This window comes from Sarcophilus harrisii, chromosome 5 (assembly GCF_902635505.1).
Source record: "Sarcophilus harrisii chromosome 5, mSarHar1.11, whole genome shotgun sequence".
Taxonomy (NCBI): Eukaryota; Metazoa; Chordata; class Mammalia; order Dasyuromorphia; family Dasyuridae; genus Sarcophilus; species Sarcophilus harrisii.
Genome location: NC_045430.1, coordinates 263,439,164 through 264,015,879, shown reverse-complemented (window position 1 = coordinate 264,015,879; position 576,716 = coordinate 263,439,164). Strand labels below are relative to the sequence as shown.

Here is a 576,716-nt window from a genome sequence, read left to right as displayed (position 1 = left end):
AGGAGTAGGAATAGGAGTAGAAGATTCTGTGCTTCTGGCCTGGGACTACAAGCTTTCCCAATGGATCTTTCAAATGTTTCATCCATGAGGCCATCAAAACCGATAGGAGGCTACAGTATCAGGTCAATGGCTACTCGAGTTGATCTCCTCTTCTCCTAGTATACATGGTGATCAGATACTGACTAAGGACCTTCCTGTCCTCTTGCCTCTGCTCACCCTTCTGGTCCCACACCATGACGGTCCCTGAACGGCCCAACTCTATCTCTGAGAATCATAAAATTCAGATCTGCAAAGCATCCAGGGTCAACCTTGTCCAAACCTTTCCTATTTCAGAGAAGTAAGGTGACTTACCTATGGTCACGTGACTGGAAACTGACCCTTTCCAATAACTGGACTCCTACCTTCTGATTTCAAATTCAGTGTCCTTTCTATTATTTCAGTTACTGTAAGTACCCAGCTTTGGCGAGGAAAGCGGTGGAAAGGAGTAAGTGGACCGAGATATCTGGTGTTTCCTTTTTGGTTGCTTAGGCATATTCTCTCACTGCTTACAGATGGAAAAGTAGAGAGAGTGAGTAATTTTTCCAGCCCATATCAGATCTGGGGATAAGAGTCCATCTGACTGAGCTCTAATGGGTACAGGATGAATTATAGTTCTTAAGTCCAACTCTTGAATCGATGTCCGCCTCCACAGCTAATATTTTTGGTGATAAGTGCTTAATGAGGCTCTCAGAGTCAGGCAGGACTCACCTTCCCCCGCTGAGTTTGCAAGGCCTGGGCCTTGCAGGGACTGAAAGCAACCCTCCCACCCCCACTTTCTTTCTTTTCTTTCCAGCAGGAGAACGGAGTAGCCTCTTCTGGTAAAGCCTCTTTGTGTCAGAGGAACATAAATGAGGCCATGATGTACAGGGACAGAATAACCATTCGGGACTCGGAAAGTTTTGTGACAATTACTAGCCAAGGGACCCCAAGCAGCTCCTCAGTTTTCTCATCCATAAAAATGAGGGTCTTGGACTGAATTGGCTCTGAGATCGCCTCTGTCTGAACCTAGAACCCCATGTCAGGTCTTGGGGTAAATGAAAGCACAGCCTCCCTTATTCCTGGGGTGAAAGAGAATGTGAGCATGGGATCCTAGAAGGGATCTTGATGATATCTAGTCCAACCCACTCATTTGACATGTAAGGAAACTGAGGCTGAGGAAGTAAAAATGTTTTATTTGAAGTTCTACAGTTAGTATTCTTCTCTTACCCCACTTTCCCTACCTCTCCCTACCTCTTGCCATCTTCTGCCAATAATCATCCCATTTACTTGGTCCTATACATGGTTGCTCTCTACTTTGGGTTCCTACCATAGTATCACCTTCTAACTGGCACCATATGCTTGGGACCATCATCATCATCACCATCAGGGACCTATAAATGTATCACTTCGAAGTTTACCAGGTGATTCATTTGTGTTTTTTTCATGTAATCCTCAACAATCCCATGAAGTACATGTTATTAATATGCACATTTTACATCCAACGTTCATGACCCAACACCTCAAACTGAACTCGTTATCTTTCCCCCTAAATTTGAACTTCCCTGTTATTGTCAAGGGTACCCCCAACCTTCCGGTCCCCTAGGCTTCCCATCTCAGTGTCATCTCAGAGCTCTCACTTTCTCTCATCCTCCACATACTGTTGATTTTAATTTCATATTTCTCACTTATGTCTCCATCAGAAATCACCATGATTTGGGCTCAAGTTTGCAGTGATACAGAGCGGGTAGGACACATGGGCCATACTAGTAAAAACTCATAATCTCCCACTTTTATTTAAAATCAAAATCTTGTGACAATTAAGAAGAGCAGGAAATTGTAGAAGGAAGGGAGATTTGGTGCTTTTTTTCCTTTAGAAACTTCTTAGCTTTCTAGTACCATCTTAAGAGGGTGAGTGAACATTTTCTACCTCTTCCCCACTGATTTCTGTTATTTGTTCCAATGAGGAGGGGGGTAAAAGGTCTTTCACTTTTTCCAGGCAATGGAAGCTATTGGCAGCCTTCCAGATCAGGGCCAATGAAAAAGTAAACTCGTTTCCCAGTGACTTATGTGACACAAGATCTTGCAAGTCCACTTTTGCTAGGAGCCAATTACTATTAGGTAAAAGCTTAAGGAAGTTGCTGAGGTTCCAAAAAAGACAAAGATTACTCTTCCCTTAGGGGATTTATTTTTCCTCCTCACAGAGAACAGGTACATACTGTATCAGTATAGGTTGGGAGAGGAATAGAAGCTCAGCATCTGGCAGCTTTCTATTTTAACCAGTCTTCTGGCTATTAAATAGTGAGTACCTAAAGAGCACAATTATGCCTTCTAATCTCAACTTTCCCCAATGTGGTTTCAACACATTAAGGGTTAGCTTAAGAAACTAAATGAGAATTTCTTGGGAGCTTAGTGGAAGTTGCAAATGACACAGGAAAATTTTGGGAACTCAGAAATCCATAAGATATATTTATAGTATTGTTTAACATCAACATTTTTTTAAAATCTTTGAATACCATAAATAAACCCAGTTTTTAAAAAGGTTCTGTAAACATCCCCTTAAAAGAAAAAAAAATTCAGACTTCTTCTCTGACACAAAGAGAAGGCCAAAAATTTTTACACACATTTTCCAGATTGCAGGGAACACTGTACTCACTGTACTTCTAACCCCCATGGTGTGAAAGGGATAACTGTATAAATGCTATATGCACCCTCAATGTTTGAGCACCACAGGCAAAGCTTTATATTAGTTCCAGCTCTCTTAAGACTAAGTAACTCATCCAAAGTCACATTAGACCAGGGTTAGAAGAAGCCAGTTCTCCAGATATCTAAGCCAATATTCTTTTCTCCACATAACATAGAGGGGAAAGGGAAGGGGGGAGAAGATACGTGGTACATTTGTCATCTCATTTAAAAGTTCTCTAAGATCGGTATGAAGGAACACTTCTGAGCTCAGAACAGCTCTGAGCCTTGTGAGGCTGTGGACTTCCCTTCACTTTTATTGAGTAAAGTGTGAATAATCACTGAGCTGGGAAGTTTAAGGAGGATTCTTGTTCTGGTTTGGATTCAGCTCTATGGTCTCTTGGGGTCTCTGTGATTTTTTTCCAGTGGAACTTTTTCTCATTCCCAAGTATGTCTCAAGGGGAGCAAAGTAAGTCTTAATGGAGCAGGAAGAATCATAACCTTGGAGGCAGGAAGGAACTGAGGTCTGATAAGTCTTCAGTCTAGAATTAAAGTAAATACAGAACCTAACCTAGGTTGGGGCCTTATACAGCTTAACAGCTATATATTGGATTGGATGAGTATAAATGTAGACTAAAGGTTGGAAAGAGAACAAAGGACTTCCTTTTGGCAGGGAGAGACAGAGGCAGAGAGAAACAGAGATAGGGAGAAAGACAGAAGCAGAAAAAGACAGAGGCAGAGACAGACAGACAGGGGGGAGAGGGAGAGAGGGAGAGAGGGGGGAAAGAGGAAGAAAGAGAGGGAGAGAGGGACAGGGAGAGAGGGAGAGAGGGATAGGGACAGAGGGAGAGAGGGAGAGAGATCAGAATTAGAAGGCAAGTTAAGGAGGTACATACTTAGGATTTCATGGAGAAAACTGGGGATTTCCTGTGTTCATTTAGGCCCAGGTATTCAATCACTCCCTGGGACGACAAATCCAGGCAAGGAACGCCATTGAAATAGTAAAACATTTAACTGGGACAGAAACAAAGAGCAAGTAAAATGAAGGCAACCATAGCACATGTTCCCAATGGAGCAGTTTCCTTTCCTTTCCTACAAAAGTCGTTTGCTTCCTCCAAACTCAAGGACCGGGTAGGAGAACACCAACAAGAGCCTTCTGCAGCCAGTTTGAGGCAAGAGAACTTCACATGTGTAGATTTGGTGCTTGCTGGTCTCTTGCCGAAACTAGAATAAGGGGGTTGAAACATGGTTAAAAGACGACATCTTCCTTTTCTGTTCATATCACTGAGGGAAGAATCAAAGTAAAACCTTATAAGCCCTGACAAGAAAGCCTCTTCAAGATTATTTGATGATTCCCATCTTCCCCATCCTTTGCATACAAAATCAGGTGTGCTCTTTCCCTCCCTCCCTCTCTCCTTCTCTTCATCTCTATCCATCTCTCCCTCTCTCTGTCTCTTTCCTACTCCTTTCTTCTCTTCTCTCTTTTTCTCTTCCGCTCTCTCTCTCAACCTTCCTCCCTCCCTTCCTCCTCGTCCTCGTCCTCGTCCTCCTCCTCCTCCTCCTCCTCTTTTTTCTCTTCCTCTTCTCTCTCTGTGTCTGTCTCTCTCTCCCCCATCTCTCCCTAATGCATCTAGGGTACAAAATGAGACATACCTTTATTGCATAGAGCCAGTGTGGGAATTTGAATTTGTTTTCCTGGACTCCACATGTTTGTAACAGTCTTTGGTTTTCTTCCCCTCTTCCCCCCCAAGGTCGGGGCAAGTGGGAGAGAGAAAATATATTTTTGTTAACTGAAAAAATTTCATTTAATTTTTTAAAAAGTTGTTGGTGGAGTTGTGAACGAATCCAACCATTTTGGAGAGTAGTTTGGAACTATGCTCAAAAAGTTATCAAACTGTGCATACCCTTTGATCCAGCAGTGTTACTACTGGGATTATATCCCAAAGAGATTATAAAGAAGGGAAAGGGACCTGTATGTGCACGAATGTTTGTGGCAGCCCTTTTTGTAGTGGCTAAAAACTGGAAACTGAATGGATGTCCATCAGTTGGAGAATGGCTGAATAAATTGTGGTATATGAATATTATGGAATATTACTGTTCTGTAAGAAATGACCAACAGGATGGATTTCAGAAAGGCCTGGAGAGACTTACACGAACTGATGCTGAGTGAAATGAGCAGGACCAGGAGATCATTATATACTTCAACAACAATACTAGATGATGACCAGTTCTGATGGATCAGGCCATCCTCAGCAACGAGATCAACCAAATCATTTCTAATGGAGCAGTAATGAACTGAACTAGCTATACCCAGAAAAAGAACTCTGGGAGATGACTAAAAACCATTACATTGAATTCCCTCCCTATATTTATGCACACCTGCATTTTTGATTTCCTTCACAAGCTAATTGTACAATATTTCAGAGTCTGATTCTTTTTGTACAGCAAAATAACGTTTCGGTCATGTATACTTATTGTGTATCTAATTTAGATTTTAATATATTTAATATCTACTGATCATCCTGCCATCTAGGGGAGGGGGTGGGGGGGTAAGAGGTAAAAAATTGGAACAAGAGGTTTGGCAATTGTTAATCCTGTAAAGTTACCCATGCATATATCCTGTAAATAAAAGGCTATTAAATTTAAAAAAATAATTTTTAAAAAAGAAGTAAGCTGTCATTAAGCCTCAGTTTTTCTAATGCTTCTTCTCAAGTTTCCTGCATCTTCATTCATTTCAACTAACCTAGAGTTTAGCTCTCTTCTTTGTGGATAGCCTGAGAAAAATCAGTTGTTTAGAGAAAAGAACTTTCTCTTTTTTTTAAAGTACAGCATATCTGAGGAGAAAGGAAGACAAAAGAGCACTCAGTAAATCCACAAAAAAAAATAAACAGGAATTTGTTGGTGGAAAGGTGAATACATGACATATTACTGGACTTCTCTATGCAATCATACATGATATATATCTACTTCCTTGACTTTCCTTATAATTGTGACCACTCTTTCTAGCCCGAGTGAAGGAATTGTAAAAAGATTCAGTGTTCTCTCTCTACCCTTTAGCATTTATTTGTAAACACCCAATTTGATTCATTAAGATATATATTCATGTTGAGGCTCTATTTATTTACCTTAGATCCCGACCAAAGCCCATCAGATGAGTTCTACCTTTGTCCCTTCTGCTGGCCTAAGCAAGAATCACTTGGGACTAATGACAGGTTGGAGGGTGGGGGAAGAATGTATGAAATGAGGTCAAGTCGGGCCATATCTAATGGGTGCAGTTACTGGCTAAGGTGCCACAACTGTTTGGGATAAAACAAACACCTTTCCTTCCTTATGCTCTGCAAACTACCTTTTCCAAAATCAATAAAAGGGCCTTGCTTGAGAATGAAGTGACCTGAATGTCTTAAAATCCATAAATTCTAGAGCTCCAGATTACATGGGGTCCCAGATGTTTGGGTGATGTCATGTATCATGATGGGTTAATTGACATGTTCATTTATCGTTTTGTTCTCTGGAGTTTAGGACACGTTTGCTTATAGAAACACAAATAGAAAAGGTGTTTGTTTCCAAAACAATCTCCCTAAGGTCTCTGTGACCCATAGCATAACCAGTCTTTTTACTATTCTTGTCATGAAAAAATAAATTCATGAGAACTTCTCTGCTTTCCCTCTTAGCCATAACACTCTGACCCATTGTAGGGGCATTTCTCTTGCCCAACACTGACCCTCCAAATCTTTTTTGGTTCAAGGGTATTCAGGTTCAAGGGTGAAGAAAAGAAAAGAGAGTCCTAGGGAAATGAGAAGATGAGAGAAACATATTTAGAGGCCTAAACCTTGAGCTAAAAAAAAGGGACATTAGAAGCCATCTGGTCCAACCTTCTCATTCCTTTTTTAACTTTATAGTATTTTCCCCCAATGACATGTCAAGACAATTTTAGCATTTATTTTTACAAGATTTTGAGTTCCAAATTTTTTCCCTTCCTTCCTTACCTCCCCTCTTCAGAAAATGATAGGCAATTTGATATAGGTTGTACATGTGTTATCATGTAAAACATATTTATATATTAGTCACAGTTGTGAAAGAAAAGGCAGATCAAAAGGAAAAAAATTAAAAATAAACTAAAAAATATGTTTCAATCTGTTTTCAAAGTCCATCAGTTCTTTATCTGAATGTGAGTAGCATTTTCTTTCATGAATCCTTTGTACTTGTTTCAGATCACTGCGTTGCTGAAAAGAGCTGAATCATTCATAACTGATCATCACACAGTGTTGCTGTTACCATGTTCAATGTTTCCTGGTTCTATGCATCTCACTTTGCATGAATTTGTACAAATCTTTCTGTTTTTCTAAAATCTGCCTGTTCGTTTTTTCTTAATGCACATAGTATTCCATTACTTTACCACAGTTTGTTCAGCTTTTCTCCAATTGTTGGACATCCCCTCAATTTCCAACGTTTTGCCACCACAAAAAGCAGCTGCTATAAATATTTTTGCACACATTGGCCCTTTTGCCTTTGTTATGATCTCTCTGGGATATAGACCTAGTAGTGCTATTGTTGGATCAAAAGGTACATACAGTTTAGTTGCCTTTGGGCATAGTTTCAAATTGTTCTCCAAAATGGTTGGATCACCCACACTCTCTTCAATATTTATCATTTTCCTTTTTTAAAAATCATATTAACCAATCTCATAGGTGTGAGGTGATACCTCAGAGTTGTTTTAATTTTCATTTCTCTAATCAAAGGTGATTCAGAACACTTTACATGCCTATAGATAGCTTTGGTTTCTTCAACTACCTATTCTTATCCTTTGACCATTTATCATTTGGGCTTGTATTCTTATAATTTGATTCAGTTCTCTATATATTTGAGAAATTAGGCTTTTACTTCCTGTATGTTTCCTATAAAGATTGTTTCCCAGCTTTCTGCTTTCCTTCTTACCTTGGTTAGCTATACTAGTTTTATTTGTATAAAAACTTATTTTAATATAATCAGAATTATCTATTTTACATTTTTAATACTCTATCTCATTTGATCATGAATTATTCTGTTTCCCATAGATCTGACAGGTAGACTATTTCTTTACTATGTACTAAAAATAAATATAAATATAAAAATATGTATACTAAAATATACATTGTAGTGTAACCTTTTATTGTCTAAACCATGTACCCATTTGGACCTCATCTTGATATACAGTATGAGATGATGGTCTATCTTAGTTTATGTCCTATTGTTTTTCAGTTTTCTCAGCAGTTTTTGTCAAATAGCGAGTTCTTATCCCAAGGGCTGGAGTCTTTGGATTTATCAAACACTAGATACTACAGTAATTACTGTACCTAATTTGATGATTACTACTTTATAATATAGTTTGATATTTGTTATTGGTAGGCCACATTCCTTTGTATTTTTTAAATTAATTCCCTTGATATTCTTAACCTTTTGTTCCCCCAGGTGAATTATGTTGTATTTTCTAGTTCTAAGTAGTTTGATTGATATGGCACTGAATGAGTAAATTATTTCAGATAAAATTGTCATTTTTGTAATATCGGCTCAATCTACCATAAGCAATTGCTTAGATCTAACTTTGTATGAAAAAGTATTTATTATTGTGCTCATTTAGTCCCTGCTTTGGTCTTGTCGGGCAGATTCCTAAGTATTTTATATTGTGGAATTTTTATTTCTATCTCTTGCTGCTGGGCTTTGTTGGTCATATAAAGAAACACTGATGATTTAATGTGGATTTATCTTATAATTTGCAACTTTGCTACAGTTATTTCAAGTGGTTTTTGGTTAATTATCTAGGGTTCTCTAAGTATGCCATTATATCATCTGCAAAGAGTTATAATTTTGTTTCTTCATTGCCTACTCTAATTCCATTGATTTCTTTTTCTTCTCATTGCTATAGTTAACATTTCTAGTACTATATCAAATAATTGTGGTATCCTTGCTCCATCCTTGACCTTATTGGGAAGGCTTTTTGCTTATTCCCATTACAGATAATGCTTGTGTATGGTTTTTAAATAAATACTGCTTATCGTTTTAAGTAATACTCCCATTATTCTTATGCTCTCTACCAGGAATGACTGCTGTATTTTGTTAAAAGCTTTCCCAGCATGTACTGTGATAATCATATAATTTCTGTTAGTTTTGTTATTGATATTGTCAATTGTGTCAATATTTGTCCTCATATTGAACCAATCTGGCATTCCTGTTATAAATTTCACCTGGTCACAGTTGTAATCCTTGTGATATATTGCTGTTATTGTCTTGCGAATATTTTGTTCAAAATTTTCTCATTGTAATCCGTAGGGAAATTGCTCTATAATTTTCTTTCTCTGTTTTAGCTCTTCCTGGTTTAAGTGTAGCACCATATTTGTGTTATAAAAGTAATTCAGTAGGCCTCTTTGTCTATTTTTACAAACAATTTATATAGTATGTGAACTAATTTATCTTTAAATGGTAGAATTCACTTGTGAACCCCTATGATCCTAGGGATTTTTTCTTAGGGAATTCAACATTTTTTCCTGACATAGAATTATTTAGGAATTCTATTAATCTGTTAATCTGGGAAATCTATATTTTTATAAGGATTCTCTGATTTTACTCAGATTGTCATATTTACTGGCATATAAGAAGGCAAAATATTTCTTAATGATTGTTTTAATTTCATCTTCATTGGTAGTGCTTTCCCCCTTTGTGTTTTTGATACTGGATATTTGGTTTTCTTCTTTTTTAAAATAAAATTAACTAATGGCTTTATCTGTCTTAATGTTTTTTCCCTTCATGAAACCAGCTCCTAGATTTATTAGCTCAATATTTTTCTTTAATTTTTAATCTTATTAATGTCACTTTTGATTTTTAAGATTTTTAATTTGGAGCTAAAGTGGGTTTTTTAAATTTTATTCTCTTTTTAGGTTTTTTTAGTTGCATGCCCAATTTACTGATCTATTCTTTTTTCTATTTTGTAGATGTAAAATATATAGAAAAATAAAATTTCCCTCTGTACTCTTTGGCTGCATTCCATAATTTTAGTATGCTGTTTCTGTCATTTTTCTGTTTCTGTTATCATTCTCTTTAATGAAATTATTGATTGCTTCTATGATTTTGTTCTTTGACCCACTTATTCTTTAGAATTAGATTAGTTTCCAGTTAATATTTAATTAATCTTTTGGTTGCCCTTTGTTGAATGTAATTTTTATTGCATTATCATCTGAAAAGAATACATTTAATATTTCTTTCTACTTTGATTTTGAAGTTTTTACGCTCTAATACATAGTCAGTTTTGGTGTAGGTACTATGTGCTGCTGAGAAAATGGTATATTACTTTCTGTTCCATTCAGTTTTCTACATAGCTCTGCTGTGTCTAACTTTTCTAATATTCTATTTAACTTGTTAGTTTCTTTCTTGTTTATTTTTTGGTTGGATTTATCAACTTCTGAGAGGGGGCAGTTGAGCTCCCCTGCTAATATTGTTTTGCTGACTACTTCTTTCTATAACTCACTTAACCTCTCCTTTAAGAATTTGGATATGGGCATCTAGATGGCACAGTGAGTTGATATCTAGCCCTGGAGTCAGGAGTTCAAATCCGACCTCAGATACTTAACACTTTCTAGCTGTGTGACTCTGGGCAAGTCACTTGACCCCAATTGCCTCAGCCAAAATAAAAATAAAAAAAGAATTTGGATGCTATACCAGTTGGTGCACATATGTTTAATGTTGATATTGCTTCATTGTCCATGGTTTCTTTTAAAAGTTTGGGGGAACTACTGCAGCAACCATTGCCACTTAGTGTTCCCTATTCCTCATTCTGAAATTATTTTGTATTTACTTTTTATATATTTGTATTTATTTTTCTGCCTTCATGTTCTTCTTGCCCTTTTTCCCTCCTTTATCCTGCCCCCCACATTAAAATGTAAGGTCTTTGAGATCAAGGACTTCTTCATTCTAATCTTTGTAAACCAATATCTTTGCATAGTGTCTGGCACATAGCAGATGTTTAATTGTTAAATAAATGTCTGAAAAATGAATGGTTGAAAGAGTGATTGAATAAATGAATGAACATCTGATGGCAGCTATAAAGTTCTTGAGAACTCAGGCAAGAGAAAACAACTGGAAATAATGTGTTGAGGTAAGATCAGAAGATGCAGGTTCCAATATCATCTTTACCATTTGTCACCTGGATAACACTGGACAAATCTCTTTCCCTCTTTGGGTCTCCGTTTACTCCCATGTAAAATGAAAGCCTTGGACTTGGTGACATCTAAGAATCTCTCCAGCTTTAAATCCTGTGACTTTTTAAAACTCAGGTCAAAGGGGATCTCAGGTAGCTGTGGCTGACCAGGCTGTAGGGACCCAGTGAGGAGTGGGGCGTGGGCTTCCAGGACATTGGCTCTCTGGATCCAACTACTGAAATAACAATGGTCAGGTCTCCATCCAAAAGGGCACCGGAGGGAGAGGAAAGAGCAGCATTCTTACAAGCTGAGAGGCCCTAGAACAAGAGCCTGCCTGTATAAGTGAAATCTGCTTCAAGTAGAATCCCTAAGAAGCAAGCTTGTTTTTTTTTCCTCCAAAATGACCTTCAAACCATCTGTCACAGCCATATGACATGCAAGAGCATAGCCTAATAACAATCTGAAAAGTCCTCTGGTCCAATCCTCCACTTTAACACGTCTACACCATCTAAACGAGGTACCATCGTGTAATCCAAACCTAATAAGGGAGAAACAAGCTCAGATCAATATTGGGCACAGATAATACAATCTTATACCAGAAAGTCCTTCTGATCATGAAATCACAAAAGAAAACAAAAACAAGAGAAAAGTAGAGAAAAAACAAAGAGAGACATTGAGGGATGAAAAGGTGGAAAAATCATGACTTTTAATTCTTATTAATTCTTATATTTGGAATTAGAAGAGCCCAGATAGTCCCACATGCTTGCTCTATACATGCAGAACCTGAGGCTAGGAGGGAGAGGGCAAAGAAGCCCAAGTCCAAGCAGAAAAACTCGGATTAAAACCCAGGTCCAAAACTATTCCTCTTCCCATGACACACAGCCACTCCCTAAGAATCAGCAGTAGTCTGGGATGATATTTCATAATGGTTTGTTCTTGTTTTTTTTTTTTTTTTAATAAAATATAGCACTGGATAAGTGCCCAACTGTCCTCAATAGTAAGTTAACCTGAGTAACCACCTTTTCTATAGGAAACATACATTTGTTACTTTTTGCCTTTTCACAGGTTGGATGGGTCAGCGATTTCTCCTCATGGTCACAGTGACATCAGCTTGTGTCAATCTCCTATTCTCTCTCCTGCCAAGAATGGTTCTGGGTGAGTGAGATGACTAGAGGGGTCACTCTCAAAAAAAGCATGAAGGTGGGGCAGCTTGTTGGTGCAGTGGATCGAGCACCAGCCCTGAGGTCAGGAGGACCGGAGTTCAAATATGACCTCAGATACTTACCCCTTCCTAGTTGTGCGACTCTGGGCAAGTCACTTAACCCCAATTGCCTCAGCAAAAAAAAAAATATGAAGGAGATGAAAATCTCAGCTTCCTGATTCCCTCAGAGTCCTCTTATATTCTTCTTTCATCTTCTGGAAAGTCCCATCCAAACCTGCTCTCAGATCATAGTATCAGAGAATTCTCTATTCACAAAAAGTAAGAGTGGTTGGTAAACCTTCCCAGGATAATTTGCAGTTTTTACAAGTATTAGAACCTAAAGTATTAAATCTTTTTTACTCAAGAGATGACTAATCATCGTCATTATTATAGCAATTACTTTGTAACTGACAGGGTAAGGGATATGGACTCCCTTCTTCTTCATTTTATGCTCAAACACTATGTCAAGCTGCTTCTCCTGATAATTATACAGTGCTTTAGAGTTGGTAAAATACTGGACATCAATGATTTCATTTGGGCCTCACTACAGCTCTATAGGTCTAGGTATTATTATATCCATTTTGCAAATGAGGAAATTGAAGCTCATAGAGATCACTTTAAGTGACTTGCCCATGGTCATAGTTAATGAGAAATGTCAAAGGTAGGATCTGATACCGGGTCTACTTGACTCCAACTCAATGACACTCAAGCGGTAGAATTCTAAAAATTAAACAATTGAGGGAAAAAACTATTTTGAGGCATGGAGTCCTTGCTGATGCCCTGTCTCCACACCAGTGGGTTGTTGTATACTCAGTGAATAGATATGGCCTTCTCTGGAAGTCATGGCTTCATCTGAAAATCATGAACAAGACTGATTGATAAAAAGAGTTGAGGAGGGCAAAAGCTTCCAAGTATATTTTATAAAGCACCTGGTACCTGTGATTCATCCAGCTACAATTGTGTTTCCTGATTCAGCTTTATTTGGCTCATCTTTTCTCACTAATGTTGGTAATGTCTCCATTACTACTATACAACAGAAAGACTCCATGACTTCCTCTGGAGCTCTTGCTCCTATGGGGCAAACTAGGCTTGGATCTAAGCTCCCAAAAACGAGGGAGACCCTTCTCTTGGAAGAAGGAAAAGACGTACTTCCTGTCTGGAAATGCCATTTCAAGGCTCCTCATCAGGCTGATGCTATTACTGCCCAACCCAGTTACTCCTTTCTTACATTTACTTTTCCTCTTAAGTCTCAGTGGAATGAGTCCTATTTCCATCTTTGTCCTGGTCTGATTATAGTCGTCATCCAACCAGTGGAGGCTCTCCTCTTTCTCGGTCTCATGTTAAAAAACAGTAGTTCTCATTATATCTCTATTCCACTCCAGCTTAGGAGCAGATTCTGCAGCTTTTTCCAAGCTTGAGAAGAGGCTCTGGATTGACTCATAGGATGTTTTCTTCTTCCATAGCTGTGACATTCTCCTGTAATATGCAGACAGTCAAAATTCTGGCATTGGGAAGAAGTGGGAGCTCAAACTTGGGAAACGTGCTGATTCAAACCTGTGCTCTTTCTCTAAGAGGCTAGAAGCCACAGACAAAAATGTTTAATTTTCTTTTTATGGCTTATAAGCAATTTTTTTTTCTTCTGGAGCTAATTAAAAACCTTGCTAATTAATCTCTGAGAAGATAAAACACAAGTTGAAATTTCCCATGCATGTCTAATCTTGATGAACTGCTACTGGGCCCACAGATGCCGGGGTACGGTACCCATTCCATATTTTGTACCCAGGTATGAATCTTGGGGAGCCTAGCCTCTGATGAAAGAGGAGCTGGGGTACTTATTTTCACAATCCTTGGTAAGTTAAACCCTAACTCCAACACTTTGTAGACAATTTAACTTACAGCTTCAGTTACAGCTTATGTCTAGGGGCTTTCTCAAAAAGATGAGTAAATAGGTATTCAATCTAGAATATGAATTGAGTGTGGGATGTGTAATTCATTCCTGAACACAAAAGAAATGCTAAACATAAATTACTCATAACATGCATTAGCAGAATGATTTAAATCGGATTCAATAATTGAATTTATAGCTAGTTATAACCTAGAAACTTTTAAATCTCATCAGATCATCAAGGAGTTTGCAGGATTACTACATATGCACTTTACATTTCTCTTCACTGTCCAAACAATTCCCAGTACAGGTATGTGGGTAAAATGGCCAGACTTGGGCCAACTCTCTCCTCAGTAGTGAAACTCTCCAAGCATTCTATGGTCAGAGGCTCCTTCTTTGCTGTCTTTCAGCTATAATCAAGTGGGACCTTCAAACATCTTGACGGTTACTTTCATGTCCACTTGGGATGGGTTCTCCCTTACCTGAGGGCAGAAAAGAACAAACACAAGAGAAGTAGCCCTAACCCAGACCTGGGTTTGCCTGGGCAGCAATGTTCTATAAATGCCATTTGCTCGTGTTACATGAAGGTCAGGAGTAGGGTAGGAGAGGGGAAAACCAACTCTTTTTCCCCCATTCCCTTCTCACAAGGCAACTGAAATAATCCTCCTATGCTTTGTAGTCTGAAAGAAAAAGATGAAGGGAGTGGTTAATCCTGTTAATACATGGCCTGAGTTATTGGCTCTTCCAGCTCCACAGCCAATAAGGAGCCTCTTTTTCATGTCATGTCATCACATCGCATCCTAAAGTTCCCACATGGTTACCTGGAGCCAGGAAGGGCAGCTGGGCCTGGATAGAAACCGAGTATGTGCCACGAGATGGCCACTAGCAGCCACTTCAACCTCCCCACACACAGATAAATCTCCCATAATCCTGGAGGATTTCCTACCACGCTCATGGATCCCACACAAAAGGTAGCTCTTGATGTGGGATCAATGAGCTAGATTCCCCCCCCCCTTCTGTTGTTGTTTTGTTTTGGTTCAGATCTATTATTTCATTGGTACAGAGAGATTGTGGTGGAGAAAACTCCTTCTTCCAAGACAGATTGACAGCTTGACTACAAAATTGTAGTCTTGGGAAGTTGTCTAGGAAACTGGGAAATCAAAGAACAAACAGTCAGACACACATATCAAAAGTAAAACTTGAACCTGGGACAGCTATCCAGTCATGTTGTGTCTCCCTCATTTTACAAGTGGAAAACATGAGGTAAACAGACAGACTCAAAGAGTAGGGACTTTTCTCGTCTTTATATTTGTCCAGTCCTACCACTGCTTGTCATACTGTAGGTGCTTAATAAATGCTTGTTTGAATAAATGATGGTAGCAGAGCCAGGATCCAGACTTCAGGTCTTCAATACTAAATCCTAGACTCTTCTCTACCTCATCATATGGCCCCTAAAAGTTATAGAACAGAATGATTTTATTTTGTTTTTTCTAAGCTTTGTCACAAGTTCTGTCTTGGTCTGTGAGTTCTTGCAGTCAGTCGCCAAACAGATGTAATATTTTATTCAAGGAACAGTAATAAATTCAATGTCCCTAGAATAAAGCTGTCTTGGAAGGGAAGGGGATAGAAAGTGTAAAACGTCTGAAAAGATGGGGCAGCTAGATGGCATAGTGGATAGACCACCAACCCTAGAGCCAAGAGAACCTGGGTTCAAATCTTAAGACTTACTAGCTGTATGATTTTGGTCTAATCACTTAATCCTGATGGAGAGAGAAAGAGAGAGAGAGAGAGAGAGAGAGAGAGAGAGAGAGAGAGAGAGAGAGAGAGAGAGAGAGAGAATGAGAATGAATGGGAGAGACAGAGAGAGACAGAAAGTGTGTGTGTGTTGTGTGTGTGTGTGTGTGTGTGTGTGTGTGTGTGTGTGTGTGTGTGTAAAAAAGACCGAAAAAGGCAGGCAGGCAGGCAATTCAGAAGGTTTTAAAAGGCCATGCTGCTGAGAAAGTATTTGTGCCAGCTGCACAGGGCATGAGCCCCCAGTGTTTCACTTGCTGGGAGAAAACATTGCAGTAAAACTCCGACGCATTCAAGATGAGATGATGCATCTATGCACCATTTTACCTCCAATTTTATTAATAGATTATTTTTACAGATAAATGCAATTACAAATTAGTTACCCAACACCACAACACACTTAATGAAATTCGTGAAGGAAGCTACTAAGCCACCTCCAGTGATTACATTGTGCACTGCGTCCTTGAAAGAGATTCAATTTCTAATTCACACCCTTGAATAATGTTCACAAATATTCTACATATTTCCTCAACCAGGAAAAACGAATTCTTCCCTTGTTTACCATAGTTGTGCATCAGCCTCAAGCCAATCGGTCTGCTCTTATTACCAATCAGAAGCTCCTTTGGGAAATGGTTGGGAAGAAACCTCTTACTTTTCTTGTTTACTCTATGTAAAAATGTTATACTAATTTTTTTAGCAACCAAGAATTGAGATTCTGTCATTTCCAGCAATGGCCCGTCAATGACAGCTCCTTTTGTACTTGACATCTTATTGGAGGTGTCCGTGTTAGCAAGGCTTTCATCAAAAACAAAAAAAGAATTCCATCCACGGAGTCAGAAAATAGCTGATGGTTACTGTCCTTAAAAGCCGAGAAAATGATGGAGAAGGAAGACGAGAGAAAATGAGATCGTTTCTTCCTCAACAGAAAGAAGAACTGAGGAAGAAGGAAAGATAGTGAATTCTGTTTCAAACATGTTGAGTTTGCAATATCCGTTGGCCATCTAGACAGAAATCTCTTTAGGCCGTTGATGATGTGAGACTGGGATTGTAGAGAGGAGGGGTTGCCTGTAGATGTGGGAGTCAACTGGAGAGAGATAAAGAATCCTTAGGAAGGGTGAGGGAGCAGAGCTAAAAGAGAAGAGAGGGGATGAGAGAGTCTCGGGATACGCTCACACAGAGCAGGTCGCAATGTAGGGGTCATGTACCAAGGCTGGGGAGATTGAGTAAAGAGATGGTTAGAAAGAGAAACAGGAGAGAGCAGGGTCATCAGCACCGGGTACAGGGAGGGAATGATCAGCAATGTCACGGGCTTCTGAAAGGCCAAAAGGCCTGGGACCAAGAACAGGCCTTTGTCCCGCCCAACAGACCACAGCATTTCAAGTCACTCTGACCAGCACTGACCGCTGTTTTCAAGATACAGAATAAAGTGTTAAAGAATCAAAGATAAAAATGAAACAGGAAAACCAGAACAAATTCTACTCTTTTACTTCCATTTTCTCTTTTGAAGAGAATGGCCTCCAAGCTAGGGGAGGGGAGGAAATATGACAAACAAGATTAAAAAGAATTCAGTGTGGAAACAGAAAGAGAGCATCTAGAGAGGGGGCGACTGCTCTGTCTTGAGCAATAAATAAATATAGATACAGATATAGATAGGGACAACATAGATATGTGTGTATACACACACACACACACACACACACACACACAATACAGTTGTTTTTCAATTATTTTGCAATTGAATCAGACCCTTTTGGGGTTTTTTGTTAAGACACTCCGGTGGTTTTGCCATTTCCTTTTCCAGCTCATTTAACAGATGAGGAAACTGAGATAAACAGGGTTAAGTGACTTGCCCAGAGACAGCAAGTAAGTGCCTGAGATTTGAACTCATGTGTTCCTGACACTCTATCCATTGTCAGTGATATGCCTTGATTGACTAGATATTCAACTAATTACAAAAAGACTTTTTTTTCCTAATTAACACTCCAAAAGACCAGGAGTTTTTGTTCTGGGTAAATGGAGAGAACAGGAACTTGGAGTCTGGAAGCCCTAAATTAAAATCCTGTGAGCAAGTCATTTAGCTTCTGTCTGCCTCAATTTCCTCAGCTGTAAAAGAGGGAAGAATTCAGTGTGGAAACAGAAAGAGAGCATCTAGAGAGGGGGTGACCGCTCTGTGTCTTGAGCAATAAATAAATATAGATACAGATATAGATAAGTAAGATATAGATATGTGTATACACACACACATACACACACACACACACACACACACACACACACACACACACACACTGTTGTTTTTCAGTTATTTTGCAGTTGATTCAGATCCTTTTGGGGTTTTTTGTTAAGACACTCCGGTGGTTTTGCCATTTCCTTCTCCAGCTCCTTTTATAGATGAGGAAACTGAGGTAAACAGGGTAAAGTGACTTGCCCAGAGTCACACAGCTAGTAAGTGCCTGAGATTTGAACTCATGTGTTTCCAACACTAGGTTCAGCACTCTATTCTTTGGCAGATTGACTAGATGCTCAACTTATTAGAAAAAGACCTTTTGGGGCAGCTAGATGGTTAGAGTACCAGCCCTGGTTTCAGGAGGACCCGGGGTTCAAATCCTACCTCTGACATTTAACACTTACTAGCTCTGTGATCCTGGACAAATTACTTAACCCCAATTGCCTTGCAAAAAAAATCAATTAAGAAAAATAAAATAATTTCTAAAAAGATCTTTTTCTCTAATTAACACTGCAAAAGACCAGGGGTTTTTGTTCTTAGTACAGTGGAGAGAACAGAAATTTAGAGTTTGGAAGTCCATAATTAAAATCCTGTGGGCAAGTCATTTAGCTTCTGTCTGCTTCAGTTAAAAGAGGGATAATAATAGTATCTTGGTCTCAGGATACTATTTCCTTGTTGTAAGGATCAAATAAAGTAAATATTTTACAAGTGTTTGTGAAGCACTTTATAAATCTTCAAGCTCTCTATAAATTTCAAGAAATAATAAAGTGAAAGCACAGATGGAGAACTGGCCCTCTAGCTCACATAATCTGGGTTCGAGTCACACCAGTGATACATCCTGAGCAAATCACTGCACCCCTTACTGCTCAAGGCCAGAGATGTCAAAGAAGCAGCCAGCCATCTCCACAGCACTCTCTAGTGCAGTCTACACAATATTCTCTAATCTAGCCAAAACCAAATATAAACTTAATTGGGAAATATTGAGCAAAATAAAGAAAAATATAATAAAACATAAATAGAAAAGACATAAAATAAATCTGGATTATTAATTAATATACTATTATTAAAGTATATTAATAATACAATCAATATGTAAAGACATATATTAAAACAAAATTAATATATAGCCTCCTGGGGGGAGAGGGAGCTATATCTTGACATGTGGAATAACAGTCCTGATTTCAATTCAAGGTTGACACCGCTGTTTTCTAAGCAACCAATCTCAAAATACAAGTTACAGAGAAAGTGCCCATCTGTGTCAGTGAAGGGAATTTTTCTCACCTGGAAGTTCTCCATGCCAGTAAAATCCCAGCTCAGTGACACAATTTTGATTGTGTCCCCATCTTAATTTCTTTTTATTTTCTTTTGTAAATTTAAAAAATGTATTATTTGTTCTTTTCCCATCATAACTTGTGGTGTTCAATTCTTTTTTATAATATAATGGTTCTCTCTGGGAGCAGGTTTATTGGGGAGGTTTTCTGGAGGCAGCCTTAGTTTCAGTTCAGAGTAATAATCACCTCAAATACAGCTGATAAAATCCAAACGTTTATTTCTTATCTCTTTCCTTGGGCCCAGTTAGCTTTCTTAAGGCCTATCTCTCTGTTTGGTTCCAAGAGCACTTGCCGCTAATTTTTTGCCTCTGCAAGCTTCAGCTTCTCTTCTTCCAAATATCTCCAGCCAGCACCAAGGTGAAAGTTGAAATGAATATGTCTTGCCCCCGAGAGAGGGCTTCTGGCTCTCCCAGAGTGCTCTTTGGCTCTGGGAGCTTCTTGCTTATATGAGCTCTCTAAAGGTGTGAACACAAGCACTATTTCTCTCAGTTCCCCTTAGAACCTTGTTTCAAGTTCTGGCCCATAACATCTCCTTGTAAGATCAGATCAATCATACTGAACCAGGCTAAATTAGATAATTATTGTCTCTATCAACTCTAATGAGTTAACACTTTGTAAGGATTCTAACAATAACTCACCCAGTTTCTCTCAAGTCTTCCCTTGTAATAACTAAGGATAGACCAGGAAAACAAACCCACACCTTGGCCACGACTGAAAATATATGCCGCCCTCGTCCCTCCCTTCTTTGCCAAGGATTGTAGCCACTTTAAACATCCTCAGGTCCCCAGGTTCAGATGACCTGAGAGAGGTGAAAGGACATGGGCAGCCCTGCAAATGCCAGTCACTGAGAGAGTCACCTAGTGTTGAGGACTTGTGGGGGGGGGAGGAAAAGGGTCCTACAAGATATAAAATCATTCCTAATTTTTAAAAGGGCAAAACAGGAAATCCCCAGCAAAAATCTAAGGTGTGTGGGTAAAGAGATGGCTTGAGACTCATTTTTCAAACACAGTGTAAGAAATCGGGGTTCTTTTAAACCAAAGCTGAATGATTGCTGTTGGGGTCCCATTGAGGGGATTCCTACAAGGAGGGGGAATTGGACAGAAATTCTTTATTTTCTCTTCAAGCTACATTTTCTCTTACTGGTCAGACAGAAAAGTTGGATCCCCTTTCCTCTCAGGCCTTACCCTCTTTGCCTTCCCCTTCGCAGCTCCCTGTGCTTCTGGATTCTGGTTGGGTGAGAAGGTCCCAAATGCCACAGGGAAGGCCAGCTGTGAGATGCTTCGCCTGAATAAATGCAGGATTGAACCTAAAAAATCCCTAATTGGGATTGCACAAGCTCAGGAGTGTTTATGCTGGGTAGGCCAATTACAAAGCCCTAGCTGCTTTCCCTTGGAGTCTCCCTAATCAGAATCATTACTGACTAAAGATCAGGTTTCTTTATGTTCATGTTTGTACTGGTCTATGATCTCAAAAATGCTTCCTGGAAAAATCCAGGCCTTTAGAACTTAACGGGCAGGTAGTTCATACGGCCAAGAAGACTTTTACCAGTAACTCCACCCAGTGAATTCTGGGACTTGTTTTTGTGGGAGAAAACTCTAGCCTGGGCTAAAATGCCTGCTCTGATTTGGGGGTGTTTTTTGTTTCTGGGGAGCCCCTGTGGGACCATCTGCCTTGCCTTTGCCCTGACCAAAAGCTAATCTTCTAATTTAATTTGAATTGTGTGAATTGCAGGGTTTGTGGCCTTAACACTGAGAATGAAGGTTTTCTTCCTATTGATGAAGCAGGTGTCACATTTTCAGTAATGCAGCCCTCCTCAGTGGGCTCAGCCAGTGGGCTTTCTCCCTCATCTGAAGTTGGCTGAACCTCAGGGTCTTCTGTGCTAGACCCATACCTCGCTCTGGAAACAGAGTCATTTTAATTCTCAGACCCTCAGCTAACTCCTCTGTAAAGTGAGCGCTTTGGTCTAGCTCTCTGTCCTCAAGGGTCCTTTCAAGTTCTAAATGAATAATCTACAGCAATTAACATTTCTGGGCCTCAGTTTCTATAAAATGAGAGATTTGGGCAAGATGACTTCTGAATACTCTTCCAACTCTAAATCTATGATTCTGGTAATTGGCTTGAATCTTATTTATTTTTCCATACACTGGGAGATTATGTCCTTCTCCTCATTTCTTTTCTCAACTCAACATTTTGTTTGTTCATATTAAGTATTTCATAGAATCATAGGATTTAGACAAAGAAAAGACCCCGGAACCCTTTTACCACCAGTTCATCTTGTTTATTTTACAGATGGGGAAACGGAGTCACAAAACTTTTAATGCAATAAAGGTCCTGAAGTACATCAAAATGGATAAGACCCTCCCCACTTTTGGTCCCCCAGCCTTTTCCATAATTAACTTAATAGGCATTGACAACTTCCATGCTACATGCCAGACGGTGAGAATACAAAGGCTAAAACATTAGCTCTTGCCTTTAAGAAGCTTACATTTTATAGGTGAGAGGAGGCAAAACCAGGCCACCATTTCCATGATCTACCATGGCCAGCTCCACCCACTAACCGCCAGTTGCTTTATCCTTCAGTCACTTGTGTAACCAAAGCTGTGTTAGGGTTTCTTGTCTTGATCCAAAGGTGAACAAGGAAAAGGAAAGAAGAGCTGTGTTATCCAGTTTCTTTAGGGCCACTTGAAAAATCTGTTTCCAGTTCCCATGAATGAAATGAAACAGAACTCAGACCTCAAACAATGAACAAATGGCAAAGGCTCAGGGATAGCGTAGGTCCACAGGGCCCCAAGCATAGGACATTGTGACGGATAGGAACTGTTACATAAATAGAACCATAGTACTTTATAGTCAAAAGAGACCCCAAAGAGCAAGGAGAGCAGCCTCATCAATGGAAAGGAGGAACTTAAAGCCTGGAGATTGAAGCTCAATCGTTCAAAATCACAAAGTCTTGAGATGGAAAATGCCATTCGCATCCAGAGAGAGAACGATGGAAATTGAATATGGATCAAAGCATAGTATTCTCACTTTTTTCCCTTTCTCGTGGTTTTTTCCATTTTGATCTGATTTTTTTTTACACAACATGAAAATATGGAAATACTTTTAAAAGAATTGCACATATTTTACCTCTATCAGATTACTTGTGGTCTTGGGGAAGTAAGGGAGGGAGGGAGAAAAATTTGGAACATAATGTCTTACAAAAACAAATGTTGGAAACTATCTTTAGATGTATTTGGAAAATAAAATTCTATTGAAAATTTTAAATAAAAGATAAAAAAAAAGAAAAGAAAAGTATTTCCAATTCTTATTATTGAAAAAGAAAACAATACCAAAATCACAAAGTCATCTGGTAGAATAAGTGATGTGTTGAATTTATTCAGAAAGATCTTAACTATGTGACCCCCGAGTAAGTCTACCATTTTGAGATTCTGTTTCCAACTCTGTAAAGTGGGAATCATAATTTTAGAAGTGGAAGAGACTTTAGAGATCACATAATCTCTCATTTTAGGGGAAGAAAGAAAAGTGATGTGATTCACCGAAGGTCATGGTCTGTACTAAAAGGAGTATTTTGCCCTAGGTTCTCTGATTGCACCTTTAGGACCCACCTCACAGAGATATTATGCTGCTCAAAAATGAGATAATGTGCATATACCCAAATGCCGGTTATAATTATCCTTGCTATTAATCAGCATGGTAGATAGAGGGCCAGCTTTGGAGTCTGGAAGTCCAGTTTCTGACATGTGTTAGTTGTATAAATCTGGGGAAATTATATAACTTCTCAGTGTCCCAAACAACTCTCTTGTAGCATAAGCTGCAGAAGAATTGTGCATATGAATCAATGGAGGGAATTTATGCACTGAGTTTCCTTCTTGGAAAAAAAATCAAAGATCCAGACCACATTTGTGTGGTTTATTGATTGCCCATATGTTTAAACATATATACACACACACATACATACATACATACATACATACAAATGTCCCACACTAAAGCAGAATGGGCTACCTCATGAGAGAATGGTTCCCCATCTTCATATGTCTTCAAGCAAAAGCTGGATGACCTCATGGGAAGTTTATTATTGTGGGAACTAGAATTTGTCTATGATGCTACACAATTCCTAGAATCACAGAATGAGAACTGAAAGGGACCACTGAGGCCAGAATATTTATGAGTCATCCACTCTTTCACTGGAGACTTCCAAGCAGGAGGAACTCATGACCCATCATCTCTCAAGGGAGCCGATTCTCCTCTTGGACATCTCTGATTATTATTTTTTTATTAATTATTAAGTTTTCCTGATAGCAAACCTAAATTTCCTCTTTGCATTTTCCATCCATTGCCCCCGATTCAATCCTCTAGGGCCAAATACAACAAACCTAATCCCTCTTCCATGTGTAAGCTTTCTAAATATTTGAGGATGGCTTTCATGATCTTCTTCTCAGGCTAAATATCCCCAGTTCCTTCAACTGATCTGTAAATCAAGACACGAACTCCAGAGCCTCACTATCCTGTTATGTTTCTGTGAATACTCTCTAGCTTGTCAAGGTTCTTCGTAAACTATCGTGCCCACAAGTGAACACAGGGATCCTGATAAGATCTAATAAGGACAGAGAATAGTGCGACTTTCTGAATACCTGCCATCTAATTTAATTCCCCTTTTCTTATATGAGACAATAAAGGCACAGGAGAGAGGAAGAATTGTGGGAGAGGGAGAGTTCTTTGATAAGGCTTCTAAGACCAAGAGTCCTTGGTCTACTTCATCACTTTGCATATACCCTGTGGTTTTTTTATGTGCTTAATGCAAAGCATTTAAAATTTATCGTAACTCATCTCAACAGTCTTCTGTAAAGGAAATACTGAAACCACCTTTCAGGGAAGTAGTTTGGTAAAACAGTCAAAAGGAAAGTAAACCAGCCATTGGGGCACCCAGAGCCAGTTGGCCCCCGGGGGCACTGACACAGGGTGGCCATCCTCCAGCTCTCTCAGAAGGAGGCCCCAGTTCCCCAACTTATCACAGCCTTTCCTATCTGCTTACTCAAACACCCCCCAACCCCTACGGCGCAAGGGCAATATGTGCTCCTGTAGCCTTGTGCCCCAAATTACTGTGTACATTGTCATTAATTTTTATCAGCAGATATGGTCGTGAACACTAGATAAAACGTCGCTCTCTTTTTGGCCCACCATAAAGAAATGCTGTTTGAAGCACAGTATCGGAGCAATTACCCCAAGCCAAACGGGAAATGACGGCAGATTAGTGGGACCCTGATCCCATTAGGGCTACTGCCGGGTTTACTGAAGAAAGCCAGGGGAGGTTAATGTCTAACTGAGTCCTGATTCATTATCTGGGCACCCGAACCTTTTCCAAGCCTTGGAGGCTGACTAATGAATTTATTAGGGAAATTAATGGTTATTATCTGCTACTCCAAGCTGTTTAGAGTGTGTTTACCTGGTTTTTATGCTCTGGGACAGCCTGAAATCTCCCTGGGTTTCCTAAGCAGGGAGTGGGGCTGGCAGGCTGGGGCCTTCTCCCAGACGGGCCTGGGTGGCTCTCGGCGCCGGCCATCTCCTTTCAGCCCCCGTGGCTTCTGCGCAGGAAATGGGCTCCAGCCCGCTCCCTCTCTGCATAATAAGATCACACACAGTCTCTGCTTCCTCTTAATAAGTTCACAGTCAAACGTTGGCTACTAGGATTTAAGTCAACTCTGTAAACACTTATTAAACACCTACACTGGGGAAGCGACTCAGAACCAAGCCTGAAGGGCTCGGAGCACTTCTGGGTCATTTAAGAAGACGTTGTGCCAGGCTGGGGACAGACAAGAACTAGACTTGGCTCCTGCCCTCAGGAAGCTTACCTTCTGCCAGAGCTAGAAGTACCTACAACATATGGGGGACTTAACATGTACTTAACGTATTTAACATGTATTGGTCTACTTGCCATCTAGGGGAGGGGGGAAGGAGGGGAAAAGTTGGAACAGAAGGCTTTGCAAGGGTCAGTGCTGAAAAATTACCCATGCACATGTTTTGCAAATAAAAAGCTATTAAAAAAAGAAGTACATACAAAATAGTCTTCAGAGGAGGGACCATTCACAGCTCACGGGTTCCAGTCCTGGGGTCACGGATGTTGAACTTGGACCTTGCACTTAAAGGTCATCTCATTTCCAACATAACTAACCTGGGACCCCGACTTCATGGCCTTGGCTGGGGTCACACAAATATTACCAAGGAGAGCAGGATCCTGGGACTTCAGACGGAGTGTTGTTCCTTCCGTTATACCACGCTGCCTCTCAGGAAGGAGGCATCTGAGCTGTACTAGGAGGGAAGTTAGGGATGCTGCTAATCAGGGGAAGAAAGGTTATCCCAGGAATGGGTGAAAGCAGGGAGGCAGGAGATGGAGTGTTCTGTAAGGGGAACGGTGGAACAAGGAATGAGGAAAGCCCATTAAGAATAGCAGTGAGGATGCTCTCAGGAATCTCAGAGACAGGGTCGCTAGTGGGGTCAGAGCATCACTAAATGGGGCAGAGCCTGACATTCTGAAGGAACTTTTTTTTGCTTCCCAACAAAACCTGTTAATATGGAACCCAAATCATGTTAACAAAGTATGGCCTGGGAGAGGACCCATAGAAAAAAGGCAGCGAGAGTGTGCAGTGGACAGAGTCCTGGACCTGGAAGGCCAGGAAGACCAGAATTCAAGCCTAGCTTCAGACACTTAGCAGTTGTGTCTGCCTCAGTTTACTCAGCAGTAAAATTATAATAAATATTAATAATGAAGTTTATTAATATTGCAATGATAAATTACAATAGTTAATAAAATTATAAAAAGTACCCACCTCCCAAGGTTTTGTGAAGATCAAATGAGATAATAATTGCATTTAGCACAGAGCCTAGCCCAAAGTAGCTGCAACAATAAATGCTTGTTTTCTCACCCATCTCCAGTCTTGTCTAGTTCTCTCCTTAGATGACTTAATACAGTGAATCTTTTTTGTTCTTTTTTATGATTTCGTAATTAGGGCATCTCTTTTTTGTAGGTAAATAGACTGGTGCTACCAAAATACTTGAATGTTTTCTCCCTTAAATCACTCAGGCTCAAAAACTTAGAATTATCTTGGACTCATCCCAATTCCTTATCTCTTCTTTTGGATCAATTACCAAGAGTTCCTTTTAAGAGTCTATTCAATCTCTCTCTCCCTCTCTTCCCACCATGAGGGTAGGAGGTAACTAGATTCATTTCATACAGGCTACATTCTTTTCTCTGGGTTTATGGGATCATTATTTAATGATGATTATCCGTACCAATAATAAGAGAATCATTGTGGAAGTTGGGTCATTTTTACTGCTAAGTGATAACAGAGATGAATTTGCCTTTTGATTACCAGAGTCTTATTTTTTACAATCTGTTCAACCGAGTCTCATTTCACTGACTGCAATATTGAGGCTTTTAAAAATGGAGTTTAGCAATTTGCCCCTTGGTCTCTGGCATGAACCTGGAGCACGGCCAAGAGCAGAACTCTCTACCTTGATTGCAGGTCTGATTTCACTCAAGTAGCCAATAATTTCTCTGGGAGAACAGTATGACTAGGGAGGACTAATCTTAGCACTGAGATATTAATTAGCCCCAGGAGAAGGGCTACGAGGGAATGGGATACTCACTCATGCAGTAGCCGGTACTCATCTCCTCCCTTTGATACAAACCATATTTTATTATCCTTTCAGAAAAATAGAATAGTATTTTTAATACCAAAGGAAAAAAGGAAACAATTAGTCCAATCCATCCACACATTGAAAAGATCTGTGTGACTCCAATGGACCTCCCACTTCAGACAAGTTGAGAAATACACTCTTGACAGATTGGAAAATTTTAGGACTCCCTGGAAATAAGAAGTAGCCTTGGATTGTTGTATATCATAGCCTCTGAGTCTATTTCACATGAAAAAAAAATGAGAAATTGCTTATTTAGGACACAGGGATTGAGAGGTTGGTTATTTCAAGGCCTTTTTTATACCCAGAAGTAATTCTGGAATTCATCTGATTTGAATGGAAGTCAGAGAAAGCACAGGGCCGTCCAGATGGGTTTAACATCCTCAGGCTCCATTTTTCTGCTGTTTCTCCCAGATGCTAACATACCTTGGCCATTCAGGCCTGACAAACGCAATCTGGGGGCTGAGATTGGGCAACGCACCTAGACGGTGCCAAGATAAACGGAAATGGATAAATTGGTCCAACCGGTTATATGGCATCATCTTAAACAAAACACCTCATTAATTGATATTTTTTCAATCTTCATCCAGTTGTGGCTCCGTGTGATCACAAACCATGTGTTGATCACACTCAATAATAAGATGTGACTTTTATAGACAGAATCGGCTAGTAATTGACTTCAAGGAGCCACAATTAAATCATATATTTAGGAAATATCTCCTCTTAGATAGGATAGATAGGATTAATGTGTTATTGATGTGTCTAGGTGAATTACTGTGCTGAAGATAAATAACATGGAGACCCTTCAGTAGGATCCAAACTCCCAGCTATGTATGTGATTTTGTTGGGAGTAAATACAAGCTGGAAGCATGACCTCTGAACTTGGCAGGTTCTAGCACCTGTGGATACAAGGGCACTCTAACCTGAAGAGTCATCTGTTTCAAAACAAGTCTTTCCAATCATTCATACCTGGAGGTGTTCATTTTAATATGTCTAGACATCTTAACAATGTTTGGGAATTTGAATTCCTTCTTGGTGATTATCCTGAGATAGGTCATGATGGCAGCCGGGAATTTTCCAATGGCCCATTCTCTCATGCATTGAGTTGAATCATAGTCATAGAATTTTAAGAATTAGAAGTGACCTATCCATGATCTGGGACCAGTCAGTCATGTTACAGATGAAGGGGTAACAAGTAAATATCAGAACTGGGACTTATCTTATCCACAAGCTGTCTCCACTACACCCACATCTGTGCTTGGATTTTCCCAAACTGATCTTGCTTCCTATATTCCAATGTAGGGATATTGATTTTGTTATTTCAGTCATGTGAGGGAGATGAAAGCTCTTAATTCCCCCCTTTAAACTAACTCCTATCAAGCATATAAAAGTTATTGGGAGACAGATGTAAAATGGTCTAATTGAAAAAATATTAGACTTGTAGTCAAAAAGATTTGGATTCGGATTCCTAGTTCCATAGTCTTGAAGGAGAATCACTTAACTTTTCTAGATCTCAGCTTCCTCCTCTGTGAAATAAAGGATGACCTCCAAACTCCCTTCTACAGCTATGATTCTGAGCAATGTGAAGACTCCATGTTGTGTGTGTGTGTTTTTAAAAAATAATTATGGGTATCCAAGTTTGGCCAATCAAATGGATTGTTTTACTACTTAATTAATATGAGAACAGCGTCTATAATACATGGATTGACAAATGTTTGGTGAATGGAGAAGCACTCTATCCAAAAATGACTCTGATGTAAAATTCTAGGGAAGCAATTAAACTTACTTTTTAATCCATTCGAGGAAAGAAAACAAGTACACATGAAAAGATAATTAACAGCAAGCAGGGAATAGCAGGTGAGAGCAGAATGCTACGTGATAAATGCATTGTCAGGAAGAAATCATTTTCAGAGAGACATTCAGCAAATCCCAAGTTGAGATGGGACTTGGGGATGGATCCTGAAGAACGAATAGGATTTCAGTGTGCGGAGATTGGCAAGGAGAGCATTTCAGACAGGGACAAAAACATGTCTCCACACTCGAAGGGAAAAAAAGTTTAGGGTTTTGTTCAGGGAACCAATTTGGCTAGAGTTGGGGAGAAGTACTACGGCATAAGACCTTTCAAGGCAGCTACAAGTCAAAAAGATCTGAATTCAAATCTTGCCTCAAATACTATGTGACCCTGGGCATTTAAGTGTGTGATACTTAAGCTCTGTCTGCCTCAGTTTCTTCAACTGCAAAATGGAAATAATGATTGTACCCAGCTCAGAGGGTTGATCAATTGAGATATTTGTAAAATACTTGGTATTGTGTCTGATACATCATAGGTAAGTAATAAGGTCTTGTTCTTTTTTCCTCTCCCTCCCTGCCTCCCTTCTCATCCCCACCAAAAGGCAAATTGAGTCTGCATTTTGGACAGCTTTTTATAACAAGCTAGAGTTTATAGTGTTGACACCGGGTCCCAATGAAAGTTAAAGAAGAGTTTATACTAAAACAAGGTTTGTTTTGGAAAAATATGGGAGCATGGTTACAGTAATGTTATGTTTAGCTTCACTTTTATAGAAGTGTAACAAAGTAAATCGCAAAATAGAGAAGGTCTCCAAAACTCTCCTTTTATAGAGGAGGAAACCAAGGTCCATTATATTAAGTTCATGCAGAGAGGAAGCAGCAAATCTGGGTTTTGAACCCAGGGTCCCCTAACTCAAGCCTGGCACTTTTTATACTGACTCGTAGCATTGAACTGCTCACATGGTAACAGGACAAGGCATCCCACAAACATTAAGGGATTGTTCAGGACACATTCTAGAGTGTGAAAACTTGAAAACATCAAGAGTATGGCTTACCCAGGGTCACGCTCGGAGTGAGATTTGAACTCAGATCTTCTTGACTTAATGTTTTTCATGAAATGACAAGAAGCCATGGCAAATTTCAATGAGGGAGAACAGTTATTTTTTAATCTCTTAGAATGTATTCTGTTTGTGCTCTTTGACCTCAAATATATTTATAAAGAGGCAGCTAAGTGGCACATGGAATAGTGCATCAGGCTTGAAATCAGGACAATCCATTTTCGTGAGTTCAAATCCAACTTGAGATACTATTACCTCTGTCATTTTGGTCAAGTCACTTAACCCTGTTTGCCTCAGTTCCCCATCTGTAAAATGGGAATAATGAAAGCACCTATCTCTCACTATTATTGTAGGGATAAAATGAGATAATCTTTATTAAGTGCTTTGCAAATCTTAAAATGCTATATAAATGCTAGCTAGTAGTATTTTTAATGTATTATTTATTTAAAACATTTTTTTCAATTTTGGGTTCCAAAGTCTCTCCCTCCTTCCAGCCCTTCCTTCGCCTACTAAAAAGATAAGCAATATCTCAATTAAACATATGAAATAATGTAAAACTTATTTCCATATTAGCCATGTTAGAAAAAAATCAAGAAAAATAAGGAACGTGACCAGATTATACTTCCATCTTCATTTAGAGTTCATCAGTTTACTCTCTGGAGGTGGAGAGCATTTTTCATCATTGAGCCTTCAGAATTGTCTGGGATCATTGTCTTCTTTGGAGTCGCCCGTTATTATTTTTATATTTGGATTCTCTGAATCATGTGTCCTTTTCATATCTGGTACTTCTCAGTAGGAAGCCAGGCTTAGTCAAGCTCCTTCCCACATTGTTGCTTCTTGTCGAAGTTAACAAAATATTATTCTCCCCAACAGAAGTGTGTCAGCTGGAGAATCATCACTCAAGTGCCAATCATCCCTTTTCCTGTGAGCCTCTCCAGCTGTAGCAGACTCACTGCTAGCTAAGAATGGAGGGCCTTTAAATAATCCCACATATGTATTCTAATATGTTAAATAGCTCTTTTCTAAAAGGACGCCGGATGAGGAGACACGGCTGAGTCACGAGATTAGACAGTACAAGCAGCGCCCACACAGATGACATTATGAATCCATCCAAATATCAGGCTGTCTTTGTTCCCTTCCTGGGCTTCACGGGCCCAGGGCTCTGTGGAGAGGAAGCTCAGGTTTTTTCATTTTTCCCCTCCCTTGCTGGGTAAGACTTCCATGCAGAACCGGTCTTTGAGAATCGGAAGGGTCTAGGGACACACACACAGAGTCACAAATTAAGAATAATGGGAAAACTAACAGTCATGAGGCTGGGAAGTCTTTAAAATTCAGAATGGCCCATCCTCAATGTGCAGGGATTCATCCTGTGGTTTCTTAGTTCTTCTAGTCAGATTCTTGCTGAGACTGGAGATCCTTTAATCCAGTGGTCCTCAAACTTTTGTTCTCAATCTCTTTATCCTATTAAAAATGATTGCGGATCTGTCCAAAGAGTTTTTGTTTATGTGGTGTATAGTTAGAGATCTTGATCATATTAAAAAGAAAAACTAATTATGAATTTGTAGACTCTCTGAAAGCATTTCAGAGATTCCCAGGATGCTCTGGACCAGACTTTGAGAACCAGTTTAATCCATGAGAGATTCAGGCGATGGCCACTACTGAGATCCCCTGTCTCTTTTAGAATCTGCTTCCTGTTCTGGATACCCAGAAACAAATATTATTGGGGGGTGGAGGAGGTATAGGTGGGAGAATCTATGTAATATCCCATATCCCTTCAGTGTTTGAGGTTGAAAGTGAGAGTACTTCTGGGAAATGGAGTACAATGGGAATTTCTTCCAACGATCATGGGAGAAGGTACAGATGTCCCCATTCCTATCCCTCAACAACTACATATAGCTGGGTCCCTCCCTGGGCTTCAGACCATACTACTCTAAAGCCCCTTGCTGTCTTCTGGGTTCATTTGAAGTCCCTTCTTTTCCTGGGGTCCCTACAGGTGAAAGTCCTTCTTTGTGTGTCCTGCAAAGATGCTCTCTGGATGTTTCAGCCTGTCTCTGACTGGGCGATCCCTGGCTCTCCACTCCTGGACATCTTTATGTCTCCAACCTAAAACCCCTTCTCCTCTGCCCACATCTGTGATTCTGAAGTAACTTCCCTATCCCCCAGGAAGGCCCCTTTGTCCCTCAGATGGTGTGCCCATTGTTCTATGGAGTGGGAAAGAAAGAACACCTACTGACCCCAAACTGAGACTCTGAATCCTGATTCTAACTCATCCCCAGTGTGATCATGGGCAGAGGTCTCTGTTTTCTCATCCACAAAATGGGAATAATACTGCTTGTACCGCTTACCTCCCACAATGCAACAGTACTGGCCAACATTAAAGCATTATTCATATTTAAATTCTAGTATACTAAGGTTTGGGTCCTAAAAAGTAGCCTGGATCCATAGGACTAAAGTCCTCCTTTGGGAATCTACTTCCCTAGGATATTTTCAAAGAGGGTTCTTGGCTCCCTGTTCAGAACCTCCACCATCTTTTGGACTTCCCACAAATTCCTCTTTCCAGACATAGGTATCTATGGCTCTGAATGCATTGGAAGAACCAAGAAAATAGGAGGTTCATAGGCCAGACTGCTATATTAGGAGTCAAAAGATCTGAGTTGAAATCCTGTTTCAATCACTTATTGATTGTGTGCCTCAGGCTCAGTTTACTCATCTGTAAAATAAAGTCATTCAAGTACTTATCTGATAGACTGTTGGAGCATCAAATGATATAATGCAGGCAAAATTATTTGGAAACTTTAAAGTGCTATTTAACTTCTAGTTGTTGTTGGCTCTTGCAGTAAATGAAAGAGGGACAAATGAGTAACTTATACCATTCATTTACCTAGGCTTTCATGCCTAGGGGTCCTCACGCCAAGGACTGAGTTTTTTGAAGCCTCATTCTATAATTAATCACAAACAATTCAACTTAACACTCCACCACCTTTCCAATCTTCTTCCCCCATTAAATGGGGTCCTCGAGGATAGAGACTAACTTCCTTCACCATTTACCTATTGTTCACCACCATCCCCCATTTGGGATTTTTTCCCAACAAAGATCCTAGCATGGTTTTTCCATCTCCTTCCAATTTTACAGATAAGGAAAATGAGGCAAACAGTATCACCCATTGGAAGCTGGATTTGAACTCGGGTCCTCTTGACTCCCAGCCCATCACTCTATCCACTGCATCACCTAACCACTCTTTGTTACCCTGCCATCTCTGCCAAAAGGCACAAGGCGCTGACCTCTCAGAAGCCACAATCAGTCACTACATTGATTAGAGTTCTTATGTCCTTCAGTGCTATTTCTCCCTATATTTTCACTGTGTAGATTATCCTCCTGGTTCTGCTCACTTTGATTTGCATCCACTCATACAAATCTTCCGATGTTTCTCTCAATTCTTCATAGACATCATTTCTTATTGCACAGTAATTTTCCATTTCATTCCCATTCCTCAGTCTTTTGAGCCATTGATAAGCATCCCCTTTGCTTCCAGTTCTTTGGGGACCTCTGTTTTTCATATATTTTCCATCTGGGTCCACTTGCCTATTTCTAGTTTTGTTTCTCTTTTGCTCAGAAATTCCTTGGCTGTCTCTAAGCATCCATTTTATTTTGGGCTTCCAACCATTTTTAGCACTCACATTTTAACATGTGGTCCAACAACAGAGTTTGGTTTAGTCTCCCTCCCTAGACCCTTTTCATTACTTTCAAAATTGATTTTCTTCTTTGGTGTATGTTAGGTATTGGATTCATGCACTAAAATCAACCTGTCCTTGTTTTACATCATTTTTACAAGGTGTCGCGCATTGGGGAAACTGAGGCAACGGAATGTCAGTGGGAGTTGCTTTGATTATTTCAGAGAGATGACAAAATTAGAATCCAGGATTCATTGGACCTAATGACTAAAAAACATGATCTTTAAATAAATTAAAAAAACCATGATCTTTCTGGTCTAGGCTATTTTTAAAAAGGTCTGATCAAAATATTTAGATCTGTGGTTACACAAGGCTGCTGTTGGTAGGTTATTGCTGCTTTTTTTAAGTTCAGGCCAAGTATAACAGGAAGAATTATGAGCCAACCATAACAACTGGGATGTATATTAGAGCTGACTCTACTTCTAGGGCAAAGAAGTGCAGTGGAAGGAATGGGGGACTTGGAATCAGGAGAAACTCAGATTTCAATCCCCTATATGACACTTCCTAGCTATGTGACTGCTGGCAAGCCTCTTGTGCTCTCTGAGACACAATCTCCTCATTTGTCTAAGGGATGCCATTGGGAGGATCAAGAGAGAGTGGGAACCTTGGAGGTATTCTAGTCCACTCCTCCTCTTTTTACAGAGAAGGGAACTGAGCCCCAGGAAAGGAAGCATCGAGGCTAGGATTTGTCATTAGGTCTTCTGAGTCCAAATTTCTCATTCCTCCCCCAACACTGCGCTACTGCAATAATGTATATAAATGATTGCTTTGAAATGAGATAAAATTACTCTTTAATATCGGCCATTCACCACAGTATATGGCAGAAGAAGGCGCCCATAACTAGTGCCATGTTTATCCTATTCTGGGCTTTTCCTCTGTATCAATGCAACTGTTTTCCCTAGGAGCCATTTGATATTAGCCTAATGGTGTGGAAGAAATTTTCAAACTGAGTTTTCTCTACTGGGATGAAATCAAAGATCCAATAAATAAATAAATGTGTGTGTGTGTGTGTATAAATATACACACATATATATTTATATGTGATATTGATGAATTATATATATATGTGTATATTTTCTGTATAACATACAAGACATATGATAGATATAGATTATCCAATATATGTAATATTCATAATATATATTTGTACACACACGAATTTATTATGTGATCATGAAACTAACTTCTGACTCCTGACCCCATTACTCTATAGTACAACCTTACTTCCTGACCTCTGCTCTTGGGGACTTATAATCAAATCAGAATATAGGAAGAAAGAAATAAGCAAGGTTGAGAGGACACTTGTCCATGTAGATCTAGTGAGCCCATTTACTCAGGGTTGAGAGATGGGAGCCGGTTAAGCTGTGCACTGAATCAGAGACATCTTGAACAGAAGGAGCTGAATAATTGGGGAAGGAGAAGGGCAAGAGGGAAGAAACCAAGTAAAGTCAATTTAGAAAAGTTTTAGGGAGAAAGAGACAGCAAGAAGAATTTTGAAGAAAGTCACAGAACAAGATTTGGCCAAGAAAGTGAAGACATGTCATGGAGGGAGAAATCCCCAATGTAAGGGGATTAATGTAAGAGCAGAATATCTATGGTGCATAGATATAGATAGAGATACACACATACACATATATATCCATATATCTATATCTATATCTATATCTATCTATCTATCTATATATATATATATATACACATGTACACATATACATGTGGATGTATACAGGTATATAGCTATGTATGTATACCTACAGATGTAAAAGAATACTACCTCACACCAGGCTCTGAAGGTGGACTCCACCAAAAATACTGCAAACTTCCATGTTTATAAAACTCTCGGGTGGTTTCTGACTGTGCTGATCCATCCCACTCACTTTAAAAAAAACCCAAACTTTTATTGAAGACTTAGCTGTTTATACCACAATCATTTCCTGGTAAATATTTCTTCCTCCCCTGTCAGTCATTCACCCAGTTGAGCCGTATACTGTAATGAAGAAAAATAATTAAGCCTAAGTGGCTGACAAAATGACCCCAAAAGATCCCAAGTTGAAAGGGACCCCAAAGGCCCATCGTTATTCTGAGGTTTCTGTTTTACAGATGAGGAAACTGAGACCCAGAGGGAGTCAATCAGTCAGGAAACATTTATCAAGGGCCTACTGTGCCCTGGGTATTGGGGATTCGTCAAAAACAACAGACCCTGCTTTTCCACAACTCCCAGTCTAATGAAGGAGTCAATCTATGAATCCCTCTGTACAAAATGGATAAAATGTAAATAATCAACAAAGGGAGGGAAGGCACTAATATTAAGGGGGGCTCGGAAAGACTTCCTGTGGAAGGTGGGAGTTTAGCAGGAAGGTGAAGGAAGCCAGAGGTGAAGATGGGGAGGGAGATTGTCCTCAGTATGGGGACAGCCAATGAGAATGCCTGGAGATGAGAGATGGGGAGCCTTGTGCCAGCTGTAACCAGGAGGCCGTTGTCACCGTATCACCCAGAGTACCTAGGGAGGATATAATGTGGAAGTGAAGAAGCCTGGAAAGGTGGGAGGAGACCGAGTTCTGAAGGACTTTGAACACCACACAGAGGGTTTTATATTTGACCCTGGAGAGAGAACCGCTGAGGTTTATTGGGTAGAGGTTGACATGGTCAGACGTGCACTTTTGTGACAGCTGAGGGGAGGATGGTATGGGGGAGGACTTGAGGCAGGGAGACCCCCCCCCACACTCCCATCCTGCAGCTATTGTAATAGTCCAGGCCCGCACTGGAAGGTGGGCAATGTTGGAGGAGAAAAGAAGATAGGAGAGATGTTACAAAGGTAAAATCAACCATAGATTGGATTGTGAAGGCAGAGCCAAAATGGCAGAGGAAAGGCAGGAACAACAGACTGGATTCGGGGCTGGGGGAGAAGGGGAGGAAGAGTCACACAGGTGTAAGGATCAGATGTAGGATGTGAATTCATCCCAGAGTCTGACATTTTCCACCGTGCTAGTTTCCATTCCATTCTGTTCCTGTGATCCTGTGAAATGGGCATTTCATCCTAGATCCATGGTTGGGATTGTAGTCAGCCTTTGCTTGTCTGGCCTTTTGTGCTATTTGCATTAACATCCCTGTGGTCGCTCTTTTATTCACCCAGCATTTCTTCCCCACCCTCCACCTGACGGTCACTGGGCCAGACATCTATAGGACAGCTCCTGCTTTCAAAGACCTGCCATTTCTGGGGTACATAATAACCTCCCGGTACTGCTTACTTCACTCTGACTTAGTTCTATCTCCCCCCTTAAGAACCCAGACTTCTTCATGAGACACAAGGAAAACCCCACATTGCCTCAATCAATAAACTTAAACCCTAAAAGCCAGACCCTGGCAACTTCCTCATGAGGAAACTACATTGGAAACTCATTGAGTGGGTGAGGAGGTATTAAGGAATTGAGCAAATATCAGAGCATCTGCAGATGGGGGAGCAGGGAATCCAACCTGCCCATTTTATAGATGAGGGATGGAGAGGAAAAGTGGTTATCGAAGGTCGTTAGAGATGTGAACCCAGGTCCTCAGTTCAGTCGGAATCCAGGACGCTTTGGACCACAGTGTGCTACCTTGGAAGGCAAAACATTTCAGAAGCTTCTTTGGACTTGTGTCATGGTTGGGGAAGGCAGCAAATATGAAAAGCAGGAGAGGAAGGATGGCCTCTAGTTGTCCCTTCTGCATGCCCTCACTTCTTCTTCCCAACCAGAAAGAAGGTGTGAACAATATTCTCACAGACCGCTCCCTGTTCGTTCTGCCCATGGGCCAGAGGAGGCCGGCCTTTCTCCTCCAATTTCTCCTCCTTTTCCCTTCTCTTCTTCTTTACCCTTGCCCAGGGCAGGATGGAGGAAGCGTTGCTATACCGGCTCTCCAGGTGAGTCACACCTGTGATGAACACCAGCTCTCCTTCTAAGAGAAACCCTCAGTTCATATTTGAAGGTTCTATTTATGGAGAGAAATAGAGAATCATTCATGACACTAAACTGGAGCTCACTCCCTCTCTCTCCCCCACCAGAAGTGGAGGGTTCTAACTCAGACTCTTTGTGAAATGGAAGAATCCCTCAGGACTGGCCCCTTTGCACCCTCAGCTCATGGTAAAGACATGGCCACGGCCAATGGGAACCAAACTCGTTTATAAAAAGAGAATCAGCCTTACAGACACCCCAGGCCATGGGGGATTAGGAAAACAAGAAAGATTCATTTTTATTTTCTCAGCTCTGTCTGAATGGACAGAAGAGGAGGAACGAGTGAGACTGATGGAGAACACCACCCACGCTGGGATTCTCCATCCAGGGAGCATTCACCAAGTCTGGGACTCATCTTCCACGCGGTCTCTGCTTCTAAAGCTTCTGGCCAAGCTGAGGATCTGACACCACGGAGCTATCCCCCTCTGCTGCCATCCTCACTGCCCCATTTAGCAACCATCTCCCTCTTCTTCCATCCTGCTGCAACCGTACCTGAGACAGGGAGTGAGGGCACAAGACTTCCCTACAGGGAATATGACCTTCATAGCTCTTTCCCAAGGGCAGAGGAGCCATCCAATCTCCAATCCCCCGTATCTTTTCCTCTACCTGGTCTTTGGCTAAGACAACAAGAAAACTACATCTCCCAAAGTACCCAGCTCTCCTTCAGAGAGTTTTCCATGTCAGGTCTTAAGCCCTGAGTCCATTTAAGGAGGGCAGGAAGTGGGAGGAGGCCACAGTTTGAGCCAGAACGTTTTCTGAAGCATCAGGGGTGCTCCTGGAACCCCAGGGACATTACGGTTGTCGCTGGGTTCCAGTTTTTCTCATCTAATCTCCGAGATCCTTGTTAATGGAATCCAGACAGGAACCGCCACCACCCCCAACATGGAAATGTCATTCAATTGTGAAATTGGCCAAGAAGGGAAGATTATTGGTCCTTGAGGTAAAAATAAAACTGGTTTCCTTCTGCTTAACACGCATTTCCTTACTGTGCAGAACTGAATTTTGCCTGGTGTTTCGAGGAGCCCTGAATGTTTCTTTGTATTGCTGCCGCTGTCCAGGCTGGGAAAAGATGAAAGGCAAAATTGAGCCTGTTTTATAGATTTGGACTCGGGCGCTTCTTTCGCGGCAGAGCGAACATCTGGACGTCCTCTTGAGAGCAGGAACCCTACTCTGGCTATGTCATTTCCTCCAAACGCTCCCTCCATCTGCCCTGCGTGGTTTTTCCATTACAAAGCCGGATTCAAGGTATCCTGCAGCTGCCGCTCCTGCTCTTGCTATCCCACGTGAGGAGGAAAATTGGAGAATCATGGAGAAGAGAAAGGGAAAATTCCTCTGGAATTCAAGTTTTGGGATCAGTTGAGCTTTGGGTTTGGCAAAAAAGGTGAAAAGGGGCTTCTTGCCATGAACCAAAATGGAGGACGATTACAAACTAGAGAAATCAGGAGCCCAGATTTAAAGATGGCCAGGGCTTTGGACACTGTCTAATCCAATCCTCTTGTTTTATAGAAGAAGAAAACGAGATTCTGATTAAGGAGTGAGGAGGCAACTTTTCCGGAATCACACAAGTAGTCATGGAGCTGAGACTCAAACCCAGGCCCTCGGCCTCAAATCCAGGGCTCTCTGACCACCCTTGAGGTTGGCTTCCATGGCAATGAAAGCAACTGCCACAATCACGTATATTGAAATTCCCTCTTTATTTTTCTGTTCTCCAATGAATGATTGACTTTTTTATTAAAGCTTTTTATTTTCCAAAAAAAGAAAAAAAAATCATCTGCCTATCTCCTAATGTCCCAGTGATGCTCTAATGAAATAATGCCCACAACAGTTGCCAAGAGGCAGATTTCAGCTTGACATCAGGAGGAACTTCCGGATCATTGGAGTGCTCCCAAAGTGGAATGGGCAGCCTTGAAAGGGCTAGCATCTTCCACCCTGGAAGTCTTCAAATAAAAACGGGAGGACTCCATCAGGCAGGTGATAATGTGAATTCTATTGGAGAGACTAAAGGGCCTCTGAGGTCCTTTCCATCTCTAATATTTTGTGAGAATGCTGGAAAAATTAGTGTTATACATATACTTTAACATATTTAACATATATGGGACTACCTGGGAGAGGGAGTGGAGGGAAGGAGGAGAAAGTTGGAAGAGAAGGTTTTGCAAAGATCAGTGTTGAAAAATTATCCATGCATGTGTTTTGTCAATAAAAAGCTATAATAAAAAATGAAAGAAAATTAGTGTTTTATATATATGGTGAAGCCCTGGAGTCAGGAAGACCTGAGTTCAAATCTGGCCTCAGACACTTAACACTTCCTGGCTGTGCAACCCTGGGCAAGTCACTTAACCCCAATTGCCTCCGCAATAAATAAATAAATAAATGTAAGGTGATTTTTGTTATTATTATTAATTGTTGGATTATGAAAAGAAGACATGAAATCTCTCTTCCTCAGAAGAGTTCAGTCAATTCAATTCAACCAATAAAATACTGAGTAAATCCACATCACCTCCCAGGCACTGTGCTAGACCTTGCTGATATAAAGACAAAAATAAAATGGATCCTTCCCTCCAGGAGTTTACATCCTATACTATGAATTCAGATTAAGCAAATGTAAACAAAAGATTACGAATTAGAACTAATAGAATATTAGCAACTGGAGATGAAGGGGGAGGGGTGTGAAGGAAAAGGTTTCCCATGGAAAGTGAGGCCTTTATCATGCTTTCCAAACGGCCAAGGGTGGGTAGGAGTGTTTTCCAGACGCAGGACAAGCAGGAGATGGAGGGACATGCAGAGAGTGGCCTGTGGGCTGGTTTGATGGGAATGAAGAGCGCAGGAAGGGGAGAAATGTGACCAGCATGTCCCTGTTCAGCTTGGCAGATTCCTGTGCGAGGCCTGCCTGAGGGCAGAGACTGGCCGGGAGGGGATCTCCTGGGCCCCAGTCCCTGGCCACTTGTGTTCTTCAGCCACGTGAACAGGAAACTTCCCCGACTGCACCAGCCCCACCCCAAGCCCTCCGGGTTCCCCCTGGTACAAGGGCCAAACAGCCATCAGTCAGATGACGGGGAGCAGGTACCCCCAGCAGGACATGGGGCCACGTGCCACCTCCTGCAAGCACCGCATGGCTGTGATTTGGGAAAGGAAAGTGGAACAGAGCTGGAGTCCCAGCCTCCAAAAGCCAAGTGGCTCCAGAGCAGAGGGGAGATCAGAGCTGCCTCTGGCCCTAGAAAGAGAAGATACAAAAAGGAACCACTTTGCTGCTACTTTGTTGTTCATGCGTGTCTGATTCTAACTGGCCCCAATGGGGTTCTTGACAAAGACACGGGAATGGTCAGCCCTTTCTTCCTCTGGATCATGTTACAGATGAGGAAACTGAGGCAAACAGAGTTAAATGACTTGTCCAAGATCACACAGCTAATATGCGTCTGAGGATCTGAACTGAAGTCTTACTGAGTCACTCTACCCACTGTGGCCCTGAGCCAAAGACCCTGCCTTCAGGAAGCTTACATTCTGCTGAGACGGGTCTCGTGCCTAAATTTAGTGTGCACAAAATAGGTGCAAAGCCTAAGTTTTAAGGAAACTTTAGAAGTTAAATAATACAATATATAATTAAATAAAGATAGAAGGGAGAAAAAGAAATGAGCTAGGAGGAAGACATGCAGAAAGTAGAAGGGAGTCATTTGACTCTTGAAAGAAACCAGGCAGTTGAAGAAGAAATATATTCCAGGCCTGGAGAAGCTCACCAGGGAAAGACCCATGAAACTTCTACTTTGAACAAATTTTAAATGTGAACAAGGACTGTTCCAAAGCCTGAGAAAGCAAAAGGCATGAATTAGAGCCGGTCCCTGGCCTCATGGAGCTCACACACTGGTACGGAGGCCAAAATCACACGTGGCTCTTTAGACATCCTGTCTCCCTTTGGTCCCACTTAAAACCCCATCTATGGGAAGCTTTTCCTGACCATGTTAGGGCTGCTCCTGAGATTTTGTCCAGCTCATCCCGCCTATGTCTCAGATGTGTCTCCCCTTGAGAATAGACACCATCGGCCTTTCTTCCTATCCCTCCGGCCCAGCACAGTGCCCAGCACCTGGCTGGCCCTCCATGGATGCCCGCTGCCCGATTAATCAATGCCCAGAAGAGGCACAAAGTGTTTGGAGAGTTCTGAAGAGGAAAGAGTCTGCCAGCGCCAGAGGATGTGGCCCCCTCGGAAGGGCAGTGCCAGACCAGCCAGCCTAGGAGCGGCAGGCACAAAATGGCCTAGGTGTCTGGCCCTTATCTCGGGCCCCTTCACTGGGGGCTGTGAAGGGCAGAGACTGCGTCAGCCACCACCATGGGAAGCCCTCCGCCCCCACTCTGGCCCCCGGCCTCTCATCCAGGGAATCCTTTAGGTCTCTCATATCTGCTGGTATTTATAGCTCTTCTAATCTCACCGAGAGCTCTCTGGCAGGGCTTCAGACGCTGCAGCTGATAGCATCCAAAACAAAGGGCAGGGGAGACTTTGCAGCGGGGCCTCTGTCTGGGGAGCAGGGGGGGAGGTGCCCCCCCAGAAGAGGAACTCACTGGGCTGCCTTTGACACTTAACACCTGAGCCAGTCCGCCCCCTGGCCTTGCTTCCTCCACTGGAAAATGAGAGGGTCAGAACAGACGGCTTGGCCGCCCCTCCTGGCTCCCAATCAGTGATTCCCATGTAGTCCCCATCCCTCATACCTCTTCAGCTGCGATGCTAAGAACCTCCTCCCCACAGAGATAGAGTAAAAGGCCGCCTTCCCAAGTGGATCTACATCCTGGGAGAGACCGGCACCTCCGGCTCTCCTGCCGGCTCTATAAATGATGCCCAAAATCTTATACCTCCTCTCCTCCAGCCTTAATTTATTCCTGGGGTGAAAAGCATTTCTTCTAAGATAGTTCAAGCCAATTTAATAACCGTTATTAAGTCCTAACCCTATATGCTTAATAAATACTTGAGCTAGTGTAGTAGTAGTAGTAGTAGTAGTAGTAGTAGTAGTAGTAGTAGTAGTAGTGGTAGTGATAGTGGTAGTGGTGGTAATAGTAATAGTAATAATGGTAGTAGTGGTGGTAGTAGTAGTGGTGGTGGTGGTAGTAGTGGTAGTAGTAGTAGTAATATTAGTAGTGGTAGTAGTAGTAATAATGTTAGTGGTAGTAGTAGTGGTAGTGATAGTAGTAGTGGTAGTGGTAGTAGTAGTAGCAATGTTAGCAGCAGTAGTAGTAGTAGTATTTGAAGGGTTTTTATTTGGAATTTGTTCTGCTTGACCTCAGAAGACAGAGCAGAAGCAATGGATGAAAAAGTACAGAGGGACAGGTTTAGTTCAAGAAAGGGGAGAAAAATCTTTCTAACACCTAGGGCTGTGCAGCCCAGGCAGAGGCTGACTCTGGAAACAGTGAGTGTCCTCTCACTAAAGGCCCGAGGCACAGGCTGGCAGGGATGTGGTTGAGGGGTTTCCTGTTTATATTTGAGTCAGCCTAAATGGCTTCTGAGGTCTCTTCAAACTCCGAATGAGATTCTGGGACTCCCTTAAGAAATTCTTGCTATTTTGAGTGACAGAGCTAACTTGGAAATTTGGAGTCAATAAAATGTCCTACAGCTTGGCTAATGGAGGAGGAAAGGAGACTTGGATTATAGAAAAAAAAAAAAAATGATCTCATGAAAAAGCCATGTATTTATATTACTGATCTGGCAGGGGGTGGTGACAAACCAAATTACCCAGAATTATTTAAGAGTTCACTCACTCAGTTTTTTTTTTTCTCCAATTTTACAACTTATAAAGTACCTAAGATAAGGGTCCAGGGTAGGCATTTAATGAAGATTTGTGGGAATGAATTAAGTTGGTTCCAACAACTAGTGCAAGGCAAATGAAGAAAATAATCTGCTGAGTAACTAAATCAATAATTTGAGATTTATTATTCAAAACAACTGTAATAGCTATAAACAGGGCAACTTTTGAACTACTTCTATTTGCCCTTATCTTACTAATGCCCTTCTGTAAAATGGATTTATCTTACTTATCACAGAAGGGTCACCATATTGCATTAAAGTCCATCTGGTAAATATTTCAGGTCCACAGTCCAGATATTTATCTGGCTGTTGCTTCATACTTTTTTACTCATATGGCTGCAGTCCATTTTGTGCCCATTTCCAGGACACAAGCAGCTCTGAGTTCTAAGGCTACCTGCCTATGGAAGAAAGGAATAATGGGAGCTCCTCAAGTTGGCCACATTTGCTTGGAGGATAAACAACTTCCCTTTTCTTTCCTTAAGGGATGTGCACCATTTCCCTTCTAGGTTAATGAGTGAAGGAGGAATCTGATACTCAGCACATCTACATTCACTTCCCAAAGAGACTGGAGCTTTGTGCACCATCCGGTGCTGTGGAAGCGGCCTCATTACGGCTGACCTGACATTTTCATCCAGAGATGATGAGCCGCCCTCCTAGTTGGTCATTAGAATGCATGAATCGCCAGATTGTCTGTGTCATGGTCTAGTTATTTTGGCTGGAGGGGTAGATCCTGAATCTACTGGAGATCTTATCTCCTAGATAAGAAGTTTCCAAAATCCAACCTTGCCAATAACTGTTCTCCTGGGGCAAGGAAGAACTGATGATGGACAATGGGAAAAGACAGGGGCTTTCATTCATTTCTTACTCACATCCTCCAGGGAGGAGGGTGCAGTGACAAGACAGCCCCCATCTTTCACCAATTATACCAGTATTAGTTACTTGACACCTTGCTAAAATGCAGGAGAGGTAGGGTTCCAATGATGTCACATTTGGCAGGAAGCATTTAATTTTGTGCATTTATTCTTTTGTGTTGCCCTGGGAGCCAGAGAACCAACAACTTCGAGGCAGGCCGGCTTAAGAAATCCTAGTGGTTTTTGTTAGAATCTCTTTCAATTCACTGATGACTCACCATTACTCGATTCTTTTACCTTCATTGTAGTTTGGTGATCCTGGCCTTCCCACAAAACAAATGAGAAGGCCTTCCAGTACAGATTTCTCTATTCCAACCCTGATGGTGTGCCACCTTAGGATGCCAACTTCCCTCCCTCTTTCTCTGTTCTGTTCGACTACACCAGCTTTGCAAACAATCAGCTACCTTGGCTGAGCATCAGTTTATCCAGATCCAAAAGGAGGGTGGGGAAACTGGGCCTCACTCCCAGGTCACTGAATTTAAAAACCATAAAAGTTTCAAAGCGATTTCTAAAAGTTTGAGCTGTCAAAAAATAGTGACATTAAACTTTAATAATACATTTAGTGTTCCACTGTAGAAATGAGTTAGAAAAAATAATTAGTTATACTTAAAAACCATATTCCATATTTTCCTCATCATTTTCAACTCAATGGCTAGACAATCAATAAGGGGGAGGGAACATTTTTTCAGCCAACAGTCATTTGGATATTTATAACATCATTTGCAGGCCATTCAACATTATCAACTTAGAGAACTCAGCAGTGGGAGGCTGTTGTACCTAGCTTTCAGCATGTCATTGTCACCTGAGGTTGCTTTAGCAAATGATTTTTCCAGCCAGATAGTTACCAGCCCAACAATAGAGGAACTTTTTCAACAGTGACCTCAGAGTGCTCCAGAAGCTCTCTCATTGGGCTGTGCCCATGGGTTTCTCACCCACAGTGGATTTGAAGATATATTTGGTGCTGTTCATCCCAAGCCCCTAAAACGCTAGTTACATCTCTAACTAGCAACAAGAGGCTAAAAAGTTTGTGGTTAGTCATCCATCTTTTCCCTCCTAGAGAAAAATGGAGCATACAACAGGTCTGTCAATTTATAAGTACAGTGATCAGATTTTAAAACTTAGAGATCACTTTATTTGTAAATTATAATTTTATTTTTCAACCAGCTGCCACTCACAAGGCAGAGACAAGCCAGCCTAGCTGAAACAGAAAAGCATCCTAAGGGAGAGAAAGGAAGTGGTGTTTCAGGCACTCCCCCTTTGACCGCCATCTTCCCTCAGATTCTGATGGAGGTAGCCCAGGACCCTGAGGTCAAGAGGGTTTCAAATGGTAATGTTTTCAGTCCAGTATCAAATGGTTCAGTTTCAGAAATGGAAATGACATTGAAAAGAATCCTGAGGGGCAGCTAGGTGGCACACTGGATAGAGCACCAGCCCTGAAATCAGGAGGACCTGAGTTCAAATGTTATATCAGACACTTAACACTTCCTAGCTGTGTGACCCTGGGGAGGGAAGGAAGGAAGGAAGGAAAGAAGGCAGGAAGGAAGGAAGGAAGGAGGGAAGGGAGGGAGGAAGAGAGGGAGGAAGGAAGGAGGGAAGGAAAGAAGGAAGGAAAGAAAGAAAGAAAGAAGGAAGGAGGGAAGGAGAGAAGGAAGGAAAGAAAGAAAGAAGGAAGGAGGGAAGGAGAGAAGGAAGGGAGGGAGAAGGAAGGAGGGAAGGAAGGAAGGAAAGAAGGCTGACTAGTTGCTTTGTTGGTTCCCTTAAGGATTGTGGGACCTTTCCATCTAACTTACCACTGAACCCTCCCATAAGTGCTATTTTCACATTGGAAAGTGAGCTCCCTGAGAGTCAGGACTTTCTGACTTTTCTATCTGTATCCCCAGTACTTAGCACAATGCTTTATTCATAGTAAGAATTTAATAAATGCTTTATTTATTATAATGTTTTAGAGCCCTTGTTAAGATTTTTTTCAATGTTCAATCAAATCCAAATCTCTGGTATTTAAACCATGACTGGAACAGCATCTGTTTTCTGGTTCCATTTGAATATTTAAGTCATGTGAATAAACTGGTGTCTGAGGCAGAAACCTCCAAAACAGGTCTGCACCCAGGGAAAAGGAGTATCAGTTGGAGGTTTCAGCTCCCCTTATTCCTTTCTTCATGGTGATTTGCCTCCACCCTGGCTTTCCTTCTAATCCCTAAATTTTTTGTCTCTGCAGTCCCAGACAGACACAACAACTTACTCCATCCTAAGGAATACCACACACACAGTCTCACATTCAACCCCTTCATGTGCCCGTGTCTCAACAAGACGGAGAATTTACACAGAAGCAAAGGAACCTGGGGCCTCATTGGCTAGATTCCTTGAGAGATCCTTCCGGTTATCTCTTTATAATCCCTGTGCATGGCCCCTTACTGTTCCAATAATAAAGCAAATGACTGATTACCCAGAAAGCCTGCCAGTTCATGTCCTGAGGTTGATTACACCCTCACAATATGGCTACTCTTTCTTCAGCCCAGGAACCCAATTATTCACATGCTAAAATAAACACTTCAGAATAAAAAGTCACAAGATCTTAGCATTTAAAGCTAGAAGGAAACTTAAAATCCTCTACTGCAACCCATTCATTTTATATAAAGAAGAGAAAAATGAGGAATTGGGTTCCAATGTTGCCTTTTACTTAGTTCCTTGTAACCTTGGATAACATTTTACTTCTTTAGAATCACTTCTTTCATCCATAAAATGAAGTCAAACTAGAATAATGATAGCTAGCATTTACTATTTTTCTGTCTACCTACCTCTCTATATGATGAAGTAGGTTATTAGATAGGAAGGAAGGAAGGAAAGAAGGAAGGAAGAAGGAAGGGAGGAAGAAAGGAAGGAAGGAAGGAAGAAAAGAAAGAAAGAAAGAAAGAAAGGAGGGAGAGAAAGAAAGGAGGGAGGGAAAGAAAGGAGGGAGGGAAAGAAAGAGGGAGGGAGAGAGATTGGTGATGGGGATGGATAATGGATATTTAGATGGATGGATGGATGATGGATAGATACATAGGTGAATAGTAGCCTATTTCTGAGGCCAACTAATCAAATTCATTCATTTAAGGAACTGAGGGGACATAGTGGATACAAGTTAGATTTGGACTCAGGAAGACCTGGGTTCAAATTCTACCTCTGACAATTACTAGCTGTGTGACTAAGGCAAATCACTTAATCTCTCTCAGCTTCAGTTTCCCCATCTGTAAAACGAGGATAGTAATAAAAGCACCCACCTCCTAGGGTTATTGAAAGGATTGAGTGGGAGGGTGATGATTGTCCTTGGGGTACCATTCTCCTGGTATTGAGAACCCAACTAAGCATATCCCACCCAAAGACAAAATGTCACAGAAAATGTTTGGTTTCAGTTGAATGCAAGATCCTTTAGAGCAGAGATGATTCCCCCCTTTCTATTCCCAGAGCCTAACCCATTGCCAGCACATATTAGATGCTTAATAAATGCTTGTTGACTTGAATTGAATCACCAGTTAGTGGTTTTAGAAGACAGGGCAGATGTGTTAGCATTTGGTGAACTAGCCCTTCTGTGGGACAGCTCCCTCTCTTTAATGATGCTACAAATAAATTGCATTTAATTACATTAATTCACATAATGAGTAACACTGAACTATTCTGAGTTTTGCAATTGTTATTTTAAATCCTCACTCTTCTTTTCTCCAGCCTCAGGACTGGTTTTTCTCTCTACTTCCTAAAGCAAAATAATGTCGGAAGGGCCCTAAGAACTTAATCTCTTAAATGATATAAAGGTAAATATCTTCAAAAAGGCAAGTTTGTAGAGAACTACTTAAATAGAGCTTCCTTGGTAGACTCTCCAGCATAAGGTAGCCCTCAAAGGCAAGAACTTACAAATATCTCATTATCTGTCCTAGGGAAAGACAAATTCATCTGAGTGTCACATTTTAGGAAAGACATTGAATACCTGGAGAGTGTCCAGAGAAGTACCTGGAGATCCTACCAGATGAGGATCAGATGAAGGAACTGAAGAACTTGGAAGTTGTCCAACTCCTCAGAGTTGTCAGTATTCCTCTTTTCCCCTAAATTAGTCTTTATTTCCTTTGGGCACCTTTTATATTTACTTATTTGTGATCATGTTGTACCCCTCTAATAGAGAGGTTCATAATCTAGACCTCATGGAGGATCCATTGATAAGATTTTTAGATACTCCATGAATTTGGATGGGAAAAAATTACATCTTTATTTTCATTAACTTCTAATTAAAAATGACCATTTCCTTTCATTATGAATTAAAAAACAAACAAAACAAAATATGATTCTTGATCAGACGGCCCAACAGGTTTTTGATATTTAAAAAATTATCAGCCCCTATAAAATGTCACCTTTTTGAAGTCAGGGACTATTTTCAACTTTAGTGCCCAAAGAAATACTTGGAATCTAGTAGACACTTAATACATGCTAATTGAATTGGGGATATGACACAGATTTGAAACTGCCAAGTTTTTCTGACTCAAGCTATCCATTGCCCCATGCAAGTTTTCCCATGAGTAAAGTTAAGGCTTATTGGAGCACTGGTACCCAGCACTTCCTTAGGGGATTTATTTGCTTGAGAAGGAAAAGGGAGGAGAAGAGAGTAGAGAGAACTCTTTTAGAACATTGAAAAAAGGGCCTCAACATTCAATGCTTGCTCTGCTTTTGCAGAGCTCATTTGGAAAAGCTAGTTTTAAAAATAGACTCCATATTCGCTGTGGAGAATAGGGTCTATTGTGTGAACGGACCTCTCTCAAAGTGTGCAAGTACCCAGAAGCTTACTCTTTGGGGTTGAATTTCTTCTAGTATTATAGCAGAAACAGGCTGGACTGCACACGCTTCTTTGGAACTGTTTATTAAACTAAGCTTTAAGGGAAATGAAACCAAAGATTCTTCCCAGCCTTGCAGAAACCCTTTTTTCCCCTTGTGCTATTTACAAACTTAATATCTCTCTGTTGACAACTAAGAAGAGAGATTAAACTCAAGGAAGATTCCGACTACAGTTTAAGGTTATATTGGGGGCTTTCATTTAGTGAGTTTTTTCAGAGCCGGAAATCACTAGAATAATCCTTCATCGGGATTTATAACCACATTTCCTCCAAAGACAGTATCGGAAAGCTACAGGGGAAGGCCTGTTCTCACCCACACTGGTTTATAGCCCAGCTACAAAGTGGAAGTTAAAACTTCCCGTTTTGTTTTGTTTTGTCTTGTTTTGTTTTTTTCTTGAAGAAACAATGGTTTTACGTTCCCCTAAGGATATCATGACCTCATGCAGCAGAGCAGAGACCATCGGCCATCCAAGAGAGCGTGGTTTTCTTCTCCCATAGAAAGTCACCTCCCTCTAAGCTCCCTTCGAAGTGCTGGGGTCCAAAGGACTTGTAGGAAGGAAGGATTATTCACTGAGTTTAGACTCCCAGACATGAAGCACCCGCGTCAGGACTGGTTTTAATTTTTCTTTAATGAGAGCTTATTTCTTCCTTTTCAACTCTGGGTGTGTCGATGCTCGTTCAAAACCAAACATTCAAAATTTCCCCTTTGAACAAGTCTTGTGGTTTTCATACAGCCCTTTCTGGTAAGCTTTGGGCCACTTTCTTTTCGATTTTTCAGTTTTGATAGAATCATAGATTTAGAGAAGAAAGAGGTCTTAGAAGGCATTGAATCCAATCCTTCATTTCAGCAAAGCAAAGAAAAAAAGAATGTTAAGGAAGTTATAGATGGATTAAGTGACCTATCCAAAGTCACTCAGGTGACAAATGACACCAGGAAGATTTGAATCCTTGTCCTCTAGGTCTAGATTTAATGCTGTTAGCAAGACTTTTATGCAGACCTGATCGAATGAAGTGAGCAGAGCAGGGAGAGTAATTTAGGCAATAACTAGCACTTTTAAAGACTTTGAGAACTCTAATCAAGGCAATGACTAAATCTGATTCCTGACGACCAGTGATAAAATGTACTCTACTGACAGAACGGAAAGATTCAGGGTACAGATCAAGACATATGGACAGAAAAGGATTTTTTTTGGTTTGGCTATACATATTTTTTTTCCCCCAGTGGAGAAGGGAGGAAACAGATTTTTGTTAAGTAAAAAATAAAAATTAAAACAGCGTTCTTCCCATACACCAAAGAGAAACAAAGGTGGAAAATTAGCAAAAGTTTTACTTTGTGAGTATCGTGAACTTCTTGAGTTTTATGACATAGCCAAGGGACTGTGATGTCATCAGGATAGAAAACTACCAGTGTTGAAATTCCCTTCATCACTGCAGGTGGCAATCCATTTATGATCATAGGATTCTAGCTATGATCCTTCAAGGCCCTCTGGTCAATCCCTTCATTTTACAGTTGAGGAAACTCAGCCCCAGAGAGATCAAGTACAAAGTAAAGCAAATGGCTCCCAAGATCCCTTCTTACTTTAAAATTCTAACTCACCTAAACTCACAAAGCTAGTAATGGTTGGACCTAGAACTTAACTCAGGTCCCCTGATCCTTGGTCAATGCTCTTTTGTTGTTTGTTGTTGAGATAAGGAGTTAAATCTCAGTTATATACAACTACTTAGGATCAGAATGGATTCAAATCCGGGTATTTCTAACTGTATCCTCTTTGTCACATTGTCTCTGTGAATGATGCCCCAAAACAAAATTTATCAATTAAGAATCCTATAAACTAACAGAACTGGTTTTCTTTCTTTCTTCTTTTTATTTTGTTTCCTTACTCTCATTTTCTCTCTTCTCATAGCATCAGAATTTAGAACTGGAAGGGACTTTTGAGGACATCTCTTCTTTTATATACATATACATACATATATATAAAATCTTTTTTTTTATTTAGAAGTTAGAAGTTATATGCATGGGTAATTTTTATAGCATTGACAGTTGTCAAACCTTTTGTTCCAATTTTTCCCCTCCTTCCCCCCCACTCCCTCCCCCAGATGGCAGGTTGACCAATACATGTTAAATATATTAAAGTATAAATTAAATACAAAATAAGTATACAGAGGAAAAGCAAAGTAAATGGCTCACACTCTTCCAGGAAATTTTTTCTTCTTTTTGTGTAGTCCTGACCTCTAGCTATTCGTTCAATTCTCCTTCTCTCTCTTTTCAAGGAGAAGCAGAAGAATTAGTATTACGTCAAGGCAATAGATAGGATTTCATCGGACACCAAAATAAAAGTTGTGTGATGGTCCCAGCCCTCCCTTTGGCAGAGATTTCTGGAGGATATGGATTTCAGCTGAGAATTTGACGGCATCTCTCATGCTGTCCTTGTGGATGGGAGAGAGAGAAGAGATCAAAGCACCGATTGTGGAAATAGTTGTATGAAAAAGCCAAAGAACAATCATAAACTAGTCAGTATCAGCTTTGAGGGAGGTACCTAATAGAGTTTCCCTCGGATCTAACTCCAATTCTGTACTGTTCAATATTTTTTCTTATTGATGTTGTTCAGTAGTGTACGATTCTCTGTGACCCCATTTAGGGTTTTCTTGACAAAGATACTGGAGAGTCATTTCCTTCTCCAGTTCATTTTACAGATGAAGAAACTGAGGTAAACAGGGTTAAGTGACTTGCCCAAGATCCCACAGCTAATAAATATCTGAAGTCAGATTTTAACTCAGGAAGATGAGTCTAACTCAGGCCCAGTGTCCTATCCACTGTGACATCCTATCAGCCTTCAACATGTATATCAGCGACTTAAGTGATCAAGATTAGAGATGCTCAACAATGACAGTCACCATCTGAAAACTTCTCCAAACTGAGAAGTTTTAAGTTTTATTATGAAACTAAATATGAAAACAAGCAGGTAGATATTGATTGGAGCTACTGAGAACAACACTTAGAAGAAAAGAAAGATAAAGCTTTGTACTCCTCAAGCTGGAGAAAACATGGCTGGGTGAAAGCTTGCATGATGAAAAATATTTAAGGGCTTTAGAGGACTGAAACAATGACTCAACAGTATGACGCGATAACCAAATGTCTATGAGCTGGTACCCTCTGGCTCCCTTCTCAGAACCAGGATGCTACATCTGTCCCCTTATGGGTCAAGGCTACTCTGATGACCTTGAAGGCTCTGTTTAGTGCTGTTCAGCTTCACCTCCCCCTCACAGGAGCCACATGACTCTAGCCACTGAATATAAATTATCCTTTACAATTTACTTCACATATATAAGAAGAGAGAACAAACCTCCCTCCAATGCCTTTGTTTCATACTTTCCCCTACAATAACTCCTTCTCTGGAAGAGTGGATTCACTTTTAGCATTGTTCCGATATAACATTGGTTCCACCAAGTTTATGTCCTAATGAACTTTAATTAGTGGGTGAGTCTTTCTCTCAGCTGCTCTGGACTGGGGTCCTAAAGATCATTCCCAGAGCTCCCTGGTGCACTGATGTTGTGCTAGCTGCCGATCTGGACTCTGGAAAATCATGTTGTCAAGGAATCTGCTCAACCTTTTGAAACGTACAAGATTGAAGGTTCTACTTCCTTTACCTAGAACAGAAAATAATATGCAAAGAACAAAGAAGAAGGCACTTTCAAATGGCTTCAAAGGGGAGATGGCACCTTTTACATCATCATTCAACCCCAGACTCTGTGAGCCATTGAACCAAAAGGGTCCTCTGCCCCATCTAGAAAGGCCTAAATGAGACGGCTGAAACTCATGGCCTTTTGGGAAATCTTCATTTCTAAAACACGGCTCCTCCTAATCACACAATTAGTAACCAGAATCAGGCATGGAATATTAATGTATGTCCCATAGATTCTCTAGAATGCTTCCTCCCACGCTGGCTCCTCAGCTTCCAGACGTGGGAAAGTGTCATTCCCAGAGTTTTGCCCATGTGCCGGTCCACTATTACATGTAGCATGTTGTATTAAAGCAGTATAGAAATGTGAGCTCAGAGGGGGCGAGGTGATATGAGAGAAGGGGAAAAGGAAGAAGGGGGGAGGAGGAAGGAATGGCCTGCTGTAGATTTGACTTTCCGTGTCTGAGATTCTGGGATTCCGCCTCTTCATTTGGAGACAAAAAAAAAAACAGACTTCAGCCATTTCAGCTACATAATACTGATAAGCTATCCTCTCTTTGCTTCGAGCCACTTACTGATGCAGAACACAGTTTCTCTGTGACTTACCGTAAGAACTGCTAGAGCTACCGTGACCAAAAACATCACTCTGCAGCCAATCTGGAGACGAGCCTCTCCACACTCACCTAGGCTTTCCGCCGACATCAGGTATATGTCCACAAGCCCATAAGCTTTTCCAGCTTCATAGGACCAGCTTGGGTTCCACTGGCATCCCCTTTCAAGAATCTCCCTCCACCTAACTCCGTGGTCGGCACCATGATGAGACCAAATGAGGGTAATTGGAAAGAATAATGGCTTTGGAGTCAAGCGGTTTTGTTGTTCAGTCATTTTGCAGCTATGTCCAACTGTTTGTGACCCCTTTGGGGAGTTTCTTGACAAAAATACTGGAGTAGTTTGCCCTTTCCTTCTCTAGTTCATTTTACAGATGAGGAAACTGAAGCAAATAGAGTTAAGTGTCCAAGGTCCAAGGAACTCACTTCCTGACAACAGTCCCAATGTTCTATCTACCACACCATCTAGCTGTTCAAGTCACAGGACATGAATGCAAATTCTACTTCTGCCATTCACTTCTTGTAGAAGTTAGCCCTTCTTTGACCTCAGTAAAATGAGATTTCTAAGGTTCATGGTAGCTTTGACTGATTTTTAATGGAGGTAACATTAGATGCTAGAGCTCAGGACTGGGTCTGACTTGGAGCATCCATCAATGTCACTTTTCTCCCACTCAGACTATCCCTGAGGCTACAATTGACTTTTGTTTTGTCATCTCCACCTTTTTCTTTCTATAACCAAGCTGCCCTTGATGGGAAATTAGCCTCATTTCACCTAAATAAAAACATTCAGATGTTGCCCTGGTAGACATTGGACCCCTTCTATCTGCACCCTGCTGCCTCTCGGCAGAAAACTTCCTTCCTCTGGGCCCCTTCTCATATTTCCCATTTGTCAACCTATTTTTTTCAACCTGCTTTAGAAGTGATGTAACTCAACAGCCTCCAAGGAATGTAGTTTTAGGAGCTCTTCCGTGGTCCCAAGGACAGCACAGCCTTTGTGCTAGAGACATATTTGATGTGAAGGCCTAAGATTAATTATAAAGGGCGTAGAACCTCATTTTTGTCAACCCATCCAGAAACCCATTAACTGAACAGCCCATTCCTTGTAACTACATCAAGGGAAGTGACATTCATGGCGGGAGGGGGAGAACCCAAGAATAGTATGGTTTGGTGGAAATATTTTAGGATTTAGCATGCAAGGACCTGGAATCAAATTTCGGGTCTGCTCCTTAACTATTTACTAACTCCGTGATCCTGGATGAGTCACTTTCCCTCTCCGAATCCTGGTTTCCTCATCTGTAAAATAAGAATGCTACCTTAGGTGATGCCCGAGGTTCCTTCTAGTCTAAGGAACCACAATCAGTGACTGCTGCAGTTAATGATGGTACACTAGCTTCATTTTTACAGTAATGTCCTCATCTGATAGTCCTGGTATTAAGGTTCCTTTCACACCGGGATTTCTACAGTGACCAGTCATTCCCCCCATTTCCCCAGTGGCCCGCTTTCAGCTGCAGGTCTCTGTTGTCTCAGCTATGCTTCTTCACAGCATCCTCTTTTGGCCTCAACTCACAGTCTATTCCTCATAGACATTGCCATTGGGAGGCCCCCAACTCAGATTGCGCCGCGGGACTCATCAAAGGTGATGACTCAAATAGCAGAATGAATATAGGAGATTTCCCTTATTGGGTCTTAAGCAGAAGGAAGGTCTTCGAAGAGTGGCTCAACCTCCAATTTTCAGAGAATCACAATATCTAGGAGTTTGGATGACCTTCTAGTACAACTCATTGGGGGATGAGGTCAAGCAAGAAGGCCGTGATATCCAGATATATGGTTTCAATAGTGTAACTACCTCCTGGATGGAAACTCCCTTCATCAGTGCAGTTCAACATAGTTGTTGTGAGAGGTGCTTGGGGGCACTTACAGATTAAGTGACTTGCCTCTAACTGCTCAGCTCATAAACTTTAGGGATAAGACCAGAATTCAGAGCTAGCTAACTCCATGGTCAGCAATCTGTTCACTAAACCATTCTGCTTCTCTTGTTGCTGCGTATGGAAGACAAGCATGGTCCCTTTTTTTCTGGAGTAGTCCTTTCTTGAAAATCAGAACAATTACTCTTCTCCAGTCATAGGATCAAGGGTCTTTGAAGACTATTTAATCCAGTTCTCTCATTGTACAAATGACATAACTCAGTCCCTGAGAGTTAAATCAAGTTGCCCAAACCCATATCAGTAGCAAGTAATATAGATGGGATTTGAACTCTTGTCCTAGGACTCCAGAATCAATAAACTTTTCTCTGTACCACAAATGCCTCTCAACTTTCCCTGTTCTTTTGGTGTCGGAGTCCCCACATCTGCCAGTTCTTTCTGCTTCCCGGGATGGAGTTCAACTGGGCCAAAAGTTCTTTCACTATCTACATTCTCATCTCGGGCACCAACTCCCATTAGTCATTTTTTGCTCTGTCCCTTTCCAATCTAAACATCATTCTTCTGGGCAAAGAAAACAGAAGGAAAACAACAGTTGACTTATTCCATCATCACGAGTTATAGGATTTCATCCATCCCCAAAAGCAGTCCTCTCTCTTCTGGGAGCCTCCTCTTTTTCCCAAAGAAGATTAAAGAAAAAAATTTCAAGTCTTGTCATTACCAGCAAGAAAGTCACACACTTGACAGCTACCTCTCACAACACCTGATAAGGAAAGCAAAGGAAACCTAAGGCAGGTAAGGTCTTGAGTCCTATTGCCTCCTTTCAATCAATCAACCAATTACTTACCAAGCACTGACTGTATTCCAGACCTTGAACTGAGTGATGAAGATACAAAAACATGCTCTATTTTCTTCTTCCTAAGTAATACAGGGCTCCACACAACCACTGGCTCTCCTACCACAATCTAACACTTTCCACAGCTAGTCTAGCACATCTCACCTTTATAATGCACCAGCCTCTGAGGGTTGTAGTGATTAGATGCTGGACAAAGAGGAAGAGCTGGTTCACATCCTGCCTCAGACACTTCCTACTGTACGTGATCCCAGGCAAGTCATTGAACCTCTCCCAGCCTCAGTTTCTTCATCTGTAAATTGACCACAATCATTTCATATTTCACAAAATGGCTATGAAAGCTGATTGAGCTAATCTATATAGAAGACTGAATAAATTTACTTAAATGTCATCTGCTACCATTAGCAGTAGTTTCTAGGAATACTAATTGTAATGCTTTCTAGATTTTCTGAAGGTATGAGTATTGTCAAGGAAACTCATCACTGATAGCATGTGAGCTCCTCCTTTGTGTGAGTCATTGGCTCAAGGACACCTTGTTTGATTAGAGATTCAAGTTCTAATTGAGTTGTGTTAACATAATCCTATCCCATAGCCCAAAGAATCATTGATTAAAATCTAAATAGTCCTTTGAAGTCATTAATCCCATTATTTTTTTTTATAGATGAGAAAACTGAGGCCCAGAAAAGGCAAGGATCTCACCTGTGATCATGCAGTTAAGTGTCAAAGTTGGGGTCCTAGCTCCTCTACTCTATCTCCTGTACTGTGTGCCCCATCCCTTGTTTTCTTATCCCCAGAATGGGAACAACAATGCTCTGCATCCCAGGTTTGCTCAGGGGAAAGTTTATCTCCCTCATCCCTCTTCCATGTCTCCTTCTGAAAATTGTAATTAAATCCCAACTGGCCACACGCTAATGAATGTCCCATTGTTCTATTCACCTTCTATGTGATACCTCAGCCCCTGTTAAATTGTAAACTCATTGAGGATGGAAAATGACTTGATATTATATTTGTATCCTCTACACTTAGTACAATATTTGATACATAGTAATCATTTAATAACCATTTTGTTGCTCATTATTCATCGCTGTATAAATGTACTTTGAAAAAACAAAGTACTGCAAAATACTTAATTATTATTATAGCCAATAGTATATATTATATTAATATTACATTATAATTATATAATACAAAGGTGTGAATTATAATTTATAGTATTATATTTATACCATATCATTAATAGGGTGAAAAATATTCATATGATATAATTTTATTATTGTCACTATTATTTTTATTTTTATTATTAAATCTTACACTGCAGTATAAACGTGAACTACTAGTTCACTTAGTCAGGATTTGACTCAGATTCAGACACTGCTACCAAGGTATCATTTCTAGGGTATAAGAAATCAGCGTGATGATCAATGTGATGATCTCTGTATACAATAACATCAATACCCTCTCAAAAAGCTACATTTGGGCTTTTACATTTTTAAACTGTTCATTAAAAATTTGGTTGTTAAGAGAGGGTGGGATGTCTTTGCCGAACTTGACCTCATTGAAGCTAAATGACAGGTGGGGAATCTGTTGACAGCTTGATTTTCCACCCGTCACAATGCTTCGGACACTGACTCCTTGTTCCTTCCAAAAGAGTCTTGTGCCCTAGGCCTTTGTGATGACAAGTAGAAGACTGTTTGTCATATTCATAATGAGCTCCTAGCAATTTGGAGCCCTCAGAATGCATGGGGACCTCAATGGCTTCAACAACCAAGAAGCCCAAGCAAGAAGACAGGGTAGAGGTACAGCATCTTCTGGATGTAACCAGTACCAGTGTCCATCCAGGACTCATAACCGCCTAGAATTAAATTTAAAGTAGATTTAATATTTTGGTATTATAATTCCCCGTCCTCCTTCCATTGATCCCCAGAATATATGATCCCAGTTTTTCCTCTGCTGATTCACCCTGTGAGCAATTAGGATGATCTGAGACTGGGTGATGGCAATGGCTGACACAGCTCTTAATCTTCCTTAGGTAATTCAAGGATAGAAAGGCCCATTTCTCAGGGAGATTCTGGATACCACTGTTTACCAGAAAGAATCGAGAGTGAAAAGTGTACTACCTGGTACCTTCTAGTCTGGGTGGGATCCTCTTCTCTTGGCCAGAAATGGTGCTTGTAAATTTTTGATAAATAAATTTTTGATAACCAGCAAAGAATGAAGTGGATTTCACCATGATTGAACTTTATTACAGCAAAAGTTAAACTAGAAATCTGTAACTATAGCATAAATCTAGGGGGAAACCACTCAGGGATCCAGTGAATAAAATCACTGTGTATACACTAAGGCTTGCCCCTCTCTGCCCTATACATAGAAATAGAATCCAAAAGAATCGAACATTGAACATTTATTTTTTCCCTAGAGAATATGATTTTTTTTGACAATTTTATTTTATTTTTAATTTTTTAAATTATAGTTTTAAAAAAATTTCAAAACATATGCACAGACAATTTTCAACATTTATCTTTGCAAAACCTTGTGTTCCAAATTTTTTTCTTCCTTTCCCCCAAACCCTCCCCTACATGGCAAGTAATCCAATATGTTAAATATATTTCCACAATTATTATGGTGCACAAGAAAAATCAGGTCAAAAAGGAAAAAATGAGAAAGAAAATAAAATGCAGACAACTACAAAAGAGTGAAAATCCTATGTGGTGATCCACACTCAATCCCCACAATCCTCTCTCTCTAGGTGCGGATGGTTCTCTTCATCACAAGACCATTGGAACTGACCTGAAGTGCCTTGCTCTTGAAAAGAACCGCATCTGTCAGATTTGATCATGTTGTTGCCGTGCATAATGTCCTTCTGGTTCTACTCATTTCCCTCAGCATCATTTCCTGTAGGTCTCTCCAAGCCTCTCTGAAGTCATCCTGCTGATCGTTTCTTACAGAACAATAATATTCCATAACATTCACATACCACAATTTATTCAGCCATTCTCTAACTGATGAACATCCACTCAGTTTCCAGTTTCTTGCCACTACAAAGAGGGCTGCCACAAACATTCGTGCACATACAGGTCCCTTTCCCTTCTTTATGATTTCTTAGGGATATAAGCCCATTAGAAACACTGTTGAGTCAAAGGGTGTGCACAGTTTGATATCCTTGGGAGAGTTCCAAATTGCTCTCCGAAAGGTTAGATCAGTTCACAACTCCACCAACAGAACACTGAACATTTATTAAGCACCTACTACATATTGGCACTGTGCCAAGGTGGGGAAGGGAGAGAAATTTCCCTCCAGTCCATGTGGTGAATCATAGTATCCCCTATATAATATGGTCATGGGATTCTTAGAGAAGTGTTATTGCTTTCCCTCAAAATTCTAGAACTACTCAAGGGATGGGGTGTCTTTCTAATGAGATTGGCTCAAGACTCCGTCCTCCTGTTCCCCCCATCCCCAATATTAATTGTCTGTTATTTATGACCCAATGACTAGTGCTCCAACCCCAGGAAGCCAGGTGCTACAGGAGCTAAGTGTCACAGTGAAGAGAGTGCCAAACCTGGAGTCAGGAAGACTCATCTTCCTGAGTTCAAATTCAGACACTTACTAGCTGTGTGACCCTGGGCAAGAGACTTAATCCTGTTTGTCTCTGTTTCCCCATCTGTAAAATGAGCCAGAAAGGGAAAAAGCAAAGCACTCTTGTATATCTTTGTCAAGAAAGTCCAAATGGAGTCACAAAGAGTCAGACTGAGTGACCAGCAACAACAACAATATGTGTATATGAAACAAAACAAAACAAAACAAAACAGTGGGAGCATGGACTTCTGAGGAAGAAAGCATCATAAGCCAACAAAGCTTCCGGGTTATGGTGGTGAGATAACACAAGGAGAGACTTCAAAACGGGTTGATTTCTAGATTCAAATAGCAGTTGTTAATGGTTCAACGTCCATACAACAGGAGGTTGTCAGTGGATTGCTCTAGGGATCTGAACTCAATTTTCTGCTGTGTGATATTTTCATTAGTGTCTTGTTTGAAGGCGTAGAAGATGCATTTATCCCCCAGCTCTCCCAGTGTGGGACTGATAGGCAATATACTGGATGAGAATCAGAATCCCAAAAGATCTTGACGGGTTAGAGTATTGGAACAAATCTAATAAAATGAAAGTCAGGAAGGATAAATGTAACATAGTATACTTGAGGATGACAAATCAAAAAGAGAAGAGAGGGATTCCTAAATAGATAGCAACTAGTTTGAACATTTTGGGGGGTTTTTGTCGACTGCCAACACAATGGGAACCAGCGGCACAATGGGACAGCCAGAGACTGGATTAAGAAAGACAGTTTTCCGGAATGAGGTAGATTGATGGCCTTTCTATGCTCGGCCTTTGTCAAATTATATTCCTCCTTTCATTCATCACATTTCATTCATCATTTCATTCCTTATCCTATATTAAATAAAGAGGTATTCTTGATTGTTCCATGGGTTTCGGTGCTTTCTGAATTTCCCCTTTCTTCCTTGGTCTTCCCATAGCCTCCTCCCTCAGCAAATAGCTTGAAGTCTTGGTCTCTGAAACAGCTTCTGTATTCAAAAATAGCATCTAGGATACAAATGAGTTCTCATATGACAGTGTGGTATTAACTTTCCAAAGAACAAGCAGGGCAACAGGACATGTACCTACCTGCAAGGACAAGATATTTGTCTTTACAAGTAAACTGGTCAACCACATTGATTTAGAGGGACCGAATCTGGACAGAGCCAGCCCCCGTGCCCAGGAAGGCTCTTGATGATTGTTTCCTGTTGGTAACAAAGTCATGGACCTGTCTCTTCTGTGTAGAACATCACAGACACTCGGGTAGGGACTGAGAAAATGACCAATTGCTGCATAGCCGCAATTCTCTTATTCCCCTTTGAAGTTCCTTTTAAAGTAGAGAAAAAGCATCGGTCATGTTCAATAGTCTCCAAAAATAACTGAAGGGAATGACACATTTGCAAAAGGCCTTTCTGGATCCAATCTTAAATTTCCCAATGAGGTCTCTGGTCGTGAAGCCAAATCCACTCTCCTTTGGGTCAAATGAATCAAACAGCCAGGGAAAAGAAAGGCAGAAATCTTGGGCCCCAAATCCAAGGTCAGAGTGACCCTGAGGGCCACTTATATAAATCTTACTGGCCATTAAAGTTAATCCCACTTGGTTATTATGTGCACAACTTGGAAGAAAGAATTAATTTTCCCTCTCAAATACACCAGGCATATTTGCTCATACTATTGTAAATTTAAAGCTAGTTTACTCCACCCTCACCACTTACTTTTACAAATGTGTAAATGAGGCATTTAAGTGATTTGTCCTGAGTCACACAGCTAGTGTCTGAGATGGGGTTTTACCTCAGGTCTTCCTGATTTCTATACTCTAGTAAGCAGTTCTGCCTAGTCAATTCAAGCTGGGCTTAAGGCAGAGCTAAAGAGATAGAAAGCTCATATTTTCTTTGTTCTTTTCTTTTTAGCTTTAATTTTTAAAAATAAATTAATAAGCATTTATTTTCTCTCTGGCCCACTTTCCTCTGTTGAACAACAAAAAATCCAAAAACCCTTAATAAATATGCATACTTAACAAAACAAATCCCCATATTTACCAGGTTCAAAAATATATGTTTCATTCTTCCTCTGGAGTCCCTCACCTCTCTGTCAGTGTGCTTCATCAAAAAAAAAAAAAAAAATCTAAAATCAGGAGTAATCATCGAGTTGAATAAAGTTCTAGACTTTCCATGTTATCTGTTTTGGCATTATTGTGTTATAAATTGTTCTGGTTGTATTCACTTCACCTCTGAAATTATCCCTTTCTAATTTCTTATAACTCAATAGTATTTTATGACATTCATATACCACAGTCTGCTCAATCCTTCTCCATTGATGGGCAATCCCCCTCCCTCCCCTCTTTGTTTCTAGATTTTTGCCAATACAAAAAGGGCTGCTAGGAAAAGATAATGATAAATGTTGGAGGGCTTGTAGGAAAAGTGGGATACTAATACATTGTCAGTGGAGTTGTAAACTGATCCAACCATTCTGGAGAGCAATATGGAACTATGTCCTAAGGGCTTTCAAACTGTGCATACCCACTTTGACCCAGCAGCATCTCTACTGGATCTGTATCCCAAAGAGATCATTAAAAGGGCCTCTGTGTACAAAAATGTTTGTGGCAGCCCTTTTTGTAGTGGCAAAGAACTGGGAACTAAGTCAATGCCCATCAGTTGAGAAATGGCTGAATGTAAGTTATGGTATATAAATGTGATGGAATATTGTTGTTCTATAAGAAATGATCAGCAGGATGATTTCAGAGAGGCCTGGAGAGACTTGATACTAAGCAAACAGAGGAGAGCCAAGAGAACATTGTACACAGCAACAAGATTATGATCAACTGTGATGGACCTGGCTCTTTTCAACTATGAGGTGATTCAGGCCAGTTCCAATAGACTTGTGATGGAGAGAACCATCTACACCCAAAGAGAGGACTGTGGGGACCCAATATAGTATTTTTACCTTTTTTATTGTTGTTTGCTTGCTGGTGTTTTTCTTTCTCTTTTTTTTTCCTTTTTGATCTGATTTTTCTTGTACAGCATGATCTTTGTGGAAATGTGTATGGAAGAAGTGCACATGTTTAACCTATAGTGGATTGTTTGCTGTCTAGGGAAGGGAGAGAGAAAAATTTGGAACACAAGGTTTTGCTAAAGTAAATGTTGAAAACTATCTTTGCATGTATTTGGAAAAATAAAAGGCTATTATTTTTAGAAAGAGCTGCTAGAAATAGTTTAGTACATATGGGTCCTTTTTTTTTTTCTTTGACTGAATCATAGACCTAGTAGTGGTTTAGTTGCGTCAAAAGGGATGTACAGTTTAGTAACTTTACCATAAGCCTTACAGAGTACACAAGAAGCCCAAATTAAAATATCCCTGGACTGTGAGGCTGGACAACCACATATATGAGCAGAGCAGAAAATAGCACTTTAATCTGAGAGACTATGGGGAGCAGATTCCTACCCCAGAAGGGAAAGCCTCTAGCATGTGCCATTAGTCAGAAGTGGAGGGCTCCAACTGTACAAATGGCATTTTAAGAAGGTTATGATTGTCAAGCTGTCAGCACTAGGAGCTGGAGGGTATTCTTCCTGGTAGTTAGATACAGATGAAGAAATGGAGGCCTAGAGTAGAGAAATGACTTATTAATTAGTGGCAGAGCTGAGATTCAAGCCTGACTACCCAGATGTCTAGATCAGTACTCATGGCATTACCCCTTTATTATTTTGAAACTTTTTATCTATATCTCTTCGGTGCTGTCCGTGATGGGTGTGTGGTCAGGGAATCATAAAATTCTAGATTTGGAAGGAACCTTAGCCTTGATTTAGTTCCAAACTTCTGTTGGATGGAGAAATCTCTTCAACATCCCCAAATGGAGCCCCAGCCTGCAATTAAACGAGTATTTATTAAGCACATCCCATGTTGCAGGCTCAGTACTAAGCACAAGGGATGAAAATTGGCCCCTGCTTTCAAGGGGCATATCTTCTACTTGGGGATCCAGCCTCTAGTGAAAGAGAAATCACTATTTCATGAAGTTTCCTATGCCCTCTTCAGAATCCACCTACCGCCAACTTTGACCCACCGGTCACAAGAATAGCCCAGACTTAGGCATCTTCAGTATCCACATTCCTTTAGGCTTAGCCTAAATATCTTTAGTCTCAGGGTCTAAGAACTCCATTTTATCAGCAAATTGGCCTAAGAAACATTCGACATTTTGAAGTAATCAAGTTTATCTTTGTCTGCTCCCATCACCCCTTTTTTCTCAAAATTTACATCTGCTTTTGTCATCTTCCCCATGACAACCACTTCCTTCATGCTGTGGAAGTACTGCCGAGGGCCGGCCCCACAGTGTTTTACACTGCTTTATTTCATGTTCTCAAGGAATGCTGTTTTACCAAAATATTACTCCCCTCCTCCCAATCACCACTCTTTGTGTTTCTCCTCCCATCAAAGTTCGCCCATCCCATGTCCCCTTCCCTTAAGTCCCTGACATAGGTACAAATAGCTTATTAAACTGAATACAAGTCCCACTTTCCTTCCATTATGGATTAATGATCTCAGAAACGTAAGGAAATCCATAGTCATCTAATTCTATTTATATATGGCTAAGAACCCTATTGTGGGACAGGGGAGGTAAGTACTTTCCCCCCATGTTCTACAACCCCAGAAGAGAATGTTGCAAGCGAGGGAATTGTGAGGCAGACCCAAGCCAGTTGAGGTTAATTTTGGCCCCAGCTGGATTGATCCAGGCCCAGCTGTGGGTCCTTTGGTTTTAGGACTCTGATAAAAAGTACCAGAAATGCTGTGGAACCTCCTCTAAGTCACTTTAGAGTCTTGGTGGTCATGTGATCCTAGACAAGACGCATAACTTATGTCTGCCTCAGTTTCTTCATCTTGCCGACTTCCTTCTGTGCCTACAGCTTTTTATTTAATCTTCTTTCTGGCGGTTTTTATCTGCTTTCATCCTCTGAATTGCCTTAAAAGCTTCTTGAGGGATATGTCTTCTACCTGAGGGTACTGGGACTATAATTCTAGTAAAAGACAGCTCTGAGTGGCTATTTGCATCAGAAGAGGAATAATAACCTGGATAAAATTCCATTAAATCATACCTAACAAGTGGGCATTTATCCTCTACTTAAAAAAGACAGTATGAAGTAGATAGATGATAGACTGTAGGGCCTCGGAGGCAGGAAGTTCCTGGTTAAGGGCAATCTTCAGGAAACTCCTACCTGTGTCACTTTGGGCACTTCACCAAACCTCTGAACTTGGCATCCTAAAGGGCAACTAAAGAAAATCCACTTAATCCATTTAAAAACAGACAAACAAAGACAACCCTCTCTTAGGCTGTCGTTTCAGGTCAAGTCAAAACTTTGGTTTCCTCTGGGTCTCACCAACAGGCCGAGGGGGAAAGCAGCAGACAGCTTACATCCTCTCCACCCCCACCATCTTCTTTCCTTTGGCAGCATCAGTGGTTTCTTCTCACTTTCATTGTGAAGAGAGCTCTTTCTTCACTGGAAAAAAATGTGAGTATATGTTGCAGTGAAATTTTTTTTTTAATGACTGCAGATGAAACAGTTCTTCCAATTTCTAGTTCTTAAAAATACATAATTCTTGAAGAATATTTTGTTCTTAGGTTCTTCTTAAATGCTCTCTTCAAATTGCTTAGAGAAAAAAGTACACATCCTTCCCAAACAAGATCATTCTCCCTCCCAGGTGCCATAAAAAGTGGCCCACACCAGACAGGGAGTTGCTTCCAAACACCTACTCCGTCAACCTGCTGCAGCCTAATATTCCAAAGAGTAGGTCTGCGGGCTATGAAAGGCACCATTTAAAAAGGCAGGAGCTTTTCCTGAGAATTAGCCTTTTAGTCTTTCCCATTAGCAGACATGTTTTTCTATTATCCATGAGTTCTTATGGGGATGAATTAAAGCAAAGTTTCTTAAGCCATAGGTTGCAACGCTAAATGAGATCACATAATTGAATGTAAGGGTCATGAAATTATGATTTATTATCAGTAAATTTTTGATATGTATCCCTGTTTTATAGGTACCAGGATCCCCATAAAAATTTCTTAGGTGAAAAGAGGTCATGAATGGAAAAAATTTAAAAGGCTCCGAGTTAAAGAATAAGGCAATGGATGAAAAACATTGATTAAACATTTATAGGTGCCAGGTGCTATGGTAAGCGTAAGGGATACAAATATAAAAGTGACACAGTCCCTGCCCTCAAGAAGCTTACATTCTAATTTGTGGAGAGAACAAATATATGGGAGTCAAGACCCAAAAAAGGGGAAGTTTGTCCTGGATGCCAAAAAATGGTGAGTGATGTGCCCTCAGTATGGATGTCAGCCTTTGATTCAGGCTGGCAGTAACTGGAAGCCCTGGGTTAGAGATAGAAGGCATAAAGGGAAAAAATATTAAGGTCTGTATCTTCTGAAGAGCCAAGAAGCAGAGAATTATTACTGAGACCCCGAGGGGGGTCTCATTGTAGCTCCAATCAGATCAAGAGAATTCGGAAAGAATCCTGGGTTTTAAAATCTTGATCCATTCAGAGGAACGATCTGGAACTGTCAAATGAACCCTGGATCGGCGTTATAAAGATAGACAACATTGAAAGGCCTAAGAACTTTATTCAAATCAATGATCAATCCCGATTTCAGAGTCTGAGTTTGGTTTTTGTTTTGTTTTGTTTTGTTTTTTGATGAAGCAGGCTGACTCTATGACTGGAAGAAGTCCCGACATCTCTGAGCCTCAGTTTCCTCATCTGTTAAATGAGGGAGCTCATCTATATTATCCAGACCATTTTCAGCTCAATTCCTATGTATTTGTCTAAACAGAAAGACAAAGAGCAGGAAGAAATTTCCTCTGAGATGCTTTCAGGAGTTTGTGGGAAAGATGGAAAATGCAGAGCCTAAGTGATGAAATATCCCTTTTCTCCAGAGCCATTTTGCACTGCTTGAGATTTCCTTCTTAATGGCCTACCATTGATTTTGTGAGTTCAGAGGTGACTAATGCAGCCCTGGAGAAGCAATTACCTGGTCCACTTCGGGGGCCCACATCTGATGTTCTCAAATTATCTTCTCCTTTCTATAAAAGGTTGGAATTGTCAAAAGCTGCCACAAAGAGAATGGACCTCATCATGCTGGGAGTGAACATGGGGGTCCAGCATCCCATCTTTAACATGCTCTTTGCCCTTTGGGCTACTCTAGGAGCCGCACACACAAAGGAGGCACTAAATGTGTAAGGAATTGACCTTGAGTAAGGGCACAAGCTGGCGACCTGCTCATAATTGGACACGATATTCCAGGTATTGTCTGATCTCAGAAGGGGATGGTATAATCACCTGCTCTTTACTTACCAAGAGTCTACCCATATGTAAATATGCTTACTCATAACCATGGACCACCTAGGAATAACGGTCCTAATTCCCAAGGTCTATTGCCCCACTTGAGAGTTTTATAAATGTAGCAACATTCTGGATTCACTATTACAGAGATAGTTCATCTATTTTGCCCTTCCAGGGTTCTAGGAGGACCCCCAAGGAGGTTCTTGGATAGTGCTATTGACCTGAACCCCCATTCCAGCATGTAATCCTTCACTGTTATCTGCCATTAATTAGCATGCCCAGTTACTCTTAACTAATCAACATAAATCAGCTTTTAGGAAGAGATATTTACTTCAAAGATATAGAAGAATAGAAGGTACTATTGTACCCCTGTTTCCCCAATACCTGCAGACTCACTCTATCCTATACATCTCAATCCCCAGAGAGAATGATCTCAAATTCAAAGTTTCTATGTAGGATTTGCTTCTCCTGGTCTCATTTCCAAAGGTGACATGGCCAATACAGGGATACTTCCATTTTTGCAACTGGGGAACTGGATCTTAGAGGTCCTTTGGGACTTCCATCCTCATTATCTGGCTTCCAGTATTGACTGTAGCTCCCATAATTCTGGTGTCTCATTTAGGGAATGGGTCTCATTTGGATCAAACCCCCAGCCGGGGAAAAAAAATCTGTCATGCATCCAAACCTGTGTCTTGTTTTATGTCTACATAGTAAGTCATTTGCTGATCCTTTCTTTTGCAGTTCCTTCCTCATTAGCATGTTCAAAACAGTTATAGTCAATTAGATTTTATCTTGCCAGAAAATTCAAAGTACTTTGGCAAATTATAGAAGTGACTCAAGGAAATAAAGGGAAGATTTGGAATCAGCTTCTGTCCACTCAGACAGAGCTGGAGTAATGGGGAAGAGAGATTCATTTTATATCTGATACTTATTCTCCTGAGTGGAAACCAAGTGATCACAGTAGCTCAGACATGTAGATTCCCTCAACTCTCTCATTCTGACCCCTGAAAACAAAGGCAGCTGCAGCCCCTGAAGTTCAGACAGTAGACTCCTGGGTGGGAACGCCAACACAGCCCACAAGTGGCCCAGTTTCTAGACTTACATCCGAGCTTGCCTGCTGTGGCTCCTCTCTCTTTCTCGAGCTGCATTTGAAATGAGTGTGATCAAAAATCTCCTTTTCTGAAACTGAAAGCAACAAGTCTGAACTCCTTCAGTGATACTCCATGTACACCTCATGTTCTTTTCAGCCTTTCCCGGGGCTGTCCTTCTGAATTATGTTTCTCAGAAGCCCACACAGCTGCTCTCCAAGGACTTCTCTCTGTCTGCAGAGATCCGTGTCCAAAGTCTGCTTTACGATTATCAAAAAGTGTACGGATTTGTGAATTTATCCATTCAGAAATAAGCTCCAAGCCCCCATCAAATGACAAGCCCTGACTCTTCTTTGAATTGGATATAGAGCATTCACTCTAACATAATGAAGTTGCCCCCTCCCCATTGAACAAAGAATAAATAAAGAATACACAAGAAGAAAACAATGAATAACAGGACTTGAGTTGTGCTGTTTACCCTCTCCCAGACCTCTGGCAGGACCCAAATCATCTGCATAGGATTGTTCTGAATCTAGCAGGCCTTAGAAATCTGCATTTTGAATTTGTGTTCTTTTCCCTTCCAGGGACAAAGAAGCTTCCACTAAATGTTCTGTTCAAGCTTCAGATAGGCTCAGTCTTTAGATTGAAACATAATGGATCTAGGATCATGGCTCTGTCCGGGGCAATGGTACTAGGGAGCCAATAAAAATGGGAACTATAGTTTTTCCCAGGGGACCTCTGACTCATTCTGTTAGCTCATTGTAGAGACAAGTTGTTGAACTCAGTAGCTAACCCTCACAAGGAGTAGCACTACCTAATTCCTCTCTGTCTGACCTTGAACGTGGCATTTCCCTGTAACATCTCCTGCTATTTCCTGAAGCATCTTATTCTCTTGATTCCTCCACCAAGCCATAGATAGTCCTGCTTTGCCATACATTAAGCAGGGGAAGAAGGCATAAAATAATCATATTAGTTGTTTGGGCTGCCATTTTGTGTGATTGACTCCTATTGATCGTAGCATCCATTAAAGCTATGCAATTTCTTTTCCAATAGCTACAGACTAGCCATGTACTTGTGCTATGGACTCCTTGAAACCAGGGAAACTTACATTAATCTCTATTAAAATTCTTCTCACGAGTTTGGGTTCATCCTTTTATGGCAGATAGAGTTTATGGAATTCTGACTCTGTCATCCAAATTAGTAGATATCCAAAGGGCAGGTGTGAACATGAGGGAGGACACAAGCTTTTACCAATGGGGAAACACCATCCAAATTCCTTTTTCCACCACTTCATCTAGAGGCCAATTTCTAATTCCTCTTTCCAGGTTGACAACCAACCACAACCAGGTCTGTGATCCCCTATTGCCAATGTTAGTTGATTGGGAAGCATTGGTGGCAGATTATAATTCGCTTAAGAACCCCTAATGTTCCTTGTTTATCAGTCTATCTACAAAACAAACCATGCATGAGCTGTTCATTATCACTTATAACATCAATAGCAAGCAGTGTTGAAATAATCTAGTTTTTCCCCCTATTGGGGAAGGGAGTGGCAGGAAAGAGAAAAAGGAAGACAGAATTAATTTTACACCAGTGAAAGTCAGCAGCTGTCCAAGAATTAGTCGTTCAAGAGGAAATTCACAAACCCAGATCCATCCTCATATTCCCCACCCCAAAACTAGTAATCTTTAGCAGTGGGATTTTGGAATAAAGATGCTAATGATTCATTTGCCGTGACAGTGTGTGGACCAACACAAGTCAGTAAAACTAATCAGGCATTAGTCATATCTGAAAGTAAATGATTCACAGGCCCATAAAGAGACTCCAAGGATCCAAAAGTGATTATTGACTAGCCAAGCTTGGGCAATCTTCACTTTCTCTTGAGGCTTACATTTCAGGCTGTTAATAAAAGCTAGCCCAAGGGTGTGTAAGGGAAGGAGTGAGTAGCCCATCTCCTTGAGTGATTTTGGTGGGATGTAAGAGTTTGGGGGAAAGAGATGAGACATGAAAATGTTTTGAGAAAAGGAGTGGAATTTACCCATTAAATTCATCCAGAGGTCTTAGATTTAGGGTGAAAAGGCATCTTGGGGGCATCTAGTCTAGCTTTCTCATTTTAGGATTGAAGGAGGTATTTTTAAGCACCAGACACTGTGCTTTACAAATATCATCGATAAGTGTGTATTGTCATCCCTGTTTTGCAGCTGAGATAACTGATATAAATAGATATGACTTGCCCAGACCCACAAAGCTAGTCAGCATCTGAAGCTAGATTTAAACTCGATGCCAAGACCAGTGCTCTATCCACTAGGCTACCTGGCTTCCTTGGTCAGAGACATGAAAGTCACCCAGCTGGGAAGCAGCGAACTCAGCTTCAGTCTCTCCAGATAAAGCACCTGCCCTGGATCACCCTGCTTTGGACCACTTCCACACCAGCACCGAGCCACACCTCTCCATCCGGACCACAGCATCATCCTTATCACCACATGTGGAGAACATTTCCTTGTCCTCAAAGTCCACTCACGCCTGGTCGGTTTCTTTTGTCTTTTATCCACTTCGGTCAGTAGCGTGTTCTGGTTCGGTTCTGGTCTGGTTCTGCCCGGTTCCCTAAGCTGTGCAGAATGGGTTGGGATGGCTCACCCTGACTTGGATAGGGAGCTTTCCTACAAGAGGGTGTGACCGAGCTGCATTTCACCACCACTTCACCACCCACCCCCTTCCAGGCCTATGAAACATCACTAAATCAGCATGACTTGACTGGGCCACCACCCTCTCTCTTGTCCCAACTTTTCACTCTCTCCTCAAGCTCACAGGAACTTGTCTTCCTGGGACATCCCAGCTAAAGCCTCCCACCCATGATTAACCTGTTTACTTTCCCTTCTTTTCCCACCCATGTCTCTTGACTTAACATAACTTACTTATCATGTGCTCCATTCCCCAGAACCTTATTCCAGCTTTCAATGACTACTAGAGGGTCTACAACTTTCTCCTTGCTGCCATGTGAATTTATGGAGAGGAATGAGGTAATGTATTTCTCCTAACCACAAGACCATAGTAAGTCTTTTAATTGCTTTGAGCCTCAGCTTTCTCATCTATAAAATAGGAATACTAACATTCGTACTACCCAGCTTACAGGGCTGTAGTAAGGAGAGAGCCTGTCGTGGTAGAAAGCCCACTGGCTCTGGGATCACTAAACCTGTATTCAAATCCTGCCTCTGATACTTGGTGCCTATGTGTCCTTGGGACTCGATTTTCTCATTTGTAAAACGAGAACATCGGATCAGATGGCTTCAAAGGTCCCTCAGCACAAGATTTATTCTCCCAAGTTTAAATCTCAATGACTTATGAAACATAAATCAATATAATCACAAATAGAGAAATATTTTATTAGTACCAAATAATGGTAAAAATCCAAGAAATAGTATCTGGACTGATCTTAGCAGCAGCACAGGCTAATTAAACAATAATTTTGAGAGGAAAGGGAGATATAGCAACTCATTAAGTTATATGCTAAGGCATTTGGGGAGGAAGGGCAGAGGGTTGCAATTTGTGTCAATGGAAGGACTGCTCAGAGGGATGAAATCAGGGATGCATGACATATTGAACTATTATTTCCAGGTGGCATCTTTATATTTGAGACCTTCTCTAGACATAATGCCTTAACCTAAATGAACGATTCTGAGAGTGGGAATTTCAGGGAGGTCTCTTGGGGCTACTAGAAGCAAATTACATCTGATCAGCTCCAGGGACCAACCTTACATCTAAGACTTAAGGCCTAGGAAAGGGCAGCCAGAGAATAGAGATGTGGGGTCCCAGGAAGACAGAATCAGGAGCTCCTAGACAGAGATACCATTTCCTTGAGCTTGTGCAGAAAAGGAAAGGCATCTCTCCATTGTGAGATTGGTCTTCCATATATTGGTGTCTTCCCAATTTGATTATTTCCGATGTAAGTGTCTTGTTTGAATATGGTTGTTTACATGTCATCTCTGCCATTAGCTTATAAATTAATTGACAGTGGCTGTTTTTGCCTTTTATTGTATTCCCCAACTTTTTCCATAGGGTCTGGCACATAGTAGGCATTTAATAAATAATAATAAATACATAAAAATAAATATCATAAATTTTAAAATAATAAAAATAAAAATAAATAATAAATAAATGGATGCTGACTTGTTGACTTGAGAGGGTTGCTCAGCATAAGCCCTTGGCCCCTGTTAATGCCAGGATATCCAGGTCCACTCTGTGTCATACATGTAAAGACAACATGAGAACCATTTAATATGAAATTGAAGAAAGACCTAGTCAGTTCCCTAAGTGCTGTCTACCTCAATTTCCTCATCTGCAAAATGAGATTTGGTTTGGTGGTCTCTACTATTCTGATCAATATTCCTATGATCATAAAACCTCAGTTGCTACTCATCAAGAAGAAATCAGAAAGCCATCATTTCCTTCAACCTGTGGATGTAATAATAAGCCTACTGGTTTCAGTCATGTCTAGTTTGTGTTATATAGGGAATATGGTTTTTTGCTTTAACACTTTCTTATAGTGAAAGAATAAAAGATCCTTGAGATGGTGACAGAATAAATGGTTTTTTGTTCTTTAGGGCAAAAGATATTATTATTCTATAACCTTCTGCATTGGACGTTGGTTTTCCTTGTATGGTCAATGCTACGACAAATTTCTATTCACCTAATGTGAGTTTCCTTCACATACTGTATTGTGATGAACACTAAGAGGGATTGAATTTTTAGGGACAGTCAGGAAACAAGTCAAATATCTACTTTCTGTTTCTGGTCTTCATCTTATTCAGTCTAATTTGTTAAGTGCTTTTGGAAGCTCATATATCTTTAAAAATTCATTTGTCTTATTACACAATTAGCTAGTGACTGATGTTGAGTAACTAATGAGTAATCTAGTTTCCTTTCCTAGCCCTTTCAATTACAACGGAATCTTTCAAATTCAGTTTCATTAATCTCACATCATCTGTTGTTTTCTTCAGAGAGAGAGACAGAGAGAGAGAAGCAGGAAGAGAAAAAAAGGAAGGAAGGAAGAAAGAAGGAAGGGAGGGAGGGAGGGAGGAAGGAAGGAAGAGAGGAAGGAAGGAAAGAAGGGAGAGAGGAAGGAAGGAAAGAAGGAAGGGAGAGAAGAAGGAAGGAAGGAAGGGAGAGAGGAAGGAAGGAAGGAAAGAAGGAAGGATCAGAAAGTTTAAATTCAATAGAACATTAGGTAGGTATTCAGAACTATAGATTTAGAGCTGGAATAATATGAGTGGCCATCAGATCTGGGCCTTTCATTTTTTAAATGAAGAAACTGAGCTCCACAGACATAAATTTTCCCACTGAATGACAGGCTAGGATTCTTCTGACTCCAGCTAATTGGCAAAAGCTCAAATGTAGCTTTGCCATCTGTGATTCCATTCTAGGCTACATCTCCACAGTACTTCCTTTTTATCCCCCTCTACTCCATACACACATTTCCCATTTTTACACCTGGATAAACTGAAGCCCAACTGGGGGCCACAGCGGATCTTCAGAGGACCCAAGTTCAAATCTAACCTTAGACACTTCCTTGCTGAATGACCTTGGGCAAACCATTTAACCCTGTTGTTCACTGTGTGCTAAACGCTTTACAAATATTATCTCCCCACAGCCTAGGTACTATCATTAACTGCTAGGAAGAAAGTTATTATGAATATTCTCAATGTGCAGTTGAAGAAACTGAGGCAGACATTAAGTGTCTTGCCCAAGTTAGCGTTTGAGAATAAAAATAATCAAACTTTTACATACTAACTTTTTGGGGGTCATGGTTCCTTATCCTAAGCATATACAAACCACTTTGTAATCCTAGATGGTTGTTACCATCATTATTATTATTGCTGCCAGGAGCTCAAATAAATACACATCCTTCCACTACTTTCCACAAGAAGCCAGACTTATGAGTGTCAGGGAACATCTGAGAAAATGGTCTAATATTTCAGAAAAGATTTCCAAGGTTTCTTTGGTGAGTAGTGCTTAGGAAGCACAGGCCAAGGCCCCTTTGCTCCTTGTGTGAATGTGAGAAAGACCAGAACTACACTCAGAACCATGAGCTCTGACTCATGTAGAGTAGTTTCAGGGGAATCATGATATAATGTCTTTGACTTGTGCCTCCACCCAGGGTTTTTCCCTGGAAACCTCAGAATTTCCCTCAATGTGGCTTCCACGTGGGACTCCAACCTGGGATCATCTAAATTTGGTTTATATCTAGGAAAAACCCTCGGGGTCTTTGGTTTCCTTATAAACAACAAGGCATTTCATGAAAGAAAGAATAAATGACCAGTATTGAAGAACAGTGAAAGTGCTCCTGTTCCAGCCCTCTTTGTTCTGGTGGGTACCTCCTCCTCCCCCTGCCAGCGATGGGGCAGTTCAACTGCTAGTTGCATCTTCCTGGGGTTATCTCCCTCTCCCACAGTCTGGGAGAATTTGAGTGAAGCCATATCCCTTCTCTCTTTCTCTCTGCACAGGCAACACAACTCCCACTACGGTCTGAAGAACAAAGTTTGGGTTTGCCTTCCACATCAGTGCTGAACCCCACTGCCTCTTCCAGGATTCTCAGGGCCGTTTATTTTTCTTTCCATCTATGGTGTTCTGCCATTCAGTCACTGCTACCTCTGCTTCTTCAGGGCTTCTCTCTCTGGCCTATAAGCAACTTGGTGTTGCTCTGGTCTCTCAAGAGACCACTGAAACTTGAAGACTTTGCCCTACTGTCTACTTTGCACCCCCTGCCTCTTCCACCTCTGTCCTGCTAACACTTTTCAATCCATCAATAAGCACTTATTAAGTATCTCCTGGGTTCTGGAGACACAAAGATAAGAAGTGAAATAATCCCCATCCCAAAGGAGCTTCCGTTCTATAGGAAAAACAAAAGGTATATCCATATTTATGTCCGGGTCTATATGTGCACATGTATATGGGTCTCTATATGGGCACACATATGGACATATGGATGCAATGTAATTGTATATGCAATGTGCATATGGATGTACTTATGTGTATAGATATAGAATATTATGCACATGCATCTGTATACTATGTGTGCACATGGGAGCATATATAATGTATATGAGCTATATGTAAGTATATATGTATATTTATGTTTCTGTACATTTGTATATTTAACCCACAAGTATGTATATGAATATCCTATAGATATACTATATGTGCACATATGTCTATAGGTATATATGTTGTGTGTAAGTGCATAGTATATATGTAAGTACATGTGTGTACTTGTGTGTGTGTGTAAGTACATGTGTGTATAAGGCGGGGATTCTTTACCCATTTCAATTATTCAATCACTTAATCAACAGACATGATTTTGCTTTAAACATGCAAAAAAGATGGTTTAAATCCTCTGATTTCTATCAGAGGCTTGAATCTCTGACTGAATTAAGAAAAAATCACGCACGATTATTGGTTAAAATGATTAACCTATTTATAAAATTGCCTGGTAAGCTCTAAGCCAATCAAAGATTTGAGTTCGGACTTAGCTCTTGAAAGGGAACTGCTGGAAAGTAGAGAGTGGGGGGGCTGGAAAGAGGAGAGAATTTCTCCTTTTTTTCTATTTTCAATGAATGATGTCAGCAGAGAGACTAGCCAACTTTGGTGACTTCTTTTTAGCTTCTAGGATCAAACATAACGTCCTGTTCAGTTTTCATGGCCTTCTGTAGTCTAGCCTCTTCTAGTCTTCCCACAAATACCCTTCCACCCAGGGACGTGCCCTCCTGGTCTTCACACTAAACACACTGTCCGTGCTGAGGAGCTCTCCATCCTCACCTCTGCCTCTTGGTTGGTCTCAGCCACACTCCCAATTTCCCAGTGTCCCTTGCCTGTGAGATTCTGTCCAATTTACCCTGTGATTTGTGGAGTTGTTTTCATGTTGTGAGCACCTTAAGAACAGAACTACTGGGGAAGGGGGGATCTCTGTGTCCCAGAACATAGCATAATAGCCAGCACAGAGTCGGCACTTAATGCATACTTGTTGATTGACTGACTAGGCGAGAGTGCCTACAACCAGGGCTCTAAGAGATACACTGAGAGCAGATCAAACCCACCAGGGACAAGGAGGCTTGGGATCGTGTAAGGGCTCACCCCCAGAGTCCAACAGAGATACTACGCCTAAGAGAACTTCAGGAAGAGTACACAAGGGTCAGGGGAAAGATTTCAAGTAGAGGAGTTAGGAGTTTTCCCTTCAGCCACACGGGCTCTAAATGTGAACCTACTCTCACTAGGAACCTAATATGGGCGAGAGGAGAGTGTACCCTTGCTTTAGGGAAGCGCTTGTTGTTGTTGTTGCCATTGCTTCATCAACTGTTCTTGATATATTACTTTAGTGAATACCCTTTTCTAAAAGTAAATCACCTGGCCTTTGGCCAATAGGGAGTGTGCTGGATGGAGACACAGGAGCAACAACAATAGGACCTCAGAGGCCCTCGATATCACCCCTAGAAACTTGAGTGAGAGTCACCAGTACTGAGAGTCCTATCAGATGAGTCGTGGCTGGTTTAGCTCTTTTGCTGATGTGCTCAATGAGAGACAATACTAGAGGGAATAGGGAGCCATCGAGGCTTACATGTGCCCTCGTGTGATGGGCCTTATAGGAACATGGCTTGCTTCTCTTTTGCTTCTGAATTGAGTTTTTTCCAAGGTTGTGATGTTGAAAAGTCCTGAGGGGTATCCTGGTAGGTATCACAAGTTGTTTTTCCTTTGTTCTTGAAGAGGACCCCATGTGGCATCAGGAAAATAAAGCCTGAATTGCAAAGGGGTTGGATTTATGTGAGGGAGGACCTTGCAAAGTCACCAATCTCACTTTCTCCTCCAAAGCCCCTTGGGTACAGTGGAGCAGGATGATCGAAGATGATCGTGGATGTAGGAGGAGACCATGGCCTTTTTAGGGCCTTTCCCTAAAGGCCCTAAAGTCTTTCCCAGGTCTCAGTTCGACTGAGACAAAGCCCAATCAGTGATTAAGGCTAGGTAAGAGATGAGGCAAAGAATGGTCTCTTCTATCTAATCAAAAAAAAAAACAATCTGGGAGGGGAAGCCCCTCACCCTGAGCCATGGGGCCAAACAATGAATAAGTGAGACTTACACTGGAGCCTATTGTTGGCCAATCAATCGAGCCAGAGTGATTTGGTTTTAAGACATGCTCCTAATCCATAAACCCCAAGTATTTGCATGTAGAGTGGAAGGGAGAGGACGGAGGTAAAGGAAGGAAAGGAGAAGAGAGAAGAGATGAGAGGAAGAAGGGAAAAGGAAAAGAAAAAAAGGAGCTTTGTTGCCCAACTGGAGTGGCCAGTTGCGTCCCCAGTGGGGCAGCTTGTCCTACTCACAGGTTATTGTTTGTCCTGGCAGGGTTTGCAACTAGTCGGGCAATGATGTCCCAAATATCCAGGAATGATCTGTAAGAGCGACCTTGGGAGCTCAGCCCAGTAGAAGCTGACCCGAGAACTAATCTGGCAGTGATGTCACGTTTGTACCTAAGCTTGGTCACAAGGATGCAGTGTGTGAACTGAACTATGTTTGAGCCCCCTCTCCAGAGGGTGAGTAGTGAGAGAGAACGCATCCACAAGGTGTTGGAGGGAAAAGGCTTTTACTGTTGCTCTTGTTACTTCTTCAAAGTAAACACTGCAGTGTAAAAGCTAATTGGTGTTCATTGGTTGAATGAAACTGAGGGTAGGCACTGAATTTAACAGTGGGGGGAACACACCTGCGAGGGTTCAAATCCTGTGATATTAGAGAAGAGAAAGCCCCGGACTCCTCAGAGTATCCCTTGAACTCTGAGGGGAAGGTATAAACAAAGTGGATAATGGTTCAGGACATACTCACTTCCCTCCTTCCTTCCCCTCCTTCCTTCCTTCATTCCTTTGTTCCTTCCTTCCTTCCTTCCTTCCTTCCTTCCTTCCTTCCTTTCCTCTTTTTTTCTTTGTTGTTTTCTTTATTTTTCTTCTCTTTCTTTCTCTTTCCTTCTTTCTTCTTTCATTGCTTCCTTTCCTCCTTCCTTCCTTTCCTCCTTCCTTTCCTCCTTTCTTCCTTCCTTTCTTCCTTTCCTCTTTTCTTTCTTTGTTGTTTTCTTTATTTTTCTTCTCTTTTTCTTTCCTTCTTTCTTCTTTCATTCCTTCCTTCCTTTCCTCCTTCCTTCCTATCCTCCTTCCTTCCTTCCTTTCCTTTTTTCTTTCTTGGTTGTTTTCTTTATTTTTCTTCTCTTTCTTTCTCTTTCCTTCTTTCTTCTTTCATTCCTTCCTTTCCTCCTTCCTTCCTCCCTTTTTCCTTCTTTTCCTTCCTTCATTCATACTTTTTTCCTTTCTTCCTTCCTCCCTTCTTCCTCCCTCCCTCCTTCTTCCCTCTTCCCTCTCTCATTTCCTCTCTCTCTTTCTCCCTCCCTCCTCTTTTTCTTTCTTTCTTTCTTTCTTTCTTTCTTTCTTTCTTTCTTTCTTTCTTTCTTTCTTTCTTTCTTTCTTTCTTTCATGATAACTCCCCTCTGTCTCCCAAATCAAGAAGAAAAAGAACTCATGCCTTTGTAAGTCAAAGTATAGTCAAATAAGATAAACCCACACATTAACCATGTTTCCTTCCACATCTTGAGGCCATCACCTCTTATTGAAAGTTGGGTGGCCTGCTATATCATCGCACTTTGAAACTGATGTTAGTCACTGAATTGAATAGAGTTCTCCAATCTTTCAAAGTTGTTTATTTTTCAATATGGTTATTGTACAAATTATTCCCTTGGTTCTGCTCACTTCACCTTTCTTTCCAGGTTTCAGAGAAACTGTTCCTTTTTCACTGAATTCCATTTTATTCAAAGTCCGTCATTTTTCAACCATTCCCAATTGATGGGCATAATTTTAGTTTCCAATTCTTTACTCAGACAAAAAGAGCTACTATAAATATTTTTGTCCATATAAATCTTTTCCTTTTTTCCTTAATCTTTTCAAACTATAGGGCTATAGTATATCACTGGGATAAAGGTTATGAGTTATTTTTGGAGTATGTTTCCAAACTTCTCGTTCAAGAGGCACTTTTTCATAAATCTCCACCCCTTTAAAATGTAATTTAATATTGTCTTAGATCAGTTCTAGAAATGTGACTTTAAGATTATTAGTTATTTATGGACAGATCTTTTCCATTACTTTAAAAAGGTCTGTGCCTTCATCAAGATAGGTAGTGCCCTGACCTAAGTCAGCCCAAATTTCTCCTCATGGAATAGTGGATTGCGATCCACAAAAGAATGGGTCTCCTGCTAGCCAACTTCTGCTGATTAATTAGCTTTTCTGAACCAAGGTAGACTGATCCTCTCACAATAGACAGAGTCCATTATCAGTATGCAAAGCCCTTCCAAAATGGCAGGATTTGGAGCTCTTGCAGATGGCTGGCACAAGCCAGGCTCATTTTCATGACATGATCACACACTGGAGAAGGCCTTGAACAGGAGAATCTGACATCATTGGCATGTCAAAAATTGTGTCAAAAATTGTGCCATTTTTTCCTATTCATTTTGATGAAAAAGGCTTTGCATGGAGGAAGGGAGGGAGTTGAGTGGGACCAGATTATTTGTGTATTTTCATCCGTTCTATCCTTTCATCTCTCTCACCATGGGGTATGCTCCCCGGACAAGTTTGAGAATCAAGGTCCCAGGGCAGACTCCAGGGGAGTGGTGACATACAGAGCTGCAGGATATAGCCCGTTAGCCAGGCTAGAAACATTATCTGTGTTGCCCTAATCTCTTCCGGGCTACAAGCTCCTGGTTCCCTTCTATCATTTTCTTCCTTGTCTTTTTCCTTTTTAGTTGTTACAGTTTATTGTCTCCACTGAGATAAATCATAGTTTAAGTAAGAACCATTATTTCCAAAAATGGGACAGTCAGATGAGCTGATTCTTACTTTCTCAAGGCCAGGGAAACACATGCATCTATATAAGTATCCACCTCTGTGCATACAAATGACACCAGATGCATACACATGGGATGAAAAAGTTTGAGACTCTATCAACAAATATATATATTTGTGGTTCTGCACACCGACCCAGAGAAAACTGCAGAAGCAGGATGCCTGCCCTCAGGACGTTTGCAATCTGATCACCTGGGCTAGAATCTTTATTAAGATTACAAATTTGGCACTGGAAGGGAGCTTTGTAGCCATCTAATCCATTCCCTTCATTTTATACTTGAGGAATCTGAGCCCACGATTTGCCCAAAGTTACAGAGATAGTGAGTGAATAATAAAGTCAGAAGTGGAAAAGATTTGGGAAAGAGATAATCAGCTCCATTCTGAACATGTTGAGTTTGAGATGTCAGTGGGATTTTCAGATGGAGATGTTCTATAGGTTGTAAGAGAGATGGGAAGGGGGAGAAAGAAGAGGAGGAGGAGGAAGAGAAGAAGGGGGAAGAGGAGAAGGAGAAGAATAAGAAGAGGAGCAGAAGTAACAGGAAGAAGAGAAGGAGGAATAGAGGAGGAAGAGGAGAAGGAGGAGGAGGATGAGGGGAGGAGAAAAAGGAGATGATGATGCTGGTGGAAGAGGAGGAGGAGGAGATGGAAGAGGAAAGGGAGAAAGGGAGGAGAAGGAGGAAGAAAAAGAGGAGGAAAGAGAAGAAAAGGAAGAAGAGTAGAATGGAAAGAAAGGAAGAGAAAGGAGAGGAGAAAAAAGGAGAAGAGAGAAAGGAGAGGAAAGAAAAGGAGAGGAAGACAAAGATGCAAAAATTTACCTGAGTTGATTACTACTGAGTAAGTGAAAAAGCTGCTAACATACTTTAAAAGCAATATAAAGAAATTTGGTAAGGCAAGGATGTGATGTTTTGGGGGCCCAAGTCATAGAGAATCCTTTGCTGATTTGATATAAAAATCACTTTTTCTTCAAAGCCAGATTATTCAGGGCAGATAATTGTATTGGATTCCTCACGGTACACTCCCCTTTCCACTGAGTTCCAGAAATCATTGACACATAACTTTCCATTGGCATGACAGTCTTATTGGATAATAATTACCTTAGCTCTGGTTGCCACCTTATTCAAATATTATATTGACTGTGCTCCATTTTCACTTATCAAGGAAAAATTATTATCCAGTGGGTCAAACTTCCAAAGGCCCAGTTAGATCTGTGGCTCCCAAATCCATTTCCATAGGATTGATTAGATGCGGTTGTGCTGGCCATCTGATTTTATGGCATGGTAACCGGGGCATCAGTCAGACCCATTTTCTCAATGTGAAATGTCCAGGGACAAGAAGGGCACCCATGAGGCGCTGTAAAATGAGACTGGCCCTTGTCTGAGAAAATCCAGTCCTTATTTGCTCTCTTTCCTTTGGGATTGTATATCTGTATTGTGAATAGCAGGGTAACTAAGCAGAAAGCCACAGCAGGGTGTGGGACTTAATTGTTTATTGGTACACCCTCCCTGGCACCAAGAATGTGCCACCAACAAGCAAACAGGTGTTTCAGTAGTTTTCTCTGAAATGAACATGGGTGACCTTGAGTCTCATGGGGCCTCGATTTCCTTGTCTTTTTTTCTAAAAAGATCCAGGTTGGATCAGAGGACTTTGATGTTCCCTCCTAACTCCAGCCTGATCTCTAAGATCCATCACCATTTTTTCAAACAAAGTGACCGGCTAATAAGACTTATACTAGCAACAATGTCATCTTTTATTTCAAAAGAATATGGTCCAAGTAATAATAATAACAGCTGATTTAAAATCTTTGTTTTTTTATTGCTCAGGGCATGTGTTTTATAATACATATATATGTATGTATATGTAGACATATTTGGTTATAGAGAAATACATCTTTTTCCTTCTCTCTTTCTCTCTCTCTTTTTTCTGCTCCTCTCTCTGTCTCAATCTCTGTCTGTCTGTCTATGTCTATCTCCCTTCCTCCTTCCCCTCCTCTCTCTCCCTTTTTCTCTCTCTGCCTCCTTCCCTCCCTCTCTTTCTCTCTCTCTTTTCCTTCTTTCTTCTTTTTCTCTCTCTACCTCTCTGCCTGCCTCTGTTTCTCTCTCTCTCTCTCTCTCTCTCTCTCTCTCTCTCTCTCTCTCTCTCTCTCTCTCTCTCTCTCTTTCTTTCTCTCTCTCTCTGTCTCTCTGTTTCTGTTTTCTATATCTGTCTCCCCATACACACCCTTTCTCTCTCCCCAATCCTTCCTGTTTCCCACATCTGGATTCTTTTTTTTAAACTTCCATATGAGAAATTTGATAGATAGAAAAGAGCAAATGAATTTAACAATTCTGCTTTCTATGACCAACCCTAGGATGATGGTGGAGATAATCAAGGTTTATTTTTGAGGTAACCAGTTTGTGATGTTTAAACATCATCAACAACTTGGGCTGTTTGAAAGACTAATGAATGAAAGGCTAAAAATGGTACTAACGCAATGGAACTGTATTTCCTCTATTTTATAAAGGAATCAGCACATATGGGTTCACAGATTACCTTTGATTACATGTAACTAAGAGGCAGCGCCATATCGTAGAAGTGCTGTTGTAGAATCAGGAGGGACATGACTCAAATTCCACCTGTATCCCTCCCTAGGTGTGTCACTGTAGATTATTTAATCTCTCTGAGACTTTACTTCCTGATCTGTAAAATAACTAGGAAGTCTACCTCACAGATTATTGGGGAAATCAAATGAGGTAGCATGTAAAGGGCTTTGTACACCTTAAAATACTAGTTGGTACAGGGAAGAGAATGCTAGGCCTTGAGTCAGAAAAAATCCAAGCCCAAATACTTCTGATCTATGACCCTGGACCTATCCTAACCTCTGTCTGCTTCAGTTTTCTCAACCATAAAATAGGGATTATAATAACAGCACTTACCTCCCCATGTCATTGTGAGGATCAAATGAGAAAATATTTGTAAAGGGCTTAACACAATACCTGGTTCACAGTAAGTGCTATATAAATGCTTATTCCCTTCATTACATGTTAGCTATCATGAAAATGGAATGAACTCATGAAAATGAGTTCCCATTATAGGTACATATAGAAAATGCACAGTAATTCTAAACTCTGTGCATCCAATTAAGTTTTAGACTATATATAAATGGAAAATAGGATTCAAGATTTAGATCTGGGAGGAATCTTTGAAGCCATCTGGTTCAATCCCTTTCATTTTAAATTTGAATAAACTGAGGTGTAGAAAAGCTAAGTTACCTAAGCAGTAACAGAACCAAGTAGTATCCAGAACCTGGGTTCTCTGCCTCTGAATCTGGTCTTCTTTCCATTTTCCACTCTTTTCCCCCACTGCCATGATGTTCTAGCTTCCATTCAAACCATCTAACAAGCTGGGGCTGTTTTTGCTTGTTTTATTTGTAATTTTTAAAGGACATGTGGTCTTATGTCTTTTCTCTGTCCAATGTGGGGTGTGGATTCCTCTTCCCTCACCCCAATCCTCCTGCTAACTGAATCATCCTTTGGAAATTGATCCAGTTCTAACCATCTTGAATCACACAATCAATCAGTCAACTTTATTGGAATCCAAGGCTCTGTCACCTACGTTAGCTCAACTGTTGTTCAGTCTGGTGTTTTTAATCATATAGACTCAGCTTCCAAGACTGGTAACAGAGCCATATGTTCTGAACTTCATGATCATGATCCATTTAAATATCAATGAGATTAGATAAGGAACACAGTTGGCCAACTTGTCCATTCTTCTGGCAGCTTAGCTTTAAGAAGGTAGTCCAGGAATAATAGGGAGGACTATAAGACAAGTAAGAAATGTTTGTTTATAGATTAATTCAAACAAAGTTTGAATGTGGTAGAGGAGATTCCTGATCTGGTGCCAGTGGACCACGTGGTCTCTGAGCTACCCTCCAACTACCGAGATTCTATGGTTTAGAGATGTATGGGATTTAAAGATTTTTTTAAGCCCAATTCCTTCAGTATTGTTTCTGATATTACCAGAATCCTTTTGTGGTGAAGGTCTTAATATGAAATCTTCAAACTTGATATTATTAAAATATATTTTGTAAATAAAATGTATGATTCATACATATTGAGAAGGGGTCAACTTAATCACAGACAAATAATACTGAGACCAAGATAGACTAAAAGATAGTCTAAAGATAGACTAAAAATACCAAACAGATGATAGAAATAGGACATTTAGTCAATGTAGTGACAAATTCAAAAAAAATATTTTATTTGAATGGCTGGTTAAATCTATTGGAATGCATTCTATGCCATCTCCTCATTGATCCAATGATTCCCTAAAGGATTTTTCTCTTCTCACTTACTACCTCATCCTATCATAACTATCACCTTCTTCTTTATTTTTTTTCTTTAGTTTATATTTTATTTTTTCCAAATACATGCAAATATAGTTTTTGGCATTCACCTTGGCTTTGAGTTCCAGGTTTTTTCACTCTCTCTTTCTCCTCCCTCCTTCCCCCTCCCCAGGACAGCAAATGATCTAATATAGGTTAAACATGACTTCTGAATGATGCAATAATACCTCTTTTATTGAGCGTCAATATTATGGGTTCAAATTCTGCCTCAGACATTTATAGTTGTGTGACCATTTGATAGAAAGTAAAGTCTTGGGAAATAGGAAAAAATATTTTGAAAATTATATTTTAATATGATTGGTTTTCTTTGTAACATACAATGAAAAGAGCCCTGGCTCTAGAATTTGAAGACCTTGATTCAAATTCTACCCCTGATGTTTTCTTAAAAATGAGGATTTTTAATTAGATGGTCTTGGAGCCATCTTGATCTATGATTCTTGGCTTCCTTTGTCCTCTTTCTTTCTCAGTTATTATCAATAATAATCATAATAATAGCTAGCTTTAAATCTTTGTTTTCTTACTGCTGAGATCAGGAAGGGAGGAAATTATATTCAGTGCAAGAATGATAGCCTAGAAAAGAACTGAAGGATGGTAAGTAGCGGAGGTCATGGTGAAGGTGAAGGTTGGGGTCATAGGGTAGAGCAGAAAATGGGATAATGGTTATGATGAAGATGTGAAGGGGGAGAGAAGGAGGGAAGGAGGAAGGGAGGAAGGGAAGAAGGAAGAAAGAAGGAAGGAAAGAGGGAAGAAAAGGGAGGGAAAGAGGAAGAGAGGAAAAGAGGAAAAAAGAAAGAGAGAAAGAAAGAAAAAAGAAAGAAGGAAAGGAAAGGAAGTGAGGGAAGGAAGAAGTATAGGGAAGAAAGAAAGAAGAAAAAAAGAAAGTGGGTCAGTAAAGAATCTCTTATTTTTTTTTTTTTTTCAAAAACTATACAGAAAGTAACATAGGAAAACCCCCAAAGACAAATAGAACAGCTTTGATGACCTATGTTAGCTCAACTCCACATCAAAAGTTGAAAGAAAAGTCAGCCTTTTGTAACAGTCACTTTCATGTACTGTCCTCTTCTTTTGTCCTGCTATGTATATGGAAATGTTTATTTTATTTGGTGCTTGTTAAATTCAGAATAAAAGCAATACCAATTTTGAAGTTCCTTGTTCTCAAAGCAGTGGCTGGGGAGGAGAGAAATGCTATTCAGACACGGAACTCCAAGGAGAAGTTTTCAAAAAGGGAACAAAACATCCCAGGAGTTGATGGATGATGTCTACAAGTACTACAGGCTCACAAGTATTGATGTGAAATTAAATAAAAAGCTCTATTTAGCTTCCTTATTGGGTGTGAACTAAATGTTTTCTAGACCCAGGATAACTTCAAATGTTGGTAATGAGAGTGAGGAATAGAGAGAAAGGGTAATTAATGAACAAGCAATTATTAAGTACTTTGTCTATACCAGGAGTAGAGGGAAGGAAGGAAGGAAGGAAAGAAGGAAGGAAGGAAGGTGGAGAGTGGGAAAGGATGGAGGGAAGAAGGAAGGGAGGGAAAGAGGAAGGATGGGAAGGGGAAGAAGGAAAGAAGGAAGGGAGGGAAGGAGGAAACAAGTTTTTATTAAGGACCTACTGTGTGCCAAAAGGAATTCTTAGAATTGGAGATATTTAGAACAGCAATATTTTCCTTTCTCTCAAGAAACTCATACTCTAATTGAGATGATGTTTCATAAAGATTCAGAAATGAGTTGGACAGAATCCAGTGTTTGGGCACCATGACAAAAGGTCTTAGGATCATGCTATATTTGAGAAGGAAACGAGAAGGAAAACAAGAGGTAATTTTTGAGGAAATAAATCCCGGTTTTAAAGGCAGTAAAAAAGAACAGTAAGGCACTTTTGGCTGTGTATTTCCTTATAGGGAAATTTAGAAGGAGAAAAATAGGACAACAAACCAAACATCTCTGATTTAGTTTCTCAGACAGTCATTAAATAGTCCTGAATTTCTGGAGAAGTCTTTTCGAAAACTCCTGTCAACATTTCCTCAAAGAAACTCTTCTGAATTCTTATTTTCCTTCACCTACTTTTTGGTTGTAGTAAGTAAAACACAATACACTGTGCTCCTCCTTGCATTTATTGAAGATATTTAACAAATATATATTCATCAACTAATTCAAGCAAAATCTGGATGGGGGAGAGGAGATCCCACACCTTTGCCCATTGGACCAGATAGTCTCTGCGGTATCTTCCAACTTGAGTTTCTATGATTCTGAGATGGACAGGAATTTAAGAGATTATTCAATCTGATCCCTTCATGGAACTTGGCCCAATATTGGCTCTGACATCACCAGGATTTCTTTGGAGCCCAGTTTCTTAAAATGAGTTTTTTTTATGTTTCTTTAAAATTTTTTTTAAATATTTAAATATATTTAAAATATTTTTATAATTTAATTTTAATATAATGGGTTTTTTTTTTGTAATCAATTTTTTTTTGTTTTTTCTAGGGGTCTTTTTTTCGCCTAAAAATAAAAAATTGTCCGGCTTTTAATTTGTTTCTCGGTGGTCCTTTCCTTTTTCCTATTTCCTCCTCCTCTTTCTCCCCTTTTCTTTTTTCTTTTTTTTCCTCCCCTCTTCCTCTCTTTTCCTCCTCCCTCTTCTCTTCCTCTCTCTCTCTCTCTCCCTTCCCCTCCTTCCTTCTCTTCCTTTTTTCTCTCTCCTTTCCCCTGTCCTTCCCTGCCTGTTCTGTCTCCTGCTCTGTTTGTTGTCTCCATTTCCCTTTTTTCCTTTGTCCTGTGTCTGTCCTATTTCTGCCTTCTCTTGCTGTCTCCTTTCTTTGTCTCTTCTTCCTCCCTCCCTCCTCCTCCTCCCTTCTTTTTCCTGTTTCTCTCTTCCTCTCTCTCTTCTCTCCTCCTCTTCTCTCCCCCTTTCCCTTCCTCCTGTCTCTTCTCCTCTCCTTTCTTTTTCCTCTCCTTTCCTTCTCTTTTTCCTTCTCTTCCTTTCCCCTCTTTTCTGTCCTTCTCTTTTTCCTTCTCTCCTTTCCTTTTCTCCTTCCTCCTCCCTCCTCCCCTCCTCCCTTCCTTTTCTTTTCTCTCTTCCTCTCTTCTCTCTTTCCCCCTCTCTCTCTCTCTTCCTCTCTCTTCTCTCTTCTCTCTCTCTCTCTCTCTCTCTCTCTCTCTCTCTCTCTCTCTCTCTCTCTCCCTTCTCTTTCCTCTCTCTCTCTCTCTCTCTCTTCTTTCTTTCCTCTCTCTCTCTCTCTCTCTCTTCTCTCTTCTCTCTTTCCTCTCTCTCTCTCTCTCTCTTTCTCTCTCTCTCTCTGTCTGCCTGTCACTTTCCCTGCCTGTCTCTGTCTCTCATGCACTTTCTGTTTGTCTCTGTCTCCATTTCTGTCTTTTTCTCTCTTTCTCTGTCTGTCTATCATTTTCTGTCTCTGTCTCTGTATGTCTCTCAGTTTCTCTCTTTTCTCTGTATGTCTCTAGCTGTCTCTGCCTCGCTATCTCTGCCTCTCTCGTTCTGTCTCTGTTTCTTTATCTCTCTGCTATTCTCTCTCTCTCTCTCTCTCTCTCTCTCTCTCAATCCATCTCTTCCCCAGGGGTTTTTTTTTTTTTTTACCCAAGCTATCCTCTCGTCTACACCGACGATCAGTGGGAACTTTTCAATGACGACCAGTTACAATGTTTCCCGGGGAGCGTCCTTTTCGGCATCACTGCCATTCCGAAGCAGCATCCTTCATCAAAGGATGTGTTGCTCCAGCATTTCAGGCCGGCCAACAAGCAGCAGGAAGGGCGGTGACTCAAACCCAGAACCCGGAAACACAAACACCCACGAGTGACTCAGAGCCAGCTCACTCAGGGATGCAGAGCCTTTCCTTTTCTCCCAAGCCTGGGCCAGCACCGCCCCTACCAACCCCCAGGCTCAGCCTTCCTGCTCCGTGGCACTGCACACCAGGCTGGAACTCCCTGTGGACTCAGGGATGTGTCAGTGACCCAAAGAAAGGGTTCACTGGGTCAGAGGATTAAAGTGATAAATGGCTCATTTCTTTCTTTCTTTCTTTTTTAACTCTTTTAGATGAATATTTAAAAATCTCTGACTTGTTGAGTATGAGTCAATCTGATTGAGGTTTGAGATTTTGTCTCATCTCTCTCAGTGCTTTAATTGAAATGTTAATGATCCAGCCAGCTTGCCCAGAGGAGATGTGCTCTGGAAGTGGTGAAAGGAACTCGAGTTTGGGGTTCTCTCCTCTGCTCCCCTTAGCTGTGGGTCCCGGATTAGGGACTTGACCACTTTTCTCTTCTGATATTAAAAGTGCTATTTAAAATCAAGCTCAAAGGGCTTTATAAAACCCCAGTCCTTAGGTGCCCCCATTTATATTTATGTAAAACCTGGGTGGGGAATCCTTTGTGGGAAAGCCCTTTGAAACCCTGACATTAAAGACCACATGTAAAGAGGAATTATCCTCATTTATTTTTAAATGACATTACTGCATGTGTAGACAAATGCAATTGGAAGCTGCTTGAATTTTTTGCCATCCTGTTTTACCCCTTGACCATGTTTGCCTTGGGCTAAGATCTGAGGATCTCTTTTCACTTTTGTTTCTCACACAGCTAGATTCCTGCAAGAGGCAAAGTGGGCAGGTGGGGGGGTCATGGCTGGCCAAGCCTGTGGACTACTAGGGCTCTGGAAAATCAAGGAGGCCTCTGGGTATCTTTATGGGAGACATCCAGCCTTCTCTTCTGGAGAAAGCTCCAGCCAGCAGGAGGAAAAGGGCCACCCACAGTCATGCTTTTATCAGACATTTACACACATGATATTTGGAACCTGAAGACCCGGATTCAGATCCCAACTCTGCCATTTAGTACCTGTGTGACTAGTCACTTCAGCTCTCTCACTTTGCTCATTTATAAAAATGATAGAGTTGGACTAGGTGGCCTCTGAGGTCTCTCCCAGCTCTTAATCTAGGAACCTGTGTTCTGGATAATGTGTGAAGTATATAGAGACAAAAGACAAACATTTCGGCCATCAAAGAGTTTACATTTTTCACTGATGGACCCATAAAGTTTCATAAACTCTTAATCTTCATCTGACTCAGATTGTTGTTAGAGAAAGCTGGCTCCTTCCTCTTTTTCAGAGAATACCTTTGGAAGCCAGAGCCCATACTGTGTTTGGCTTTCCACTGTGCCTAGTAAAGTGCCGAGTACCAAGGAGTTACTCAGTGTTCCCATTGGTTGATGACTGAAGGGAGTAGAAGGAAAAAAGACTGATAAACTATAGGCTTCCTCCTGGTTTTGATAATAGGTATATATGGGGAAGAAGTGAGTTCTCTTAAAAGTATTTTCCCAAGCCAAAAGAGAGCCTCAATTGTGTGTGTAGGGGAGTGATTTAGGAATGCAATATAGTATGACCCAAGGGCAGCTAGGTGATGTCACAGTGTCAGAGAACACCAGGTCTGCAATCAAAAAGGCTTCTCTTCCTGAGTTTAAATCAAGCCTCAGTCACTTACCAGCTATGGTTTAACTCTGTTTGCCTCAGTTTCCTCATCAGTAAAATGAGATAGAGAAGGAAAGGCAAACCACTGTAGTATCTCTGCCAAGAAAACCCCAAATGGGGACAGGAAGAGTCAGACTCAACTGAAAACTGCCAGCACTGAATAGTCATTGGCTCTGACACAACTCTGACACAGTTTTTGTGACCCTGGGACTTTCTTTTCTCATCTGTAAAAGTGAGATTAATGTTAGCCCCACCTCCGGTACTTATTAACACACTACTTGTGTTCATGGACATGTTACTCAAAGATTCTCTAGGTGTCAGGTTGTTTATCTGAAATAATATCATGTACACCCTCCATCACTGGATTATTGTGAGGTTCAATTTTCTCTTCTGCATGTAAAGCATTTAATAAACTTTAAAGTGCTTCATAAAGACCAATTGTGGTTTTTATTATTATTATCTCATGGGGGGAAGGTTCTCTAAGTGATGGCTTGGAGTCAAAGGTGCTTATTTCAAAGCCCTTTTCAGTTATTAACTACTTGTATGGTCTTGAAACTTCTTTTTAAAATAAATTACATTTATTTTATATTATTTATTTATTAAAAATTTTTAAATTAGCTAAATTTAAATTTATTTAATATTTATAACTTTAGAGTTAGAAGGGATGTTAAAAAGCATCTATTCACAACTCTTCCTGAAAAAAAGGATAACTTCCTAACAAAAAGATCACCAGGCTTTTGCCTAAAGATCTCAAGTGAGAAGAATTGGACATAACCTCCCACAGGCAGCCCATTCCATTATTTGGCATAATGTGCCTTGCTTTTAGGGAAGGTTATCTCAGGCTCTGGATCCATGATACCTTTGATTTTGCATTTCTAGTCTTCAATTTTCTCATCTGCAAAATGGGAATGTGGAGTTCCTAAAAGTTCTTCTTATGCTTAAATTCTACCAGCTTTGTTTTGTTCCTGCTGGGTTAAAATTTACCCAAAGAGGGTCAGGAAGATTGATAGGTGCTTCCTTGATGCTTTGGAGTCAGGACTGATGGATGGGGCCAATGGCATCCTCTTTTTGTTCATTAATTTTGGTTTTGATTTTCCTAGCTAGTGAAAGGTAAAAGGGCTTCCCTGAGGCTTATGGGAAATTTCATTGCAGCTATGGGATTGTTTTCAGTATAGTCTGACACTTTGTGACTCTTTCTTGGGTTTGCTTGCTTTTGTGTTTTATGTTTTTGTTTATTTGTTTTTTGGCAAAGATACTGCAGGGCTTTGACATTTCCTTCTTCAGCTCATTTTACAGAAGAGAAAACTGAGGCAAACAGGATTAAGTGACTTGCCCAGGATCCCACAGCTAGTGATTGAGATCAGATTTAAACTCCTAAAGATATGTCTTCCTGACTCCAGGCTGGAGATCTATGCACTATGGCACCACTTAGCAGCCCCACGCTGATTATAGCTCTCCCTCAAAACCTTCTATCTTCCTGGCTCCTCTGTTTCAGTGGAAGGAATCCATACCCCATTTTCTCAAACAGCCAAGCCCATTGAGGAGAGAGAGATCTTCAGTGACCAAAGGCAACAGAGAGAGAGAGAGAGAGAGAGAGAGAGAGAGAGAGAGAGAGAGAGAGTGACTGATCCATCAGCTGTGTCACATTCAGAAGGGAACCTGATGGGGACAAATGTCATCTAGGAACCGTTTTAAATTTGACCCCATTTCCCCAGGGATTGAGGTGGTGTAGGAGGAAGTATCCCCTAAGTATTGGGAGAAAATGTCTGTGCTTCGGTTCTTGATCTATCTTTTAAAAAGTAGCCCTTTGTAAAAACTCATTGATGTTAACTGATTAAATGGTACTCAGTGCTAATCACTGGTGACTAATAAGGGGAAAATCAGAAGGGAAGACTCCATCTAATAGTATCAGAGAAGACATCCCTCTTACTCTGCAGGGATACTCTGAGGATCCTGGGAGGGAAAGGTAGACTTGTTCTCCAGCCCTGATTCATCAAGATAAGGTATATTGAGATGTGGGAGCCCAGAGTTTAGGAGAAATACTTGGAGGTCCCAGATTTACTTGTCTGTGTTCCCTGCCCCCACCAGGGAGGGCTGTGTATGTAACAGGCTATCAGTGCTTGGTGGATTGAACTGAGGTTGCAAAGAAGTTCCTGCCAGGAAGCATATTTTTCCAAATGTGTCCCTACTGTTTATATATGAAGTTCTACACAGAAGGTAAAGATTTTTCTGTGTGCAGAATTTAGCCCTGTGGGCAAACTAAAATCACTTAGACCTGAGAATCTGCCCACCCTCACTGCCTGTCTATCTCTTTGAGTCTCCGTCACTCTCTCTCTGTTATTCTCTCAATTTCTCTGTATATGTGTATGTGTGTGAGTATGTATCTCTCCATCTCTCTGTGTATCTCTCTCTGTCTCTTCCTCTCATTCTGTTTCTGCCTCTGTTTCTTGTAATCCCTCTGTCTTTGTCTCTCCCTCCCTTCATCCTTCCCCCGCCTCTGTCTCTTTCTCCATCTGTCTCTGTCTCTGTTTTTCACCCTCTCGCTCTCTCTTCTCTTTCCCTCCCTCTTCTCTTTTCCTCCCTCCTTCCCTGTCTCTCTCTCCATCTGTCTGTTTCTGCCTCTGCCTCTCTTCTCTTTCCCTCTTTCTCCCTCCTTCTTTCCCTTCTCTGTCCCTCTGTCTCTCTCTCCATCTGTTTCTATCTCTCTCTCTTCTCTTTCCCTCTTTCTCCCTCCCTCTTTCCCTTCTCTGTCCCTCTGTCTCTCTCTCTCCATCTGTCTCTGTCTCTCTCTCTTCTCTTTCCCCGTCGCTCCCTCCCATCTCTCTCTTTCCTTCCCTCCATCCCCCTGTCTCTCTCTCCATCTCTCTGTGTCTGCATCAATGCATCTATGTCTCTCTTCCTCACTCTGTCTCTATCTCTTACCCTCCCCTCCTCCATAAACCATGAGTCCGCCTGATTTCTCTACAACTGTGTTCTTTCCTCTTCATTTCTTTGGGCTGACACATCCCTTTTCTAATCTCAAAACAAGAATCCTCTTCCCTTCGAGCACTGCTCTTTATGGTCCTGTTTATGTGGCCCTGTTTATTCTCTTGGCAGGCTCCAGAGCTCAGCCAGCTCCTTAACTCGATGGGACTAGGTAAGCAAATTAACTAACTGTGTTCTAAGTAGAGCAGTGGCTTCTCCTGCTTATTGCTTTTCCACACCAGAACAGGTCACTGGTGTTTATGAGGTGCCATAGGTCATACATTATCTTCTGGATATCAACCTTTCAATCGTATCTCAGCTGCATGGGTGCAGGTATGTCAATCAATTTCTAACTGATATTTCAGAGTAGAGATGAAGGGCCCTTCTGAGTAGGAGGCCAACATCTCCACTTTCTTTTCTAGCTGATGATTCTCTCTCAGCTGTTTGCAAGCTTTCTTCTGGCCCCAGAAGGCATGTTTGAATTTGTTTCCAGTCAGTGGAACTGCAGTGTCCAAAGCAAGAAGAAGCACAGGAGACTCCCTTCATCTCCACAGAAGGAAATAACCTCATGTCTCGGACCCTGCTGGTTTCCAAGAGAATGTGTTACAAAGCACACACGTCTATGTTTCTCTGCAGGGCGTTGACTTGGGGGAAATTTTCTGTCAGAATGAAGATGAATGTGGTCAGGTTAGGGCCTTGTAGACATCTTCCAGAGGGATGGTAAACCCTTCCAAAGAGGCTTCTCTGTCGGGTCTCTTGGCTCACCTGTCACGTGTGTGTGTGTGTGTGTGTGTGTGTGTGTGTGTGTTGGAAAACTATAAATTAATGCCTCCATCATTAGTTCCAACATTCACTGAAAGTTTCTCCCTTTGGTCACAAAATAGAACAGTGGCTATGGCCAGGCCCGAGATAGTTAAAGCTTGTAAACAATTCACAAAGCCTTTGATCTGAAACTTTTTTTATGAGTAGGCACAGGGCTCTCCAGCTCTTGCATGCATCATGTAATTGGATTCTATCCTGGAAAGTCACCGTGATGTGTTTGAACAAACTGTAGCCTATCCATTTATTTTTATATATTTGAACATTTTTTTCCCTTTAAGAAACAAAAAGGAAGCCAGAGACTTATCACTTCCTCATAGTCTTACGTATCAGAAAGATGAATCAAAATGTTTTTGAGAACTTTACGATATTTTTATGATGTTGGAAAAATCATTTTTAAAAGGAAGCAAGTTTAATTATGTGACCCTGGATGGATAAGTCAGTTTCTTTGGGTGTCAGTTTCCTAAATTTGTAGGAAGAATTAATTGACTTGATCAGGTTCCTTTAGCTTTTTGTATCCCAGACCCTTTGGCAATCTGGCGAAACCCATTGACCCCTTCTCAGATTATAGGCTGTTGCCTATACATTCACAAGCAAAGGAAATGCTAAATTGCAGTTTAAGGTCAGTGAATAGGAAGATATAATTTTTTCCCCCATCCAAGTTCATGGCCCCTCTCTACCACCATAATCTATCCGTGGATCCCTTGGATGTCCATGATTCCCAGATTAAGAACCTCTAGACTAAATGATTTCTACCTTTTCTTCCAGGTCAAAAATTATAATTTTATGACAAAGAATTCAAGCTAAAGGCTCTATCTTGGGCATCCCAAAAGTCTTAGTGCAATTTTAAGCTTTAATAGTTTAAATTATTAAAGTAATAATAGCTTGTGCTATTAAAGCTTAAAACTATACTGATACTTTTGGAACGACCTGTATTTGAATGATTTTATTGCATTAGTAGTGTCAAATACAGCCATTATTATCTCTTCAGATCATATGTTATTTGCTCATCTTTCCTGTTTAAACTGATCTTTTAAAAAATAATAGTTTTTTTTATTTTCAAAATATATGCAAAGAGAGTTTTCAACATTCACCATTGCAAATCCCTGTATTCCAAGTTTTTCTTCCCTTTCCCCAAGCCCCTCCCCTAGACAGTAGGCAATCCAATACATGTTAAACCTGTGATTCTTCTATACACATTTCCACGTTTATCATGCTGCACAAGAAAAATCAGATCAAAATGGAAAAAAAATGAGAAAGAAAAAAACAAGCAATAATCTTATCTTCTTACAGTGAAATTGATCAACCACCAAGCATTTATTAAGCACCTACTATGTGCCAGGCACTATTATAGATTATGGATACAAAAAAATAAATGAAGCTTACATTTCAATGAATCAGGCCATCACAAGGTAAATCACAATGGGTACTGGTTCATCAGTACTTTCTGTAATCTTCCCAAATGATTACTACTAATAAATAAGTTTGACCAAACAGTAATTCAACTTGACTTCCATTCTGGATGATATAAATTCAATCAATCATGTTGGAGATTTGGTATTTTGGTTAAAGTACAACCACAAAATTTCAGCATAGTTGGTCTTTTTTTTTTATTGAGGCAATTGGGGTTAAGTGACTCACCTAAGGTCTCACAGCCAGGAAGTGTTAAGTGTCTGAGACCAGGTTTGAACTCAGGTCCCCCTGACTTCAGGGCTGATGCTCTATCCACTGCTCCACCTACCTGCCCCTAGCCTAATACGTTTTCAGGGTCTAATGTACAATTTAAGAGGAGTAGCCCACAGTTCTTATTTGTTGGATCCTTGCCTCTTTGGAGAGGTACTTTTCAAGTTCTCCTTGTGTATGATTTTGTTCCAAGAGCCTTGTACAGTGTGAAGCCTGCCATTCCTCACTGTTTTTGGTTTGTCTTTGGCTCCAGTGTAGACATTGCTACTAATCAGTGCCTTTTAAGGAATATTTCTAAGATGTTGATCAAACAATGCAAATTCTCTGGGCTTTGCAAAGTTCACAAAGTCTTTTTGTGGGATGGAGGAGACTAAACATGCTGAGAAGATAATCATGGTGAAACCCTGATGGAGGTTCATGGGCAATATTTTATTTTATTTTTGACTACCTAAAAGATGATTTTGAAAAGAATTGTGCTAGAAGGTTCTAATAACTAGAGTAAGCTTTAGCCCAAGGGAAAGATCATGCCTTATACTTGATCTTACCTGACTTTAAGATGATATTGTTCTGGTAAAAGTTGTTTGACCTGGTACATTGATGCAGACCTGGGACAGCTAGTTGGTGCAGTGGATGGAGCATCAGCCCTAAAATCAGGAGGACCTGAGTTCAAATCTGACCTCCTAGCTGTGTGACCCTGGGCAAGACACTTAACCCCAATTGACTCAGAAAAATCAATCAATCAATATTACCAGCATGTGTGGCTATCGTGTGCTCAGTAGAATCCCCAAAGAATTAAGTATTAGAACATGTAAAGAGTTGAAAAAAAAACAGTCAGTAGGATACAAAATACTCACACAATACCTTACTCTTTCCTTCCTTATTTCTATTTTAGCCTCTTTACAACCCTCCCCATCTAGCATTCCTCCTTTCTCTTATTCTTTTTCCCAGTTCCTTTATTCCTTTTCCCCATTCTTCTTCCCTTTGTCCCTCTCTCCTTCCATCCTCACCTTGTCTTTTTAAAATCATTCTCTTTATCTTCCTTCTCCCTCTTAAATAACCACAGTTTTGAAGTGAATCAAATTTTAAAGTATTTGTTATATTTTTAAAAATCAAATGCTAATTCTTTTTGTGCTATTGGACCTACTCTTTCTCATAATCTCTACCATCCCTTCCATCCTTACCCCGCACTGCCACCCTAGGCTCAAAGGAATGCTCCCCCCACCACTGTCTCCATCCCTAACTGGATTTGCCCCAGTTATAGCTTTGACTAGTTAAGGCACCGATGACCAAAGGCATGTATTCTGAGGTAGGCCTGAGCCAGGCCTGGTGATTCAGGTTCAGAATTGGAACAAAATGAGACTCTCTTAGACCATTTAACATTTACCAAAAGAAACACACATAACAATAGCATTAAAAAATATTCAGCAAGGAAAGAGACCTGGTTCTCTCGAGTCCAACTGAAACCTGAGAAGTCCTACCTTCAATCAACAAAAAATATGTATCAGAGTTTTATATCTAGCTCCAATTCAGATAATATATAAGGAAATGATTGAATAATTTTATTCAATTTTTATAAAATTTAGGGAACCAGGAAGCCACATCAATGGCTCAAGCCTGGGTCACCTGGATCAATTAAGCATTAAGGACAATCTTGTTGTCTTTTTAGGGAAAAGCTTCCTTAGTCTATGTGATAGGTGGTGTTCCTATCACCGTCTGGCTATTTGGAGAAGATTGTGTAAGGTACTTTGGAGTTCTTAACAGTTAGAAATAATTCGTGATCATACCCAGTAGGGTGATATTCACCATGACTGGACCAAAAGTTACTTTCAGAGTGATTCTTGTGACCAGTCTTTAGTCAGTTTATAGATTAATTTGGAAGACTCATTTTGATTATTGAGTGAAAGCTTTCCATATTTCTCATATTCATGACCAACTAAAGTGATCAATTCAATGGTTCCTTAGCAATCTTAATGAAATATCCCATTGAAATGAAATAATAAAATATTCTTCTCTTTTATGGAAAGACAATCCCTGAGGGGTTTGTTAATACAAATTGTTTTTTTCATTTTTCATTCATTTTTATTTTTTTCATTTATTCTCTACATTGAATTGATAAGTTGTCCTATTATGCAGATAAATCCCGTACCCCAACTATGGACAGGTTAGAATAAGATGGAAGTTTCAATAGAACTTACTGGTGGTCTGTGGTCATCTTTGATTTGACTAGTCAATCATTTATTAAGAAATGGTTCTGTTTAGCTTGCTAACAAAATGGTGAAAAGAAACTTTTTTAAGTTTCCACTGTTATTTGTCTTAGAGTTCAAATACACAGGGGTGGCAGTGTCTCTCTCCCATACTTGGATACAATCTCAGGAGCTTTCTCAAACAATGTAGTTCTTTAATCAGAAACTACACACATACAGACAGAGACAGAAACAGACCGACAGAAACAGAAACAGGGTCAGAGAGAGAAACAAAGGCAGAGAAAAATCAAACAAATCCCTTAATTATTCAATCATTTCCTTACATATTATTTGAATTGGAGCTAAATATAAAACTTTGATACATATTTTTTATTGATTGAACAACCACTATTGAAAGCCTATAATTTCTCAGTGTGGGAAGGATGGAGAGTGAGAAAGAATTTGGAACTGAAAATAAAAATTTAAAAATTGAAGGAAAAAACCCATTATTATTTCTAGGTAATATAATTTATATGTATTAAAGGCAAAGCGGAAGGAGGAAACAAAAGTTTCTTTGCCATGGATTGGGCTATTTTATATCAGTAGATAGCAAGCTGAGACTTTTAAATTGGACAAGGAAAAGTTTGGCACATAAAAGATACCCAGTGTTTTCCTTTCTGCTCTTATTCTGCCCATAATGTTGGTTTGCAAAAGCTACCCTCGCTGCAAAAGCAGACAGATGTGTTCTGAAGAAGAGAAAGTAGTAAGATTCCCCTCAGAGAGCTAGGTTCAGTCAAGGTTTTTTTAATTTAATTTTTATTTTTTTGTTCATTTTAATTTATTCTCTGCATCATTTAAAAAAACTTTTATTTTTTCATTTATTCAGATAATTTTTAAAATGGACTTATTGTTTCTTTAAAAATGAGTTCTCTTTTTGTTTAGCTGAGCTTGGAAGAAATTACCAAAAAAAAAATAGGTTTTAATAAGATTCCCTGGATTTTAAAAAAGAAAAGCCATTGAAAAGCAGTTTAGGAGAGGGTGGTAGTGAGTAATGGAAGACATCAGAGGGAAGTCCTAAGTATTTAAAATTTTTCCATATCTCTGGTGTTAAGAAAGAAACAGCTGTTCACAGAGGAAAATAATGGACTACTTTCCTCCAAGCTTTCAGAGAGTGTCTTATCTTCTTATGTCTGATGCCAGATTTTGACACTGCTCTTTGCTGCCAAAAAATTAACATTTTCCTATACTCACTGAACAGCTGCCAGAAAAGTAAGTAGAGACACAGGAATGAGTAAGGCAATGTGTGGAAGTTATACTTCTTATTTAGAATGTATTTTTTTCTTGATTGATTTTAGGTTATTTTTAATAACACAGAATTTAATGATTAATGTGAGGAATAAATAGAATTGGGGAAATTGTTCAGTGAATGCCTCTGTGGGGAAATTGAATGGACCAACTGTACTCGGTCATGCAGTAGATAGAGTGCTGGAGAATAGTTTCACTTAAGTGAGAGAGAGTAGAAGAAAAGGTCAGTATTGCTTTTTCTAAAAGTTTGACCATGAAATTTGGAGGCAAAATATCAGAGAATGGCAGGATTTAATGAATTTTTTTCAGGTTTAAAGGAGACTTGAGTGTGTTTGTGGCTTATTTGCTTAGCTCCTCAAACTGTGGGTTGTGACCCCAGATGGGGGTCTCATAACTGAATGTGGGGATTGTGAAATTATGATTTATTATCAATAAATGTTTGATTGCATGCTTATTTTATAGATTTACATACCCAGGACCATGTAAAAATTTCTTAGGCAAAAAGGGGTTGCAAATAGAAAGTTTAAGAAGTTGTTACCCAGAGCAGGGAAGGAATTAGTTGATGGAAATAGATTAGAGAGGAGAGGTGGTTGTGAGGAATAATATGATGGAGAAGATGGGAAGGAAGTCAGTACTAGTAATATCTTAGAGCTAACATCCTCCATGTTTCTTTTCACTTACTTTTGGGCACCAACAACTTTGACTTCTCAGAGATTTTTGTGTTCCATAGATTTGAAGATATATAGAATAGGGTTGAATAGATGAGTTTGGGTGTCAGAGAGCAGCTTGGGATTCTTGCAAACTTTGCCCAGGTTTTCAAATGCCATTCAGGTTTCTCCCTTCTTCCTAGACAATTCTGAATCAAGATCATTGTCCATCAGTGGTACCTGCTCTAGCCATAAATTCTGATTGATTACCTTAGTATGTTGTGTCTATTCAACTTCATTTCATAATCTACACAGAAAAGTCTTCACGCATTTGATTTTCCCCATATGTATTGTTATATTTATTCTATTCAATTCATTGAATTGAATAAATACATCAATAAACATGTATAAAGTGCATATTACCTGCCAGGTACTGTGCTAAGCACTAGATATTAAAAAAGGCAAAAAAGTGTTTGTTTCTGGGCTTATTGAATGTGCTGGGGCTTGATGCAAGGTCACCTGAAAAAGGAGCATCTGAAGGATCTTGCCCTAAACCATTTGAACTTTGTACTAACTGATGATTGTAGAATTCTTTCTTTTATACCTCACTTTGACCTGAAGGGATCATCGAGCAATGTTATGACCTTTCAAAAAATATTAGCATCTGCAAAGGAAACTTGTATGATCTTAACAAATTCATAGAATAAGATCTAGTTCAGTTAGAGATAGTGAAGTAATTGGATTTCCTCTCAATCACTCATCAATAAAAGTAGCCAAGCCTTAAATTGAGAGTTCCAGAGCTGAATGGATTAACTTCCCTTTGGGCCAGAAGAGGGGAAGAATGTGATTTATTTTTTTCCTCTTGATACCTGATCTGGAGATAGTGTTTCAGGTGGTGAGAAATATAGTTGATGGTGAGATAATCATGAAGTGGGAGAACTGTGATTGATCGGTACCTTGAAAGTCAAGGGAAGGGAATATCCAGGACAATGGTTGAAGTGTTAAAAGAGTGCAAAGAGGTGCAGGAAGATGTACACTGAGCTGAAGCTATGAGATTCAGTAGTCATGGTCACTGGAAAGCTTTGAGAAGGCAGTTTTAGTAGAGTCATGGAAGCTACTCTTATAGAAACAAGTAGGTGGTGAGAAAATGAAGATATTGGCCAGCAGGGGCTCATTCTAGGAGTTTGGCAGTGAAAAGGAAGGGAGAATATAACTGTGAAGGATCAACTAATGACTTTTAAGGATGAGAAAGATTTACTTCTAAGAGTAACGATGTATGCTGATCATGGGATCTAAGCAAGTTGATGACTTGGGATGTTCAAGTGAACATCAACATTCTACTGCTAAGCTAATGACCTATATGACCATGGGCATATCATTGATACACTCTCAATCTCAATATCTATATTTATATATTATCTATAAAATATGAAGTTTGAATTACAAGAGCCCTTCTGGCTCTTGATCTCAAGTATGAAGGCAGGAATTGGAGTGAAGAAGATTCTGATACAGGCACTGATTAAATATTATTTGTAGATGATCTAAAACTATGATTTTTAGCATCATTAGTTTTCTTTTCCATTATTCTGCAGAAATACATTCAAAAGTACAAGGGGTCTACCCAGAAATGAGAATAATTTTGCTTCAAATTTGATAAAGACTCTTTTTTCAGGAATATTATGAAAAAACTTTCAGCAAAAAAATGATGGCCTGTAGATGTGGAATGAGACATACATTTTCAAGCACAGGTACTATGTAGATTTGTTCTTTTTGATTTGACTTGCTTTGATAATATATTTGATACAAGACTTAGCAAGAGGCTGTGTGGGTAGGGGTCTTTGGAAAGTGACATTAATATTTTTAAAAATCATTTTAAGAGAGCTTCTTAATTGCAGTTCAGGAAATCTGAATATACATCCCAGCTCTAACTGTGGGATCATGGACAAGTCATCTATTCTTTTTTGGCTGCAGTTTCTTCATAAGAAAATAGAAGAGACAGCAAGAGTCATGTCCCAATAGAAAAGTGGTCAAAGGATATGAACAAAGAGTTCTCAAATGAAGAATCAAAAACAATAACAACACTAAAATTATTCCAAATCATGAATTAGAGAAACCAAAATCAAAACAGCAGAATTTTTACCTCAGATCCAATCAGTTAAAAATGAAAACAAAAATAGAAAGCTGTCAGTGCTTAAGAAACTTTTCAGAAGTAAGCATACTAACACACTGTTAGTTAAGCTGTGAAAATTAGTCCAACTAGCCTAGGAAAAATGTGGGATTATGATTTTTTTTTTAATGACTGAAATGTCTATGCCCTTTGAGAGAATCTACTTCCAGGCACATACCCACAAGGAGGTCAAAAATAGAAAGAAAATTCCCATGTAAGTCAATATTTTCATTACAACATCCTTTGCTGTAGCAAAACATAGCTATGGAGTAGAAAGGTGGCAAAATGAATGGAACATTGGGCTTGGAATCAGGAAGACCTGAACTCAAATCTAGTCTCAGTAATTGTGTGCTCCTGAACCAGTCTCTTAAGTTCTATCTGCCTCAATTTCCTCAGTGTAAAATGGAATAATAGCACCTATCTCTTAGAGTTGATATAAGGATCAAAAATGATAATGTTCATAAAATTAGAATAGTCACTGGTAAGTAGTTGTTACTTAATAATGCTTATTTCTTTCTTTCCCAAAACAAACAAACAGAAACAAAGTAGGTACCCACTCACTAGAAGATGGCTAAAGAAATTGTGGTTCACTAACATAATGAAATATTACTGAATTGTGAGAAACAATATGAAGAATTCAAGGAAATTTGTCAAAAATTATATGAATTGATACAGAATGAAAAAAAGCAGAACCAGGAAAATAGAATACACAATGAATACAACTATTTGAATGGAAAGAATAGAAATCTGAAACCTAATACTGTGTAATTATAATGATTAAGCTTGGCCCAGAAAATAGATGAAAAAATATATTTTCCTTCCTTTATTATAGATGCAGGGAACTATGGATGTAGAATATATGCTTTGTCAGTTTTTCTAAGCTACTTTTTCCTTCTCTTTCTTATTTAATTTTTCTTACAAGGCATAGTTTTCTGAGTAGGATAGGGAAAAGAGTTTTTTTTTTTTTAAAGAATGTGACGTAAAAACAAAAGACATCTGTAAAAATAATTTTTAAGATAAGGAGATTAGATTTTAACATCCTTTTCTGTTCTAAAACCCTATGAGAAAATTCCAAGAAAATTAGACTGAAACAGGACACTTTGTCTGAATCTTTCCTTAGATCTCTTCATACCATATATTGTATTATATTTACTCATTTGCATTTCATGCTCCTTTTTCCTAAGATGTAAGTTTCTTGAGGATAGGAATTAAGCTATTTTGTATCCCCAATGTGTATTACAGTATCTCTCAGACAGCCTTTAATGGTTGGAAAAGCATTGGATTTGGAGTGTGGGGACCTGGTTTTGAATCTTGATTTCACTAATAATTTTGAATATAACAATGAACAAATCATCTCCCAGGGTCTCCATTTCCTCCCCTGTAAATTTAAGGTATTAAACTAGATGATCTCTAAGGAACAGTCCAGTTGTAAATGTTATTATCCCATGGTGAGAATTTTTAAAAAATGTTTATTGAAGTTTAAATGAATAATTTAAAAGAAACCAGAATAAAAATAAACGAAAAGGAAGAACGTGATTAAAAAAAAAGGTAAAAGACATTGAAAATGAGAAAAGGAAAGGACTTGGTGGAAAGAAATAAGGAAAGGAAAAAAATAGAGAAGACTGGAAAGGATGGTAAACATGGAAAAGAACAGAAAGAAGAGGTAATGGAGAAAAAGAGTAAGAAATGAGAGAATATGAAATAAATGTTATGCACTCGTCTGGGTCTATTAGGTATTGAGATGGTTTCAAAACAGTCACAGAAACTTCTAGTTGGGAGGAAACTCAAAAACCATCTTGACAAGCCCATATCTGAATAAGAACCCCCCCATCCAGCCTTTGTTTAAAGAATTCCCATAAACCTTCCCAAGTCTGTTAGATAGGATGGCTTTTGGGAAAGTTCCTATTGTTAGCAGTCATATTCATTTTAATATGACATAATAGAATGAAAACAATACATACTTTGAAAAGACCCTTTAGTGATTCATCATACAAGAAAACTTCCTTGAGAATATTATTATAAGCATTTTACAGATGAGGAGACTAAGCAACAGCCAAATTGACTTGGCCAAGGTCACAGACATATCAGTGTTCGAGTTGGTAACCCCCCCCCCCCAAACACACACACACAAATCATGACTCAGAGTCTCATGTCGTAACCATCTGACCACATTCATTCAATAATTGGAAATTCATTCTATGAAGAAAATTGTTTGGTGACAGAACCTTTCAACCAGAGGAGTATTTTGTTTGGAAGCATCAAGAGCAGAATTTGGAGAAATTTGCATCTATAATTAAAGCATTTAAATGTAGCAAACTTGTTCTCAAGTTACTCAAATGGAACTACTTTTTAAATATCTAATAGAAAAGAGCTATGATGTAAATAATTCCAAATAAATGCTGAATATTTTCCAGTCTTTTATATTTACCCTGTAGCCAATACCCTATTTGGGTTGGCATATTTACTTTGTATTGTGTTTTATGTAAGTTGATATTAAAATTAGTTTTCATTCTTAAGGCAAATACACCACAAACAGAAAAACAGGTGAGTATTAGATGGCAAAACAATCCCTTATGGAATTAAAAATATTGTCGTGGATAAATCAGACTTGGAAAATGGGGCCTTGGTTCCCAAGCATTTAACTATAGCAAGGAGAGAAATCTTTTAAATAACATCAGAATAAAAAGAAACACTCGTTTCTTCAGGCTCCTTGTTTATTCTTTTTTACTGTAAGGCAATTTAAGAGGTGGACAATAGTAGAGTGGAAAGTTTTTCTGGTGGCAGTTATTGGCCATAAGCCAGACTTATTACTCACTGTTCACAAAACCCCAGCTGGTATTTATTGCACAGCAAAAGGGGAAGAGACAAAAAAAGCTCTTCTTTTTCTTACAGTTTTCATTTCACTTTGTACTCAAAGAGCAGCAGACAAAACAATGTCATTTGGACAATTTAAAAAATCTTCTCATGGTTTCTTTCTTTTTGTCATTGCTCTAGATCCCCTAGACACACCTAATACATAGACTACTTTGTCCAAATTTACTGTAATTCTGTACTTTATACTTCTGTTTGTCACCCTTTTTATCTGAGGAAATAACATTGAACTTCTCTTCCTTTGTTTCATATCCTTGCATGACTCTTTCATGATTTTGATCCAGGGGCATTTCTTTCTCTCTACCTAAAAGCTGACCTAAGTGTCTGCCTCCCATTACTTTCAATATAGGAAAGAGAAGTCATTCTCTTAGTCACCTGGGGAGACAATGCGGTACGCTGGAAAGAGCACTCAATTTAAAGCAAAGTGTTTTCAGTTTGAAAACCATGTCTGTCACTTCCAAGCCATATGGCTTATATCAGCTCATGTAATCTCTCTAGGTCTCAATTTACCCATCTGTAAAGTCAGAGGGATGGACGAGATAACCTCTGAGGCAAGAGCTCTTGACCTGGTGTCTGTAAACTGTTTTTTTTTCATAATTGATCATTATATTTCAATATATTTGGTTTCCTTTTGTAATCATATACATTCATTATTCTAAGAAGAGGTCCATAGCTTGTTTTTTTTTTTTTTAATATCCCTAATGTCAGCACAGTACCTCACCTATTATTGTTATTAAACTGTTTTCAGTCATGAAAACTCTGACTCTCCACCATGACCTCTTTTAGGGTTTTCTCAGCCAAGATACTGGAGGGGTCGGCCATTTCCTTCTCCAGCTCATTTATAGATGAGGAAACTGAGGTAAATAGAGTTATAAGACTTGACCATAACCATATAGCTAGTATCTGAGGATGGATTTGAACTCAGGAAGATGAGTCTTCCTGATTTCTAGCCCAGAACCCTATCTTCTGGGCCACCTAGCTGTCTCACTTTGCCTATAGTAGATGTTTAATAAATATCTGTTGAAAGAGATCTCAAAAAGGAGAAAAGGATTCCATGTACAAAAACATAGCATCTCTTTCAGTGGTGGCAAAGAATCAGAAATTGATGGAATGTCCATCATTTGGGAAATGCTGAACAAGTTGTGGTATGTGAATGCAGGCAGATTTCAGAAAAACCTGGAAAGGCTTACATGAACTGATGCAAAGTGAAGTGAGCAGAACCACAAGAACACTGTACATAGAACAGCAGCATTTTGCGATGATCAGCTATGAATGACTTAGTTCTTTTCAGCAATACAGTGATCCAAGACAATTCCAAATTGATAATAATGGAAAATGCTATCCACATCCAGATAAAGATCCCGATGAAGTCTGAATGCAGATTAAAGCATATTATTTTTACTTTATTTATTTATTTTACAATTCTTTTCTTTTGGTCTGTTTCTTCTTTTACAACTTATCTAATAATGGAAATAAGTTTTACATGATTACATATGAAATTGCTTATTATCTTGGGGAGGTGGTAATGAAAGAGATGTAATTAGAAAAAATAAAACAGTATTTAAAAATAAATGTTTGTTGGATTAGATTGTAATACATTCAACAAAGGGTAAAATTTCTGAATGCATAAGTTGACCTTCTTCTGAACTCCCATACCACTTAATTTTTATATATTGGGGATCTGAAGCATTCACAGACGTTCCGGTTGGCTAACCATATAAGAGGGGCCTTTCTTTGATTGGTCAGAACAGTTAGGGTATTCAGAAAGGTCAACTTCTGGTTTTTCTTTGTTTCATTTCTATCTGAGGGAGCTTAATGACTGTCTCACTATGTCTGGTGAGAGACCGTATGTTAAGAGGAAGAGCTATGGGGTCTTCTTTTCCTCTGAGAAAGAACCCCTTTCTCAGGGGTCATATGGCCTTCTTGGTGCTTAGTCTTTTCATTCATTCTTTTCTGTTCTTGTAGCATCCGTATTATGAAGGAACTGAGCTAAATTTCAAACTTGCTCCTCTAGAAACCAACGTGATACAGAGGGGAGTGTTCCTTAGAGGTATTAGGGAAAATTACTGTTCATTTTGCTGTATCTTTGAAGTAAATACCCCTTTGTAAAAACCAGTTGATGTTAAGTGGTTAAATGGAAAGGGCTAACAAATGGAAAAACAGACACTTGGGGACTGGGCCAATGGTTGTAGAGAAAAGATACTCACAAGTCCCTCAAGACGCTCAGAAACCCCCTGAGGAGATGTAGCAGGCCTTGCCCTGAGAGAGTAGAATGGAGAATACATGTTACTCATACCTCATAATTTACATCTATTTATGTTGTATCATATTATTTCCTGATCTTTTAGTAATATTATTGAGCGGTAACAGTCATTAAGATGAATTGATTCGGGAGAAAAGAGAGTCCTTTGAATAATAATTATATTGTATACTTTTTTAAAGGCAGAGATCCATCTTTTACTTTTCTTTACTACGCCTTTACATATAAGCATGATTATATGATTCTCTCCCACAAAAAACTTCAGTGACTCCCCATTTCCAATCAAAGAAAACACATTTCTTAAGTGGTCATTCAAGGTCTTTAACAATTTGATTTCAACTGATCTTTCCAGCCTTATTTCATGTTACCTCCATATAATTTACTAGAATTTGAAACCAAAGTAACCTGCCAGAGGTTCTAGAATCTTGTCTTTCTTTTCAGTTTTCGGGCATTTATCCATCCCACCCCAAATACCTTAAATGAATGGTTTCTGCTCTCCTATCCCTTGTAGAAATCTTTCCCCTGTCTTCAAGTGCTTTCTCATAAAGCTTTTCCAGGTTTCAAATCCAGATTAAATGTAATCTCTCCCTTTCCATTAACATTTTTCATATTTTGACTTAAATTTCACTTATTTGTGTGCTTATTATCCCTAATTTTTTAATTTACAAAACTGTGCCTTTTTTGAGGACACTGTTCTCATTTTGGAATTCCCACTAACTTTAACATAGTAGATGCTAAATATCTGTTGGGTTGCAGTAATGCACATTTCACAGAAATGCAAAAACTCTTTTGATGGTTAAATCAAAGAAACCAAGTCCATAGCCATCTTCTCCTTTGTAGAATATCTGGAAGTCAAGTCAACAAGCATCCATTACGCACCTATTATGTGACAAACAGGTATTCAGTTCCTGCCAAATTATACATGCTTGAGTGATGTCTTTCCAGACTTTATCGGATGACTAATGCTTTTCCATATACATGAGCCTGAAAATTAACCTGTGACAAACATTCCAGGCATACAAGGTGGCCTGAGGTTTTCCATTGTGGTCTTTAATCCTGCGCCTTTCTCTTTGGTCCGAGGTCTAATACAATTGTCTCTGGATTTATTTTCCTCCATAAACATTTATGTTTTTATATTACAAGTTCTAGGTAAAAAAGGAAGAGATGGAGAGATAACAGACAAACATCGTAACAGAGATGGAGTTTCCTCAATAAAATCAGCTGGAGATGTAAATGGCAAACTACTCCAGTATCTTTGCCAAGAAAACCCCAAAATGAGGTAAGGAAAAGTCATATAGACATGACTGACCACTACCAATACTACCACCTGTGTTCCAAGCTTGGGGACTATAATAACAAAAAGGAGACAGTCCCTGCCTTTAAGGAGCTTGTATTCTAATGAGAAAGATTGTGCCTATTGGGAAGTGATGGTAGGGAGATAATTTTTTTTGTCTAGAAATTTAATGGGATTGTGACAGGGGCTTTAGAGGAGTAGAGTGACACTTCCATCCAGAAACAATGGCAGAGCTGATTTGGTTACACATGGTAGGCAAGTTTGAGGAGACCCTGAATAGGAATGTGGAAAGATTTGCCTGAAGGTTGAGGTGGGGAGGGTCAGTCACCAGTCAGGACAGTTGGATCCCAGATCAAAGGTTATCACTGGGAAGAAGACCCAAACACCCAAACACCCAAGGCTTTAGAATTCCAATTGGTAGGCCATGATTTGGCTGTTTTTCCAGGGGAGCATTCTTTTCAATTTATGACATTGACTGTTATTGTTAAAACATTTTGAGACAACTTGGGTAACTGTACATCTGATTTCCCATCATTCACTTCTCTGATTTAACTGGATCCTTTTTGAACCAAGGCTGACATCTGAAATTGAAATTTATTTTCTCAGAGACACCAATATTTTTATGCCTAGACCAATAGGGAGAAGGAAGAAGCATTTATTAAGCTCTTACTACATCCAGATACCGTACAAAGTACTTTATAAATATCATCTATTTTTCCTCTATAAATATAGGGATCAAACAGATAGTTGTTATTCATAATTGGAGGATTTGTGAGTAAAGGGATAGATAAAAAGAAAAATAGAAATGGAGTTGATACATCAATCAGACAGTAAAGCTGGGTTGGCAGGAGTGAGAAAGTAGTCAGGAAAGTACCTGGAGGCTAACCATATTTGGATACAGATTTCTTTGGTCTTAAGCAACCAATTGAACAGATATTTATAGAGCCCTGGTTTCTCAGCATATGAAAGGATTGGACATTAATTAACTACCAACATACATCTAAACCACGTTCTATCAACTGTTATCCAATAGCTAGTCCATTATAGACAAAGACTTTATAGTTCTTGCTGAATCCAGAAAAGTGGGCCATCAGAAAAAGAGAATTTATCTCAAACCCAGATGCCTGACATCCCAGGGCACTATCAGAACTGACAGATATGACTGATAAGCCACTTGTGGTAAGCTCTGTGAGATCTTGGAGTGTCAGAGAGGCACGTACTAGACAAGGACAAATGTCTGAATTTTTAAGATGGGGAAAGAATGGAGATCACAAATGATAGGCCAAGAATTATGATTTCTAATCTTAGCAAAACTAAAACAAATTATTTAAGAGATGCTTAGTGAAAATTGGGGAAAGAAAGTCTTGACTACAAAGAGTCCATGTAGCTTTCCTTCTTTAAGAATAGATCAAACTAGAATCATCTTGTTTTTCTTTCTGACAGAGTTACTAAACTGGTATATTTCCCAGATTTGGGCAAAATATTTGATAAAATCTCAAATGAGATAATGTATACAAAGTGCTTTTTAAGCCTTAAAGTTCTATGTCAAACTATATATCATATACTAGGATGATGACGGTGATGATATCTCTTGTGGCAAAATGCAAGCAACATTGGAATGGAACTGGTTGAATGGCTGGCTCCAGAGGAGTCATTAATGGTTCCATGTCAACTGGGAAGGAAGCCTCCAGTGAATTGACCTCAGGGATCTGTAATTTGCCCTGTGCTGTTTAATGTTTTAATCAATGGTTTGGATAAAACGATACTTATCAGATTTATAGAAGACACAGATTGGGGGAAGGGGAAAATAACACACCAAGGGATAGAGTCAGAATTTTTTTAAGGTCTTGGCAATTTTTGATATTGGGTCAAATAAAAAAGAAAGAAAGAAAGGCTCCTTTAGGCATAGCTATACAGTCTTATATTTGTGTTGAAAAAGCCAGCTTACAAAGATAAGATGGAGGAGCTTGTTAGGCATTTTATCTGAAAAATATGTTGAGGTTTAGTGGATGGCAAACTCATCGAAGTCATTGGCAAGCTAGCACAGTCCAGAAAGCTAAGGGATCTTGGGCCACATTAAGAGAAGCAGAGCTTCTGGCAATAAGAAAGTGGTAGTAGATTTGTTCTTTAACCTGATCAGAACAAATATGCAATATTGTGCTAAGCAGTCAGCGTTACATTTTAAGAAAGTTCTTGACAAATTGAAGAGTATTGATAGGAGGGCAGTAAGGATGGTGACGGGCCTGGTGCTGAAGTCATAGGAGGAGGTCAGTTGAAGAAACTCTGGATATTTAGTCAGTGAGTCAGTTAACAAGCATTTATTAAGGGATTACTTTGTGCTAGGCAAAGTGCTAAGTACTGGAACTACGAATACAAGCAATGAGAAAGGGAGTCCCTCTCCTCAAGGAGCTTACATTATAATGAGGAAGATAATAGGGAAAAGGAAGTTTAAAAAGGGAAGCAGGAGTCTAGAGGAGGGCAGACTGATGGGAAATAAATGTTTACCATAAAAGGAGGTAGAGATGGGCGAGAAAAGCTAGATGTGTTCAATATTGTGGAAAATGGCACTAGAGTGTTCCTTTTTGTTCCTAAGGGGTAAGAGGCAGAGGCTGCAAAAAGGACAATGTAGCCTTGATTTAAGGAACAACTTCCTCACAAGCATTTCTTGGGAAAGGTGAAGAGATAGACCCCCTATTCCTGGAGGTCTTTAAGCACAAGCTGGATGATTCCTTGTCTGGTGATGCACTGGGATGTCTTTTCCAATTTGGAGTTAACTAGATGATGGCCTCTGGTGAGGCTCTTAAGATAGGTGAACCTCTCTAAGAGATGCTTAGTGAAAATTGGGAAAAGAAAGTCTTGATTACAAAGAGTCCATATGGCTTTCCTTCTTTAAGAATAGATCAAACTATAATCATCTTATTTTTCTTTCTGACAGAGTCTTAAAAAAGTGAACCTGAAATCCCACTTCATTCATTATGTGGCATCCTGCCAAAATGACAAACGTCATAGCTTCATTTGCTTTCAGCCTCAAAGGAGTCAGGAAATTAAGTTATTAATCCTTTCCAATTCAGAACAGGGTGAGTATCTCAGCATGAGAGTTCTTATGTAATTGTGTAAATAGACACTTTCACTATGCTAGACTGAAAGATCTGGGTTCAAATACAGCCTTGATATTAAAGTCTATATGTCCTTAGACAAGTCATTTTAATTGTCAAGGCCTTGGTTTGCTCAACTGTAAGTGAAGATATTGGACTAGCTAGTTTTCCTTCTAGTCCTAAATCTCTGATTCTATTCTGTAATCTAAAGACATAGCTTGTGACCCCTCTATAGCCTGTCCAGTTATCTGTTTGCCCCAAAACACTCCATAGGTGAACTTGGATTGGAGAAGAAAATGTATCCTAATTATTAGTAAATTAATTAAAATTAATTATTGATTAATTTTTATTCTCATCAAATTATCTTTCTTTTCATCAACTTCACCATTTTCTTCAATTATTTTAAAATATTCTTTTAGGAAGAAATTCGTAGGTTCCACCAACTATTGCAATAGAGAATCTATCAAATGCTCATTCTTCTAGAGCTTTTCGAGGGTCATTAGTCTGCTTTTGTCTTTCTTGGTACAGTGCCTAACACACAATAGGTCCTTAATCAATGCTTGTTGACTGACTAACTGCTCTTCCACTCATTCTTTTAACACCTCAGAGTTCCCTCTTGGACTCCCATAGCCAATCCACTTCATTTTCTGGTCCAACGTATACTTGCTAACATCTTTTACGCTTCTTACACACAAGATGTGGGCCAACAGGATATTTGTTGTTTTTTCCTCAGTAGGTAGTTGAATTACCCCACGTTTAGTTTTACTTGCTCTCCTCTGCCTTACTCATTCAGTTTCCCAGGGGGGTTGTTGTAAGGAGGAAGAAGAGGAAATTCCCTGCTTGAAAACAATGGATCCTACAATTATATTGTGTTTTCCGGTGGAGGGTCTTTTCTTACACTCCTGGGGCTGATCCAGGCTGAGATTGGACTTTTATTAACTACCATGGAACAGATTTTGGGACGTTGCCCTGATAGGATCAGAGGCAACTTTCAACCAGGCAGCTTTCCTGGAAAGCTTCATCCTCAAGAATAATTAGCTCAAGTTTTAAATGACATTCATTATGATCTAATGCCATTGACTGTCTACTGTTAATGTAGATGTCATCCGACTGTTTTTATTTGCTGAACTGGTGCCCGATGGGCTTCTCTGCATCCCTGGGCTATTGCACTAGAGATGTTGCTAAGAGATGGTCTGCTGAACAGGCTGACGGGCATTTGTTTGCTGGCAAGAAGACTTCCTGAACTTCTGTTGTTTTCCTTCTCTCTTGTTTTTTACACTTCACAGTGAATGGCAAGGATGTTTTCAGTCTTCCACTGAAAATAAAAGATGGTGTCTAGAATTTCTTTATCCCCTCTCCAGACTCTCAAGTTCTACGCTTGGACCATTGGATTACACAGCATGGCCTCCGACTAGAATGTGGATTCTGGCCTTTCTACACAATTACATCGCTTATTTTTCTTTCAGGATGAACCAGTGATTCATTGCTATAAGTAACTTCCAGTGTGGAAACTCCCTCCGCTGGTATAAATGGGCAACTTCTCAGTAACTGAAAATCTCAGATGCTTGCCTAGTACACTGGGAAATTAGTAATCTTCTCATGGCCACACTCAGAGGCAGGATTTATATGTCAGTTTCCTAGACACTATGACTAGTTCTTTATCATAATTCTGTTTTTTGTTTTTTTTCCTACTAGACTGGTGATATCATGGATTTAGGGAATTCCTAAGGAGGAAATTCCCTCTGTCCATCCCTCTGTAATATATTATTTGAAAGTTGCCCCGGGGAAGGGGAAAAAAGAGAATAAACATTTATATTGTACAAAGTAGGGGCCAGGCCACTTACAAATATTATTCCATTTGATCTTGAAGCAGGCCTGTGTGTTAGGTGATATTATAACCCTCATATTACAGTCGAAGAAACTAAGGGTGATTTTTGTTTGTTTTGTTTTTTAAGTGACTTGCCTGTGCTGACACAAGTAAATTTTCATGGCTGGGTTTGAATTCAGGTTTTCCTGCCTCCAACAACAAGCTGCCTCAAGCATTTCTTAAACTTCTGTTAGATGGGAGATCCTGTAGTAGGTCCTGAAGATATAATAACAAGAGACAGAAATTGGAAAGAACTCTGCTCTTAAAAAGCTAGAACCTGATTTTTTTGTGGGGAAATATCATGTATATATATATAGGGAAATATACATGAAGCAAATACAAATTAATTTGAAGGCAGAGTAGGAGAAGATGCACCAGAAGGGTCAGACAAGGCCTCCTGAAGGATGTGGTCTTTGACCTTTTGAGCGAAGCTGGAGGTCTCTCAGGGCATGAAGCTAGGATATGGAATGTTGATTTGGGGGAATAGCAAGTAGAGCAATTTGGCTGAAAATGAAATGTGTGAAAGGAAGTAATGTAAATGAATCTGGAAAGGAAAGTAGGAGCACTAGGAAGGGCTTCAAACATCAAGTTAGAGAATTTGTATTTTTTCCCAGATGTAACAGTTTTTTCCTTGGGGGAGCTGTGTGGAGATGGGAATCAGAATGGAAGGGTTTTGTATGTAGAGAGAAAGAAACAGATAGGGGGGATGTTATGAAGGCAGAATCTAGAGGATCTGAAAATTGATTGGATGCAGGAGGTAAGGAAGACAGGATTGATTGTGAGGGTGTACACCTGAGGATGGTCCCTTAAGATAAAAAGGGAAGTTTAGAGGCTGAGCAGGTCTATCAGGTATGATTCAAAAAGCTAAAAGGGAAGGTGTCTCGAAAAGGATGGGAGGCTTTCCAAAATGAAAATCTGATGATGTAATCACAAAATAGGCCAGGGTGGGGGAAAGCAAAGGAAGATGCATGTAGAGAATTGAACATGGCTAAAATGGGTGCTAAAAGAGGAGTGGAGATCTTTAAGAATATATAAAAATATACCAAAAGGAACATAAAACCCAGGCGTCAGAAAAAAAGAAAGACAATGAATCAGAAAAATGAAAGGCTCAGAAGGAGTCCAGGTTTTCAAAAAAGTGCTAAGGAAAACAGAGAGGGATTTTTTTCCACTCCCATCTCAACCTGGGGCAAGAAGAACAAGGAAGTGATGAGCCAGGGCTTCCACAGCTGCTGTGTAAACAGATGACAGAGGAAAGCAGAACTAACTACCCAATTTCTATTTTGCTTCTGTCTTCTCTATCAGGGAGAATGTTCTGCCGGTGAGACATGGGAAAGCAAACATGCTTCTAAGGAAATGATGCACATGATGAGGGAGGAAGATGATAAAGGAGTACTTCCCTCATAGTTAGAACTTTAGAGCTGTAACGAATCTTAGAGGTTATTATCAAGGTCAACCCCCTTATTTTACAGATCAGGAACCTGAGTCTCATGGAGGGAAGAGATTTGCCTAAAATAGAAAAAAAATAATTAGTGGTAAAACTATATATTTGTTCTATTATGAGGACCAAATTAAGTATATTCCAAGAGGCCCATTGTTGGGTTGACCACTGGGTGATTAACTTTTTGGCCAAAGAAAATCTTGAAGATCATTTACTAAATTATGGAGGGATGTGATATCTGGTGGTAGCCATGACAATTCAGGTCCCTAAAGTATTGAAATATGATCTATTGCCATGACTACTATACTGTCCCCTCCAGCAGGGATGATGAGGACCATGACTAAAGCCCAGGAAATTCTGAAGGCTCCTAGGAATCTTAGAAAGATATTGAAGTCTCCAATGTATAGCTTCTCAAACTGTTTGTTCCTCTATCCCTGGTGCTCCTCTTGTATCCTCTTCTGTAGGGTTCCTGTGTGTGTAAGTGGGGGGAGAAGAGGGGAAGTCTTAGGCAGCCCCACGTGATTCTCTGAGCTGCTGCTAGGTTGAGGCAGGGGAAGGAGCTCCCACTGTATAGAGCTCTGTTTCCCAAAGAAACTTTCTGGGACGAGAGTTATGGGTCACTCACATACGTGCGTGTGTGCATGTATGTGTGTGTTGTGGGAGAGAGCCTGAGCTCTCCTGAGGTTTATAGAAACAACTGAGCAAGCAGAAACTGAGATTTATGAAGTTTTCTCACACCTTACAGTTGGATAGCTTGGGGTTCTTTATGAAATAGACCTTAGTTTTCTTATTTGTACTTCCTACTAATTCTGCAGGGTAACTAGAGAAGCTATTATTACCCCATTTTAGAAATAAGGAAACTGAGGAAATTATACTGTTTTCTCAAACTCAAATAATGAGTTAATGGCTGAGGTAGACCTAGAACTCAGGCCTCCTTGTTCTTAATCCAGGGTGTTTTCCACATGTAAGAGTTTAATAGATATATTTTCTATTTCATTGATGTAGGTACGTCTTCTAAAGATGCAGATTGCAATCTGACCAAGCTTGTCCATCTCCTATGACTTTTGTCCATACCCATAGGGGTCCACCCAAAGAGTCTGAGGTCTTCCCTGGCCCTGAATACCAAGGAAGCACATGGGCTGTCTCCCTCTTACCCTTTGATTGTTCATCATTGAATGATGCCTTTTTATTCCTGCCAAGGTGGCAGTATTGATAGATTTCTTTTGGTATGGCACTAGAACATGTTTCAATACTTTTATAACAAGAGAAAACTGACTTCATTTATGGCCACATGTTTCCTGCCATCCTTTATTTTTCCATCACCTTTTTTTTTTAATTAAAGCTTTTTGTTTTCAAAATATATACATGGATAATTTTTGACATTCGCTGCTACAAAACCCTGTGTTCTAATTGTTCCCCTCCCTTCTCCCCCCCCTTCCCCCAGTCAGCAAGTGTTTCAATATATGTTAAACATGTGCAATTCCTCTATACATTTTTCCACAAATATGCTGCAGAAGAAAAATCAGGTCAAAAGGAAAAAAAAATCAGAAAAAAAAAAAACAAAATGCAAGCAAACCACAAAAAGAGTGAGAATGCTCTGTTGTGATCCACACTCAGTTCCCACAGTCCTCTCTCTGGGTGTAGATGGCTCTCTTCATCACAAGACCATTGGAACTAGGCTAAATCACCTCCTTGTTGCTGAGAGCCATGTCCATCAGAATTGATCATCCTAAAATCTTGCTGTTGCCAATCACTTTCTTTTTTTTTAAATGATATATTGTAGTTTATGAGATCACTATGTCATTCTCCATTGCCCTCAGGGATGGGGTGGGGATGTCCAGAATTCTGTGGTATTAGGTATCTCACAGATATAAGTTCCAGGAGATTATTGCTTTAAAAAAGCTGGCTCGTTTGATTCAGGGGAGCTTGGAACTATTAAAACCACTGGATAATCCCAGCCTGGTCTTTTCCTCATGTGCAATTATTGTCCTGGTTCATTGTTCATACATGTTGCCTGTCTCATGTTCTGAAGGGCCAGCATCCAATTGACTATCCCAGTCTAGCCAATAGATATTATTTATCCACGTGTGTATGTGTGTGTGTGTGTGTGTGTGGGGTTAGGTTAAATTCTTCTGAAGTATTATAGATATCATTTAGGAGTCTTTGCAGGAATTAGTGCAATCATTGCAATTAAATCCAAAGAATAATAGCTGTAAGGCCTTGCCACCTACTGTTCTAAAGGGAAGCCCTCTGAAATTGGGAATCTTGATTGGACCCCTCCACAATGTCGAGTCAGTCAACAATAAACATTTATTACATGTTTATTGGGACTTAAAAGAAAGATAAATTAGTCTCTCCCACAAGGCACATATTTTCTAATGGTGGAGACAACATGGAAACACTTAGGTATATACAAATTTTAGTTAAAGGAGAAGGAAAAAATCTGGAAGCAGAGGCGTTAGCAACTGGGAGATTCAGAGACAGGGAAAAGGGGCCCCTCCAACGTGGGCTTTTTATTTTTTGAAGGAAATGAGGGAAAGCTGAAGATGAAAATCCCAAGTGTGAGAACAGCTAATGCAAAATAATGCAGGAAGGAAATGGTCATGTTCAAGGAACTGGGGAGTTGGATGCTATAGCATGTGGAGAGTGGGGGCGGAAGTGTAAGAAGATTTGGAGAGTGGGAAGAGAATAGGAAAAACTGTTTTTGAGGACCATGATTCCCTGTTTTATTTACTGCTTGATTATAGCAATGAGCAAAGTTCTTTTTGTTATACTTTATTAAATCATTCAGCTTTGACATACATAGGAATCAGATATCTCCCATGGAGAAGGGCCTTCCAGAAAGTTTACTCAATCAAGTGCTTGATTTCAATAGTCAATGAGCAACAAGACAATGGGGTCTTATATTCTTAAAACGTTTTAATCATTATGTGACTAAACTGCAGCAGTGGAATAATATTTGCAAAAGTCTTTTTGTTCCTTTCTCACAACTTTCATAAAGAGTGTCCTTCATGATTCTCATTACTTTTATAGTTTTTTTTTTTTTTTATGGAGAGTGGAAAGTAGGTTTGGATCTGCAGTCCTGATGTTTCCTGGGTCCATTGCAACAAACTGACAACATATAGGGCCTTTAGCAAAACATTTAAACTCGATTTGTTTTCCTAAAATAGGGGAAAACAGCATCTCATTTGAGAACATTGGTGGTTTTCCCAAGATTCCTGGCACCTATATGCTATGTCAGTACGGTGTTATTTTGATAGAAGGCAGTAAAAATAATTCGGTTGGGCATCAGGTTTCAGTAGTTAGAAATATTTTCTTCACTATTTAGCTACCCAAAACATCTACACTAGCATTTTCCTAAATGGACCCTTGGGATTTTTAACATTTCTGTAGATGGCAGACAGAAGGAACAGGCCCCAGAGCCAGAAATATCGGGCTTTTGCTGTGACTTATATTGGCTGTAGGGCCACTAGGTAAGTCACCAAACCTCTCAGAGCTCAAGGTTCCCCCTCAGGACTCCAAGATGAAGAGAAGGTACCACTTTGCATTGGCAGGAGGTGTTTTTCTCAGCCAGGAGTTTCTCATGCCAATGAAATCACAAGTTCAGTCCCCATCCTGTCCTTATGTGTTGACCCTCTCCATCTCCTCCCAAATTGATCTTGGTGTTTAGTTTAGGGATTCTCAAACACATTAGAGATCCCTTTGGCAGTCCGGTGAAGCTTTTGGATATTTTTTGTCATTACATTTTTAAATAGTTGATTGCAGTTAGAGGCTAGCGAAAATAACAATAAGATTTTGTTTTCCCCATCCAAGTTCACAGACCTCCTGAAATCTTTCCTTAGATCCCCTGAGGATCTCAGATGAACAACTCCTGACTTAGTTTTAGGATCCAGCCTTTGTGTCAGCCAGTGGTTGAGATGCCTAATGGGAAGAGAAATTTCTAGCCAAACTAAAAAGGCAACGAAATGAAGGTATCTAAGGACATTCGTTCTTGAAAACAACATAGGAATCGGCAAAGTGTCCAAAAACCGAGGAGGAGTCTGAAACAGGAACCCTACCCAGAAGTACTTAGGTGTGACTGGATTGGACTCTGACTTTTGGTGAGCACTGCCAAAAGCAAGACACACAATCACTTTTGAAGTAAGCTTGTTGGCTCTCTACAGAATGCCAAGGTACACACTTCTGCCCTCACTTGCCACCTGTTACTCAACAAAACCTTGCACTCTGGTTGATACCTACACTAAATTATTGAGGATTATGGTTTAATTGTGCTGAGGAAAGACTGGAAAGAAAGCAAGGGGAAAATCCATTGAACTAGGACATCTGTTCACTTGGGGTCTGGCTTTACTTGCTAACTGCCATGGCCAGGGAATATCACCCTCCACCATCCTTAAGGACATTCTCTATTTGCCTGAGAAGGTTAAATGGCTCTCTATGTGTGTGTGTGTTCATGCAAACATTTCCTCATCAATGTTGGGATAGTCTCTTCTAAAACATATTCCCCAAAATATGTGCAATCCTTGAAAATATATGAAACTCAGGCAGTAGGAAAAACCAAATGAGAATTATAAGTACCTTTCTCTCTCTCTCCAGTCTAAATATTCCTTGGGTGACTAAGTGATGCTGTAGATGGAGTACTGGGCTTGGAGGTAAGACTCATCTTTCTGTGTTCAAATCCTCCCTCAGACACTTACACTTACTAGCTGTGTGATTCTGGCCAAGTCATTTCATTCTTTTGGCCTCAGTTTCTTCATTTGTAAAATGAACTGGAAAAGGAAATGGCAACCACTTCAGTACTTTTGCCAAGAAACCTCAGATACACCTGAAATGATTGAACAACAACAGCAGTAACAAAACAAATTGCTTCACCACATTTCTGCAAGTAGTATCTTTATTTTTTTCTCTCATTTTTAAAAATCAAAACTTTTTATTTACAAAATATATGCCTGGGTAATTTTTCAACATTAAACCTTGCAAAATCTTCTGTTCCAACTTTTCCCCTCCTTCCCTCCACCCCCTCCCCTAGATGGCAGGTAATCCAATACGTGTTAAATATGTTAAAGTATATGTTAATCCAATATATGTATACATATTTATACAGTTAAATTACTGCACAGGAAAAATCAGATCAAGAAGAAAAAAAAAAACTGAGAAAGAAAACAAAATGCAAGCAAACAGAGAGAGTGAAAATGTTATTTTGTGGTCCAGACTCAGCTCCCACCATCCTCTCTTTGGGAGTAGATATCTGGCTCTCTTCATCACAAGATTATTGAAACTGATCTGAATCATCTCATCGTTGGAGTCATGTTCATCAGAATTGATCATTGCTGTTGCGGTGTGCAATGATCTCCTGGTCCTGCTCATTTCACTCAGCATCAGTTCCTGTAAGTCTCTCCAGGCCTCTCTGAAATCATCCTGCTGGTCACTTCATACAGAACAATAATTTTCCATTATATTCATATACCATAACTTATTCAGCCATTCCCAGCTGATGGGCAGCCACTCAGTTTCCAGTTTCCTGCAAATAATATCTATGCCATTAAGTAAAATGGAATTTAAGTAATCATCTAGTGTAGATAACTTGCACTAAAACCGCCCCCTTTCTCCAATCATCTGGGCAAAGTACTAATAATAATATGGAATTGCTATATCACTTAAACTGTATGGTTGTTTGCATACATTATTATTATTTTTTTTGAGATACAATAGCTTTGTCTATAGTTAATAGCAGTATTTTCACATTTTACAAATAAGGCAAACTGAGGTGCTGAGAGAGTTAATGACCTAGAGGCAATATTTAAACCCAGGTCCTAGGCTCCTGGATTCCCTTTACACTGCCTCTGGTAGAGAGAAAACCTCTTTTTGACCTCAAAGGTCTGGGCCATTTCCTTTATGCTTCACTTTCAATGTTTAAATACAGCTTAAGAGGTGACCTCTTCTGTCAGATAGGGTTCTGATTTATAGTATTACCTCACTCTTTCCTTCCTTTCTTAGTCTCTTCCCCCCCTCCCTTCTCCTTTCCCCTCTCTTCTTTTCTCCCTCCCCCCACTTCAATGGGAAAATACTGTGATTCAATGACAAAACCCACTAGCCTGGAGTGTGAAGGTCACCAGGTTTGAAATTTAGTCTAAACCCTACTACTCATTAATGTTATGACCTTGAAGTTTTTTTTTTTTTTTCCACTTTTTTTTTTTGGTGAGGGGAGAGGTCTTAGTTTCCTTCTCCGGAAAATGGCTTTAATGAGCCACCCAATATTCATTATATATATATATTTTCTGGTTTTGCTTTGTTTTTATCATCAATGCATTTAGATTCGCCCAACAACTGCTACCAATTAATTGGGCCCTGAGGATATAAAGACAAAAAACCCAAACCAAATCTTGATTTTGCCCTTAGGAGGTTTTTTGGGTTGTTTGTTTTTTGCTGGGAAGTGAAGAAGGGAAACTGCCTTTATTAAATAAATAAGTGTCTGATTATTGTTGTTTGTCCTTCATTTTTGTAGAAGACCATGACATCAGGAAGGAGATGCCATGAAATGCTAGTGAATTGGATTTAAATGAGGGAGGGCAGGTCACCTGCCTCACTTTCCCCTCCAGAGCTATCTGGGTCCAGTGGCAAGAAGTAGATCAGGAAGACTGGAGATGGCTCTGGTTGTAGTGGAAGACTTTGACCTTTTAAAGCTAAAATCTTTTACAGTCTCAGTTTGACCAAGACAACATCCAGTCAGAGATTAAGGCTAGGTAAGAAATGAAGCAGAGAATTACCTCTTTTATCTGGCCCAAAATAAATAAATAAATAGATAGATGAATAAATTAATACATCTTTGTCTGGAGGGGAAGATCCTGAGGGGTTTTGGCCAAAATAAAAACAGACACTGAATCAAGCAGGGCCCAAACAGTGAGAAAGGGGAGCTTGGCCTGGAACCTGTAGCTGGTCAATCAGTGAGAGGCAGTGCCAGGTAGCACTAGCTCTACTGTCATGTGGGAAAGGCAGCCAGTCCCAGTGCCAGCAGAGCCAGGACTTTAAGGAAACTAGAGATTGGGAGAGGTGGAGGCCAGGAGGAAATGTCTGCCAGGGATTTGGGATTGCCTGTGCAAAGCCAGAAAGGCCATCTAGGGAACATCGAAGCTTAGGTGATTGTGGGAATTCATCCCCTTGGCAGCTGTTTCCATCGAAGGAGGTAAGGAAGACACCGTGCCATCACTTTTTTCTCTGCCCAGTCTCTCTGATAGTTTCAGGATATTAAAAATGACAAAGAATCTGCTGTCTTGTCTGTCTGCAAAATATTCTCTGGCTCAGGAAGCGCTCTCCCCACAAAGAAGAATGTTTTTCCTCAGGGACTTAGGCCTTGCCAAGGTTTTCTAGTCATTCCTCATAGATTAGCTAGGACGACCAGCCAGGCCAGGTATGTAAGGAGTAGCCCACAATTTGGGATTCTGAAAAATCGACATCTATTTTTTTAATTTAAAAAAATTATTTATTTTTATACACACTGCTTTATGAATCATGTTAGAAGTGAAAATCAAAGCAAAAGGAAAAACCATGGGAAAGAGAGAAACAAAAACAGAAAAAGAAGCGAACATAGCATGTGTTGATTTATATTCAGTTTCCTTAGTTCTTTTTCTGGATGCAGATGGCATTTTCTGTCCAAAATCTTTTGGGATTGCTTTGGATCACTGATGCACTGAGAAGGACCGAGCCTTTCATAGTTGCTCATCACACATTCTTGCTGTTAGTGTGTACAATGTATTCCCGGTTCTGCTTGGTTCTCTCAGCATCAGTTTGCGCAAATTTTTCCAGGCTTTTCTAAAATCAGCTTGTTCATCATTTTTGTGAAACAATAATATGCTATTATCTTCATATAGCACAACTTGTTCAGCCATTCCCTAATTGATGAGCATCCACAAAATCTAAATAATGTTTAACTTTCTTAAGCAAATCTCCTCCCCAGTTCCCCAGAGGTGATGCAAAGTAATAACAAAAGCCAGATCTTTGGAAAAGGCTTAAAATATTGAGAACAAATCACTTTCAGGAACCTTCAAGCACTTGAGAAGACAAAAGCTAGCTTTTACTGGGAGAGCCTAAAGGTTTTCTGAGCACTTGACAATTATTATCTCATTTGTTGCTTAACTTGGCTGTGGGAGGTAGGTGCTATTATCTCCATTTTGCACATGAAGAAACTAAGGCAGACTGAGGTTAAGGATTGTTAACCCTCTCCCCACAGTTTGGAGCAATTACTGTTTGAGGCAGGACTCAGTTCAGGTTTTGCAAATATACTCTTTGTATTTTTGCAATACATTTTGCAATACTATTTGCAAATAAACTCTTATGTGACAATTATTAATTCTCAGTTTACTGGAGTTTACCCTCTGGCAAGTTCAATAAGTCTGGATTGGTCTAGTTTAAAATTAGGATTTTTAATTTAAGAAGGAAGGAACCCCAGAGGTCATCTGTTAGTCCAACCCCCTCCTGAAGATGTGGAGACTGAGGCCCAATGCCTCACAGGAAGTGAGTTGTCTAAGGTCATTATTTTGGTTATTTACAATAAAATCCCCTTTCTCACAAATAACAATTAGCAGACCCTGAATACGAACCCTCTAACTCAAAATTCAGTGTTTTTTACTACTCAACCATGGTGAAGTCACAAATATTTGTGTGTGTGTGTGTATACACATATATGTATATGTAGATATAGATATATAAATTTGCATGGAAGTAAGATAAATAAACGTATATATTTATATATGTTATATGTGATATATGTAGATGTAGATACAGATATATAAATTTACATATAAATCAATAAAAATACATAAAAATAAAAGTAAATGCAATTTACATATTCATATATAAAGTATATATAATATATAGATGTAGATATAGATATATCAATTTATAAGTAAATATAAGTAAATAAAAGTAAAATTTATATATAAGGTCTCATTGATATATAGATATAAATACAGATATAGATAGATATATAAATTTATATGTAAATGAAAAGAAGTAAAATTTACATATAAGTTACATATGTCACACATATATAGATATATGAGATAACTATCCATCTATACATATATATTCATTAATTGCCCTTCACATTTACCAGAATTGTCACTGATTTTTTTCCACCCTACTTTGGATTTGTTTTTTCTTTTTTTTGCAAGACAATTGGAGTTAAGTGACTTGCCCAGGATCACACAGCTAGTGTTAAGAGTCTGAGACCAAATTCTGACTCAGAGCCTCCTGACTCCAGGGCTAAAGTTCTATCCACTGAACTATCTAGTTGCCCTTCCACCCTATTTTTGAAACAGGATCTCAGGGGAGGATGGGACAAAGCACACTAAAGAGATTTTTGTGATTTAAGACAGTCAGGATCTACTTTCTTTACAGAACGACATTAATAAATCACAAACGATTCCTTAACTCTTGGCTTTAAACTAGAGCACTCACTCGCTATTTCTGTGGGGTAGCCCACTGGTGTTAAACTTAAATAGGAGTGTGGTGATGGTGGTGCGTGAAACTATACATGAGGATCCATAGGGCCACAAACTGACCTAGAAAACAGCACATTAAAATGATCTATAGTGTCTTGTCTTTTTATTTAATTTACTAAATATTTCCCAATTACATTTTAATTTGATTTTGGCCATACAGAAGATGGTGAAATCTCAGGAGTTGATGGCTAAAGAAAGGGAAAGTTAGGCTATCAGAAACAGCCACTCTTTCTTTTAGTAGCTTTAGTAGAAAGACACAAAGGAAAATTTCTTCACTTTAAAGAAGCATTTCCATATCAATTCCATATTCCAGTTTAGGGAGAACATAAATGCTTATTGACTGATTAACAAGCTGGCTAGTTGATTATAGTTTTTCTGTTGTTGGGATATTGAGGTTGGGAGATCATTATATGTAATAATAGATTACTTTTCTATAGCCTTTACCCATGTGCTTTCTTCACCAAGGTAATGAGCAAGGAATATTTGTCCATTGTCCAGATAAAGAAATGGAGCCTCTTTGAAGTTAATTGAAATGCAGAAGAGTCATATAAGCAGTACCTAGGACAGTGTCAAAACTGAGACTTGGGGACTCAAATCTAGGCCTTTTCCTTTTGTACACAATACAAATATGGCATATAATTTCTTATGTTCCATTGTGGCTTAACTTCTTTGAAATGATGCTTGTGAGGATGGCCCATAAACACTAATTATCATTATAAATTTTCAATTGTAGCTTAGGCCAGTGCTAGGCCAACCTCCAAAGAAGATGAAGTTGGATGGTGCCCTTCTGGTTCCTTTTACCGGGTCCCCTGCTCTTTTGAACTCTATTGTCCTAAGAAGACAATGAAATTTCCCCGCAAACTTGCTTGGAGGAAAAGACAGTTACTTAGATGTTAATATGCATTTGTCTACGATTTCCATTTAAATCTTATTTGTAATTTTTGTGTGTGATTTTATTGGGTATAGAATAATAATAACAACAGCTAGCATTTTTAAAACACATTAAGGTTTGCAAAGCACTGTACAAAGCTTATAGAGCAGAGGTATCAAACCCATGTTGCTGCCCAAACCATATTAAAAGGTAATTGGGAAATATTTAACAAAATAAATAGAAATGCAGTGAAATACAAACCATATTAACATGTAGTTTTCTAAGTCAATATACCCTTCTGTGTCTGCTCAAATGAGTTTTGACTCTGATGTCACAGAGAAAACCTACTGACTCCTTTTCCACGAAGACAAAAACAAATATCTTTACTATCTGTTTATCAGAATTAGCTATTCTAGAAGGCATTTAGACTTTTTCTTGTTCCTCAGAATTAAAAGCCTGTAGGGTGTTATGGCCTGGTAGTAACTTCTACAAGAGTCTTGTAGAACAATGAGGAAACAGTTTGGAGTCAGAAGGCCTGGATTCCAATTCTGTTTCTATCAGTTACTAAGTGACCATAGTCAAATCATTTCACCCCTTCAATTCAATAAACATTTATTAAGCCCCTACTATATGCCTAGAAGGACCAGTGGAAAGAGTGCTGGGAGTTCAAATACAGGCTCAAACATCAGCCGTGTGATCCCAGACAAGTCACTAAACTCTACCTCAGTTTCCTCATCTGTAAAATGAGTTGGAGAAGGAAATGGCCATCCACTTTAGTATCTTTGCCAAGACAACTCCAAATGGAGGTCACCAAGAGTCAGACATGATTGAACGGGAGCAGTACGTGCCTTTCTGGACCTGCCTCAAGTTATCTTCTCTGTAAAATGAAGGTATTGGACTAGGCCTCTAAGGTCCTCTCCAGCTCTCAATCTATGATCCCTTGAGCATGTGGCCAGATGCTGGAGACCAGGAGTAGTGGCCATCTCCTGGAAAATCTCTTCCTCTTCCCCCTCTCATTAATGGGCTAAGGTCTCCTGAGCCCAGGAGAGAACCGCTAGACTCTGGTCTCTGGAATCCAGCTCTGTATAGGGGATTGCACTGTTTCTGTTATGTTAATATTTTCCAAAGGTTGGCTAAGTTAGGTTTGTTGTATACTGCTTACATGAAACAAGAATGCAACAATTCTGGAATTCGGTTCTTACAGGGCATCCTATAAGCTCCTTCTAGGTGGTGATGTACTGTCTATTTCTATCCCCAAAAGTACAGCCATTAACTGAATAATGAAGATGATCATTATTCTTGCAGGGTGGGTGGGTCGGGTGGAAGAAGGATTTAGCAAAACAACAAGAATTCTGCACTGAGAATACCCTCAGGTAAAGGATCCATGAAGGAAGGGTTAACTCGTGCTTCTCTGAATAAAATACAAGTCATTATATCATCATAATGCACAAAATTGCACTTCAATAAGCCTGGATGGGTCTAGTTTAAAATTAGGATTCTTAGTTTAAAAAGGAAGGAACCCCAGGTCCCCCAAAATTAAAAAAGAATCAAATTTGACTTTAAATGGTAGAAGAAATATAAGCAAAGGATAGAAATAACATCAGATACTTGGACAGAAATAACATCTGCTACTTGGATTGCTTGTTAGGAATATTTTCCCCAAATTTGTATCTGGTTTCCCACACCTACATAATAAAAGTACTTTATGTATGTTATCTCTTCTGATACTCTCCACAGCTCCAGGGAGGGAGGCGCCATCTCCATTTTTCAAATAAGGAAATTAAAGGTTCCTGAGGTTAATCAACCTTCCTAGGGTAAAACGTGTAGATCAAGGCTTCTTAAAACTTCCACTATGGACCCCTTTTTGCCTGAGAAATTTTTATGTGACCCCAGGGTATATAAATATATAAAATAGGTATACAAACCAAATATTTACTGATAAAGGATCATAAATTTCTTTTAAAACAAGTCTTTGGTATGCATTTCATTTTGCCGCTCATTAAAGAGGAAAAGAAAATTTGCATACTAATGAGACGGATGCACTTGTTTATTTTTCCGGGAACAATTAAATCTTGGTGAAATACCTGCCACTTTTTACTGTTGCCAACGCAATACTTGATACTTTTTATTGTTGCCAAGTTGTTCACGACTTCCATATTCAGTGACTCCGCCCACAATTTAAGAAACTTGATCTAAAGGACCATTAGAAGTTAGATGCTAATAGAAGACTCAGTTTCTCCGTCCATCCTAACTCTTATCTTGCTTGTCAGCTCTTTGGAAATAATATTACCCAGTGTAGATAAGTCTTTTTTTTTTAATTGCAAAGAAGGGAAAACATTCACTTTACATCAGACAGTGGCTAAATCTTTCCCCAGCCGCAGGCCCCGGCCGTGGATTTATATTCTCCTAGCATTTACTGCAAGTTGATCGCAGGCTCAGGGGCAGTTCTGCTTTTCCTCTCACGACAAGTTTGCACTCAGTAAATCTTGGGGCTTCAGTCTTATTCTTCATCAATAGCCCTGCTCTAGCAAGGGGAGCGGATGTTAGGCAATCGGAGCTGCCCCAAGATGTTTTATTTCCAGAAAATGTGTGATCCTTCTGGCAATGGAAAGAGAACGTTGTGAAAACCCTGTGACCTCATCCTTACTGACTTTCCCACTGAAGCCTCGTTCCCTTCTCTCTTTCTTTCACGGGAGCCCTCCTCGGGCGGCGAGGGGAGTGGGGCTATTTAAGCTCTTGGGTGTAGAACGGGACTCGGCGGCCCGACGGAGAGGCAATCAATTGCCTTTTTCCCTTTCTCTGGTGAAGATGCAACCACCGCTTCCTCCTTCCCGGCTCAGGACCCGCGCCAATAGAAAGAGCGCTCCGTGTTAGCGTCCCGGGCCCTGGATTCAGATCCCACTATTGTGATCTCAGTTACGCCCCCTTTTCTGCATAAAAGTGACGGCGTCGCCTCCGGCTCTGAATCTAAGCTCCCCGGGGCAGGGGGGGGCGGGCTCAGGACGGTTCCGGCCGCCCCCGGGGGACGGTGCGGGCCGCCAGGGATCCAGAGTGGGCACCCTGCCGCCGGCGCATGCCCCGGAGGCTCCCTTCCCGGGAAAGGATCCGGCTCGGGAGCCCCGCGCGCGCAGCCCCCAGCTCTCCCCTCCGGGGCCCGCTTCTCACGGTGGGTAAGGGGGGGCAGAACGAGGAAGGGGGCGTGTACGCGTGCGGGCACGTGCCAACCCCAACCCACCCGCCTACTAGACTAGGAATCGGACGCCCAGTCTCCGAGTCAATTGCAAACTCCGGGGGGCGGGGCCGAAGGGGGCGGGGCCGGAGGCGGGGCGGCCTCGTCCTCGCCGGCCGCTGCCATTGGCTGGCCCGCGCGTCCGTCCCGCTCCTCGACGCGGTGCTCGGGGGGCCGCGGGGTCGTTCTTGGGCTCTCCAGCCCGGAGCCCCAACGGGCCGGAGGCGCGGCGGGGGCGGGGAGGGAGGTCGCGTCATCCCCGGCAGGCCCCGCCCCGGCCCCGCCTCCGGAGGCGGCCCCAGTCTTCATCCCTCGAGCTCCGCACACGTTAGCCCCAGTCCGTGGCCTCCCTCCTCCCCCTCTCAGGGCCATCCTCGAGACCGCCGCAGCAGCTGCCCCCGCGGGGAGCCCGCCGCCCGCCGCCGCCGCCCTCGCGCGCGCCCCCGCCCCCCGCGCCCCCGCGCCCCCGCGCCCGCGCTCGGACGAACGTTCGTCCGCGTCCCCCGCGGTCTCGTCAGCGGCAGCGGCGGCGGCGAGAGCGAGGCCAGGGGAGGCGGCGCGCGGGCCGGCGGGCCGGCCATGGAGGCGGACGGGGCCGGGGAGCAGATGCGGCCGCTGCTGACCCGGGTAACGACCCCCCGCCCCGACAGCTCCCTTCCCTCTCCCCGCCCCGGCCCGGGGCCGCCCGCTGCCCGCCACACAAAGGCTCCGCCGCCGCCGCCCGCCCCGGCCCCTTTGTGTGGGGCGGCCGGGCCGGCCGGCGCGGCGTGGCGGGGCGGGGCGGGCCCGCATCCCCATCCCGGCCCCTCTCTCCCTGGCCCCGGGCTCCGGCGGGGCAGGTGGCCCCGCGCCCCGGGGGGCGGCCGTGTGCCCGGTGCATGGGGGCAGCGGCGGCAGCGCCCGCACGTGCCCCTGCTCCGGGGGGTCCGGGCCTTTGTGGGCCGGACACGTGGGCGTGAGCTGGGGGAGCGCGTGTGCTCCGGGGTCTCCGCCCCAGCCCCCTCCTCCTCGGGCCCCGCCTCCAGGTGGGCTCCGGGCGGCCCCCAGACCGGGCGGGGGAAGGGGTCTTCCTGAGCTGGGATGTTCCGCAGACCGGGGCCCCCCCCCACTTTCCCGTCCCCCCCCCCCAAATCGTGACTCGGTAGTGCGCGTGTCGTGGGCACCTTCCCCGCGCATCCGCCCGGTCGGGAGCAGAGGGGGGTCCAGACCCTCCTCTTCCTGCACTCGCCTCCGCGGGGCATCTGCCCCTCTCTTTTCCTCAGCTGTCACCCACCCCCCGTGGAACTGGCATCTGAAAACCCCCAGGGGAAATCGAGGCAGGGGCAGAGAAACCCCCGATAGAGTCTGGACGTTGGGGTGCCTGGGAGGAGACCAGGAAATGGGCTCGCCTTTAGGTCTCCGATTCAAACTCTGTGGTTTGGAGCGCCCCGGACTTTGTCTGGCGTGTGCATTGGCCCCTAGAAGGAAAGCCGGGGCACTGGTCACCTGGGTCCGGCCTCCGAGAATCCGTCCGGGCTTGCGACCCAGTGGGAACCTCGGGGGTTCGCCTGCTTCGGAGGAGACTCTGGGGAGGGCGATCCCTGGGCTCAGTGCCCTCCTGAGGAAGAGAATCGGCCGAAGCTCGCCAGTAGCAATGATCCAAGCCGAAACGGCTCTGGGAGGTCGGGGAGAAGGAAAGAGGGGGGTGTGTGCGCCCAACAGGACTCCCGGGCTCCCGGGAAATCAGCCTTTACCAGAGCTCTCGTCCCTGGAAGCGATTCTGATTTGTGTGAAGTCATCCATCAGCCCTCGCTGGGGTGTCTGTGTGACTTAGAAGGCGAGGCTCCTAAGACCCAGAGAAGTGGTATAAAAATAGGAGGGCGCTTCGGGGTTCTCTGGGGTCAGTTGTCACAGCTAATATGGGAAAAAATCAGACTGTGTCCAATACTGATCAGGAATCCGAGCTCTTCCAAAAGGCTGTGATTCTGGCCGATCATTGGATTGGCACGTAGGAGGCATTTCTCTTACAAATGTAACTAGTTTTACTTAGGTACCAAAAGGAATCATTGTAGTCAGATAAATTCTCAATCTTCTCTGGTATTGGCTGAATTCTGTATCAAAGAAACTCTGTAGAACTCAGAAAAAAGGGAGTCTGAAACTGAATACTGTGATTGATTTATGTCAGGTAAATGTTTCCTGCAAAAATAATCTGAGGATTACAACAACAAAATTTGAAGTTTGTTTTAGTTAGATTTTTCTGATGGTTGGAAATAGGTGCTGCTATTATTTATATTTTCAGAAATGGTAGTAAGAGAAAATGAAGAATTCTTTTTATTTTTATGCATTGTTCAAATCTATTCCTTTATTTTCTTTTCACTGACCAAATCAAACCGAACACTTTTGGAACACCTGCTATTTCCATAGGGGGAAGTACAAAAGAAATAAGACACTTCCTGTCCCAGGAATTAATAATCTTCTCATGAAGACAAAGCATACATATGTGCAGAATTAAATAGCTAAACACAACTGTGGAAGATGTGTCCAAGCAGCATATGATTAATTGCTAGATTAATTATGCAGAAAATAATTGCCGTAGGAATTCAGAGTAGAGAGAGATCATTTTATATCAAGAATTTTTTTTTCTTTGTATTGGATAGTACATTGCCAAAAATGAATTGGCTTCCTGGTCTTTAAAAAAAGAGCTTGCTGTTGGTTATTTTACAAATGATTATATAGGTAGTGTGGCAAGATAAATATAGCAGGATTGTAGTTCGCTCTCTAATTATGCTTATCCTTGCTTGACTTAATAGCCTAATACAATAAAGACAGAGAAAGACAGTCTGTCCAGCTGGAGGGTGGAAGAAGATTGATTTGGATTGAAGAACTGATTGGTGTGGTACAAATGTTGATAGGATATAGGGATCTTGTTTGAGAAAAAGTAGGTTATGAAAGTGCAGGTATCTTGTGTCTTATCCTTATAGTTTGTTAAATTTTGTGGCTTTGGACAATTCTATTGCAAGATGGAAAGATGACTGCTCCCGGCCTCCAACTTTACTAGTCGATAACCTTAAAAGAATGCTATTCAACCCCTCTTATTTAACATTACTGTTCTCATTTGTAAAAGGGAAATAAGTTTAGAGTGTTGCAAATAGCTTGGGGTTGTTAGGAGGAAAGTATTCTAGTACTGGTCAGGATGAGGTATTGGAATTATGATAATGCTTAGCTACATTTTCTGAAACTTGGGTAGTTGTATTTGTCAACATCCTGTAATGAGATGGTGTGCTTCCTCTTCCCTGCCCCCTGTCTTGTTAGGTTTGACCACAAATGTGATATTGAAATTAAATAGGTTACACAACTGGCAAAATTAAAAAAAAAAAAAAAAAAAAAAAACCAGGTGTTTCAGACTTAGTGTTGTTTCCTTTAACAGACAGTGACTTCTGATTTAATGTCTTTTATTTATTTAACTGCATCTTTTGTAGTTGCTTATGTTCTTTTCAGTACTTCAGATTTTATAAGGATTAAAGATAGAGCTTTATAGGTCTGTATAAAAACAGTTCACTTTTTGAATGAAATTTTTAAAATCTTAGTATTTTGCTACTTAAAGGAAGGTAACAATGAAATTTTCAACTCTTTTTGTGCAGTCAGTGATTTTATTTCATTGAAAGATTACTTGAGGGTTCCAGTTTGGGGAGATGTTTCAGGAATATATAGACAATATCAACCCCCTAAAAAAAAAAAAAAGGACTTGTGTGGGACTTAGTATGAGTCTGTATTTGGACTGCTACTTAACTGTTAATAAGCTTTCATTCTTAATAGCAGATGTTCATGCTAACCAGTAAAGAAAAAGGGAATGTGAATTTAAAGGAAGAGCAGAGATTAGACCAGGCCAGAACCATCATTTTGACCAATCACATTTCATTTTCCAGAAAGTTGCCATTTTTGGTACTTGTATTATTAAATTCTAACTAAGGTTACTTTTGACTTTACATTTATTCTAGAATTAGTGTGCTGGTATAGATAAGTCCTAGTTTGGATGTTTTATGTAAACAGAATCACATTTCCTCCAGCAAAGATAACTGTGCTTTCTGTTCTTTAGGTTAGAGTTTGGGTTTTAGTAGGTTGACTATAATTACCCTGTGTTCTAGATTGAAGATGTTAATCCATTTTCTTGAGGATGATGTTCAAATCACCTAATCTAAATCACAAATCTAAATACACAAATAACTTGATGTTCTTGATGTGCTCTTCTTTTAGAAATCTTTTTTTTTTTTTTCAGAAGTACCAAAGAGAAATGTGAAACCCAAATCTGAAAAATGACAGTGAATATCACTGGAAAATTAATGTACCAAATCTTTTCTAACAAAATAAACTATTTTCTTTAATTTTAAAAGAATTATTGGGCTTTCTTATGGATTTTATGGGTTAGTTTATTCCTGATTTTCTTTAGGTTTCAGGTTCAGGGTTGTAATTTGCTTCTCTCTCTCTCTCTCTCTCTCTTTCTCTCTCTCTCTCTCTCTCTCTCTCTCTCTCTCTCTCTCTCTCTCTCTCTCTCTCTCTCTCTCTCTCTCTCTTTCTCTTTCTCTCTCTCACTTTAACTGCCTCACTATTTCTCTCTGGACATGTTATTCATTAATTCTCCTGTCATATTTAAATTCAACAGACATTTATTCAGTGCCTACCATATATAAGGAATTGGAATACAAAGTTAAGAAAAAGAGCACTGTTACACTTCTAAGAATTTATGGTCTAGTAAGGCCTATGATCTCTTCTAGATCAGGTGGTTTAGAGTTTTAGATTGGTTGAAACTACATTGGATATAATCGCTATAAAAAATGAAAATATTTTTGAAAATTCATATTTGTGAGATGCTGACCCCTTTAGCTTTACAATTATGTGATATGATACCTTCTTTAAGAATTTAAAGAAAAGAAAAATTAATAATGTATTTTCCCTGGTTTTGTTTTGAATTAATCATCTTTATGCTTTATGCCATTGGGCCTAACAAGAAAGATATAATATGGCATACTTTTTTATTAGATCATGATTTGTTCTTAAAAATTTTCAATTAAGGAAAAATGATTAGATATCTAAGAATTTTTACTTTGGGCATAATTCCTCCAAAAAGTGAGTAGCAAAGGATATTTATATGTAAAGAAAATTGTTTTTCATGCTATTGGTAGAAAATCCAACCTCCTCTCTTTTTTGTCTTTGTGTCTCCATTGCCTCCTTCTTAGGAGTCACTTAAATGCCTGTCGATTTGGTTTTTAGTTGAAAAATTTTGGTGAAGAGTTTTAAGATTTCTTCATTCATTAGTTTGGAGTATAGCTTACACTCTTTTCCTAGCCTGACATCCTATATAGTTGATATGGATGATCATTGGTATTATATTTTAGATCCATGGTCTATGTGGTATATTATAGAAGTAATTTGTTGATAGTGGGAGTTGTCAGTTGTTTGGATCCTGATATTTATTCACTTAACATTTACTTAAGTGTTTATTTTTTTTAAAAGCACTTTGTGGTACTTTCTTGGTTTTGAGTTCTTCTCTCCTTCTAATGCAGCCCTTTTCAACTTCAGACCATAAGAATTTCTCCCATGTTTGATGGTCTCCTGATCTACACTTACAGCTCCAAGAACCTTGCTCTTCTCTTCTTTTGTTCGCATAGAGGTATGCTGAAAATAACTGCTCCCTAGTTGACTTTATCTGAGGTGGGTTGGTTCTATTTTGAAAATTCTTTGAATTGATTGTTTCTTGTCTTATATATTAATGCTCTATCATTCATTCTATAAATTAGACATATTTAACAATTAGTTTAATTTTAGTAAGTTCCTTGAAGGAAGGGTCTTCTGGGTGTGGGAGATCCATTGTTAAGCCTTGCACATAGTAGGTATTATATAAGAGTTTGTTGAATTTAATGAATCCTTATCTCTTGGTTTGGGGACTTTTTTTTGTATCCTACTTAACTTCGGAGTTAACCCTTTATGCCTTTTCATCCCATGTGATTCTTGATTGTCTTTCTGTAAATCTCTCCTATAAGAGCTATCCAGTATATGGGAATCTTTCTTCTCTTTTCTTAAAAAAATAACTTGTGGGTACCAGCATAGCACTAAGGCCTTCTGTCTATCCCTTTTACACTACTTGTCGGATTGACTTGTTTTTGTTTATATATTTGATGCCTTTTAAGTCAATTCTCATAATGTGTGTAAAAATTAGTACAGTCCCAATCATTACATTTCCACTGTTTTGCTTGGAGTCATTCCATTATTTATTGAATTTTGTTCTACTTGATAACAGTTTTTATTTCTTATCAGCTCTGTATTGATGCTTTGGAACTGTTTTCCTGATCCCATCTTAACATTTGAAATGATGGTGCTTTTTATTTATTTATTTATTTTTTGAGAATGCCACTGTATAATTTGAAGTTTTTTTTGTTAAAAAGTGGTTACTTTTCAGTTTGCTTGAAGGGCCAGTCATGATTACTCTTTGCTTAGGTTATAGTGGTTTTTCTTTTTCTTCCTTCAAACTTGGACATATAGAAAACAATAGAGTAAAAGGGTTAACTTAATGAAACTGGGTTAATAAATGATGCATGTTCTTTGATGTTAAAAACCCTGGAAGAATGATTTATTGATCTGGCACGTGGGCTCTTAACTGTGTACAAATCTTTCCTTTTTTGTATAATGCTCAAATTCATGGCTGGGATTTGCTTAATTTTAATAATTAAAAGATATTTAGAAAACTTAGTAAGAAAATACTTCATCTTCTATTCAGTGACAGGCAGACTCTATTACTATTTGGATGATGTTTCCAGGGTGATCAGCACAAAAAGCTATTGAAAGATATTCTGATACGTGTGAATCTCTTACTAATCTGTTATGTCATAAAGGCACCACATCAAGGCAAAAGTTGCTGATACACGTGCATCAGTAGAGTGAACATCTGAATCACATAATGTGCTTAACTTGGAGCTTTGAGTGCACTCGACCTTTGGAAATTATGAGTTTGCAGATTACTAAAGTGCTGACCTGCCTCTTGTTTCGAGTCTTTCTATCCAGGGGTTTAGACTGGTGGGATATAGAGTAGGTAGTTTAGGGGGTGATTGAGGATGGTCTTTGTAAATGAGTATTTAAAGTATTTGAAAACAGGTCTTTATTTTTATTGATTTTTTTAACATCTCAACTCTCAAATTTGTCTTTAAAGTAGTTTATCAAAGATTCTGAATATTAAATATGTGAAATATTTTTTGCCTAGATTAAGAAATATTTGTGTAAAAGTGAATCAGATTTAATTAGGGAAGTAAACATTTTAAACATTATTGTTCTTTTGCTGCTGTAATCTGTTTTTGTTGTCCTTTTATGTTTATTTAGCCTTTGCTTTCTTTTAAAAAATTTGCAGTAAAAATAGGATTAGATATTAGAATAATTAATGCTAGTGGTTTCATGTGTATATTTCTTCATTTGACTTGATCCTTACCTTTGGTAGTTGGTTACAATAGACTGGGGCATGACCATGTGCATTCCTTAATGCTGACCATTCTTTAGAAGTGTTTAAATACATCACTGTGGTCTCTAATGACTAAAACCTTGTTTTGGAGTGGGAGTTTTTATCCAAGATTCTTAGATGCAGGCTGCCCGGCTGGGTTGGGGAGTAAAGGCCCAGTAAAACCCAATCAGAAGCTGATGGCCAACAGTCTTGGAATTGCAAGAACCAAAAAGTGAGGGTGCCTGAAGTAGAAAGCGGATCCCCTATGGTGCTGATTGTGCACCCAGTGCACAGTGCAGAGTGATGGTGCCCAGAGGAAGCTAAATGAAACCTAGGAGCCCAGTCAAACTTAGGAGAGGTTCTAGGATCTAAAAAACAGGCAAGAAAGAAAGGTTTCAGTAGAAAATGAGGGGAAAAGGCTATTTAGCTGAAAACAAAATTCCAGGTTGTGATTTTTTTGGTGCATAGATGTTCATCTATAAAAGCCAAAATGTTTGTATTGGTCTACCTGCCCTCTGGGGGAGGGGGTGGGAGGAAGGAAGGGGAAAATTGGAACAAAAGGTTTGACAATTGTCAATGCTGAAAAATTACCCATGCATATATCTTGGAAACAAAAAGCTATAATAAAAAAGAAACAACAATAAAAAAAACCCACAAAATGTTTTTGGACCCTCTGCTTCAGCTTTCTTTAAACAGAAGAGTTCTTGCAGGCTCATTATTGACCCCAGCAGTGATGCTGTGGCCAACTCAATGGGCAGGACTTTTTTTTTCCCTTTTCGTACATTTGATGTATATGAGCTTAATAGTATACATGTGGAATTGTCCAATAGATGGTGCTATTTCCCTTTTTAAAAAAAAAATTCTTAGGTATTAGATTTTTGGTATGGATTCCTGCTCATATACATTTTTGTTTTTGTTGTTTTAATATTTGTATCTCCATTACCTCAAGAAACATAAAGATTGATTGAAGAGAACAGGGTATGTTTATCTTGAAGAAAAAAAGATTGGGGGGAGGGGAGCACATGATAGTTGTGTTTCAAATACTGTAGTGTTGTAGAGGGATGACTTACCTGGGACAGGGGCAGTAAATGAAACATTCAGGTTTGTTCTCAGGAAAAAACTAACCAGTTTAGCTTCCCAGGAGCAGCAGAGACTTCCTTCAGAAATAGAGGATTTGTCCTCCATTGAAGGCTGACCACTTGTTGATAGGATTTGGTATTGAATGAGGTATGAAATGGTTTTCAGATTTCTGATTCAGAAGTATAGGGCCTTGTATATTTCCTTGCCTCCTCTTCTCTCTCCATGAGAAAGTGAGTATTAAAGTCGGTGGTATTATCAGCCAATGCAACAATGCACATCTGTTTGTTTACCTGTTTTTTTGGAGGGGGGCTTTTGCCTATAATTATATGACTACCAAGAACACTTTTCTTCCCTCTCCCTCATGGTGCTCTTGGTTAAGTGATAATTATCCTGATAAGATTCAGTTATGATTTCTGAGTCTCTGGACTAATTGATCTATCCTTTGTCAGGAATAAGAAATTGGCTCAGGAATCAAGTTTAACCCTTATGTTTTATTGGTAGACTGGTTTTGTGATCACCTGCAATATGTGAAGGGGTCTCTTGTGAAATGAATCTAGGAAGGTAGCTGGAACTATACCATTTTGATGCTGGGCAGAGGAATTTGTATTTTGTCACATAAATAGGGAAATGTTGAAATTTCTGAAGCAGATTGAGTACATGGTTAGAATTGACCCTTTTGAGGATCAATTGGTTTTGAGGTATTGAATAAGAAAGAAGAGGGAATTTGGAAAATGACTTCTATTTTTCCTCTCAAGAAATGACATTTTTTTTTTTTTTTTTTTTGATAGGGAGAGAGTGCTAAGGTGGCCTGAGGCAAAGAGGTTTGGAACAATGATTGTAGGTTGTACAACGAAGTCAAATAAGAAGTAGTCAGGATGGCTTTTGAAGGGTGAAAGCCCATTGAGATTAGATTAACATTGATTTACATTGGGCTCAGCTGGCACTATTGTGTGATTTTTATGGTTCACCTATAGCAGCATTTATATGTAGGAACTGAGGATAACTAAAGTTTAAGATCTGGTAAGGCATGAGCAGAGTTGGGGCAAAGGGGAAAAAGATTTAAGAATAGGTAAAAATATATTATTGAACTATATTTATTGTCAGTATAAGATTGCAAAAACTATATGTAAACAGAAGATAGTCTTGTTGTAAAAGAGAAAGCAAAACAAAAGAGAAAAACCACAAAAAAAAGAAAGAAAAGATGCTTCCATAGTTCTCTCTATGAATGTGGATGGCATTTCCATTCTATTGGAACTGTCTTGGAAAAGCTGAGAAAAGCTAATGTCTGTCATAGTTGATCATCACACAGTATTGCTTTTATTATTATTATTGCTATTATTTAAGACTTTTGAAATTAGCTTGCACATATCATTAGAAATGAGATTGTTATAAAGAAAGTTGCTGCAAAGATTTTTTTCCCTAATGTGCTGCTTCAGTTTTAATTTTGTTTGACTTTTGAAAAAGTCTTTCAAATTTATTTCCTGGACTCATTGATGTTTTTTATTTGATCTATTAGAATTTTCAAGGTGACTGTTACTTGGGAAAGTTTTGCCAATTGTTTGCCATTTTCTGTGTTAAGCTAATAAATTTCCATTTCTTTTGTTCAGAACTTTTTTTAAATAACCTTATTATTTTTCAAAATAAATGCAAAGATATAGTTTTCAACATTTGCCTTTGAAAAACCTTGTGTTCCAATTTTTTTCCCCTTCCTCTAGACAGCAAGTAATACCATGTAGCTTAAACATGGGTACTTTTTCTAAACATTTCCATATTTATCATGCTGTGCAAGAAAAATTAGATCAAAAGGGGAAAATGACAAAGAAAAAAACAACAACAATAAAAAAGGTGAAAATTCTATGTTGTGATCCAAATTTGTTCTCCATTGTCCTCTCTCTGGATGCAGATGGCTCTCTCCATCATAAATGTGTTGGAATTGGCCTGAATCATGAAATTGTGGAAGGGAGCCACATTCGTCAGAGTTGATCATCACATAATCTTGTTATTGCTATGTTCAAGGTTCCCTTCATTCCATTCACCTCACTTAGCCTTAGTTCATGTAAGTCTCTCCAGGCCTTTCTGAAATCAACTTGTCAGCATTTCAAAAAGAACAATTATATTCCATAACATTCATGTACTATAACTTATTCAGCCATTCCCCAACTGATGGCATCTACTCAGTTTCCTCTGGCTACCACAAAAAGGGCTGCCACAAACATTTTTGCACATGTGGGTCCCTTTCCCTCCTTTAAGACCAATTTGGGATACAAGTCCAGTAGAAACACTGCTGGGTCAAAGGGTATGCACTGTTTCATATCTCTTTGGGCATAGTTTTATATTGTTCTCCAGAATGGTTGGTTCAAGAACTTTATTTTATTGTTAAAATTTCTTTTAATTCATTCATTTAAATTGAATGGAGAAAAATTCATTTTCCTTTGACGCCATATTTGTATAGTCAGTTTCTTTTTCCAGTTTGGATTTCTGGTATCTCTATATCTGTAGTAATTTTTAATCTTGGTTGTTTTATTATATTTAATGCTAACTTCAGCCTTAGTTTCTGTACTGGGGCTTTGTGCCAGGGTTCAAGTTTAGCCCCCCTGCTCTGTTGAAGGTGGACTCTTTGACCCAACTTCTTCTCTGTCTTTGACTCACCTGGCTTCTCTGTCTTTACATTTACCTTCCAGATTTGGATTTGTGCCCATGGGGTCTTTGAGGTTCAATGCACTAGATCTTTGGGCCTACACTGGTATCTCAGGACAAGGGAAATGGGCTGAAGTTTTCTATTCTAAACCCTGATAAGACCAGTGATTTCTGAGGTCTATTATCTTGGTTTCCCACCATCCTGGGGCTTTCTTGAGAGAGCACTCTGGGCTTCCTGCCTGTAGAAATAGGGCCTTGCAAGTTATTGGTATCTCATTTGGCACACTGGGAAACTTCTGTCTTGTTTGCTTGTATTGGGTTTTTAAGTAGGTTCCTTTCTCCATTGCCTAGAAGCAATAAGGTCTGTTTTGTTGTATGTTTCTGGGGTGGATGAAGTAACTTAATTGTAGTTAGTCATTGGATAGTTTGGTGCTATTTTTAGGATTTTGCTTGAATAGATGTGTGGGAGCTGTGCTGCCTGTATGTTCCAGCAGCTATCTTGGCTAGAAGTCTTCCCCACCTCTTCATGTTGCACCTTCTCTCAGGATATAGGACTCTACTCTGGGAATCTGTAATGATTTGTTTTGTTGGAATTATCTTAGTTATGTGAGACTTTGTCGGTTTTCTGGATTAATTGATAAGGGATACCCTTCATACTACATTGGTTGCATAACTTTGCTATTATGTATTTATAGGAGACTTAATGATATCTCTTGACTAAATTTGTAATTTTAACCCTGCATTAGTTTCGTTGTTAATACACATGTCCATAAAACCAAAGACTCAATTTCAGTTCTGAATCAATTATTATATTAAGTAACTGTATTGTGCAGAGGCAGCATTTTGTAGCAAACTGGCCACAGAGTTAAAGACTGAGTTCAGGCCTCACCCTTGACAAATGCTGGCTCTGTGACCATTGTAGGTAAGTCATTTAACCTCTTCAGTGTACCAGGCACTAGTCTCAGAGACTATGTATTGCAGAAAAAATATTCAGCTGAGTTTGGTAGAAAGGGTTTTCTTGACTGAGGGTTCTAGTCTCAATCCCAGTGTTCAAAATGTTAGGTGCTGGAGATATAAATGTGACTCAAGTAAAGGCTTCCAGAGGCAGGTAGGATGTCTGCTTATTAACTCTGCATGATGTTTTGAGTCCTATTGATAAAAATGCAAAAAATGAGACTGCCCTGGGATGAGACATTCCCCTGGAGGTATATAGCAGATTTAAAATTAAGAAAATAGGGGATGTTTGAAAAACAGTAGAAATGACTTACTAAAAATAGGCAGAGGGATGGGCAAGGTAAGATATGGAATATGTCCGCCAGGTGGTGCTCTGCTCAAGCCACCAGCAGAGTGGTTTTATCAGCTGCCTCTAGTGCTTGCTCAAGAAAGAACAGACTTTAGAGTTGCAGTGAACTTTAGCTGTCATTTATTCCAATTCATACCTGAAAAGGAATCTTTATGATATCAGATGTAACAAATAGTTATCCCAGCCTCTGCTTGAAAACCTCCAGTGAGGGGGAACCCACCACTTCCTAGGCCATCCATACCACTGGTTATTAGGAAATTTTAATTGACTTTAAGCCTTGGTTTCCCCTCATAGTAACTTTTGCCTATTAATTCTGGTTCTGCTCTTTAGCCAACCAGAACCTATTTAGTTCCTCATCCGGGAAGACAGCCCTTCACATTCTTGAAGATGGCTCTTACGTCTCCTGTTAATTTTCTTCAGGTTAGGAACATCTCCAGTTTCTTCAGCTGATGCTCTTATAATATAGATTTCGTGTCTTCTCTGAACAATCTCCAGTTTATTAATGACCTGAAATTGAGGAGCCCAGAATTGGACACAGTACTCCATTTGAGGTCTAGTGATAACTAGGGTCTAGAGGAAGGGATTATTGCTTCCTTATTCCTATAAGTTTGATTAATTCAGCCCAAGACTGCTTTATTTATTTATTTTTTGGCTCTTTATATACATCACATTGCTGAGTCAAGAGTTCTCTCTGAATCTTTGGTTCTGTAGGTAAAATATTATTTGGTTTATAACAATTCATAATTCCTTTGGTGTTAATGGACTATGATATTGACTCAAAGACCTTTGTTATCTAAGGTATCCTTCACTTACAACTTATCAATGTCCTTTTTGAGCTGTTGTATCCAAAACTGAACACAATTGTCCAGGTATAGTATGACCAAGGCACAGAGGAATATCACCTTGGGTTTTTCAAGGAGTTGTTTTCTTTATCCATTTAATCAGATCTATTTTATAAGGAGTTATATGCTTTTTCCATTTTGCTAAATCTGTTTTGTAAGTTTTCTTCAGATAATTTCTGTTTTCTTTTCTAAACTCTCCTGCAATGTTATTTCCTTTTCCTATTTTTTCTTCTAACTCTTTTTAAAGATCCTTTTTGAATTCTTCCTAGAGAGCCTTATGATATGGGAACCAACTCTCCTCACACTTTGGGGCTTCATCTGGAGGTGATTTGCCTTTAGTGTCCTCAGAGTGTGAGATCTGTTCTCTTTCTCCATAAAAGCTACCTATGATCTGTAATGGGCTGAAGCTCGAGTTGATGCACTGAGGTCCCAAGCACATGAGGCTAAATAGTAATTGGACCATACTCTATTAATATATATGCTTGGAGAAAGAATGGCCCCTGCCCACTCTTTGTGCAAGTCTTGATGTGTTGTATAGGAAATGACGATTTTGGTGGGTGGAGGCAGAGGGGCAGGAAGAGAGGCGGGGAGAGACTGCTGGCTGGCTTCCTGTTGCAGCTGTAGACATTGCGATCATGATCCCCCCTTCACCTCTGATCCCCCTTCACCTCCAATCCCCTTTCACCTCCGATCCTTCTTCACCTCTACTGAGAATAAAGATTGAAGATTTTCCCTTAAACTGAATTCCTGACTCCGGCTGATTTTAAAATATGCGGTCATCACAATGATCAGTGTTCTTTTTGCATTTTTGTTCATGTTTAAAGGTTGATGTCTGCTCTTAGGGCAAAGGAGAGATTGTCCCATGCTTCCTACAGGCTATAGTAGTTTTTTGCTGCCCTGGGCTGGTGTTGCTGACTTCCTTCCTGTGCTGGGTGGGCATGGTCAAGTCCCATATTATTCTTGGTTTCAGAGGCTCCTTAATTGCCTTTTGTATTTGTGTTGGATATCTCACAGCTAATCTGCTGATCTACTGGCTTCCAAACCAGAAGAGTAGCCAACACTGCTGTATTTTGGCTAAGAGCCTCTTGAGTCCCCGGCCTTGGGTCCCTGTGCTGCACCTTTGCTTGGCTATCTACCTTCCCCTCTGCCCCACCCCAGACTAATTGAAACAGACTTTTTCTGAAGTTCTTCCAAAATATCTTTTGCAGGAAATTTGTCAAACTCCAAATTCTTCAACATTAGCCCTTGAAAAACCCTGTGTTCCAATTCCCCCCTTCCCCCAGACCCCCCCAGAATGGCAAGTTGTCTAATATATGTTAAACATGGTAGAATATATGTTAAATCCAATATATGTATTCATATTTATACAATTATCATGCTACATGAGAAAAAAAAGAAGCACAATAAAATGCAAGCAAATAACCACAAAAAGAGTGAAAATGCAATGTTGTGAATTACACTCAGTTCCCACAGCTCTCTCTCTGGGTGCAGATGGCTCTCTTCATCACTGAACAATTGGAACTGATTTGAATTATCTCATTGTTGAAGAGAGCCACGTTCATCAGAATTGATCATCGTATGTTGTTGTCATGTATGATGATCTCCTGGTTCTGATCATTTCACTTATCATCAATTCATGTAAGTCTCTCCAGGTCCCTCTAAATTCATTCTGCTAGTCATTCAATAATGTTCCATAATGTTCATATACCATAATTTATTCAGTCATTGTGCAACTGATGGACATCCATTCAGTTTCGAGTTCTCGCCACTATTAAAAAGGGCTGCCACAAACATTTTCCAGTAGAAACACTGCTGGATCAAAGGATATGCACAGAGTTTCATAGCCCTTTGGGCATAGTTTGAAACTGCTTTCCAGAATGTTTGGATCTGTTCACAGTTCGACCAACAATGTATTAGTCAAAATCCAAATATTTGTGGATTCTGTCACTCCAAAACCATTTCACAGGTTTGATCTGATGTTAATCTGAGGGATGCCAGGAAGAGCTCAGATAAAGACCTGTCTATTCTCTGCAATCTTAGTTCTGCCTTTACCTTGTATTTTTCAAGGACCTAACTTTTAAGAAAAATTCAGTTTTACTTTATTTTCACTGCCAAATTCTCTCCCTCCCTTCACTTCTTCCCCTAACTGTGGAGAAGGCAAGGCCTACAATATCCATTATACATATGAAGTCATGTAAAACATTTCTTAATTAGTCAAGTCCTGCTTCTGAAAACTACTGATTCATATCCTTTGATCATTAATCATTTGGAGAATGACTCAAATAGCAGTCTTGTTTTGGGGGGAAAAGATGGTCCAATTTGTCCTCAGAGTACATCAGTTCTCTGATCTGAGCTCTATCTGGAGGGAATAACATTTTCTTCATTTGGAATTGTGGTGGATCATTGATGAGAATTACAAAGTTTTTCACAGTTGATTATCTTTACAATATGTTGTTATTCGGTAAATTGTTTTTCTGGTTTTGCTCACCTGACTTTGTATTAGTTCATGTATATCCTTCTAGTTTTCCTAACTTCCCTTAATCATTTCTTAAAGTACAGTACTGTTTCATCACATTCACATAACTATGATTGTTCAGCCATTCCTCAGTTGATGAGTATTGCCTCATTTTCTAAATCTTTGTCACCTTAAAAAAGATTTGCTATAACAATTTTTGCATGTATGGGCCTTTTTCCCTTTTCTTTTATATCTTTGGTATATACACTTAGTATTTGTTGGGTCAAGGATATGCATGGTATTTATGCCTTTTGGCATATAGTTTCAAATTACTTTCCAGAATTGTTGGACTAATAATATTAATTCATAGCTACTGCACATACCCTCCTGCATTTGTCATTTTCCTTTTTTGTCATTTTAACCAGTCTTATTGATATGAGGTCATACCTCATTTGGATTTTTCTATTAATGATTTAGAGCATTTTTTCATTGATCCCTTGATTTTCTCCTCTGAAATACTGCCTCTTGATATCCTTTGATCACGTATAAATTGGGGAATGGCTTTTATTTTTATAAGTTAGCATGATTCTATATATATTTAAGAAGTGAGACCTTTATTGGAGAAATTGGCTGCAGATTCCCTTTTTATCCCCATTTTCCCCTAAACTTCTAATTTTAGTTGAATTGGTTTCATCTGAAAAAAAATAATTTTATGTAATCAAAATCATCCATTTTGCTTCTTGTAAGCCTTTCTCTCTCGTTTGATCATGAATTCTTCCCTGCCTATAGATCTGACAAGTAATTTCTTCCATGTTTCTCAGATTTGTTGAGAATCTGTCTACATCATTTGTCTACATCACGTACCCATTTTGAGCATTTCTTGTTATGAGGTAGAAGATATTGGCTTACTCCTAATTTTTTGCCAGATTGTTTTCCAGTTTTTCCAGCAATTTTTGTAGGTGTGTTCTTGCTTCAATAACTGGTTTATTAAATTCTAGCTTGTGTGTTTTTTTGCATCTGATGCGTTTTTTTTTTAAATACGTTCCATTGAGCAACCATTGTTGTTGGTTTTTTAATCTAACACAAGATTGCTTTGATGATTACTGCTTTGGAGTATAGTCGGAGATCTAGTATTGTCAGATTCCTTTCCTTTACAAATTTTTCCACTATATTTCCTTGATGTTCTTGATCTCTTATTCCTTCAGATGAATTTTGTTAATATGTTGTTTCTGACTCTATAAAGTATTTGGTAATTTGGTGTAAGTCATTGAGTAAGTAAAGCTGCCCAGTGGACTCTAGGGCAAACTATATCATCATATTATCTGCAAAGAGTGATCGTTTTTTCCCTCAGAAACAATCTTTATTCTTATAGTTTCTTTTTCTTGTGTTATTGTTATATCTAGCATTTTTAGTACAATTTTGAATAGTAATAGTGCACATGTTTGTGGGCCTCTGATGTTATTGGAAAAGCTTCCAATCAATATTGACTTGGCCTATGAGGAGCAAGTAATATTTCTGTAATTATTAAGCTCTCTTTTTGAATGAAGAGTATTTTGTAACATGTGTGTCTATTTTGGCAATTGGTTACCAAGTCGTTATATTGTCTGAAGTTATTTTAAATGGGATTTCTCTGATAACATATCGATATACACGTGAATTCTGTGGGTTTATTTTATATCTGCAGCTTTGCTGAAGTTATTACTTCAAGTAGAATTTTAAATGATTCTTTTGTTCACTTGTTTCAGTCACTTCTGACATTGCTGATCCCTTAGGGGTTTTCTTGGCAAAGATACTGTAATGTTTTGCTATTTCCTTCTCCATCTTATTTTTACAAATGAGGAAACAGAGGCAACTAAGGGTAAGTGATTTGCTCAGGGTCTCACAGCTAGTATCTGAAGCTGGAGTGAGCTCAGAACTTCTTGATTCCGGAATCAGCAGTCTATCTACTACAGTGCCATCTTAGCTGCTCAGTGGATGGACTTTTAGGGTTCTCAAAACATATCATCATATTATCTGCAAAGACTGATCATTTTTTCCCCTCAGAAACAATGTTTATTCCTATAGCTTCTTTTTCTTGTGTTATTGTTATACCTAGCTTTTTTAGTACAATTTTGGAGGGTATTTATTGGAAAAGCTTCTAATTTTTTCCCATTACAGTTAATGCTTGCTACTGATAATTTTAAGGAAAATTTTATTGTCCTATGATTTCTAGTGATTTTAATAAGAAGGGGTGTAGTATTTTTTCATAAAGCTTTTTCTGCATCTATTTGAAATAATAATTTTTCTTATTTTATAATCAGTTTTGTTTAGAGTTTTCTCAATGTAGAATCAGCTTGGTTATAGCATATTATCTTTGTTATATTGATATGTTCTCCTTTCTAATATTTTATGGAAAATTTTTGCATCAGTATTAATTTAGTGAATTTGGTCTGTAGTTTTCCTTCTCTATTTTTGTTCTTCCTTGCTTAAATATCAAAACTATATTTGTGTGATTAAAAAAAGCATCTGGTAGGACTCCTTCCTTACCTAATTTTTTTCCTTACATCATTTCTATAGTATTAGGATTAGTTCTTTAAATGTTTGGTAGAATTTACTTACAAATCCATCTGGTCCTGGGGATTTTTTCCTTAGTTGAACTTATTTATAATTTAATTTTTTTCCCCTAAGAATAAGCATTTTGTTTCCTCTTCTGTTAAATTGGACAGTTACTATTTTTTGTAAGTCAACCTTTTCATTTATATTGTCAATTTTATTGTCATCTAGTGGAATTGACTACTTCTAATAATTGCTTTAATTTTATCTTCATCCTTCATCATTTTATATTTGACCTTTTCATTTAAAAAAATTAATCAATACTTTCTGTTTTAATTTTTTTAATAAGACTAGCTCTAGTTTTATTATTTAATTTAAAAAAACTTTGTTTTATTAAGCTTTCTTTTGATTTTTGGAATTTCTATTTTGTGCTCAACAGGAGATTATTAATTTTTTTTTTCAATTTTTTTTGAAGTTATAAGTCTTAATTGTCAATTTGTTCCTTCTTTTGTTCACATAGGCAGTTTCCTCCTAAGTGCTTAGTTTGCATCCTACAAGTTTTTAGTATGTTTTTTCATTTTTGTAATTACCTTTATGAGATAATTGGTTGTTTCTATGATTATTCTTTAACTTGTTTCTCCTTTAGAATTAAATTACTATCCAGTTAATTTTTAACATGTTTCCAATGCCCTTTATGGATTGTAATTTTTATTGTGTCATAACACAATCAGAGAAAGATGTATTTAATAATTCTGTTTTTCTGCAGAAATATTTTATGATTTGTAAAGTTTTTATACCTTAATATATGGTCACTTTTGGTGAAGATACCATGCTTAGTTGAGATTAGACATGCTTTCTTATTTATTCCCTTCAATATTTTCTTGGGGTCCATCATATGTAACTTTTCTAAAATTTTATTTAGTTTTTTAATGTTTTGCATATTTATTTTATGGTTCACTTTATCTGTCTGTTTCTTCCTGTAACTCATTTAACTTTTTCATCAAGAATTTGGAGTTATGCCATTTGGTGTACATATGTCCAATATTGAAATTAATTCATCATCTAGGTTACCTTTTAAATAGCAAATGTAGTTTTTCCTGATTTTTCTTTTAATTAGGTCTGGTTTTGCTTTTGATTTTTTTTTTTGAGATAATTGTCTTTCCTGCCTTTTACTTTAAACTTGGGCTCCATCTCCTCTTTTTACCTCCTTTGTAAAAAGAAACATAGTATGAATTTTTGTTTTTCATGTGTGTTCCATATAAAGAATATATTGTTGGATTTTGGTTTATAATATATTCTGCTGTCCTTTTCCATTGTATGGATAAGTTTATTCCATTTCCAGCAGTATATTTTCCTCTATTCTGTTGTATTCTGCTTATTCTTTTTTTATTTTTTATTTTTTGTTTTTTATCCAGTACCCTTCTCCTGTTTTGCTGTTGATTATCTACCTTTCCCTTTTTCCTCCCTCCCCACCTTTTTTTCACAACCCTTTGCTCTCCTACTTTCATGCTGGTAAGATGAATTACTGTACCCAGTTATGTGTTTTATGTATTCTTTTTTCTTAAATTAATTCAGATGAGAGTGAGGTTTAAGCATTTTCTGATCTTTCCCTCTCTCATTTCCTCCTCCATTGTTTAAACTCTACCTTGTGTGTTATGTGCCTGTCAGTGCATCCTTCTTTCTCACTTTTCTGTTCTTCTAAGAACATCCCAATATATTAGATTCATACACTTGTCCTCCGTTTTAAGTAGGCACCTTCAGACAGCTTTAATTATGATAGTTATGAGAATTTTATATGTATCAGCTTTCCGTAGAAGGATGTATAAACCTTCAAAGTCAAACCTTTTAAAGTCCATTATGATTTCTCACTCATGTTCTTTTGTTTATGCTTCTCTCAAGTCTTGTGTTTGAATGTCAGATCTTCACATTAAATGTTCAATTTAAAAAAATTTGTAGAATGATACTCAGTATTCTTGGTAGGTAATTCTAGCTCCTTTGCCTTTTGGAATATTATATACTAAACTCTCTGCTTCTCTCTAGCTTCTAAAACTTGTGGGTTTCTGACTGGCTTCCTAATATTTGAATTGTTTCTTTATGATTGCTTGTAATTTTTTCTCCTTGATCTGGGAATTCTGAAATTTGAATATGTTCTGGGAGTTTTCATTTTGGGATTTCTTTCTGGAAGTGACTGGTGGTTTTTCTTTTGCGTTTTCAATTTTACCTTCTGGTTCTAAGATATTAGGGTAATTTTCCTTTATAATTTTTTGAAATATGCTGTTTAGCATTCTTTTTATAAATCATGGCTTTCAAGTAGTCCACTTATTCTTTCCTCATTCTATTTTCCAGATCAGCTGTTTCTTTATTTTGCTGAGGCAGTTGGGGTTAAGTGATTGTCCAGGGTCCACACAGCTAGGAAGTCTTTAAGTGTCTGAGGACATATTTGAACTCAGGTCCTCCTGACTTCAGGGCTGGTGCTCTATCCACTGTAATAATTAGCTGCCCTTGAATCCATTATTTTTCTATATGAGTTTTCTTTTAATTTTTCAGCCTTTTGACTATTTGTTATTGTTTCTTGATATCATTGAATCTTTAGTTTTCACTTGCTTATCTAATTTTTAAGCATAATGCTGATTTCAGAAAGGTCTGGAGAGACTTACATGAACTAATGCTATGTGAGGTGACTAGAATGAAGTTTATTTTCCTGGTTCTGCTCACTTAACTGTTTCACTTCATACAATTCTTACCAGATTTCTATGAAAGTGTGTTTCATCATTTCTTATGGTACAATACGATTCCATTATATTCACAAATCATAATTTATTTAGTGATTGCCCACTTGATTGGTGTACCTTTAGTTTATGGTTCTTTGCCAATATAAAAAGAACTGCTATAAATAGTTGTGTACATATGGATCCTTTCTCCTCTTTCTTTGATCTCTTTAGGGAAAAGACCTATGTTAGTAGTGTGTTTTTGGGAAAAAGAAACTGAATTTGTAGGTAGATATGTTTTAAGATTTTCTGTTTTCTTTCTCTGGTAATTAAATTTTAGATGAAAAATAGCTTGTTTTATTGTAATGGGTATGTGAATGCATAATCAAATCAGATTTGTGTGGAAGAGGATTTTCAAAAAAAATGTAGCAAACAATAAATTTTACCAAAAAGGAAAATAAAAAGAGCATTTCTCAGTTCAGCATAGTGATTTTTCTTAAGCCCCAAAATGAAAAGTTAAAATTCGTGTAGTTAAAATGTAAAGTTCTAAATGAGATGTTCATAGGAAGTGATAGCTCAGGAATGACTTTGAGAGTACTTAACTCCCTTAAATTATTAGTCAAAAGTCCTCTAGGATTAAATGAAATACTTTATAGAATATTCAGTGAACTTAGAAATGTAAGATAGTTTATAGAAGCACTGTTGTAATCTTTGATAAATCTTGGTAAAAAACAGAAGCTCCAGAAGTGGGAAATGGTCAGTAATTTGATTTTAAATAAGAGAAAAGTCTTAGAAACTACAGATTGAGTGTGATGTTTATATCCTGGAAACTTCTAAAATGAAGAATTCTTTGGTATGTTATAATCACTAGGAACTATTATAGGTTTATTAGTCATCTTACACTAACTTTTTTGCTTAGATTTTTTTGCTTGGGTTATTAGATTGTAAATGGAGGAAGAATGTTATGAATTGTAAACATTTTATTAAGTATCTTCTATGTACTTGGTGATGTGCTAAGCCCCGGGGATAAAACTAATTTTTAAAAAGAAGGAAGGAAAAAGACAATTCTTGCTCTCAAGAATCTTAGCAGTCTAATGTGTGGAGACAGTACCTAAAAGGAACTGTTGTTGTTGTTTTGTTATTATTGCTTGACCTTCTCGAAGAGGACCATGACATCAGGGAAGTGATGCCATGAATGCAAATGAATGGAATTTGAGTGAGGGAGGGCTGTACAAGCTCACCTGCCTCACTTTTCCTTCCCCTCTGGAGCCCCCTGCATCCAATGCCAACATGTAGATCAAGATACCTGGAGGTGACCCTGGATGTAGTGGGAGCCCTTGTCCTTTTTTAAAGCTCAGGTTTTTCCCAGGTCTTAGTTTGACAGAAACAACTGCCCATCCAGTGATTAAGTGTGGGTAAGAAAGAAATGAGGCAAAGAATGGCTTTTTATAAAAACCTAATAAAAAATTCCGAGAGTACCAAGAGTAATCAATCTGGTCACATTCACTCTGAGACAGTTGGGGCCAAAACAAAGACCTGATAGTGTTTGCTGGTTAAGAACGCAGGAAGGAAATTCTGGGTTGGGGAGGACTTTAAATGCAAGAGAAGATCTTAGGTAGTTTATGGAATAAAGGAGGGATGGTGTAGTCAGGCCTACTTTTAAGAAAAGTCATTTTGGAAGCTGAGTGGAGAATAGTTTGAAGTGGGGAGAACTGGAGGCAGAGAGACCAATCAGAAGACTGTTGAACTAATCTAGGAAGGAGGTAATCAGGGGATCATTCTAGGGGATATAGAGATAGAGATGTTAGGACAAGACTTCTTGACTGGAAATGTAGTGAGTGCGAGAGGAATTGAGAGAGGATATTGGGAAAAGAAGGTAAGAGACTAAGGTTGGGGGAAAAGATAAAAGGCCCCTTTGGACTTGTTGAGTTGAGATGCCAGTGAACTTTGAGTTTGTTTTGAAGAAAATAGCAAGTTTAATAATCCCTCAGGCGACTACTTCTGCTTTGCTTTTTCACCTGGACCAAGGCCTTCTTATCCTAGACTTCTAGAATCCACATCTTTAATTCCTGAACTCTCCCTCTGGGGAGAGACATCTCGGATGAAGATATCGAGAGTAGAAACATGACTAGCCCAGATCATACAGGTCTTCCAACCAGCCATTCATCAAGGCCATCTTGTCATTGGTCCTGCCATTCTATCTGCTCTCTTCCCTCACTCTACTGTTATTCCTCTGGATGTAGTCATCAGGTCAGTAAGTCCTACTGCTTTAGGCAAGGGTTTGTTGACTCTCCATGACCAGTACTTCTAGGTTGTCTTCCTTTATCAGAGCATAAATTGATGGAGTGCAAGGACTGTATCTCCCTTTTTGCATTTGTGTTCTTTTACGTATTACTTCGCATATAAGAATTATTTAGGAGTTTTTTTTAAATTTAGGATTTCAATCCTCAGTTCAGCTAAGTGGGGATGCTGAGAATGCAAGTGTTTTCTCCATATATGAGCACTTAGCTTTGATCTTCATGACCATATATTGTATCCATTTCTCTTAGATCACATTCCTAATGATACTAAGTCGATCTTGTGAGGTCCCTAAGTCTAATCTTAGACTTAGGATATATACAGTTTTAAGGATATATGATTGTTCAGTGTGTTCTATCACCACATTTTGGAAGCTTAGGAAAGAATTAAAAAAGCATGCCATTTCGATGAAAAATCAAGAGTGTTTTGACTAACATTTGAAAGTTTTTGTATGATTTCATATTATGAGTGGGAGCATATTGCTTGCCTTCTCAATGGATGGGGAGGAGCTGAAGGGAGGGGAAAACTTGAAACTTAAAAAAAGTAACAATAAGTGTTATCCTTATACTGGAAGGAAAGCCTTTATTAAAAAATGTATTCCAAGTTAGAAGTGTTCCAATTTGCTGTTAAACCTAACCAGTTGTTTTTTTTCCCTCCCAGTTGTAGTTTATATAACTGACTATGTAAATGAGTTTATTAAGCAATTAAAAATTACATCTTGGCAAAGCATAAGTATGGAAAATATTTCTTTATGAAATTTGAGGATGTTGAACAATGACCTGTAATTTGTATGTAATGACTTATTAAAACTAATTGTAGGCTAATTTTTAGCATGAAATTTAAGGTCCATCCCTCAAACATCAAATGTCTCTTGCCCTCTGAAGCTATTTTTTTGTTTGTTTTTATCTTTTATTTATTTTATTTTATTTTTTAATAACTTTTTATTGACAGAACCCATGCCAGCGTAATTTTTTACAACATTATCCCTTGCACTCACTTCTGTTCCGATTTTTCCCCTCCCTCCCTCTACCCTCTCCCCCAGATGGCAAGCAGTCCTATACATGTTAAATAGATTACAGTAGATCTTGGATACAATGTATGTGTGCAGAACCGAACAGTTCTCTTGTTGCTCAGGGAGAATTGGATTTAGAAAGTATAAATAACCTGGGAAGAAGAACAAAAATGCAAGCAGTTTACATTCATTTCCTAGTGTTCTTTCTTTGGGTGTAGCTGCTTCTGTCCATCTTTGATTAATTGAAACTAAGTTAAATTTTGTCTTTGTTGAAGAAATCCACTTCTGAAGCTATTTTAAATGAGTTTTGTGTGTATCTTGTAGCTAAGTGATGGTAAGAGGGTGAAGAGACCTTGAATAATCATTTTTCTAATCACAGGCAAAATATAACTCTTGGAAATCATTGGTAGTTGTGTTAACTACTGTATCTCTTAGGGGTTTCTTCCCTCTCCCCAACCCTTTTTATTGCTGTTGATAATTTGTTATTCAAAATCTGTTGTAAATCCTTTATTATAATACATTGTGATGCTTCAAAACCATCTTTGTATAAAAAATAGAGAATGCTCAAATTGCTATTTTGTTCAAATATTGGTTTCATTGTATTAAATAGATAACATATTTATCTTTCATTGGTGGAAAATATGTAGTTGTAAAATATTAATGAAAATTTAAATACATAGTCTTAAACATTTTTTCTGTGCTACTAAAATGTATTGTTAACAGATTTTTAAATAATGAATCCAATGATATTTAATTTGAAGGTAATTGGTATTTAAGTTGCTTTTAAGTCAGCTTCTCATATTTGTTTTTTAATCCTTGAAATCAGAGGATACAATCCATAGGTCTTATTTGTAAGTATTTAAAAGTTCATGTGGAATTTTTATGAAAAAAGCTCCTACAAGCCATTAAAGAGTCCATGGGAAGGCTGTCCTGGGTTTCTCAAGTCACATGTTGCAGAAAGGGAAATGTGAAGTCATTGACTGGAAGATATTTTGAAAAGTTTTCTAGGAAATAATGTTAGACTATAATAGAAGTTGATATTTCAATTGATAGCTACACTTGAAATTGCTGTTACATAAATCTTGATTTTGGATTTAAAAGTCTGTAGTGTTTCATGTTCAGTCATTAAATATCCAATTTTTCTGTCATGATTTTAAAAATATGCAGTTTTGAAGGATTGAAGATAATAAAGATCAGTTACAAAATGAAAAAAGGATATTTTTAGGCTCTCTGGTTCTTGGAGAAGTTGAAGCTGTAGATGTTTATATTTTGTACATGAAGGTCACACATATTTGCTTCTTGCCAAAATTGTCAGGGTCATAAGTAGAGTACTGAAAGTTAAAATAAACAGTGAATTATGCTTTGTGCCAATTAAAGTGCACCTTAGAGCAGTGTTGCTGTTTTTTATTCACTGAATGCATTTCATTGGTGAATATTACAAGATTAATTAAGAATAAGAAATAGTTAATTTGTGGAATTAAGAAATATTTTTCTTAATTAAAAAGTGTCGTGTTTTGTAGTTTCTATAAGGATGTGATATTATTAGTAATTTATACTAAAAATGCACTTCTTGTAACTTGTTTTAGTATTTGCAATTTCTGTGAATTATGCTTGATATTTATTTTTACCTAGTTTTTCCACAAATTATTATGGAAATACTGTAGACTTAAGTATATACTCAGTTGTTCTTGCTTAAGTCCTGCAAGATAGAAAGATAATTCTTAATACTACATTGATTGTACTTTAACATATTGAATTAGTGTAAATAAACTGTTCAAGTAAAAACACAGTTTTTTATACTACTGATACTGATGTTGAAATAGCATAATCAGAGTTAGTTCATTTTTTTGAAGGGGAAAAGCTAAATCACACTGACTTAATGATGTAGAAAACTGTTCCCTTAGAATTATTGCATCTTATAATTCAGTTTTCTACAATATTTTAGGAAGTTTTAAGCAGAAATTGCATTGTCAGTGGTTTTTTTTTTTTTTTTTTGAGTTGATATAGAAGAAAGGCAAGTATGCCATATCTGCTATTCTCTGACCCTGGCTGAGATGTGTTTTATTGGCTTGGAAGATTAAGGAACCTTAGAAGAAAGTGATTGGCTGTAGAATAAAGAGCAACTTAGTAGTATTCATCTCCGTAAAGCCCAGTGACCTCAATCAGACATGTACTCAGAGGCTCTGAGCTATTCAGAAGCCTCAGTACATTACAGTATTAAAAACAAGTATCATCCTTTTACCTAACTATGGAGAGAGTCCACCTGGAGAAGAAGGCACCTGTATGTAAACAACTGGGGAGGGTTTGGGGTGCGGGGAATGTCTTGATTATCTTTTCTTTCTTTTCCTTCTCCTTTCTAAATATATCTTTGAATGTTTCGTAGTAAAAAGTGAAGAAAAAGCCGGGACTAACAGTACTGACTCAGAATAGTATCATGCTTTGTGTCCTTGACTGTTCAAATAATCTCCAGAAAAATGAATAAATCTTGTGTCTAGTGAGCAGTGTTTGTAGCATCTTTATTAGACTGTAAGATGAGGAATATTTTCAACTTAGATGACAGTTCTTATTTTTTTTTTGTCCAAAATGGTGCAGAAAAGATAATTTTAGAACTTTAGGTTTTGAAAATAATTTGATTGTTCTTTGCCAAGCCATGTGGCCCACTTGGTTTTAGTCTTCAAGGGTCTTTAGGGGCCCAAAAGTTCTATTTTCTCTGATTATATCCTTCATCTACTAGTTTTATGTAATTCAAAAAATGAATTTGTGATATGGATTATTTCTTGAACTATTTTGTTAAACTGAGTTTTGTGATATTTAAGATGCTGTTTGGGATCCCAGTGTTTGGGATGTCAAGCTTTAATTAATTTGTTTTGGTGAACTTAATAACTGTAGAATTTTATTTTTAAAATAAGGTATATGCTTTAAAGCCTTGTTTTTTCTCATTTTAACTAGTCTCATACTCTCTTAAGTTGGTTACTTGTTAAAGGGTGACCACCAAAACGTTTAGCTGTCAGGTATGGAGATTTTTTCCTAGCTATTTTTAGTATTCTGTTTATATGCCCAGTGCTATAAGAATGAAAAAGAAAAGCATCTGTCTAGTTCCAAGTTTAAAAATAACCCTAACATACTGTTAACAGATTGAAATGTGAACTTATCCTTAAATAAGTAATGCAGTTAAACATTTGGGGCCATGAACTATTACTATATTGTTTCTAAATCAATTTTTAAAGAGAAATTCATTACATTGTATCTAAATAAAAGACAAATATAGATTTTTTTTAATAGGTCTAGGAATACAACGTGTTTTTCTCTATTCAGGTTCCTCCCATTCTTTACCTGGAACAATAAAAGAATTTTATGTTAAATATTTTCTAGTATAAGGTTGTGTTTGATGCTTGTCATGTATCATTATTACTTTATTTTTATAATCTAATATGATAGTGGAGATGAAGGGGTAGCTAAGTGGTTTCCCAAGTGAGAAGAGCCATGGACCTGGAGTCCTGAAGACTTGAATACAAATCCTGTTCCAAACTCTTATTAGTTGTTTGATTCTTGGCAGGAAACAACCTGTTTCAGTTTCTTTTTTCTAGACTTGTGAAGATCAAATGAGGTAACCTAGCAAGTATTTGCAAACCTTAAAGAGCTGTGTAAATGCTGTTCAGTTATTTTTCAATCATGTTTGACTTGTGATCTTATTTGAGTTTTTTTTTTTTTTTTTTTGAGAAAAGATACTGAAATGGTTGGCCATTTCCTTCTCAAGCTCATTTTATAGATGAGGTAACTGAGGCAAATAGAGTGACGTGATTTACTTAGGGTCACACAGAGAGTGTCTGAAACCAGATTTGAACTTGGGAAGATAAATTTTCTTGACTCCAGACTCGTTACCTCTAAAAATGCTATTATTAACATTATTAACATCACCTAATATTAATACCATCAATTCCTGGCCATCCTACATAACTTAACCATAATCCTCCCATATTTGCTGCAGGGTGTCCTCCTTGTTTCTTTGCAACCAATGGGGGTATGAGCTATCTTCTTCACTACATGATTGGCCTACTTTTTCGCCTACTTGCGCTCTCTCATCTTTTGTGCTATACCTGCTGTGTCCCAAGTCTTGTGCTCTGCATTGAGGATAAAGATGTAAAAATAACAAAGTCCACCCTCAAAGTGCTTTCATTTTACTGGAAGAGGTCAGAGAAAAGAGATTTTGGCTTGTCTAGGGTTACATTCACTAGTAGAATTTGGCCTAGAAAGCAGATCTTCTAATTTCCAAGTTCAATTTTCTTTCTACTACACTGTGATGTGTGTTTTGACTTCTGTGTACATTTTATAGTAGTACACTAAGCTAATGGATAATCAAAGTACAATATATTTTTTCCCCGTTGATAGGACTTGATGCATAATTTCAGATTATTTTTATAGTTCATAAATGCTATTTATATTTGTGAAATTTGGGAAAAATCTGGTTTATGTTAAAAATATCATTTAGAAACCCTTTTTGAATCTAATAACTTAACATTTTTATAGGTATATAAAATACAAGAGAAAAAAAATTGTACACGAATCTTAAATACATATAATTTCCTTTTTTTAAGTATATAATTTCAGTGCCTTTCCAAGCTGCATGACACAGTTCTTATTGGGAAAATGTTTCTTTTGGGGGGTGCAGGGGTTGTTATAAGTAACTCCTAAGGCAGAAATGCTTATGAAAGAAGCTGGAATTTGCTTCACAACTTCGAAACTAAGTGAAGTGCTCAGGGTTCCTGGGTCATTTATCAGTATATATAAATAAATGGTATGTCAATATACACGTAAGTTACATAACAAATCAAAGTAAATTCAAGGAAGGCTCAACAATTAGGGGAAACAGGTATCAAAAAAAGTCTTGTACAGGAAATCGGTAAATATTAAGTGCCTGATCCATGCCAGAAATGACACGTGAGGGAGGCTGAGGATTTTGTAAGGGGGAAGTGAGGAGGGGTAACATTACGGACATATTGAGCCCTTTGCCCAAAAGGTATAGATAGAGGGAGATGAAATCCTGCACTCAAGGAGAGTGAGCCATTGGGGAGTGAAGCAGCATGTTAAGGAAAGGGAGGCAGGCAGGGTAGGTCCCTCCTTGGAGAGGCCTTCACAGTTGAGGGTGAGGCATTTATATTTATCCTTTAGGTGTAAGGATGAAAAGAAGTTGTGGAAGATTTCTTTTGGAAGAATGACATCGCTAGATTTTGGGCTCTTGGTAGTTCTTGGAAGTGAAAGTGGAGGCTCAAGTTATGTTGCTAAATCATCATTGGAATAACTTCTAGACAAAGTCCTTAATCATACTCTTCTTCCACATTTTGATGACATCAGTTTCTTGTATTTTCCTCAGTTTCTAGCTTAGGGCTTTACTCATAGCAGGCACATAGTAAATAGCCTGTTGAATTGTTAAGTTTCATGAAAACTGGATGGGGTCTTGTGTGTCAGGCATCTGCTTCAGTCCTTACCTGCAACATGATTCTCCTAGAGCAGGGGTCCTCAAACTTATTAAATAGGGGGCCAGTTCACTGTCCCTCAGATTGTTGGAGGGCCGGACTATAGTAAAAACAAAACTTTGTTTGGTGGGCCTTTAAATAAAGAAACTTCATAGCCCTGGGTGAGGGGAATAATTGTCATCAGCTGCTGCATCTGGCCTGCGGCTGTAGTTTGAGGACCCCTGTCCTAGAGTATCATCAGCTGGTTATGTAACTTCAGCTTAAAGTCCAGTGGTGGTGAATTTTTTTTATCAGCTGTAATGTTCAGAAAGATTTTCTATTTTTGAGATGAGATAATTACCTTATTCAAATTTTAATTTTGACAGATATTATATATCTACTGTGTAGTAAAGCATAAAGATAGGCGTGGGATTTACAGGATTTGCTTTCTTCAAGTATCATATGTTCTAAAACATATGCAGATTTGAAAAGCAAACAGTTAATATTTTGAGTTGGCCCCTTTGATTCAAGCATTAAGTGAAATAAGAGGGAAAGGGATAAATATCTAGGTGGAGCTGTATTCTAGAGAGCTTTTAAATACCAGATTTAGGAGTTACAAACTTTAATTTAAGAAGCTGGAAGTTAGAGCAGAGATAATGAGAGCCTGAAAGAGGCTAGTGTACATACAAATACAGTAGAGTTGGTTTTAATAGTTCTGGTGGTAGGGAAAGGAACAAGATTTGACACTGATCTCATATGGGTAGAGAAGGTTTGAGTCAAAGATGATCTTTAAAACCGATTTTTCAAAGCGTTATATTTACCAATTAAGAAGGAGAAACATTGGTATGACTTTAAATTTGTCCAACATGATGGGTGGGAATTTATTTTGAAAGATTAATTCTTTACAGTGATTTTCTGCTTATGTATGAGATTGAATCACTATAATTAATCTATATTCCTATAAAAAGTGGTATTTTTTTCAATAACTTAAGTTTTGTAATTTCCTTTTTTATTCCTGACAAAGGCTAAATTGAGTCCAGTAATAGGAACAATTAAATTCTTTAAGTAGATACTGCACTATTTCAGAGAATAGAACTATTATTCCTTCTTGACATAAAACCTTCTCCTTGTGCCTATATGTGCATGGTGTCACTGTGAACCAGATTAAAATGTTACTGGGAAAATGCTTAACAGAATAAATAAAAATACAAAATAAATAATGTTAATGGTTTTCTAAGTCACTAGGGATCTGTTTCTATTTGTCACATTGCTCTACAGTGTACCCAACAAATGATCCATTTTGCCTCTACCTAATACTTCTCTTAATGGGAGGCCTTATTTCTTAAGGCACTTGCTTGGCTACTTCAAAGAGCTAAAAGTTTTATCATGTAATCTTGGTAATCAATTCAGGAAAAATCAGGAGCCTATTGAAAAAACATTGCATTTTAGCTTCATTGAATTCTAGGGATGACTTTTAAATAAGTAAAATAATACTTATTATTTTATAGGAATATATAGGAATCCTATGAAATAAGAAATCCCATATTAGAAATATTTTTGGTAGATATTGGGGAGAATAAGAAAGTGGTTATTTTTCATCTAAAATATTTGGACAAACTTTGGAAGGATAAACCAAAAAGTCCTGAAATAGATGGGAGATTGATAATTGCGGTTAGTATTTTGTAGTTAAGGTATAGGCACTGATTTTTGTATTCTTATTTTCTTTAGCCACTAGCACTTACACAGAAATGCTTTTCACGTTATCTCATTGGATCCTCCTAGTTATCCTGGGAGGTGCTTTTAGCATTCCTATTTTACAGATCAGCAAACAGGTTACATGACTTGTCCAAGGTTACACTGCTTAAGGAAGTATTTGAGGCAAAATTAAAATTCAGGTCTTCCTGATCTTAAGTCTAGTATTTTCACCTCTGTGCCACATAGTTTCCTCTTGAGAGATCAGAAGAAATGTTTAACACTAGATTGATATCACATTGAATATAAGTGATAATGCAAATTGAAGACAATTACATTTTTTTCCTTTTTTCTTTTTTGTTACCACAAAAAAGTACTGCTATAAATGTTTTGTATCTATAGGGCCTCGTCTGTGTTTGATCTCCGTGGGGGCATATACCTGGTAGTAGTATCTTAGGGTAAAAAAATCTGAACAGTTTGGTCACTCATAATTCCAACTTGACTTCCAGAATTTGTTGGACCACTTTACACCATCAACAATATTATCAGTATTCTTGATTTTCTATAGAACTTCTGGCATTGACTATTGACTTTTGTTGTTTTTGTGAATTTGCTGGCAATTGATGGAGTTCTCAAAGTTGTTTTAATTTGAATTTCTCTCCTTATTAGTGATACAACACAGTCTTTGCCATGGTCTTTGGAAGGACTCTAAAGTATAGCATAGTTTCAGGTTTGCATTGGAGTGGGTGTGTGAGGGATGAGGCTTGCTTATCACTTCTAGGATCAAACACAGAGCCTTCCCAGCTGGTCCCTTCCTGTCTTTCCAGGCTCCTTCCATCTTCCTTGTCGGCCTCTGTGGCTCAGTAACCCTGGCTTCCTAGCATTCCTCCCACATGCGTTGTCACTGGGTGTTTTCCATGCCTGTGTCCTGGCCTCTTGGACCTTCTCAAGTTCCAGTTAAAATCCCATACCCAACAAGAAGCATTTGTTAATCCTTCTTATCCTCTATGCCTTTCTTCCTTCTCTTAAATATCTCTAATTTATTAGTGCATATCTGTTTTCGTGTCTTCTCTGTTAGATTGAGAATTCTTCAAGAGAGGAGACTGCTTTTTTTGGGGGGGGGCAGAGGGGACAGGGTTTTGTATTTTTTTGGTCTTTTTTATATACTCATTTAATGAATTAATAATCATAGACGTGTCTTATCCACTGCTACCAGATTAATCTTCCTAAAGCATCATTCTAATCAGTACTGCTCATATTAATTCCCTTTCCTATAACTTTACTATAGTTCTCTTTTCCTTTGTAGAGTGAAATTTGAACTCCTTATCTAGCATTCGGAAGCCATGATCTGACTCTAATCCTTTTTTTCCCTCCAAAATGTCATACTTTCCTTAGATGTTTTCTTAAGAAGGGAACTGTATATAACTGTTAAAATAATTAGGCTCATTTTAACTCTACAGGTATTGTAATGGCCCTTGAAATTCACATTATTTTTTTCTTTAACTTTAGGGAGTTGATTTTAAACAGAAAGTTAGGAGTTCAGACAAAATAGTTCCAGTTAGGAAAAATCCTAAGGTTTCAGCAGAGATTGTGTTCTATGCCTAAATTTATATTTCTTTCCACCTCTAATTTTTTGTGGTTTTCGGATTTACTGGAATTGTTTGGGTAATAGTACAGCACATTTTTATATTGTCTGTAGATAGAGTCGCTGGAAAAGAAAGTTGAGGAAACAACAGATTTTTTTCTTGTAATTTCTTCAGTTTTTATGTAGGAGAATGCACTGTTGGTATCAGCCTTCTCTGAGGTTCTTCTAGAGTTCATGTCCTTCAGTATGTCAGTTTTACCATCTCTTTTCCCTTCTGTGAGCTGCTGGGGTAGGGTTAGGGAGATGGTTCTTGGTTCTCCTCTGTGGAGCATTCTAAGAGTACTCCACATTATGCTGTGATAAATAAACATTAGTTCAAGGAGGGGTTTGGTTCTGATGGATTCAATCAAGAAGCTTTCTCATATAACAGAAGTGGTTATTTAAGGTAGTGAAGGTAATCTGTTGAGCTCTACCCTTACCTATTTAGAAATGAGAGGAACAACACTCAACTCACATATAATCATTCACCTTTTTTCCTGAAGATCTTTAGAGAAGGGAACCTGCTATTCTCTGAGGCAGCTCATTCAACTTTTGAGTTTCTGTATTTATTAGATTAGCAAGTTTTTTCTGATATCGATCCAAAAAATCCAATTGATTTTTTGCAGCTTCTTACTTCCCTAGTCTTGTCCTCTGGATCTTAGCAGAGCAAGTTGAATTCCTCCTCCACATGATAGCCCTTCAAATACTTGAAAGAAATGATCAGGTGTCTACTGGATCTCCCTTACTCCTCTTTTTTTTTTTTTTTTTTTTTTTTTTTTTTTTTTTTTAAGGGGCGTTAGTTCCTTCAACTGATCCTTGTCCCTTCTGTCCATTCTCTAATATATACAATAACTCTCTTAAATGAGTGGTGTGCAGAACCGAACAGCTCTCAGTAGTAGTAGATGATAGCAGATTACAGTGGGGTGCGCTTTCACTTTCCCTTTTCTGAAAGTTTATGATCCTTGTTACACAACTCAAAATCCCACTGGCATTTTTGATTTTTGGAAGTTCTAACCCTGCTACTTAGTTGAGTTTGCAGGTCATTAAAAACCCCAGGTTTTTGTCAGAAAGCACTCTTTTTTTCCTTGTCTCCCTAGACACATTCTTGTGAAGACAAGTTATTTTTGTACACTAGTGTATGACTTTGTGTCTCTTGAATATCATTTAAATTTTTGTTCAAATATTTCAGCTGTGTCTTAGACTTCTGTTGACCCCATTTGGCTTTTTCTTGGCAGAAATTTTGGAACGGTTGGCCATTTCTTTCTTCGGTTCATTTTACATATGAAGAAACTGAGGTAACTTGCCCAGGGTCCCGTAAAATTTTATTTACTTCTTCAGACTGTCAGAATCCTTTTGGATTTTTGCTTTGTTTTCCAGTGTGTTAGTGCTCTCAGTCTCTGTCTCATTGCTTTCATCTGCAGAGTTGATAAACATATATTTCTAACTGTGCTGATAAAAGTGTGTCCTTATAGTCTTTTTTATGATAAGGATCAAATTTTTCCATTTATTTAATAGACTTGATCTTAGTAGACTTGATCAATTATTAATTTTTTTTTGAGAGGCAGTTGGGGTGAAGTGACTAGTGTTAGGTGTCTGAGGTGAGATTTGAATGCAAGTCCTCCTGACTCCAGGCCTGGTGCTCTATCCATTATAGCACCCCCTGACTGCTTTGACTCAATCAGTTATTAATCACATTTGGCTCATATTGACTAGTTTCTTAAGGAGGAGTTTATTCTTTCATAATACATGATTCCTGGGGAAATATATAATGTAAGGGGCCCCTCATCCTCCCCTACCTTGGGAACCCAAGAAATCCAAGAGGAATGAGTCTTCCAAACCCTCTGATTTTGTACTTTCTCTTGGGTTCTCTTTGGGACAGAAGTTGGCGCCTCAACCCTGGAGGTTTAGCTGACAAAATTATCAAGTTTTTTTCAGGTTTTTTTTTTTTTTTTTTTTTTTTTAATAGGTGATGTATCAACAGTAATAGGAATGTTTTTCAGAATTTTTAAGTTGACAGTGTTTTGCTATTGAATCAATATTTTGATACTTATTTTTACTATAATTTGAGTTCTATGTGGTTTTTTCTCAGTAAGTGATAGAATGATAAATTTGAATATATAAATAGAATTTGTCTTTATGGCAAGGCTGCTTTATTTTTGAATACTGTATCTTTGTATACAGTTAGAATTCATTATTTCCTGTTTGTAGATATATCACTAGAATTGGGTTAAGACAACAAAAGACATTAGTAATCATTTTTAAAAAGTTACATATTATTGTTCTGTATGTTTATTTTGCATTTGCCTTTAGTTTAAAAGAAAAGCAAATGAAGATTAAAGGGCATGCTGAGAGCATGATGCATTACATTTTAAAAAGTTATAATGAAAATATTAAAAGATTGTTCCTCCCAAAGCAGGGGATTCTAATCTAAAATCATAGGTTTCTTCTCAGAATAGTGTTTTTTAAACACACAAAATAAAATACATAGAATTACAAGAAAAACCAATTACATTGAAATACTTATCAGAATATTAAAAAATATTCACGAACCTCAGATTTTCTAAAGATAAAAAAACATACTCTGACACTTTAGTATAGAATGCTTTTTGAGGGCAACTGTTTATCTTGTTTTTATTTCAAGTATCTAAGATGTAATTATACCATTCTGAGGTAGTACTTATGGCTAGTATTGAAATATGTTATTTTACATTTGGGGATTGGCCTTAAGAATGACTAGTCTCACAAAGTAGCTTTAAATGCCCAGTCTAGTACTTTCTTTTCCCTTTCCTCCTACTAAATGCTTGACTAGTATTTTAAGTCCCTGCTGGAAATGTCATCTAGTTAATAAGTGCATGATAGGGTAAGAATAATAAGGACAATGACACTAAATGATTTAGGCAATTTTAATAAAGCAAGCACTAGAAAGCCACTGAGATTTATGGCGTTCATTGGGTTTCCTTTGCCAAATTGTAGAAGCCAAATTTTTCCTCCCTAATTGATTATTTTAATCTGGATTTGTTGTATGATATGTGTGTGTGTGTGTCTGTGTGTATATAAAATCTTTTCATTTTTTTTTTTTTTTTGCCTTTACATAGTTTTAGGTCTGTGTCTATAGGTATTACTTACCAGAGGATGTTATTTTAGTCTTTTTTGTTACCAAGAAAAATAGTAGGTTGGGCAATTAACAACTTTTAAAAGTTGATATTCCTGATGCTTTGTTAGTGATTGTATACAAAATACCATAGCTGTAGTTTGGATAATTATGTGGGAAAAGAAGCCATTTTGGAATTCTTTGCTAAGCTTTTTTGCCTTTAGAACATTCAATTTTATATTTATAGCCTTGTGCCTAATGTGTATTCATGCCTATTCCTGAAGTTGGCATTGTTCCTGTTTGGAAGGTGGTATGTCAGCTTAACTCATTCACACCTGTTTAACAAATTTGCCAAAAATGATCTATAGGGATTCAAGGAAGGAGAAAGATATTTGCGGCTTGTTCACCTGGGACTTTCAGCACCATAGATTATATTTCACTTAGCATCTGGGGAACTTTAAAAAATTGTCAAATATCCAAAGAGGAGGCATTTGATTTCACTTTTATAAAAGTAATCCTATAGTAGCTAATATTATTATGATGTTATTTCTGTTAGGAAGCAGCTATATTTGAAAATTTATACTTTGCAAGGGATTTTTTCTTCTCCATGGAAGAAGTTAGCAATCACTTAACAGCTGAGCTTGACACTTATAATTAATGTAATATCCAACAGCTTGACCTTTTTTTTTTTTTTTTTTTTTTTTTTTTTTTAGTGTGGCATGCAACAATCACTTTATGGGTTTAGCAATTAATTTTTTTGGTCCAGAAGTATTTCTTTATTATTCTTCCTTTCAGAAGGCTGAGGTCCAAAACCAAGGACTTTTAGGGGTGCCATGTGGAGAATGGAGTAACAGCATCAAAAGTATTTTTGGCTTCCCCCACCTTTGGAAAAAAAAATAATTTGATCTGCTTTGTTCGACACACCACAGGACTGAGTCCCTCCTAGTTTAAGCATAAGGGTTCATATGGTGAAACAGTGTCATCCTCTTTTTAGCAGCTGAAAAATTTCTTCTGGAAACATAAGTATGATACCTAAGTAGCTGCTAAACTGCTGAAACTGCAAGTCAGTCCATAATTTAAAGGCATTGTAGAAACAACAAAGATTTTTTTTTTCAAAAAAGGGATTTTAATTTTTCAAAGGTTAAAAATAGCAATTAGTATTAACTATTTGTTTATTTCAATGTTGAAAAATTATTATGTAGTTATTTTTCTGTGCTAAATCTTTTCATGTATGAATAAATGGGTTGTTGATTCTGGAAAAACATGTTATATTTCTGATTATAGAACATTGGTAACCAAATTTAAAGTCAAATAAATTATGAGTGTTTTGTTCCCCACTTTGGTAAGACTAAGTTGCTGAGTGAAGATGAGCAATCAGATACAGGATCCCCTCAAATTAAAAATACTTTAACAACCCAAATGTGGGATCTTAGGGTCAGAGGATAGAGTTCTCATTTATTGCCTCTAGGTAACTGACCTTTATTTTACAATTCACAGAACCAGCCAAATAGAAAAAGCACTTTTTCTCATTATGAATAAAGGTATGCAGTTACTGATTCATATTACCTAACCATTATTTTATAGAGACAGAAAAAATTGGAAATTCATCTGGAAGAATAAATGGTCAAGAATATCCAGAGAATCGGTGGGGAAAAATGTGAATGAAGGTAGTCTAGCAGTTTTAGATTTCATACTATATTATGAACCAGTAATCACCAAAACAGTGTTGTACTGGCTAAGAAAATAGGGTTTTGGATCAGTTGAATTGTTTAGATACACAGTAGCAAATTGCCATAATAAGTTTTTAGTAAGCCCAAAGAGCAAACCTTTTGAGGTAAGAATTCAATATTTGAAAAAAATTTCTGGGGAAAATTGGAAAACTATTTGGCAGAAACCAAGAATAGAACAACATCTTATGTGAATCAAGGTGAGGTCAAAATGGGTATTAGATTTGGACATAAAAGGTGTGACACCTTAAACTGTTAGGGGAGCATGCAATATTTTATCTCTCTTAACTGTGAGAAAAAAAAGGAACCAAATATATAACCAAACCAAAATATCGCAGTTATAATTTCGATTACATAAAATAAAAAAAAAACTTTTGGACAAATAAAACTAATGTATCCATAATTAGAAGGAAAACAGAAAACTAGAAAAGAGTTTTACATCAAGTTCTCAAATAAATAGAGAACTGAGACAAATTTATAAAAATGAGAGCCAATCCCCATTTGATAAATGGCCAAAATGGTCTTCAGAAGAAGAAATCAAAGCTATCAATGTTTCCATAAAACTGTTCTAAATTACTTCTGATTAGAAAAATGAAAACAGTTCTGAGATACCACCTTACAACTTTGGGATTGACTGACATAACAGAAAAGGAAAGGAGATATGGAAAAATTTTGAGAGGGTAGAAAAATGTACATGTACAAAAATACTTATAGAAATTCTTTTTGTGCTGGAAAAGAATTGGTAATTGAGGGGATGCCTACCAGTTGAGGAATGATTGAATAAGTTGCAGTATATGATTATGGTGAAATACTATTATGCTCTAAGAAATGATGAGCAGAATGATTTTAGAAAAACCTGGGAAGGAAAGTGAGCAGAACCAGAACTTTGTATGTAGTAACAGCAATTATTATAAGGATGATCAACTCTGAAACACTTAGCTACTCTGAACAAGATAGTGATCCAAAACAGTTCCAAAGGACTCAAGATGAAAAATGTTATCTACCTCCAGAGAGAAAGTGATAAACTTTGAAAGCGGAATGAAGTATATATATTTTTTAAATTCTCTTTTTAAAAATTTTATTTTCAATGCTCATGGCTGATGGGGAAATTTTTTTTAATGACTTCACATGTGTAATCAATATCAAATTGTCTTCTGAAGGAAGAGGAGGGAGGGAGAGAATTTATAACTCAGAAACAAAAAAGATTCTTAAATTTTTTATAAGTAATTGGGAAATATTTTTAAAAGGGTAAAAAAGTGTATAGAACTATAGAGTTGTTCTGTGAAGCTATCATTTATGAAAATCTCTGTGTAGGATAGTTCTAGATTTTGAGGATAAAATACTGGAGATTGTCCCCCCCCCCCTTTTTTTTTTTGCTGGTCCTTTGGAGGCCAAAGGAGATAGTAATAACAAATTGATGTATAAAGCCTCACCAAAGGCCCTCAGAGTGCATCTAATCTCTCTTGTTACTGAGCAATGACCTAGTCTTCATGTAACAACCTCTAGGGGAGAGGAGCTCCCCTTCCTAGGGGTTCCTCTTTTTTTAGTGGCCCTGAGGCTGAGGGTGCCTGGGGCATCTTCTTTCTTCTGGAACCTTCTTCTCTTGATTTAGCCCAAGGCTAAGTTAACTCACTTTTTGGTTTTATTGGCATGCTGGTGTTTTTGTATATAAAGTCAACAAAGCCCTGAAAATCTTTTCAGATGAATTACTCTCTTGAGATTTGGAGCAAGTGAAAATGGCACAAAGGAAAGATCCAGACATTGTGCCCTGGGACTATTGGAAGCATATTCTTCTGTGGCAGAGTTTCTTGTCTTACAAAGTGCTTAATAAACATTTGTCAAATTGATATGGAGAAGAAACAATTTTGAATTAGAGGTATTGGAAAAGCTCACGTCTTACTTTGTTCAGGAACAGCCAGAGAAGCAAAGGACTAAAGGATATAGAGTGGGGAAGTGAGCTCCATTTTAACTCCTCTACCAAACAGGAAACTTGTCCGCCGTAGAGCCCCAGTGACTTGGCTCCCCAAACCTCTGTGCCTTGCGTGGGTGCTCTCTATATGATCCACCGGCAGGGGCACATGCAAGCAGGATCTAAAGTCTGGAACATCTCTTCAGTTGCTTGTGGGAATGGATTACAAAATTATAGTTGGTTATAATGATGACTAAAGAGTGTCATAAAAATGGAAGTATTTTCTAAAGGAAGATAAAATTATTTTTAGTGTCATTTTAGAATCATAGTGGGAAGCTTCACAGACATTGTTTACAGTTGATTGATGTGGATTGCCGTGAGTCCTTAAATAGCCTCCTAAATAAAAACCACAATTACTAAAGAGTTCTGCCTAACTCAGGGAAAACCAAGCAGATGAAGATTGTTACTGATAAACAAATAGAGAGGGAGCACATGGAGTTGATCTACTATCAGCATCTTGGTCTTGTACAATAACCCAGTTTTAGAATCAGATATCGTAGGAAGAAGTGAGCACCAAATTGCCTCGCTGAAATTGTGTAGCTTATCTCCAATCCTTTCCCTGAAACAAAAATGCATTTTTGAAATATTCATATTTAGGATGATGCTTTGTGACTAGCAACCATAGCATACTATAATCTATTTGAAGAATCCTAATGTCATAAATGGAAAGTTGGAAGGGTGTCCTGCCCTGTGCCCCAAGTCAAAATTGAAGATTGTGCACAAGATAACTAAGCATCTGATAGTATATTATGTCGGAGGAATTGGGCCCTTGTGGTGTCTTAGGAGACATCATCTAAAAGGTAATGGGAAGCAGTGGAGTGCAGTGAAAAAGGGGGAGTCTGTTTCATGTCCCTCTGCTGCCAAAGTTAATTGTGATTTGGATCAGTCACTTAATTTCTTGGGGCCTCAGTTTTCTGATTCATAAGATGAGGAACTGTTAGCTCTAAATGTATATTAGATACTAAATATAATCATAGGAAGTGGGTAATAACATGGACAATCTGTTTTCTTGATTCCTACATAATGTTAAGAGACCTGCAGGAAAGACCTAAAGGGTAAGCTGGGAAGAGCGGCAGTGATTGAGACAACATGGACTGATCTCAGTGGAGGAAATCCTCCCATTGATGAGATCACAGATTGGAAACAACAAAATTTGATGTTTCAAAACAAGCAATCACTAGAACATCTTTATTCAAAATGTTTTAAATTAAAATACACTGGAGTCTGTAGATACCATTTTGAACTCTTCTATATCCCCTTCAGATCTTTTTGAAGAGGCAGTCATATATGTGTATGTACATTTTTTCTTCTGTAGTATGATTTAATTGATCACACATCTATTTACTTTTTTTATTAAGTATAAATGACAAGAAAATAACAATTCTAGTTTTTAAATCCTTAGTTTTTAGTAGCAATAATCCTGGTATTTGAACTCTAATTTTCTTTCATAAGAAAAGTAAAAATTTTAATTGCATTTGATTATTTACATAAAATATTTAATAATGTATTTATTGTTTGATTATATTCCTAAAGTCCTTATTCTTTTAGCTTTGCTGTTCCCTATCAATAAAACATAGAAACATGTTTATAAACATTAATTTTGATAGGATTTAATGTATCCTTTTCCCTGGTGTGAATTTGTAAATGTAACTTTCATTTGAATGTGATCGTTTCAGGTGGCCAGCTCAGTGAGAATGTGATGGAAACAGAAATTTCTTGCCAATATTTTCACTAATATTTAAGTACTAACTTCAAAGTCTTATTTTTGATAACTTGAATACTTTTTAACCACAATCCAGTATAGATGAATTTAGCATTACCTTTGAATGAGAGGACTTAAGAGGCCAAAAAGAAAAATAAAGAACTTAATAGCTTATGGTGCTCCTCCTCATCTCTTCCCACCTTATTCTTGATTTTAATATATTAATTTCTGATGGAACACTTTTTGTTTTCTAAGGAAGTAAATAGTCCTTATGTGAATACTAGTATTCTTATTAGCCTTGCCTTTTATTTAATCAATTCTTTACTTTTGTTATATTATAATAATAGTTGTCATTTTAGAGGAGCTTCTGTTTCAGCTTAGAAAGCATTTTTTATTTCCAAATTCTATGTATATTCTTTTTTGGGTTAATTGTTTTAGATTGAGTCATGACACTATGATTTCTTACTGTGTGGTTGTTTTAATAGAAGTTGGGGAAAAAACAAATTTGAGTAAGAGAACTGGTATATTTAAAAATCTCATCCATTCTTATAGTTGTGGCCATAGGATTTTAGCATCACTTGGGATACTTCATGATCCATGCATTTGATTCCATCAAATGGATCTGCAATCTCATTGGTTTAGAAGGTCCCTTCAGTGGTTTATCAAACATGTCTGCCCATTCTTCATGACTTGGGGTCTTTTCATAAATTTGCTGTGGAGGTTGATCCAATGTGCTAAAAGAATCCTTTGTGATTTTTCTTCTTGTTCAGGTGTTTGGGTTATAGAAAGAGGAGATCTAAAGTCAAATGACCTTTTTTTTGGTATTGAGGGTAATGTCATGATGAGTCATTTCCCACAAATACTTGTATAGGTTCTCTTATAGCGTATCTCTGCTCTCCTCTTCTCTTTCCCTCCTAAGGTATCCACCTACCTTTCTTACCTTACTGTACTTCCCTAGTTCTCTTTCTTTCTCATCCGAGTTAACTTTCCCTCCCTAGTTAACATTTGATAGTATCCAGTTTCATATTCTATTACCTTAAGATCTATCTCCTTTGCAAAAGTGAATAATTGTGTCCTTATGCTTTCCTTTTAGTTTACTATTTAAAGGCTGTGTGATATTGATTGTTTGGGTACTTTTTCTGTTTATGGAGATCAGAATTGAATTGGTCTATGGCTTAGTGGTTTCATAAGGCAATATAACTCTTGTACTCTCCGAGCATATTGGAACTGAACTTAGCCAACATGAACTTTAGCTGGCTGAGGCCCGTCTCTGAAGTTTTTCTACCTTAGTGGGACCAGATTGTTTTTATCTTTACTGACTTAGCTTTGGAGAATCTTTTAGTGAAAGAAATAGTTACATGTCACAGTGTGTGATACTTCATTTTTCATGTGATTGGCCATTAAAAACTCCCTTTCTTATTTTAATTAAGTAACCCAGGATTTCCAGTTCCTTGGACATTGGTACAGCCCCTCCGTACTCCTTCTCTGGACATACTCACCAGCACATGCCCCTCTCCCATTAGAAGAATGAATGAATAATTAAGTGACCTTTATGTGCTTTTTGTGTTTAGGGTCCTGATGAAGAAGCAGTCGTAGATCTTGGAAAAACCAGTTCAACCATTAATACCAAATTTGAAAAAGAAGAACTAGAAAGTAAGTACTTGAACATAATTAAGTCTGTGATGTTTTGTATAATGCTATGCCTGATGGCTCTTAATAAGTGGAACTTTTAAAATTTATTTTTTCAATTTTATTGAAGAGCTTGGCCTATGTACCAGTATTCTCACTTCTCTTTATTAAATCCCATTTAAAATAGTGGTGACTGATCAGAGTTCAGGACATTGTTCAGATGTTACAGACACATGGCAGTTTTAGAGTCTTGGAATTACAAAATTTGGGGACTGAGCTTAAAGTTGGAATAAAAAGAAGCCTGGAACAGATATTTTACCCATTTTTTACTTCTGATAAAAAATAGGATCATAGATTTCGAGTCTTGAAGAGACATCCCCCAGAAGTTGTTTAGTCCGTTCCCCTCAATGAACAGATCAGATGAGTGGAGCCTGCCCATCATGTTCTTTATCCATAGATTTCACCCAAACTAAACAGTTGGGTTTTATTCCAGAAATCCGTGGTTTCCTTAGCATAGGTATACCTTTTCCCAGCAAAGGCTGCAGCTGCTTCTGGGTCTCAGTAGCTATTGTTGCTGTGGCTAAAAACATATTTTTAACAGATGGTCAGTTCTGTGGCAGTGAGCCTCTTTGAACTCATTAACAGTCATGGGTGGAGGCTGCAGCATTAAAGCATTTTCTGCTTAGTATGACCTTTAAGAAGCCCATGTTAATTGTGTTCTAAAATGGGACTAGGGGTTTATGAAGAAATTAGCTATAATTTAGAGGCATAAATAGTGTCAGATTAACATACTGTATGAAGTGCCAAGTTATCCTTAACAATCAGTTTGTAGTGATGTTAGTCTTTAAATTCTTTTATAACTCAGGTGCATAAGAAAGGATCATACTGGAACTCACTAGATAACGTCTTGTCTTAACTATTCCTCTTGCTGCAAATATCCCTCAGCATAAAGTAACTTACTTCTTGCTGCTGGTTCCCTTCCACCTCTTTTCTGGACTAATTCTTAGTTTAAGGCTTCTCCTTTCAGTATTTGAATGTTGTTATTCTCTTTCACCTGGATGTGTGTAGATTTGTATGCCAAAGGGATTGAGGGAATCATTGGTGGACCCCCTCAATAATACCTGAAATGAACTGTTTGTTCTGTCTATAAAGACCAGCTCTTTTCTCCTTGTTTACAGAAGATTTCTTGTTTCATTCTCAGAAACGTGAGACAGTGAGTGATTATAAGAAAAAACCTTTTCCTTTCCTTGATAGCTACATGGTTAGTGATATCATTGTAAATGGCCAGCTAGGTGGTGCTGTGAGTAGAGAGCTGAGCCTGGAGTCAAGAAGATGAGAGTTCAAATGCAACATTAAACATTTACTAGCTGTGTGGATTACATGCTCAATATGAGTCAAGTGATGCAGCCGCTGAGATCTTGGGTTGCGTCTAGAGGAGCATAGTTTCTAGGAATAGGGAGCGTAGTAGTTTTTACTCTCTTCAATCTTTAAATGGGAATATTGTGTTCTATTCCTGGCATCACAACTTAAGAAGGACATTAATAAGCTAGAGAGAGTTCAAAGGTAGGTGATCAGTATGATGAAGGGCCTCAAGTTCATGTTGTGTAAAGATTGGTGGAAAGAACTGGAGTTGTTTAATCTGTGGAAGAGAAAACTTGGAGAGAATCTGAGAGTTACCTTTGACTGTTTGAAGGACTTCTAGGATAAGTCTTGTTCCTTTTGGCCCTGAAGGGAAGAATGAGGTTGAGTTGGCAGAAAGCAATTTAATTTTGATACCAGGAAAATATTTGTTATCAATTAAGAGTTAGCCAGAAGTGCACTGGAGTAGACTACTTCAGAGATGGTGAATTCCTGTCCTTCTTGGAGTTCTAGCATATGGGTATTCTTAGTATATTAGCATCTTCCTTGCCTATTTCAAGCCATCCATTCCATCCTACCCATCTATTTTTTTAAATAGCCATTAATGTGTCTCTCTAGAGTTGTAATTGACTTGTAATATTAATTCTTCCTAGATTGTGCTCTTTCAGGAATATAAATTGTGTAGCAACTCTAGCAAAAGATGAGCTTTTTTCAGTGCCATCTCAACTAAGTTACCAAAAAATTAATTTTATTCAGATAGAAAAAATAATAGAATTCATTTGGAAGAAGAAAAGGTCAAGAATAACAAAGAAAATAAAAAATGTAAAGGATCATAAACTATATTATAAGGCAAAAATTTCAAATTATTAAATCTGTCTGGAACTTATTAAGAAATAGAAAGGTAGATCAATGGAACAGAATATCTAGTGTTTGATAAATATCAAGATTTAAATTTTGGGGATTAAAAAGTTTTTGTACAAATAAAACCAGTGTAGCCAAGATTAAAAGAAAAGCAGAAAATTATGGAGGAAGACTTTCAAAAAAAGGTTTTTGAGTGAAGAATTCATTTCACAAGTACATAAAGAGCTTTGACAAATTTATAAGAACTTAAATTGAATTCCCCAGTTGAAAAATGCTCAAAGGATTTGAACAGGCAGTTTTCAATGAAGAAATCAAAACTGTAGGCATATGAGGGTTTAAATAATTTAATGAGAAATGCAAATAAGATAACTTTGAGATAATCAACTCACACCCATTGTATCAGTTAAAATGACAGAAGAAGAAAATGACAAATGTTGAAGATGTGAAAAAATTGAGACACCAGTACATTGTTAGTGGTATTGTGATTTGATCCAGTCATTTTAGAAAGCAATCTGGAATTATGCTCAAAGAGTTAAAAAAAAAACAAACTGATTATGCCCTTTCACTATTAAGTCTGTTTGCCAGCGTGATCAAGGAAAAAGGGGGAAAAACCCTGTATGTTTTAAAATATTTATGAGCAGCCCTTTGTGATGACAAAGAACTGGAAATTGAGGAAACGTCCATCATCTGGGGAAATGGCTAAACAACTTTTGGTATATGATTGTGATGTAATACTATTGTCCTGTAATTAATTAGGAGCAGGTTGATTTAGAAAAACATGTAAAGACTTGTACAAAATAATGAAAACTGAAATGAAATGAAATGAGAGAAACAGCAATATTGCTCAGAGAATAAGTATATGACTAAGTTATCCTGAGTGTTATACATATGCAAATCAATCACAGAGGAACTATGAAGGAAGATGCTTTCTACCCCCAGAGAATGAAGTGATAAATATGTATGATTTCACATACATACATATATACATAGACACACATAAATTGTTTGTTACATGGTGGCCTTTACTAGTGCAGGAGAAGGAGGGAGACAGACAATTTGTAATTTAAAGAGTAGCAGATAAAAAAAAAAAAAAAAGATGAGCTTTAAAAAAATAACAAAATTGGTTCATTAAAAGCTTAAGGGACTTGGGAATCTGTACTTGCCCCCCTTTGTTTTACATTTTTTGATGACTTGGGTCAAAACATAGAAAGCTCCCTGATGACTTTTTTTGTCACCTTTACTGACCCTTTTTTCTTTCTACTCCTTAAATATATGTATCCTGAAGATTCTGTCTATCTGTAAGACTTTATTCTCTTGTCATTCTCTTCTTAGGTGAAGAAAATAAATCCTTATGGATATATCATTTCACATTTCCTGATACATGTTTTTTTCTCTTTTGTCTGCCACTCCTTCCAATTTAATACCTCCAATTTAATATTGTGTAACCTGAGTTTGTCATTTTTTCCTCCCAAACTTGCTTGTTTTTCTCCTGGTTATATAATTCATTTAACATTATATTTGACTTTCTTTGTCTTTATCCTAATAATTAAATCAGTTGTCAAGTCCTATAATTGTACCCTAGGAATATCTCTTAAAATTATACTTTGTTTTGCCATTTTTGATAAGGGCATCCCAGTTCAGGTTCCTATTACCTCTTTTCTGGACTATTATAATGGTCTATTAACTGGTCTTATTTCCAGTCCCTCTCTTCCCTAATCTTTCTGTTAATATTCACTTAATTTTCCTAAGGCCCTTTAACTGATCATGCTAGTCTCTGGAACTTGGCGTGCATTACCTTTCTTACCAGATGAAATGGTGATGGTAACTGCAATATCAGCCCACATTTAGAGTGGGCTTTAGAGTTTACAAGCTTTTTATATACATAATATAACAGATGATTATATACTTGCTGCACATTTACATACACAAGTTTATATACATAATATAACAAATGATGTAGCATAATTTTACAGATGATGGAGCTGAGACAGGGAAGGTAAGTGAATCTGCACAGTTTGCAAACAGCCTCAGAAGCAGGCCTTCCAAGAATATGACCGGATAAGATTGCCTTTCACATAAAACCCCAGACTGCTTTAAAGGTTCTTTCTTTGTCTCTGTGGTCTGTTCTTCTTGTAGACCATTTGTTGTTTTTCCCCTAGTCTTTCCTTCCCCTGCCCTTCCCACTATTCTCTCCTTCTGGATTGTAAGTTTAAGTGCAAGGACTCTTATCTGTAGTCATCAGTGGTTCTCTAATGCTAGAAATAGAGTAAATATTAAGTAAACAACATTTATTAAAGTAGATATGATATGCAAAAATTCATGGAAATTATATAATTATAGCAGATCGATTTAAAGAATATTACATTAAAATTAGAATTTTTTGGAGTACTCTGGTAAATTTGCACAAAATGCATCTTGCAATGCTGAATGCTATTGATCTTCACCTAATTTTCCTAATTTAATTGTCTGATCCTGCCACTCTCCTCAGCTCTACTTAGCATATTTTCTCTCTGAAAAAATTTCATTTTCTGAAATAATAATTTTTTTTATAAAATTCAGAAACAGGTCACAAAGGGGTTACATAACTAAATGTAAGGGTCATGAGAAAGGTAATAATAGTAAAAAGTTTCTAAACTCAATGACCAGAATTAAACATGTAATGAATCCCAGGTAGTTTTGGTAGCACCTGCCCATGCACTTCCATGCAGTGTTGGTTCTGAACACGTGTGAACTTTGTGCACTGTACATGCATGCTCTCATGCCTTGCAGTGCCAATAAATGAAACCAGAAATCCTTCAGCTTAGATTTGAGACTAGATTGTGTAAAAAGTTTTTAGGCAAAAAGGGGCCAAAAGAGAAAAGTTTATCCTGATTGAGAGGACCTTAAAGGTCTTAATTAAGTTATAAGAAAATTCATTGGTTTTAATGAAATTTGTTTTTTTAATGTATAATGTAAGCATTTAATATAATTATTAATTGTCCTATTTTAAATGTGCTTATCATTCCATTAAAATCTTCATTTTCTTTTTTTTTATTTTTTCTTTATGCATGAGTAATTTTACAGCATTGACAATTGCCAAACCTTTTATTCCAATTTTTCCCCTCTTTCACCCTATCGCCTCCCCCTGATGGCAGGTTGACCAATACATATTAAGTATGTTAAAGTATAAATTAAATACAATATAAGCATACATGTCCTAACAGTTATTTTGCTGTACAAAAAGAATCGGAGTTTGAAATAGTGTACTTATTAGCCTGTGAAGGAAGTCAAAAATGTAGGTGAACAAAAATATAAGGATTGGGAATTCTATGTGATGGTTCATAGTTATCTCCCAGAGTTCTTTCACTGGGTGTAGCTGGTTCAATTCATTACTGCTCTATTGGAGCTGATTTGGTTCATCTTGTTGAAGATGGCCACGTCAAAATCAAAATTTTCTATTTTGTGATCAATAATGATCTCTAGTTCTTCTTTGGTCATAAATTTGGTCATAAAAAGAGGTAAACTATCCTATGCTCTTCCAATTTATTTATAATCTCATTCTTTATGCCTAGGTCATAAACCCATTTTGACCGTATCTTTGTGTACGGTGTTAAGTGTGGGTCAATGCCTAGTTTCTGAAAAACTAATTTCCAATTTTTCCAACAATTTTTGTCAGTGAGCTCTTATCCCAAAAGCTGGGGTCTTTGGGTTTGCCAAACACTAGATTATTAAAGTTATTGGCTGTTTTGTCCTTTGAACCTAACCTACATTTGATCAACTAGTCTGTTTCTCTGCCAATGCCAAATGGTTTGGGTAACTGCTGCTTTATAATGTAATTTTAGATCTGGTACAGCTAGGCCACCTTCATTTGATTTTTTTATGAGATTTGTTTTGAAGCATCCTCAGAAGCTTTAAGAAACATCCATTTTTCTATATTCATGAATGCATTTCTTTTTAAAGCTCTTGACTACCTAAAAAGTTGACTACTCTTTGATAAATTATATCTGTAATTTAAGAAATGGTGAAAATGTTTCTGCCCCGAACCTCTAAATATTTTTTATTAAGCTTGCAAATTTATGCTTACAATTGTTTTCTTTTTTTTTTAATAGCTTTGTTTTTGTTGAGTACCATTCTATTTGAATCATAGAGGAAAAAAAGGAGTAAATAAAGAACATCATTGCATTTTGGTTTATGTGGCAACTGAATAGTTTGTATTTAGAACAAATTCTACTATATTGTATTTATATACTGTTAATGGTATCTTTTGGTGCATTTTCAAAACAGGTCATCGAGCTGTGTATATTGGTGTACATGTTCCATTTAGTAAAGAAAGTCGCCGACGTCATAGACATCGTGGGCATAAGCATCATCATCGAAGAAGAAAAGACAAAGAATCAGATAAGGAAGATGGCCGTGAATCTCCTTCTTATGGTAAGAGGGATGGGAATATGCTTGAGGAGAATTAGTTTTAAGATGGATAAGATGTGAGGATAGGGGTTCAAATAGAAGAATGAAGGAATTTGTGGCTTGGTTATTGAGATGTAGACTGGATGAATTAGGGATAAGTGGAATGGGGAAGGGTATCCTATAATAAATTTTAGTAGAAATATTAGACAGAGACCAATATAATTCTTGGAGTTGCTTGATGTCTTTCTTTAGTGGTATTAAGAGATAGAAAATAGTTACCCTTTGACAATTATGTGTATATTTTTTGTGCCTCTTTGTATTCTTTTTAAAGCTAACACAGATGTCCTGGATTTATTTTAAGTGAATGCTTAGTAGTAATCTAGAAAAACCATTTATTTTGGATCAAAAGTTTTTAATGTATTCTGTACACTTTTGTTATGATTGATTAAGCCAAATTTTATTTCTTAATTTTTTTTTGCTAAGAAAGAACATTAGGACCAGTAAAATTAAAAACAAATAATATTAAGGATGTTTTATCCTTTAAAAGCATTTTTAAAATGAGGTTAGGATATTGAAAAACCTTTTGACTTTTTTCTTTATAGCCAAAAAAGATGGGAGAAAAATGAAAATAAGCCATTCCTTTGTAGGAAAAAATTGGTTTCATCCATGGTATATAACAAATTCAAAACAACTTATAGAAAAAAGGTTAATTATCACTTTTTCACCAATCTCTGTTAAACTCAATGTCATTTAGGTTTTTCTATGAAAACCTTTGATTTACATGTTTGTCTTTTAATGTCCTGAGAAGGCTTTGTAAAAAATTAGTGAATTAGATAAACCCTCTGGAATTATTGTTATTTCTTACCGAACAATAATATTCCATAACCATGGTCTCCTAAGCATCCTTCGTATGTCTGGAGTTAACTGTTTTTACCAGTCTTCCCATGGGCCGTGACTTCTTTGCCAGCTTCAGCATCTTCTTCGTCAAGCTCTTCTGGTGACCTCGCTTCTCTGTTCTTTGTACTGTAGAGCCATAAAAAGAGTTCTTTAGTGTGTTTAGTGGTGTCTTTGCATAAACCTTTGACCAAATTTTAGTGTGACTGGAAACGAATTAATTGATCTGTGCCCTTTGAGCTCTATCCTGATCGCTCTGGTCTCTGTCTCCATGTTGTTAAAATCCAAAGCTGCTTTTACTTCTTCAATGGAAGAGAGTCTGGGAAATTCAGGTCTTCTTTGGTGGGCTGGGGCACCATGAGAAACTTGTCTTCTCAGACACAGGCCATCCTTAGCTGGGTTATTCAGGATAAGGATCTGTGAGGCTCTGAGTTGGCTGACTTGTCACTTTCACTTCAGGAAATATTTTTTCCACCTTTAGAAATCTCTTGCCTCTATTTTCTGTGTTGTAGTCCAAAGTAAGAGTCTGACTATCAGTTTATCTTTTTCTCTCATAAGGTCATTTTGGCCTATCTTAAGTCTTAACTAATTTAGATAATTCCTTTGGGGACACCCTTCTGGATCAAACTAGTCTGCCCTCAGTAGCATCTATAAGTGCTTGCCTCCCTTCCGAGTCGCTTCATGAGGGAGGCTCTTCAGGAAGAGTATCTCACCATCTGGATTTGACTTTTTCTTTGCTCTTTCCAATTTCATTTCAGAGTCAAGGAGGTCTGCACAATTGGGTTCCAGAGTTTTTTCTATGTATTTAGCTGATTCAAATTCCATATCATTCAATCTCTTAGCTGCACAAAAGTCAGTGAGACCAGTTTTTAGTTAAAAAGCAGTTATTTTGAAGTTCAAATTTACTGGCAAAGACAGTAAATGAATTTTAGATGTTATTATTTGCAGTTCGTTTCTTGGTTTTGGTGGCTTTCTGTTGGCCCATTTTCTTTTTCCTCCTTTCAAGTGTTTCTTGAAGGTGGCACTTGCTCTTCATCCTCCTCATTGTGGTACTTGGAGCTTAGTTTTACAGGAGCCGTTTTCCCTTTGACAGCCTGTTGTCCTAAGCTTTCTCTGTAGAGTTGTCTTCTTCCTCTTCCTTCTTACTGTCTCCAAGGGCTTGTTGCCTGTTTTTGCTTCCATTTTTGGACCCCTTGGGTGGCGCAGGTTGCCGTCATCATTGTTAGATTTCTTGGACTGTTCTGCATTTGTTACCTGTTTACTCTGGGGGTGCTACTGTGATAGGCAGGAATGGCCCTCTCCTTCCTTGGTGTGGTAACAGCTTTGCTTGGGAAGACCATTTTCTCCTGGCTGTCTTGCTGGGAGTCGTGACTAGCAAGAGTCGCTTTTTGGTGGTGGAACCATACTTGTTGATGTCATCATAGCCTTTTTGCTCTGCTGACACTTTCTTGTCCTGAGTGCCTTTTGCCTCCATAGTCTTTGGCTTCCTTCAACTTTTAGCACCTTTACCTAGCTTCTTCATAATGATGGTGTGTGATTAGCAGGGTCTCTGGAAATATTGGTGGTGATTGAGCTTCTGTCTATAAATCAGGCTCTTTTTGTGGGCAGAGCACAAGAGAAAAAATGGAGACAGCACCTTCAGATCCTTTCATTTCTTTTAGAGGTGCAGCTTTAAGCTCTTTTTGATTTATTAAATGAAAAACACCTTAATATTGCTGTTTAAAAATAGGAATATGTCTTGTGATTTGGTCTTTGTTTTCTCTTACTTAATAATATTATTTATTTTCCTTAGTATTTTTAGCATTTGATTTAAAATGCACAATAATTTAAATTACAAATGAAATATATCTATTTTTATCTTTATTATTTTTTTGGATTTCTTTTTTTTATTCTAGCTTTTTATTTACAAGGTATATGCATGGGTAATTTTTCAGCATTGACAATGGCAAAACCTTTTGTTCCAACTTTTTCCCTCCTTCTCACCACCCGTTCCCCCAGGTGGCAGGTTGACCAATACATGTTAAATATGTTAAAGTATAAGTTAAATACAATATATGTAGACATGTCCAAATAGTCATTTTGCTGTACAAAAAAGAATCGGACTTTGAAATAGTGTATATACAATTGGGCTGTGAAGGAAATCAAAAATGCAGGCGGACAAAAATAAAGGGATTGGGAATTCTATGTAGTGGTTCATAGTCATCTCCCAGAGTTCTTTTGCTGGGTGTAACTGGTTCAGTTCATTACTGCTCTATTGGAACTGATTTGGTTCATCTCATTGTTGAATAGGGCCACATCCATCAGAATTGATCATCATATATATAGTATTGTTGTTGAAGTATATAATGATCAGGATCAGGAGGTCCTGCTCATTTCACTCAGCATCAGTTAATGTAAGTCTCTCCAGGCCTTTCTGAAATCATCCTGCTGGTCATTTCTTACCGAACAATAATATTCCATAACATTCATATACCACAATTTATTCTGTCATTCTCCAATTGATGGGCATCCACTCACTTTCCAGTTTCTAGCCACTATAAAGAGGGCTGCCACGAACATTCTTGTACATTCAGATCTCTTTCCCTTCTTTAAAATCTCTTTGGGATATAAGCCCAGTAGTAACACTGCTGGATCAAATTATCAAATGCACAATTTGATAACTTTTTTGAGCATAGTTCCAAATTGCTTTCCAGAATGGCTGGATGTATTCACAATTCCATCAACAATGTTCTATTTTTAACTTTAAAGGAATTTATCTTTTAACAATTTGGAGAATTATTTTTTTTTACTGTTCTTTTACTGTTTTTAAATTGCCTTATATTCAGACACACCATCCCAGCGTGTCCAGTTTATCCTTGGTACTGAAGATGATGATGAAGAACACATTCCCCATGATCTCTTCACTGAAATGGATGAACTTTGTTATAGGGATGGTGAAGAATATGAGTGGAAAGAAACTGCTAGGTAATTCTACTTGGATAATTCTCTTGTCATTCTTTTGGTTCATAAGTAGGGCATTAACTTTCATCTCTGAAAATTGTTTCTTTAATTTTAGATTCTTTCTAATTTTATTTTTATGCCTCTGTCACCACAGAATGTGATGGGATTACAGAATTTGTTGCTGCATTCTTAAAAGTTTATTGCTTAGTAAAATGAATCTGAGAAAGTGAAGGATGCTGTTTACTAACATAATATATGTAAAATGCTTTGCAAATTTTAGAAATACTTTATGATCATTTTGTAAGCTCATGTCTTTTTATTTTGGATACATACTAAATTTTATGTTTAAAATGAATGAAAATGAATCTTGCTTTAGTTTATTATTTCTGAATGAAAAGTCATAGGCTTACTTTTTTCCCCCTAAAATTCAATACTTAGGATCAAAGTGTTTGTGATACTTTTCAGGTGGCTAAAATTTGAAGAGGATGTTGAAGATGGTGGGGATCGATGGAGCAAGCCTTATGTGGCGACCTTGTCTTTGCACAGTCTGTTTGAGCTGAGGAGCTGTATCCTGAATGGAACGGTCATGTTGGACATGAGGGCAAGCACTCTGGATGAAATAGCAGGTTGTAGAGCATGGCCAATTGTTTCAGTGTGAATTATGTTGTACTTGATCATTAATCATTTATATGAAAAGAAAATAGAGTGATTTGTAAATCCTATTTTCATTTTATGTCAAGGATATTTGTTGCTATTAACAAGAAAATCCAAATGAAAATTTCCATAATTGGTTGTCATAATGGACATGGTAGGAATATAGACATTGCAAAATTTTCCTTTGTGATCAGATGATCCATTGTTATTATTCTAATTAGTTTTGAATTTTAGAGAGCCAGAAATGTGTTGAAATCTTTTGGAGCAGGAAACTGCTATTTATATCAACAAATTGATAGATTTGACTTTTTATTTTAAAAATACTAGTTGCTTTGAACTTTTAGTTCTTTATATCAGGTGAATTGAAAAAAAGGCAAGGCTTTGTTGTCACATGTGCATGCTTTGCCTTTGGCCTAGGATATAATTGTTAGAAATTAGGCTAGTGAATGGCCTAAAGCTCTACTTCATGTTTGCTATTCTCCTTCTCAAGGAATGTTGTGCACACATGATTTAATATGTATATCCTGTGGCTAGATGAAGTCATGACAAGTAAGAGTGCTGGGCCTAGTGTTGAGAAGACCGAGAGCCTTCCCTTCCTTAGAAACTCATGAGCTGTGTGACGCTGGGCAAGTTACTTCCCTCCAAATTGCCGTAGGTTGTTCCTGTGATGTGGGGATCATAACAGCATCTACATCCCACGTGTGAGGATGAAATGAGATAATACTATTAGAGGCTTTGCAAACTTTAGAAGTGATATATAAATGATAGCTTTTATTTTCATAGTACTCCAAATTCACATGACCTGTTTTAACCAACTTAAGTGAAACACTTTCAAATGTGTATCACAAAGACAATATAAAAAAGTGTCTTTTCCCCCTTCTAGTAACTTGCAGGTCTAAACCAGTGAGAGCGAGAATATAATGATCCCCAAGTCTATGAAACAGCCCTTCTAACAACAAAATTAGGAACTACCACAATATGCTTTTTCTTCTTTACTTTTCAGAAATTTCCATATTAGGATGCTCTTGAAAGGACATAGTTCATTTTAAACAAAGTAAATAATAAATGTATATAAATATACCTCTTCCTAGTTCTATCAATACAACTTTGGTGTAGGCTTCAGTATTTTCCGCCTAGACTATTTGTTATTAGAATTTTCACCTATCCATTCCCTCTTCTCCAATTCATCCTTCCTAACATTTTGTTTTAATCACGTTCTGGCATTTAAGAGCTTTAGTAAACTTTGGCCAATTTTAGTTTTCTACTTTGTTTCTTATTATTCCCTTCCATTTATTTGATCTATATCCTAGACCAATGGGGCTAATTCTGTCAAAAAGAGATTATGTGCTCTCAGTCTCTGCGCTGCTGAGAGAGCTCTTTCCTAGATCCAGAATGGTCTGTTTTTCTGCCTCCCTTATTTGACAGGGACTTAAGTGCCATTTATTCAAGAAAGCCTTGACCTGACACTTTGAATTGGCACATTAGATTAGACTAGGGCAGGACCTTTTGCCTCAGAGCACCAAGGCATTTCTTTTACAGCTGTGGAAGCTGGCAGGGTCGGTGGCTTGTTCCCTCCTAGCTTATATCTGGGTAGGAACTGATTTATCGAAATTTCGCATCTTCTCCAGCTTCTTGCAAGATGCTTTGTATACAATAAATGCTTAACAATTTTAGTGAATAATGTGTATGCATATATTAGTTAGATTCACTTTAGAAGATATGAGGTTGATTCCAAGAGTTTAATATAAAAAATGATATGGAAAAATCTAAATCATTCTGTTCTCCTTTTCATTACTAGGTTCACATTCTCATATAACTTGATGAAATTTCAAAAACACTTAATTTTCACAGTAGCAAAATGTGTGACAAAATTATGTGACAGAGACATCCAGATGGCGAATCAGATAGGCTGCTAGGTCTGGAGTCAGGAAACCATGTCTTCACAGGCAGATTCAGATGCTGAGCAAATTATACATAGCTTCTATCGGCCTTGCATTGGTAACATGTCCTAGATTGGTTGCATTGAGCAAATAAGATAGTATTTGTAAAGTACTTTGCAAAACTGTTATTTAACTATTGTTCATAATAATGATGATGATGATGATGATGATGATAATAAAAAATTTTCCCTTAAGTAAGATGAAAACTACATTGGAAACTGCAGTTGTAGAAAACTTTTATAAAGAAATAAGACCTCAAACCACAACCTTTTTATTATCTTAAGTTGAATTTTGCCAACCACAGCTTGTGTGTGACTCCAGAAAAGCTTTAGTTTGTTGCTTTGGGGTGGTAGAGTTACTTTAATAAGATCAGAAGAAATATTGTTATATTAATTTTCTCATTTTGCAGCAGTTTCATAGAGTGGGATTCTAGAAGTTATGTGAAACAATGAAATATTTTCATATCTTAGGAAGATGAAATTTTAATTACTTTGATTAACAGAGTTCAGAACCATTCCAGGGAAAAACAAACTATTAGTATTTTTTTATTATTATAGCTTTTTATTTACAAGCTATGTGCATAGTTAATTTTTCAGCATTGACAATTGCAAATCCTTTAAACTGTTAGTATTTTTAAAGAAGATAAACAATGGCCTTATATAAATAAGAATTTATCATGTCACTGATGAAACCACAATTCCAACTTGAATTTCTGTGAGCTGATGCTAGATTTTCATGATGATATTATTGGAATTCAGGTATGTGTGGGCAAGCGGCCACACCAGAGGCTCTGGCTTCTAGTTCCGCTGGTGTCTTTGTGGCTTTCTTTGGCTTCCTTTCCTTCATCTGTCTCCTGAAGGGCTTCTGATGTCTCTTCCAGCTCTAGATCTGTGATCTTAATGCTTGAGGAGTGGTATATTGTTTTATTAACAGTCACTGTTCTTATTTATTAGTTCAGAAATAATTCCTGTTGTTCTTTTTTTTCCCATATAATAGATATGGTGCTGGACAACATGATTGCCTCTGGCCAGTTGGATGATTCGATAAGAGAGAATGTCAGGGAGGCTCTTTTGAAGAGACATCACCATCAAAATGAGAAAAGGTTCACGAGCCGGATTCCCCTTGTGCGATCTTTTGCAGATATAGGCAAGAAACATTCTGATCCTCACTTGCTTGAACGGAATGGTGAGATAAGTTGTAGCATCCAGTTTTTACTAACATGTTTATTCTAACAGCATCCTATCATATTAAAGAGTGAAATTACTGTAAAGAAGAACTCATCAGAATATAATTATTTGAAGTTTTACAACCTTCTCCTCTTCCCTCTGCCCCCTCCATTTTCTGTTAATTGTTCACAATTGGAGGAGTCTGGTCATGGATCTTAAAGTGTCTCATATTGTAAAACACAGTTGGTCACATACTCAGACAGGAAATGCCACAACCAGTCTGTCTAGGGGGACCTTACTTGTTTGGAGCATCACAGGAGTTTGAGTTGGGTGGTTCTCCCTCCCCAGGAGCAGTGATCTCTAAGGGGTCGCTTGGGGAATATAAGTAATGAAACTGTTGGGGTGCTGCATTGGACACCCAACACTGTTATCAATCTGAAATACAAGTCAGAATTTTGAGTTGGGAAGTAATTATTCTCTAATTAAATTTTGTGAGCATATAGTAATTAACTTCTGAATGCCAGGTTATATGTTAGGCAGTGAGAAATAAAATGTCAAGGGAAACCGTACCTGCCCCAAGGAGTTTATGTTCCACCAGATGGAAACATTCCATAAATAACTAGATATAAAACACATACCAGAACAATGTAAAGCGATGGGGGTGGGGCTGGGGAGAATGTTGCTATTTAGAGAGCAAGGAAAGGCTTCTTTAAAGAGCTAAGAATAAACCTGTGTTAAGGTTTGGAGACAGGCAAAAGAATGTCATTTAGGAGCTCCCATCAAACACATATGTCAGAACCAGATTATGAAATGTCAGGTTTTTGAAATTCAGAATTGTTGTTGAATCAGAGTTTTCATATGACTACAAAATGGACTATTTTTTAAAGAGGCAATCAAGAGGAATTGGGATCTTGTTAGAAATGAAGGCAACAAAACTAGTCGTAGTTTTAGATTTTTTTGAGAAGCACATTTTGGTTTTCTTGAACCTGACTTTGTTAGATCAGTCATTACAGAATAATTAAGATTAACCTTTTTTATTTATGGTATTTCTTTGTTCATCTTCAGTAGCATGGAAGAGTTGATGCTTTGAGATTAATTTTCATTTGAGCAGAGTCTGCTGCTGATTGAAATTTAAAAATAATTTAGATATTCAAAGGTAAAAAGAATGCATTCTCACCATCGTGTTTCTGAGGTGACATAAGTAGCTCATGGTAGTTCTGCATTCATATTATAGTTTGGTTACTCAGTTATTAAAAATATCGAGGCATAAAATAAAATGTCATTTATCTCATGACTTTTTCTATTATTGGTTACTGAGCTATGCTAGCTGATTGGAATAAAAAAAAAGTATAAGATAAAGCCCTGATGAGTGCTTTTGCAGTGATCCTTAAAATTTGGGCTGGAAGTTGGGTGTATGGTCTCGAAAGGCTCTTCCATCTGTCAGCAGTCTGTGAATCTTCCTTCTGATCATTGCTTCTTTGGTATTCTTCTTCACTAACCACTTCCTTTTATTTGACAACATAAGATCAGGGAAAGCCCTTGCCGTCTTGCCCTTTACTGAGCACTTCTGATGGTGATTTTAGATCTTAGTGCTGGTGAGGTTGGAGGCTTGAGAAAGCTGGTAAGCAGAGTCATTTCCGATGTTCTTTTGCGATCCAGAGTAAAAGACAGGGTTGTGATTGTCCCCCTTCTAACTATTTCGTTTTGTGGAAGTGTGAAAGAATGAGAACATTTTCAGGTCTTCTTTGAGGTCTAAATGCATCTAAAATGGACAAGTATAGTTAAGTTTTCAAAAACTGTTTTTATTCCTTTTAAAAAGATTTCTAGAAAGCAGTCACATCAGTCATTTATTGCATTTAGTAGTTAGTCCATCTATCAGAACCAGCTGTAAATAAGTACTTAAAACCTTTATTGGCCATTTAAACCTATTTTAATCTATTAACGAGTATCTCTTGGAAATTAAAAAATGATTAGATATGTAGAAGCACTGTCTGAGAATCTAGTTTGTTTCAGAAAGAAGGTTCCTAAATTCAAGGCACTCTGTTACCTTTTATTCTGTCTTTTGATCTTTACCTTCTCACAGTTTCAAGTTAACATGTTCTGTGTAATAACTAGTGAGAAATGTAATTGGTGAATTAGTTAAGTATAAAAGTCCTTTTAAAAAAAAAAACCTTTGTTCTTTGTTTAAAGGACATATTCTACTATATGTTAATTATGAACACATACTTTTTAAAAATACTAATTCCCACAAGGGTAGTTTCAGAAAAAATCTGTTATTGATGCTTTGTAGTTCTGATTGACCTTTTTTGTTTGGGGCAGCTGTGGAATTTTAGAAAAAAACATTGAATACATAGGAATCCTTCAAAAATCTTTATTGTCTGTTTAAAAGATACATTCTACTATTTGTTACTTATAAAACATACTTTTAAAAATGTTAATTTGTACATTGTGGTTTCAGAATAGTTCTGTTATTGATGCTTTGTTGTTCTCATTAGCCTTTTTTATTGGGGCAGCTGTGGAATTGTAGGAAAAATTGAATTTAGAGTTGGAAGACTTGGCTTTACATCTAGCCATGTCACTTGGGGCAGTTGTCTGATTTTGAGAGGTAGAAAAGTTAGTTTTTCAAATCCTAAGTTTCCTTATCTATAAAGGAGGAATGACGGGAAACAAGCATTTATTAAATGCCTATTGTGTGCCAGATATTGTATTGATCCTGCCTACTTAAGAGAGTTTTTGTGAGAATTAATTGAGGGCAATTTATGGAGAATTCATTTTTAATCATAAAGTACTTTAAAAATACTTGTACCTATTTTAATGATAATTTTCATAATCTCTTATACTTTCCATAACAGTTTACACATGTTATCTTGATGAGAAACTATATTTAATGGAGGGTCCTCCCACATGATGTGGTGAAAAGAGTTCTGGTAGGTGGGCCTCAGAGTCTCTTCAGCTTCTCACTGCCTCTGTGGGTGTAGACTAGGTTCTTTTCTTGGCCTGGGTCACCTCACCAAGGATATGATTTCATTGGACTAGATGGCCTAGAACTGGGGTCAGGAGTGTTTCTGGTATTGAGTGTGTTCTGGATGCTGCTGTGAAGTCTTATAGCATGAACTCTTGGATTTTTTTTCTAGCATTTGTCATTGGAGTATGAGATTTTCTTTTGAGACACACATTAATCCTCTAAAATATTATGAAATGGTTTCCTTTTAATCATAAGCATCTAGTTTTCTTGGAGAGGAGGCAGAAATGAATTTTCAGGTAATGCTATATAGCTTTTATTTTCTTTTCTTTATTACTAGAACCCAGCTTCATCATCTTTATTGTTAAATATTTTTGAATATTTTGAGACCTTGTGCCCTAGTTGAACACTTTCAAATTATGCTCAGCAGTTTTGCTTGGAGAATCATCTCCATTAGGTAGAGTCCACTAATGTCATCTTTTAGTTTGAAGCTCTTAGAAGGAAGCAGAGATAGTGACTGTGGGAGAAGTGCTAGACCTCCTCAATGTAGGAAAAAAAAGTACAGTGAGTCTCTGCCATGCTGGTAAGTTTGTGCTTGGACTCATTTATTCAAACACTCTCTGCATGGTAATAAGTGTCAGATGCTATGAGTTAGGTGTCCTGTCTTATTGAAATGACAATTTTATTCTGCTTTGTTACTTTTTGTAAAGCTAGTGAATCAATGAATATCATTTTTCTTTCATTTTATATTACATGCTGACTGGTTTTTTTTTATTGCTTATCATTAACATTCTTCTTTCTTGTGGTTACTTCAATGCACTAATTGATTAGTAGAGTCTGTACTCTAATACCTACGAAACCCTATTGTCATGCTTACTTCACACCTGCATGAAATTGATTTTTGACTCTAGAAAGCTTGTGATTTATGTCAGAAATGATAACTTTTTGTGCCTCTTTTTGCATTCCTGCTGTGACCTTCATACTTTTTCATTTTTTTTCTATCTCAGGGGAAGGCCTTTCAGCCTCCCGCCACTCTTTACGAACAGGTCTCTCTGCTTCAAATCTTTCACTGAGAGGAGAATCACCTTTGTCCCTTCTCAGTCATCTTCTTCCTTCTTCAAGAGCTGGGACTCCGGCAGCCTCAAGGTGTACAACCCCAGTAGCCACCCCTCAAAACAGTCCACCCTCCAGTCCTAAAATCAGTCGACTGGATTCCAGAAATTCTCAGCAGAGTCAGCTTCAGGTCCCAGAACTTCTGATTTCATCTGCCAGTGATGATATTCCCACAGTAGTCATTCATCCACCTGAGGAAGAATTAGAAGCACTGGGATACCAGGAGCAGAAGAAGGAGGAAAATATTGACCTAAGCCCAGGCAACTATCCACAGTTCTGTGTGGCGCTTTCTGGGTCTGCCTCACTTGCATTGGAATGCTTTTTTGGCACATAGCTTGAGCAGTGTACGAGTAGTGCTTACCATTTATTTTGATTGGTGCATGTTTTTTTTTTCCTTCTGCAGTAATAGTAGTTTGTCATAAAAAAAAGTTTTTAATTTTAAAAGTTAACCCACCCATTGAAGGTCACTTTTTTTGCATTGACATTTGAGCCTTTTGAACTAGTAGAGCATTTAAATGATTTAAACAACCTGTTAGAAACATTTTTTTCCATCTTAAGGTGAATATATTATTTACTGTGATATAAAAAGTGGCAGTAAGCTCACAATTTGAAGATTAACTTTATAATCCATCCTACTTAAGGAGCACATTTTATCCATAATTTATAGTAATCATTTTGTTTTCTCTGAAAAGTTTGGATTGAGTTACTTTCCCCAGATTTTATCCAAGGAGTCTGTAAAATTGATGATTGTGCTTGATCAACAGTAATGGTAGAACAGTGTTAGAGCCTGGAATACAGAATAGGTATTTTGCATTTGAGCCTGATTTTTTTCTTTAAGACAAATTTATATTAAAATTTGAATGACTAAAGTTTATTTAGCTGTTGCCAAAATTGGCTTTACATATAAATTAGAAATGTTGCTGGAGCACATTTCACTTAATCTTTGGTATGGGACATAATGTTTAGATTATGGTGAGTTAGAATTGCTTTGGAATATTATTTACATATACATTTCTCCCCACAGAATTAAAAATAGTGGAAAAAAGTATGTTTTTACTCATTTTTGAAATTGTTTTATGGCATCACTAAGACTTACTAATGATATCATATAAATGAAGTGCTAAGAACTAGACCTATTTCTTCATTGCTAGAGGGACATTTCTCCTACCCATATAGGCCAGTATCTTCTAGTCTATGAAAGCTGCCTAGAGTACCCAGTTGCCAGTAGCTGTCAGAAGCGGGAATCCTTGAACCCTGAACTTTCTACCTTTTAAGGCTGCCTCTTAGTATAAATTAAAACACTTAGAAACATAGAGAGAAATGTAGTAACATCTAGATGTTATTTATTCTCCATTTTAATAGGTTTGTTCTATCAGAGTTTAGGAAGCTTTTTAAATAGCAAATTTAATTTTGATTTGTTAGAAAATAATTTGGTCATATTAATGATAATAATACTTGGGTGAGGAAGAGCCTTTATATAATCACTTAACAGTTAAAACTACCAACTCTTTTTTTTTTTTTTTTTTTAACAATTATGGTGTATTTCATTAAAGTTCACTAATGTTTTTCCTTGAATTTTTAATGCCTTTTCTGGGTGTATCCTACTTGTTACCTACAGTGAAAATTTCTTGTTACGTCATTTTGTTTTGGAAGTTATACAAAACTTCACACAGGGAGCATTCCAGGACACCTTGTATAGCTGTATTTGTGTATAAAGTAAAAGTAAGATGCTTTAATGGGAGTTCCTTCCTTATCCCCATGGGGAGGATGTATATTACTATAGAAGAGTGCCATTTTAATATTTGCCAATATTAAAGGCATTAAAACTTATAAAATCCACTCTGCAGTGGTAGCTAGAAAGCTGCTTACAAAGATGAAAGGAAATACTTTGGATTTTAGGAAGATCTCTATTTAATTTCTTTTTCAGAAAGCCTTATGTGTGAAATTGTAGCTTGTGAACCTCTAGGGATAGTTCTGTCTTTTAAAAATAAGCTGTATGTATAGTTTTGATTTATATAGTTTCATGAAGATCTAATACTAACTCTGAAATTTGACATTATACTAACAGAAATGTGACTTCAAGATTCTCCTTCATGTTGACTATTAATCACATCAGAAATTTTTAGTTTATAATTAATTCCACAGACATTTAAGTTATTATTCCACAAAATGTTATATTAAGGGTTGAGGGATGTACAAATTCAGTTCAATTCAGCAAACATTAATTACATATCTACTCATGTGGTAGGTCCCTATTCTCTTTTTTTTTTTTTTTTTTTTTTTATTTAATAGCCTTTAATTTACAGGATATATACATGGGTAACTTTACAGCATTAACAATTGCCAAACCTCTTGTTCCAATTTTTCACCTCTTACCCCCCCCCCACCCCCTCCCCTAAATGGCAGGATGACCAGTAGATGTTAAATATATTAAAATATAACTTAGATACATAATAAGTATACATGACCAAAACATTATTTTGCTGTACAAAAAGAATCAGACTCTGAATTATTGTACAATTAGCTTGTGAAGGAAATCAAAGATGCAGGTGTGCATAAATATAGGGACTGGGAATTCAATGTAATGGTAGGTCCCTATTCTCAAAGATTTTACAACTTGGTATGATCAAGAAAGAAAAAAAAAAACAGGGAAAATTATTTGACTTGTTGAATAAAACGATAGAATACTATTAACATTCATTATCATAATATTTTTACATGAATTGTGTACCCATGGGGCCATAATTTTGGATCTTAATGGTAACCTAGATTGTGTAGTCTAATAGATAAGCAAACTAAGGCCCAGAGATTTCAAGTGACTTGCCCCAATTCACTTCTGTAGTAAGTAGCAGAGCCAGGATTTTAGCTGAAAACTGTTCTTTTCATTAAATTGTAATTTTGAATTAAAGTTATAGGTAGAGTGGGGAGAATGCTGTAGAGCCATCTGCTTCCTCAACATGCTCTTGGAAAACACCTGGACATGTAGCCAAGGACAGAGGGTGGGAGAAGCAGCAAAAGCATTCTTAGTTCTCTTCTCTCTCAAACAGTCCAGGGCTTTCATGCTTGAGAAGAATATCAATCCTTATTTTGGCTTTCCTTTACCCACAGTATAAGCTCCTTGCTTCACTTCATGGCTGAGATCTTAAATTAGCCCACCATACAAGTGAAGCTAATGCAGAATGTTCTTTTTTTCAGTTTTTAAAAATATTTTATTGTATTATTTATTTTATTACATATTAAAAACAATTAACATTGCCTCCCCCCCAAGTTTTGAGTCCCAAATTCTCTCCCTCCTTTTTTTCTTCCATAAGAAGGCAAAAATTTTTAACATGGATTATATATGTACAGTCATGCAAAATATATTTCCATGTAAGTCAGCAGAATAATCTTGAGGATTTTTGGAAAAGATTCTTTATTTAAAAAATAACTTAACTAATGCTCTTAATATGTATTTATTTTAGAAAGAAAAGAAATTCTGAGGACTAAGTTCCTCATGAGCTAAAACTATTGCATCTCTCTTAATAAAATTGTGAAATGGTCTTTGGAAATTTTGAGAAATACTTATTGTTTAAGAGTTGCCTATTTTTTTCCATTGAGTGTTGACTAGTGTTGATGAACCACTAGTTTGTTTTCACTGGGGACTTATTATTATAATAAGTGTCTAGTTTAAATTTGTGCCATGGAAGTGGATTGAGTCAAGTGCTTTAATTTCTTCTACATCGTAGTGTTTTGGTTTCTTAGTCCATCAGGAAGTAAGAAACTGCTTTTTCAAAGATTTCTCTAGAGCTGCAAAGCCTCTTCATTAATAAGTTAATATCAAGGAAAATTACTCTTTGATGACATATATGATATAATCTTTTTGCCTTTCTAGGCCTCAGTTTCCTCATTGGTAAATAATGAGAGGGTTGAGGTTTATTCTGGCTCTAGTTCTGTGATCTGGTGAGTGTCTGTTGGGATGATTGTGAGAGGCTGAAGCAATAAGTCTGTTTTCAGTTAGCATCTAACTTTTTGTGCAGAATTTGGTGCCAAGGAAAGTTGTTTAAATTTCTCCTGGTTTGAGCATGTGAAGAGCAGGTTGGTTTCTATACTCTGTCATCATGGCCCATAAATTCATGTGTGCCTAAAATTTTTGAGGGCACGGTTCCAAAATATTTGTTGTTGGAATCAGTTTGAATGTTATTCTCATCTTCCTTCTCCCTGCCCCCAAGTCCTTTTTTTTTTTTTTTTTTGAGGGAGGAGTCATAATTGAAGCAACTTCTAATGGCACCATTTACATTTAGGAGGCAAGCTACTGATTTGCTTTTATGTAAAGTACTAATATGCTGCACATTGGCTTACTTGCACATTTGCTTTTGCCAAACCATCACCATGAGGGTTAAGAACAAAGTTAGATTATATGATCTATTTTTTATGTATTTATTTTTGGATTTGTGCATTTTTAAAATATAGGCATTTTGGCATCTCCACAGTCAGCACCTGGAAACTTGGACAGTAGCAAAAGTGGAGAAGCTAAAGGTAATGGAACTGGAGGAAGCAGAGAAAATAGTACTGTTGACTTCAGCAAGGTAATTCTGTTATTGAAGGTAATTGTCCACAGTCTCACACTTATACTCCAATCCAGGGTTCTAATAATCATATTTCCTTGATAATTTGAGAAATATTTACAATTGTTATTCTAAACTTTGATGCATGTGATTCTTTTAACATGAAAGTCTAAGAAAAGGTATTAGTTAACATATAATAGCTGTATAAAATAGGATTTAAATAACTTGAAACACTTTTCAGATTGTGAAAGAATGAGTCCAGTGGTTCTACTGATAGCTGCCTATTGATCCCCAGCTCTATATTACCTTTTGGATATCAGTGATACATTTGAGTACTACTAGCCCTAGAAAGATCAATTCTAGAATGATAGCACAACCTTAGTGAATTAACCTTTTGAATCTGGCCATAATCATGTGGAATCTATATAGGCTTCATCATGGGTAGAGGAAAGTATAGATCCCAAAATATCCAATTCAAATCAGAACTAAAAATTATGTCACTTGGGGTAAATGACTTTTCTGGAGAAAGCAGCAAAAATATTCATTCTAGTGTAACGGGGTTAAAAGTTAGTGTTAAATATTAAATTGATGTCTTTGGAGCTCATTCTGTATACTGCTTTTGGCGATTTAAATAACATTTACAGTAAGCTTTTATAGTATTATGTGATATGGTTTAAAGATAATATCTCTTAAATTTTGAATGTAACTTGAATAGTTTTCTGTTGATGAAATTCACCATAAAACTATATTCCTACAAAAAAGGAGCTTTAACAAGTTTTTATTTTGCTAATTTTACTTGCAAAGATGATTGAGAGCTCTGGCCCAGCAATGATTATTGAATTGCTGGTTCTTTTTGTTGTAATTACCCTAATTTCATCAATATGACTTTGCCTGCCTAGTTATTTAGGATTTAGTTCTGGGTTTAGTTTTAAAGGAAAAAAAAAACCCTGCAGGACACTTGTTAAATAAACAGCTAAAAAATCTGCAGGTTCACTCACATGTCTTGTGATTCTTCTCTAGCCATGGCGGATGCCATTGATTTTCTTTTTTCCTTTGTCATTTAAACTTATTTTTTACTTGGCCTGTTGTTGTGTACACTTCCTTGTCTCCTGTTGGACAGGAGTCAGCCTCCTGGCACTGTAGTTGTGGCACACTGGGTGTGGGACTCAAGAGGCCTGCTGTAAGTGTCTGGTTTGTTTTTTGTAGCTAGTGAGTGGTTGTGTAGTGCCTTCTGTGAGTTAGAGACATGAAGAATTCACCTAGTGCGTTATCATTTTGTAAACCGTTCTTTGGGATTATACACAGATTGCTGTGTTTTGTTAGATTATGGAGCACAATAATAATGGAAAATAAAGATTATGGCTTTGAGCCTGCATACTTTGTGAACTTGTAATAAGCAAATGCACTAAATTTACTTAAGTGGCAACAAATTCTTTTTATTCAGTCATGGCAAATAAATGAGTCCTGAACTGTGTATAATTTCATGAACTCTTAGTTGTTTGTGAAAAAATATTTGTCTTTAGACTTTTGAATGAATGTTGCTATATTCACTGAAAACTTTCTATAGTGAAAATGCAAAATAATTTAGGTTTTAGAAGTAATAAAAACTAGAGCATAGTTACAGCATTAAAAATGTTGCTTTGCAGGTCTTGTTTATAATATATTTTGTCTTTTTAGTTCTATAGCTTTGTGAAAAAATTGTTTTTGATGTATTCTTCCATCAAATCATTTTCTTGAAAGATTTTTTTTTCTTTTCCCCCATCTCTTTCCTACCTTGTCTTTTAGTGTTAGCATAAAAATACTAGGGTCTTATTATTCTTTATATGTATTCTAATAGGTTGACATGAATTTCATGAGGAAAATTCCCACGGGAGCTGAAGCATCCAATGTTTTGGTGGGAGAAGTAGATTTTTTGGAAAGGCCCATCATTGCATTTGTGAGACTGTCCCCCGCTGTCCTCCTCTCCGGCCTGACTGAAGTTCCAGTACCCACCAGGTAAAGAAAAAAGTCAGTTACTTGTACAATTTCCCAAATTCAACACATGTTAAAATTAATGAATGTAAACATTTCAGTTGTTTTAGTGCAAGAAAAATATTGTTATAGAGGGAATACTTTCTGCCCCTTGTAAGCATTCTGTTCCACTCAGTTTTAGAGTCAGGAAACCTGAGTTTAAATCCTGACCTAGCTCACACTGGCTTTGTGACCTTGAACAAGGTCCCAGTATCAGTGACATAGCTAGGAGCAGTCCTCTTTTTCCCTCTAACCCACTATCCCCTGAGAGAATGCCTTTTAGACTTCTATGTGTGGTCTGGTAACTAAGAAATGCATCTTACTGTTAATACTTTATGCCGGATGAAATGTGTTTGACACTTTATGTGGGAAATAACCAAATTGATACTCTTATCATGTTTTTGTTTTTCTATCTTTTTCAATATATTCACTCATCATTATCTATGGCACTTTGTATGTCCTTCTGGATCTTTGCAGATGATACTCCTAGCATTACATAGCATCATGGCTAACATTGATAAATTTTGGCAGTCACAGATTGCCAGTATATTCTCACTGTTATTCAGTATTTCCATTTATTCTTTTATTCATCCCTCCAGATGTGTGCTTTGTGTACAGAGACTGTATCAAACACTGGAGAGTTAAAAAGTTATCAATAAAGTCTTGGTCCTATTCTATTCTTAAAGTCTAGTAAAAGGTTAAAACATAGATTAATTTTATATGCAATATTGCCTAATATATCCTTAAGAGATGCAAAAAATAAAAAGGAGATTCAAGGGAGAATAGAATTTTTGAGAAAAGCTTAATTCATACAAATGATTAATTTCTAGCATCCTTTTTCAGTACTTCGAGGATTTGTGTTTTGATGAAGGTGAGAACTCTTACTTATTCTGCTGATGACAATCTTCAAGCCTTAGCAGGATATATTGATAAGTTTTTGTGATTGAAAAAATTAATTTGTTTTTAGTCAACCTGTTTACAAAAAAGTTTTTTTTTTTGATGCCTTTTAGCTCTCCATTCCAACCATTTCCTATCTACCCTGTTTTGAGAAAGAAAGACATTTAAGCAGAAACATATTCAGTACAGTAATTGTATCTGACTGCATAGATTCTCTTTTGACCTGAGTAATCTTCTCCCTCTTTGCTCTAAATGAGGAGGTATCTTTTCTACCAATTAGCTTGCCCCTTCATTCATACTACTCATTATTTCCTTTAAACTGCTAGAACTTTTGTTATTTTTTATTCTTGATTCTCAAAACTTATCTCCTCAGCGCTTTCACTGGCATTGCATTAGTGTGTTGGTTATTTAGGCTAGTATTTTCATTGTCATTTGCATGTAGAAGAAGCTACATAGAGGAAAGCAGATTTTAGTTGGACAAACTTTACAACAATTGGAGCTCTCCAACGGTGAAATGAACTCCATTGTCACAGAATTGAGGAAGCAGAGTGTCGGCAGCCTACTGACTCCTCAGGGACATTGTAGATGGTTTTCTGTGTCAGGAACCTGTTGGATTTGATCACCTTCAAGGGGGAGGAGAAGAGGAGGTCTCTTCCCTTGTTTTAGCTCATTTTAAACCCGGGGCTGCTGGATTATTTGGATATAAAACAAAAATTAGGCAAACTCTTTTGTGGTTAATTATGCATAGTATCCTTTAATTTATGCAAATGAACAAGAATTGATGGTCTTCCTGTGCAGTCCTTCCCTCTTTGGAGTTCTTTCTCACCTCATTTAGCTAATGGCTTATGTTTAATTGTCTAGAATTATTTTTAAAAGGTTGTTGATACTTTTTGACTTAGCTTGAGTTCTGTTTCTCCTTATCTTGAATCTTTTCTAGGTTTTTGTTTCTTTTACTGGGCCCCGCAGGCAAGGCACCACAGTACCATGAAATTGGGAGATCAATAGCTACCCTCATGACAGATGAGGTAAGGGTGAAGTTGGAACTGTACAAAACTAATGATGTATGTGACATTTATTGCAAAAACAACCAAACTGAAGTCCCAGTCTGTTTCTCTTTTGTCGCCTAGTGATTCACTGTGGAGAATCCTGCATTTAAGTAACATGGGTTCACTTTAATACCTCTGTGACCCTGGGCAAGACATCAAATCTTTCTGGGCTTTAATTTCCTCACCTATAAAATGAATGCATTTGATGATGGCCTCAGGTGTCTTTTCAGCTCTCTATGAACTGTCTATTTCTCTTACTTTCCCTAGAATTGATTTCATTTAAGTGTGTTGTGGTGAAAATTCTAGTGGATTGAAGTAGCTTGGTCTAATTGGTATTCATTGAGTACTTCACCAATGTGGCTGGAAGGAAGTACTGCCCTGTTGATCGTGTGGTTGTGTTTGAAAGACTTTAATAATTCCAGTAGAAAGACACTGTGGTATGGTTTATGAATCCTTTTGTTATGTTATTAGAGATTTATTTGTTAATCTTTAGAGAATTTTTTTATGCTGAATTTATCAAATTGAAAATCATTATAGGAAATAATCCTTTTTTCTTCTTAAGATTTTCCATGATGTTGCATATAAAGCAAAAGATAGAAATGATCTCCTTTCGGGCATCGATGAATTTTTAGATCAAGTAACTGTTCTGCCTCCAGGAGAGTGGGACCCTTCTATACGCATTGAGCCACCAAAGAGTGTGCCTTCTCAGGTTAGGTTCCTTAGGATTATTTTTTGTTGTTGTTGTTTATGTGCATTGTAAATGTTTTCATTTAATCTTTCTATGAGTAATAATATAGGAACTGGTCTGTGGTGTATGCCAAAAGAATTTGATAAAAATCCAATTTTATCAATAAAAAATATGAATTTTTCCAGCAAAACATAGGGGTGCCTTGGGCTGGGTGGGTGTCTGTATCCCACTTTTGTTGTATCCCACTTAGGTTTGATTACAGGGGGAAGTAGAATGGATGGGATGGGAGGAGGAGAGGAGAGAAGAGGGGATGATGAGCACTACTTTAAAAGGAAAATACTTCCTTAATCCAAAGAAAGTTAATGACAAAGTGACTGATTCTATTACAGATTAAAGTTTAACAAAGACTTATGTGGTGACGATGTTTGTCTCATCTTCCTTTTAGGGATGCTTTATATTAAAAATTAATTGTGATTTCAGTGTGTATAGTTTATTTTTAAATTGCTTGTTTTAAAACTTGCTTTTAAAAATGTGTTTTATGACATCCTAAAAGGAATGATCATGAGGACTGAAGTATTATTACTTTAATAAAAAGAATGTTGAAAATGAAGGCTAGAAAAAAATCTAAAGTGGAAACACTCTTCTAGCACTTTTTTACTCCTGTGAGAAACAATGTCAAAATTGCTAAAAATTTAATCTGACTTATTTTGAAGAGACCAATTCGGTATTAACATGATTTGCTTTAAAAAAAAATATACCTACATATGTAGACATGTATACATATTCACACACATATGCCTATACTGATGCATATATATATATGTGTGTGTGTGTGTGTGTATGCATGCATACATATGTGTATGTAAATAATAATGTATCATTATACATTTTTGAATACAGGAAAAGAGGAAGATCCCTATGTTTCCAAATGGATCTACACCTACATCAGGTGAGATGCAGAAAGAGGAGGGCCACCACGCTGGACCAGAACTGCAGAGGACTGGCAGGTGTGTTTACTGGCTCATACATAAATTTCCGAGAGATCATGTTAAAGCTTCATTGAATGTAGATAATTATGTGGTATGTGTTTATGGATCTGTGTGCACACATGTGGGGTGTGTGTATGGTGGGGGTATGTGTGAGTGTGTAGGGGTATATACACATTTATTCTAAATATTTTTCTCCTGAGTATTTGATATTTGACATTTTAAAATATGGTAATAATTTCACCATCTTAAATATATGTTTACCCTATCTATAATTTTAAAAATAGTTTTTGTTATGAATGTTAATTTATTATACTTAATTATAGCCACTTATAACAATGGGCTAGATATTCAAAACATTGCATGACTTCATGCTATCGTTTCTTCCAGCTATCATTATATGCTATCATATCATATCTTCCAGCCCCAACCCAGGCTATACTTGAAGAGACTATAGAATTTTAATGGTACCTTTCAAAGGAGCATTCAAGTTTAGGAAGGAGAAGAAGAGCCTCTGCTAAAGACTTAGTGTAACCCAGAAGGGAAATCTGAATAACTACTGATTTTGCTGCACCTCATTTGTTGTTGTTACAGCAATAATGGTGCAGCAGAGTAAGTCTTCTTAAAATGCCTGGAAGGATAGAATTAGAAATAAGCCATTTGTGAAATTTGAATAAGAGTTTTGAGATTTTTGTCACTAGAACAAAGAACATACCAAGAACAGAAACATAGTTGTGCAGAAACATAGTTGACTCTTCAAATACTTTCTGATTCTCCTTGGATGGAGATAAATGTGCTAATTCTCTTTTAATAGGATGGCATTCAAAAACACTTGTTTCTCTGCCCACAGATGCCGAGTCCTCAAAATCTTTTTAGTTGAGCTAGATAAACATTTGCCATAGAGCAGCCTGAAGTGATAGAAATAGATAGATGTTTTTTTTTTTTAAACTTGGAATTTTTTTTCCCCATGAAGTTCTTGGAACCATTTTCTAGGCCAAGGCATATCACATTTCTTTGGCATTTTGGAGAGTGGCAGGAGAGGACACAATGGTGGCTAGACACGTAGCCTCAGTGGCTTTGGCCAGCTTTATGATGTAATCAGTTTTAAAATTATCTTTATGTAAATGACTTTGGCCTTTTCTATGTTAATTTTAATTTTTGGCAGGTTTACTTTGTAGTATACTTCAGGCTACCTTTATATTTGGTCAGCATTTACTTAGAAATTATGACCCAATATTTCTATTAGTTTAAGAAAAAGTTCAACAAAGGACAAATTTATGGGAAACAAGAAGTTATGTAAAGCACCAAAACAATACACATATCTGAAAATGCAGTTCTCTCTTTCATTATTATCACTATCAGTTATTGAAATAAAGATTTATCCTTTTAAAATGTTGGAGTACACTTACATGCTCAAGCAATGGATTTTTGCTTCTTCAATCACAAAATTTTATTCAGTATCAACATGTGTTTCCCAAAGGCTTAAGCATGACATAAACATTTTAAATGATATTGGTATGTAAGTGTTAACTGCATTTATACTTACCAATTAAAATCTTTTCACTCTGTTTATTTAATTTTATTATATACAGAAAAATTAGGAACTATTTTGAATGTAGAGTAAATTATTAAAACGTACTCCAGTACTTATAATTTTATCTAGAAGCATACTGCATTGTTTTTCTTTATATGCTTAAAATTTGTATTAATTCATTATACTGCCTAAAATATTCATTTACTTTTCTCAATACCCCACCTCCCACTCCCCAACATACTGAAGAATACTTACTTTAGACCCATGTAAGTGAGGGTAGGGAAAGAAGCAGTACCTGAGATTGGGTAGATTTAGATTTCTCTCCCAGGGGAGGAACCCCCTCTCTCAAGGGTGAGGCACCTTTCTGGCAGCCTGGCTAGAGTGCCGGGAGGTCCCCCACCCAGGTATGTATCCGTGGAGCTTGAACCTGGCTCTTCGGGCTCCAGAGCCAGCTTGGCTTCTCCCAAGCCTTGCTGCATCTTATGGCGTACATGATGATAGAGAGTGTATTTAGTGCTGAGCAATGAGAGGAATTTCAGATGAATTCTGAGGCTATTCCTCACAATCATGTTTCCAAGTGTATCGAAATGTGTCCATATAGAGTGTAGTCAGCAGGAATAAGTCTTGTATATTCAAGTTGGCTTCAGTTATGTGGCTGGATTTTAAAATTTGCATTGTACATTGACTTCTCATGCACTTTGTGTCTAGGATTTCATCAATTATTCAATGATGTGACTGCAATCTTTTTAGTATGTAGCCCATGATAGATATTGTAACTTCTCATGTCGCTTTATTTTTTTGGGGCCAAATATAATGTAACCAGCTTTCCCAAACCCTTGTCCTCCTTAAACTAGACTGAAATGTTGTATTTTCTTCCATATATATCATGATTGTAAAGTCTATTGTCAAGCAATGGGCACTGGCCATCTTGTGTAGTCCATACTATGAGTTGAAACTAGCTAGAATCCTTCAGTGTACAGTTTGACGAGTTTCATCTCACCTATTTAGGCTTTTTGGTGGTTTGATACTTGACATCAAAAGGAAAGCACCTTTTTTCTTGAGTGACTTCAAGGATGCATTAAGCCTGCAGTGCCTGGCCTCGATTCTTTTCCTATACTGTGCCTGTATGTCTCCTGTAATCACTTTTGGAGGGCTCCTTGGAGAAGCTACAGAAGGCAGAATAGTGAGTACAAAGAATGGTAGTGGCCAGGCTTTTAGATCTTCAGAGGCAAGTGTCTCTGCATTTGTCTCATCTATTCATACTTGTATTTGAAGAGTTTACCCACAGCATTTGATTAACCTGCCCCAAAGCAGACTTCCCCTAAAGGTAATTGCTGTGGAAAATGTGGGGAACACATGTGAACAGGAGAAGATGCACAGTGGAGGTAAAAACAAATGTTTGTCCTAGCTTGCTGGTTGAATGACTTTCTTTATAAATTGAGAAAGGGCTTATATTGTCTTTGTTTGGGGTGGTGGTGGGATAGGGTGGGTGAGGGGGGAGGAGGAGGAGGAGGAAAAGGAAAAGGAGAGCAGTGGGAGGTAGGTGGAGAAACTTAAGTAAGAGTGGTGGACCATCCTCTAAGGCCTTCTTAAGTAGGATAAGTTGGACCTGGTTATTTGGACTTGGGCTATTTTGTGGGCTGTCAAACAGAATTGTAGAAACACTGGGTCCTGTAATGGCACTTTCTTTAACTTGATTGTTATTTAATCTAAATTTTAAAAAAGCTAAACCAAGGGAAGAATGGCTTTCTAAAAATTTCTTTGAATATGACAAAAATAAATGGATATGTTTTTTTCTTTTGTTAGTAATACCATAGCTGGTTATTGTGTATTGAATTGTGTAATATAATCTGATATCTAATGCTTTGGAAATCTTGATATTTTACTGGCACTTGATTGAATGTGATGGTTTGTATTTGTGAACTGTGAGTTATTGTTTCTTCTACTGTTAAATTTGTCATTTATATAATGATGAAATTCTGAAATCTAACAGGCTAAAATTTGATTCTTTAATTTAAAAAAAGATAATTTTATAAGTAATTTTACTTAAGTGTTAGTACTGCATAGATTTATTATGAAAATAAAACTAATAACATTTTTTCTTTGAAATATGAATTTCTAAACAGTTATTTTGAAATATTAGTAACTTCTCATTTGCTTTGCTTTAATTTTTTTTAAAAGAAACACATTTTCAAATGGTTGATATTTAGTTAATCAGCACACATTTATTGAGTTCCAGTCTTGTGTCAGGCATCATATTAGATATTAGGAATTTGAATGCAATGCAATGAAACAATTCATCCTCACAAAGGCTTTTACATTCTAAAAGAGGAAATAAAAATAGTCCCAGTTTATATTTTCTTTAGGTGTAACTTAGAAATATATGGGGCTCCCTCACTGGTTGTTGGCTGCTTTTACTTAGGCCTTTATTCAGCAGTGCTGTCCCTTGTTTTGAAGGGTCTTGGGATCTAGTCAAAGACTTAAGATGGAGAAGTATGTTATGGCTGCTGGGAGTCCAGAGGAAAGAAGGGTCATTTCGGGAATCTTTGATGGTGAATACTTTTATAGTACTGGACCTTGGGGGATACGGTAGAATTTTGATAGATGTGGCAGGAGAGTTCATTCTTGATGGAATAGTGTAAATGAAGGCATCGAGGCAAAAATGACAAAATGTGTTTGTGCTTTTAAAAAAAGATTAATCTGCCTGATAGGGCGAGAGAAGTTTGTTTGGAGCTGTCTTTGTTGCCTCAGTCTGGTGAAGCCCATGTTTCTTTGAATAATGCTTTTAAATGTATAAAGTAGTATCTAAAAAGTTATAGTGGATGCCAATTATCAAACTATTTGGACCCCAAACAAGTTCATGGTTCCCGTGTAATGAACCTTTGGCCTAAAGGCAGGGGAGACAAGTTAGGAGATAATACGGTAGTCTAGATGTAACATTTGGAAACTCTGCATCAGGTTTATTGTAGTGGGAGTAGAAGAAAGGAGATTTGTGGGAGAGTGGTCCTGAAGGGTGAATTGAAAAGGTTGGCATTGGAGTTTTAGAAGGGAAGAGCCAGAGATGCTTTCGGGTGGCAAGTCTGCATTATGGTACCATCAGGAGAGAGGTTTGTGTGTTCCATGAGGAACACCTATGATGAAATGAGTCATGGGCATTTGGGAGATGTCTAGCGGATACTCAGGTGGTAATTTAACTTGGATAAGTGGAAATGCAGAGCCAGGATTGGGAAATCAGGATTGAAGAATGAACTCTGGAAGCATGGCTTTTGTATCCACGGGAGAGTAGAGAAGGTCCAAGAGTGGCAGCTGGGGAATCTTGCCGGTCAGGAAGAAGAGGTTGTCAGCTTCATCTTCCTCCTCTGTGCCTTTATACTGGCCATACTCCTATCCTGGAATGTACTTTCTCTTCACCTCACTTCCTTTGTTCCTTCAAGACAATCAGTTTAAGCTCTCACTATGCCAGGCCTAGCTCCCACTAGGCCAGACATTTTCTGGCAGCCTGATGGGGAGACAACACACAAAGAAATAGAGCCAGATCAAGCTCTATCCAGGACAAATAGGAAGTGATTAACAGTGGGAAGGCACTGGAATTAAGAGGGATTGGGGAAGACTTCCTGTAGCATGCAGTTTTAGTTGGAACTTAAAGGAAGCAGGGAGGTCAGTAGTCAGAGTGGAGGAGGGAGAACATTCCAGGTGTGAGGGAGAGTCAGAGAGAATGCCTGAAGCCAAGAGATAGAGGGTCTTAATTGTTGAAGAGTACATGTTAGGGACTAAGGTGTCAAAGGCTGGAAGGGTGGGAAGGGGGGAGTAGGATATGAAAGCGAAATGTCTCCTGAGCATGCAGTTAGAGACGTTTGAAAGGCAGCTGGAGGTGGGAGATTGGAAGTGAGTAAAGAGGCAGGGCCAGGAAAGGTAGATTTGAAAATCATCAGTTTAGAGATGGCAATTAAATCAGTATGAGCCAATGAGATCCTTTGGGAAGCAATTCCTGGTCTCTTCTCCCCTCAGCCCCCTTCTACATAACTATCATGAATTTACCTATCTCTTATTCCTTTGGTTTATTTTATTTCTGTATATATAGTCAAGTCTGGAAGCATTTATCAAGCACCTCCTATGTGCCAGGCACTGTGCTAATCTATATATGTTGGTTTCTCCTGTTGAATCTTTGAAAGTGGAATGGTTTTTTTTTCATTTTTTTTCTTTGTATTTTAATCTCCTGTATCGTGGTGCTTATTGATTGATTGAAAAGAGGATAGACAAATAGGGAGAACTGGAGGTCTTGGAGTTGTTTTGGATTGAGGTTGAGGCAGACTGAGTCCAAAAAAGGAGTTCCAAGCACTCTTGAGGGCCAGGTGATATTTATGGGCAGAAAAATAAACTGATACATTCATACATGTTAGCTTTCCAAAGGGAGGGAATGGTCATGTAAATGGTGTATGTGGAGTCTGATGTGTTGAACCCTTCCTCTGAGGAGTTTAAGAGCTGGTTCCTGATTTTTCCTGTTGGCTGCCAAATTATTATTTCATTACTGTATCTTTGCAAGAGTTTTGGCTTTACCTTTTTAGATACTGTTTTGCCTATATTTCTCATCAAGTGTACTACTAAGTAAATTGGTTCTAACATATCAATAGAGTGTAAGCAGTTCAGTATCAATCTAGAATTCAGGGACAAATTCAGAGTATGTTGTCTGTCAGAAATATGTCTGCACAGCATACAGTTGAAAATGTTGTTATTGGTATGATGCTTACTTATTCTCTCACACAATCCAGGTGTGAGTTAATAGTTTAATTTTGCTTCTATAAAGTAAGGTCACTTTTGAGTTTTGAAAGATTGTGTGTTATGGTTAAAGGGAAAATGAGACATCCTGTTGGACCCAAATTTACTTTTCCTACAATTATCTTCCTCCTTATTCTAATTTCCTCATACTGTTATTAGACCTGTTTAATGAAATATCAGAGTGTTGGTGAGTAATTAGGTCCTGTCTTTGTTTTCCTATAGAGTAGTAAAGTTTGTCACTTCCCAAGTCATGTTTTGATAGTGGCCCTAAATTAGTATGCTTTCATTTTGAGGCATGTTTTATGATTTTTTTTTCTCTTTTACTAACTTCAATAATAAAAGAAGAAACTTTATTGTTTTAAGATTTTTAAAAATTCTGAAAAATTATTAGAAAATTATTAGAATTTTCTTTTCCCTGACTAGTTTATACTTACGATTTTAGTTTCAAAATTGAGAGTTCCTGAATAAGTCTTTTGAGTTATAAACAGATTTAACTCTTTATTGAATAATATTAAATTTCAAGTAACAAAGAAGAGATAGGGTTATATGTTGGTTTCTTGTTTGTCTGTTATATTTAAAAATGCCTTAGTAACAATCAGTCAATGTAAAGTTTCTTGAATGGTTTCAGGTTTGGTATACCATATCATATTAGGTTGCAGTTCAGGTATGTGGCAGAATGATCTCTTGTAATATGTAGGAGGAAAGGCACATTTCCTTATGTGTCAATGTTCTACAGTTTTTTACAGTTTTCACTTTTGATCTAGCATGTTCTGTTAAATAAATATTTTAGGTTTGTTTACCATATTGATTATGTAGCTTATACTGCTATAAATGATGGTATCATTTATTTGATTAATCTTTTTATTCAGGCTTTCTTTCCAGATGCCTCTATATTCTTACAGCAGATTAATGAAATATCTGTGATGCATTTGTTTTTATGACTTTCTCCCCCAAACCAGAGTGCAATAGAGTCTCTTTTTGGAGCATCGTTAACTGGGATCGCCTATTCATTGTTTTCTGGGCAGCCACTTACAATCTTAGGAAGTACAGGACCAGTTCTTGTATTTGAAAAAATATTATTTAAATTCTGCAAGTAAGTAATAGTTCTTTTAGCTTCATGTGATGTTTTATAAAATGAAGGGGAAATGATTTCATTGATTATTTTCAAACTGTGAAAACTAGGATTTATTAAATGTTTAAATTTAATATTCTTTGAAGCATCCACAGTTATACATATACATCTTCCTTCTCAGTTTTTTTTAATATGAATAGTTATGCAAAAATAAAACTTAAGTTTGTTAATAAGAAGGAAGATAGTCTTAAAGTGAAGAAAGAATTTCATTTCCTTGTTTCCATTTATTGCCCATTTAATGTCTCTTTCGATGTTTAGTTTCACATTATGCATTTTAAGAATATGAGGGAAAGTGCTTCTTTTGACTTGTGCTCCATTGTGCACGTTTCTCTTTAAACAGAGACTACAGTCTTTCTTATCTGTCATTACGGACCAGCATCGGTCTCTGGACTTCCTTCTTGTGCATTGTCTTGGTAGCAACAGATGCAAGCAGTCTTGTGTGTTACATCACTCGCTTTACCGAGGAAGCCTTCGCAGCCCTCATTTGCATCATTTTCATCTATGAAGCATTGGAAAAGCTCTTTCATTTAGGAGAAGTCTATGCTTTTAACATGCACAATGACTTAGACAAACTGACATCCTATTGGTAAGTGTTTCTCTTAATTTGTTTAATTATTTATTAGATATCATGTTTGATTTTAATTTAGAGGTAAGAAACTGGGTTTTGCTTCTAACAAGTTGTAAAATACAAAATGGGTATATAGGACAAAATCATTAACCTGCTGGTCCTTCACGATCTGCAAAAATTGTGTTGATTATCAGAGTTTTCTTTTCTAAATTGTTAAAATTAAATACTCTCTTGCAAAATTGCATCCTTAAACATATGCTATATGGTACATGTAAGTGTTACATTTATTTTTGTATTCCACAAAAACATTATGTGTAGTTAGTTCTTTGTAAAGTCCAACAACACAGGTGTTCACTTTCATTACTGCTGTCTTGCTGAATTCTTCATCAGTCTTGGCTCTACAGCATGTGGATTGTAACTGTGAGAGCATCATTATAACCTTTGTACTTTTTGATAATCTCTGTTTTTTTGTTTCCACTACACTAGAATATTGGTGAAACAGGAGAAATTCAGACCTCCTGGTTATAATATATATGACAGGAGAATTAACTTTTTTTGTATTTGTATATTTCATGGAGAAAACCTATTCTAATTTTTAAGTTAAAAAGACAACAGAATTAGAACTTTGAACTACAGTGAGGTCTATGAGTTCTAAAACAATAGTCCTGTTTTGTATAATTTACTAATCTATTATTGGAGATAGATACTTTTATTTGTGCTATTAAAAAAAGGAAAAAATTTTCTAGTGATTAAACTTTCTTGATTAACTAAATTTGATTTCTTTTAAAAATGCTAAAACTTATAAATTGAAGATACATCATTCTGATGTAAATCATTTTTCTATTTTTTAATATAGTGATGCCTTTAGGGATTATTGAAATACATAGGATTATTTATCCTTAAATTGACTGTCTCCAGGCTATGATGATGTTCTGGTTTGTTCTTCCTTTTCTCTGTCCTGACAGTGATACCCTTCAATGTCATTGGTGTGTGATCTTGCTTGCGTTTTGGCTCATTGCCTTCTATAATTCTGTTTCTTTCTTTCTTTTTTTCTTTTCTGTGGTCTTCTCTCTTGCCTTTTGCTTCTCACTGAACTCATTCCATCATAAATTTCTACCATTAATTGCTCTTTTCCCCTCTTATCTCCATTCAACCAAACCTAAGCTATGTTTCTCTCATGCAAAGACCTTGCCAACTAATTTGCTTAAAAAAAATTAAGGCCAAAGTCAGTTCCCTTTCTTCCTCTTCTCTTCATCTCAAAGCCTCTTAATATCATTTTCTCTTGCTTCTCCCCCAGTCTTTGACAAAGACATGACACCTAACAAGGGAAGCCTTGGTCTGATGTATTACGCTCCTGTGAGCACAGTCTCACTGACCCCGTTACTAATTTCAGACTCTCCTGTGTGCTGGTTCACTGCTACCTTCCAGTGTCCCCAGATAGCCTCTGTCCTTTCCAAGAAAACCTGCCCTACCATCCACGTCATTGATGTTCGTTCTTTCTCTTCTCTTGCTTAGTCAGATTGCTAGCAGAGGCTATTCGTGCTTCCTACTTCCACTTATTCTCCTCTTGTTAGACCTTTTTTTTTCTGGCCCATCCACATCACCTTCTGCTTCCTCTGAGTGATCCCCAAGATCCTGCCCAGAGGCCCTCTTTTTCTCTGCGTTCTTTCATAGCCAGCTGAGCAGTTCCCATGAGTTTAACTCTCATTTCTGTGCAGAGCGTTCCCACACCTGTATATCTATTCCCTAAACTTCTCCTGAGTTTTAGTCCTATATTGCCATTTGGATACTGGGCATTGCAAAATAGATGTCCCAGTGACATTCTCTGCTATCTCCCCTCTTCCTCTTTTTTAAGTTTTATTGAATTGTGTCTTTTTTATTTTGACCTTAAAGGCCAAAAAAGAAAGCAGTTCCTTATACATATCAGAGCGCAAATGAGAGGATTATATTTGAAATCAAGAGTCTCCATTTTCTATCTGCCTGGGAGCATTAGACCCATAGACCACACAAAGCCCCTCAATCTCATTTGATCCAGTCCTGCCAAAGGCAGCCATGGGCAATGAGGAGTTGAAAGCCAGATACCACAACCTCTCCCCACTGGAGTTTTTAAGTTGATAATTTTGTATGGTCCGTGAATGACGTAATAAACAGCCAAATGCCCTTGGCAGAGAAGAGGTTTCCCCATCCCTGTTTTAAAGAATTAATAATTCCAATTGCTTCCTTCCAAACTCTCTGTCTATACTTCCTTCTGAACTTTGTTTTCCTGTGTGTGTCTGTGTACAGTTATTTTCTTCTGTGGTAACCCTGGTGTGCTACCTGCCATCCCTTTTCTCTTATTTAATAATGGTGGCAGCAACAACAGTCACCACCAAATGTCTCTATCTTATTAGAAATGAGCATCATCAAGGAAAATGAAGCTAACCATGACCATGTCCACCATGTGTATTTTTGTTCTATTTTGTTATCTTTTGTTTTCTTTTTCTCTTTGAGATCTTTGAGGTGGGTTGTGCTGGATCTTTGTTATTTTTGGTGCCTTCTCAGAGAAGAATGCTGGGAACTTTGGAGTCCCAAAGTGAGTTTGGGTTTTTGTACCATTCTGGTCACTGCTAATCCCAGGGTTCCCAAGATCCCCACCATAGGACTTTATGACCTCTTTAGCAGTCTCAGGATACATAGTCTTGTAGGCTATACATATCTTTAGTTAAGGCTTCTGCCTTATTTGCCTGGGTGACTCTGTCTTTGCAACTGGACTTTTGTCCCTGGACTTATAGTTGACTTTTATTCTGGTGCAATTCTGTTGTGGAAAAAAGTCATTTAAATATATTTTTTTTCAATAATAGAGATTTTGGATTTTTCCTGGAGTATATGCTGGTTGGTCTGCCTTCATTTAGGTAGCCATTTTGGCTGAAACATCTTATAGACATCTTAAACTCAACATTATTTTTCTCCTTAAGTACTCTCTTCTTTCAGATTTCTTTGTTTCTATTAAAAGGATCACCATCCTTTCAGGCTTTTATGTTTTGAACTTCAATGTTATCGTGGACTCTTCACTTTCCCTCATTCACAATCAGTTGCCATATCTTGCTCTTTCTCACTTGATAGCATCTCTTGCATCTAACTCCTCTCCACTTAGTTACGGTCCCTATTTCTCTCTTATCTTATTGCAGCAGTTTCCTCATTATTCTTTCCACCTCAATTCTCTATCTCATTCCAGACTGTCTTACACACTTTCTGACAAAGTAATTTCCTATCAAGTCCAGGTTTTGACTCCTACTCAATCAATTCCAGTGTTTTTCTACTGCTTCTAGGATCAAATAAAATTCCTTTATTTAAATTTTAAAGCCATATTTAACTGTCTCTATTTATGTATCTTTTTAGTTTCACTGGACATTACTCCCCTACTCAAATTCTGTGATGGTCAAATTGTCTTCTCTTTCTTATTTCTGACATTCCTTATCTGTCCTTCCCAGGACTTTATACTGCTATCCTGCATGTTTGGTTTGGACTCCTTTCTGACTTCACCTCTTTTCATGAAGACAGTGGTTCTCAAACCTTTGTTCTCAGTATCTTCGTATTGTTAAAAAAAGCTATCAAGGATCTGTTCAAAGAGTTTTTGTTCACATGGGTTATATTTATATCTGTTTACTGTATTAGAAATAAAAAATAATTTTGAATTTGTAGACCCTCTGAAAGGGTTTCAGAGACCCCAACAATTCTTTGGACTACACTTTGAGGACTACTGCCTTAAGATGTAGTCTCTCCTCCTAACACTAATTCCTTTGGCTTATTTATTCTGTAGTAGTAGATAGTCTGCTTTAAGTCTTAGTATCTTCTGGATTATTTTTTAGAAAATAATCCTATTTAAAAACTTACATAAATATCCTTTTTCTATTAAGTTTGCATTTTGAATCAATGTTTATATTTCTTAGGTTAAATTTTATATGAAGACCAGGTTCTCACTTATCCTTTAATAGTAGCGTGTTATATTTTCTCTTCAGATTTCTATGTGGTAAAAATATCAAGATGTTAAAACAATTGCCATGTTGCATTTTGAGTTTAATGACGCATTTTCTTTACTGGTTTTTCAGGTGTTTGTGTACTGAGCCATTGAATCCTAGCAATGAAACCCTCAAGAGATGGATTGAGATGAATAAGTCGGCACAGACAATTTCATGGGGCAACCTTACTGTTTCTGTAAGTCCCTTGAAAAATATTATTCATTTTGTAAGTTAGTTTTAATTTAGTGACAGCTTGATTTTCATTAATCTTCATTTTTATACAAGTTAAACAAAAAGGGGAAATTAGTAACAAAAGATAAGCCTGAAGCAGATGGTTTGTTAAAATAATACTGAAGAAAAGTCGCAGTGACTGAACATCTCAAAGAATGGCTAAAGAACAGTATAAAGGTGACTGCCTTACTGTTCTTCATTTGATTCTGGGCTCGTTTCAACCTTTGTAACTTGGGACAAGCTACTAAAATCAGAAGAATAAAACTTGTACCATTTATCCCATAGGAATATCATGAAGAAAGCAGTTTGTAAACTATAAAACTCAGTGAAAGTAGAATATAATAATGATCAAAGTGGTCTCTTCACCAAAATGTCTACTTCCACTGGATTTCGCCATGGCAGTGGTCTTCCTCATTGAAAATTTGTTTACTGAAGTTTTCTGGGAAGATTCCCAGGATGTATGCCACTGCTTTTATCTCTTTTAGGCTGTTCTGGCTTTTTTGTTGTTGGCCCTGCTATAGAAACTCATAGTCATAGGAGTAAATTCTTTCCAGAGCACTGTTCTTGCTTGAAACTTTCAAAGGAGGATGAGTCAGAGACATTAAAATGATTATGGTAGAACTAAGGCAGGAGTGCAGTGGTCTGACAGTTGTTATCCTTTTTCATTTTCGTTGTAATGAAGCATTGGCCCTTAATTATTTGTTGAGATTATTTACTTTTGAAATCACATTCCATTTTAAAGGCATTTTTAAGTAAAGTTAGTTTTGTCTTTAAAAAAATTGCTGGCAATCAAATGTACCAGACATCTTTCTTACCAAAACTTCGGTGACTAATGATATTAAAACAGCTCAGAGTGTTTTATTTTATTTTACTTTTAAAATATTTAAACATTTGGCATTTGTTTTTTAAGATTTTTGAGTTCTAGATTTTCTCCCTTATCCCCACTCACAATTAAGAAACCACATATAAAATTATGCATTATGCACAATATTTCCATAAAAGTCAGGTTGTGAAAGAAAACAGATCTCCCACCCTAACAAAAATAAGTGAAAAAGAGAAAATGCTTCAGTCTGTCCCAATGAAGGAACAGGGGATGTATAGGATTTTTCATCATAAGTCCTTCAGAATAGTCGTGGATGACTGTACTTCTGAAGATGGCAAAGTCTTTTACAAGGATGACATTACAAAGTCATCCCAGAACATTGTTGTTACTTTGTACACAGTACATTTCACTTTGCCTGAATTCATGGAAGACTTTTTAGCTTTTTTTTTTTTTTTTTTCCTGAGAGTATCCTGCTCATCATTTCCCATAGAATGATAATCACAAACACATACCACAGTCTATTGAGTCATCTCTCAGTTGATAGGCATCACCTTAATTTTCATTTTTTTTGCCCCGAGAAGAGCTATGAATTTTTTTTTTTTGTAAATACAAGTCATTTTTCTTTTTTTCCCCCTCATTCTCTTTTGATATTCATGCCAAAGTAGTGTTGTTGTTAGGTCAAAGGATATGCAAAAAATTATAGTCTTTTGGCACAGATCATATCTTTTGATCATTTTTATCAGTTGGGGCAATGACTCTTATATATTAGATCAATTCCCTCTCTGTTTAAAAAATGAGGCCATATCAGAGAATTTTGCTGTAAAAATTTTTTTTTACAATTACTATTGCTGTATTCCCCCTCCCATTTATTTTCTCTCCTTTCACATTGTTCCTCCTCAAAAGGATTTTGATATTGATTATAATCTCCCTCAAAATGCTTTCTCTTTTATCACCTCCCCCTCCCATATTTTACATTAAATTACATATATTAAAGGACCAGCGGGCTTTACCCTCTATTTTTCTGCAGGGTAGGACAGATTATTATACCTCTGTTGAGTATGTATATTATTTCCTCTTTGAGCCAGTTCTGATGAGAATAAGGTTCACTCACTTCCTCTTTCTTGTCCCTCTTCCCTTCCACTATAAAAGCTTTTTCTTGCCTTTTTGTTTATGGCAGACAATTTGCACTATTCCATGTTTCCCTTTTTCTTTCTCTTGTTACATTCCTCCCTCACACCTTAATTTCATCATTTTAAAAAAAAATATTATCCCTTCATATTCAACTCACACCTGTGCCCTCTGTCTAAAATATACTCCTGTCACAATAATGAGTAAGTTCTGAGTTACAAGTATCAGCCCTTCCACATAGGAATATTAAAGACAAATATTATTAAGTTCCTTATGATATCACTTTCCTGATTACTTCCTTATGCTTCTCCAGAGCCTTATATTTGAAAACCATATTTTCTATTCAGCTCTGGTTTTTTTCATAATGAATGCTTGAAAAGCGTCTATTTCACTGAATGACCACCTTTTCCTCTGATTTGCTGGGTTAGGGAAGTGATTGTAATCATCCTAGCTATGTTGCTCTCTGAAACATCATATTCTAAGCCGTCTGGTTCTTTAATGTAAAAGCTGCTAAATCTTGTTTTATCTGGACTGTGGCTCCACTGTATTTGAATTGTTTATTTCTGGATGCTTGCAATATGTTCTTGACTTGGGAGTTCAGGAATTTGGCTATAATATATTCTTGGGAGTCTTCATCTTGGGATTCTTTTAGATGGTGATCAGTGGATTCTTTCAATTTCTATTTTATCCTCTGGTTCTAGACTATCAGGATAGTTTTCCTTGATAATTTATTAAAAGGTGATGTCCAGGCTCTTTTTTTGATCATGGCTTTCAGGTGGATCAAGAATTTAAAAATTATATCTCCTGGATCTATTTTCCAGGTCAGTTGTTTTTCCAATGAAATAATTCACATCCCCCCCCCTCTTCATTTTTTTGGTTTTGCTTTATTTTATCTTGATTTCTCATAAATCCATAATCTTCCATTTGTTCAGTTCTATTTTTTAAAGAATTATTTTTCTCCATGAGCTTTTGTACCTCCTTTCCCAATTGGCCAATTTTGCTTTTTTAAAGCATTCTTCTCCTTATTAGCTTTTTGTATTTCCTTTTGTACCACTCTCAATCCTTTTTCTAATTTTTCTCCTTATTTGCTTTTCAAAATCTCTTTTGAGCTCTTCCACAGTCTGAGCCCAGTTCTTATTTTTTTGGAGGCTTTGGATGTAGGAGCTTTGACTTTATCTTCTTTTGAGTGTGTGATTTGATTTTCCTTGTCACCATAATAACTTTCAGTAGTCAGAAACTTTTTTTTTTTGTTTTTTGCTCTTCTTTCAGGCCTGTTACCCAGCTTTTAACTTTTTGTTAAGGTAAGGCTCTGTTTCCAGGATGAAGGATGCACTGTCCCAAGCTTCAGGGGGTTTGTGAAGCTGTTTTCAGAGATCCCTCTAGGGACCTGACCATAAGCCCTCTTTTCTGCCCTGGAGCTATTGAGGAGGGTCCCTGCCACTGTAACTATAAGATCTAGTACGCTGGATGGGGGGGCTGCCCACATCAGACCCTTTCTTCTGACCTTCCAGGGCCTCTTTCATGTCTCTGAGCTGAGAAGTTGGAAGCCTCCAGTGCTGTTGTTGATTCAGAGGTGGACTCCCATCCTGATGTGACTAAGCTTCTAAATAACCTTCAGCTGGAAAATGTTCTCTCCTGTCATGTTTCGAGTCATTATTTAAAGGAATTTAGGGCAGTTTGGGGGAGAGGTGGGGAGTGTTCCTGCCTTTACTCCACCAAGAACGCTGCCTCCCTCTAGTCTCCTTTCAAAGGGCATATTGAGGGGTTCAGATCCTCATTTCTGTTCTGCCTTTTCCTGTGCCTTCATTTCCTGATACCTTCTCTAACTGTCCTGATCTGTATCTTGCCACTGCACCCTGAAGGCTCAGGAAGAGAAAACGAGACTTTCAAGGACATTTGTATAATACAGGCTATGTGAAAAGTTGTACACTGGACTGGGTTCTGTGTATGTGCGCTGGTAGGGGATGACAATGAGCAGTGAGCAATGCCTTTTCACTACTTTTCAGTGAGGATAGGCTTGTGCTCTTGAGCAGCAGAGGAGAGACATAAGAAATCTGAATTGGTGACATTGGTGTGGCTGTCATGTTGGACTCTCATCATTTCATTAGTGTCTTCACAAACCCAAGCAGTCTATTTATTCTATAGATGGGCAGGATTCTGGCTTTTCCGAGTATCTCAGAAACCTCTTCTTTATTCTTTTTCACTTGCTCATGTTGTCTTGTGGATTGTGGTCAAGCGGAAAGAAGAAATGGTGATCTGGCCAGCAGCTGCCCTTTAATGACAGGGCTGCTGTTGGAAAACATCCTTCTGGAGTGTCTCCCCATCATCTCTCATTTTGCCAGCTAAGGCTTGATATTTGTCCTTTATTCCATGTGAGCATCTGCCATGAAAAACAGCTTAGTTAAAAATCACATTGACACTGAATTGCTTTCAGAGTAACCATTTCAGCTCCATCTAAGCTACGAGGCAGACATTTTTCAAAGAAATCCTAATCCTTTTCTAGCTCCAGCTAACTGTATTTGAGGGATAATTTTGTCATCTTTTCATTGGTTGGAAAAAGGTAGAAGCAAATACTGAGTTGATTTTAAAAGAGACTTTCTTCCCTCTTTTTTTGTCTCCCAGGAATGTAAAACATTACATGGTGTCTTCCTGGGCCCAGCCTGTGGTCATCATGGGCCCTATATTCCTGATGTACTCTTCTGGTGTGTCATCTTATTCTTCACAACGTTCTTTCTCTCATCATTCCTGAAGCAGTTTAAGACCAAGCGTTATTTTCCTACCAGGGTAATTAACTATAATTTCAGAAGTCTCAATATATGTTGATTTAAAAAAAAAACATTTAATAATTTGTATTTAAAGGTCAATTATTTTTGTATCAGAGATTAAAAGAGGACCAGCATTATGTTTCATAGTGAATATGCATGATATGTGGCCATCCTGAGTTAGGAGAAGAAACTGTAAGAATATGTATTTTAGTTGTGTGTGTAGTTACACACACACATATATGTACATATGTATATTTAGACATCTACTCTTTGGGGAATTAAATACCAATTTAGTCCAAACATTTTCATCATTCCTAGCCAATCTGTTTTTTACCCCACATTTTATGATTTGTGATGGCTATGAGTTATTTGGGAGGAATGTATAGTATCCACTCCATTTACACTAACTTGGTACTTTTACTTTAGGTCCGATCAACAATCAGTGACTTTGCTGTGTTTCTTACCATAGTAACTATGGTTGCCATTGACTACCTTGTAGGTGTTCCTTCTCCTAAACTGCATGTTCCTGAAAAATTTGAGGTAAGGGTCGTGCATGCAAATGTGTATAGATTTGTCCCACTGACATGCAGCATAAAAAACACTATGATTTTTCCTGGTTTTGGAACTTTTGTTAAAGTATGGTGTTTCTCTAAAGGGTCCAAAGAGCTTGTGGGGCAGTTGGAAAGAAGGGCAGAAAAAGAATGAGGAGTGCAGGGAGCAGCCAGCAGGACCCTAGGGGGAGAGGAGGGTGGAGGACTGCTCCGAAGCACATGGACTTGGTGGCAGGAGAAGGCTTACTACCTCTCCTGTCTCCTTGGCCTTCTCTCATCACCTCACTTCTCTGCCTTCTCAGCTTTTGGTGCCTGTTCTAATGGACTCAACCCTGGCATTGTCCATCCAGAAGATCCCATCATAGTATTTCCATAGGTCATTTATGGTAAAATTAAGTAGAATTTTAGCTCCTGCGTGGCAAGGACTGTGTGTGTGTGTGTGTGTGTGGCTCCCCTAGCACAGAGCAGATTCTTTATCTTTGCTTGTAAAATGGTTAAGATCATTTATAAATTCTTATTGAACAAGGAGTTAGTGAGGTGCTAGTTATTTTCTGTGGGGGCTGAATTGACAGAGTTCTTCCAGGACAGGAAAATGTTCATGCTTCATCTAGGGAATTCCCACTAGAAGGCTGAGGGAGCACATGGATGGAGTTGAAGGGAGGCCTTTCAGATTTAAGATGCCTGTTAAATTAGAACCCTGGATTTCACCTATAGGCTTTTGGTCTCATACTAGGAAATGATTCTGTTCAATGCAATGAATTGTGAGCAATATTCTAACACTAAGTGTTTATTTCTTCACTGAATATTCTGATATTTTAGTAATTTATAACTTATGTTTCCTTGCTTTGTGTAAAATGGTTTTACATATAAAATGGTTTATATAAAATTTCATGTGAAATTAAGTTAAAATTTTTCTTTTTAGCATTTCCATTTATTTCATTGGTAAGTTATTATAGTAAATGACTTTTAAAAAGAATGCCTCAAAATAGATATGTGTTGATTCATTTGTTAAGAGTGTACTATTTGCATTGTGTAAGAGAAGTGTCAGACTTTGAGGCAGGAAGAATTGAATTTGAATCCTGCATCAAACATTTAATAGCAGCGTGATCTTGGGCAAGTCCTTTAACCATTCACAGCCTAATTTCTTCATTTTGTAAAGTGGGAACAATAATAGCACCTACTTCTTAGGATGGTTTTTGAAGATCAAAGACATTAATAAATATAAAGTACTTTCTAAGCTTTAAAGATTTATGTACATGCTAGCTATTATGAATAATATATATGGTTGGTGATGGCATATGACCTTTAGAAAAATAAATTTGTAGGATCACGGAGTCAGAGCTAGAAAGAACCTCATAGCACCAAGTTTAGTACCCTCATTTTACAAATAATTTTCTGTGGTCCTCTGTGTCAGTGACTGTTGATGGCCATACGTTACACAGCAGAGCCAAGACTTAACTAACCTCTGGACCTCAGATTTTAAATCCAGTATCCTTTCAATGCCTGTACTGCTATTAAATTTTATTTTTTAATCTGTAAAACTGTATTCAGAAAATAGTTCCTGTTGTGTGCAATCAGTAGCTTGCATGTGTATGAGTGAGAATTTAGATTAGATGTAGCCCTTGCTGTCAGAGAATGATAATAGCCTTGTCAAAGAACTTTACATGACCAGTGTGTTGGAAGGATACAACCTGGGGCATTTTCTGAGCATCAGACTTAATATCCTTCTAAATGTAATTTTTTTTTATTTTTATGATGCTGGCATCTTAGCCTTAAGGAAATGATGTTCTATTTTAAGGAGATAAACCTGACAAGGAACAGCTTCAAAATAAAAACAGTTCATAGACAGTAAAATATAAAATGGTTGCAAGCACGTCAACATTAATGTTGGATTTAGGTTAGTAAGCTATATCTTTTTTTGGGGGGGGGGAAATGGAGAATCATGAAAATAAGTAAAAATATTTACTTTCCAGTTTGTAATTGCCATTATTTTCATGGAGTAAGAGTGATTTCCAGTAAAACTATGAGGAAATTAAAACAGTAGATAGATGTGTGTATCCTTATCTTAGGACCCCTTACTGCAAAAACTGCAGTACCAAGCTCCTTTGTGAACACAGTTATTGTTAAAAATAATTACTTTAAATAAAACATATTGTCACATGTAGAAGGTTTGGTGACTGACGGAGTAAAAGTTGTCATTTACTTATAAATGCTTCCCCTCCCTCACCTTTGTTGCCCCATCTCATGTCAGGCCTTCTCCAGATTGTTATGGTTGTAAAGATCTTTGGACTTTGAGATTATTAGTTGAATTTCTTCACTTCTTACACATAAGGAAGCAGATTTCTCTCTGTTGAGTGATTTGCTCAAGGTCACATTGTTATAAGTGACAGAGCTTGCCTTCCAACTTGAGTTCTAGAAGTTTACGTGTTGGGCCTTTCTTTGTACTCATCCTGATACTTCGAAAATGGGCTATCCTGGTTTAGGGCTATTCTAGTGCTTCCTCTTTTGAACTGGGGCCTGCCGTTCATATAGCCTTTGACTCTCATGTCAGAGAAAACTCAGATTTCCATGAGGGTGAGATTGCAACAAAGTGCTTTTTGCCTTTTCTTTTAGCAAACCTTGTGAAACATGGAAAGTACTTCCTTAGATTTCCTGAATTTTAGGGTAAGGAGACCTACAAAAAATTTTTTCCTCCCTGACTTGTATGATTTAAATATTTTTTCCTTCCTAGCCTACTCATAAAGAGAGAGGTTGGATCATAAACCCACTAGGTGATAATCCATGGTGGACATTATTAATAGCTGCTATTCCAGCGCTGCTTTGTACTATTCTCATTTTCATGGATCAACAAATCACAGCAGTCATCATAAATCGAAAGGAACATAAGTTGAAGGTAATTAAAAAAATTTTTTTTTACTTTAGTAATTAAAATCTGATTTATTTTGTTAACATTTCACCGTGATTGTGGCATAAAAATATGTTGCTTAATTTGTTACTGAAAGTATTTTCTTAAACTGAACAACCTCTTGAGAAAATTTTGCTTGACTTTACAGAAAGGAGCTGGGTATCATCTGGATTTGCTCATGGTTGGTGTGATGTTGGGCATTTGCTCAATTATGGGTCTGCCATGGTTTGTGGCTGCAACGGTTCTTTCTATAAGTCACGTAAACAGCTTAAAAGTTGAATCTGAATGTTCTGCTCCAGGAGAACAACCTAAATTTTTGGGAATCCGAGAACAGCGAGTTACAGGCTTACTAATTTTTGTCCTGATGGGGCTGTCTGTGTTCATGACTTCTGTATTAAAGGTAAGACCGTTTTTCAATAAATTCTCTCAAAAACAATATCTTAAGATTAAAACTCATTTTTGGTGGCATAAAATGGTACAATTAAAATAAGTTTAAAATAATTAAAATTACTTTGAACTGGATTTTATAGGGAGTTATTAATTTTGAGATGTATAGAATTTTCAAAGGTGACATTTAATTGATAGGAGTTTCCATATTAAATCTCTGGTATAATTTTCTCCATATACTTGCCTAAAGGTAGAGGACAAGTCAGCTAAAGATACTTTTAAGTTAATCCATTTATACATGATCTCAGTGAAATACTATTTTAGTTTGTATCACAATCATTTTTGTATCTTATGCTGTGAGACTTTAATCTCTGTCATCCTGTAACTCACCTATTGAAGAACTAACTACCCATGAAACACAGAGAACTCTACAAAAATGTTGACAGTATTGCATAAAAATAGACAAATCTTAATCAAATTAATTATGAGAAAAATGATAATAGAAAATGAAAGCACCCATCCTAGTACTAGGCAAAAAAAAAAAATAATAAAATTGTGAAGAAAAAGTACATGAAGAATAATTAGAAATCATAAAATATGACAGTTTTATGTTATTAAGGAGATTGTATAGGAAACCAGAATTCTGAATTTGTTTAGCCTTAAATTATTATACATTTATCTAACAAAATGTATTTATACTTATCAATAGCAAAAAGGTAAGGATATTTCAACATGTTGTCCCACAGTCTCCCAACTTCTCTAGAGCACAGCTTCTTAAATTGGTTCATGACCCAATAAATGTTTGATTTGTATACCTGTTGTATATATCTTATATTCCTGGGGTCACATAAAAATTATTTGGGTGAAAAAGAGTGGTGAGTGGAAAGAATTAAGAAACCCTGCTCCAGCAAATTACCTCCATTATCATTCCTGCTGGTTTCTCTTAGCTTCCCATTCTGCTGGCTCCTTCCTTGTTGCTTATAGACATGCCTTATGTCTCTCCATCTGTAAAGAAAAATCCCTTGGTGATCTAACCATTCTTTCTGTTTTTTGATTGTTTTCTGTCCTCTGCTAAACTCTTTGAAAAAGTTGCCCACTTCCTTTTCTTTTGTTCACCTGTAATCTATTTTCCAGTTTCATAGTTTAAATGAAACCTCTAAATTCGCGCTCTTAATTGCCAGCCCTTTTCTGAATTATGATCCTTTTCTTCTCTAAGGCTTGTCATTTATCTTTTGGACGGCTTTTTCCTCCAGGTTTTCTCCTGAAAAACCCTTTTTTTGGAGGGGTTGGGGGGGGGGTCTTCCTTCCATTTGTATGATTGGTTCTGGGTATCTCCTTTTTTTTCCTATGCTCTCTCATTTGGTGACCTTATTAGTGCCCATGGGTTCAGTAATCCTCGGTAATCTGATTGCCAGATCTAGATTTTCCAGATTTAATCTCTCTGTTGAGCTACTCTACATATGTTGAACTACTCTTCTATGAGTGCTTCTAGAACATTGCAAAGTAAATTCTCGGTATATAGGCCTACAATCTCAGGGTTACTGAGGTAGCCATATGGTATAGCAGATAAAGACTGGGCCTTGATTTAGGAAGTTCTGAGATCACATCTGCCTTTGTATGTGAAAAAATACACAGTTGCTATTCCTGCAAAATGAAGTCTCTACTGAATGCATCTATCACTCTTGAATGATGTACAATTTTTAATATCAAAAAATATCACCTGTATCTTAGATGTCAAAATTTTTAAATCTTTTGGCACTAAATCTCATGCTGGAAAAAAATCTACATTTTTAAGCTTCTGTCAATCCTACTGTTCCCCACCTCAACACTATACTTCTTCCCCCTCATAGAGAAATCATAAAAATAAAATTATGTAACTTCCTAAGGCACACATAATTTTATCTAAATAAATTTAATAATATAAATTATTTCATTTATACCTAAGTTTTTCATTTTCTGAACTACATTTAAAATGTTTATTATGAAAATGTTTAGATATGAATTTCATCTAAGATTAGCATTTTAATTGTGAGTATCTCACAATAATTTTGAGTTGTGGAAAAAGTAGTCATTGCTCTGATTATCACCAAATATGAGATGACATTTTAATTTTGTTTTTGTAGATTGTGCCCCTATTGTAATTGATTATATAGTTGGTCATTTTTATAGAAAGAATATTATTTTGTCATATCCTCTATTTAATTATGCAATCTTAGCATTTATTGCCGGATGGGACTAGAGATCATTTTTTTTAAACCTCCATATTGTTGTATAGGACTGCTTGCCATCTGGGGGAGGGGGTGGAGAGAGGGAGGGGAAAAATTGAAACAGAAGTGAGTGCAAGGGATAATGTTGTAAAAAATTACCCTGGCATGGGTTCTGTCAATAAAAAGTTATTAAAAAACAAACAAACAAAAAAACCCCTCCATGTTGTATAGTTGAAGATACTGAGTTTCTCAAAGTTAAATAAGGTTATGCAGCCAAGTCCAAAAACCAAAGTAAACTGATTAGAAGTTTTTTTTTTTTCCCTGAGGCAATTGGGGTTAAGTGACTTGCCTAGAGTCTCACAGTTAGGAAGTGTTAAGTGTCTGAAACTAGATTTGAACTCAGGTCCTACTGACTTCAGGACTGGTGCTCTAGCTACTGTACCACCTAGCTGCTCCAAGGCTAGCATTATTTTCACTAGGCCACATACACATAGCCTTAAGTCTGATCATCATACCAATGTAGTCATCATTTATTATCAGTTTTATACAAAACATGTCTTTAAGTCACTTTTTATTATTGGTATCATTAAGGAAACTTAAACTACTTAAGAATTCAGATTTTCTGAGCAAATTCTTTGTTAAAATTGACTTCTCTTATATAATGTTTTGAGCTATCATTAGGCCTGGTATTTTGTTCAGGATTATTTATCTTATTCTGTTGTGTATTGATATCCAGTCACTATATCCTTTGTGCTTTGCTGTTACTTTTTGCCATTTCCATAGTGTGAATTCTGATTGTGATCATTTGACTTGCAGTTTATTCCAATGCCAGTTCTGTATGGTGTCTTTCTTTATATGGGAGTTTCTTCATTAAAAGGCATCCAGGTAAGTTCAAAAGTTTAAATATTTTTAAAAATTGTAATATTTAGTATTTAAAAAAATGGTAAAATGATAGTGTCCCTTTGAGCAAGTCTGTTTTTCCTAATGTTTGAAGTTTGAAAAGACAGTGTTATTATAATGATCTCTTTATTAAAACTTATTTCCCCAAACATTAAGACCTAACCTCTCTTTTAGTATAGCTAGTGAAAATAATATTTGTATATTAATGTTTACAAAGCACCAGACCTGAATGCTTTCATTTGATGACCCACAACAATTTTGTGAAGTAAGTAGATATCATGTTTATTTTCACCCACATTTTATAGATGAGGCCACGTGGACTCCAAAAGATTGAGTGACTTTCCAAGAGTTTACAAACTTTTAAATTTCAGAGATAGGAGTTGGCCCCAGGATTGTGCTAAATCAGAGTGCAGGACTCTTTTCATTCTTAACAGAGTTAGTACTGGGGATGGAGGCAGGTGGGAGGAGTAGAATTGCTGTTGTTATGACCTGGAAGTGAGGAACAAAGACATTTGGGGAGTCATGTTGAAAGAATATTGAGTAATTTATTCGTAGTCTTCATTTATTTTGTACAATTTCTGCTGAGGTTTTAGGAATCTCTTATTTGTGAAAAGGTTATTCAGGTTATTAGGTATTCTTGTCATTTACTACTTTACAGCAGCTATACTTGAGAATTTTCATATATGAAAGTTGTCTTTTAAACTTTGGGAAAGGTATTGATCAGCTATTTTAACTTGCAGTCTTGTTTTGAAAGATTAGTATTTATTTAGATGCTGATCTTTGCATTAATTCCATTTTGAAGGAGTGGTTTTTAGTTTGAAATTATCTCTGGGTGATTTTTGATTTTTCACCTCTATTTTGGCCCCTTTTTAGCCTTTTAGATCATACATATTATTGTAAAGTGAAAAATTAACAATTATAGCTGATTTAGTTTCATAGAACAGAAATTTATAGCTGGAGGGAATTGTAGAACTCTTTTAGTATAATTTTGTTCTTTTATGATGGGAAATTGGAAGTCAGGAAGATTAAATAACTTGTATTTTTATGAACATCTTTTAAATATTTGTTCACTAAAGTGGACTTGAGGGTAGGTTAACAACATCTGGTTCGGTGGACTTTGTTCATTTCAGTAAATTAAATAGAGTAATTGGAAATTATCCCCTTTAATTTGTATTGCATAGATTTAAAAGTTACATTGCTGATATAATGTAGTCAAATCCCATTTAGTACAAATAATGAATTCCTTGAATGATCTCCTATATTTGAATCTGCACTATTCCAAGTTATGGTGATATAAAATGTTTTTTGTGTTTTTTTCATACAACAGAAATATTTAATGGGAATTCAAACTGCATCATATTACATAATATTTATTATTCACACTCATTAGAACCTAGATGCTAACTTGAATCTACTTTTGCATATGCTGGGGAAAATTTCAGTTTAATCTAATTGATGCTTGTCATCAGAATGATAGAGAGCTGGTCTCAAATTCAGGGAGACAGCTTGGGCTCAGATCCCACTGCAGACAGACATTGGGTATGTGACTGAGCATATTATTGAGTTATTGGAGCAACACTGGTACTGGAAGTTATACAGAAATCACATATCTTGTCCCTATCCTTAATATGTTATAGCTTTATTATGTTTAACTACTTTACAAAGAATATAAACAGAAATTTGGTTTAATGTTTTTTACTCGTTTATTTATTTTTGCTTATTTCTAGTTTTTTGACCGCATCAAATTATTTGGAATGCCTGCTAAACATCAACCAGATCTAATATATCTCCGTTATGTACCGCTCTGGAAGGTCCACATCTTTACAGTCATTCAGCTCACCTGTTTGGTTCTCTTATGGGTGATAAAAGCTTCAGCTGCTGCAGTTGTTTTCCCCATGATGGTAAATAGCCTTTTCCTTCCTGACCTTTTTAAAATCAGCTTAAGTAATCATGTACTTTTGATATGGATATGCATCACTGATTTTGAGGAAACAATCATTAAGAGATTTATTTGGGTGATTTGGAAATATGTAGTTATTGATTTTTTTTGTTTATTCTAAAGTGATAGTTTTTTATTTTAGATTTTATTGAGGGTATAGTCTAAGACTTTAAAAAAAGGAGCACTGCCATGAAAATAATTGTAAGCCAGCCTCTGATAGCAGAGAATAAAAAAGTAGAGAAATTCTAGGATTAACTAGATAAGACTCTTCAGGTTAAACTAGATCTTTGGCAGCATCAGTGTAAAGGCATGTAAATGAGGTAATTGGAATATTTCCCCAAAGATATATGGCCTTGGATGTTCACTGCTATTATGTTCGAATGAACTCTTGGACTATTATGGATAATCCAAGGCAAAGAGGCATTCTTTATAGATGATACTTCTAGTTTTCCATATGTTCTTGTGTACAAGTAACATTTCATCAAGCATGGGAACCTTGTGGAACCTCCTAAGTGAGATCCATAATCACTCAAAAGTTTAGCCTTTCTATAAGTATAGGAAAAACTAATTAGATGGAAATTCTGTAGAGCTCTTCTGTTAGTGTTTGTATCTTAGAAAGATTCTGTAAATGGACAACAAATAAGGTCCAAACTTAAATAGGAGAAAGCTTGCTACATCATCAGTGGGAAATTACGAAGTTCCTTAATTGGCCTTAAGTTACTTGATGGATAAAAGTCCATCTTTTAAAATACCTCTATTAATCCAATCATAGTATGTGTCTTGAGTGTGTGACTACAGTGTGAACACTGTTGTCTTGAAAAATTTGAAGTTGAGGATCACTCAGAAGGCTGATATGTAAGTGTGACCAAATTGAAAATTCCAATTAGCATGACATTATCAAGAGAATTGTGATAAAGCATATCTTTACGGAAATTTATGGTTGTAGAAGATGGACTAGACTAGTATTCTTTGACAAAAGAAAGGGAAAACTGATATATAATCCAGTATGCTCTAACGGAGTCTTCAAGATGGTGGGAGATCTTAAGGGAATCTCATGGCAGATTGGGTGGACACCTATGGTAAATTTAGGAAACTACATGGATCAGTCTCCCAGGGTAAGTAGGCATGCATGGGTGGTAATTCACATTATTGGGATGCACCTCCTATTCTCTGAAGAGGTTATGGATTTGAGTCTGTCCAGGAGCGATAGCTTGGCAATATGGACCACTGAACTCTCTGATCACCACCTCCTTCAAGCTGTCCTCCCTTTCTTATTCCTTTCTATTATCCTCCTCTTTCTCTTTTTCCCTCCTGCTACCTTATAGGGTGAGACAAATTCTATATCAAATCAATTATTATGTTATTTCCTCTTTGAACCAAATCCAATGAGATTAAGGTTCAATATTTATCCCCCTTCCTTCTTTCCCTCAGTTGTAATAGATCTTTTGTGCCTCTTCATATGACATAATTTACCTCCCCTTTCCTCTTCTTCCAGTACAATCTCTTTTCCATATCATCATGTTAAAGTCAAATTATACCTCCAACCTCCCAAGTATACCTTTTCTAACTGGCCTGACAAAGATACAGTTCTCAAGATTTATAGGAATGTAGACATTTTAATCTTAGAAAATATAATTTTTTTCTTCCTTTGACTTTTTAGTGTTTTTCTTGAATCTTTTATTTGGAAATCAGATTTTCTGTTCAGATCTGATATTTTCTTCAGAAATGATTGAGAATCCCCAATTTCATTGAATGCCTATCTTTTCCCCTGAAAGACCTTGGAGTTTTCATTTTGGGATCTCAGGAGGTGAGAAAAGGGATTCGTTCAATGACTATTTCCCCCCTTTTCTTCTAAGATGACAGGACTATTTTCCTTGATGATTTATTGAAAGATGTTATCTAGCTTCTTTTTTCCCATCATGGCTTTCAGGTAGTTCTTAGATTGTCTCTCCTAAATCTGTTTTTTCTGGCTGAGTTGTTTTTCCAGTGAGGTATTCTGCATTTTCTTCTGTTTTTTTTTTTCCTTTTTTTGATTTTGTTTGACTGATTCTTAATGTTTTAGTGAGTCATTCACTACCATTTTTCCAATTTTAATTTTTAGTGAATTATTTTCTTCAGTTAGCTTTTTTAACTTCCTTTTTCATTTAGTACCCTAAGTAATTGTCCTTTTAAAAAAGTTATTTTGTTCACTGGATTTTCTTTCCATTTCACTGTTTCTGTTTTTTTAAGAAATTGTTTTTTCTTTTATTTCGACATTTTTATTTTTAGAAGTTGTGTTTTCTTGAGTATACTTTTTTTTTTTCCATTTCACTAAATTTATTTTTAAGGATTTTCTTCAGTTTCTACTTCTTTTTCCAAAGTGTTGACTTTCCCCCCAAACTTTCATAACTCTTCTGCAGAGCTCACATTTCTTTTCTCCATTCTTCTTCTACCTCTCTTTTAAGATTCTTTTTGAACTCTTTCACAAGAACCTTTTGAATTGAAGACTAATTTATATTTTGAGGCTTTACCTGAAAGCATTTTACCTTTGTTCTATGGGTTTATGTTCTCATCTTCTTTGTCTCCATAGTAGCTCTCCATGATCAGAGTTCTTTTTTGCGTATGGCCCCTTTTCTCCTCTGACACTGCTACCATTTTGGTGCAGCCCTTGTTACTTTGTGCCCGAGTCTTGCAATAGGCTGTTGAGGTCTGCCTCCCTCAGGCCTCCAGTACATCCTACATTCAGACTTGAAAGTGGTTTTTCTAAGTTCATGTCTGCTCATGTTATATTCTCCTACTCACTAAACTCCAGGGGCTCCCTCTTGTTTGTTGCTCTTTGTTTTCCTCTTCAGGAAGGCAATGCCAGCATCTGCAACTGAAGTGGATTGAAGTGAGGGAGGGCTGGGCCAGGTCACTGGCCTCACTTTCCCTCCAGAGCATCGGGGTCCAGTGGCCAGATAGAAATCAGAATGCCTGGAGATGGCCCTGGATGAAATGGGAGACCTCAGCCTTTTTAAGCTTAGGTCTTCAACAGGTGTCAGTTTGACTGAGGCCTTCAGTGATTAAGGCGAGGTAGCAATTGAGGCAAAGAATGGCCTCTTTGACCTAGTCAAAAAAACAAAAACAAAAAGCCAAACCCCAACCTAAATAAATAAATAAATCTCATTTATAAGGGGAAGATTTCCAGGTTTCTGGCCAAAACAGAAATGACTGCTATTTATATTCATTCTGAGTAATTCAGGACCCAAACTATAACTGATTAGGGTTTGCAGTAGGACTTGTTGTTGGTCGGTCAGTCTGTGAGAGTCTGAGTGGTTTGGGTTTTAAGACCTAGTCCTTATGAAGAAATCTTGCTGGTAAACCCCAAGATATCTTGGGAGGGTTGAGTGATTTAAAAAAAAAATTGTTAAGGGCATCTGCAGGTAAGAGTATGATACTTTGTGGACAAAGGGAAAGGGAAGGAGAAGAAGAGGAGTGAGAAAGGAAAAAAAGGGGAAAGGAAGGAAGAGAAAGCAAGAAAGAAAGGAGGGAGACAGGCAGGCAGATAGGCAGGAGAATTTTCCAGTTGACCAGTTGGGTCTCCAGCACTCACAGGCCTGTTGTTTTTCTTTCCTTCTAGAAGGGGGGCCATGACATCAGGGAGGGAAGGGCTGGGGCCAGGGCACCGGCTTCACCTTCTCCTCCGGACCCAACGGGGTCCTGCAGCCAGGCACAGGCCAGGATGCCTAGAAATGGCCCTAGCGGCCAGCTAGGGGAGGCCTCAGCCTTTTTAAGCTCAGTCTTTTGCTTCCTAGTCTTAATCACTGAAGGGGGGGGGGGTGATGGTGGCCTTAGTCAAACTGAGGCTCCCCATTACTTCCTGGAGCTAATATTGCCAGACTTCTTTTTGATATTCGAAGTCCTTTGTAATTCAGCCTCCCCACCTTCCCACTCCCCGGCCTTTTAGTTTTCTTACACCTTATCTCCCATCTTATACTCTTTGACCAGGGACTGTGACTTGGCTTCTTGCAGGAACAAGACCCTCCATCTCTTTGCTCTGGTTCTTGTCTGCCTGTCCCTGGAATGCTCTCCCTCATCCACTTCAACCATTGGCTTCCCTGGCTTTTTTTTAAGTCTCAGCTAAAATACCAGAAAAAGCTGAAAGTCTCCCCATCTCTTTTTTTAAATTCTTTTTAATTAATTTTAAATCTCCTTTGTCTCTCATTTCCTATTCTCTTATATATAACTCATTTGCACATATTTGTTTGCTTGTTATCTTCTCCGTTATTATCCTCAACTCCTTGAAGATGGGGACTGCTTTTGTATTTCTTTATATCCCTGGTGCTTATTACAGTGCTTGGCAAATCATGGAAACTTAAAAATACTTAGTGGTGACTAATATCATAATGTTTAAAAATGACTGTGAAGCTGCTAATAAATTAACTCTTATAACTTAGTGCTTGTGCAAATCATAGTACCAGTAGATCATTAGTGAGAAGAAAACTTTTGAGATAATTCAATTTAACTGAAGTCCAAATAAGGGGTGTGACTTTTTGATAAGATTTTATATTACATTCTCCCATTTAGGGTGAAAAAAGTTCTTAATATGCATCTTCCATTAAAATATTAAAGAAAGGGAAATCTGGACCAGGTTGATCTAATAATGTTTTAGGTACTTCTGACATTTGTGCAGTGGAAAGGATAAGGGAATAATTTTTAAAATTATCCATGGTTAACCTTAATTTAATACCCTTCTTTTTTCTATGGCATGCTTTTTTTTAATGAAGTACTCACAGAACAGTGATTATATCAAATAGATAGTTAAGAATTGTATTTTTTGCACCAATAAATATACTTTTTCTTTGTGAAGGCTAAATAAATATTGTTTTGGGGATTATTTTATTTATTGTCTTATTGGATCTTGCTTTTGATTACTCAATTTTGTTGTATCTGAAATAGTCTGTGACTCTTCAAAAGAGTTTTATGGTTTGTGCTTTGCTTTTCCCCCCAAGGTTCTTGCATTGGTATTTATCCGCAAACTAATGGACTTGTGTTTTACTAAGAGAGAGCTGAGCTGGCTTGATGATCTCATGCCAGAAAGTAAAAAAAAGAAAGAAGATGACAAACAGAAGAAAGAAAAGGAGGTATGTTAAATCACTGAGGGCTTGTAAACTTTTAAATCTCTGGAGAAGTGTCAAGATACGTATCACTTATTTTTACAACTGGCCAGAGTTGGGTGCAGGTTACAAGGAAACTCTCTTTGTGAGCTCCTGCAAAAAAGACTAGTCTAAACTAGAGTCTCAGGTGGCCATTTTGAACCTCTTTTAGGGACTGTTTTCAGGAACAAGTATTTGTTGTTATTGCTAGAGAAATTACTATCATTCAGTACTAGAGACACCTGTAGATTTATTTTGAGCTGTTGACAAAATAAAAAGATATTTACAGTTTACATTTAAAATTTCAAGTACATTTTGATGAATGCAAAAAATAGACCATATATATTTTTATGTCATAAAATTCAACTTTTTAAAAAACATAAAGCTTCATTTTCATACTTACTATTATAATTGAATTGTACATTTTAAGAAACTAAATTCTTCTTTTTATTTTCAATTATATGATCAGTTCAAGGTTATAATTTAAAAATCATACCAGATAATTTTGATAATTGTGTTAGAATACCACATTTGCTAGTGATATGAAATGAAAACTATTAATTATTATTAATGTTGATATTTATGCAACAATTTAAAATTGTTGTCTTCTTCAGAAAGGCACCAGACATTGGTGTGTCTTTATTATAATTTAAATCAGTTTTCCTCTGTAATGATGTAGTTTGTCTTATTTTTATTAGATTCATCAAGGTCTTGGTTATGTAACTAATATAATCAGCAGGTTTTCTTTATGAATTTTAAAGAATCAAAACAATTTGTTTTAGTTTGGACGTTGAGTCAGATTAATTTACCATATTTTTATTTTTTAAAGTTTATGGCAGTGCATAATTTCAATAGAACTAAATAAAATCATATGCAAGAACATTTAAATAGTTTCATTTAATTTCACATATATGTAAATATTTATTGTGTTGGATTTTGCTGATCAGCCTTTTTATAATATGACAATTTTTTATAAGTTGAAGGATTTTCAGTTTGTTTCTTAGCTGGTGAAATTCCATTTTTAAAGAACCATTTCAACATATATGTTTTGTTTGCAAAAAATTATATCAAAAATGATGAGAAGAACCTTCAAACTGGCAAAATATACAGGATACAACCATGCATAACTAATTATCATTTTTTTCGTAAAAGTTGATATTTTAGGAGGATTTATTTATTATTTCATAGTAGAAGAGAAAGTTAATTTATAAAATAATAAATATTTTTCAAAAAGAGTGTTTTTACTATGTGTTGTAGGTATTAATGTAGATTAGTAGTATGAAACTCATCTAAAAACAGGGGTCTCTAAAGTCATACATAAGAATTCTTGCCATCAGCATATTGACTTAGAAAACCATATAATAACATCATTTCTATTTTATTGTATTTTTAAAAACTTGTTAAATATTTCCTATGTTCACTTTAAACTGGTTCAGGTTTCACTTGGGAAATGTTTTGAGGGAATTGGGGAATGTGGCTCACTGGTTTTGATGCCTTTCATGAAGCTCATGGTATTTGAAACGTGTATTTCAGTCACAGTGATGTTAGTAATTTGTTTGTATAGTTTGGCAGATTTGCTTTCTTTTTAGTTAATCTATAATATGTAGTAAATATTTCTTTGAAATTAGCATTAATCCAGTGTCTTAGTCCTTAATGTAATGATCGGGGGTGGGAGTGGGAGTAGGCAAAGTTAGAAAAGAAAACAACTTAATTTGCTCCTGTACAATCTAGGAGGCTGAACGGCTGCTTCATGCTGATGATAGTGACACTGTGCACCTTCCCTTTGAAGGGGGGAGTCTCCTGCAGATTCCAGTCAAGGCCCTCAAGTACAGGTAGGAGCAAACTTTATTTTTAAATAATACATTTCCTATCCCCAGGAGGTTAGGTTACACAATTCTAAGAATAGTTATGGCACACAATAAGTGCTTAATAAATGCTTCTTTATTGGTTGTCTAATGAGCTCTTTCTAATAATATTCCTTTCAAGCAGAGGTTATTTAACCTTTTAAAGCTACCTACTAAACTTTTTTTTTTTTTAAAGTGACATGCTGTAAAGTTGAATGACTCCAGGGAGTGGCTACGTTATCATGTCATTGTCATTATCCGTGGTGTCTTGAATACATGTTCATCCAGTCTGGGAAAAGGGATCTCCTTGTAGAGCTCTTTCAAAGTCCAAAGTTTATATGGGAAGAGAGAAGTTTTCATTAGAACATGCTCTCTGCCTTAGACCAGTTATTCCGTTGGACTTTTTCTAGGATATTTTTGTTTCAGGGTTGCTTAGCCTCCTTATGGAGACCGGGTGTGGATTTATACATTGAATGTAGATGGCAGAATTTATTCTCTACTACTGGCCTGTGTCTTTGTAAAAGCTTAAGTAACTCTATTCTCAAGAATTGTAGTCCTTTTAGAGATAAAACATGCTCCCCACTTTGTGACTGAGGACTCAAGGCTAAGTGAGAGGAATCCTTTTTTGACATTGCCAATGTGGAGAATTGTTTAGCTTGACTAGACTAGACATGTTTTACAGATTTTGCTTTGTTTGTGTTGTCAATGGGGGCGAGTGTATTGGGGTCAGAGGGATAAGAAAGCAGATTTTGGATGATTAAGCCACAAAATATACCTTCCAAAATATTATTATAATTCTCAAGGTTTTGTAATTACTTGTGAGCTTGGGAGTAAAAGTTATTAGTGACCGCTAGAATGAAGAACTTGAAAACATTAATAGGAAGCATCTTATGAATGCTTGCTGCTTGTTTAAGTATGAACGGGATTCTTGTTTAGGTAGTTTGGACTGGAAGGCTTTTAGTTCTTTCCAATATATATCTTTTATATGTACACGAAAATTTAAAAGTTATATATTAACCATTATGTGTCTACCTACTATGGTTAGATCCAGTCTGCTCTCCGGTTTGGTTAGAGTAGGTCCTTTTGTTCAGCAAGCTATTTGTTATTTTTAAACTCATGTGGAGTTTCAGAAATTATATTATACCATGTAAAGTGTATATCTTTGCATTTTTCATGAATTAGTTCTCTTTTTTATATTAAGAATGAATAATGCTGTTTAATATAAAAAGGTGCAGCCTCTACAAAATTCAACTTCATCTTTATTTTTAAATAAGTTATATTAATATGTTGTTATATAAATTTCTTCAGTATATTTCCTCTTCTCTGAAAAATGTTTTATATAACATAGCCTTTTTTTTCTTTTGGCTGAGGCAATTGGGGTTAAGTGACTTGCCCAGGGTCAGCTAGGAAGTATTAAGAGTCTGGGGTCAGAGTTGAACTCAGGTCCTCCTGACTTCAGGACTGGTGCTCCTACCCACTGTGCCACCTTGCTGCCCCTAAATAGGAATTTTTTTAAAGTTAAAAAGAAAAAGCAGAGTAAAAGTCAGTATAGCTAATCAGTGCATTGAAAAAGTAGGAAAATATGTTCAGTAACAATACTTGTGGACCTTGAATTATCCAGAAAGGAGTGAGTTGGAGTGTCTTCTTCTATCTCTTTTTTAGAGCCATGTTGCTTCTTTATACTTTTGTAATCTTTGAGCTTTTGTGAGGTGGTTAAGTTCATTTACATTGTTGTAATCGCTGTATATATTATTTTCTTAGCTTTGGTTACCTAACAGCCTCAATTTGATGTAGCTCTGTCCATGTTTCTTTGTTCATCACACATACCATTTCTTATAGCACATATTCATCATTGTGTTCACAGACCAAAATTTGTCTAGCCATTTCCCATTCGATGACTTTCTCCTTCATTTCCAGTTCTTTGCTGTCACCCAAAAGTGCTGGTATAGATGTTTTGTTTATGTATGGGGATTTTCACCTTACCAGTGGACTCACTCACTGTCCACTGATCCCAGTAACGAAATTTATGGATCAAACCATTTGGCCTTTTTAGTCATTTGATTTGCATAATTCCATATTTCTTTCCAAAATGCTTTCCAACTAATTCACAGCTCCAGCTCCACCAATAATGTACCAGTATGTTTATCTTCCCCTAACTTCTCTTACATTGACTCTTACCATGTTTTGTCATTTTTACCAATTTGCCAGGTATGAGGTAAAGATGCAGGGTTGTTTTGATTTGCATTTCTCTTATTAGTAATTTGGAGCAATCTTTCATACTTCGCATACTTTGGAAAACGGTTTTTGTACTGACCGTGTCCATATAGGGGGAACAGCTATTATTTTTTAATTGTTTATATATCTTGTACACCAAACCCTTATCGTAGAAATTTGGTGCAAACTTTTTCCTACTTGATTGCTTTCCTTCTTATCCTGGGTGTATTCATTTTATCTGTGTAGATACTTTTCAGTTTCATGTAATAAGTTGCTGATTTTATCTTTTATGACCAACTTTATCTCGTTTGGTTTAAAAATACGTTTACAACTGGAAGAAACACATGATTTATTTCTCTTCTAATTTTTTGATAGTATGATCTTTGGTATTAAAAACATATATCCACATTGAATGCCTTGTAGAATATAGTATAAGGTCTTTGTCTAAGCCTTATTTTTGCTACAATGCTTTCCATTTTTCCCTAGCAGATTTTATACCATATACTGGTTTATCACACTGAGTTCAATTGTTTTTTGATTCTTCTTTGTCTAGTTTATTCCATTAATTGATCTCTCTCTTTTTCAACAAAAAACAGATGATTTTGATGGCTGCTGTTTACAATAGAGTTTTAGGCCTGAAAGTGCTTATCGTCAGTCATGTCAGTGTGATTTTAAATTGTCCCTGAAAGTAACTTTATAAGTCTTTGTAGTTCTGTGATTTTTTGTTAGTTCATAAGTTCTTATTATAGAGCTAACAACAGTATCTATTTTCATTGCTGCTTTATGATTCTTTGTTGTATCATTCCCATGCCTTCAAACTGCCATAATCCTTGTACCATTTTAAAGTAAGAAACAGCAGTGTAGGAGGATGAATGTTGGTCTTGGGTCTTGGAGTCTAAAGACAAGTTCAAGACAAACTCTGCTAACAGCAGTGTAACTTTGGACATTCATTTTATTTCTTGAACCCCGTTTGCTCATTTAGACAGTGAGGTTGTTTGGATTCGATAATTTGGAAGATACTGCTGTGCTGTGATCATGACTTCTAAGTTTTAGTCATCTAGGATGCTGAAAAAAGTATGTCCATTCTTTGGACACTTTTACTAAAGAGTCTTGTATCCTTTCCTTTGTCTCATGAGTCCATCTGTAAATTGAATCTTTGGTGAATTTTCCTGGGCAATCAGGCATCATGAATTGACTAAATGTCTATTTTTGTGCCAGACTGTGACAGTGATGGAATGATAGGAAGAGGGACAAAGAATGAAAAGCATCACAATATTGAGCCTGTGTGTATACTTTAATTTGGTAATTGGTACTCCAAGTGTGAGATCCTTTTTGAGTGAGTAGACATCACAGCTTGATGGAAGTATGGGTCCTGAGGAGCTAGAAAGGAGTTGTGAAATTTATGTTATTGGTGCATTCAAGGTAAAAAAGACACATTATTTCTTGCATTTTTTGGTCATCTTGTCTTACAGTAGTGGTTTTTGAGGATAAAAAGAGAAAATAAATCATCATACACTCTATTCATTTACTTAACTACAAAGGTGTGAAAAGGTAAGGATGGTAAGAAAAAGGCATATGAAAAGGCTTTTTTCAGAAAAAAAGAAGACAGCTCTAAGACTTGTAGTCTATAGAGAATTCTTTAAACTTTATAACAGGATCACTTTCTTTGAGAAAATAATTGGGAGACCTTGATATAGTGGGGCTAAATGATAATAAAGGGAAAGATATTTTATCAGAAAGAAAAAGACTTGTTATTGCTTTAAGAATTATTCATGAACCTGCTTTTTGTGTTTAGTAAGTCAGAAAGAATTATGAAAAAAGGATTTGACATTCAGTTGAAAAAATTGGGATATAATCTTAAGACTATTAAAACAAGTAATTATCAATAAAAAAGAAAGAAACAACAGAAATGACCTTGATACTGACATGTACCTGATGGAAGATCAAAAGCTCCCAGAAAGCACCCTAGTAAACATTACATTCTTCACCAAGCAGAAAAAAAGGGGGCTAAAGGCAATAATACCACTTTAGAATATAAACTCATTTAGAAAGTTAAATCTTAAAAGGATGATGAATCTTATGAAGAGCATGGTTTCAAGCAAGAAAAATGTAGCAGACTTTAAAATTGTGGCAACTTAACCCAACTGAGCTAAGCTGAATCATCCTGGTGACATTTAATGATTAAATTGGAAGGACACAAAATAGAATAAAAATGGCTGAGATTTGTAAAGGTAACTAACAACTTTTCACCAACAAAATCAGTGTAGCCACCACACTAGGATCCCAATGTCACAGTCCTGGATGTTCTCATAAGGCTAAATGAAAATGTCATTAAAGAGAAGGATTTGATCGTGTGTGTGTGTGTGTGTGTGTGTGTGTGTGTGTGTGTGTATACCTGCAGAAGTAGTGGGTTGATGGAGAAACAATCATGAAAGTGCTGAGTGATTAATATTCAGGGTATCTGAAGGAGATATGGGGAAAAGTCAGATCTTATTAAATGAGATTAATTGAGAGCAACAACAATTGCTGACCTGTACAAAATTTCTATGAGTGTCATTATACACAAATCAAGGATATCCATGAAGTTTGTCAGCAAGGGGGAAATCTTTTATAAGTGATAATCGAGTGAACACATCTTTACTTTTCAGAGTTTACTGAAAGATATAGGAAATATAATATCTCATTGATCTTATTGTTAAATCATGAAGATTCATTTGCGTTTGTAAAACAAAAGGCCTCCTTAAAGTCTCTTTTCCAACAAATTGTTTCCTATCAATAATATCAGAATAATTCATGATAAAAGCACAGAAATAATGCTGTTCAGTAATCCTTTGTGAACATAATTATCAGACAAAGAAAGAGTGATATATAGTTATCACAACTGTGATGAAGAGATTCATTTCAAAAGAAAAGTAGATCAGGAACTCTGCAGATGGAGAGATCTTTTGAAATGCCTGTTTATGGACAGTGTGCTAAATGCATAGAGCCCTAGAATGCTGCAGAATGTCCTGGAATAGATATGTAATTAAAAGTTTGACTTGATTATGCAAGCAGAAAATACCAAGTGGATAAAGAATGTCTTTTACACACATCATGTTGTGCACCTGGAAAGGGCAGTCTTTAGAGTTTATCTATTACTGTGTATTTGTGAGACAGATGATGTGAATAGAGAGGGAATTAGTCCCATAGTTGAAAAAGAGAAAGAGTGCTGGCTGAATTGCCTTCAAAGAATTGAAAAGATCCTATCATGACTCCTTTTCTCATGGAAATAAAGGCATATGTTATCAAAGCCAACATTCTATTGATGTTTCTGTGGTAGCAAAGCAAGGAACTGTAACTGTCTGTGAAGAAATGATGTTCCCCTGCGAGGTAGTGAGCAGCTTCATGGTTCCTGTAAGCAGACTGTGTCTGAGAAGGCAGGAAGAACTTGGAAGAAGGGAGTTGGTTGTTGCCCTTCATTTTGGAAGAGGCCTAAAATGGCACCACCATGTTAGAGTCAAGTTAGTGTGTCCGACTGTGGCTGATCAGACCAATACAAGCTCAAAATGTTCCTGCCACCAGTTGGACACAAGTAGTCCCTGTGAACATGGGAGGGGGGGTTCTGTAACTTTGCCCATCTTGTGTTTCTTCTGAGCTAATTCAGTTCTGCTTTGCTCATAAAACAAATTGTGAAGGCACTGAGTGTTGATATGTGGGCTATCTGAAGGAGTGAAAATAACAAAGACATGGAAAAAAGTTGATCTTATTCATAACAGAAAAGATTGAGAGTAGCAATAATTTTTGACATGTACAATATTTCTGCAAAAGTCATACACAAGCGAGAGTATTCATGAAGTTAATCACGTCAACTGCTCCTATGTCATATAATCAATTCTCAAGTTCTTGAGAGAGTCTTTGTATCACTTTTTCTGACCATCTTGTGAATACTTGCCCTGTGTGAGTTCTCCATAAGAAGTCTTTTTGGCAAGTGTACATTTGGCATTCAAACAAGGGGACCAGCCCGGTGGAGTTGTCCTCTCTGCAGTAGAGTTGGAATGCTCGGCAGTTTGCTTAGTTCAAGACAGGTTCTCAGTGCTTGGTGATCCTGCCAGGTGATAGTCAGAGTCTTCCTAAGACAATTCCATTTCCTCATGGGGCTGCTAGATTGTCAGATATGCAACAATGAGGTCAGCACAATGGCTCTATAGACCCTTTGTTCCCTAGTCAGTCTAATACCTCTCCTCTCCCACACTTTGCTTCAGAGCCTCCCAAACACTGAGCTAGGTTGTCATGATCAAGTCTGTAAAGTCATTTGATATCAGTGTTCCTTCTATCACTGTTGAACATTTAGCAATGAACATTTGAAACTTGATGATAGTCTTTGAATCGTGCAGTCTATCCTTTGAATAGATTTCTACAGTTTTATAATCGGAAAAGAGCATATAACAGCAACCATTTGACCTTTGCTTGAATGCTCATTTCCCTAAAGCTGTCCATTTCATTTTGGAATAGCTTGAATTGTTATATCAGGACGTTTTTCTTCTGATCAGGCCTGAAACCAAGCCTTTCTTCACTTTCTGACCCTTGAGATAGCAGAGCAAGTCTAGTTAATCTACCACATGACTTCTAATTCTTGAAGATGACTATAATCCATTTTTTCTTCCTTCTTTCTCCCAGTTCCTCTAAATGATATTTAAATGGCATTGACTTGAGGCCCTGTATTTTCCACCTTGATTCTCTTCTCCTGAACACAAAATGGTTTATCACTGCTCTTCTTTAATGTGGCACCCACTGCTGGACAATTTGCCTCAGGGGTAGTTCAAGCTGGAGAGAAGGCACATAACCTGCTATAGATTTATATTTAGAAACAGAATGTCTAGGCTTTGCCATCCTCCAGGATAATTGTGAGCTTTTACGCATAGTTTTAGAATAATATTTTAGGCCTTTTATGTGCTTTGGTGACTTTTTCCCTTGTGAATTTGATGCCAGGAAACATTGTAGATGGTCTGGGTGACATCATTTGTGCTTTGTCAGGTATTGTGTGCTAACCAAGAAGTGTGTTTGTTCTCCAGTGTTGATCCTTCAGTTGTTAACATATCAGATGAAATGGCCAAAACCGCCCAGTGGAGAGCCCTTGCCATGAGCACCGAGAGCGCCAAAGCATCCAGGCCGAGTATGAGGTAGCTATGATCATGTCCTTGCCGTGTTCTGATGTAGCGTTTTACCCATGACTCCAGTGCTGGTGCTGAGGACACAATACTAATGCGCGCACACTCCCTCGCCCTCTCTTTGGGCCAACGGGCGAGTGAGGCTTCTGACTCTTCCACATGTTCCTTTCTGCTGTCTTCGGACCATTTTCTGGTATTACCTGCCCCTCCCCACTTCAGGTGCAAAGAAAGGGAGTCTCCAAAGCCTCGGTGACTCAAATTATGGCATTTTCTTGTCTTGTCACTGCTGTGAGTTCATTGAGAAAATGCTGAGGTTCGAGCTAAAGGGTCAGCGAGTTCTCATAGTGTCCAGCAGCACAAGTAACAGTTGCCTTCTCCCTCTCCCTCTCAGTCCCTGCGGGCATGGCTCTTGCAGGTCTCTCTCTCCCTTCACTTGCCGTTCTTGACTGAATTCTCCCTCGCTGGCCTTGGGGCCCCATGCTTCTGGAGCCCTCTGTGATAGGAGGTCCCCGCTGCCTGTTTCCTTTCTTGGCTTTGCCTGCGGGAAGGAGCTGCCACGCCGGTAGTTTCCCTCTGCTCAGTTTTATTGGACTGACCTGCCTGCGCCAGTACATCTCGAATTCATTTCCTTCTAGCTACGCTCTTGTTTTCATTTTCACCTTTTTCTTGTCTGTGCTCCCGAGTCTTTTGTAGAGGAGTCTCTTGTAGTCCTAGCTCCTCCCTCATCCTTCCTCTCTTTTCTGAAACCCTCACTGAACTCACTTGCCTCTTAGCTCTTTACAGCTCATCCTTCCCTCTTCACCTTTCCTCTCATCCTCCAGTCAACATTTCGGCCCTGTTTGGATGCCCCCTAGGTAAGTGCATATTTACCTTGTAAAAGATAACCAAATCCTGGTTCTGAGGAATTCTTGTCTTTAAAATATTTGAGATCACATCCAGGTCTGCCTCTCATCATGATTTTACTTTCATGATTATTTTTTGTCATAAATTATATAGCGTATTGTCGGAAGTATTCTCATTGTTAAAATCGGGATTAGCGGGTCATTTTATGCAGCAAGTAAACTGGTACATTATAAATAGGTGTTGTATGCTTACATGTATGTGAGAGCAGTGTCCCAATATGTCTGCACTATCTGGATTTTTGTATTTGTGTATTTGACTTCAGTCCGTATCATATATGATGGTGCACTTTTGACATTGCCGAAACTTGGTTTTCTGTGCCATAAAAGTTTAGCATATATATACTATACATGGTATTTGCTAGAGTGAATTGAATTTGGGGAAATTATTATTCTTTTTTTGTCTATTATGCTATATTTTCAGAATTCCTCCAACTATGATTCATTTTTAGTAACATTTGAAATTGTTTAGTAATAACTTTTTGAACATTTAGTAGAAAGATTCAGTTTTTAAAAGATATATCAACATTCAGTTAAATATTAGAGTACAGAAATCTGAAAAAATTATTAATCAAGTCTGCTTGTATATTGAAGGATTTTCAAGAACTTTCTTCCCAGCCAGATAAAAAAAATTATAAACATTTTTCTTTTTAAAAATAATAATCTGTTAGCACCTTCTTTCATGTCAGTCTTTATATGCACAATATAATATATAATAATAAATATTAGATTCATAATAGCCTAATAATGTTCTTAATAATGTTCTTTTCAGCTGAAATTCATCATTATTAAATGAGCTTAAAATAACCACTACATAATAGGCCAAATCAGTAGTTCACTGAGATAACGGCAGCTCAAGTTGTTGAACTTTTCAGGCCTACAGATAACTTTGTTTTATGAAGGATTGTTGATAGCTTAAGAATTAACCATTGAAAAAATCTGCTGTTTCTATTTTTAAACTCTTCATTATTATTCTTTGTTTTAAATAGCCCAGAAAAACCAGTGAGTGTGAAAATAAATCTTGAAGATGAACCTACAAGGAAATATGTGGATGCTGAAACATCATTATAGAACTAAACCAAGAAGAATTATGTGTGTGTTGTGTGTTTGTATAGACGATTTTTGGCTGCCATACCACCAAAGTGTGACTCCCGTGCTTTTTGAAAGTGTCTGACTTATATGCTAGGAGCACAGTAGTGACTGTAAATATAATAAGGTGGGTCTCCTGTGAGTAAGGTACATAGTTATTAATTATCCTTTGAATATTTATTCTGTTAGAAAAATTACTTTTCAGTTTTGAAATAGGAAGATGTGGGAAAAGCATAAGTGTATTTTTTTTTCTGAAAAATCTGTATGTGTACCAAAAGTTAATCAACCCTAGTTTATATTTGTCCCTATATTTATTATTGAGAGATCTCTGTGAATTTTAATCTGAATTATTTAAAAATTTCACCTTTTCCCCAATTATTGTTTTGAGTTTCATGGAAAAACGTGAATCTTTTTTGTTGGTTTTTATGAAACAGAAGGTAGCATGCCTAGTAGATGACAAGTAGCTTCTTGGTTTTCCTCTGGTTTTATGGACTTCTTTATGCAGGTGGCCATATTGATATTCTCCAGAGATGGATTTTTAGCCATAGAGGTAAATGTGAAATATTTATTGGAGGATTTGTATTTATGACCTTCGCTTTTTTTAAAGCTAAAAAGAACAGTAACAACATCAACAACAACACAATCCACCCTCTTTTTCCAGGATAATACTCATGTCAAAATGTAGGTGTTTTTAAAATATACTTTTACCCCCATACCAGTGTTAACTACTCTGTCTACTCATAATTATCATTTTAGACACTCTAAAACAATTGTTTTCAGTAGTTTGAAACATATTAGGCTTTGTTACAGTCTTTATTTTTTTCATGAATCCTTGATTACAGTTGAACATTATTTACCTGTTAGCTGTTCTCTCATATATCAAATTCAGGAAAACATGTATAAAGGACATGTTCTCTCATCCCATAAAGCATTTTTGCTCTCATTTTCTTAGAATGTTTTAGTTTAGTTATCAGGTTCAATTCTTGATTATTTTTCATTTAAAAGAAGTGTGATTAAATAATCAGGAGTCAGAATTCTGGAATGGGTTTATGATCAGTATTACTTTATGGGTTCTTAAGAATTACCTTGAATTTTCTGTTTACATTTCCATTCTTCCCACTGTATAGAACATATTTAATATAATGCTAACCTTGGTTTTGTTTCTAACATTTTATTTATTTTAATTGGTGTAAAGATTAAATTCTGTACAAAAATTTAAGGTAATGCATATACTTGTAGAGTACATGTGTTCATGTAAATAGTTGGGGCTCTCTTACATTTATGATTAATTCCCTGAAAGAATACAGTTGACAAATTTCACAAATTTGATATTAAACACTGCCATGTTAGTGTTTTTCAAGGAAATTAAACATTTTATGTAAAGCTCAGACTATTGGTGACATACCTACTTAAACGATTTGGATTACTCTTCCCCCCTCCCCCCCCTTTTGTCTTTTTCTTTTAAGTTCCTTTTTACCCAAGCTAGTAAGTCTTTTTGGTCATCTTTTATATAATCTTTGTTTGGAGTTAACTCCTAACATGAAATGAATAAATATTGTTGTTACTAAACCTGTAGGACTGGATGAATGGGGTTGCTCAACTGATTTGTCAGCAAGAGGATAACTCTTAAAAGCTAAACATGTATTGAGTTAGTATGGAAATCTGTAAAATGGTGTCAGTGACAGAAAAATTAAATTTGATTGGATAGTCTGAGATTTCTTTGTAGAGAAGGTGGAGTAGTATGAAGGATAGAACTTAGAGCTCATCAGAAATAATGAGGCAGGAATTAGAACCCATCATGAGTTTTTGGAACCAAGAGTAAAAGTATGTTTCAGAGTGTCCAAAGTTTTATTGGTCGACTTCAATTTAATGCATGAACAAAAAACGCTTCTCTTTTGTCATTTAGACATTTTCTTCTCTGTGCTATCTGTGTGGATAATTTCCACCCCAAATGAAAGCTTAGAAATATAGCTGCTTTTCTTTAGAAAGCCAGATTGTCAGCATTAGCTTATATCTTTTGTGGTCCTCCTGAATATTACTCTACCAGCAACTGATTTACACAACGTTATCCATGGTGCTCGTAACTCACTGTGCTTCCATTTAAAAATTCCTCTTTATTTTCAACAGTATTTTTCAACATTTACAAGAGACCCATTTATTTGCTATTCATCTGAAACTTTTTAAGTATCTTCTGTTGAGTGCTAAGATTTCCCCATAACCTTCTGAACTTGGATATGGGACACCAAAGGGTTCATGATCCAGACCATTTTATAGGATGTGGTAATTATTAAATTTAAAGGGAAAAGTACCCTGGGATCAAAGTGTTTTAGTGATTTTGTTTAATTATGTAAATTACCTTGTGCCAGAAAAACCATGAATTTCAAAACTTTACATTCAAAATCATTTTTCTATGTTCTTCATAGTTGATATTTTCTGCTTCGTCTAAACTACTTTGACAAATAATATGATCTGATATGAGTATTCCATAAGATACCAGTGGTAACTCATGTTTAAGTAATTTACTGCTTGCTTCATTTAAATGTTTCACTGTTTTAAAAAGAAAAATCATGGATGGAGTATGCATTATAAGACAGTGAAGGATATGACCTGTTTTGTGTAGATAAAAATGTTGCCTTAATGGTGTAAATGAGCAGTAATAATTACTATGCACTGATTTACCTCAGGGTGCAAAACAATTAAGCCAATCTATAGTCCATTTTGAAAATAAACAAAAAGAAATAATCCAGCACTTTCTTGATATCATTGGTTGCCAGGGATGGAGCTTTGTGCTACTGAATATAACCTGGCTACTCGAGCCACCTCAGGACATTCATTCCTTTGGCTTCCCTCGATTGTTTATTTATAGATATGGAGAATTATGATGAGACCGGATTTTGAACAACTGAGGTTTAACTATCTTCGAAACAGACTTTGATTCTTAAATTAACCATACAAACTTCTCATAAATAAAAGAATAATTTTCTATTTTAGTTTTAGTAGATATGCTAAAGTCAACTGGACATTCCCCCTTCCCTACCCCTCCACCCATCCCCACTTTTTGGGGACTTTGAGATAGTTCTGATCTTTTAAACTTTTTTTTTTTTTGGAAGGGGGGGGTGGTGTGGTATATTTTTAAGGAAGAAAAAGGCAGTGTGGCATACAGTGTTCATATTTGCCAAGTCTTTGCAAAATTTGTAGGGTTTAATTTAAATACACTAATTTTAAAAATTAGAGTTCTCTACCAGTCAAAAATATCTGCCAATTTAATTAGCAAAATATTTCTTCAGACTCCAAAATGCATTTATATGTATATATAAGTAACTATTGCCCTTTCATAAGGCAGGTTAAATCAATGTTCTGTTAAAAATCATCTGAAATTGAGGGTGTAATATGAGAGCTTGCTACTTTAAAGGGGTTTTTATTGTGTACATACGTTCTGTAAATGTGCTAAGCAATTTAAATGGTGATAGTTTTTAAATGCACAGATTTCATATGTTCAGGCCATTGATACCAGGATGATTTCTAATTTTCTTTTTTATGTTAATTTAACATTTTAAATTAGTCATGTAGATCACATCTTATGAAGTACAAATGTGAAAGATATCTTTTGTTTTATACCAACAATAATTTATTTTCTAGAAAGTAAATTTAAGACTTCAAAGACATTTGGAGTCTGGAATAGTGTTCTAAATGCAAAAATTGTCTAGTGATATTTTAATATAAAGTGATTTTTATTTGATAACCTTTAAAATGTGTCAATTATAGGAAAACCATTAGTTTGAATAGAATAAAGATTCTTTTATTAAATTAGCACATGTTGACATTCTAAACTGATTTGGAGTAATGTGTTAAACATTTAGTCCTTTCCTTTTTTAAAAAAATCAAACTTATTAAAATAGTGATTCACTTGGTATTTGTAACTTTTTCTTTTGTTGATACTTTGTATATGATTTGTGTATGGGGGGGATGTCTTCTAATGTTCAGCACATTTAAGTGAACAGAAATTTGTGTAATTACACAGTACAATTCCAATTTTTTATGATTATTTTATAATTACAATAGCTTTTTTTTTTCTTTTGTAAAAAATCCAGTGCAAGGTAAATCATACTCCAAATGTAGAACTGATATTTTTTTTTGTATGAAGTACAGGTCTCTCCAACATGTCTATAATGTGAAAGATCCTGCCTTTCAAATTTGTTTTATAATTATTAGAAGAAAACTATTTTTTGAAATGTTACTGAATTTGACAAAAGCAATAAAAGTCTACCGAACTTTTTTGTCGAATGTTCTGTTTTTCCTTAATTTGTATTTTAATTCTGGCTTTAGGAAATCCATTATGAGGATGATGAAAAATGGTGAAGAAAAATGAATGCCGGGTTTTCTCCCCTTCCCCCCAAATGAATTTAGAAAGGAGGAACCAGGAGATAGATGAGGAGCAGATGTGGAAAAAGGCCCAACCCAGCCCTTCAAAGGTCATCATCTACCCCTGGTAGGGAGCTGGAGTTGAATGGAACCTGCCCATGATCCCTGTTTGGTTTTCCTCTACCTCAGAGCCTCAGAGTTCATTCACTTAGAACTGCTGAGAAACCTGTTCTCTTTTCTATGACTTTAAAGAACTACTGCCTGTCAGCCTTCGAGTTTGGGTTTATGTGGTTTTATTTAGAAGTTGCAGGTTAGGCAAAATTCAGAAGCATGGGATTATGTAACTTTTAGTTTCACCTGTTACCTTCCAGTTTCTGTAAGGTCTGCTTTAATTGGAAAGACAGGCTGAGATTTCATTATGAATGAGGTCACCCCGGTTGAGGGAGGTGATTACTTGTTTTTTTTTTTTTTTTTTTTTTTTTTTTTTTTTTCTCTCCAAATTTGGGCATCAACATTCCTTTACCAGGAAAATTTCTTTTTTTTTGGAACTTTCTTTTAAAAAATGGTTTTGCCAAATCATGAGGCACGTGATTGATTTGATTGTGTTGGGTTGACTACTGACCCTTCTCATCTGCTGTCAAGAAACATCCTTTGAGCACTGCATCCCTGCATCTCTGCTTCTAAGCTTTTGAGCCTTATTCTAAAGTGGCCCTCCCTTTAGAGATCTCTCCATACAATAAAGTTTCACTGTTCCTCTGATTACTTCCCATGGCTACCTTGCAAGCTGCTGGAAAACAAAACCTTTCCGTCCTTAGTGACTGTCCATAACCCGTGCCTCTTAGTTTATGATTGTTCCTTCCCAACGTCTCAGCCCGTCCTCGCCTTTTACCTGCTGCACCCTAGGATACCAAAGCAAGTTCGAGTAAGAGACAGCCTGAGCTTTTAATGTGTGCACAAAGAGCGTTCTGGCGCACCTTCGTGTTCCCAGAAAAATTCTCTATCCACCCCACTACCCAGATACGCTAGCCCTGGTCTGACCGACCCACTTCTTCGGAGATGCTGCGCCAATGATGCAGATGGGGATGAAATGGCCGCGTCTCCCTGCCCCGAACTAAAGCGAGTCTGAACAGAAACTCTGCACTGGGTTGGTGGCATTTGGGTGGATTTGTTGGCCCGAAGCAGGGCTCCCCAGCGGCCAGTTCACAAGCACTTTCTAGAAATGACCAAATCAGGAGCTAGTTTCTGCCTTCCAAGAACTGGGGGAGATCACAGGTACATAAACGGGTAGAGAAAGGCGGGAGAGAGAGGGTCTTAAGACAGGAACACTGCGGGGCAGGCTCATGAACTCGGTGATTTTTCCCCTGAGGGAATTGGGGTCACGCTGCTAGGAAGTATCAAGGGTCTGAAACGGATTTGAACTCGGGTCCTCATGCCCATCCCCTGCGTCACCTAGCTGCCCCCCCTTTTTTAAATGATAGCGTTATTTCAGTAGAATTGGTTTCCTTTGTGACCCTATGGACCGCGCTTTCTGCCTTTGAAAACCCGAGTTTGTCTCCTGGACAAGCACTAGCACTGGGAGGTGAAGGGTAGGCGGTCGCGGGGCTCCGCTGTCAGCCAAGGCTAATAGTGAGCGCTTAAGAAAGGCCCGCTGATTGATAGAAAGGACGCCTTTGCACCGATGAGATCGCTCCTTCCCCAAACGGGAAAGCTGCCGGCGCTTGGAAGAAGCCACCAGCAAGCTTTCGGGGAGGCCAAGACGCCGCGCCGGCAGCGGGGAGAAGCCCGCGCCGGCGGCTGGGAGAAGCCCGCGCCGGCAGCTGGGGGAAGCCCGCGCCGGGAGCTGGGGGAAGCCCGCGCCGGGAGCTGGGGGAAGCCCGCGCCGGCGGCTGGGGGAAGCCCGCGCCGGGGGCTGGGGGAAGCCCCGCGCCGGGGGCTGGGGGAAGCCCGCGCCGGGGGCTGGGGGAAGCCCGCGCCGGGAGCTGGGGGAAGCCCGCGCCGGGGGCTGGGGGAAGCCCGCGCCGGGAGCTGGGGGAAGCCCGCGCCGGGAGCTGGGAGCTGGGAGAAGCCCGCGCCGGGAGCTGGGAGCTGGGAGAAGCCCGCGCCGGGGGCTGGGAGAAGCCCGCGCCGGCGGCTGGGAGAAGCCCGCGCCGGCAGCTGGGAGAAGCCCGCGCCGGCGGCTGGGAGAAGCCCGCGCCGGCAGCTGGGGGAAGCCCGCGCCGGGAGCTGGGGGAAGCCCGCGCCGGGAGCTGGGGGAAGCCCGCGCCGGCGGCTGGGGGAAGCCCGCGCCGGGGGCTGGGGGAAGCCCCGCGCCGGGGGCTGGGGGAAGCCCGCGCCGGGGGCTGGGGGAAGCCCGCGCCGGGAGCTGGGTCACCGCCTTCGCCGCCCGCTCTCCGCCACGGGCCCAGGACAGCAGTCTCCCACAAGTTCAGGCGGGCCCCCGGGCTCGACACGGGCCGGGATCCCCGGAGGCCGCCCGCCCGAGCCTGCGGCCCCAGAGCGCCGCCTCTAGCCTCCCCGGGGCGGCCTGCGGGCCCGGAACCTGCGCGTTCGCCCGATGTCATGGCAACCGCGAAGCCGGCGTCATCCGTCGCCATGGCGCCGCGCACCCCGCAGCACGCTCGTTCGCGATTGGACAGCGGAGACCGGCCGAGCGGAGGAAGGAGCCTCGGTATTGGTCCGGCTGGCGCCGGTTGGTGGCCCCCAAAGTGGCGTTTGGTTGAAAACCAACGGCGGCGCTGGCGGCGGCGCCCCCGGGGCTGAAGGGCAGCGGCGGCCGGGAACGAGGCCCGGCCGGGCCCGGGGGAGTGAGGTGGGGTGGGACGGCGGCGGGGCGAGCATGGCGAGCGGCGGATCGGCCTGAAGGAGGGCGCCCTCCCCCGCGCCCGGTGAGTGGGGCAAGGCCGGCCTGGGGGAGGGGCGCGGGCCCACTGCGCGGAGGGGGAGACTGAGGCGCGGGCGCGCTGGAACCGGGACGGGGGGGGGGTTGCCGACCTCTCTCGGACTCGGCGCTGGCCCCACACTTGGGGCTGTAGGAATCCTCTGCCGCGCTTCTGGGTCCCCAAGGACGGGTGCCCGTCTGGGAGTCTGCGGGGTGCTTGGGGGCGCTTTCGGCCTGCAGGTATTCCTGTGGGGCGGGGGAGACCAAGTCGGACCTTTCCCACCGTTAGACTGGTGTGGTCAAACTGACCCCCCGGAAGGGCAGCAGCAAAGGCCGGAACCTCCCCTTGGGGCTCCTCTCCCTCCTCATTCTCCCCCTCCTCCTCGTCCGTCTTCCCCTTCTCCCCTCCTTCCCCGTCCCCTCCCCCCATCTTCCCCGTCCCCTCCCCCCATCTTCCCTCCTTCCCCTCCCCCCCTTCCCCCCCTCCCCTCCCCCCATCTTCCCCCTCCCCTCCCCCCATCTCCCCCACATCCGATCCGGACCAGAGCGAGAACAGGTTCGACGATTCCTGTTTTTTTGAACCTTCTAGATGCTTAAAAACACCCGCCCCCACTCCCGGCTCCGGGAATTCTACCTCAGTGGCAAGGGAGGGTCTTGAATTAACCCTGGAGGAGATAAAGCCTTTCCTGAGGACTGGGACAAGGGCAGAAAAGAAAGATGCAGCTCTGAAGGCGGGGTGTGTAGTGGGCACCTGTGCCGTCAGGGGCATAACGGGGACCTCAAAATACTCTCCCCTCCTCCTTAAGGACTGAAGCCCTTCCCTGTCACCTGGCATCCTGGAAGCGGGGCCGAAGGGAAAAATAGAAGAGTCAGACACAATTCCCCGCTCACCCAAGTCTGGGGTGATTAGGGGAGGAGCAAGATTCCTCTCTGAAATGACCCCTGAGGACATGGGTACTAACCGAGGCGTGTGTGTGTGGGGGGGGGGGGGCAAGGTTCTATTCTCTTTTATTTTAAGAAATATACAGTTCACTTAAGAACATTTCCTTTTAAAAGTTTTTTTTTTTTTTTTTTCCTTTAAACTTTGTGTTTAAAGGGGCAAACTTGACTTATCTGGCAAAGTCACTGAAACGGCCCATCCTGTTCTCCCCAGGCCGAGCATTTACAAACGCCCTGAAGTTACAACAAAACTCCTTTTGTATTGCCCAAGGGACAGCTGATTTGCCCGAGTTTTATCCACCTAATCAAGCTTTTGTTAAGTGTCTGCTCCCTCTTAGGAACTAAGCATTTAACACGAGTCAGTTCCTTCTCCAGGAACTCGCTTTTTTCCGGAGGAGGATGCACCATGTCCACAGGTGTGAACCTAAAAGAGGCCGGCTCCAGTTGCTCCTGATCTGCCTGCATTTGCACATCTGTAAACACTTGCTCGAGCTCCAGTTCCCGAGCAGCCAGGGGCTGCAGGGGTCTCCGGTTAGATTCCCCCAGACAGGTGAAATGAGGAAGCTACAGGGTCTCAGGAGGAGGAGAAGAGAAAAGGAAATCTGCCAAGCCTGAGCTGCAGTAGAATGAGACTCGGGGGGAAAAGCAATTAAGGGAGTTTGGCTTGGTTCGAGAAATTAGCCTAGAAAGATACTTCAGCTTTTGACCGGGGAAATGACAAGGTCCCATCTGTACCATCTGGCAGTTGGGAGGAGGACAGATTGGGAGAGGGGAGAAGTTGAATTTGGGGAAAGCAGTGGCAGCCATAGGGAGAGGGAAAGGTGAGGTCCTGAATGGGATTAATGGTTGTGTGAACAGAGAGAAAGGGAGTTGGGGAGGGAGAATGAAGGCTTAGCCATCACTGAGGCTGCAGAAATTGGGAGAATGGTGCTAGGATTAACACAAGGAGGGGATTAGAAGGATGTTGAGGGTTAAGCTGCTGAAACCTATCGTGGACATGTTGAGTTTGACCTGTCCATGGGACATCTGAATGGAGACATCCTGCAGCCCCTTGGAGATGGGGAATGGTGCTCTGACCAGGTGTCAGGGCTGGATTTAGGGGTCATTTGTATAACGAATCTGGTAAGGTGTCCAAGTCAGGGAATATAAGAGAAGAATCCACTGGGAGATGTCAATGCTGCACAAGACTTGGAAAAGGATGATCTCAAGGAGAGAGCAGGAGTGGGATCACAGAAGGAGCTGTGTGTCTGGGAGGAGGAGGGGGTTTGTAAACAGTGACCTATCCTGCAGGTCAGGAGGCCCAGGAGGAAGAGACTTTCAGAAAGACCGATGGTTATCTTAAGGAGAAGCATGCTAGGAAATCTCCACTTCTCCCCATGTCCTTTTTTCCTATTATTAAATTGGAAGATCAGGGGAAGTCTGTAGACAGTTTATATAGTTCTTGGCAGTGCATTTCAGATCCTGAAAACTATTCCTGTAGAAAAGGTGGGGTGGTGAGCTTAGTTAGTAGAATAATTGGGTGACTTTGAACTTAGTTAAAAGGCCTTCCCCAATGAGCATTCTGAAGGGTTCACTGTCACCTTTGCAGAAGTGTCCCATGAGGGGTTGAAGTGCACTGTCCTTAGCCCTATGTGGCCCGACATTGTTCCCCATGATTTCAATTCAGAGCATGTGTGTTGGATTTGCAAGTGACACAAAGGCGGGAGGGATTTCTAAGACTAGAATGAGAGTCAAGTTTGAAACATACATTAATGGACTGAAGCAGTGGGTCAAATAGAAGGTAACATAATAAGGATGAACATAAAGTATTGGATTTCAAAAGTCCGCCATATAAGATGGCTGCAGTATAGCCAGATGGCTCTTGGGAACTTGGTGACACAGTGGTTAAGAACATTATTGTAGTCTTTGGTTGCCTAAAGAGGTGTGGGATAACCCATGGCTCTGATCACATCTTTAAGACCCATCTTCTCCTGGGCTTCACGTTTTGGGAAAGACATTGATAAGAAGGAGAATATTATGAGGAGGGAAGCCAGGCTGGGGAAGGACTCGTGTTCATGCTGAATGAGGCCTGGATGAAGGCACCTGAAATGTTTAGTCTGCATGTCTTGGAAGGACTCTGCAGGGGAAGAGGAATAGAGGGAGCCACAGGTAGAATGTCACAAAACATGTCTAAGCTTGGTGCAAAGGGAGAAAATGCCCAATTTTTACTTAGAACTCGCCCAAAATAGAAAGGCTGGCTCGAGGAGGCAGTTGGCTTCTGCCTTCTCGGAGGCCTTGAACCAAATGCCTTTCACATGGGGATTCCTGTTCATATGTGGTCCCTTTTAACTTTGAGATCCTGTGGCTGGCGGGGGAGAGGGGCAGAAAGTCAGCCTGCTGTCATCTTTTTTTCCAATGCTGTGGTGTCCTAGGACTGCTATTCTAGCAGTTTGGTTTCCATGTGCATGTTTTGCACCTGCTGGTTCCCACTGGAATCACCCAGTGCTGCATTTTAAGGGTTCTGCTAAAGGTTCGTATTTGGGCTGAGATCGTTTCACTGAAGCCTGTTTGCTCTTTAAATGGGACTCAAGCAAACTCCAGATTATTGGGGTTCTTGGTGTGGAAGCTGGTGGTACCAGGGGAGTCCTTACAATTTATTTGCAGCAGTCTTTTCTCCTAACAGAATAAGAGAATCTCCACCCCCACCCCCCAATAGGTAAAGCAGTTGAGGGTCAGTGGAGTAACTCGGCCCAAGTCCTGCTGCTAGGAGGGTGCAAGGCAGGTCTTTGGGTTCTGACTCCCGCAGAGCACAGCCTTTCTCTTGTGGCAGTGCTGTGGCACAGGACTCCAAGGAACACACTGGATTTTTGGGTGAATTTCTGCTTTGTAGGTAGATCCTCTGTTTTCTAAGAAGTGGGTGCAGTTGTTTACAGGATATAATTTGGCCTTGCATTCAAAGCATCTCCTCATTTGTCTTGTATCCCTCTCCTCCCAGCCTTCTGGGGAAGACTGGGCCTTGGATTGGCAGAAGACCCAAGTTCCCAAACTAGTTGATGCCTCTGACTCTGTCCTTCCAAGTCTGTGAATGGGATTAGCTGTATGACCTTGGGCCTGGGTCGTGGATCTCAATGATGATGACATTGGATTAGCTGGTACGGAAGGTTCCTTCGACTTTAGGGACTGAGACTGATTTGGCTGGACTTGTCCCCTGAACCTGACAATCTAATGGACTATTGAGTTATCTGGTCCATTTGGCTCCCCCTCGTTCCTCTTCCTGTCCAGATCCTGTTCTGCTTTTCAGACTCAGCGCTAGTCTTTCACCTGCACGAAGCTCTGGCCATTCTTTCTAAAAATGAACACTCTGGACTCTGGCCCTAATTATTTAGCCACTTGGCCGTGGGACCTTGGGCAGCTCCTGTGCTGTTCCTGGCTTATGCCCTTCTTGCCTTCGAGGGCAGCCGTGTGTCCGCAGTGATCATGGTGTCCAGCTTAGTTTCTTTATGGAAGCTCTCTGTGGGGATTGTGCCCTCTGCTACTTTTGGGCCCTCAGCACCCAGCACGGGGCTGGACTTCTTGGTGTGGTTCGGTCTTGCCCTGCTCCTCATGACCCCATTTGGGGTTTTCTTGGCAAAGATACTGGCCTTGTTTGCCATTTCCTTCTTCAGTACACTTGGGGAATTCTGGGGGAATTGAGGGCTCCCATGACTTGTGGATTTCCGAGAAGGCTTCCCAGAGTTTGATGGAGGAGAGAGGACGAGAGGGGAGGAATGGAGAGATGGGAGGTGAGAAAAGAACAGGGGAGAAGAGAGAAGTTAGCCCTGAGTCTGAAGGGAGGTGGGGACTATGGGAGATAGAGCTGAGGAGAGACTGTATTCTTGGCATGGGGAATGACTTCTGTGGATTCTCAGAAGGCAAAGTGAAACATTCATGGGTCCGGGTTTGACTGAATTCTGGAATCTGTGAAAGTGAGATGAGATGTATGTATATTGTATTTAACTTATACTTTAACATATTTAACATGTATTGGTCAAGCTGCCATTTGGGGGAGGGGGTGAGGGGAAGGAAGGGAAAAATTGGGACAAAAGGTTTTGCAAGGGTCAATGCTGAAAAAAATTACCCATGCATATATCTTGTAAACAAAAAGCTATGATTAAAAAAAAAAGTGAGATGTATATGAAATAAACCTAGAAAATGATCTTTGAAGGGGACTTTAGAAATGCCAAGAAAGCAGAACTGGAACGAATCTGTCAGATGCCAGGCCTTGTAAGAAAAGGTGCTTAAAAATCCCCCAACCCTCTCTTAGATGGTTATTGACATTTTTTTCTTTCTTGCACTCAAGTAGGATGTGCTGTGTGCAGAAATAAAATGTGGGCCCTTAGACTTTCTGACATTTTTATTAAGAATATTATTGTTGTCATCATTGCATTCATGTTCCATGCAGCGATTCACAAAGCAGTTTTTCCTCTTGTCAGGAAGGTATCAGAAAGCCAGCCCTTTCCCCTTTGTACTCGGGGAATGACTTAAAACATCAGCCATCATTTCTTCATGAAGTCCAACAAACATTTACAAAGTTCAGTCAGTCAGTGGTCACTGTTAAGGGCCTGCTGTGTCCATGGAGGAGCATCATGGCAGAGTAAGCAATGAGAAGATAACTTTAAGGCATTTAGTGCAGTGTCTGATGCATTGTGGGCGCTAGACACGTATTAGCTGCTATATTATTATTACTACTACTATCTTTGGGGAGCTGGGCTGTTAGCCAAGAGCTTGGTTCAAGTTCCACCTCTAACACATACCATGTGACCCTGACCAGTCACTTAATCCCTCAGTGGTCTTGGCAGAATCTATTATAAAAGGAAGTCCAGCTCATTCATAACTAAACGAGTGCACCTTGGGAGATTGAGAGGAGGCTCATGGGGGAGATGGGCTTAAAAATGACCCTTGTCGGATACCTTAGAAACCCCAAGACGGCAGAATTGGAACAAGTCTGTCGGATTCCAGGCCTTGTAAGGAAAGTTATTTAAAAAGCCCCTGACCCATTGCAGAAGATGAGGCTTCTGAGAGACCAACTTGGGGAGTCCGCTCCGGGCATCGTGAGCCACTGTGAGGACAGGAAATAGCTGAAGAGGACTACGGAATATGGGGGATGTCTCTGGGCCCAAGGTGGCCCGAGGTTCTAAATGTTAGCCTGAGGTGCTTAGGTTTGACCCCCAAGGCAGCAGGGAGGCACTGGAGGCTGTGGCAGGAAAATGAAATGGCCAGAGGCAGGCTTTAAGGAGATGGTCATGTGGGCTTTGGGCTGGATGGAGACACAACTACCAGATGGGATGTGGGGGCACATAAGGGTTATGGCCCAGGATGGTAGGAAGAGTGAGAAGTCGATTCAGGTGTGAGGTAGGGAGAGAAAGCAGAGACTGATTGTGATCTGAGGGGAGATGATGTGGAGGTTGATTGGGGAGATGGGTGATAGCACCTCTCTTACTCCAGACCTTTTGGAAGAGATGGCCCATTTCTTGGCCATGGCCAAGCCCCACATATTTCTCCTTGAACCCATCTCGGGCAGCAGACTGCTGTCACAATCATCTCCTTTCTCTTCAGTCCATCTTTTGGTTTCTCCTGTTTTCTGACTCCTTCTCAAATCTTCCCATACTTAAAAAAAAAAACCCATCTAGATGTTCCCATTCTGAATACTCCCATCCTGTATCGCCCTGTCCTGTCTCAGACAAACTCCTGGGAAAACCCAAACTGACCACACTCACTTCTTACTCCCGTCCTGCTTCTTGGCAGTCTGACTTGTGACCCCGTCACTCACTCACTGTCCCCTCTGGGTATCCCGTTTCCCAGTGAGCCCCTGGCCTTCTTGCTCACCCTGTGGGTTCCCACACTGTTACCCGCTCTCTCCCCTTGGATTCTCCCTCTGGGTTTGCATGGAATTGCTTTCCTTTGGTGCTCTTTCTACATGTCAAAAATGAGGGAATAATTTTAAATGCTTTGCACAGTGCCCGGCAGAGAATAGTGCCTCCTTTCCCATCCTTCCTCTTCCTTGAGCCTGTGAGGGTCCCACCAGGACTTACCTGAGTAAGACCCTCTTCTGTCTATACCCTCGTCTCCTCCCCTGTGTTGGGTGATCCTGTCTGCCCGGAGAGCTTCCACAGCTGGAGAGCTGCGCCTTGCCTGTGTCCCGAGCTTTGGTGGCAGATTCACAGCTTCCCATTGGCTGTTTTCTGGTAGATGTCCCTGGTGATCCCAGACTTAGCATCTGTCTGTTAGCACGCACTTACTCAGAGCCGAGTATGGGCGGAGCAGTGGGCTGGACCCAGGACACACAAATACAGAAAGAGAAACAGTCTCTCCTTGGAGGAACTTATGCTCTGAGGAGGAGAGGAGACTTATCCAGGAATATGGAGGATGACTCGGAAGAAGACAAAATACAGATAGAGGGATTCTACACTCTACCCAGACTGGCCGCTCATGACGCTCATTTAGACCCTCCTCACTCTATCCATAACCTGCAAGTTCTGGCTATTCAGTCATTTTCCAATCTGGTCCAACTTTTCACGGCCCATTTAGGGTTTTCTTGGCAGAGATACTGGAGTGGTTGGGCACTTCTCTTCTGGCTCATTTGACAGTTGAGGAAACTGAGGCAGACAGGGTGAAGTGGCCTTCCCAGGGCCTTTCCAGGTGGTGAGTGTCAGAGGTCGGATTTGAACTTGGAAAGAAGAGTCTCTTGCCCCAGGCCTTGGTGCTCTGCCCATCACCATCACCTCCTCATGAGTCCTGCTTGAGGTCCTTTGGCACTCTAGTCCGCCCTCCACACGGCTGCAAGCGATTATTGGGGGCTTTCAATAGAAACTCCATTAGGATCAGCCGGCCTGATCCTGGCTATGCTTGGCCCCCTTTTGCACTTGGTTGTTTCTTCCTGAAATGAACCTTCCCTCACCAGACTCAGCTCAGACTACATCAGGCCCACTCGCTCTCTAAGACTGTTAAGACCTCCCTCCCCCTACCCTGACATGGTTCTTTGGGGCCCTTTGTTTTATTTATACTTATGTGCCTGTCTTTCATATTGGAACATAAGCTCCTGGAGGCCAAGGACTCTCTCTCTGTGTTTTCTCTTTATTGGCAGCGTCCAGTGTAGAACCTGAACGGGCTAAGTGTCTCGTGTTGGCTATTTGATGGCAAAAGCATGTACTAACGTGTGTGGGATCTTAGATAGAAAGCCCTTGTCCCCACTGAGTTGGCCATGCACTAGAATACTGATTTCTAAAATAAATGAACTGCCCCAGACAAAGCCTTGCGTTTACTCGTAGCCCCGTTGCCGCCATGTTCTGGCTCGTGGCCATGTCTTTTATCAAACTCTGCTTTTGTTTCCCTTCGGGACAGGACGCGTGTTGGAATGTACCACCTACCTGTTTCACATGGGTGTCCTGACGACTAATGAGCCAGTGTTTATGTAGTGCCCCGAGGTCCTCAGAGGGGGAGAGAGATGCCCATTGTTGTTGCTTGGGCCCAGGGCCAGTGCTTGCTCTTTTCCTACCCTCCCACTGTGACTTGGGGAGGCCTCTGAGGCAATCTGAACTTGGCCCTTGCAGAAGCTGACCAGCTTGAGAACAGGCTCTTCTCCTGAGCTAGGGCAGGAGCAGCCGGTCTCAGGGAGAGAGTCCTGCCCCCTCCAGGTTAATGCACCTTTGTAGAGTGAATGGAATTTTCTGGTGAATTGGACGAAATAGCTTTAATTTCTTTCTTTGGGTTCCTCCTGGGATTGGCGTGCTCCTGCTTCTAAACACAATTAATTAATCTGGACTTGGGCTTGACACTCTCTGTAGTTCTATGGTCACCTCTTGTTCTCAAGAATGCTTTAGTCAATGAAAAAAATTTCCCAAGCATTAGTTCATTTTTCAGTAATTATATTTTTAATGTTTTTATATTGTTCAGATATTTATCAGTGAAGTCTGATTCTTTGTGACCCTATTTGGAGTTTTCTTGGCAAAGAAGTTGTTTGCCATTTCCTTTTCCAGCTCGTTTTAGAGATGGGAAAATTGAGGCAAATAGGACAGCGATTTGCCCCAGGCTCACACAGCTCTCTGACCAGTTGAACTTGGGTCTTTCTGACTCCCTGCATTCTATCCACTGTTTCAGGATAGTCTGTATAAATTGTATATTAATTAAAAAAAATTCCCCTTTAACCATATTTTGTCAAATATCAATAACAAAGGAGAATATGAAATAGTTTTTCTTGACAGTTCTTCAGATATGAAATTATGAGATTTAAAGAGCCTTTCATTGGTCATTTGATAATCTGTCTCTGGAGCCATAGGATATGGGTTCAGATCCTCTCTCTAATGCTTACTGTATGACATTGGCCAAATCACTTAACCGTTCCCTCAGCCTTAGTTTCCTCATTTGTAGAATCAGGGGAGTAGATAGATGGCCTCTGAGATGCCTTCCGATGATCCTCTGGAGATGGCCTAGAAAATATAGGAGATAAACTTGTTTCTGTTTGGGAAGCTTTCAGTCTAAGAATCTGTATGCATGTGTGTGAGAGAGTGTGTGTGTGTGTGTGTATGCAAATGTGTGAGCACGTGTGCTCATGTATGTTGTATGTGTATGTGTGCCCTCGATGCTCAGTTTTCTGTTGTCTGATTATGGGAATAACTAACGACATAAAAGATTTTGAATTTTTGAATCTAGTAAAGGCACCAGTAGGTGCCTTGAAGCAATGGCTCAGTCCCTTAGTGTTGGGCTTGGCCCTTTATTTTCACCAGTGACATAGACTAGTGAGTTGTGATTTCTGGGTGAATTTCTCATTTTATTTAGTTCAACTAAATTCATCCAGAAACTATGGGACTAGAAGTAACTTTTATATGATTTACTAGAAACAGTGATCTAAATCCATGATCCTTTTTGTGAAATTCAAATGCCTGCCTAATGTGGCATGTATCATTAAATTAATTTCTTTCTTTCTTTCTTCTTTTTTGTTTTTTTTTTTTTGTTTGTTTAGTAAAGGCAAGCCTACTCAAGTAGCTTCTGAAAAGAGCTTCAGAAAAGAATGAGAGACCTTTCAGTTAGGGATTTAAATGGCAGAAATATAAACATCTTCCTGTCATTATCTCCCAAGTATGTTTACATTACACAACTTCTATTGATTACTGGTAATTAGGCAATTTTGCTGCTGTGTGATTTCTCTGGCTGTCATACATGTTTACACTGCAATTACCCAGAGATTATCAGCGAATGAGGTGTGCATCTCGGAGGACTTAGATCAAGCATTAGGTAACCCACATTTCCGTGGACAATAGGGAAATAAGGATTTGAAATGATTCGGATTCTTATGTGGGCATGGAATTGACAAGACTTGGTGTCTGGTGGGCAGATAGATTGTGGGCCGAGGGAAAGGGAGAATTTGGCAAGGGCCAAGTGACTAGAAGAAAGATAGTCCCTTTGATAGAGGGAAATTTGAAGATGGATGAGTTTCAGGAAATGGGTAACATAACAATATCTGTAATCTGTGTTACCTTCATCTACCTCCTATTGGGGAGACCATTGGCCTAGGTCACCAAAGTACCTGAAAAGATATTTATTAATGTCACAGGAAGTTGGATTAAAAGTTATTATAGAGATCATCATTAAATCATTAAAGAATTTTTAAATCGAAGCACTAAACAATTAACTATCCACTTGATTCTCTAAGAAGATAGGCTAAATATATTACTTGAGAAAGATTTGCATTAAAAAGGGTATTTCATTTTTTATTGTTTGACACTTAAAGGAGTTGGGAAGTTGGAAAATAAATTTATGTAGAACATAATTCTCTTAGGATTCCAGAAGCTGAGTTCACTAAAAAAGACTCAATCCCTTACAAACTATTCAGTGTTATGATAGAGCTTTTTGGTAAGTCTGTTGAAGTTTTGAAAGATATGTGGCTTGCTTTCTGATTAAATATTTTGACCTAATTCTGCTATAATTTATAACATAGAATGGACTTGATTCTGATGGAGGGGAATTGACCTTTTTTAGCATTCATGATTTAGATGATAAGGGATTACTTTAATGTAGTATTTTGTGTTTAGCAAAGGGCACTATCCAGTCGTCTGTGACTCTATGTCTGGAAGGTAAAATCTGAAGCCAGTTTGGGTGGCCAGCAGATCTAGGGACAATGACAACTTTAAGGACAGAGTGTAGCATAAACTCCATTGAACTACTGGTATCCAAAGCTGAGGCTCTTCCTTATGGCGCACTCACAAGCTGACCAGGGTGGGGAACAACAAGGGGAGGATGGTGTCTCACTGGAGTTCAGCTCCTACCAAGGAGAGCCTTCTGGGAAAGGGAAGTCTAATTAAGGGCAGGTCTTCCAGAAGGAATCAGGAAAAATTGCCAGGAAACCGGAATTAAGCTGCTTTAGACAGAGGGAGGAGTAGCTAGAGTGCCAGGGTTGGGAGTCAGGACAGAGACTTCCTGAGTCCAAACCCAGCCTCAGACACTAGCTCTGTGACCTTGGACCCTGTCTGCCTCATCTGTAAAATGAGCTGGAGGTGTATCTTTGCCAAGAAAACCCCAAGTGGGGGTCTCTAAGAACGATTGAAATGACTCAACAGCCCCAGTTAGAGATCAGTCATGTGGAGACCATCCATCCCTGTCCATGATCAGAGTCTGGAGGCCTGGGGGCTGTCCTTGCACCAAGACACTGCCCCATGACCTATGTCTTTGCTAATAAATAAGCTTTTACATGGTTGGAGATGGAGCCAAGGCATTTACCTTCATCTGTGTCCCCCTGTGAGGTTGTGATGCGGTGGTCACAGCCACCCTAGCATGAACTAGCCCATCAGTGTCTTCCCTGCCATGGTGTGGGAGACATGAGAGTGCCAACCTCCAGGGAGCCTCCCTGGATACGTCCACTTCCTCGCCCCCACCCAGAGCACTTGTCCTCTGGCCCTTTTCTCTTCCCTTTCCCTTTCCAGATGTTATACATTGTAGGTAAGACTTCAATCAAGAAACAGCCATCTGGGCCCCAGCCCTGGGTTCTTCCCATTCTCCATTGCCTTTGTTGCTGAACAAAACCAGAGAAAATCATGAAAACCCATTGACTGGGTCCCTCTGGACTTATGATACCATCACAGTAGGATACATGACCTGGCAAGGTGGGCCTTGTTCACCTCCCTCACTGACTCACGATCTTCCTCAGGATGGTGGCTCAGAGTTGGACGGAACTTGGCGGCTACCCAATGCTCACTCGCCTCCTCTTCTCTGGACTCAAAATCCCAAGTTCTTTTATCTGACCTCCATGTTTGGTGACCTCAAGGGCCTTCCCCATCCTGGCTATCTTAGCCTGGATGCTCCGCAACTCATCGGTGTTCTTCCCAAAAAGTGATACCTAGAGCCAACTGCCAAATTCCAGGTGTGATCTGCACTGGGATTACCATCTCACTCATCCTAACTGTTAGGCCTTTGAGGATGCTGGCCTATTATAGTTCATTTTTCCTACTACTCAAGTGATATTATTAACTCATTGAGATCCATTGTACTTATATCCCTAATCTCTGTGAAATGAGCTTTTGGATCATCATGCATCTTCCATGTTCTTTTTCAGAAACTGAACCTTTTGTCCCCCAGTATAAAACTTGACATCTATCCCTGTTGTATTTTGTTTGATTAGACTTGACTCTGCCTTTCTAACTTGTTAAGAGCTTTTTATATCTTGACTGGGGATTCCATTCTATCATCCTTATGGCTTTAAGGCGTCAGATGTTTTTTGATGAGGTTCCAAGGATGTAATATTTGAGTAAGTGGGAGGAAGAGGACAGATTGGAGAGTTATCCTTGAGATCTTAGCTTGGGAGTCGAGGAGAGGTGTTGCAAAGTGGAGCTATGGGGACAATGATCCTCAGTAGAAATGGACATTTCTATGACAAGTGAATTTACAAGTCCTGTGGTTATAAGTTCTTCAGTATTAATGGTTTTTAAAAATGTCTCTGAGAATGTTCAGGTAGGAACATCTAACAAGGTATTGGTAACATTGGGTAGTAATTCAGGAGATCTATTAGACCTTCATTATTTGAGTGTAATATGTGTAAAGACAATAATTAAACCTACCATAATTGAGAATCGTAGTGTTCTGGTTAACATTCTGGAGGTCTTGGGACCAGCCTTTGATTCAGTAATCACCCTGAGAATAGCCAGAGATAAAGTCCAAAAGTCTTATTGTCTCCTTGCCTGGGCTAGCTTTCTGGAGGCTCTTTAGACAGGCCTTGGTCTCAGTGGAGAAATGAAGGAGGACAGGCCAGCCACCATAATGGTGGGAGATGGAATTTCTCTCTCCCAGTTCTTGGTGGCTTTTATATACTCTATTATAATTGTATTATTGTTGGTGTCAGTCTTGTAGAACTATATTAAGTACTAAGTACATGTAAAACTAGATAATCATTGTCCTATCAACTCCACTGAGTTAACACCGTGTTGTAGGACTAAATCAATCTTACTGAGCCTTAAGTATATTTCTCCCAAGTTTTAATCCTCTACAGAGAATAGTTGAAATTTTTTAAGGATCCAAGAGATCTGAACACATGTGTAAGCTCATTTTATTGCTTTTTCTCCCAAGTTTCAGCCTTCTATAGAGAATAGTTGAGATTTTTTAAAGATCCAAGAGATCTGAATAAATATGTAAGCAATAAAATGAGCAAGGAACAGTAAGAGCAACAAATGAGTTGGAAGATAAAAGTTTGAAGAGAGAGAGAGGAAGGCAGCTCCAAGTAGATGTGGGAAGTGATGGAATTGAGGGCATAAAGGGACTGGCTCCTCCTTTCTTGGTAAAACAAGAGTTAAGAGTCATCTTCTGAGAGGAGAGATTGAAGGCCTTGCATATAGGCTGGAGGAAGATATATTTAGAACAACTGTAGTTGGAGAGAGAGTATGGAAAGAAGCATCTTGTGCAGCATTAAGGGTCTACTTGTAATGAGATGAATTTGTAGTAGACCCAATCATCAGGGTTTTATTCCTCTGCTTGTGTTCAGCTTTGGGGGAATATGATGTAAAGGAGGTGAAGTATCCCTGCCTTCAGCTCTTCTAACATGGTGTCTGCTTGTTCATATAGAATTCCCCCAAAGACATTGCAATGGAGTCTATCTTGTCCATTTGTTATTAGCAAGTGAGGTCAAAAGTAGGGGAGTGCGTTTGTCCATAAATGGTGTAGTCCTCCCCGTGCTCCTTTCTGTTGATGACATTCATCCAATCCCAGAAGATTTGTAGAAGTGAGCAGGTAGCGAGCAACAGCCAGCCAGCATTTAAGGGCCTTATATGTGTTAACACAGTGCTGACCACTGGGGATAAAGGGAAGGTGAAATATAGCCCCTACTCCGCAGGACCTTGGAGTCTGCAATGGGGAGACTATGTGCAAACAAGATAGGGACAGGATAAATGGAGAATCTCAGAAGGCACTGGCTGAAATTGTGGAGGGCTAGGAAAGGGGGTTTTAGTTGAGATCTGAGGGAAGCCCAGCAGCCAGAGTGAGGAGGGGGTTGGGTTGTTGCAGGCTTGGGGAGCGCCGGTGAAAATGCTCTGAATCAGGAGGTGGAACTGAGAGGCTGATGTCCCTGGGTCTGGGGGTATGTGAAGGCAGGAAGACGTGAGAAAGCTGGGAGGAAGGAGTCAGAATAGAAGGGCTTTAAAAGCCAAACTGCTTTTTGTATTTGAGGCCATGGGGGTCAATTGATTTAGGGATATCACATGGTCAGATTTGTGCTTTAAGAAGCGATCTGACTGCAGTGGGGGGGGGAAGGGGTAGCGACAGAGGGGCTAACCCGGAGGCTCTCGCAGTAGTCCAAATATAGGGTGATGGAGGCTGCGCCAGGGTGGTCTTGGTGTCGGGGGGGTCTGTATGAGAAACGTTACCAAAGTAGAAATGACTGGGTTTGACGAGGAATTGGATAGTGGGCCATGAGAGTGAAAAGTCAAGGCTATAACATGTAGACTGTGGGGCTAAGGGACTGAGAGGATGGTAGCTCCCTTGATAGTCGTAGGGAGGCATAGGGTGTCATAGGAAGTCATAGGGAGAGGGGTGGTTTTGGGGGAACTATAATGACTTTAGTTTTAGACACATTGAGTTTGATGTCTATGAGACATTAAGGTCGAGGTGTCTGGTAGACACTTGGACATGATATGAGAGAGACTGGGAAGAGAGAGTTGAAAATTATCTGCACAGAGGTGAAAATGGATTGTAGCCGTGCTGATTGGCTTCTGGATGAGATTTCTAACCCTTCAATGTGTATGAATTAATCATCCACACAGGAAAAACCGAGTACCTGAACAATGAGGGGATGTTTCTTGTCCAAACTATGGCATGAAACTGGATGGACATGTGTGTATGTATGTATGTATATATCTGCATACATATGTGGGGTGTACAAATGGACATCTAGAGCTTGCATAGACACTATACCTGGATAATTAGCCAATCCCAGAATTGAGGAGAAACTGGAGAGCAGAATGAATTGCCTCTGGGAAATGGATTTCAGGGTGACTAGGAGGGAGGTGCGCCATATTTCAGGTGAGAAAGCATGTGAGAGAAGCAGCTGGAAGTACCTCGGGATGAAAGTCTGTGTTCCAGGAAAAAGGCTCGAGAATCAGTCAGTAGACAGTCTAAGGATACCATTTGGTCTCTGTTCCTCATCCTTAGCAGGGCTAACATTGTTGTCATGGCCCTTTCTTTCCTCCACCCCACCATCCCTATCATGATAGATTTACAAGAAAACTGTCCATGGGTTGGATAGCCGCAATTGAGGATAGATCTGGATGAGTCGAACCATTAGCTCCATTAAGATCAGAGAGCCAGAGCAAGAAGTCATAATGGGAAGAAATTCAGAAATGTGAGCAGACCTTTTCCCAAGACTTCCTGAGGCGAAGATCAGATCCAGTGGGGTAAGCCCAAGCTGTTGGGTCTGCCCACTTCTCCCCAAGCATTCGGCGGTTTAGAGGAGGCCCAGGACAGCTTCTCCCAGGACCAGACAAGCTCTAGGAGTTCTGAAGGAAGGTTAGCATGTGTTGCTCTCAGTTCTCTGCTGGACTTCTCTGTGAAAGCAAAGGGAGAGGGGACCCACCCAGGTGTTCTGGTTCTCAGCTTTTATGTCTCTTAACTAGTGGGTAATCTAGACACTTTCTCAACCGCCTGGAGGTGGTCAATGAAGAGAAGGCTCATACTATGGGCAGGTGGTGACAGGTGATGTGGGGGAATTGCAACATTCAGTTTCGTATAAACATTGGGTAGCATAATTTCATTGACCGTCCTATAATCCTAGATGTGTTAAGAGATTATTACACAATATATACAAAATAAATCTAAGTTGGTTGTGATATTAATATTATAATTTACATAGTGCTTCGGAAGCTTTTGTATTCTTTTGGGATAAAATTTTTTTATTAAATTAATTTTGTTATTTTGAATTATTTGGTAGACAAATAAATATAACTCTCTTTCCTTTCTTCTCTCTCTCTCATGCTGTCTTTCTTTCTTTGTCTCTCTGTCTCTGTCTTTCTGTCTCTCTCCCTCTTTCCTCTTTCTTTTAAAGGAATGCAATGTTAATCCTGGGGCATTGATGTTCTACAATGCCTGATCAAGACAAAAAGGTGAAGACCACAGAAAAATCAGCAGAGAAGCAGCAACAAGGAGTCAGCACTAGGTCAGTACCCTGCACCTGGGGATGCTCGGCTCATGCAGTCGCTCCTTGATAAAAGAACCAGTTCCCCAAGTTTGGTCCCTTAATGGAAACGCTGTTAGAGTCGCCCAGGGTCACAGAGCTCACCCCAGCTTGCGCTGCTGCCAAGTCCCAGGGGGTAATGTCACCAGGAGCCGGGGGTGTGACCTTTATGGCTGTGCACAGACACTGTTTTGTTAAGTTTCTGTTGTTATTCTTTATCCTAGGGACTACTCAGATCTTAAAAGACTTCGCTGCCTGTTAAACGTTCAGTCAAGCAAACAACAGGTATTTTTTTCAGCGGTCAATCTGAAGAACCCTATGGTAACTGGAGAGAATGTGTTATTTTAAACCGACTGGCTTTGTTGGCTTAGGGGGTTCCCTGGGAGCCTCTTCCTCTGCCCGTAGCCTTGGAGAGCTGAAGGGAGCAGGGGGAGGGCCCTGGGAAATGAGTGACTGTCTCACTCAGGGAGGATGGGGAAAGGACCCAGAGAGAATGGAAGGCACATTGGGCAGCATCAGCCAGTGGCGGCCTCCCGTCTCCCCTCCCGCCAGCTCCCCAGCAGGAAGCCCGTTTCTTCTTGCCCCCTCAGTGATGTGGGGCTTAGTTCTGCCCAAGGCAGAATACCCACAATTAGGAGGATGTTCTGACATGGAGCTGGAATCCACCTTGCTCCAAACTCTCCCCACGGGTGCTGCCCTCGGAGCTGCTCTCGGCTCGCCTTCGTGGGGCCATGTCCCTCCTGGCCTCGCCTTCTCGGGCCGACCACCTTCAATCCTTTCAGCTCCGACTCACACCACATGGTGTCCTTCCTTTTCCCAGTGCCCTTCCTTGGCATCTCCTCGGCTTTTCAGTTGGCAACCTTCCTGTTTTCCTGTATTTCCCTTCACATGTGCTCTGACTAGTGTAGAATATGGAACCACTGCCGTCTCCCTTGTCCTGGGATCTCTGATCGGGCATTAACTTTTGGGGAAGAAACTTCCCACTAGGAGCTTTAATGTCTGCTAAAACTCATAGAGCTTTCTCAGGTCAAATGTGAAGTGCATGTGATAAACACTCTTGTGGGTGAGCGCACACACACTTACACTCATACACACACAGAATTTTACAGAGAATCCCCATTGCATTTTATCTTGTCAGCTTTGCCCCTTGCTCTAGTCTATTATCGGTCATTTTGAATCTTGATTCTCTCACCCCAAACTGTGGCTCTCTCCCCCAACCTTTTGTCATTATTAGGACCTGTTTTAAGCTACTTGTCCCCAAATCATTCTAGAAAGCACTTTATCTGACTCTTGGAGACCCCATTTGTGGTTTATTTGGCAAAGATACAGAAATGGTTTTGCCATTTCTTTTTCTAGTTCATTTTTTAAATGAGGAAACTGAGGCAAAGAGTAAATTGTCCAGGGTACCAAGACTAGCCATATTTCAACTCAGGAAGATGAGTCTCCTTGACACTGGGCTCGGCACTCTATCTGCTGTGCCGCCTATCTTACCGCCTTAGTCTGGACCACCATGAATGAGAAACCTTACTTTACTGTAAATTCCAAAGCAATAAGTTGCCATAAAACATTTTTATATCATTTTTTTATCGAAGTCCTATCCAGTTTTTAAAGAGAGAGGAGAATGATCACCCAGGAAGAACTTCTTCCTGAAGTTACCCAGGCCAAGAGAATGAAGAACCTCTGATTAACTCAGAGAAGCATTTCTCGATTTCACCTTTGACCAAGGAAAAGGCAGAATCCATAGGGGGAGAATTTGAAGGATGGTTGAATGCTTTTAGGAAAATAATTCTCTAGGAAATTCAAGTACTTAACAAGTGCCTTCTGTGTGCCAGCCACCATTAAGCCCTTTACCAATATTATCTCATTGAAGTGCTGACAGTTAAGTGAGTATCGTTCTTTTTTTGATAAATTAAAATTTATCTGAACTTTATGACTGTGTTTTATCTTATATAGAAGTTTGTCTTTTGTTTGGGAATACTATAAACTGTGAGTGAAAAATGGCTTTTGATAGTGAGATATTACAAGGCAGGATGGATTTCTGTGCCTTTAAATTTTCTAACAAAGATGCTTAGAATGATTTAATTAATAACTTTGTACCTGGAAGATTTGTACTTAAAATGCTTCTGTGATCTTTTTTCCCCTTCAAATTATGTCTCTCCAGTTCCTTTTCCTTCCCTCCAATTGAGCAAATTAAAAAGAAAAGAAAAACAAAATTGAAAAATAAACCCCTCAATCTATAGCCTCATAGTCTGGTAAGACAAATTCCCAGGTTGCCTTTGTCTGAAAATGTCTTTTTGCATCTTAAGTTGATCTTATCTTTATCAGAAGGAGAATAACATGCTTCATCTGAATCCTTTTGGGCCGAGTATGTTGTCCAGAGTTTTTCTCGTGAGATTGTTGTCATTGTAGAAATTGTTCTCCAGATTTTGCTCACTTTGGTCTGTATCAGTTATTAGAAGTTGCTCCAGTTTCTTCGGCAACTATTTCATCATTTCTTCTTGAACAATAGTATTCTGTCATATCTGTGTACTGCAGTTTATTTGGCTATTCCCCAATAAGAGGTCAGCCATGAGTTTCCAATTTTAGCTTGTCAAGAAAAGAGTATATATAATAATATAATTATATTCAATTAGTTAATAATTACAGATAATTCATTAATATTAACATATAAAACATATATTGTATATAATTATATATCAATAAAGTAATTGATTAAAACTAATTATTGCTCAGTATATATTAATACTCAATATATAATATTTTTGGATCTCGAGGTCTTTTCTTGTTTGATTCCTTTGGGGGTAAGGGCCTAGTTATGGAATAGCCAAGTCAAAGGTTCAGCATATTTTAGTGACATTTTGGGATACGGTTCCAAATTTCTTTCAGGATGGTTGGACCAATTCCTCCACCACCAACAGTGTATGTGTGCCTTTTCCCCCATAGCATCTACAGTAGTAAAGAAGCCTCTGAAGCTTCTTGAGCAGGGAAGTAACAGGATCAGACCTATGTTTTAGCACCTTCTATTTGGCAGTTACAGTGTAGGCTGAATTGGAACAGGGAGAAAGAGGATGTCAGGAGACTAGTGGGGGAAATTATTTCAGTAATCACAGCTAAGGGAGGTTGAAGGTTCGCACCAGGTTATTGGCAATGTGAGTGAACAAAGGGAGTTAGATTCCCCAAGATTAGACAGCTGATTGGCTGTGGGGTTGAAGGGAGTGGGAGGAAGAATGAAGAATTGACTAAGGTTGTAGAACTGGGAGACTGGAGAAATTGGGGCAGAGTTGACAGATGTAGGGATGTGGGGAGGAAGAGTGGGTTGAAAACCTACTTTGGGAATGTGGATTTTGAAATGCATGTGACAACCCCACAGGCTGTTGGAGAAGGACTGGATCTCAGAACAGGCATCAGGGGTGGAGGTGCTGATTTGGGAGTCATTTGCACAGAAATCTGTGACGGTTGAATTTCTGTTGGGATTATCAAGTAAGGGAATGTAAAGGGAGAAGAAAAGAGAGCCCATCCACCAGGGAACGTGCCAAGGATGCTGCTGCTGCAAGACATGGAAAAGAAGGAGTCAGACTAGTAGGAGGGAATCCCAAGAGGACGATATTACGGGAACCAGGGAGGAGAAGTGTGTATCCATAGGGAGGGTGGCAGCAGGGCCCGGTGGTATAGAGGGGTCCATTTTATTGACTTTGGAGAGAGAGAGTAATCTCAGTTGAGAGCTGTAAGCAGAAGCGGGCTTGTAAGCTGTTGAAAATTGAGTCAGAGATAAGAAAAAGGCAGCATCTTTATTTTTGCCTTATCTTTCCTACCTAGGAGTCTATGATCATGTGATTCCTTATGTGGCCATTTCAGATTCACTTTGGTTTTTGTCCATATTCTATACCTCAGACTCCCGACTCGCTTTTCTGTTACTGAGCCTTGGCTCTATTATTGCTTATACTTGTATACTCTTGCCTTTTGACCAGCATCCACTTCTCCTTATGGCAGTGATCCTGGGTTCTTCAAAGCCCTATTAACAGCATGTTCTCTGGTAGATTCTAGACCGTCTAGAAACCAAGTTCTTAAAAATCTTAATGTGTTATCTTGGCCCAGAGATTAGTGAATAGACATGATCCTGAGGCATGTCAGTCTTGACCTTCTTACTGTAAACAAGACCAGAGGATAAGAGGACAGGGTAGGCCCGTGGAACTAAGACTCCTAGGAGTTCCTTGTGTGGGCAAACTCAAGAGTTGGTGATGAGACCAAAGGTAATGAGAGCAGGTTTTCATGGCATGTTTGGGCTGTCTCCTGTGCAGCTTACACACCAATATCCTTTATGGAAAAGAGAACCTCAGGAAGAATTTGGTGCAACTTTTCAATTAAATCATCTATTTTCTGATACTCGGCAACTTCAAGACAAAGATGAGAACAGTCATTCAAGCGTTTATTAGGTAAGCACTGTGCTGAATGCTGAGGACACAGATAACAAGCCCGAACCAGTTCTTGTTGCGGGGCTGGCATCCTAATGAGCACATATATAAGTATGTATGGAATAAAAATGCAGCAAATCCCAAGTGGTCAAATACAAAGTCTGCTGGGGAAAAAGGCGATGGCCAAGAGAACAAGGGGCAGATCGGTAAATGTTTTGTGTAGCAAGAGCTACTGGAGCTGCAACTTGAAGGCATTTGGAATCTGTTAAGTGAAGATGAGTAGGGAGGCGAGTCTAGTCATGATGGACACCTGGGGGATAAAGGGAGGTGGGAGAGGGAGCTGTGTGAAGAACAAAGAGAACACCAGTTTGACTTTGGTGTAATCAGGGTTGATAGCCCATCAGACCAGAAAGAATGGTGGAGACTAGGGGGTGGAGGGCTTTAAAAGCAACGCAAAGTTTCTGCTTGACCCTAGAGCAGGGGTTCTCTTAAATCCCAGAACAGGGACCCACTGGAATTGATCGAGGAGGAGAGTGACATAGCCAGGCCTGTGCTGAAGGAAGATTGCTTTGGTAGCACTTGGTTGGAGGGAGTAAAGTGGCGAGAGGCCTGAGGCAGGGGAACCAGAGAACACTTTTGTATGAACTAGTCCAGAGGGACAAGGGCTTGCACTGAAGTGGGTTAGATCTGAGCTGCGTTGTGGGCCAGGTTGTGGGCCAGATCGGCGACTTGGGATGAGGAAGGTGAGGAACTGAGGTAATGACAACGTCAGGAGCCTCAGGGATTGGGTGGATGGCAGTGCTTCCAGCAAATTCAGGTCATTTGGGAGAGGGGGGATTTGGAGCAAAGACAGCTGTTTTAACTGTCTACTGGACTTCCATAGGAGAGAGGGCGGCTGGTCCTCGGATCTGGGATTCATCTGCATAGAGATAGTCGTTAAATACTTGGGAGATGTCAGACAGAGGGAGGAGAAGGGATCTCAGACCCAACCTTGGGGGATACTCCCAGGTGGGGGGCTGGATTTAGCCAGATATACACTGGAACAACCAGGAGAAAGGAACCCGAAGAGGAGATGATATCTAGGCAGAAAGGATGGTCAGAGGCATCCAGGGATGCCCATGAGAAGTGGGGAAAGAGCTAACAACTTTGGGCAGTTCAGAGAGCATCTTCATTTGGGTAATGGGACCAGAAGCTGGTTTGCAAAGGTTGGAAAATAGTAAAAATAAGTTTGAAAACAGGAGTCAGGATTAAGAGGCCAAAGCCTCACTCTTACAGATTGAAATCTTTCTTAAAAAGCAGTGGGTCAAAGAGAACCTGGGACACAGTAGCAACAAGGCCATATGATGATCAGCTGGGATGAACTTGGCTCTCTTCAACAATTCAAGACAATTCCAGTAGACTTGGGATGGAGAGAGAACTATGGAGACTGAATCTGGAGCAAAACATAGTGTTTTCAACTTTTGTTGTGATTGAAATTGTCGTTTGTTTCTTCCTTGTGTTTTTCCCCTTTTTAATCTGATTTTTCTTGTGCAGCATGATGAATATGGAAATATGTTTGGAAGAGTTGCACATGTTTAATCTGTATCAGATTGCTTTCTGTCTAGGGGAGTGGGGAGGGAGAGAGAGAGGAAGAAACATTTGGAAGAAAATGTTTTGCAAAAATGAATGTTTGACATTGTCTTTGCATTTATTTGGAAAAATAAAATACTATTAATAATTTTAAAAAGCACTGGAGAAGAAAAGACTGGATATGACAAACACATATAACAGAACAAAAAATGAAACTTCTTATATTTTCAGAGATAGGAAATGACTTATTATTGATGTTGGAGTCATTCCTGAATCAACTCTGGTATTGGCACACCACTGGTTTATTAGATGAAAGATCAGTATTAGTACAAAGCTAGAAGAAAGGATAAAAATGACAAAAAAGTATGGGCAAGAGATCAAGAAAAAGGACCATAGCCTGTTTTAATAATTATTCATGCCAAACTATGTTAAAGTACATTTTCTCATAAAATGTAATGAAGGAAGAAGATAGAGGCTTTTGGGTAGTATTAATGTAATCATTAGATAGTAGCAATAGAGCAAAAGTCCAGTTTAAGGAAAGCTTGGCAAGAGATCCAACTAAGTTAAGTTACCATAGGAATGTTTAAGGAGAAAAAAGGAAGAACAGTAAGTAAACAAAAATTGGAGATATTCTACAGAGAATTGGAGATAATAACTTTGTTTTCATTGTCAAGGAGAGTGGACCCTAATATCATAGCCTAGCATGTGGTTTTAGGAGATATAGAAATGGTATTAAGCCAAGTAAAGATGTGAAAAGAAGCCAGATTGGGCCAAAAGTTTGTAGAAGTGATCTATACTGTAGGAGAAATAGTTGGGATCAATGTTCAAGATATCAAAAGGGGGAAAAATACCAAACATGTGGAAAAAAAACTTTGGACTTTATTAACCCGAAAAATGGATGCCTTTCCAAAATATTAACAAATATGTCTATCCTTCCACCTATATGAAATATTTTTGAGTCATGTATATATGAATCGAAGGCATCCTTAAGAGTATCGGGGAACAACTTTCACAAGAGATAGTCATTAATGGATCACATCTTTCTCATTATGCAACTGACTGAAAGATGCAAAGATATAAGGTCCTGCTGCACTCATTATTTGTTGATGATTAAAAGAAGTATTTACCTCTCTTCTATTACGGTGCATTCCATTCATAAATTGAAATTGTTCACAATTCTCTGCAAGATAGCAAAAATGGAAATCATCCAGGTCCTCAAACTGGGTTATTTTTATTTATTTTTTAATATCTTTCATAGAATTGGAATGCTTACAAGCATCAAACAAGGCAGAAAATGGAGGGATGATTGTTAGCCACAACCCTGCGATGGAGATCCCCTTGGAGGGTGAAGGTGGAAGGTCAAGCTGAGGGCTCTCGGGAGACAGGAACAGAGCCCTTCAGAAGGCTGATGATTGAGTGACTTTCCTGTATGGCTTGAAGAGGAAGAGACTGCCGCACTGGGCTGGCAATTAGGGTAGGGCTTGGAGAGGGCATCTGAATTGATGAGTTAGGTTACAGATCTGTCTGTGTGTTTGAGGTTCATCTCAGCTACTTTCTCATGGGGTGGATCAAGTGCTTTGTTTAATTCTTGATCCACAGTGTCTGTCTCAGATGGGTGAAGGTGCCAGACGCCCGGGTGCCGGATCTTGGGCTTGCGGCTGTATTTTAGAATTATATTTGTTTTCGATTCAGGCTAACCTTTATCCTCAATCATTTCTAATTATCCAAGATTTTATTGCCTAGTCTAGACATATGTGCTCTTATCTCCTATTGAGTTCCTGTCATACTGGCTTATTAAAACTTTAGGGAAATGAATTTTTCCAAAGCATTGTGTGTCACATTCTTTCCCATGCTATGCTGCTACTCTTGATGCTCATTCTGAATTATTCCACAGTAAAAGGAAGATAGATAACAGGGCTGTATGGTAATTTATCTTTTAATGTTTTGAGTGTTCAGTCTGATGGTAGGAAGGTGCTCTGTAAGAAATGGGCAGTGTTATTACCATCATTGCTGCATTATCATTAAATGGAGTCTGGCATGGTTTTGCCAAAAAAAAAATTCTCTATCTTTTTCTCTGTTTATTTGTCTCTCTCTCTCTTTCTCTCAGACTTATGTGTGTTTCAGAAAGTTACAGAAGCCTGTTTTGTATAACTGAGGGCTAACTTTTGCTGTACACTGAAGGAAATAGCTTTCCAGTGACTGCGTATGTCCTTCCCTTTATTGTTATAGTTCAGAAGACAAATTAAGATTTGGAATGTTGTTTGATGATCACAAGATCATGAGAAGCAATTTGAATTGTTAAAAGTAATGTTTTCATCAGGCCATTATAGTCTAATGTAGTCTTATTGACTTAATTATGGGTGGAAACAGCAGGCTTTTGGGATGGAATATGGCATTATAGGTCCCTAGTGAATGTACATTGAAGGAGTCAGAGTGAGCTTCTTTATACCCTGAAAGGGACTCCCAAGTCCCTCCATGGGGGTGAAGCTAGGCTAATGGTGAAGGAATAAGAAAGGTTTGGAAAGAAGAAAAAATGAGTTGGTCATTCCTTTTATACCTTTATCTTTGACCTTTTTTACCTTAATTTTTGAGTGGTTATCTTTGAGATGTCATGTAGTATCTGTGTGTGGAACTGTGGAAAGAGTGGTCAGTGGGAAGCAGGAGATCCCTGTGCTAGTCCTTTGTATACGCTAGATGATAACTGTCACCATGAGCAAGTTGTAAGCTACTGAGGATTCCATTTTATCACCTTTAAAATGGGAAGTGATCACTAAGGTCCCTCCTGGCTCTGAAAGAAAAAAAAAATTGAATGTGTGATTCTAGTAACGTTCCCTCCAAGCCAAGGGGCTGAAATAGGCCTTGAGTGACTTAGATTGAAACCTGTTGTACTAGGGAATGGAGACAGTCCAAAAACTTCTTTTTCAAAGCATGTTGAGGTTTTTAATCTGGAAAAGGGTCTCAATTATACAGGGCTTTTTTTCTGCAACTTGAGAAAGCTTAAAAATTTTAATTATTAATAAAATTCACAAAAGCTCTGAGATCCCAAGTACTTTTTATAGGAAGTAAGCTTTTCTAGTTTGTCAAATTTATATATATATATGTATAATTTATATTTTAATATATATTATATAAATAATTATATATATAAACAATTATATCAAAATATAATATTTATATAATAATTTAATATAATATGTTAATATATTATATTAAATATATATATTCACAGGCTTCTTTCCTTATCCACATATTGTATATTAAAGATATTAATTCTCAAAACATTAAAATCACCTTCTCTTTATATAGAAAAATACCACAAGTACAAGCATCTGATAAACAAAGTTAAAAGAACAGAAACATTCTTAGAAGTAAATAATGTTGCCTCTTGGGTTTGTCAGAAAAGCATAAAGGAGAAGTAGATATGGGTGTTCACCATTGTTGCAAGGGTTCCTGTGATTGGAAAGTTGAGTGGCAAACCATGGGAAGTCATAAAGAAAGCTCTCCAGGAAAGCTCCCTTCATCTGCTGCTGCTGGAGACCATACTCTCAGTCCTCGTTGCTGGGCTGAATTGCGCTGACTCTTGTGTCTCTTAGAAAGAGTGATTAAAAACTGCCCCTGTAGCAGAGAACACCCCTCAATTTTGAGCTCAACAGTATCTTCATTTCTTGTTGGGCTGTGCAGAACGGATCCCCCCTCACAAGGCAGCAAGTCTAAACTTTGTAAGAATGACTGCTGGGTGTCCAGAGTGTTTTGACCAGAATATACACCTAACACCTAAACCTGGTTTTATTTATTTTCTGCTGTTACATAAAAGTCAGGAGAGTGAACCAAGAGGTTAGAAACAAACAAGGACCTTGCCTAACCCTTCTTGGCTTTTGATCTGGCTTAAAAGAATTCACATGCCATCCTGGAAACAGTCTTGGAAGTGATTTTTCCTAGTATTTCAAGGACAGAGTCCCCAAAATCACTTTTGAGGGACCAGGTCCCCACAATGGAATAAGAAATTTCTAAACCTGAGTCAGATATTTGTCTGGAGCAGTGGACTTTGCCTTAGCCTTAAAAAACAGAATCAAATTCCTGAAATTCAGCTTGAGCACTCCCTCCCTGACTTGACTTCAATTCATTTTTATCTGAGTTATAATGACTTTTAGGCTCTGATGTGATTTAAAAAGTGTTAGTTTCTTTTGGAAAGAGGCTTTCTGGTCACGGTACTCCAGCCCCTGGGAGCTGATGTGACTGAGTGGGGATAATCCAGAGATGAAGCCCGGGAATGGGGAGCAAAGGGACTCTCAGCAACACTGACACTGGAGGAAATGGCCTGCAAGGATCAGGGATGACCGCTTGTGAGCCGCGCAGAGAAACACTCCGCTTCGCCAAGGTCAGCAGAGAATAGCTGGTAAATGTTGTCCCAGGACCTCAGCTGCCCAGCAGGTCCGGCCACTCCCCTTCCCCAATCACAAGGCTTTCTTGCGTGGTTTTCATCAGCATGTCCCCTGGGCATGTCTTCCAGCCTGTGTGCCCTCTTTTTCTGTGTTGGGATAACCTGTGGAAGAGGGGACCCTCTGTGACGTCTTCCAGCCTGTGTGCCCTCTTTTTCTGTGTTGGGATAACCTGTGGAAGAGGGGACCCTCTGTGAGCGTGAAGGGGACCTTTCCTGTCAGTTTAATTGCTATTTGATTAAAAGTCTGTTGTTTTTTAAAATAACATGCCATTTGACTCAATGGTTAAAGTACATTGGGGGGAGCTAATGAGTTTTAGATACATTTTTCCTCCTAATTAATCTTCACTTTATTTTTAGAAATCAAACTTTCTTTTTTATGATGAATTTAACACTCATCATCAAAATGAGTTTTGACTCAGTATCTTTCTGCTGGGATAGGGTTTCGCGTGCTCATTTGTAAAGGGGATATCCCAAAACTATGTTAAAAAAAATTACAGAGAGCACAATTTTTACAAGATTTTGAGTTCCAATTTTTTCTTCCTTTCTCCTTCCCCTCCCCTCTTCCTAAAATGATAGGCAATTTGGGATAGGTTATATATGTGCTATCATGTAGAACGCATTTTCAAATTAGTTACAATTGTAAAAGAAGCAACAGATCAAAAGAAAAAAATCATGTAAAAGCATAAAGTATGTGAAGAAAGTAGGCTTTGATCTGCATTCAGAGTCCATCAGTTGGATGTGAATAGCATTTTTCCTCATGAGTCAGGTTTTCTTGAAATCTACCTGTTTATCATTTCTTATTGTTCAACAGTATTCCTTTACATTTGTATGCCAAAGCTTCCTTTCTGTAAATGAAATAAACAGCAAAAGATATCAAATTTTTTGCACCAAGATTTAATTCTTTACTTTATAAGCACATCCATCTCATTAGGGTGCAAATCTGCTTTTGTCTTTAACAAATGGTAAGATTATATGTGTTCTAAAGAACACATGAATTTCTTTATGATTTTACTGATGCCAAATTTTCCATGACCTCCCACATTTGTTACATGACTCCATATGGGATCGTGACCTACGGTTTAAGAAGCTTTGGTCTAGATGACATGTACATATCTAAATATACATGAAGTTAAAAAAGGATAATTTTAGGGTGAAAGCACTAGCATCTGATGGCACCAGGAAAGGCACCAAGTGGAATATGGGGCTTAAATTTCACCTTTGAAGAAAATGGGAATTCTGAGATGCAGAGTCCTAAGAGAAGACATTTTTGCATGGAAATCAAGGACTGCAAAGGCATGGAGTGGGAAATGGAGCATTGCATGTGAGGAACAGAGAAAAGGTCAGTTTGGTCGGGGAGCAATGCTGAACGAGGCTGTGAATCTAGATTGTGTTCAGATTTTGAGGGACTTTAAATGCCAAATAGACATTTACATTTGATTTTTCACATAGTAGGAAACACTGAAGTTTATTGGGTTGGGACTGACATGGACAGGGCTATGACTGGCAGCTGAGTAGGGGATGGGATTGGGATAGACCTGAGGTGGGGACAGTACTTAGGAGGCAATTGAAAGAGCCCCAGTAAGAGGTAAGGACAGGAGTAAAGTGGTAGCTCAAGTAGAGAAGCGAACATCTGCAGAATGTGCAGAGAAGAGATGGGGGGATGTCCGCGTTGATGTGCTTTTATAACTGGATGGATATGTAGGGTTGGAGGGGAGATCGGGATAAAACTGAGGTTTCAAAGCATAGTTAATCTAGAAGAATAATGAGATCCTTTTCAGAAAAGGCAAGAAGGAGGCTGATTTTGCTAGAATGATCATGAATTCTTTTTGATACATTGAATTTCTGTTTCAAAATGTCCAAAAGACATGGGTGATGGTTGACTGGATTTTAGGAGGGGAGATGAAGACTGGAACTTTTAAGTTCAACAACTAAATGTAACTGCTTTTGTCCCATTTTGTTATTTCATTTATAGTTCTTTTCCCATTCTCTCTTTCACTTGGGTGTCTACTTATTTACAAAAGACATCTTGGCTTAGTGGATAGAGCCAGGAAAACAAGTCATGTCTCAAACACTAGCTGTGTGACTGTGGACAAATGACTTTTCAATTCTCAGCCATGTTTTTTGTTTATGGAAAGTTTTTTGCTTGTTTTTTTGGCATGTCAGATATTCTACTCACACCTCCCCCTCCCCCTTTATTTAATTTTTTATTGTGATATTCCAAACTTAAATGGCTTTTTAAAATTAATAAGCAGACTCAGTTTTACAGGGCATATTATTTTGCTCGTGTTTTTCTCTAATTTCCTGTGTTTATTGATGGATATCGGATTAAATGGAATTGGTCTTCCTTTTTAAATGAAGGCTTCTCTATTAGCTGCTTGCAAAATTTGTTGCTTCTGTTGAAATCCTCAAATTTAATAACTGTGGCTTGGAGTTAAAAGAACAGGATTTTCCTCTAGAGGTGTTGATCACTTATAGTCAAACATTCTGGGCACATAAAGTTCATTCAGACCATGTGCTATTCACACTGTTAAATTTATCACTCCTTCCCCCCTTCCCTTCCCTCCCCCCCCCCCCCCCCCCCGGCCCTGGGAATCTTATGAATCTTAAAATATATCTGCATTGGTAAGTTAGTCAGATGTTAGTCACCTTAACTAAATTAAAATATGCATTACTTGAAAGTAGTCATTTGCTTCTTTTCTGTCATTGTTTTGTCCTTGTCTATATTTTTGAACTTCAAATCTTTCTCTTTTTCTAGCCGCTACTACTTTAGAGAGATTCTTCATCATGTGGTCTAAGATGTTTGCTCTGTTGTCATTTTGGAGAGTTCTGCATTCTGACTCAATGTCTATCCTAATATCCCTTTTAAAAGTTTGTTATCTTTTTCGAAACATTCTGGAGTTTCTTGTTGCCTCATGATCTCTGGGGGTCCATGTAATTCTTTTCTTTTTCACTAGGGTTAGGTTCATTATCCTTTAGAGAGCATAATTATCCAATGTGTTGAGTATTTTTTTTTCTGTCATCTTTGTGAATTTCCCTGTTTGTTTGTGCTCTTCTCTTGGCCTTTCCCCCCTTTCCCCTCCTCCTCTTTCCTCTTATGTTCTCCCTACATCTTGGGCACACCTTTCCCCTTTTCACTATCATGTTTATTTTTCTCCTAGTCCAGTCCTTAAGGCTGCACCTCCTTAGCTATTTGGGTAGTTTGGGGGTCCAAGTGTGGAGAAGACTTAGCTAAAGTTCCTTTCTTTTAGCCCCAGAAGCCCCTTCCCCTTTAGCCAGTTCGGGCCTGTTATACCTTTGACTATCTGCCTTCCACTGATTAGTTTTCTTCAGGTGGCAAGCCAGACTCGGTGTTGTCTGTCCCTTAGGAATGTGGATGGGATTCAGATCTGGAGAAAATGAGTCTGTGTTCCCACAACTGGATCCCGAAACGTGAGCCTGGCTGACCTTGACTGATGTGGGGGTTTGGGGGTGCTGAGAATGAAAAGTTTTTAGTGTGGTTTTATTCTTATGGTCTCTGCTTTAATTGGTACAGATCTGGTCCTTGTTTGGGGATATCCAGGTGTGTACTAGTTAGCTACTCTGTTGGTTTTGATGTCAGGAAAACCCGAGTTCAAATGCTAGCTGGACCCGATTCTGGAGAAGTCATTCACACCCTTTCGGCCTCAGAGTCCTGCTCTGCAGCCTCCCAGGGCGGCCATGAGTCTCACCCGGGATAGCCTATGTAAAGGGCTATAGAAATGGTGGCCGTAGAGGTCACCAAGTGCAGCTGGTTCCTCCCGTGTTTTGTTACTTTGCCTGGCGCTCTAAAGACCTTCATGTCAGAAGAGGTTCATGTATAAATACGAGCCTTTGTCTTTTCTGCAGCTTCCAGCCATTCACTTTGACAGTGCCCAGAATAGTATGACGAAATCTGAACACGCTCTCAAGGCTGGTGGACACAGGATTCGGGGTCATTGGCAGGAGTCCACGGAGGCCGTTGAGCTGGAAAACTTTAGGTAGGTAACACGGCATTTGCCCGGGTCGCATTCTTGCCAGGAGCCAAGACTGGCACCGGGCTCTGCGCCACCTGCTTTGATCACTTTTCCTCTAGGGTCTTCAAGTGCTCTTTAACCTGGGAAAAAACAAGACAAGGGACACTTGGGGGCTGATGGCAGAACAAGACTGGGATGTATCTGTGCTCAGTGTGGACACCTGCGAATCTGGGCCTTCTTTAACTAAGGGAGGTTTCCCAAAGTTTGATCTGGGTGGATCCAGTTAACTCTGGCTTTTATTCTGAACAATGGGCTCCCTTCATAACAAAGTACAAGTAAGAGAAACAGCTGGTCTGGGTCACAGGGTTAACAAATACCTTGGTTGTCACAACAATAGAAAGTTTCCCTTGGTAGCTATAGAGAAGGTCTCTTCCTTCTTGACCTAGAGTGTGATTCTCGGGTCTCCATGTTTATTTCCCCATCATTGCTCAGACCTCCTGGAGATCTGGTTCCCAGAGACCACGCCTCTTCTAGGAATCCCTTCTCTGCCTTTCTGAGGTCCTTAAGCGCCTGTCACTTAAGGCTGTGTAGAGATTGAATGGGTGTCCATTTGAAACAGAGAGATAATTTTGTAATGGGTTCCATGGGGAAAGTGTGAGAGCTCTAAAAGATCCAAGAGACTCGGCTTTCATTTTAGATTGGGGAACAGACACACACGGCAGTTGGAGCCTTCCCTTTTAATAACCTGCTCATTTTCCATCTAAAAGCTAAGTGTAGGAAAATTCACTGTGGTCTCTCTCTGACTCCAGCCATCATGGAGGCATGCAAGGGTGTTCTGGGAGTCCGTTTCAGAAATGTTTCATGATTACTTTGTGGTCACTGAGCCTCGCACCATGAGCCCATTATACTCTTCAACAAGTAGCTCATCTCTGGCTATGTTTCTTTATAGCATGGAAATCCTTATTGCCCGATCTAGCCATCTCTGCCCTGTCTTCAGTCAGCTATCTACTCCCACCCCTTGATGCTGTTTTTCCTCATTATTATGGTCATTTTTCTAGCTCTTCATTTTCCTCCCATCCTTGCTTTTCAGTATGACTTCTGTTGATGCTAATGACCCTAAATCTTTTTCTTTAGTACTTTTTCCTATATTTCCCTACCAATATTTCATGAAATTGTAGACCCTCTTAGTTAGAAAGGCGTCTCCTCAAACCAAGCCAGATCTGAGCAGAAATTCTCTCGACAGCATCTCCAATAGGTGGTGATCAAGGCTCTATTTGAAGACCTCCAGTGATGGAGAGCCCATTATCCACCAAGCCAGCCATTTGGACTCATGGGAAGCTTTAATTCACTGAGTCTACATCTTGGCTACTTCCAAGTTATCTTCCTAGGATCCCCCTCCTCAATGGCCCTCCCATTCCTTACTGAATATAAGATAACTGCCATTAAGAAGAAAGGGTTTTGTGGTGCTCTGTTGCAACCTTGGATTTTGGGCAAGAGGCCAGTGTTTGATTAAGCAGGACCCTTCCTTCTCTGGGCCTCAGTCTTCCTTCCTGTAAGTGTGTAAGGTAAGGGGGTCACCTCATTGACTGTGAGTGCTTAATCCCAGGCTCTAACAATCTCCATCTCCTTTTTCTTGTGAAATCAGAACTTTGCTTCTAGATGTGCTCTTCGGACTGTTCTCAGGGCCTGGTCTTTTCCTAGGGGAAGGGAATTAACATTGATTGAGCACCTGTCCATGTTGGGTGCTTGATTCTCATGATCAGCTGGGAGACAGGCACTATTACTATCTCCATTTTGTAGTTGGGGAAACTGAGGCAGACAGGGAGTGATCAAGTGCCTTGCCCAGACCCCCATAGCCAATGAGTGTCTGAGGCTGGATTTGAACTCAAGTCCAGGCCTGGCATTCTCTCCATTGCACCACCTAGCTGCCCTTGTTCCATCTCTGTACCCCGTCTCCCTCTGTCGTTGGAAGAGATGTACTGTCCCCCAGTACCCAAGGGCCTTCCTCCTTTTGAGGCCTAGCAGGTAACACCTTTTTCTGCTCTCATTACCCCTTTCCCCCGCTCAATTTCTTACTTTTCACATTGTCATAGAACTTGGACATATGCCTGCTTTCTTTAATTTCCACTGTGGCAAATTAAAGCAGTTTGGTAACTGCAGTTACCCTTGGGCAGGCTCTTAAATGTGCCTTCAAGAGGGGTGAACTGGGGCTAATAGAGCCCTGTAAACATGGATGGGTTAGCCCCTCTTTGGGCCAAGCTGCCGCTGCTTAGCCAAGCATTAGATCTAGTGAAAGGATTCCTTGTGGCCAAAGCCAAAGCACGCTCTGGCCCCTTCCCTTCCCCCACTTCTGTAAGGTAAATTTTGTTTAGGAACCCGTCGGCTCATCTGATTAAATTCAGCAAAGAAGACTGGACAGGCTGTGTTTGATTACTGCATTGTCAGCTAGAGCTTTATCCAGGTAATAGGTGTCCATGTAAATTGTTAATTGTGGACAGTTAAGTAAAATTCCTCTGAATCTTGCCTTATGTTCCCTTTGAAAAAGACATTGCAAATTAAGACTGAAGTTGTTTTTCTGTTGGTTTTCCTTCAGTGTAAACTATAAGAATGAAAGAAATTTCAGCCAACATCCTCAGCATAAACTGTTTCAAGAGATCTTCACGGCCTTGGTGAAGAACAGACTTATATGCAGGTAAGGCTGAGCGAAGAAGGGGCGGTGGGAGCAGAACGGACTTTTTCTATGCAGTTTTAGGGCAGTTTACAGAATCAGACATTTTATATGCTCAAATTTATATGCTCAATTTATATGGTTATTTTATGTGCTCAAAAAAATCATTTCCTTTTAATGCCTCCACCCAATTTAACCATTCCTGGTGACAAAGGAGATAGAATCGTGATGTCTGAGTTCCATGTGTACAGCCCCTCAGATTCTCTTCTTAGAAGAGGGAGTAATTTTTCCATTCTCAGTTCTCTGGGACAGAGACTGGGCACTAGAAAGAATTGGAGTTCCTTCAGCCGCCTTTTTATTTTCATTTATATCACTGTCATCCCCATGTCTGCTGATCTCGGGACTGTTGACTTGGTTCTGCAAAGCCCATTGAAAGCTTCCCACAGTTTATGCAGTTTTTGCTTCTTGAGTGCAAATAAGATTTGATTAAATTTACTTACCCTCTATTGCTTAGCCACTTGTGGGCATCCATTTTATTTCCTGTTTATGGGGACCAGAGAAATCATGCTGGGAAGGATGTGTCTGACCCCCTTGCAGAGTATCCCCAGCAGTGGGGCTGCTAAGCTGAAGGCTGTTCAGATTTTTGTCCTCACAAAATCTGGTTTTGCTTTCCCAGAATGTTTGAGTTCACACTTTCCCCCACAGCATACATATGGGTTGTTTTCCCCTGGTTGGATGGTTTCTGTCTGTTAACACCTTTGCTACTTTGGAGGCCACGGAGAGTCTGAATTTACCTTTGTCTCATTATGGGGGGGGGTCCCCACTGTTTGTGGATGTTGGTGTTTCTCTTTTTGAGAACTGGCCATTCAGGTCCTCTGACCCACTGTCTCTTAGTGAATGACCCTCGGTCTTCCCTGTTTGTCTCGAGGATAGACAGAGCTGACTCTGCTTCAGGACTCAGTGGCAGGCGGGCAGGCGGGCGAGAGCAGAGCTGGGGCTTTCCTCAGGAATTCTCTCACGTATTTGCATGAGGCTTGGCCAGGAACCTTGAGTTCTGTGCAGCCTGGACAAATGTGGAGGGCAAGGCCTCCTTAAAAAAGTCTCTGCAAGTGGGCCCTCTCCTCATGGATCTCTGGGAAAGTTAGCTGTGGCATGCATCACTGCACAGATCCACAAGCCGGGATGGGCTTATTTAGCATTATTCATTAGAACGTCGTAACAATTTTGTGTCTGCCATAATTGACCCAGATGTATTCCTCCTGACAGTAACTAGTCACAGTTTAAACCCATTTATTATGGACAATAAAGCCTTAGGGTCAGTAGTGAGGATGCTGAATCTATAGCAGCCTCCCTAAAATACTTTCCCATTGTTTAGATCTGTATTAAAAAGAAAGGTTAGTATGTGCAAAAATGTTTGTGGCAGCCCTCTTTGTAGTGGCTAGAAACTGGAAACTGAGTGGATGCCCATCAGTTGGAGAATGGCTGAATAAATTGTGGTATATGAATATTATGGAATATTATTGTTCTGTAAGAAATGACCAACAGGATGATTTCAGAAAGGCCTGGAGAGACTTACGCGAACTCATGCTGAGTGAAACAAGCAGGGCCAAGAGATCATTATATACTTCAACAACAATACTATATGATGACCAGTTCTGATGGACCTGGCTATCCTCAGCAATGAGATCAACCATTTCCAATGGAGCAGTAATGAACTGAACCAGCTACATCCAGAGAAAGAACTCTGGGAGATGACTAAAAACCATTACATTGAATTCCCAACCCTTATATTTTTGCCCACCTGCATTTTTGATTTCCTTCATAGGCTAATTGTACAATATTTCAGAGTCTGATTCTTTTTGTACAGCAAAATAACGGTTTAGTCATGTATTTAAAAAAAAAGTTAGAAGAGAAGACTTTTTGATACCTTCTTAAGAAAGGCAGTTTTCTTGATTTTAGTAGCAAGGTAACACTAGGCCCTTAAGACACATTAATGATATCCAGTGCTTTTCAGGAGTGTATGATTTGATTGGTGATTCCTCTCTGTACAATCAAAGACTGAGAAAAGATGAATGAATATTGCAAAGAGTTCTAAGGTGTCCTAAACTGTTCTCCTGATGAGAAAATATGGGATAGAACAATGTGATTAATGGTGCACTAAGTCTACCTAAAACCTTCGTGTTTCTCACATAATAGTCGTGAAAGAACCTATTCTTCAATTAAATTCTTCATTAAATTTCAAAGGAACATTGACTAGACTGATCTGTCTATAAATTTTAAAGGAAACATTTACTTTATGTGGGTTGAACCACACTTGGTACCATTCCTAAGCAAACTATATTTTTCTAAGGCTTTATTTAATCTTTTATTTATTTGTTTATTCATTCATTCATTTGTTTATTCATCCATTTATTTATTTATCTATTTATTTATTTTATTTTGTTTGAGTGGACAAAAATATTTTTTCTTCCCTCTCACCTACTCTTTCTTTATTGGAAAAAGAAAAACAAAATCCTTATAATATGCAGTTCAAGTAAAACAGATTCCTACATTGGCTCTGTCTAAAAAATTTTCTATTTCCCTTTCTGCATCCCTTCATCACCTTCATCAACTAGAGTTTTATTAAATTAGATCATATGGGAAAAAGTGAAGTTCACCCTTCAGGGCAGATTCTAAACTCTTGTGGTACCAAGTGATTTTTCCCTGAGGTCTTTTTCAATTTTAAGTAATTGGTGGATTATTTTAGATTGAATTAAGTTTTTGGTTATCAGCCAGAAAAGTAAATGGAATCTCTTTAATATGAAGAGCCCATCATGTAGGCCATTGTTGTACCAGATCTGTGACTTCCCTGGTGTAGAGAACTCCCAGAAAAAATCCTACCATGCAGATAGGCAACAACTTCTCATCTTAGGAGATTCCCTGGGCACCAAGAGCATGAAAGACAGATCATCCCTTCTGGGTGACTCAGAAGCGAAGGCAGAGGAAGGACTCGAGTTCTGAGCTTGAGGATCCCATCACTGCCTTTCTGCCCTGCCCAACTCGCTGCCTCTCCATTGCATATTTGAGTGAAATTGTTTATGGCTGGGATTTCCAAGCATTAAGAATTCTCTCTCTCCTTTCTTCCAGAATATTGTCACTTCATCTCTACTTCTCTTAAAACAACCTACACGAATGATTTTATTAGCTCGCAAATTATTTAGACACTACTAAGAATTTATTGTAATTTTAATAATAATACATTAAATTTTAAAACAAATAATAAACATAAAATAATCACTGTAAAGTATTCTAGAGTTCTGGAAGGACCCTTGAACCCTAGCTAATATAATTTCATTTTCTAGATGAGGAAAATGAGGGCAAGAAAAGTGAAGTGATTTTCCTCAGGTGATATAGATAATAATGGAAATAAGATTTTTGAAACCAGGTCCTTTGACAATCACTTCAGCACCTTCCACTACTCTATCAGGATACCCTGCAAAGAGAAAGGAGAAAAAACCAATATGGTGGATGGCCCCATCTGGACCCTTGAGCAGGGGAGAGGGACATCCTCGGGAGGCTGCAGGAGATGGCCTTGGCCGTCAGGTAGTTCCCCTTCCTCACCTGCTCTGTGGCCCTCCTTCAAATGTAAGATGGTGGGAGCCACCAGGCAGGTTTGTGGGAAACCCGAGATGAGGATGGCATGTGTTCTTGTCCAATGAAGGGAGAGCAGAAGGAGCAGCAGCGGATGTCCATTGAGGGGCTGGAGATGGGCGATCCTCTCCATTCTAGTGTTTTCCTTCTGCTGTCAGGAACTGGCTGCCATGGACTTGCCAAGTTAGTGTTACGTCTGCCCTTTGAACCCCCGGTTTGGAGCCCTCTGACTGAGGGGACCCCAGAATGATGAGTGAGGAGTTTCTTTAAGGGTCACTGAGACATTCCCCTCATTTTACAGATGTGGAAACTGAGGACCAGGAAGAAGAATTCCTTAGCCAGACCTCGAATTGTCAGTGTCAGAGTTGAGATCTGAACCCAGACCTTCTTACTCTAGATTCAGGCATCTTTCTATTGCTCCCTTCTGCTATCAGATGAAGTTTGGAGCTTCTCTAAAACCCAGGATCCCAGCACTCACATTTGTTAGTTTCTCTGAAATTGGGTAGAAAGCTATCAGATGCTGTCAGTTATAATCCATTTTTTTTCTTTTGAATTTTACTTTATATATGTATTTTTAAAAATAGCATTTTATTTTCAAAATCTATGCAAAGATAGTTTTCAGCATTCACCCTTGCAAAACCCTGTGTTCCAAATTTTTTCCCTTCCTTCCTACACCTGCTCCCCTAGATGGCAAGTAATCCAATATAGGTTAAATATGTGCAATTCTTCTATACAGATTTCCACATTTATCATGTTTGACAAGAAAAATCAGATCAAACAGAAAAGCAAATTAGAAAGAAAAAAAGCAAGCAAACAACAAAAAAGGTGAAAATATTATGTTGTGAACCACACTTTGTCCCCACAGTCCTCTCTCTGGGTGCAGATGGCTCTCTCCATCACAAAATCATTGGAATTGCTCTCAATCACCTCATTGTTGAAGAGGGCCACGTCCATCAGAATTGATGAACATTATAATGTTGTTTTCGTGTATAATGATCTCCTGGCTCTGCACATTTCACTTGGCATCAGTTCATGTAAGTCTCTCCAGGCCTCTCTGAAATCTTCCTGCTGATCATTTCTTACAGAACAATAACATTCATATACCATAATGTATTCAGCCATTCTCCAATTGATGGGCATCCACTCAGTTTCAGTTTCTTGCCACCACAAAAGGGACTGCCACAAACATTTTTGCATAAGTGGGTCCTTTTCCCTTTTTTTGATCTCTTTGGGATCCAGGCACAGTAAACACTGATGTATACACAGTGTGATAGTCCTTTGGACATAGTTCCAAATTGCTTTCCAGAATGTTTGAATTAGTTCACAATTCCACCAACAATGTATTGTGTCCCATTGACAATGTGTCCCAGTTTTCCCACATCCCCTCAACATTCGTCATTATCTTTCATCTTAGCCAATCTGAAAGGAATGAAGTGATACCCCAGAGTTGTCTTAATTTTCATTTCTCTGATCATTAGTGATGCAGAGCATTTTTTCATATGACTAGAAATGGTTTTAATTTCTTGTGATCCATTTTTAAGGAGATAAATGGTTTATAAAATTTGACCTTCATATAGCTTTGACATCTTTGACTTCTACTCACTTCCATTTGTTGAAATTTCTTGACAACTTTTCTAGATTGTTTTGGCAGTTTCTATCAAACCCAGGAAATTCCATCGGGGTTGGAAGGAATAAGTTTTTATTATATAAACTAGGTAGCTCCAATCTCCTGTTTGTGTTGAACTATTTAGCCATTATCAATGAAAAGACAACACCTACCATTTTCAGTTAAACATTTATGAAGAGCCTACTGTGTGCTAGACATGTTGTTAAACTTTGGGAGGACTCCCAAGGGTAAAAGTGTGGAAGAGTCCTTTTGTCTGTGGTGGGAAGGAGAAGCCCATGAGGGGACCAAAGGGGAGAGCAGGGCAGTGCTTCCTTCCTTCCAGCTCTCCCGGTCCTGTTTGTGAAAGTTTGGGGCTTTGTGCAGACTGGGCCCCACAGCCCAGCAGTGCTCTTCCTCCTCATGCCCTTCTTGTGGAATTACCAGGGCCCTTCCACATGTGGTTCAGGACCACCCTCTGCACCGAGCGACTTCTCCTTATTCTCCCATTGGTTAGTGTTCCTTTTTGAATTATTCCCCATATATTTTGTATTTGCTTATAGATAGCTCGCCACGGTAGATATGGCCTTGAAACCAGGCGGATCGGGGGTCAAGTCTTGTGTGACTTTGGGCAAGCCACTGTTTCATGTTCTAGATAAAGCCCTCTATGATTGACATTTGCCATGTGGATGCCGATCTGCCTTCTTGCTATCAGTTCCACTTTATCTGGCCCTGCCCTGTCATCCAGGCTCTTTTCCATGCTGTCTGTGAGCTTCTGGAGGGCCAGGGCCTCCCTTGGGCTTAGCCCAGTGCCCAGAACCCTTAATGAAAGCTTACTGACCTGGTGCCTGGTGAGATGCCTGCTCCCGCCCTTCCCCTTGTGTCTGCTGCTCTGGAGCAGGCTGTTGCCCTTTCTTGAGACAGGGATGCTTTTCCTTTTGCCTTTGTTATCTTCATGGTCTGGTACATAAGGATCACTTGGGAAATGCTTGTTGGGTTGAGTTACATTTACACACCAACTTCCCAATCCCAGACAGATTCGGAGTGGGCCTTCGAGGCTTTCTGGAAGCCCCTTCCCCTTGTCCGTTGGGGCTCCCTGACACTTGTAGCAATGTCGTGGGGTCTCCTGCCCTCCCTCGAGAAGCTGAGCAGTTCTGCCGAGATGAGCTGGTGCTCCCTGTACTCAGGCCCTTCAGACGGCTCGCCATTTTCTTTTTGGCCAGGGCATCTTTTCATGACTCTCGGCTCAGGTGCGGAGGAGTGGAGAATGATTTGGTGGAGAGATGGACCAGACCAGGAAATTACAGGTTCCTAAAATATTGAACCACGTTATTATTTAGGAAAATAAGTGTTAGGGTTCGACTTCTTTCCCTCTCTTGTATAAGCAAGAACAGATGTTGGGCTTTCCTTCCAGAGGTTGATTAATCAGTGAAATGTAAATTTTTTAATACCTTGTGTTGGTGTAATAGATTTCATCTTTAAAAATCCAGTGTCCATGGTGAAAGACAAAGGTAAGAAGGTTGATGATGTTATTAATAGTCCTGTGAAAATCGCGTGCTCAGTCATAAGGAGGATGTTTGCCCTCTCATGAATTCATTGCTACTATTTTGAGACCGGCCTCTTGAGGATTACTGTCCTTGAGGAAGGCCAGCTTTTCAGGGCTGCCTGTGAGAGGAGCGTTACCACCAGGAAATGGCCTAAGCACTTGGATGTGCCATTTTTAAATGCTCTAGCAACCAGTGATCCCTTCACTGATGCAGATCGCAGCTTCTCTTTGATTTAGTGTCTTTCCTGAGCTCTCTGCCCCGGTGAGCCCTGGGATGAAAATGAGGCTCCCTGGCAATTTCCTGCAGCAAACGACTGAATATTCACTTGGTCTCCTTTCCTTCTGGCACGGGGGTAGTGTGCGTAGGGGAACAGGGTGAGCTTGATGGCAGAACTCTCCCCAACTCCTGGTCTGTGGAAGGAAGGGCTGGGCTGGAGCATGACCCAGATCCCTTCCAGGTCCAGAGCCTGTGAGCTCAGGCAGGTCATCTCACCTGGGAGAGAAGAAAGTGAGGACAGGTCAGAACTCATTCACCTGTCTCCTGGGCATCACGGTCTCCTGCTTGGGCAGTCTGGCCAACCCATGGACCAACTTGGTCCATAAGGCATAAAATAGAGTATGTTGGATAAAGTACACAGGAAACCAATTTACTAAAATAGTATCCAAACAGTGAAAGTCCCAGGCTCAGATCCCTCCATGGAACTCCCAGATTAGGAACCCCTGGCCTAGATGGCCTACCCTATCCATGGACCCTGCGGGGGTGGATGGGTTTCTCTGTATTCCACATGAGGATCTCCTGACCTTGTTTTTCAAGCCTCCTTTCTGTTCTAGGATTCTCTGGTTCTCTTTTCCTTTACTCGGTTGTAACCTTGCGAGCTCCACAGATTCCTGGCAGTCAGACGGGTGTATCGTTTTACAGAATACATGACTCTCCCTAATTACTAGAGCTCCATTTTAAATGGCACTCCCTTGTGAGGAGCTGAAGCCTGGAAGCCGGGGCTCCTGCCAGAGGCTAGTGCATGGAGAGGTTGACGCAGATGCTTCCGACTCCAGGAATTCTATTTACATTGACAATGGCAGAGTCGTAACTTCACCAAAATATTAATAGCCACGGGCTCCATTCCCAAAGCTTAAAAACAACAACAAAAAAAGGTTATTTGGTTGCAACAGAGCTTTAATCACAAAGACTTCCTGGAACACTGTTCATTTATCTGTCCCCTTTTAATAATGAAAATTCATTTGCGTTGCCTTTTGGAAATGGGCAAAAAGATCCATCCCTTTCACATTTATTCTAATAAAACAGTGAAAGGGTCAGGGCATTTAGGTGCTAATGTGTTTTGCATCACAAAGATTCCATATATTGGAAGGGAAAAGTACCAAGTGCACACGTGTTTGCAGGGTGAATCATCTCAAAGTATTCCACGGTTTCCATGATGGCAAAGGGTCTTAAAAATGGAGGCTCGTTTTGTCCCCAGCAGCTGCCGCCCCTTGAGGAGTCTTCGACGTCAGATGGCTGTGGCTTTGTTGTGAGGTCTCTTTAGACTTCCTGGAAGAGAGATTTGTCTCTATTTATGGAAAGATTTGCCTCTGCCAGGCTCATCCACAAACGCAGGCCAGCTCCAAGGGTTGCCGTGGGTGACTCAGGCATTGAAAAATGTATTCACATTTGCAGTATTTTTCCGAATAGTCCGGGTGTGTATCGAGATCAGAAATGTCGTCCTTCCGTAAGTTGGGCTCACGGCCCCTTGGCCCGAGGGGACGCCTTGTGGGTGACGGCTGCGGCTGCGCTGGTGGGCTCGTGCTCTTGGGGAAGGAGGCCCAATGGAGGAGAGGGAGAGACATCTGCCATGGTGGTAATGGGGTAGGGTGGCAATGTGGGGCGACATGCTGGACATGAAGTTGGGAAGCCCTGGGTGCAGCTCCTGCCTCTGGCCCTCACAGACTGTATGGGCGAGCCATTACTCTTGGATTCTGAGAATCCTCCCCTTTAAAATGAGGTTATCGTAACTAGGGTATGGAGAAAGGTCCGGTGGAGTTTTTGTTGACCATTTTGATCCTGTGTGACTCTCTGGGGCCCCATATGGGGTTCTCATGGCAAAGACACTGGAGAGATGCTGTCCCTTTGTCCAGTTCATTTTACACAGGAGAAAACAGAGGAAGACAGGGAGCTGTGGCCCAGGATCACTCAGCTAGGAAGTGTCTGAGGCCAGATATGAACTCATGACCATGACCCAACTCTGGGCCTGGGATCACATCCAGCCTCTGACAGTCCCTCCCTGTCCATCCTGGGCAAGTCATCTAGGCCTTAGTTTGCTCATCTGTAAGATGAGCTTCGAGGTCCCTTCCAGCCTCAGTTTCCTCAGCTGTAAAATGGAGGGTAGAATCCCGGTAGCATCTGCCTCACAGGGAAGAAATGGAGAGCTTGGCCCTCATCCGGGTGCCATGGCGATGGGAGCCACTGCCGAGGTCACAGCTCGGGCTCCTCCTGTCTCCAGACCCTGCCCTGTACGGGCTGTGACGTTCCTCTCCGAAGGAGCGTGTGGTTCTGGGCTCTACAATGGCAGAGCTCCCCATACTTAGTGGAGACCTTGTAGGTCCCTTACTCCTTTCCTGCTCATCAGTCCAGGAGTATTGATTTGAGCCTCCCCGTGTCAGTGACTCTTCATCTTACTCTGGCTTCTGATGTGGATTCAAGTCAGTCCAAAACTGAATTGCTGAATTCAGGGCTGTTGGGTCCCAGACAAAAAGGAAGTCCTTCTCCTCAGGAAAGCTGCCTTCTTAGCCATGGATCTGCCACGTGCACAAACATCCTAAGGAGGAGCTGATAAAACTACTGATGTGCAATAAAAAGGAGCCTATTTAGTACCATGTGATAAGATGTTTTAAGGCTGCTTGAAATGAACCATAGAGGCAAATATTTATTTTTTATTACTGTTCCTTGTTGTGCAATCTGTTTTACATGACTCATCACAGGGGATCCTTTGGTTGACTTCTACAACCTTCTTTGTTTTCTTTCAGAGAGTGGGTGAACCGAGCTCCGTCTATTCATTTTCTGAGAGTGTTAATCTGCCTGAGGTTACTCATGAGGGATCCATGTTATCAGGTTGGTTTGGAAAAATAAATCACAATTGTTTTTCCTTTGTTAAAATGATTTTGTTTTTGGCTGAGGCTATTGGGGTTAAGTGACTTGCCCAGGGTCACACAGCCAGGAATTGTTAAGTATCTGAGTCCAGATTTGAACTCAGGTCCTCCTGACTTCAGGGCTGATGCTCTATCCTCTGCATCACCTAGCTGCCCTGAAATAAGGGTTTTTTATACCCTCACAACCAGTTGCTTTCCAAATCTCTAACTTCTACAACACTGGAATTAGATCCAAAAAAAGGAGGTGTTTGCCATTGCCTCCCTTTTCTCTGGAGATAGTCGCATCTCTAGTCTGCCTTAATTAGTGTTTGCCTTGTGGGCTACGGACTTGTGGCCCATGGAGGATCGTTTCTGAGCAGCCCTCCAGGTTCCTTCTGGGCTGAGCATCCCACAGTGTGTGTGACCCAGGCCACGATGTTGTAGTGGGTCAGGGCTGCTTTTGGAGGCAGCCAAGGACAGGGCTGGGGCCTGGATCGCTTCCCCTTTCCAGCCCCCTCTTCAGACCAGAGTCAACTGGGAATGAGGGCTGGAGTCTAACCTGCTCTAAAACGTGACTGTTCCTTTTCCCTTGACACGTACCATTCCTCCTAAACAACCATTTCTGTTGTGGGGCTCATTGTCCCATCCCCCATGCAGAGGCTTGGGACTCCTCCCCCCCCCCTCCCTGCTTCCCCCCGTGGGCTGCTGCCCGGCCTCACTGGGTCATCTTCTGGGATCCCCCTTCCATCTCTCCCTTCGTCAATACCCGCCGTGGAGCTGCTGCTGTGCAGACCTGCCCCCTGTGCTGATTGGATCACATGCTTTAGTTGTGACATGGGAGGATTCGCACCCAGGTGACCTCACCCTCCCCGTCCAAACTCCCAGAGGGGAGCCGGGCTCTGTGTCCTGCAGGTGACCATGGGGCCTTGCCTATAGACCTGCAGCAGTCAGGCCTCCCACTGCATGGGGCCACCTGCCATCACCCTGATCTGCCGCTGGCCCCTGATGGCTCCGGAGTGAACTCGTCCAGCCCCCCCCACTAACATCCGGCTCCTGTCCTCGAAGGACAAAGAGCCCCAGTGTTTCGTGGGCAGGAAGTAACTACTTAAGTGCCCTGATCGTGGTCAAGGGTGTGACAGCAGGGGCAGGTCCGGGCAGGTCTTGTCCCGTCATGGATGATCAACTTTGATGCCAAAGACAGCTCCAAGGTTGTTTGGGGGGGCTGTGCCTCAGCCCAGCTCCTGAGGGGATCTCCCTGGACAAAGGCAGAGCCCCCTCGTCTGGCTCTGGATCTTTGTGCTCAGACACCTCTCCTCTCCATCATTTCCTTCTTCTGCCAGGACAGACCAAGCCTAAGTGCCCTTTCTCACCCTTGCCCACATTCTGCCATTAATTTCCTCTAAAGAGACGACCCAGGGTGCGAAGGGGTGGCAGGGGCAGCCATGGGGAGCCACAGTGTGCAGAGCACATCTTCCTGAGTGTCAGACCTAGTCTCAGACATTTATTAGCTGTGTGACTCTGGGCAAGCCACTTAACCTAGTCTGCCTCAGTTTCCCCATCTGTAAAACGAGCTGGAGCAGGAAGTGGCCAGCCCTCCAGGATCTCACTGAGAAGTCCCCAGTGGGGACGGGACTGAGACAGCTGAACGGCGGTGGCGTTGGGGGCCTCTCCTCTGCTCTCTTGATGTTCTGCGGTTCCATTGTCATTGGTCCTTCCACCATCTTGTGGCCGTCTTTCCGGGCATAGATCTCTGGGTTCGATTCTTTTGGTCTCTTCATGCACACAACTCATGTGTGGAGTCTGAGTCCAGCTTGTGCCATGTCACTCCTTGCCCTTGGAGGGATTCTGGGCAGCCGCAGCTGCCATGATGGATAGACAGGGGGATGGAGGTAAGCCAGAATGTTCCTGCAGCCTGCCCCGGGGATGGCCTGCACGGATTCCCCACATAGCTGTTCCTTCAGGGCTGGTGGTACCCGGCGCAGATTCACGGGCCACTCTCCCAGGGCGTAAGCTGGCTTCCTTATTAGCTCAGCTTGCTGGATCCCAGCAGACCGGTGTAGGATCAGGCCCTGTCCTTGCAAAGTAGTCCATTCTGCAGTAAAATGGCACAATCATCAGGGGTCTTCCAGGACAGCCGTGGGGGCTCGCGAGTAGAAAAGTGGATCAGGCCGGTTTCCCTTGGCCTCTGGGACCAGAGCATGGTTCTCCTGCTCAGGGAGAGATGGCTCTTCTCCCCGCCCCGGCCTGCTTAGCCCCAACCACCTCGGCTTTCCCACTTAGCTCTTGGAGCTTGAGCTGAGGAAAGTCGATTCTTCCTGTCTAGGCCACACTCCGTCCACCGTTGATGTACAGCCTGGTCACTCGGTTATCCCTCCTGGTCCCATGCCTAGGTTCTCCTAGACAAGGCTCTTTTTTCCCATGGACCCTCAGCCTATTTTAAATTCCTCAAGCTCTTGAGCTGCCTGTTTCTGATCTTGATTGACTTTACCCTTTGAGCTCTTAGCTTATCCCATATTAGGTTCTTTCCTCTCTCAATCCCCTTCATCAAGTATCTCCTGTCCGGATCCATGCCAGCAAGAAAACTGACTTCATGTGTAACTACCTCACTTTCTTTTTTATCCCCCTTCAGTAGGTCTTTAACTATATAAACGTGTCTTCTACCACGGAATTTCCACGAGATGGCTTCCAGTCACCTGTGGCCAAGAGGGGCCGCCAAGATGCACCCCAGGCTTCTGGCTGCCTTGTGACCCTGATCCTCCCTGAGTCTCCTTCAGACTTAGCAGAGCAAAGTACCTTGGAGCTTCTACAGAGCAGGTTGAGATCAGGCCTTCCCTGGCTGGGTGAGGATGCAGGAAGAAGCAGCTCTCGTGTGAGCGGCTGGATTATCAAGCCTTTAGGGAGTCACCTCCCCCCTTTTTTTAGAAGATGAATTTTGCTTGTAGCCCAGTCTCATTTTGAATTTATTGTCATTCTATGAGTAAAATACTAGAACGAGAATAGGACACAGGTTTTTTTTTTTCCTTTTCATGAATTTAATTGTAGAATCACAGAAATTTGGAGTTGAGTATAGTGTAGATGAAACCTTAGCTGTGATTCCAAAACCAATTTATATAGGATTATTATTATAAATCAACACAGCAACCAATGAGCATTTATTAGGCACCTGTTGTATACCAAGCACGAGGATGAAGGCAAAAATGAAATTGCTCCTGATCTCAAGCAGCTTAAATGTGAAGATGCCAGTGATCCAAAGAGCCCATTTGGCCATTTTTATTGGACTTTAGAATGTGCTTTTGTACTTACATTTGATATGGATGAGTCTGGTATTCTGGGAATTCACTTCGCACAAGAGCTAAACTACTTCCTTGTTCTCAGGGGCCCCCTCAAGGGGAGATGGGCAGGATCAGGGGCCAACTTGCCAAATGGTGGAAAAGTTTTCCAGAAGTAGAAGTCTGGTTTGCAGAGTCTGCCCCCTTCCCTTTTTCGAACTGGGATCATTTGCTTGTCCCATGGCACCCTTCCCATTCTCCATATCAGCTGCAGTCCCACACTTGCATCTGCCAGGGGCTTCAGTCCCCCGGGACGTTACTCATCTCGCCTGGTGACTTGAGGTCTTTAAGGACAGCTATGTTGCTAAATCATTTCCTTGCTTATCTTGTGTTTCCACTGCCTACTAAACATTTTTATTCCCTTACTCATACTATCACTGGATCAAAACACAATCTTCTCTATGTTATCATCATCACCCATCACTGTGAGCTGTGACTTGAACCCTACTCTGACCCTTCTCTTGCCTTCCATGTTTCTTACAGAGCAAACAAAAAAAAAACCCAAGATAAAACCCAGTTTGGGCCTGTTCTGGGCTGGAGCCTGGTACTCTTCTGGGAGAATCCTTTGTGTCCATCTTCTTGGTTTAGAATCCGAACCTTTGGTGCTTTTTCTCTTTGTGCTCTTCCCTGTTCATTAGAATAATTTCTTCTTAGGTTTTCAGATCCGTCAGAAGTGGGGTACAGGATTGGAAGTCAGATGATACTCGTCATGTACTGCTCAATGGACGGTCACCAAGAGTCCAGAGGCTTTGACAATCCTCGTCTTTCTCTCTGCCTCCTCTCCTCCCATCTCTTCTCTCCCTCTTCTTTTTTTTCCTCACTCCTCTCTCCCTCTTTCTTCTCTCCCTCTCTTCCCACTTCTCCCTTCTTTCCCTCTCCCTTCTCTTCCTTCTTTCCCTCTCCCTTCTTTCTCTCTCCCTTACTTCCTTCTCCCTTCTCCCCTCTCCCTTCTCTCCTTCTCCTCCTCTCCTTTCTGTCTCCAATCTGTCTCTCATAATCAAGCCAAGAATATATTTCCCTATTAAGTCTACCATTGAGGGATGAGACTGTCACTGAGTCAAGTCACAAATTTCCTGACGACTCTGCTTTTGTCAGAGAGAGCTCCACAACCTCATGAGGTGGTTGAAGTCTCCTATTATTACAATTCATCCAGTAACCACTTGTTTCATCAAGTTCCTGTGCCAGGGTTTCATCTCATAACCAAACTCACATTGACTTTTCAAAGGAGTTAGGGGAAAAAAAAGTAACACTGACATAGGAAGGGTGATCTGTAGCCTGCTGATCCTATGATAGTATTAATTTTTTTTTTTTTTACCCCTGATTCCACTATTCCTTACCCAAATGCAGTTTTCTCCTTCAGGTTCCTGAATTTCCTCATGTATACATCTTAACACATGATGCTTTTCTCTACCAGGAGCTTTATCAGTTCTGTCCTTTTGAATAAAATATCTTTCTGAATAAAATTTCAGGTTTGAATCTCATCTTGCAAAGTCTCAATTGGGGACCTTTTTGCAATAGGATATCTGTTTATGACCCATATTTTGTGCATTTGCAGATAGACACCTGACATCCTAGATTTCCCTGACTCTTCATTTTGTGAATTTTCTCATGTCTGTTATTCCTCCCCTTTGGGCTTCCTCCATGTGGTACCAGATCAATGTTGACAGATTTTTCTGTCTGAATCCTTGTTTAGTTTAAAGTCGTCTTTAGCACATTTACAAGGCCTTATTGTTTTTACTGGCCCTTCTAAGGTTTATTCCACTCTTTCCAAGAACCTCTTAAGACTGCATTTTAAAGAATTAATATATTAGAAGGAATTGTGATGTCATTGATTTTGTAACTAAGCAGATTATTTGGAAACATGAAAGCATCTCCCAGCTTCCTTATTTTTTCCTCTCAAATATTTCATTAATCTTTATAGTCTTAAATGCCATCTTTTGGCCAGTTTTAAAAGAGCAAGGAAATCCTTAATTTGAGTATGTCACTTGATAGTTTATATGAAAAAGCAGGAGACTTTTTTTTATCTCCTTTCTCCTTAGATTTATATTTCTCTTTCATTATTCATTTATTTAAAACTTAAATACAAAGTGGAAAAAGGAAAAAAAAACCTGCTATGTGCATAGTAAAACATAGGATTCAAAATATAAAGCAATGAAGTTCCATTTCAAGAAAACCTATATAATATTCCTCATTGTCCTCAGTGTTTTCCATCTCTTTTTTTTTTTGTTCTCTGTTGTGTACTTTTAACTTTATTCTTTTCCCCCCTTCCTTCCCTATTCCCCCACCAATAAAGTTACCATTATGATCTGATACATGGGTGTAGTTATATATATATATATATATATATATATATATATATATATAAATATATATATATATATATAAATATATATATATATATATATATATATATATATATATATAAGGTATAAAGGTATATATAGGTATATAAAAGGTATATATATATAAAGGTATATATATATATATATATATAGGTATATATATATAAGGTATATATAAAGGTGTATATATATATATATATATACCTTTACCTTCTTATTTCTTTTCCCTTGCTTAGTTTTTTAAAAGACATTTAAATATAATATTGCTATTGTGATCAAATTGAATAAACAAAATGGTTATATAAGCTCTATTTTGGAGTAGAAGGTATATTTTCTTCCCCTCATCATAAAATGTCATCTCGTCCCTGTGATACTGGGAATGTACACTTGGGTTTTGTTGTATTCCTATTGTGACATATAAAAACCAACTTCTTTGAAGTGGGCAAATTATGGCTCCCTTTTCCTTGGGTGGCCTTTAAATATGGTTTCTATTCCTCATGAAAGTTAATGTTATTATTATTTTTTTTTACTTTTATTAGGAAATACTCCATAACTTGGGTGGGATTGAAAATCTAGCTCAGGTAAGAGACCTTGCCTTGTACTTGTGATTGTTTGGTAGTTTGATGTTCTAAGGGCCAGTGGTCAGTGAGGGACCCAGAAAAGCCCAGTCCAGGCCTGCAGTCCTGGAGAGCAGGCCCCATTGTTCCCTTGGCCGGCCCTGGGGCATCAGGTGTGGCTTCCAGTCATGCAGGTTCCTCTTGGAGGCAACACCCAGGACTTTTTGTTCTGGTTAATTGGATTGAAAAACCCTGCCAGTGGAAGTTAGAAAGGGTATAAAAGGTCATATATAATTGAGTTTAGTCAAGGGGAGAAATATGAGGCCGCCTGGCAGGTTGGGTTCCCATTTATTTCTTCAACACAAAATCTGAGAAAAATAAAAATGAAAAAAGGCCCCAAACTCATAAAAGTGGCAGTATTTTTGTGAAAATTATATGAAGCAATCAGCGATGAAAATTGGACAAATGCCCTTTTAGTTTATCACTTGTGGGCTGGAGAGAGCAAGAAGGCAAATGCTTTGGTTAAAAATACTAAGCACAAATCCCAGACTTGAGGATGCCCCTTAATCCGTTGCATCTTAGTCTCCTAAATTTCCTACCCAAAGTTTGTTGTTGGTTTATTACTTTACTGGTGGTCCAGAGTAAACTAAGTGCCTTTTGAATCACCCAGGAGGGAATAAATTATGTTCAGCAGAGTATTAGTATTAAGTATATTTTGTGAGACTTCTTTGGCCATAATCCTCTCAAGTATGAAGAATATCAAATTAACCAATCAAATTAATGCCAAAATTGCAGTTTACTACACTGGGAAATTCATTTCATTGTTAATATTTTGTAGTTAATGTCTGACATGATTTTGATCATTACAGAACAATATAGTATTTTTAACAGTACATTCTCTCTCTTGATCCTCACAATGACCTTGGGAAGGAGATGCTCTTGTAAGCCTCTTTTTACAGATGAGGAAACTGAGACCCACGTTGCTAAAGTTGCCCCCTGGCACAAAGCTCACATGAGGAAATGTCACGAAGTAGGATCTTCCTAAGGTCTTCCTACTTTGGATGGGTCAATATGGGGATATTGAGAATATAAGCATCCCTGTATCATAGCTGTAGGTCCTCTGCCTCTATCCTTATTCCGCCTGTCTCCATTCATTGTATGACACGCGCCTGCTGCCATGATATTAGACCTGAACCTTTGAATTTTACCTCATTATGGTGAGTGGAGACGGAAGCAATGTTTGGTAAAAAGGTTTGGATTTGGAGTTTGGGTCAGGGTTCAACTCCCAGTTCCATCCCGTCCTGTCCTCTCGGTGAATGTGGGCCAGGGCACTCCCCTCTGTAGGCCTCAGTTTCCTCATCTGTAAAATGGTAGAAACATTCTAGATGCTTTCTAAGGTCTGGCTGGGAGGCCAGGGTCCTGGGAACTGAGGAGGAGCCTTCCCTGCTGCTGAGGGGCCCGGGTTGCTGCTTTGTGACTAGGGGGTGACCCCTGGAGTCCATGTGGAAAAGTGCACGAGCCCTTCGGGCAGCTGGCCTATTCTGGGAGCTGTGCTGTTTGTGTTTGGTCTCACCCGCAGTACATGGAGATCGTGGCCGACGGCTACCTGGGCTATGGAGAAGAGCAGCATAATGCCGACAAGCTGGTCAACATGACGTGTGAGTGCTGTGGCGGATGAGAGCTGCCTCTCCTCCCGCTTGGGCCCAGCCTTCTCCCTCTCTTTCCTCAGACACCCTGTATTACCAATCTTGGTCTTTGTGCAACGTGAGCTCCTCGAAGGCCCAGGCTGGTTTTGTTGTGTCTCTCGCATACTACTTTGCACACAATAGTTGTTTTGGGCAGTGGTAGTGAGGTTTTCTGCTCATCTCCACAGACTCTCATCTTCTGATTATTGGGAGATGTGGCGTTCAGCTCCTTAGAAAACAGTGTCTGGCAGGCCCACGAGGGGCTGCCCCACTTCCCCACCCCCTTTTAAAGGACGGATAGCCAAAAGGAGCAATCATCTGGAGAAGGGGGGGCACCCACACTGTTATAGGGGTCCTTCCTGCACCCACGGCCTGTGAGGGATCACCTTCCGTCAGCTCACTGCCCAGCAAGGTTCCTCCTGTTTAGACCGTGTCCCTGTGTGGCCCAGGGCCCAGCTTGGTGGGGGTTGGGAAAAGCCCATTTTGTGATTTCCTTTCTCACGCAGATATCTTTCAGAAACTTTCGGCTGTCAAAGATCAGAGAGAATGGGTCATAGCGAGCGGAGCACACAAGGTAAGAGCTCTGTGACCCAGTGGCCAGACTTGGCTCCTGGGACATGGGAGGAGGTCGGCTTTTGGTCCCTGGGCTCCCCACTGCAGAGGAGGCGTCTCAGGTCTCCCCCATCCTCCTTGAGCTCGGGCAGGTGCGCCTTGGTCCTCCTCCTGAGGCCTCCAGCCTGGGGGTCCTGGGTGATCTCTTTCTATCCTCTTTCCTGGCCAAAACTGGGCACGTCCAGCAGGCAGAAAGAAGAGGTGCCTGCTCCCGTGGGAAAGAGGGCATTTCAGGGTAGCTGGGTGTCTGCTCAGTGGTTCACTATGTTCTGGAGAAATGATAAGCAAAGAAAAGCTTGTACCAACCCAGAAACACACTTTGTGGCCTCTGATTTAGAAATCTGATTGTTTTTCAGACGTTAGTGAATTTATTAGGAGCCAGAGACACAAATGTTCTGCTGGGGGCCCTGCTCGCACTTACTAGTTTAGCTGAAAGGTAAGTTTCTTCCGCTGTATTTGTAACTCTGCTATTTCCACCATCTTGGTCTTAGCTGTGTCCACACTGCGGCTGCTGCTGCTTTTTCTTTGAAGTGTCCATTCCTTCTTCCTTAGTCTCCATTTTTCACATGGCCCCCACAGTGTAGTCACAACATGCTGGTTCCTTTAAAAAGGATCCTGGGGCCATCTAGGTGGCGCAGGAGCACCCCCGAAGTTGGGACCTGAATTCAAATCCAGCCTCAGACACCTACCACTCATTAGCTGTGGGACTCTGGGAACGTCACTTAAATAAATACTTAAAATATTTAAAGAGGATCCTGTGCCAAAGTGATTTCAACTAGAGGAGCTCATTGCCCTGGAAGTTTTTCTCTCTGAATGGAATTGTCTGTAGTGTTTCCAACTTCCCCCCATTTCCAAGGGTTTTTGAAATTGCTGCCACCCTTCTTTAAAAACCTCTTTCCTCCTTTTCTTCAAATGCATGTTTTTTGGGAACATCTTTCAAGAAGATTTGACAATTTTTGAACTTCACTTCATCCTGCTTTTTTCCTACTTCATTTTATGTTTTCTTGCCATTGTTCTTTCCTTTTTCTGATGTTAAGAAGGGGGAGGTGTTACCATCATTGTTATTTTGTAGAAGTGAGGATCCATGGGTAAAGAATGTTGCATATTGTGGTAGTTTTTTTGATATGTTTGTTAGTTTTGCTGATTTTTTTCCTCTTTGTCTTTAAAAATTGTTTAAAGGGATGGTTCTCTGGGAAAGGGGATGGGGAGGGATAGAGGAGAAAATTTAGATGATGTAAAAACAAAAAGATACAGCAAAAATCTGTTAAAATATGAAAAGAGTGCACGGGAAGCCCCAAACCATTTTCTAAACCATTATGTTTTGTAACTTCTAAATCTGTGTGTGTCCTAATGAAGGATGAGCCTCTTTATTTGTGGGAGAGGGAGAGACAGGGCTCAGTCAGACCCTGCCAATTATGGAGTTTCCATTTTGTGATTCCTTGATTCTCTCCATTCTGTGTGGAGCTTGTGAGACAGGATCTTTACCCTGAGAAAGTGTGGGGGTCACAACAGTGAAGGAAGTGGAGAAAGGTGGTGAGGATTTGGGGTCGTGCCTGAGATTTTGCACTTTGTAGTCCAGAATGTAGGGAGAAGATAAGTGAGCTCACCATCGTAGAAAACCTGCTGATGATCCTACATGAGTATGACTTGCTTTCGAAAAGGTAAGTGGAAGACAAACTTGCATTTATGATGGAAATTTATTATGTTTTCCTCTTACAACGTGCTCTTTATTTAATATTGGGAAATTAAAGTGACATGAAAACTCCCTGTTTCATGTACATTCAGGGAAACTTGCACAAGAGAAATGTACGATTTTAATTGAATTAATTCATTAAATTCAGTTTAATTAGTCAGATACATTGATTTAATGTAAGTGCCTCCTGTGAAGTTACCTGTACCCAGTTATGGATGCAAATGAATACAGCTTTCCAACAGAAGCCCACCTCATCATGGTATGATCATAGGATGGAGAACCAGAAGGAACCTTGGGGACCTTTTGGCCTGGGCCCTCATTTGTGCACATGAACTGAGCTTGAGAGGTGAGAGGACTTGCTCAAGCTCATATACGTAGTGGCCCCCATCGTAGCACCCCCCGAGGCCTCTGCCAGGGAGCCTTTCTCTGGGAAAAGATGAAGTCAGGCAGCGTCCTCTATGTTTAAGAGATCAGAAGCTGGTTGAGCCATTGGAGAAGACTTCCATCCGTTGTTAAGAGGCTTTAGTAGGTGAGGAGGCTCAGCTACTGGAAATCTCCCTTGTGTGAATCCCCTCCTCCGACTGGGCTGCAGAAGGAGGCGTTGCTATCGCTTGTTGGTGTCTCCTGAGAACCGCAGCCGTCGAGATGTTTCTGTCGATTTTCTTCCTGCTTTCTTCTCTTTTGGAAGATGTATGTGCATGGAGGAAACAAACTCTTGCCATTTGTTCAGAAGGATGGCTCCGGGATTGAGGAGGAAGCTCTTGGGGCTCCTGTGAACTTCCTCTCTCCCCCCTCTCTGGGGGAGGTCACCATCACAGCTGCTCATCTCGCATCAGACACCTGGAGGCTTTCATGAGCTGTACTTCTAATGCCACATTCAGGGCTATTTTCTTGAAGGTGTTTCCAAAGAATGTTCTTGGGACAAAAGAAAGATTTACAGAAATAATGATGATGACAATAATGATGATGATGATGAGGCTAGCTAGCATTTTTCTGACCTCCTCAGTTTCTTTGTCTGTGGGATGGGTACAATACAAAAGTTGATATGGAAAGAGAATTTTGTCTGTTGCCAAGTGTTACATGTTTGTGAGCTTTTAAGTGCATCGCAGCTATAAATTGGTCTCATTATTCCTATTTAAAGCACAGGTCAAATCCCTTCTGTTCCCTCTGGAAGCACGCTTCATTTTACCAGTCCACACTGATCCAGTTAATTTGAATTCCACTTACTCCTTAATTCTGTATTGCCTTCCATATGCACATATATCTCCTCTCCCTAACTAGATTCTAAGTTCTTTGTGGGAGATGATCATATCTTGTATTTTTGTGTCCCCATTTAATTCTAGCATATGGTAGGTGCTTATATATGTGTATATATATTTTTTGTTTGAGGATAAACCACTAAAGAAATCTGTTACTGAGATGATGTAATTTCTTGATAATGCATCCTAGTGGGAAATGCTCCAGTAATTGTGTGCTTATGTGGTAATGGATCACAGCCATGACTAGATTGTAATTTGATGGGTGGCGGGTGCTTTCCCTTTGGTTCTCAGCATGTGCCATCTCTCCTTTCAGACTAACTGCAGAGCTGCTGCGCCTCCTTTGCGCTGAATCTCAAGTGAAGGAACAGGTGAAGGTGTATGAGGGCATCCCCATCCTGCTCAGTCTGCTGCATTCGGACCACCTGAAGCTGCTGTGGAGCGTGGTGTGGATTCTGGTCCAGGTGTGCGAGGACCCCGAGACCAGTGTGGAGATCCGCACGTGGGGAGGCATCAAGCAGCTCCTGCACATCCTCCAGGGGTAGGTCCAGCTGGCCCACTGCCCCCGGGCATCCAGGTGCTGTCCCCTGGGTGTCCCTGGTATCCATCCTCTGGCTTCCTGCTTTGACCTTGCATCGAGCAGAATTGCGACTCTCTCAGAGACTGCACGTCAGGCCTGCCACTGACCCACCGGATGGTGGCGGGGATTAAGAGTCTCTCGACATCTTGATGTAATAGGGTGAAGGGTAGTAGTCCATTTGGATGCAAGAAATCAGCTCCTTAGCAGATGGCAGAAAAGATTTGGCTGCAAGGTCACTGTAAGTCAGCAGTTTGGTCTGGCGACCACAAAGCCAAGTGGAGCAGTGGGTAGAGCACCAGGACTGGAGTCAGAACTCTGGCCATCGACACTTTTTACCTCAGTTTCCTCCTCGATAAAATGAATTGTAGAAGGAAACGGCAAACACTCTGGGATCCTTGCCAAGAAAACCCCAAATATAGTCACTGAGAGTGAGATATGGCTGAAAATGCAACAGTAGTAATGACAAGAATATACTTTTAGACTGCACAAATTGAAACAGAGCTTCTAATAACAAGGCGGTGATAGTTTTTGCCTTGGTGAGATTCCTTCTGAAGGATTATGATCGGTTCCAGGTATCCCAGTTTAGGAAGGACACAGATAAGCTTACAGAGGCTTCAGATGCCAACAGCCCAGGTGTGAAGGACCTTTAGTTCTTTGCATAAGAGGACTGATTGAAAGAAATGGGAATATTTAGTCAGGAGAAGACTTGGGGTAGAAGTAGGGAATAGTATCTGAATAGGGATTAGGCTTCCCATCTTAGACCCAGAGTGCAGAACAGATTAAATGATTCCCAGAAAATCACAGAGCTCAAATATTGGCTTGATGCCAGGAGGAACAATTTTGTAGTAAATAGTGCTATCCTCAGAAGGAATGGTCTGGTCACGTTGGAGATCTTTGCGCCGAGGTTGGCTGACTATCCTTCAAATATATGCAGTCAGAAGCTTTTTTTCAGGTATGGTTTTGGACTAGCTGGCAACTTGGGGGCCCTTGCAGCTCTCACCTTTCGACCCCGTTTTTGGATTTTCAGAGCTATCTCTTAATGGAAATCTTCTCGTAGAAATAAGATGTGAAATCTTTGTAATCCCAGCTTTAAGAGAGAGAGGAATATAACTTCCTCAGAGGGTGCCACGTCACCGGCACGCAGCTCTTTTTTACCTACTGCCTTGATCCGCTGGTGAAAGTTATTTGATCTATGAGTTATCTTACTCGGTCTGTGTGAAGAGTGACATTTTTATGGTATCCTGCTATATTAAAAATAATCCTTTTCCTATAATTATTGTGTTTTTATATGAGGAATCATCGAAATTTATCTCTTTTTAGAAGAGATTTCTAAGTATCTAGCTTATCAACATTGAATAAATTGCTAATACATATTACCTTATGCATGTCAGTCCAAAAGATCCTGTCATCAATTATGTATTGGTGAAATTCAAAGACCCTAAGATGCTTTACCCACCATAGATACATTACCTGTAAATGGAAGATCTTTAATCATTTTTCCATTATAATTCTCATGTTATAAAAATATGAATGCTATATTAGACATTTTTTAAGCTGTACGTCTATTAAAGAATTCAATGACCCTATAAACTATGATAGTGGGGCAGAACAATTTGTTATGAGAGTCAAATTGGAATTCTCTTGAAATACATTATCGTATGGCTCCTATAATTTGCATTTGGGTAGATCAGAGTACTCAATAATTCAATTCGGCAAACATTTAATAAAATCATTTCCACTCTTACCTTCAGGAGAGTACTATTAACTATTATTATTATAAAGCATATTGTGTGGCCACGGCATAATAATTCATAGTTAACTAACAGTATTTCTTCTTGAAAGCCTTTCTGCTTATGATCCCACAGCCCCTAAAACTCTTGTTAATTTAACTTAGGCAGCTCATCAATACCGAGATGATTGGATGCTGGTAAATCAATACTACTCAAGACTCTATTCTCCCTGGGTATATTAAGAAATCAGATGATATAAAATAGTCTCTGAAAGAGTATCTTAAGATATACAGACAGAATTTAGATCTACTGTAGTGATTTGGCTAATGTTTCTTGGGAAAAAAGAAAATGAAATTACATTTCTTTGCAGATTCTTGTTTGTTTGAATTATTGTATTATATTTCATTCAGAGTTGTTGTGATGTTAACTAGTGCCATTTTGAATTTTGCTGTTTTCAATAATTTATGTAAAATGTGGCCCCTTTTTCAGCATATTTTTTGAATTAATTTCTTACATTCAACTTGATTTTTTAATGTTCATTCATTGTATAGAAGGTGGACTGCCTTTGGTGGCTTAGAAGGCTCATCTTGATCCTCTTTTTGTGTATAGTGTTAAGTTGAATTCAAAACAGGGATTTTCTTTTTCTGCCTTTTTCTAAACAGTAGACTTCCTCTGTTTTTAGGTACATTTCATGTAGGGGACCTGGACTTTATACCTCAAATTTGTAAAATATTTATTTAATAAAAGGAAAGGCAATGAACTCTGTTATAGACCTGTTACATTTGAGATATCTCCAGAACATCCAGTTTGAAATGTCCAATAGGCAACTAGTGACGTGAGAGTAAAACTGAGGGGAGACATTGGGGCTGGATAATTGTATCCGTGAGCTGTCAGATAAGGATGATAAATCCATGGGAGCTGATGAGAGTATAATAAATAGAGAAGAGTGGGGGGACCTAGAAGAGAGAACTTAGGAATATCCACAGGTGGGGAATATCACATAGACAGAAATCCCATCAAGGAGCCCGAGAAGAAGCAGTCAATGAGGTAGGAGACTGAGGAGAGAGCAGTGTCAGGGAAACCCAAAGAGACAAGAGTCCTGGAGGAGAAGGTAGTCAGCAATCTCAAAAGTAACAAAGGTGAGAAGGAGAAGAGAAAAATGAACGTCAGCTTTTGCCATTGAGAGTGTTGGTGGCTTTATGGTAAGTGTAAATGCAGTTGTGAGGGGAAGATGGCGGGTTTGTGTTGGCTTTGTTTCAGTGACATCCAAGTAGACATGTCCTAATGACATGTGAGTTTAAAATGACATGTGAGTTTAACTTGAATGGTAACTGGTGAGTGGTTGGATCCAGAAACTCAGCATCATAGAAGTAATTAGTGACCTTTCAGAAAGGATCATTTCACTGGTCCAAAGACCATGAGGAATCTAACAAGAGAGCCAAGAATTGACCAGGTGATGAGTAATCGGAAGCAGAGAGTGGATAGTCACATGTGAGAGAAAAGGAAAGTACCAATGGTGAAAAGGAGAAACTTTGGGAAGGAGGAGGGCTGTGGTAAAGAGGTCAAGAAGAGTGTGGGCTGAGAACAGACTTTTCTTGATTTGGGAGTTGCTGGCCTAATTAGTGCAGTTCTGTAGAAGGAGGAGGTGGACAGCAAATAACAGAATTAAAAAGGAAATGAGTGGTGAGGAAATGGAGAAAGGGCATGTTATTTGAGAAGTTTGGTAATAAGGAGAGAGAAGTAGATAGTGAATAAAGAGATCCAATGAAGGGGTTGTTTCCTTCAGTATGAGGAATATGGATTCCTATTTGAAAGAATGGTACCAAAGGAATAGGGGAGATTGAAAGTAGATGCGAGGAAGGGGATAAGCAAGAACAGTATTAATCAGGCTTCCAGAAGGAATAGGCATAGGGTTGGGGGGGAGAGTAATTCACAGGGACATAGGAGAGTAATCCTCCCTTGACAGAGAAGGAATGGGGATATAAAACTAGCCACCCTTGAACCAGATGACTTCAATCTTCCCTTTCAAGTCAAAGGAGAGGTGGTAGATCAGAATTGTTCCTTGATTAAATACTTCTTGATTAAATGAAGCTGGCCAGGATGAAGAATGGTGGACAGCAGTTCTGAACCATTTCTTTTATTTTTAAAATAATATTTTGCTTTTCCTCAGTTACATGTAAAAACAATTTTAAACATTTGAAGTTTCTTTTTTTAAAAATAGTATTTTATTTTCCTCCATTTACATGTAAAAACAAATTTTAACTCTTGAACAGGCCTTTAAAAAATATTTTATTTTTTCCCAATTACATGTGAAACTAATTTTAACTTTTTATTTTTATATTTTGAGTCCAGGTTCTATCCTTCTTTCTTCTCTTTCCCTCCTCCCTGAGACAGTTAATAGTCTGACCTAGGTTTTATATATATATATATATATATATATATATATATATATATATATATATATATATATGCGGTCATATGAAACTTTTCCATATTGGTAGTTTTGTGAAAGAACACAGACAGGAAAAAAAGGAAGAAAGACGGTGAAAAAGAGTATGCCGTAGTCTATATTCAGACATTCTCTGGAGGCAGGTAGCATTTTTCATCATGAGTCCTTTGGGATTTTCTTAGATCATTATATTGCGGAGACTAGTTCAGTCCTTCACCGTTGTTCATCATGTAATATTACTATTAGGGTTTGCATCATTTTCCTGGTTCTGCTCACTTCTTAGTGCTCAGTCCATGTGAATCTTTACGGTTTGGCCAAACAGTTTTGTAAATAGTGAGTCGATGCAATTGTACTCCTCTGCTCATATTTGCATTCTGTTTTTCAGAGACAGAAATTTAGTTTCTGATCGTTCTTCCATTGGAAGTCTGTCTAGTGCAAATGCAGCAGGAAGAATACAACAGCTTCGATTGTCAGAAGATTTAAGCCCTCAAGAAATACAAGAAAATACCTTTTCTCTTCAATCAGGTACAAACAAATCAATGAAACAATTATTGTTTCATATCATTTCATACATAGTGAGGAGTTCACACACTGCTGGGGCAGTATGCCTAAGTATGTGCAGAATGCATGCTAATAAATACCCGGTGACATAAATATGGGGTCACTTGGGGAAAAGGCCACCAGGAGAGGAGGGGGCGGGGAAAGGCTGTGCTCGAGTTATGAATTGCAGGCAGAGCAGTTTCCAATCTAAAATTTGGGGTTGGGATAAAATGACTTTGGTGAAGAGTTTTTGGCTGTCGGTAATAAAATGTGAGTCATGATGCTGGTAACCCTTTCTGCATATTCAGTCTCTGCGGTCTTCTTCCTTACAGCCTGCTGTGCCGCTCTTACTGAACTGGTGCTTAATGACACAAATGCTCACCAGGTTGTACAGGTAGGGGTCTTCTAAATCGGGAGATGGGAGGCTGGTTTTTACACATTTCACAGATTTGAGGATACATTGATGCTATTTACGCAGTCATTTCCATATTCGCTGCCCCACACATTCAACAGCACCCATTAGCTTCCAATGGATTTTATTTAGAAAAATAAATACACCCTTGACAGACACCAAAGAGAAGAAGCAGTTTCATCTGATGAATCATTCTTCCCTCCCTGCTGTTTGAACCGGCATTATAGAACAACTCATTGCATTTTCCTCATACATTTTTCCAAGTTATTTTAGTCAGAATTATGCACGTGCAAGGACTGTTTAGAAAGTAAGTCTGTAATGTTAGTTGCAGCTGTATTTTGCAGAGTACACTAATATCTGTGGTAACAATGTTGTGCTTATGTGTTGAACAGGGTGAAGTAGATTGACTTTTACTGTCACCAATGTGGCACTTGTTAAAAGTAAATACTGTCCCAGAATTACAGCTCCAGATAATATTTGTGCTATTTGACTTTTTTAGGTTGGGAAAAAAAAACATTTCCTTGCAGGAATTTACCATTAACTTATTAAAATTAATTTAGCGAATATTCTCCCTCAAAAAGTGGAATGATTTGGTAAGGAAAATATCCCCAGTGGTCCCGTACAAATGAAAAGCCAAATTCTCACTGAGCAAATTACATTTCAGTGACATTGACAAATTTGTCTTGCATTGTGACAACTACACCTCCCCCACCCCCAGTACATGTTGATTACCTGGAAAGCTACCAGGATTTATGGGTGGATATCTACCCCAAACCATGGCTTTTGGGCCCCAATGGACTAGTTTCTTTTTAACAGACACCTTTCAGGACACATTAGATAAAAACAAAAAGATGCTTAAATAATTAGTATGGCCCAATAAGGAGCAGCTAGGTGGAACAGTGGATAGAGAGAGGGTCGAGCCCAGAATCCAGAAGGCTGAGTTCAAATGCAGCCTCAGACACTTAGCATGTGACCCTGAGCAAGTCACTGCACCCCTGTCTGCCTCAGTTTCCTCACCTGAAAAATGAGCTGGAGAAGAAAATGGCAAGCCACCAGTATCTGCATCTTTGCACCTGTGACAGGAAAGCGTGATTCCTGCTGGGAAGTTAATGGATGGGCTCTTAGACTGATTCAAGGAAACGCTTCCTCTGTTGCTCTTTGCTACCATCTCCTGGCATTATGATGTAATACTAATCCTGACCCAACCTGCTAACATCCCTTTGGATCAGAATCCTGTCCAGTTACTTTGGGATGCAAAGGTGGTTAATATTATAAGGAAGGGATTCCTTTTAAGCATCCTAATGTCTTCTGATTGTCCTGCAAACTAATCAGGAGCAAGACCAAAAAGGGCCAAATGGGACCGTTAGAGCCCTCTAACTAGCAGCCCAGATCACTGTATATTCTCTTTGAATTTGTTAAGCAACTAAGGATAAAGATAGCAATGTGTTGTTTTATTTTTTGAAAGACATGCAGTAATTATTTTCTTAATTATAAAATCAGTTTAAAAAATACCTTAATTCATTTATTTTAAAATAAAGCCACATTATTTTATATATTAGATATAATAGATAAATGCTAATATATTAATATATAAAACATAAGCATATAATATGCTTATATTTTATAGATTACATACATATATAATATGTCATAGATCTAATATGTAAATAATGAGTATTTTATATCTATGAATCTATAAACTATATGAAAATTTTTAATCCCATTCAGTGGGAGCATAAAAATTTCCTTTTAAAAAAAATGACCCTTCCAAGTTTACATACATATTGGAATTCATTTAAAATATATTTTTACCAGTTATATGATATTTATGAACGTAACTTTTTTTTGAAATTAACAGAATCACATTAATATTTGTTTCAGCATTCATTGATTATAATTCTTTAGCAATGTATTGATTTGTGTTTTGTGAAGATACTGTCTTGGTTTCTGGCTATGTAGTTTCCTATAATCTTTATTTAAAGTTGATTTACTAGGCTTTTCTGATTTTAAAATTGGTATTAATTTTACATGCCGAGATGGAGTGGAAAGTTATTAAGGGACATTTGAATCATCACACTCCTTCCTCCCATCCACCGTCACTCAGTACAGGAGAAGTTCACGCACCAAGTTACTAGCAGAGAGTGGAATGTCTTGAGCACCTGTTAGTGATTAGTTAGAGGTATTATAGTCTGCATTATGGAAGGAATAATAACTGAAAGTTGTGGATACTTCAATTGTTGAATAAGTTAATTTATTAGGTTGTAGCTATACATGATTACATATTCATCTCTTATCTCATTATCACCAGCATCTGATAATGTTATTTGACTTTTTTCTTGCAGGAAAATGGTGTATATATAATAGCAAAGTTAATTTTACCAAACAAACAAAAGAATGCAGCAAAAACTCATTTATTGCAGGTAATGAATGAATGAATGAATGAATGGATGAATTGAACAGCAAAGTATTTATTATGTGTCTACTCTCAGCCACGTACTGTGGTCGGGATTCTGACAAAAATGGAACAGCCCTTATTCTTAAAGAGTTTTCAGTCTTTTGGGGAAAGCAGCATTTGTTTAAGAAAACATTTGCAGAATATACACAGGGTAGTTTAGGGGAGGAGAGTGCTCACAGTTGGGCAGATCAGGAGAAGCTTCTTGTAGCAGGCCGTGGGTGCTAGGGAGTCTGTGAGGTAGACGTTTGGTGAGGAGAGGGAAGTACATTTCAGGCCTGGGGCTGCCTAGGTCAGAGACACAGAGGCGAGAGATCGAGTATTGGATGAGAAGAGTGTCAAGAGGGACAAGTTGTCTAGAACTGGAAGTGTGGGAAGGGGAGCCGTGCCTGGAGAAAGCCAAATAGGAACCGAGAGGTTCCCTAGAGGAAATAGGAAGCCCTGTGAGTTATTGAGTAGGGGAATGATAGGGTCAGATCAATTGGACAGCTGAGTGGAACATGTAGCCTGAGGAGCAGAGGAGAAACCTGAGTTTGAAAATTAGGCAGCTGGCAGAATGGTATTACTTTGTGTTACCTAGAGCAGCCTGGAAATAAGGAGAGATTTGGGGAGAATGAGAGTGAGATTTACTTAACTCCTGCTGAGCTTGGATTATTTCTAGGGAACGCAGTTTGAAATGTCTGGGAGACCATAGATGATGCAGTACTGGAGCTCAGGAGAGAGAGTAGGGCTGGATTTAGAGACAGTAATGAAACCCATAGCATCTAATGAGAATGTCAAGAGGGAAGGGAAAGAAGCCAAGCATGGGGTCAGGGGGAGCCCTCCCAGTCAGGGGGTATTAATATGGATGATGAATCAGCAAGGAGATTGAGAAAGGTCTGTTAGTCAGTCAGCAAGCATTTATTAAAGGCCTACTGTTTGCTGGGCACTGTGCTAAGCATTGGGCATACAAGTACAGAGAAATTGAATAATCCCTACTCAGGTTCTCACAAAGGAGAAAACAAGTGTGCACAAAAGCATATTCAGAATAAAAACAAAGGAAGAAAAATACAAATATCAACAAAGCGTCGAAGGGAGAGCACCAGTAGCCGAGAATCAGGTAGGAGAAGAACTGAGATAAAAACCTGGAAATTATTAAAAAAAAAAAAAAAAAAAGGCTTTATGCTGAAATGTGGACCACCTTAAAAATAGCCACCGAAGGTTTGTTCTCCATCTTCAGCAGACCTTTTTTGTTGTCGTTCAGGTGTATCTGCCTCTGAGTGACTTCATGGTCCATTGCATGCCAGGCCCTTCTGTTCTCCCCCATCTCTCGAAGGCCATCCAAGTACATGTTCCTTGTTTCCATGACACTCTCCATCCACCTCATCCTCTGCCTTCCTCTTCTCTTTTTGCCTTCCATCTTCCCCCAAATCAGTGTGACTTTTCATTATGTGGCCAAAGGATTTAAGCTTCAGCTTCAGTATTGTACCTTCTGGGGAATGGTCTGAATTAATTTCTTTTAAATATTGACTGATTTGATCTCCTTGCTGTCCAAGGGACTCGAAAAAATTTTCTCCGGCACCATGGTTCAAAAGTATCTGTTCTGCAGTTCTTGGCTTTCCTCATGGTCCCAATTCTCACAGCCACATATTACCACTGGGGGGAAAACATGGAAAAGCAATTTTTTTCTCCATAAGATTAACCAGAGAATAAACATTATGGACTTGCTTAGTTGGAAGGGATATCTAGCTACCTCCCAACCTGAAGGCAGAGAATTAATGAGATTGTAGCTTTTTAGCAAACAAAACAAAACAAAGCTCCTTTGACATTTTCCTGGGATAACACACAAATTCGTGGGTGGAAATTACATAGTCAAGTTTCAGTTTGATCAATCAGCATTAATTAAGGGTCTGTGACACTGTTCCCTGTAGACGTTGGAGCTACAAGGAGAAAGGACAAATTGCCTCTTAAAGAAGCTGTTCACAGATAGAAGGGGCTGCTTTGGGAGATGGGAGGTTCTCCCCTGGAATCTTCAAACCCAGACACGGTTACTGTTTGTCAGGTGTGTTGTATGAAGGCCACTGTCCACATGGCCCCAAGTCCTTCTGCCTGTGATGTCCTATGATCCTGAGACTGAAGCAGATGGACAGATTTCTCATGTCCTTCATGTAACGGGGGCTCCTTTTGTAATCGGCCTTCCTCTGTCAGTCGGGGAGCTTTTGGAGAGCAAGCACAGGCTGCGGGAATGCATGCACTTGTGTACAGAATACTGTCAGATGCTCAGGGAGCTCAAGTGTGTTTTGGGGGGATTGGCACGACGTCCATCGTCAGTGTGACCTCAGACATCCTGTTTTCTCACAGATATTGTACTCTTTGGTTGGGTTTCCAGCTCAACCCTCCCGAAGGGTAGGATGGTGGGGAGCAGGGTTAAGTCTGGAGATTTGAAAAAATACGGAAGAAACCACTTTCCCTCAAGGAGCTTTCAACCTAATGGGGAGATGACATGAAAAGCAAGCTCAACACAGGATAAGCAGAAGACAATTAACAAAGGGAAGGCAGTGGAATTAAGGGCGATTGGGAATGGCCAACTTCATATTGTAGAAACTGCAAAACCCAGAAGACAGAGACACACACACTCTCTCTCTCTCTCTCTCTCTCTCTCTCTCTCTCTGTCTCTGTCTCTGTCTCTGTCTCTCTCTCTGTCTCTTTCTCTGTCTCTCTTCCTCTTGTCTCTGTTTTTCTCAGTTTCTTTCTCTGTCTTTCTCTCTGTGTCTTTATCTCTGTCTCTCTTCCTTTTCTTTCTGTGTCTTTATCTCTCTCTCTCTCTCTCTCTCTCTATATATATATATATATACATATACACAATATGTATATATATGTGTGTATATATGTATGTCTATAGTTATATAGCATACATGTTTATATACAAATATATTTATGCATATATCTATAGAGATATCTATATACATACATACATATGGTAACATAAGCCTCATGAATGAGAAAATTAGAGTAGGTGGGAGTACAGGAGCTTCTTTCTGAAATGTATATGAGGCAATGGGGTGACTGTGGGAGGAGGAATTAATCTGGAAGATCTGAGTTCCAATTGTGCTCAGGCCTGGATTAGCTCTGTGATCCTGGGAAAGGAACCTGGTGAATAACAGCAGCTTCATTCTAAGGACGAAAGGAGATTTTTGTAAAGCACTCAGCAAAACTTAGAAGACTATATAAATACTACTATTATCTTTAATATAGAATTCTATCTATAGGGAACCACTTATAGGTCATTTTGTTAGAAGCAGAACTTGTACTGAAGAGAGAAATATGAGATAAGACTGCAAAGGGAGGTGGGAGCCAAAAAGTGAATGGCTTTGTAAGCAAAAGTTTTTGTATTTCAGCCTATAAAGATTAGGCAGCTATGAATCATTTTGGGGCCATGGAGAGGGCATGGTCAAAACTGTGACACATATTAATTTGGCATCTGAGTGGAGAGTGGGATGGGCAGAAGACTAGAGTCAGGGAGGCTATTGAAGTCCAGGTGTTTGGTGATAAGAGTATAAGGGAGGAGGTCTACAAAAATGTTGTTGGAGGTATAATTGACAGCATTTGGTAGCTGTGGGCCTGTGAGGATGGCCGTGCCCTCAACAGAAATCGAGAGGTCTGAAGGAGAAAGAGGCTTCTGGGGAAACATAAAGAGCAACATTTCAGATGAGTTGAGATTGGGAAATGCCCAGCAAGTGGTGGGTAATGCAGATGTGGAGCTGGCAGAGTGATCAGGGCAGCATGTCAAGATTTGGGAGTCCCCTGCACACAGGGACCCTTTGGAAATGACAAGATCGCCCGAGGGTGGAGAGAGAGAATGTAAGCTTGTTTTTGTCTGGGTTAGAGCCTTAGGGGACGCCCGCTACTAGTGAGAGGGAGGAAGAGGATGGTCTTGTTAAGGAGGCTGAGAACAGCGGAAAGGATCAGAGAGTTCAAAGAAGGAGAGGATGGCAGTGGTGGCCAGTGCCGCAGAGGTGTCCCATAGAGGGAGGACTGAGCTAAGGCAGTTGGATTAGCAGCAGTGATTTAAAGTCTTAGGTTATCACCTGACAGTATTTTAAAGTTCTTTCTTTTATTCTACAGTGTTATGCTTTTAGAGCCTTGCGCTTTCTCTTCAGTATGGAAAGGAATAGACCTCTCTTTAAAAGGTATGTGTTTACGGAGTTTTAAATGCCAACAAAGTTATTTTTGCCATTCAGTTTTAATTTATTTACGGGCCTGTTTTCAAATAGAAGGTTTCGTTTCATGCCAGAGGAAAAAATCCAAAGTCAGTCATCACATAGCTGGGAAAAATTACCTTTTGTAAATAACTAATTATGGGAAAGTATAAATAACTGTCATTTAGGAAACCATGGAGATAAGCCGCCATATGGCTATAAGGTTTCTGAATTGCCCATGACTAGAAGGATTTTTTGATGTTTTACATTCTTTCAAAAAAAATTAAATACACAAAAGCATTTTCATTTATAAACAGTCTTATGTTTTACATGTTATATTCATTTAAAAATGTTCAAACTGATCTGATCAACTTGACTCAATAAATGGGGGTAAACATTTTGGATTCGATAATCTCTAGATTATTCTATGTAGACATGATTTGATGGGTATAAGTGATCAAAAGAGTTGGTGGGCTTTGCTCAAAATGACCGAATTGGAGAGAGGAAGTGTGGTATCGTGGAGGGAGTTTTGAATACTGAATTCTAGTTTTGACTGCTATTTCCTAGGTGGGAATGCTCAGTCAAGGTACTTCCTATCTGGAGGTCTCAGTCAATTCATTTGTAAAATGGCACATTGAGCTAATTGATCACCAAGCTTCCCCTAGCTCTGTTCTTCTGTGACAGATGCATTCCAGCAGAGGTGCCAATTAATTATAGGGATTTGGGGGAAAATCATATTCTCATGCATTAAATTGAGTTAGCAAGTTTTCTTGTTAATTTTTAAAAAAAATTTTGTTGAGGCAATTGGGGTTAAGTGACTTGTCCAGGATCACAGAGCTAGGAAGTGTTACATGTCTGAGTCCAGATTTGAACTCAGGTCTTCCTGACTTCAGGGACGGTGCTTTATCCACTGCGCCACCTAGCTGCCCCCTTTATCTTTTCTATTGATGATGTAAACCTTTTCAGAACTGGTCTGATATAGCTTTAGAGGGAAATAAATGGGGACAGACATTATTTCTCCTACTTTATAGATAACAGAGAGATTAATCTATGTGTCCACATTCATACACTGAGGCAGTATATGGGGAGAAAGAGTCCCCTGATCTGATTAGGTCTACATAAAGCATGTATGTATTTTTTTTTACATAGACTATTCCCCACTGACTTGTTTGAGATCTTCATTGATATAGGACATTATGTGCGTGATATCAGTGCTTACGAAGAGCTGGTATCAAAGTTGAATTCACTGATGGTAAGTCAGAGCTTTAGCAATGCTGTGGCGCGGTGGCAGCGTGGCCCGGAGGAGAATCGCTGTGGGCGCTCATCTCCCTTTCCTTTTCCGATCAGGAGGACGACCTGAAACAGATTGCCGAAAACATCGAAAGCATAAATCAGAATAAAGCACCTACGAAATACATAGGCAATTATGCCATTTTAGACCACCTCGGGAGCGGTGCGTTTGGATGTGTTTATAAGGTGAATTTGCCTTTCCCCGGACATCGGGAGGGAGTCAGTGGTGAGGATATCAGTTTCTATGCTGGCACCTCATGGGCCTGGGAGTCTCATCACTGAGAATGTTGTATAGATGAGGTAAAAATGGGAGCCTCTTTTCCTCCCCCCATGCTCCCAGTTGCTTGTTTCAGCTGGCCAGAGCGTTTTCAGAGTGACAGTTTTTATTTTTATTTTCATGATTTTTTTGTATATCAGTTTTCACAAACGGCAGACTGAATGTTTCTTGCAATAAAGTGTGACCATAAGCCTGTGATTTCACAGCTGTCTGCCCGGCACTCCACATCAGAGACTACTGGATACCACATCCCACAGAATGGGTTGTGGATGCTTTTAGCTGATCCCACTGAAGATGGGTTTGGAATGAGAATTGCAAACGCTCAGAGACACACTGAGCTGCTCTGGTTAATCCCGAGACCACCTTTGTGAACTGTCTCCCCTCCTCCATGGCCCTTAGCCCTCCTCTACTTTCTCTTTTTACAGGTTAGAAAGCGTAGTGGGCAAAACCTTTTAGCCATGAAAGAAGTCAACCTCCACAACCCTGCCTTTGGAAAGGACAAGAAGGATCGAGATAGCAGCGTAAAGAACATTGTCTCGGAGCTAACAATAATCAAGGAGCAGGTGAGTGTGCTTGGGTTTGGAAAACTATCTGTTGGTAATGAACTTGATGGGTAGAGTAGCTCTGAGTTCCAGGCCTGGCACCATGTGTGGTAGGCAGCCCCCACCTGGCCAGGGCAGGGGGCAGGCCTCCCTCCCAGCTGCTGAGGATCACCAAGTGCTGGGGGAAGGAAGCTGGGTGAGAACATGAGGAGGCCCACCTGCTCCACTGTCAGCCGGGGGCCCCCTCCATTGCTCCCCTAAGCTCACAGGTCCAAGAGTCCATGTGGCCAGAGCCACTGGGACTGGGACCTCGCCATTGGGAAATGCCACATTACTGGGCTCTTATTTGAGGTTTACAACCCTGGGGGTGGGTTTGACTGAGAGTTAAGGAACTTGTCCTCCATCGCACCACCGATAGGCATAGAAGCAAGAAGGACTGGCCTTCTGTTCACTTACTGCTGCTCTGCAGTTATTATCCCCATTCTCCAGAATAGAAAACAGTTCCAGAGCAATTACTTGACTTTTATCACTGCTATTAAGTGCGTGAGGATGAATGGCAACTCAAGATTTCTTGACTTCAAATCCAAGGAGTTAATGTATACAAAGTGCCTGGCAAACTTTAAAATGCTGACTAAATTCTGGCAATTATTATGATTATGATTATACATTATTAACTCTGTTAAATGCATAAAGATGGTTTTGTTTATGACTTGGAATTTCCTGGCTTTTTTTCAAGTGGAGCCAAGCAATTGACATTTATGCTACTAAGATTGTAGAAATTGAGGCTATTTAGTGTGGCTTTTCAGGAAGTGACTGGATGTGAGGCTGCAGTCCTGGCCCTGGGTTCGCTTCAGGTCATCTGGTATTTGTTAACGGTTGACGGTGTTCAGCTAACCAACATCTTGGAGGTGGGAGTAGCAAAAAATAATAAACATTTCAAGATGGCCTTTCTCTTCGTGATTGGGCTCGGAGCTCTTTTTTTGAGTCAGTCTGATTTTTCTATTTGTAAAGAGTGTTGCTTTTGGAGATGATTTCTCTTGGGTGCCATCATTATGAGGACTCTGGATTACTCAGTTATACATAGCAACTGTCAGTCAGTCAGCCTGCATTTTCTAAGGGCCTTTCTGTGTCCCGGGGCACCATGGTGCCCAGAGTGCGGGGCCTAGAGTCAAGAAGACTCTTGTTCCTGAGTTCAAATCCGGCCTCAGACACTTCCTAGCTGGATGACTCTAGCTAAGTCATGTGCCTTTCTTTGCCTCAATTTCCTCATCTGTAAATTGGGCTTGAGAAAGAAATAACAAACCCCTTCATGACCTTTGCCAAGAAAACCTCCAATAGGATTGCCAAGAGTCAGACACGACTGAAATGATGGAACAATAGCAGATTTTCCCATATTGAGTTAAACTGTGTACATTGGAAAAAAATACCAACAATAGATTATGAATTATTAATTAAAATAACTGGATTTCATTTTGTAAATTAACAGGTCACACACCTGAACTTACCTTATTTTAGTTCACCGAGGCAATGATGTGAACAAGGATGATTTGTTCATGAATAGAAGAGCTGCTCTGTATGCTGGGACAGCCCCATCTGGCCTTAGGGCAAAGCGTCTTTGGGAGTGGGTCTGATCACCACATCCGGGAGCCAGCTCCCCCGACATGTCCCCTTGATGGGAACATTTTTGAGCACTCGCTGCTTGGCAGGACCTGGGTAAGGCCTGAGAGGCCTGGTCAGTGCCATCCATCTGACTTGGGAGTCGCAGAAGACTTTAATTATGTAATCTGTTAACCCAATAATCAGTAAGTGGGTGGTGAAAGGAGGGGGACAGAAGAGGGAAGGAGGAAAAGACAGAGGGGAGGGGAAGAGAAAGAGACCTACACACACACACACACACACACACAGAGAGAGAGAGAGAGAAAGAGAGAAAGACAGAGACACATAGAAGCGGAGAGAGACAGAGAGAGAAAGAGAGACAGACAGAGACACATGCATAGAGACAGACAGAAAGAGACAGAGTTAGATGTGTTAGAGGAGGATTCAGAAAGGCAGCCTGCAAAATGGCAATGTTCTTTAGAGTTGGGCAGCACTAAGGCATTGGGTAGCAGTCAGTGAAGGGGGTACACTAAGGGTCTGCCTGCACTCTACCCACTGTACTGTCCAGCTATTCATCATTTACCTGGATTCCATATAACTTTCCAAACAACCCAAGTTCATCAGAAATTTACAACTTAAATTGGGCAGAATCTCAGAGAATTTAAATTTTGTAATTTCTTTTTGGCTGGATAGGGAAAACTGGATAGAGGAATTAAAAAATTACCAAATTCAGATTAAAACGAAAAACTTCAATGTGAATCTCAGTTTCTTCATCTATAAGATCAGCGAGTTACTCTAGATTCTAAATTTTATGTCCGATCGTTCTGTATGATTAAGTGACTATTAATACAGCACAGTTAATTAGACTTCGTTTGAAGGCTATATTTTAGGAAATCATTGAAATGAGATAATATTTTATTGATTGTGGCACAAATAAAAATGATCATGATAATTTTAGTGAGGCTTTACAATTTGTAAAATATTTGAAATTTCTTATTTTTCAGTCAGAAGCTGAGCTAACATTTTCTACAATGAAGTATTTTCTAATGTGATTTTTAAGCCCATCCCCTCACATATTTTTCCTCTTTCTTACAGCTTTATCACCCTAATGTTGTACGCTACTATAAAACTTTTCTAGAAAGTAAGTATATTACTATGATATTTGTTATTAATGAAAAAGTTAATAACATAGAACAATAAAATTAAGGGGTACTGATTTATAGTAGAGAGTGAAGAATAATAGAGTATTTTAATTCCATTGGTAGTGCATTCTTTTATTTTAATGATAATTATATTCATTGTTTTACATTACACAATTTCAGTCATTGAGTATTTACTGTGTCTATTAGATATGTAGTGTAGCATTGTGCCAGGTATCAGGTGCTGTGTAGATTACTGTCTGTATTGAATGCTGTTGTCTTCTCATCCTTTTGTGTGTAGATGACAGGTTGTACATAGTTATGGAACTCATAGAAGGGGCACCTCTTGGAGAACATTTCAGTTCTTTGAAAGAGAAACAGCACCATTTTACTGAAGAGAGGATATGGAATATATTTATACAAGTAAGGATTCACATTTAATATATTTGTTTACAAAATGGAATAATTCTCTTTTGAGTTAATCCCATGGAGATGTGCAAATAACCAGTCATTAAGGTAACTTTATCCTCTCTGTCACTGTCTCTATTTCTTTGTCTTTTATCTTTATGTCTATTGTGTTTATATTTGTCTCTGTCTTCTTTGTCTTCGTTTCTATCTCCATCTTTTTTGTCTGTCTTTATCTCTATCATCTCTGTCTTTGTCTCCATCTGTCTTTATCTTTATTATCTGTCTTTGTCTCCATCTCTGCCTTCTTTGTCTTTGTTTATATCTCTATCCTTTTTGTCTGTCTTTAACTTCTCTCTTTGTCTCCATCTCTGTTTTCTTTGTCTTTGTTTCTTTCTCCATCTTTTTTGTCTGTGTTTATCTCTATCATCTCCATCTTTGTCTCCACCTGCCTTTATCTTTATTATCTCAGTCTTTGTCCCCATCTCAGTCTTCTTTGTCTCCCTCTCTGCCTTCTTTGACTATTTATATCTCTATCTTTTTTGTCTGTCTTTAACTTCTCTGTCTTCGGCTCCCTTTCTGCCTTCTTTGTCTTTGTCTTTATCTCTCTCATCTCCGACTTTGTCTCCTTCTCTGTCTTCTTTGTCTTTGTTTCTATCTCTATCTTTTTTCTTTTTCTTTATCTCTATCATCTCTGTCTTTATCTCCCTCTCTACCTTCTTTGTCTTTATCTCTATCATCTCTGTCTTTGTCTCCCTCTCTGCCTTGTCTTTGTCACCATCTCTACCTTCTTTGTCTTTGTCTTTGTCTCCAACTTTGTCTCCCTCTCTACCTTCTTTGCCTTTGTTTTATCTCTATCACCTCCATCTTTTTTTCTGTCTATCATCTCTTTGTGTCTGTCTATGTATTTCCCTGGGTCTAAGCCCATGTCTTTCTCTCTTCTCATCTATGCTACCTGTATATCTGCATCTGATCTCGTTCTTGCCCCCGCCCCCGCATCTCCCATCTCCCATCTCCATCCATGTCTATGTTTGGCTTTCTCTCTGATTTCTTCTATAAAAAGAATCTCATTTCTCTTTGTTTCAAGCTGTGCCTGGCTCTTCGTTACTTGCATAAAGAAAAGAGGATCGTCCACCGGGACCTCACACCAAACAATATCATGCTGGGGGACAAAGACAAAGTAACCGTGAGTAAGTACCGATTCTGTGGTTCCTTGGAAGAGAATTTCTCGATTATGGCCTGGATCAGAGCCACAAGCTCCCCTGGAGAGTGAGACCCTGGAGGGAGGAGCCCGTGAAGTTGCTGCTACTGCCCTTCGAACTTCCCTTTGATCCGAAGAGAGCATGGCAGCCTCTCAGCTTGCCTGTTGCTTCCACAGTTGGGAATCGAGCTCTTTCTGTATGGGAAATTGGCTCCAAAAAGGCTCCAGGCCCATGAATGACCCTGTTTAGCTGTTTGTATGCCCAGACCACATAGGCTTCAGAGAAACCCAAACCCAACAATCCCAGGCTCTCTCCCCCCTATTCTATTTAAGCCATCGTGAAATTCTAAAGATAAATAATCCAGAAAGTGTGCGGTAGAGTTGGCAAACCAGATAACACTGTTCTGAGCGAGAAGGAACCCGTGGCATTTGAGCCCCATGAAATGCAGCTGGGCAAACGTGGGATGGTCAGTGTGCGTTGCTCTTGCTGAGGCTGCGTGCCCTTTGATGCTTTGTGACTTACTTCATATTTTCCCCTAGTGAGCCTTAGGGCTTACCCAGCACAAATTTAGATAATACTAAGAGGTCATTTGGATATACCATTTGAAAGTTTTGAGGTACCTCATAGGCAACCAACATGAACTCAATATTATCCGCATTTTATAGAAATGGAAACTGAGGCTCCTATAAAGTAATTGCCTTGCCCAAGGTCTCACAGATAGGAAGTGACAAAAATGGAGGCTCAGACTTTGGTTTTACAACTGGGTCATGGAAGTTATAAGTTCACCTTTAGAGTTTATAGGTCCTAAAATAGAGAACTGAAACCAGAATTTTGAGCTTTATTCCCTCCCTATTTTTTATCAGAAGTGTGTAATGCTATAAACAATAAATCCATTCATTTCATCATTAAAAATGGGATTGGTTTTTTTCTTACAGTCAAACTTTTGAAGGTTTTTTTTAAAGTTTTTTAGACACAGCCTAAATGATAAATGTGTTTTTTTTGCCTTGGACTGACTATTTTGGGGGTATGTTCTATTTCCCCCCTTTGTCTAGATTCTAACCAAAAAGTTTCTAGACTCAAATGGCACAGACTAGAAAATCAGAAAGTGTTCCTAGAATCACTTAGAGTGTCTTTCTTTGTGTGCACATCATAGAGTTTTAGCTAAGATACATCTGTCACTATCATCTTTCATGTCTTAGTGGGGGACATTTTACTATTTTAATTTTTGACAAAAATTATAGTTTCCTTGATATTATTAATTGTATTTTAGTATAAAATTAATTAATTTAAATTAGTTTTAAAAATACAGGTAGTTGTTTTTTTTTTTTAATTTGGTGGATTTCAGGTTCCTTAGCCCCCAAATAGAAATTAAACTTTTCTTCCAAAATTAAAAAAGTCATGGGTCATTAAATCATGTCACCACTAGAGGACACTCATGTCATGCTTTTCCACTTTCATCCTGCATTAGAATGTTTATTTTCTGCATGATGGCAAGGTAGAAAAAGCAGAATAATTTTAAAAGAAATGAGAAAAAATATGCATGAAATGGGTGGCAAAATACAAGAACCTTGGACAAATTAAAAAGAGCTGAATTGTCCTTAATGATATACTTCCTTCTGCTTCCTGATCCAAGTATGGAGAGTCAGAAGGAGTTATAGACATTGGATCAATCCTATTTCAGGACTATGTAGCTTTGAGAATTACATTCACATTCATGGGAGGTTTTTTGTGTTTAATGGCCTTTATTTGGAATATACTTAGGGTCTGACCCAGATGCTTGTGTGCAGCTTTTGAAGGGATTCTGGCTCCCAGAACCTTGCCACCTTCCAAGTCAAAATCACACTCATGAAATAGCATCATCGCATCCCCCAGAATGGGGCAATCTGGTGCAAATCAGCTCTTGTTCTTTTTGTATTCTCTATTTGTCAACTCTTTGCCTTTTTTGCTACCCAAATTCCTGATTAAGCCAAAAAAAATCAACCTCAAAACAAAAACACCATTATCCCTCCTTCCCCCAGAAAAACTCCACAAGCCAAATTTAATTTATCCTAGGGAATGAACTTTAGCTCTTGATGTTCGTGAGCTGATCCGGTAAAAGTGATGAACTTTGTGTCAGATCTCAGCTCTACCATTTATGGTTTGTGTGACCTTTGTTGTTCTGTTTCTCAGTTTCCTCATTTGTAAAATGTGACAGCTCTGAACAGCTGGAGGGAGCATCATCTACCATAAGAACAGTACGTGGAATCCTGGAGGTTTAACATTTTGTAGCTGCCAACAACAAAGAGATTTATAGATCTCAGATAAAGCTCTGCACATTTCCTTCGAGTTCAAAGATAAGAGACATGCTCTTATGGTGGCTAAGTTCTGTGGGTTTATACTTAAAGAGAGCAGATGTGGGCAGCCATGCTGGTCCCGGGGTCACAGAGCTAGACATGGAAGGAGTCATAGGGGATATTTAGTTCAGTCTCATCATTTGTTGTCTTACCCAGAGAGACGCCAAGAAGAAAGTTTGCAGAAATCCACTGGTTTCCTTCTGGTGCCGTTGGGACCTTGCTCAATTAGGAAGAAACTTGGGTCCGATGCCAAAAGGTCTTGACGCCCAATTATGTGGTAGAAACACAAAGATTATTAGCCTAGTTGTCTCTTAGCTTAGTCAGTTGGTCCTCACCAGATATTCCTTTGATGGTCAGTAGCTCAAAAAAAGATGAGATTAGAAGTTTTTGGGTTTGTTTCTAGTTTTTCGTCAGCATGTGCCCAAGAGGGAAAGAAGGGAGGATGAGGCAATTAGCCAGTCGTTATTGGTGATGTCTTTGCACAAATACGCTCATGCCATTCTGGAGAAAACAAGGGGGAAAATTAGGTTCTAACAGCGGCAGGTCAGGAATGTCATCTCCCTGCAGAGTAAGGATGGCCCGTGTTGTGTCAGATGGTGGGTCTGCATTATTTGGGTCAGTCTGAGACGTGGCGCGCAGGAGAGTCTCACCGATCCGGAGCGGTTTCACTCCGTGTTCCTCGAAGCAGCCTGTGTGCTGGGTCGATGGCAGCGTGTGTGACTAAGTCTAGCCCTCTGGTCAGGGTCCAGTAAGTTTGTGTGATCTTCATAAGCCTGCTCAAGGCCCTGATCCCTAAGAAAGAGCCACAGGCTTCCTCCAGAGCCTGCCAAGTCACAGCTTGTTTCCAAGCCAGTGACACTGAAGATGGCTTTTCAGAGCCGGCCACCTGCACCCTCTTCCTGTTAGGGCCGTTCCTCTCATTCCTAGATTCCCCAAACCTTACGGATCTCTCCAAGCATCCAGGTTGTGCTCCTCTTTCTTTGGCATGAGTTGCTTTTGGACAGGAAAGGACCCAGTGTTCCTGTGAATGAGTCTAGTGGCCCTTGTGCTGGACAGCAGAGGGCCGATCTAGTCCATGGCTGGTTGGCCTGGCTTGCTGAGTGCTCCCCATGGCTCGTGCATCTTGGATACTGCCTTCTGAGGCCCGAGGCCCTGTTTGGGCTATAAAGAGGCCCTGGAGAAAGATTCCCATATGGGTTCTCTTCACTGCAGGACTTTAAATAGCAATTAAAGCTGCTCATTTCTGCCATTCATTTGTCTTCCCTGCCAAGCTCTTTACCTGAACTCATTTTAAGTAGCAGAAGGGATTTATTTGGAATTCCTTTCCTCCCTTTGCCACATAGGATGAAGATTTTGGTGAGATCATTAATTGGGCCAGGCCTGCTGGGAATGGGGTGTTTGGGAGCCCTACCTGCTAAAAGTGCAAGTCATTGTGGGAAGCCCTCCAGTGACTGGGGGGCACCCATGTGTTCTTTATGGCTGCCTGGGCACCACAGAGAGCCAACTCTGCCTGGTGGATGCCTCTCTTCTACTTCCTGTTGAGCAGGACAGAAATGAATTGCCCTCCTCATGTTTGTTGGTATAGAGCAGAAGTGGAGACCAAATCTCCCAAGAAAAAAGGGGTATCATGTGAAGAGCAGAAACTCATCCTCCATTAGAGAACTGGCAGTAGAGAGAAATCCCATCTTAGGAAACCAAGTACTAAGAATTTCCCATTTTATCTGAGCACAGGGGGACAGAGGGCAGCCCCATCTGGAATCTCTAACCAACATAGCTGTCGTGGTGAGGACGCATCCTTTGCAAGCTCTTCTAGCCATGGTACATCGCCTGTGTTCGAGTGCATCTTCAGTCGCCATCGTCCTAAGGATTTAAGTTTGTCCTGTGGCAGCCCGGTTTTAGAGGAGTAGGCCCATTTAGCCTCTCACACAGAAAGTCACTTCTTGGAAAGGAGCCCAAGCTCTGTTCCCTGCCCTAGGCCGGGGCCCCATGTACCCACTAATCCTTTCTCTCTCTAGTCCTTCAGTCAGTCAGTTATTTATTTAGATTTTTTGGACTGGGTCACAGAGGCCATTCTTTTCCTCAGTTACATCCCAGCTTTAATCCCTGAATGGGGGCGGCCTCAGTCACACTGAGTTAGCTTAAAAAGTCCATGGTCTCCCGTTGCATCCAAAGCCATCTCCAGGTGTCCTGATCTGTATCTGGCCCCTGGATCCGAGGGCCCCAGAGGGAACAGTGTGGCAGGTGACCTGGCCCAGCCCTCCCTTACATCCAACTCACTTGTATGTCATGGCGTCACCTCTCTGATGTTACAGTCTACTCTGAGACCAAAGGAGAGATGACAACCTTGGTCTGAGAGTTTAGGAAGCTCTCCAGAGAAAGCTCTGAAAACGAGGGAATGCTTTCTACCTGTAGTCCATTGGTCCCCACCTCCTTTACCCTTGTGGGCCAAATGAAACCATTAAGATTTTTCTGCCTTCAAGGCTTGATGTTTAAGAAAAGATCAAAAAATCTCATTTTCCCTCTCCCTAATTGCCTAATACAAAGAGGCGATTTCTTCTTACTCTCCTTGTGGAAGAAATCCAACCTTTCCAAAGCTATTAATAGGAGTGGGGAAAACGTAGAAAAATTCCAGCTTATCTTCACAGGACACAACCTCAAAAGGAAGGAGCTGCCATAGCATCAGGTAACCCGACTGGTAGCTCCGGAAGCTTTGCCACAGGCAGCAGCTCCAGGGATTGCCTACCTGTGGTCTCTGCCTCAGCCTTTGTCCCCCACTGCCGCCAGGCCGGCCTTCCCAAAGACCTGATGCAGTTTGTCTGATGCTGGGTGACCCCCATGTAGGGTGCTGCTCTGGGCCCCTGGGAAGAAGGGAAAAGAGAGAGAGGGAAACGGCAATGGGGAGGAGAGGAGGAAGAAAGAGCCTTTGTTCTGCCACATCCACGGCCCCCAAGCACATGACGCTCCTGCTGCACCAGGGCCTGCCTGATTGGGCCCTCGACCACGAGAGAAGGTGTCTATTAGTGGCCCTGCCTGGGAAGTCATGCCATGGACCAAACAACTGCGGAAACCCGCAAGCCCAGGACCCAAAGAGGGAAGGGACTGGGCTCGAAGGGCTGCCGATCTGCCCAGGAGAGAAGGAGAAAATCTGAATCTCAGCACTTGGACTTTCCTTATAATCCTCAAATCTGCAGAGACTTCACAGGGAGAAGGAAATAATGATCATAACAACAGCAGTGGCTGTTTATATGGCGCTTATTGTGTACCAGGCATCGAGCACTTTCCAGTTATGGTTCCATTTGATCTTCACAACCTTGGGAGACAGGTGCAATTATTCACTTTGTTTTGCAGATGAGGAAACTGAGGCAAACAGATTATGTGATGTGCCCGGGGTCTGAGATTGCACTTGAGCTCAGACTCTCCTGACTCTGGGCCACTGCCCTCCCCCAGCTGACTAGGGTAGTCACTTTAATGTTTTGGGTTTAATTCCTCTGTAGGAATATGATTGGAAGTCAGGGTGTGGGTCTTAAATACAAGCAGTTGTACACAGAGAAGTAGGAGGAATTGCTCAGTTGTGTCTGATTCTTTGGGATTTCTTGGTAGACATATTGGAGTTTTGGAAATTTCCTTCTCCACTCAGGAAGTGACTTGCTCAGGGTCACACACCTAGTTAAGTGTCCAAGGCTGGATTTAAACTCGGGAATGTGAGGCTTCCTGACTCTGGGCCTGGTGCTCCATGCGCTGTGCCGCCCAGTTCCACCAGAGAATGCAGGTCCAGATTAAGTAAAATCATAGTAACTATAGCGTGCGTTTGCATGTGGATTGGTTACTTTCACAATAGTTTGAAGGATCAAAATCTGAGCAACCATCTTTGAATCCTTCCTGTGCCTTTGACTGCTTTTTGGAAGGAAGATAATCACATTTCCTGCGATACTAAATATAGATGAACAAAATTGAAAAAGTCTTGTAAGACTATTAATAGAGATTTAAAAAAGCCCTTTGAAATGGCTAGCCCTTATTAATTCTTGCTGCCTTTGAGTAGGCTTCCCAACCATCTGTGTTTTTTTATAGAAATATGGGTAATTGCCTGTCATTATCCAAACGGAGTGCACCTCCTAGAAAGGCAGCGAGGAGAATGATGATGTGCATTAACTAGCACCGCTTGAGTGTCTACTATGTGCTAAGTGTCATCCTAAGTGCCGGGGGCTGGGAGCTGGGCCTGTGTGGTTCATGCGCCCCTCCCCCAGGAGTTAGTCACCCCTCCCGCCTCCTTTTTGGCCGGGTGCTTTGGGTCCGGCCTCAGTTTGATCATGGGAAATGGGACCGACAATGCTGATGCTTTTTAATGTCCTTGTTGGGATGGTCAAAGAAGCTAATTTATTACAGTGGCTTATAATGAGTGTCAGTGCTATCGACCCCAAAATGTAACAATTTCCGGCAGAGATGGGGAGACGGGCATTTCAAGCAGGGGAACGCTTGCCCCTTGAAAATGGGCCACACAATTGTTAACGCTGTAAAGTTACCCATGCATATAACCTGTAAATAAAAGGCTATTAAAAAAAAAAAAAAAAAGAAAAGAAAATTGGCCACAGACTCTGGCCTCCTTTGTTGTTCTGCTGTTGAAACTTAAATGTAGTTAAGGCAGATTCAGTATGAAAGTGTCCTCTGCATACATGTGTCCTCCCTCCCCCTAAGCTGGTTGTTAAACATTTACCAGCACATCCCTGATTTCAAGTAAATTGTGTCACAAAAGCTATTTGGGGTTATGCCGGGGCAACTGTGAGGTCCCGGCCAGATATTAAACTAGTATAAAGGAGATATTTCTTGAATTTCTAAATGGCAAGTTTAGATTTTTTTTCTCCCTGTAAATGAGAGGAAGCCATCATCTAGCAGACAGAGAGATCTGGGTTCCAATACAGGAGGAGTAGGGTTCGAATCCTGCCCCCCCCCCCCGTGTGACCTTGGTGACCCTTGGCAAGTGACGTTGCAGACCCAGGGCCCTACAGAAGTTTGGCAGAAGTGCCCGTGAGAGCCTTTCTGAGGAGAGGGAGGAGGCGCTCACCCACCGTGCCCATCAGCCCCTTCTCTCTCAGCTGCAGAGTTTCCCAGCGACTGGTGAAGGCAGGTGCTTTGCTCAGATCCCAGGATATGGCAGAGGCCAGACTGGAGCTGACATCTTGTTGGCTCCCCTCTGTCAAGAAAACCCTGGCTCCTTCCCCCCTCTCTGGAGTATTTAAACATCTTAGCAATCTGTTCAGTCTCAGACCAGCTCCTAATAACCCTGGACAAATCTGAGCCCAGCGGCATTTCCTGCTTGCCAGCGCTCTCGCTGGAAAGAAGACGAGGGAGTAGGGGGAGCGAACGCCAGCCCCGGCTGGGCTATTCTCCGATGTAAATATATGTCATGTCGAGGGATGAAAAGGATGTGAATCTGAGCGTGTGATTTACTTGTGTCTTGTTAATTTTTTAAAGAATAAAAGCAGTTAAAATACACGAGATCCAAAAAGAGGGTGAGAATAGAAAGCAGAATTGCTCGAGCAAATGAGCAGTTTGGATTTCTTCAACGTTGGAATCTGTTAATATTTTTTCCCCATTGGCTAAAAATATTCTCAAGGTCCTTATAGCTCAGGGTAGTGTTTACTACCTGACACACAGTGAATGTATAGATCTTTCAGTCTCACTGCGAAATATAGTTGTGTCTTTTTTGTGAGTGGGAAGCTTTTAGGTTGTGGAAACATTATCAGAGTGGCCAATATATACATACATTCAGAGTGTCCCTGGGACATTATTGTACTTCATTTCTAAGTTTCCATTTTGAGAAACGTTCTGATGGTCAGAAATAGTGACATCTTAAACAATGGGAGAAAGTAATAAGGTTGACAAGAAAAACCTTGCATATCTTAAAATGACTGTAAATATCAACTGCTGTTGTTATTAAGTCTTACCTATTTATCCATGTTCTTTGGTCTAAAAATCAGATGTCTTATCCAGAGTGCTTTAGAAAAGCCTGCATTCTCTATGTGAACAATAAAGCTTATTTAATCAGAGAAGTAGATAATAAGCAACTTTTAAAATACTTTAAATACATATTATATTTAAATGAGACCAATAAAAAGCTACTTGATATATTATTTTCCTATTATTTACATCTGCTTAACATTCATGATGATTTTTTTCATTTTCAGAAAAGTACAAAAGTACAAAACCTTTTTTTGGTTATACACTAAAAAATTATTTTTCTTAAAACCATCAATTGTGTCATTATGAATGCTATATTTTTGCTTTATTTACTATAGTTTGCAGGTATAATGAGAATATGTGTGTATGTGTGTACACATGTGTGTAAATGTGCACATGTATATGTGTTCTCTCAAAGCACATGAACCACCTATAGATGGAATATCTTTTGCATGAGAAAGAGACATAGATTTGAGTCTTCAGAATTTTCTGGGATGTCCCTGGGTGTGTGGACTTCAATTTCCTTATCTGGAAAATAAGGATACTACTGTTCATACCTCACAGGATTATGATGAGGAAATTGCTTAGAAGTCAAAAAGTACCATATAAGTGTTAATTCTTATCTTAAACATAGTGGATATCTAGTTTATTAAACGAGTGAAGTAATATAACTTTAAGTCATAACATCATTTGTACACATCTCTCCCTTTTTATAACTCATTATATATGTATATATATACATATATAACATATATAATCAACACAATCTTAATACTACTTCATAGTTGCAATTATAGCCATGCCTTTGCCATAGTCAGCTTTTTGGAGTCTGAGTGGATGGGGAGCGGGGTTTCAGATCTTCCTAAGTTAAGCACTGAGAGGACCTTTGAAGCCCACAGAGATGAAATAATGTGCCTCAAGTCCCCCAGATAATGAGTGACAGAACTGGAGTGTGAGTCAGCTTGTTGACTGACTGATAATCTTCCAATTTAAAATCTCCTCTCTCCTCTCTTCCTCTTTCCATGTTGTATTGTCTCTCTGACCGGGGCAGTCCCCAATCAGTTTGACGATCCCTTAACCCACCGGATGATGTTATATGGCCTGGATGTTTTTAGGGACAACTTAAGGTTCACCTTGCCATGGAGGCGGGTGTGCTTATGTTTGCACCTTCTGGACTGGGTTTCAGAAACTGGGCTGATCCAAGAGATTAGTCAGTTATACTGAGGCTCAGGAAGAAATGATTTTTGTCCAAGGAACTACTCTTCTCTGGGTTGGGGGGTCTTCAGAGTGAATGGACCAACTTGCACTCTCTCTTTTAAACTTGGAATTGGAAAAGCAAACCAGAGAGGAGCAAGGCCTTTGTATTTAGGGGCGGGCAGAGGGGGTGGAGGGACTTGTGCCCATAGGAAATCTCCCTTTAAGAGCAGGGCTGAGGCAGAAGCAGGTGGCGAAGCCTGATCTATGTGATCATAGAGAATATCTGTGACCCCTGTCTCCCAGGGAGAAGAGAGACCACTGAGAATGGCCGGGATATTCCTTGAGGAGCCACAGCTTTGGGAGTTCCCTTGTAGAGAAACCCAAATTGGAGAGTTTTTGGACAATTCATTCTCCATTTTGTAATGGGAGGAGAGTTTGGCTTTGATATAGTTACCAGGTGTAAAATACAGTCCTAAATGGCTTATTTATTGCATGTTCATAGAGTCTAGAAAATACAAAGGGCACTGGATATATCACGAGAACCAATGTGGGAATCCCATTTCTGCTGCTTCCATCATGTGTGACCTTGGGCACCCTTAGGTTTGACTGGGTGATTTCTGAAGCTCTTTCTTCCAGCCTGAGGGCTAGTAAATGATACCTGAAGGTATACCCCAATAAAGTTCAAATATTTCATGTTATATTGTTCTGTTTTTGACTATAGTCATATTCCATTATATTAAAAAATCAAATTGCCTTCTTATTGGGGTTTATTTAGGGACATTTCATCAATTTTAGGCCTATTTTACCATATTACATTGTGGAAAGAACATTAACCAGCAATCCTAGGTCTGGGTCCCAGACATGATGTGTAGAATCTGGAGTGAACCATTGAGTCTTTTTCAGCCTCAGTTTCTACATCTGTAAAACATGTATAATAATGACATAGTTAATATACATAAAATTATGTGTTCAGAATCAAAAGAGTAATTATGTGAGTTTCAACATTTAAAAATGATCAAATATGATTTATTTTTATTAATAATATTAAATATCACTTACTCTAATCTAATAACATGCAAATCATTTTAATTCAGTGTTAAAAATCATACACACACATATATTTCATATCACTTTTGTTTTTGAAGAAGGTTTGGGATGATTCTAGAGCCCTTATTCCTGAGTTATATTCTAGTTACTTTCCTTGGTTTAGTACTTCCTATTACTTTCATATTACACACCTTGACTTAATTCCTTTTATCATATGATTTGAATGATTACCTTTTTTTTTTTTTTGATTTCTTGTATTTATGAGCAAACAATTACAGGTGATATAAAAATTTAAAACAGTGGAAATTTTTGTTGCTATATTCTGTGTTATATTAGCAAGAAACTTTGTTTTCTTTTTCTCTTTTTTGTATGGAATCAACCTGATTAATATGTATCTCATTAATTAGGGCTGAGGTAGGTGTGGAAGATAAGCAGATGGCACATTTTGAAGAAGTGAAGAAAAAAATCAACAACTTGCTTTCTGTTGTGAATACACTCATTAGTGGTTCGAATGATAAGAGTTAAGGAACAGTGTTATCCTCAAGAAAAAAATTAATGGATTTTTTTTGTTTTTAAATGAATTGTAGCTGACTTTGGCCTGGCAAAACAAAAGCAAGAAAACAGCAAACTCACATCGGTCGTTGGAACGATTCTCTACTCCTGGTAAGAAAGATGAAAAGTGTACAATTCTTGGATTCTATGTTTGTTGATTCGAATTTATATTTTCTTAATTTAAAATAGAAGATATTCCTTGTTATATCAATTGTTCCTCCAGGAAGCAACTGGAAAAATATCTTTCACACTTTAAAAAATCGCTCCTTGCAGATTTTTTTCTTTTTCTTTTTGTTTTGGTGGGGGCTGGAGGGAGAGCAGTGTACCATTCATACGTGATCAAATATAGGGCATTGTTACCACAGCAGGTGTGTTCCACAGTGCTGAGAGATACGCAGTGGGATGATAATTACATTGATTCAGATAATTCAAATAGAGGTGTAGACAGCTTTGTCCAAATGTGGCACCCCTTTGGCAAAGACTTATTTTTTAAATCCGGTTCTTTATTTGAAAGGTGCCACCAACCTTAGACTTCAAGACTTAGATGAATGGCCTTTGGGAAAAGGAGAACAAATTTTTCTAACCTACTTAGTTGTTTCTTTATGTCTTTTATACAAACTAAACAGACTGATTGAGTCATTTAAAATCCCGTCTTGGTGTGAGTCTCCGAGTCCACAAAATAAAAGTCTAGATATTGATTTCTCTAGGTTTTCTCACTATTTAAATTTTTTTCAGTCTGATAATTCTGGATAGAATCCTTTTTTCCTATTAGTCATTTCTTCAAGACTCAGACCAATTACTCTTTCTTCCATGAAGTCTTCTTGGTTTTTCCCCAGCCAGAAGTAATCATTCCTTCCGCTGTAAAGTGAGACCTTTGATTTGGGACCTTCTTAGGGCACCAAACCCACATATTTGTAAACAGATTGTAATTATTGACAAGTTCATGTAATTTTCCACTTGGGTCTTACTCATTGTCCTTCAGCATAGGGGAAAAAGACAAGAGACATACAGTCAGAGACAGAGAGACATACAGTCAGAGACAGAGATAGTGATTAATTCAACTGGACTGCCCACCTAGCTGCATGTCATAATCTGGACAGTATTTATTTTTTCAGTGTGGTTGCTTAGGCCAGATTGTGGATTGCATTGAGGATGCTTTAACATTTCAGGATTTAGTACAATGAATGGAATGTGTCCTGTGAAAAGAAATATAGAAAATTTTATCATCAATAAGGAATACTCTTGTTGGGGATCTCCACCAGGCATCTTGCCTAGCTTTTGGTTTCTCTCTTTTATATTTCATTTAATATTTTACTCAAGATTATTAAATGATATTGTCTCAGTGATCACATTTGTTACAGAATTTTGTGTGTTGTAAAATAAATCTGGCTGATTACTTGCTTGAGGACAACTTTTAAGACAATATTTGAATCTACTGAAACAAATATGTGTTTTTTTGTGAACTAAGTAAACACCAGACATGGCAATTTCAATCAGTTGTATGACTTTGAAGATGTAGTCAGCCTTAGAAAATAACTTTAAAAAACTCGCCTCTGCCATGTTCAGACGTTTATCTAATATTTTCTCACCTGTATAGACCATTTTCATACATTTTTTATAGAGATGGGAAAATAAGCATATGGATTGGTACTTGCTGTTAACTTTTTAGTTGCTGCTTTAAAAAACTGCTCAAGATCATTTCCATTCTTTTGGATTGTTCCTTTCAAAATTGTGTCACTTTTCTTCTGAATTTATTCAATATTTTATTTATTGTCAAGTCTAGCTACCTTTCCAAGTAGTACTTCTTAATTGTTGCTGTCACCCTTTCACAAAGCACATTGCCTAGGAGAATAGAATATTGTTGTTTTATTCTTAGCACTTAAGAGAAAAAGTTGCAGAAATGTTGGCAATCTTTTTCATTTTAGGTCTATTTGTTACTCTTTAAGTTTCATCTGTGACTGCTTGACTGCTTTTTTTTTGGGGGGGCTAATTTAGTTGGATTTCGTGCCAAGGTCTCAGTTATTATTATTATTATTATTTTACCACTTTGTGAAACAATGCTGAAAGTAATCTATCTTTCTCTCTCATATTTTGCAAATACGTTTATATAATAAAATGTTACTCAGCTGTTGTCAGCTTCTTGCCAAGGAAATTGAGTATTTTATGACTTAATTGGTTTCTGATCTCTTTTGTCCTTCTCATGGTGTTCTATTATTCTTCTGTAAAGCGTAGTATTCAAATTCATTGTCTTTTATTTTCTCTAGTTCCCATTTTTCAAAACCAGTAGCTTCTATAATAGGCCAGTTAGGAGTTAGTATAATCATAAAGAATGTCTTTATGCTTCCTTTAAATTTGGTAACAATTTTAACCTTTGTTCAGTCATTTGGTGGCCACCTACTATTTTTTCTAGACGTATTTCTGTTTTGTTTGATAAGCTTCAGCGCTCACAATGGCTTCTGAGTCTTCTTGAAAAAAATATTCACGATAAATAAGTTGGAGTCTTTTGAGTAGTAAATGGGCCTTTGGACCATGTTCATTCCTTGATCCTGTATTGTACTTTCTCCTTCATGTGCACCTTCACATTGAAGTAATCCAGTATCTAAGTATATGTAGACTTAATTTGAAGGATCTTCTCAGGGTCTTCATAGAATTTATTGACTTGTCAATTAGCACAATATCATAGAATTTCAGAGCTGGACAGGATCTCAAAGGGCATCAATTCTAAGTCTCGCACAAGACAAATCCCATCTACAAAATCCTCCCAACTAGTTACTTAGCTGCCTCTTAAACCTGTTGAGGAGGTCACCACTTAGCTGTGTTCATCTTAAGGCTCTCTAGAAATATGAGTTGTTACTAGTAGTGTTGTTATTCTTCCAGAAGGCAGCCAATTACATTTAGAAGCTTTAATGATGAGTGTTTTTCCTTGTATTAAGTCAAACCCAGCTGCTCATGGGTGCCACTCCTTCTCCCAGGTAATAAAACAAGTCTGATGTTTCTCCATGTGATAATTCTTCAGTTCCTTGAAGACAGTTGAGTTCAGCTTCTCCTTGGCTTCCAACCATGCTTCCCCAGGTTAAGGGGGAAAGTGAGCCATAGGATATCGGATCAAGGCAGAGAACTGATGGGCTGCCTCCTGGTGGGCTGTGATATTCTACACTGACCGATGGAGTCAATAGTTTAACAAATAGTAATAGTGTTTGCATAATAAACTGTTTTCTAGCCATGTCTTAACTTTGCTATCTTTCTGCAGCTTAAGAAAGTGAAATGGCACAGCCATAATGATGCAGCTATTTGGTGCCCCCTGGAAGAGGTATACTTGGGGACACTCCCTACCTTCCTGCAAAGTGACAAGTATTACCCATGCCTTATCCAAGTCATTGGTGGCAAGGAGAGGGTACTGTAGCATCCCACCAGAGAGCTTGCTCCTGGTGATTAATATTTGGAGCTTTGAAGGACCCGTGATTGATCAGTTTGACTCCTGTTCCCAGCAGCTGAAAATTCTAGACCTTTTCCCCCTCAGGTGCCAAGAATTGCTAAACTCTGAAGTCCACCATTTCTGAACCCACCTGACAATCCTGTCTCCATCTTAGTCAACAGCGTATCCTAAGTCACCATAATTAGTGAAATCTAGATTTATTTTTTCCTGGGTATTCCCCAATTTACTGCTCTAATAATCCCATTAACAAATGAACTTAGTTTGATGTGTTTGTTTTTAATCTAATACATACTATTCAAAGCAGCCTCCTGTTTCTGGAAGTAAAGGAGTAATAGTTAATATTAACCTAGTACTTAACAGTATTGGATCATTTGATCCTTACAACAGTCTCAGGAGATAGGTGTTCTCATCTCCATTTTACAAGCAAGGAAACTGAGCAGACAGAGCTTAAGTAGCTTGCTCACTGTTGCAGCTACTAATTGTTGGAGGTAATATTAATGATAATAATTACAACAATGATAATGACAACAAAAATTTTATTAACATTTAGATAGCGCTTACTATATGCCAGGCCTAAGCTGTGCTAAGTGCTTTGGAATTATCATCTCATTTGTCCTCACAGCAACCCCCTAAGGTAGGTGCTATTAATTATCCCCATTTTATGGTTGAAGAAACTGAGGAAAACAGGCTGAGAGGACTTGCCCAGGGTCCCACAACTACTAAGTGTCTGAGGCCCGATTGGAACTCAGAGCCTCCTGACCGCAGGCCTAGCACTCTAGGCAGTGGGCCACCTTGTTGCCTAATCTCAGTGCTTATAAATCGTACTTTTCATGTTACTTTTATTGGAAGCCTGTATCTCACGGTGTTGCCGTTCTTCATGTCAGCTGCCTGTGTGCAAGATTTGTGGGAGTCATTTTGTTCATCCTCACTGTGCAGTGCCCCATGGCATCGGCTCATGTTGTCTTTGCTTTCTCTCTGGGGAGAACCTGGGTTCCTCCTCTCAGTTAGCTTTGGCTCAGCTCTCCACAACATCAGGGCTGTTGGCCAGAGATCAGACGTGAAGAATGCCCAATTTTCAGTTGAGGTTTTAGATTCTCTGACGTTCTGCGTCATTGCTGCTGAAGGTACAGGGAAGGATGGCTGCTGGTTGCCATTTTCTTTCTTCTGTTTCCCTGTGGCTAAAAAAGGAAGTGCATGGCCAATGGACCGTCCCTGTCCTGGTGCTGTTCCTCGCTCCTCTTCGAGTGATCATTGGAGGAAAACCCACGCTGTTGCTGGGACCTGCTGGGGTCACTAGGTTGGTAGGAGCTGCCAGCAGTTTTGGAGAACACAGGGGCACCCCTGTGCCATGATCGAAAGGATCCAAATAGAACTTTAAAGAGTCATTGCTGCTTGCCCCAACTGAGCGCACACTGATAATGGCACTGTTACTTAAGGGAAAGAAAGGTTGTTGACATCGTCAAACTAATCAGAGAAATAGAGTTCTTTAGATAGATTGTCTTTTGAGTATGTACATATTGTATGTGTGTGTGTGTGTGTGTGTGAGAGAGAGAGAGAGAGAGACAGACAGACAGACTATATGGAGTCTCATTGTTGGTGAGAGAATGAAGACTCAAACTGAAACTATTAAAGATATCTGTTGACACAATGATGAATTGAGACTTTCTCAGAGGTGTGCAAAGTGTAGTGTTCTTAGCAGGTGGACTCTTCAGCCATGACAGGACACTTTACAAGTGGTTGCTTTTCATTCACCTTCATTTTTGAGGCAAATTTATGATAAATTGTTGACCAAATTGACCATGTCCCTTAAAAGGAGCAAGTTTCCCAGCAGTAGACTTGGACATTTTGTAAAGTCATCAACATTTACCTACACGTTTCCCCCTCTTAGTTATTTTCTGTTGTTATTATCCTTTACTGTGCTTCAGAAATAAGGGAAAATTTAAAAATTTAAGTAATATATACAACTGTGTAGGTGTCATTGTCAATCAAGGATAAAGAATAGATTATGTGAATTGCAAATTCATGGAGCCAGTGAGTAGAGCTTGCCATAATGCAGATTTATTTCCCGGGCTGCCAATTAAGTTTAAAAGTTTAAAATTATTGTGTGGTAGCGGTATCAGCTTTCTATGACAGAGCTGCTATGGAATGGGTGGGAAGTCACTTTAAGTGATTAAAAATGGGACTGCTATTTCCTCATCTTAATCAATAAAGACAGTGTAGCATTTTCCATTAAATTTTAAGTTAACAGAACGATGAAAGCTGAATTTACTTAGACTGAATTGTTATTTTTCATAGGCAAGACATTTTATTTTACAAGCTCTCATGGAATCTCTAAGCTTTGCTAATACTATGTTAGGTATGGTTGTGCTTACTGCTTTTAAAACAATAAAGAATCCTCTTGGAAAGTATTTTTCATTGTGGTCTCTCACCATTTCCCTCAGATGGATCCTAGAAATTCCCTTTATTTGTTTCAGGTAAACTGGAAGGGCTGTATCCCAATTGTACCTTATGATTTATCTATAGAATTTAGTGATTTTTTTGGAAATAGTAAAAGCTTCATAAAAATTAGTTGAATAATGAATCACCCTTTCCTGGTAGTTTTTTTGTAATATTTGCTATTGTCATCCAAGAGGAATAGAGGGTTGGGAGAGAGGGCTGTATCCCAATTGTACCCTATGATTTATCTATAGAATTTAGTGATTTTTTTGGAAATAGTAAAAGCTTCATAAAAATTAGTTGAATAATGAATCACCCTTTCCTGGTAGTTTTTTTGTAATATTTGCTATTATCATCCAAGAGGAATAGAGGGTTGGGAGAGAGCTTACTTTATGCTCCATCATCTTTTAAGATTTCACTCTTCATAGTTCTCACTGTCTATCGGCCCAGTTTCTGGCCTAGTAGGAGAGATATCTCCTAGCTTTTGGGAGTTAACATTTTGTGCAGTATTTGCAAACTGGCCCAAGGTTAATGGGGCAGAGTTCAGACAGCCAAGAGTGTTTTGGAAAGACCGTCTTGTCCTGAACCTAGCTACTCTGGTTTCTGGGGCCCCAGCAGAGGCACGAGGGGAAGAATGGACAAAGCACAGTTCACCATCTTTCCTTGCACTGGTGTAGAACTGAAAAAAAAATACATCCACATCAGAACCTTCTCCCTCTGTGGCCCCAGTATGGACCTCCTTGCAGACAGCTGCAACCATCGGCAGCTGCCCCCCAACTCTCTCTCCTGCCTTTCTGCTTCTCATCACTGCCCACTGGCTACCGCAGGGGATGCTTCTAATTTCACTGAACTCATCTTTTCCCCCATAGATTTTGCTGATTAAATGAGTTGCTACCCCCATTGCAAACACTATGGACTAGAGTGCTATCAAAATTAAAACAATTTTACCTTGATATAAAATCTTGTTCTGAATTTCCTTTGAAACAATTCTAAATGATACTCCATATGACTTCCCTGGAGTTCTGGCCATCCCATAAACCCTTCTTAGATAAACCCAGGACTTTTTGGAGCATTTGAGATAGCTTATCATACATTGTCATTTTGCTTATTCCTTCAAGTCTTGCATTTGTTTTGTTTTGTTTTGTTTTGTTTTGTTTTACATTCGGACCTTTTTAGCGGAAGAAAGTTCTCTTTATCAATTATTTAAAACATATTTTTTCCATATCTTTTCTTCTTTTGCTAAACAACTGTTGTCTATAGACTAATTAAATGGAGTATGTAAACCAGGATTCAAGGCGGGTAGAACCTATTCATCCATAAAATGACAATGATGTAAATGGTCATTATATAATCCATGTCTTGGTTATCCTTTCTTAGGAAAAAATGATCTTAATTGAGAAGCTGAATTATTTAGCAATCTGTCAGGAACTCTTTATCACAACTGAAATTAGCACAGCAAAGCCCAATTTGCATTTTCCAAGGAGATTCCAGAGACTGGGAGAGTTTCACAAAACCAACAAATTTTGGAGTTGGAGTTGGAAAGGACCACAGGACCACATTTATTCCAAGTCATATTCTAAGAGGGAATACCCAGTGTGACACACCTGAGAAGTGACCACCTGATGTCTTGTTTAAAGACTTATTTAGGCAGGGAGCCCAAAGTTTCACATCCATTTTGGGATAGTTCTAATTGTCAGGAAGTTTTTCCTGGTATCAAGATTAAATTTTATTTCTTTGTGATGTATCTCCCTTGCCCCATTGCTCCTGATACTACCTTCTGAAACTAAACAGAATTCTGTTATTAATTTAAACAGAAAATTCTGACCATTTTCCTACATAACTGTGGTATTACTCCAATTTGCATGAATAAATTGGGCTGGGGTCTCTAGAAGAGCAAAGTTGAAAGGTATATGGCAGCATTTCTAAAATTGTAGCTCAGGAGCCCTACATGGTGCACCTACTACTTATTAAGTCAGTAGTCTCAGCAAAATCATTTACTCAACTTGTGTATAAAAACAATAGTTACAAAACCAACCTTCCCCACTCCCATGAACTTGGAATAAAGTTTCCCACAAATTGCCATTGTGTCCTTAGGAATAGCAGGCATATAAAGCAGTGAGACACCCATATGAGGGACTCGGGGCCGAGGCAGTCCACACGTCTGGATCTGGAGGACCTTGCCGTCCCCTCCTGCTTCTCGCAGTCTTCACAGAGTTCATCTTGGATGCAGCCTCTGTGAGAGAGGAGTTGTCCACCTGGGATTTCCCTCACATAGGTATCTGTCAGGACAGTGCACTGAACTTCCTGGGCTTGCTCCTTAGGAGACTGTCCACTCCCCCGCTCCCGTCTTAGGCCCAGCTGCGGTTCTCGTCTTGGGCGCTTCTGTGCACTTTCAGAGAGAGAAGATCCTTAGCCTGAGACTGATGAAGGCGCCTCTTTCTGTCTCTGGAGGACTTTGGCTGGGAAGCCTGTCTCCTCCCAGGCAGTTTTTGCCTTTCCACTACTCTTCCTCATTCAGAGAGGGGTCCCCTTGACAAGAAACCTTGCCTCAACCTAATTTACCATCCACTTCCTCCCCCAATCTTCACCTGTGTAGAGTAGGTCATAACCAGGCGATTTCTATTACCTAACAGTTCTGGGGGGCTGATTTCTTTAGTTATTTTTAAACTCTAAGGTTCTTCTATTGATCTTTGAAAATGAATGATTGGGAGGAAAGGGAGAGAGGCGATCTGCGGTGGTCTTTGTTCCCCCTGACCTTTCTGTATGCTATTCCAACTCTCATTTCCTTTACAAGAGTTTGTCTCCTGCTCTACGTGGTACAAATGCAGTCTGACAGGGCATAGAATTATGAGCAGAAATCTTTGAGAAGAAAAATCTGAGAAGGCACTTTCTACAAAGTACAAATGATAGTCTTGAGACATGATCTGCTGCCACATCATCTCTGTGACTTCCCCCTTAGATGGGCCAATTTGTTAAAAGTATGAAAGGAGCAGACATTTTCCTTATAATATTGAACATGTATGTGGTCTGCTGAAAGTTTACTTATTCCCTTCTCACAATTTAATCAGACTTTGATGACACATCTAGATTAAAAGATTTTGTAAAGACAAAAATGTTGGCATATAGTTGGTTACTAAGGTTCACTTGAGTTGCTTTTTGGGGGATTTGTAATACTGTAAGTTATCCCCATTCCCACCCTCAAACTTTTGGTGTTTTCCTCTCCCTGAGATTACTTGTAGAATAATCCCTTAAGGTCTTGATTCAATCTCCCTCAGTGTGTCTTCCCTTGGTGAGTGCTGACTCTGGTTCATCATCTCTGATTGACTTTGCCTTCTTCCCTCCTTCAATAGTATTTTCTTTTCCCAATTAAATATAAAGATAGGTTTTAGCATTCATTTTTGTAAGATTTTTTTCTCTCTTTCCTTTACTTCCCCCTTCCCCAAGATAGCAAGCAATCTGATGAATTCTCTCTATATATATAATATATTATATATATTTATATAATATATATATTTTAAAAGGACTGTGTGTGTATGTGTGTGTGTGTGTGTGTGTGTGTGTGTGTGTGTGTGCGCATATACATGCGAATTTAGGGTTAGGGTTATTTAAATTGTGGTCCTCAACCCCATATGGGATCTTGTAACTGAATGTTCACTAAATTATGATTTATTAGCAGTAAATGTTTGATAGGTATACCGGTTTTACATACCTGTATACCAAATCATGTGCATATTTCCTGGGCAAAAAGGGGTGTAGTGGAAAAAGTTAGAGAAGCCCTGATCTAGAACATGGAGGAGCTGAGTGACTAGACTACCCGTAAGTGTTAGAGGTGGGGCTTGAATCTCCATCTTCCAGGCTTCTAGGCCCAGCTCTCTGACCTGTGTCATGCTGCCACTCTCACCTTACATTTATTTGCGTTTCTTCCCATCCTTTTATTTGCCTTCTAGCTTCCTTTAATTTTGAAGATTTTCCTCTCTGTCAGTTTTTTTTTAATCAAACTGTAACTTACCTGCATGATTTGTGTATATTGGTTTGTCTGTAAAATAGTTGCTATGTAGAAGAGACAATTATGAATGATCATAATTCTTAATTACAGATTTAATTAAATTCAAACTTCATTCTTAAAGGTCTTTGAGCATGTATGTGGATGCTTAGCCATCATGGCTTACTATTATTGACTATTTTGTATTTATAAAACACTTTCACAGACATCTTGTCATATGTTCATCACAACAGTCCTGTGAGATGTTGGTGGTTCCAATATCGGTGTGCCTTTTTCAGAGGCAATGGAGATAAAGGTTAATTACTTTAAATACAGTCATATATGAGAAGATTTTCTTGCACCACATCTTGTGTTTCCTACCATCGCACTCTGGCTCATGAAGGAGTGCTTGTAAGCTCCATGAGGACAGGAACCTCACTTTCTACTGGTTTTCTTTCATACTATTAGAGTCTAGCATAATGTTGACCATGAGATCATCAAAGAATATCTATTAAATTTTGTATGATCATCTCCACAGTTTGCTTATTGTGCAACCAGGAAAGCCAATTCCTTGGGGAATTGAGGATTGATGTTCTTTGGAAGTCATTCCTTTCACATTCAAATACTAATAAGTTTTTTTAATCAAATGGTAATTTCCCATTTGACTAAGTACTGTAATTTGCATCTCTGATTTTCAAGATATTAAAAGTTTTATTTTCCTTCTGCAGAGTTTGATTTTAAAGCAACGGTGAACTTGATTAGTATTTACAGGTACTTTGGGGATTTAAAATAAGGAAGTTTTAAACTAGGCTGGAGGGAAAGAGTTACCTCAGACTGCAACTAGTGCCATTGTGATGTGCTTGTGAAATTTATTAGTGTTAATTTTGTATGTGCTGAAATATTGGGAATCCCCATGATATAGCAGAAGGAAGGGTGGATTTGGAATCACAGAACCTGGGTTCAAATGTTGCCTCTTACAATTATGGTGCCATCATGCGATGTCAGACAAGCCATTTAGCTTTTCTTGACCTCACTTATAAAGTGAAGAGGGTGGACTAGGTGAAGTCCAAGCTCCCTTGAAATTAAAGTCTGAGCAGAATCAAACATGTGTTCAGTATGTATTTAGCGCATGTGACACCCTTCATTCATTGTACCACTGGAACTGTCTATCTCTTGGTCAGTTCTGACCAGCAGCTGTTGGGAGGTAGCTCTGTTCAGATTAACAACCAAGATTTCCCCCGTCTTATTTGCTCTGCATTGCCTGGAACTCTAAGACAAGCAAGGACTGCTCTCTACCTATTGATTTTTTATTTTATTTTTAATGAAAGGTTTTTAATTTTCAAAACATATGGACAGATAATTATTCAACACTGACCCTTGCATAGTCTTGAGAGCATTTCAGATTTTGCCCTCCTCCCCACCCCCAAATCCCTCCCCTAGATGGCAAGTAATCTAATATATGTTTAACATGTTAAAATATATGTTAAATCCAAAATATGTAAACATATTTATATAATTATCTTGCTGCATAAGAAAATTTAGATCAAAAATGAAAGAAAATGAGTAAGAAAACAATGCAAGCAAACAACAGAAAGAGTGAGAATGCTGTGTTGTGATCCACACTCAGTTCCCACAGTCCTCTCTCTGGTCTTCATCACTGCACAAACTGGAACTGGTTTGAGTCGTCTCATTGTTGAAGAGAGCCACGTCCATCAGAAGTGATCCTCCTATAGTCTTGCTGTTACCGTGTATAGTGATCTCTTGGTTCTGTGCATTTCACTTAGTATCAGTTCATATAACTCTCCAGGCCTCTCTGAAATCATCCTCCTAATCTTTTCTTATAGAATAATAATATTCCATAGTGTTCATATACCATAACTTATTCTTCCTCCTTCAGCAAGTCACAGGAATTTTTCTTTCTGCTTAAATCCTCTATTTCCCCCCTTTCTTTCCTTCTTTCCTTTTTATCCTTTTGTGTTTTCCCTCTCCTCCTGCTCTCCCATGATTTCTTCAGCCTGCCAATCTCACCACTACATTAATAAAAGCAGTAGACACTACCCTTATCTTACGTTCAGAGGAGAAGCTAGTGTCTTCACTTAAACTCCAAGAGGAAAGTCTATGCCTCTTCTGCCAGGATGTCATCTCCTCTCCACTTTGACCACCAAAGAACTCTGGGAGTTCTTTCCCACCACCCCTGGGCTGATGTGACTTAACAGGACATTTTTTCCCTTTTAGACTCAGTGCACCTGCTGAGTATTTTTTCCTTGCCAGATGAGAAGCTCTTCATGGCCAACAACTCGAATACTATTGTTTTTGATCTCCAGAAATCTAGGGCCCAAGCTCATGCGGAGCACTTCCCCTTTCTCCCTAGTCCACTATGCCGGATAATCTCTCCAAAGGACCACTTCCATCATATCCACCCCAACTAGAGAGACTTGGATATTTGAGTATCTCTCCATCGTGATTTGTTTTGAGATCCTTAGTTATTCATTATTTCGTTCTTTGTGAGATATAAGGATATTCCTCTTGTCTCTGACTACAGGTTTGACATCACATCCTTTTTACATTTCCTCTCATTTATCTCCATTAAAAAATGTAAAGCATTGACTAGAATGCTGAGTATATAAAACATCTTCAGAAAAAATAGCAATAAATCCAAGAAGAAAAACACAAATTTAATCCAAGAAGCTTAGAAAAAAAGGAAAGCATCCAGCAGTGTTTCTACTGGGCTTATACCCCAAGGAGATATTAAAGAAGGGAAAGGGACCAGTATGTGCCAAAATGTTTGTGGCAGCCCTGTTTGTAGTGGCTAGAAGCTGGAAACTGAGCGGATGCCCATCAGTTGGAGAATGGCTGAATAAATTGTGGTATATGAATGTTATGAAATATTATTGTTCTGTAAGAAACGACCAGCAAGATGAATACAGAGAAGCTTGGAGAGAATTACATGAACTGATGCTAAGTGAAATGAGCAGAACCAAGAGATCATTATATATGTCAACAACGATACTGTATGAAGATGTAATCTGATGGAAGTGGATTTCTTTGACAAAGAGACCTAATTCAGTTTCAATTGATCAATGATGGACAGAAGCAGCTACACCCAAAGGAAAAAACACTGGGAAATGAATGTAAACTGTTTGCATTTTTGTTTTTCTTCCCGGGTTATTTCTACCTTCTGAATCCAATTCTCCCTGTGCAACAAGAAAACTGTTTGGATCTGCACACATACATTGTATCTAGGATATACTAGGACATATTCAACATTTATAGGACTGCTTGCCATCTAGGGAAGGGGGTGGAGGGTGGGAGGGAAAAATCGGAACAGAAGTGAGTGCAAGGGATAATGTTGTAAAAAAAAATAACCCTGGCATGGATTCTGTCAATAAAAAGTTACTATAATAAAAAAAAAAAAAAGAAAAAGAAAAAAAGGAAAGCATCTGCAAAGATGGTGGTGATATTAAGTCATTTCAGTCATATCTGACTCTTCATGATCCCACTTGTAGTTTCCTTGGCAAAGATCCTGGAGTGGTTTTGCCATTTCCTTCTCCTGTTCATTTGACAAATGAGGAAACTGAGGCAAGAAGGGCTAAGTGACTTGCCCAGGGTCACATAGCTAGTCAGTGTCCGAGGCCACATTTCAACTCAATTTTTTCTGACTCCAGGCCCAGCTTTCTCTCCTCTGAACCACCTCACTTACCCTGAAAAGCAACTGGTGGGCTTCCTGTGGAGACTGGGTCACCCTTTGTCATTGTGCTCTTAAGAAGATTTCTGTTCTGTCAGGGGTTAGCAGAGACCCCTCCTGTTCCAGCCCAGAGTTTGCGATTTTGTAGAGTAGACGTTAGTCACATCCTGATGAAGGAAGCCCATATTCATGGGAAATCTGGATTTCCTTGTCTTAAGGAGTACTAGATATTCATTTGATGTGCTAGACTATTTAATAATATGTCATTATGGAACGGCAGCAGATGTTATTTGATATGTGATTTTATATTTTAAGAAAGGTATTTGTATAATTCTGTATACCATAATTGAAATGTTATTATCTTTGTGAAATTGCTGTAATTATTTTATTTAGTTCTGTATTTGAATTTTAAGCCCCGGCACACTGCTTAGAATAATATGCTAACATATGTGCTACTTAATCTTTAAAAAAAATTGCTGTATAGAAGAATTGCACATATTTAACATATATTGGATTACTTGTAAGGGTGAATGTTGAAAGTTATACATATACATATATATATATAAAGCTTTTTATTTTCAAAACATACAAGAGGATACTTTTTGAACATTGACCCTTGCAAAATCTTGTGTTCCAAATTTTCCTGTCTTTCCCCACACCCCTCCTCTAGATGGAGAGCAACCTAATATATGTTATCATGTATATATATTTTGAAAATAAAAAGCTTTAATTAGAAAAAGAAAAACCATTGCTACAAATAACCAGATGTCAGTGGATTAAAATGAGGGTGCCTTTTATCTTGAGGCTTTCGGCCTACTATCAACAGTGCCCTAAAACTTGGGGCTGGCTTTCCCCATAATCACGGTGTGTCCTCAGTCCCTTTCCTGGATTATGCTCTCCCGGGGAAAATGATGGGAACAGCTTGAGACTGCCGTCCCAGGGCCCCTGGGACATATTTTCAGCTGCTCATGTCCCAGGTAAATTGAGGTGGTTGGCTCGAGTGGGCGAGGTCCCGGGTTGAAGGGGGAAGCCTGTTGCTAGGGAGCTATCAGCACATTGAGGCAGAGTTCCACTTCCTGTGTGAGCACCCATATAGGGCACAGTAAGTTGTGGCTTTGGTGCTAAATAGGCCGCCGGGAAGAGATCTCTGCCCCTCGTGCAGTGGGGTTTTGGCTCCGAGGACCTTTCAGGGCTGGGAGGAGGTTGTCAGGCAGGACATCAGCAAGATGCTCCATTTCCTTTGCAGGAAACCTGGGAAGGATTGGTTGGGCTGGATGCTCCTGGCCCCGAGTGCTTCTGGAGCATTAGATTTGGCCAGTGATGGAGAAAGGGTTGGGGGGGGGGGATGGTGCTGTGTGTCTATGCCCTTAGCAATGTTGAGCACCCTAGTGCAAACATGCCTGAGGCTCGGCATGTGGGACTCCAGGCCACACACTCTGGCAATGCTGATGGTCCCGGAACCAGGATGCAAAACCTCAAGAGCCCCCAGCTGGAAGGAAAAGGAGGCAAAGTTTATTGGAAACATTGTTTCCCTAGGCTGTCACCAACATGGTGCTTATGGATGGCATATATATAGTCAGCATAGGTGATCTGGGAGATATGTGTCCATAGAATGAGTACTTTTTTTTCATAAAATAACTTTTTATTTTTCAAAATACATGCGTCTTTGCAAAACCTTGTATTCCAAAATTTTCTCCCTTCTTTCCCCCTCCCTAAGACAGCAAGTAATCCAATATAGATTAAACAAATGCAATCTTTTTCTTTAACTTTTTCTTTTTTGGGTGAGGCCATCAGGGTTAAGTGACTTGCCCACAGGCAAAAAGCTTGTAAATATTAAGTGTCTGAGGTCTGATTTGCAACTCAGTTACTCCTGACTTCAGGCCTGTTATTGTCTATTGTACCATCTAGTTGCCCTTTGTGCAATTCTTCTAAACATATTTCCCAGAAATTCCCAGACACACGACCACCATTGTTTTAAAGTAGTTTGTGACTCTAATTTACAAAAAATAATTGGAATGAAAAATATGAGACCTAGTTCATAAGGAGTTAACTTTGCCTGAGAAAAATCAGATGATTAAATATTTTTTTAAAAAAAGATTTTATTAGGGAAAATACTAAATCAAGTGCATTTAAATAGATATAGATTCCTATATATATTATATATGTACATATCCATACCTACATATGTACATATGTATTATGTGTACATATAATATAAATATAAAAATATGTATGTATAAAATCAATATTTGTGTATATTTAAGTATATAAACATGTATCTATCTGTCTTCATGAGATTCTGTGAGTGGAGATTTGGTATCATGGACTCTCTGTAGCATGGTACATGAGGATAGTCTTAAATGCTTCTGAAGTGATTGATTGGGAAGGGTAGGCAGGCAGATCTACCCACCCTAGCTGAAGCAGCAAGGGTCCCTGAAGGAGAAAAAGGAAGCAGCATGGCTCTGTCAGGTCAAAGTTCCACCACAACTCCAACCACCACCTCCCTTCAGACTGCTAGAGAGAGCCCAGGATTCTGGACCTAAGAATTCTGGGAATAACTGTCCTTCTGAGCCCAGCCCTCTTGGCCCCTATTACTTACTTACAGAGGCTCACCATCTTCACTACCACCAGTACTAGCTGCTGACCAACCACCACCAGTGGGCAGACAAGCTTTAGAGCCATGGGATTGCCAGTCCTCCCTCCCTCCCTCCAGATCACAGGTCATCCTTCCAGTCCAGCCCCTGTAACCATCGTCCTCTGCGGAGATGAAGCTTTACTACTACGTCGACTAGGGCTGCAACCGCAGCTGCTGAAGACCCAAAGAGAGAGAAAACAGTTCTTGCCCTGCAAGTCCTTGACCCTGCCCAGTAGCTCAGCTTCAGAAATATGTGGACATTAAAAGAGGTATGGCCACCTGCTTTGCTGCTGGGGGTTTTCCATCTGACGTAACTGGAAACTGTATTTTTTGTCTTCCTCCTTAGAATGTGGACTCCTAAAACCCAAGGATGGCTTGCTTTTCCATTTATATCCCCGGTGCTTAGCACAGTTTTGTTAATTCATTCATTCATTCACTTCCTCACTAGATCTTTCAGCAGACAAGGTTTTGGCTGCATTATTCAGAATTTTCTCACAGAAGCCATGTACTTTTTTCCTATGCCTTCCACCTTCCCCCCTTTTTTGGTCCCAAGTTGAGTAACGCTTTAGGCAACTTTTGAAGGTTTTCCAGTAGATCCTCAGCTTCTTTCTGCCATAACAGCTTATTTTTAAAACCACTGTTTTTCTCTTAGAAATTATGAATACAGATATGAGATTCTGGGTTCTTGGAAAAATTCAAACTGTGGGTGACCCTGTAAGGGGGGGAGTATTGAAGGGATGACTTGTGTGATGAGAAGTGCTACAAAAGACTCTCCGTGACCAGCCCCATGAGCCAAGGCTGGCACAAGTGAGGGATAATGGCAGGATAGGCATCTTGGGTGTTAATAATGAAGAGCAAGAAGAAGAACTCTTGGGAGTATTTCCTCAAAGACGTAGATAGGAGATGAGTGAGAACAGAGGGCTTGCATTGTGGTTGAGAAGTGTGTGTGTGTGTGTGTGTGTGTGTGTGTGTGTGTGTGTGTGTGTTGGGGAGAAGGGAAGATCAGAGAGAAAGAATCATCTCACTTTAGGATTTCAGCCAACTTTGACAAGCCCCTTTAATTATGGAAATGTTCCCATCCTATTTACCAGAGAAGAGTGACTTAGTGAGACTTTAATGACAATCTCTGGCAAAGTTAATTGCTTATGAACTAGGTGTCATATTTTTCATTCCAATTATTTTTTTGTAACTTAGAGTCACAAACTACTTTAAAACAGTGGTGGTCGTGTGTCTGGGAATGAATCGGAGGATGGGGGAGATTCTGTCCATCTCTGAATTTCTGTGATTTGATGGGAAAATATTCCCACCCCAATATCATGACAATGTCATTCCGACATGATTGTACCCCACTACTTAACGTTTTGCTCCTGTCCATATTCCATTGTGTAACGATTCTATTAATGTTCCTAGATTATGTGTTCTCGGTTAAAAATTGAGACTTCATGGTTTGACTACAGAAATTCCTTTTCCAGCTTTGCTTTCTTGAAGCTCAAGGTGTCCCCAGAAAAATCAAGATGTGTGCTTGTTGCTTCTCAAACTTCATCACAAATTGGTATCTATGTGTCTCTTCTTGTCTGTCTCTCACTCAGTGTTCTTAAATATAAACCTATATCTTCATATATAAAAATACCCTCAAGGAGATAGGTGTAGATGTATCTAGAGTGAATCGCATGCTGTATATTAACTTATATACTCTGAAAAACAAGGAAAAATGGTAAGAAAAGGTAACTCCTGCTTTAAAGAATGGAAAAGAATATAGGGTCAGCCTAGTACTTTTTCTGGAGCAGGACTTTAATACATGCTTTTGAATACATTGGGGTTATTCCAGTGAGAGAAATCAGAAGGATGAAGGTGGAAGGAACGAACATATATTAAGTACCTACCATGAACCAGCAGTGAGCATTAATTAAATATCTACCATGGGTCATCAAATGCCAAGACAGGTTTTATAAATGTCATGGCATTTGATTTGTTGAATGAAAAAAGAATAGAGTGAGTGGACAATAAATTGACAGTAGACATTTAGTAAGCTTGTATTTGTATTTGACAAAAAATAGCATCAAATTTCATAATAATATGTAATCAAGAACTTTTAAACAAAATAATTATTCTTAGTTACAAAAAATACAGATTATATTTTTTGGGGAAATTTATTTCGTTGTCCTATGGATGGATGTACACCATACTAATGAAATAAAGAACTAGATTCTTGAACTCTGCCTTCTGTTCTATTCATCAAAACTAGATCCAGATTTATGAACTTGGTCCTCAGACAGAATTATGATAAAAATAAAAGTGCCTTCATGGGTGTGGGATTTAGAATCTGGTGCCATTTTATCCACTGCTGCATTATAATAGAAGGATTTTTGGAGCACAAGGCAAAAACAACTGACTTTTTCTTAAAATGATTAGTAATCTTTCAAAAATATTGAAGAATGAAGGGTACTTCGGGATCAGGGAAGGGTAAGTCATGTCCTTATTTTTTTTAAAAGTAAAGAGAATGGCCAATAGTTTTCTTGACTTTAGGTCCTGGCAGAGTTGTAGAATGATATTATTAAAGTGATGGTTGGTGAGGATCCATGAAAGGAAGCTGCAGTCACAAACCATCACCTGTGAGCAGAACAGATCATGTCAGACCAGCCCTTATTTCCTTTTTAGACAAATTGTATAATTTCCTTTTTTGACTGGTGGGCTGGTAGTTGAGGGAAACATTATAGATTTCATTTACTTAGATTTTAGCTAAGCATTTGACAGTCTCTCGATATTTTTGTAGGAAAAAAAATGAAGAGATCTGGGCTAGCTGGTGGTACAATTAGACAGATTTAGAAATGGATTGACCCAAAGATGAAAACCCAGAAAGAATTCAGGAATCTGTACTTCTTAGATTTGGCCTTTTAAAATATTTTTATGAATAAATAAATGAAAAATAAAATGAATAATGTTTTAATTAATGAATAAAGACAGAGAGAGCCTGCTCAGTAACACTGAAGATAAATCAGGGTGGGGGACATAGCTTAAATATTGTGTGGCAGAGTTAAAGATCAAAAAATATAGTGCTAACTTTGGGCTGAATCTAATAAAGTGACATCTAACATGGATAAATTAAAATCATATCCTTGGCTTAAAACTCAGCTTTAGCAAAAATTGAGGGAGATGTAGTGAGAAAGTAATTTGTTTTAAAAAAACATTTGGAGGTTTAAATGGACTTTACCTAGGTGGTGCAGTGGATAGAGTACCAGGCCTGGAGTCAGAACTCATCATGCTGAGTTCAAATCTGGCCTCAGACACTTACTGACTGTGTGAACCTGGGCAAAATCCTTCAGATTTCCCATCTGTAAAGTGAGCTGGAGAAGGGAAGGACCAATCCCTCCAGGGTCTCTTCCAAGAAAGCCCCATATGGAGTCAGGGATGGCCTTACAGAACCGAGAGGTGATTGAACAGTAACGGAGCTGCTTGGTGTGAGCCGACACATGGGTAATGCAGCTAGGTGAGGGCTCCGTCATGTTGGCTCGGTCTCAGGGGTGGAGCTTGGGCCCCCTCTCCCCCACCTGCTTTCTAGAGGTCCCAGTACAGACCTTGGTCTGTGAGGTGGTGGGAGCTTCTCTGGCCCGGCCAGCCTGGAGCGGGGAGTCGACCTCATGTTCTTGCTGAGCATCCTCTAACCAAGTTGGGGCTTTGGGAGGTGGTCCCTTCTCTCTGTGCAGCCAAAGTCCCCGGCCTGCCCGGCTCAGGCCCGGCCTGCCAACCAGCAGAGACTGGTGATGACGTGGGTTATGTTTGTTGTATGCAGTGGTGCCAAACTTGGATAGAACAGATCCCTGTAGTCACCTGTTGGCTTAGAAAGCTGCAGAGTAACATTGCCTTTGTTGTATCCCATCTTGATTCACTGGGTCTTACTCTGGTTCTAGCTGCCAGTTGCTCACATTTGTTCTATTCTTGTTCAATTGTGCCCATTGGGGGTTTCTTGGCTGAGATGCTGGAGTGTTTGCCATTTCCTTCTCCAGCTCATTTTACAGATGAGGAAACTAAGGCAGACTGAGTAAAGTGACTTGTCTAGGGTCACACAGCTAGTAAGTGTCTGAGGCCAGATTTGAACTCAGAAAGTTGAAGCTTCCTGACTTGTTTAGGCCCAGGGTTCTAAGACATCTGTTTAGATCTGAGTTCTCACTGATAGTCTCTGAGCTTTCTGTGGATAAGTTGCAAAAGGAGGCCAGGCGGTCTTTCTGGGGTTCAAACCTCGCCTTCCAGATTTAGCCTCCTTTCCCGTATTCCTTTCTGTGTCTCTGTCTTGAACATTTATTGCCATATTTTTCAGACAGATGGGAATAGTCTTAGGGAGCTAAAAGCCATTGAATGGGGGACCAAGACATCTCCTTTGTGACAGAACTCAGGTTTTCTTACTCCTCCTCCTCCACAGCTGGCTGAGTTATCTGGTACCTACTGGATGCTCGTAAAGACTTGAGGCTTTTTCTGCATCACAATTTCCTTCTATATAAAATGAGGGCATTGGATCCAATGATGACTCTGAGATCCACCCTTTTACAAGTCTAAAATCCTATGAGACAGTGAGTTTGTTTTTCATAGGGTCACTAATAACTAACATTTTGCATAAATAAGTAGAAATAACCCTGATGTTACTTGTACTTAAGTTTCCAACTTGTACTTAGGGATGGGATCTAGAAACATTTTGTCTTTTAAATTCAAGGAAATGTTAAGTGTTTTTCAGTTCTAAGCTGTGAAAATGGCATTTTTATAGTCAAAAATATGAAAAACATGGTCAAAAGTTGAAAAACTATATCTGTAGTGCTTACACTACATATATGGATGATCTAAGTACAGCTTCCTAACTCTACTTAGAGATAATTACTTGTGGCAATAAGTTTCTGGTATGAAGTATATTCTGATTAAGGGGAAAACCTATTTTTTCACACATTTCTCCCTTCAGAACATTGTCCTTCTCTGTCTGGGCCAGATTTCAAAGCCTCATTGATTCTCGAAGCCCACGCCAACAGAATAAAGGCTGGGGAAGCTTTGTCTGGGATCTGATGATAGACTCTGTCTCTCATCTAAGGACCAGTTCAGCTAATCTTAGAGATCCTCATCCCTGCTTGGCTCAGCTCAAGAGGGGCATGAATCTGCCAAGTTGCTGTGGTTTGTTTTAGAAGGGGATATACCCATGCTGTTAGAAATGCTTGATCTTTAAAGGATTCACATAAACATATTTTCCACATGTATATTTTGAGAAGGGCAACTAAAACATTTCCTGAAATCCTGTCACCCTTATTGCTCTGTTTTTTTCTAACAAATGCTAATCAGTCAAAGCACATTTGGCCTGTGTTAGAACACAATAAATGTTAAATTAAGTGTAACTGTCTAGGTAAACTGAGTGGGGGGGGAGTAACATCTATTCTGTTGTTTAATCATTTTTAGCCCTGTTTGATTCTTGGTGACCATGTGGGGTTTTTTGGGGTAAAGATACTGGAGAGATATTGCCATTTCCTTCTCCAGCTCATTTAACAGATAAGGAAATTGAGGCAAACAGGATTAAGTGACTTGGCCAGGGTCACACAGCCAGGAAGTGTTAAGTGTCTGAGACCAGATTTGAACTCAGGTCCTCCTGATTTCAAGGCTGGTGCTCTATCCATTGCACCACCTAGCTGCCCCTTTTCCAGCTCATTTAACAGATAAGAAACCTGAGGCAAACAGGGCTAAATGCCTTGCCCAGGATCACACAGCTAACAAATGTCTGAGGCTGGATTTGAACTCATGAGGCTCCTGACTCCAGGCCTGGCACTCTATCCATTCTGTGTGTTATCCAGCTGTTCTGTCTCTAGCCAGAGCTGTCTTTTCTCTCCCCCTTCCTCCCTCCCTCCCTTCCTCCCGTTCATCCTTCCCTTCTCATCTCTCTTCATTTTGCCCACTCAGTAGACATCTCAGGTTTTTAGGATCATTGCATGTACTTCTGTGAATCCTCGAGGGAAAGAACAGTGAGCGCTAGAGTAAATTCTCAGGCTCAGTCTTTCTGCTTAGGAATCAGAGGTGTTAACATCCCAACCTGAAGCTTAAGGAAATAACGAGGGGAAATGAGACGTCAGTTGCTTTGAAGTTATTGCTGGTCCCCTGTTTCTCACCCTCACCATTAATTTTCTCTAGATTCTTTCATTCTCTTGTAGGAAAGTATAGTGTCTTATGGTTGGTAGACCAGCTTGCTCAAAGTTTATTAGACAACTAGTCATTTGGGAGGTAGGTTCTCTAGAACTGTAGGATTTTTTTTAATATAACAATTGAAATAGAAAAGGGAACCTTGAAAGTGATCTCTCCCAACCCCTTGTATGGAGGCTCAGCCCTTTCTGAATTCAGAAATGGAAAGATCTTGTAGTTGGCACAAAGAGAACTAGAAATACGTGTCCATGCTAGCACTCCGGCCTAGGCTGGGTGTACAACCCTATTCGACACTCTGTCACAAGTTCTAAGAAAAGGAATTGTGGAAGATCCACTTTCCCATTAACTTTGATCCCCTTTGGGGGGTATAATAAAAAAGGCTGAGACCACATGAACAGAGCATCTTACCAATCCCCTTCACATCTCTACAATCCCCTTCAGGCCAGGCTTTGTTGGAATATTTTCAGAGCTTTTCAGTATGTCTGCCATGTTTATGGACAGCTTTCTTAGCAGAAGCTTCCTTGTGTTTTGGATTCTAATAGATTAGTGCCCTCATTTGTACAAGCATTGCCTCACTGCCTGGTCCAATCCCCTCTTTGGAGCCAAGGGAGCCACATTCGTTTCTTAGCTATGTCACTTCCTTCATTTGTGACCTTGGGCAAATAATATAATTTCTTTCTCTCTTATTTAATAAAGATTTTTATTTTCAAACATAATGCATGGATAATTTGACAACATTGACCCTTGCATAGCCTTGTGTTTCAGATTTTCCATTCCTTCCTCCCACTGCCTCCCCTAAATAGCAAGCACTCCAATATATATTATAAGTCTTAAAATATATGTCACATCCAATATGGGTAAACATATTTATACAATTTTCTTGCTGCACAAGAAAGATCAGATAAAAAAAGAAATGATTAAGAAAACAAAATGCAAATGAACAACAACAGAGAAAATGAAAATGTTCTGTGGTGATCCATGCTCAGTTCCCATGTCCTCTCTCTGGGTGAAGATGGCTCTCTTCATCACAAGATCATTGGGACTGGCCTGAATAATCTCATTGTTGTAAATAATCACGTCCATCAGAAATGATCATCATATATAGTCTTGTTGTAGCTGTGTACAAGGATCTCCTGGTTCTGCTCACCTCACTCAGCATCAGTTCACATAAATCTCTCTAGGCCTCTCATATTCATCCTGCTGGTCATTTCTTATAGAACGATACTATTCCATAACATTCATGTACCATCACTTACTCAGCTATTCCCCAATTGATGGGCACCCACTCAGTTTCCAGTTTCTTGCCATCACAAAAAGGGCTGCCACAAACATTTCTGCACATGTGGGTTTCCTTCCTTTCTTTAAGAATGATCTCATTTCTCTAGGCCATTATTTGCTTATCTGCAAAATGGAGTTACTTAAAATGGCCTTGAAGATCCTTTCCTGCTCTAACTCTGTAGAGGCATCCTGATACCATAAATAGAGGGAGGGCAGGGTTCAGAGTCAGGAAGAACTGAGTTCAAATCTGGCCAGAGATTCTTCTAGATCTGTGACTCTGGGTGACTTAACCTCTGTTTTAATTTTGTCAATTATTAAACAAGAGGATAATAATCACACCTACTTCTTAGCATGGTTGTGAGGATCAAATGAGATAATATTTGTAAAGCCTTTAGCACGATGCCTGGCACACAGTTGTCACTTAATAAATGCCTATTCCATAATCATCTCTACCTTCTCATCCAATATGCTTCTTTGTGTTTTTCCATAAGTCTTTCATAGAAAATGTGTTTTATATCTTCCCTTCATCTTGTGGTATTTTGTGGTTAACCTGCACAATATTAAGATATATCCTTTTTTGTTATTAATACATGATTGATGCTGCCACCCTTTGGGTTCTATATGTCACTGGTGATGACTCTTATTACACTTGCAGATGATCCTTCATAATATTTTTGGCCTATCTCTGTCCTCCATCTCCTGCGTCTCTGTTGCCCTTTGGGTTATTCTGTGATCCTGAGGCTTTGGAGATCATAGCGTTCCATAATTTGCATATATATAGCTTCACTAGGAGCCCAGTAATACTTACTGTTGCCCTAAAATCTGCCAACCTAAACCTTCTGCTAATTTGATACTAATTCTTCCCTCCGGAGCCATGTAGGAGAATTTAATTTCCCTTGCAGATGGCATCTCTTCAAATAATTAAAGACAGTTATATACTACTCTTCTCCCAATAAAACCTCCCCAGTTCTTTTCCCCATTTCTTATAAGCGAGGGTTCTGTCTTTCTTTTTTTGGTACTCTGATATGCTGGCACTAGAATTTGTCAACATTTTCTTAAAATGTGATATCTAGAACTGAGCACATAATATCTCTGGTGATATAATTTGGCAAAATAATAGCATGAAAATGATGTCCATGCTTTCCCTTGATTATCTCCAATTTATCATCTATATGTGTGTGTATATATATGTGTGTGTGTGTGTATGTATATATATATATATATATATATATACACATATATAGAGATAAAACATGTGTACATATGTTTCTCTCTCTCTCATATTTGTATCCTCATCTGTAAAATGGAGACAGTAACTATAAGATTGTTGTCAAGATCAAATGAGATAACCTTTGTAAATCGTAAAGTACTATGCAAATGCTAGTTATTATTATTTATACAGTTCATTACAATAATTCATTAATGCAGCTCATTATGTCATTAGCTTTTTAAGAAGCTATATCACACGGTTAATTTGTATTGACTCTGTGGTCAGTTGGCACTCCTAAGTCTTGTCCACATTGATTATTTGCAATTCAGGATTTCTATTTGTGTAGTTGATTTTTTTAACTAATTGTTTGAGGGCCCGTGTTGGCTTGGAGTGCTCACCACTTTCTTTCTAAACATTGGGACCCATCAGCTTAATGATTCATTACTTATTTTCCTCTCAGAAATTCCACCATCTTCTCTGGTGGAATGAAAGGATATGTCCCAAACATTCCTCTTTCATGAACCAATCAACAAGCATGTGTTTAAAAGCACTTCCCATGTGCCAGGCACTGAGCTAAACAATTTCCACACATTGTCTCATTTGATCCTCAACAGCAACGCTGAGAAGTGGGACTATTATTATTCCTATTTTACAGAGGAGGAAACTGAGGCAAACAGAGGTTAAATGACTTACCAAGCACCATGCAGATAGCAATGATCTTTGGCCAGATTTGAACTTGGGTGTTCTCCAGCCCCAGTACTTTATCTATTGCATCACCTACTCAAACGCTATATACAGGTAAATTTCATGAAGACTCCAGAAAGGGAGGAAAGGCTTATGCTGTGTTTTACCCCTTAGTCATACTAGATCTTTAAATTTGAATCAGTTTTTCTTCCAGAATCTATATATGCTATGGGAGAGTATATCCCATATTTTGGTAGGGTGTTTTGGATCCAATGTCTTGCTATATACCACACATATAAATGCCCATTTCTATATGTAATTGTCTCGTTTATACATTGATGATTAGCTGAGTGCAAGTTAGTGGCGGGTCTCAAGTTTTAGAAATCAATTCTAAACTCCTAGGGTAGTAGTCGACTCCTTTTGGGGAATCAGCCTGATAAAGCATGTGGGAATTATGAAGTAACCCCATTTCTTAGTTCTTTCTTTGTCATTCTCTTCCCCCATTTTAGAAAATGAAAATATGGGGGAAGAAAGAATTGTAAATGGAGTAAAAATGATTATTTCTTTTGTATTGTATATTTAAAATTTTTTTTATTTGCCAATCCTCACAATCTACTTGAACATGGATCTGTTTTTATCACATCTGAAAAGAAGCTGAAACACAAAGAGGTTATCTACTTTTCCATAATCACAGTATCAAAGGTGTCTTTCTATTCAGTCACACCAGGACCAGCTGCTTAATTGATTATTTTTCCCTGTATGGAGTTGACATCACATCGATACAGTGAATTAAATGAAACACAATATATTTAGACTTGAATAACGTGGTTTTTTCCCTTGTTTTGAAAGTCTGTAATTATAGGGCTGAAAGGGATAAGATGAAGAGATTATTTTTATAAATGACCAGAGATCACTGCAGAGATTATTTTCAGTTGTGAAGAATTAGGTACATAGAATTCTTAGAGAAAGTTGTTTATAAAGAAATATATTGATTTGTGCTTTACATTTTAATGATTTGAGTAAATGAAAGTTAGGATAGGTTGTTTAACTCATTGCTTGCAGGAAAAAATAATTTTCACAAACTTACTTTCAGTTGTTAATGTCCACTTGGAAATGAACAAAACATATTGATTATAGTCTCTTTTCTCTTTTAAGACTTCTATGTGAAATCTTTCCTACCCCACAATTATGAGTGCCCTTTTCCCTAAGCTGTTTTTAATTTATTTTGCATTTATTCAATAAATACTTATGTAGCTAGAATTATGAATGCAGCAGTTGTGAAGCAGTACTGGAAAAAATTATGCTCAGCATAGCTCCACAGATGCTTTATGGCATGGCCCCCATTATTGATGTCCATGCTGTCTCTCCTACTAGGTCATATTCTTCAGAGTCGGGAAAGCATCGCATCCTTTTTTACTTTTTATCCAAGGTACCTAAAATAGCTCCTGGTACATCATAAGCTCTTAATAAATGCTTTTTGAGGGAGTCATTGCTTGGTTATTAATCATTAGTCAGATGAATAGAAATCAAGTAATTGACCTAAATCTCTAATCATAGTGAGAGATAGAAACCATTGAGTCACGAAGCCATTCAAATCAAGATCTAGGGAAATCAATGAAATAGTTTAATTGGATTTTCAGCCCTTTCCTTACTATGTCTTCTCTACTGTTCCTCCTAAATTTTTTCTCCTTTATTATGTTCATTTTGAAGAAGAAAAGTTATTTAAAAACTTCAATATTTTGTTATGTTAGTATTTTTATCTTCTTTAAAAAGAGCATAAATTATTTGAGAGACTGGATACAGAACTGACCTCATGTTAGGAATACCTGGCTTCCAGGGTCACTTGTGATGGATTGGATCTCTGGCCCTGGGCAAGTTACTTAATGTCTTAGTGCCTCAGGAATCTTGTAAGAAAGACTCTTAAAGTTGCAAAGCTTTCTGTCTCCATTGTGCCTGACTGAAAGTCCCTTTTACTGAAAGCAAAAAGAAAGATCTTTAAAAAGAAATTCCCTCATTTCTTGCTTTCTGGTTATCTCCCTTAATTTCAACCTTTTTCACCTCCTTTGCCCTTCTCCTTCTCATCCCTTCCTCTCTTCTTATCCGACCCTACCTATCTTTTTCTGATTTATCTCCTCTGTTTGAGTCAGTGGCCAACACTTATCCTTTCTCCCTCCACCTCTGTCTCCTTTCTCTCTAGTCATAATGAGCCTTCCTCTCCTTCAGACCCTTACTGCTTATCTTCTGGAGGATTGCTGTAGCCTTCTATTTGACCATTTCCCCCCAACCCTCTCCTCATCCTCTACTCAGACATCAAAATAATCTGCTCAAAAAACTCGTGCTTCCCAACTGTAGGAACAATCAATCTGTAAACATTTATTAAGTTCCTACTTTTGCCAATAACTGTGGTAAATATTGAAGCAAATATTATTTCATCTTTGTCTTTTTCTTTCACAACAATTTTATATGTTTTATGTATACATCATTTTTTAGCATAGTAGCATATGTTTATAATTAAAATCAAGTAAAACAACACCATAGGGGCACAAGCTGAGAATATTTTACTGAGAGGTGCATTGTCAAAAAAGCCCTGGGGCTACTGCTCTAAGGAGTCCTGTGTTTAACTTAAGGAAAGGGCTTATTGATCAGGGAAGTGTAAGGCCAGCAGGGGAGAGAGGCTTTCGGAATAGAGGCTTTCCTGGTCCTTCAGACCAGAGGACGTGGGTCTGCCCAATTTATGCATAAAGATGGCCCTGGAGGAAGAATGTGTGGTAGAAGGGTGGCCTTCATTTTGTGCCCACATGATTCTATGCCAACCTCTTGGGCTGTTCTGTTCTTTGATTTTGCAAATTGTGCTCTTTAATGAACCTCTTCAGGGCTAGCTGGGGTGCTGACCCATCCCTTTGGTCTGACTTATGTATTGGGGGTATTTGTATGCTCACTGTGCCAATAAATTGTCAGTGGCCCAGAGTCTTTCCAGCTGTTGACTGTCTGTAGTTCCACGTGGCAGAGGGAGAGAGAGAGAGACTCTAGGTCTTTCCGATGGAACTGGGAAGGCTGTAAATTACTTTCCACCCTTCACAGCCAGATCTTCAGCTACAAATTTATTTCTTTACTTTCTTGGAAGCCCCAGGGTTCTTTCTCTATAATACAAGGTGAAAGGGATCTGCTATGTGGATGATTCTGATGGACACAGCCCAGTTTCACAGGGAAATTAGATAGATTGCCATCTCTATAGCTTAGATATTGATCCAAGAGAAATAGATTTTGTCTTCCATATCTCCATCATGATCGTCAACAATCAATAAGTGTTTATTAAGCCCTTATTATATACCAGGCACTGTGCTAATTTGGAGAAGGAACATGGGGCAGAGGTGACAGAGAGATAAAGGGACTGAAAAGATGGAAAGGGGTGTGTGTGTGTGTGTGTGTGTGTGTGTGTGTGTAATACCCTGCTCATAAGCTTGGCCCTTATCCTGGGGACCAGTCACATGCCCCTTTTGACCCGTCAGAGCCCCTCAGACTTGTCTCCCGTCACTCAGTGGTTCCCTGGGTGACAGCTGGCTAGCCCCTGCCCCCAAGCCCCCCACAGCCTGCTGCCATCCCAGCACTGCAACCAGCCTTTCTCCTCCGAGAGCTGGACTGACTAATAGGTACATGACTTGTGCATGTGCAGGAATGGGAACGTCCCTTCCCCTGGGCACGCTGTGGGTGGGCAAGTTGAGGAATGAAGGAAGACATTTGTGAAGCACTTTGAGGTCTGCAAAGCCCTTTACAAATGTCTCATTTGATCTTTTCAGTGACCCGGATGCTGTGATTCCCACCCCTATTTTACAAAAGAGAAAAGAGGCAGGCGGGGGTAAATGACCAGCCTGGAGCTCCACAGATGGTCATATCCGAAACTGGTCTTGGACTGGGGCTGGTTGACTCTAGGCCCAGCCTCCGTTCATTGGGCAGCCGAGCTTAGCCCCCCTCAAGGCACCTGGGTTTAGCCCCTCTCAAGGAAGATCACTGTTGTCCCACAGCTGTTCATCCTCCCAGTCTCCCCCAAAGTCTTTGTTCTGGAGCACATATAGTTGGATTGGGGACTTATGATCTGACTCCCCTAAGTGTGTGTGACTCCCCTTTTCCTCCAGTCTTGATAACACGGGGATATCTCAGGGAGGTCTTCAGAGCAGAAATCGGACGTGCCCTCTTCACCCTTAGACCTTTATATTTCTTGGTGCCCAGCTTTCATAATTGTACCACCAGGCCTTTTCCTGTCCCATGTGAATACATGTGCTTCTTGTTTTCTTATTTAAATGGTGAATAGCACGACTGAATAAAATCATTTGTGAAAGCCAAATAATTCAACAACCAAAAGCTTTTTGTGGCTCCAGAGTGATGGAACTTTGTTTCCAAGGTGAAACAACATATTTCTTTCTTCTTTAGTTGCACATAATATTATAGATTTAGGACCTGTTCTCACAGCATTTTATGAGAAATTGCAGTTGTGATTCACCCTAAGACATCTCCAGTTAGAAAGAATCCGTTTTTAAAAGTGACTGATAGATGTGCTGGCTGTCTCCCTTAGAAGAAGGATGCTTTATTTTAAAAAAGAATAACAAATAACTGGAGAGTGGTTTTAAATAAAGAACCTAAACCATTTGTCACTAAAAAAAGTTTTCGAATGACAATTTAAGAATTTGAAAAATTAGTTTTGAATAAGAACACAATCTCATTTTGAACCCGAAGGCGATGCTATCTGCCAACAGTTTAGTTACGGTGAAAAATTTGATCTTTGGAAAGTATGGTGAATGCCTTTTTCTGAGGCAGTTTGAAACCCTTTATCAGGGTCTCAGAATCATACTTTCAGAGCCAGAAAAGACCTGAAATGAAGAAGCTAAGTTCAAGTGCAAGTTCTCCAGCTGAGGTTACATAATGGGCATAGCATATGACAGATTATGATTAAATATTGAATAATTAAATTGATTATTAAATATGATGTCTTTGAATGATAAAGGTTGTAAGAGTAGAAATTCAGCACATGCAAATGAATAGTCTGGGGGTTAAGACTTGCTTTAGGGATGCGGAATTTGATTTGGGTCTTAAATTATGGACAGAAAGGAGAATTAGGTAGAAAGAAGAACAGTCCACTGATGAAAAACAAATGATCAAAAGCTAAGGGAAGACGGTTGAATGTGCTCTGTGCAAGATTTGAGCTGAAGGCTTATCTTTTTGGAGTAGGTCGGCACATCTGTCTGAACTGAGTCCCCCAGAGAGAAATGGGCATTCACAGCCGTCAACCCCAAGTCCCCTCGACTGCAGGCAGAGGTCCTGCACCTCTTTTCTCTTTCCCTCTTCTCTCTCCTTTAAAGCAATAAATAGTCCAGGCAGAAAAGTATGCAGAGGAGCTTTCCCAAAAGAGAAGAGGGGCAGTTGTCTGAAGATTCATGAGGTTCCTGAAGGATGTTGGCCAAAAAGTTTTCCAAAGCTACATAAAGAACGAAGCGGTAAGGAAAGATGGTGGAGGACATGTATTCCAAAGCATCTCAGAGCATCACGTTGGAATAGAATTGGCCATGAAGGCTTGTTTCTAGTAAGGAGAGTGAAGGACAAAAGGTTTTGTTTGTTTGGTTAGCCATGGCGATACATGATAATGGAGAAAAAGGCTTTATTCTTGTCCCATTTTTTTTTTCTGTCAAAGAGAACAAGCTATGAACAGGTGAGAGGAGAGGAAAAAACCCAATCAATTATTGAAACTTGAGATGAAGAAGGGAATGAAAAGAAAGAATTCTGCTTCTCTTGTTAAGTTCAGGGCACCAGGTCCAGATGAGCTCCATCCTTGGGTAGTGAAAGAATGGACAGATGCGATACTTGGGCCGTGGGCTAGGTGAGAGATGGCAGGATCACAGAAGGGCAAAATGGGCTGATCAAAATAGAACAAGAATGAAATCTGCAAACCCTAAGCCTAGCACACTGATTCCTGGCAAAAAAAATGACAGTGCTATTTTGGAAGAGTTTGTTAATGAAAGTAGTTTTTAACCTTGTTTCATGTTCAGTGTGACTGGATTATAATGACATTACTCAAAGAGAAAGGTTAATAATATGTTCTCACTGAGGTCACTTCCCAGAAGTCCACAAAGGGCAGCTGCCACAGCATGCTGACCTCACTGCTTTTTACTACTAAGAAGGGCTTGCTACTATAGAGATGGTTTGCCTGCATTTTAGCTGAGCATTTGGCTCTCATGCCAGTCTTATGGGCAAGGCAGGGAGATGTTGGCACCCAGTGAGCAGTCACCAAGGGTTCTTACCCTAGAAGATAAAGCCCTAGCAATTTGTCTGTCCTTGGCTCTCTGCTAGCCTTGGGCCATCTGCAAATTTGATGATCATGGCACCTATGTCTTCAGCCAGCTTATTGATGAGGAGGAGGATAATATTTCCGGAGGTCTTGCGGTTTTGCAAAGAACTTTACAAATATTATCTCCTTCGGTTCTATCTGGGACAGAGGTGCTATTATTTTATCCCTGTTTAGCAGCTGAGGGAACTGAGGCAGACAGCAGTTAAATAACTTGGCCAAGGTCACAGTGTTAGCATGTGGCTTAGATGACATCTGAACTCAAGTCTTCCTGACTCCAGCCATGCTCTATGCACTCACCTGAGAGATTAATTAAGCAAAAGAAGGCCCAGGACACTTTGGGACCATCTCTTCCCCTCCCTGTGCCTCTGTTTCTCAGGGGCTTGGACTAGCTGCCATGAGGTCCCCTCTGCCTCCAAAAAGACGACTCTATGGCTATCCTAAACGTCAAGTCTCAGATGTCACCTGTTCAAGGAGAAAGAAAGAGGAAAGTTTAGTTTGTTTGCTGGCTGCTGGACAGTAGGAGAGATATGAGCCTGTAGGAGAGATATGAGCCTCCAATATGGACACCAGCCACCAAAGCCGGGGCCATTGTAAGCTGCCTTGAGCAACGTGGAGCTCAGCACTGGGGATGTGCCAGCCTTTGTTCTCCACCCTGGAATGTTGCTTTTAGAGCCTTATGTTCTGTTTTGGGAATCAGATTTGGGGGAGAAATTACGGAGCCAGAGAGAATCTAGAGAACAACCATGATGGCGTAGATCCTTGAGATCATCATCATCACAACGATAACTTTCTATCTTGTAGCATTTTAAGCTTTGCAAAACCACAACCTTGTGAGGAAGATGATTATTTTCTTATTATCCCTATTGTGCAGAGGAAGGAAACTGAGAAGTTCAGAAGAACTTTTAGAGAAGTTGTAACTTGCCTGTGGACACGGCACCCAGGCCTTCTGACTCTCATTTGCTCATCCATATTGTGTCAGGATTCCATGTTGAGTACATGAATTGAAGAGGCTGTTTAGGGTAGAGAGAAGAAACCTTGAACAGGTGAGGAGGACCCAGAGCTGTCTGGACTGTTAGTGCAAGAAGATTCTTGGTTCTTCTGGGCCTTGGAAGAAGTTGTAGAGAAGCAGATACACACATACACAGATATATACTCATTCATATAAATATTTATTATAGATATTAAAAAAAACTTCCCGATTAGGGCAGTTTGGACGTGAAATGGGCTGCTTATGGGTAGTAGGGAGCCAAGTTCTCCTGCCCCGGAAGTATTCTGGCAAAGGCTGATCATCCACTGGTCAGACTTGGTGCAGGTGGGTATCAGTGAACTCTGTGACTTCAGAGGACTCTTCCAGCTTTGAAATTCTGAGGCCGTTTGCACTTTCTGTGATACAGCATCTCTATAAAGGCAAAGGTGCTTTTCCCATCCACTTTTGACCCAAAGAAGGTAGAAGTTGATACTTTTGATGAGATGGTCAGTCATGTGTACAGGCACTTTTTCTATCATTGTCACCATAAGATCTGACTCATTAGTTCACAGTCACAGCTCTTCCTCCTATGGGTGGATATGCCCATTATCTCTGCCAACCGTTTTATAGAATAGTGGATTCTGAGTCTTAACAGGCCCCAGGGAGTCATGGACTCTAACCCTAGAAGTGACCTCCCTGATGTACGCTGACTCAGCCTCTGTTGGAATTCACTACCTTTATATACATAGAAAGTGCCAGGGAACTTATTCTTTCCAGCCTTCCTTCCTAAGCACTGCCACATATATTTTCTCCAGCACTGATTCAAAATAAATTACATTGTCATGTAAATTGGTTTCAAATTGATTGTTCTGTGTGAGCATCATCCGGTATTCCTAGAGGGGGGAAGAAAACTGAGTGTAACTTGATTCTCTTCCAATTAAAACATCAATTAAGATAGCGCTGATAGAGAACTGTCCAGATTTCTTATATTGAAGCATTAACATGCTATGCTGAATTCTCTGATTTGTGTGTGGGTGTTTTTTGATAACAGATGTGTGTGTGTGTGTGTGTGTGTGTGTGTGTGTGTACATAATCTCGTGTCACTTATTTATATTGATACATGATAAATAAAATATTTTATATGATAAATAAATTTTATAAAAAAAAACCATTGAGCTAGCAAGATAATCCAACTTCATTCTTTAAAAGAAAGTACAGTGATAAGTAGTTTAACCTCCTAGGAAATAGCTTAGTAGATCATTACTCTAATTCATTAATGACATCTAGAAATCCTAGTCAGTATATCTCCCTGAAGCATAATTAAATGCAGTAAAAATCTGATCCTGCAAGTAATGTGTGCTATTGATCACCGTCATGAATACGGCCATCGTTCTTGACCGGGAATCTCATTTACTTTGTTGCATAATTAAACATTCACCTAGTTCCTATTCAGATGACCTTTTTTAAGTATGGAAGTGACTCTGATTTCTCCAACTCTTATATTAGCATATGAGTAGCTTAATCTAACAAGTCACATTAAACTGGTAGTACTGGATCAAAGGGGATGTATGGTTTTATAGCCCTTTGGGTGCAGTTCCAAGTTTGGTATATATGACATATAAAATACGTGTGACATTTAAAAGAGTCAGTTCCCTCTCATTAGATGTTAGTAGGACTATATGGAAAACCATGAACCACTATGAAAAGTAAGTCTCTTTCCATCAAAAAGTATCTGGCAGAGATCCTCACTGGCTGTTCCTTCTGATTAACATTGTCTTCCCAGCTCACCATGCCCTCATCTTGATTTGGTGATCACATCTGTCTCTATCCTTCCTCTCACCTCACTTGGCTCCTTGAGAGCCAGGACAGTGTTTTCCCCCTTTTTTTTTTTTTGTTTCTCCAGGGCTCAACACACTACCTGCTACATAGAAGTCAATTCATAGTACAGGGGAACTAACTTCCTCCTCTTGGCTGGCTTTGAGTACCATTTTGCCTTCTATCAGTTCCTGTTTATACCTTGATTTCTCCAGTACTGTCTCTCAATGTCTCTTCTTTTAAATGTCTTCTCTTTTCATCCTGGGCAGTACAAGTTCAGTTGGGCCAAACTCGCCCCATCTTGGGTAAGCTGTCTGAATTTTACACTCGTCAGTGCCACTTTCACTTTAGAATTTTTTTTAATGGAATAAGACCTTGTAAAAAACAAAATAGATGGGGGAAAGATGAGGGAGTGATTCAGAATATAGAGGGGAAAAGGAGCCCTGAACCCTGGGTGCTCAGTGGCAGGCACAAGGCCCTTCCTGATGAGGAGAAAGCAGCATCTTGCCCTGAGGCTGGTATGCTCAGGTGCCACCTGGGCATAGAGCCCCCCTCAGCTGTTGGATGAAGCTCATTATTAGGCCAGACTGTGGGATTACAAGCTCCAAGAACGAAGCAGCCCCTTCTCAGAATGAGCCGTGTCCTGTGGGAAACATGGCAAGTACAGAAACAAGCATACCCCACAATAAAAAATGAAAAATGTGAAAACATACCAAATATTTTCTTGCAGAGTAATTTGGAGGGAGGTGTACGGTCCAGCCAGTGCAAAGCCACAGAGGTGGGGGCTGAGAGTTTTACAAATGAGAGAAAAAGGAAATAAAATCTAATGAGACTGGGAGGATTGGTTAGACCAGGTTATGTAGCTCTTTAAGAAGTAGAAAAGGGAATTGATGTTTAGTGTTTGAGATGATAGGATGAGTAGGGGAACGATCACCCAGTAGGATCCTGCACCTAAGGACACCATTCTGGCCTCGGTGTGTGGGATGGACATCAGGAGGAGACACCAAAGAGGAGACACCTGGGATCTTGTAGGAGGGAGAGGAGGAGAACTGGACCAAAGGTGGAAGCCTCATGAGGAGAATGAGATGGGCCGCGATGAGAGAAATGGTCCCTTTGGCAATGGATCAGAGGCGGGGGTGAGGGGAGAGAATCCAGGAGAATGGCCAGGAGAGCTGAGGCACAGTGGTGCCTTTGGCCAAAACAGAGAAACTGGGAGAAAGGGGCTTTAAAAGCTGGCTTGGACCTCAGGAAGGGAAGCCTTTTGGACTCCAGACCAGCACTGTGCTGCAGAGCAGCCCCGATCTCAAGGAACCACAAAAAAGATTTGTTTTCTAGCTCTTAAGGTCCTGTCTCAAAGGCCTGGCACCCAGCAGATGCTCTCTACATGCTTGCTTCCTTCCCCCTCCTTTCCTCCCGCTCTAGAATAAACTCTCCGGATATCTGGGAAGAGGGAGACGGGGATTTCCGTGCGGAGGACTTGGGCATCTGCTACGTAACAATGATAGCAGTGCTTCCTGCTTTCCTCGAACAGCGGTTTATGACGTTAGTTTATTGTAGCACTGGTCACTCGGCTCTTCATCTCTCGCTTTCTCTTGGGATTTCCTCGTCGAGGCGTCAGTGACATGGCAGGAATTCCCCGTGGGGCCTGGAGCAGCAGTGTGCCTAGTAGGGTGAGGGGTCCAGGCAGCGGGATGCAGGAAAGCAGATGGGGAGTGGGTGCTAGAGGGCCGAGTTGGAATTCAAGGGAGGAGGAGGAGGAGTTAACGGTATTCAGAACCTCCGGGGAGCAAGGCCATGGAAGAGGAGGAAGGGAAGCTTTGGGCAGGCACTTAAGGAAGTACAGCTGTGTACCGAACATTACTGTGGGCACCGGGGAAGAGATCAAGCTTAGCTAACACACAGAGGGAACTCATTGTCCGGTAGAGGACGTGCTGTATGTGTGTGCTGATGATCCCACTAACACATGGGTAAAATCAAGTCCAGAAGTGCCAGAAGTACTAGAAGGCAGGCCTTCAGGTAGGAGGACCTCACTTCAAACCCAGCCTCACTTATTAGCAGTGTGGCCCTATGAAAGCCACCTCACCCTGATTGCCTCAGTTTCCTCACCTGTAAAATGAGCTGGAGAAGGAAATGGCAAACCGCTTCAGGATCATTGCTAAGAAAGCCCCAAAATAGCGTCACAGAGAGTCGGACATGACCAAACACTGCTAAGTGCTGGGGATACAAAGAAAGGCAAAATACCGTCCCTGTCCCTGGGGAGCTTATAGTTCAGTGAAGAAGTGACACTTAGAGATACAAACAAGGTGAAATGTGACAGTTTGGGGGCCATCACCAGCTAGGAGCATCAGAGAGAGCTTAACACAGGAAATGATGTGTTTAAGTTGAGTTTTAATGCATGGATCAGTAGTCTTAGCTCCATTATCATTAAACATAGACTCAATTAGCTGCCTGTTTCATTATTTTTGCTAGATTGCAGAGATCATCAAATTGAACCAAATTAGTATCCAGTGGCTTAGAAACTTAAATTAAGTAGATTAGAAAATGACAAATACAGAGGATAAAACTTAGGAAGGAAAATGATAATTACTTTTCATGTGGAGATTGACTATGATGCAAATTTTGTTTTTTATTCCATGAAGCAATCATTCATTCATTCATTTGTTCATTCAGTACATATTTACTCTGTCAGAGGAAGGAAAAACAAAGATACAAGCATATACCTATATTTCCAAATAGATATGTATCTATAAATAGATATTGGTGTTATATGTATATACATGCCTATTTGTATGTTCATGTGTGTATATGTCCATTTATTTTTGTCTGTCAAGAAGGTGCATTTTACTACTCTGTAGCATAAAGGATTTACTTCTCTGGTGATATCACAAAGAGCGGGCTTTTATTCGTAGATTCATTACATCAGAAAAGATCGTGAAGACTGTGCAATTTAGCCCCTTCAATTTATAGGGAAGCGAATTGGGGCCAAGAGTGGAGAGGTCATTGTTGAAGATATAGGAATCCCCAGGAGTGTATTTGCACCCTTATTGATGAGACTCTCCACAGATGATCCAAGGAGTGGAGGGGAAACCCCAGCAAGCTTTCTAGCATGTTTATGGCAAAGACCTGCTGGGCAACGCACAAGGAGACTCCTAAGTGGCACCATCTCTAGGAGAAGAAAAGTTTTCTGACCATGGAGACCCATGTAATGGATAAAAATACAAAATGGCCACTCGTTCTATGTGGCCCTGTCACTTTCAGGTGACAGTAGTAGTTTCAGAAAAGCTGATGGCATCAGAGATCAAGGTTCACACACTTTCTGGAAATCTTCAGATATTAATTTAACTACTGACACTATCGGGGGCAGGTGCATGTTCAGTGACCAGTGTGCTAATATACTATTAGAGGAATGGAATCGTATCCAAATGAGGTTCTGTAATAAATAAAGCCCAGGAGACCTGACAGAAGTACTGAGCCCACAGGATCTCTTTGGAACATCCGAGCAGGGGGCTCGCAAAGTCAGTTTCATCCTGTGACTAAAGGCAATAAGAAACATCATTTCATGGGCTACTTAGTTATCCCATATTGGTTTTTTTTTTTTCATAAGGAACAGAAGCCAAAAGACTGTTCAGTAAGATGATGGCAATGGTAGAAAATTAACAGTAGAAAAATTATATGAAAAAATCTAATGCGATCTTCCAAACTAAGTGAGTGCATTTGTGTTACTGACACATTTGTATATAAGCACTATGTACAATGCATGTATACATGCACATGATTTATATGTGTATATGCACACAATGATAATACTCTGACATAGGCAAACATGCAATATATATTTTATGTGTATATGTATATATGTATACATATGTGTGTATATATGTATACATATGTGTACATATATTAGACACACATATATGTAAACACAAACTGACACGTGAACAAGAAAAAATGTTGAAAATTTTATTATAAAACATGGTTTAGGTAACAAGTTCATGGTTTTATTTACAATTCTCTTCCCCTTTTTGTGTATTGAAATAATCATATTGCTTAAATTCATAATGAAAAAGAAAATATTTAGGAAATGAAAAGGAATAAAGACTTTTAGATTTTTTCATAAGATTTATACTAACGTGTCATGAATTCTTTAAAAGATAGGAGACAGTGGACATGGCAGATAGAAAACCCCATCATAAAAATGAAATAGATCATCTTAACAGACAGAAAAGGATTGGTTACTATATCAGCTGTACGGTTAGGCTATATTGACTTCTTTGACCAAAGTTTAACATCAATGTCAAAGTGAAGAAAGGATTTAAAGATGAAAAGAAAACTCGTCATGTCATCAGAACAATTTCAACCCGACTCTTTTAAATAAACTGTTGAAATAAGAAAGTGAGAAGAGAACAAAAGAAAATAAATTGGCATGGAACAGGGGAAAGAAGGCTTACCTTGCAATCAGGAAAAATGGAGTTCTAGTCTACCCTTGACAAATTAGCTTGATGACTGTGGGAAATTCATTTAACCTCCACATAAACCTCGGCAATTTCTTAGGAGAATAAGACAAGCTGCCCATCTTGACCAATGGAGAACATTTTCACACCAGAAGTTCCATCTGTATATCACAGAATATGTTTTAGGATGTTATATAATATATATCATATGCAAATTTAATATATACACAATCCAAAGCCAAGAAGATATATATAAAACATAAAAGATGTCCTGGGGAAAGAAAAATGAGGCAGGAATCCTTCAGGCATTCCTGTTTATAAATATTGTCTCGATCAATCCTTAGAATATTGAAGACTCTTTTCAGTGAATTCTCAACATATACCCTTCCTTGAGTCATTAGAAGAGAAAATGAAGTTCAGTAAAGTCATGAATACATTGGAAAAAATCCACCGTCATGTGAAGAGTTCCATCCCCACCATCCTCTGCTCCCCCACCCCGGGCCCAGCCAGCCATTCTTCCACTTTGGCCTCTGGCACACTCCCCACTGCTTGGGTTTTTGATTCTGGGACTCCCTGAGTCCTGCCTTGCCTTGAATCCTGCCAGTGGCCTCTGCCTCTGTCTCTGGGACTTCCTGAAGGGCCTCTTGTTCCTATCAGTGCAGAGCTAGAAGACCGAGCTCTCTGAAGATGACGGCAGAAAACTGCTGGTGGATGAGTCTGTGGCAGGGACTGGGCCCGGCCAGCTCCAGATCTTGGGGCTCTGGCCCCTTGTGTGCTGAAAATGGTAGAACATGCAGATGGGGGCGCAGGGACTGTAGGGAGGGAACTGGCTCCGTAGAAATTATACAGGAGAGTCATCCTAAGGGCCAGAGCTCTTCTGGTCCAGTGGCTGTCTGACCCACCAGGACAGGGGCAGGGATCCCACTGACACATGGAGGGGAGCCGTCCCTCAGAGCACTGAAGCTTAGGGGAAACGAGGCTCTCTTGAGAACTCCCTTATGGTAAGCAACAGGAATTCTCTTTTCTCTCTGTACTGTGTTATTGGTTAAAACAGGAGAGGAAAGCCAGGTCCTGTCCTCTGATGGAGGAGGCCGGGAGTGTAAGGGAGAGTCCAGCTTGTAGCTGGTGAAAAGATATTGGGTTTGGGCACCCCCTTGTATGACTATGAGGAGTCGTCCAGGCTTGGGTGGGACTTAAAGGTGAGTGTGAATTCTGGGAGTGATCTTTCAAGATCGAAGTTTCTGGGGCATGGTAGAGTTAGTTGGGATTGCAGTCTGACTGGCCATCAGTCCAAGCACCTCATTTTGCAAGTGTAGAAACCAGGACCAGACAAGGGACAGGATTGTGTGGACTCCATAGAAAGTTTCTAAGGAAAATAAAATTTCAGATTAGAATAAGCTTTGGTTGTAAGTGCCACTTGTTTTCTTGGAAAGTAGCCTAATGTGATTTTCATTTTGCAGAAGCTTATTAACTCTGCTTAAGTTAGATCCATTTTATTGCATTTCTGATGGACTTTTGTCTCTAGTACTGTATCCTAAAAAAAGGAAAGCTTACTATTTTCTCCTGAAATTTTCCTTTCTGTTATGAAGAATTTGTTCCTGCCTCATGTTAAAAGGTGGGGTAATGGGTGGGGGGTATAGTGCAAGCAAATGAGTGTGATAAACTAATAATTGAATATTCAGAACTACTTTAATAGACTTAAAAAGTGTGCATTTTGTAGGTGAATATACAATTCCTTTTCCATCTTTAATAAATAAAAGAGATGATGGGAGAATCTCTTTTAGCAAAAAATAATTGTCCCCAGTATTTTAAATCCCTCCTAGGTTATTTTTTATTTTTATTTTTTTTTTTACCATTTGCTATTTCCCCTAAAAGAAAGCATTTCTTTTATGAAGCCTTGGGAAACCATTATTCTCCTCCTACATATTTGTATTATCAATTACAGGTGGCTCTTTTTTCAATTATAGCTTTCAAATCTCTCTTCAAAGTTTTCATTTCTTCTCTAGTTTCAGTTAATCTTAGACGTAATGGATGTATGGATTTATCAAGGCTCCTGTCTTGTCTAGGGAGTTAATCCTTTTTCATATATCATTCTTATGAAATCCCAGCTGCCAAGTGTAATAACTGTTTCTTTTGTATAAGGGGACAAAGTTGGGGAGTAGTGACTTGAATTGTTATTTATGTGTCCTAAGAAGAAAGCTTTTGGACAGAGAATATAAAACAGTAGACAGTGTCCAGAGCTTTCCATCAGCTTTGAGACTAGGAAACAAAAAACATGAACTAGAGATGAAGGGAGTCTCCAGAAAGAGTCTGATAATTGAAATAATAAATTTAGTTGCTCTTTTCTCCTCCTTATGAGTATCACTTGCTCTCTCTTTTTACCTCTATACCAGTGGATATCCAAGACATTGCTGAGAAAGTCTTCTCGTTTAGATTTTAGGGAGCAAAAGCAGAAGGTAACAGTAGTTTTTTAGGGAAGCTGATCCCTGGTAAACAAAAGGAAGAGACAAAATTGGTAAGGGGAGTTTCCCTGGAGAGAGTGGGAAGCAACAAGGGTCCACATAGTGGTCTTTAGGAAATGCTTTATCAGATTGTGAGCTCTTTGAGGAATGGATTATTTTTGTCTTTCTTTGTATTCCCAGAATTTAGCATATTGTCCGGCATATAGTGGTTGCTTAAAGAATTGTTGCCTTGACTTGACTTGGCCTCCCAAACTTGTGGAGAATTTGGAATTAGCTATAATTGTATGGATGAATTGGAATGTATTTGAGCTCTGCTTATCTCTGGTTCGTTCTGCCTAAGGTATTCCATTCAAGGTGGGCCAGGGCACAGTTTTCCCACTAAAAAGGAATGCAAGACACTGGCATTATTTAATTAACTCTGTTGAGTCAGATGATCTCTTGGCTTCCCAAGAAGGACGATATCATGGAAGCACGTTTGTGAATAGTTCAAGAGAGAAATACAAATTATGACTGTAAAATTTCTGGCCTGCTTAGCAGAAACAGTTAACAGACTAGAAAAGCTTGCATTCACAGTGGCAAGTCTCATCAAAGAAACAAAGGAGAGATGAACTAATTGGGAACATAAATGCCTAGAAATGAAAGACAATCTGAGAGAAGAGAAGCAAAAAAGCAATAAAGTTATTAAAAAAAACATGGCTTCTTTACAATCAAAACATATTGATCTTGAATACAGAAATGTACAAGAGAACCTAAGGATTTATGTCTTCCAGAAAAATATGTGAAAAAAATCTGAAAACCATATTGCAGGAAGTTATATGAGAAAACTACCCATAACTTCTGAACACAAAAACAAAGTTCCATTTGAAGAATCTATCAATCCCCTCCAGGAAAATAAAACTAAGCAATCTATGTTGCAAATTATAAGACAATAGTGGTCAAATTCAACAATCCTAAGTGATAGAAGAAACACCTTAATATATAAAGTCAAGGAATTTAATAAAACAAACATATTCTGTAGCTATGAGAAACCACAGAAGACAATGAATAATTTATTCTGAAGATCAGATGCAAGAACCTAAGGTGACAGACTTCAGCCTAAATATCAGTGAGAGGAGACAGGTCTTTCATAAAGGTCATTCATGCATTTGAAACATGGCTATAAAAAAAATCAAACACAAGCAGGTAATTGGTTTTACCTACAACTATATCCTTATTTTTTAAAAAATTGGATAATTTTATTTCAACATAATTTGTTTCCAATGGATTTTTATGAGCAGTAAATAAGAGGCGATACTGAGAAGAGAATTCACTGTTGTCACCAGATTGCAAAGGGGCCAGTGATAATAATGTTAAGAATCCTTGATCTAGTGTTATTGTAACACTATTTTTCAGGGTTGGAAACTCTGAGGTCTGGAGAATTAACATGATTCTCGTCATGGTTGATAGCCGTATGCTATAAAATAAGCCTATAGTGAAACATTATTATTGTCAAGGTCCTTTTCAAAATTAATAAAAAGTCTAAACTTCATTGAAGAAATACAATTAGTTGCCTTTCTTTTCTTTATAAGTAGCAATTTAATTGTGGCTATGCTAATAGTCTTTATTTGCTCTGAGTTAGTTAATCATACAACTTCCCATATTTGTTTTCATTATTGCTGTGTTTGATTTTTACCTCTGGTGTTAAGATGAATTTTGTTATTAATAGCCTATCTTCTCTTGTCTCTACCCATATCAGTCTTTTACACATGAGGGCTGTGATTTTTAGTTTCATTATTACAAATTCTGAGTTAGTAGGATCCCAGCCTTTTCATGGTCTTAACTAACAGATTTGTAGTTAAGAAATGGGGCTAAACTTTGTTTCTATAATTTCCATGATTAACTTTTGGTGGAAAGTCATTTATTCCAAATAATCTTTACAAAAATGAGAAACTCTTCCAAACGTATTGAACTGGAACTTCTTACATTTATTTTCCAAGTTGGCGTTTAGACAACCCAATAAAGGAAATTTAAAGTTGTTACAAAGCAATGATAGTCTTCATAATGGCCTTCTAGACAAAAAGTAACGGATGCAAGTTTTCAACTGTAGTAGGGATTTAAAATTCTTATCTCAGTTATATCCTCCAAAGACTTATGATGTGTTCTTTTGGAAGGCGAGAAATGGCCTGACAAAGGTTCACAGAATCTCTTCTCTCCCACTGCTGGTTCTGTTTTTATTTGTAATTATATAAAGCTGTTATACCACCAGGGTATTTGAAGCTTGATGCCAGAAACATCGTGACTTTTGGCAACTATTTTACTGCTTGCTTCTTTTCCATGTTCATTTTCCCCTAGAGTGGGAAGGTAGGGGTTATTATAGACATGAGAAAAAGAAGAAGGTGCCCTACTGGGAATTCAATCAAAACAAAAGGGCACAGTTTCTTCAAATATTGTCTCTTTTCATGAGTTTCCTTTGAGATTGAGTATAATTTTTTCTAATGAATTTTGGTAGACTAAGAATGGAGTTAGACCTTTTGTTCAAGTTTTAAATTTAATTTGAATGAAATATAACAGTTTCAGATTGGGAAAATGCAGTTAACTGTTAAGTTTTAGGTGTGTGTGTGCTTGAACTAGTGCATTCCCAAATAAATAGGCTATTTCTTACCGAAAACAGGTTTTACTGAACACAGGATAAGAACATGTATGGAGATTGCCACACTGATGCTGCCAGTTCAAATCATCTTTGGAATCTTTTCTGTAGGGATTCCATTCTTTTCTCACAGCCACCTTTTGAACAAATCTGGAGAATCCATATGCTGAGACTCCTCCTTCCCTTCCCTCTCCAGCACTGAACATCACCATTATTACCACACTTTCAGAAGTGGTTTTTAAATCATTTCCTTCTCAAATTCCCTATTCTAGAATCCTCCCAATTTTCACCTCATGATAGTTCTAAAAAGAAAGAAGAAAAAAAAAGTGACCAACTTTCACATGAATGGTCTCTCTAATGCCATATTGTCTTTGCTTTCAATGTCATCCACAAAATATATTATTTATCATATAATACATGAAATATAAACATCCATTATATAAAATATAATGTAATGTCCAGACTAGCTCTCTGAAGGATCTCAGGACCAGCCTTGGTCTTAGTAGAAGAGTGAAGGAGGCAGGAGAGCCACCAGGATGATGGTCCAAAAGAAGGAGATGATTTATTTCCAGTCCTCTTGGCTCTTAAATGTCTCAGTATGATTACATCATTACAGCACACCAAGCATGTGCCAACTAGAGAACCATTATCTCATCAATCACATTGAGCAAGTGCTAATTTAAGCACCCTGCTATTGATATGTAAATGTATCTTACGGTAAGTATCCTTTGCTTCAAGTAGAACACAGGTGGTCATGCCTTCCTTGACTTCTCAGGAAGGGTAAGAATACCAAAGGGAAGTGGGGAGACAAACCAGACATTAATAGTAGGTTCCTTCTGGGCTGAAGGGTCTTCCCCCACTATCTGTGGCCCTCCACAATATAATACAAACTATTATATCTTAAATGCCAACAAAAGACATCAAAAATAATATTTTTAAAGAGTGATAGTAAAGCACTTGTTAGTAGAATTTATGAGTGTTTTTAGTAATATATTAAAATCTAAAGAAAATGGCATTTTTAGGATAGCCAGATTGAGAAAGAACTTTCTCTTTGACAAATATATTGAGACATAGTTTTAAGTTCAAGAAACAGATCTATTTTTTTTAAAAAAAATTAGATAGAAGATTATTCTTTAGAGTATCATTTACTTTATGTCTTGAGGCATCCAGATGTTTTTATTTCAGCACACATACTGGTTATGTGTTTCCTGTACATATCATTATTTCCTCTGTTATCTGCTTGTACCCTGTCCAAAACAGTCTTTTCAAACTATTGACATTTTCATCTGATTATTTCAGTTTGATTTGCCCTGTTTTTAATGGTCTGTAAGCAGGGGAAATAGGCACAGTGGTATTATGTGGTAATGATATAATCTGGGTCTTTTTGTATTAACTAGGTTGTTGCTCACACAGCAGGTAGAGATTGTTCTTAAATTCCTTCTAGCTCATTAACACCTGTCAGAGCTTGTGCTTTGGGAAGCATTCTCTTATGGAAGAGCAGATAGGTGGAGGATCCCCCATAGACGGGCTGTACAAGTGTTCCCATTGTAAAGTTTCAAGCATTGCATCACTCTCTGGAACCTCAGGGGTCTTTACTGTGAGGTGTTCTGTCCTTCAGCTGAGAGTTACCTTAGTCATTCACGTGCCCAAAAGGAACTAAGTTAGTGAAGAATACATGTTGCCTAGACGTATAAACTGGATGGGCAACAAATAATTGGGTGATTGTGTTTCAGTACATTGGATAGGTCCCTGAATTGAGAACTCAGAAAGATATGGACCACTATACTAGAGAATAAGAAGATAAAGGAAGGTGGAATCTGCTTTGGTGGAAGGAGTAGTGGAACAGATCCACAGACACATTGAAATGTTATCCATGAACCCAGCGGAACCTTTTAAAAAATCATATCATAAAATTGAACTTAATTAATGCTACTGATGGCAATAAATATTAACTTGGAAATTCTAAAAACCACTTGACATTTTCCCCTTTCCTTGTTCTTTCTAAACGTGTTGCCAATTAATAATGATGTTTGTTACTTAAAATTCAGAAATGAACAAAACCATTCTTGCAATCTCAGTTAAAACAGGTTCTCACTAAGTATCCCATGATGATGATGATAGTGATAATTTGATACAACAGGATGATGATGACGGATAAATGTTTCAGCCACAGAAATTCCTAGAGACTTTCTTTTTAAAATGTTGAGAGGTCATAATTTGCATTGGTGAAATGCGTCAAATAAGAATACCCACATGATATTCAAATCCTTGAAGTATTAAAAATTTGTTGAAAGAATAGCAATATTGTTATCTGTTCCTTGATTCTTGCCAGTTAACAAAGATTTATAACTACCCTGATTGTTTTGATGATATATCTGTACCATAATCTGTTCTTAAATGTAGCATCTAGTTCTCAGCCCATTAACTGTAGTTTGCTCTTATCCAAATACATAAATATGTATGTATATCCTCCTCTTTTTTTTTCTCTTTCACAATCCATAACCTGATTCTGAGGTTATTGGTAGAGACTATATAGAATTTAGCAGTGATTAACTAAAATTTCTTTCTTTTCTTAATCTTGCTCTATGAAGGCTTTTTGGTAATTTTTTCAAATTCAAATATAGAAAAATAATGTGCTAAGTATATCCAAACTATCATTCATGAGATACCTCAGAAGACTATAAAATAATATATTCTATAGCACAGACCCAAAATTAAATGCAGTTGGAGAAAATATGTGCTTCTTTAAGTCTGATTTAAGGTTTGACAGCATCCTTACTACATTTGGAGGTATAGTTAAAATGAAAAAATGATATATTTTTTGATCTTGATATGATGATATTTTTTCTCTATCTTCTGTATGCATGTCTTTTATGATGTTATCCTGAGGACCATATAGAAACATGTCTAATAGGTGCAGATTGAGGACCCAGTGGTATACAAATCTTGGAAACATAGGAGCCAAGAAGAGATATATTGCTATGCGTTCTGTTTATATATATACATATATGTACACACACAAATGAGAGGAGCAAGGATACACACACACACACACACACACACATATGTATATCCTTGCTCCTCATTTGTAAGCTCATAGAGACATTTCTTAAGGTAGTTTATAGGAGCCTAGTTTTTTTTAACCATGGATGGATAATCCAGGTGATTTGAAAGAGAACATTTTTCCATTTTTAGTAAGGTTTAGTTCAGGCTTATTTTTCTTGGGAATCAAGTATTCAGCCCACAATCATATATATGTATTGAATTATTCTGCTATGTAATAATTAGTATATTCAGTTAGCAGAATGCACCTGATTTTTAAAGTGTTCACATTTTCAGAAATTTAACAACTCTTTGAAAATTTGACCTATTAAAGTCAATTAAATTCCTTCTAGAAATTCGAATCTAAATAGCCAGTCCTCTGAGTGGGTCAAAATATAATTTATGGACTTATCCAATATGTTTTGAATTGGAAAAGTGTTTTAGATTATCTTTTACCTCTTAAATGAGTGCTTGTAGATATATTAGCTAAAGGATACAGTGCTAACCAGATGTAATCATATTAAAGTCTTCATGTCCTTACTGTCTTCTCTAACAACTAAAAACACAGAATATGATTAGTTTTTTAAAAGAGCCTAAAAATGTAAATTTTAAATTTTAAACATATGCCATTTGTAAAATTTAAATTTCAAACATCTGCCATTTGTAACATTAGATCCATTTTGCTTCCTTCAATGACCATTTCTAATTTTACTCAACAACTATTGTAAGAAATGCATAGATACTTCTAACTCCAAAGGATGGATGGTATAGTTAATCATCCCTTAATAAATGCAGAAGTTGTGATGAGTGGCCTAATCCTATACCTTCACCATTGCATTTGTCCTCTGTTTTCCCTTCCATTTCCCCTATTCTTTTCTCCGACCTTCTTTTTTTCTCCCTCTTGCTTTTCCTTTCGCTCTTTTCTCCTTTCCCTCCTTCCTTCTTTTCACCCCCCCAACCTTTTCTTTTACAGATAGTAGAGGCAGAATTATGAACCAGTCCAAGATGGGATCTTCTCTCTTTCTCCTTCTGTCTGTGTCTCCTTTCCATCATTCCTTCTCTTCTTTTCTGAATTGAAATAGATCTCTTTTTTTTTCTAAAGAGGATATTTAATTTTTTGTATATAATATTGGAAGAGATTTAAGATTTAAACCTTTCAAACTTGGATTTAACGATCATCAGTTTTGTACCTGAGACTTGCCTGTGGATATAATGAAGATCCTTGTAAATAATTACTTATTTTTATTAACTAATTAAACTTTAAGTTTGGCACACTATTAGATATGATACTATTATAAGACATTGGAAAGTTTTTCTTTCAAAATATAAGCATTGAGTAATACCTTCAAATGCTAAAACATGTTATTCTAGATTTGAACATTTTTAAAAGGTTTTTCTTAGTTTTCTTGCAAAATAGAGTTATAAGGATGTCTTTATTCTTTCTTTGTTTACATCTTGAAAATTCAGTTTAATTTTACATAATTTGATCCTTCTTCTATATTTATTGACTGACTTGTTTTAACTTAGCCCCGAGGTTTTGAAGAGTGAGCCCTATGGGGAGAAGGCTGATATCTGGGCTGCAGGCTGCATCCTCTATCAGATGGCAACTCTGAATCCTCCCTTCTACAGTACCAACATGCTCTCCTTAGCGACCAAAGTAAGTGTATTTAACAAAGCAGATTCAACTTGAATTTCTTGGAGGGCTAGAGCTTTCCCTCTAAAAAAGAATGTATATGATTTTAAAAAATAATCAAGAGTTGAGGTTTATTAAATTATATATATAAAGGTGCTTTTCTTTTAGGTAATTCTTATATATCAAATACATCTGTAATTAATCTCCCTATGATTTTAAGTTTAAAAGTTTAGCATTCCAAATTAAATTTTGTAAATTATTTTGATATATTGATATTTGTTATAGCAAATCCTGTTTTAATATAGATGTGAAACTATGTCATAAGTTGAAACCAACATTTTCAAACATGGTGTTCAATCTGTAGTAATGTATGGATAGGATATGCTATAGTTTGATATGTAATATACCCTAATATGATATGATTATAGTATAATGTAATATAATACAATATAACATAATATAAATTTTATGGTGCTAATTAGTCCTGACTGCTTTGATTTCATAATTCTTTCATGTTGCCTCAAATGTTCCTCCAAAGAAAACACTAACATTTTCCTAGAGATAATAGAATATACTTCTCCTTTAATCAATTCTTTCTCTTTTATAGATAGTAGAGGCAGTATATGAACCAATCCAAGAAGGGATCTACTCTGAAAAAGTGACAATTATAATCAGCAGGTAATTTAGTTAGGAAATTTTATGGCTTCTTTTTGCTGAGGCAATTGGTGCTAAGTGCCCAGGGTCATATAGCTAGGAAGTATTAAGTGCCTGAGGTCAAATTTGAACTCAGGTCTTCCTGACTTCACTTTGAGCCATCTTTCAGCCAGAAAACGTTCTGCTCCATCTTCTGTGTGTTCTGTTGCTCTCTAATTTGTTTAGAGTTCTTATTTAAAGGAATTGGGAGCGGTTTGGGGGAGAGCCTCTACCTTTACTCTGCCATCTTGGTTCTGCCCCAACCTCATATTTCATCAAGTTAAGCAGATGAACTTGTAGAAAGCAGAATCCTGAAAGATTTTTGTTCAATTGAGACAAAGAACATCGAGTTTCACTTTCTAATTCAGAAGTTATCCGACTCTCGCTTTAATAGCAAAGAGGATTATTGCTGTCATGACTGCACGGTTGACCAGGTGCTGGGTAAAGAGCTGCTGTATCATCAAAAATGTCTCTGTTACAGTTCTCTTAGTTTTCAATTAATTAGAGTTTTCTAAATCCTGAAATCTTAGACAATACAAATTAGGCCCGAATGCTCTTGACCAGCATGTTGTCATCTAGGAAGCAGCTTTTTTTTTTTTCTTAATTGAAAAAGCAGTTGGAAGCTAGTATTGCTATCATTATAGATAGAGACATAAGCCACTTAAAGTGGAATTCTATTTAGGTCATATTCTCTGTGGAGCCGTGCTTTTAAGAGCCAATCTTAGAAACAATTCAGGTTTGATTGAATATGGTTTTTTCTCCTCAACTCACATTCTACAAGATAAGAGTCTGCCTCTCTAACACTCAGAATGTCAGAACTTTAGAAATGGACTTCCAGAAATATTTCTGCAGGGGGAACAAGCAGTCCCATTTCTCTGAAGTAATTCCCTTCTGTGTCGCTCTAAAGAAATAGTCAAAATACCAAAATCCAGGAAAAAATAATTGCACTGGATGAGGAGGATTCTGACTTGCAATGGCAAAATTGAGGTAAAATTCAGGATCTTTGCAGGTATCAAAATAGCCAGCGGGAACTCTGCAGAGACCACATGAGGCTGTTGCTGGAGCTCTAACCCAACTAATCTGAGAAGTGTGCGTCTTGGGGCGAGGGAGGAGCAAGGAGAGAGATCTTGGCTCTCATTCTCTGTGCAATTTTGTTCTGGGAAGCCCTGGAAGAAGAATTTAGTGGCTAGATTTGCCTCTGTACTTTTCACTAAATGAGTACATTGATACTTAACAGAATGGGCAAAATTCTTTAATGCTTCTGTATTTTTCCAGATCTTATCTATAAAATAACTTTGAAAGAATGATTTTGCAAAATGCTGATGGACTTATGTAACCCAGAACAGAGACAAAAGAATAAATTTATCTGCATATTTTTGTGTAGAAATGGAAACATTTCCCCATCTCCTTTTATATGAATTGGCAAGGTAAACAGACACTCATCTCCAACAATCAACAAAGGGGTAAAAATAGAGACCTAGGTGCCTGGCAGACTGGCGAGATTTATCTCCTTGCTCCCCCAGACTCTTTGAGGTTGCTAAGTTATTCTCCCACTTAAGCGGAAAAAAACTACTCAGAAAGAAAGCATCACAATAACAGAATCTGAATGGACATCCCATGTGCCACCAGGAGACTTGGGCCTGGTGAGCCTGGGAAGACATCAGTGGCAAGTCTGTGTAAAAAGGGACAGAGGGAAAATCCCAGGGCACACGGGGAAGCGGCAGACTTGATCTGGAGAAACCCCTAGCTGGCAACCAGGGGGCTTGTGGGAAGGATGAGAGGGAAGGTGGCAGGAGATGGCACGTGGTAGGCCCGGGGCCCCGAGTGCGATACGTGCAGACATGACAGCCCCCGGGCCTGCTGGGTGACTTGGCAGTGTCATGTCTGCCTTGTTGTGCTTCTGCTTTGTAAAATGCTTTCCAATGAGTCCAGTTGAGGCAGCCCTGGGATAGGCAGGCGTTGTGTTGGGCTCAGCTGCTGCAAGGGTCTCCTCTGCCCCTTCTGGCCCGGAGGCTTGACCAGCCCATTTCTGTTTGCTTTTCTCCTACGCTTCTACAAGACCGTTCGTCCCCATACATATGGAGGCCCCGGACATGGGCCTTGCGGGGGCCTCCTGGGGGCGGTGGGGGTGACGCTGGGGGTGGTGGGGGTGATGTCAGGGTCACTCCATGACTGGCTGCTTTCTCCCAGATGTTTGACTCCTGATGCCGAAGCCCGGCCAGATGTGGTGGAGGTAAGCGCGATGATATCCGACGTCATGATGAAGTATCTGGACGGCTTGGCCTCCTCCCAGCTTGCCTTGGAGAAGAAGCTTGAGCGTGAGAGGAGGCGCACCCAGCGCTATTTCATGGAAGCCAACCGGAACGCAGTCACTTGTCACCATGAGCTGGCCATCCTGTCTCATGTAAGTAGCTCTCAGCATTCCAGCTGTTCGCTTCTAAATCAACTTAGCAGCTTATCTTGTAATGACCTGTGGAAAGATATCACTTGTTATTTGCGACCTTCAGATTCTCTCTACAAGTCAATGAATTGAAACAACTCTAAAAAATAAGTGGAATGCTGTAATTGCTTTCCTGAAGGACAGCTGATACATGTAGTGAGGTTCCAAGATGGACTTTTCTCTTAGGGGGTCACCCAGATTTTAGAATCGTAGCTTTAGGTCTGGAGTAGGTCCCAGAGGCTGGACCCTTCTTGTTTTGCAGAGAAGGAAACAGACCTGGAGAAGATTCGGCAGATTTCCTCAGGATTAATAAATGGTGCATGATGGGCCAGAATTCGAACTTGGGTCCTGAGATCCAAGCTTGGTGGGGTTTTTTTTTCTTGGTCACCTAGCTTTCTTGACCTTTGTATCTTGTCCAAGCAAGCACATGGGGCTTCTCCTGGCCTAGAGAGGCCTCTCTGGGCCACCATCATTTCTGGTTCCTGTTCCGGTAAAGCCTCAGGAGAAGTCACGTGGAGGGATAGATAGCACACTGGGCTTGGAGACTGGAGGACCTGTTGTCCCCCATCATTTCTTAGGCCTTCTACTTGTGGGTCCGTGGCCAGGTGATTTTCGTGCCTCAGAGCATCAGTTTCCCATCCGCTAAACGGGAATCAGACTGCAGAAGATTGTCATCAGGGTCTGTTGGATAATACTCTGAGGCACGATACATGTAGCGCTGTCTGAAAAGATCCTTGACACTGCTTCCCCTTTGCAAATGCTTACTTGGTGACATGTATTAATCTCCTACTGTGTACTTGTCCGCTGCCGCCCCCCCCCCCCGGTTTAGTTCTTCAGAGACTCTGCTGGCTCAGTGTCAGTGGGAGCAAGGAGGGCCTTATCCATCCTAGCTGAGTAAGCCCAATATGGAGCCTGAACTCATGGACAGGCCGGCATCCGGGCCAGCCGCTCCATCTCCCTTTTGAGTTTGTGACCTTTAGGGCTACCTCACTCCTCGGGGATCAGCAGCTCCGAAACGTCCTTGTGGTGAGCATCGTTTCACTACAGAGTACGGTCTGCCGCAAAGCCTTTATGGAGTTAGAAAACGACTCCCCTCTGTGCTGAATTTTAAATGTGCCGATAATGTGGATCCTTGACTTGCACTCACATAATATTCCATTTCCTGCATCATCACATATTAGCAAAGGGGAGAAAAAGCAGTATTATTAAACCTTGAATTTTAACAGAATTTAAAGAAACATATAATTGATTGAATTTCATCAAAGGGCAGTATGTAGTTAATTGGTAATATGCATTCCCTCCTCACCAGAGACCAATTATATTTGAACCGTTGCTGGTCTAAAAATTACAGGTGTAAAAATTTTCTGCCCTTTTTGTTCTTAAAAGTAAAATTGTTTTATTTGAAAGAAAAATATAATGGAAGTTTCTCCCATGAGAATTTATAGTATTAATGTAAATAGAACAGTTATAAAATTCAGTGATGAATAGTAAGCAAGGGACAGAAATTAATAGGTTTGGTAAAACTCCATGGCTTCCCTCTACCAAACAGAAGACCAATTTTGAATTACACCGACTACTATGGTACCAAACCAATAAACTATTAGAAAAATGGAAATATTTTCTCTTACAGAGTATACACTTTTTATTCTCCAATTTTGGCTTAATTAGTTAATTCATTAATGCTGATTTGAATAGCATCCTAGTCAAAGAAAAGTAGATGAGGCCGTTTTGCATACTGGGACTTTCGGGATCTCACCAGAGGGGATCCTTAGTTCTCTAATTTTTGCCAGGGAGCACAGGGACTGGAAGGGCTTCCCAAGAGGGAAAAGCTTCAGACAAGAGCCTGGGAATGGATTATCTGGCCAAAAGCAATGCGGAATATCCAGAGAGGAATGGCCACCAAGTTTTAAAATTTTTAGCTACATCAATTCATGAAACAGTCTCCTCATGTCCCCATCATTAAAAAAATTTGAGATGCACAATAGTATTGTATGTACTGTAGTACTGTAGATAATATAGTACTGTACTGTAAATAATATAGACTATATTATATAATATATTTATATTAAATATGTAAATATATATTTATAAACTACTGCTATCATGTATGATTATAAACTATTCTATACATTTATTATTATAATATATACATAATAAATCACACACAAAAGTAGAGGTTAAAAAGATTGAAGTAATGATATGATATAAATAATATACAATAGTTTTTATTTTATTATCAGGGCAAAACTGTTGGACTCACTAAAATATTATTCAATTTTTATTTTTAATAAAAGCCATGTAATGCAATGGGCTTCATTATTTTTGAAAATCTCGATTTAACATCACAATACAGCAATTTGCAGGTCTGTTTCTAAGTTCAGTTTACTTCAGTATTTGATTTAACGACTCTCATAGCTCAAAATGACACTTTACAAAGATAAGCAGATCTCAGTGGAAGAAATACATTGTTGGTTGTCTACTTTTAAAACTAGTATAATTTGGTTCAGTCTCCCAGGACCAGAATGGATATATCTGTCCCTCAGAGTTGTAAGTTAGCTGGAGGAAGTTTGGGATACTTTGAAATAGTAGCAATAACAGATGTTGAAACATTTCCCCTAAAACCTTAGTTGGGAGAAGGGAACGCCTCTCTCCCATTTTGGTGTCTGGGAAAGAGCTTCAGAATTAGCTCAGTTCTTAATAGAACATAGATTCCACCAAGATTTCACCCAGATGTGATATGATTTCCAAATGAATTTTCATTTCATCATCCTCTAGGCTGGGTCTTGAAGGCCACTTATCTAGATCTGTCATTTTAATTTGTGTTATTGTAATCACTGTGGATTATTTGTGCTTATTTTCCTATATACTATTTTGTAATTTTTTCCTTTTTGCTTGCCCAAAAAGTGCTGCTATGAAATACATTGGTATTTCTTGCTACTCAATCTTGACATTTTTGGAGTATATACACGATAGCACAATTACAGAGTCAAAGACAGGAACAATTTAGTACATTTTTTCACAGGGTTCAAAACAATTTTCGAGAAAATCTGGACCACCAGTTTATAATTCCACACGTGTTCATGTTCCCATCTTTCCACAGCCCAGCTAACATGGATAATTCCTGTATTTTATCACCTGGACACCATGGAGTGTATAGCATAAAATTTCAGAATTTAAAAATTGCCTTTTTATTTATTATTAATGATCATCAAAGAGTGATCTTTAAATACTTGTTGATACTTTATAGTTTGAATTTTGAAAAGTATTCATAGTATTTGACCACTTACTTTTGGTAACTGACTTTTGGTCATGCACACATACACATATATGGATGAATTATTTCTTTTAGATACTAGACATTTGGTATTTTTTTGCTTGTTTGTACATCATACTTTCTCTTTTTATATTCAAGGTTCAGTGATTTTGTTGACAAAAAGTTTTAATTTTATTAAATTAAAATTTCTCTTATGGTCATTTTTATCTCTTAATTGATTAATCAATTAATTTAATTAATTAGTTATTAAGTAATTAATGTTTCTTTCCACAATCACTTCCTTCTATTTGCTGCTAATTTTTAAAAAAGAAATGTAACTTTTTATATTTAAGACTACATGTCTATTTGTAGGGGCATAATATAATATTCTCATTTTCATGATCTGGCTTTTAAGTTCCTATCTAATGGAGAACCTATTCCATTTATGTTCTTTGATATATAGAACAGTGGGTGACTATATGGAGTTCTTTGATTCTCATTCATCTAGTCTATTATACTGATATACTTCTCAAACTTTTAAAATCAGTATCAAAGAGTTGTGATGATTATTATTTTATACTATGGTTTAAGGTCTGGAAGGCTATTCTCCATTCCTCCTCTTAAAATTTTTTCTTTGATTGTCTAGATTTTTTGTTTCTCCTAAATAAATTTTTATTATTTTGTCTACCTCTAAGTTTCATTTATGTGACAGCCATATTTTTGTTATGTTTACACTGCCAAGCAATGAGTAATGACTATCCATCCAATTTTTTTGTCTTTATTTAAGTAAAGAGTGATCATTTTTGTAATTATTTAAGTCTGGAGTGCCTGGCTAAGTAAATTATTCTGCATTTAATATAGTTATAATTATTGTTGAAAATCCTCTATTATTTTCTCCTGCTTGGTTTTATCACTGTTTTATGGAAATACTGATAATTTGGTTGACTTTATTGTGTATTCAGACTTCACTGACATTATAAATCTTCTTGATTATTTGGTGTACTGATTTGGTCTGCTAATTCTCTTAAAAGTTTTGTTGTCTGTAAATAAGAGCTATTTAAATCTTCTCTTTGCTTGTGTTTATATCTGTGATATTTCTTTCCTGTCTTATTACTGCACATAGTTGGCATTTCTAAAATATATAACATAGCTCATGAAAGCTATTTTATCCTTTGAAAATAATACTCACTTTTTAGTTTAGTTATATCTTTGCTATGTTTAGAGAGTTTTATACGAATGAATACTGTTTTTGTCAGACTTATTTATTGATAAAAATCACATCTTAGTTTTTTGTAATTTGGTTATTTATGGTAATTGTTTCTTAATATTGAATAACACTTGAGTACTTGGCATAAATCCATCTTGATTGCAGGAATTTTTTGGGATATATTGATTTTAAATTTTTTACATCAATAAGCATTACTGATATTTGTAGTTATATTTCTTTGACTTGTCATATTGTGTTTTGAGTGTCAGATCTGTAATTATTTCGTAGAAAGAGTTTAGTAGAAGGCCTTCTCAGTTATTGACAATAGATTTTATAACAAAGGTATGTAAATTTTGCTCTTTAAATATTTTCTATAATTCACTTTTGAATTCACATAGACCCTTGCAGTCTCCCTCTGCTTCCTTTGGTAATTCCATCATGGTTTGCTCAGCATTCAGTTTCTGTGATCAGAAATTTTAAAACTTCCATTTATTGTTTTAATTTTGGTGTAGGTAGGTAATTATCCATTTCTTTTAATTTCTCTGTTCTAACATTGTTTCAGTGTACTTTTTATTATTTTTCTTCACTTTGTTAATTTTTCATTTTCCTTATTTTATTTTCTCTTCTTTTTGATGAATATACTAAGTGCTCAGTTTTCTTTATAATATACATAGTATATTGCAAAAGAATTGTACAGTTTTAAGCTTTATTAAGCTTAATTTAAGGATGATGGGGCACATTATAATAGTTTTTAATTTTTCTTTTCAATGTTATTTTCTTATCTTTTGTTTTGAGTTTGATAATTTGTTGATTTTGTAGTTTCTTTTTAAGTTACATGCTCAGTTCATTAATCCCTTCTCTTTTTTGTTATTATTTTATGTTTTCAGAGATATAATTTTTCCTCTGAGGACTGCTTTAGATGCATTCAAAAAATTTTGGTATGTTGTCTTATTGTTTTTCTCTTTTTCATAATTATTTCTATAATTCATTTTTGAACCAATCATTGGTATTCATTTAAGCCTATATCTTTAGCCTTAGTTTCCTATAAAGTGTTTTATAATATAATAAATCCATAAAGAATAATGTTTAATATTACATTTATACATTTGTTTATAATTTCTTTGTACCTTAGCAAAAATAAGTTTTTATAAAGGTACCATTGATACTGAAAAATGTATATTTTTAAAATTTCAGATTATTTCCAGACCTTTAAATCTGATTCTTCCAGACTATTGAGCTTTGTGTTTTTCTTTTATTTTGTCTTTTGAGTTAGCCTTTTCTATTTCTGAAAGTAGAACATTAGATTTTCCTACAATTATTGTATTATCCATACCTTATTGAAATTTTAGTAACTTTTTCCTTGTGATTTTAGATACGTGTGTGTGTGTGTGTGTGTGTGTGTGTGTGTGTGTGTGTGTGTGAAAAGAGAGAGAGAGAGAGAAAGAAAGAATAAGAATATAGTCTGATTGTAGGGTCTTTGTCTTAGCCATTCTATATTCTCTTCCATTTTATCAGTGGTGATGGGCCTGGTTAGTCTGGACTTGTAGATTCAGAAGTAGAGTGACTTCTACCACACATGGCACTGCCTCCTTGAAATAATGTAGCTGAGAGTCTGGCTCATCAGAACGTCACTCAAAAATAATCCAATCTCTAAGCTTAAAATATATATATTGGGAAGAACAGAGTGTATAAGAACTTTTCTAGAGTTAAAAGATGAAGGGATTAGAGGAGAGAGACCCTTTTAAAGCTTTTTCATCTAGAATCCCTCTGTGAAATTCAGGAAAGATTGGAATCTTATGTTCACCACTTACCGATCCCCAAACTAATATATTCTTCCTCTGGATCTGGCTCATCTCTGGACTCTCAGTGTTAGGGGCCCTCATTCTGCAATGGCTTGGGGTTCTTATAAGCACTCACATACTTAGAAATCTCCTGTAGCTGCTGCTTCCAAACAAAATCTGATATAAAGTTCTTGTTACTCCCTCAGTTATAAACCTACTTGAGCATTTGCTCTTCATAACGCTTCCTTAAGCAAGACCTCTTCCCCTTCTCAAACTCCTTCCATTGACTGCTCTCACAGCTCCTTGGGTGGATAAAAGAGGAAAGAGCCCATTTCTCCTTCCCCCTCATAGTAAGTGAAGGCAACCTGGAGCTCAATCAAGTATGGCATCCTCTTGTTTCTTGCCTTCTTTCTCCCTATGCAACACACTTTGTATCAATCCTGCTTCCTCCCAAGAGCTTCATTTTTGAAGAATGTGTTTTAGTCTATACAATATTAATTCAGTTATTTCAGTTATTTTCCCTTCCTCCTTCCCAACTCTTTAAACTTCTTTTATCCTTTCTTTAGTTCTTGATCTAGAGCAGGAAAAAACATAGAGATCATCTAATTTAACTTTTTTATTTTGCAAGTTTGAAATGTAAAGCTATAGAAGGTCAAGCTCATGGTAAATAGTAGCTAGTTTTCAAATACAAAAGTCCTTTGACTCCAAACCTAACTTTGATTCCCCCATCGTGCCATCTCTTTCTTGGTTTTCCCTCTGGTCTTTTTTTGATCAAGATGAAAGTTCAAAAAATAAATAAATGCCTTGTCTAACTTCACAATCATGCTTTTAGTATTATTAATTCTATTTACTTCATTTTCTTCCCAAAGTTTTTTTGTTTTTGAACCCGGAATGTAACAGCCCCTCACTGACTAGGCTCATCTATTCCATTTCTGACCTGGGTCAATTGCCCTTCTTAGCCAATCTGGTAGTTCACCACTGCTGGGTGTTCATTATATTGGTGTAACACTTAATGGGCGCATTTGGTCACTGCCACTGCACCTCAAAATTCCTAAATTCAAGCAATCCATCAGCTTCAGCATCCCCAGAAGCAGGAATTGCAGGTGGGGAGTAATCCAGATTTATTTACTCCAAACTTATGTCTCTCTCTCTCATTCAAAGTGCCTGCTTACTTCTGGTTTCCTTTATATGATTAACTTAAAATGACTTTTTGCATTGTTATATATATGTATAATATACAATTTGTATTATTCTGAGGGTTTTTAATTTCTTTGTTCTTTAGAACATAATAATAGTCTAATGCCTTTAATTTTTCATGAATGAGTAGTCCATAATAAGTCAAATCCATTTTTCCATGATAGATAAGGAGTAAATATTAGCACTGTATTTCTTGGTGATTAAAGCTTGAGGTTTCTTTCTATTACTAATTTGCACTTATTTCAGTCAATTTATTGTTCTTTGTTTTTAATATCTCTGGGCAAGTTTCTGGTATTAGTACTTACAGTTTGGTAATTGGGATTCTCAGTTCATTATGTTTTTTCCCCCTAAGAAACCAGAATTTTTCAGAATTTTCTCTGTGAATTTTGTCTTCATGATCAATCATTTTGGGTAGTATATAATGTATCTTTTATATTGTTGTACAGCTGCTTTTCCTTCACATTTTTATTTTTGAGTTCCTAATCTGCCTTTTTCATAGACTGTATAGTTTTGAAGAGTTTCTCCATTATATTTTCTAAATTGTCTTAATACTATTGATTCCCAATCTAATTTTATTCTTAATTTCCATTCTATTTTTTTTCTTTTTGTTTTCCTGCTCCTTTGAACCACTTGAAGTTTTTTATATTATTTACTTATTGCTCAGGCTTCTTGTAGAATTTCTTGTCTCTTTTTACTGGAAGTTTTCAGGTTATTTTCTATTAATCCATGATATATAATCATTGGCTGCATCCTTTTTTAGTTTGTTTGCTCACTTTTCCTTATCTTACAACTTTCTCTTTAAATTATATTGTTATATGATCCCAACCTTTTGATCATTTTTCAAGGCCTCCAAAATGGCTTTCCCCCGCAGTTAAGTGTTGTATTTTTTCCTAAGGAGGCTAGTAGAGCTGGGATGCTTCAAAGTCTAGGGTGACTTTGAGGGGTGAGAGGGCCTCTGACTGGCTCCTTGTCTGATGGACACTCCCTGAGGAGCAGGCAGCATTTGGTTTCCCGTTTCCTTCCCAGCACATCAGTTCTAGCTCTCATTTTCTCCTTCTCTTCTTTAACATGGTTGTTCACTTTCTCCACTGGGAAAATTGAGTGCTCTCCCTAGTGCCTTGTTAGGGGATGGGATTAGCATATTGGCTAAGTGGGGGGTGGAAGCCACCACAACCAAAGCTCTAAATAAACCCTATCAGGGCACAAGGAGCTGGCTGTGTCCTAAATGCCATTGGAGTCATGATGACAAGTAACTGTCTAAAAAGTGAAATAGAATCATACCCACTTGTTGCTGGGGATTATTTCTGCTTGGGAGCCCAGGGAAGCTAAATACTCATTTAGCACATGGTCGTGTCTATAAGCTTCTTCTGCTCCCATTTTTGATGATAGAATGTTTATGGTCACATCTACTCTTTCTACATATTTTCCAAGCTATGATAGTAGACAGTCTTCTTAGGTGTTGATTACTTTAGTTCTTATAAGATGGAAGGAAACCATTCATTAAGTGGTTTTTATGTGCCAGGTACTTTGTGAGAAAGAAGAGGAAAGAAACCATTCAAATACAGTAGAACCACATTCAGGACCATACAAGATTTAGCAGCTTCTACATTAAAGAAATGGAGGACTTGGAATATGATATCCCATAATGCAGAAAGAGTTGAAATTACAACCAGATATAACCTACTCAGAGAGTAATCCTTCAAGGAAAAAATGGATATTTAATGGATATTTAAAAAATGGATATTTTGAGCCTTACAACAACTCTGGGAGAGGAATAGTTACTTTTATTACTATCATTTTATATATGATGAAACTGAAGCAGGTAAGGTTGAAGTGGCTTACCCAGGATCACAAGATAATGAGTGTCTGAGACTGCATTTGAATTCAGATCCTCCTGAGTCCAGGACCAGTGCTCTGTGCCCATTGGTTCTACTAACTTCCTCTTCTTATAAAATCCCCAATTGCCTTTGAAGCTTAACATTCATGAATTGTTTAAACAAACAAATTAATCTCCTAATAGATGTTACTTTGGGCAAACTTGAACTTCACATGACCATCATCCTAAAGATTTGCCCACAATTCTCTGTTGAAAAAGTAGTAAATGAAGCTATGTATAAAACAGCACATTTTAAGAGGCACCATATTGTGTAAACAACTTTATTTTTATTGTCTTTTTTGGCGACTGTAATTCCCCCCCCAGGCTATGCAGGGACAACAGGTTAATAAAGTTGTGATGTTTAGCAAAGCTTACTAGAAATCTATGGCTCCAGCTAGAGTTCCAGCTTGACTGCTTTTACAAAAGTTTATTTCTGATATGTTCACCTAGCTGCTCTCTGTGCAGTCTTGCTTTTTATATGCATGAGGTCTCAGGATTTTATTGGGAAAATAGCCCTATGTTTACGTTCATCTTCACCGTGAATTGACTTGATGCATCTTCTGCTGCTCTGATGATAGAGGAGTGAGTGTGGGAGCCCCATCGGCTGCTTTCCTGTGTCATTTAGACCAGTAGCTGTTGCTTCTCAGGCTCCCGGAGCCCTCATCTTTTAGATAACAGAGTTAGGCCGGATTCTCTGTGTAAATTTCTGTTGGGCTCTACTCTCTGGGACTCTGTGAATGCAGCTGAAGAGGATTAAACTTCTGTTTTACACTGGATTCCAGTTGACCCATAAGATTTTCTGAATCTCCAGAGATCACTGAAGTGTCAGTCTTTCTAATGCATTGCCTCCTGCTGAAGCTCAATAACAGTATGTTGTCAATCGACCAAACTAAAGTTAGGATGTCTGTTTCTGCTTCATCACTTGTTTCTCATTTTTTTATCTGCTTATTCCCCAAGTAAAAGAGATTTGGTACATTATTGAGCAGTGAGGAATCATACCTTGTCTGATTGATAGGTGATGATGATGGTGATGAGGATGAAGATGATAATGATGACATGGCAGATTTTAATTTATCAGGAAGGAGAAAAAACTTTTTTTTTAAGTTACTAAACATGGTAAATTTGGCATTTGACTTTTCTTTCAGAGTGTCATCCTCAGAATCTCAAGGCCAGCCCTGTTCATGGATTTCTTTTATTTGCTGACAGTTCAGTAATATGTTCCAATCTTACCAAGTAGTTCTAATTGCAATGATAGCATGATGAAAGTGTCATCATAATTAGTTAGTGGTATAAAATGAGTACTTTTCACTATGAATACCCATTTTAGGATTTTTAAAACAATTTTAAGGCTAAAAAAAAATGACTGGAATAGGGAACATTTGTCTTCTATTATTTATAAGCTGCAGAGCTCCTTCCTGGCTTGCCTAGTCTAACTTAAAGAACATTAGCCTTGCTCATTATACATGGAGCACCAAGAATGACTTTGTAGGAGCCATTCTGACACCCAAATAACTCAAAAAAGAAATGCTTAAAAACATCCCCATGCTCCTGCAGTGATGTAGGTTCTGTGTTCAGCACGTTCTATGGTCCTGTGACATCTCCCTTAGTCCCCAGGGTGGGGAAAGCCCTGTGTGGACTGTGAGGTAGGGTGAGCCCTTTCATAATGCCTTTGTTTTTATTGATCCCAGTTTGGGGATGAAGAGGAGATGGGGGGCTAGCCTGCTCTGTCCTTTGGAATCATTACCTGCTGGGAGCTGCTGCAAACCCTTTATCTGAGCATCAGTCCACCTGGCATCTAAGTTTTCATTAAGGGGCCGTTTGTCTCCTAGAAAACCACAGTCATGATCTTTCTCCATTTAAGCCTTTCTTCTGTGCTATCTGTCACCCATTCAAATCCTGGAAAGTGGTTGCCAGGTCTCTAAGCTCCTTGTTTGCCAAAGGAATCTCTGCCAAACACCTGGTACCCCCATATATCTGTGCACATAAGGACATGGTGCTCAGCCAAGCCAGCAGAAGAAGAAGGGTGGAGGAGACGGCCTCAAATAGAAACTCGGCTCCTGGAGAACTCGAGAGCAGACGTGGATTTGTTACCTCCTGCTGGGAGGCGTGTTCAGGGGAGAGCAGCCATTCTCATGTACGGTCATCCCGCAAATGGCCTGCACAGGATTTCTTCTTAATGGTGCTGCTCTTAATAAAACGGGCCTGACGCATGGCTGCCAGTTGTCACGGTTAATTTGGATAATGCCGGTTTGTTGCTAATAGGAGCTGCTCAGCTAAAGATGTATCGTGGTCAGCTGCCGCAGGAGAATGCTGCTTTACACTGAGAGAGTCTGAGCTCGTCAGCAGGAGCCCTCACCTGCCCTTGGCTCATATAATGGCCACGGGGTCCATGGCAGCAGTAATGGTCTTATGCAGCCCGTGGAACTTGGAGATCTGGATTGGTGCATGCAGTGGGGCCAGCCACTTGTAAAACACAGTCAGGGTGGATCCCCTGCATCCCGGCGGATCCTGAGTAATTCCCCCACAGGGTCGCTCTCGCCCTTCTCCCAGGGAGCTGGTTGGACCCAAGCCTGGATTACAATGATGTCTGAAGGCGCTTCTCTCTGCAGAGCACAGAACTAGAGAAATGGCATCCGGGGGGAGGATTCTGGGAAGATGGCGGAGCAGGCTGGTGAACTTCAAGCTCTTTAGATTTTCCCCACAAACAAAATGAATTTGCAGCTGAGGATGAACAAAGACTGGTGAAAAATCAAGATTTAGGGGAAAAAAGGGGTCTTCCTGCTACAGCCCAAGAAGGTCTGAAGAAAGACCTCAGAGCTCGGGAATAAGCCCTGTGAGGGGCCAGCTCCCCAGAAACACCAAGTGGGAGCCCTGGGGTCTCAGCAGGAATCAGAGACTTTCATCACCCCCTGGACAGCTTGAGGAATAGAAGTCAAACTGTGCAGCAGGACAGGCCTTGGGCAAGAACAAAGCAGCACACTGGGACGCTGCTGGTTGGGAAACTTCTGGGAGGGGAGAGAATTCATAAAGAAAGAAAACAGAACAGATTGTGAAACATCAGATCTGGAGAACAGATCAAGAAGAGAAAACATAAGAATAATTAGACTGCCTGAAAGCTGTGACCAAAAAAAGAAACCTTGAGACATAATGCAAGAAGATTGTCTTGGAATGATAGATCATGACAGAAAAATAGAAATGGAAAAAAACCACTGATCACCACCTCAAACAGATCCTTTGTGGAAAACACATAGAAATGTTATTGCTAAATTTTGAAACCCCCAGATCAAAGAGAGAATTTTTCAAGAAACAAGAAAAACAAAACAGTTCAAATAACATGGAAGGTACAATTAGAATTGTACAGGACTTATAAGCACCTAATAAGAGACTGGAGGTCTTAGAATCATATATACTGGCATTCAAAAGAACTAGGTCTATGGCCAAAAATATCATATCCAGCAAAATTATAATGTTCAGTGAAAAAAATGGACATTCCATGAACTTCAGGACTTCTGTCAACCAAATCAGAACTCAGCAGAAAATTTAACAATTAAGAGCCAATATCCAAGATTAATTTTAAGGAACTTAGCATGGACAAATTGTTTTTTACATGAAATTACATTAAATTTTGTACTATAACTTAGCTTACTATTTAATATCCCCCCACTTTGGGGGATCTCTCCCTTGTCTTCTTCCTTCACTCTTTGCTCCCCATTTACCCATCCCTCCCTCCTTATTGTTTATAGATTTTGGAGGATGCTATACCCTTCGCAGAATGTATGTAATGTAGCCTATTTAACCCATTCCCGATGTGAGTAGGTTTTCAGAACTATAAGACCTTCTCCACTCTAATGCCTGTGTCTATTTCCCCCCTGCACCTCTTTTGAATGAATCTCTTTTGAGCTATGCAGTTCCTTATGTTAATCATGAACATGGCATACATTTCCATGTAGAAAACATAAGCAATTTGTCCATGTCAAATTGCTTAAAATTAATCTAGAAGTAATAGCAAGACAAGTTAAGAAGCAGAATTAAAGTACAAAAGGTAGCAGGGTTAGGAAAGGAGATATATGTAAACACTACCACCAGGATCAGGAGTCGAATTTGTTAGAATAAAAAAGTACAGCTAATAGTCAATGTTCTTGGACACAGTCAAGCTTGAAACTCAGTTAAGAGAGAAATCTACATTATATGTCAGCTATACTAATATTGTTTTGGATACATGTTTACTTATGGAGAAGTGTGTGTGTGTGTGTATGTAGATGTATGTGTATGTTGGTTTATGTATGTGTGTTTATATGTGTGTGCATGGGTGTGAATATATATACGGGTGTATGTAATATATATATATATATATATATATATATATATATATATATATATATATATATAACCTAATCTAGCTGTGCTTAACTATAGCCTTCTGGGGAAGTGAGGGAGATAAAAGGGGGAAAAAAGAACCAAGTAAAAAAAAAAGTGCATAGCAGGGAACAAAAGAATAACCTGCAAGGTAGTAAAGAGAAGATGGACACTCATGAATATAAATTCTTTGTTACTATATATACTTTCTTGAACTGGAAATTCATTAGTATATTTTGAATCCTTGACATTTTGCTGGGCACATGACAATATTCTGCTTTGGTTTTTTAATTTTTCTCTTCTGTCTTTCTATTTTCTATTAAATTAAAAAAAAACTATTAAGAAAAAAGAAATAGATTCACTAATTGCTCTCTCTTCTATATTGAGTTCAGTCTTTTGTTCATACACCATGTTTTATATCTGTACCATACACCCTTACACTTAGAAAATGAGATTTTAAATCCAAATATAGACTATTCATTTATCTCTATTATATATTACTTAATTGAATTTGGCTCACCATCCTAATCTACTGATTTCTTCATAAACTTATGAAGTGAGGTCCTGAGGAAGATGGTAGAATTATGTCTGGCAGGAATGAGAGTTAGGGCATAGACTCAAGACCCCTGGAGGTTTTGCTCTACAAATGTCTTGCTTCCAGACAAAATATAAGATGGAGACAGGATCCTAACAACCCTTGCTTTGTAAAAGGAGGCTTTAAGCAAATTCTTCTCTGGGCCTCCCATTTTCTCACTTGTAATGAAGGATTATAAGATCAGGAGCCCCTCTCTCTCTCTCTCTCTCTCTCTCTCTCTCTCTCTCTCTCTCTCTCTCTCTCTCTCTCTCTCTCTCTCTCTCTCTCTCTCTCTCTCTCTCTCTCTCTTTTCTTCCTTCCCTTCCTCCCCTCTCCCCCCTCTTCTTTAATTTTCAAAATGCATGCAAAGATAGTTTGCAAAACTTTGTGTTCCAAATGTGTTATCCTCCCTTCCCTCCCCTAGACAACAAGTAATACAATATATGTTAAACATGTGTAATTCTTCTATACATATTTCCACAATTATCATGATGTACAAGAAAATACAGATCAAAAAGAAAAGAAAACTAAAGAAAAAAGTACGTAAACAACAACAAAAAGGTGAAAAACTATGTTGTGATCCACATTTAGTCCCTGCAGCCCTCCCTCTGGGTGCAGATGGTTCTCTCCATCACAGTCTTATTAGAATCGCCCTCAATCACCTCATTGTTGAAAAGAGCCAAGTCACTCACAATTGTTCATCATATAATCGTGTTGCTATGTACAATGTTCTCTTGATTCTACTCACTTCACTTGGCATCAGTTCATGTAGGCTTTTCCAAAATCATCCTGTTAAGATTAGGAGTTCTTAAAATGGAGTCTATAGGTAGATATCAGTAGGGTGGCGATGAGAATCCATGCATGAACATGAAAACAGCAAAAATATATCTCTATTCTCTATAGTTTCATTTCTAATCATTCTATGTATTTTGTATTTTTTCATGTATTCTGAGAAGGGGTTCATAGGTTTCATCAGACCTGTGGGGCCCATGACAAAAAACAATTAAGAATTTCTGGGCTAGAGGGGCTTGTTCTAAATTATATGATCCCATAAAAGGGAGAGAGAATGAAACCATAGCTCATTAACTTAAAATCACAGATGCTTTTGGTTTCCCTTTTAAAACTCTTTTAAGTGACTTGATAAGACATTTGTGGTAAAACACAGAAAATTTATTAAGTGATCAGTACCCCATTTTTACAAGCAATTTTTCTAACTGCAGTTAAAAATCACAGGAGACAACTGGGGCAAGCTTGGTGATAGAAGGGGACGAGTCATGAGGAAGTTCTGAGTTAGAATCTGGCTTGTCACTTAGGGGCTATGGTCTCTGGGCAGGTTACTCTCAGACTCAGGTTTTTTAAATCTGTAATATGGGATCATTGTAGTTGTTGTGAAGATCAAATGAGAAAATGCGTATCAAATATTTTGCAAAACCTTAAAGCGTGACCTAAATGCTAGCTATTATCATTGTTCTTTAAGTCCATGAGGCTCAGAGTAGATGTGCTACACACACACACATGCGCACACACACACACACACACATACACACATACATGCACACGCACACCATATGTGCAGGTGTTTCTTAGAACAGGTCAACTCGTTGTAATGGCTCAAGATCCAGCCTGAAGGCTGGGCTCACACCCTTCTTTTGACCCAGACTGGCTGTGGAATCCTAGGTCTTGCCCTGTCAGTGCTTTGGTCATTTGATTTCTAATGGGATCTGAGGTTGCAGAGAGTGTCCCAACCTCCACTGGTGGAGAGAGTCCTTCTCACTTTTATAGGCATGGGGTCATGTATCTGTTCCCCATGTTCATTATCTATATATTAATGTAGATCAAAGTTTTTTTTCCAATTTATTTTAAAATGAACTAGTCACTAAGATGACATCTGGAAAAACAAAACAAAACAAAAACTAAAAATCAAGATAGTGTGCAAAATGGCCACCATCCTTCTGTGGATAGTTTGGGGCACGTGAAGGTGATCAATTGCCAGTAAGTGAGGCAATTGTTTAAAATATTTCTCAGCATAGGCCTCTTCCTTCCTCTTTCTCTCTCCTTCTCCTCCTCCTTCCCCCTCTATGTTTCCTCCCTCCCTTCCTTTCCCTTTCCCTCTCCCTCTTCCACCCCTTCCCTCTCTCTGCTCCTACTCTCACTCCTGCTCTCTCTCACTCTGGTTCTCTTGTTCTCAATCTCTCACTCTATCTCTTTTTCTTTCTCTTTCTCTCTATCTCTATCCCTTTTTCCCTCTTCTTTCCCTTCCTGTTTTTCTTTCTGCCTCTTGTTTTTCTTGAACCTTCATCATATCTTAGTTGCTAGAACCTTGCATGAATATTTTTATATCAGCTCCTATTGTGTGTTATTCACAGTCAAGAGCATTTCCGAGCTTTTCAACAAACACAGTGCAAGATTTACGAACACAGAATCAGATGAGACAAGTATGGAAAACATTAAGAGACATTTTGCCTTGTCTGCTGATCTGCAAAAAGTTAAAATTATTAGAACTCTTCTTCCTGTAGAAGACTGAAATCTCCCAGCTTGTTTGGAGTCACGAATAATGACTCCAAAATGTTACTATGTTTTAAATGTTATTATCAACTTTATATGGTTTTAAGAAACAATCATTTGTCATTTATGGTGGTGACATTTTAGGAAAAAAGAAAAGACTAAAAGGTTGTCTGGAGCCAGATGATGGAAGGCCTTCTGTGCCAGTGGGGGGGTTATTCTTTTTTGATTGCACAGAAGGGAACCCTTGAATGTTTTTAGGTGGAGGGATGGAACTATTCTAAAAATACCTTGGAATCATTACTTGAGCAGCAGAGCTGAGGGCAGATTAAGATGAGGAACAGAAGATACTATAAAATCAGTGTAGGTGACCAGAGAGGAGGAGGCCCCAGACTAAAGTAGGGACAGTGGAGAGAAAACCTCCCAAAGTTAGAGCTCTCACAAAGTCACGAGGACAGAGAGATTGCATTTGGATGTGTAAGCCAAGGAAGAGTGTGAATGACTATGGAGTTAGGTACCTGGAATTCGGAGGGGATGGTTAGAACAGGAAGGGAGCAGGGCTCCAATTTAGGGACTAAAGGTGATGGGTTCAGGTGTAGAATGCCCATATAATATCCAGGAGCCACTTGGAAACACAGGCCTAGAACTGTGGTTGAGTTCCAAATGTCGATGTAGGAAGCATCTGCATAGAGCATTACCTGAAGTTGTTAATTTAAGCTTCTTATATGGAAAAGTAGAATGGGGCTCCCTTTTTAGAGATTTTCAAACAAAAGTTGGATGACATTTTCCAAGTATATCACAGAAGGGCTTTCAGCTAAGGCTTGGGTGACTTCTGGGGTCATTTTCAAGTCGAGTTCTAGTCATTCTGCGATTTTAGATATACTCACCAAGGGAGAGGGTGTAGAGAGAAAACAGAAGGTCTTGGACAAAAGTTTGCGATCTCCACAGTTGAAGGTAAATACCAAATTGAAGTCTGCTAGAGAAACCCAGAAAGAAGCCCAAAGCTGAAAGGGTGTGAGGAAGCGGCTGGTAGTCTACACTGTGCAGAGATGGAAGGAAGGCAAGAGCAGAAATACAGTTCTTAGATTTGGCGATAAGAAGGTCATTAGTAGCGCTCGGTCATCTCTGAGAGCTTTGTATATAGGGTAGTGGTAATGGAAGTCAGATTGCAAAAATTTGAGCAGTGAGTGGGTAGTAACAAAGGGGGTACAGTGAACGTACGCCACCACCTCTGGGAATCTTCCAAAGAAAGGGGAGAGGTATAGGATGAAAGTTTGAGAGAGATTAGACAGAGTCAAGGGAAAGTTCTAAAGTCCAAAGAAAACTTCGGAGTATTTGCAGGTTAGAAATGGTAGAATGTGGGCAGGAAAGAGAGGTGATCAACATTGATGTGAGAGATGCAATTGATGGTGCAAGGTCAAGAGCAACACAGGAGGAGATAGAATCAACATGGAGGGTTTTTTTTAAGTAAGGAATGAGATCTATCTCTATCTCCAAGAGAAAGAGCTATAAACATATTAAAAGAATTTAAACATTTTTAAAAATTCAAAAATCGAAGTGGGGGGATTGAATAGTCTGATTTTCTCATTAAAGTAGTATTAATGAGGTCATGAGGGGTCAAAGGTAGAGTTGAGAGTATGAAAAAAGATTTGGATCAGCTTTTGTGATAAGTGCGATGGAGAGACAATAGGTAAGGGAGAAGAAAACAAGTAATTATTGGGCACCTACTATATGTTAGGCATATACTTTTTTAATATAAATTTTATCTCATTGATCCTTAAAATAATCTTGGGAAGATGGTAGTTACGATCCCCACTTTAGTGACAAGAAGCTGAAGCAGGTTAAGTTGTTGTGTGGGGTCCTACAGCTAGTAAATGTCTAAAACTGCATTTGAAAGTTGGGTTCCAGACTCTAGACCCAGGGCTTTACCCGCCCCACCACCTACTGTCCAGAGAGAGCGATGAGCAGAGACTCGCCTTGGAACAATGAAGGACTGATCACAATTAAGTCCTCCGTGTGACGTTCTCTGGCCCAGCTTAGCAGCTTAGGGATGGGAGCAGGGTTGGGACCTGCTGGACTGAATGGTGAAGGGGCCCCAGAGGGAAGAGAGGCCAGAGCCAAGACCAGGAGGAGTTTAGAGAGAGAAGGGAGCTGGGAGAGGCAAAAGGACAGGGCCATTCATGGGGCAGACTTTTCTAGTCAGTTCTCAATTGGAAGAAAGCTCCTGAGAGAAAGCTCTTTGATTTTGCTTCTCAGGAGAGTTTTGAGAAGGCCAGCCTGAGCAGCAGCAGCAGCGGCGGGGCCAGCCTGAAGAGCGAGCTCTCCGAAAGTGCCGACCTTCCCCCCGAGAGCTTCCAGCAGCCCTGCGGGAAGGACGAAGACAGAGCCTGCGATGAGCTGCTGTCCGACGATCACTACAACTTAGAGAACATTGACAAAGGTGAGGGTGTGGGTTGGAAGGGCCGGGTGGCCTGCTGCTGGGGCTTCTCTGCCGGGATCTCTCACGTCTCCTCTTTGGTTGCACAGACATATATTCAGAATTAGATGATGAACTGGACATCTCCGACGCCTCCAGCAACTCCAGCTCGAGCCCTCTGAAAGAGTCGACATTTGGTAAGCTGCTTCCAGTGGCAGGTTCGTGAGCTAGAGGCCTCAGGTGACGGGCTTGGGGAAAGGGAAGGGGAAGAAGCACTCGTCTGGATGTTCGGGGCCAGGCAAGGCAGTGAGTGCTTCATGAAGGTTATGAGGTAGGTGCTGTTATTATCTCTATTTGACACCTGAGGAAACTGAGGGAGACAGAAGTCATGACTTGCTGAGTGTTTGGGGATGCACTGGACCTCAGGACTACGCTCTACCTGGGGTATCCCTGCTGCCCTGGTTTACGAAACGGCAAAATAGAGCTCTGGTCAGCTCCAGCACCCTGTGTTGTCCAGGGTTCTAAGAGGGCCTGAGGCTCCAGCTGTCATGGCGCCATTTCCTGAGCCCAGCTTCAGATGGCTGGTTTTGAGTATTTGTGCTAGCGAGTAAGTGCAGGAAGTGTCGAGCCAACCCTAAGGATTATGGAGCAGGACCTAGATTAATCGTGATTGTAGCCCTTATTTGCTTTGTTTGTCACCCTCTGATGGATTTTATTGCTAATAGATTGTCTTCAGAGGGGACTCAGTCCAGGCCAAGAACATTATCTGAAGGGAAATTCCTGTTAGCTGAATTTCCCCACTGGACTAGAAGGTCTTAGAAGGAAAGCTCCATGGCCATAAACATGAGAGCATGACCCTGGAAGCCGATCTTTGCTGGAAGTCTTTCTTGTGGCCATTTAAGCTGCATTCATCCCTCTAGTTCATCAAGGTCAGCATTCAATCTAAAGAGAATCTGAAAGTGAAACTGTTAGCCTGAGTTATCAGTCACCAGAGCCTAATGGACTTGGCCAAAGTGCAGGCACCTAAGCTGCCATCCCGAGTTTCCCGAGTCCTTTTGAGAAGAGGTCATCAAAGCTCTTCCTTTCACGAGACAAGTAGGTCAGAAAGCCTTTTAAAGGTTGCAGGACATCACTTCAGACCGTATCATGCATCCTAAAGTTCATAAACACTGAGCTGCTTACTGTAATGGTATCAAAGTCAGCCAGAAATGGGAGCCACAACTGGATTTCCTGTTGACTGAGAAAATCACATGTTAACATTATCTATATTATACTGTTTTTATTAATTTTGTTAAGTATTTACCAATTGAATTTTAATTCTATTTGGGCTTTATAATTTGCTGAATGGCTCAGACTAAACCATTTGGAGAGGGATTAAAGACAACTAATTAATATATTCTAATAGTACTAAGGAAGAAACATTGTAAGGCGTTCAGTCATTGCAAGGTTCTGTGGGTTTTGGACTTTAAATGATTATGATGCAAGAGATGGTGCTGCCTCTTTATGCTTAATAGTTTTATTTTTTGTGCTTCTCTTTTCCCTTTAGCTTCATTTATTTTTTTTTCCTGTGTCCTTTGTTCATTTCCGGCCCTGCTATTGTAATTTGTTGCAGTGTCTAAAAATTTTAAAAAGAAATCTTTTAATCAAGTGATCTGAGCTTGAATCTTATAACAGTTGTACAATCATGGGCAAAAAGCATTTCTCTTGGGGCCTCAGTTTCCCCATCTGTCAATATCAGATAATAATACTTGAACTAACCTCCTCACAAAAATATTGTCAGGAAAGTATTTTATACATGTTAAAATACTTTCTAGATATGATCTGTTTTAAAATCAGCTTGTTAAAAAGTTACTTTCTAGCAAATTTTTTTCTAATGTTATATTTTCTACTTACGCTTTTAGAAATCTTTGCAATATTTAAAATTGCTCACATAACAGAAATTCTGTGAAATAGAAATCTAAATTTTTGAAATATAAAAGATCTTTTTAAAGAAGAAAATGTAATTACTATTCTGTGCATACATTTGTTTCAGGCATTTTAAAACGGAGTTTCAGTGCTTCTGGAGGAGAAAGACAGTCTCATGGAAGGTCTGTGAATTTTTAGCCATCAGAAATATTTTAAGCTTTGCAAAGTCAGGATATTGCTAACTGGGCTGGCTGCTGGAAAAAATGTCTCATGTCTTACTTACAGTGAGCAAGAGATTTAGGACATATCGTGTTGACTTTTTTTTATTCATGTAACTGGGTACTATGTATGTACTTATATAAAAAGAATGTTTTCAGAAGGTGGTTGGAAAAGGTAGGTAGAAAGCAAATATTCTAATACACACAGAGAAAATGTCAAATTAAGTACAGATTTGCTCTAAATTGCAATGACCTAGTATCGGAGTTTAAGATAGTTATTGTAAGGAATAGATCTTTGAATTACCCAGTATCCTTCACTTTACAAAATGAGCCCAAAAAACCCAGTTCCCTTATTACGTATAGATTAAAGAAATCCTATTGCTATAACATATCATGAAGATGCCCTTTCTTGAATTAATGTGTAAAATGTTTGTCACCAGATAAATCCTTGAGTAGCTAATTGTTTGAAGAGTAGTAATTGCATTCCTGTATCAGCAGAAGGCCAAAGACTCAGTTTGCACCTTGGAGCATCCCTTGTGATAGCAATATGGTGACAAGATCTCTATGGCGAGATCTAGCCCTGGGGGTAACCAGAGCTGACTGGGAAGGCCACTTGTGTTGATGGAAAACAACGGATGCTCTGAGACAGGAAATTAATGCCTGCAGGAGACGTAGGCAGCTCACCGAGGGTCTATTCCAAGCAATACAGGGATATGGCGTAATTTATTAAGCATTGTACAGTGTGATGGAAAGACAAAGGAGAAAGGATCATAAGTGATTGTCCCTACCCCACTGATCGTGTTTTATTGAGATATTTTATATTCTTGAAAAGATAGCAAAAAATGAAAGACATATGTGTGTGTATATATATGTATATATAATATATATGTACATATATATGCAGTAGTGCAGAAACAACAAAAAAGAATAAGAAAAAAAAGTATTAACTCTTGGATTTCATTAAGATGATCTCCAAAACTTATTCAAGGATATATATTTGTAGTCCTTCAAAATATTAAAGAAAGGGCAATGTGATATTCACCATATAATTAATTTATTATGTATAGGCTCATAGATGTGTTTTCATTAACCTTTAATTAAAGATTTTCTTATAAATTATTTAAATGTAAATGAGCTATTAGAATGTAAAAGAGGAGATGGCTAGTAATTCAGTAAGTACTGCCTGCTATATTCCAGGTACTAAGTGGAAGCTGATAGTACAAACACAAGTGAGTGAATGGAACAATCCCTACCCTCGAGGAGGTTACATTCTAGCAGGAGGTGACAAGTGTGCACCTTGAGTGTAGAGGAAATACAAGGTGTGAGGGTAGGAGGAAGGAGAGCCCTAGTATATAGAGTCCCTCATATGAAGAAGTAATGTTGGGTCAGTTAGGTGGCGCCATGGATAGGGCCCTAGCCCTGAAGTAAGGAGGACCCCAATTGCCTCAGCAAAAAAATAAAATAAAATAAAATAAAATAGTAATGTTTGAACTGAGTTTTAAAGGAGGAAAATGATTCTATGAGATAGAGGTGATGCCCACTAGGCTTGGGATAGTGGGCAAAGGAAGGGAGCTCTTTCTCTGGAGATGGGTTTAACATCATAAGCCATTTTGGATCATTGTATTGCTGAGAAGAACTAAGTCTATCATAGCTGATCATTGCACAGTGTTACTGGGCACAGTGCACTCCTGCTTCTGATCATTTCACTTTATTTATATGAGCATCTTCCCAGATTTTTTTCTGAAATCACCCTGCTTGTCATTCCTTATAACCCAACAATATTCTATTATAGTCAAAAACCACAGATTGTTTAGTCAATCTCCCAGCAGTTTTTTCCTGTTTGTTTTTGAGGGAGTTGGGGTTAAGTGACTTGCCCAGGATCACACAGCCAGGAAGTGTTGTGTCTGAGACCAGATTTGAACTCTGCCCCACCTAACTGCCTATCTCTCCAGCAGGGAGAGACCTATTCAGATCTTTGCTTGAGAAAAAAAAAAGCACTTTGGCAGCAAAATCCTTGAATAGAATCTAGGAAAAAAATTATTTAAAAAAAGCAAATCAATGTAATCATTTTGGTTGTCTTGAATTATGTATGAGAGACAGTATATCGTTTAGATATATAATGTAGCTCTATCTCCATATGAGATATAAAAAGAAGACGGGGGTTTCCACATCAGGGAGCTCATAGATCAATGGAAGTCAAGTTGAGGGCAATGTGAAGATAATTGTGTATCTTTCATTTAGCTATAGGTTTCCTGTGTGTTGTGAAGATAATAAAGACTTGATAAATGTTCGTTGATTGAACAAATGTATGTGATACATAAGGATAGACCAAGATCTAAGATTATCCCCTGGACTCAGTTCTTCCAGCTTCTTGTTTTATTCAGTTAAGCATCTGAGGCCATAAAATAACATATTTCAATATAACCTATACATAACAAGAACAAGAAGAAGATATTCCTCATGTTAAGGAAGTTTGTAGGCAGCATTTGAAAGAATTTCTCATAGACTAACTGCTCAAAAGTCCACACACATATAGGGATATAATTTCTTAGGCAGATGATCCAGGAGAAGAGCTAAGACCCATGGTGATGACATTAGAAAGATCTATACTGATTTCATAAAAGAAAATATTTTTCTTTTTTATTGTTTTATTCTTATTTGTTGAGAACTCATTATAGATAGGAGTAGTTAGTGCCAGTAGCCACACAAAAGAAAGGGAGACAATCTCCATTCTCCTAGAACCTAGAGTCTAGTAGAGGGGAGAAGAAAGAAATACAAATGGCTGGTATCTATTTTCTGTAAGCATGTTTGCCCAACTGAATCAGCTGAAAGTTTTCCCAATTTTAAGTGTTCCTTTAAAATCACCTTAGGTGCTGAGAATGACAGAACGCATCATTTTATGGGTGGGTCAACAGCATAAAAACTTAAGTTGAATTAAATCTGATTGAATTGATGGAAGGAATTGAGATATGACAGACACTTAGTAACAATGATCAAGGGAAAGAGAATGTGTATCTGAACTCGTCAGGATGTGCAAAGCTTCTCAGTTCACACTTAGTTTTAGCATCAAAGCCAGAACTAGAAACCACTTCTGTGCAAGTTACTCTTGACACTCTTTGAAGGCCCAAAGGCAGAAGAAACAGTTCTTCTCCCCCAAAAAAGTGGTCCCCAAACACTACAGGACTTGGAGTAGGAAAAGAGGGAGTTCATTGTAGGGACCCATCGAATAGGGTCTGATACGAGCCCTGAAGAGCCTGAAGGGTCGGGGAGACTGGGGAATTCATGAGAGAGAAGCCATGCAGATAGACATGAAGTTTGTCTGCTTATTGGTCACCAGAAATGACTGAGCATGAGGAGTCAGGGGTGACAATGAAGTTGAAAAGTGAGGTGTCCCAGTGGCTGGGGCTGCTGGGGCAGAAGGAAGCAAGTTTGGGAGGGAAGACATTTAGTTTGTTTCCTGCCTGCTCACATTGACTTGCTTTGTGAGGCATCCCATGGGCATGATGAATAGCTCACAGAATATTTGATCCCACAGGGATTTGAAGTTAGAAGTTAGTGAGTGAGTATATATAAGAGAGAGAGAGAGAGAGAGAGAGAGAGAGGAAAAAGAGAAAGAGAAGAGAGAGAAAGAGGAGAGAGAGAGAGAAAAAAAACTGAGAGGAGAGAGAGAGAGAGATGAGAAAGAAAAAAGAGAGAGAGAGAGAGAGAGAGAGGAGAGAGAGAAAAAAAAACCCACCAGGAGGGTGCTATCATAGGAAGTCAGAAAGGAAGGTGCCTCCAGGAGAGGGGGTTGGACCCCCTCTTTAGGGGCTGCAGAGATCTGGCAATTGAGTCGCCACTGGTGGCTTTTGAACTGAGAGATTCAATCCAATCTGATCACATCTGGGAAGCCTTCACTGATCTCTCTATCCAGAAATAGCCTCTCCCAATGTGGAACACTTAAAGCACATCTTCACACATCTCTGCTGCACTTATCAACTTTACTTAGTGTTAAACGTATTTCTACCTGTCTTATCTCCCTAAAAAATTATAATTTGTTGTGGGAAAAGACTCTCTCATGCATTTTTATATCAGTACCTTGAATAGAGAAAAATACTCACTAAATGTTACTTTTAAAATGAAGCAATAGGGGCAGTAAGTAGCCCAGAGGATAAAGCACTGATCCCAAAATCAGGACTTGACCCTTACTAGCTGTGTGCCCTTGTGCAAGTGACTTAACCTAACCCCACTTGTCTAGCAACATTTTTTTTAAATGAAGCAGCAGCATGCAGTAGTTTGGGGTGAGTAAGGAGCAAAAAAGAGAAAAAGAGAGAGAGCTAGAGTGAGATCCTGTAATGGAAGGCTCGCCAGTCCAGACTGAATTGAGCAGCCAACAGGAATTATAATGAACACATTTGCTTCTTTCCTGGACATTACCCACTTCTTCTAAGCTATAGATTCCCACAACTACCGATGACCTTCCTTCAAACTCTGTCAGTCTTTCTCTGATACAGTTTAGAGAAGCCTGAGCCTCAAATCCTTCCACCATCCCGGAGCCCAGAACCTTGGCCAGTGCCATGAGCTTGAAGCCCTGCTTTTTCCCCCTTTTCTTGTTGCTTAGGAACAAGGTTTCTCCACGCCTGCCTGCCTCTTGTTGCCACGGAAACAGGCCACAGGGAGCAGACAGCCTTAAGTGGTCCAAGGTTTTCAGTAGCCAAGATCTGCCTGTGGGCTTCCAGCTTTCCTTCCCTCTGCTGACTTGGTTTATGTCTATTTGTGTCTATCTGCATGCAGGTGTGTTTGGCATTTGTGTTTAAGGCTGACTTAAATCCCGGTTTTGCAGGTATAGTGGCAGGACCGTTGTGTGATCTCAATCGATGTAGCCGGTCTCTCGTTAACAGCTGCTGCTGCTTTTTTCAGAGCTTCCCCCCATCATCTGCTCTGCCTATTTTTCTCATAATCTCTATGCTAATTTTAGTAAGACAGAGCCAACTGGTCTTTGCTCGTCTAGAACCAACTTAACTTATCTGAACAGTCAATAGGAAATGTCATTACCAGGCCAGAGTCACAATTCCCTTGGTTATTATGCTTTCTCTGTGAAAGAGCTGCAAGTAGATGGTTTATTATTTCTTTGTTTCTGGTGTCACTGTGTTTTATGATCCTCAAATCTGATTTGATAATTTTAACTTGTAATGCTATGTATAGCATTAGGGAATGCTTTGAAAAAGAGCTTGGTTTAAAGGCCCTTAAAGGAATTCCTCATAGAATTAGCCAGCAAAACAGAATGGAGTGACCAAGCAAAGTCACAATGCCCCCTCCTTAAAATGAGGGGGTTGTTAGTCAGCAATAGCTAACATTTATATAGTATTTTGGGGTTCTAAAGCTTCTCTTCTGTCTGTCTCTGTCTCTCAAATGTCTTTGTCTGCTTCTCTCTCCCCCATCTGCCTGTTATGAAATCTCATTTGATCTTCACCATAATTTTGTGATGTAGGTGCTGCTGGTGTCCCCGTTTTATAGATGAGGAAACTGAGGCAGTAGAGGTAAAGTGAATTTCCTATGATCACACAGCTAGTGAGTGTCATAGGCAGGAGATTCAGGAGACTCTGGTCTCAGAATCATAGATCAGCTGGAAGTGAGCTCGAAGGCATTCAGTCCCACAGCCTAATTTTGTAAAATAAGAGAAAGTAAAGGGATTTGCTCCAGATCTTGCAGAGAGTTAAGTATCAGGAATGAGATTTGAATGAAGGTCTTCTGCTTTCAGAGCCAAGGCCTTTCCACTATTTCATTGATCCCTTTTGACTTATATGTCCTTCACTTCATCCTCTGCCCTGTGAGCAGCCTTAAAGGTGTCAATCAAATTGTAGTGAAGCTCCTTATATTTCCACTTGAAAAAGAATTAGCTCAGTCATTAATTGATTTTTTGATCATTTACCCACAGTAAAGTTTTTTAAGTCTGAATTTTTGTGGTTGGTTTTATCAAGTTACAGCCTACTTGGCTACTACTCCAACCTGTTTGGGCTGTGTAATATGCTTCGAAGGCATGTAATGATGTAAATCAAAAGCAACTCCCTTGAAGCTAGAATTCTCTCCAATCTTCTGATTATTCTGGCGCAATGGAGAAGCCACATCGGACTTTGGAGATCGGATCTGCAATGGACTTAATTTTGCAATCTGTCTTCGTCAGATCCTCGTCCTTTCCTAAGCTTACTTGGCTTCTCTGGGATCTTGCTAATCAGTTGGGAGAGCTGGTCTGGGGTGACCCGCCATGTGCTTCTCAAAAGCCTCCCTGATTGACTGTCTAGAAGCATCATTGGCTGCTCTACATGGGTGATTGTAGATCACTCTAGATCCAGTCTGTGCTGGAGTTTCCTAGCTGAGAGTCCCCTAAATAATGAAATCAGAAGTTTTGTCAAAATCTCATTAAATGTCTGCTCCATTTTCAGACCAGGAAAGGAAGTCAATTTCAATCACTTTTTGTCTTCCTTTGGACATAATATTCCAATCCATGGCCTTGTGCATTCACACTAATCCATCTGCTTGTCTTAGCGTGTGGGGATTGTTCACCACAATCCTCCTATAACTATTTGAATTGAAAATGCTACAGCATTATTAAAGAGTTGACTCTCTCCCTATTGCCATCTGTTCAGCTGAGTCCATCCAAGAATTAATGGTTAGCCATACATTTTGACTTTTACGTGATATTACTTTGAGTCACAATTAGCCTCTCCTTTCTTATTTTTAAATTCAAGATGACTGAATTGTCTTCTAATTAATATAATAAATGCTTATTTCTACTCATGTACTTTTCATTGCAATCTATTTGCAAATGATTGGAACCCAATTAAAAGTTAGCTGTAAAACTAAGTTAGAAACTCTAATGGCTTCTCTAAAACACAATCTTTTAGGTAAGATTTCACATAAGTTGGAAGTATACTCATTCCAACCACCCAAGAAAAAAAGGAATTTTCAAAAGCAACTAAGTAATTATGATTAAAAAAGAAGTTCCTAATCATTTTTAAAGAAGGATTCACAATTATGTTTTATGTCAAGGCCAAAAGGATCAAACTCATATGGAAATTATTTAAATGTTAAGCATCTTTATTTCATTGCTTAATGTGATGCTGTCAGTGAAGTAACAGAGTAGAAATATAAACCTCAAACCTCTGCTTCAAAAGCCCAAGCCTAGAAATAGTAATAGGCTTGGGGGGAAAAGTCATGCTGGTCCCCTAAGAACCTTTCTCAACATATTTGGTATGCACTGAGCAAACCGCTCAAAGATAGGAGATAGATTTGCCAGCAGCTTACAAAATGGGAAGACAATTTGCAAGGTGGGTGAAAGAAGCAGGGTAGGATAGGGTAGGAGAACTGGAGGTAGGAATTGGCATTATGGAGCAGTACTAGCCGTACTGTGTTTTTGGAATAATTCAAGGCATGAGACCAGGGAAATCATTTATCTTCCAGGGTTCTTTTTTGGACACAGTGAAAATAAAAAGGATTTTTTTTTTCTAAAAAAAAAGAGTATATATACTATAACTTTTTACAAATGCTTTTCTTTAATTAAAAATAGTCTTGAGATATTCTTAAGTGTTTGTAATGTCATAATCTTTTTTTTGAATGAGATTTATATTTTTATCTTTTGTTTTGACCTCTCCTACATTATTTCCCAATGTCTCCTGGCTTCTCTCCCTCCCAGAGAGTAAGCACTTTTGATGAGGAATAAAAAAGAGGAAGAAAAACAATTGAATAAAACTAACCTATGTATCAAAAAAGCCTGATGTTCTCTGAAGTGTATAGTCCCCCAGCCCTTCAAAGAAGCATGGGTAGGACTTTCTCTTATGTCATCCTTGGTGACCAGTTTCATCATTAAACATTTATAGCATTTAATTTTGGTTGTTTTGTGTTCTTTCCATTTGCATCCTTGTGATCGTTGTATATGTTGTTTTCCTGGTTCTGTTTTTCTTCACTTTGTCTCAGTTCAGATGATTCTTCTCACACTTTGGTTTTCCTCATAGCCATCGTTTCTTCCGACACAGCCATAGTCTGTCACATTTGTGTGCCCATGGCTTGTTTAGCTAGCCCACAATTGATGGACCTCCTTGGGTTATATGTCTGACAGAGTAATGTTTGGGGCGAGTGCTTTGGACGTTTTCTTCACCTTCACAGAATTCCACATTGTCTGCCCCAATAAATGAATGAATATGCTTCCTGTGACTTTGTGCTAAGTACCTTGGAGACGAGAACAAAAAGCAAGGATGTGATGAAGATGGCCGGGAGGGAGCAGCTGCAGCAGGGTTGGGGCTAGGCTGGGGCTTGGAAAGATAAGGATTTATTTACCAACCAAAAGCCAGGACACGAGAACTGGTGGCAGGGCCTAAAATTGTTAGACAAAGCTTGGGCTGAACTTCCTCTTTCCAGGGTCTCGGATGTCTCGCTCTACTAGCATGATGTGGCTTGTCAATGATTCTGACGTGTGATGAGATTTTCTGCTTCTTATTGATAGAACTCTATTCTGTCCTGCATTAGAATGTCATGTTCATAAATATTCATTCTTTTCTCAGGGAATACACAGGAGGAATAGGATCAAGACCAAGACCAGGTAATTTAATATTTATATCAAATGATATATACACATACATATGTAAAAATGTTTTTTAAAGCCTCTTCCAAGTTCATTGGCAATTGTGTTACAGTTTTATATCTTTCCTCCTTTTATTTCTTCAGCTTTGCTGCCTCTTGACCTGCTTCTGAAAGTGCCATCACTCATGTTCAGGGCCCACGTTAAGAAAATAGAGGCCTCGTTAGTGACAGGGTGGCAGTCGCACAGCCTTCCAGCTGTGATTCTTCGCAATCTGAAAGATCATGGTAGTACTTATTAGATCATTTTGATGTCGAGCAAACAATAGGAGAACACAGAATGATAGTTGGGCCAGAAAAATCTGAATGATCCTTGAGATGCCATTTGAATAGGAACAGCGGGGAGACCCATTATGTTTGTCCGTCCTTAGGAGTACAGCGATTCAGTGGATTCAAGTGCTTTCTGTGTTCCCTTATTTGATGGAAAGATTATAAGTTATTTCTCCATAATTTTCATTTCTGCTTTGGGGTATTTAAGGGGAGGAAGTGTTAACCAGATGAATTATTGACACTTTCAAGGACACCTGCTAACCATACGCTAGTAACATGCATGGATGTGACAAAAGCCATATTATACAACCCATACCCAAGGTCTCTTTTCCCGCCTGTTCTGATAGACATCACTGGCCCTTTTAGATTTGAATAAAATGCACTATATTGTCAATAGTTCTAGAACTTTAGAGTTTTCTCTGATGTTCACATCGAGTCATTGATTTGGGAATAAGAATGTTTCCTTCTGTTTACAAGTGCCACAAAATAATGTTAAAAAGTCATAAAATAAAATAAAGCTGTTACTATAACCACAGAAGCTATGATTCTGCCTTTAAGGTTTGAATCTAGGATCAAAAGTCTGAATTCTATTATTTTGATGAATGGGTATGATACTTGATGTTAGTAAATAAATTTTAATATATGTATATATATATTATATATATATATAAAATGATTTATACATAAACATATAGGCATATATATAAACAGATTTACAGAAATAAATGCATATATGTATATATAAAGGTGTATTATGTTGTATACATAGAATATATAAACAGTTATATAAATAAAATTTTATATATGTACATAAACATTTGACATGCATATAGAAGCCTCTACATATATAAATTTATATATACATGGATATATTATTACCCAAGATTTGTCATTTTTATTCTCTTCAGTGGGGTGAAAAGGTTGTTTCATGTAAGATGCTATAAATGTGGGTATAGACCATGATAACAGGACTAGGTTGTGGGGCAATTGGTTTCTGTTTGGGACTCTCTTTATGGTTAGTTACGGCTCAATAAGATAATTGGATAATGTTCTAAATTACTGTATTGATCACTATGTGGTTTGAATGTTTTGAGATCTAGGCAAAACCTCATCACTAAGCTTAACCTGGTGAGATGAAATTCAGTTAATCATGTAGCAGGCATTTATTAAGCATCTGCTGTGTACCAAAGACTGTGGCTGTCAGTGCTGGGGTATGCTCTTAGACAAAGATGAAATTGTTCCTGCCTGCATGGAGCTTGTGGCTTGTGTGATCTATCTGTATAGAGTAGACAGATTAAGGGCCAGGAAGGAGCAAGGCGTGTGTGTTTGGGAAGGGGGCTTCCTCAGGAACGTGGCCTTTGGCTGCACTTGGAAGGAAGCTGGGCTTGTAAAAGGCCCAGGGAGGCCTGGGGCCCCGCTGGTGCAAAGGCTCAGAGGTGAGAGATGGCGCACTGGGTGCGAGAGCAGCCTGCTACGTGCTGGCAAACTATGTGATGGATTGGCGAGGGCTCAGAGCCTGGAGGCCGATCACTGTGGAGCATTTGGTATACACCGGGCCCTGGCTGTGCTGAGCACTTTTCAGTTACAGTCTCATCTGTGAGCAGGGGCTGGGACTTGCCCAGGGTCACAACTAGTAATTCTCTTGAGGCTAGATTTGAACTCAGGCCTTCAGGCCTAAAAGCCCAGCACTCACTCACCAAGCTACCTCACTGCCCAAGGCTGAGGTGGTGAGTGTCTGAAATAGGGTGCCGCCATGGGGAATGTCATGAAGATGGCTCCATCGTCCTTGGTAACTGATGGGCTGCATAAGCTGCGTGGGGGCGAGGAGCCAGGAGCAATCTGAGCTAGGGCCTGGGGGACGGCAGATGGTGACGGATCATCAGCTGCGGTTTGAGAGCAGGAGAGAAGGCTAGCCCAGAGATTTATTATACACACAGACACAGAAGCGGTCAACAATTGTGTCCAATTGATGTGCAGCAGAACCATCAGATTGTTTTTGTGAGACATATGCTGTTAGTCAGAGTAGACAGTATTCTTATTTCATTGAAATAAGAAAATGTCATTTCTGGAGCCTTTAATCAAATTATTTATAATCTAGAATCATTCTCATCTCATACGTTGTCATCCTTAGGGCCCAAATTCTTCTACCATATAATCCTTAATGCTGCAATGAGATATTCATGAAGTGATTGATACAGTGCTTTTCCCTCTTTAGTTTTTTCCCACAAAAATTAATGTTAATTTCTGATTTTCTTTAAAAAATAATTTCTTTTTTTAAAAGTTAAGAGAAAATCTTTTTTGGACCTTTCTTTATATTCCTGATGTTAAGTACAATGCACCATACATAGTAGGTGCTTAATAAATGCATGTTTGCTGAATTTAATACTTTAAAAGTTGATGATGAGCACCAATGTGTATGTTGACATAAAAACTTTTTATTCTTAATACCCTGATTCCAGTATGTCTATAGTGGATGTATTTACACCTTTGATTTTTTGTTGTTAAGATAGATAAACATGAAGCATTCTACATTTCCCTATATGCTTATTAGCCCTCTGGATCCCCAGGAACAGGCTTCTGCCAGGTGTTTTTATCCCTACCTAACTTGTAGTTCATTCATGTAACTTAGTCTAGACAGCTAGGAGCCAGAATGGCCTGGAGTCAGTGTAATCGGAGCAAGCCATTTACCCCTGTCTGCCTCAGTTTCCTAATCTGTAAAATGATCTGGAGGAGGAAATGGCAAACACTCCATATCGTTGCTAAGGAAACACCAAATGGGGTCACAGATAGTCATACATGACTGAACAACAGCAAATGTAAGGGGTCTGTAAGGACTCATGTCATCTGTACTGGATAAAGAACACTCAGCACTTTCCCACATAACATGGTTCCCACCTTTGGGATCCTAGGTAGAGCAGCAGGGGATCATTTTACAAGAGAGACGCTGAAAATCCCAAGTGTGCAGGAGGGCTGCCTGAGAGTGAGCAGCTGAGCTGAATTTGAACCCAATCCTTTCCACATCTTGGGGATTTTTGCTCTGGCCCCTGGACCACACGTAGCACAGTGTAGTGGAAATTGCCCATGGTTCTCCATAACACAAGGGAGTGGAGGTAGCCCTGAAGGCCTGCCTACAACTCTGAGCAAGTCACCGCCTCTCCAGAGGGCACCTCATTTGTTCCAGGTGGGGGGATGACACACTCCTGCCAGGGTTAATGCCAGGGAAAGAATACTCAACTCTCAACATAGGCTGAGACTCTTGCCTCTGCCTCCCTGGCTGCTACTGTTTGACTTTAGGCCTCAGTTTGTTCATCTGTAAAATGCGTAGGGTCATAGTAGCAGCAACTACCTCAGTGTTATAACAAGATGAGATCATATGAATATAAAGCTTTGCAAACCTCAAAGCACAAAGAATCACTGTTGTTAGACCAGTACTACAGAGCATTCAGTGCTCCACTAAATTACTTCAGATGTGACTTAAACTTTTCCACCATGATTTTTCCATAGAGATTTATAAAAAATAAGAGAGCCTCTTGGTTCCCTGCTAAGTTTTTGTCATTATTATTATTATTATTTTACACTCAAGCTTTTTATACCTTAAAGCACTATGTAAATGTCAGCTGTTAATATAAGTATGAAAGCGTTCAGTACCCAGTAGGTTGGTGCAAATGCACTTTAAATTTTCCCTCAGCAGATTATTCCGTAGAAACCTATCAAAGAGCCAAGGTAGAAGAGAGGATGAGGTTTATCGAATGTCCCTTTGGTTCCCTGCCTAATTTCTTTTAAGCCAATGCATTTGCCTGGTTGGTTTATTTTGTACATATATACATCTTATTAATTCTAAAGCAGTCTTGGGTAAATTCATTAGTCTTTACTGAACTTGATAATTAATTTATATGCTATAATTCAGAAACTTTGAAGCCTTGACTTTCTATATGGTTAATTAAAGTTTACGATTTTTTTTTTGCAAGGAAAAAAATTTGAGTTCCATCTTAGTGTTGTAAAAGAAAAAGCTTAAGAGGTTTTAAAATCCTTGGCAAATCTTTACTTGGCCTGCAGAGCCGCATTTGTCAAATGACAGGAGTTTGTAGCATGCTTGTGGTGTGTAGGGAACCGGGAGCTAGACAGATTTAGGGAAGAAGTATGAAGGGGGCACTGTCTTTGAGCTTGGGAAAGAATTGGGTTAAAACCTCTTTCTTGACGCTTAACATGACCTGGGATTGTTTCCTCATCTGTCAAATGAGCTTTTGATGTCCCTCCCAGCTCTAGAACCATGAATAGATATCAGCACATCAGGGGTTAAATAATCATGCTCCATCAATAAGAAGGAACAATAAGAAAGTTGTTCTATTGCAGTAATTTGTTGTTTTCCTGACAATAAGTGTTCTGTCAGAGGTAAAACACATTAGCATCTATTTGGCCTCCAGTGCTTTAGTATTTCTAAAAAAAAAAAAAAAAACAATCCATCTTTCACATTGATTGATTGACCTGGGATCTGGGACAGGGAAGAGGCTTGCTTAGTTTCCCTGAGATTGACAACATTATTTAGGCAAGTCACCAGACTGGAGGAGGGGATTCTGGTATTCTCTTTCTCAAACAGAAATAGGAACTGTGATTCTTGGCTGTTAATGATGATATTTTCCTATTAGACACCGCAGAATCTATTTTTAGACTTGTCTTTTGTTCATAAAGGTCAGATCTAAATTAAGCATTTAAAGCCTGAGCTGAGTGATTACCCCTGCCTGTGCAGCTCATATTTCTATTACCCTGGCTTAACTCGGAGGAGTCCCCAAAAACCTTCCTTCAAGTTGGTTATTGAAGCAAATACTTGCTATTCATTTTCCAAAGAGCAAAGGCTTCTGGTTTATATTTCATCAGTAAGCGCTGTGAAGATTTTTAGAGCATGGAAATCTCTATAGTATCATGGTAGCCATCAAGGTATCTAGCATAAAACTCCAGATTGAAGGCACCCTAGCATTTAAAGATGGTACCCCACAATCCCCATGTAAGTCTCTGCTGATTCTTGACTTGTTGTCTTGTTATTTCATGCGTATTAGCTTTGCCTCCCCAGATAAGACAACTTATTTTTTACTACTTCATCACCAGTAGCACCTAGCAGTATGTGGAACGTAGGAGCAGGTGCTTCATGAATGTTCGCTGGATTGAATTGAATAGAATAGTGGAAACTTGAAAAAAAAAATTAACTAAGCTTCAAAGAGACCTTTAAGATCTAAGCCCCTTCATTTTCTAGCTGAGAACGCTGCAGTCCAAACCCAGGTGAACTGCCCACCACTCATAAGAAACAAAGCTTGGATTTGGACACAGAGTTTAACATCGACTCCCATGGGCTTTTGTCCACATGTGCAGTGGATGACACGCTTATTTCCCCTCTGCAGTGAGAACCATAACACAGCCAATCCTAAGGAGCCTAAATCCTGAAGCGCTTTTGCTGGGTGTTGGATCAAGCACCAAAAACTACACTTTGAAGGAGAGGACAGGGCATGAAATTCATTGTCATGATTATGATGTAGTTATAAATTTAATTAACAGGAGATTAGCTTGTTTTCCCTGAGCAGACACCAGTTGTGGGCAAAGGGAGACACAGCAGAAAAGTGTTCGGGGGTCTAGAAGGATGCTGACTAAAGAGAAAAGTGTTGCTGGGGGGTAAGTTGGTTTATGGGCTTAATCAGAGATTAGCTATAAGGCCCGTGCCATTCTTTGTAGCCTAGCATTTAGTAAGGTGCCTGGTCCATACTGATGGCTTAATAAACATTTGACTGACTGTTGCCACCAAATTAAATCAGTTGTTTGCATATTGTTCTAGCTGTGCTGTGGGGCTCCACATAAACTTTATATAAATACTAAAAAGCTTGTTGGAAAGTATAGACATGGTTAACAATAGATTTTATATTATAATAGGTTTTATATATATATTATATGTATATATAAAACAATTAAAAAAGAACCCCAGACATACTTAATGTAAGTTAATGTAATTACTTAATGTATCTAATACATTATCCTGTCACATTATTTAGCATTTTTCTGATAGTTTGGCTTAGAGGGCATGTTTATGATGATGAATTTGGGTTGTTATCACAGTCATTCATATTAAGTACCTACTATATTCCAAGTATTGTGCGTAGTTTAGCACTGGAAATTCAAAAAGAGGCAGAAAACATTCCCAGCCCTCAAGGAGCTTCCAGTCGAATGGATGATAATAGCATTTATGTGGCACCTATTCTGTGCCAGGCACTGTGCTAAGTACCATACAGATAGCCCATCTGATCCTCCCAATGGCCCTTGGAGGGAGATGCTGTTATATTTTAAAAATCAATCTAATTATTTTTAATACCCATTGCTTTATGAATCATGTTGGGAGAAAGAATCAGAGCAAAAGGGAAAAACCATGGGGGAGAGGGGAAAAAAACAGAAAAAAAGAAGTGAATATAGCATGTGTTGATTTACATTCAGTCTCCTCAGTTCTCTTTCTGGATGCAGATGGCATTTTCCATCCAAAGTCTATTGGAATTGCCTTGGATCACAGAACTGCTGAGAACCAAGCCTTTCATAGTTGATCATCGCACATTCTTGCTGTTACTGTGTACAATGTATTCCTGACTCATTTGCTCGTTTGGTTCAGCATCAGTTCATGTCTTTCCAGGACTTTTTAAAATCAGCTTGTTGGTCATTTTTATTAAATAATATTCCATTACCATCATATACGATAACTTGTTCAGTCATTCCCCAATTGATTGGTCTGTACTCATTTTCTGATTCTTTGTTTCCACAAAAGAGCTGCCACAAACATTTTGGCACATGTGGGTCCTTTCCCCTTTTTTATGATTCCCTTGGTTTACAGACTCAGTAATGGCATTCCTGGGTCAAAGGGTATGCACAGTTTTATAGCCTTTTGGGCATAGTTCCAGATTGCTCTCCAAAATGTTGGGATCATTTCACAACTCCACCAACAGAGTCCTTTTCCTGTCATTTTAGCCAATCTGAGAGGTATGCAGTAGTACCTCAGAACTGTTTTAATTTGCATTTCTCTAATCAGTGATTTAGAGCATTTTTTTCATATGACTATAGGTAGCTTTAATTTATCATCCGGAAATTATCTCCTTTGACCATTTATCAACTGGGGAATGAGTTTTATTCTTATAAATTTGACAAAGTTTTTTTTTAGAAATGAGATCTTTATCAGAAATACTGGCTGTAAAGATTTTTTTCTTAGCATTATACTTCCATTTTAATTTTGTTAATGTTGGTTTTGTTTATGTGAAATCTTTTTAATTTAATGTAATCAATTGTTTGTTCATATTGTTCCCTAGTTCCTTTTTGGTTATAAATTCTCACCTTGTTCAAAGATCTGATAGGTAAAGCATCCTTTGTTCTCCTAATTTGTTTTTAGTATATTTATTATCTTTTATGTCCAAATCATGTATCCATTTTGATCTTATTTTGGTATAAGGTGTGAGTGTAGGTCTATGCCAAGTTTCTGACATTATTTTCCACTTTTCCCAACAATTTTTGTCAGATAGTGAGTTTTTATTTGAGAAGCTGGAATTTGGGGGTTTATCTATAAACTATAGATCACTATAGGCCTTGATTATCAAGTCCTATTCTATTCCATTGATCCACTACTCTATTTCTTAGCCAGTACCAAATGGTTTTGATGATTGCTGCTTTATAATATAGTTTTATGTTTGGTACTGCTAAGCCATCATCCTTTATATTTTTTTCATTAATTTCCTTGATATTCTTGATCTTTTGTTCTTCTAGATGAATTTTGTTATTTTTTCTAGATCAGTAAAATAATGTTTTGGCAGTTTGATTGGATTGGCACTGAACAAGTTGACCAATTTAGGCAGAATAGTCATTTTTTATTATATTAGCTTGGCTTAGCCATGAATAATAGATATTTTTCCAATTGTTTAAACCTGACTTTATTTGTGTGAGAAGTGTTTTGTAATTGTGTTCATATAGTTCTTGGGTTTGTCTTGGCAGATAAACTACATAATTGTCTACATAATTTAAAATGGAATTTCTCTTTCTATCTCTTGCTGATGGGATTTGTCAGTAATATATAGAGATGAAGATGATTTGTGTGGGCTTATTTTATATCCAGAACTTTGCTAAAACTGAATTGTTTCAAGTAGGTTTTTGGATGATTTTCTAGGATTCTCTAAATATATCATCATATCGTATGCAAAGAGTGATAATTTTATTTGGAGGTGCTGTTAGTAATCCCCATTTGACAGTTGAGGGACCTGAGGCAGAAGCTGGGATAACATAGGTAACAGCCAACAAGTGGCTGGAGCTTAATTAAATATAGTCCTTCTGACTCCAGGCCCAGCACTCTGTCTGCTACAGTCAGACCATGGTCTCCTACATAGAAGGCCCAGAAACTCCCCTTGTGGTGAGAGGAGGACTTTTCCAAGTCATTTGTTATCTCTCCTTGGTAATAGAATTGCTCATTCTGACTGCTTGCTCTAATTGCCTTAAGTTGAAATAGGACTTGCCTGTCATTAGAACATGCTGAGAAAATCCCCAAGGTTCATTTTGTGAACTTGCTTCTCACAAAAGTTGAACCTTTTACTGTCCTGGAAAGGCAGACAATAATTATGCATATGGAATTATCAGCCCCAAAATTAGGGGTTTACTTTCTTATTCTGCCTTAAAATTAAGTTTTAAATTAACAGATATTTATTAAATATCTGTTCTATGCAAAGCCCCATATCAGAAGAAGCATAGGATCCAGAGCCAAAATGGTTCCTGGCTTCAGGGCACTGCCATGTTTCCTCCCAACCTTTGGAGTTTTTTTCCCTCCAGGAATTCTCTTTCAAGAGTAATTTATACAAGGGCACTTCATAGTATCCTTCTTTGCTCATATTTGTATGATGGAAGAGTCTGGAGTGGAAGAATTGGTCCTGAATCTTTAAGAGGATTGATTCCATTCTAATATTAAAAATAACAAATAAGATTCAAGTACTTTGAGTAAGTGCCTTAGTACCTCACTGGGGATTGCCCATTTTACTTGTTTATTTCCTAATGGGGCAATTAGGAAGAAAGCCAATCTTTCCCCCACATTATGAGAGTGAAGGTGAATCAGACTGATACTTACATCTGTTATAATGCATAACCAGAGCTTCCTGACTGTATGGATAAGGCCAAGGATGCTCTTTTGTCACTAGGATAGGTCCTCAAGATCAAGATAAATCCCAGGAAATCCATTCTGAGCCTCTAGTTCTCGTTTCACAAAGTCTGAAAGAGAAAGAGGTTAAGAAAAGTGGGAAAAAGACATTTTCTAGAAGTCATTCTTCCAGATTAAAGTCACTATTCAAGCACCATTTTTAAAAGTGGACAAAAGATCCGCTTGTTTGATCACCTCAAAGAGAAAGGAGTGTGCTTGAATGAAACTTCTGGCTTGTGAAATAAGATTTTTTCAATCGGTATCTATTGAATCCAATTTGCTTTCCATCCCTACAGCAGGGTAGAAATTTCTCCCCATCTGTTGATATGGGGTGACATCACCTTTACAGTGATTTTCTGTGTCAGAGAAGATGACTCTGCAGGTGAGTGAGCAGTGGATCATTCCACCTGTCACCAGTGGTCAGAAAGCTTGTTCTCATAGAGGAGACTCGATCAAGGAGAGTCTTAAGGGGATGGGGACATCCCATCAGCAAGAGATAGAAAGAGAAATTCCATTTTAAATTATGTAGACAAAATAAAGTACTTGTTAGTTTATCTGCCAAGACAAACCCAAGAACTATACGAACACAATTACAAAACACTTCTCACACAAATAAAGTCAGGTTTAAACAATTGGAAAAATATCTATTATTCATGGCTAAGCCAAGCTAATATAATAAAAAATGACTATTCTGCCTAAATTGGTCAACTTGTTCAGTGCCAATCCAATCAAACTGCCAAAACATTATTTTACTGATCTAGAAAAAATAACAAAATTCATCTAGAAGAACAAAAGATCAAGAATATCAAGGAAATTAATGAAAAAAATATAAAGGATGATGGCTTAGCAGTACCAAACATAAAACTATATTATAAAGCAGCAATCATCAAAATCAATAAGGGCATTATACAATGCCCTTGTATAAATTACCCTTGAAAGAGAATTCCTGGAGGGAAAAAAAAACTCCAAAGATTGGAGGGAAACATGGCAGTGCCCTGAAGCCAGGAACCATTTTGGCTCTGGATCCTATGCTTCTTCTGATATGGGGCTTTGCATAGAACAGATATTTAATAAATATCTGTTAATTTAAAACTTAATTTTAAGGCAGAATAAGAAAGTAATGAATGCTAGCCATTCGTTAGCATGCCAGATACACTGAGTTTAACTTTCAGAGATGGATGGAAAGTTTAGGACCAGAATTTCACAGGTACACTATTTTTGTAAGAACAAATGGACTTTAATCTTTCATATTTAGATGAATCTGGATTAGGTTTTTGAATAAGGACTTGGGTTAGATACTTTGAAGCCTCAGTTTCCTTATCTGTAAAATGAAGGGGTTAGATTACATGATCTCTGAGGTTTCTTTTAATTGGGAGTCTATGATTTGATTGTCAAATCACCATTTAATGAAAAAAAGCTAATATTTTTACAGTACTTTAACTTTTGTAAAAGCATTTTTACAATTTTTTTTCATCTTAACACCCCTGAATGGTAGATTCATTTTACAGATGAAGAAGCTGAAGTGGCCAAAAATTAAATTATTTTTCTAGGCTTAGGCAGCTTATAGTTGACTGAGGCTGGATTTGAACTCAGGCCTAGTGCTCTGATCTATTGCATCACTTAGCTATCTAGTTTCTTCGTCTGTTAAAGGAGAAGATAAGATGAGGTGGCCTTGGAGGCCCCTTTTAGCTCCAGTATTACATTTTCTTAATTCTCTTACTGGTTTAAATGCAGCTTTCTATTCATACAAGAAGGAACATCACCTGTTCATAGGATGGAAAAGATTACTTCTACCAGTTGTCCTCTGTATTGCCCCCATCCCAATTGACTTGTAAAATTCCTGGTTTCCCAGGAAGCAGGGTTTGGTAGGATGGCAGACACTGACTGACCTGTCTTCTTATATAGACCATATTTGGATACCTGTAGAGATGAGTGGCAAATCATGTAACCCTGTTTGCCTTAGTTTCCTTGTTTGTAAAATGAGCTCGAAAAGAAATGGCAAACCACTCCAGTATCTTTGCCAAGAAAACCCCAAACAGGGCCATGAAATCATGACTGAGATGACTGAACAACAACAGACAAGTAGAACATAGTCTATTATTCTAATGATTATTTAAATTGAAATTTTAGTTCTTATGACAGGGCTTCCAGTTTCAAAAGATTAGACATGTGGAACAAATCAATTCCCAAAGTATCAATGGCTAATAACTAATTCAGTAATTAAAATAAGGTCTATAAAGTTTGGGAATTGCCTGGCAGGATATTTTAATATGCTGTAGAGCTGGAAAACAAAATAATTTTGAAAAAGTGTAAATTCAGCAAATTGTTCAAGTAATACAGTAGTATGGGTACTTTCTAGATGATTGGATTATGTATTTTCTGCAAGTTTGTAATCAATTTAATCACTTAAAAGTAGCATGGTAAAGGATAATGATTTTTCCCCCTCAAAGAAAATTTAGCTTCACGTTTTCTAAAAGAAAGGCTAGTTTGAAAATCTAACTTAATCACTTTTTTAAAAAAATTCAGTTTTTTTATGAAATGAAACCGTATATGGTTTCATTATTGTTTAAAAAGAAACTCAGAAGCTCTGAATTTTTTATTCAGAATGTAAGTGAAAAATCCAGAATATTACTTTTTGTTTTTAAAGATTTGAGACTACAGTGTACAGTGCATGGTACATAGTAGATGCTTAATCTGTGTTTGATGGTTTACACGTTGATCGACTGACTTCTAAATGAAAACTACATGCATCAGGAAGTTTTTATAGTGACAGTGAAAAGACTACACATCACAAATAACCACACTTGGCCAAATCAAAGTTTGAAATATGATCATCTACTTGAGTTCTATTCTTTTAGGAGGAAATTATTTTAATAAAAAATATTCTCATAATCAGATACTCAGGGTAAATGTTGTAGTCCTCAAAAACTGATAAGAAAGCCTAATATTTTTGAAAGTCTTGAAGATTTATTGAGGGTGAAATGCTTAAAATCTTGATAAAGGAAGATTGCTGAGTTTATCTATCCTCAGTATTCAGCCATTGGTTTAATTCCTTTAAACACTAAGGAATAAAAATAGAGAACCATATGATTTTTTATCTTCATTTATCTTTTTAAAGAAAAAAATCAATAGAAAAAAAAACACCCTTCTCCTTACCCTGGGATTGTTGGAGAAAAAAAAATCAAATTGGAACTGGAATAGGGAATGTATAGTTCAAGCAGGGCCTGGAGTCAGGAAGACTCATCTTCTTGAGTCTGACTCTAAAGACACTCACTAGCTCTGTGACCCTGAACAAGTCACTTCACCCTGCCTCAGTTCCCTCATCTGTAAAATGATCTGGAGAAGGAAATGACAGATCATTTTACTGCAAATAGGGTTATGAAAGTCAGACACGATTTTCATATCAGATTTCTCCAGCGAATGAATCAATCCATGAGCAGTAGGCATTTTTATTGGATGCTGAGGATGCAGTGACAAAAATGAACTATTTCTCAAGTATTGCATTTCTCTTGTCCCCTCCTTATATCTCTCATTCCAATCTCTCTATACCTCTGCAAATCCTGAGTCACCCTGGTGGTGAGTAACTCTGGGATGAGACTTTAACATCATAGATTTTAAGGTAGATTGAATTTTAGGGGCTCTCTAGTCCAACCTTCACTCCCTCCAGCCCATTTTACAGATGAGAAACTGAAGACACTCAGTGTATCATGTGGCATTTGTAAACCTGTAATGAGCAGGAATCTAGATTGCTGACAAGAGAGCTTTCTTTAAAAAAAAATTCCCATTAAAAATTGTCTCATGTCTAAAAATGGAGGTCTGTCTTTAGCTTAGCTTTGTCTGTTTTTATATTTAGAGCCATCTGATAGATAGATACTGCTTGTGGTTGGCTGGTGTCTCATGCTCTAAATTGTATCATGATTTCCCTGCTGATCCATTTTCAGAGTTAAATAGTCATTGGGAAAATCCAGCTCCTTCCCTATGGTAGGCACGCTAATTGTACAGATATATAAAGACAATATTATAACAATGTTGTCTCAGATTTGGGCCTCAAAAAGTACCCAGGAAATGTTCCTAATGAAGCATCCATGATGCCACGCTCTGTTTGGCTGCTCTGGTTTTGAAGATGGGTCTGGATAAAAGTTCAGTAATCAGGCAGTAGAAGTGATGATGGAAAGAAGGGCTGGTTTAGGCCTGGGAGAGAAGTGCTTTCTTTCTTATTGCAGTAGATCTCCCCCACACAGACACACACACACACACACACACACACACACACACACACACACGCACACACACACAGACACATACACACACACACGGTAGTTTACTACATCTACTGTCACAGTCCAAGAGGTGACACGGAAAGGGAAGATGGTACTGGGGCCTCTGGGACTCTGGAATACTCCTGGAAGTTATTTAAAGCAGGAAGCTGCCTGTACTCTTACTATAGGGTATTTTCCACTGAGATTTTATAACTGAACCCATGAAAAATGTTTGAAAGCATGGAATGCTGCACTTCGGTATTTCTGTACACTCATTTACAGAGATGAGGAGTCATTAGATATGGAACATTGCATATATTGTTTGATTTTTTTGGTTGCAGTGGTATTGATTATTCTTTTTTTGCACAGTTTTCCTCTTTTAAAACAAATTCTTAGATGGAAAGGCTCTCTAGAAGGGGAAAAATACAGGCAGCTAATAACAAAAGATATCAGCAAAATTTATTTAACAAATAAAAGAGAGTCAAAAAGTATACCATTCCAGACTATTTTCCAGCTTTTATAAACTCAAAAAATTGGTTTACATGCTTTTAATGTAATTTTTCAAGTGAAAAGACGCAAGTTCTTTGTGAAAACACTTCCCCCCAGAAGCTAGTTTGTGTTATGTATTGTTAAAACTCTTAAAAAGAGAAAAGTCTTAAAAAAATTTCATTCATCTAAGGTCCTGTCAAGAAAGCCAAGAAATGAGGGTTTCAGGGAGGGTGTGGATCAGTCAGCCTTCATTAGGTGCCTATTAAATGCATTGGTAAGGAAATGTACTAAGTATGAACCATCTGCCTGGCAATGGTGGGACTATGAAGGTGACCGTTAAGTGACCACAGAAAAAGTGTGCAAGACCTTGACATAAATGGCCATCATACAAATTAGGATGGGATTGGACACGTAGCTGCGCTCGGACAAGGGACTGAGGGATATGGGGAGGAAGGGATTGCTCTCGGCAGTCATGGCAGGGTGGAGAATGGATGTGCTGTTGTGTCTCTGGGCTTCATAAATGACCATAGAGAGAGGAAAGCAAGAGACTGATGGAGAGTCCAGAGCAATGGAAAGGGGATATTAGTGGCCACAGGATTAATGGGGTCCGAGGTGGGGATTGATGAGGTAATGGGAGCAATCTGCTGACATTTTAATACTAGTGTTCTATCTCTAACCCAAGGATTTGAAGTGAATTAAGGAGAAATTCCTACCAGATCCTTGGGAGAAAACCAAGGTGAAAAAAAGTATCTGTAACTGAAAATATAAAGATTGTATTTAATTGTACTTAGGTGTGCATTTCTTTAAAAGCGATCTGTAACAAGATCCCTTGTCCTATTTAGTGTTACTATCTAACAGTTTTAATAATAAGTTATATTTTTAATTTTTTAAAGGGCTATGAGTAGAAAGTCACTTCAGCCTCAAAGCAGATAAGGCATTGAACCATGGAGTCAGGAACACCTGCGTTCAAATGCTTCCTGAAACACTTGCTAGTGGTGTGACCTTTGGCAAGTTATTCAGTCTCTCCATGACTTTCTTCATCTTAAAAATAAGAGGATTGGACATGATGGCCTTCTAAGGTCCTCTAGGATCCTCTGATATGTATCTAAAGCTTGGTATTCATGATAGTAGGACACTAATTATAGGCAAAGATACTGCAAAGGAACTAAACTGTCTTTTTCTCTAATGGTAGATTTAAAACAAAACTGTCTTTTAACCTTCTACTCCCCCTATCCAAATTCTTTGCCTTCCTCTCCCCCCCATAAAAAAGAAAATCAAGTGTTTGTAACAGTTATTCATAGTCTAAACTAATTCCTACTTTGGCTGTGTCTCATTCTGCATATTGTATTGGGGAGATTTTGGACCTCAGTTTTCTTCTGACAGGTAGCTGTCAGGCCAATAGAAATAAAGGAGTCACATGTTCAGTAGTCCCAACTGATGAAACCTTGTAGCTTTTATGAAGGACTTGCCTTTTTGCTAGGGAATTGAGAATGGATGCTATTTTCTCCATCGAATATTATGCATCCTTTGCAAAATTAAACACAGCAAAGTCCCACCTCTTAATTACAACAGCCTTCACTAATATTTACTTTGGAAAGCACAGAATGGAAATCTTATTCTAATTGTAGCATTGTCTTCTCCAGCTTCTGCAGGGATTGCTGTGTCCCAGAGAAAAGTACGGCAGATCAGTGATCCCATTCAGCAAATCTTAATTCAACTGCATAAGATTATCTACATCACCCAGGTAGGTGCCCGTTTCTTGCTTATCCTTCCTTGTTCCTGCCCTTTCATCTCTCATTTGCTGATGGCTCTGCTGCTTAAGTAGAATTCTCCCATGATTTTTGCCTTTCTCATTCTCTGCCTCAGCATGGTGGGGCCCAGTCTCTGGCTCTCCCAGGTGAGAGAGCAGGTAGAGTAACTAAGTCTCAGGGAGACTGGGCCCTACAGTTCTTTAATTGTAAGTTAGTGAATATTGTTGATGGCAAAGAGACATAAGGATCATGTATTTCAATGAGTAGTTACTCAGATTGTCCGATGTGAGGCTGGCAGAGAGGATTGGGTTCCCAGAAAGGCAGGCCTGGAAGCAAAAGGAAGGAGAGAGAGAGGTGTCTCAACAGCCTCATCCGGAAGCTGCTGTCCGGACTCTAGGGCTACCTAGGAATAAGGTTGACAGTAATTCATAAAATGTTAGATTGGTAAAAAATAATGCTTACATACAAGGATGTACTGAAGTTGGGCAGCCCTTGCTGGTTCTCGAGAGCTGATGATTGTATTTTCAGTGTGATTATTGATACCCTGGAAACAGGTAAATGTTACTTACAATTATGGGCTTGATTTCTTGTTCGTTGATTGTCTGCACTTAGAGAGCAGTGGAAAAAACTTATACAAGGCAGGAGAAATTAAGGAGCACGTCATGCCTCTTTTGCTTTTCTTTTTCAAAAAGCTGGTTGTTAGATATTTGTCAGCATACCTAGTATATTGTTTAAACCATGGGAAAATGTGTGTTGGGTTTGTAATAATACAAATAATAATTTGTAATAAGAAGCCAGCTCTGACATTTAGTAGCTATATGAACTTAGGCAGATCACTCAACTGCTTTGAAATCTCATTTGCTCAGTTATAAAAACATATAAACACATATAATAATTCACACAGGGTAAACCACCCAAAGCAGGAATTTGTTAACTTTTGTATGCAAGAATCATTTAGCAGTTAACCAGTGAGCTCTTTTTAAGATTTTTTTTAAATTACAAAGTAAAAGATTTAGAATCACAAAAGGAAACCAATTATCTGGCAATCCATCGAAATATTTTTTTAAAAAAGTTCATGGGTGCCAAATTATTATTCTGATCTAAATCTTCATGCCCTATTGATCTTTGTGTCCCCAAGGTAAAGTAAAAATCCTGACAGTGAATAAAAGTTTTCTAATAAAATATGATTTATTATTATTACCCTAATTTTTATAAAAGGCTGTCCCAAAAGTCTTGCTATAGTTTTTAGGGCCACCCCATATTAGTGTTATTCTTATTAAAGAATGTTGGTGGGTGAAATGGAAGTTGGTTATTTAAGTCATAAGAAAAACTTGCTGTCAAATTATTTGAATGTCTAGTCAGCAAGTTTTTTTAAAGAGTTAAGTGTTTGGGGGTCCAAAAATAGATAAAAACAGTCACTTGTGATGGATAATAATCATGTATGTTAGTAATAAAAGTGACCTTTCATGGGTGCTATTATGCTTATTTTATAATAGAAGAAACTGAGGTACAGAAAAGCTAAATACTTATCCAGGATCTGTGTTGGAGACAGGATTTGAACTCACATTTCATCTTGTAAATTTAGAGATGGAAAGGACTTTAGGTGACATTTTACAGATGAGGAAACTGAGGCCCAGAGAGGATTATTTGCTCAGAGTGGCACAACTAGTAATTTTTTAAGGAAGTATTTTTTTGATAATAGCTTTTTATTTTTAAAATATATGTAAAGAAAATCTTCAGCATTCATCCTTGCAAAACCCTGTATTCCAAATTTTTCTTCCTCCTTTCCCCTGGACAGCAAGCAATCCAATAGAGAGGTTAAATATGTTCTACATTTATCATGCCGTTCAGGAAAAATCAAATCAAAAAGGAAGAAAGTGAGAAAGAACAAAAAGCAAGCAAACAACAAAAAAAGTCAAATTCTTCTGTTGTGAACCACACTCAGTCCCCACAGGCCTGTCTCTAGGTGCAGATGGCTCTCTCCTTTACAAGTCCATTAGAATTGGCCTGAATCACCACCTTGTTGAAAAGAGTCTCGTCCATCACAGTTGATCCTCACATAATCTTGCTGTTGCCATGTACAATGATCTCCTGGTTCTGCTCGCTTCACTTAGCATCAGTTCCTCTAAGTCTCTCCAGGGTTCTTTGAAATCATTTTAAGGAAGTACTTGAACACAGCTCTCTCTACAACCTGCCTTTCTCTTGATTCTGAGCCCAGCATTCTCTGTACTACATACATCATGTTCCCTCTTCAAGTATTCCTTATCGTTGGATTCTGGACAATTAAGTAATCTTGTGGCTTTTAAAAAAATAGGAACCGTGGCAAATTTTATAAATCTTCTTCAAGACTGAGGCTTCCTCCTGTAAAATGTAAGTTCCATGAGAACAGGGGCTGTTTCATTTTGCATCATTTTCCTTGGATAATATTAGGTACATAATAGGTCTTACCTTTGCAGTGGCTATTCCATGAACAAAACACCCCTTCTCTGATTCCGGGCCTGTCGTCCCCCAGGTCTAGAACATCCCCACCCCTTGACCTACTGACTTTCCTGGTTCCTTTCAAGTCTCAACAAAAACCCCACTGTTGCCCCAATTAAACTCTTTTCTTGGAACTATTTCTTCTCTGTCAACTATCTCCACATATCCTCGCTTTGTATAATTTCTTTGCATGTTGTCTCTCTGTTAGACTATAAGCTCCTGGAGGGAGCTTCTTTTGATTCTTTTCATTTCCCCAGCACTCAGCACAGTACCTAGTACACAGTAGGCATTTAATACATGTTTACTAATTGACTGCAAAGCATATTGGCTCAGATGAGTGGATGTCAATTCCCTGTCTCCCAGTTCCTGGATAATGTGTCTGGGCTTGGTGACCGCTTCCCATCAGGCCTTGTGGCTGTGCAGAAATGCTGCTTTCCCTCTCTCTGAATGCCTCTAGAGATAGGAAGGGCAGGATGCCAAATAGCTCCTCCAATGCAGGTGGCCAGTTGCTTTCAAACAAAAAGGCCTATTTTACCGGAGGCTCCAAACAAATCAGTCTGTTCCTCCCAAACCCTAAAGCACCACATATATTTTGAAGTGCTTATCACCTTCTTTTGCCTCTGCTGCTATTTGTCTTGCAACTAGACTATAAATTCCCTGAATAATGTATTAATAATGATAGCTAAAATTTTAAGATTGGCAAAGCACTTCTTGTGTGTTATCTCATGGGGTCATATGGGATAATCTTTGTCAAGTACTTATTAGCACAGTGCCTGTCATCTGTAGGTGCTTAATAAATGCTTATTCCATTTTCATTTATCTGAAAGCCTCACTTCATAATTCTTTCCCCTAGAAAAACAGACAAACAAAGCATTCCTATGCTGCCTTTGATCCATATCCAAGCATTATTTTCCATTTCAAAAGGATTTCCATTAAATAGATAGTGAATTCTAGTTTAAAAATAAGCTTTTACTTTATCTTAATAGAATTAACCTTAATAGCTACTTGAGCTCCTGATGATTATGTAGAGTAAAAATATGTTTTAAAATTCATATATAGTTTCTTTATGCCTGACATGCTAATTTATATACAGTGAAGAATTTTTATTATGGAGCTATTAGTTCTCTTTATCTGCTTTCCAAGTATTGCTAAGGTAAAAGTAAAACTCTTATAAATACTTTCTTTTGGGCTCTTAAGCCGCCATGGGTTAACAAATGATTCCTCACACCCTGGCAAGATGTTCTAACTTTTTTGATTAAAAATATATTTGCAGAATAATTCAAAGTTTATAGCATTGTACATGGGAGGAAGTGTTATCTCTCTTGGGGACTTTAACCTCTGGTGCTAAACAAAGTAGAGGCTTTTAAAGTAAGGCGGTGAAACCAGATCTAAAATTACAGCTCTGTATCAGCTGCAGTTTTAATTGCCCAGATCAGAACTAAGAGTCATCTGTCTTTGATAATATTACATCTGTTACCCCTGTGGCTACAAAGCAAAATGGCCAAAGTCACATGTCTTTTTCTGGAAGTATTTCCAAGTCCCAACTCTGGAATACTCAAGCTGGGGCCATTACTCAAAGTTGCAGGTACAGAGAGCGATTGACAACTGGCAGATGAAACATAGAAGGGAGATTTCTGGCTTTTGGCTGCTGGGGCCTTTTCGATGCAGTTTCCGTGGAAACAAGTTGGTTGGCTCTGAGAAAATAATGTAAAAGCAACTATTTTAAAAGGCAGGATGTTAACATCCTTACCTTGTCTTCATTGATTTGACATCTATTTTCGTTGAAACTAAAATGACAATCTCAGACCAGCAAGCAAAGAGTAGAGTTTGTTGATAATTTCACTTGCTGGAAACCAGAACCTGTGTTTGAGCTAAGAAAATGTCTGTTATGAATGGTTTCTTCATTTGTGCAGCCCCCCATCCTGGGTGGCTGCTTAGGAACGAACCATTCGGTCAGTGCAGATATCTTGTTTTAAAACAGGGGTGCCAGGGAGTTTTATTTTAATAGGCATTCTTAAAACAACGATACTTTGCATCTAAAACTGACCAACTGCCTAGAAAAAAGCTGCAGGCCGAGAGCAAGTCAGGCAAAGCTCATTTGTATGAGTACTGTTTTTCCAAGCAGGGGAATAAAATATAAACACACACACACACACACACACACACACACACACACACACACACACACATAAAAAAAAAGACCCAACAAAATACCAGCAGAAGGAATACAATGTCTTCCATCCCTCATATACTATGATTATAGAGCTCACTGGATGGCCAGACTCAAAGACTAGTTGCTTAAGGATACAGTAGTTAGAATTTTCCAGGGAGTGCCTTGGGGATCTGGGCTTGGTCCTGTAATGTTTTATACTTTTATTTTAGACTTGGAATTAGCAAATGAAACAAGGCCAGGAGGGAGAACTAACACGATGATAACATAAGTGAAGTCCAAAATGATTCTGACGGGCTAGTCTGGGCTAAGTCTGAGAAGGTATTAATATATTGAATTTGGGTACAAAAAGTCAACTTCCTGACTCTAAGGGGGGAAAGGCAGCTAAGGAGCAGTTGTTCTGCAGAAAGATCTGGGGATGTTGATGGATTCAGTCTGGCTTCAGGGTGACAGGACATTCTTGGGCTGAGAGATGGGGCTTCTGTCCACTTCCTGCAGTGCTACAGTGTCCGTCCTCATCGGTCCTGGGAACCATGGTTCAAAGCCGGATGGGATCAGGACGACGGGTGTAAAGGGCCCTGAGTCCGCATCATATGAGAAATGGGCATGCTAAGCCTGGGGAAGAGAGAACTTGGAGCAGCCTGATATCTACTCAGTTATTTGAAGGGCTGTCATTTGGAAAGGGGATTGGAATTGCTCTGACTGGTCCCAGAAGGCAGAACTAGGAGATAAATATAGGATTGGTGAGAGGGGGAATATTCCTCGTGATTTTGAGGTGTCCCAAAGTGGGTAGTGTGCTGGCCCTGCAGTCAGGAAGACTTCTCTTCTGAGTTTAGTCTGGACCCTGTGTGACCCTGGGTAAGGCACTTACTCCTGCCTGCCTCAGTTTCCTCATTTGTCAAATGAGCTGGAAAAAGCAATGACAAAATCATTCGAGTGTCTTTGGCAAGTAAACCCCAAAGGGGTCAGAAGAGTCTGAAAAGTGCTTAAATTAAAAAACAAACAAACAAACTTAAATCTAAAATAAAATGGCTGCTTTGAGGTTGATACTTATTGGGAGCATTCTCCTGGATCTACTTTCATGAATGTGTTGAACTAGATGGCTGCTGAGGTCTACTTTCAGATTCTGAGATCCGATGACAATTATACCAGAGACCCTCCTTCCACTAATGGGACATTCTTAACTTTGACTTGTTTTTCTAATAACAGGGAGTTAGCTTTGCTCCATCTACACCCATTCACCCAGTTCTCTTGCGTGCATTTGCAAAGCTGCCAAGAGTCAAAAATGTTAGCATGTGGTGTAAATCGTACAAGTTGGACTCATTCTTAAAGTTCTATATAAGAATGAGTTATTTTATGTATAAAACAAGTCTTATAATTATTTAAATTATAGCCCGAGTTCTTAATTAGTGAATAATGTAAAAACTTAGAAAACTTAAATATGGGGTATTGCCCATGTTGACGGACCAGCTGGGTAATGCAATGGACAGCAGAATTTTAAATCAGGGAGACCTGAGTTTGAATTTTATTTCAGATCCTTAATAGTTGTGTGGCCTTAATCTTTGTCACCATTAATTTCTTCCTTTATAGGTGGTGGGTGATAATAGCACCTGCTTCTGAGGGCTATTGTAAGGATAAGTTTTGTAAACCTTAAAGTGTTATATAAATGCTAACTTTCATCATTAATCTAATAAAACTCTTCTAATGTTGCCCTTTGTATAAATCTTGATTGGACTGCAAAGATTGTTTATATAAAAAAGTTATTTTCAGTCTGTTATAAGTAATAAGTACAGATTTAAGTTAATCTGAAGTTTCCCATTATAATTATATTCAAGAGTTCCAAGCTAATTTGAATTTATCACCTGATGACAAGCCAAGATTGGAAACATTCCCTCTGGAAGGAGTCGTAATGAGAAGATGATTCCCAAGTAATACATTCCTGAATTATGAGTGTTCAGGATATATAAAATGGCTGATTGTACATTGTACATTGTCTCCCTCCTTATATGGAGACCACCCTAGGTAATTACCCAACTTGTTCAGGGTTGATGACAAATCTGTTTTTTGGTGTAAGAAACTATCTAGCAGACTTTGGAGAGATTAATATAACTATGTGGGCCAGACTCTTCCCTACCACCTTCTTTCTTCCCCCTCAAGGGAGGCATGTTTATACCTTTGCTTCAGTTTCATTAATCACAGCTCAATTAGTTCAATTTAACATTTACCTTGTGCTTAAAATGTATGACACAGACTCTTATCTCAACTAGTTTATAGTCTTAATTCAAACAAAAACAAACAGAACCAATCAAAGGAAAACCTGAGACCAAGCAATAGGAAGCAAGAGAAAGTGAGATTAGTACAGTGTAATTCAAACAAAAACTAATGTGCAAAACAACAAAAACCCAAGACCAAGCAATAAAAAGCAAGAGAGTGAGATTAGTACAGTGTAATTCAAAAAAAAAAATGTGCAAAACAACAAAAAACCCAAAACCAAGCAATGAAAAGCATTAGAGTGAGAACAGTACAGTGCAATTCAAACAAAAACAAATGTGCAAAACAACAGAAACCCAAGACCAAGCAATAAAAAGCAAGAGTGAGATTAGTACAGTGTAATTCAAACAAAAACAAATGTGCAAAACAACAAAAACCCAAGACCAAGCAATAAAAAGCAAGAGAGTGAGAACAGTACAGTGTAATTCAAACAAAAACAAATGTGCAAAACAACAAAAAACCCAAGATGAAGCAATAAAAAGCAAGAGTGAGATTAGTACAGTGTAATTCAAGCAAAAACAAATGTGCAAAACAACAAAAACCCAAGGCCAAGCAATAAAAAACAAGAGAGAGTGAGATTAGTACAGTGCAATTCAAACAAAAACAAATGTGGAAAAGAGAACCAAAAACACCCAGAACCAAGCAATGAAAAGCAAGAGAGTGAGATTAGTACAGTGTAATTCAAATAAAAACAAATGTGCAAAACAACAAAAAACCAAGACCTATCAATAAAAAGCAAGAGAAAGTGAGATTAGTACACAATCCAGGCAAAATGCTGAGAAATTTGGGCACGTTGTTGATCTCCAAAGTCATAATTTATATTAATTTGGTGGGAAAAGGAAGGTCACCATAAGTATCTTGGATAGAGTATTGACCTGGTCATAAAAGTCCATTTGAAGATTACTCACAAATGTGGAAGATGACTGGGGGAGGTGGTAGATGAGAAGTCAGAAAACTATTTAGAAAGCAATTTCTTGAGAATTCATTGAGCCTTTATTGAACAAAAGAATAAAGGGAAGTTCCAACTCTCCAGAGACTATCCTTGCAGTTCTATAGGTATAGAACTCTACTCTCTCTAATAGCAAGGTCTTACCCTCATAAAGTTGCTTAGAAACTAACAGAGCTGTATTTTTAAAGACTTTCTGAACACTATAGCAATCATTGTCCTCAGGATGCCATGAGTCTCTTTTGCCTCGGGCCATAAAGCCTATTCCCACTTTTTGAAATGAAGACATAGGGGGTTGGAATTGATTAATGGCCAGTGCTGATGATATTATCACTTTTCCTTCTCCTCCTCCTCCTCCTCCTACTCCCCCGGCCCATGAAGGTGAAGTTGAGGGAGGAGGGTCAGGAATTGGAAAATTCCCCAAAGCGCATGCTCCATGTTAGGCCAAATTAAAGTCCACATGAAAAGAACTAAACCTCTTCTCAATGGCAGGGTGGTCAATAAATTCCTTAAGACAGTGTTACACAAGATAAACCGACAGAATGCTAAGGATAATTTCTCCAACTGATGTCCATGTGGCTTGTTCATTTAAAGGAGAGGAATCAGTCACTGGACTGAACTCTTTGTGTTCTAGCTATTGGACCCTAGCTGAACACTTAGTGGATGCAAAGCATTCTGCTAAGTACTGGGGGAGCAAATAGAAAGGAAGACAATTCCTGCTTTTGTGAAGCTCGCATTTATGGGGGGAGATGACACATGGAAGGTTTTAGCCTAAGTCAGATGGAAGAACCCCATGGTCCTTAGACTTGATGACTCATATTTGATGTCATTTCAATGAGTAAAATCCTTTTCCTCCCAGGTGTTGAGCCATTTGAAAGTTCCAAGGACAACTTGTAATCTATTATATTCCATATACTGGGCAAGGTGCTAGGTACATAAAAATAACAATATTCTGGTTCCTGCCCTTGTGGAATTTATACAGAGAAAACAAAATGTACGAAGAAAATAAGTAAAATATTTAGTGTCTTAAGGTTTGCAAAACACTTTAACAAACATACATGGTCTCACAACAACCCTATGAAACAGATGCTCTTACTATCCTAAATTTATACCTAAAGAAATTGAGGCTGAAAAGTCATTTGCCCACAGTCACACAGATGGTAAGTGTCTGAGGTTGGTGTTCTCTCCGCTCTCTGACCCCAAGCCCAGTGCTCCATTTCTGCACTTTCCCTAGGGAGGGATCAGGATGGGCCTTGGGTATGAGGTGGGGCTGAGACTGAACTTTGAAGGAATCTCAAGGATTGTGGAGGGAGGAGAATCCCTGGCAGAGGCGTGTGGATGGGTTTCTTGTGGGGGAGCAGAAGACATCAAATGTGGTGGGTTGGGGAATGGCCTGGGAAGGGCTCCTGGGGCCAGACTGTGAAGCATTTCCCCTTCTGAGGAGAGGGCTTTGCTACTCCTTCTTCATAAAGGGAAGGAAGAATGGAGGGGCAGCCAGGCAATGCGGTGGAGGCTCGGCATCAGACTCGGTGTCCCAAGGTCAGATCTGGCCCACGTGCTTTGTACCTGGTCACCCTACCCGCCTTGTCCGTCAGCGAGCCAGAGAAGGAAATGCTCCGTTACATCTGCAGGACAAAAAGTGGGACCAAAAGCAGGAGGCTGTTGGAGAAAGCGGCTTGTGAGGAGACAGGCCATGGGAATTAAGAGAGGAAGGTAAAAGTGGGTCAGAAGATAAAGCCCAGGAGAGCATCAGCTCCAGCTGTCAGGAGAAGGAGGGAGCTCACAGTGTCCATTCGTTGTAGTAGCTGGCGACAGGGTGATGATACAGGGTGCTATTGCCTCGGAAACATTTGTCTGCTGTCTTCCTCATGGAATTGTGAACTCTGACCTTAGTCCATTGCCTGGCATATACTAGGCATTTAGTAAATGTTTGTAGACTGATTGATGTTACTGTGGCTGTCAATTAATAAATGTTTATAGATTAATTGATATCGTGGATGTCACTTGAAAATTGGCCAGAATATTTTCCTCAACAATGAGTAGGACAAGAGCAATGTTTCAGTCACAGGGTGGGAACAGAAGCCGGCTTGTAATGAGTTGGAGAAGTAACTGGAGGCAATAAGTGTGTTTTGCTTTTTGTAGGAGCAATATAAACTTAATTGGCACTGACGGGGGTAGGAGAAAGGGTGCAGTGGCAGGGTCTGGGATTTCTCTTTATTTTTATTGTATTTTTGGTTCAGGGAAGAACCTGCATTGATCTGAGAAGCCTTGTTTTAGTCATGTTGCCATTTCATTAATTTCCTATTGTTAGCTTTCAGGTCTTTTTTTTTTTTTTTTTTTTTTTGATGGGGCTATGACTCTAAATAGCTTTTCTGTAGTTCTCATATAGGAACTTTGAGCTGAGTTCTTTACAGAAAATCGAGATCATCGGATGGGGGCTCTCCAGGCCCCTTATTTAGCAGCTCCACATATCCCTATTTGTCTATACTAGGTACATTAACTAGCTATCCTCTCTTCCTGTTCTGATGGAGGGGTGGGTGGCCCTCCTCCTTTGTCAGTTCAGAGGCATCTTCCTGTAGTGGTTGGAACCAGTTTTAAAGACGTCAGTTCAAATTCTGGTTTCTGCTAGGTTGCTTCCTGTGTAACCCTAGGCCAGTTGCTTCCTTACTCTGAAATTTACTTTCTATGTTGAGCTGGACATGGTATAAATGAATGCAAGTCAGAGGCAAATAAAAGCAGTCTTTGAAAGCATAGAAGCTGTGTATATATATATATATATATATATATATATATATATATACACACACACACATATACACATGTATGTATATTTGTGTACTTATGTATATTTGTAGGATACAGAATAGCTGTGTATATGAGATGTAGAATAGATTGGTTGGTTGGCTGTTGTCCTTTGTTCTCAGGAGGACTCAAATGGCCTTGCTGTGTTAGTCGCATTACGGGGTGTCTGACTGTGGCTAAACAGACCAATGGGAGCTCGGAGTGCACGGCCACAGAGAATCCATAGAACCTTGGGGGGCTTCTCTGCCTTTGCATGCCTCCCATTTCTTCCAGTCTGATTCAGTTCCGCTTATAGAGTACAGGGGACGAATGCTCAGCAGTGCCGTGCCAGTCATAGCATCAGTTCTAAAGTTCTCCAGGGAAACCTTGAGAGTGTCCTTGTATTGCCTTTTCTGACCACCTTGTGAGTAATTTCCAGAGGAGGTTATTGTCCTGTGCTAGGGGAGAATAGATATAGAGTGTATATGTATATACATAGACATATATATATATATATATATATATATATATGTCTATGTATATACATATACATATATACATACATACACATGCTCTTTCAGGGCTACAGAATAAAAAAATTACATAATTAGTCCATAGTCTAAGAAGTAGGTTCAGATTCCATTTTAGTGCTGTTAAATGTGATTCCATCCAGAGTGACAACAAGGCAGCTCTGCAGTGGTCTCAATTATGTTATGTTCATTATTTTCTCCTTTCTTGCAGCTCCCTCCTGCTTTACACCACAATTTGAAAAGAAGGGTTATTGAGAGATTCAAGAAATCCCTCTTCAGCCAGCAGAGCAATCCTTGTAACTTGAAATCCGAAATTAAAAAGGTACAATATTCTATATATAGCAGTAACTTATCTTGGTGTGGATTAAATGCATTGGGAGGAGGAGGAGGGATCCATTCTTTTCCCCATGATGCTATCTCTGATTCTCCGTGCAAGGGCATAAGGGAACCTTTTTTGTCGAGGTGCAAAATGAGGGAAAGCAGCACTTTTAGTTCTCTTCTTCAGTTTTCCACCTGTCTTTCTGGGAAGGTATTATCATATTCTTGAAGACTATGGTGATAAAGGAAATCTAAAGAGATAAATTGTTGTTTTATGTAAATATGATTAAAAAGACCACCTTAGAAGTTTGGCTGCTACCATTCAGATACTTCCCCAGGCTGTGAGTCCAAGGACCAGCCTTCTAACCACTGTGCACACCATTCACTGGCCATCTCTGAAGCCCAGTTTTCACATCCCATCCATCAGCTGAGGGAGTTGTGGCCCTTGGAGGTCCTCTCCAGCTCCGAGAGTGTGTGAGCTGCCACAGTTGTGTGGCTAGATGCCTCTTTGTGTTATAGCTGGGGAAGCTCAAGAACAGAGGAGTTGTAGAAACTGCCAGAAAAGCAGGGCCATCTCAAGACGGGGATGATCACTCCTTTTCTAGGGCACCATTTGGGGGAAGGAGCATCAGACTCAATCTCAGTGAATCCATTCAGAGGAGGAGTAATTTTAATTATAACCATAATAACAACAACAATAATAATATAGATAACATTTATATAGGGCATTAAGGTATGCAGTTCATCCCAAATACATATTATCTCAGTTGATCCTCACAACATCCATGTGAGTTATTGCTAAGTTGTGATCCCATTTTACAGATGAAGACTCTGAGATTACAGCACTAACAAGTATTTGAGAAGGATTCAAAATCAGGTCTTCCTGACTCTGAGTCCCACTCCATCCATTTTGTTCCACTTGAGCATCTTATTTTAATAATTATTAGCAATAATACTGGCTGATTTGGATTTATAAAGCACTTTTCATGTATTATCCCATTTGATACTCATAACATCCTTGTGAGATAGATGTTACAGTTGCAGTACCTCCATTTTACAGCTAAATAAACTAAGGTTCCAGTAGTTTAAGGCCCACAGATTTACTTCCAAACTTTTGAGGTTATCAGTTTGGGCACAGCCTCCTAACTTGATCAGTTAGTTTTTTCCTTACTGAGTTTCTTGTTTCCCATCACAAAATCAGTGGGCAGGTGTACTCTGCTGTTGTTTATTTGTGAAATATGATATAGGCTCATTGATAAAGGAAAGAAAGAATGGAAACAGAATGTTTTTGTCTTTGTTGCTTCATTGCCCATAAAAAAGTGGTGTGTGTGTGTGTGTGTGTGTGTGTGTGTGTGTGTAAGACAGAGAGAGAAAAAGAGAGAGAGAGACAGAGACAGAGAGAGAGAGACAGAGAGAATGTAGACAGTTGCAAATAAACAAAACATAAAACTATCTCATCCGAGATCAGAGAGCTCCTGCCTCTTTCATGGGCTTGATTGGCAAGCAGGACATAGAAACACAGCCATGGGAGATCAGAACAGGAGGGAAGGAGTTTCCAGCTATTTACTTTGCAGTGTTGACATATTGCAGTAAGAATACATACCAAATATATTTTAAACAGTCAGGAGCCCAGAACTCCAGAGGAAAGATTGCATTTTGCTAAAATCTCATCATTATTAAAATGATGTACAGCAAAATCTCAGGCTTACAGACCAGCAGAAATCCTGGTTTTATAGCAAGAAAGGGATCATGGCTCCCATTCTTTCTGATGGCCAGACTGGTCTGGCAACTCCCTGGACTGCTAGAACTTTGTACTATTTACAAAGACAAATACACTTTCTTGTTGGTTGAGCTTCCTGGTTCATAAGCCATTAATTAAATGCTAAATAAATTAGTTAAATGTCTCTCTCCCTCTCCCTCTTCTTCTCTCTCTCCCTCTCCTTCTCCCTCTTTCCCTCTCTCCTTTTCTCCTTCCCTCCCTCTCTGCCTCCCTGACATGCTAGATAACCAAGAAATTCATTTAGCTCTCCTTTGGGAATCTTTATTTTTTACCAGTTTTGCTGGTACCCTCTCTCCAGCAGAGAGTAGTTTCCTATTCTATTAATCCATAATATTCCATTAATTGAGAGACTATAAAGGAAAGTGGGGTAGCTTGAGAGGGTCCCAACTGGAGGTAAACGCATCTATATTTTGCAACCTTGTAGGGCAGTTTGAGCTGCCCCTCAGGTTATTCTTTAGAAATATTTGGAAAGCACTTTGAGGAAAGACCCTGAATATCCCAGACCATCCTCCTGTGGTACAAATGGACATCAGGATTAATGGGATGCCCAGTACAATCGATGGTCTAAACTTAAATGAAAGGAGGGAGAAGGATAGGGCTTGCTTGACTTTAAACCCAGTGTCCTAACATGTGTATAGGAGAAACCTAATGGAGACCCCACAGCCTGACACTAGGGCTTAAACTCCTCTTTGCTCCAGCAGACTGGATCTGCTCAGGGAGCATCCCATAGCCAAGGCCTGTTGTACTTGTCCCATAGTCCCTGTCAGCCATCTCATTACCTGAGGAGCGAGCATCATGCTCCTCCTCATTTCCCCTGACCACCCCTCCACTTTGCCATGTTCACTCCATCTTGGGTCATCTATTACCTAATCTGGATTCCACTGGACACTTCAGAATTTCCATTTGATTATCTGCAAGTTTCTGATCCATCTTCTCTCATTTCATCTTCCTTCTTGGTTTAATGGAAACCTGACTCTGCCCTGAAGATTCCAGCTGCCATGTAGTCTGTCCCACTGGTGCCAATCCTCCTCCTCTCCTGCCCTAAACTGTCCTGATGGGGAGCTGCTGAACTGGCCAGCTAGATCACTCATTCCTGTCCTCCTGGGGGTCTCCTTTAGCAGCTTCCCTTTGAGCCCAGTCCTCTACCCCTCAAGGTACAATAGCAAAGTTCCTAAAAGCAGGGTTCCCCTTTTGTCTAGCAGGGCCAGGGTGTTCTTACTGCTTCCTTATCACTGACCTGAGCCATGTAGCTTTTCCTGCTTCAGGGGAAATAACTGTCCTCCTTAGAAACCCCAGATGAATCTCAGAATCTCAGAGCTGAGAGGGATTTTTGTGACTGCCATCCCTCACCTGTTGTCAAACAGGAATCCCTTTTGCATCATACACAACAAATAGCCATGTAACCTTTACTCAAACATCTCCAGTGATAGGAAACCAATTAATTCCTGAGGCAGGCCTTTTAATTCTTAGATGGGGCCAATTATTAGGAACTTTCTCCTTACAGTGAATTGAAATAAACCTTTTTGCCATTTCCCCCAAAGCAATATGGAGCAAGTCTACATCTTTTTTTTTCCCCACCTTCAGATAAAAGTTAAAGGAAAACTAACATATTCTCCTACCCCAAGCCTTCTCTCACCAGGTGAATCATCTCTGGCCCCATCATTTGATGCTCCATTGTTTGTCCTTCCTTCTTGAAGAGAAACATGACATCAGGGAGGAGGTGCCATGACATACAGCGATTGGGGTTTCAATGAGGGAGGGTTGGGCAGGTCACCTGCCTCAGTTTTTCCTCCAGAGCCATCTGGATCCATTGGCCAGAGATATATCAGGAGGAGTGGCGATGGCCCATCTCAGTTTGACTGAGGCAGCCCCCATTCAGTGATAGAGGCCAGGTAACAATGGAGCAAAAGAATCTTCTCTTCTATCTAGTCCAGTCCTCTACCTTCATGGTCTTGAAGCTCCTACAACATCCTGTTTCCTCTCCTCTGGACACTTTTCAACTTGTTCGTTTTCTTCCTAACAAAGAGGCACCACGAGCTCTGACCAGTCAGGTCCAGTGGGAATGTCTTGTCGCTTCTCATATTGTGAACAATTAAGCCTCCAGATTAGGATTTAGCGTTGACCTCTTGGCAACCATGTTCCATTGCTGCCTCACATTGTCAGCAAAATCCCATAAATTAAACTTAGATGCAAATGAACAGGTATTTTTTTCATATCAACCACTATTTTCCAGCCATGACCCCTAAGTTGATTTTTGAACTAAAGTGTAGGACTTCTGGTCTCCGTGGTAATAGACAATATTTATTTAAAAAGCTGTTGGAAAATAAAAGAAATAGAAGGAACATCCCATAAATGTAATTTTTCTATGTTCTCAAATTGGCATGATTCCGTTAAGAAATAAAAGGAAAGAACAAATATATAGCCAAGACTAGAGGAGGGGGATGGTGGAGAAGGGAGAGAGAAAGCAATACCTATCCAAAAATCTTCATTTTCTCCACCTGCTCTTATTTTATGTGTTGCCTAATGTCCTTCAGAAGTTACACATAGGAAATTAGATTCTTCTTAATTTGTCCATTAGTTTTAGCTCCAAGCGATGGCCTTCTTTTGTGATGAGGTCACCAAGATACCGTAACATGAATTTTGGTATGAGTAAAGTTGTCATTGTCTCCAGGTGTCTTTTGATGCTTGTGGTTCCTTATAAAATGTAGGGGTTTTTTTTCCCTAAAAATTATAATTTAAATTATTCCTCAAGATTTCATTGGGGTACTCACTCCTTCCTCTGACAAAGATAACAGCTCCACTTTGAATTAGCCGTTAGTTTTTTGCAAATTTCTGTCATTTGAGAAACAATCCATTATTCTTGGGCCAACTTCTTGGCTACATTGGCTGGACCAGACCAGATGCCATCTGTCACAGAATCAATCCAGCTTGCTGGAGTCTGACTGAAACTGAGCTTTACTGCCTAGAATCAGAATACGTCTTTAATGAATTACGTTATCAGTTAATTCTTTATTAAATATTAAAACTGTATGATTCTCTTTAAGACAGGATCATTCACAATACCAATTATTTTGGTATAGTTAGGATGGGCCAACTGGATGGTGTAGTCGATAGGGTGTTAGGTCTGAAGTCAAGAAGACTTGTGACCCTGACCAAGTCGCTTACCCCTGTTTGCCCCAGTTGTCTGTCAAATGAGCTGGGGAATATAATAATCTCTCCAGTATCTTTGCCAAGAAAATCCAAAATTAAGGCCCAAAGAGCCAGACATGACCAAAATGATTAAATGACAAGAAAGAGTATGTTGTGAATGTGTCAGCATGTTTTATTTAATGTATTGATTTTTAAATTCAAAGGGAGAGCTAGAAGAGAATGTAGATTACCTGATCCAAGCCTTTTGTTTGACAAGTGAGGAAACTGAGATCCAAGTAATAGTGACTGCCTTGAGGTCATACGGGTCGTAAAGGGCAGAGTTTGGACTGGAAGCTGGGTCGGGGCGGCTCAGCATTCCACGATCTGAATCATTTGTGTCTCCACACAGATGGGATGGCTCTGAACACGAGGCTCGTCTCTGGGCCCACCGGGGTCCAGGGCATGGGTTTTTTGGAGGGGGAGGGATCCAGACTTGCCCCTTTGCATTAAGTCAGAGCTGCTTTTAGAGGAATGGGGGAGGGGGTGTGAAAGCTCAAATGCTTCCATTACTCTCTGTGTGACCTCAGACAGGATCCTGTGAGTCTCAGCCTCAGAGGCATTTGGGATCACGGCCCGCACCCTCAGAGAAAGGCCCTCTATGGGAAAAAGCCTTCTATGTACTGATTTGATGGCGTATAGAAGTGCCCTGCGTGGCCAGCCCCAGAGCTCCACTTGTCTGCAGGGCATTTCTGTGGGTCTGGTGTCTCCCCATTTCTTCATTGGCTGCTTCATCATTTCCTGCTAAACCCCGCTTCTCTTCCCAAGTTTTCAGTCTGTGTCCATCTAGTCTCTCCTGCCCAGGTTCTTCTGTGAGTTACCTTTGATGGTCTCCACGAGGACACTGGGCCCTGCTTCTGCTCACTGAAAGGCCATTGACATCTGTGTTTCTAGCAAGGGAGTCCATCCTGTGTACTCCTGCTGGCCGAAACTCTTGTCTGACAAGAGTAGTCTTGTCTCGTCAGCAAACATTGAGTATGCACTTACAGTATGCCCCGGAGGTAGACAGGCAAAGAGAGTCTCTTCCCCTCATGGGGAGAGAACATGCAAACAGTAATGTGCACATAGGATTGATCTCTCCACCTGTCTCTCAATCTCTAGACAGCCAATGGGATGGGCTCTTACAGGAAAATCCCCTGCAGCTTTGGGGAGATGACCAGGAAAGGCCCCGCAGGAGGCAGAATTGGACCTGAAGTGCAGCACCAAGTACCATAGCCAGGACTGGCAAAGGGCTTCCATGGCTCCATTCTTCTTCAGGCAGACTCTGCAGTCTGGTTCTGTGCAGAGAATTCATATTTCTAGCTCCTGAAAAGACTATAAATATATATATATATATATAAATTCATGGAAGTGGAGAGAAAGTTTTGTCAATCAATGTGCTTGTAGGCTGTGACAGCAAGTCTGCTTTGTGCTATCCTAAGGCCCCAGTGAATGGGCCTGGCTTGTTGACATCAGTATCCTTGTATCCTCAAGTATAGACCTTGTAGAGGTGCTTCATATATTTATTATATTCTATATGCATGTGTGTATTTATGTATATACATATACTTTGATGGTGTGTCTGATGCAGTATTTCATAGTTACCTGTCATTTCCTCTCATTTTTCCTTGTTATTTGGATACTAGCCTATCACTTAGTAGTTCTTAGACACGTTTTTGAATGAATCAGTGGAAAAAACATTAAGCCTTTGTGACACATATGTGCTGTGCTCACTGTTCTAGGGGCAGAAATAAAGTCAGAAAGTCCCTGTTCTCAGTGAGCAAATATTCTAATGAGGAAGAGGAGGAGGAGGAGGAGAAACAGGAAAAGGAGAAAGAGGAGGAAAAGGAAAAGGAGGAAAACTATTAGTATTGATGTAATGCTTTTAGGTTTGCAAAATTATTTTTTAAAATTAAATTATTTAAAACTTAAATGCAAAGTAAGAAAAAAAAAACTAAATAGAAAAAGAGACACAAAAAAACCCAAAATAAAATATTCATATACCTAGTAGAACATCAGGGTGAATTTAAAACAAGTAACAATAAATTTCCATTTCAAGAAAGCACATATAATAATAGAAAACATTACATTTGTGAAATTCTTGATGCATAGAAGAAGAGAATACATGAGGACTTAAGAAATGTACAGAAACAAGTCTCCTTTCTAAGTGGAGCCTGATTTGAGGAAGCTTGGGATCTGGAAGAGGCAGGAGGTATGGAGAGAGCCAGTGCCCAGAGTACATTAAGGAAGTAATGTGCCTAGAAGTCATGAATTGGGGCTGTGCCTTCAAAAAGGAAAGGCAGAACTTAAGTTGTATGCTCTGAATGGCCTAATTCACGACTAGTTTATGTCTGTGAATTCACATTAAAAATGTATTAACTTGAAAAACTGAAATGACTCCAGCACTGCAGCTGGTTGGTACCAGTGGCTAAAAGGGAGGTGAGAAATTGTTATTTAGAAATGAAAAAGATAGCCAGAATATTCACGAGTGAAGAAAGAGGTTCAGTGAGTTCTGTCGTGTAGTGAATCATTTTGTCTCACGTTAGACCAAGATTCAAAGTGTTTTGAGACAAAAATTAGTGAATAGCAGTTTGAAGAATTGGTATTAAGAAATGTAAATTCCCTGCTGTATCATTCTTTAGAGAAAGTAAATGAAGGGAGATGTGGTTTGGGCTAAATAGATTGTTTTGTTGAATAATAGGCATTTATTTCTCTTGCTTCTGATAAAACTAACACTTTGCAGTTGCATCTCCACACCATTCTGTTTCTATCCACTTAAAAAATTTGCCTTCATAAAATGTCATATTGCTGAGACTTTTTTTTTCCCCTCCCTGTGACCAGTGACTCAGCTAGCTTGCTTTGACTTTGATTTGGCTGCCTCCAGTTTCTGATAAGCACCTCTGGAAGGAGGGAGATGTTTTCTTATCTATTTACAAGATATTGAAAACCACAGAGCTCTGACTCTCATATGCATGAAAGCAAAGAAATGAAAAAAGCCCCATGAATCTCACCCCATTTGGGTTGGAGAAAATTCTTCTGCTTAGCCTTTTATTTTCTTTTTCAGCTGTCTCAAGGATCTCCAGAGCCAATCGAACCAAACTTTTTTACAGCAGATTGTCATTTATTACTGCATTCATCAAGTGGAAATACCCTATCCCCAAATGACAGGACAGGTAATGATTTTGTGCTAAGAACATACTTTGAAATCTATTTTTCTGCTAGGAACTATATTGTTTTGATTGGCAGTTTTCAGTAACGAGAATTTAGCTCAGAAGGAAAAGAAAACAGAACCAATTCTTGACTATCCATGGCAACGAGGAGGACAGGACAGAATCAGAGGGGGGTGGGGATATCATTTAATCAGACCCATAGAGAATTAGCCATTATTCTTTTAATACATGTCTTTAATCTTTGTGCCCTCCTTTATGACCTGAAGGACTTCAGGCAAAGTCACTGAACTGTAGAATGGCCGCCTTAGACAAATGGCCCCTGGGTCCTTCCCACTCCTAGTCTCAGCCATTAGTCTCCTGGGTTTCTTGGTCATTTATTTGTGCCACAGATGTAATAGCAAATCCATTTGCTTTGATTTGCTTCTCGTTCTGCGATGGAAATGTCCAAGGGAGTGGAGGAAGGGGAGGCAAGGATGGGGCTGGTCGGGCCCTGAACCGTTTGAGGAGCACTGGGATCCGAGTTGTTTGTGAACATCTCCTGTGCTGTAACAAGGGCCTCTAAGCCTTGGCCACATATGCTTGCTCTGGAATCGGGGCCATCCTGTGGGATTTAGAAAACAGAGAAATCAGGCCTACTCCTCAAATGACTGAAACCCCCCCCCAGCTTTTGCAATAATTCCTGAAGCATTTACCCCATACTCTTAGAGTCTTGGTCCAAGTTAATCCATTTGGCCAAAGTTCTAAATGAGCTGCCGAGGCCATGGTGGGGGCATAGCAGCTTGCCGCACAAGAGCTGATGTCTCTTAAGGCAGAGGAACGGGTTTCAGACCAGAGATGCTCAGAGGAGATCAAGGAGACCGGCCCTCTTTTCCAAGAACTTTCTAGGGCCCAATGACCTCCCCCTGAGCTCCAGTAGGTCAGGGTCTGTTATGTCCCAGCCACTCAGGGAGGGGGAGGAAATGGAACAGCCAAGAATAAGACATTGCCCTTCAGGTTTCTGCTTTTAAAAATGGGAAACACCTTGTGGTGGTTGTGTTAACTGGGTTTGATTCCCCTCTAGGCGGCCCCACAAAGGGCTCAGCCGCCTTTCAGTGTATCCCCTGGAGTTCTTTTAAATTCTTTTCCTGCCACGTGTACACCTCAATTGTGCACTTTATTGGATATGTAGCTAAGCTAGGCAGTCCATGACTGGGAACTAGCCTCTATTTTATTTACTTTGCAATGGGTAAGGATTTTTATTTTCAATAGAAATTGCTGCTTCAATTTTTCATATTAGCATTATGATGAGTCCACTAGGAGAAATTAAAAGTAATCATTTTATCATTAAGAAATTGTTCTGTTCTGCGTAGTCATGTCCTAATTACTTTCAAATTCTAACATCCTTAGCCAGACTTGTAATGTTCAGTTACCTGATCTCATTTAACTCTTTCAGGACTTCCCAACAGCTTTGATCTGGAAGAGGGAATAACCTATGAACAGATGCAGGTCAGGTTTGTGTGCTGCCTCTGAACAATTATGTGGTTTTATTCTTGTTGACTTTTCACTCAATGAGCAATGGTGACTGAACTGAATTTCCTTCACCCCTAGACTGTGATTGAAGAGGTCCTAGAAGAAAGTGGCTATTACAATTTTACTTCTAACAGGTGAGATCCAGCATTTATTTTAAAAATAGGAAATTGGAATCAGGATAGTTGAATGGTGAATCTGATTTATATCTTCAATTCCAGCTTTCTTTTTTCAATTTTCATTGAAAATCAATTTAAAAAAAAATACATTGGCCTAGATTAAATAAAACCTAGGATAAAAGAGATTTCTGTCAGCTCTTTGTGTGGATGCAGCTGCCGTATTCACTACTGAAATCAAAAGATGGTGATCACTCAGTTGCAATTTTGCCTCTTTACTCTTCTTCCATTAAAAATAATAATAACAAATGGAATTAAATAAAAGGCACTTGCAAGCCAGGCAGATTTTTAGGACTTTTTTCCCCTCTCATTCCTCTTGAAGGATTGGAAATTCATGTTTCCAAAACCCCAAATAGCATTCTTCACTCTTTATTTAAAAATCACACACACACACACAAGCTAAAAAAGGAACCGGTATGAAGCAAATTAAGAGATGCTGATGGGGGTGGGAAGGTTTGCTGTTATAGACAGTCATTCTTTGAATATAATTAAAAAATCTTAGATTCTGTGCAGTAGTAGGCTGTGTTCACTTGTGATCTACAGAGATTATACTAGTTACTCATTGTACCACTTTTAATTGGCTCTGGGAGATCTATGTCCCAGCTTCATAGAGTGTTCTAGAGCTTAGAGTTCTTCAAATTCAAGAACTTCAGTTTAATTCATGCCTCATTTGCATAGCACCTCCCTTTTGGCCACAGGCCCCTTGGAAGCAGAGGCATTTGTTAGCACAGTGTTGGCACACAGTAGGCATTTAATAAACGCTTCCTGTCTTGTCCCATTGACTTTTCGTCTAACGTTCACACTGAATTCATTCCTCGTGATGTTATTGATACACTTGGCATCTGTATTCAGTTCTCAGTATAACTCAGTGTAAAATTTCAACATTTTCTCAAGAATGATACAGGTCTGCTCATTGGACCTTTCTGCTCCCCCTCCACCTCTATTCCCCACCCCCCAAAAAAGAATGAAGGAAAAAAAGCACTTTAAGGCTATTGGGTTTTTTGGAAATCTTTGGAGAGATGGTTATATTTTTGGCTGCTCTTATCTTTTCTCTGTAAAGATTTTCTCATAAATCTCACATGTCTAAGATTACTCAGCTACTATCTTAGTTTGATGATTTATTTCCAAAATACTACTTCTATAAATGTGGATTTGTTATGATTGTTCAGAGAAGGGATGAGTAATTCTTGTTCTCTAAAGATATATCGTTATAAGAAATTACCTCCACCACCCACCCACCCACCTTCCCTGGAGTGTTGGTTGAAAAATTGACTTTTCCCTTCCACACAATACAGGCCTGAAATACAGTATTAATACAAAACTCTTCCTCTGAGGCTTGGTACATCCAATCTTCCCTGGATGTCACCAGCCTTCCATGCCCTTGATTGGAAATGCCTCCTGATTTATAGTTGGAATCTGCCTAAACTTACAGTAAAATGATGGCAAACTTTTTGAACGACATTCCCGTTGAGGGATATTCTCAAATGCCAGAGAAAAGCAAAGCTGAAGCTTGGTATACAGTGGTAGTGCTAGTAAGCTTCCTTTCATAGGATGTTTGGGACCAATTGTTTGCAGCAAGGTGGAAACCTGTTGAAACTAGTGAAGACATTGGTCTTAGTCCCAGCTCTGCCAGTGTTTTGCCAGGTATCCTGGAGCAAGTCTTCTCCAGGTCTTTATTTCTATGAGAACAAGGCCATTTCTAAGGTTCTTGCAGTCCTACAATTGCAGAACTGCCTTGAGACTTCCTAGTAGGGCTTTGTATCATTTGAAAAATGAAATAACATATTTTTGTGCACATGTAGGGAAATTATGGCTATACCTCTTTTCAGGTGTTTTATCATCACCCTTAATGATTTTTAAATAGAACAACCAAGCAAATTATGCTTTTTTTAGAAGAATAGTCTCAAACTCAAATTATACTAATGTTCTACTAGTCAAGTTACCATAAAGGAGCATGTATGTACCTTGCATTTTGCTCATTTCTAGGGATACACAGAAAACAGTTTTGCTCTCAAGGATCTAGATGGCTTAGTTAATGAAGTACTGGATCTGGATTTAGAAAGGCCTGAGATAAATCCAGCCTCAGACACTCACTAGTTGTGTGGCCAAGCCACTTAATGGCTTCCGGCCTCATTTCCTTTGACATTAAAATGGGTATAATAGCAGCACCTACCTTGCAGGATTGTTATAAAGTGCTGAGCACAGTACCTGGCACATACAGTGGGGGCTTAATTTATGCTTATTCCCATCCTTCCTTTGGAGCTCACAGTCTAATAGGAAAACATTATATACATAATTACATATAGAGAAGATACTCTGTTCTTACCATCCAAAAGACCTCTTGATCCAACTCCCCATAAGTTTGAATAAAAGGCCTGCTGGCCCCATACCGTGACTTGGGGGCCTGTGGGAAGCCTTACTCTGTGACCCATGGATTTGTGTTGAGATCCTTGTGTTAAACACATGCAGAAGGGAACATTTTCCTCACTATGAGGAAGCCATGATAAGGTCGCATATAAAGATAATGGACGTGACATCTCAAAATTCTGAGTTGACTGGAACGGGAAACCTGGTTCACAGAATCAGATTCAAATAATGAGTGGGTCACAGACCTGTTTTATTTGCTTCCAGCTCCTCATATTTTCCCATTTCCCTGTTTTAGCTTTTTCTAGCAGCTACAGCTCCTAGGCAGGGTATTTCTTGGAAACTAATCACTAACTGAGAACAATAACCCTTGACTCTGCCTAAAGCCATCAGCTGTTTCCAGGTGGCCAGTAATTGCCAAGAAATGGGACAGGTTCCAATTAGAAATAGCTAATTATCCATTAACAAGGAAAATACAGCAACCACATTTTTCAAAATAAGATCAGCTGTCATTCTGGTGTTTATTCTGCAGATAAGTCTTGGAAATACCTTGAAGACAGGGAGATAATCTTTAAAATCTCAGAATCTAATTCCAAAAGGTATTCTCACTTAATGCCAGACATAGAGAAATGTTTCACTGTCACTCACCTCGAACCCTCAGATCTGCAGAGGGGCTTGAAGTGGATGAAGGTCAGAGTTGGGGTCAGGACACCTAATCCATGTCCCAGCCACTTCCCTTCTCCGGCCTTAGTCTCTTACGGCCCCAGAGTGAGGGAGCCTGAGTCTTTGATTTTCACCTTCCCTTCCAGGTCTATGTCTGGGGACTTGTCATCTAGGGGGTTAGTTTCTAATATCAAATTATTGGGTTAATTAAGAACATAAGAATATAATTATTGGTTTAATTAAGAGGAAATTCTAGAAGGCCCATCCCAGGGGGCCCTGCTTTGGGGAATGTTGCTGTTCAAGACAAGTAGCCTCAACTGAATGGAGCAAGAATATAAGGCTGAGGCAGGAATTTTGTTTTGGTAAAGAATCTTTGATTGTGAGGCTTGGGGACAGCTGTAAATGCAACTACAGGGAAGGAGTTTGCTGGACGGCGACGCCAGGTGTTTGAAGGCCTGTCCTGTGGCCAGTGGACTAGGCTTGCCCTGTGGCCAGTGGACTAGACTTGCCCTGCTTAACCCTGGCAGAACTCCAAGTAGCGGGTTTAGGCTAGAAGTCAAGGAGAACTTGTTCTCTCTGAGCCAAGGCTGGACGACCCCTTGGTGGTACTGGAGATTTTCTATCTGGTTTGTTACCCTTGGGGTGAAGTTCATTCCTGTGTTATATAATCTGAGGGGCCCCATAGGCCATCAGGGACCATGAGGGATCCAGAATTGCTTTGGGAAGGCACTGGGAGTCCCTTTATCTTGGGCGTAGTAACCCATTAAGCTCATATCATCCCTTAACACTGTAGTGTGATCATTTACTAAATCATACTTGCATAGCAAGGCCTGAGGGAATAGACCCCTAAAAAGAGGTGTTTTCATTGGAAGGAGGAGAAAACAGTATGAGTGAAGGATCTAAAAAATTTTGGTCCTGGGGGAGGTGATTTGATAAGGTGACACAATGGGTAGCCAAAGGTTAGCCTAAACAAAGGTAACTAGTTTCACTGTTTTCCCTTTAGGGCTCTTCCCATCCCACATTTATAAGGCAGGTTAAGTTAGCAATGAAGTCTCCTTCCAAGCTTGGAGATAAGCAGTCTATCCTTAGAGCTGAATAGTGAGGTATCCCTAGGGAAATCAGATTACTTCAGAACCAGGATTAAAATCCACATTCAGAGTCAGGGTTTTGTGTCCACCCCTTTATGCCACCATCTCAATTGGCTGTGAGCCATATAATCACTTCTTATATTCTTTGAACTCTTTGAGTACAACCATATTTAATCACCAGTCATTAAGATGTTAGAGCTCTCAGCCCAAGAAAAGGACGGTATTTTTCTCTGTTTTCATATTGTTGCTGTCATTTGTGTAGCTTCCTGCCAAATTTATGTACAATTAGAGAGGACAGTTTATGTAGAATCATATATTTTATGATAGGGAAAAATCACAAACATTTATTGAACCCCAGCAGGGCATGAAGCAGTCTTTGCCCAGTAAGCCCATTTCCTTCTGCAAACTTTATTTGCCAGAATGACTTGCCCAGCAAGTAAAAACACACATTTTAAAGGCTGTTGACATTCAAATGTGTATATATATATATATATATATATATATATATATGTCACTTTGAACTGCTTCATTATTTTCACTTTAAGTGAACAATAGAATTAGCAGCTTCCTTTCTGAAAAATCTTTTTTACATTCAGTAAAAAATTGGTCTTTCTCAAAACTTTTAATGCCATCTTTACAACATTTTCCTTAATGACCTCCTAATAAGAGTTTCTTTTAATATGAAACATGAGTTTGGAAAGAATTTTACTGTGATGTAAGTATTACAAATAGATATAATAACTCTGTCAAGTAGCTGGAGGTTCAGGGAGGTTAAATTTCTCTCATGGGCACATGACAATGGCCAGGCTCCTAATATCAGCGAGTAAACTCGGCTATTTCTCACTAGAGAGACTCTTCTCATTTCAGGTATCATTCTTATCCATGGGGAACGAAGAACTATCCAACTAAAAGATGAAAAACCTGTGTTTGAGTGGACTGGGCTTTGGGTTTCCCAATGAAGTTAACCTGCCAGGACTTCCATTATTATCGTGTGATGGCCAAAGGGATAAGCTCTGCCCGAAGGGTATTGAAGAGAAGAAACCAGCGCTGAGACGAATCCCAGATGCGTTTCTGGGTTATTGAAGCTCAGGATCTGAGGCTGCCATCACGGCTGCTCCGGTCTCTGCAGAGAGCTCTGTGCCTGTTTACTCCGTCAGGTTGCCGCAAGTTTCAATTGCTGGGAGGAAACATTCTTCAACAGAACTCTCTTCCATTTAAGGGGGAAAAAAAGCTTTTCCTATGTCTTAAAGAAGGATTTGATCCTCAGGATGTTTAAGGGCATGGAGCCTTCCCTGTGTCAAAAATAGGGATAGATTTGCAAAAAGGGGGGATAAAAAACAAGATCCAAATAACATTTGGAAGATCCACTGTATCCAATAATTTCGATAGAAATTCAAAACTGCAATTTGCAATTTAAATGAAAGAATTGGCTTGATATCAACCACCTGGGTGCTAGTAAACTTCAAACTTGATACAGGGTAGACAGTATTTGCAAGCTGTACAGCTTCAGAGAATAACTGTCGATTTTTAAATTTCAGGCCAGAAGAGTAGATTATATTCATGTACAGTGTGCATATATATGTATATATATATAAATGTATATAATAAGTAGATAGATATATAGATGATAGATATTTTATGTTTACCTAAAAAAAGAAATAGCTAGATGGAAGAGATGCTTTGCTGCTAATCAAACCTCTAGGGCTTAATGAAAGTTGAAAAGATATATATCCCATCTCTGAAATCCCATCATCCTGACTCCAAGGCTTGCCCTATTGAAGTTTAAACAATTGTTGAAAAAGAAAATTATTGTGTAATGAATGTTAAGTTCTTGTATCCGGCGTGAGCGACTGTAAAGGATGACATATATACATATATTATCATATATAACACATAAGGTTTGTATATGTATTTATGCATCAGAATATCAAGATGCCAAACAGTGGCACATCCCCATATATATTTGGTATTGACTAAAAGGTACAGTTCTGAAATGATCATCCTTCATATATATGTGTACATAAACAACACGTGTATACACACTGCTTCCTGCATTAACTAGAGTGTATCTTGACAAATCTTTACAGAAACTTCCCATGCCATGTCAGAGCTTCCATACTAGAGGATATTGCATTATCATTTTCATACCCTTTAAGAATCTTTAAATATCTAGCAGTAAAGCAGACCGAAATACTACTTCCCTGTAAGACCCTTTTGCTGACTTTAGAAAATATATATTTGCATTTTTACTTTTGCACAATAGGGAAAGGATTTGGCTGATTATATACATAGTTAAGCTAATTACAGCTATTTAGTTATTTTAAAATGGCCTAAAAAGAATGACCCATGTAGTGTAATAACTCCCTTATTGTGATCTGATACATATATATTTTTTGTTATCACATGATTTTACCATTTATTTTACTTTCCTATGCTAATAAAGATTGGAATATAACAATTTGAGCACATAATCTACTTAATGGAAAAATCAGAATGTTAACCCTATAAGCTTCTTTATTACCTTCCTCTTTGTTTTTTAGAGGTGGTTCACAGTACTTCTGTGAGACTCTTTTTTTTTCTTTTAGTAGAATCACAATCTTAAGCCCAGTCTCAGCCCCCTTTCAGTTTTAGAAGCTTTTATCTTTAAAGGAATCTTTCCAAACTCTCGGAATCCTGACTGCTTTTTGGTCAGTGGGAGTCCTTGGCAAGGATAATTCCCATTAAAATTTAAATCCTTGCAACTTCCTAGAATTGTCTTCATTTAGGAAAAAAAATCATTTCTTTAATAGCTTATTTTTCCAAATACATGGAAAGATAGTTTTCAACATTCACCTTTGCAAAAACCTTATGTTTCACATTTAAGAATCTTTCATTTCAAGAGTGGTTTGAATAGACTTCATATTAGAATTTTTCTCAGGGTAAACTGTACTTCTTGTATCCTTTAGTTTATAGTCTTAAAGTTTCTTGATCCATTCAGGAAAGAAGATATATAAAATACATCTTCAAGTTGTCCATTGAAATACATTTTTTTTGATTTGTGGCTATAAGTATATCTCTTATAGGTCTTTTGGGGAGACTTTTGGAGGCACATTCTTAATCCCAAGGTGATTCTGAATCTTTTTCCTCTACCAAGATATGCTGACATATCTTTTCTCACCGTACATTTCTCTGATGTACTGCGAGCATGAAGTTCATTGGGAAGCTTTGGAATTTTATGAAGTGTTTGTTTTCTGCTTTCATTACACGATCTTCCTTTTCTTCCTCTTCTGCCTCTTCTGATTGTTGGTTCTTCCTTGAAGCAATGTCCATCTTATTACAGGCCAGAAGAGCAGACATCACACGGGAAGACTCTGAAAAGAAGCCAGGTGAAGGATGGACAGGATGAGGGGGAGCGCCGCACTGGGGCTGAAGGCTTCAGCAGGGGACCTGTCATAGTTTCTTTTTCACTATCTGACTGAACGTGCCCAAGAAAAGATCTATGTTCTGGATGGACAGTACTACTCTTTTCATCTATGCTTTTTCTTATTTGCTGAAAAGTATCGATTATTTTAGTCAAGTTCAACTTTGGTTGTTTCTTCATATTAAAATTGAATTCATTATCTGTGTTTGACCAGGAATCGTCAGCCCTGTCTTGTCAGACAGCAATTAACCAGAAGGAGGTTGCCATTAAATGGAATACACTAGCTCTGAGGGGACACATGCCATTAAGTGGCAGGCTAAACCCATAGAGAAGTTTAGCAGACTAACCCCAAAAGGGAGTTAGCTGGGGAAGGGGGTTATACCATTGATTGGCAGGCTAACCCTAACAGGGATTTAGCCTGTATATTTTAAGCTAATTTTTATATTAAAAATATATTCATCCCTATAAAGTTTGCCTTTATACCCCTGGAGGGTACCAATGGGAATCTTTGTTATCAGATCAGTTACTACAAGGGCATTATAATTAAAAAAATAAGAACTATATCTCCAAAATGATTGGAAACGCTTTAAAATATAATGCTAAGAAAAACTCAAAAGTTTAGTCAGCGCTCCAGAGGCCTGCCCCTGCTTGATCATGGCAGAGTGGAGTTGAGTGGTCATGGGAAAGTCTTCCTTTTAGATGCCACAGAGTTCCTTGAGGCATCTGGTTTTTGCTCACAATGGCCCAGTTAGAAGATTAAAGAATCCAGGTTTGTGGTGGGATAAGAGTATTTAAAATACCTGCGTTATCTAACTTATCCAGCTTTTTTCTCTCCTTTTTTTTGGCCACAGCCTATCTTGGTAAGTGATTTGATTTTATGTATGTTTTTCACTTAAAAACAGACACATAAAAATCTGGATTGGTCGGGATGTACATAAATCTGAAAATATCACTGTTCTTTTGGTTAATATGGGTGGGGAAGAGGAATGACCCCAGCAAGTCACTCACTCTATTACTTCAATGGCCCAGAGATGATCTATCATCTCCACATCTATGGACAGAGACAGAGTTCTCCAACTCCCTTTGTCAATTCGAGGTCAAATCAAAGATTATGATGACCTCGTTTTTGCCCATCCGTATCTTGACCTTCTCTCAATTGTTATTATAAGTGGTAATCTCAGAGGTAATCTCATTCCCTGATCCTCTTCCACATGGCCCCGGCAGCTACTGAAAGCCTAGAACCTTATTAAAGGATAGAAGTCGGTTGTTGCATGCATCCTGGTCTCCTTAGGTAGGAGTGGACGAGAAGCCTAGTGATTCAGCTTACTGGCAAAGTGCAGACTACTCCCTCAAAATTCTCCAGGATTTTGTAATGGGTGTATTTGATATTATTGTTCAGGAGTAAACAGCTGATTATCTTCTTGGAAGGAAGCGTTTAGACTCTTCCAGGGTCATTGAGTATAGTGGAAGTTGTAATTCTCCTAAGTATAAAGGGGAGCAAAAGCATGACCAGCAACAAAAACAATGGATCCTTTCTGTCCTTCTGTTTTTACTTATGTTGTTTCTTTTTTCTAAAAGAGCAGTTTATTGACCCTTTCTACTATCATTGTCACACAAATGTGTGATTCTCCTAGGACATAAGTTGTCCAGAGAAGTTGGGTAGCATGTAGGGCCTTACTTAATGCACTGATTTATATCCCAAGGGCCTGTTATTCTGGCTTCTCCAAAGACTCTCTAAGATAACGGGGAGAAACTGGCTTGTAGTGAAAGTCTATTAATTTTGCTTTTGACTTGTCTTAATTGTCTTCCTGTGTGAACAAGTCCTCCTTTGAACTGAGAAAGTCTTGATAATCTTTTATTGATTGCATTTCTCTTTTATTTTGCTTCTCTCTTCTGTATAATTTGTAATTATTTGTTGTGCTGTGAAAATCCCAGTTAGTTCATGTAATTCAAAAAGATTTAACTTTGTAAGAATAGAATACAAATCAGCCTTTTGGGATCACTTTTGATTCACAAATGCTTCAGTTAATTATCTTTTGATCCATCAGCTATGTCTGAATATGTGCTCTTGAACTTTACTTTTTTAAGCCCACATTTTCTATTCCTCATGAAGTGACTGTGACGGTCACGGTTACCCCTGCTTGTTGGTCATCAGAATCGTTATTTCTCACACGTGTGCTCTTCTAGCCCCCTTATGGCTAAACTATCATGAATCATAATAACTTGGACCTTAAACCAAAGGTTAATGGTTAAGAAGTGCTTATGTTGAATGAACATTTTGGCTTTTGATAGTTCGCCATCCTTTGTTGGCAAACGGGACTTTGCTCATCAGACAATTGCTGAGTTGCCCTAAACATTACAGTGTGCAGCATTGTTGATTAGGGGTCACTATTGTCCTTAAGGTTCCAGAATTCAGCTGACTAGAGGAGACGAATTTGAGGCTCAAATCCAGGATTTCACCTGGGGTGGTTTTGAATGGTAACTACAAATGTTCAGCAACAGTTACCATGAATATTTTTCTTTTGTGATGACCATGACATTGCATGGTTGTGTTGGATCAATATTATGCAGCCACATTCTTTGTCATTGGTTTCCTTAGATGTGCTTTCTTGAGGGGGAAGGCAAATGGGATGGAAAATTAGATTCTGGCTATGCTTTGGGTTTGTTGGTTTGATGTTTTTTTAGCCTTAGTTCCTCTGGAAATAACTTTAACCGTCTATATGAAGGCAGAAACTTGACTCATTTAAGTGCTTTTCATTGCTTCCTTCTTGCTTTTTGCCGTGTTTATTTGCTAGAGCACAGAACAGATGCTGTCAGTGCAAAAAAGAGCATGGCCAAAACAGTTCTTCAGACATGCCTTGGAAATTCAACTCCAGGCAACCCAGAAGCTCCTTTCCCTCCCATAAAAAAGAATGGTCCCATTTCTTGGCCTTGACTTCTTAGTGAAACTCTCTCCAAATATTCACCTTTTTATTTTTGTCTTCCAAGCACAATTATTGCCCATATGTATGTATATATGCACATAAGTGCTTTGATTTATATAGACATACACACACCGAGGAGGCAGGAAAGATGCACATACACATAGGATATATATTTGTACATGTATATACATATGTATGTATATAATAAATTTTATATGTAGCATATAAATATGTATTTCCAGATACCACTTAAATTGTATTAATTATTCTAATGAAAAACTTTCAATGCTCGATTTATGAATTTTAGCCAGATTTTGTTTTTTTTAAGTTCAATGTTGTTGTATATAGCATCTATATCCATTAATACTGTTTTTCATATTAATAAGAAAATTTAAATGTTTCCTGGAAACTTCTGTGTGTCATTATAGTTAATACATATAGTCAAGAAAACATTATTGTTGATTTTTTTTTTGCTGTGATATTGGTTTGAGATCTACAAGAGGAATAAAAAAGAACTTTACTATTCTAAATAGATGACTAATGAGCACTGCAGATTGGTTGTGCCAGTGGGTCGATCCACAATAAAAAGCTATTAAGTTTTTTCTTTAAAGCTTGCTCACTCATAAACACAGCAGTCTCCTTGGCAGCTATTACTGGGATTTTTTTTACAGTAGTACCTATTTTTGGTGCTAAAAATAGACTGCAATTAACTATGGCAATAATTCAATTTTCAACAGAAAGCTCAACATCATTTGCCTAGAAATACGAAACAATTTCTTCCAAAGGGGAGAAGGTTCTCTGCTCTACATCCCAAGCCATATCTGGGAACAATGGATTAAACACCATGGAAATGTGACCTGGAATGAGATTGTTTCAGACTTGTTTCTGGAGGGACACAAAAAGTTCTTGAACAAAGCCATGAATTTTTCCCATTTAAAAAAATAGAAAAGTACCCTTGATTGTCCTTCCAATGTGTCTTTAAATAGATAGATAAATGAGTTGCATTTGATTTCATTTTCAAATATATGAACCTGCTCATGAAGAATTACCTTTGGTTTTTGCAAAGATGTGCAAAACTGTTACTTTAGAATACATAGGGATTTGTGCCAGATATTTGAAAGCAGCGAGAAGTCATCTATGAAAATAATTTAAAGGCCCCACATCTTAAAGTTAAATTGAGATGGTAGCTCACAAAATAATATTTTTAAGTCATGAGTAGTCCATCATTTCAAGGGCCTCTCTTTTCAGTATTCCGAAGGCACTCAGAAGTCCTCTTGATGACATACATCCCCACTGAATAAAACAAAAGCAAAGGCCCTTGAGCTCCATTAATACCCCTTACTTCAGTCATTTTTGGAGTATCAGGGTAGTTTTTTAAGGAGATGTCACCTTAAGAAAATACAGGCAGTATTTTTTATAGGCTCCACAGAATTCATCCTCATGTAAAGGGAAGAAAAATGATCTGTTTCAGGCCAATGATGTCCCAAAGATGTAGGGTCTTCTTTACTAATAGCCCCATCCTTAAGAATTGGGAGGCAAGGTGGTACAGTGACAGAGCACCAGCCCTGAAGTCAGGAGGACCCAAGTTCAAATCCCACCTCAGACACTTATCACTGACTCTGGGCAAGTCACTTAACCCCAATTGCCTCAGCCAAAAAAAAAAAATTGGGAGGCAATTTGTAACAGCAAGGCTGAGGTGTAGAGGCCCCCCTTAGTCTCTGGTGTCCACTTCATTGTGGGAAGGATGCTCCAACATTTCCAGCAGCAAACTTTTCTCCTGCCTCTGGGATTAAGCCCAGCAGAAGAAGAGCCATAGCTATCTTGGTCCCTGTTGGATGTTTGTTTGGAGACTGTGCTTGTTATTGCCCGAGATGCTGCAAAAGGAGCCACCCTTCTCTGGAGGTAAGTCAAGACCGTGCCCTCTCCCCACGGCCTGTTGCAGTCCCAGCACACACAGGTACCTTTCTACTCTTGGTTTTTTTTGGAATACCCTTTGGGGTATTCCAGGGGAAGCCAAAGGCTCCCAGAAGAGGCACATTGAGCAGTAAGCCATCAATATTTGTAAATAAGGGCCATTCACCTTACTCCACCAGGGGGCTAAGATTACTATATACTCTAGTGCAAACTTGGGAGGAAATACTCTGTCAGATTTTTTTTTCAGGTAAGTCCAGGCGCTTTTGAAGAATCGTGCATTCAGGCAGATGGAAAAAAAAAAGAACTAGGGGTTGTTGTTTTCAGTAAGGCAATGGTTAATCAAGCTGCTGAAAGATTCCATCATTTGCTTTTTCCAAACCAACAAGCAACAATTTAAGAACTTTCGGTACATTTTGTCCACTGGCATTCAGCGGATCAGAACTGAATTATAATGCTTCCTGTAGTCTATTGTTCCCAGTGGCAATTCGTAGGTTCACAGAACCGAGCTGTCTTTTGAAAAGAAGTGAAACTTGTAATCTCACATGGCCCAACCACATCTCTCTCTCTGGATGGTCACAGTCCAGAAATGCACAGGGACAAAAGAGTCTGGCTGTGGAATGTTAATGCATAGTGTATTATCTCCTTTCTTGTCAACTTAGACAATGACACTCCTTTCACCCCCTACCTTCCCCATAGTCTAACTCGCTCCTGTGGGGATGCTGGTTTATCATCAGTGGAAATATTTTTAGAGTTGTGTCCATAGGGGATAATGGGAGTGAGAGAGGCAATCAGATTTCCTGCCTACCCTCGAGATGTTCTGAAGATACCTCAACCCTTCCTGCATGAACACACAGACATACTGGAAAGCTGCTGGTGATCCTAGCTTCAAGATAAAGCTGGTGTTAAAACAAAGAAATGCTCTTGTGAAACCTTTATGTGAAAAATAGGAGCAAACTTTATTTTTGCTATTTATTAAATATGTCAAATGTGGGTGAAAATAAAAAGAATATTTTCAGTCATTTGGAAAAAAATATTGTCATTAGTTTACTTCTACAAGAGCACGTGCCATTTAAAAATTGATCATGAATAGGTTTTTTAAAAATATAGAATGTAAGATTTCTGAAAGCAGTCCCTGCTTTATATCCATCCCCAGTTCCTAGAGCAGTATGTGTTCCTTAATACTTCTTTGCTGATTAATTTTCCCTTCCTCAGTTTTGTAAATATTCATTTGAATCTGCTTGGTTGAAATAGTTAAACATATCAGCCACCTCTGGATCCAGATTGGAAGCTGTCATCCTGTTGACAGCCGTAAGCACCCAGATACATGGCTCTGAACACCCCAAAACTGCAACGGGAATCAACTTCTGAACAATGTGTCCTCCTCTTCAATTCTTTATGGACCTAATTTTTGTCAAATGTAAGTATCCCATTCTTGGATCCCCTTAGGAAATACTCTTTATGAGTTTCTTTGGCTTAAAAAAAGATTCTTCTGCAGTAAACTTGGGGATAAGCACAACATAGCCAGCCTAACCCTCAGAGAAAAGCACACAATCCATTGGACAGGATGTACTCAGAGCCTTTTCAGGCTTGTAAGTCCTACCCAACCTCTCAATGGCCTGGCTTTTTGCCATGATTTTCACTTTCTCTCCATGGAGAAGCACTGGAGGAGGATTTTCAAAGCAGGACCACTTTAGGTTTTCCTTAAATTAACCTTAATCTAAGAAAAAAGTTGTAATTTTTCTCATATTTTTTTGTTTCTCTTTGATAATGAGGAGTGAGACTCCTTCAGGGAAATGGTAACATAAGATTACTTGGAGGTGACCCAAAGGCTGTGTACCTTATATCTAACATGATACATTTATTCATTAGATATACAAATCCAGAGTTGCTATCTTGACAAATTAAACAACATAAATAAATGAAACAGTAAGTCTTGGCCTGACAAGCAGGGAAAGAAGTAAATCTTTTCCCCCAGGCATTTTTGGTGTGACCAGTGCTCCTAAAGGCCATCCTCATCAGTGTTTCAACAAGCATCCCCTAGCTACTTAAAATTTTGTGGGACACCATTTTCTTAATTTAGCCTTTTCCAAGTAGGAACTAATTGATTCTTCTTGGTAATTATGTTTATAAGGCAGAGAACAGAAATTAAATGAATTAAAGGATATAGTTTGGCTCTACAAAATGCAATTTATAAAATACCTTTTAAGCAAAGACCTAATATGTCTCACTTTTAAAGATTGTATTCCTCATCCAAAAATTAGTGCTATAATTCTGTTGTCTAAAGCCTTCATTTGTACTGTTCCCCCCCCCCCCACCAAGCTACCTCTTTAAAATGTAGATTTCCTATTTTCTCGAATACTTCAAAAGGTCTAATCCATGCAACGAGTATAATAAACTGAAACCCTTCTGTGGATAAAATGACGATAAAATGAAAAATGATTTCTGCTTTCCAAAGAGTTCCCCTAGTATTAGGGGGGAAGGGGAGGGTACGACTATATGTCCATGGTGTGGACATGTATTTATATTTCTATATGCATATATTTATATGCATAATTTGAAGAGAATGCTAAGAACTAGAGAGAAATGTCATGAAAGGATCATTGTCATTGGAATCCACGACTGCTGTTTTTTTCCTTGTATCTCCCCCAAGAAAAAAAGTCGGCAGACTCCTTGTTCCCCACTGCCACACAGAGGGATATTCTCTCTGCCAGTATTAGAAACCTTTCCTCTGAAACATATCATTTGGAGCAATTCCTTGTTCCTATGATCTCCCTGCTTCCAAATTAGTTTCCCTCCTTTTTCAAGTAATTCAGGACCTGGGATATGGTGGTCTCCATTCCAGCTCCCCTCTCAGACTTGGAATACACATAAGCTGATACCCCCTCAGACATTCTGGTTTTCAAATGGACAAAACTGTTCAGCTGCCATGACCTAAATCTTCACTGTATCTTAGCTACCCACAGAAATGATTATACCCTACAGCTCATCATTACCCATAAGTGGGCCATATGTGTGACTTGGAACCCTTACCATCATCTCCTGTTCTTCCACCATTCTGTGTATCCTAATACCCATTTCTTCTGTTTTCTCCCATTTTCCATTGAACTCCCTTTCATCTCCATAGATTCAACACTGTAATTAACCATTCCAATTATACACTCATAATCATTGTCCCTGTGAGTTTCATGGCTTACCAGTCTTGGCTTAAATCCAATATATACTTTTGTCCTAAGAGTTTTTATTCATTTTCTCTTCTGATTTTAGGATATACCCTATTGCTTTATCTATGTGTGGGACTTAATTATTAATTTTTTTCTTGATAAATTTGCTGTTTCTCCTGTTTTTTATATTCATTCTTTAATCCACTTTTTTATTTTATTTTTTTGTTATACATGTATATTAACTTTTTAAACACAGTAATTTATGAATACGTTAGGAGAGAAAAATCAGAACAAAAGGGAAAAACCACGAGAGAAGAAAACTCAGAAAAAAGTATGAACATAGCATATGTTAATTTACATTCAATCTTCATAGTTCTCTTTCAGGATTCAGATGGCATTTTCTATCCAAAGTTTATTGGGATTGCTTGAACTGCGCTGATGAGAAGAACCAAGTTTTTGATAGTTGGTCATTGCACATTCTTCTTGTTACTGTGTACATATTCCTGGTTCTCCTTGTTTTGCTCGCCTCCAGCTACATAAATCTTTCCAGGCCTTTCTATAATCAGCTTGTTCATCACTGTTATAGAACAAAAATATTGCATTATTTTCACATACCATAACTTTATAGCCATTCCCCAGTCTATTGGCATCTACTCATTTTCCAGTTCTTTGCTACCACAAAAAGAGCTGCTACAAACATTTTTGCACGTGTGGGTCCTTTTCCTTCCTTTATGATTTCCTTGGGATACAAACCCAGTAATGGCACTGCTGGGTTTGAAGGGTATGCACAGTTTTATACCCTTTTGGGCATAGTTCCACATTACACTCCAGAATAGCTGGGTCAGTTCACAGTTCCATCAACAATGTTTTAGTGTCCTAGTTTTCCCGCAGTCCCTCCAACATTTATCATTATCTTTTCCTATTATTTTAGCCAATCTGAGAAGTGTGAGGTAGTACTTCAGAGTTGTTTTATTTTGCATTTTTCTAATCAATAGGGATTTAAAACATTTTTTTCATATGACTATAGATGGCTTTAATTTTATCGTCTGAAAATTGTTCATATCCTTTGATCATTTATCATCTAATCCACTTTCTAATTCCTTTCTCTTTACTTGAAAACAGACCTGAAGCAAGATTAGTTTGCAAGGCATAAAATTGAGGGATGTAGGGTTTACTAGCCTGGGTTCCTGCCCTGAACAGTGTCTACCAGGACTGACCCCACTTAGATATAAATCCCACTCTATTAAATGTGAAAGTGTTGTATAAAAATGCGCATGCCTTAATTTAAGTATTTTATTGCTAAAAATGGTAACCATCATTTGAGTCTTCACAGTTTGTAATAATGAAAAATTGAAATATTGCAAGAATTATCCAAATTTAACAGAGACAATGTGATCACACATTGGGAAAATGCCACCAATTGACTTGCTCAAAGCTTGGTTGCCAGTAAACCTTCAATTTCTAAAAAAAAAAAAAGTCAATATATGCAAAGCACAGTAAAGCAAACCACAATAACACAAGATACATCTGAAACTTAACTGTGGATGTACTGTAGTGCCCTTACCCTACCAACAGAGGGTTCAAGAGCATTACAGAAAGTTAACACCACCATACTGTACCTGGAGATCTCATCAGTTCCTATGATTTAAATTCTCATCATTATATAGATGATTTTCAGATCTAATTATCTCGCCCTAACCTCCCCACTGACTTCCAATCATGTATCTCTTAATCTAAATCTCTTAACCACCTTAAACTTAACATGTCTAAAATCATATTACTGAACTACTGAATGCAGCCAGAGAAAGTCACATTATCCTATTGACTGGGACCACTCCAACTTTACATGTAATTTCAGTTAGACCCTCACTTGGCAAATGTATATTGTTATGTCAGTGACTCCCTGTGCAACTGTCCTTAGCAGTTGTAGCAAATTTCCTTTTCTTTCCTCAAGGACTTGATGCTATTCCTTCCAATCCTTAGTCTACCTCCCCCTCCTCCCAACCACTATTTTCTTAGGGCATGCATCATGTTCCCTCATTTTTCCTCCTCATAACTTCAAAAAAACTTTAAATTGTCTTATTTCTCTAATTATTCTCCTTCAAAGACCTCCGATCCAACTCCACTGACCACCTCCCAACCCAGGCCTCCCTCAGGCTTTGGCCTGGCTGGAATAATTTCCAATTTCTCCCTAATGCTGGCTTCCTCCCTGCTGCCTCCCGACATGCTCAGGTAGCTCCATCCTTACAGGGGAACACCTCTAGGTTTCACACCATCTAGAACACAAACCAAAGCCAGCATTTTGGGTCCATTTGTTTGCTTTTGCTGCTGACTGATATGTACAACAAAGTAAGAGACAATGATCTTGGTGTTTTCAATATCTTGCTTAGAATCATTTGTGCACATCTACAATAGGTGCTTTCTCAGTCTTTACTAAACTCACCACAGTCTGCCTTCCAACCTTATTAATCAATTGAGACAATTGGATATAGTAGTTAATAATAATCTCCTTCTAAAGGGATGGGGAAATGGCAAACTAGTTCAGTGTCTGCCAAGAAAATCCCTAATGAGGTTATGAAAAGTTAGAAGTGACTGAAATGACAGAACAACAAAGTTACTAATGGCTTCTGAACTGCCAAATCCAATGACCTTTTCTCATCTTCTTAATCTTTCTATGGTTTTTGACACTATGGATCTTCATGATTCTTTAGATTTTCATGGTGTTAATCTCTCCTGGCTCTTCTATCTTTCCCTTTTGTTGGACCATCAAGTTAACGCCTGCTAAGGGCAGGGGGAATACTCTCCAGGGTCCTGTCCTGAGCTTCTGCTTTTATCCTAGTTTATTTGGTGATCTCATCAGTTCCAATGGATTATATTCTTACCATTATTCTGAGGATTCTCAAACATATTTATGTAGCCTTAACTTCTCTGCTGATTTCCAGTTTCATATCTCCAACTTCTTATCCAGTATCTCAACCTGGATACCTCCTAAATATCTTAAACTCAACTTGTCCCCAAACCCTTTCCTCTTTCTTCACTTTCCTATTGCTGTTGAGGGTATCACCATCCTCCTGGTCACTTAAGATTACAACTCAAGGATTCTGTCCTTGAATGCTTATTGTCTCTCATCCTCATATCCAATCTCCCACCAACTCCTCTTTTCCTCTCCAACTGCCATCACCCTGGTACGGGCCCTCATTACTTCATGTCTGGACAACAATTGTCAGCTAATTCCTTCCTCTGTCTTAAGTCTCTCTGCACTTCAATCTGTACTTTATTCAGCTAGCAAAGTGATCTTCCTAAAATTTAGGGCTGACTATATCTCTTCTCTACTTCATCAACTGCAGTGTTTTTGCCAAGAAAACTCCAAATGGGATCATGACGAGTCAGACCAAGTAGCAGCAGCAACAGCAGCCTTATGTCCTTTTTGAGCTGCAATTATCAACTCCTTCCTATAAGATTCCTTCTGAAAGTCTCTTAGAATTCTGAAACTTAACATATTCAGAATGGAACGCAATATCTGCATTTAAAAATATTTTTTAAAAATTGCATTTAAAAAATTTTAGTGCAATATCTGCATTTAAAAAAGTGTGTGTGTGTATTTATTTGTACACACAAATATTCTTATATCATGATAGCCTTCCTCCAAATATACCATATAACAATGGGAAAAAATCAGCATAACTGATTACTACAGCAAAATTGCTGCTACAAGGATTTGGGTGTCATGGGGGTCCTTTTTTCCTCATCAATAACCTCATTGGAGTATAAGCCCAGTAACTGAATCTCTGAGTCAAAAAAGTATGAGCATTTTAGTCACTTTATTTGCATAATTCCAAATTGCTTTCCAGATGGTTGCACTGATTGAGAGTTCCACTGACAATGCACCAGTATGTAGATTTTCCTGAAACCTCTAGCACGAACTATTTCCATCTTTCTTTTCTTCACCTATTTCCACAGGATGAGAGGAATCCTCAGGTTATTTTGAATTTTCATTTTTTATCATTAGTGATTTGAAACATGTACTTGTTAACAATTTGCAATTCTTTTGAAAATTTTCATGTAGTTCATAATTTGCATTTCTTTTGAGGACCATTTGAAACTCATATCTTCTACCCTAAACCTTTCTTCCTTTAAACTTCTCTATTTCTTCTCAGTCATCTAGTTTTGTAACCCAAGAGTTATCCTTGATTCATCTGTCCTTAACACCTCCTCACATCTAGCTATTAAATCTTGTTGATTTTGCCTCTGGGATGTCTCTGGCGATCCCATTTTCCCCACTTCTGTGGCCACCATTTTAGTCTGCCTACTCAACAGATCTCACCTGGATTATGGTTGTCTCCTTATTGGTCTCCTTATTTCTAATCTTTTTCCTCTCAAATCCATCCCTTCCACTGCTGTCAAATTATTTTCTTATGGCATCACCCTCATAATCCTCAAATTTCCCCTCATGGCCCTGAGAGTAAAATATAAACTCACCCAGAGCCTCAGATTTCTTATCTTTACACTATTCCTCTCCAGTGCCTAGAATATCTAGCGTCTCATCTTGGCCTTTCAGAATCCTTGTGTTTTTTTCTTTTTCCAAGTCTGGTCCAGGCATGAGTCACCTCCTTGATGGGTTCACTCTATCCCTGGCTCCTATTGTTCTCTTCCTCTTCAAATGGCTTCATGTGGACTTGTCTCTGTATATTTTGTTTCACAAAGTGAGAGGCTCCTCTGTTTTATCTTGTTTTTGTATCCCCTCTTTCTATCAGTCTTTAACCTAGTAGTCAACAAGTAGTATTAAGTCTTACTGTAAGGCAGGTGCTGTGCTAGAAGCTGAGAATACTGAAACCAAAATTAAACAAGGCTCTCTGCCATCAAAGAGTTCCCATGCTATTGGGGAGAAACAATTTGTACATAGAAACGCATATATAAAATATAGGATATACACACTGACCTCTGATCTCATTAATCTTAGATATGTGTGTGTGTATGCACACTCATGTATATGTATATAGGAGCATACTATATGTGCATATAGCATATATATGTGTATAAAATTTTTACATTTTTATACACATACACATATATGTGTTTATACACATATATGTGTATAAAATATTTACAAAAATTAATATAAGGCACTAGGGAAAATCACTAGCATTATGGGACAGTCTCATTCATATGGATATGTAGATTTGAGCTAAGTTTTGAAAGAGGTTAGGGACTGGGAGAGGTGGAAGCAACTGGAAGTCTTGCACAAAGCAGAACTTTCTTATTGAGAACTTTCATTGACATCTACCTAGTGTTAAAAGACCTAGAGACATGCCCCCTTTTCTCTGGGCCCTGGCTTGGGTGTGGACCCAGTAAAAATTGTTGAGAGGTCTAGACTGGACAAGAACTCAACTCAATAGACATTTATTAGAAAAAAGTATAGAAAAATGGCAAGCTTGACCTCTCAGAGAGAGTGCCGATAATTAAGATCATGGAATCAGTGGAATAATTAAAATAATAATAACATATAACAATGTTTATATGGTGTAGTACTATGTTAATGTAATTCTATAATATGATGAAATATGCGTGTAACACATTATATGTAATCACATGTAGATAAATTGTGACATTCTTTCATAAGCGGTGTGTTACATGATCATCATAAAAGCCCCATGTGCTATGCTTACCAGCAGAGATTAATCCTCATTTTATAGGTTAAGAAACTGAGGCTCAGAAAAATGAACTGACATTTTTGTAGTCACGGAGCTAGCAAATGAGAACTAGTACTTGAAACTAAGTCCCTGGTTCTGATCCTATTTTTCTAAATTTGAATTAAAAACATGAGTTTTCATGGAAATTCTATAACTTCCTTTGCTAAGCAGAGAAAAGATTCTAGTAATCCTATTAAAGCTCTAATGAGCATAACTGGTCAATCATAAAGCAAGATTTTTTAATTGGTGGTTTCCAACTGTACTCTGTGATGTTACATTTTCCAGATACACTCTGGCTGTATCATCTGGGTACTAGAGCATTTTCAAATCAGGAGAGAGGTTATATCCTGCATGGAGTGGGCTCTCCCTCTCTTGTCTTTGTCTCTGTCTCTCTGTCTCTCTCTCTCTGCCTATCTCGCTGTTTCTCTGTCTCTGTCTCTGTGTCTCTCTCTTTCTCACTGTCTTTGTATCTGTCTCTGTCTCTCTGTCTCTCCCTCTCTTTGTCTCTGTCTCTTTGTCCCTGTCCCTGTCTCTCTCCCTCTTCCTCCCTCCCTCTTTTCTCCCCTTTCTCTCCCCTCCCCTCTCTCCCTTTTTCATGCAGAGGATGATGACAACTAGAAATCTGTCTGTCCTTGAGCCCTGTGGATGAGGGATCCTTCCTAGAAATGGGTCCATCCTCACTAGAATAGTAATTACTGCTCTTTCTATCACATTCCCCTCCTAACATCGCTTTTAGGTTTATTTCTAAGCCAACAGATCCTTCCTAACTGGACAGATCAGATATTTCTTTCTCTCATTGGAAGACCCATTTTTCAGGGCACATTGACATGTGGGGACATTATCTTACACTGATCATGTCCTCCTCCTTTGTTGCTACTAAGGATCCTGGATAAGTGCATAAATATTAGAATTTCTCATTAGAAATGAGAAATATTAGAATCTAAGTGCTTGACTCACCAGACCCTAGCACAGGGCCTGGCACATAGTAAGTGCTTAATAAGTTTCTGTGGATCGCTCAACTCTCTGAGTGTTTGTCTATTAGAAAGGCCCATAGACGAGAGTGGGGGGGGATTAGAGATAACCTCACCATGACTTGGGAATCCTATAGGGGCTCTCTGTGGTCATCTCAGAACTTTGGCTCTTCCATTACTGGTATAGTACTTATTCTGGGATAAATTCAGTTGGTGATGAGTAAGGGATGCAGGGGATGGCTTCTCCCAGGGACAGAAGTCTCAGTGGAGGGTGTGGCTCCAGGACACCATTAATAGTGGCCAATATTGCAGATTTCCTTGATGAAGAGGAAGGCAGCAGTTCCATGGATGCAGCCCCTGGGAGGATACCACAATAACGGGATGCTGTGAATGAGAGCCATGGTTCACTAGAAGGAGCAGAGGGGGGCATATCGCCAAACATGCAGAAGGCGGGTGAAGAGGACCACAATAAGGAGGAGACATTGCCCTCCCGGGTGCTAGTCCCTGCCATGACAACCTAGTCATCCCACCCCAGTCACGGCCCATTATTACAAACAAAACAGCTAATCTAAACCATCTTGGGCTCTGGGATCACTCCAAGACTCACAGATGGAGTGATCCTAAGACGGAGTTTCTGTGCAGCTGAAATTGTCCACGTGTTGAGCTGAAGGCAACAACTTTGAAAGTCTTTTTAATGTTAATATTTAAGGCGGTTACCAGGTCCCTGCCATGACTTTTATTCTTGCTCTTTGCCTCTGACCCTGGACATTTATCTTTTAAAATTAATTAACGTAAAAGTGAAATGCAAAATAAGGAAAGGAAAAAATGCCATATGCCCAGCAAAGCACAAATGAAGATTTGCAATATAAAGCAATACATTTCCATTTCAAAAAAAAAAGCCTATAATATTTATTTTATACATGTGTTCAAAGCCGTCCGTTTTGTCTTTGCTGTCTTGTAGGTTTTCTTTTGTTCTCTGCTGTGCATTTTTTACTTTATTATATCTTCCCCTTTCCCCTCTCCCAGGAAAGCTACAATTAAGTGCAGAGATGCACACATACATAGACATATGTACATTTACACACACATACACACGCAACATTAGATCTTATATATATTATTATTACTATTGTTATAGTAATATTATTATATTACTATATGTTATACCTATAGATATCTATAATCATACACTTATATAAACAAATAAATCATAGACACTTTAAATTGCCTTTTGTCCTGGCACCTGCTCCCACTTTGAAGAGCAAACTGAGGGATTTTATCTTTTCTACAGAGCAGCAATATCTGTGAAATTGAAATAGTCATTAGCTTGAAATCACCTAAGATAATGATGGGGACATGTCCCTTTTCTTGGAGAGAACTTCTGAGGCAACTTATCTGAGAAATGACATTGCCTGAAAGGAGGCTTTGAAATTGAGACCCTCATGATTACGTTCAATAAATCAAAAAGCATCAATCTGGAAAGACCCACTGCTTACGCCCTCTGGAAGGTCTCCTCTGTAAAGAGCTTGTCTCTGCTAAACTTAGTCGCCAAACCATAGAATGTTAGAGCCAGAAGAAGCTTTAGAGATCCAATCCAACTTCTTCATTTTAGGGGCAGAGAAACCTAGTCTCAGAGAGAGGGATTCAATAATTCAGCAGGCTTATTCACATTCATGTAACAGATCTGATGGACACAGAATATCAGAATTAGTTAATCCCTTAAAGACCATCTAGTCCATTCATTCACTTTACAGGAAAGGAAACTGAGGTCCTGAGATGGAAAGTGGTTTGGCCAAGATCACAAATGTGATAAAATCAGGTTTTGAACCCAAACTTCCAAATTTAACATTCTTTTAGCTGCAATCTGTATTGGTGGAGGGAGAATCTATATTAAACTTTACCATTTTGTGGAAGTACGGAAGTACTCAAAGTCATAAAGCATCAAACATGGCTCTTCCCAAACCTATTATTTTCCCACTATTCTACACTTTTCCAAGTTAATGAAAGTCTAGATAGACAGATGGTAGAGTGGATAGAACATGAGGCTTGCAATTAGGGAGGCCTCCCCAAAAGATCATAAAAAAAGGTATCACATGTGCAAAAATGTTTGTGGCAGCCCTTTTTGTGGTGGCAAGAAACTGGAAACTGTGTGGATGCCCATGAGTGGGAGGATGGTTGAATAAGATATGGAACGTGAATGTTTTGGAATATTATTGTTCTGTAAGAAATGATCAGCAGGATGATTTCAGAGAGGCCTGGAGGACCTACATGAATTGATGCTGAGTGAAATGAGCAGAACCAAGAGATTATACACAGCAGCAACAAGGTTATACAATGATCAATTCTGATGGACGTGGCTCTTTTTTAACAATGAGATGATTCAGGCCAGTTCCAATAGTATTGTGATGGAGAGAACCATCTGTACCCAGAGAGAGGATAGTGGAAACAGAGTGTGGATCACAACATAGAATTTTCACTTTTATATTGTTGTTTGATTGCATTTTGTTTTCTTCCTCATTTTTTCCCCTTTGTGGTCTGATTTTTCTTGTGCAGCCTGATAAACACGGAAATATATATAGAAGAATTGTGTATGTTTAATATTGGATCACTTGCCTTCTAGAGGAGAGGGTGAGGAGGAAGAGAGGGAGAAAAACAAAGTTTTGCAAAGGTGAATGTTGAAAATTATGCATGTATTTTGAAAATAAGAAACTTTATTTAAAAAAAAAAGGTCTTAGGGAAGCCTGCATTTGAATTCTCCCTCAGAAACTTATTAGCTGTATGACTCTGGGTAAGTCACTTTAACAAATTTCATGCAAGAATATATTGCAATGACAACATAGTCTCATCCCCAATGCCAAACATAAGACGAGATCATTTTAGTGTGAGAGTGCCTTCTGGGATTTGAGAACAAAGAAAAATCTAAAGTTCTGTACAAATATAATTGGATAGCTGTCATGGAGCAAGAGAGCGTTGTATTTGGATTTGAAGTCAGAACTTCTGGTTTGATTTCATATTATCCACTTACTAATTCTGTGAAATAGGGCAAATCATCTAATGTCTCCAGACAGGTTTCTCATCTGTGGAATGTAAAAAAAAATGATACCTGTAATATCTTGGTTTTTAAAAAGGAGAAAGTAGCTAAATGGAAAAATGGCTGTTTGTTCTCGGAGAGGTAAATAAAGGAATTGTGGGAGTTGGTTTTATCATGATTTCCAAAGACAAAGTAAAATATAATTTCCTGGGATGCTTGGTCATCTTGTATTTCAGTGATCATGATAAATGTGTAAAAGGGCCACAATCAAGATTATTTTAGTGTGTGCACTACTATCTAATATCTATTGTTGAAAAATAGGGTTGGAAGTTCTACAAAAAACTTGATCAGATTCTCTTAATTATTTCAACATCAACAAGCAATCATCTTCATTGCAAAAGCATATTAAGGGAAATGGTAAAAATACATCGACAAATAAGGTTTTGGAGTTTAAAAAAAAAAAGGGAAGACAGGCTTGTAGGTAGTCTGATGCTTACGATATCTATATCATGAATATCTTCTTCAAGTTAAGAATCAAGCAGAATTGGACATAATTAGCACCAAATAACGTCAGAAAGAAAATAAACTGGTGTAATATTCTCTCTAAAATGTAACGTTCTCTATTGAGGCTTTCTTGGGGTTGCTGGGAGCAGCCTTCATTTCAGTTTAGTAATCACCACATATGCAGCCAGGTGTTAAAAGTCCAAATCCTTTATTTTCTCCTTCAAAGTCCTATCTCTTTCAACTTGGGGCTCGGCTAGTTTTCTGGAGGCCTTCCAGATCTTGGTTTCAGCAGAGAAGCGAAGGAGGACAGCCTGCCACCACTTCTCTCTGTCTTCCCTAGTTCTGTTTCTGGCTGAGTTTGTCCAGAACTTGTATGGTCTCTTATCAAAGGTGTGAATCTTGTGGAACTATATTAAGTACTAAGTACATGTACTGAACTAGAAAACTGTTAAGCACCAGGCTAAATAAGCATTGTCTCTATCAATTTCATTGATTTAGCACCTTGTAAGAATCCTTTGTTTCAAATTCAGAGTTCTGGCCCATAACAAACTGGTTATATCAAAACAAACAGGAAAGGATTTTTAATCTATGTTAGAGTGAATTCTGAAAATGTTCAATCATGTCACAGAGGATCAAACTAAGTAACATGTAAAAGACTTTGTAAATCTAAAAAACATTATGTGAATGTTTTTTTGTTTTTGTTTTTTAACAAAGATTAAATTGCTGATGCAAAGATTTTAGAAATTTTATAGAAAAATAGACACTAATAAACTAGGAAAATATATTGAGGTAAAACAATCAAAAGGATGAAGAAACAAACAAAAAAGTATAGAAACCATCTCAGCTAATAAAGATTTCCTCTCTTTTTCAAGTGGAGAGATATGGCGGTCAAGGCTAGCAAGTTTGAATATAAATTTATTTATAGAATCTTTCATAGGAAGACATTGGAGATTGATGAGCACCATTTCTTCATAAAGTTGTAAAAAGCACTGGAAGGAAAAACAAATTAATGGAAAGCATATAAAAGGATTCAACTAAAGCCAGATTATTTCAAGGACAATTTAATGGCAAAACTAGAAAGAGGAAACAAATGAAAAATGTATATTTCTATAACAAATGTTTTTCTGTCAATGACAATAGGACTACTGTATTTGGACTCTCAAATCACAGTCTCTAATCTGGATGTTGAAATGACAATAAAAATTAAGTGTGAGGGTACAAACCTGCAATCCTTTACTGAGGAGACTGAGGTTGGTGGATCTCTTGAGTTTGGATGTTCTGACCTGCTTAAACTCGGATATGATTATTTCTCTGGAATTGAATGGAAAAGTGGATCGAATTGCCTTTGTTTCCCAAAGTGCTTTTAATGACCCCAAGATTCTCCTTGAATATTTTAATATCAGCACGCTTCTGGTGATACTGCATAGGCTAATTATAGAATATTATAACTTCTGAAGGATTAAAAGTATGGGCCACCTGTGGGACAATAGGGAGAAATATGGGGGACATGAGTGACTGCAACAGCTTAGTGAAGAGTTGCCTCCAATTCAAAGCCTTCATAGGTACCTATTTGATGACTGTTATCTTGTCCACTTATTGCATGGTGACAAAAAGGCTTCCCATTGGCTACTCAGAAGGAACAAACATAGTGGGGAAAATGGAAAAGCAGCTGTTCTGCTTTATCTCCCCATCTGGACATCCATGAGGCCATGAATACATGACCATCTCTGTTTTGTTTTATTTTGTTTTTCTCCTGATTTTAGGTAAAGGGATATTAGGGGGAAATGGATTAGATCATGAATTTATGACCTTCAAAAGTCAGAAAACCATCAGAATTTCAGCAAATGAAATCTGTAGTAGAATCTGTTGGTCAGCACAGCAAGGGAGCCAGACCTGAGGAGTAACCTGCATGAGCTAGCCCAGCAGAAAATTGACTCAACTGTTGAGACACCGTGTCCTGTACATATGAGAGTGCTCATCAGCTCTGACGTACTCCGAAGGGAAGTTGATGGTTGGAATGTTTGTAGTGACCCCTTGAAGTCTGAGCCTACCCTTTCTTCCCAGGGACTTCTATGTAACATGAGACTGGGCCCTAGTTTTGTACTTTGGATCTTGCTAGGACTTGTCAGTAAATATCCCTTTATGAAAGTTACTTGGTATTAATTAGTTAATTGATATTGAGCAGAGAAGAATAGGTAGTGTCACTGGGGCGCTAATCAGTACTTAGATGACATGGAGGAAATGGTCACTGGCTAGTTGATTTGAACAATACAGCAATGGGTATTTGGGAACCATCACTCACAGATATTAGAGAAAAATATTTCTAACTTTTCTGGGTTTCTCCTAGAACTCTGAAGGGAGACTCACTTCCAGGTACCCAACCTGCTAGCTGGAAAGGTAAACTATACTTCCTTCTGCCTCTTTCTCTTTGTTTCTGTGTATCTCTGTCTCTTTCTTTCTCCTTTCCTCTCTCTCTCTCACTTTCTGTCTCTCTCATTCTGTCTTTTTTCCTCTTCCCTCTTTCTCTCCCCCTTTGTCTCCTCCCTATCTCTGTCTCTCTCTCTCTCTTCTCTATCTCATATCTATCTTACATATATTTGTATGTATATGTGAATGAGATATACTACACACACACATACTCCCCCCATATATATATACACACACACACACACATACACATCTGCCTATTTATCTATATGCTATAAATGCTAGAGAATTAAGTAGTGATGGAAATGAAGAGCTGGAAGAAGAATATGCCTTTCTCCCCTATCTGTAAAAAGGCCTCTGTTGTTGCTAAAGCAATAGTAAAAGCCCAGCAATGGAAAAATGGGCCAATTTTAATTTCCCCTTGGCTTCTTGCCATCCAACATCAAATGTGCTGGAGTTATAAGTTAAGGGAATACAAAGAATTGTCTAGTCAGTTAACAAAAGAAACTGAGCTAAGAAACTCCAGCACAGCATGATGGAACAGAAAAGCCTTTGGACTTGGCTTCTAGACCCATCAGCTCTGACCATTGGAAGAGTACCAGCTTTGCTACCTATTGGCTGACTGTGTGCTCTCTGAGCCTTAATTTCTTTATCAAAGATGATTGACTAGCATTATTAATCAGAGAAATGCAAATTAAGACAACTCTAAGATACCACTACACACCTGTCAGATTGGCTAAGATGACAGGAAAAAATAATGATGATTGTTGGAGGGGATGCGGGAAAACCGGGACATTGATGTCCATTGAATCCAACCATTCTGGAGAGTAGTTTGGAACTATGCTCAAAAAGTTATCAAACTGTGCATACCCTTTGATCCAGCAGTGTTACTACTGGGATTATATCCCAAAGAGATTATAAAGAAGGGAAAGGGACCTGTATGTGCACGAATGTTTGTGGCAGCCCTTTTTGTAGTGGCTAGAAACTGGAAACTGAATGGATGTCCATCAGTTGGAGAATGGCTGAATAAATTGTGGTATATGAATACTATGGAATATTACTGTTCTGTAAGAAATGACCAACAGGATGATTTCAGAAAGGCCTGGAGAGACTTACACGAACTGATGCTGAGTGAAATGAGCAGGGCCAGGAGATCATTATATACTTCAACAACAATACTATATGATGACCAGTTCTGATGGACCAGGCCATCCTCAGCAACGAGATCAACCAAATCATTTCTAATGGAGCAGTAATGAACTGAACTAGCTATGCCCAGAAAAAGAACTCTGGGAGATGACTAAAAACCATTACATTGAATTCCCAATCCCTATATTTATGCACACCTGCCTTTTTGATTTCCTTCACAAGCTAATTGTACAATATTTCAGAGTCTGATTCTTTTTGTACAGCAAAATAACGTTTTGGTCATGTATACTTATTGTGTATCTAATTTATATTTTAATATATTTAACATCTACTGGTCATCCTGCCATCTAGGGGAGGGGGTGGGGGGGTAAGAGGTGAAAAATTGGAACAAGAGGTTTGGCAATTGTTAATGCTGTAAAGCTACCCATGCATATATCCTGTAAATAAAAGGCTATTAAATTTAAAAAAAAAAAGATGATTGACTAGATGAGCAAGTCTTCACATTTGGTGATCTTGTCACTGGCAGCTTTGAAACTGCTCTGAGTTGGGCAAAATTTGGAAAGGGATAGGGATCATTAGGCAATCCATCAGCCTCATTGGTTTCTCCTCCCAGCATGCTCTATTATATAATCATAATAAAAACACTTTAATTTAAATACTCATCTCACCAAGTCATCTCCAGGATTAAGTTGGAACTCATTTTAATTATGTGGACAATGTTACAGGTTGGAATGAATTAGTTTATGAGGTTCCAGGGTACAGATAGTAAAGAAATGGCTCCTGTACTGAATCTGATGATTTTCCCTGAAGTGATGTTGAGAAGATTCAAAGGAGGGTGCTATGATTTCTGAATCACTTTTGAATGGGAAAACCATTCTGTTTTTGATCCCTATTCTTAATGTCTGATATTCTGTTGGTCCCAAATTCATTTATCCATCATTTTTTTTGGCACTGAAGATACAAAAATGCCAGTGATTCATCCCTTTCCTTTAGGGAGCTTCTAACATGGATCCATTTATTAGCATATCACTTAGTCCTCTTCCTGTAGTCCAAAGCAAAGCTGTTTGGCTAGATTAGGAAAAGTACCAGACAAGTCAGTAGCTGGAGGAAGAGTCTGCGAAGCTGAGCATTGGATGTGCTCACAGTAAGAAAGATGTTGTGCTACACTTTGTCTCCCTTGCCAGATCTAGGGAGAAGACCAAGGCTCAAGGTAACAGGATTAGAGCTTTGCTAACTCTTGCTTTCTTCTCCAACTTCTTCCCAATATTGAGGAAATGTGGCTAAATTTTAATATGCTCAATATCCACCTCCCCCAGGTACTGATCCTTCCAAAGAAAAAGGCAAAGATCTGTAGTCATAAAAGCACATGGAAGGTACTGAAATGCTCCTCTCTATATTACAATATTACAGATATGCCTTAGTTCATGGGATTTCTACTAGGGTGCAGTCCCACCTTCCAGGTCGTCATAGCTTTATTGATACAATTTAAAATGGCACAATCAGTGTCAATAGTTCCTTCCCAATTTGGGGGCATGGTGACTTTGTGGATGTACTAGCCTTTTTCATAAGTGTTATTGTTCATTCATTTTCAGCTGCGTTTTTCTCTATAATCCCATTTGAAGTTTTCTTGGTAGAGATCTTGGACTGATTTGCCATTTTTTCTCTAGTTCACTTTACAGATTACAAAACTAAGGCAAACAGGGTTATGATTTTCCCAAGGTCATGCAACTATTAAGTTTCTGAGGCCAGATTTGAACTTAGGTCTTCTATCCATTTCACCACCTAGATGCCCCCTTTTTCTGTAATACTTCTATAAAAGATTTTTTAAAAAGCTATTTGGGCCACATCAAAAGAGGCACAATGTCCTACTCTTAAGAGTGTCCTTTCCTCTGTCCTGGACATGCTCTAGTGGGAATGTCCCAAATAATTCTGAAGCATCTGGGATACAGTGGATAGAGCACTGTGTGCCCTTCTTCTTGGTCAGCCTCAATTTCTCATTTGTAAAATGAAGATAATGATAGCCGTAAATCCCACGATCCTGTGGATGGGTTTGTTCTTATCTGTGCCTGCCAGGGCTTCTGAGCAGAGTTTTTCCCACAGATTCTCCAGTTCCAAGATGGCGACAACAAATGGCATCCCTCACTACATGGGGCACAGTGGGAATTTGGAGGTAAAAGATGTGGGGTTGAATTCTGCTCTACCACCTACTACTTTTCTTACAATGACACCTTTCTGGTGTAATGAGCATCCATGTATTGACCCATAGGATCCCAGATCTACAGCTAGAGAGGTCCTGAGAGACCATCCAGACTTATCCCATTATTTTAGAGATGGGGGACTGGGTTGTAGAGAAGTTACATGATTTTGTATCATAGAGCGAGAAGGGACCCTAGACACCATCCATTGTAACCCCCTCACTTTACAGATGAGGAAACTGAGTCACTTAGGCTCCCAAGGTAGTCTTGGAGTTATGGAACCCGGAAGCTGCATCGGCCACAACAGGATCACTTTGATCAAACTAGAGATCAAGTTAGATTACTACACAGCCAGGTCCTGTCAAGAGATAGAGGCAGGAGGATGTTTTAAATTATCCCTTCCTCTCCACTGAAACTTATTTTGGCAAACCGTGGGATTGCCTTCGTCACATTATTTCTGATCAGCTGAAGCCTTAGAGTCCTTGTCAGGGACTTACTATCTTAGACCCTGGGAGTCCTCCTGTCCTCTACCCTGGATCACAGTATGATCCGTTCTGAGACAGCCAGGTGGGGCAGTGGATAGAGCACTGGACCAGCACAGGATCAGCCATGCTGCCCACCAGAGCCAAGCATTACTGCATATCGTTACAGTGTTATTTTTAGTTTTTCAAAACAAACTGCTGGGGGTTAGAGAGCTGAGAAATTCTAATTCAGATGTGCTCTGTTTATTCAACAGACTGCACTTGTTTCTTGGGAACTGTCATGGTCTATTAGTTTAGGCTGGAAAGAATTGTGTTTTTTTCTCTTTTAAAGTGGTCACTTTCTATAGATTTCTTTCATATTGAGTCTTTAAATACACCTTTGTTCATTTGAGAATATTTAACATATTTAGGGGATCTTTGTTCTTTAAAAATAAGTGTTTGTTTTTAAATCCTCTTGGATTTTTGCAGCTATGCTTTCTGTTGGGTTCCACAGAGCCCAGAAGATCCAAAGATGTGGAGCTGTGGATGTTTCTTGCATATAAGCTTCTCTTGCTAATGGGGCTGATGTTCACAACCACTCAGCAGGTGAGCTGGGAACAGTAGAAATGCAGTAAATAAAGTTAAATATGATGCTATGCCTCAGAACCCGTTGGCTCAATTCCACAGGATTGGAAGTGCATCTAAGACATCCCTGTGTATCTTTCCATGTTTGTGCAGCTATTGTTTTGCCAATCCCCATTAAACACATGTGCAAACTATTGTAAAGGCACTGCTAACTTAAAGCATCTTTTGGGCACCTTCTGGGTACAGTAGGTCTTACTGGGCACTGTGGATATTTCAACGGAAGGAGAAGATAGTTGGATGGTCTGCAGAATGGGGGAGCAGATCAAAATATATCTTCACATCCTTTTACCTCATTTCCTAATACCCCTTTATCTCTCTTTTGGAAACTCAGTTCCCTAGAGCTTTTTACTCTTTTTTTTTCTCTTAACATCTATTCTTTGGAAAAATTCAGATACCAAACATTTATAATCTAGTATAAATGGTTTTCCTTTCTCAGAGAATCTCGCATTTTATGGCTTATTCTTTATTAAAGAAAGGCTTTTTTTCCTATTACAATCATAAACCTGCTGTTTCAAATTTCTCCTCTAAGGACCAAAATCACACATAATATCTTTTTTCCCAAAAAGACCTTTTGGAAAGATATAAACCTTTATCCCTCTGGAAAACATAGAGGTATGATGCATAGAATTAGGCAAGTCTGGGTTCAGGTCTCATTATTAGTGGCCTCCTGGCTATATTTGACCTGTATAAAGAAGGCTAATCAATGTAAAGAAGTACTCTGATGCTTTCTCATGATGCAGAGAGGACATTTGAAGGCTACACCAAAATAGAACAAGATCTGTCTTATAAATGGCAAAGCCACCAAATATTCCCCCCACCCCAACAGACTCTCTTCCTATTGTTCGAGGACCAGTCAAGACAACTTTGGAGGAACATATCAAGATGGTCATCATGTAATGGATTTGCCAGACACAGCATCTTAAGAATCATCTACTGTAGGTAGTAGGCTTGTAATCTCCAACATTGCAGGGGGTAGATGTATCAGTCAAATAATTGACCCTTAAAATATTGAGATTTATGGAAATTAATATAATTCATTTATTAATTTAAACTACATACATACTGTATGCAGAGACATAAAATCTTGTTCTCACTGGTCTTGAGAAAGAAATAGTCCAAGTACATAATAGAGCAGAGGTGAAAGTCTGCCCAGTAACATGAAACAATCACAGTCTTCCTCAAAATGAGATCAAAATCAGTCGTTTAGCAGTCAGTCAATAAGCCTGATATGTGTGGCTCCAGGGCATGATGGGAGACACATTAGAAGACATCAGGAATTAGAAGGCATGTAGAACTGGAGGGAGAAGATGGCTACAGAAAAACTGAATGCAGAGAGAAATCGCCTCAGAAACCATCAGATAGACTCTTAATTGGTGTCTAGTTCTGGTCTTCTCCACATGGGTACTCCATAGGCTGCTACACACCCAGCATTCTAAGTACTCAATCCCAGCATCTCCTGCTCCAAAGGAATTGGATAGATGTCTGAGATAAAAAGATGATTTTGTTTGAGGATCCTTGACTTCATTGGCATAGGGAACTCTGGGTGAGAAAACACTCCTAACTAACATAGATTGACATCGGATGTCTTGGAGAGTTACCCGGAGGGGGAAGGACCTGGCCAGGATCCCACAGCCAGAATATGTCAGAATGTGACTTGTCCGTAGCTTCCCATATGTCCCCCAAATGGCTGGAGATCTTCTTCTGGGCCTTCTGACATTTTTAGAGATACCAATGCAGAGAACATCAGAGGGATGAGAGATTTGTCAGTAATCTACAGAAGTCTGGCCCAAGTGGAAAAGATTTCTTTAAATGCTTCCCCAACAGATCTAATGGAAAGGGACCTTGGGGACAGAAAACAATGAAGTAAATGAACTAAATCAAGGGAAAAACAACATCAAAGCACTTGACTCAGGGCAAGGGTTGCTTACAGCACAGAAATGTTAATTACTGTTGTTTGAGGTCACTGGGGATATTTCAGACCTGGAGGAACATGACCCAAAGCTCTTGTTTTCTTGATCTCAATGCTGTTCTCTTCTCTAATTCTGATACTAATTGAACATAGAGGAGAAAAATGACATGTGCTATTGCTCTCAGAAGATGATAGAGGAAGAGAGCGAGAAAAGAGGAAAAAAGAAGGAAAAGCAAGAGTCCACAGATAAACTAGCAGGCTATTGTTATTGGGAATAGTTTGATTCAGGTGGAGATTCTGGACAAATATGGGATCCACTGAAATATGGAAGCAATATTATTACACAATGGAAGATCCATTAAGGGGGATGATAAAAGAAAAGCAATGGATAATCCAACTCCCAGCTAAGTCTGTGGTTTTGCAATCTTCCCCTGGTTCAGAAACCTGTCAGTAATACTCTCAGTCATTTGAAGATGACAACCCTTAAATATACAACATTTGTTATTCTGTGGTTGGATGAATTTCTTTATCATTGTTTCTCTTAAAGAGAAAGAAAAAGACAAAAGTAATGTGAATGAAAGAGACATTAACTGGATATGAAAGATTCTTTATTTTATTTTATTTTATTTTTTATTTAATAGCCTTTTATTTACAGGATATATACATGGGTAACTTTACAGCATTAACAATTGCCAAACCTCTTGTTCCAATTTTTCACCTCTTACCCCCCCCCACCCCCTCCCCTAGATGGCAGGATGATCAGTAGATATTAAATATATTAAAATATAAATTAGATACACAATAAGTATACCTGACCAAAACGTTATTTTGCTGTAGAAAAAGAATCAGACTCTGAAATATTGTACAATTCGCTTGTGAAGGAAATAAAAAATGCAGGTGTGCATAAATATAGGGATTGGGAATTCAATGTAATGGTTTTTAGTCATCTCCCAGAGTTCTTTTTCTGGGCATAGCTAGTTCAGTTCATTACTGCTCCATTAGAAATGATTTGGTTGATCTCGTTGCTGAGGATGGCCTGATCCATCAGAACTGGTCATCATCTAGTATTGTTGTTGAAGTATATAATGATCTCCTGGTCCTGCTCATTTCACTCAGCATCAGTTCGTGTAAGTCTCTCCAGGCCTTTCTGAAATCATCCTGTTGGTCATTTCTTACAGAACAGTAATATTCCATAATTTTCATATACCACAATTTATTCAGCCATTCTCCAACTGATGGACATCCATTCAGTTTCCAGTTTTTAGCCACTACCAAAAGGGCTGCCACAAACATTCGTGCACATACAGGTCCCTTTCCCTTCTTTATAATCTCTTTGGGATATAATCCCAGTAGTAACACTGCTGAATCAAAGAGTATGCACAGTTTGATAACTTTTTGAGCATAGTTCCAAACTACTCTCCAAAATGGTTGGATTCGTTCACAACTCCACCAACAATGCATCAATGTCCCAGTTTTCCCGCATCCCCTCCAACAATCATCATTATTTTTTCCTGTCATCTTAGCCAATCTGACAGGTGTGTAGTGGTATCTTAGAGTTGTCTTAATTTGCATTTCTCTGATTAATAATGACTTGGAGCATCTTTTCATATGACTAGAAATAGTTTCCATTTCTTCATCTGAGAATTGTCTGTTCATATCCTTTGACCATTTTTCAATTGGAGAATGGCTTGATTTTTTATAAATTAGAGTTAATTCTCTATCTATTTTGGAAATTAGGCCTTTATCAGAACCTTTGACTGTAAAAATATTTTCCCAGTTTATTGCTTCCCTTCTAATCTTGTCTGCATTAGTTTTGTTTGTACAAAAACTTTTCAGTTTGGTATAATCGAAATTTTCTATTTTGTGATCAGTAATGATCTCTAGTTCTGCTTTGGTCATAAAGACCTTCCCCTTCCACAGGTCTGAGAGGTAAACTATCCTATCTTTATTTTATTTTTCAAAGAGGATATCACAAATGTGGGAAATTAAAAAAGAGAAAATTGAAAACTATAAAATAAAAACTGTCAGAGATCCTGCAAAATATAGCAAAAATAACAATAAACTAGCATTGAATGTACCACAGGAAAAAAGACCCATTCTACCTTGACAAAATGTTTTATAGGAATTTAATCAAATGCCAGCCCACTGAGTCACATTACAAATATACAGACGGTATGATATCCTTGGTTCTTTGGATTAGATCATCCAAAATTTTATTTGTGGCTTAAAAAAGCTACATAGATAGAAAGGAGGAGGAGGAAGTCTAGCTCTGGGACATGGTTAATATTGCCAGAAAGGGCACAACATCCTTAAATTCATTTATAGAGTCATAAATTGCAAGGATCTCAGAGAGAAAAGGGATCTCAAAGGTCATCAAATAAACCACTTCCACACCATAGTTGGAATCCCCTTCACAATATCTCTGACAAATAGTCAGGAAGATTCTTCAGGATCTTCAGTGATAGTGAATTCACCAAAGCAGTCAATTTCACTTTTAAACAATTCTGATTATTAGGAAATTTTATGTGGATCCAAAATTGGCATCTTTGTAATTTCTGCCTACTATTTCTTCTGGGGCCAAGTGGAATAAGTTTAATGGATATGGTGGATAAAGGCATTAAAATAGTATGTTTGTTAAGGCTGCCTATGACACAAAGCTAGGAAGCTTGGCCAACCCCATGAATGATAGAATAAGGATTGCATAGTAAACACTTAAGATGCTTTTTAAAGAAAAACTTCATCCATTCTAAAGCATCTTGTTGGGCTAGAATAATGGACTGAATCTAATAAGATGAAATTAAAAATATAAGATTAGAGAGGCTTAGATAACAATTGCTTTTTAAAATATATATTTTTTCTTTTTTCCAATTACATGTTAAATCATTTTTTTAAACATTTTACATAAAGTTTTGAGTTCCAAAACGAACCCTCCCTTGCTTGTTTCCCTCCTCCACCTGAAATGGTAAGCAGATAAACATGTAGAATTACTTAAAACTTTTTCATGTTAGTCATTATGTTAAAAAAAAAAACAAACTTGATTTTTTTTTAAATAAAGTGAAAAATAGATGCTTCAGTCTGTATTCAAACAATATCAGTTCTCTTCTCTGGAGACAGAAAATATGCTTCATTTCATTATTAATCCTTCGGAATTGTTTTGAATCACTATATTGCTGAAAAGTTGTCACTCATAATTCTTCATCATATAATATTGCTGTCACTGTATAAAATAGTCTAGTTCTGTTCACTTCATACTGCATCAGTTAACATAAGTCTTTCCAGGTTTTTTCTGAAATCACTTTGCTTGTCATTTCTTAAAGCACAAAAATATTCCATCAGTCATATACTACAGCTTGTTTAGCCAATCCCCAACTCATGGGCGTCTCTTTAATTTCCAGTTTTTAGCCACAAAAAGAGTTGCTGAAAATAATTTTGTATAAATAGGTCCTTTCCTCTTTTATATAAATGTGTGTGTGTGTGTGTGTGTGTGTGTGTGTGTGTGTGTGTGTGTCTTTGGGATATTGACCTATGCTGGATCACAGTATATGCATAGTTTTATGGACCTTTGCGAATAATTCCAAATGACAGCAATTGTTTTGAAAAAGATTTAGGGTTTATAGTGGATTTCACTGCAATATAAATCAGTAGCATGATCTCCAAAATAGCTACTGTCATCTTGGGCTACATTAAGAGAGACATCATTTCCAGGGACAGGGAGGTGATACTTCTTTGGTCCTATCCTTTTTTTAAAAAAAAAATATTTCAAAGTAAATACAATTTTTTTTAATGGAAAAAGAAAGACAGAAAAGGAAAAACAAAATAGAATATTGTAATGTGCCCAGCAGGATATCAGAGAAGATTCAAAATGTATAACAATAAATTTCCATTTGAAGAAAACATAATAATAATGGAAGAGATGATATATTCATAATTGTTCACATTTTCTTTGCTTCCTTATAGGTTATTCTTTTGTTCTCTGCTGTGCACTTTTTTTTTTATTCTTTTCCCCCTATTCATCTCCTCTCCCAACCTTCCCCAGGTTTCAGTTAAACATAATGTATGGGTATGTGAGTGTGTGTCTGTATGTGTATTTGTATATATATACAAATACATATCTGTATTCACAGCACATACATATATCTATGTACATCCATGCATAGATACACATACATATATACATATACATTCACACCTATGTAGACATGCATCTGAAGCAGTATTAACCCGGCTGACATATGATGTAGATTTCTCTCTTGGTGAATCTTTAAAGTTGGCTCTGAGATCAATGCTTACTAGTATTACTTTTTTTCTAATGAATTCTACTCCTGCTCCTTGTTATAGCATATATCTTTTACTTCCTAGCCACACTAAGTCTTCTACTTTAATTCTATTCCTTAATTTGCTTTGCTATTACTTAACTTACCCCCACCCATGGATTCTTGCCTTATCTTCTCTCCCCAGCTTTTCCTTCCCTCATTATTTTATTCCCATTAATCTGTAGCCTTTATCCCACTCCCATTAATCTAAACACCCTTCTATGTTTTACCTTATCCTAGACCACCCTTTCCCTCCCTCTTTTATCATTTGTCTATTAATTTACACACCTTGTCCCACTACCATAAATCTCCACACCTTTCTGTACTATACCTTATCCTATTTCCTCCCCCCTTATTACTTTATACTCTTCATGGTAAATATACGTATTGTTCCCTATTTAATTCCCAATGTGAGTAGGTTTTGAGAATTATCAACCCTTTTTTAATGCCTCTATGTTGGTTCTTCCTCTGCAGCTTATTTATATAATTTAATTTCTGTTTTTACCTTTTCCTTGACAGTTTTAGTTTTTAGAGTCAGATCATATTTAGCTTTGCCCCAATCTTTCTTTTGAACTACCCAATAACTGATGTCAGTTTTAAATCCATGGTACACATTTCTATGTATAAAACACAATTTGTCCTTGTTGAGTCTCTTAAAATTAATCTTGGGTGCTGTCTCTTACATGTTAAACTTTCTATTAGGTTCAGCTTTGGTTGAGATAAAGTCCTGAAAATCTGTGAGGTGAATGTTCATTTTTTTGTTCAATATTATGATTAGTTTTACTGGATATGATATTTTTAGCCACAGGCTTATTTTTTTGATTGTCAATATATATCATTCTAAGACCTACTAGCTGCTGGTAAGTACTATACAATTCTAATTGTAGTTCCAGGATAATTGATTTATTTTTTTGTTTCTTATAGAATTTTCTCTTTGATCTAGGGATTTAGAAATTCGATAATAAATAATATTCCTATGGGTTTCTCATGTAGGATCTCTTTGAGACAGCCATTGGTGAATTTTTTTTCTATTTCTACTTTCCCCTCACATTCTATCATTCCAGGATAATTTTCTTTGATTATTTCTTGCATTATTGTGTCAAGGTTCTTTTTTTTTTTATGTTCACAGCTTTCAGTAGTAATTTTTCAATTATTCTTATATTTTTTCTTCTTGATTATTCTCTGTAGAGGGCAGAATTTTGGAGAAGTATATTTGAAACAAGGTTTTAACTCAGTGGAATTGATGAGATTATGGCTCTCTAGTTCACATATATACTTAGTACTTAGTATGGTGATGTAATGGTTAAGTTCACACATAATCTGTATGCTGTAATCATGTAATTACAATAAGGTATATAAGGGCTAAGAAGGATTGGAAGATAGATATTCTATCTTTGATCAGCCTCGTGGTGGCCATCTTGCCTTCATCACTTTTCCCCTAAGACCAAGGACTTGGGCTGATCCTGAAATCCTCCAGAAAGCTAGCCAGAACATCACAATTCTTCAGATCTGTTGTGTTTCTTGTTTCACATTTTGTTCCTTCTTTTCATTCTTTATATTTTGTTTTATTTCTTAGCCTCTTATAGCTTCACTGGCTTCTCCAGGCCCAATTCTAATTTTTAAAGAGTCACTTTGTTTTTTAATACAATCTCCTTTTTTAGTTGGTCAACTTTTTTTTTATTATTACAATCTTCTTTTTTTTTTTTTTTTTCTTGGAGAGTTGTGCTTTTATTTTTTTTTTTTTAAGTTTTTCCTCAGTCTTTCTCACTTGATTTTTGAAATAGTGTTTGAGTTCTATAAACTCTTTCTGGGCAGGTAGCCATTTAAGTATTCCCACAATTAATTTTCTATTGTTAGATTCTTTCTCTTTTGCCTGTTCACTTTTTAAAAATGAGAACTATTAGTGTAAGCACTGCTAATCCTGGTAGGGAGGATGGTGCCTCTAACTTCACTTCAGCTCTCCCCTCTGACCTGGAGCCCAAATTAAAAGTTTCTCCCCCACAAGTGCCTATATCTAACAGGTTCCCTGTCCCACTGCTCCTGTACTCCCTGATGTGCTGGTTCCTTCTTGCCCAGGGCCACATTCCAGCAGCTCAGCTGGGCCTCGTGTTCCTTATTAAGGCAGATTCCCTCAGTCTTCCTGGATTTAAACCTCTAATTCCCTAGGGAAGTGAAAGTTCCTATGGTTCTAACTGAGACTCCCTCTAAATGCAGCCAGTCCCAGGGCCCTCCACTTACTAGCTTTGGCATGTTTACATTTCACACAGCTCAGTCCTAAGAGTCTTTTGTAGGGTCTTCTCAGATTAGCCCAGGAGGACCCCTGTTGTACCCCAAATATTCTTGTTGATCTATGTTCACTCTAATGCTCAAGTCTGTTCTCTGTGTGTGTGTGAAATCTGGAAAGCTTGAAATTTTCTGTCCTACTCTTCCACTTTCCCAGAATCCTCCCATGGTCCTCAACTATGTCAGAACTCACATTGGACAACTTGGATTGTCCAATGGTGGGCATCAAACTTTTGGAAAAGCTGAAGGAGACTAGAAGAAGTCACCTAGGATGGTAAGAGATCTTGAATCCATAAAATATGAAGATCAGGGAAGGAACCAGGCAGTTTTTTTTAGCCTGGCAAAGAGAAGACTCAAAAGCTATTGCTAAATAGATAGAAGGTTGGTGTGTGGACAAGGGTTTAGATTTGTTCTGTCTAGTTCCAAAGTGAAAGATCAGGAGCAATGGATGGAATTCCTTATAAGACGTAAATTTCTATTTGATGTTTGAGAGGAAACTTCCTGATGAGAAGAGCAGAATAGGCTGCACAGCAGAAAGGAAGTGAATTCCTTCTTGGAGATTTTCAAGAATAGGCTCAATGATTAATTGAGTCTTCTTTACTGAAGATACTTTTCTGAGTTGATTGGGCTAAATGGCCACTGAAATTCTTTTCATCTGTCAAATTCTATGATTCTAAGAATCCAGTGGTAACATGAATTGGAATAGTACCTGAAAGATGTGGAATATGGAGAAGGAGATCACAACCTTGGTTTTCCACTTGAAATTTCCTTGATTTCCTCCTTGTATTGTAGGAATCATTTAGCCTGAGAAGAAATAGTAGACTTTTTAGTCACATATTTAGAGGGAAATCAGTTCTTTTCCTGTTCTAGGTCTATAACTTGAATGATTATTTGCTCTCTGACTGAAGTATTTCAGTGTTCAATTTTATTTCCTGGGTACTGTCCATCAGGCAAAAATCTATCTTTATAGATTTTATTTACTCTGTCTTTTACCTATCTCCTTTATCTTGCTCCTTTGACTTGAGATTCATGATTTTGCAGCAGAATGGCAAGTCTTGTAATCACAATCTCTAAAAGGTGAAACGTCCCCTCAGGCTATTCCTATTTATGGTCAGGTTCATGGATTAGATCCTAGAGATTCTACTTTCAGGTACTGAGACAAACTTTGTTGATTTATAGCCCTAAAAACTGCAAGCCCCAACAAGTGAGCTTCTCCCTAATAATTAACTAATAAACACAACTAGATCAAATAAAAAACACTGATTAAAAAAAAAAACAATGGTACAAAAATCATTTCCCTTCAAACTATATATGTGATTGTATATGTGGATGTATATATTTGTATATATGTATATGTTTTATGACTAATGATGATTTTTTTTTACTGTGTATTTGTTACAAGGGATTTGTTTCTCCCTCTCTCTCTCTTTCTTTTTTTATACTAAGGTAGATATATGATAGAGTTTTGTTAAGAAAATGAAACTTAAATTAAAAAAAAAAAGAACTGCAGCAGCCATCCAGTTCAATCCATATACAAAAGCAATCTGAAATAGTAATACTCAAGAGTGATATACTTCCAGTCTCTGCTTGAAAAACCTGTAATGAAGAAGGATTTGTTTGCTCAAAAATAACTTATTAAGGCACCAGTGTCAACTTTATAAGATGAGCACTGCTCCCTAAATAGCCTCTGGGTAGATGGGATGTCTTAAGAGTGTTTCCCCTGGTTATTTCTTAATGGTTCATGAAAGAAACCCAATGAGCCCTCAGCCAAACCAGCACAATCTGAAAGTCAAGTCCTCTGTCTACAAGAGATCAGGATCATGAAGTAGCTCACCACAGGGAAATGCTATTCACAATTAGTGGTATTGTTTAATGCCACTTTTATAAAGCACCTCTTTGGGGATTTGGGGCCAGTCACTGCATTTTCTGGTGTGGAAACGAGCCAACGACCCAAACAATCTGCTTTCCGGGAGTTTACCTTCCAGTGCAAAGAATCTGTTGAAGAAAACAGGCAACTTGGTTGAAAGTGTTTAGATCTATTGTTTCCCCTGGTTCTCATTGTAAATTTCCACCAGTATTTCCTCCCACTCTCTACCCTAGCCCAGCAACTACTGGGATCAATAAGGAGACAGACCATGTGATGAATAACAGCAGTTAGAAAAAAGACATCTAAATAAAACCACCTAGCAAATAAATGGCTTTCAGGTGATGTTTGTGTTATGAACAGTGAAAAACAAGAAAACAAGATTGTTTTCTTGGGTGCGATTTTGTCTTCTCTCTTCACATTTGTTGGGTGCGATTTTGTTTTCTCTCTTCACATTTTCAAATCTTTCCAATGATCTGGTTTCGAAGCTTCACAGTTTCCACCCAGGAGACAGGAATAACTCCAAGTGCCAGAGTCCTGTTGGAGAGAAGCCAACCTCATGGAAGTGGTTCATCTTGATGTCAAGCCAGGGCGGTCCGAGGAGCCAGGAGGCTTTTCCCAGTGTGGCTTTTGCTTAAACATAACACATATGGAATTCAGATGGGGGATTTACTTCTATCAGCAGTGGTGAGCCTATCAGAAAAACCTCCCCCAAGTTCAGAGCTAGTGAATTTTGAGAGTCAGGGAAGGTTGTCTTTTATCCACCTTCCACAGAGTTTTCTCACTCCCCCTCTGCACTCTTAAGAGGAATAAATTTCCTTTCTTCAGGAATTTAATAAGTCTGACAAACTCTTTTCTTCCTTGTTGGAATGATATCACTGGAATTGGGCAGGGACCAGTCATTTAATCTCTCAGCATGCTATCTATAATAAAATTCACAACAGAGTTGTCAGAAGTCTTAAATAATACAGTATCTTGTGCTTTCTGTAAACCTTAAAGCACCATATCAATGTTAGTGCTTTTTATCATTGTCATCAAATAAGCTTTTAGAATATTAATGACTATCATTCACTTAGTACTTTGAGATTTATAAAGCATTTTACATTCATGGTCTCAGTTGATCCTCATAGCAGTCATGGGAAGTGAATGCTATAGGTATTTTATATCTCTTTTTTTGATGAGGAAATTAAGTCTCAGAAAATTTAAATGCATTGTTAATGGTCCTTTAGCTAGTTAAAAAAAGTGGGGTTCAAGGTCTTCCTGGCTCCAGGTCCCGGAATCAAACAATTCTACATTGTCTTTTCTTAAGAAATCTTTATCTATAGCTATATATTTATAGATGTATGTGTATAAGTATATACACACATACGTACGTGTATACATATACACACACAAACCTAGACCCTTGAAGAAATATTGTTAGTTTTTTTGCTAACTGAATATTTATTTGGGGGCTTTGTCTAGATTATTTTTTGATGCTCCTTTCCATTTTTTCTTCCTTTTGGCTATTTTGTTGCTCTTTAGTGCCTCTAAAAGAAAAAAAAAAAAACAAATCCCTCATCCTAGTCACTTGGCTGCCTATCAGCAGCTGGAAAGTATGAAGACTTCTTCTTAGAGGAAGTAAGGAAGGAAGAATGGACAGATAGTCAAATGGAAGAGGAGGAGCACTGATGGCTCAAGTGAAAAGGCTTTATATCAATACTCCTGTTCTCCCCTGTTATTAAAAATAATGAAATAATTGGGAGCTGGTTTCATGTATTTACTGGATTTTTCAAAACTTGTTTGTTAATGTGTTTTATGTAAAAGCAAACATATTTAGAAAAAGAAGAAAGAAATATATCTGGTATGCTGAAGCTTTGCTGGGAATCTTCGGACTGAAGAACTGACTTAACCAAAGGAAAGTATGCCTAATTGCTTGGTAAATTTGAATAATTGAAATCATTTAAAGAAGGTTCAGCAATGTGTGCAGTATGCAAATTTGTCCCCCAAAGCTTCCCAGACAGCCTTTGGGGAGGTGGATAACATGCTATTTATTTATTTCTTTCAGGAGCCCAAGGTGGAGATGTTGTCTCCCTTGGAGAAGTTATTTTTATTCCACCATTGCCCCTGGTTGTAAAAATTTCCCTCCAGGATGTGTGTGTGTGTGTGTGTGTGTGTGTGTGTGTGTGTGTGTGTGTGTGAGAGAGAGAGAGAGAGAGAGAGAGAGAGAGAGAGAGAGAGAAGAATAACCAAGCCCATACATTATCTATAAGAAGAAGATATAATTTTACCCAAAAGAATATCAGCTGTGCCAGAACTGGCCTCTAACTTGTGGGTGGCTGGAGCCAAACAAACAGGGCAGGCTAGAGATAGGAGAGTAAGGACACAAGCAGAAGTTTAAACAATTTCAGAGTGAGAAAAATGACATTTGCAAATGGAAACTCTTCCCAACCCCTCTAAGAAAGAGGGCTTAACAGATTGGGCCAAAAGTAGGTGCTATATACCACAAGTAGACTGGATCACTGGACCCAATCCTTTTTAGGTCTTGAGTGACTTCCCACAACCCCATGGGAACAATATTGTCTCAAGTCTTGAGGCTTGCACCCACCCTGCAGGGTACAGAACTAGAGTTCTGGGCTTAAACCTATCAGTAATAAGGAACAGGGATTGTGAATATGTGATGCTTGGCTTTGGAAAGCAGGAAGAGCTAAACCTCTCAGTCAACACCTGGTGCTAGTCCAAGTAATTCACTCCTCCAGAGAGTTATATCATCCTGAGTGCAAAGGATTATTGTTATGTCAAACTTGGGACACAGCCAGATTGCTGGGCCTTAGCTCTGGGATACAGTATCTTTAAGATATTTTAACAAGAATTGGAGTTGGTTGCTATCGTGGGATCACATATTTAGACCTGGAAGGAACCTTGGATGACAACCTAAGCTGCTCATTTTAAAAACGAGGGGCAGAGGTACAGAAAAGTGAGGTGAGCCTATAGAATCAGTTTCTTTGAGGCCTTCTGGTCCAACCCATATTTGAAAAATAATTCAATCTAATTCAATCAGCATTTATTAATAGCTCACTATGAGCACACACCCTGTGCTAGAAGCTAGAGATTCAAAATAAAAACAAGTGTCCTCATTCTCGAGGAACTACTATTTCCATTTACAGCATCCCTGACAAGTGGTCATTCAGCCTTTTGCTTGAAGATCTCCAGTGAGAAGAGACTCCCTACTTTCCAAGCCCATTCCCCTTTTGGATGTTTTCATTGCTAAGAAAGTTTTTTCTTACCCTCAAGGCTAAAATTTGCATCTCTGTCACAATGGGTAGAGCATCAATCCTGGAGTCAGGAAGACCTGGATTTTAAATCTGGCCTCCAATACTCACTAAAGTCATTTATCCCTGTTTGCTTCAGTTTCTTCAATTGTAACTGGAGAAGGAAATGACAAATGACTCTGGTATCTTTGCCAAGAAAACCCCAAATGGGGTCATGAAGAGTCAACCATGAATGAAATGACTGAACAGTCATTGTTCTTATCTATGTTTCTGGGGCCAAGAAGAAAAGATTTAATTCCCCATCCATACAGATTCCTTCTTGCCCACCCCAACACTGTCTTTTCCAGGCCAAGTCTCTCCACTGATCCTCGTGGGTCATGACTTCTCACCTAGACCCAATGCTGTGGATGCTCTCTGATTACTCAAGTCCTAAAGGATGGTGCAATAACTGAACATATGATTGCAGACTCCATGATCTGACAAGAGCAGAGAATTGCCCAGCTATTGCCTCCCGGACCATGGATGCTCAGTCTTTCTCACTGCTGCCTCAGATGGCCAAATCCATCCAGGGAAGCACCATTCTTTTCCATCCCTAATCACCGCTCATCTCAGATTTGCTTTATGATTTTCTGAGGCAGCATTCAGGTTATGCAAATCCTGGCTCCTTTTTATAAAAGAGAACCTGAGGAATGTCTGAGATGAGGACAATTAAGGGAACTGAAAATATTGATCTATGAGTCTAGCTAAAAATGTCCTGCTTGGTTTAACTGAAGATGAAAAGCAGCAGAAAATTTGCCATCTGCTCATATTCAATGCTGCTTTGTCACTTAGACATGGATCCTGAGGCTAGAGAAGATTTTTTGATGGCATTCAGAGGCACAGAAAGCTAGAGAAAATGGGCTTAGATACAGAAAAGAAAAGTGGAGCTTTTTTGGGGGATGATATTCTGACCGATAAACTTCATTATCCATCTACAGATGTGCCATGCTTGAAGGTGATCTAGGGAAATCTAATTGTTTCTATCATTTAAATTTAGGGTAAGATGTTAGTAGGAACCTACCTCCCAACAGGGGAGGGACCAGCTTCCAAGTGATTATTTTTACATTTTAAATTTGTCAAATAAATTGTGATTGGTTGACAATTTAATATGACACTTTGAAAGATGTTTGTTGGTATTAATTACCGTCATTCCTATTTTGGGGAGGAGGAATGTTATGACACATCCTAATCATTTTCTCTGAACTTTTCTCTTTGGAACAGCAGAATACTTGAAGATTAGAGGCCCAGGTTTTAATTCTGCCTTTATCAGGTCCTTATCAAGATGATTGAAAAAACTGCTAACTGCTTCACACACCAGTTCCCATATTTATGAAATGGGGCTCCTGAGACATCCCCCTAGCTTCACTTCTAAAATGAACCTTGAGAGATAGCATAGTTTGAACTTTGGGACAAGCAGCTAAGACCTCTGTATAGGTCATTTTATACTAATGCATCCATCCGTTCATCTCTCTTCTCTCTCTCCTCTCTCTCTTTTCTCTCTTCTCTCTCTCTCTCTCTTCTCTCTCCCTCTGTTTCTGTCTCTCCTTCTTTGTCTCTCTGTCTCTGTTTCTCTCTCTCTCCATCTATCTCTCTCTATACATATTGCTGTAAAATATATACATATGTATTTAAACATATGTGTATATGCATAATATAGGTAAACATACATATGTGTGTTGGAGATTGGGCCTTACCAGTCATACCAGTACAAAAGTGCAGCAGTCATTCAAGAACTGGACCTGACTGATGATCAGCAGGGAGGCTTCGATCTGCCCTTTTCCCAAACTGGATTGGTTTGCTTTTTGTTTGGCCTCCACAGCTGGAATTTGTCATACTGGGGGCAGACAGTGCAGACATTCAATCAACTTAATTCCCTGCAGCTTAGAACCTTAGAGCTCATTTGATTCACCAGCCTCAGCCTTCCCACAACCTATGACCATAATCAGTGTCTATTCATAAGAACAAATACACCCCTAAAATTTTTAGTAGCCTGTATGATTGGTAGAGGGAATTTTCTTACAAGTAGTTCCTCACACAACGAAGCCACAAATCTACTTCTACCCTTCTCCTACCTCATCAGTGTGACTTTTTCTCCTCACCATTCAATTCATAAGTATTTATTCAGTGCCTCCTAGTGCTAAGCAACATGGGATAGTCACCATCTCTGTGTCCAGGATGGAGTGCAGCAGACTCCAAGGAGGAAGGTGGTTTTGACACGTACTGGTCACCATCTTTGAACCTTTCCAATCTTGGGGCAGCTCTCTATGACCAGAAGTAGTATAGAAGATGCCGGTTTATTTTGGTAGGGGGAGTTTCTTCACTGCTGGTTCTTTGTGTCAATGAAACCACAAGTCTAGACCATCCTCACTCCATCCTCTCAAATTACAACAGCTGCTTTATCAGTGTGAGAGTTTCCTCCATCAATAATTAGTCAACAAACATTTGTTAGGCACCTGACATATGTGAGGTGCTAGGAAGTTGATGCTAGAAATACAAAGACAAAGACTGAATCAATACTTGCCCTCAAGAAGCTTGTACCCACACAAAATTCCACTGTTTTCCAATTTACTATGGTTTTTTGAGTTTCTGTAGGCTGGAGAAGATTCATCACCTGGTTAGTGACCTTCGGGATCATGGATCTCTTTGAATCCCAGCTTGTTCTCAAGGGACAGACTTAGAGAAATTATCTCGGCCGTTGGCAGAGCCTTTCCATCTCTCCAAGACCTTTTATAGGATCATAGTATTCAGAGTAGAGGGAACCTTGGAGATCATTTAGCTCAACTCCTGATGGGATTTGTGTTCTGCTGGCATACCCTTGAAAACCCTGGTGTACCTCCACATGACAGGAATCTTGAAAAGGTGACTTTAATGGAAGGTCACTCGCAATGAAAAACGAAACCAGCTCATTTGCTCTTTAAAAATAGCAAATCAAACAATTCCAAATTATAGCAGACAGGAAAAGGACACAAAACTAAGGACAAGCTGTGTACTCTTTGGTAATTAACTTCGTAACCAATACATCTTAACAAATATTCTTACTTAGGATCAGCCCATTTACAGCTGGTTTTGAGTGGCCAAAGAATAATTTCAATTTTATAATAATGTCAAGCTTTTACTTTCTTACTTTTAAATTTTCAGAAGTCATCTTCTTCCCCTAAACAATCTGAAATCTGTCTTTCAGGAGCTCAGTGTTCAATGACTATTGAAAAATTTTAATATTTTTAATGTATTCATTATATGAAAAGCAAACAAATGGATTGCTTAAGACAGAACTTCATCTTGCGAATACTGATATTCTCCCAATGATTCTATATGGCTGTTTATTGACAAGGCAATGGTGCCAAATGGGTATGGTTAATCTTTGGCATCTTGCTATCAAGGAGTTATATGCAAGAAGTGGAATAATCAGGGATGTGTGGGAGTCACTTATACCAGCTCAGGAGAGCATTTGCACCTCAGATATTGGCAAAAGCTTCAAATCAAAGCCTGATGTATTATTTTATTGTCTACACTTAAGGAAATGAAGAAATTTTTAATAATGTAAATTAAACTAAAAAGTATGCTATGGGTGGAGAAGCTTTTGCTAAACATTTGCCAGCACACTCCTGGGCGTAACTGATATCCAGCCAATAGATGTTCAGAAAAGGAGGTGGGCACATCATATACTGAGATCATAGTGCTGAACTTGTAATTTAAAAAGCATTCTTCAGTAAGCAGTGGTAAAGTATAGAAAGGAAGGCACAAGTACCTTACCATTCTAAATCATCCATAGCCAGTGATGAGCTGTGAAAAAACATTGAAACAGGAGTGGAAAGACCCGAGTTCAAATTCTGATATGGCCATTTATTAGCTGTACATATCTTTGGCTAATTTAATTTTTCTAATGACTCTGATTCATTATCTGTAACTTGAGGGGAGTGGACTAGCTCTCCAGCTCTGGTTCTATGATCCTATAACACTATAATTAATATGACTAAAGACTATTGGGAAATTATTGTTCTCCTAACCATGTCAATTTATATTTTGTTATTTAATGATATCAGTTTAAATAAGGGCATTGGAGGGGCTAGTTGGTATGAGTACCAACCCTGATGTCGGGAGGACCCAAGTTCAAATATGGCCTCAGACACTTAACACTTCCTAGCTGTGTGACCTTGGGCAAGTCACTTAACCTCCAATTGCCTCAGGAAAAAAATAAAAATAAAAAATAAATAGGGGCACTGAGGGGAATAATAAGAATGTAGTTGGAAAATATGGCTTATGTACAAGAAAGGAAAGAAGCAAAGGCACCTTAGAATCACCACATACACAATATATCATATACATTGTAAATATTTTTTTCCCAGAGGAATTAAGAAGCACTGGAAATGGCAAACAAATGATATACCTTTCATCCCCCAAGGAAAGTATTTAGTAAATGAGAAACAATTAGTAGTGTGGGAATCATATTAGAATCAGCTGTTTGTGTTTAGCCAGGCCATCAGCTATCTGATAGAAAAGAAGTCAAAATCAGCATCAAATTAGAAGGAAAGATGCAGGTGAAAGATGAAGTTAGATCTTGTGGACTGCTGCAAAAACTTCAATTGGGTCCATTCAAGTGAACTGATGCCTGTCATGGTCTGAATAATCCCAAGCTATTTCCCAACACTTACATTTTTCTAGTGGCAGATGCCATACATTTGCTGTACAGTTGTTCCTTTGGTATGGGAAGCATTCGTGTGGATTGTATTAAGAGGGTTTCTCCACCCAGCCTATGGAATAAATACTGAAGGGTATTCAAAACTGGAGTCACTGTAAACAGTTTATTTTTATATATTATTTTTTATATTTAACAGAATATTCTTCTTTTTAAAAAATATTTATTTCTAACATTCTTTTCTTTTAAAAATTTCTAATTCCATATTCCTTCTCTCGCTCCTGCCTGACCCTCACTGACTCAGAGAAGGCCAATGATATGATATCAATTATATGTGTGAAATTATGCAAAACATTTTCATATTAACATATCAAAAAAACAAAGTGAGAAAATTGTACTTCATTTGCAACCAGCACTTTTCAATTTCTAGCATTATTTCAGCACAAGTCCTTTGGAATTGTCTTGGATCGTGGTATTGATAAGAGTAGTCAAGTCTTTAACAGCTGATCATCACTACAATATTGCTGTTATTGTGCACAAGGACATCCCAGTTCTTTTCATTTCGCTTTGTATCAATCATATAGGTCTTGCCATTTTTTTTTTTTTTTGTGAAACCATCTCCTCCTCATTTCTTGTATAACACAATAGTATTCTGTCATAATAATATGCCACAACTTGTTCATTCATTTCCCAAATGATGAATATCTATTCAATTTCCAATTCTTTCCACCACAAAAATAAGAGTATATCTATCTATATCTCTTTTTGATGAGGCAATTGGGGTTAAATGACTTGCCCAGGGTCACACAGAGAAGAAATGTTAAGTGTCAGAGGTCAGATTTGAACTCAGGTCCTCTTGACTTCAGGACTAGTGCTTTTTCCACTACACCAAACTAGCTGCTCCAGGCATAAATATTTTTGCACATATAGATCTTTTTCCTTTTTTCTTTGATCTCTTTGAAGTACAAGCCTAGTAATGGCTGAATCAAAGAGTATGTACAATTTTATAGCCCTTTGGGCATAGTTTCAAATCGTTTTCCAGAACAGTTGGAGCGGTTCACTATTCTACCAATAGTTCATCAATGTATCTATTTTCTTTTAGCGAGCATTTGTTATTTCTAGTAAATATAAAATGTTACTTAATAGTTATTTTAATTTTCCTTTCTCTATGTAATTTGGCTTGCTCTGATTTAGATCATTTTAATATGATTATAGAGAATTTTGATTTCTTCTTCTGAAAAACCACCTATTCATGTCCTTTAATCATTATTAATTGGGGAATGGCTCTCTTTTTTAAGAAACATGATTCAGTTCACTCTGTATTTGAGAAATAAGGCCTTTATCAGAGAAACTTGCTGTAAATTATTGTGATATTACTTCATTGTCTGTGTTACGTTTTAGCAAAATGTAGCTTCTCTGATTATCTCTTTCAATTAGTTTTTTTCACTTCTGCTTTATCTAAGATCATGATTGCCACCATTGCCCTCTTTACTTCAGCTGAAGCATAATAAACTGCTTTAGCCCTTCATTTCAACTCTCTGTATCTTTCTGACCCAAGTGTGCCTCTTGTATACAGCATATTTTTGCATTCTGGCTTCCAATCCATTCTGCTATCCAGTTTCATTCCATGGGTTAGCTCATACCATTCACATTCACAATTATGATCATTAACTGTGCATTTCCCTCTATCTCATTTTCCTCTGTTTTCTCCTCTCTTTTTATTTTGTCCCTCCGCAAAAATCTCTCTTGCTTTGATAACTGCCTCTTATAATTGGTCCTCTTCCTTATCATCCCCTTCCTATATCTCTTATCTGCTTTCCCTTCTATACCCTATTGGATAAAACATGTGTCTATACCCAATTTATTGTATGTATGTGTGTGTGTGTGGGTGTGTATGTGTGTATGTGAGTGTGAGTGTGTGTTTTCTCCCATCTTTGAACCAATTTTGATGAGAGTGATGTTTAAGCACTGACCACTCTCCTCCTCCATTATAAAAGCTTTTTCTTTTGTCCCTCATTTATATGAGAAAATTGCTCCATTCTCTCCCCTTTCTCCTTATTTCAGTGTATCTCTCTTTCTCACCCCCATATTTTTTCTTTTAAGATCATCCCAGCATAAGTAATTGACTCACACTCATGCTCTCTATCTATACAGATTGATTTAAGAATCTTCCCAAATAAATTCTTAGGAGTTACATGTATCATCTCCCCCTTTAGAATATAAACAGTTTAAGTCCATTGAGTTCCTTATGATTACTCTTTCATATTTGCCTTTTTATGGTTTTATTGGGTCTTCTGTTTGAATGTCAAATTTTCTCTTCCGCTCCAGTTTTTTTCATCAGGAATGTTTGGAAATTCTCTTCTTCATTAAATATCCATTTACCCCTTGAAGGATTATACTCAATTTTACTTGGTAGGTTTTTCTTGGTCACAACCAAGCAAACAACATGCATAAATAACTACATATATTCAGATAGTCACACAATTATCCATATGTAAACATGTATCTAAAACAATGTTAGTATGGTTGACATAGGATATAAATTTCTCTCTTGATTGAATCTTTAAGTTTGACTTTGTCTGAGATCAATGATTACTAGCCATGCTTTTTTAAAAATAAATTCTACTCTTGATCCTTTTTGTAGTATTTGTTTATCTCATTCTTTCCTATCCCTGCTAACTCTTCTGTTTTAATTCTGCTCCTTTACTTGTCTTGCTATTACTTAATTTCTATTTACTCATGAATCTCTCTCTTGTCTTCTGCCCCCACCCTTTGCTCCCCCATCCGCCCATCTTTCCTCCTTATTTCTTTATACATTTTGGAGGGTGCTATACCCTTCATGGTATGTATTGTTGCCTATTCTACCTATTCCTAATGTAAGTAGATTTTCAGAACTCTGAGTGCTCTTCTCCCTCTAATACCTTTGTGTCTGTTCTTCCTCTGCACCACAATTGTATAACTATTTTTATCTTTTTCTAGATATTTTTGCTTTTTAGAGTCAGATCATCTCAACTCTTCCCCAATCTTTCTTTTGAGCGATCCAATTGCTGATGTCAATCTTAAACATACGATATACATTTCCATATTAAAAACATAAATAATTTGTCCATGTTAAGTTCCTTGAAATTGTTCTTTGAGATATTTGCTCTTATCATTTGAGTTCAGGTTTAGTTGAAAGAAAATCCTGAAAATCTACAAGTTTGTTGAATGTCCAATATTATGGATAATTTTGTTGGAGATAATATTTTTGGTTACAGGCCTAGTTCTTTTGATTGCTGGTAGATGTGATTCCAGGATCTATATTCTTTTATTGTGGCTGATGATAAGTCCTACGCAATTCTAATTATAGCTCTAGTGTATTTGAATTTTTTTTTCTTTCTCATAGGAAGATTTTTGATCTGGGGGTTTCAAAATTTGGCAATAATATTCCTTTTTGTTTTCTACAAAGGTTCTCTTTGAGGTGGTGATCAATGAATTTTTCTATTTCTACTTCCCTCTCAGATCTGTTGTTTTCCTTATAAGATGTTTCATATTCTGTTCTATTTTTTTTCACTCTTTATATTGTTTTTTTTTTACTCTCTTATAACTTCATTTTCTTCCCCTTGCCCAATTCTAGTTTTTAAAGAATTATTTTCATCTTTAAGATTTGATATCTCCTTTTCTAGTTGGTTAAACTTTTTTCATAATCTTATGATGATTTTTATTTTATTTTTTATTTTTTCTTCAGTGTCTCTCATTTCATTTCAATTTTTTTAAGTGTCTGACGTGTGGAAGGGGAAGGTCTTTATGACCAAAGAAGAACTAGAGATCATTGCTGATCACAAAATAGAAAATTTCGATTATACCACACTGAAAAGTTTTTGTACAAACAAAACTAATGCAGACAAGATTAGAAGGGAAGCAATAAACTGGGAAAATATTTTTACAGTCAAAGGATCTGATAAAGGCCTCATTTCCAAAATATATAGAGAATTAACTCTAATTTATAAAAAATCAAGCCATTCTCCAATTGAAAAATGGTCAAAAGATATGAACAGACAATTCTCAGATGAAGATATTGAAACTATTTCTAGTCATATGAAAAGATGCTCCAAGTCATTATTAATCAGAGAAATGCAAATTAAGACAACTCTAAGATACCACTACACACCTGTCAGATTGGCTAAGATGACAGGAAAAAATAATGATGGATTGTTGGAGGGGATGCGGGAAAACTGGGACATTGATGCATTGTTGGTGGAGTTGTGAACGAATCCAACCATTCTGGAGAGTAGTTTGGAACTATGCTCAAAAAGTTATCAAACTGTGCATACCCTTTGATCCAGCAGTGTTACTACTGGGATTATATCCCAAAGAGATTATAAAGAAGGGAAAGGGACCTGTATGTGCACGAATGTTTGTGGCAGCCCTTTTTGTAGTGGCTAGAAACTGGAAACTGAATGGATGTCCATCAGTTGGAGAATGGCTGAATAAATTGTGGTATATGAATATTATGGAATATTACTGTTCTGTAAGAAATGACCAACAGGATGATTTCAGAAAGGCCTGGAGAGACTTACACGAACTGATGCTGAGTGAAATGAGCAGGACCAGGAGATCATTATATACTTCAACAACAATACTATATGATGACCAGTTCTGATGGACCAGGCCATCCTCAGCAACGAGATCAACCAAATCATTTCTAATGGAGCAGTAATGAACTGAACTAGCTATACCCAGAAAAAGAACTCTGGGAGATGACTAAAAACCATTACATTGAATTCCCAATCCCTATATTTATGCACACCTGCATTTTTGATTTCCTTCACAAGCTAATTGTACAATATTTCAGAGTCTGATTCTTTTTGTACAGCAAAATAACGTTTTGGTCATGTATACTTATTGTGTATCTAATTTATATTTTAATATATTTAATATCTACTGATCATCCTGCCATCTAGGGGAGGGGGTGGGGGGTAAGAGGTAAAAAATTGGAACAAGAGGTTTGGCAATTGTTAATGCTGTAAAGTTACCCATGTATATATCCTGTAAATAAAAGGCTATTAAATAAAAAAAAAATTTTTAAGTGTCTGAGATCAGATTTGAACTCAGGTTCTCATGACTTCAGGGTTGGTGCTCTATCCACTGCACCACCTAGTTGCCCCTAAATTAATTGTTTTTCCAATTAAGATATTGCACATTTTCTTCTTCTTTTCATTCTTTGGGTTTTATTTTATTGTTTCTTGAAGTCTCATAAAGTCATTAACATCTGATTGCTCAAAAGGAATTATTTTTTCCTGTAAGATTTTGTATCTACGTTTCCATTTGGCCCAGCCTGCTTTTAAAGGAGTTTTTTTTTTTTCTTTAGTGTATTTTTTGCCTTTTTTTTTTTAACATTAGACCAATTGAGTTTTTTAAGGTATGATTTTCTTTTTTGCATATGCCTCTTTTACAAAGTTGTTAATCTCTTATCATGTTCTTGAATCATTATCATTTCTTTTCATAGAACTAGCAAACGTCTGAGGCTGGATTTGAATTCAGATCTTCCTGATTCCAGGATGATGCTTTATCTCCTATGCCATGTAGCTGCCTCTAGACACCTAAGAATAATGAGGTGGAAATTACAGAGAAGATGGTTTTGTCTGGAACTATGGAAACATTTTCCTATAATCAGAGCTATCTCAAAATAGAATATGCTCCATTGAAAATCAGTCTGGATGCTATAAAACTGGAGATCTCCAAGTAGTGTTTGGAGGACCATAAGCAGGAACGCTATGGAGAGGACTCCCCTTTAGGTAGAGGCTGAAGCAGATGGCCATCCCTTCCCACCCATCTCTGAGATTCTGTGGCTCTTCACTGATGATCCTTCGGAACAGTGCCATCTCCCAGATCCCTAGCTAATGTTCTGAATTAGTCACAATAGCATCTCTGCTCCCCTCCTCCCCTATTTATATCTCTATGAACAGTTTCTGGAGGTTTTTTCTCATGTTGTCAGTAGAATTTAGATAAATGAAAGGATTAGGTTTCTGGACTTGGGAAGACAATTTCCTCTTGCCATTTTTACACTTGGTGAGGACTACTGGGTCTGGTGTGATAGGGAACACTTCAGCTGAGGTTGAATGTTAAAAAGGAAATGAAGCCCCAGGCTTGCAAATAGGCACCCATGTAGGCCATGCAATTTCTTTCTCCTTTCAGTTATTAAATCCTGTGGGAGATGCGGTGCCAATTATGTCCTGCTCTTTTATGACTAAGTGGTACCAATTAAATATCAATGCTTGTCATTTAAAGCAAGGAACTGCATGTGAAGGATGGATAGAGGTGGGGAGGAGGACAGAGAGGGAGAGAAAAAAGGAAAGGACCTGGGCATGTGACAAGGCCAAAGGGAATCAGAAATAGGGCTGCTCTAAATATCAACGGGAGGCCATCTGCAGGGAGAGGATCCTTTGAAATATGATTTTGCAGATTGTATCCTGGGGAGTCTTCCTCCTGGGCTTTCTTATCATTTTTGAAGCTGCCTGGAGGAGAAAAGAGATGGTTCTTGTCAGAGCTTACAAGCCCCGAGCCTTCCATTTATTTGTTTTTCTTGACAATCCATTTTTACAAATGCATATGTCACCACAGTGGTGGAGAATGCTCACGGTAATAAGAGAGGCCAAGAAGACAAGTCCAAGCTGAGCTTTAGTTCAGTTCTTTTCTGACAGCTTGATTTAAAGTTCAAATGACCTCCCTTGGGAAAAAGGAGTTGAAAGACCAAAAAAAAATCACTATGAAACCTTGGAAAGGGAACTTGTTGCCGAGGCTATATGTGTGGGTCTTTCCATTTTCAACAAGTAAAAAAACAGATGCATGTCTCCCTCTCTCTTTTTTGACATTCATTTAATGGAAAGAGATCTGCCCATCATTTCAAGGCAGCTAAGATAGAAGAATTCAGCAAGCAGAAATGTTGAATTTATGAGTTAGAAGGGATATCAGAAGTCCTCAAAGTCAACCCTAGCCTCAAGCATGAATTCCTTTTGTAACATCATTTATAAGTGGTCATTGTGCCTCTCCTTGATCACTACTGGGAATGAGAAGATCAAAACCTATTAAAGCTGTCCATCCCATTTTGGACAGTTCAACTACAGATGAAAATAATTCCCACTATACCATTATTGGCAAGTAGTATTCCAACCACAAAATTTTGTTCACCTCGGGGCAGAGAAGGGGAGGCGGGATACACCACCTTTGTGGGTAACTAATTGTAACTGGAACAGCTCAAGTTGATATCAAGTTTTTCCTGTTATCTTGGTTCTACCCTCTTGGTCCATATAGCACAAATCTACGTGTCCCTATTATACATGATATCCTTCAAGCACTTGAAAACAGATTTCATGCTCTTTCTTCATTTCAATACCCAGTATTTTCTTTTTCAAAATAAACAAGGTAAAATTCCTTCAGCCTCATATGAGATAGATTCAAGATACTTTCCCACCCTGGTTTCTCACCTCTTGACTCTCTCTAACTGATTAACATCCTCCTTAAGCTATAGTGCCCAGAGAGGAACCCAATATTCCAGATAAGTCCTAACAAAAGGAGGATATTGTGGAATGATCACCTCCCTAATCCTGGAAAAATACCTCTTAAAGCATCTCAAGATTCCATTAGTTTTTCAGACTACCACATCATGATTAATTTCTATTGAGCTTTCGGTCTACTAAAATACCCAGGTCGCTTTTCAGAATAACTTCTATCTCACCAAGTCTCCTGCATCATATAATTATACAGTTGATTTTCTTTTGATAACTAAGTACAAGACTTTGTATTTTTCTCAATGGAATTTAATCTTATTAGATTCAGGCCAAAGCTCTTGATTGTCATCCAATGAATTAGGTAGCAATTTCAGCTTAGTGTCAGTGGCAAATTGGATGAGCACAGCATCTATGCTTTTTCCTAAGTCACTGAAAATAATGTTCAGCAGTACTGACCCATACAGCTCTGATTGCCCTCATCTGTCATATCAACTCTACTTTTTTTTAAACTTATCACCTCTCAGAAAACTCTTTCCAATCAGAGTTTAAAGATATAATCTGAAGAGCCTAAAGATATCATCATCTCACATCCACACACAATCTCAGGGAAAATAGACAAATTCGTTCAGCAAATAAAGTTCTCTGCATTTAAGTATAGGGGTAATGAAATTCTTAGGACTTCCCCTCCAAGTCATGGTTGCCATATCTATTTCATTGTGTATAAAAGATTCAACAGTAGATTCTAAGGGAGTTGTAAGTTTGTGGACAGTGAAGAACCATGAAACTGGAAAGAGATGCCAAAGATGAAGAGAAAAGGCACAGAATGTGGCATAAGCTCAGGGCAGAAGGGAGCCCAGAGATCACATAGTCCAACCTCCTAATTTTACAGATAAAAACTCATGCCAACAGAGTGTAAGTGACTTGTCCATAATCACACAGGAGGTAGATAACTTGATCTAAGTGTAGTTTAAGAAAACCAGATTTTAATATTATCTACATTCTATAGTATCTGATTTAATAGCACTGGGCAGTGTTACTACTGCGTGCAGCTATAATAATTCACATGTTTGACTCTTCTGGTCTGATCCTTGGCTTATGGTATAGCTTCTGTGACATTGGATCTGGCCACAAGTAGACACAGAAGAGAAACATTTAATAATGCCTCAAAAGAGGAATACCCCGTACAGATCAATTCTCTATAAAGCATTTACTGTTTATGTGGAAAGAGATTGATTATATTTCTTTTTTAAAGAGAAGTATTAACTAGTACTTTTGATGAGTAGATTCACTGACCCAAAAGGAACCAGTGGAAATCCAGATCAGAAATAACTTGATCACAAGTTTAGTGTCTAAAAAGAAGATTTATGGATTGATTCTCTGCTAAAAAATGAACTTTTTATTTTAGGATAAATAAAAGAAAAACAACTAGAGAGGTCTTAAATAAACTAACACCTGACAGTCCAGAGTGGGGTGTGATGAACACTGGAGGAAGTTTGGGAATCTGTCATATATTAAATCCCTCCTGGCGTTAGTTTTAAGAAGTAACTGAGCATAGAAGAGATACATAAGAATAGTGAATTATACTAGGTCAAGACATGATGTGATTAGCCATTCATATACTTTTTCATTCCTTCCTTCCTGGCTTCCAGCAATCCCAGTCTTTTGATGAGCCTACTTGAACTATCCATGCATCTATTTCCTTTCTTGTTTTCTCTCAGCTAAAAGGTCTCCTATGACCTATTGCCTGCTGGGGATTTTGACATTTACATGAACTGAATTGAAGACTTGGAGTGAGATTGGAGAAAGAGAAAATCCATTACACAAAGGCTGCCAGGATCTTACTGATAGTAGAGAATGAGATTCTTCATGAGTAAAATGGGGAGGGGACTCTTTTTATTTTTTTTTATTACAAAGAGTATATTGATATTGTTTACTTTTGGACAACAGACATTTCTCAGTATATCATCTACCCTTACTATTCAGCTTTCCCTTTCACCAACCCCCCTTTCCTCTAGTTAAATCAAAACAGCTGGCCACATCACTGCAATCAACAATATTCTGCTCTGGTTGTGTCTCCAGACACTCCAGAGGAGTGGTACCCATCATTATCTCTTCTCTGGGATTAAATCAATGTGATTTTCTAAAGTTTTCAGTACCGTCCTCACTTGTGTTCTTGTCTTCATTGTATATTATCAGTGGTCTGTTGATTTTTGCATCTATTCAAGCATAAATTACTTCTGAGTGCCCCACGCACTGATGTAATCCTACCTCCTTAAATTTCCTCAATTTCAGTGATTTCTTGGGATACTGTTTCTTCACAGAACCAGACACACAGGTTTGTATGCTACATACAATTGTTTTTGCTTTTAAAACATATAAAGCTCATAAGAATAAGAAAACAAAGAAGAATAAACCATACCATTTCCACAGGATCTTCAACTCATCCTTCTAAATGAACTGCTCATCAGACAAAGGAAGGTGCACATATGCTATGCTGGGGACCTCAGGTAAGCCTGGCATGTGGTACTCTGGATGTGGGATAAATTGTCATCATGAGGTGTGACACTGTTGCTGGCTTAAGTGACAAAAAGCCATTACCCAGAAGGCCCTTTGACCACTTGTGAGCTTGTCTGCCTAATTGAGGATCAGGACGAATGGACACAGCAGCTAGTTCCGGGGGCTCCCATCATGCTAACTGGGTACCATCGTCTTGATCTTCACTGCTTTACCTTTCTTCTCTTTGTCACTTCCTATTGCCTTATATCTACTTTTTCCATGTGGAGGGAGTCAACTGAGTGACAAGAGAACTGGAATTGTATATATTGTGATTTCTCCTGAATAGAGTATAATCTTCCTGAAGGCAGAAACTCTTTCAATTTTTGTCTTTATACTTCTCATGCCTAGCACAGTGTCTGGCAACATGGTAGGCACTTAAAATTAAGTTTAGCCATATAGTAGTCTAAATAGTATTCAGATTGTTTTATCGTGGAAGGAGGTAATAATGGCTAATGAACTGTCTAATTTAGGGTAAAGAGGACCATGGGAACAGGTGATTATGAAGAGCCAGTGAGGTGAACAAAGATTCCCAATTTCTATAATTTATTCTACTGCCTACACTTGATCTGTGATAATTGGCTGTATGGATTGAGAAAGGTAGAGAATCCTGATAATTAAAAGTAAATGGGACAAAGGAAAGTTTAAATGATCATCATTAGGATTTTCTCTTTATATACCCAGGGACCACAATGAAGCTAATTAGTCAGTGAAATCTCCCTATTTGAGGGAACATCTAGTCTGATTGCACCCAGTCATCACTGTTACAAGCACTACAAAAAAATCAGATTGAACAATTTCCATTTCAATATTACATAATGAACTCCAGGCAGGGGAGGAAGGCATTGATTGGAGATCACTGTCCCCTCCCTTGGGAAAAGTGTAACCCTCTGCCCACCTCTGGATGAACTGCTATTGCAGGAAAGTCTGACTTCTGACATTGGGGCTATCTAGCTCTCCTGGGTGGGAAACAGGCTGACAGATTAAGCTGTCAATATTTCTGGTTAAGCGCAGATTAATCAAGAGGCCTTCCTGCTACAGTGAAATGAGCCAGAGTGCTTTGTGCTCAAAGCAGGAACTGAGGCATTTTTTCCTGGGCATTCATCATTGTTAAATCCCATATGGTGGCTGAGAACTACAGTTTTGCCTAGTTATCTCCTCGGCCCCCATGACTCAACTATACCACGTAGGGGGTCCAAGGATTGTAGTATAGCCAGATAATGGGCTGGAAATCATAGGCTAAGACCTGGATGAAATGAGAAATAGAATATAGGACAAACAGAAACAGATTAAAACAATTTCCCATTGCCCTAAAATCCTTTGTTGAGCTCCTATTGCACCTGACATCAGCCAGGAAAGGAAGGGTTTGGGAAAAAGTGATAATCTTAAAAAGAACAAAAATTAGTTTAATGAGTTTCTCTGAATACTGTAGACTGTAGATTGACCCTTCCTCTTGTCCAACATCCCTTCCTCACAACCTCTGGTAATTTCCATGCCCTATGCTGAAACTGGAATTAGGACAGAGATATCACAGTGATGATTCCAACTACCCTGGAGTTAAGGGATAGTGTGCTGGAGGTAACAGAGTCCTGTGGAGAGATTACTGGATTGCATTCTATTTCTCACTCTTCCAGTAAGAGGGATAAAGAAACAGGAAGAGAAGTTTCCTGGGAATTCACAAGAATAAATGAGATAAAGGCCATGTTGTCACCTTGACTCTCTTCTCTCTCCTATTTTAATGACATTGAAATAGTTGGTCAGTCACTACATATTTGTTAAGCACCTATTCCAGGCCTTGTGCTGGAGACATCAAAAAGAGACAAAGCTCTGGCCCTCAAGGAGCTTATAATTGAATGTCTGCAAACTGACAAGAGCAGACCAGATAGTAGGTTCTGAATTTTATCCTGTTTTCACATGGTCTGAATTTCTTCTGCTAACTTTCTACATTTTGAATGCTTTTCATTCCATGAACCTTGAAGAATAGCAATATTTGTTATGGAAATTCCCAGGGATATTTTGATAAATATGTAATATATCTTATATCTTTTTTCAAAATAAGATACTTGACTTAAAAAAAAGTTTAATCCACACTATTAACAATTTCCCTTTAACTTTCTTAACTTCAGATAATCAACAAAATGGTGACTCAAACTCTAAATTTTACTGCTTTCTGAGAAGTAAATGTTCACACTGAAATTTTAACAATCAGCTTTCATGAGCAAGTTCAAGCTAGCTTTAGCACTCAAATGCCAATTCCTTTTTAAAACATGGTCACTAAATTGTTAAGCATCAATGACATGTCTGGGTGATAGCAATTGCAATAGTTCTGTCTTTTGTAATGCTGTACCCATTCCATTATAGCCTATATATTGAATTCTTAAGAATATTTTGAAGTATATATGTATCTATATTATAGTGTGTTAATCTTATTTTATAAAGTCTTATTTTATGAAGGATAGTAAATCTCTGGTGCATAAATTCTAACCATCTTGGTTATGTCTGTCTAGGCTAGTGGTTCTCAAACTTTTGTTTTCAGTATCTTTATCCTATTAAAAATTATCGAGCATCTCTCTAAAGAGTTTTTGTTTATTTCGGTTATATTTATAGACATTTACCATATTGGAAATAAAAACTATTTTTGAATTTGTAGACCCTCTAAAAGGGTTTCGGAGATCCCCAGGATTCTCTAGACCACACTTTGAGAACCACTGGTCTAGGTATTCAATAGGTGGTAAATTAAAAATAGTATTATCTTCATTCTCATCAGTACTAGCCCATATTGGTATAGGATACGTAGGTTTAAAAGTGCTTTACATGTACTATTCCATTTGACATTTACATAAGTACTTCTTCCAGGAGAATGAAGGTAGGTGTTGTTTGTTTACATTATCATGCTCCCAACATGGGGCACAGTTCCTGGTATAAATGTTTATAGAAATGAATTAGATTCTGTTAGAACTGGCATGGGCCATGGAACATCCTCTGCCCCTAACCCGCTTCTCCTTATCCATGGAAGCTTCTCTGCCCTAGAAATGTCTGGCACACCACTGGATGGGAAAATTACTTGTGGGATGTGGAACTGTTTAACAAGAGTGAATGTGTACTGGATGCCTTTCACTTGTAGTTAGCTTGTTTCCAGATGAACTGTTGGGAAATTTGCAGCCTGTACTATATCTTGTTGAGAGAAGACAGGATCCATTTCTGTAGCATGGAGATCTTTTTTATCACTTGGCATATTTCTCTGGGGTTTTTTGAAATGGCAAAATTGGGAATGACAAGACATGCAAAAAGATGAATCATGGATAAGAATGACAGCTCAGAGATGACAGAATGTGTTGTAGGTGGGATAGAGTTGAAAATGGAACATGAATGAGAACAGGATAGGAAGCAAAAGGGAGACAATAGTAATGTGGAAAGAGATCATGTCCTCCATCCCAAAGGGACAAAGAAAACCAAAGAAGACAGGAAAACCTGGGGGAAGGAGGTTCTCCGAGTAAGAAGGATAGAGATGTCACAGATGAAACAATACGAACACTTGAGCCTGCAGCAATTTCATTTTCTTAATCAAATGAGATCATATTTGTAAAGTACTTAGCACAGTGCCTGGCACATAGTATGTACCTAATAAATGCTTGTTGCTTCCCCTTCTTCATATCATAATGAAAGAGATCAGGTACTGAAACAAGTATTCAAATCAATATTTATTAAATACCTTCTTAAGTTGGGACCCAGAGATTCTAAGAAAGAAAAAAAAACCAGTTCTTTCTCTCAAGGAACTAATAGGACAACAACAACAATGATGATGATGAAGATGATGATAAGAGTGATGTTGATATAGCACTTTTTAATATATTATCTTGAATTTTGTGATTAAAGGCAAGATGGAGTAATGGATAGACCACTGGACTTGGAGTTAGAAACATTTAAATCTTCCTCAGATGCTTTTTAGCTATGTGATCTCTGAGCCTAAGTTTACACATATGTAGAGTGAAGGAGCTGGAGAATGACTTTCTAAGGTCCATCCCACCTCTAAATCTATGATCTTTAAATCGTCCCGTAAGATAAATGTCATTCTTTTGCCTGTTTTATAGTTGGTGGCAGTCTAGAAACTCATTTTTTTTTCTGATTCCAAGACTAGTACAGTATACATTATGGCACCCAAAGGGCATAGTAATTAGTGAAGGGAGACAATATAAGTAACTAGGAAAGGAGATCAGTGAAAATGAAGGAGAGGAAAAAATGATTAGATTCTGTTTTTCTTTAAAACAATTTCTATTTTTACTCTCTTTAAAGAGAGTAAAAATGAAAAAAAATAATTATTTGTGGAAATACTTTCCCTATCCAATTGAACCTAGTCTATCACTAAACAAACAAACAAACAAACAAACAAACAAAAAACAGAGCAGGAAAAATAATTGATCCAGTAACAATATGCACCCATGTAGGACTCATTTGGCTCCAGTATATCCCCAGGGAAGTGCATTTTAAAAATTTGTTCTCTGGAACTATTATTGGCAGTTTCAATTTCAATTTCATTTTACAAAGGAGAGTAGGATAAGAACAAAATTAAGAATGTCAAGGGGAAAGGTAATAGTTCATTTAAAGTCATAGAGTTAGGAGTAGAATTGGGAGGATAGCTCATCCATCCTCTCTTTCCTTCAAGATCCAAATCAGGTATGTCTCCTCCCTGGACCTTCTTTCCTTGGTCCTTCAAAGTTAGAAATGATCTTTCTATTCTCAGAACTCTTCTGGTGCTGTCTTTGATCCTCCCATATTCTTAATCATAGCCAAATTTATATTAATCACAGTATTGTTTGCATATACATCTTACCTTTCATAGTAGATAATCAACTGTTGAGAATGGGACTCGTGTTTGTTTGTTTGTTTATTTTTTGGTCTTTATACCTCTACAAATTATGTCTTGATCTCAGACTTCAGTAGACTTTTAAGTAGAAACCCATGGCTTTTGGTTCTTGTCTCTGAGGCTAATCAGAACAAATTTAATCAACCCTTCTTCCTAATGACAGCTATTAGAAATTCTTAGAGAAATAATTGCTGAAAGCAATCTATGACCTTTATTTGTCATGCTAAGGGAAGATCATGTGGGTTAAAATCAGGAACCCCATGTCTGAGAACACAGAGAGGAAGTCAAGGGAAATAAGAGAAGGGTAGTTACTAGAGCATCATTTACTCCCAAAGTGGGAGTGATTAGGAGAAAAGTTAGGCTTAACCCAGAGTGATAGCCAATGACTCCAAAGGGATAAGGGATGCAATGATGGGTAGAGTTATTATAATCTGTTGGAGAATAACTGAAGAAATTATGAGATATGAATTTAAGAAAATATTACTCTATCACAAGCATGGAAAGATTTATGAACTGATGATGTTTATACTTACTGCCTTTACTTCCTCTTCTCTCATTCTCTGTTTTGTGTGACTTCTGGCTTCATTATCAGCTAGATCTCTTTTTTCCAAAGTTGCCTGTGTTGCATACTATTAAACAAAACTTGATGATATAAAGAAAATCTTCCTAAGAATAAGAGCTATTCAAAAATGAAACACCTATCTCAGAAGGTAGTGAGCTCCTTGTCACTACATGTCTTCAAGTACTGAGAATCTGATAAAGGGAATGGGTCAGATACAAGTAAATTAGATGACTTCTGAGGTTCCTTCCAACTGGCAACAACCTCTCTGAGCCTTGATTTTCACATTGAAAAAATGGGTATAATTCTCTATGTACTTCTCAGGATTTTTATGAAAAACAAATTAGATAATTGATGAAAAACAAATTTTAAAACTTAATGATGTTGTGTAAATGCTAACTATTATTATAATTTGAATTTCACAACCACCCTAGAGTAGACAGTAATCTGTTTCTGCATAATACTCATTTTATTTTGTTTTATTGAAGCTTTTTATTTCAAAACATATGCAAGGATAATTTTTCACCACTGACCCTTGCAAAATCTTGTGTTCTAATTTCCTTTGCCCTTTCCTCCTCCCCCTCCCTTAGATGGCAAGTAATCCAATATATGTTAAACATGGTAAAATATATGTAAATGCAATATAGGCACACATATTTATATAAGTATCTTGCTGCACAAGAAAAATCAGATCAAAAAGGAAAAAAATGAGAAAGAAAATAAAATTCATACAGACAACAACAGAAGTGAAAATGTTATGTTGTGATCCACAGTCAGTTCCTACAGTCCTGTCTTTGGGTGTGGATGGCTCTCATCATCACAAGATCATTGGAATTGGCCTGAATCATCTCCTTGTTTAGAAAAGTCATATGCATCAGAATTTATCATCATATATTCTTGCTGTTGCTATGAACAATGATCTCCTGGTTCTATTCACTTAACTTAGCATCAATTTGTAAAGTCTCTCCAGGCCTCTCTGAAATCATCCTGCTGGTCATTCTATAACATTCATATACCATAACTTATTCAGCCACTTTCCAACTGATGGACATCCACTCAGTTTCCAGTTTCTGCCACAAACATTTTTGCATATGTGGGTCCCTTTCCCTTCTTTATGATCTCTTTGGGATATAGATTCAATAGAAACACTATTGAATCAAAGGTTATGCACAATTTGATAACCTTTTGAGCATAGTTCCAAATTGCTCTTCAGAATGATTGGATCAGTTCACAATTGCACCAACAGTGTCCCAGTTTTTCCACATCTCCTCCAACATTTGTCATTATCTTTTCCTGTCATCTTATCTAATCTGAGAAGTGTGTAGTAGTATCTCAGAATTTTCTTAATTTGCATTTCTCTGATCAATAGTGATTTAGAGTATCTTTTCATATGACTAGAAATGGTTTCAAATTTTTTATCTGAAAACTGTCTTTGTTGCTTCCTTTGACCATTTATTAAGTGAAGAATGATTTGAATTCTCATAAATTTGAATCAATTCTCTATTTTAGAAATGGTCTTTATCAGAACCCTTGAATGAAAAATGTTTTCCCAGTTTATTGTTTCCCTTCTAATCTTGTGTGCATTAGTTTTGTTTGTACAAAACTTTTTATCTTATTATAATCAAAATTATCTATTTGATGTTCAATAATGATCTCCAGTTCTTGTTTGCCCACAAATTTCTTTCTTCTCCACCAATCTGAAAGGTAAACTATCCTATGTTCTTCTAATTTACTTATAATATTACTCTTTATGCCTAAATCATGAACCCATTTTGACCTTATCTTGGTATAATTGTTAGGTGTGGATCAATGCCTACTTTCTGCCATATTAGTTTCCAATTTTCCCAACAGTTTTTGTTAAATTGTGAGTTCTTATCCAAAATCTGGGGTCTTTGGGTTTGTCAAACACTAGATTACCACAGTTACTATTTTGTTCTGTGATCCTAATCTATTCCCCTGATTGACAACTTTATTTTTTAGCCATTTACCAAATGGTTTTGATGACTGTTGCTTTATAATATAGTTTTAAGTCTGGCACAGCTAGATCACCTACACTGGCATTTTTTTTTCATTAATTACCTTGGAATTCTTAACCTTTTATTATTCCAGATGAACTTTATTATTATTTTTTCTAGATCTGTAAAATAATTTCTTGGGAGTTTTATTGGTATGATACTAAATAAGTAGATTAATTTAGGCAGTATTATCATTTTTATTATATTTGCTCAGCCTACCCATGAGCACTTGATATTTTTCCAACTAATTAGATCTAACTTTATTTGTGTGGAAAGTGTTTTGTAGTTGTGTTCATATAGTTCTTGACTTTTCCTTGAGAGATAAATCCCAAATATTTTGTACTATTGAGAGTTATTTTAAATGGAATTTCTCTTTGTAAGATCCATTTTAGAGATGAGGATAATGAGAGTCCAAGAAGAGCTTGCTTAAGATAGAATTAGGAAGTGATGGATCTAGACAGGGAACTTGTTCAGGCAATCAACAATTATTTGCCAGTCACTGTACCCCTGCAAGGCATATAAAAAGACTTAAAAACCAGTCTTTTGATTCCAAATTAAGGACTTCATTTTCCTGATATTTTAGCTTCTTTCCTTTCTCCTTATCCCTAATCACCTTTCTCTTGGAATCCCTTGCCCTAATTCCTTGCCTCTCATTTTTAAGAGATGTTTTTTTCCATCTCTTCCATGGGACTCTCTGGAAGATGTAAAAGACGGAAGATAAAAAGCAACTGACATGTATCTAGTACTTGAAGTTTGACAAAATGTTCTACAGTTTGTAGGATGGAGGAAGAATACACCCAATATAAGTGTGTCTCCTCTTGGAGCACACATTGCACTATTTGCCTAATCTTCCAGACAAGGGTTCCCTGTGTAGAAAGGAAAGAATCCTGCTCAGATTAGGTCAATTGGAAATAAATCAGATTTTGTTTTAATGAGGCTTTTGTTTTAATTGAAGCTTTGATTGAATCCTGAAATTAATTGCACCCTAGCTCAAGATTAAATTTGGTCAGTGGATTCATGGTAAGGCCATATGGCTTAGTGGGATGGAACTGGCCTTGAAGTGAACAAGATTGGACTTCAGCTCTTTCCTCAGAAAAGAGGGAAATGGATGTGGATGAATAAGGCAAAACAGACCACTTCCTCTATGAGACTATCTTCCTCATCTGTAAAATGGGGGTAATGGTAACACTGGTTTTACTAGGATTGTTGTGAGACTCAAGGAGACAAGCTATGTAATCATTCAAGAAGCTTTTATTGGTCATTTAATAGTGGCCAGTGGCACATGTTGCTAGTTGATAGCGTGGTACATAAGCAGCTAGTTTGGTACATGGACTTCTATGTGGCATAGTGGGCAGAGTGTCAGGCATAGAGTCAAAAAGACCTGATTTCAAATCTGGTCTCACAAATTTACTAGCTGAGTGACCCTGGGCAAGTCACTTTGTTTACCTCAGTTTCCTCATCTGCAAAATGAGCCAGAAAAAGAAAGGGCAAACGATTACATCTTTGCTAAGAAAATCCCAAATAAATCCAGAGTCAGACATGATTGAAAGGACTTAACAATAACATAGTTGCCAGACAGTTGGTGCTTGCTGAGAATACATGTAACAAAAATGAAACAATCCCTTTTCACAAAGTGGTTTATAGTCTAAAGCTCTGGATACATGTCAGTGTTTAGCTTTCATTCTATCCATTGACACTATCTACCTCCATCACTATTGGTTGGACTCCGTTATCTCTGCTTTGCGATCAAAGGATTGTAGGATTCAGAAGGGATCTTTCTTACTTGCTTCAATAGAGTCCAGTACTTTTTAAGACTAAACTGTGGCTGTCAGAAGAAAGAAAGCTGTCCTGCATTCTGGTGGACACACTGATCTCTGACCATCCTTCTTTCTTCTTCCTATCAGCTGTGTCAATCTTCATCAGCCAATGGTGACAGAGTGTTCGGCATCTTGAAGGCTTTAAATAAAGGCAGGCCATTATTATTTCAGCAATGTGAAAAAGTAAGAACATTTTCAGAGTGATTAAACACAGCAACTAATCCATTATTGGGGTAATTACTTTTTAATTTGCTGAAATGTTAGAGCACAGCTGGCCATGACACTGGAAGAAAAAAAAATCGCTACTGTGGGCACTGGAGGCAAAGAAACTAAATAAACCAAGGCAAGATCCATAAATGGTTTGGTTCATCCTGATGGGATTGACACCATTTGCTTTTCTATTTAAACTTCACAGGCATCTGATTTTCCTTGGGTCCAAATGGGTTATTTTGTGTAAAAGATGTTAGCTTTGCTCGGTCTGGCCCCCTACATAAGAAGAGGGGGAAATAGTGGAAACATTAGAGAGAGAGAGATTTTAAACTCATGTTGGAAAAAAAATTAATGATTGGAGCTATCCAAAAGTCAAATGAGATGCCTTGAGAAATACTGGAGAGATTTCTCCCCACAAAGGTATGAGGATATGTGGTAGAAGAGATTCTTATTCATGTACATATTTGACTCAGTAGTCAATGAGATCCCTTTTGACACTAAGATTCTGTGACTCCATGGATGAAACTCATGTGGTTTCAATAACTATTTTCCTTCAATGTTGGTTATCACCCCTGTTGGAAGTTTGGTTTTCTCATAGATAAAATGAAGGGATTAGAAAGAAGGACTTCTTTTTTTTTTTTAATTTAATAGCCTTTTATTTACAGGATATATACATGGGTAACTTTACAGCATTAACAATTGCCAACCCTCTTGTTCCAATTTTTCACCTCTTACCCCCCCACCCCCTCCCCTAAATGGCAGGATGACCAGTAGATGTTAAATATATTAAAATATAACTTAGATACACAATAAGTATACATGACCAAAACATTATTTTGCTGTACAAAAAGAATCAGACTCTGAATTATTGTACAATTAGCTTGTGAAGGAAATCAAAAATGCAGGTGTGCATAAATATAGGGATTGGGAATTCAATGTAATGGTTTTTAGTCATCTCCCAGAGTTCTTTTTCTGGGTATAGCTAGTTCAGTTCATTACTGCTCCATTAGAAATGATTTGTTTGATCTCGTTGCTGAGGATGGCCTGATCCATCAGAACTGGTCATCATCTAGTATTGTTGTTGAAGTATATAATGATCTCCTGGTCCTGCTCATTTCACTCAGCATCAGTTCGTGCAAGTCTCTCCAGGCCTTTCTGAAATCATCCTGTTGGTCATTTCTTACAGAACAGTAATATTCCATAATTTTCATATACCACAATTTATTCAGCCATTCTCCAACTGATGGACATCCATTCAGTTTCCAGTTTCTAGCCACTACAAAAAGGGCTGCCACAAACATTCGTGCACATACAGGTCCCTTTCCCTTCTTTATAATCTCTTTGGGATATAATCCCAGTAGTAACACTGCTGGATCAAAGGGTATGCACAGTTTGATAACTTTTTGAGCATTGTTCCAAACTACTCTCCAAAATGGTTGGATTCATTCACAATTCCATCAACAATGCATCAATGTCCCAGTTTTCCCGCATCCCCTCCAACAATCATTATTATTTTTTCCTGTCATCTTAGCCAATCTGACAGGTGTATAGTGGTATCTTAGAGTTGTCTTAATTTGCATTTCTCTGATTAATAATGACTTGGAGCATCTTTTCATATGACTAGAAATAGTTTCAATTTCTTCATCTGAGAATTGTCTGTTCATATCCTTTGACCATTTTTCAATTGGAGAATGGCTTGATTTTTTATAAATTAGAGTTAATTCTCTATATATTTTGGAAATGAGGCCTTTATCAGAACCTTTGACTGTAAAAATATTTTCCCAGTTTATTGCTTCCCTTCTAATCTTGTCTGCATTAGTTTTGTTTGTACAAAAACTTTTCAGTTTGGTATAGAAAGAAGGACTTCTAACCCCCTTCCAGCTTCAACAGTCTAAATTACACTTAAGCCAGAACAGTCTCCCAATTTTCTTCTGGGTGATAGGTGTGTGCTGAAAAAATATATTTTGTGTTATAATTTTCACAATAACAGGCCATGAAGGAAGGGGTGGTGACAATGGTTGAGGAAGAACAGAGATATAATTTCCTATAAAAGATTTATGTTAGGAGGGTAATAGAAAGAAAGGCATAAAACTCACTATTGATGGACCCTTAAATTAGCTCAACAGTTCTGGAAAGTAACTTGGAATTATGTAAAGAAAGTGATTAAATGTCTATATCTTTTGATGCAGAAATTCCACTGCTTGGCTTATAAGCCTCCAAGAGGTGAATGACAAAAGGAAAAATCCAATACACAAGAAAATATAGCAGAACTTTTTGTGGTAGCAAAGAATCATATGTAAAATAGATATCTGTCATCTAGGAATGGCTAGCCAAGTTGTGGTACATGAATGTAATGTAATGTGATAGGGCTATAAGACATGGTAAACATAGTGGATACAAAGAAACTTGGGAGGACTGAATTGATACAAAGTGAAGTAAACAGCAGCAGGAAAAATATACAAAATGACTTTGACAATATGAAAAGAAACAACCACAAAATGACTACAATTGAAACTGAAACTTTTTTGCCCCAAAGAAGAGATATGAGAACATGCTTTTTTTTTTTTTTTTTTGCAGACTTAGAGGGCTATAGGTATGGAATATTAAAGATAATCTCAGACTTTTCACTGTATTGGTTAGTTTCACTAAATGTTTTTTCCCTTGTTTTAATGTATTTACAAAAGATTGCTATTTAGGTATATAGAGATGAATAATACACTGGAAAATATAGGGGAGATAAAATAAAATCTATCAATACAAAATTATTTAAAAGAAAAGAGAGATATGAGAGAGGGGGATTCTGAAGGAAATCTTTGGATGGGCGAATTAGCATAACATTTGGCTGGGATTGGTATAATTGAAAAAGAGTGGATTTTCCTGGGAAACTGAAAGACTTAAGAGACATTGAGGAGATAAGTATTAGTCAGAGAAGGTGTAGACAAGAAATACAATTTCTTTCCCTTTCCATCCCCTAGATCTGCCAAAAGGTGTTTGTGTTTATAATATTTAGACATTTCCAAGGGATGGTAGAAGAAAATTAGGATTCAGAGTTGGAATTTGCTCCTGAATTCTCTTTTCACAGATCCCCATCATCATTCTAGAATTCAAAGATGTACAATGAGAAGGACAACCCATGGAGCTAGTGCATCAAGACAGACTTCTTGGACAGGATCACAAGCTAGCAGAAGGAGAGCAGTCTTGATGCTGGTTGCCTCCCATGGTGAAAATGATTTCCCTCCTTTTCTGCTGCCTCACACAAAGCCCCATTTCCTTCAAGACTTACTTCCCCAAGAGGTCAGTTTTGATCCTCCCAGGTGCTTCTCATACTGTCCCCTCAAAAGTTGTTTTGTTTTTATTTTGTGTGTCTTGTATCTACTGATAGATACACATATTGTTGCCCCTGCCAGAAAGTAGTTCCTTGAAAGAGAGACTGTTTTGATTTGTATCATCAACATCTATTGCTGTGCCTGGCACATAGTAGGCCATTCATAAAAGCTTTTTGATTATTTAATTGGATCCCATTTGGGAAATTGTACAGTATTTTTGATAATCCAATTTCTCCCTGAAACAAGGGCCTAATATATTGATGGTTAATGATGACCATTAATTAAGAATTATGGTTTTGGGGATATCTCTTCCTAGCAAAAGGAAAAATGGGAGAAAAGTCAAGTCTTCAGTGTCTGATCTTTGGGAAAAAAAAGAAATGTGAAAAGTTATTGATTTTTTTATTATTAAATATTAAAGGATATCATGCTTTTATTGGATTGTCCTGTTCTCTGTATGTTACGTTTATGTTAATAGTTTGACTAACATATCCAAAGATCAATTACTTCCAAACTCTGAAGAGCTGTACAGATCCAGAAGAAATATTGGAAAAACAATTATTGTTTTATTGAAGCTGAGAATGCAAGATTGAAGAGTCTTTGGAGGATACTGCTTTTTATGTTATTCCATCATTACTGTAGATAACCTGAGGATGAAGCAGAAGGAGAGGAAATATTTTTTTTTCCTCTTGAAAAACATTAAAAAGCAAAAAAGGAGTTGAAAGCTTGTTGGAAGTGGGGCAGAATGAACAATGTAAGATGCTCATTTTCTTTGATAGTTACTTGAAAAAGATTTTCAAAATCTGCTCAAAAGCTGATAAACAAACTCATTAAGGAAAGTGCCAATTATCCTAATAGAGAAAAAATTCAACAATTTTTTTCAATTCAATGGACATTGATTGAGTGTCAGGTGTATTTTAGGTACATTGCTAAGTGTTGAAGATAGAGACCAAAATCAAAACAAACAAACAAATAGTCTCAAAAAGCTGCCAGTCTACTGAATCTATGGTTTTGTTAGCACGAACAGCCTCCCTTTATTGAAACCAATGAAATCATTCTATGATTTAATGCTTGAGCAAAACTGAATCCCAGAGAAGTTAAATGTTTTAAGTTAAAGCAAAAGTTAACAGCCATTAACAAGTAAGCATTGTGGGGAAGCGAGATTGGAATCTTTCTGATCCAAACCTACCACTTCATCCATGAGTTCATGTGTCCATACCAAAAGTTTTTTCTTTTTCATTAGACTTGTGATTTTTCTGTTTGAGAAAAACTCCCAGTGAGAAAATTCCCTCTACCAATGCAGACCAGAAATTTAGAATTGCCTGGATTCACTGAGAGGAGAAGTGATTTGTCCTTTGTCACTCAGGCAGTAAATGGCTTCAGAAGGACTTGACAGGAAGAATTGATACTAGGAACTCTTAATTGTAAGGATGATCCTTTTCAACTGTTCCAACCCATACATCTCTTTGTTGTCAATTGATAGAGTTTACATCTTGACAAAGGGATGATCGATCATTTAGGATTAAGGATTCTGAGGAAATGGAAGTGCTATACCTCTCCCATAATCTCTTCCATAATTCCTTCATTCTCAGGTAGATTTCTTTGGTTCGTTTTTGATTGTTTTATAATATGGTTTGAGGTTTGGAAGTACTATCCTACCTTCTACCCCACTTTTTTTCTCAGACTTTTCTCCTCCTTTATTTTTGGTTGACTTAAGATAAAGGATTCCTGGTTGATCAGATGTTTATCTCTGTGTGTCATGTCATATATTATGTTATATCAGGTCATGTTGTGCTATGTCATATTATGTTACATTACATATATATTTCATTTTATCCCATATAGAATACAATTTTATATAGTAGCTTTATATATAACTATATTTACATATACAAATATTTGATTACATATGTACTTGCATAAAATGATTATTACTTATTATGTGCTTGGGGCAATGCTAGCCAGGGACTATAGAGACAAAAACCATATAGACCTTCAAGGAACTTAAATTCTACTTGGCTGCAAGAACACATATATAGTTAAACAAATACAAAGTAATTTTAGGAGAGGGAGGGAGCACTAAGCAGTAGGGGTGAAAGCAGGGTGGAGATTAGAAAAGGCCTTGTGTAGGAGTTGGCACCTGAGCTCTGCTTGGGGTTGGCCTGTGCTCCCACAGTTCCATCTGTTTGGAAATGTCAGACATTCTGTATTTAACATCATTTCTTGGCACCGCTTGCCTTCAAGCTTTGTGGCTAAACTTCTCTCCACTTTCTCCACCTGAATGAGTCCCCTTTTTGTACTCTTTCACCCAGCTTTAGTCTTCAAGTTTCAAAGTGAGATAAGGTGATTAATAAGTTGAATTAGCTATATTTCTAGCATCTCCATAGTGTGTCTGAAAGAGGCATGAATCATCCTGACATTGCTTCAGACATTTCCTCACTGGCAATGAGTCACTGTGAGCTGTTAGACTCCACTGAGCATATTGGTCTTTACTGGGATCATCAGAAATGGGCTTTGAGTTAAACTAGAAAAGCAAAATAGTTGAATCCCAAAATTCTAGAAGGGACATCTGAGGATATCTGGTCTGGCCCATGCTTAATAAATCCTTGTAGGGAACATGTTTAGTATGGAAAAAGAAAATGTGTTAACCTCAAAAAGGAAAATAATATTATTTGATTTCATTATTTTGACAAAAATGCATAAAACATTTGGATTTTATCAATGCACATTGAATACCTGTATAGATACACACATGAAATACTCTTTAAAGAAATAAGGAATAACTCAAATAACTGGAGGAATATTCCATTTTTGTGGCTTGGTTTGGCCAATAAAATTGAAATGACAATATCAAAATTAATGTACAGAATTAATATAATACAAACCAAACTGTCAAAGAGATGCTTTGTAGAACTAGACAAAATAATTTTTAATGGTCATTTCTACACAAGATCCAGAATATCAAGGAAAATAATGGAAAAAAGGTGGGGTAGAAGGTAGGATAGTACTTCCAGACCTCAAACCACAGTATAAAGCAAACTTCACCAAAATTATTTGGCATTAGTTAAAAAAATAGAAAAGTGAATGAATGGAATAAAATAAACAAGAAAAAGTCTCAGAAATAATCAGAAATAAATAATTTAATAACATGGTATTTAATAAATCTGAAAATATGAATTAACTCCAATTTTGAACACTAGAGTCAAGAAATACTGAGAACATTGGAAGAGTTAGTTTTAGACTTCTATCAAGTTAGGTTTAGTATAATATCTTATAGCACCCATTATCATCAAATCAAAATAGATGTGTGACCTGAATATTAAAGATCATGTCATAAAATGACAAGAGACATTACATCATATACCTTTCATAGTTATGACTAGTGGGTGACTTCTTAATACAAAAGAGATAAAGGAAATTGTGAAAGGCAGAAAAATAGTTTTGACTGCATGAATTTGAAAAGGTTTTGAATGAACAAAACTAATGCAAATAAGATGAGAGGGGGAGAGTAGACTGGCAAAACAGGCCTTTCTCTTAAACATCTCTAAGGTGTAATACCCACAACATAAAGAAAAACAACAGAAACATATAAGACCCCAGATTTGGAGAACTTGGGTTCAAATTCTGGCTCTGACACTTATCAACTGACATTCGGCAAATTTCTATATTTCATTGTCCTTTCATGTAAGATGAGGGGGTTGTACTCAATGATTTCAAGAACAACAAAATGCCCATGAAGTGCTTATTATGTATAAGTACTGAACTTAAGAGAGGGAAAATAAAGATAAAAAAAATACAGGTGTAGCCATAAACAGTTTGCATTCTAATGGGCAAGAGATATGACATTTTTACAATGAAATATAATACAAAGTGGCTTGTGCTAGGAATAGAGGATCAAATAAACATATATTGGGACATTTAGGTGGCTCAGTGGATGCACCAGTCCTGGAGTCAGGAGGACCTGAATTCAAATCTGGCCTCAGACATTTAACACTTCTTAACTGTGTGACTCTGGGCAAGTCACTTAACCCCAACTGCCTCAGCAAAACAAACAAGCAAACATATATTCAAACGTGAAAGGACTTTAAATGTCACCAACTCTTCCATACACAATATACACTTTACTGAAACTCAAATGGAAAGTGACTTACCCATTGTAATTAATAATAATAATAAATAGCAGAACTGAAATTTTAATTGAAATCAATTCCAGATGTGGTTCTCATTTCCTAGTATTACTTAGGGAAGATCCAGACAAAACAATTGTAAATTCAGGACAAAGACTACCAAAGATGAACAACTTACTAAATAATTTTTCTCATAACTAGGCATACCAAAACAAAATTAAACAATATCCTTTTCCACCTCCACACTCTAGAGATATTTATTATCCTTCCCATCTCTAAGAATACAATAGATTTTATATATTTGTTTTCATCTAAGTTGTTTAAGGAGCTCTAGATCACCTTGGGTTTCTTCTGGGAGACTGTTATTGACATTCTTCTAGTAATAACCTCAGACTTGAGGAATGTTGGCCAATGTGTGGCACTTCCAGATATTTCCTTAGAGTGTCTGGCCAGGTTCACTGCTAGAATGTAATAGCCTGAAAATAACACTTCAAACAAAAATAAATTAGATTGATGAAAATGTATTGTCGGTGCTAAAACCCAAAATTATTGGGTGCATTTCTATTACCCTGTTTTTTTGGTTTTTTTTTTTTTTGACTGTGAAAGAACGATTGACTTCTAGGGCTTTCTTCTTACAAGGCTGAAAGTTGTAGTTGAGAAGTCACTCTCATTATGAGACTCCATTTTTAGAACCTTTAGAAGTATAATTTATTGACTTAAGTTTATAATTCAGACTTTGTAACCTTTAGGGGGCAAAATAATTCCTTCTCTCAAAATTTTTCATGCATGTTCTTAGCCCAGAGGAGAATACTTTGAAAAGTTTAGGGGAAAATCTGCCCTGTCATTGCAGGAGCTATTTGAAATAGGAATGGGAATGTTTTATTTGATTTATCTATCATTGCCTTTTTTCTTTCAATACTCCTTTCCCCATCTCAGTCATTTTAGAAATCCTAGGTTTTGTAGCTAGCATGTGTAAAGGGATAAGAGAGTTATCTAATTGCCATTTAATTTGATTTTATTCAATGTCTAATTACTGATTTTTGTGTATTTACTTGGTCATCATTTTTGATCCTCATGAACTCTCCAATAAAGATTTCTTTTGAGATTAATTCTCCTTAGACAATAAATAGAAATGTATAGTGCCACACACTCAATCAATTAACCAGCAAACATTTATTAAATGACTATTATATGCCAAGTGCTAAAGAAACAAATTCAAAAAGTCCTTATCTGAAAGAGTCAAAATACACAAAGCCAATACAAAATGCCTACATTCTGTAGCATGGAGAGAACACATTAGAGATGGTGTGATGCCATGAAATGATAGCCATTAAATCATAAATGACAATCCTTGTTCACATATCGACTTAAAAAACCAGACAGTCACATTATCAATTTTATATTGTATTTTTATTTATTTTGTTAAATATTCCCAATTACATTTTAATCTATTTCTGTGGGCTCTAATTAGTATTCTAAGACATGTGCAGTCAGCAGGCTATATGTTTACATCTCCGTTGTAGTAGATAGAATGCTATATTTAGTCAGGAAACCCCAGGTTCAAGTTTTATTTCTGATACATACTGCCTGTATGAATAGAGAGGCAAACTAACTTCTCCAACCAACTCTCTTAGACAATCACAGAGCAGATGAAAATATGAATTGGTGGAAGTCACTTCCTTATGGAGAATTCCCTATAAAAAAGAAATCATAGATTTAGATAAAAACAAACAAATCCAGCACCTCATACAATGCTAAACAATATAGTAATTGTGAATGAATGAATGAAAAATGTTTGACCCTGATTTGATCATCTTGACAATATCTCAGCTTCCAAAATGCTACCACATTAGATCCTCTGAAGTTTTTGCCCATTGCCGCTAAGTGTTGGGTCCTCCAAGGCTCTGACTTCTGTTGTCTTCTACTCAGGAAAGATCAGGCTTGTTTCCAGTATTGTTTGCCATGAAGTTTATTTTCTGTCTTTCCAGTTAGACTTAATAGCTGCAAAAGATGAGGGGCCCAGAATCTTTCCTTTGGTGCCCAAAAGACTATTTAAACAATTTCTCAAAATCATTAAACAGAAAATTCTATTTGGCAAAATTAACAATTGCCCTGTTCCTAGCAGTTTGTGAGGAAACCTGTTTATCTCATTTAGTTCAAGTTTTGTTTGTTCGTTTCAAGGACAACTTCTTGCAAACCATATTCAAACAGTAAGGTTAGGAAAAGAGAATTGAAGCAAGAGGCAGTGTCCAGTAGCTTCCTTATCTCCCCTAGACCCTTCCTTCCATTTTCTTTCATATGTGATTGAATAGAAAGGGGTGGTATTTAGGGGATGGGTGGGGCTGAGTAGAACTATAACACCTGGTGCTCAGATGATGTTTAGGAACTGGCTGAAATTAAAGAACAATTTCTCTTGCTGTATCAGATATAAGTTTTTAACAAGAGAGTCCTATTGTTAGAAAGAGGAGAAAGTAAGATCAAAGACAGAAAATTCCAGAGGACTCATTAGTTAACTAACTAGTTTATGCTCCAAAAGAACTTTACCATTGGAGGCTAAGAACATAGGAGCTGATGGACCTACCTATCATTAAGGTGAGTGGACTTCCATAAAGCTAAGATTCTGGGATCCAAAAGATATCTCTCTTAATGAAGAGAAGACATGTGTCTTTTTCCAGGGTGTTTCAAGAGAATGACTTCCTTTTTAAAAAATATTTTATTATTAAAGCTTTTTATTTCCAAAACATGCATAGATAGTTTTCAACATTCACCCTTACAAAATCTTGTTCCAAATTTTTTTCCTTCTCTTCTTCTTACTCCCTTCCTTAGATGGCAAGCAATTCAATATATGTTAAACATGTGCAGTCCTTCTATACATATTTTTACAATTATCATTCTGCACAAGAAAAATCAGATCAAAGAGGAAAAAAATGAGAAAGAAAACAAAATGCAAGCACACACCAAAAAGAATGAAAATACTATGTTATGCTCCACATTCAGTCCCCACAGTTCTCTCTCTGGATGCAGATGGCTCTCTTAATCCCAAGACCACTGGAAGTGGCCTGAGTTATTTCATTATTGAAAAGAGTCAATGAAGGTATTATTGTCCCTATTTTTTATTAAAACTTTTTATTTTTTCAAAACATATATGTGGACAATTCTTCAACATTAGCCCTTGCAAAATCTTGTAGTCTAATTACCTCCCTTCCCCCACACCCTGTCCTAGAGTCCAGTATATGTTAAACATGGTAGAAATATATGTTAAATACAATATATGCATACATATATTTATACAATTATCGTGCTGCACAAGAAAAAATCAATCAAATCAGTAAAAAAAAAAGAGAGAAGCTAAATAAAATGAAGCAAACAACAACAAAAAGAGTGAAAATATTATGTTGTGGAACACACTCAGTTCCCATAGTCTCTGGGTGTAGATGCCTCTCTTCATCACTGAACAATTGGAACTGGTTTGAATCATCTCATTGTTGAAGAGAGCCATGTGCATCAGAATTGATCATCATATAGTCTTGTTGTTGCCATGTAAAATGATCTCCTGATTCTGCTCATTTCATTCAGCATCAGTTCATGTAAATCTCTCCAGGTCTCTCTGAAATCATCCTGCTGATCGTTTCTTATAGAACAATAGTATACCATAACATTCATATACCATAACTTATTCAGCCTTTCTCCAATTGATGGGCAGCCACTCAGTTTTCAGTTTCATGCTACTACAAAAAAGGCTGCCACAAACATTTTTGCACATATGGGTCCCTTTCCCTCCTTTAAGATCTCTTTGGGATACAGGCCCAGGAGAAACACTGCTGGATCAAAGGGTATGCAGAGTTAACTTTTTGAGTATAGTTCCAAATTGTTCTCCAGAATGGTTGGATCCATTCACAGTCCCAGCAACAATGTATCAGTGTCCCAGTTTTCCTACATCCCCTCCAATATTTTATCATTATCTTTTCCTGTCATCTTAGCCAATATGAGAAGTGGTATCTCAGAGTTGTTTTAATTTGTATTTCTCTGCTCAATATGACTACACATGGTTTCAATTTCTTCATTTAAAAACTCTGTTCCTATTCATTGACCATTTATCAATTGGAAAATGGCTTGAATTCTTATAAATTTGAACCAAATCTCCATATATTTTAGAAATTAGACCTTTATCAGAACCCTTGAATGTAAATATTTTCCTCAGTTTATTGCTTCCCTTTCAATCTTGTCTGCATTAATTTTGTTTGTACAAAACCTTTTGAATTTAATATAATCAAAATTATTCATTTTGTATTCCATAATACACTTTAGTTCTTTGGCTACAAATTCCTTCCTTCTCCACAGACTATCCTATGCTCTTCTAAATTGCTTATAATATCACTCTTTATGTATAAATCATGAATCCATTTTGACCTTATCTTGATATAGGATGTTAGGTAGGGGTCAATGCCTAGTTTCTGCCATACTAATTTCCAATTTTCTCAGCAATTTTTCTCAAATAGTGAGTTCTTATCCCAGAAACTGGGGTCTTTCAGTTTATCAAACACTAGATTACTGTAGTCATTGACTCTTGTGCCTTGTGAACCTAAACTATTACACTAATAGACTACTCAGTTTCTTAGCTGTACAAATAATTTTGAAGTGGCTGCTTTATAATATATTTTAGGTCTGGTATAGCTCAGCCACCTTTATTTGCATTTTTTTTCATTAATTCCCTTGAAATTCTTGACTTTTTGTCCTTCCAGATGAACTTTGTTATTATTTTTTCTAGCTCTGTAAAATCATTTTTTTGGGAATTTGATTGGTATGGTACTGAATAAGTAGATTAATTTAGGTAGTAATATCATTTTTATTATATTAGCTGGGCCTACTTGATATTTTCCCAGTTGATTAGATCTGACTTTATTTGTGTAGAAAGTGCTTTATAATTGTGTCCATATAGTTCCTGATTTTGCCTTAGCAGGTAGACTCCCAAATATTTTATATTATCTACAGTTATTTTACATGGAATTTCTCTTTGTATTTCTCGCTGCTGGATTTTGTGGACAATATATTAAAATGCTCATGATTTACGTGGATTTATTTTGTATCCTGCAACTGTGGTAAAGCTGTGAATTGTTTCTAGTAGTTTTTAGGTAATTCTCTAGAATTTTCTAGGTATACCGTCATATCATCTGCAAAGAGTGATAATTTGGTTTCCTCATCACCTACTCTAATTCCTTTTATCTCTTTTTCTTCTCTTATTGCCAAAGCTAGCATTTCTAATACAATATTGGATAGTAATGGTGATAGTGGACAACCTGGTTTCACCCCTGATCTTATTGAGAATGGTTTTAGTTTTATCTCCATTGCATATGATGTGTGCTGGTGGTTTTAAATAGATGGCACTGATCATTTTAAGGAAAACTCCATTTATTCCTATACTGTCTAGTGTTTTTAATTGGAATAAGTTTTGAATTTTGTCAAATCCTTTTTTTCTGCATCTATTGAAATTTTTTAGTTTGGTTATTGATATAGTTAAATATGCTAATGATTTTCCTTATTTTGAACAGTCCTGCATTCGTGGCATAAATCCTATTTAGTCATGACGTATTATCCTGGGGATAACTTGCTGTGATAAGAGACTGATTTTCTTACCTATATAGTTCAAGATTAGACTCTAGACTCCAATCCAAAAGAGAGATAACATCGATCATTTTGGTCAATTGAGGATATCAGTTTGGAGCCATCTAATTGAGGTCCCCATTTAGGATCCAGTAGGTGACAGGCAAGGACATTCTAATAGAAAAAGAGAAATGGGGAGATAAAAAATGATACAATGCCCCACAGAAACAAAGCCAGAATAGAGAAGTATACTGGTATCCCCAGAAGTCACAGGTGAATCTACAAAAATGGCAGTTCCAAAGGACTCTTACCCATATATTTCCTAGCTATATTCTCTTCTATTTGTTTGCCCTTCCATGGATATATCCTATATATATTCACTATCATTTCATATGTATGTATGATAGTGTGCGAAATGATAGTGAATAGATGTATATATATATATACATATATATATGTATATATATATATATATACATACACATACACATCTATTCATCTATGTGTGTATGTGTATGTGTGTGTATGTGTGACAATGTGGCAAGTTATCTGCTCCTCAAAGAACTTGTCTGTTGACTCTGAGTGTTTAGGTTGTGTCCTCCAGGTCTCTGTGCTGATGTCTTTTTTATTTAGATGAAATTAGTCTCATTCCCAGTACTTATTATATGTTACTAGTTGTCTCTGGGTTTGGGTAAAAGTGTCTCCTAGATAGGGTAGGAGGAAGGGAAGGATATTCTATTATCACTTTTCTATCTATACTATTTCATTTACTGCCTCTCTTTTTACCTAATTATCTTCTCTGCTTAACTAGGCAATGTACACACCTGGATAATAGGGGTCCAGGAATTATGGTTTTGAATGGAGTTATGAAGTATCTTGAACCCTGGGGCAGATTTTCTAGGGGACCAATGTGTGAATTGAGACTATTCTGACTTCTTTAAATAATTATACTCTTCTTCTTCCCCAGTCCCTCAATATCCAAACTACAATTGATTCAGTTATTCTATAGGTGAAGTAAATTACCCTGAGAGAGAATTTGGAACATCCAGGGAAGATAAAATAATTTCACATGTTTCCCTTCCATGTATATAATTCAGAGCTTTTTAAGAGAGAGATACAATATGAGACACAAGGGCCTTTATCTTAGCAGTAGACAGCTGGTGAGGTGATAGAGAGATGCCTTTAACCACAATGATTATTTGGAAGCAGTTAAACCTCCTGGTCAAAAATTTCCAGTGAAATATTTAACATCTTGACTCTAATGGGCAGCTGCCAATAAAAGAAGTCCAATAGGGCCATTAGAAAAGTAGCACAAGTAACCTCAGAAAGTTTTTTTTTTGGGGGGGTGTGGGGAGTAAGTCAAAACTGAACATCATTTCAGTTAGAAGGTATACAGGAATACAGGATTGTGAAGCTTTTGTTTATGAATACTACAAATATGGCATGGCTCATAGTTTAAAAAGTAAAAAATTAAGTAAAATCTGGGGATGGGGCAGCTTTATAGAGCTACGAGTTGAATTGGTGGGCAGCTAAGTAGTGCAGTGAAATAGAATGTCAGACTGAGAGTCAGGAAGTCTCGCCTTTAATACTTGAATACGTCCTAGCTGTGTGATCTTAGACAAGTCATTAAGCTCTGTGTGCCTCTGTTTCCTTATCTATAAAATCGGCTGGAGAAGGAAATGGCAAACTACTCCAGTATCTCTTCCAAGGAAACCCTAATGAGTCACAAAAAGTCAGACACAACTAAAATGACTAGTTGTTTAACCCAAAATATGTGGGTCTAAATACTTTTCAAAGATTTATAACTTCTGAAGTGTGGCTCCCTTCTCTAGCTGCTGCCATTTGAAAGCTCTTGCAAATTTAGTAGATGATTTTCAGGAATGATTCTGGCTAGGAATTCACCCACTGGGCAGCCAGGTGTTGTGTCCCTGGAGCTAGGCTGGGTTGGGCTGGTCTTTAGCCATCTCAGTACTAAAACTTGAGTTTTTTAGCGTGGCAGGACCCAACTTACTGGAGTCTGCTAGAGTTTTCCCTCACTCAGAGTGATAGCTGTATCATAGTGAGGCATCGGCATGAATCCACAGTGTGGTCTATGAATTAAGTCATGTTTTTATTTTCTAAAATGCACTAAGTCTTGAGTCAGAGGATTTAGGTGAGTTTCAGTACCACTTAGAAGTAAATCGTTTAACTCATCATGGGTCTCAGTTTTCTCATCTGTAAAATTGGGAGATTGGCTTTGAGAACCAATTTCTTAGCATTCTCTTACTGAATTAAAATTAAACCAATGCAGCCTCAGCTAACATATTTGCTAGTTGGTTTTGAAGGGAAAGTTTGGGGAGGAAAGATTCCAAAAACACTACATAGGATTTGTCCTGAGATCTTAAGGTTTTTCAAGGCAGAAACATTATAAATCTTGTAGGAAAAACTGTGTTTATGTGTTCAGAATGTTTTACTATATAATGCTTAAGAAAAAAGCAATGTCAACAATGGGTCTGTCTGACAGCAGAGGCTCGCTGGCAACTAAAGAGAGAAAGTAAACATTATTTTTTCCTTTGGTAAAAGCATTGTTGAATTCACCTAGTAAAGGGAGAGGGACAGAGAGGAAATATATCAGGGGCTGAAAAGGGAAAAAAAGTAAAGATTTCTCCATTTCCAAAAACTGAGGGCACCAAGTACATTCCAAACCTGGAATGAGAGAAAATATTGTTGACATGCTTAGCTCTTAAGACATGGCATCATTAATTAAATAATTAGGTGGTAAGTACAAGCAGAGAAAATGGTCCTGGGAGATAGTAGGGTACCCCAAAAAGAGCTCAGTCTCTGTAAACCAGATCCTGGCTTCAGATTCAACCTCTGATCTTTATTACCTGTGTGACTTTGGGCAGACTATGCTTGGGACTCAGCTTCCTTACTTGTTAGACTAGGTCTAACATAGCCCCAGATTTATGACCTGATATCACCAATACCAATGAAGATTCTATCAACAAGCACTTATTAAATACCTTCTGTGTGCCAACCACTGGGGAATACAAGTTCCCCCTAAAAGAATCCATTTTTACTTTTTAAAAGTTTTTATTCTAATAAGGGAAATAACATACACTAATTATATGTAGCATAAATATAAAGTGATAATAATTAGCATTAAATAGCATTTTAAGATTTGCTAAGTGCCTTTCAAATATCTTATCTGATCACCATAACCTTGGAAGATGGGTCAACAGCTAGCAAAGTTTTGAATTTGGATTCACAATTGGATCTTCCTAATCCTTCCCACTGTGCCACAAGTTGTCAAATAGCTACACATACCCATAAGGGAATTAAGAAGGGGAGAGTGATGAGGTTGGGGTCACAACTCTTATTTCAAAATACATGTGACAAATTCACAATAATTATTCTCTTTGTCAAAAGGAAGGTTTATTTAGGAAAAGAGTTTTCAGACACAATAAGAGATAAAGTAGAAGTGATAAATATGAAATAGAGTTGGGAGAGTACTTAGAATAACCAGAATTATCTAGAGGAAGAAGGTACAATTAAAGGGAAAACACTGAGGGAGAGAAAGAAAATACATCATAGTGGGCTTAGTCCTGAAAAGAACTTAGCAAAGATCTTTATTACAACCAGATCCTTTATAGGGGAAATATAGCCTTGGAAAGGCAAGAAATCAATAGACAGATTGTGCCTGGCAAACAAGGTCCCAGACCTATCTAAAGATATGCCAAATGAGATAGTGTTGGAAAGCTAACTTCCTTTTTGTAGGCAGTTATGGCTGATAGTTTACATCATGATTGTCTTAACTTATGGTAATAAGACAGTTTGGGAAAGCTAAGTTCCATCTAAGATCACTGTGAATGTCTTTAAATTTGCTAACTAGATTGGGGGCAGGATGGATGAATTAACAATAGACTCTGATTTCTTCTGGACAGGGGAAATAGTTTACATCAAGAGTAGGCACTGGCCATTGGAAGTTGGGGATAGATGAGGAGAGGTTTTGTTCTCTTCCTGTGAGAGGAAAGCAAAGATTATTCACAAAAAAAAATTGGACACCAAGTTTGAGACAAAATTGAGATGCCTTCTGAGGTAAAGAGGGTAGAGTTGGTCCTGGACTCTGTTTCCTTATTGTTAAAACAAGAAAATTGGACTAGAATGACTCAAATATTTTATCCAGTTCCAAGTCTATGACACCATCTCCTATATTAATGAGCATTTATTGAATGTCTACTATGAGATGCAAATATAAAGAATGATGTGAACGAGTCTGAGTAGGTAAAGGTGTTATAGAGACAGCTTAAATTTGGAATCTATTATTTATTGGGTGATCTTGAGAAAGAATTGAACTTCATTGCATTGGTCCTTCGTCTGTCAAATGAGCTGAACTATATCTCTAGGGTCTCTTTCAACTTGAAAGCTTGAGCATTTGAAGAATTGGCAATGGGAATTTCCTCCAGACTCCTCTTAGAGTAATGGGTTGGAGAATTATTGGCTACACTTTGCCTCTAGCTTCTAGCTGCTTGATAACTGCAGCCTTGAACTACAAATGGCTCTGAATACAATCATTGCTCAATCCATTTTTCAAGTTGTAGGAAGGATGGACACAGGCCTTTGAAATTATTACAAAAGCAATTAACTTCCCAATTCCTTGAGAGGGACATGAGAGAGAGAGAGAGAGAGAGAGAGAGAGAGAGAGAGAGAGAGAGTGAGAGAGTACCAAGCTTCAAAGTAGAAGATTGGGATTCAAGTCTAGGCTCTGACACTATCTAGGAAACCAAGGGCCAGTTATTCAATACTCCCAATTATCAGTTTCTTTATCAGTGAAATGGGGATAATGATGTCTACCTCAGAGAGTTATCTGGTGAGGAAAATACTTTTATAAACCTTAAAATGCTTTAGGAATGTGGATCCTAATTATTATTTTCTTTTACATTCAGTTTTGATGTTGTGTATAATTAGAGTGTAATTAATGCCCTTTAGAGAAGTTAATGTAGGAGTGTCAAACCCTAAGCATTCATTGATGTTGTGAGCCAATGCAAATTGGTTTACATTCAGGGAATCAGAAATCATTAGCATTTCTTCTCCTTTCAGTGATGAAGCTCTTTTTTCCTATCCCCTCCCCCACCCTTTTAAAGTCTATCAAGCCTGTTCTATTGGGGGTCAGCCTAGGAGTGCATGGTCATTTCACCATCTGGAGAAGTCATTCTTCTAATCAGTGTAATGAAAGCTGATAAAAGACCTTCCAAAACTGGGCTTCAGAATGTTTGTTTCTAAGCCCCTCACTTTCCTCTCTTTCCCCTCTTTCCCCTCTTTCTTCCCTCTTCTTTTCTTCTTCCCCCTCCCTCCTTCCTCTCTCATGTCCCTTTTCTCCTCTTCCCTGTCTCTCTATCTCCCGTTCTTCCTCTCTTTACTCCTCTTTTCCCTGCTCTCTCCCCTTCCTCTCTTTTTTTCCTCTTATTGAGAATGTCTTTGGGAAGACTCTTGTTCTGGTAGGTTCTAAAAAAGGTACCTTCCAGTTCTGAGATTTATTGATGAAAAAGATCAGGGAATTTTTAATTTTAAACAGCATAACTCCTATTTACTATAGCTTGAGAGATGAACAAATTCCCCCTATCTATCTACCCCTTCCTTCTCCCTCCTTTTTTTCTTCCCCCCTCTTCCCTTTCCCACTTCCCCCTTTTTTCTCTTTTTCTCTGTCTTTTTTCCTCTTTTGAATTATTCTTTCTCAACCCTTTTACCAGCTTCATTTTCAGTGTATCATCTAAGCAAAATCTTTGAGATTAGCACCAGGACATGTTTGCTGATAAATATGGCCAGTCATACAAATTTAAGATTAAGGAGATTGAATTTAACAGTCAATATTAGGGGGAAAAGATCTGGAATTCTGGATTAATGTATTATTAATGATAATAACCAATACTAACAAAACACTGCTCTTAGAAAACTTGGCTCTTCATTAAGACTCCATTTCCATTAATGGAGAATTTTGTTTTCTCTTATTTAAATTGCTCATCATTTCATTTTGACGTAAGGTTTATATTGTTTCCTATGGATGTGGTGAATCTGTGGGTTCTTCACAACAGCCTTGGGAGGCTTATCTATTTCATCTATACCAAGACACTTTATTCTGAGACCCAGCCAATGTATTTATAATCATCTATTATTTTTTGGCAGGGGAACTTAATCTTCCTTAACAATTTCCTTAAAGGCAAATTTTAGAATTCAACTGCTGCTTTTTGGATTCTTTCTGAATAAGAGGTGAAACTCTCTGGCCATAGCCAAGCCTGCAGATATAAGGATGATGAAGGAAGAGCTTATTACTATTCAAAGCAACGACAGATAGTGTCTGATGTAGGCTGCCACTCCTGAAGAACTTCACAGAATAACTGTGTAAGTTGTCTCCCCAAAAAGGCTATGGTGACATGCTGGGTATTTTCCAGCAATTACAGCTAGCCTTAAGTAGAGTGCGTTGCCTTGGAGGGAATGTTTCCCATCACTGAAGGTGTTAAAGTAGTCTGGATGGCTAGTTGAGAATGTCTTCGGGAGACTTTTGTTCGGCTAAGGTCTAAAAGAGACACCTTCCAGTTCTGAGATTTATTGAGAAAAAAGGTCAGGGAATTGGGGATTTTCAATGGCATGACTCCTATTTAATATAGCAAGAGAGATGAGAAAATATCTGCTATCTTCTGAACTTTCTCCTTAATGTTCTATTTATAATTGGTAGAAGCAATTACATAGTTTAGAGTATTGGATTTAGTCAGGGAAATTCTGCTTTCCTAAATTTTATGATCCTGGGTATGTCACTTTGCCTTTCTGAGCCTCAGTTTCCTTGTTTGTAAACCCTTGTCACTTTGACTTTCTGAGCCTCAGTTTCCTTGTCTGTAAAGCCCTTGTAGGTCTGTTAGAAGAACAAAATAAGATATTTCTCTCTGTCTCTATTTATCTATCTATTCATTAATAGTTGGGGCGACCCAGCTGGGCTTGAAATCAGGAAGACTCATCTTCCTGAGTTCAAATCCAGCTTCAGACACTTTCTAGCTGTGTAACTCTGGGTAATTCACTTAAACCCTGTTTGTCTCAGTTTGCCCTTATGTAAAATGAGCTGGAGAAGGAAATGGCAAACCTCTCCAGTATTTTTGCTAAGAAAATCACCAAAGGGGTCATGAGGTGTTAGTCACAATTGAAACTCTTGAACAACATCATCTATCTAAAGAACTTTCCATACTCGAAATGCTCTGTAAATGCTATTATTTTGATTATTCTAGAGAAAGGCTCACTCATTGGGAACTTGTCGTTGTCAAGATGCTATTGAGAGACACTGTTTCAGAGATAAGGATGAGGAAACAACCTGTGCCCTGAGCTTGGCATAACAACAATCCTTTGCACTCTCCCTCTGGATATATTGCTTTGGCCAGCACCATTTGTTCCTCTGAGCTTGGACAAGTTTTGCACATGAAGCCCAAGTAGGAACAAACTTTTTGTCACTAGACAACCTTGCCTCATTGTTATTATTAGATGTGACTAATGCTGCTACAGTACACTGTCTGGCTCTTTGGCCACAGATATATACGTTGAGGTTGTGCCACCCTAAAGTGGGTCCTCCCCACTAGGGGTGGGGCCCTCAGCACATTATTTCTTTCCATGCTTTCCATTTCCCTCACTTTGAAATTAAACTTCTCTTTGATTCCTGATTGTCCCTTCTCTAGCCTACTCTGTTTGTCTCTGGCCATCCACAAGTTAGAGGTCTGTTTGATCCAGCTGGCACCTGCTTAGCTGTTCTGGCTATTTTTAAAATTATTTTTAATATCTCATGAGGTTCTGGGTGTTTGGGATTGGGGGTAGGGAGCATAATAATACAACACGTCCCCACTTATCCTTTGGGAAAATGGGGCAGGAATTGTTACCTACACTGAGGTAAGTGCGGTTATGTCACCATATCAAGGAAGAATTTCTGTTACAATGGGTTGGAAGTTTGCCATTCTTATTAATTGTCCTCATAGCTACGATGAGGTCACTGGGTCATATTGCTTTGCTTCAAGGTGAAGCAAATTGTGAAAATTGTAGCATGCAGAACCTGAAGCATAACTCTCTTCTCTTGCCCATTAACACCCCCAAGGGCTGATGGCTGTTTTCCCTCTAGGGGCTTATTTCCCTGTCCAACCCTTGGAGGGCACAAGTGGATCAGTTTAGTTCCTGACACAATTTATGTGATGGTTGGACTCTCCCCTTTGGCTATTCTGCACTGGCCTACTATACAAGAGGGCTCTTTTCTATGCTGCCACTTTATCCTTGCCATCCCTATTATTCTTTCTAATCAGCCTCATCCCCCAAGGTTCTAATCCCATTTGATAGAATTTCTTATTAAAATTCAAATTTTACATGGGTTACCTTGGCCTGTGTTTTGGTAGTAAGCTTGGTCTGTTCTGTAGAAGTTGTCTACATTTTCATTACTTACGCCGGTATAGAAACATTTCATATGTCATTGCTAAAAGTTAAGGGCTTCTTTCTTCCTTGGAGTTTTCCTCATTGGTAAGAGTACTTATTTCCCAGATTGGGTCTGCTTTATTGCTAGTATCAATCTTAATCCTGAAAACATTTTTTTAAAAAGGAAATTGGATTCTTTGATGTGAAAATTTCTGGTGTTTTGGGGGGAAGCATTTTCCATTGTGATTTTAGCCATATAGTATTTGATATTGTGTAGGAAGTCACTAATTTCATATCTCAAACACTACAGGGTTGTAAGTAGCATTGATGACAATTTTGTTAAAGACTTCATGGAGGTCACCAAGAAAACCAAATATCATTGGATAGGATGAGATATTCTGACCTCTGTGACTTTTATGCTAAGGGCAATACATGAGCCATTGGCTTGACATTTGTTGGCCATGAAGTTTATCCCCATTTTCTTTTATGGCTGCCATTTATTCCTCCTTGACTTCTGTGGGAGCTTCATTTGAACCTGAGAATTCTAGATCTTCTGAGCTGAAAGGGACCTCAGTGCTTATTCAGTGCAATTCATTGCTGATCAAGACCACCTGCTAGGTCCTGTCTGGCCAGGTATCATTCACCCTTGATTAAAGGCCTCCCTCCAATGAAGCAGCCAGCTGATGCAATGGATAACATGAAGACTTGAGTTCAAATCCATCTTTAGATATTGACTAACTGTGTGATCCTGGGTCAATCATGTCATTTTTATCTGGCTCAGTTTCCTCATCTGGAAAATGGAAGTAATAATAATTCCTATCTCCCAGGGCTGTTGTGAGGATCAGGTGAGATAAAAATTGTAAATCAATTAGCTTAATAAATGTTTGTTCTGGGAGCAGCTGGGTGGCTCAGTGGATGGAGCACCAGTCCTGAAGTCAGGAGGACCTGAGTTCAAATCCGATCTTAGACACTTAACACTTCCCAGTTATGTGACCCTGGGCAAGTCACTTAACCCCAATTGCCTCAGTAACAAACAAACAAATATATGCTTGTTCCTCATTTATTTCCAGTGAGGAGTGCCCTAGTCTTTCTCTAGGCAGCCCATTCAGCTTCAGGACAGCTCTGTTAAATTCTTCCTGAGGTGAGGTCTTGCTTTTATGTACTTTCCCTTTGTCCCTAGTCTTTTGTGGCTATATGGAATCGATTTAACTTCTCCCAATTCCTAATCTACACTTCTCTCTCCAGACTAAATGTTTCTAGTTCAATTAGTCAGTTGTCAAAAAGAGCATGAACTCAAGAACCTCCTCCATCTTGGTTGCCTTTCTCCAGCATATCAATAGTAGGAATAAATTCATTAGCTAAGAACAGCTAATGTTCATATAGCAAAACATTTGATATACATTATCCCAGTTGATCAGCACTTCTTTTCTGATATTTTTGAGCAATTAAATAATGAGAAAAAGGGTTGTAGAAGAAACCAATTTCTGTTACATAAGCGTAAATTATGAATAATTCATAGTTATGACACATTTCAAAGATGGCAATGATAATGTCTACCATGAAGATGTAGTGGTATACAGCCCATCCATTCTTTTGGCCTTTGCCATTCTCGGCCATCTCTATGATGCCCAAGTCTTAAAATCTCCATCTTAGCAAGCAGAGACCCAGATAACTGGTTGATGAGGCTACAGGGAATTTCATGGTCACTTGCAGAGCATTCTATATACATTATCTGATGTGAGCCTTATTCTGACCTGCCCCTGATTCTTATTACCTGTTTGATGTTGGGGCAAATCAGTCAACCTTTCCTCAACAATTAAATGAACAAGTTGTACCACATGGTCTCCAGCATCCCCTCCAGGTCTAGATCCATGAACTTATGCTAGCTATGAATACTATTATCTTCACTTTACCAATGGGGAAACAGACTCAGAGAAGTAAGGTCCATGGTTGCAGAGCTATAAAGTATCAGAGATAAGATTTGAACTCAGATTTGTTCTGCCTTCAAGTCCAAAAATTCATCTGCTTAAATGGATCTCTTTTAGTCCTCAAGTTCCACGATTTCCCTACCTATCATCAGACTAAAATAGTTTCCTTCTAGTAATTTTACATTTTGGTGGTTAATTTTGAATTGTAATTCCATTGTGGAATAATGAATTCCATTGTGGAAAATGAGAAATCTGATTCACTAAGGTTTTCCTCCCCCTCCCCATTAGAGAACAAAGGCATGGAGTTCTCTTTCCACTTTTCAAATCCAATATTTTACTAGAATTAATAAATGGGATGTTAGCAAGATCATTTTGAAGGGTTCTACACAGGGGAACATTTTTCACCAGTGGCATAACTCAGCCACAATGATAGGAGAGAGAAAAGGGACAGATATAAAACTGGCAAGATTCCAGAATTTGACTGGGGTGTTCTAGGGGTGCCCTGCAATGGTTGGGAGCAAAGACCAGTGAGCCTTGGGCCCCAGGGCTCAGAAAGATGACTTCTTTGTTATTTAAATGGCCATATTCATTTTTCATTTGCACTAAAAGCCAGAGGAAGGAGGCTCTAACTCTGTTAAAATCTTTATTAATTGAATTTCTGATTACCACTCACATTCTCCATAATGAGGTGCCACTGAACGGCTGGGATTGCAGCTAAATTTAACTTCCCGTTCCATCTTTGTTTCTGCCTTGAAATGCTGGAGAAATAATTGTGAAAATAATCTTGGGCCTATGTGCTCAGGGCCAGGAGGAAGCCAAGATGAATCTGTAGGAAGTTATCTATAGACTTGATCAATATTAGACCTGGGCTGAAAAAATGGATATTGTTTCATTTGCATTCTCTCTGTTTCCTCTTCATAGTATTCTGTATTGTTAGGGAAACAAAGACTTTTTTTCTTCTAGAGGCAAATGCATTAATTTATGAAAAAGACCAAAGTCTATCATTGCATCTGGGGCTGGAAGGGAAAGCAAAGCTGGTGACTTTGCATAGCTTCCCCTCTTTTAAATCCAATTCATTTGCAAGTCGTGGAAACACCTTCCTGATGTCATACTCTTCTTTGAGAATTAAGGACAAACTGCAACATGTGAGTGGCAGTACCAGATACCCCATTGGGACCCCAACTGAAACTGGCCAGTTGGGCAACACAGCATCTTTCTTCTCTCTTCCTCCTTCTTTTTCCCTCTCCCTATTCATATAAGATATACCTGCAAGTGAGCTGCCCAAAGGAATAAAATTTTGATCATGGATATTTGCAACAAATCTCAGGGTTTAACAGCTACACTTCTTTTCTTTCATAAGGACCATTCCTTAAACCCAAATCACTCTGCTTCTCATTGGCCAACAATAGGCTCTAGCCCAAGCCCAAGGTGTCATTGTTTGGTTCTTGATTGCTTAGAGTGAACAAAAATAGCAGTTGTTTATTTTGGCCAGAAATCCCAAGGGTCTTCCTCTCAGATTGATTTTGTTTTTGACTAGGTAAAAGAGGCCATATTTCTCTCTCTCTTTCTTTTTTTTTTACTTAGCCTTAATCAATGAATGGGTATTGCTTCAGTCAGACTGAGACCTGGAAAAGATCTTAGTTTAAAAAGGATAAGGTCCTTGAACCATCTTTGGTTGTCCTGATATTTATTTTGCCATTGGATTCAAATGGCTCTGGAAGAGAAAGGGAGGCTGATGACCTTGCACAGACTTCCTTCATTTAAATTCAGTTCTTTTACATGTCATGGAATCACTTCCCTGATGTGATGGTCCTCTTAGAGAATAAAGGACAATCACATCATTGATTTATAGCCATAGTAGAGCTAACTAGACCTTTGAGAGTACTTAAGTCATCTTATGTTAGAATGCCCCTCCTTGAGGGCAGGAACAATTTCACTATTTCTTTATTTCTCTATTGGATATCACAATACTTGGCACATAGGAGGCATTTAACAAATTCTATTTGATTGATTAACTTTGGGCCATTCATTTCAATTAAGGATTCTCCATGTGAATTTTTACCACTTCTTGGCAAAGCCCTCACCAATTGGATATCATCTTTATAGAAGTGATAATTGAAATGGTGAGCAGCTAGTGAAATGGTGGATAGAGCTTGGATCTGATGTCAGGAAGATTCATCTTCCTGAATGCAAATCTGATCTCAGACCGTTGACTGGGTTCCCCTATACAAATCCCTTAATCCTGTTTGCCTCAGTTTCCGTGACTGTAAAATGAGCTAGAATAAGAATTGGTAAATCACTACAGTATCTTTGCCAAGAAAATCCTAATTGGGATTGCATGTTTCTAAATGCATAAAATGAAACACATAAGGTTACAAAGGAAACCCTATTATGTTAAAATATGTTATAAAAATATTTTAAAAAACAAGATCCAAGATTAAGAACTTCAATTTTAGAATATACTATGGAATAAATGATTAGATATGTTATACAGGCCTCTTCCCTGGGAAGTCCTGAAGCCAATTTGATGTCTGGTAAAAGGAGTTTTGCTGTACACAGATCAAGACATCCTTTGGAAATATATATTTCAAAGAGCAAAGTTCCTGGGAGGGTAGGGGGTGGTTGGTTTGAATTCAGCCTGACCCAGACAAGTTCTGTATATTGAGGTCTGAGACTCATCTTGAGCATTCTTTCTTTTCAATCAAGTCCTTTTTTAGCTTTTTTCATCTGGAAATCCTCTTATTTGTTAACCTCATCACCATCTTAAAGATTTCCTAACTGCTGTCATTCCATCTCTTCCATTGTTTCAGAGGTAGACAGGCCTAGAGATAAAAGACTTTTGCATGGAGTATCCTCTTGATCTTTTCCCTTGGCTTCCTGCAAGTATCTTTCAAAAATTAGTTCTGGCAATTAGGACACATTTTTATTCTTGAATTTCCCTGCCTATGAGACTTATAGTAGGATAGCATAATTTATGGAGGTGATTACTTCTAATGAATTTTTCAAAAAAAATTCCCTAGGATACAAACTAAAAGGTAGAGGGTAATTTTCAGAGGAGATTGGCCAACATTTGCATAAATTGGGGGCTTTCTTATGAATATGGATTAGCTGGTCTGCAGAGTATAATTCCTAAGAAATGTCTAAGAAAAGGCATCATCATGTTATTAATTGTTCTCTTTCTCTGGTTATTAATTGTTTGTGACCTAAAATCCTGAGGAAAACCAGGAATTGAACAGAGCTCCTTACTTCTTTGATGAAATCCTCTTCAAAATGGAATGTCTTATCTCTAAGAAAAGTAAAATGGTTTCTTTGGCAGGGGAATTTTGAAGATAATATATCATTTCAGATGAATCTTAAGAAAAAAGCTATAATGCTCTCCATTTAGCTGAGGGTTCTGGTTAGTATCATTTCCACAGATAATCTTGAAGTGATGTGAGCTGTATTCCATTTTGATCAAATATTTTAATAAAATATTTGTTCCTAGACTCTGGAGAAGATTTCACTACAAAGAATGGTTAAAGTTAAAAAGTGAATTGGAGAACTTCCTTATCTTCTGTTCTTTAGGACTATTTTCAACTGGACTTATGGTTTATCAGAGCCCTAACTGTGATAAAGTTAGTGGGGTTAGTCAGAAACTTGGACCACAAATTCAATATTTAAGGATCCCCTGTCCTGTATATTGATTTAGATTAAAAAATATAATGCTATCTACGTTTTATTCTATTTGTATTGTAATTGCCCATGGATCTCTTATTTGACTCTTCTTGTGGTGTGGAAAAGACACTAGACTTGGAATTAGGAAGTCCTGGGTTCAAATCCCACACAAAATACAAGTTGAGTAGTTTTTACTAAGTAACTTACACACACTCTGTGTGCCTCACTTTATTCATCTCTAAAATGGGGGAGGGGGTAGACTTGATGGTCTTCAGCTCTTTTCCAATTCTTATGTCTATGACTTTATGGTTCTAAGTTTGTACCTAAGGCTGGTAGCAAAAGACACCGGTTGTAGTAGCCCAGGAATGAGTTCACTTGGTATAGTCTACAGAATGAGGAAAAAATGATTACCTTTGTTTAAAGATCTAGAGATGTCTAACAAGTAGAAAAAACTTTGTCTGGACAATTATAGCTGTTTTTAAATATTTAAATTTATTACTACCCAACTTGGTAATGGACCTCACTAACCAGTGGATCTTAGCTAGCTCTAACACACACATACACTCACACACACTCACACAATACATATATACACAGAAGTGTGTGTGTGTGTGTGTGTGTGTGTGTGGTATGCGATATAATACAGAGAGTGTTTGAGTTGGAGTCAGGAAGTCAGGTGTGAGTGTGAGTCCTGTCTCCAACCCTTACTGTGTGATCCTAGACAAGTCATTTATTTTCTACATTTATAAATTGGGTAAAAGTAATATCTATGCTATTCCCCAATTGATAAATGATTAAAAGATATGATCTATACCTAATGGGCTCTAAAATCATACATATCCATTGACCTAAAAATTTGGGATGATTAGCTGTGAATGACTTTGCTATTCTCAGCAATACAATAATCCATGACTACTCTAAAGGACTTATGATGAAAAATGCTATCCATATCCAGAGAAAGAACTGATTGTATCTGAATACAGATTGACACATACTCTTTTAAACTTTATTTTTCTTGATTTTTTGGGAGGGAGAATCTGTGTTTTCTTTTGCAACACTACTTTTATAGAAATATTTTACATAACTTTATATGTGCCTTTTCAATGAGAGGTTCAGAGTAGGGAGGGAGGAAGGGAGAGAATTTGGAATTCAAAAATTTAAAAACAAATGTTAAAAATTGTTTGACATGTAACAAAAAATAAAATATTAAAAAGTAAATTTTAAACATCTAAAAAAAGTAACATCTACAACCCAGAATTATTGTGAGGATCTAATGATTAACAGATTAAGGCTTACTTAAATCCTTAAAGCATTAAATAAATTGAAGCTATTGTTTTTATTAAATGAAGAAATGATTGTGAAATTATGTGATTTTTACAAGGTTTTTAAATTTTATTTTTAAAATAGAATTTTATTTTTCCCTAGTTATATGTCAAAAATATTTTTAGCATTTGATTTTAGAAGATTTTGAATACCAAAATTTTTTCCTTCCTTCGCTTTCTTCCCCTCTTCCAAGGAAGGTAGGTAGTTTGATAGCATTTATACTTGTGCTATCATGTATTAGTCAAAGAAAGAAAAGACAGATCAAAAGGGGAAAAAAGCATGAGAAAGAATAAAATAATTGGAAAAAGTAGGCTTTGACTTGCATTCCAAGTCCAATAGTTCTTTATATGAATATGGATAGCCCTTTCCCTTGTGAGTCCTTTGTACTTGTTTTGGATCATTGAATTGCTGAGAAGAGGCAAGTCATTCATAATTGATCATCCCATAATGTTGCTGATGCTATGTACAGTGCTTTCTTGATTCTGCTCATTTTACTTTATATCAGTTCATACAAACTTTCAGGTTTTTCTGAAATCTTCCTGTTCCTAATTTCTTATTTCACAAAAACTTTTCTTATTACATACATATACGATTCCTCAATTGATGAAAGGTAACTTTAAATAAATTTTCTCTTTCTATCTGTTGCTGCTGGGCTTTGTTAGTAATACAGAAAAATACTAATGTTTTATGTGAGTTTATTTCTTACAACTTTATTAAAGATGTCTGTTATTTCAAATAGGTTTTAGTTGATGTTCTAGGGTTCTTTAAGTATGTCATCATAGCAGCTATAAAGAATGAAAGTTTTGTTTTGTCATTCCCTATTCTAATTACTTCAATTTCTTTTTCTTCTCTTTTTGTTGAAACTAACATTTCTAGTGCAATGTAGAATAAGAGTGTTGATAATGGGCATCCTTGCTTGCTTCACTCCTGATCTTCTTGGGAATCCTAGCTTATCCTTATTATGATTGCTGATGATTTTATATAAATTCTGTTTATTATTTTAAGAAAAACTCCATTTATTCCTATACTCTCTGTGTTATCAATAGGAATGAGTACTATATTTTGTCAAAGGGTGTTTTTTTTTTCTGTATCTATTGAGATTATCAAGATTTCTGTTGATTTTGTTATTGATGTGGTCCATAGATTTCCTAATACCCTGTGTTCCTGGTATAAATCCCACCTGGTCATAGTTTATTATAATGATGATAAATTTCTGTTATTTCTTTCCTAACATTTTATTTTAATTTTTACATAAATATTCATTAGGGAGATAGGTTTGTAATCTTCTTTTTCTGTTCTGGCACTTCCTGGTTTAGATATTGGTGCCACATTTATGTCATAAAAATAATTTTATGGCACTCATTATTTTGCCCATTTTTCAAATAATTTATGTAGTATTAGAATTAATTGTTCTTTAAATATCTGGTAGAATTCACTTGTGAATCCATCTAACAACTGGAAATTTTTTTCACAGAGACTTTTTCAAAGATTTATTGAATTTCCTTTTCTGAAATGGGGTATTTTATTTTAACTTAAGTATTTTATTTCCTCTTTAATTACTATGGACAATTTATATATTTTTGTAAATATTCATCCATTTCACTTATATTGTCAGATTTATTGGCATACAGTTGGGCAAAATAGCTCTTAATTATTGTTTTTTTTTCATTGGCGGTGAATTTACCCTTTTCATTTTTTATACTGGTAATTTGGTTATCTTCCTTTTGTAAAATCATATTATCCAAAGGCTTATTTTTTATAGTTTTTTTCATAAAACCAACTCAGTTTTATTCATAAATTCAATAGTTTTCTTATTCTGAATTTTATTAATCTCTCCTTTGATTCAGAATTTCTAATTTGGCATATAATTGGATTTTAAAATTTTGTTCTTTTTTTAGCTTTTTAGTTGAATGCCTTATTTTATTGATCTTTTTATTTTATTCATGTAAACATTTAAAAATATAAAATTTCCTCTAATGATTGCTTTGGCTGTATCCTGTAGGTTTTGGTGTTTCATGATTGTCATTCTCTTATTCTTTGGGATTAGAACTTTTAATTTCCAATTAGTTTTTAGTCTAACTTTCTATGGCACTTTATTGCAGGCTATTTTTATTGCATCACAATCTGAAAAGGATACTTTTAATGTTTTTGCCTTTTTGCATTTAATTATGACATATTTTTGTCACAATACATGGTTAATTTTTGTATACATGCCATTTACTTCTGAGAAAAAGGTATATTCTTTCCTTGCTTTTCTAAAATCCTATTGATCTCCTTAATTTCTTTCTTGTTTATTTTGTGATTAAGTTCATCTAATTCTGAAAGGAAGAGGTTGAGATCCTCACTAGTATCATTTTACTGTTCACTTAATTTCTTCTCTAAGAATGTGATGCTATATCACTTGATGAATATATGTTTAGTATTGATATTATTTTTATATGAATTATGAGCATCATTTTCCAGTGTAAGGATATAAACACTTTAGCTCTGTTGAATCCTTTATATTTTCTTTTCTCTTTTAACCTGTTTATGGGTTTTTTGGGGGGAGTTCAAATATTGTAGGTCAAATTTTTAATTTTAGTTCTGTTTTTCTTCTTATGAAAGCTTGAAATTCTTCTAATTCATTGAATGGAAATTAGGTATTTTTTGAAGAGAAAAAACTCAATCTGAGACAATGATCCACCAATATTTAGAAATCAAATGAAAACTTTAAACTAGGAATTCTTAATTGTTTGTTTGTTTGTATGTATATGTGTGTGTGTGTGTGTGTGTGTGTGTGAGAGAGAGAGAGAGAGAGAGAGAGAGAGAGAGAGGGAGAGATGAACCTCTTCATCAGTATGATGAAGCTCATAGATTTTCTTCAGAATAATGTCTTAAAATGCTTAAAATAAATGCTTAGGAAAGCATTTTCCTTTAAAAAAAAAAAGGAGAGCAGTTAGATGGTGCAGTGGATAGAGAACCAGCTCTGAAGTCAGGGGGACCTAAGTCCAAATCTGGTCTCAGACACTTAACACTTCCTAGCTAAGTGACTCTGGGCAAGTCACAACCCCAATTGCCTCAGAAAAAAAAAAGGAAAGGTGGTGTTAAAAAAAAAAGATTTTTTCCCCCCACCAAATAAGTTCATGGATCTCCTGAAATCTATTATTAGACATTCCCTCCCCCTTTTCATTAAAGTAGGTTAAAACCACTGCCTTAAGTATATAAATTATACACACACACACACACACACACACTAAATTCACCTTGTAGACATGTTTATGCTCATATTAGTGTAAAAAATGAATAAATAAAAACTCTCCACTATATTTGTAATACAGTTTCATATTCATATAGCCATGCAAGAAAGTATATTATTATAGCATTCTAAATTTATTCATATTAGGATATCTCTAGAATATAATATATTGCAAAGTAAGCTTTGGGAATGTTGATTTTGGATATTTTTATGATAAAGATAGGCACCTGTCCAATTAGTTTGGTTTAGGTAAAGATAAGACATATGGTGAGTGATTAATAAATACTTGTTGATTGATGGAATGGACTAGGTGACCTTTAGCCAAAACCTATGAAAAGCACTGTCATCTTGCCTCTGAACATGTGCATATGTGTGTATGTGTGTTTTCGTCTCAGATGGCTTTTTCCATATACAAATAGTTCAATAGATGCCAAATGAGGCAGATGTTCTCAGTATTGAAAAGGCACCAGAAAAACAAAGCTACATGACATCTCTAAGGACTCCCACCCTTATAGACAAGATTAGATAGCTATTAATCATTGGGTGAACTGGGAGTGGCTAAGTGACAATTGTATGTGCTCCATGAATGATATGGAGTGACTATTAGGTTGCCAAAAATCAGGGCTAGACTGGTTTAATAGCTAGGGCTGACCAAAAGCATTTGCAATGCAATGAAAAACCCATTCTTGAGGAGGGAATCATTGCTGGAGAGACAATTTAACATATGTTGTTTTCATTTCCACCATGCAGTTGGAAGGGAGAACTTTCTGCAATACTGGTGGGATGAGAACAAAGGGAGGTGGATTTGCTGCCATGCCAGGGTCATGGAATGAAATCAATCAAAAGAGGAATAAGCAACTTGCTCTGATTTCATTTATTTTGATGTTTTCTTTGTAAGGGCTGTATAAATTATGACAGTTTAGGATTCCACTATAGCCTGGGGAACATACGATTTGGAAAGAGACCTGGGTTCAAACCCTGATCTGACACTCATTTCCTGTGACAATCTGTATAAGTCCCTTCACCTCTCCAAGGCTGCCTCAGTTTCCTCATCTGTGCAGTGAGTGCCTTCCAGCATTCAATCTCAGATCCTTTGGGTTCTCTCATCAGACAAGAACTGAATTCAGGTTTTAGCATGAAGTGACAACTTCTACATACAACACATTTTTTTTTACAATTTAGTCTGATTCTTTTTGTATATTTTGTATTCAGGAAAGGAAAATGAGATTCTCTTTAAGAAAGGAAAATGAGATTCCCTTTAATAACCAACTTCCCTGAGTTGGGCAGCTTGGTATAGCAGGAAAAAACAGTGGATTCTGAAATCCTGGAACAACCCCTATCTTCAGATGCATAAAAACTTCCCCCCAAGTTTTTCTTCTCTAGGCTGTACATTCCCAGTTCCTGAAACTATTATCTATTATTTTAAATTTTTACCAGACAGATCAAAGTACTGCCTATATAGCAAGAGTAATTTTAAGTAATCACATCTGAGTAATGCTAATTAACCCACCAAAGGATCAACTCTACAACCATTTTGACTAACTAAGATAATAAACCACAGAGTTCAGATCTTCTACATAGATAATGGCTAAGATGAGAGAAAGGACTGAATTAGCTTAATGCATAATGGGGTGTTTAGATCCTGGGATCACAGACTCAATATTGAAAGGAAACTTAGAGGCCATATAATAATTTCATTTTGCTATTGAGAAAATAGAGGTCAAAATAGTTAGAAACTTTTCCAAGCCACACAGGTAAGAAGAGTCAGTCCAGAATTTGAACCCAAATTCTCTATTCTACATGCATTGCACTTTCTGCCATACTGTTCTATAAAAGTGTTTTACCAAATAAAATAATCACATATTTTGGAGCTAGAAGTAACTAGAATTTTTGGACCCAACCTCACCATTTTACAGGTGAGAAAACAGAGGTGTTTCATGAGAAAATTACTTTCCAAGGGAACACAGGTGCATGAGAAGATCAGTTTCAGGGACTGGGAATATATAACCTAGAGAAGAAAAACTTGGGGGAACAAAGCTTTCATGCATCTGAAGAGAGGGGTTGTTCTCTTTGCCACAAAAGGGCAAGATTATAAACAACACAGTTCCAATACCTATAATTCCAAAAACATTTATGAAGTACTTATTGTGTACCAGGAAGGAGGATTTAAAGACAGTGAGATTTTAATCTCTTTAATTTGGAGTTAGAACTGAGAGAAACAGTTCAAATAGGAGAATAAGGAATGAAAATGAGTGGACAAAACAAAAGAGAAAAATCCCAAAGTGAGGAGAAAAGCTCACTCTATGATGTAGGGCCCAGACATGAGTTTAAGCGACTAGATTAGAAACTTACATGTAAATGAACAGACAGGCTATTCAAGGTATTCAGTTGTAAATGTATTTTCTGAATACAGAATTCCATCTTTGTCTGCAGAAGAGAAAAAAGTAATATGGGGCAGTGGACAGAGAATAAGGTGAAAGATCAAAAGACTCCAGAGACAGGAGTTCTATTCATGACACAATTCAATATGGGGAGGGAGAGAGAAAGATCAGAAGAAAGATCATTGTTTACAGAAAGCTTATCTATTCTTCAAAGGGCCTCTTCATCAAGTCCTTACCTTTGTAGCTCCCTGGGATCTGCTATTCTGACCCTTTTCTTGTAGCAAACTATAACAATATTAATATATTTATATTATATTGCATTGTAAGGTTATATAGCATTATGTGGATATATGTGAATAATATAATTTGATCTTCACAGCAACCCTGTGAAGTAGGTGCTATTATTATTCCCATTTTATAGATGAGAAAACTCAGATATCACAAAGATAAATAGCCAGCTCTTCCTCATTCCACTTCTAGTGTTTTACCTTCTATATTATCTCCTATAACTATTTCTAGAGAGTTCTTGTAATTGAAGACAGCAGGGTGATATATAACATATAGAGTTTTGGAGCTTGAGTTTATACCTGAGTTTGAATCCTATCTCAAATACATAGTAACTGAAATATAAAGTATGGACTAGCTCCCCGGAGGGCTTCAGGGTCAACCAGAGTCAGGATGAATTAAAGTCCTTGGTCTTTAGGGGGTGAGTGAAGGAGGCAGACAAACTGCCACGAGGCTCCTGGATTCTCAAGTCCACCAGCCCCTCTCCTCCTGTTGCAAAGTGACTCTTTTGCCACTCTCCCTCTGTCCTCCAATCCTTGTCTATGATTATGTTAATACCAAATATTGAGCAAGCACCAACAGTGAGAAAATCCATTTATCCAAACATATGTTAATAGAATCATTGTCTCACATCGAATAGGTAATTAGCCATAAGTGCTCTGTTGTCTGATTCAAGTATACCTTTTCAGAGTTTCAGCCCTCTATACTGTATGAACCTGAGAAAATTATTTCTTCATCTGCCTCAGTTTTATCATCTGCAAAGTGAGATCCTCTTGGTCTCTGTTTTCTTCCCATTCTAATCCTGTAATGCTCTGTTCTTCCCTCCCATAATTTATTATTTATTTATTGTAATTTATTATCTCAATGGCCATAAGACTCTGAATCACAAAATTCTTCTTTTACTGAAGGCAAGATAATGTAGGTATGATTACAGAACTTGAAACATTGACTATTATGAGCTTAATTTTGACAATTCATAGAGAATACTTTATAAACTTTAGGACTGTGTAAATATTGGTTATTATTATCAATGTTATTATTCCTAAACTGGGAGTTAGAAGACCTGACTTACTGACTCTTCTCCTAACTTACTGTATGACTTTAGGAAAGCACAACCTCTCTGGGTCTCGGTCCTCTCAAAGAAGACCATCAAGTTACATACTTTCTAAGGTCACCTACAACGCAGAAATTCTCATCTTAAATCTTCATATCTGTAGCCATCAGCTTCTATTACTGCCAAAGCAAGAAAGTCTTTGCTCACTCTGAACTTGGAAAAAGTCCTCAGATTGTAGGAGAGGCTCCAATGATTGAGTAAATCATAAATCTTTGTAATGGTGACCTAATGCATTTATGACACAATATCCATTCTTTTTATTATTTTTATTATTGAGGGAACTGTATGTCTTCATGGTAAACGACGCTCTAAGTGGATGGCTTTGGATCCTGGTCATGATCCAAATCGATGAGCTCATCTTTGGCATGTTTATTCCTTTCAGAGAAAGACTTATGGGGATTTGGAAGTGTTTAAATTTACGGTAATTAATTGGGAAAATGGCAAGGAGACCATATTTCAGTAGTTTTTGAGAAGTATATATTATAGATTCTTCATACACTTTGTATTACCACACACATGCACACACAGGTGTAGCTACTCATATATACACATACACAAATGGATGGGGACTAGACTGATGATTTTATTGGTGAAGGAAACTCCTACTATTAATGAAAGATGGTATTTTCTCTGAAAGTTAGATTCTAGGAGTTGCCTAATACACCTAGCGTTTAAGTGACTTTCTCATATCACATAGCCAATTTGTGTCAGAGGCAAGACTTGAAACCAAGTCTTTCTATTTCTAAAGGCAATTTCTATTCAACTATGCCATATTTCCTCTCACATGTACCTATATGTTCGTAATATATGTATGTCTACATTGTGTATAGGTGGAATTTTACCACCCATATATATAATCAAATACATACATGTATATGTTGCTGTGCTTGTTCACACATTTGTGGGTAATCTCTTCACTTCTCATGTGTGTATATGTGTGCTGAGTCTTGAAAAAAATACCTTTCTTAACAGACGCTTATTATATTAGATTTTATGGAGTGCCATATATAACTACAGATTCATATTGAATTTCCAAATTACATATTCACATATGTAGATATATACACACTTATATAACAAATATTTGTATATATATATATATGTTCATTGTGTATATATATATATATATATGTATATGTGTGTGTATATATACACATACATTTATATGCACAAACACACTTATATATATAACTATTGGGTATGGGATACCGATAATAACAAAGCAATAACATGATAGGGAGGGTTTGTACATAGATAGGCATATGTCACTGTTGTTTCCCATTTGGTTAGATTTTAAGATCTGAAGGTCAGGGATTATGTATTTTTGGTTTTTGTATTCCAGTGTTCAGCATCATAGCTGGCACATAGTAGGTACTTATTAAAAACTGGCTGACTGATTGTTTGTCCTTTCCCTGTACCATTCAATGTCTTCCTGCACAGATGGGTCCTGTTAACCAAGTTTCTGGAGGCTTCCCAGACGCATGATGAGCTTTACATAGTCTGGCTTCTCCAGGCTTGCTGGGAAATTCCCACAGCATCTGAGGGCAAGCCTAAAGGACTGTGGAGTTAGAATCCCAGGGCAGCATGTATTTGGCGGCAGACTCATATTGCTCAAGAAACTACAAATATAGCCAGTTATTTCTGCACATATTCAAATGGATCTGTATCTGTATTCAAATGGATCTGTAATTCATGGGTGTTTGTTAAATTAAATTAAAATAGAAATATGTGATACAGAGGAAAGAGTATCAGAAGGCATGGGCTCAAATCTCAGCTCTTTTAAGGAGAAATAACTTGGATTTTTTTAATCTGAAAAATGGCTAGCATAAATTATTTAGGGCCTCTTCTAGCTCTAAACATATCATTTCATGCTTCTAGAAGACATACCCATCTCACTCACAAGTAGGGAGGTATCAAAATTTTCTTTTTCAGTTTAGAGGATTTATGAGATTTCAAAATATCTGGATTCTAAAAGCTGTGCAATACTGGGCAAATCACTTTAACCCTGTTTGTCTCAGTTTCTTCATCTGTAAAATAAATTGGAGAACCCCAAATGTGATCACAGAGAATTAGACACTCCTGAAAAAAGAACAATAGCAAAACCCTCTGCTATTAGCCACTAGCTAGTTAGTATTTCTATGCTACTTTAAAGTTTGCAAAGGGCTCTACATATGCTCTCTCATTTGAGTCTGACAGTAAGCTGAGATGTAGGAGCCATTATCATTCCTAATTTATAGATTAGGAAACTGAGTTTGAGAGATGCTGAGTGACTTGCTAGAAAATGTCAAGGAATCCTGACTCCAAATCCAACGCCACATCTCTTGTGTTACCCAGGTGCTACTCCATGCAAGATATCATGGGCTGAAATACAATTTTTTTTTAAAAGTCAACATCAAAATCTGGGGACAGGAAAGATAAGGAATGTGCATATTTGACTCAAGGAAGCTTCATGTGATTATTAGTTTAAAGGACTTTGGAAGATCCAGATTTTAACCTTGCTTCAGATACTCATTAGCCATATGACCCTTGGTAGGTCATTCAACCTCCTGATCTCAGCTGCATTATCTTTTAAATGAGTGAATTCTCTAAGGTCCCTTGTGGTTCTGAATCTCTGATCTTGTTATTCCTCTGAACATTTTTTAGATTTCTTTTGGTACTGGCCAAAGCTAAGAGTAGCTGAATCTGTTTGTTGCAATCTGCCATAAATACCCAAGCTTACCCTAAGAAGTAAGTGTACTTATTGACCATCAACCTGGATAATTTCTGTCCTCAGCCAGTTGCATTATTCTTGATTGTGTTTTTCATTCTCCCTTTCTCCATGATTTGTAGATTATTCCCCATTTGTGGAAAAGGTAAATACAACACTTGATGAATAAAATCCATGGGGCTTTGGTAAAACACGGGAAGTATTTTTCAGTCATTTTTCAGTTGTGTCTGATTCTTTGGAGTTTTCTTGGCAAAGTTCCTAGAGTAGTTTGCCATTTCTTTCTCCAGCTTCTTTGGAAGATGAGGAAACTAAGGCAAATAGAATGAAGTGGCTTGCCCAGGGTCACCCAGCTTGTCTGAGGGTGGATTTGAACTCGAGTCTTTCTCTCTCCAGATATGTTATTCTATGCATTATGGTGCCACCTAGAGGTCCATGGGAAATAAGTCTCTGCTGAATTGTAGAAACCAGGCAGAAAGGCAAGACCAGTACAACTCAGTAGAGAGGCTGAGACTGGGATGTGGGAGGTCAATAAGAACAAGATCTGCATCTTTTATGTAGAGTTGAAGTCATGTTACTCTTTTGCTTCTTAATCTTCAATGGTTTCCTACTGTCCACCAAGTAATTTTTAAATTTCTTGGCTGGTATTCAAGATTTTCTTTTTTTTTTTTCCTTTTTCAGTTTTGCTTTTGTCAAGGCATTCTATGCTTCTGTAAAGTCTAGGAAAATTCTATCATCTTAACAATCATTGTGTTCTTGGGCCTTTAGTCCTTTTGTTCTGAGTTGTTGGATTGCCCCCTTACACTTTCAATACCTCAGAAGGAAAGTGCAAGAAGGATGGAAGAGAAGGAGGAAGGGAAGATGAGAATAAGAGAAACAAAGGAAGTACAAAAAGCTAATATTTAATTCAGTAAAAATCTGCCTCTGAATTGGGAAATATTCTCTTCCATTTTTCTCAGTACCCCGTTTCCTATTATTTAAATTGTTTTTCTACATCATAGTTATTTCTGTACAGTTCGTTCCCATTGTATTACCTTTTTTCTTTTAACAAAGAGCTCCACATTTGGAGCTGTATACAACATTCCATATCCATAGTCTCTCACCATTCCAAGAATAAGAGGGAAATATATTTTCTTTTCTCTTCTTTGGAGTAAGATTGGTCATCTTGATTATGTAGTATTCCATTTATCTGGACAACTCATTTATAAAATAGGGGGTTGTTGACTGATAGGGAGTTTATGAAAGTCACTTAAATGGCAGCAGGGAGTTTGTCCCCATTTTGCTTATAGTTGCAGGCTGCAATAATATTTTTCCCTGGACAATAAAGCAGTGATTTGGGGAGGAGAAAGGGACGATTCCCTCAACTATATTGTGCCTGCTTGAGCAGATGGATTCTTCAGGAATAGAATGCGCAACACAGGCTCACCTTTCCCTCTGTGCACAGACAACATTATTAGTTAATTAGTCTCTTCCCCCTGACTGGGCTATGGATGTTCCCAGCTCCTGTGGCTTCCCAGGATGTTGAAACAGCATGCTACATGATGGGGAAGGGAACTCTGAGATGAGAAGTGAAACCTTCTTTCTGATGCAGCCTCTGGAGGACAGAATATGGTGGTCTTGGTTCAGCTCAATGCATTATAACTGTTAGCATTCAGGATTGAGAAATAGGGTCTGTGGCTACTGGAAGTTGAGGACAGTGATAATAGATACTTGTGGGGGGGGAAAGGAGGTAAAAGGGGAATGGAATTGCTAGAAACTGTGGAGAAAGATTTGGGGTTGAGCTCCATGAGCCAAGAGAGAATGGTGTCATTTCTTGTTTTGGTAGCCCCTCAGTGCCTGGAATATAGTAGGTATGGAATAATTGCATGTTGGGTTGATTGATTACTAACAACAAGAGCTATTTTAAAGTGGAATGAGATACCCTGGAGGTGGTGGGCCTCCCTTCTCTAGAGAAGTTAAATGAAGGCAGGGTAACTACTTGTCAGGTATGCTGTTGAAGCAGCAAGGTATCATGGGTCAACTTGGCAGGGGCTGGATTCTAAGCTCTTCTCGGAATGCTAACTAATTATGGAACTGAACAAGTCATTTAATATCATTAAGCCCCAATCTTCTCATCTGTAAATGGGGAAAATGATAATGCCAATTTAATTGGTTGATTCTAACTTTGCCAAACCTGGAAGTAATACAGAATTGACAGCTGTTGGAGAGGAGAGTTCTTGATAATTCATTCATTCAATAATCAGGGATTCAGAGTAAAAAAAAAAAAAAAAACCTAGGTAGCTATGATCTCAAGAAGCTTATGTCCTATTGGTAAATTACAGGGTTTTTTTTTTTTTTTTGTGGCTTCTTTCAACTTTTGGATTTTACAAAATGGCAGACTGAGTCTAAAAGACAACTGTCTTTTAGACTCATACTGGTAGAGAACATAGAGGTCTTATAAAATCTAATTCCTCATTTTAGATAAAAAAGAAAGACTAAGGCCTAGAGAACTAAAGTGACTTGGCTACATTTATCTAACTCACAAATGCCTGAAGAACATATGTACATAGATATGTGGATTGCATATGAATATACATATACATATATATGGGAATTATATATGAATATATATGAATGGATATATGGAGTATCTATTTATCTGTTTATCCATCTGTCTATCTTTCTAACATATCTGTCTGTTTATCAATCTATCCATCTGTATATCTGTATATCTTTCTGCTTATCTTTCTATCATGTCTGTCTGTATCTATATGTCCATCTGACTATCTTTATATTACATCTGTCTATCTATCTATCTATCTTTCTCTCTTTGTTTCTATCATTATATAATGTCTATGTATGTATGTATATATACATCTGTCTGTCTATCTATTTATCATTTCCAATAAGGAAATTCCTTTTACCAATGTATATGTGCCTGTTCTGCAATTCATGATCTTAAAGAGTTGTTTGGTTCAATGAAAGATTGGGGCCTGCCTTGATCGTATAGACAGTACATATCAAAGGCAGGTTTTGAACCCTGATCTTTCTGACACCGAGGCGTATGTCACACTGCTCTCAATGTTGTCTGACCTGTCTGGATTTTTCTATACTAATATAAGTGTGCATTCTTGCCCAATAGAATATAAACTCTTTGAGAGCAAAGGTTATTTCCTTCTTACCTCTGTGTCCCAGGAGCTTCTCATAGTGTAAGGCACTTGGCAGCTCTCAACAAATGCTTCCTGCATCATCAGGATGAATGTAAGCCTCTTTTCTGAACTCCTTACCATTGCTGTCCCCAGATGTATCACTTTTTAAAAGTGCACATTTACTTTTAAAGAAAAAGAAAACTTTTAAAAAGGACATCTTTGAAAGTGAAAATTCTTGAACTTAAAAATGACAAAACATCTCCAGTTCATTGAACCTCAAAAGCAGAATCCCCCGGCAGTATTCTTTGAACAAATATTTTCTTTGTGATATTTGGTCTGCGACTAACAACTTCTTACTCGAGGTGCTCTTATCAGCAAGTCATAGAGATGCCTTTAGGTCTTTGGAAGGCCTACAAGATTTGGGAACTTCATTTTTCTTCTATTTCTCCTGAATGACAGAGCCTTTCTTGTCTCTGGACCATAATTTTGGTAGTAGAATGGACCTAGAGATTATTCAATCTAACTCCATTTTATAAATGAGAAACTGAGGCCCAGAGGCAATGATTTTCCCAAAATTATACACATAATTAACAGAGTAAAGATCTGATTAGAGTGGTTGAGACTCTGGCTTGCACAGAAGACTTGTGAATTGTTATTATTATTATTAGTCTGTGACATACAGATAGTATATCACAGTTGAATACAAGAAGACTTGGGGTTCAATATCTCATTCTTTCTCCTTCACCTTTACCATTTCCTCCCTTTTCCATCTGTCCCTTCTGTTTATGTTTCATTTTCTTCACTGACCTCAATGAAATCTGAGGCTTTTGAACTCTGGATATGATTCTACCATGTTCCCTTATTCATACTCCAGTACTGACTCTTGCTCCCATCTTCTATAGTTATCTTCTAAAAAATTCAGACTGCTTGAGAGTTCCTTATGAATTCACAGCAGCCTCTTTAGGCAACTCACCCTTTTCTCTCTTCATAAGAATTATTTTCATTTTATATTTTCAGCATTTCCTTCTAGAGTCTTCCATCCTTCTTGGACTGATTTTGTACAAGGACATTCATAAGAGAGAGAGAAAAAAAAAACACTTGCCCAGTTGGAAACTGTCTACTCCGTATCATCAATCAGATGATTTGTAAAGTAACCTGGGAAGTCAAGGCTTTACAAGGGAAATTCAAATGACTGGAAAGTAGATTTTATCACCTTCCCTTTCTCTCTGTCTCTGTTTTCTCCTCTCCCTCTTTCTCTTTTCTTCCACTTCTCTCTTTCTCTCCTCTCCATTTGTCCTTCTATTCCCTCCTCCATCTCTCCCTCTCTTCTCTTTTTCTCTCTCCTCCTCTTTTCTTTCTCTACCTCTTTGTTTCTCTGTCTGTCTCTGTCTCTTTATCTCTCCCTTTCTCTCCCTCTTTTTTTCTCCCTGTCACTCTCTCTGTCTGTCTCTCTTTTGATGTTTCTTCCCCCTCCTTTTCTCTTCTTCCATATCTCCTTCTTCATCTTTCTCATCTCCCCTTCCTTCTCTCTCTCTCCCTTTCCCCCTTCTTCCTCTGTCCTACTACTTTTGTTTCTCAGATCTTCTCTCTTTGTATCTATGTTTCTGTCTCTGTGTGTCCTCCCTTTCCCACTCATCCTGATAATTTTCTTATTTTTTTGGTTTGTATTGGAAGAAGAATCTTATACAAATGATCAATCAACAAGTACTTGTTAATTATCTGTTACATGGAAAGGATTGTGCTGGGATTTGACAATTCAATTATAAAGAATGGGATAATCCCTTCATGCAAGGAGTTTACATTCTAATGAACAAAATAGTAAGTCCCAAATCACAAAAGCATTTTATAAAACATCTTATTTTTCAGACCTTTCCAAAACCAACCCTACCTTCTTTGGGGGCAGGGAGGGAGATTAACTACTTCCGGTCACAATGAAAAAGTATTTCACATTAAAGGATTTGGTTGCTATACTCTTGCCCATAAAGGACATGGTTGGACAACAGCTGACAATATCACATCAGATCCTAAAAGTTTCATCTGTAGTTTTATTTTTTGAAAAGGACAATTTAAAGATGAATTTTTGGATTGGTTTGTTAGTTTATTCCAAGTCTGGAAATAAACCATAAATAAGCCTCATCCTTCAAACTCTAGAATACCCTACCTATGCAGGGGAGTCCCCAGAGTTCAGGGCATAATGTATACTTATGGATCATTTATCTTTATTGAAATCTCTTTGTTGCTATAGCAGAGTATTTCTAATAGCCCTATGCATTTGTTTGACTTACTTAATCCTTCTGTAAGAAGGAAGGCTTTACCATCAACTAACACATTTGATTAAAAGAGACGGGTTATTTCCCTATTTCAGAGCTTCCAAACAGGTAATCATTTCTAAAATATTGAAGATTTCATGAAAAGAGCATGCAATTGGAAAGCAGATGACCTGGGCTTTAGTTCTGGGCTTGCCACTGGGGTTAAAGTTCTTAAGGAATACATAGAAGTGTGGTCAGAAGCAAAACTTGCAATCAGTAGACTTGGCAGGCACAAGACGGGCAGGGACAGAGGGATGTATCAGGGTTGGGCAGGTTTGTATGATCTGACTACTGTAGGCTGGAATGTAGACAAGAGGGAGAAAAGATTTATGGCAGTTCTCAATAACTGATAACAAATTCATGATTTTGTTATTTTAAAAATATTTTAATAACTGTATTTAAATGTCATAGTTTTCCTTTGAATACCTATGCATTTTATTTTTTGACATTTAAAAACATTATTCTGGGTTCATGGAATTGTAAAAGGAGTCCAAAACACACACAAAGTTGAGAACCTTCTGCTTTCAAGACTCATTTTTCTCCATCATTCTCCTCCATATCCCCAGTGGTGATCCATACCCCAGCTCTCTGATCATAGGGATAATGGAAAGTAAAGTTTTAGCAGCTTTTTTCCTTCTATTAAAAGCCCCACTGTCCAGGTCAAAGGGATCCATTTACTTATTCATGTAAAAACACTTTTTTTTTTCTGATATCTTCTGGGGGACCTTGGAGTAAAGGGCAGTCATTCATCAAAAAGCAGTTAGGTCAAAAAAGAGATTAAAAAGCACCACATAACATTGTGAGATTCATGTCTTACTCAGAAATGTGACCAATCCTTACTTGCCTGAATTATTCACAAAGAAGCTCTAGGTTGGTTCAGCTTAGAAGTCAGCATCAGAGAGAACAGAAGTGGCACATGCCCTTCCTTTGAAATATTGCCCCACAGAGCCACTGGAGGCTTGTTATCCTAAAGCTAGGAGGAATCCCAGAACTGGTGGGAGAATGAGAGAAGATAGCCTGCCACAAATAAACCGGGGCAGAAAAAAAATAATGCAGGCCTTCAAATATCAGACAGACTGGGGATCTGTGTTTTTTTTTTTTTAAAGAGGAATAATTGTGATTATCCACAGATAGTTTATTCCCCTGCAGGCTCAGTTCCTGATATAGTTCTCCTTTATCTTAACCAAATACCTCTTCTTTCCTGTCACAAGATGGGTAAGCATCATATATGTTACTTTCCCTCATTTCCAGTATCAGGGATTTTATCTGATTTGGCAGCATTTAAATCAGGTTCATTTCCAGTTCTGGCCACCAGCATCCTATTGCTTGGATGGAAGAAATAAATTCAAACAATTTAAGTCAACATTTATTAAGCACCTCCTATGTGCCATACACTAGTAGGTGCTGAGATTAAAAAGACAAAAACATTAGGACATAACTTGCCACTATATATAATATATGTGCATCTATCTATCTTTAAGGTTTGCAAAAATAATTTGCATATATTGTCTCAATAGATTCACATAATAACCCTATGGTTTACAGCAGGCATTAAATAGCATGTTTTAAAGATGCAAAAAGATGGGCTTAAAAATAAAATCTTATGTCTTTCTAAGATATTGGATATTGAAAGAATCAAAGGACATTGGTTCATCAGGTAACCAATTGGCTTCTATGTAATTGGAAGAAAGGATACCAACATTTAAAGCTGGTAAAAATCTGGAAGGCCATCTCCTTCAATATTCTTATTTTATAGATGAGGAAACTGAGGCTCAGAGAGGCTAATTGGTCTGCCCAGGGTTACAAGGTAGTATGTGGAGTTTTAGAGCTAAAAGGATCTTAGAAACTTAATTGGCTCATTTACAGATGAGTTAATTATTAAAGTGATTCAAGTATCTCAAATAATGTCACTTAACCAGCAAAACAACAGAGCCCATTCTCTGAATTCAAAAGCAAGAGTTTCCTTTCTATTACATGCTGCTGAGAGATTCTCGTTGAGAAAACCTGGGCTCTGATACAAAATCTTCAGTTGGAAGATTGCTCTTCAAGGCCAAATCACTGCTCTTCCAATTTTACTATTTAGAAAAAGGGAAGAAATGCATAAGTATGAGGTAGAGTTGCATGGTTTTTAATTCCAAGTGGGTCAATAAGTTGTTGTGTGACTTTTCCTCTCTCAAATCTTCTTCTCTAAGCAGAAACCATGATTCCTCTACTTAACTCATAGGATTATTGTGAGGAAAAAATGTAGGGTGAGATCTGAATGTTGCCCATGAGATAGTATTAGAGACTCTATAATGATTTGCCAGAAAGAGTACTAAATAAGGAGTCAGAAGACTGTGGTTTCTGTTGGAGTAACTCAACTTGGCCAAGATTCTGGCTGGTGTATCATCTGAAACTAGCCTTGCCACCCATCTTGATTTCACCTTTTGGGTGCTCACCCATCTGCCACATCATGATTTCTGCCTATTGTGTTCCCCTTTGCTGCCAAGTTTGAGAAAGGGAGGATTGTCTGTATCATAACCATGTGAAGGAACTTAGGACTATAGATGTTGAGATGGAAGGGCACTTGGGGGTTATGTAGTCCTTTATTTTAGAGATGAGGACAGTGAGGCCCGAAGAGATTAAATGAATTAGTCTCAATCTCTAAAATGTTCTCATCTTTAAAATCTAAGACTGGACAATATGATAGATATCTGAAGAGCTTTCCAGCTCTCAGACTATGGTGAAGTCAATATATGAAACTGAGTCAACAGCTGCCATCTGGGCAGATCATTTTGAGCCAAAGTACAAAAATCTTATTCAACTCAGTTAAAATATAAATTTAAAACTCTGTTATTTTCATTTAAAAGTATAAATGAGATTGTATGATATAATATATAGGGAGCTGATTGAAACCAGGAAGCTTATGCTTTAGTTTCACTTTTGACATATAATAGTGGTGGGAGCCTGGGCAAGTCACTGAATGCTTTAACTGTTCTAATTCAGCCTCTAATGCTATAAAGTTGGAGAGAAGGGACCAATGTGTTGGGAGTGGAAGTTTCCTTATCCAGAGAGTCATCAATATCAATAGCATCAGGGGACTCAATCATTCACAAACATATCCCTATTGCACCTCTACCTTCTAGTCTTTCCTGGGAACAAAGAAGAAAAATGAAAAAAAGAAAACATGTTGTCAATCAAGACTGGCCAAAATATTAGCTGAGTTTATTCAATGTCCCATTCCCCTATACCTCAAGAAAAAGAGAGAGAAGTTCACTTTCTCATTTCTTCTCCAGCCTCAAGTTTTACACGTAAAATTACATAGTGTAATATTCTTCTCTAAAATATACTGTTTTCTGGAAGCAGGTTTCTTGGGGGGCTTCTGGAGGCAGTCTTCCTTTCAGTTCATACACTCCTATGGGGTAATTAATCTATTCTGAATTCTCTGCATATTGACCTTCACCTCCTAGTTGGTCAAAGGTGATTTGTATGTTAACTCCAGCTTGCTTATTGTGTTGGGCTTGAATCCTATATAATTCATGATACTCCAAAAGCCATAACAACTTGTGTCCAGATTCTAAACATGTCCTTGCTATGGATTTCCAATCACAAAGGGTTAAGATTTCATAAGCCAAATTATCTAGTAACATCTTAACATAAGATGATGTAGCCCCATAAAGAGTGCAACCTTTTTTCAAATCCTTAATTTTTTTCCAGATCAAAAGGAGTGTATCTTCTCCTTTGTTGACCTGAAGAGTTAAGCTCTTCAATCACAGGGTATGCATTTATTAAATCAGATACATCCTGTCCTTCATTTTTTGCCTTAACCAGTGCTTTTTGTAATCTTGTCATAGGCTATTTCATAGGTAGTACTGAATGTGTTACTGCCTCTCCCCCTCCTCCTTCTCCCTCCATCCATGAAGGGTTAATTGAGGGAGGTAGGTCAGGGGATGGGGAATAACCTAATTTCTCCTGCTGTGAAGCACCACACTTAAAATTGTACTTAACTCCATTCTTATCTGATTCTTCATCCTTATCACCTAGTTTAGTTGGAACCTCCCCCTCCTGCTCTTTTGTCTTTTTTTTATTCTATAACTTAAATAATTTCCTAAAGCCAGTTGTATTAAATTGTATGTATTAAGTGTATCTTTGGAAAATGAGTCGGGTCCATTTTCATTGTAGAATTAAAATAATTGCTCTCCTACTAATTTCCGCTCATTTGGATTCAATTCTTTTTCCTTAGAGAACCAAGGAGATGTGTACTGTACAGTTTTTAAAAGTTCAATGATCTGCTCCCAAATTATAATCAAACTTGGCTTTTCATAATTTGACAATGCTCTCTACACATTTTCCTTGAAGCAGAAAAGAAGGTGGTTTTCTAAATATTTGTCCCATTTTAGCTGAAATACTATTTTAGCCCTTTAACAAAGTTTCCTTGTTGTACTCACCCTAATTTCTGGGTCACAGATGAAGGTTCTCAATCCCTGTTTGGGTGCCAAAATGTAATATTCTTCTCTAAAATATAATGTCCTCTAGGAGCAGGTTTCTTGGGGGGCTGGAGGCAGACTTCCTTTCAGTTCAGTATAATCACCCCAAATGTAGCCAGGAGTTAAAGTTCAAATCCTTTATTGTCTCCTTCAAAGTCTTGTCTCCTTCACTTGGGGCTCCACTAGTTTTTCTGGAGGCCTATCTCTATTCTTGGTTCTGAGAGGCCTGCCTTCTTTGGCTTCTGAATCTCCCCAATTGAATCCTGGCTGAGGCTCTGAGAGCTTCCAGTGGGCTTGTACTTTCTGGTCCTGAGACCTTATATGCCCCACACTGAGTATATACCAATCATTATATCAATAGGAAACCATTATTTGTTGTAGCATTAAATCAATGCTAACCTAGATTTAACCACTGTCTCAATTCCACTTAACACCTTATATGAATCCCAACAACATAGTACTTCTTTTCAGTTTTTATTTTTCCATTTACATTGTTGTAGTCATGTGCATATCTTTGTCTAGTTCTGCTTATTTCATCCTTCGTCAGTTCACATAAGTTTTCTTTTTTCTATAATTTTCATATTCTTTGCACATTAGAGTAATATTCTATTACTTTTACATATCATAATATAGTCATTCCTCAACAGGAGGAATCTATCTTTACCCACTTTTTTTTACCAAAAAAGCCTGATCAGCTCGATGGCTAACTTACTCTATCTCTACTCAATTGGATTGCTTTTTGCATTTCCAGGTCTGTGTCTAGAATTGGAATTTGGTTTTTCCGAATTTCCAGTCCAGCTTTAACCTGCTCAGGGAGCAAATGACTCTCAACAGTTTTAGAGAAGAATACATATTCCATATCTTCAGTGGAACATAGTACCAATCTGTTGAGTGATAGAATTATGGACAGCAGTGGTTTTGATGTATGGAACAAGTTGCTGGGACCAGGAAGATTCCAGGGTTAGAAGTTTAGATTAAGCATCTTTGGTTAGCATCCAGACCAGAGGTTAGGAGCTCAGAACTATCCAGGAGTGAAGACAACCTGGCTTCAGCCTACCTTTCTAATCTTATTACATATTATTTTCCTTTATTTTATTTATAGTTTAATCAAACTGCCCTTGCTTTTCACATATGTCATTCATTCTCCCAACTCTGAATTTTCTTTTGCTGAATTTCACTACTTCTCTATAATCTGTAGTTTCCTTCACAGCTGAGTTCAAATGATAATCTCCCTACATGAGATCTTTCCTAGTGAATCTCCATACCTCCACAATTATCTTGTGTATATAATATCTTATGTATATAAATACATATATTTATGTATATGATATCTTGCCTGTTAGAATGTGCCTGGACAGTCACAGAAGTAGTTCATGCTGGAGATAGGATCTGAACCTATTAATTGGTCGTAAGGCTGGAATTCTTTCCAGTTTCTCATAAATCCCTCTCAGTTTCTGAGTAAGTCACTCCATGTTGAGAGTTACCATTCACAGAATAATTATAACATGAATCTCTAATGGGACATGATTTTTTTTCTCATTAGAATGACATAAAATTTCAAATTTTTAAAAAAGATGAATGCCTGTGGATCCTGAGGAACCAGAATTAAGAATTAGAACATGGGACAAACTTGCGCTAAAAAAGAATAAAGTTGTAACTAATTAGGTAGCCAATTATGGGAAAGGGCAGCCTAGTCATGCTCCATATTGTACCTTTAACCCTAAATGAACCCAAAACACTCAGAGCTATTTGTTTTCTTCTATAACTGTTAAAAATGTTTAAAACCATTGCTTTTAAAATCCAATTGCTTCTCTCAACAAGAGAACAGAGTATGAATCAGTCTTTAATTTGTAAAAACCAGTAGAAATCTTAGGATTAAATGAAGAGCCCAGGTTTAGTTTTCAGTTGAAATTGTTTTCTTAATTATCCATCGAAAAACCCACCTACAGGTCTTGATGAGAATGTAGAGGAGAGTTGATTGGGAGTCCTGTGCAGCTGTTCCTCATCCATTGCTGAATACCTGCAGAGGTGCTGCTTTGATAATGTAATGAGTACTTTCTTTTGCTGCCTGTCTAATTTCACAAGTCTCTAGTGTCCACAAGCACCAACTGTTATGGTACCCTGAGCCAAATCAGAATGTAAAACGCTGGGCTGTTGGCAGATACCCTCATTAAAAAGCTTCATTTTGAAGGGAAGGGGGATCATTCTTTAGTTGGAGTTGTAATCTCCCAGGTTTCCATCTGCCACGGGGATAGACCTCACTGTGTGCCAGTCAGTAAGGTTGACTAACCTTAGAGGGGAGAAAAAGACCTTGTCAAAATATTTGTGGGGAAAAGAGGGTCTGAGGTAACTAGAACCCTGTGCCAGAGTCCATCCAAAGAGCTACCAGTGTTAACAAATCCAGAGGGCTGGACAGGAGTGCTGAAACAGGAGAGTACAGTGGCCAAAGATGCAGTGGTGGAGGTGGTGTGCTTTTCAGCGTGAATACTAAAGACAAGAGTACAGAGTTCTAGTGAAAGACAATTTGTCTCATGTAAGACCTAAATCAAAGGTATAAACAGAAATCTCTCTTCTTCTTTCTTCGCTCCTTTCCCTCTCTCCTCTTTCCTCCCCCCTCTTTCCTCTCTCCTCCTCTCTCCTTCTTTCCCTCCCTATATCTCTCCCTTTTTCTTTTCCCTCCCCCCTATTTCCCTTCCTCTTCCCCTCTTTCCCCCTCTTCTTTCTCCCTCCCTCCCTCCTCCTTATTCTCTCCCCCTCCTCCCCGTTCCTCTCTCCCCCACTCCCCTTTGCTATCTCTCCTTCTACCTCCCTCCTTCTCTCTCTCTCTCTCCCCTTCTCTCCTTCCCTCCATTCTTCCTTTCCTCCTTCCCTACGCACAGATCTAAGTGATTACTAATGGATTGCTCTTTTCTCTCTCTTCTGTTGCTTCCATTGAGTATAGGAACAACTCAACATAACAGCTATATTGATCTTGAATGAAAATGCAGGTTTCCATAAATTTCTTGGAATAGCAGAGTTTCCTCCCTCTTTGTCACTAACTAACCCTATTTGAAAAACATCTAATAAATATAAATAAAATCCTCAATTGACCTAGCAAGTTGCTGGATCTTGAGCAGTCCATTTGCATGTCAGTCAGGAAAAGCAGCTAAGGATTGTTGGAGGCAATTTATTTTCCCCTAGATGTGAATTGGCTTTTTCACTGACTATTCACTGATCTAAGTAAATCAGAGGGGCTGAAAGTTTGAAAGCAGACGCATAAATCTTGGTAAGAATCGCAATGTAGTGAGAGTTTAGAAGGGAGTCAATTATGAGAAGTCTTCTCACTCTAGAGATATGTCTGTCCATGTTGCTTCCCTCCCATGCCCATTTGTGAGTTCTTCCTTTGGATCACTATTTCAGGAGGTGCCCAGGCCATCTATGTTCATGTCTCCCCTGCCTTTCTATACTTTGTCCCTTTGTCCCTCTGTGGGTACCCTTTTTCTCTTACTATTTCCCTTTTGAATTATCTTTTCTTCATTAGCATATAAGCTTCTTGAAGGTAGAAACTGGGTTGTTATTATTATTATTATTATACTGGGTTATAATATTCCTAAGGCTTAGCACAATGCCTAGAATGTAATAACTGCTTAATAATTTCTCGTATTCCCATAGACATTTGATTACTGCCCTTATAGAGTAGCATCAATATGGGCCTTTTCTTAAGACATAGAAGAAATCTATTTGGGGCTTCATCTTTTTTTTAAATTTTTTTTTAATTTAATAGCCTTTTATTTACAGGTTATATGCATGGGTAACTTTACAGCATTAACAATTGCCAAACCTCTTGTTCCAATTTTCACCTCTTACCCCCCACCCCCTCCCCTAGATGACAGGATGACCAGTAGATGTTAAATAAATTAAAATATAAATTAGATACACAATAAGTATACATGACCAAACTATTATTTTGCTGTACAAAAAGAATCAGATTCTGAAATATCGTACAATTAGCTTGTGAAGGAAATCAAAAATGCAGGTGGGCATAAATATAGGGATTGGGAATTCAATATGGGGTTTTTAGTCATCTCCCAGAGTTCTTTTTCTGGGCGTAGCTGGTTCAGTTCATTACTGCTCCATTGGAAATGATTTGGTTGATCTCGTTGCTGAGGATGGCCAGGTCCATCAGAACTGGTCATCATATAGTATTGTTGTTGAAGTATATAATGATCTCCTGGTCCTGCTCATTTCATTCAGCATCAGTTCGTGTAAGTCTCTCCAGGCCTTTCTGAAATCATCCTGTTGGTCATTTCTTACAGAACAGTAATATTCCATAATATTCATATACCACAATTTATTCAGCCATTCTCCAACTGATGGACATCCATTCAGTTTCCAGTTTCTAGCCACTACAAAAAGGGCTGCCACAAACATTTGTGCACATACAGGTCCCTTTGCCTTCTTTATAATCTCTTTGGGATATAAGCCCAGTAGTAACACTTCTGGATCAAAGGGTATGCACAGTTTGATAACTTTTTGAGCATAGTTCCAAACTACTCTCCAAAATGGTTGGATTCGTTCACAACTCCACCAACAATGCATCAATGTCCCAGTTTTCCCGCATCCCCTCCAACAATCATCATTATTTTTTCCTGTCATCTTAGCCAATCTGACAGGTGTGTAGTGGTATCTTAGAGTTGTCTTAATTTGCATTTCTCTGATTAATAATGACTTGGAGCATCTTTTCACATGACTAGAAATAGTTTCAATTTCTTCATCTGAGAATTGTCTGTTCATATCATTTGACCATTTTTCAATTGGAGAATGGCTTGATTTTTTTATAAATTAGAGTTAATTCTCTATATATTTTGGAAATGAGGCCTTTATCAGAACCTTTGAGTGTAAAAATATTTTCCCAGTTTATTGCTTCCCTTCTAATCTTGTCTGCATTAGTTTTATTTGTACAAAAACTTTTCAGTTTGGTATAATTGAAATTTTCTATTTTGTGATCAGTAATGATCTCTAGTTCTGCTTTGGTCATAAAGTCCTTCCCCTTCCACAGGTCTGAGAGGTAAACTATCCTGTGTTCCTCTAATTTATTAATAATTTCATTCTTTATGCCTAGGTCATGAACCCATTTTGACCTTATCTTGGTGTACGATGTTAA

The 576,716-nt window shown here is 38.7% G+C and overlaps 2 protein-coding genes across 17 annotated transcripts; both read left to right on the top strand.

The window, feature by feature from the left end:
• The first annotated feature begins 127,290 nt into the window (after nucleotides 1-127,290).
• Nucleotides 127,291-246,627, top strand: SLC4A7 (solute carrier family 4 member 7). Of its 11 annotated transcripts, XR_004229831.1 has the most exons (26): nucleotides 127,291-128,045; nucleotides 171,267-171,348; nucleotides 177,808-177,954; nucleotides 181,650-181,788; nucleotides 182,230-182,390; nucleotides 185,355-185,543; nucleotides 194,049-194,182; nucleotides 195,981-196,138; nucleotides 197,988-198,075; nucleotides 198,659-198,805; nucleotides 199,685-199,791; nucleotides 202,313-202,487; nucleotides 207,040-207,173; nucleotides 207,553-207,798; nucleotides 211,869-211,974; nucleotides 216,583-216,744; nucleotides 217,152-217,265; nucleotides 220,008-220,169; nucleotides 220,330-220,581; nucleotides 223,592-223,660; nucleotides 225,403-225,576; nucleotides 230,585-230,716; nucleotides 232,460-232,560; nucleotides 239,838-239,945; nucleotides 241,822-242,048; nucleotides 246,248-246,627. XR_004229831.1 is itself a non-coding variant. In XM_031940393.1 (25 exons), the coding sequence occupies exons 1-25, from the start codon at nucleotides 127,953-127,955 to the stop codon at nucleotides 241,901-241,903; spliced, it is 3,405 nt and encodes a 1,134-aa protein (XP_031796253.1). In that variant the 5' UTR covers nucleotides 127,291-127,952; the 3' UTR covers nucleotides 241,904-246,205. The 11 variants fall into 11 exon arrangements, 10 of the variants coding, with proteins under 10 accessions (XP_031796253.1, XP_023360959.2, XP_031796248.1 ...); XM_031940393.1 differs by lacking the exon at nucleotides 246,248-246,627 and having other exon boundaries at nucleotides 185,355-185,504; nucleotides 194,049-194,164; nucleotides 241,822-246,205; XM_023505191.2 differs by lacking the exon at nucleotides 246,248-246,627 and having other exon boundaries at nucleotides 194,049-194,164; nucleotides 241,822-246,205.
• A 2,481-nt stretch (nucleotides 246,628-249,108) lies between these two features.
• Nucleotides 249,109-464,087, top strand: NEK10 (NIMA related kinase 10). Of its 6 annotated transcripts, none has more exons than XM_031940380.1 (38): nucleotides 249,109-249,168; nucleotides 265,633-265,743; nucleotides 265,986-266,046; nucleotides 280,048-280,178; nucleotides 282,748-282,846; nucleotides 292,620-292,704; nucleotides 298,932-298,973; nucleotides 300,529-300,607; nucleotides 301,141-301,208; nucleotides 301,603-301,682; nucleotides 302,821-302,907; nucleotides 304,512-304,736; nucleotides 309,340-309,479; nucleotides 309,827-309,888; nucleotides 312,249-312,326; nucleotides 316,463-316,527; nucleotides 317,686-317,788; nucleotides 317,884-318,012; nucleotides 318,529-318,666; nucleotides 321,337-321,382; nucleotides 321,682-321,803; nucleotides 322,873-322,975; nucleotides 334,107-334,182; nucleotides 382,807-382,936; nucleotides 383,520-383,590; nucleotides 385,796-386,009; nucleotides 391,393-391,443; nucleotides 405,048-405,231; nucleotides 405,318-405,404; nucleotides 407,240-407,294; nucleotides 415,868-415,905; nucleotides 416,031-416,171; nucleotides 431,795-431,895; nucleotides 443,290-443,400; nucleotides 451,406-451,514; nucleotides 452,944-452,996; nucleotides 453,099-453,154; nucleotides 460,628-464,087. In XM_031940380.1, exons 2-38 carry the CDS (start codon nucleotides 265,670-265,672, stop codon nucleotides 460,764-460,766), a joined length of 3,633 nt encoding a protein of 1,210 aa, XP_031796240.1. In that variant the 5' UTR covers nucleotides 249,109-249,168; nucleotides 265,633-265,669; the 3' UTR covers nucleotides 460,767-464,087. The 6 variants fall into 6 exon arrangements, with proteins under 6 accessions (XP_031796240.1, XP_031796243.1, XP_031796241.1 ...); XM_031940383.1 differs by having other exon boundaries at nucleotides 458,176-460,730; XM_031940381.1 differs by lacking the exon at nucleotides 391,393-391,443.
• Nucleotides 464,088-576,716: the final 112,629 nt, after the last annotated feature.

What these genes read in the sequence shown, in the direction of transcription:
- SLC4A7 (XM_031940387.1), top strand. Translation starts at nt 127,953, where the DNA reads ATGCCCCGGAGGCTCCCTTCCCGGGAAAGGATCCGGCTCGGGAGCCCC. An exon ending in TCACTTGCTTGAACGGAATG is followed by an intron (nt 185,544 to 194,048) that starts GTGAGATAAGTT and finishes TTTAAAATATAG; the next exon opens with GCATTTTGGCATCTCCACAG. An exon ending in ATATTATTTAAATTCTGCAA is followed by an intron (nt 207,174 to 207,552) that starts GTAAGTAATAGT and finishes CTCTTTAAACAG; the next exon opens with AGACTACAGTCTTTCTTATC.
- NEK10 (XM_031940380.1), top strand. Translation starts at nt 265,670, where the DNA reads ATGCCTGATCAAGACAAAAAGGTGAAGACCACAGAAAAATCAGCAGAG. An exon ending in TTCAGTCAAGCAAACAACAG is followed by an intron (nt 266,047 to 280,047) that starts GTATTTTTTTCA and finishes TCTTTTCTGCAG; the next exon opens with CTTCCAGCCATTCACTTTGA. An exon ending in TATGACTTGCTTTCGAAAAG is followed by an intron (nt 302,908 to 304,511) that starts GTAAGTGGAAGA and finishes CTCTCCTTTCAG; the next exon opens with ACTAACTGCAGAGCTGCTGC.